Here is a 576,716-nt window from a genome sequence, read left to right as displayed (position 1 = left end):
TATGCCAATATGTTATACCTGCAATGGAATAAAAGATTTAAGGTGAATCTGAACATAAACTCTATTTTCACTATAAAGTCATCTTCTTCTTTGATATTCAATAAATCAGTGTTATATCAGGAAAGATAATTAGGAAATATTTATAGAGTTGTAGCTACCAATTGCAGTTATTGCTGAACAGATCATTTTGTTGGGAGAGGGAGTAATTTCACTGCATGTGAAGGATTAAAGTCTGTATTAGGCAGTAATTGTTGATAACTTCTATCTTACAAGTAGCTAAAGACTAAGGCAAAAAAAAAAAAAAGAGAGGGATATTTTGAGTAATCATAGAACAATTTGGGCTGGAAGAGATCTTTAAAGGTCATCTAGTCCAACGCCCCTGCAAGAAGCAGGGACATCTTCAACTAGATCAGGTTGCTCAGAGCCCCATCCAACCTGGCCTTGAATGTTTCCAGGGATGGGGCATCTACCACCTCTCTGGGCAACCTGTTCCAGTGTTCTACCACCCTCCTTGTAAAAAAATTTTTCCTAATATCTAATCTGAATCTACCTCCCTCTGGGTTTTAAATCATTACCCCTCATCCTGTTACAACAGGCCCTGCTAAAGAGTGTCTCTCTGTCTTTCTTATAAGCCCCCTTTAGAAGGCCACTATACTGTCTCCCTGGGGCCCTCTCTTCTCCAGGCTGAACAGCCCCAACTCTCTCAGCTTGTCTTCATAAGAGAGATGCTCCAGCTCCCTGGGCATCTTCATGGCCCTCCTCTGGACCTGCTCCAACAAGTCTGTATCCTTCTTATTTTGAGAGTTCCAGAGCTGGACACAGTACACTGAGTAGGGTCTCACAAGAGTGGAGTAGAGGGGGAGAATCACCTTCCTTGACCTCCTGCCCACGGTTCTTTTGATGCAGCCCAAGATGCAGTTTCTTTATTTTTAATTACAACAAAATTATTCATTTTAGGGTTTTGATATTGCATGTGCATTCAAGGATACTATAAAAAGAACACTCATTGAAGTTTATTAGATTTCTAATCTGAACAATTAAACAAAATTTAATTGTAATGAAATTAAATTTTTGGCTGAGGCAGATAAAGTGACAGTAAACCCTATTTTTATTCAGACCATGAGGTTGATTCATCTGCTTCATTTCAACTGTTCCTTTATATTCTCCCTATTTGTAATAATTCCGACCCTTTTTCTAGATTCCTTTCAATTAGAAATTCCTCTTTTAAATTCAGTCTTTTTTTTTTCCAGTTCTGCTTGTCTTATCTATCTGTTATAAGCTACCCTTTCATTTTCTGACACAGCTGCTTTTCTTCCCTTTCCTCTCAGCCATTTCCTCACCCATTTTTATCAGCATGGTAGGCAAATAAAGCAGAGAAATGCAATAGCAGTTTTGGAAATAAAAGCTGCAAAATAGCTGTTAAATAAGAGAAATGGGAAGCAGCAAGTGATTCCGTCCTGGCAGACTTTTCAATGGGGGTTATTGATAACAGTTACATGTTCAGCACCGTTCTGATCATCTGAAGCATGGAAATGGTTTACTTTGAAAGTCTGTAGACTTGCAAATATGGTCAACAGAAAGCTACCCTTTTCTGATAAGTAGTATAAAATAGAATTAGCCACTCAGTGTAACATTAGCATAGATTTGTAGCTGTTCCCAGAATGCTAGTCTAAAAACTAGCTTTTAAAAGTTTCAAGACTATTTTCTGTTTAATATAACTAAACAGTTTTTCTTGGCCGAATGTTCTTTTCCTCAGCTATGGATTCATTGTGAACTTAGAATAATGGTCATGTTTTGTACAATATTTCTGCTTATCTGTATTTTGTGTGCTGACTCTTTCCTTTAGGAGTAATGTCAAATTGCCCTACTCATTATCCAGGCTGTGGATAATATTTTGTTATCACAATAACAAAATCATGCTCTATTCTCTATGTAATATGTGTCTCTAAATCTCTTAACATGTTGAAGTCAGAAATACCCTTTAATAATTCAAGCAATTACAATTATTTTATTCTTTCATACTTTATACACTAAGGGACATTTTTTCAAATTATGATCATCAAGAATCACCTCTCCAGAGAGGGTCATTCTTGGACAATGCTGGCATCAGCTTCTCTTCTGCCATTCTTCAGAACATTTTTTTCCTCTTTGTTTTCTTCTTGTAATGGCTTTTATGTATAATCATCTTCAGGGATGTATCTGTCTTTCAGTGTAAGAGACAAACTCTGTGCAATCATAAAATCAAGTTTGCCTGGAATTAAGAGAAATATTTTAAATTGTACTATTATACTCATGTGTAAAACACTGTAATCTTGCTCTAAACCAAAATAATCTCTGAGTGCATTGCCAGAGGCACTGTAGCAAGATCTATCATGCTACACTGCTGAGATGGCAAATTTCATTCCTCTTCCCAAACAAAAGCCCATATAGTTTCTTCGAATTCTGAATGTGCATTTTCCCTTAGTCTGCCATAAACAAATTCAGGATTTTTTGGGGGTATATCACTGTTAAAATTACATCTGCTTCCACTCAATCTTCTTGCCATCTGCTGCATAGTTTGTTAACTCTTTGTATTAGATTTGTGTGGCAAGGTTTTTATAGTGATGGGCTACAGGTGTGGCTTCTGTGAGAAGCTGCTGGAAGCTTCCCCCATGTCTGATAGAGCCAATGCCAGCTATTCACTTCAATTCAATTCTTTTTGATACTTTTCAATTCTTTTTAGTCATTCACTTCTAAAAACTTCTTCAGGTGAGGTACTTCCTCATCTTAATCTCATTTATATCTATCTCCAGGAAACTGAGATGATAGAAACATTGCAGCAGATCAGGCTCAGAATAAAATTAAAATATTGTCATAAAAATACTCCCTCAGAACACATAATATTTCTGGAAGGCAACATCATTCCATTAACACATTTTTTCTTCCACTAAGGTGGACTGAAAATGACAACCTTGTATGTCTATGATGCAAAAATACAACATAGGAAAGCAGGAAAAAAGAACAAAAATGTAAAGAGTTTTTTAATGGGAAAATTGAATTAAAAACCTCTACGTATAATACCTAAATTCTGTAGTGATAGCAAGCAATGAAAATGCTCCAGATATGAGATAAATATTAATTTCCTAGAAGTAAATTAATTTAATTAATCTATTCAAAGTATATTTTGTTCTGTTGCTTCTTAAGTAAGTGTTGAAAAAAGGAACTGTAAACCGATTTCAGATTTTTCAACTAAGTGTCTATGATGCTGGCACTTTCATGTCTTTACTGTTTCCTCTGGTGACCAATTCCTTTAAAAAAAACCTGGATTCAGATAACTACTCTACTTGAGACAAGTATGAAATATATAAACAGTGGAAAATGCTGCACAAAGAGCAGTTTCTGATTTGAGTAAACTCACCATTTGAAACTTTTTCATTTTCATAGAATCACAGAATTATAGAAGAATTTGGGTTGGAACACATTTAAAGGTCATCCAGTCCAACCCCCCTGCAAGAAGCCGGGATATCTTCAACTAGATCAGGTTGCTCAGAGCCTCATCCAACCTGGCCTTGAACATCTCCAGGGATGGGGCATCTACCACCTCTCTGGGCAACCTGTTCCAGTGCCTCGCCACCCTCACAGTAAAGAATTTCTTCCTTATATCAAGTCTGAATGTACCTCCCTCTAGTTTAAAACCATTGCCCCTCATGCTATCACAACAAGTGCTGCTAAAGAGTTTCTCCCTGTCTTATAAGCCCCCTTTGAGTACTGGAATGCCACTATAAGGTCTCCCCGGAGCCTTCTCTTCTCCAGGCTGAACAGCCCCAACTCTCTCAGCTTGTCCTCACAGGAGAGGTGCTCCAGCTCTCATCATCTTCGTGGCCTCTGGACTCTCTCCAATGGGTTCATGTCCTTCTTATGCTGGGGGCTCCAGAGCTGGATGCAGTACTCCAGATGGGGTCTCACGAGAGCAGAATAGAGGAGGAGAATCACCTCCCTTAACCTGCTGGCCACACTACTTTTGATGCAGCCCAGGATACAATTGGCTTTCTGGGCTGCAAGCGCACACCAACAGCTCATGTTTAGCTTCTGGTCTGCCAACACCCTCAAGTCCTTCTCCTCAGGCCTGCACTCAATCCCTTCAACCCCCATCCTGCATTTGTGCTTAGGATTGACCTGATCCATGTGCAGGGCCTTGCACTTGGCCTGGTTGAACTGCATGAGTTGTGTATGGTCTCACCTCCCTCTGGACGGCTTCTTTTCCCTCCAGCATATTGACCACACCACACAGTCTGAAGTCATCGGCAAACTTGCTGAGGGTGTACTCAATCCCACTGTCCATGTCACTGCAAAGATATTAAGCAGTACTGATCCCAATACAGACTCCAGAGGAAGGCTACTTGTCATCGGTCTCCACTTGGACTTTGAGCCGTTGATCACAACTCTCTGAGTGTGGTCATCCAGCCAATTCAGTGTTCTGTTTGTGAAATCCATGTCTGTCCAATTTAGAGACAAGGATGTTGTGTGGGACAGTGTCAAATGCTTTGCACAAGTCCAGGTAGATTATGTCTGTTGCTTGTCCCTTGTCCACCTATGCTGTAACCTCGTCATAGAAGGCCACCAAATTGGTCAGAAACTATTTGCACGTAGTGAAGCCATGCTGGCTGTCACCAATCACCTCCTTATTTTCCTTGTGCCTTAGCATGATTTCCAGGAGGATCTGCTCAGTTACCTTGCCAGGCCAGAGGTGAGACTTACTGGCCTGATTTTCTCCTGCGATATGCACACAACTTTTCAAAATGAAAAATTAAAATATCTATATTTAAATAATATGCTGTAGAGATTTTTTTTTTGTGGAGGAAAATGTGATGCTTTTACACTAAATAAGACCTCGGAATTGCAGCTTAGTGATGGGAATGAAGTGCAGTTCAATTCCAGCAACATTGTCAGAATTAAGCTTTGTATGGGGGACCACAGAAAGTACTTTTAATGTTAAGGTACTTTGAACTGCATGGTCTTCCCTTGTGTTTGCCTAAGTCATACATAAACATGTATTGTTTTCAATTTTATCTAGACTGATTTCCTTTCTTTGAAGCTTTAGTGATAAGCACACAGAATTGTATTAGAAATGTCCAGGATTCTTGTCCTTTTTTTCCTTTCCCCACTCTCCTCTCCTCTGTAGAGCAACCTGAGTATTATGAGTGGCATTAGTGAAACTATTGCTGTTCTTGGTATAGATCTGCAGTTGCAGAGCAAGCTTTATGTACTAAGATGAATGGATTTTCATCTTATTTTCATAGTTGAATTTTCAATACTACCATTATCCTTACATAAAGCTATATCGTAATGTATTAGTTAAAGGGAATTTTAAGCATATTTTGAGCATAAGTTTGAACTAGAGGTCTCCTGAGGTCCTTCCAACCTCAATTATCCTGTGATCTGGTAAGTGTTCCTTCTGAGGAGTTTTTCACACTTGGTGAAATATGCTTCGCATTTTTCATAACATCTTGAAAACCTATGGAGAGATTTTTAAAAAATTAATTTCTAATAACAAAAATTATGTTTAGTAAAGTACTTCACACATTTCAGTTTTTCTTGTACCTATTTTTCAAGCTTTGATTTTTCACCAAATTGCATAAAATCATGTAAATTTTGACTGGTTTTATTTTTAATTGATAAAATAGGCTAGATGTGATTGTAAATTCAGTGTTATTTTTGCTATAAGAAGTAAGTACATAAATAAGGTTCAGCCTAGAGATTTTAAACTTCATCTTTTGACATTTTACTAGCCTAATATAGGAGGAGCTACACTTAAAATGTGGTTATTTGTCAGTTAATATCAATTAAAATACTTCATATAGATGTCAGAAGGAAAGCATACTTGCTGTTTTTCTCCAAGCATCTGTGAGGGTTTTACATAATTCAGATTACACTGCAATACGCATTACTGCATCTGAAAGTGGTCTCAGTATGCTCAATATGTCTTTATTGTTTCTCGCATTAAGTTCTTTTCTTGTGTTTTGTGGCATCTGGGAATGGTTTGCTAAACTGTTCTTAGTGCTGAAGTGAACTATTCCATGGTTTTTTATGCCAGTTTAAAACCTTTGTGTTACCTTTAACTAATGGCCCAAAACATTTAACATCATGACTGTTTAAAAAAAACCAAACAAACAAAACAAGGCCTTGAAGTTTAAGTGTTTTTTCAACATAAAACATTTAAAATATGTAGCCCAAATAAATGGCAAAACTGATCTCAGAAGAAATTCTTCAATCAATTGTTCTCAGACTGACTCAAGCAAGAAATGCAAAGAACATTACTTAAATTGCAGAATAATTCCGGTTGGATGAAATCTCCAGAGGTCATCTGAACCAGAGCCAAGTTCAAATTCAACTTCTTACTAAAGGAAGTTCATCCTGACCTTTATTTATTGAATCTAAGTAGCAGAGTATTCCATCAGTTCAAAATAATCTCTTTCCAAAATGTAAGATAAATGACTGCCTACCAAGTGTATATTGATTTACATGTGCTGGGAATGATGACAGCCTTTTTTTTTTTTTTTAAGGTGCAGACAGATTTTAATTCAATAGCGATTGTGCAAGCAAATTACTTCTTACAGCTTGTGGTAAAGATTGACAGCTAATTTGCAAAGATAATGGGATCATGCCTAACTTGCATGCTTTAAGTACTGCTCTTTAGCACTTCCAAACACCTGTAGATTCAATTTTTTTTTTGAGTTTGTTGCTAACTTTAGAAGCTCTGCATTTTAATACATTCCAGTTCTCCAAATACTGATTTTCTTTTCATTGGAAATAACATTGAATGAGACTGAATTATATTATCTTTCTACTAGAAGGTGATAGAGCTTTGATTAATCTAATCCTTTAGTTTTTTTTTTTCATAAACATCTGAAAAAAACAGGTAGGGCTTCAGTAGTTTTATTAAAATGTCACATATTTTCTTCAATGTTATCTTGACCACATAAATAAATTATATAATCTAGGTAAATAGAATGGTCATAAGAGTAAATGTAACAAAGACATCCACTCTGTTAATGTAAATTCTCTTTTATAATAGAATAAAATGAAGTCCTGTGTATAACCATTTTATCTTTCTAATCTTCTGGGATGAGAAAAGAAGGATTGTCCTCGTAGTGTGTCATTCTTACGAGTTGTGATGAAGCTTAGGAACACATCAAATGGAAGATATATTTCTCTTTCAGGAACCAGCTAAGATCTGATCTGTCTTGTTACTAAACTCAGATACTAAATGTTAGAAATTTCCAAAAGGTGCTGAATTTCCTACAGCATGAGTGTAGCACAGGTAGATCAATGAAAAACAACTATTTTCTATCTCTACAATTTCCTGTATGTCACAGTTAATTTAAAAAAAAAAAAAAAAAAAGGGAAATGGGAGAAACAGGACTTGAAGGAAAAAAAGATATACACCAGCTAATCATAATCAGAAATTTTAAATTTTAATTGATGAGGCTCTATTTTTAGATTGCAAAATAGGAGTTGACTTTCAGATATACCAGCAGTCTTATTTTTGGTCTTTTTGACACTTTTATTGCAACTTTAATGCACTTCATGAAATGTTATTTTGTGTTTATTTCTGGTTTAATTTAAGTCTATAAAAATAAACCCATAACAATTTTTTACTGGGAGAAAAGGTGAATATTGCTCCTGAAAAATCAAAGTAATGGTAATAGTATATTTGCTAAGACAAACTGATATAATCACCAACCTTTGAGATAGGATATTACAGTTCTGGAAAACAAATAGATTTAAAGGAAGAAACCCTTTTGGAAGGACAGATTGCCCTTATTTTTTTTTCCGGAAAAATTATTCAATGTCCCTTTCTTCTCCCATAAAAGAAAGCAACAAAACTAGAAAATTTTCATAACTAAATAAACTGATCTTTCAAACTGCTTACCTGACAAATGGAGTCTTCTCATCTCACAGTGAGAGCCTATCCATCTCTGGATTCTAGCTCAGCTTAGAGATTTCAATGGTTAACACATCTTACTGTATTTTGCTAAATTGAGACAATAAGTTACATAAGGAGTGTTATTTGCATAACTGCACTCACAGAAGGTTTAGAAAACAGTAATTAAATATAGAAATATCCTGTGGATTTTACATTAAATAGTGCCACTTTCCATAACACAGCTGTAAATGGGATATACTAAATAAGTATCTCTGAGGAGCAGCTATTTAGTTGTTAACAATGGATTTGAAATGTATGCCAGTCACTACAGACTATCAAGACATCAGTCTGTGGTATTCACAGGTACTTTGTGACGTGATTTGGTAAATATTAGTTTTTCTTGAAGCAGCTGACCTTTCACTGAAAGCATTGGAGGAAAAGTCACAGCAGCTTCAGAGGTGACAGAAAACTCCTTTTTCTAGGGACCTGGAGAAGATAGTACAGAGTTTGTCTTCTGGGTTCGCAAATACCATGAAAGTCTGGGGTAAGGACCATATTCTGGAAGAATATGGTGACTAAGAGAGTTTAGTGTACAAACCATTTTATATTATATTTGTTCTGAGCCTCCTTTAGAAGTTGTCAGAGCTGTGTATGTTGTTGAGCACTAGTTTAGCCATATTTTTTAGTGGTAGTGATGTGCTGTCCTTATGAAAAAGGTGTTGCTGTGGGCTGCTCAGCTTTGGTCCCGGCCTCTAACTTCTGTATCTGAAAGTCCACGTAACAGTCAAGATGTCTTCAACCTAAAAGGAAAAAAAAAAGTTTCATGCTCAGGTGAAAATTAAACTGGAGTTTAATGTTCAGTGGGTATTGTACAGTACTTCACAGGATGACGGAACTTTTCATAAGGTAACACAGCTGTTCTCAAGTACCTGATTTATCAAGAAGTGGGAATAATCATTAGTAACAATTTTTACATGTTCTCAGCTTCCGTTATAAGCTAAGGGAAGGAGAGAGTTTGTTCACCAGCATACTAGTTGTTTACAGTTATTCTTTTACTTGTGTTTCAAGTTTTATTTTCTTTTTTATATTTGGACTAACAGTTATGTGTGGTAATAATTTTAACTGGGGTTGGAAGTATTCCTCTTAAGTTGTGAAAGTGCCACAGTTTTCAATCTTTTCTTCTATAGTAATATAACAACATATTATAAAATATTCTGGGCTTAGAATGCTGCAGTTGAATTGTACTGTCAAACTAATTATTTATTTATAAAGAATTCTGTTCTGAAAAAAAAAAAATAATGTTATTGCTCTGCAGTAGCTTTGCCAGTATGTGTTAGCCTCAAAAGTTTGCGAGGTTTTTTTTTTGTTAGGGTGAACCTTTAAATATTTAATGTGCTTGTTTGTGAAGCTAAAATGCCATGATTTTTGACCTTTACAGTTCTTGCTTGTTTAATGGAGACTTCATAAACTTATAGTAGATTATAATGGAATTTTTTTTTCATAGCTTAGGTAAATTTATAATATGTTTCATTAAGTAAGAATTGGGAAAGACTTGAACTAGGACTTGGAAGAGCTCCACTGATTTTACTTTTCTCAGTGAGACTTGCAGAAACTGGGGAAAAATTTAAATTTGAATTTTGTGAGTTTGTATAAGTTCAGTCTATCCAAGATGTAGCTTAAATTATTTTATATGAGTTTGCCAAATCCTACTTTTATTATAGAAATTAATAAATTATTTTGCTAGCAATTTCTTATTTTTCTAGGTTAAAAAATGCTAAAATTTATATACAAACATTTACTTGTATATGGTTCTTATTCAAATATGTGTATGTATATCTGACATGAGGAAAGGTCAAGAAGGCATAAATGTTTTTGTATTTCAAAGTAACACTGTTTTTGTTCCCTGTTTACTGCAAATTTATGAACTAGTTTACAGAAAAAAAAAAAAAGAAAATAAACCCACAAATGTCTGTGAAAATGGTGAAAAACTATTATTAAGCACCTCTCAGTAGGACAGCCCTTTGCCTTTGGTGGGTGGGGAGAACAGGGACAGGAAGGAGACCTCCAGGGAAAAGGAAGACAAATTACAGCTCGACACTGGATCTGTAGTAACAACAAGCCCACCAATTCTATAATATTGAGAGTTGCAACCTATCTATAAAGTATTTATTTCATAGAGATTCAAAAGGGGAAAAATATTTAAATGAGGCCTTGCCTTTAGCTAAGATTTTGCAATATACCATTTTTAAAGCAAACTATCAGAACTGAAAAAAAGGGAAATATTGGGCCCATTTTTTTTTTTTTAATAAGAGTAAAAAGGAGGATCCTAATTTATTCACATAACAGAAAAACTTTGAATTTGCTTTGCAAATACTGCTACCAAATGACTCAAAAGAACATGTAAGGGTTATGCTATTTCTCACTCTGACGTTAAAAATATTCCAAAATATTTAATGAGTATTCATTAAAAGTATTATTGCCACAATGACTTCTCCAAGGTTCCAAAGTTCTCACTGAGGTAAGCAGCAGAGATGACTACGTTGTGCGTTTTTGAAGGTAAACATCTTTTAGATAGAAGATTGTGAAAACTAGAGAAAAATATTAAATAATAGGTTTTCCTGATTTTAGACAAAAAGAGCCCCAAACCAACTTGCAACCTAAAAAAAACCCCAAAACAAAACAGACTAGTGCTTGCATCCTGCTCTGGAATGAAGCGTATATAAAAGAGTATGTCCACAAGATGAATTGAGATACAATAACAGGGACTGCAGCAGCTGGAGTGTAAAAATTCTTTTTCTGCTTGACCTTGTAATGACATTCTAAGGCATAGCATACCGCAGTGGTTTGTACCAACAGAATGACCACTAAGCAATAAATCCCACGTTCAAAATTCACTTCTAATTGTGTAGTAGAACAGGATATATTTCCATACTGAAATGTTAATCTTCCATAAAAAACCCACTTAATATGTTGAAAAGATAAAACAAGATGATGGTTTTATAATATAATATAATTAAGAGATCAAATCCACCCTGTTTTGTTTGGGTTTTGTTTTTCTTTTTTTTTTTTTGAAGTGCATGTGTTTGTCTCCTTTTACCATTAGTAGCTCTTGGAATTGTCAAAGAATGATGGAAAAGTCAAAAATCCTGTTGAATTAGACAGAAATACCTAACTTAGTAATGAAATTATTGAAACTATTAAAAGAATTTTTGGGTTCTCTTTTTGGAAGCTTGCAATCAGAACAGCTAAGAAGGACAGGGCAACTAGAAGGAATACCTGTTTTTATGCTGTTGAACTACTGAATCAAGAGTAAGATTTCCTGGAGTAGGCTGTAATCCTGATGATCTGTCACTTTAGTATTATGAATACAGTTATGCCTTGTAGTCAAATCGTAGATAACTATTCATAGAAAATGCAGTCATTCATTAGTTATGCCCAGACTTAGGCAAAACATGATAACAAAGAATTATTTCTCACTTTTCCTGAATAAGAAGCTGTGTTTTGAATGCAAATCTGTTTGTCATAGCTAAAGGCACAAAAATAGCTCATGTTACCATAGAATTTAGGCAGTTGTAAGAAAATAGGTTAAGTGCTTCAGGAGTACCAGGTCATTCCTGTGGGATGGTCAGAAACGAAGATCAAATAAGAGAAATGTTACTTTTGCCCAAAGTTAGACAAAAATAGAGAGTTTTTAATGGCATATAAACTAAATGAAATGTGCTGTCTTTGACCTGCAATGAGTAAAATGCTTATAGCAGAACAATCTCCAAGAAGAGGTGAAGGAGGCTACAGGACTTGGGTACTGCAAATGTGCACACTGTAAATTGCAACAAATATTGATTAGTAGAAACATTAGTTACTAAGCAATTTTCTTGGGCCAGTAGAGATGTATCATGTGGAGTGTTCCCTCATTATAAGAACACCAGATTTAGCATTTTTGCCTATGTATTTGAAAATAAATCACTGTAAATATCCACAGAATTGGGTAAAGCTATTTAGATATTTCTATTTCCAAAACCGCAGACTATGAAGAAAAATAGTCTTCCAAATACTGAAAACTATATGGAAAAGTTCTACTAAGGATTAATATAACATGGAAGAATCTATTTCTGACAGGATAATTAACTCACTTAGTGTTTTGAGAGTATTTTCAATGGAAAAATAAGCACAACTAGGATTTGGGTCTCTCTTCAGGTGTTTATAACATTGTTTCCAACATTTAACTTTGTTGTTGTTTTTTTTTTTTAACATATTTTTGGTTCCAGGATTTCTTAGAATCAAAGAATGATTGTATATAATTTTATTTTTTGCAGATTTTTTGCTTAAGTTATCTAGACTTTACAAAAAAAAAAAGATTTCCCTTACATGTGTATCTCAGCATAGTTCTAGGGAAAGAATAGGGTTGAGGAAATATATTTTCTTTAAAATCCTCCTTTGTTGTTCTAATTGTCAGTCTTCTCCTTTTACCCTACCACCCTACCACATTTCTTGCTCAAATGAGCACAAAAACAAAACAGAAAGCCAAAATCCAAACAAACCATCACCCCCTGCCAAAAAAAAAAAAAAAAAACAAAAAAAACCCAACAAAAAAAAACCTCAAAATTCCAATATATCTTTGTAATGGACTGTTTTATAAATGAGAAATTGTCACAAAATTCAGAAAGTAACAAATTTCCATAATGTTAAGAAGAAGTAGTAACATGTAAAATAAAGTGAGATGACTTTTTTTTTTCATTGCTATAATACTAATGTCCCAAGTTATTAGAAGGGAAAACAGAGAGAGGTAATTATTAAAAGCTTTAAAAGCATTAATACACTATTCTCTTCTTTTCACCTATGTTGAGATAAGAAAGGAGAGATCAAATTACTGTGGAATCTTCTGGTAATCATATCAATCTTATTGAAGATACTTTTTTTCATTTTTAATTTTTCTTTTTATTTTAGAACAACATTGTTTACTACAATATTTATGGTTATTTTATAACAATACTAATCAAATATCAATTGCATTTCCATTATAATAAGACTCCAAACTTGCAAATTTAGGAGCTTCAGGTTGGGATGTACTTGCATTCAATTTCTCCTCCCACTTCTGCTCCCACTATTTATTTTCCCCTCTTCACTTTGCTTTTATGCTCTGATATTCATCAGACTTTTGATCAGTTTACTCTCCTTTTCAAATGTTGTTCAGAGATAAACCTCTTATGCACTTGTCTGTATCTGTAAGCACAGTATCTGTAAGTTTTGCTATCCCTGATAATTGCTGTGTGCTTCTGTAAAAAAAAAAAAAAAAACCCACTGTTTGAGCCACAGAGATAAAAGACTCCAGACAGAACTGAAGAAGTGGCAAGTTTGTGGGTTTTTCATGAACTAGAGGCTTTGAATTTCTGTTACTTTTGCGATGGCTGATACAGTTGAGCAATCTGACTGCAGGTAAGAAAGGAGTCAATGGTTGGACAAATCTTCCTAGACAAAAAAGGAAAACAAACTAATACAAAGAATCATCATTCCTCATCCACAATGGTGTCTTCTAAAGGAGAATTATCCTCTTGGTTTGGTTACCTCGCTGCCAAGGATAGACAGCCTTCACGTTTTCAGTAGGAGTGGTGCTCCTCTGTTCCTGGTGCACTTTCAAAACTCTGTGGAGACTTTTGCCACATGCCTCAGCTTCCAGAGCACTTCTTCTGGCGTAAATGTGGTAGAAGCCGTCACTGGGAGTTGTTTTGCTTCTTGATTTGTTTTATTTTGAGAGTTTCTAATTTTACATCTGTGATAATGGCTATAAATATTTTAGTTTCCTATATGCAGAAAAAAAAAAATTATGGCTTTTATCTTAGAACAAAAGGAGCAGGTTGAGCTTGTTCAGAAAATTATTAACTTAGAAGGACATCCCTGGTAGTCACTGGTACCCCGCTGCCAAAATATGTAAGCTTTTAAGACTATCTGTAACATTTAATTTTCCTCCATAGAGTTCAGGTGAAAACAAAGACAGCAAACTAAATTATCAACAGAATATACTTTTGAGAATGTCAGTATTTTTAAATTCCTCAGGCAGAAGAGAGGATGGTAGTATTGCACATTCAATCAAGTCATCTTTATGTTCTTTCACACTTTAATCCAGCCTCAAGGCATAGGAGTTACCAGTGGGTTAATGCTTTCTAAAAACCATAGGCTAAAATAATAACAGCTGGGAAGAAATTCCACTCTGTCAAGTGAAAAATGTCATCAAATACTGTTCATTATTAAAATCAGTGCATAATTCAGTCTTGTTACTTTTACTTCTTTTTTATGAAAAGAAAAAAAATTTTTAGGCCTAATTTGTTTCCACAATCCACATCTGTGCACTTGGAATATATTCTTCCTCATAATAGCAGCTGATGAGACAACTGATGTTTACTCTAAATAAGGCTACAAGTTTTTTAAAAAAATTAGATGATTTTTTCCCCTTACTCTAAATTTGCATGCTCAAGAAGACTGTTAAGTACTTCTTCGCCTAAAGCAATAGCTACTTGACATTAAGAAAGAGTGAAAGTTGTATTTATAATCAAGAGCTAAGAGAGTTGGAACATGTAGTTTAGATATGTGTGAACAATGGCCCAGGCCCTTGAAATTTATTGAAGGGCTTGCTACAGGTTGAAAAGCATTTCTTTTCCTAACTCCTCAGTCTTTCTGGTACACCTTTGCTTTCCAGCCTCTCTTTTGTGTCTATCCTAGTGTAATTTCTCAAGAATATCTACTTTTCAAATGTATTTACATGACCTTTAAGGAATGCATGGTCTTTTTTTTTTTTGTGTGTGTTAAAGACCCAGGCACCACCTCACCCAAAAGTTCTACTTTGTGGGGTTCCCTCTCTTCTGTCTTTAGTGTAACGTAGCTGGAGCCAAAAGCATGGAAATTTTTTTTTTTTTTTTTTTTTTTTTTTTTTTTGTAATTATGGTCAGCCCTTGCACATAACAGGTGTTTTGTAGTGTAAAACAGTGATGTACGCAAAAATCACAGCATCAGTTCCACTTCAGTATTTCTTTGGGCCTTTCTCAAATTTTCACTGGCCAGATTTTCACCTGTCCATCCTATTTTGTTAAGTCTCTTTGAAACATCCGTACCCATATTGGTTGTATTGTAAATATATGGAACTGAAGATTGTTTTTTTGCCTTGAGCTGTTGTAGTTATGGAAACAGACATTTTTATCTTCCTGAGAAGTCAGAAAAGAAACTATGTATTAACTTGCTGTTCTTCCTAGTGCCAGGTGAGAAATGAATCTGCTGTCTATTTGAATCTGTTTGAGGAGATTTGTATTCACCCATAATTTCATCTGTTTTCTGTATAATAAAGTAGAGACGGATGTCCAACACTGAAGGTTGGACTGTTCACTGTTGCTGAAGGTGGAAGAAGGAGCACCTGCACTGTATTTCTCACTCTGGGTAATTACACTGTAAGGAAGTGTAGGAGCTACAATGTCGTTACATCACACTGTCATACTTATTTTCATTAATAAATCCAAGGACAGCTAGGATGACTTGGTGATGTGTAAAGTAGCCAGAGAATACAAAGCAAAGAAACACTTTTGTATAGCAGTCACCTAAGAAGGAAAAATGGGAATTAAAATTTAGTACAGCACTAGAGAAAGGGCCTCTGCCCACTAAGAATTTTCTAACCTATGTGAACTGAACATGGGAAGGAAGGTCTCCTTGATCCTGGGAAAAATCTGTGACATGAAAATCATGTAGTGTTCACTGACTACACAGTGGAAATTCTCAGATGCTCAAGGGGTTTTGAGCTTTGAAACTCTATTTAGAGTTTCATAAGAAAAGTCAAAGTAATTCTTGTCAGCGAGGGTATACTTTAATTTAGATAGTTTAGTGTGTTCGTACAAGCTAAGCAGGTACATTTTCCATCATTTATTGTTGAACTGCTTGGGAACAATCCATGCTGATAAGTGTTCTTCCAAAGATCAATGTGCTGGAGGATTGACATTTTGTTTAATCTTCTCTGGTTTACTTTGGTGCTTTTCATTTTCATTGTATAGACACTTTTTTGCACCCGCTAAGTCTTTGTTGCCACTGCTTTTTCATGTAGTCCTAGTGTGAATCTTGAAGTTATGATGGCTTTGAGACAGAGGTTAATGCTGTCCCTGTGAATGAACCTTTCACTGAAGATCATAGTTTTTTTCAGGCAAAAGACATTGTACTTGACTTTTCTTTCTTTTTTCTTTCCTTTTCTTTTTTTTTTTTTTTAACTTTGTAATCCTTAATTTATGCAGTGGAGAGTGAATAAAACCTGATGATTTTTACTATTACCAAATTATATTTTAAAAAATATACATTTAAAAGACTGCAGTTTTCTAATAAATTTTCAAAATAGAGCTTGAACTGTTTCACAGAATGTACAGCATCCATTTCATGTAAAATAATTTCTAAAAATATGCATCTCATCCTGGAAAAAACTGCTTGGCTAAATATTGGAATGAAATGTAGCAGCTGCTACAAACAGATTTCCCCCCCTCCCTGCAAACAATGAGGTTAGAATTTGACTGTTCAATCATTTAGGGAGAAACTGAACAGAAACATAGTGACAGTTTAATTTTTAAAACTGCCACTCCTTTCCAGGTAGCACAATTGGAGGCTATTTTATTTAGGGAGCTTTAGGAAGCTCAAATCTGACAGATATGCAAATTCAGTAAATCAACAAAAGCTTTCTCTTCTTGGTTTTCATGTCTAGATGGGGTACCTTCAGCTGTATTTGAAAAATACCATATTTGTTTTCCTTTATTTCTCCTTCCTTTCCTTTCCTATTTTATTTAATTCTATATTGCAGCCTCTGTAGCATCTTAGCTTCAGTAAAAACAATATAAGACAGATTTTGTTTTCAGTGACTTTTCAGCTGGCACTTTCATTTAGTATAACTCACCAGGAGGTTCATGTTTCTTTCACAAAATTACATGAAGAGGTTAGACAATTCAGCCACTGAAATAGTGACTTTAAAACTTCAAAACATTTCAAATCCTTTTCTTAACAAAAGAAATAAGTGGATTATGTGACGTTTTTACTGAATCCCACTGTTACTTATCAATAGAATAGAAGGATATTCAACAGTGCATACTGTAAAGAAATGCAACATTTTTGATGCAAATATTTTTAATTTGTCTCTAGCACTTGCAGACAGCTTCTTTGTAAAGTGCATTTAATTTTACTTTAAGAAGCCAGAAAGATGCTGGTAAAAGCTGTGAAAGGACTATACAAAGAACAGAGGGACAAATACAATTCTAATAATCCAAGTGTTATATAATTAGTACTAATTGACATTTCAGCAGAATCCATGTGGAAGTATAGCTCTCAATTTTTGTGAAGGAATATACTAACTTAATAATGGACAATAACATCATGTTCACAGAATGTTCATTATTCCTTTGGATACATACTGACTGATCTCATAAAAAAACAGTAAGGATATCATTAGTATTTTGCAAATCTGAAAAAGTAGAATCATATCCTCTCTGTTCTAATATTTTCTATTTGCTTAGTTACGCTAGTGGAAGAGGAGCCCGTATTTTCCATTGTTTGTATCCCAGCAGAAAAGAATCTTCATGTGTTTGGATGTTATGTCTTCAGTTAATGAAGGTAGAATTAATGGACACCTGAATACTACCAAACCTTCTGGGTTAATTTTACTCTTACTTCCTAACCTTTCCCTTCCCTACCCTGCTTCCCCCTACTTTTTGTTACCAGAACCAATTGAACTACAGAAGAAAAATATCCACTGCTTATCCACCTCTCCAGTTATTTTACATTCTAACTTTGCCATGGCCCTTACTTTGCTGATGCAGTTATGCCAATCCTTGCTGCTTCCACAAAGGGGCGGGTAAAATGCCTTTCCTTCTGCTTGTCTAAGGAAGTCTACATGATAATCTGAATATAAAATACATTCTTTGCATCCTAGAAGAACAAAGCATGGCAAAGCTGTTTGCACAAGCTCATTTGTAATTCCTTGGTTAGAAGTACTTATTCAATAACAGGCTGACAAAGGCTCCTAAGGAGTCATATTTGGTGAAAAAGAGATAATGTTGTGCTAAGAAACAGGATGTAATTATTCCACACTTGGCTTGCTGGGAACTATGAATGCACTGTTCTTTGCAGAGTCTCTGCTTTGAGTGCCTTTTAATGTATGGCACAAAATCAATATTTGTTTAGACATACACGATCTTGATACATATACATGTAGCTGGAATGCTTCAAAGACAGAGAATGCCTTTATTCTGCAGAATGGATACTACAGAACAGCATAGTGGGAGTTTTCTGAATGGGGGCTCCCTCCCCATTTCCACTACAGACTATTTCAAGCACTCCATGCTTTATGGACTTTGCCTAAAAATAATTAAGACACTGATCATCATCTTTATTTTCCTGACTTCTCTTCCACTGCTGCCTTGTCTTGCTAGTAAGTATTAGACTATATATCCCTGAAGACTTGACTGACTTAGCAGTTACTGGTTTACAGCATAACATGCATTTTCAGGATAAGAACTCTAATAGCTTTTTAATTATCTAAATGTGAGAGGGAAAAAAAGAAATCCTTTAATTTCAGCTATTATCAGAACTCTTCTATGTTGAAAGCATCAGTGAAAGATGATTTAACTTATTCTTCCCTACAGAGAGAATATAAACAGAGGGTGTTTACCTTCTTAGGCTCACAGATATGTGCCATATCTCCTGGCTTTCCACTAGGACATGAACCATTTCCCATGTAGAGGCCATTACTATGGCCCTGTACTGGTGCTATGGAAATCCAGTGCAAAAACAGGCTTTATTACTGTTAGCATTCCTGTCTGCTGATTTAGCTAAAAGACTTCTTGGCTCATATGTCTGTGCAATGGCGTATCAGGAATAACCATAAAGAAATGCTCACCAACAGACTCACTTCTATGAAAAATGCAGTAAAGCATAGGATAGCACTGATGGATTTTCATATTTTGTCTTATGTTTTCATCTATATATTTGAGAGGAGGGTTGCGTGTCCTAGTTTCAACTGAGATGGAGCTAATTTTCTTCCCAGTAGCTGTTGCATTTTGGATTTAGTATGTGCTTTGGTATGTGAAGGACATTGCTAACACATTGATGTTATTAGCTGTTGTTAAAGAGACCATGGAGTATTCTCAACTTCCCAGGTTTCTCTGATGTGCAGATGCCAGAAGCTGGGAGGGGTATAGCCAGTACAGTTGACCCAAACTGGCCGAAGAAAGTGTTTCATGCCATAAACGTCATTCTCAGTATATAAGAGGGTGTTGTGCTTTTGTTTAGTGAGGGGGGGCCTAAGATGGTAGCTTCTGTAGGAAACTGCTAGAAGTTGCTCCCCTTTGTTCAGTGGACTCAGCCGGACCTAGGGCAGACCCGCTGCTGGCCAAGGCCAAGCTGATTGGTAGCAGAATGTTCCGTGATAACGCCTCTGCGATAAGGAAAAACAGGAAAAAAAAAAAAAAAGAAGAGAAGATGTGAAGGAGATGAGCAGGGGCAGAGGCGCAGAGGGGGAGGTGCGGGTCTCGTGGGCCTTGCAGGCCTCACCCTCTGGCCTCTCGCCAGGTGGCCAACTGGGCCCAACACGGCCCAGCCCAGCTGCAAGAAATGGAGAGGAGATGAGATGGATGATGTGAAGAGATTCTGAGAGGTGTCTGCCAGCCTGTTGTGAAGAACTTTTCTTGTGAGAGGAACAGCTGCAGACGCCAAGGTCAGTGAAGAAGCAGGCGGAGGAGTAATGTGGCTCCTGGCCAAGATTCCCCTGCATTCTGTGGTGACGACCATGGTGGAGCAGGTTGTCCCCTTGCAGCCCATGGAGGTCCACAGAGAAGCAGAGATACACCTGCAGCCTGTGAAGGACCCCATACCAGGGGAGGTGGATGCCTGAAGGAGGCTGTGGCCCATGGAGGGCCCGCTGGGGCAGCTGTTCTGGAGGGAGTGCACCCCGTGGAAGAGATGACCCATGTCGGAGCAGTTTCATGAAGGACTGTGACCCATGGGAGGGAACCCACAATGGAGCAGGGGAGTGCACCCCGTGGAAGAGATGACCCATGTCGGAGCAGTTTCGTGAAGGACTGTGACCCATGGGAGGGAACCCACAATGGAGCAGGGGAGGAATGTGAGGAGTTCTTTCCCCGACCATGAAGCAGCAGCGTGAAACAACGGGTGATGAACTGACCGTAACCCCCATTCCCTCTTCCCCGCCCCTGTGCTGCTCAGGAGGGAAGGTAGTAGAGATAATGTTAAGCTCGGGAAGAGAGAGAGATGGGGGGAAGTTATCTTGTTCTCTGTCTCATTCTCCTGCTGTTTGTAGTAATAAATGAATAGTTTTCCCCAAGTCGAGTCTGTTTTGCCCGTAATGGTGACTTTAAGGATTTCTTCCCGTCCTTATTTCAAACCTCGAGCCTTTTTTCTTATATTATCTCTCCCTATTCTCTCGGAGGGTAGGGGGAGTGAGAGAGAGACTGCGTAATCTGGTCCTGATCGGGGCTGAACTACAACAGAGGGAGTTGGCTGGTGGACTCTCTCATTCTTTCCGTTGCTGTTGGGAATTATTCCAGGATTGTTTTCAGTTTGTATTCTGTGATTGGTACTTAGGATGGGCTGTATTGGCCATCAGGTCACCAGTTGGTGAGAGATTGTGCATTGTTCATTTTGTATATTTTATTATCCTTAATAATTATTATAATAATTATTAATAAAATATATATATTTTATTATCTATTCCTTTGCTATCCTAGTAAACTGTCTTTATCTGAACCCACAAGGGGGAGGGTGAGGGAATGGCTGCATGGTATTGGTTTGTTGACTGGGGTGAAACCACAACATTGTGGTATGTGTATGTGATTTCAAGACATATCTTAATGAATAAATGATAAATCTGAAATATAGAACTGCTGAACTTAATCAACTGTTTATAGATTGAGAATTATAACTCATGTTTTTTGTTTAAACACCAGACTTCTTTTCATTTAGCAAGTATGTATATATGGAACCAAGCACAATATGCCTTAATTAAAATAAAAGTAACATGAACAGTTTTCAGCAATTCTCTTTCATTGCCATTTATTTTCAAATACTGTATTTTTTCATTTTTGTCATGGTGTGCCTTGTTATGTTTAGCATTTACATCCTACCCAGAACTTTATTAGCCAATATTTCCAAGAATTGCTTTTTTACCTAGATGTGAATTGGGAGTTTCATCCAAAAAATCAGCATGTGGTCAGGCTGTAATCTTTTTCCAAATCCACTTTTCAAATGGAGCACAAAATTACAGTTTCCTGTGATACTGAGGGTGACAAACAGGAACAGTGTAGAGGGTTATTGATTGAATCGAACAGGTTGTGTGCCAGCACAGGAGGGTGTTCCCAAAGCTTTACTAACAACAGCACTGTTGGGCTAACAGCAGGCTAATTTGGAAAGGAAACTGCCATGTCTTTTGGGGGTAATTTTTTTATTCTATTCGTAGCACACTGTCACCCACCAGGTTAACCCTTGCATCTCAATTAGCTGAGAAGCATAAGAAGAGTACTCAGTAATTCAATAATCTTTGATGCCTTTGTGCAATGGCCAGCCATGTTGATTGATTTGCGAAGAGGTAGAATCTTTTACTATGACTTGATGAACATAATTTTTGTGTCTTTTATGGAACATTAAGAAGTGGCTTAGCTTTGTAGCTGATCTCGCCCTGTTAGCAGACCAAGTGATTGACAATGTCATCTAATCCTTTTCAGCCTGGTTATGTGAAAGGAATATAGTTGGGAATGAGACACATGGAAAGCAGAAAGGAAATTTTTAAAATATATGAGCATGCAATTAGAATAACAATTTCTCTCTTGCAAAATTCAGTAAGAATATGCCTGCTTTGCAGTGCTTGTAAGCAGCTGCAACTAAAATAATTAAAAGTTGTTGTGTCAGATAATTTTATGCAAATATGGTGTCCTGTTGCCTTTTCTAAGCACAGAGTAGGAAATGGCACAATAAAGAATCCATGTGTGATATATACAGAGTTTTCAGGACCCTTCACAGTATTAATCTAAATTATGCTGAATTATTCACAGTAAGGTAATCAGTTAATTAGTGTTCCATTCCAGTGGAACTTGCACTGTTTCTGAATTTGGTTTTCTGTCTTTTTGCTGTCATGTTACACTCTGAAAAGACGACAATAGAGTCCTGTCTCTTGCATCTAAATTATTCTTCCACGACATTTTTCTCAGTTTACAAAAAAATACTTGTTCCACTATTTGTCCAGATTTCCTAAGTGTCTTATTTTAGTTTGTATCTCCCAGTGCATCTGTAACAAAAGTTCTGCACATGAAATGCAGTTAAACATATACCAGCCATGTAAGAATCACAGCGTTGAGAGTAGCAGCTAAGGGTACAAGCTGCTTCAGGAATACAGGGGTATAAGCAGTATAAACTGATGCTAATACTCTATACTATGATGCTATAAAGGCACCTGAGCAGGACACTCAGCTGGAGCTGATTAGAATACCTTAAGCTGTGCACTCTTAAGCTTCCCTGATTTTAAGCAGGTTCTAGCATTTACAGTTTTCTGAAGCACTCTGACACCTTGTTTAAACTATTATCACAGAAGCAGAGCTCTGTGGCTCCCTATTTTTAGGGCTAGGAATAAAGCTTAGCAGGTACACATGAGCTTTATAAGATTCCAAACAAAGCATCATATTTATGGTTTATACACAGGATGAAATGAGCACATGTGCTTTCCATGCCTTCCTTTTTCTTGTTATTCTTCAGATATAAGCCAAAGCCTTTTATGTTTTGGGTTTTATTGTTTATGTGGGTTTTTTTTTTTTCTGGATTATTCCTCTCCTTCTGTGTAGAAACGGAAACATTTCTCCTTCAAAATTTCAAAATATAGCAATGATTTTTTTTTTTTATTTTTACTCACTTGCTTTACTGATTTTTGTTTGGGAAAAATATTTTTTCAGAATTGAAGACAAAAATGTAAGAGCCAAAACTACTAGTTTACAGTAAAAAATAGCCAAGCCTTTGTTTGTTGGGACATCCATTTGACTACATGATCAGCAAGGTCTAGTGGTAATCTGTACTGTAATCTTAAATTTAATCATTACTTGGGCCTTCACATTGGAGTGGAAAGGGAGAACAAAAAAAGAGCAGAGATAATCAGATTAGAAATGGATTTTTTTATTTTAAAAGAATACTTAAAGGTATTTTATTTCCACAGATTCAAAATCTCAAAAAGAAATAAAAACCTTTACAATCAGCTATCCCTGATCTTGAAGTAAATATGATATGAATTAATTACACATGAAGACCATATTGCATTACTATGTAAAGCAGTGAAAGATAACCGCATAATGAACAGCACGATCATCAGGGTAGAGGTCCATAATTCAGCACCTCTTGAACTTCTGCTCATCATGCCCAGTTTTGTACTGTCAAATGCATTTCAGCTGGAGGGTGGCAACTCCAAGCTGACACAACAGACAGGAGCTGCCTTGTTCCACTGCAAAAATAAATAGAGTGGTTTATTGTTACAGAAAGGCTCTCCATAATCCAGAAATTATTAGTACCAGTATTCAGGCCAACAACTAAAGCTAAGCTCTTGAACCTTGCCTCCCAAATATCTGGGAAGTGGTCACGTAGTCACACACAGATCCCTTAAATGTTAGTGAGCTGTGGTCTCTGTGAGTGCTCCTCTACTTAGGCGAAGTGGAACGGTCTGTTTGAAACCACTAGTGGGTAAAGGCTTCGCAGGGTCTGAAAGGAGTACAGACCACTTGCTGACCTGGCCACCACATCTGAAATACAGATTGAAGGTTGGCAACTAGGCTCAACTGTTTCTGTATTCTCTGTCTGACCATGTCAGTGATCCCCTGCCTTTCTACTGGGTTTAAACAAAAGTCTCTGAATTTGCTATATAGAAGAAATGATAAAAACCTGTACATAAAAAAAAAAAAGATAAAGTTCAGAAAGCTGACTTTTTGCTCTTCTATGTTACCGATTCCAACCCAAACAGGAGGTAGAGTGCTTGCAATGGTAGCTGATCAGGCACGGGCAGGAGAAGCAAAATCTCTGCACACAAGACAATGACAGAAGAAAGATAGCTCTTTAAAGGGGATAGCAGAGCAAGGGGTGAGAATTTTATCACTTCCCCAAACAAATCTAAGTCTCAAACTAAGAATGATTCTAGGAAACAGCAGAAATGAGGAATGTCACTTAGATTACAAGATGTGCAGGATTCACACTTTTTTTCTGGGCCTCTACGTTACCCACCATAACTTGCCACAGCACAGGAAGAGGGGGGGATTTAATGTGAAGAGAGAATTACTCCCAGTTGATGGTTATTTTGGAAGTTCTAGTATAGAACTATGAGTGTGTCACTTATTGCCTTTAGCAGGTGCAACTAGCAACAGAAAAACATGCTAACAGATTAACTTCTTCTTTCCCTGGTAGTCGTTATGTCTTTTTATGTTGTTGTGTCATCATTAAAAAAAAAAAAAAAGGTAACTATGGAAACATAGAAACATGACCCAATGTCATCTTCAGTCATGGGTTGTTTTTTTTTTTTAGCACTGTTGAATCTAGTGAATGGTGCTTTACAGATTGAAAAAGATTTTTTTCTGAATGTCCTTTCTTAGTGTGTAAAAGGTGAAATTGGGGTTTGACACAAAAGTTCAGCCAGATTCAATTTAAAATACTTCTTGCTAAGGATGTGCAAAGAGCACAAGATATTCCTACGACATGAATTTTTTCCCAATCTTTGTGAAGTTCAAACTCTCTCTCAAATTTTGTGTACCTGCTGTGGCACTCTTACATAGACACTTCTTGAAAGTACCAACAACTAGGGTTTATAAGAACTGCTTGGTTTCCATACCTTGAGAATAATAGTTGCATACTTAAGTTCCTAAATATTGATTTAGGAGCTGAACATTAGAAATCAATCTTGTATGTCTTTGCTAGATGCTTTATTGAAAATTTAAACATACTGTATGAGGAACAGTGTCTATATTGGGCCGTGTAAGTTCATGCTGTTGGTAAGAGGCAAAGCATTTTTTGTCCTACCCTCCCAAATTTTCACAACAGCAGTAAATTTCATTTTACTGGTAACCTATATGTAATTTGAATCCAGTAGAATTTTGTAAGCCAAACTTGACAGAATGAGGACACTTGTTTAGAGGAAAATAAAGAAGGCATACATAACTTCTTTTTTTTTTTCCCTCTGAAATCATTGCACCATTGCTATTTTAAATCAAAGTAGCTGACACTTTGCATATGCATATGCCCTGAATGTGATTTCTTGACAAAATTATCTTTCTCTAATGAACATCCATTGCAGATCTCAGACTCTCATGTCAGTTGCATCTAAAGTAGGATGCAGTGAAATCTCTGAAAGTCTCCTGAATTCTTCTGCATAATTGCTTATTTTTAGAAAAAAAAAAAATATTCCTTTTTCAGACTTCCATACCATCTTGCCGTGCTCCTCTGTTTCAATCCTGTAATTAGTCCTGTAACTTAGGTAGACTGAGCCTTTAATATTCTGTCTAATATATACGATACCCTAAGTCATACACCTTACAGTGTCACCAAATTTTCCTGTGTGTTGTGGGGAATACAATATCTAAAAATGCCTTAATGCCTTTCTAAATAGGGACCTAAATTACAAAAGCTTTAGCATCTCTATAGAGACTAATGATGAGTTTCTAATAATAAAAAAGGTCTTACAAAGAATACTTTGTGGGAATAAAATTAACTGTAAAAAAACCAAACAACAAAATGAGATTATTCAGTGATTACATTTGAATGTTGGAGCATTTACTAACTTAAAAATATTTTGTAAAAGGAAAATATTTGTTTCTCAGATTGAAGTACTAAATCTTTTTTCTATTTTATTCAATCACTTTTGCTTACTAGAGCCTTTCAATTACAACAAAATATTAAACAGAGTACTACCAATGAAGAGAAACATTTTTCTCTTGTGATCATTATAAGCATATACAAAGAGAGACATAGAGCTTATCATAACAACATGAAATTTAGCCTAATTTATTTATCTTTTTTTCACTAAAATAACTGAGAATGATATTTTTCCATTTAAAGTAGCAAAAAACGTAATAAAGTTTAAGTCCTCTCCTGCAAAGACAGTTAAAAATTTTTGAGATTCATTTTTCTTTGATTTTCGTACTGTCTTAGGACAAGTCAATATTTGTGAAGATTTTTAGGAACATCTTTAGGCCAAATGGTAACTAGGCACTGTGTTATCTTTTTGAAATGATGGAGAAATGACTTAAAAATCTCATTTTGCATAATCTTGCCAAAGGTTCCACAGAGTCTTTCAAATCTTTGACAACAAGTTTTAATACCAAATTATTAATATTCTTTAAATAGTTTCCCTCAGTGCTTCCTTCTGAAGCATTGTATAGACCCACAATGTGATCCCATCATCCACGTGATCATGCTGATCATTATTACGACAGGTTTTTGGGATAATTCCCTTCTTAATCCATTGATTATTTAATAGCAGATCTACTCTACTAGTAATGCTTGAGAAATCCCCTTTGAAGGATTACTACTGGCCATGTGATTGTAACCCTCACCTGAGTTTTCATGAAATTCTCATTCCCATGTGAAATTCTTTAAGAATTTCCTTCCCTCATCTTGACCAGAATGTCCTCCCTGAGGAAAAAAAAAAAAGGTTTCTAAGGAGGATTTAATTGAAGCAATTACATTTTGGTAAGGTTTTTTTCCTACTCAGTCAGTATTTGCCAAAGTAAATGGTGTCATCAGAAAATTTCTGACAGATTCTGGTCTCTAGGTAGATAAAATGTATGGGGTTTTTTTTCCCGTAATGATAAGAATGTTTATTTTTCCTTTTAAGTGTTATTTTTTAAACTTAGTTCTTAATATGTTTTCTACTAATTTCAGTTTGAATTAGTGGAAAAAACCCCTCTGTATATTGAGAAAGAATGAAACAAATCCAAAGGAGAAGTAATTTTCCACAGGAATGGCTGAAATTAGATTTCTTGATGAGTTTGTGCATCTAGCTACAGCTTTGTGGGGAAGCAGAAATAAAATCAAATTATATCTAATTATATTGTACAGGACAATATGTGTACGTCCCATTTAATTATTAGTGAGAATAAATTAATTTATAGATGAATGAGGAACAGAATGTAGATGAGGAACAGGATATCTTTGATGATACCAATGTATCAGAATCATATGTTAATGTGACATATGCGTATTGTGGTGGATTTTACTGGAGTGCTATCAGTTTCATTGTGTACCTAGCAGTGCAAAGAAATGGAAAAGAAATAATAATGAATGCACTGCCTTCTAGCAAATTTCTTCTTTGTCTTCTGTAAGAGGATAAACACCTATAGCAACTTCACAAGTAGAATAAATAAGAGTTTGAGGTCAACTGTATATGATTTGCTAGCGTATTTCTTTTGTAGAAGCAGAATATTGCAAAATACGCTTGTCCAAGTTACAGTCTGACACACATCCAATTGGGACTTTGCTTTTCTTGTGTAGGTTTCCACAAAATTCTTATAGCCACCATCATTATTTCCCGCAAGCATGCAGTAGCTGCTCTGCAGTTTTCTCCTCTTTAGGAAAGACAATGAAAACATTTTGGGGAAAAAAACCACAACAATTGAAGGTATTAGATCTTAATTTTCACAAAGGGTCTGAGAAACAACAGGGAGCATGTTGCCAGATTAGCCCCTGCCTATTAACAGAGAGGATAGGAGAAACCCTGCAAGAAAGGTTAGAGACCTGTTGTCGCTGTGTCACTTGGCAGTGTGCTAAATTGTCTAATCCTGCAGAAAGCTGACGAGTCCATCTGTGTGCACAGGGTTTGGCACTCTTGTGAAAATCACCTTTTGACTACCCATAAGGCAATATATGCAGTTGTTTGGTTTTTTTTTTATAGTCGGTGAACTCAACCTTGAAGGAGGGTCAGAAGTCTTGCAGATATATCAGATGCAAGTATCAAAACTCTTAATGGTTAAAGTCTGTTTCCAGAGGGAAAACTGGCCTTTAAATAGGACTGAAGGCCAGTCTTTATCTGTGGAAGTTCAAGGTTTTTCTCAAAGGCTGTTTACTGGATAGGAAAACAGGTTATGAGTCTTTGTTCAGTATTATATATTGATAGATAATACTGAAACTTTTAATAAAAAATGTATTTACCATGAATTGTAATTTTGTTAAAAATGGAAGAAAAAACCCTGTCAGAATAAACTAGAATCTAAGCCTAATAAAAAGCTTTAAACTGTGTGCCTGAAGAGACACCTGAAAGATGTCTGCCTTGTCTCTGTATTAGGCCTTGATTAAATCTGTAAAACATATTTTTTATGATTTTAAGAAATGAAAAAAATAGTTGGATGGTTTAACTCTAATTCTAAGAGGAAATTTGTGGTCTGAAAAAAATTATTGTGGCATAAAAGTATGAGGCCAAGCTGAGTTTATGATCATCCACACATACTTGTCTTTTGAATGCAAGCCTTGGAGTACAAGAGTTTATTTTTCTTTTTAGCAATTGTTCTCTACTGGTCAGCACCACTAATCACGAACCAACATGGTGAAGGCACAACTACTTAAAAAACTAAACAGGTGTTTGTAAAATACTTTGAGAAGCTGTGATGGAAAGTGCACTAGAATGAGTTAAAAATCATAACGTTACTGAAACTGTTCATTTTAGCTGTTTTATATCAATTGGTAATGTGTTGGTGACAATTTAAAAATATTTCTCCACAAGTATCTGTTGATCATACATGGTTGTTTTACACCATTCTGAAAATATTTTTTTATGTTACAATTTAGAATGATTTGCTAAGAAAATGAGATCTTAATTACACTTAATTATGCTTTTCTTCTTTTTAATTTCTCTCATGCAATTCAACTTACAGAACTCCAGCAAAAAAATTAGCTTCAAAATCAGAAAATTTAATTTTTATTTCTGGCATCCAATGAACTTATTGAGCTTTATTAAGCATATTTAAAATCAACATGTTTACTTGTCATGCTGATCACTAGTAATCTATCTAAATAGTCTTAATTTCTCAACTACTTGGAGGATCTTAATCTCAGGCTTCCGTGGAAAGAGCTTGAATTAAGGTTTTGGAAGACTTTTCCCTCATGTAATGAGACAGAGTAAAATGTCTGGCTGACTCCATAAAGAAACTTGAAGAGAAAACAAAAACCAAAGAGGCTTAAACTTCTGTGAATCAGCCCTTCAAGCAGCAAGCTTCCACATTTCTGGTGAAAGCTCTTGTCCGGGTTAGGGCATCCCTCTCCTGTGTCTCACAGCCATGAGGTCCATAGTATCTCATCCTAGACAGACATTCACTGCTGTAAATTCCTGCAGAAGAGAGGTAGGCTAGAGGTAGGGAAGACTTTTCCTCTGGCTTAGTCTTTTCACCTGGTAATATAATGGATCTTAAGGAACTTTGGAAAAAAAAATCAGTCTATTTGGCTTGATAAAAATGCTTCTACCAATGCTTCATTCTATTTCTCATGTTCTTGTATTTGTGAGAACATGTTACTGAATATACTTTGGGGTGGGAGGGAAGTATGCCTTTCACATAATGAATCGTATGCCTAAATATACATCTTTTGATCAGTATTTCTAAACTTGGACCCATTTGTTTTTCTAACCAGTTACGCAAAAGGAACAGGAAACCTTTAGTAGATTGAGGTGACAATAGCAGAAGAAAATCACTGTACCTTTACCTTTATCTTGTGTCTGGAAAACCATGTTCTTGCTTGAAAACGAAAGCAGGAAAACTTTAAACATAAAAATATAATCCTTTGTAATCACATGGCTGGTGCAGTAAATTGAATATATCTACTATTGCAACAAATATCTGATTAGTACTCTTAGAGATAATACTATTTGCAGCTCAGCAGCAAGTAATGCTTTAGACCAGTTCATATTGTGTTCAGGAGGAGGAAAACATGTATGGGGTATGTAATACACCAAAATTGAGTGAAATTTGAGACTATAAATAAGGAAACAGTTATTTCAGTTGTCTGGAGACTATATGACTAGAGAGATTGCATGGCACATCAAAGGTCATTCACCACATATATATTGTTCTTCGTTAAATAACAATGACAAAGAAGGAAATTACTTCTTTGGAAAAATAAGATTTTCATGGTAAAAAGAACCATGTCTGATATGTAGCAGGGATATTGAAAAAGAAGAACTAAAATAAAATATTGATTGTTTGATCTGTTCCTGCTCAGGTTGATTAGAGGTTTCAGTAGCAATCCAGGTTTTAAATGCTTTTATTTTCCTGTATATTGAAAACTTGAATGCTTTTCTTGGTTTGAGAAAAGCTATATAAAAATGAAATCTCTGGTTATTTTGAAGTCTAAAATAACATTTGAGAAAGTGTTTATGTTTTCAGAACATTATTGGAACTTGCAGGACATTTTGAAGTAATTTGAAAGGCAGAGTCATTTTTATGCATTTTTAAAATATATGCATAAACTAGTACATGTGTATTTTCCCCTGTACCATGTGCTGGGATGAAACCACGTATCAAAATGTATTCTGATAATTGTGGGTGGATTTAATCTTATAATTTTCTTCATTCTCAAGTATCTCTTTGGCTTTTTTTTTTTTTCAAGTAGACTAGGAACTTCGTGATATTTTTCTAGTTTTGGAATCCAGTATTTGTGCAGCTTTTACCATGTCTTACAGCACAACATAAAGAACAATCATTCTCATTTGGAAAAGAAAAAAAAATTATTAATTTTAGAGGCCACAGACTACATAAAGAAAGGTCACATAAGTCTAAATACAATACCTTCAAAAAAACATGGTGACATTGAACTTCCCTGTCTGTCCCTTAACTTCTGGAACTTATTGAAAATTATTGTTATTAAACTGCAAATGCTACAATAAAACTTTTCTGTAGCACGGGGACTGAGAGAATAATTTAGATAAAATGGTGATGTATACATGCTTTGCAGTATTGTGTGTTATAACTGAAGTCAGACAGAGCATTTCTTTGTCTGAGTGTCAGGTATTTTTGTAGCAAATTATCTTGTCAGTTAATATTGAAAAATATAATGTTGAGATAACTGACAGTGTATTCAAGTTTAGATGGATTTTCACAAATATGTTAACTAAACTAATTTGGGAAGATAAATTAAGAGGAAAATAAGAAGTTGAAACTCTTCATTTTGAACTTCTATCTCAGAAAGCCTGGTCCAGATCGGCCAGTTTCAGGATCCTCTGTAATGTGTTGGTTTTCAGTGCTGTGACAGTGCTACACTAGCTCAGTGCTCCCATAGCTCAGTGCTTGTGCACCATGTCTTAAGAAAACTAGGCACAAATCCTCCTTCCGATCCATTTAGAACAGCAGAATTTTCTTAGAAGTTTTAATTGAGACAGACAACAGGCCCGTAGTAATTCTATGATTCTATGATACACCTTTTATGACAGCTTTTGTGATTTTTTTTTTTAAATGGAGAAGAAACACAGAGCTCTGTAACCGTAGCTGTGTAACCTGTGTAATCATACCAGTGTAACCACAGAATGGGAGTGTTTGACAGTAAATTGTGTGAGGTTTGGAAAACGATAACTTCATATAGTGTTCCTGTGTGCAGAGGAGGGATTTCTTTTTACAGTCTAAACCCCTTTCTGGTCATTATGGATTGATTTTTTGAGTAAAGGAGACAGATTCTCTCCCTGTCCCCCGCCCCTGAGCTTCTCTAGTATATCTGTACAGCATGTGCAAATTTGTCTTACTTACTTTGTGTAATATTTGTAAACCCATTATGTGTTCTCTTTCTTTTTTCCAACCTGTGTGGCTGCACAATAGGGTATATTCTTCAGTAGACCAGGTGTTCTAGTGATTTCTGATTATGGCTTAGTAGGATTTCACCAGAATCCTTCTAGCAGGAAACAAAAATGTTTGTCAGGGAAAAAAGTACATGTAGCCTTTTAAAATAGTTTGAAGGATCACTTTAAAGCACGTGCAAATTGGTTAATCCTTGCTTTAATCTTTGATGCTTTGATTGACTTGTGTCAGGTTCCTAAGATGCCATGATCCTAGGAGACATGTTGTTCACCCCTGGTTGTCCTGGGAGCCTCAGCATACACTTCTTGAGCAGAGTGAACCACAAGTTCTGACAGGTTTCTCTATTTCACTAACATGAGCAGATGGTGCTCAACATTTTCATATTGTGTTTTCTAACACATACTGAGGAGGAAAGACCGCTGATCAGATTTCTTGTTGATATTGTAATGACATATAAGGTCACTACTGACACAACAGCAAGCCTTGGTCCTGAATCTTATCCTTGATTACTAACACACATAGTCAATAGGGTTTCTGAAGATATATTCTGTCTCTCCTGCTAGGAAATGAAAAGGCAGTTGTGTCGTGGTTTAACCTCAGTCGGCAACTATGTACCACACATCACTCCACTCGCTCCCTCTCCCCAGTGGAATAGGAGAGAGAATCAGAAGGGTAAAAATAAGAAATAAAACCCAAGAAGTACAGGCAATACAACCTCTCACCACCTGATGACCAATGCCCAGCCAGTCCCCAAGCAGCAATGGCCACCTCTTGGCCAACTCCCCCCAGTTTATATGCTTAGCATGATGCCATATGAGATGGAATACTCCTTTGGCTAGTTTGGATCAGCTGTCTTGGCTATGACCCCCTCAGCTTCTTGTGCATTTCAAGCCTTCTCGCTGGCAGGGCAATATGAGAAGCTGAAAAGTCACTGACTAGTAGTAATCACTTACTAAGTAGTAAGTGGTCCTTGCTAAGTAGTAAGAACTACTTAGCAACAACCGAAACATCAGTGTATTATCAATATTATTCTCACACTAAATCAGAAACAGCACTATACCAGCTCCTAGGAAGATTAATGCTATCCCAGCTGAAACTGGGACAAGCTGGTACTACTTTTATAGTTTCCACTTTTCAATGAATTCTTTAATAATGATAACTACAAGTCACAAAATTGTATTAAAACTAATTTACTTAGCAAGTTTAGACACCAGGACTTGAGAGTGCTTCCTCTCTGGATCACCTGGTTTTATTTTAATGTATGCCTAGTTTCGTTGTTATGCCATCTTAAGGTAACACCTGACTGTGCACTAGCCTTCCCATCCCATGGTCTAGATCCTACTGAAGGCTGGAAGGAAACCTGCGTGCAACAGGAGCCAGCAGACACTTCTGTTACCTTCTGCTGAAAAGTGTCTAGTCCTCAGTATGAATGGAGCCAAGGACTATACTGGCTGTGATCTTAGGATTGTCTTTTTTCCCATTCTTCTTAACAAACAAAACAACAACAAAACAAACAAACAAAAAAAACCCCTCCCTCACTATTGTGGTTTAGCCCTGGTCGCCACACAGTTTCTCTCTCTCCCTTCCTCTCCCCAGTGGGATGGGGAAGAGAACTGGGAAGAAAGGAAAACTTGTGGGTTGAGATGAAGACAGTTTACTAGAATAGCAAAGGAAAATGACAATAATAACAAAATATAAGAATACTAAAAGATACAAAATGAACAATGCACAATTTCTCACCACCTGATGTCCCAACGACCAGTACACCCCGTCTCGAGCAGCAGTCACAGAAATGAAATCCAACAGCAAGCAAAAGAGAGAGAAAGAGAGAGATGCCCCCCTCAGCCAACCCCCATTTGTATATGGAACATGATGTTTATGGCATGGAATCCTCTCTTTGCCCAGTTTGGGTCAACTGTTCTGGCTATATTCCTCCCAGCTTCCTGCACTTACACATTAGTGAGAGCTGGAACACCAGACAATGTCCTTGGTCTCTTTAGCAACAACTCATAATACCAATGTGTTTATCAAAATTCTTCACATACGAAATCCAAAACACATCAGCTACTGAGAGAAAACTAACTCCATCCCTGCTGAAACCAGGACATTGACAAATGTCAGAAAATTTCTGACGTGGTTCTGGGGGCTGTTTCCATCAACAGAAGAAGCTGACAGAGTTGCACATCTTTGTAAAAAGCAGTTTTCAATAGAATTATGTGTGATATCATGTTGCTCTGAGCACGGTATGGATTGATAAAGATAGACATTTCAAGCTGTTAAATAGTGAAACTTTCAGCCAGTGCTCAATGCAAAAGATATTTCTGGGTTTATCTGTTTCAAGCTAATAAAAAGAAATCAGATCTGAGCCCATGACTATTTCTGCTGTGCCTGTTTCCATGGTATTCTTTCATGCTTTTTTCCCTCTTTTGTCTTCAGACACACACACAACGCACGCTTCCTCAAGATGTGGAAGGGAGGGAAGGAGAAGAGACAGCAGCGGCAGTGGCTCCTTCACCTCTCAAAGTCTTGTGTATCCTTTCACTTTGGATGATAAGAGTGTCTGCATTTGCATGCAGGGTAACCCCTGTGGTGTCAGGGAAGTAGGACGTTTTGCTGTATCTACCTTGACAAACATGTGGTGACAGGCATGCTAAGTATTAACCATTCTGCATGTGGCAATTAGAAAATGAGATGTAAAGAACAGAAGATTCAGTGTAAAGATACATTAAATGAAAATTTCAGTCAAAGCGTTTTCTCCCCTCCCTGCCCCACTGCCTCTCTCACACATTTCTAGTATCTATCCACATATGTAGTTAGGGATAATGAGTTAAATAACCTCACAAGGCCAGACAATATTTCTGTAATGGAGTTAGATTTGAACAAGCTGATATCCTAACTTGTGTCTTCACAATTTCACGGCTTTTTCAAATGTTCATGGTTCTGTTGAATTTTGGAGCTAATATTAGCAGTTAAGGCTACCTCCCATTCCTACTAGATTCTCAAGAATCTAAAGACAAAACCCTGTTTCTCTCTCTTTAAAATGTTGCAACAGCCTTGAAAAGGATGGAGTATTACAGAGTTGTATCCATATATAACAGAAAATAAAAATTGAACAAAGTATTGCATTGTGAATTACAGAGAAAATTTGAATTAAATATCTCCTTCTATTCATGTAGCAAGCAAAGAGTGAAGTGTTCTTATTCATATGTGTGAAGATGTGTGTTGGTTTTGTTTTTTTTTTCTGGTTGTTGTTTGTTACTGCAGTAGTGCAATATTCAATACATAAACAGAAGCTTTTCCTAGAAACTGAGTTACTGGTAAAGGAAGAAAAGATCCAAGAAGCACAATCTGCATCCCTTTTAGTGCTCTTTCTGTATGAGATCTTATTTCCTTGGAAACTTGCATTTTCACAGATGGAAGTGTTTCATGGATTTTGACAAGATTTCTGATTTTTAAATTTTTTTTTAATTTTTTAAAATTTTTATTTAATCCAAGGAAAGGTGTGAAGGAAAGTTGGTATTTTCCTCCCTATTAAGCGTTTCTAGAAGCAGTATATATACACACAGTTAGTTACTTGCCAGTGAACATGTAAGATTCTGGTTACATTCCAGTGTGAAATACAAAAAATCTTTTTTTTTTTTTAATAGATGAGGAGGTACATACATACCCCTCTCAGCCTCAGACTGCTCTGATCTTCGGAGTATGAAGTCAGAGGCTTGAATGGTGGGCTGTTCTAATGTTTGTTAGTCATTTCTTATCTTATTGAGAATAAAATCTGTCTACACTTACACACTGTTCCAGCCTTTCCAAGGATGGTACAGTACTAAAGAGACTTTGCAGCAGATTCTTTTCTCTATTTTTTTTCCTCTGGAAATGGAGTCAGAGTGAGAACTTGTTGATAGTTTTTTGTTTCCAAATGGCCTCAGAATTAGGCTATCTTGTCTTCATTTCCAAAAAAAGGAAAAGGCCTTCTTTAGCTTTAAAATGAAATTAATTCCTGTAATCTCAGTATGTTCTAGCTCTGAACTACCTAATTTACTTGCAGAAGTACAAAGTCTATAGCGATATTTTATATGGATATATTTCCCCAGTTGTATAAGGGTCATGGGCTGTTCAAAGACTGGTAAATGGATAAAGCAATACATCATAACTATTAAATGAATAGTCTAAATTATATCAATAGTAAGTTATTAACAACAAAGTAAACCTGTTTATTTTATCTGACCATTGCCAAAAATAGTTGTGGTAGTGTATGCAATCTTAAATTGTTTTGTTATAGTATGTAGACTGCATGCTATCTGCCAGCCTTATGTAGGTCTACTGAAATGTCTTTTTGTAGTTTTAGAGTTCATATCTAAGGCATTCAACACAAACAACATGCTTCATATGAAATAAGAAACATTCAGCACCATTAAAAAAAAAACCAAACAGTTTCCAAAGTCTGATTTTTTATTTTTTATTTTTTACCTTCAACACATGGATATAATTACTTTTCCCATGTCCGTTGCATGTGAGGCTGGAAAGAAAGTTTAAAAAGAACTTCAAAAGTTAAAATGGCTTATGAAAGAAAACTGTAATATCAGGAACATGTTTCCAGGATTCTTAGTCCTGGGATTTAACCACAAGACTTGCTTTTCTTTTTTTTTTTTTTTTTTTACCTACATATTTGCATCATAAAATCAGTCTTACGTGGTTTATTATGGATGTTGGGGGTGTGGGAGTGATGGTGTCTTTTGGTGACAGTTCTCCCAGAAAATGCACAATGCTGAAGTGTCCTGTTATGTAACCAATACAGAAATTCTGGACCTCTGTATACATGAAATGCCATGTAGCTTGTGGCAACTACTGCTCCTTCTCAGTCCTATCTCCTCAAAATAGAAAAAAAAACCCCAACATTTCCCAGATATGTGTATTGCACCTAAATAAGTAACTTAAAACTTTTTCAGAAATGGTCAGAAGGAGTGTACATTTATTCACGAGAAGTTTGAACTTAAAAAAAAAAACAACAAAGTTTTTATTAAAAACTACCTCTATAACTGTAACTTTTACTATGTAAGGGAAATATCTGGTGGCAGTGCAGGCTTTTTATTTTATTATTGTGCATAGTTCACAGAAGGTACTGGAAATATATGCACTAGTTTATTCTTTCTTCAAGTTATTATTGTTCCCCTAAGACATGTTTTTTTAAAAAAATATTTTTCTAAACCTTGGTTTTCAGTGAAGGGACTTTCTCCACTGTTTCAATCACATGCCAGTATGTTGCTAAAAACCAAAATGCTGTATTCATACACTGTAAAAAGATTCAATAGGAGGTCTTTGAACTACCCAGCCTAAACAAGAAAAATACTACTTTTCTAATTACTGTCAGCACACAGTATATGAGTCTCTTTAATAAAGCTTTCCTTTTTATTTTTTCCCAGCAGCTACATTTGCATTTTAAATAGTTGTATAACAAATGTATTTCACCCAAAATTAAAAGATTTGTAGAGTGTTTTACCATCAGTAGCACCCAGTAGCACCTTTTAACACTGAATGCTGTTGAAAAAAAAAAAAAAACAACAAAAAACCAAAGAAACCAAAACAAAAAAGAAGTATATATAGATTAATATACGGAATTATAGAGGAAATTATTACAGAATTACAGAATCACAGAATTATTATCAAGATTGGAAAAGACCTGAAAGATCATCCAGTCCAACCATCACCAATACTTCTCAGCTAAATCATATCCCTCAACACAACATCCAAACGTTTCTTGAACACCCCCATGGTCGGTGACCATAGCTTCCTATTGCTTGAAAAACCTGTTTAAATATATTTGTTGGTTGGCTGACTACTTCTGATATTTTCCTGAGAGGACTTTAGCTTAACAGTGTTGCTATCCCTCTCAATTTTTAAAATCTTATAAAATATTAGCATCTATGACATCCTGTGGCAAGGAATTATAGGTTGATTGCACATTATGTGAAGAGGCATCTTTAGTTTGGTTTTGAGCCTATCACTTCCTAGGTGTATTTAGTGGTATCTGATTCTTATATATGAAGATAAAATGAGTGATCACTTTCTGTTAACTGCTCCTGATTTGTTGACCTTTATCAAATTTACATCAGCTAAGTCTTTTACAGTCTGTGCTGTACTGTTCTTGGACTTGCTTTAAATAAAAGTTTTGTATCTTCCATCCCAATTTTTCCTGTATCTCTTCTAGTTCTATTATCATGCGCACAGTTTTGAAACATTTTGGTAGAAGTCCTTATATGAAATTTTTCATTTGAAGGCTTGTTGAATACTTGTATCGTTACCTTTGATGAACAAAGTAATAGGGATAAGCAGGGAAAATTTCTGTTACTGACAGTGGTGAATTAATATGGTGTTTTTCATGTGTGCGTGCATGTGGTTTTTATATTTCCTGGTTGCTTTTGTTCCTTAACTCAGTAAGAAAAAGTCTTAACAGTAGGAAATCCTCAAACAAATATCTCAGGTTTTTAAGAATTTTTGAGGAAAAATAGCAAATTAATAAATACTTAGTAAAGAGTAAAGAATGTTTTCTTTCCTGTGAACCATTTAACATAAATTTCAAACTTTGCTAACAAAATGGTAATACGTTAAAAAAGCTAGCTGGGTTGATTGCACACAGCAGATGAAATTTGTTTGTTGGACTTAAGTAGACTATGACATAAGCATTCAAAATTTATAAGCACTAAGCCAAGACAGAGTACTAAAATTGACTGCTCCTAGAGTAATATAGAGCTATATTAAATGGGTTGCATTCTGGTAATTAAAGGTAATGGGTTGCAGAATTGCCTCCAAACAAACAAGGTCAAATTCAGTTGATTGGAATCTTAAATGTAAACTGACAAAGCAATAAAGCAATAAGCAATCATTTTCTAATGCAGAAAACAAACATGAAGGGCTAAGTCCATAAAATTGCTTAGTTATGTTGTTGTCTCTATCTGTAGATAATCTAAAAGCAGCATCTCAGTCTCCAGAGGTTGCTTAACTGCCACAGAATTGACCAAAGGTGCAGGTAGCACCCCAAGTCCTGCTATGATGGAGGCTGACTCTAAACAAATTCATGCACTCAACATTCCTGTAGTCTTCAAGGGAAACTATTTCTCTAGGCAGATTTCTTGACATAAACCCCAAATGAGTCTTGCAAAATTATCAGCATTCACTTCCTGAAAGTTTCCTTTGAACAAATCTTCTTGGGTTGAATAGATCAGGTTTAAATTCCTCCTTCTGCTCAATTGAATCTGATACTAGAGTTATTGTGTGTGGGTCTGTAGCAGCCTACTGAAAATGTTGTAATTATATCCATGTTTTCTTGCAAGGTTGCAAAGAGTGTAACCTTTAGATTTCTTTATATTGGGCAAAAGCAAACATATTTACCTCTGCTTGTGATGAGTATCCAAAATACTCTAAAGCTTTCTTCTATTGATTTTTTTTTTTTTCACCAAGCTTTTGGAAACTAATTGTGCAAACTCTGAAGCAAAAGCTAGAGCTTTGACTTCTTTTTCTCTCCCCTTTTACCAATTAGATCAGTTGAATCTCTGAGCCTGTAAGAGTTCACAGTTTGCAGATAACTCTTCTGCATTGAACTAGTCTGAAATATTAACATGAGGTTGAGACTTCAAGAATTTTGGTCTAAGACATGTGGACATACCAATGTTCTATTTGTTTAAATGCTCCTTAGCTTGATCCTTCTCCACTGAGAACAAAATGTTATCCATACTGGAAGTTTTGAACTATGTTTCTGCAGCAGAATTTATACTTCAGCTTTGATTTGAAGTGTCAATAGGGCAGATGATTTTCAACAGAAAGATAAAATATCAGTCCATCTCAAGGGTTTTGCTATGAATGAAAGATTTTTACTGGATGATGGTGAAGTCTGAGGAAACGAAAGTTTAAAAGTTATAGTATTACTTACATAATCTTGCCAGACCACATGAACAGCAACAGCTGTGAGAAAAAAACCCAGTTGTAATAGTATACATGCATTGTATTTATTTACATAGAAAAATGATACAAGGCCTAAACTAATCTTGCTCCAAAAGAAGGCTTGCTTTATCTGTTTTTCTGACTCTACATCTACTTAAATATGGCTGTCAGTCTTTTTCAATGAAGGTGTACAGCACACTGTATACACTTGGTTGTAACAAACACGCCAAGCTACTTTTCACAGAGCTCCCAGTCAGTCTGCAGTATCTACTGGTCATTGCTCTGAAACGGAATCAGTGTTACTTAGTAGTTATTAGTATAGTGGATAATCATCTGTGCAGCAATAGTTCTAAGAGGTTCCTGTCAGAGTTAAGGTTTGGCTGTTTAAATGTCTTCTCTCCTCTGAACAATTTTGTATTCAGAGAGACGTGGGAATGGCAAATGAGCACAAAAGGGTACATAAGAAATTTGAAGATCTCTCCATTTTTAGCAGGATTTTTAGCACCATGGGATGCAGCATATGTGCTGATTATAGATCTGTGTTGCCAACAGATTAGTTTTATAAAAACAAGGCTATATTTTCAGATGCTTAGAACTGACATGTTTTTCTGAAAATTGCTGGGTGTCAACTTCAGTTGCTTAAGGCATTTGGTGATCTTTCTGTAATATCCGTAGAAACACTGTATTTAGTAGAGGATGCCTCTGCAGAAACTCTGGTATCTCAAAATGTATACCTTGTCTGGATGAGATTAATTTAAACAGTGTCATTGCTTAGTATAGTGCCTGTTTTTTGGTTTGTTGTTGTTTGTTTTTTTTTTTTCTTTTCTCTCTGTGTATGTATGTATATATAATCTATCTATATATATCTGTATATCTCAGCAAGTATGTCTTCAAAAATGCCACCTATACTGTGTATGCTTTCACACAGAACTGCACTGCTGTTGCACTGGGTTGCTCTGGCTGTCTGAGGACAAATCGACCCATGATGGACACACGCAGGCCAGAGGGGAGAAGTTTTTCCAATCGGTGCAGAGGAGGAAAAAGTGAGGATTATAGGGAAGAGAGAGTAGGATAAATTAAGAGTCTGAAAACCCAGAGGGACTTTGCTATTGAGATGATTCTTTCCTAATCATCATCTCCTTCAGGGAATGAGCTTACGTGGAGAGTGTGTCATGCTCCCAACTCAGTGAGGGCGAGGTGCCTGCAAGCTTACTGGCTGCAATCTGGTTAGCAATGGCTGTGAGTCCATAAAAGCAATGTCAATCTCCAGCATCTGGAAGACTTCCTCGGATGTGGAAAACTATAGTGTTAATATCAGTCTTCCTTCTGATCCCCCTAAGAGGGATTTGAATTGATTTTTTCCAAGATTGATTTTTTCACTGATATTTTAAGTTTTTTTATAGGGAAAAGTTCTGTAAATTCTGAATTTTTGAAAGCTTAATTTTACTATGGCATTTAAAAAAATAAAGGAAGGTTTGTATGCAACAGCAAGAGGGAAGAATACATTAATTGTTTGACAAAAATACTTAATTCTGTTCCTGATATCACTCACTCCCACTTTTCACAGCTTTTGAGATTTTAGAATAAGGGAAATGGTGTTGCGGATGGGAGAGATGCACTTCACTCGTAGGAGAGAAACAACAATATACTTTATTGACACAAAACAATGATCTATCAAAGTTTGGTAGTAAATGATAAATGTGAGACTGATTTCACAAGAGTCGATGGGAAGGTACACTGGATTGTTTACTGAATAGAGGACAGGGTCAGACAAAACTGTCAGGGAGAACCTCCTGTTTAGTCATGAGATTCAGAAAGGATCCTGATGTGCAGTCCACTGCCATGCAGGGGAGCTCAAAGGGTTCTTGGGCTGCTCACTATTTATGGAGTAAGATAATTGACGAATAGTCATATTTGCATACAGGCTGTAGATGTTAGTTTCTGCCAAATTTGGCTTGAGTTGGATGTTAACTAGCACAGTGGTTATATATTACAAAATATACGTTACATTACATTACATATTACAAAATACATAATTTTTCACTGTGGGCGCACATCATTATTATAAGGAAGGCCTGTGAGCAGCTGCTCATGCCATGGAAGCACAGCAGTCTTTCTAGCGCTGCAGCTCAAATAGAAGGCTGCAAACACTTTTGAGATATTTTGACAGCTTTTTTTTTTTTAATCAGTATCAACATTAATTGAATACTTTGTGGTTTTGAGTGGTTTAAAGAGGAAAATACAGGCATGCAAGCCATCTCAAAGGATCTAATAGCTGAATAATTATGTCATATATTGAGAAAGAAGAGGTTTAACTCCTGTCTTTTTCTCAAAAAAGAGGAGTGCCTTTTCACTGGGTTATAGCATCAGTGTGTCTCTTTCTTCTTAAAGTGTTGGGGTGTTGATGATTTGGTTTGGTTTGGTTTGGTTTTTTTGGCTGGTGTGGGGTTTGGTTTTGTTTTTTTTTTCTACCCAGAATTGACTTTTTTCCTGACAAAAATTTAAGTTTTAAGAAATCCACTTTTCTAACTAAAAATCATTTTAACAAATCCACCAACCAGCCTCTGCTAAGGAATAATATTCTACCTGCTTTTAAAAGTAAATTTAATATTCATTGCATGATTTTTATTTTTAGTGCACTTTACTGCAGAGCAATAAATATAGAAGAACCATAAACTGATACTCTTCATACATGGTATACTGACACTTTTCCTACTAGTGACAGGAATACTGAAATTTCTGTAGGTTTGAAAATGATTAGTCTATAGCAGTTGTGCCAATAACATAAAAGGACAAAACATGGGAGTATTAATATTTATTATCTGAAACAACAGAGTATGATAGAAATGTCCTAAAGCCATGTTTTCACTTCAGAAGAATTTTTCAATGTATTAATTATTTGATGAAGAACCAGGAGATATCTATTTCTATATATATTCTAAATAAGTAAATTACTTAGCCCGAGAAATGGAATACTGAATGGACCTGAATTTTACAGCTTTATGTTTTGAGTTCATTTAGTACTTCAGAAGCTGTTTATGAACAAGTGAATGAATAAGTTATTGCAGAGTTGCTGGTAAACTTCAAAGAGCTGACATTATGATAAAGGTAAGGGTCATAGGAAGCTTAAACTGTTATAGCTAAATAATGAGACTTGTGAACAAAATTGTTTTCTATGCTTAGAAAGGATGGGGAGAAAGAGGACAAAGAAATACTGGTGTGTTGGGGCTCTTCTGTGCGGTATTTCTTTTTGTTTTGTTTTAAATCAATGTGAACTCTGGGTTTCTACAACCTGGGAGCAAGCATTGAGACTCTAAATATGGAATATTATGATAGCATCTGTTGCCACTGATGCCTTATCAAAGGGTAATTTGTTCCATTACTGCAGTCAGTTTTTACATAATTCCATTAATGATATAATGAAAGTACACAGGGAGATAGACTTAAAAGCAGCTTTGACATTCTCTGGCAGTCCAGTAGCCTCCTATAAAACAGGTTCTTTCCAGCTTCCACAGCTCTTATGCTAGTGGGCCAGATTCACAGCAGGCAGAAAAGTATGTGCAGAAAATATTTTATAAATCAGAACCTGGTGGTTCTTGGGGATATGAGAGTTGGCCTGGTGTTTTGAAGAACTGAGTCTGTTTTGGATGTATTACCTGAGACAAGCTAAGGGAATAGAAAGTGCAGGAAAAACAGTGCTAATGGAAGAAAAAGAAAAAAAAAAAGAAACATCTTGGACTCTTTCTAGATTCTACAGGTACTGTGAACTGTATTATGTAGAAATCTTAGGCTTGCAGTTGGTGTGGAGTTGCTGAGTGACATGCTTAGTGAGAAAGGATGCCAAAAGCCCATAGATTTCCCACAATGTATTTTAGTACCATTTTCTTTTCACTTCCAAATCTCTGTAGCATCTTACTGAAGAAAAAATGAAAGTAACTTTGTTTTATCCAAGCCATTCTTCAATGTTCTTATTATAATAAAACTTAGAACATTTTGACCAGTGTTTTCTTTAATTAGCTTTTGTGTGTGGTTCTGTCTCAAAACGCATTAAATGGCAGCATTAGACTGTTAAAAATTTTCACATTTTGAAGGAGAGTGCATGTAGTTCCTATGAGGGAAACAAAAAGCATTTTTATTTGGCAGAATGAGAATACAACACGGTGGAAAAAATACATGCAGCCTGGTATGACAGATGGTGAGGACTGCAGAGCAGCCATTGGCATTAATATAAAATTTAAAATGATATCATGGTTACAGGTTTTTCTGTATATGAATGGCTGATATTTACAAATTGAGTTCAATAGGATTTGCCTGATGCAGATGCTCTCTCTTTCTCTTGGATGGAGCCACTGTGAAACAACATGTAATGGTTTGACTCTGGTTTTGGGAGATATGCAGGTACATGTTTAAAAGCCTGCCTACTGTGTCTGAAAGGATTTGCTTTGTCAGTGCATTTGAAAAATGTTTCTGTTCTGTGCTTGTGTTCATAAGAGATTATATTAAAATAAATGCATTTTATGTGTTCATGGGATTGTTGGGCTGTGTTAATAATGCTGAGTTGGTGCACTTTCTACCATCTGTTTTAAGCATGGTGAAGGGATGTATCTCAGAGTGAAATTGATTTTTTTTTTTTCTAGGCAAAGGGACAAAAATTAACATTTAATTTAACTATCTGTTTTAAGAAGGCTAACTAGAATTTTAAATGTTGGATGCCTGCACTTAAGCATGCATACCAATGCTTAAATATATGTGGTTTGATTTTTCAAGATGTTCAGCACCTCTCATCCTTTTCAAAGGGTATACTAGGTGCTGAGTGCCCTTCAAATTCTGTTTTATTTAAAAGTCACCAGTGAGAACAAAAGATTAGACTAGATTGATTTCTAGCTTTAAAAATCATCCTCTGATTTGATTTTGTGATCTCTGCTACATATAATACCAGGTATGGTTTTGCAATTTAAATTTATCAAGTTCATTGGTATGTTTTCAGTATGTTACACTGAAAACATCTCATATATGCTTTATCTATAAAAGAGAAGCAGATGGACAAAGTGTATGCTCTGTCTAATTAGCCCATTTTATGGATAGTTACAGCGATCAGGCTCAGCACTGAGGATTGATGTTCTGAGTAACATCTAGCCAAATGGTAAAAAGTTAGACATTGCAAAATCCTTCAGAAGCTTGTTACAAGTTTTATTTAAACAAGCCTAGGCCAGGTCAAGCTGAAATGGCTGAGAATTGTGGCCGTCTGCTAGGTGCTTAGTAAAAAAAAAATATCAGTTTAGTAGGGCTACGATTACATCTCCCATTTCAGAGTTTTTATTACAGAAATTGACAGAAACCTAACAAATGATATTCTTTTAAAAGCTGGTTATACACTGAACAAGACAATAGCAGCAGAGGACAGGCTGTGAGAGTTGGGGCTGTTCAGCCTGGAGGAAAGAAGGTTCTGGGGAGACCTCATAGCGGCCTTCCAGTACCTAAAGGGGGCCTACAGGAAAGCTGAGGAGGGACTTCGGCCAAGGGCATGTAGTGATAGGTCAAGGAGTAATGGCTTTGAACTGAAAAAGGGTAGATTTAAATTTAAATAAGGAAGAAATTCTTTACTGTGAGGATGGTGAGGCACTGGAACAGGTTGCCCAGAGAAGCTGTAGGTGCCCCATCCCTGCAAGTGTTCAAGGCCAGGCTGGATGGGGTTTTGAGTGACCTGGCCTAGTGTAAAGTGTCCCTACCCATGGCAGGGAGGTTGGAATTAGATGATCTTTAATGTCCCTTCCAACCCAAACTATTCTATGATTCTATAATTGTTTCATAAATGTTGCATAGTTATGCATAATCACCTTCACCTCTGGAGTGATATTATTGAGGAATATTCAAGCAAACACCTAGATGTCGATGAGCGGATTTTGTAATTTGTACTCTCAAAACCAGCAGTTTTAATTTGTAGTTTTGCAAGCTACAGGATGTTATAAGCACCAGGAAAATACTTTTAATTTCAGACTTGTTTATTCACGCATTTCTATTCTGATACATTCCAACTTTAAAAAAAAGGCAAAAAAAAAAATGTATTTTAGAAAGCTATTGACGTGGGACTCTTGGGGAGAGTTGCAAGAACGCCACATATGGATGAGTCCATATGTTCCTAAGATGCTAAAACACTTTTAAATTTGCTGACTTTCAGGAACTTTTGAATCTATTTCTGTCCAAGCCTAATGTGAGTGGAATTAGCATATTTTGTATCTACAGAGAAGTGAGCTAATCTAACCACTTTTGGTGATGTCAGAGACATCAAAATCTAGTACCTCATCTGGATTTAAGTATTTTGTGAAATGAAGGTGAACAGAACTAGTAAGAAGAGCAACCAGCTTCTGATTTTCTACAGTGGTATTACTGGAATATAGCTGCTAAAAATAGTGTTTCATGGTAACTGTGTGTTTGGAGGGAGAAGCAAAATGGATGATATTTAGCTGAGTTTTCTTAAGCAGTTTCCACAACCTACCCTGCATAATTTATTTAAGGACTCATGCTCTTTGAAAGTTTTGTAAAACATACTGCCAAGTTAGACACTTGCTAAGAAATCAATTTACTATTCCAGTTAGTGTTCCAGTTACTGAATTTCACACATGAAATGAGATGCATTAACCAGTTACTTTCAAAACCACTCTTTACTTGTGTCAGATTAAGTAAAATTTAAATGAACTATTTGAATGCAACATTCAAATTGACACCACATTTATATTTCTTTATAAAATACATCAGTGAAGAAGAGAGAGATCCTTTTGATTAAATAGAATTTTGGCTCTAGACTTTAACTGTCATTATGAATAACTCCTTAATGCACTTATTTGGGGATTGTGTCCTTCAGTTTGTCTTATCTCAGGCTGTGCTCTGAGGAGAACCATTTCTTATCCTACTTTATGTATACTGAACTTTATAGCAAAAGCTTCCTTGGAAACCTTCAAAAGGTCCAGAAAAATACATTCCTTTCTGAAATATATTTGCTTCTAAATGTTTCACAAAGAAATTTGGCACCCTTTTAAATAAACTAAGGAATGTGTTACTCACCTGGAATTATAAGTGTCCTTTGACAGAATTTGGAATATCCCTATGTAACAATTTCTTGGTTCAACAAAGGGTAAAACTCTTTCCTAACTTTCAATCTGAAGAGTCATTCACCTTGAAATGTCTTCCTATGTGAGCTTGCTGTTATATATAAAGTTGCACATGATCAAATATGTTAGATACAAATATCTAAATACACCTATGTAGCTCATTACTGATTCACGCATTAAACTAACTATGAAGGTAATTTACAGGTCTGTGACCCCAAGAAGTTTGAGATGGTAGGTGTTGGTGAATCAAGCTGTTGAGAGACACAGAGAGAGTACTGCAATATTCGTAATTCCTTTAATGAGTGATGTGAGATCTCAAGAGATTAATATAGTTTTGTTACCTAAAGGGCAACTAACTTGCTATGTTTATGTCCCCCATCGGTTATGTCAACCAATTCTTACCATTAAAATATATGCTACAGTTCAGAGAAAAACAAATGTTAAAAAATAAGAGTTCTAAGTAAATAACTCGGCTAACACCAGTGAAAAATTCTTCAATAATGTATTACCCAAAAAACTTTCAGCCACCTCTACCATAAATAATAAATATTGAATAGTTGCAGTGAAAATGTTCCTAACACACTGATGCTAAAAATTGTTCAAGTTGCTGTAGGAAGACTCACAGTAAAAGCCTTTATTGCCTTATGATTTTTTTTTAAGTGCAAAATGTTGGCCTCATCAGCAAGAAATAACTGAATGGTAAATAAATTCACATTGAATCCCTGTACATTTTATTTCCGTATTACGAGAATAGAGGATTTCCATCTTCTTTCACACTTTTATGTGCACTGAGAAATGTTGAACTACTTATTATGTGGCTATATTAAACATAGTTAACGAAGTTTCACAATTTTTTTCTGAATTCTCAAGAAAAAGAAAAACATAGAGAAAGGTATACATTTCCTCAATTTGTAGAAATGCTTGTAAGATAGTTCATGTATTTTTAATCTTGATTATTTTACCATGTAGGGCATCAGTGAAGCACTTCACTTGGCACACTGGAAAACAGAAACGAAAAAGAATAGTGAGAACTCCGGCCCGTTGTATCTTCCACATGTGTTGGACGCTCATTTTTTCTTTCTCACACATACATTATTCTCATGTTCTTTACCTGGTACCGAGTAGAGATTAAAACTTGGGGAAGAGTTACCTGAAAGACGTATGTTGCAGAACGTACAACAGCAAGATGAGAAGGAAAATACCATTTTTTTCCCTGTATCTCTGGCCTCTTGTGATTCATTTGCCAGAATCAGTTTAATTTGGAAGTTCAGATTTGTTTGCCTGCTTGACCAGGGTGCTTCTCTTTGCCACCTGTGTCATCATAATAATAGCTTAATACTTGCTATCTGTGAAATCACTTGGAAAACTGAAGATGGTGAAGAAGATAACAGCTTATTATCAGAAATTCATACTGCAAATCTATATATACTTGATATATCTGTTCCTGAGAAGCTTTGTGTATTACTGTAATTTAGGACCTACCTGTCTAAGAGAGGTTTTCTGATTAAGCATATATTAAGTTTCTCAAGACTACATTGTATTGTTATACTCCTCTATATTAGTAGTAATAACCTATACCTGATTACGTATCTTTACATCTCTATAAGTTCATAATTTTCACACAATACTTATTCCTGTCTTTAACAAAGTAGTCATAAGTGAGTAATCACCTCAGAAAAGGATCAACGTTTGTACTGCTAGCTAGACAACGCACACAGCATTAGAAATGAGAAATCGTGATTTACCAAGCAATCACAGACTATAAAAGCAACAAATAAATCCATGAGCATAGGCTCCTGGAGTAGTTAGCAGACTTTAAGCACTATTAGTATCTATAACCTCCCCCCCCACACACACTTCTTTATGCAGATACTGGCACTTTTTCTTATTTTAGTCAAGAAAATCCTGTCATTTATTGCTCTGTCTACCTGTTATTGAGTCAATGTTCTGAAACACATTTATGTGGAAAAAGTGTTTTGACTGAAGTTACTCAGAGCAACAGCAAAAGTAGTACGAAGTTTCATTTGAAAGGAATAAGAAAATATTCTGCCCTGTCCAATCAGACAATTATTTAATGTAGCCAGAATAGCATGCTTAATGAAAGTTACCTAACATAGCAGAGGTGACAAACCTTAGAAATTTATTTCATATTTTGCCTATTTCTGAATCTTAATATTAACTGTTAGTCTGATGGGGAGTATCTGCCATCTGGTGGCTAAATGCGCAGTGTAATTTAAAGGAGAAGAATGAGATGCTCAGATGTGGAGGGTTGCCTTCATTGTCTGCAAGCAAATGCTACTAACAGGACAAAAAAAGTCCCCATTTTGAGTAGGAATGCAAAGTTAATCTAATTTTAGTTACCCCAAATAGCTGATATTAGTAACAGACAGACGTAATCTTAATGAATGCAATTTTGATTACACTTGGAAATACTGAAACATGATTGGTAGATCATACATCTGTTAAAATAAAGTATGATTACATTCCCTGCTCTCCTATTGTGAGGAAGAAGAAGGATATCCACCAAAATGAAGCAATAAACATGCTCAATTTTGTCAATCCTAGCCACCAATTAATGTTTTTTCAAGCAGATGACCTTGGCCTACTGAATAGTGCTGATAATAATATCTTAGCTAGCCTGCCAAACAAAAAAATTGCTCAACCCAAAGATTTGCCAAGAAAAGCAGGACTAGCTGAACGTCTGGTTGAAATCACACCCAGATATAACTTTAATTCTTTTCCTGCCTGATTAAGGTGTAACTTACACCAAGCTAAATATCCTTGCATTTGTACATGTATGTAATTAGGTTTTAGGGGATCAATCAAAATTGTTAAGCTTCCCTCTTTATCTTGTTAAGCTTCTCTGCTTTCCCTCCCTCCCTCTCCCCCTTGGCCTTCAGTGGTTACTTTTAATCTTCTTTCTTTTTATCTCTTACTGCTACCTTGTGGTGTATGGTAGAAACATCACTCAGTGCCTTTTTCCCTTCCCTTTGCTTACCGTTAGTAAAAATGTTTAAAGAATACTTTAAAGCAAAGAATGGCAAGTGATTTAGTTGTACATAGGCCACCACTAAGCTTTAGCTTGTATTTAAGTACTTATCTGCTTTTAAAGTACAAGTGGAATATGAACACCACTGAGACATGTTTCAGTCCAAAAACTGCTCTGACTTTCTTGGCATCGAAAATGCAGTTCTGAAAACTACCTACTTCTGGTAAAACATCTAGAAGAACAAAACCCTCCAGGCTCTAGCATAGGAAATTATTCAGTATATATTCTTCAGAGTACTGCTTATTTACGTAATTCATAGCTCTCACTTCTAACAAATGAAATAATTGCACAGCAGTTGCTCTGTAAGTGATTTCCCCCATTCTGCACCAAAATATTTAAGATCTGTCTCTTGAATTATAAGATGAACTGTGACATTGACATATTCTTAAAAATTAGAATAAACATCTGTGTTTAGGCAAAGGCAAGGAGTCTGAAAAAGTAAATGGGAAGGAAGAGTAGAAACTTAAACTGTAATAAAGTGCAGGATGGATACAAGAAATGAAATTGCTGGAAGTAGTAGTTTATCAATTGCCTGTACTTGTACCATAAGATGGTTACAGGATCTGACATAAACTTTACTGTTGAAAAGGGAAGTTTTCAGAATCAGTTTTTTTACATCCTATACATATTTTCTTTAAAAACTTCAGATTTGCAGAATATAATTCAGAAACAGTAAATTCAGAGTTCTCCCTCTCTCTCAGTCTTCATTTTCATATTTTGTGGTAAATTAAATGCCCAGACTTTTCAGACTTCTACCATTTCTAGCCATCCAGATATCACTACCATTGCTTTTCACTTCTTTTTGCTGTGCAGAGCATGTATCTAGATCTTCAACTCTAGTAACCAACAAAAACAATATCATATTTACCTCTTTTCTCTTTATTTGCATATCTTCTGTATGTAATTCAAATTTCTGCTATTTTCTGAATTTCCTCTGCTTTCTGCTTAGTTTTTGAAGTTGAGAGACTGTTTATATGAGACTGTTAAATGAATTTACTACATCAAAAATGATTGCTGTAAGTTATGTGACTTCCTCCATAATTTATTACATTGGATTCGTTTCTCTCAGATTAAAATGCTATAATCTCTAGCATACACACTGAGAATTTTCTTATGTGTCCAAAGTCCATTATTGTCTTAACTCTGACTGAAACAAAACCAATATATAAATTAAGTATAGTACCTTTGATTAATTCTATATTCATATTTGTACTTTTTGTACCTCTAACACTTCTGTAGTCTGGCTTGTAGTAAAGATTTTTGCTATAAAAGTTAGAAAACCAAAACCAGTAGGCTAAATGTGTCCTCACCAGCTTCCCCACTCCCCCCATAATGCTCAGTCCAGGCAAGATTTGTTGACACTAAAAATAAATTATTGACTACTAGCTTTCATGTCAATACTTTCAGGTTCTTAATTTACAATAACTAATGCAGAAATTAAAATTCTGATTATTTATTTTTCTACAGTAATTAAAATTGTCCACAAAAAAAATTACGTGTTTCCATTAGCCCAGTGATGCTATAAGTTTCATCCTTTTTTGGCTTCAAACAAGTCTTTCCTGGAATTTGCTATTTTAAAGAAGGCTAGTCATCATGTACTATGAGAGCTCATGTGGCTTCAGAAATGCGGAATACAGTCTGATTTACTATAAATGACCTTTTGCATCCATCTTTTTCTAGAAGATTATCACCAACTATTTGAAAAGAGGTATTAAAGTAATTGGCCAAAAAAAATCCTTTCACAAAAGAGGTCAAAAACCCTTAATCATATACAGAGAGAAGCCAAGTTTAAATTTAGTCAAATAGTTGTTATAACAAGAATATTCTTGTGTAAAACTAACTCGGTCTTTTAGCATAAAGGTTAATCTATGCAATATGTCAGAAACTCATGTAGTTCTAATAAGGTACTGAATACATGGAATGCTGCTTTGTTCAGTAATGACTGACGCTTAAAGTTGCTATTTTTTTAAGCCAGTGCATGGTTACAATATTCATCGATGACAGCGGTAGGTCACAAACTTTTAGGTTTGTTCTCCTTTCTGTGTGTAAGCTTAATCTATTAAATTTATTAAATTGTCTCCTGAATGTGCATAGTTCAGACCCAAATAGTCAAATAATAATGACCCTCTACGTCTTTTAGTAAACCCACTGTGTTATATATCAGTTCTACCATCCCTTTCCTAATAAGTCACTTGGGCTGCGTAAAGAAGTGGGGACATCCATTAGCTGCTGTATGCAAGAGGTCTCTGCTGAAGCCTGCTGGATCCCATTTACCTGGGCAACAGAAATTGCTTTGATTGGTACTGTACTGACTTTGGTTACTTTTTGACTTGGATGATGCAGGAAAAAAAAAGATGGCTATGCATGTGTAACATGCAACAACAGCCTTATGGTTTCATTGTAATGAGTTAGATGACCCAGAGGGTGTATGACTACTCTTGCCTTCCCTTCATCCCCCATCAGATGTTGGCCAAAGTGCCCTAAGTCTTCAATGTGCACCAAAGAAAGAATACCAGCACTCCGTCAAGTGGGCTGGATCAGAGGGCTAGGCACAGAGAAATTATCCACAGCTCTGCCACTAACCCTCAGGAAGTCTCAGCAGGTCACTGTAGCCTTTGATCCCACTTCTCCCCACTCCAGTCTGGAGTAAGAAGATCTACAGGTACATCCACTCTTCATAGTAGGCTCTCATCCCTCGCTAGATGGGGACAAAAAAATGCATTTAAAATGCTCTATGAAAAAAGTTGTTAACAAAAGGAATGATGAATTATCAGGGGAGGAGAGGAGGTACTGTACATAGCACACTTCCAATCAGTCTTGGAAATGGTTCAGAAAGTAAAGGCCAACGTTATAATGTACTTAGAGGAAGGAAGTCATGCAAACAATAAAAATTGAAAACCAAACTGTTGGAAATTGAATGAGAGAACTCTGACAGTTAATGTACAAAGAGTAGCTGTTAAAGAAATGACACATCTGGTTTTTTTTCTTGTGTGCACAGACATTTGTCAAATTTATAGAAGAATAAGCTGTCCAACAACTAAGAAATACCTGTGAAAGTTATAAAACATAAACTCAAGATATAAAACAGTCAGGAGACATATCTATATAAATGAAAAGAAGATGCATGAGAGGCTTTATATAAAAAGTTTTGAAATAAAAATATGATTTTTTATAATAATGATAACTTATTTAAAGTAACATATAAAACAGTTATATTAACAGTAAAGTGGTTCAGCTAGTAAAATTCTTGTTGGTAGTGTCCAATAAACTCAGAATCCTGGCATGGGTCACATCGTAGTGTCTGAAAAAGATTTCCGTCTTAGTTGTGGCAGGAAAGGTTATTCCAAATACTGAATTTGTCATATCAGGTTACATCACCCACACAACAAGCCTTCATATTAGTGGCAGTAAAATGCATCATATCTACAAAGAAATTGTGTTACTTTTTCGCTTTTTGTTTTCCCTGGAGTTATTTTTCTGAAGCTCTCCTACAAAACTACTTCTGGGCTGTTTAATATTTCCCACTTTGATGAACCGTGACTTTATTAGTTACACACAGTGGGACACGATGTTTTCTATACAGGTAGTTCATATAATTGGCATTCCTGGGGGAGTTCAGAAACTGGGTGAACAGTACCTACCTGAAAGAGAACTAGGGTAAATATCCTTCAAGGGAAGATTCTCTGAGGCGTATCTGATGAATATCATCACCTAGCTAGTAGAAACAACTGTCTCCAAGTTTGCTGAACTGACATGAAATCCTGTTTAGCTCATCATTACAAATGGTCAGTTAACTAGGTCACCAAGGACGTACTTTTTCTATCCTTGTCCTGTAGGATACTGACAATGATGTGTTTCCTCCTTGTACTTCCAAATTTGTTGAGCAAGTTTTACGTGTGTACAAAAGCAAGATGCTTCTCTTCTAACAATCGGCTAAGCCAGTGTTGCAAAGTTGTAACGATTCAGTCTTGATATTTATTTTCTTTTTAGTCTAACTTTATTGCCATTTAAGTTAAAGCCTCTTTTAGCACAATAATTTACTTATCTAAAATAGCATTCCAGAGGGATATTTTCATGTGCAAATGCTTGGTTATGGTATCTCATAGCCAAAAGGAGATGACATTTATATCAGGATACAAATGTAATGATCTTAAAGAAATATCTCATAAGAAATTAAATACAGAATAACTTATTTTGAATGCAAACTCTAGAAATACAAAATGGATTACACCTTACACTGTTCCAGATTTTTTTTTTTTTTCATAAATGTGCATGTGTGCCAGCACAATAGGAAAGAAGTGGGGAATAAATATATCAGCTTTGTGTCACAGTTTTGGGAAAATGACAGCATTTTCCTGTGACAAACTGCTTTATATTTGATATTATTTATCATCCCAGTAGATTTCTCTGTCTTAAAAGGTGCTAGAAACAGCTTCTCTGTAGCAGGACAGAAATACTTTTGTTTCTAATGAAAATAATTTATTGCTGGCTTGCTATATGTCTTTGCCATTGAATTTTAGTTATCTGTGATCTAAAAATGTTTTATGAATATTTTTCTCTTGTAAAATGTTTTCTAGGTAATGAAGATATTGTTCATTTCAGACAACTGAAACTGTTGTGTCAGTCTTAGTGTTTTCCTCTTGAAATAAGTTCCTTTTCTGAGTTGATACATTGGTTTTGTTTTGTTTTTTTTTTTCTTTCTATTTTGGTTTATAAGAACACAGAGCCCTCTCACCCAGGAAATAGTTAGAAACGGTGTTTAATGAACAGACTGTGCTGGTCAGGTGCCGGGCATGGCTGACAAGTCTACTGACCAGCCCTGCTTAGATGTGACCTTTCATTCCCTTTATTCTCTGTTTTCTCGTACTACTTCATCCTCAAACCACCCCAATCCCTCTCTTTCCCTGTCTTTGCTTCCTGCTCTAAGCATCCCATGGTAAGTCTTGCATAATCCCATAAGGAGTCCCATGCTCCCTTAGGCAGTAAACCCCTTCAGTCTGTAAGATGCTCCAGACAGCCCCTTCTGTCAGCTTACAGTGAAGGGCATCCCCTTGGCTCAGTTGTGGGGCTGAGGCTTTCCTGGGACAGCCCTGGGAGGAGCTGGGACATGGGCTTCCTTTCTCCAATTAGATTACTGGGGTGTCCCCACTTGTGGCTGTGCCTCTGTGCTCCTTGTTTTGTGCGGAGATGAGCATTTTATCACATAACCTAACATACGGCAATTCAAGCAACCTCAGAACTTCGTAAATTACTGTGGAGCAGAGGTGTTCCTAATAGGATATTCAAAATCGAACATAGTGACCTAGGAAAAGCAGAATGTCATGATTAATAAGGTTTTTAAACTCCAGGAGGACGGTAGCAATGCTAGGCAATGAAAAAGACCTGTAACATATGAGAAGAGAAGCTTTGGTGAAGCACAGAATATCGCCAATTTCTTCATGTGAGCCTTAGCTTCAATTTGGGAACCACTGGTGCAGAACAGATCTGCACTGCAGGCGTGCTGAGCTACTGGCAGAAGCTAGAGGCTGGGCTTTCATGGTCTATGATTTGTAGAAGGCGAGATTGGATGATCACGATGGTCCCTCTGGTTTTAAAATCTGTTACTTAATGAACTGACAAGCTCAATTATTTAACAATGCTACATGTAACCCCCTTCTCTAAGTAAAAGGAAATTTTCAGTTTTCTAAACAGAAATGAGAAATTGTCAAAAAAAAAAAAATTCCAGGTGAGGGCAATATCTTGGCTGTTTGTTACCCTCCTCACATAGTGAAGAAGTAATGTACCATAAAAGTAACACAAGCTCAGTTCATTGGCAACAAGGGAAACTAACAATAAATTATAAAAGAGAAAGCTATCCCCTCAGCTTCAACCACCAATAATTCCTATTTGATACCTTCTGGTCTGAACTGCCTTGTAAATGGTCTGATTTGGTAAAAGATTTATCTGAAATCAAGCTTTCATCATCCATTTACCTTGTGAGACCCTGTCTGCATCCAGTAAGTAAAGGAAATTGGCTGCAATTTTGCAGAGCTGTCTGAAGGTGTGCAAGAGGGGAGCCTGTGCAAAAAGCTATTTTAAGTTCTGCAAATAGAAGAGCATCTCTGCTTTTGAAAGAATGCTTTCCTGTCATCTTCTCAAAAAGGGGTGACTAATCAAAACATTGTGCTGAAGATATCTAAACAAGCCTGATAGTTAAGTGGCCTGAAATAATAAGTTAAAATTGCATTTAGCCAGTGGGCCCTGGAAAGACCTAATACTTGGTGTACCCTTTTCCCTTTTTAGCTTGCTCCTGCTAAGCGAAGTGTTAGAAACAGAGAAGAGAGTAAGAATTATACAATCCCTTCAAACATGGTAAACCTCTGTTCTTCTCTCATGCACCACTACCTCTGTTACATGACATAAATGTTGAAAATTAAATATCAGTATGAGGTGATTCTTGCTAACTGTAGAACTGTAGTCACATAGGTTAAATTTTATACGAAATCTATTTGTCCTTAGAGGGAGTGGGACCCTAGAGATCTTATAATACGCATTTGTTAGAAGCTAGCCTAGCATATCTTTAATACAATGGTAAGTCCCAAACACCCCCAAACCCCACCTGCAGAAATAGGCCCTGAGCCATCACTTTGGAGCCAGGAAAATCAAGGAGCATCGCGACCTGTTCTCAAGACCATATATGGAGATTTCAAGGAGGAGTCTGACCAGTGAATTTGAGGAGGGGGAGTTTTGACGACCACCAAGACCACCAAAAGACCCTCGACTCAAAAGACTGGGCATGCGCGAGTGGGTGGGGAAATGATGTAATGGTTTCTCAGAAAATTTATGTTTATGCATATTATTTCTTGGAATTTAATGAATATGTATAATTAATGTGTATTTAACCCGTGCTGTTGATCAAATGGGTGCGCACGCTAGGTGGAGCGATCCCCCGTGCGCCCAGCGCTGCAATACAGAAGTGCCTGCTTCTTAACTTCTCATTGCTGTTAAGGAGTTTTATTCCGGATTTCGGTAACAGTTTTGGCGACCCAGGTGGGACCTTGCGAGTGAGACTGAACGAGATCGAGTGTTGATCGAACTCCAGCCGGCACCGAGGTATTCTCGTGGAGACCCATCGCTCTCGACTCACAAAGCTCCTCGCAACGTTCCCTGGAGAAAAGGGTAAGGCACTTCTTCTTTGAAATCTGTCTGGTTTGGATAGCCTGCCCGTAAGGCGCGGCGAAAGCTTCGCAGGGTTGGGGCTTAGAGGGTACCCGTTTGGTTTGGAAGCCTAGGCGTCTGCCCGTAAGTCATAAGCGAAAGCTATTGCTGGGTTGGACATTTGTGTATTTGGGACAATTGTCATTTGCATTTGTTTGGTTTTTGTATTTGGGACAATTGTCATTTGCATTTATCTGGTATTTGGCATTTAGTCTAAATTGTTTGAGAGTAAGAGTATGGGGAGTATTGGTAAGATTTGTACATAGCTTGGAAAGGGGCCCCAGGGTGTTTTAGAAGTGATTTACAAGCTGCTAATTGTTGCTTCAGTGCGTTTTGTTTTGTTTTGTTTTGTTTTGTTTTTTTTAAGGCTGTATGCATGTGTTGCAGTGTAGGGACTTGAATGATATACAGTATTGCATTTGGGGTTTTAAACTTTTCTTGGTGACGGGATTGACTTTGTTTGTAGAACAGTGTTATTGTCTTGTTGGTACCAAAAACTCCTTTGTAAAATATGGGAAAACACATATCTTCTATGTCTACCTCAATGGTAGGGGAAATATTAATGAAGTCTCCACTGGGATGTGTTCTTAAACATTGGGAGGATATAAGGGGAGACCCAGTAACTAGAAAAAAAAAAAAAAAAAAAAAAAAAAATTGATACAATATTTTACAGTTGATGTTATCTTGTAGAAGGGAAGGAAAGTGAGATGTGGTCCCCGATGATGATTTGTTCTTTACTTTGGGAAATCATCCCAAGTGGCAGAAAGATTGCAGATACGTCCCCAAGGATCCAATGGTTTTGGCATAAAAAAAAAAAAAAAAAAAAAAAAAAAAAAAAAAAAAAAGGAAAAAGGTTGAAAAGATCCTGGCTTGTAGTATAGAAAGTGATGTTTAAAATGTGGAACTGAAGAGGAAAACATAGAATTCATGTGTTAAATTTCTGTGTTAAATTTCTGTATTATCTTTATGTGTTGTCTGGAAGTGTTGATGCAGGTTTAACAAATGAAACAGTAGAAAAAGGGGCCAGAACACCGAACGCCTGGTGGGAGCTGTAGAGTGGGACAGTTGAATTATGAGGGTTTCAGTCCTATTGCAGGGAGAACTGGGAGCCGACAAGACCAGATAGAACAAGGAGCGGCTCAAGCCTTGCCCCCCCTACCACTTTGACAAGCAGTAGGGGAACAAACCGGGGATGAGGTCGGGGTGTGGTAGAGGAATGGATAAAATAACTGCAATAGGAGAGAGATTGGGAATATCAGTGTACAAAGTGTGAAGCATGGTGGCACTGGAAAAATGAATGTCCTTATTCTGAAAAAGAAACAAAAAACTGGCAGCACAGCAGATGCCTTTGTCAGAGGTGCAAAGAGGACTGGGGGAGAATTCCCCAGCAGAACCCCTGGTTACAATCCAGCTGGGGACCCAAACCATGGATTTTCTATTTTGATACTGGAGCTATTCATTTTAAGTACTGGTAGAAGAAAATTGAGTAAAAAGTATGTAGACAAAATTGGTGCCACAGGGAAAGCTGAAAATAATTTTTTTTCATTCAATCCTTAACTTTAAGGTGGGTAAAAATGGGGAACTGGCCAATTTTTATACGTGCCAGAGTGTCCTGTTGCCTTAGTGGGGAAAGATTTATTGAGCAAATTGAAAGCACAAATTAATTTTTAAAACTGTGACATTCAATTAAATATACCCTAATCAAAAGCCAGAGAGGCAAGAATTTTTATGTTGCAGACAACTTCAGAGCCATATGAAATCCCTCAAGAAGTGGACAATGCAGTAACCCTTTGGTGTGGGCTGGCGAAGTTCCCGGACATTCAAAAGCAGCAGAACCGGTAAAGATTTTTCTAAAGGAGAGCACCAAACCGGTAAGACAAAAACAGTACCCTTTAAAATTAGAAGCTAGAAGAGGCCTTGAGAAAATGATTGAAAATTTTTTTAAAAAAATATCGACTATTAGTCGAATGTGAATCAGAATTCAATACTCCCATTTTACCTGTGAAAAAGCCAGAAAGTGAGGAATATAGGTTAGTACAAGATTTTAATAGCAATAAATTTAATAGTTCAAGATATTCACCCCTTAGTGGCAAACCTGTATCCTTGCTGACAGCTTTAAAAGAAAATCACAAGTGGTTCACTGTATTGAACTTACAGGATGCCTTTTTCTGTATTCTTCTTGACAAAAATAGTCAGGCATATTTTGCCTTTGAACTGCAAAATCCCACAACTGGGCAGAAGACTCAGCTCACCTGGGCAGTGCTACCTCAAGGATTTAAAAATAGCCCAATGATCTTTGGAAATCAATTGGCTAAGGAATTAGAAACATGCAAAATAATTTATCCTGAAAGACTGGTGTTGCAATATGTAGATGATATTTTAATAGCCACAGAAACCAGAGAAGAATATTTCAACTTGACTACTAACCTGCTAAATTTCTTGGGCCAAAGTGATAACAGATTTTCCAAGAAGAAAGCACAGATTGGAAAAGAGACTGTCATGTATTTGGGATTTGAAATCACACAGGGACAAAGACAACTTGGAAATGAGAGAAAAGAGGCAATTTGCCAAATGCCGGAGCCAAAAGGAGCTAAGGAGCTGCAAACGTTTCTGGGAATGGCTGGCTGGTGTCACCTGTGGATTAAAGGAATTGAAGGAGGGACCCCTTGTGTGAGAACCTGAAGCTCGAAAGGCATTCCAGAATGTAAAGGTAGCTCTGATGTTCACTCCTGCTCTAGGGTTGCCCAATTTAACCAAACCCTTTGAACTGTTTGTTCATGAAAGACAGCACTCAGCTCTCAGAAGAATCCTTTCTCAGAAAAATGGAGAATGAAGAAGACCGGTTGGTTATTTCTCCAAACAATTGGACAATGTTAGCTAAGGATGACCAGGTTGTCTATGGGCTGTAGCAGCAACTGTCCTCCTGACTTAAGAAGCTTGTAAGCTGACAACGGGACACCCAAGAACAGCTTATGTACCGCATATGGTACTTTCTGTTCTGGAACAGAAAGGAGGACACTGGTTATCCCCAAGCAGGATGCTCAAACATCAAATTGTCCTGTTGGAACAAGATGATGTCAAATCGAAAACAACTACAACAATAAATCCTGCCATCTTTTTAAGTTCAATAGAAGAAGAAGTTCTAAGTTATGACTGTCTACAGACCATCAAACAAGTTTATTCCAGCAGAAGTAACAGAAGAGTGAACATACCTGACCCAGAATTCGAGATATGTACTGATGGAAACAGCCTCATGAGAAATGGAAGAAGATTGGCTGGATATGCAATAACAACAACAAACTCTGTTATTGACGCAAAGCCGCTCTCAGTGAACACCTCAGCACAAAAGGCGGAATTGATAACTAGCCCTCATAAAAGCCCTAAAATGGACAGAACATAAAAAGTGAATATATGGACTGATTTAAAGTATGCTTTTGGAGTAGTACATGCCCATGGAGCCACATGGAAAGAAAGAGGAATGCTGACAGCACAAGGAACATCCATTAAACACCAAGAAGAAATTCTGCAATTGCTCCAAGTGGTGCAGAAACACAAAGAAGTTGCAATAATGCACTGCAAAGCCCACCAATTTGGGAATTTCCCAGTGAATATTGGAAATAAATTAGTCAATAAAAAGGCAAAGGAGAGAGCAGAAAAAGGCATCATGACAATAATACCAGTTAAAGAAGTGAAATTTGAACAACAAACCCCAAATTATAGTAAGGTTGATTTGGAATTAGCTAAATCAATTCAAATAAATATGAAAAATGATCATTAGTCCTAAAAATCAAGTTGTGGTCTCACCACAATCAAAGCTAAAAGCATAGAAAAATTCATTGGGAAACAGAGGCAATGATCAGTGATTTAAGAAGACAGGTGATTAGTGTTAGGATGATAAAGCTAATAAAATCAGTAACAAAAAGTGTGAAACTTGTTTAAAGAATAACCCGAGAAATATTAAATAACCACCCCCAGGAACCATATATATGGGAAACTTGCCTGAAAATTATTGGCAGATTGATTTTTCAGAATTGCCACAACAAAATGGATATAGATATCTATTGGTATTAGTAAATATGGCCAAAAGATTTTTTTCCTGTCGCACCAATAGGCAAGAGAAGTGGCTAAAAATATGTTAAAAGAAATAATATCATGGTTTGGAATCCCCAAAAGAATATAATCAAATAGAGGTCCTCATTTTGTGTCTGAAATTATTCAAATATTGAGCAAAATTCTGGGAATCAAATTGAATTTACACACTCCTTGAAGGCCACAATCTAATAGACAAGTAAAATTTGTCAGAAAATATCTTTAAAATGGCCTCGTGCTCTTCCTTAAGCACTTCCGAGAATCAAGATTCAATCCAGATCTAAGACTAAAATTAGTCCATATGTTAATGTATGGAAAATCTTATCAGACTCTAACCCTTGTTCAAAATGTGACTGCTACTGGGGATAATGAAATGGAATTGTATTTGATATCCCTTGGAAGAACTCTGATATGGATATGGAACTGCCACAGAGCCTTTCTTTAGATTCCCCAGTTCATCATTTTAACCAGGAGATTATGTGTACCTGAAAATTCGGGAATCAGAAACTCTTCAATAAAAATGGAAAGAACCATATCAGGTGCTTCTAGCAATATATACAGCCCCTAAATTTGAAGATATTGATTCTTGGATTCATTATTTGAGAGTCAAGAAGCACAGCCTCCAAAACAGAAACAATGGATTTCTAAAGAAATATGTCATTTAAAGTTAACAGTCTCTCATTTTAATGAATTAGACAAAATCATATCAAAATAATGAAATCTATCAAAGGAATTTTAGTAGTAATGCTAATAATACTTTTTGTTTTACTGATTATGGAGATTAGTTATAAGTAAATGAGACTTATTGAAAAAAATTAAATAAGTCTCAAAGGGGGGAAATGTTACATGACATAAATGTTGAAAATTAAATATCAGTATGAGGTGATTCTTGCTAACTGTAGAACTGTAGTCACATAGGTTAAATTTTATACGAAATCTATTTGTCCTTAGAGGGAGTGGGACCCTAGAGATCTTATAATACGCATTTGTTAGAAGCTAGCCTAGCATATCTTTAATACAATGGTAAGTCCCAAACACCCCCAAACCCCACCTGCAGAAATAGGCCCTGAGCCATCACTTTGGAGCCAGGAAAATCAAGGAGCATCGCGACCTGTTCTCAAGACCATATATGGAGATTTCAAGGAGGAGTTTGACCAGTGAATTTGAGGAGGGGGCGTTTTGACGACCACCAAGACCACCAAAAGACCCTCGACTCAAAAGACTGGGCATGCGCGAGTGGGTGGGGAAATGATGTAATGGTTTCTCAGAAAATTTATGTTTATGCATATTATTTCTTGGAATTTAATGAATATGTATAATTAATGTGTATTTAACCCGTGCTGTTGATCAAATGGGTGCGCACGCTAGGTGGAGCGATCCCCCGTGCGCCCAGCGCTGCAATACAGAAGTGCCTGCTTCTTAACTTCTCATTGCTGTTAAGGAGTTTTATTCCGGATTTCGGTAACACCTCAACATCAGATGATGTCCTGCTCTTTACCTCATGTATCCAGCAAGGTTACTTGCCTCAGGCTTCTCTAAATATCTTTCAAAAAAAACTATTGCTACATCCTCTTCTCCCACTTTCTACCCTTTGCTTTCCAAACCCTTCAGTTTCCAAATCATGCCTTCAATCACTGCACTGTCTCTGAAGAAGGGTCATGCAAGTGATGTCACAGAAAATTTCCTTCTCAGCAACAATATAATGTAGATATATTTAGGAGAAACTGAACAGCAAATTAAATGGTATTTATGCAATAATACGCATAGCGCAGGCAGAGGAAACATGACTGCAAATGTACCTCCTCCCAGACCAGCAGCTTCTAAAAAAATAAAACAATACAAGCTGAAAATAATTCTGTACTGCCACTTCCTGACAGAGTCTGTAGAAATTAATTTAAAGAATGCTTATGTGTCTCATAAGCATTCCTGTATATCATACTGCTGCTATAATTGGAGCGTTTATAAAAAATACTGTTTATTAAAATGACATACTGTGATGTTGGCCAAAAGGTGCCTATTGTGCAATAATGGCCAATTGTACTGCCTAGTTACCATCACCTTTTTCCTAATCACAGGTTGCTAGCAGGATTTTGCTTTATATCAGCATTTTTGGCAATGCACAAGGACCTGTATTAGTGCAATACATAATAGTCATCTTGTTTTTTAGTCCATTAACTGCTTCATTATATCCTTGGAAGAATATATGTTAGTTTTCAGTAGACAGGCATTTGCAGATAAGGTTGTCATGGTGTGTTTATTTTTCTCATGAGTACAAATTAGTATATGTAGTTTTTGTGTGCTTTTGCCTACTGGCTGGATTTCCAAAAGCAATCCAGAAACTCCTATAGCTTTGCCAGCTGATACTTTTTCATGGGTCATAGTATTGTAATTGCTGAATGTCCACGTCTAGTAATTAACAATCTCCTTTGTGTTCATGGTGAACTGAATGGTAGATGCAAAAAGCCTCAAGGCTTGTCGCTGGTAACACAGTGGAGGCTTCACCTGTCTTTTTGCCCTGAATATGATGTCCTTCCAAGAAAATGGAGAGAATGCAGCTTCTTCCAGCTCCTTGCCATGTTCTTTCCCTGAGCAAAATTTTTATGTATTTCTTCGCAATTGACTTTTTGTCATTCTAATATACTATACTTAGGACGTTAGAGTCAGAGGCGCTCTTTTTCTACTGGCTTTTCTGGTTGGGATGCTGCACATATAAATAGTATGCGCTGCCAATGTTTCTGGCTCTTAAAACACAGACTGGCCTATGGCTGTAACCTGCAACATCTATATGCTGGGGTTGGGGCAGGGGATCTATAATAAAACTTGCAGTCCTATAGGGATATTTTTTTATAGCCTACAACATTTGTGGCTATTCTGTGCATTCCAAGTTAGCAATGATAGGATGTCATGGTTTGTAAAGTATACAAAATGCCATGCACAGAGGTAAGGAAAGGTTTAATAGCTTGGTGAAGGCAGCAGTAATTTCTGTTACATAGTACTTGCTGGAGACAAAGTCTGGGCACAGTCTTTTGTGTACACTAAAAAAAAAAAAACAGAGGAAAAGGAGAAGGCAAATTTTGGAAAAAAAAAAATGGCAATTATGCAAAGGGAAGAGTTATTTTATGGAGTAAGATGTTAAAATTGCTCCAGAGAATTGAGTTAGAGTCTGTTTAGCAAGATGGAAAATTGAACCAGGTTTCCTCAGAACAATACATGATTCTTCTCTTGATTCAATATTGGTAAATATCAAAATAGTAACAAATGTTATGAATGAGCTAAAGTAAAGAGTATATTGGACTATAGGGGAAGTAAAAATTTTAGAGAACTGTGGTAGATTGGATGGATTTTGGATTTTACACTATCTACTCTAATGACCCAAGGGTGTGATTGACATGTCAACTCCTATGTTCTTACTTAAATAGTAAAAACTAACTTTCTTGCACAGCCAAAAAAAAAAAAAAAAAAAAGAGTGGTTAACAAATTAAGTCGATCTGAAAAACAAGCACCAATATCCCGATTCTATGAAAAATAAGTGTTTGGTGAAGTCCAGTGATTTTACTATTCTACAAAAACTTTCAGAAATGGCATTTACTAGAGGCATGTGCTTGTTTATTAGAACATGTTATTACCATAGTTTACCATGTAATAAAAGCTTTTATTCTTCCTACACCAATATATTGTAAATAGGGAAGTTAAGAATAATAGAATCACAGAATGGTTTGGGTTGGAAGGGACCTTAAAGATCATCTAGATCCAACCCTTCTGCCCTGGTCACCTTCCACTACACCAGGTCACTCAAGAGCCCTATCCAACCTGGCCTTAAATGCTTCCAGGGATGGGGCATCTACAACTTCTCCGGGCAACCTGTTCCAGTGCCTCACCACCCTCACAGGAAAGAATGTCTTCCTTATGTCTAATCTAAACCTACCCTCTTCCAGTTTAAAGCCATTAAGAGAGGAGGAGAAAAAATAGTTGGATTGGAAAGGTGGTATACACAACATTGAAACAGTACTATTGAACAGATTTTGTTTCTTAACCAGAGTTACAAAGGTATTTCACATTGAGAGCAGTTTGCACTTTAAAGGTTACACAGCATCCTATGACAGTACAGTAATAATTGTGTGCAATTAATTAATTTATTCTGCAAAATATGGTAATTGAAAATCTAAGAATATGAATACTTAATAGATATCAAATATTATAGGTAGGCATCCGCCTAGCTCCCAAAGTTATGCGAAAGAGTCTATGAGAAAAGGATGGCAAACTGCCAGGAAATATGTATTTTAGCTTTTTATAAATATCATGAAACTATAATTTGCATAAATTGTAATTAGATTCTACATTAAAATGCTAACCAAATATTTAACTGACGTGCTTAAACAAGTGTAATGGGAGTAGAAAATGTCTGAATGTATTCTTGTTGCATAATAACCAAAACACTGCATTGAATGTGCTCTCTAAAGTTCTTCAAGCTGCCACTAGATGGTGACAGTAACTTTTAAACAATCTGAACTTGGTTGGCTTTTTCCTGCTATTGAAGAAGCAATACTGAAAGTTGCATTTCAGATGGGTATATATAGTCTGGAAGCAATACTAACCACCAGCTATGTAAAACTGGGAAAATTGTAACAATTTTTAATTTCAAAATAATTTTTAGAGCTATTTCTGGGTAAAGATAATTCAACTACATCCTGTCTTACTTTACCCTCTTACTTCTTCAAAATGCACTGTGTTGTGTACACTAGCGAGGATATAAATGTCATGGAGCTCCCATTTTATAGTTCAGTATTAAAAAGGACAATACTAGGCATAGTTTGGAACATTTTAGGAAGCCACAAAGCAGTTTTTGGAAGAAGAATTTATTGAAATGTTTTGTTCAAGTGTCCTGGTTTTGGCAGGGATTAAATTAATTTTCCTCTCAGTAGTCAGTGTGTTTTGGATTTCATATGTGAAGAATGTTGATAAAAACACTCGATGATATGAGTTGTTGTTAATGACACCAAGGATACTGTCTGGCTTTCCAAGTTTTGTTAACGTCTCATTAATGTGCAGATGCAGGAAGCTGGGAGAAAAACAGACAGAATAACTGAGCCAAACTGGCCAAAGAGAGTATTCCACGCCATAAACGTCATGCTCAGTATATAAGTGGGGGTTGCCCATGGGAGGGGGCATCCATTCGGGCATCCTTGGCATCCACATTCCACCTTGTCATCTCTCTTGCTTGCTGGCATACTTCCCTCTACTTTGCTGACTTGGTCTCCTCCCTTTGCTTGCTGCTCAGTGTTGTTTCTGCGATCGCTGCTTGGGACGGGCTGTGTCGGTCATTCGGACGTCGGGTGGTGAGAAATCGTACATTGTTCATTTTGTATATTTTGTATATATAAATATCCTTATATTCTGTTATTTTTGTAGTTTTCCTTTGCTATTTTAGTAAATGGTCTTTATCTCAACTCACGAGTTTTCCTTTCTTCTTAATTTCTCTCCCCCATCCCACTGGGTAGGGGGAGGGTGAGTGAGAAACTGTGTGGTGACTCGGGCTAAACCACCACATGAAGTACATATCTTTACATATTTTCTACCATCTCAGCAGCATTGTGCAATAGATTCTGGTTTGCAGACTAGAACTGGAATTTGTAGCATTGAGAAGGGGAGGTAACTTCATGAAAACGCATTTCATACCTAATACAAGCTATAGTTTTGAAATTCTGGCTACAGGCTGTTCAGAAGGGACAGACGAGGAAGGAGGGGCAGAGGTGTTGCCCTCTACATCAAGAAATGGATAGAGTGTGAAGAGCTGTCTCTGAAGAATAGCCATGAGCAGGTTGAAAGCTTATGGATGAGAATTAGAGACTGAGGTAACAAAGGTAACTTTGTGGTTGGTGTTTACTACAGGCTGCCCAATCAAAAGGAGCCTGTTGATGAAGATCAGCTACAGGAAGCATTGCGCTTGCAGGCTCTTGTCCTACTGGGGGACTTCAACCACCCCAACATCTGCTGGGAAAGTGGCACAGCGAGTCATAGGCAGTCCAGGAGACTCCTGGAATGCATTAAGGATAACTTCTTAAGCCAGTTGATAGACAGCTCTATCAGAGGAGGTGCCATACTATACCTGTTTGTCACCAATGCAAGTGAGCTCATCGGTGGTGTCAGGATTGGAGGCAGCTTGGGCTGCAGTAAGCATGCACTGGTGGAGTTTGCAGTCCTGAGGGAAATGGGTCAGGCAAAGAGTAAAGTCAGGACCCAGAATTTTGGGAAAGCAAACTTCCAGCTCTTCAAGGAGTTAGTTGGTAGGACACTGTGGGAAACTGCCCTCAGGAACAAGGGAGCAGAACAGAGCTAGCAGATCTTTAAGGACACCTTCCATAGAGCACAAGAGCTCTTGATCCCCAGGTGTAAGAAAGCAGGCAAGGAAGGCAAGAGACTGGCATGGCTGAGTGGAGACCTGCTGGTCAAACCAAAGGGCAAGAAGGAAACGTACAAGTGGTGGAAGCAGGAACAGGTATCCTGGGAAGAGTATAGAGATGCTGCCCAGTTGTATAGGGATGGGGTCAGGAAGACGAAGGCACGGGTGGAGCTGAGCTTGGCAAGGGAGGTAAGGAATAATGCGAAGGGCTTCTACAACTATGAAAGCAAGAAAAGAAAGGTCAAAGAAAGTATACCCTGCCTGATGAGCAAGACTGGTGAACTCGTAACAATGGATGACACGGTGGCTGAGGTACTCAACAATTGTTATCTCAGTCTTCACTGGTAATCTCTCTTCCCACAGTTCTTTAGTGGATGGACCACAAGACGGGGACTAGGGAAGCAAAGTCCCTCCCACTGTAAGAGAAGGTCAGGTTCATGACCACCTGAGGAATCTGAACATACATAAGTCTATGGGACCTGACGAGATACATCCCAGAGTCCTGAGGGAATTGGCTGATGTAGTTGCCAAGCCACTTTCCATGATATTTGAAAAGTCATGGCAGTCAGGTGCCTGGGGAGGTCATGGAACAGATCCTCCTAGAAGCTATGCTGAGGCACATGGAGGACAGGGAGGTGGTTTGAGACAGCCAGCATGGCTTCACCAAGGGCAAATCCTGCCTGAAAAAGACCTAGTGACCTTCTACGATGGAGTGACTACATCAGTGGACGAGGGAAGAGCTACGGATGTCATTTATCTGGAATTTTGCAAGGCCTTTGACGTAGTCCCTCACAACATCCTCCTCTCTAAATTGGAGAAATATGGATTCGATGGGTGGACTGTTTGGTGGATGAGGAATTAGTTAGATGGTCACATCCAGAGGGTAGTGGTCAACAGCTCGATGTCCAGACGGAAGTCAGTGACAAGTGGTATCCCTCAAGGGCTCGTACTGGGACCGGACCTTATTGCGGCCTTTCAGTACTTAAAGGAGGCCTATAGGAAAAATGGAGACAAACTTTTTAGCAGGGCCTGTAGTAATAGGAGAAGGCGTAATGTCTTTAAACTAAAAGAGGGTAGATTCAGACTAGATATAAGGAAGAAATTTTTTACGATGATGGTGGTGAAACACTGGAACAGGTGGGCCAGGGAGGTGGTAGATGCCACATCCCTGGAGATGTTAAAGGTCAGGCTAGTTGAAGGTGTCCCTGGTCAATGCATGGGGTTGAACTAGATGGCCTTTAAAGATTCCTTCCAATCTAAACTATTCTATGATTCTATGATTCAATCCAGTGAAACATCTAACCAGACATCAAAGTGCATGCATACATGTATTGCTGAAGAAGGACGACTTAATAGTTTGAGTTCCAAGAATAACTGAAAACAAGTATTCTACCGATTTCAGTAATCTCATCAAAATGACAAAAAATTCCATTAATTTTGCAGTGGATAGAATTTCACCTCTGAAGCTTAAAACATTCTTTGGATCCAAAAGACTATGTGCTGTGAAATTGGACTTTAATTTGGTATCTTCCAGAAGACAAACTATTCCATGCTCTTTCTCCTCCTTCTGCCCCTTTCCCTCCTCTCAGACTTTTAAGGCTGCAAATAAATCTTTTCAATTCCTAGTAAAATCTGTGTAATTCAAATATCTGCAACTAATAAGCATTTTATGTTACTGTCATTTTCTTGCCTTTTAGATGCGCTGTACTGGTTGTTCTTGGTAATCGGTCTATATACAGCTCCATTCATCATGGAAAATTCTTCCAAGACCTGGAGTTTAATGCTAACTGTGAGGCTTCTGGTCCACTCGTAGATTTAACGGGGCAGTTCAATTCCCTCTGTTCGTGGCATGCAATCCTATGCGTCCCCATCCCCATAACGCACCTGAGCTCTGAAGCCCTTCATTTACTTTAGGGTTGCCTCTTCTCCTGTTTAACCTTACTTACCTATGCATAAGTATTAACACGCAACCCTCTTAGCTGGTGTAATTTAATCTGCCATCTCTTATTTTCCTTTACTTAAGAAAAAATTATCCATGTTCTTCAACCTAGTAGGCCATGGCCATTATATTGCAAATTTAAGACATGGTAAATTCAAGGTGAAAGTCTTTTCAAAACCACTGACAGAAAAACATAGCGCATCTCGGGTTTCCTCAGTGGCTGCTCAAGTTTACCTGTACACTGAAGAATGAAGTAAAGCTGGTTTCTTACCAAAGTTTCAAAAAGCACTGTACACTAGATATTTCCATGTAACAGATTGGCTAGACTATTTTCTGTTAGAAGTGAAAACTGAAACCTTGGATAAAATGTTTCGGTTAATGCAGTCAGCATGGAGAAAATTTTCTGTCTGGGAAAAAGTGAAACTACTATGAGTGCTGAAGTAACCTGCAACTGTAAACTGATATCTGTAGAGATTTAAAACTCTGAGAGTCAGGTAATTAATATCTATTTGATAGAGAGGACTTAGAGGTCTATGACTTTCGAGAATGGCTACCTCCTATTAAGAGTAAAATAATTTTGTTTTCTGATTATATGTTGAAAGTTTACTTCCTATGAAAAAGACTGATATATCTATGAAGGTGTCAGTGTGACAAACATTAGTGCTTTAATTTGTAACAGAAGTGTGTTTTTCAAGTGAATAACTCAATTGCCTTTGCTTGCTGTGCTTTGGTTGATGTTGTGGAGAAGTCTCTGAGTGCTTGAACTGGATTACTCTTAGACAAAACTATATTACTGATGCTCTCCAGGAGTGTGTTCAATGCACATCAGCCATCAGTGGGCATTTGGTCCCAGCAGCCAGAGTAGAGTTGAAATAGCTTATAATTGAAATAATCTGTAAAATTCATACAGTGTGGGTAGTAACTTCTCAACCCAATTATTCAGATTTGCCGATCTTCTCTTGTTGGTCTATGCTAACTGCTAAATACACATGGTCTTGTACTACCAAAATCTGAAGTTTTTTGCCCATTCATAAAGTCTGATTTTTTTTTTAATTTTTTTTTAGTAACACCAAATGCCTTAAATTTGCTAGACAGAGTAATAGGAGCTGTGGGGCACAATTAAAATCTCAATGGCTAAATAAAGGTATTCCTATTGCCGAATAAACCACATATTCAAATGTATAGTTGGGACTTGGAAAGGGTTAGGTGCTATACCTATAAAGTCACTTCTTTATGAATGCTATTTAGAAGACCAGATGTCCCACTGTGCTGATTTTGCTCCCAGTATTTTTCTGGTAGGTACCATAAGAAGTAATTATTCTGGCTTCAAAATAATGAAGTCAGCTTGGAAGAAGACAAATTTTCAATAAACATGCCAAAAATTACCTCTTCTGTAAGTATTATTTCTCAGATTTGGCTGAGGAAGTATTTGTTGTTTATTGCCTTGTAAGAAAGCCATTCCAGCTAACTGGTTTGTCAAGATTATTGACCCATGAGAAAACAGCACTCATTATAGAAATAAAACTACAGTTCAAGCTTTAGATAATTTGATGTGAACACTGTTCATAATTCATGATACTGAAAATTATTTATGCTAATAAATATGCTGACATGTTCATACTTCATTTTTCAAGCCTGGCTCTGCACAGGTGGTGGGAATTTAAAAATCAATATTTCACAAAGAGAAGATGAGAATGGCCAAACTACACTCTCCAAATACTTTTTCTTTTTTAATATAATATTTCTGTAGGTTTTTTAGCTCACTGTAATAAACATCATGAACTTAACTTAACTTCCTTGAAAGACATCTACATTGAAAAGCAGAAAGACATCTGCACTGAACATCCAAGTATACATACTTGGTTTCTACCTTGTATATGTTTCTTTATTGCTGCACCGTCCCATCATGGTGATGCTGCATGTGTTTACATAAATTAAAGTATTTCTAATGTATAAGATTTATTTTCTACTCTTCCCTTTCAGTCAACTGTTGTCTTTAAGCAGAATTGAAATTTTTCTTAGTAAGTCAATTCAAGACTTTGCAAGTTAGCACTCCTTAATTTATTTAACCTATATATCTGCTATCTATAGGGTGTTTCCAGCAGGGAATTCCTAGAAACATCAGTACTTTGGATTGCCAGATTACAAGAAAGAGATACTTGACTGTTTTTGCCCTAAAATATATCTCAGTATGTTCCTGTTGATGCAGAAAGACAATTGCCATTTCTTTTATGAAGTGCTGAAAAGCTGGTTATATGGCCTGAATGGTGCTGTTGATGGATGTTTTGCACTGTATGCACTTCCCTTGTTGTTAGAAAAAATGTTTTACTGGAACCATAAAGTCTGAAAACTGAAGTTATTTTTTTTAACAAGAGAAGAATGTACTAACTTTGTGATCATGGAAGCCATTAATAATCAAAGACAGGCTCCTTTTGCTTAAAAATAACAACAAAACAACCAATAACAAACCCAAAACTTGTCCTGTTAACTTTATTTATCATGCCTTATGGAGTTTTTTTCTCCCTTGACATCTACTATTTATTATTTAAGAGATATAAGGAGAGAGGAGAGAGATGTTTTCAGAAGAGATTAAAGGAAGAAAGAGACTTAATGCTGCAGAAAGGAACTAGCATCCTATTGCCAGCAGGAATTACAGAGAGGAATTATTCAGAACGATGCTGAATAAGTGAGAATAATGTTATCTGTATATATTATATTTGAACTATTGCCTGCTCCAGTTACTTAGGAAAAATAAATAAATCAACCTCCTCTGGTTAGCACTTGCAGGTTTTTTTTAGCCCATGAGACTTACATTGTTAAGCTTTCCTTCAAAATAATGAGAAATACCTAAGTTCTTGAAAATGCAAGATTACAACATAAATACAACTCAAATATTATTACATGAGTCAAGTGAATTCCAACACACGGACAAAAAAAACAGGGAAGAAAAATCCATAAACTTCAGTAAGTGCTTGATAAGAAACATAATCAAACCTCAAAGGTGAAGTTGCAGAGAACAATCTTGATGTTCAATAGGATGACAGACAAATAAAATCTTAAATTAAGTTCATACATGCTGGCATGTTACATTTACATGTAAGATATACCAGTAGTCTAGTCTTATGGCTTACATGTGGAAATTCAACAGTAATATCGGCAAATTGTTTTGTGATTGTTATTCATGGCCTATATTGCCAATATGTTGAGTTCTACAGCATTTCATTTCATATTTTACACTGTGCTGCATAATACACGGTCCAGTTGTATAACGCCTTTTACCCACAAGAGAAAATTTTGCATTTTAAAACATTTTCAGGGTTTTTTTGCCTGGTGGAAGATTACATCTCATGTACATACAGTACATAAAGAGTTTTCTATTGTGTGAGGAGATATAACTGAAAGGCAAGAGGAAATATAAAAGTAACATAATGGGTTATTGCACAGACTCAGAGAAATAGAGAGAGCTATTGTATAGCGAATGTTGCAAATTACGATGCCATATTCTGAAAAGCTATTTGTAAACCACATGCAAAGGTGTGATGATAATGTAGCCTGGTGAGTCTTCACCAGGCAGTGAGTGCAATTTAGAGCAACAGAACTTACAGAACTATAATTAGAAAATATAACTTACCATGTTATTTTGATCCAGACTGGCTTCACAGATTGAACAATAACTCTTCACAAAAAGCCTAGTAGAAAAGAGACATACTAACTTTGCATCATGAAAAGTTTTCTGTAGCATGCAGAAAAATAAAAGAAGTCTCCTTAAATCTTTGTGGAAAACCACAAAGAATCAAAGTAGCCAGAAGCAAGTGGCTGTAGTTTCACACTTACTTCAATCTCTTTGCATAGCTCAGGAGAGTAGATATCATTAGAAAATGTGACAAAGCTGGAATTTTAGTCAAGAGGATAATACAGTTGTTCTTTGCAACTGGTGATTTTGGCAAGCAGGAGGTAGTGTGGGATCACATGGGTTATTAGGGATGAGGTATTGAAAGTAACCTGTAATTCAGATGCATCAAGGGTATGTTGCAAAGCACTGCTGATTGGAGACATGTATCATCTAAATATGATGGTGTCAGACATGTAGTAGGTTTAAGTATGACACAGGCCCAAACTTGTAGCATGTGCAAGTATGAAACAGGCCTAGTGATCCTAGTGATCTCAATAGCCGCTGTAGGAACCTTGTTTAGTTTGATTCTCTAGGTTCTACAAACTAAGTCCTCATGGAGAACGGGAGTATGAAGTTGTTAAAAGAGCTTTCTAGTTCTGTAGAACTCAGAAAAGGAGGAAAGCGAAACGTAATGGAAAACTTATGGGATCTCAGTCTCACAAAGTGATTCGCAGGTGATTTCTTTTACTTGCTTTCCCAAAGAATCTCAGTGGCATCAACTAGGCTGTTCATTGCATAATTTCTCTTAGTTTAAGAGGCAGGAAGGTGATGCTATGTTTGTGAAAAGGTAAAGCTAAAAGCTGCTTCTCACCATCACTGAGTAGAATGAAAGGTGATGAGAGCAGGAGTGCATAATGTAGCTTTTAAAGATGGGACAGGAGATTACAAGGAGGACTTAGGGAGAACTGAAGATCAGGTGAGATCAGTGAGGGAAAAGTGGGTCATCTGTCAAAGAAAGGGAGTAGCAGAAATGAGAGGGAATATTTTTCATTTCTGTGGCCTTCAAAATGGCTTTTAACCACTATGAGATCAAAAAGAAGACAAAATATTTAAATGGCAATTCTATAGAAACTATTAAATTCAATAAAGACCTGAAAGGTGAAAAATGCACACCATCTTATTCATAGAATCACAGATTTTCAGAATGGAAGGGATTTAAAGGGAACCTCTGGAAAACGTCTAGTCCAGTCCCCTGCTGGAACAAGTTGCTGAGGGCCATGTCCTGTTGATTTGAATATCTTCAAGGATGGACACTCCACCACCTCTCTGGGGAATCTGTTTCAGTCTTTACACGCACAGGAAAAAAAAAAAAGTTTTGTCTTGCATTTAAACTGAATTTCATGTATTTCAATTTATGTCCGTTTCCTCTTGTCCTGTCAAGGGTATCTCTGAGAAGATTCTGTCTCATCTTCTTTGTTCCCTTTGTTAGATTTTTTACACATCTATTAGATCAGCTCTGAGACTTCTCTTCTCCAGACTGAACAGTCACAGCTCTCAGCATGTCTTCATATGTGAGATGCTCTAATCCCTTAAGCATCTTAGTGGCCCTTTGCTGGACTTGCCATTGTATGACCATGTGGGACATACTGGGGAGCACAGACACCTTGGCCTCTTCCTTATGTGCAGTCCCACATTTTCCCTAGTCTTCCTTATATTGCTGGTGTACACATCAAAGCCCTTCTTGTTGCTCTGCATGTCCCTTGCAGATACAACTGCAGAAGAACTTCAGCTTTTCTGACCCTGCACAATCAGACAACATCTATAGTTCTCCTGGGTCACCTGTCCCTGCTTACATCTCCTGTACCCTTCATTTTTACATCTAATTTTTGTCAGGAGCTCCTTGTTCATCCATGCAGACTCTCTGTACCTTTATGTGATTTCCTACTCATTGGATGGACCATTCTTGAGCTTGGAGGAGCTGATCCTTGAAAACCAGCCAGCTCTCCTTGTCCCCTCTTGTCTCTAGGACAGTCTCACATGAGATTCTTCCAAGCAGGTGCCTGAACAGGTGAAAACTATCTCTTCTAAATTTGTGATCTTGCTATTTTCCTTGTTTCCTCTTCTCAGGATCCTGATCTCCGTCATCACATTATCACTGCAGCCAAGGCTATTCTCCTAGTCTTTCTATCCCTAACCAGTTCTTTCTTGTTTGTAAGTATGAAGTGTAGTAGAGCATCTCCCCTTATTGTCTTCTGTATCATCTGTGTCAGGAAGCTGTCATCAATGCACTCCAGAAACTCGTGCCCTTGCTTATGCCTGCTGTGTTGTCTCTCCAGCAGATATTGGTGGTTCAAGTACCTCATGAAGGAGAAAGCCTGGGAATGTGAGGGTTCTTCCACTTGTCTAAGGCTTAATCTACTTCATCCTGATCAGGCAGTCCGTAACAGACACCCCGCACAATGTTGCCATGTTTGCTTCCCAGTCCTGACCCATCAGCTCTTAGCTGGCTCATTTTCTGTCCCCAGCTTAGTTCCGTGCATCCCTGCTGCTCTCATGCAAAGGGTGACCCTCCCTCCTCACCTAACTGGCCTGTACTTCCTAAAGAGCCTGCATCCTTCATGGTAGCACTCGAGGCATGTAAGTTGTCCCATCATGCAGCTGTGATCCCACTGAGGTCATAACTCTAAAACTATGTGCAGACCTCCAGTTCCTCTTGTTTGTTCTCTGTGCTCTGTACATAAGTGCAGGTACTTTGGGGAGGCACCCAGTCATGCTAATTTCTCAGAAAAGGCATAAGAGCTTTTCCCATGACACTGTCCTGTAGACGTTCACGTATTTATGTGCATGTGCTTGAAGTGGACCCCTTTCAGCTTTGTTTATTAGTGGAAAGTTACTTTTGCCCATAGTTCTTTTCTTGCCAGCCTGGTCCACCACTTTCTCAGTTGATTGTTAGTCATCGTCTTCCTCACCTGTCATTCCTAGTTTAAAGTTCTCCTTATAAAATTGGTCAGCCTGTTGGCAAAGATCCTTTTGCACCAGTTGGTCAGGTGAGTCCCTAAAAGATATTTGCAGTCTTAATTCCATGATACTAAATCTTTAATTCAATTTTACAGCCACTTTTGTCATTGAAGAATAAACCAATGTTGTGTCAAACACTAATAAAATCTTAGTGCATTGGTTTTCTGAGATACTAAGATGGCATTAAATCTTCCCGCACAAAGTCTAATTCCTAAGACTCTGTGGGGCAGTCAACCGAACAAGTGTCATTACGCTGGGCTACTGCTTGTCCAAACATGCATGTGAGAGAGGGCAATTCTAGCACCTGGCTGGGAAAAGTCAGAACACTTGTACAGAGCACCAATTCACAGGAAAAAAATTGGGGTTTTAGTACTGATAGGAAAATGGATGAGTAATTTGTCTTTGGGGCAGGATTATGGCAGCCAAGTGCCATTTAAGATTCTTGTTTTATTGACTTTTTAATGTCCAAAATGTTTAGTATTCTCAATATTCAAATAGGCTGCAGATTAAGCTTAAGCATAACAGCTTTTTGAGAGGGAGTATAACACCTGAGTTATGTTTCCTGATACTTGTATCTTTCCTTCTCTGTTCTTTTTTTTTTTTTTCAGTTTCTTGATGATTATATTTCTCTCTATTCTCGTTTCTCTTTTAAATTTTATTTTCCTGTTTCCTAAATGAACTAGGAGCTTTTCAAGCTGTAGTATGTGAATATATTGTAATTCAGGGATAAGAAACATCTTCATCTCCTAGTGTCTCAGAAAACTAAATATTGCAGATCTGTAGCTTTTTTCAAGTGTAACCTCTTCGTTACTGTTTTTGGAGACAAATAAATTACAATTAATAGAAAAGCTTAAAATAGCTACAAAAGGTGCACAAGAAGGCTTTAAAACAATAGACTTTTTTCCTCTATGCCCTTGAAGATTATTTAGTTATTTTCACCTCTGTGAAGTCACTCAAATAATCCCTGACAACAAAATTATTATTTTGTCATTTTGGAACGCAAAGTTCACCTGAGATTTATTAGGGTCATGGAAGAAATACAGTTAGAAAATCAGTTGTTCTCCATACTTGCAATATTGATTGTTGACGAAGCATGTTTTAGAATAAAATAATTTTTTTTAATTTTATTTTTTGTTTTTATTTTTTTTAAGAACAGTAAAATTTCTTTCCACATGTACTTTAAAAACCCTGTTGTTCCTTGTGATAGCTCCTTTCATTATTTGCAATCACATTCTTACTTACTTGATCATTCTTTCCTGGGTTTGGTTGTGGTAACTGAGATTTGATCCTGGGTTTGATGGACGGACCACTCGGTGGATAAGGAGTTGGCTGGATGGCCACACTCAGAGAGTGGCGGTCAACGGCTCGATGTCCATGTGGAGACCGGTCACGAGTGGCGTCCCTCAGGGGTCCGTGCTGGGCCCGGCCCTGTTCAACATCTTTGTCGGCGACATGGACAGTGGGATAGAGTGCACCCTCAGCAAGTTCGCTGATGACACCAAGTTGTGTGGTGCCGTCGACACGCTGGAAGGGAGGGATGCCATCCAGAGGAACCTTGACAGGCTGGAGAGGTGGGCCCGTGCCAACCTCATGAAGTTCAACCAGGCAAAGTGCAGGGTCCTGCACACGGGTCATGGCAATCCCAGGTACAAATACAGGCTGGGCGGGGAATGGATTGAGAGCAGCCCTGAGAAGAAGGACTTGGGAGTGCTGGTGGATGAGAAGCTTAATATGAGCAGGCAATGCGCCCTTGCGGCCCAGAAGGCCAACCGCATCCTGGGCTGCATCAAAAGAAGCGTGGCCAGCAGGTCAAGGGAGGTGATTCTCCCCCTCTACTCTGCCCTGGTGAGACCCCACCTGGAGTACTGTGTCCAGTTCTGGAGCCCCAGCACAAGAAGGACATGGACCAGTTGGAGAAGGTCCAGAGGAGGGCCACGAAGATGATAAAAGGGCTGGAGCACCTCTCTTATGAGGACAGGCTGAGAGAGTTGGGGCTGTTCAGCCTGCAGAAGAGGAGGCTCCGGGGAGACCTGATAGCAGTCGTCCAGTACCTCAAGGGGGCCTACAAGAAAGATGGGGAAAGGCTGTTTAGTAGGGCCTGTTGCAATAGGATGAGGGGTAATGGTTTTAAAATAGAGGGGGGTAGATTTAGATTGGAAATTAGGAAAAAATTTTTTACGATGCGAGTTATAGAACTCTGGAACAGGTTGCCCAGAAAGGTGGTGGAGGCCCCATCCCTGAAAACATTCAAGGCCAGGTTGGATGAGGCTCTGAGCAACCTGATCTAGTTGGGGATGTCCCTGCTCCTTGCAGGGGGGTTGGACTAGATGACCTTTGAAGGTCCCTTCCAACCCTAACCATTCTACGATTCTATGATTCTATGATTACTGAGGGACTAAAAGTAGATTAAGGGAAAAAAAACACCATCCAAAGCCAAGTCCTAACTGTCATAGGACCAGAACTGCTACAATTAACTTATTTCCAGCTCTACATTTTCTTTCTTTTTGTATCAAAAAAGGTACTTTTTTTTCTTACTGTTTTGATGTAGCGTCACTGGAAGGTTAGTGATGTCACAGACAAAATCTTGAACATTATAAACTTTCTTCTTTTTCTTAACCATTCAAAATATGTTTCATAAGCTTTAAGTTTTCCTTATGATTAGCTACTGGAATTCACAATATGTATTATACAAATCTTGGGCAGTTGCTACTCAGGGAAAGTCACCATTTACATGTTCTGTAAAAGGAAACAAGCAGTGTGCCTTGCTAGATGCTGACTTTCTTCTCCATCTGCAGAATATACTTGAAAAATATTCCAACGTAAATGTAGCCACTGTGTCTAAAAGCTTTTTAAAAGCCATATAAAACTACTTGAGACAGAAATAATGGTCTTTCTTCACCAGCAGTGAGAACAAAATGTGCAGTCAACAGCAATATAGTCAAAACAGAAAAAAAAATATTCAAGAACTTGACTAGATTTATTCCTCATACTATGTCAATCACACAGTATTACCTAAGCTTTTGGGAACTGAGTGTCCCAAATCTATTTTGTGATATGTCAGTAATCTTGCTAAGATTTTGAAGATTCTGTTTAATATACAGATATATAAAAAAGTCAACTATCATCTGATGAGTCACATAATTGTAAGCATGATATTAATAAAGAAGTGTAGTGATACTGTCCTGAATAGACACAAGCTATACTGAAACATTCTTCTGCTTCTGCAAGTCTTTCCTTTTCCAGTTGAGAACCGCTAACAGTAAGTAAAGTGTCTAAGTGTAGCTTTTTGAAAAATATCTTGTTATTATTTTTAAGTTAAAGAAGGTTATTTTGTAGCAGGTTGAGGCATGGTTGCTATAGTAGGAATGTATCCTGCTTTTAATTTTTATTGTGTTGTTTTGCCCAAAAAAAAACCCTTATGAAAGCTGCTGAGAAATTCAGATGGGGGAAGTGCTTCTGTATGTGTAAATAAAGGACAGACTCAGACAATGCAGCAATATTCTCTGAGTGCATTTGGAGTCACTTGGATTATTAGACATCGTCTTGGAATTTGAACCTTTTGCTCTTTTTCTGGTTTAGTGATGTATAGAGGAATGAACTTCCAGTGGCATTCCTGAGTCTGAGTCAAATAAGAGTTATTAATATGGCCATACACCTGTGCATATGCTACTTGAACATGAAAGCAGCAGCAATTGGTTTAGCCATACATCAAAAAAGTGTAACAGATTGTATTTATAGTTTGGGTTAAGGTCTGACTTACATAATGTCGTAGTTCAGCCCTGATCGGGACCAGACTACGCAGTCTCTCTCTCACTCCCCCCACCCTCCAAGAGAATAGGGAGAGATGACATAAGAAAAACGGATCGGGGCTTGAGATAAGAACGGGAAGAAATCCTTAAAGTTACCATTACAGGCAAAACAGACTCGATTTGGAGAAAACTATTCATTTATTACTAAAACCAGCAGGAGAAAGAACAAGATAACCTCTCCCCACCCCTCCCTCTTCACAAGCTTAACATTATCTCTACCACCTTTCCCTTCCCTGTGCGGTACAGGGGGGAAGAGGGAATGGGGGTTGCAGTCAGTCCATCACACGTTGTTTTATGCCAGTGCTTCATCATCGGGGGAGAACTCCTCACATTCCTCCCCTGCTCCGTTGTCAGGTCTCTCCCATGGACCACAGTCCTTTGTGAAACTGCTCCGGCGTGAGTCATCTTTTCCATGGAGTGCAGTCCCTTCAGAACGGCTGCCCCAGCAGACCCTCCACAGGCCACAGCCTCCTTCAGGCATCCGCCTGCCCTGACGTGGGGTCCTCCACGGGCTTCAGGTGGATCTCTGCTCCTCCCTGGACCTCCATGGCTGCAAGGGGACAGCCGGTCTCACCCTGGGCTGCACCACAGGCTGAAGGGGAATCTTGGCCAGGAACGACATTACTCCTCTGCCTGCTTCTTCACTGACCTTGGCATCTGCAGCTGTTCCTCTCACAGGAAAAAATTCTTCACAACAGGCTGGCAGATGCCTCTCAGGATCTCTTTGCATCTCATTCACATCTCATCTCCTCTGTCCACTTTTTGCCGCCAGGCCAAGCCGAGTTGGGCCCAGACGGCTGCTCGGCAGGAGGCCAGAGGGTGAGGCCTGCAAGGCCCACAAGGCTCCCGCCTCTCCCTCTTTGCCCCTGCTCAGCTGCTTCACATCTTCTCGACTTCTTTTTTTCTGTTTTCCCCTTCTTAAATACGTTAGCACAGAGGCGTTATCAGGGAACATTCTGCTACCAATTGGCTCGGCCTTGGCCAGCAGCGGGTCCGCCCTAGGCCCGGCCGAGTCCACTGGACAAAGAGGAGCGACTTCTAGCAGTTTCCTACAGAAGCTACCACCTTAGCCCCTTCCCTCCTTCCCCCAGACTAAACAAAACCAGAAGTAAGAAGAGAAGAAATTTGGATGGATGGAAAAACACTCAGCTTGTGTTTATTCTTCTCTGACATGATTTTAAAATGTCACTTAAAGTAGAATGTATCCTTGGGCTATCTAATCTGTAAGTATATAGTATAGTTGGCCAACAAATACTGAGTTCTTCTAGTATTATAAATGAGAATTTGAGTATGTCCTAATGTGATAAACCCAATGAATACATTTATCATATTTAAATTAGAGCATATATTACAGAAGAAATTATTAAAACCTTTATTTATTATATTGAATGTTTAAACAAAGTTTCTCATTCTGTTGGGACTTCCACAATTCAACAGTCTAAATTAATAATGAAAATCTCAGGGAAGAAAAGGAAGAAATAAAATTATTTTTGCAGATGGGGTAGGAAAGAAGCATGAAACAGCTGAAGAGTACTGAGAATATGACAGTGCTTTTCTGTATTTCTTTTTTATTGCTGCTTCAGGAGTGTAACAGAAAGACAGCAATATATTCAATATATTTCCTATCAAATAAGTGTCTGTATGAATTACAGATGTGGCTTGTGCTGGAGCATGTTTTTATCTCTGTGCAACAGACATCTTTATTTTAAGATGCTTGTCATTCTGGCGTGCAGCCTTTAACATTTGTTATGTCTGTTCTCTCCTGTGGTGCCAAGCAAACAACTACTTAGCTCCACTGTCTACATTTTAGCATCTGCTAAGTCTTTGCATGTGACTATATACTCCTTTATATGTCTGACTGACTCACTAGTGTCAAAATTGTTCTGGTTAAGCAGAAGGAAATATCTTATAATAGGCCTCCATAGGCCCCTTTCCAAAGGTTTCTAACCAGTTTTATGGGTTATTCTTTCCTTCCTAGTTCCAGTGATATCTTTTCTTTTTTTCTTCTTTTTTTCTCTTTTTTTTTTTTTTTGAGTTGTTTGGACAAAAGGTTCTTGTAAGACTGAGAGCACTCTATTTTTTTTTTTCATTCTTTCTCCAGTCAGTAAGTACCTTCTTCAAGTAATGCATCTTCTAGAACCAAGAGGATTTAAATTATTAGGGAGCTTGTCTTCTCCTGGCTACCAAGCCTTTGGAAGTTTCTTGCATTTGCCTAAAAATGCAAAGAGGCAGGACAGATATCAAATTTGACTTGCCACATTTTTTTCCAAAATCACTAATCACTTGCTCCAGGTAGATCTATATAAGTATTAACTAGCTCTTTGGTTTAGTTTACTTTTGTGGGTTTTTTTCCTTTCTTGTTTTTAGTGTTCATTTCATTAGTATATCTAAAAAAAAAAAAAAAAAAAAATTATAGTCATTCTCCTAGTGCTTTACCAACACATGCAATAACATTCTCTGATTTTCTAGATAAGAAAAATGAAGTACAGGAAAAAAAAGAGTTAGTTGTTTGCCTACTGTCACTGAAAGCCACTTTGAATTTAATTTTCCTCTGGTAGGATTCATTTTTTCCAGAGGGAGTGTTCTCTGTGTCATAATGATATTCATGTGGAAAAAGCCCTAACAAACCTGATTTCAACTTCATAGGAAATTATCCTAGTAATCAGGCTTGTGTTCCAGAAGACTCTTGAACCTCTTCTTGTGCTGATGATTTTTGTTCACCCATACTGATAATGGACACATTCTTCTAATACATTCTCAAAAAAAACCACAACAGTTTAATCTTTGCCTGGGCTCATGGATAATCCTGCAGCAACACTATATAGATAGAATGGCATAGTTTTCTTTCTATGTGTTGTAACAGATCAACTAAAGTCACATGTTCGCAGTTAAGAATATTCCATGTCTTTAGGACATTGAATTCATGTATGTTGTAAAAGTGTCTTTTAAATTATATGCAAATGTTTTTTGACTAAGACTTGAATGAGCTAGTGTAATACTTTTTTTTTGTAGTTTAATTTACTACTGCTTGTAAGAATCTTGATAAGCTTCAATCAAAGATTCCTAGAGGCAAAGGTACCTCTTAGCGTTGTCTTTTTTTTCTGGCACTTGCCTTATGGGGACAGTAATACAACCAAAAATTGCTCCTTGTTGAAGTAATTCTCCTGTTTTAATAGATTAGTCCTGAGGTAGGCAGTTCCTTCTTTTACATGAAAGAAAGTAACGGATGCTGTTACCATACCAGATCAAGGCAAATCAGACACTGCAATAATGGGAGACAGACTGAGGAAGCAATATTTGATTTAAGCCCTCAAAAGTAAGCCTGAGTGACACTGCCTGGATCACTGAGAGATGTAACTTCTGTTAGGTTCTGAAGGAGTCAGTGATGCCTATGAAATGAGTTAATCAGGAAATTGAGTACAAAGAATAATTATTTTTCTTATACTAGCAATTATTTTCAACAGTCTATTTATCTAGAAATAGAGTTTCTAGTTGGAAAGATCTATGCTTATAAATATATTAATTAAATGGCAGTCTGCAATATACTGTAATTATAGTTTTATGTTCCTAAATATAACACAGTACATTGTGTTAACTCCATCATGACTATATCTGTACTACATATACTACTTAGACTACATGTAGTAAGAAATTTTCTGTGGCAGGAACTCTTCGTAATAATATTGACGATAAAGCTAGTGCTGATAGCTAAATGTATTCAAGTATGAAATACTTTAAAGTTAATTCTCATACTAATTTTTCCTGTGGCTTTTTCCAAGGCACTTTTATCATGGTTGAAGATCCTTTTGGAATCTAGCTCTAGCAGCAAAAAAAAAAAAAAATAGCCTCAGATGTACTTAGACCACATCTAGTCTAAGTTAGTGAGTTTTTTTCAAAAAGCAATGGGAAGCCATCTTACTAATCCCTTAATTTAAATGATTATTTAATTCCAAAGACCAACCAAATATTTATTTTTTCAGCTACAGATAGAGGAATCAGAAATATGTATATAGAGAAAATTCAGAGATGGTGCTTGGAATTATTCCCCGGGTTGCACAGATATAAGTGTTCCATAATGGTTTTGATAATTGTATCCAACCATATTGACACTGTGACACTAAACAACTTCTTGTATATGGATCTATTACTAATTCTAGACTATACTTCTCAAGACAAAAAAAAAATTTCAGGGTCTAAAATTTTAAAGTTATCAATAAAAATTTTGTCTGTGAAGCTGGACATAAATGGACATGAGTGGAATGATCCTTTTATTCTAACCTTAATGTTATATATATTAAACTGAGATTTACCGTATTTGGTTTGTTCACTAGACTTGTTTATATGTCTCACTTATTTTATTGTGATGGAGCAGTAAAGAAAAAGAGTTTCAAAAGAGTAATCTGTATAAAAAAGTTTTAAATTCATCTGTGCTGCCCATTTAGGCATGCTTAACATATTACTCATTTGAAGACATTTTTGTGTGGTAAAATAGTAGCTCTTTATTTTCACCAGTTCACTAGTTTACTTCTTATATTTGATGTTCCCTCCCTTAAGTACGTGAAAGGTCAGTCAGAAGCACAAAGATTTTCCTGTGGTTCTCTATATCTAGAGGTAGATTATCAGTAATTTTTCTTAAATTTGCTTTGACCATTAGTTCTGCTTGAAGCACTTAGTGCTGAGGATAGAAAAATTGTTTTTATTCATTTTTAAGAATTAGTTTGTGATTATTAGTGCCATTAGCTGAAATATACAGGCCATTCTGCTAAGGGATAGTAGGACAGGTTATTAGGTATTTGTAAGGGAAGTATTTCTACTTACCAATATTAAGCAAATCTTAGTAGAGATCACAGTATATTAGAATTTGTGCTAAATGTCACTTTCAGCGAGAGGCAATGTTAAGACTGAGACAAACCTAGGAAGCAATCTAAGCAATCCCCAGGAAGCAGGTGATTTGAGATCAACATTAAAAGGCTATGTTAATCTGCGAATGGTTCTGAAAGTCAAACGCAGACCGCTATGTTAAAAATCATTATCAAATACAATTTATGTATAAACACTTTTTTCCTATTCCATGGGGAAGGACATGTCTCTAGACTTTTTGTTGTTAAAAGCCTGCCTAGATTTTCTTCTTCTGGAATGAAAACATGTGTGTCACCAATGAAATGAAAACTTAAAATGCTTCTCACACTTTTTCCATCATCTGCAGGCAACAAATGTTATTAGAAGGACACTTGTGACTTCTGTGTTTTCAGATTCACCACAGGACAACCTTCAGCAATCCAGATGTGATAAAGCCAGTTGATGATCAGAGGCTTGGCTCATGACCAGAATCAAACAAAACATCTTCCTAAGTGATGTAGATTTGATGTCAGATTTCTGTTTCTAAATACCAGTTTGCATGACGGTTCACATGGAAGGGTGCACAGGGAGGGTGCTGATCCAGGGCACTTGCCGTACCTGACTCTCAAGGCAACATGGTGAACATTCGCCTGAGAGCAAAGGCTACAGCTCCGTCCTGGAGGTCTACACCACCTACCCCAGCGGTGGCTGATGCCTCGGTGCAGAGTGGAACAGCTGAAGGGGGAGGCTGCAGTGCAGCTCTCGGACTGCAAAAAGTGCCTGGACCCTACTCCTGGGGCAGGGACAGGTAGCAGCCCTGCCTGTGGAAGGTGTGGCCAGGTGGAGGAGATCCTGTGGCAGGTGGCTGAGCTGCAGGAGGTGGTTAGGAGGCTGCGCGACACCAGGGAGGCTGAGAGGGAGCTGGATTCTTGGCTGCAAGCACAGTCTGCACCAGAACCACAGTGCCCGGTCCATTGGCCAAAAATGCCCCCGTGACACATGCAGTAGGTAAGCAGGCAAACGATGCTGAGAAATGGAAGCTCACAAAGGCAAGGGCCAGCAGGAGGAAGAGGCTTCCCCCTGAAATCTGCCCCTGAGGTGCCCCTGCAGAACCACTTTGCCATTCTGCAGGCTGAAGAAGAAAGACCTGGCACATCAGGAGAGACACTGGAGTTGAGCAAGGCAGCCGAACCCGCTTGCATAACAACCAGTCCAACCAAGAAAAGGCAATGGGTGGTAGTAGTGGGCAACTCTCTTCTGAAAGGTACGGAGGCACCCATTTGCTGACCCGATGTGCTCTCTAGAGAGGTGTGCTGTCTGCTGGGGGCTCCTATCAGGGATGTTACTGAGAGAGTAACAAACCTTGTATGGCCCATGGACTATTATCCACTGCTGATATTTCATGTGGGCACCTGTGACTCAGCCAGGAGCAGCCTGAGGAACATCAAGAAGGACTACAGGGCTCTGGGAGCAATGGTTAAGGAGTCTGGGGCACAGGTAGTCTTTTCATCAATCATCAATCCTCATTAAACTGATGCCTTTCTATTTTATTCCATACAACATATTCTAGTAGATTTACTGGATGATACTATTTAGTTTCTCAGATTATGATTCAGGTTGTATATGTTAGTTTTGGTTGTGGTTTTTTTTTTAATTCAAAGTTGCTTAGCTCAAAAAGCAATAATGTATATTTCTGTATAATAATTTGAATATACATATCTTGGTGTATTTCTTTTTTTCCTCAGGCTTTAAAGTATTCATTAAAAAAAATCGTAAATCTATCACGTATGTTTTGTGGTGTACTGAATTTCGGGGCATTATGACTGATGAATAAAAGGTTTTGAAAAAAAGTCTGGGATGCACTGAGAAAAGTGTGAAAGATTTAGCCTTAAAAATTTTTAGAATAACTTCTAAGTGTGTGATTATGAGAAGGAGGGGGAAAAAAAAGGAAAGAAAAAGAAAAATTCCTTAATATTTGAATGAGGTTGCTTTTTATTTTGCTAATTACCCTTTCTACTCTCACAGCCATGTTTAGCTACAGAGAAGATAGGTTAACAGAATGTCTTTAAATCATTGTTGACTGAAAATTAAAAACAAAATCACTAAGATACTGACATTTTCTATCAGTTACTTCCTGGGTGCACATGGCTTCATACTCTTACTGAAAACATGGTGTTTGTACAAAATGCTGCACCAGCTGAAGAGTGTAACAGCACTGATCTCTGACCAAACAATTCAGCAGGCAGGAATCCTTTCAAATTGTGTTATTACAGAGTGGGATGAATATACTTGGGATGAAGATGCATACTGTTCTTGTATCCGTTGTGGGTCAGAGTACATGGCTCTTTAATTCTGAAGGAATATTTCTAGATCAAATGAGCTCTAAACTGTAGAAATGTAAGAACCCTGTGGTCTTATTTCTTAGCCAGATGGACTAGTCAGGATCAGATGCATTAGAACAGCAACATCTGCTTGGAGGAACACAGAGAGATTTTCCAAGTGGCCAGGGATCATCAGGTAAGGAAGGCTAAAGCCCTGACATAGTTAAATGTGGTCAGGAGCATCAAGGGCAACAAGCAAAGCTTATTTAGGTATGTCAGGGATAAAAGGAAGACCGGGGCATATGTGGGCCCCTCCAGGAAAAAAAAAAAAAAGGAGACCTGGTTAACCAGAAAATGGAGAAGGCTGAGGTACTCAACAACTTTTTTGCCTCAGTCTTCACTGGCAAGGGCTCTAGTCACACCGCCCAAGTTGCAGAAAGCAAAAGCAGGGACTGGGAGAATGAAGAACTGCTCACTGTAGCAGAAGATCAGGCTCGAGAGCATCTAAGGAACCTGAAGGTGTACAAGTGCATTGGACCTGATGAGATTAATCTGTGGGTCCTGGGGGAACTAGTGGATGAAGTTGCCAAGCCACTGTCCCTCATATTTGAGAAGTCATGGCAGTCTGGTGAGGTTCCCACTGACTGGAAAAGGGGAAGCATAACCCCTATTTTTAAAAAGGGAAGCAAAGAAGACCTGGGGAACTACAGGCTAGTCAATCTCTCTCACCAGCAAGATCATGGAGCAGATCCTCCCGGAAACCATGCGAAGGCACATGGAATGCAAGGAGGTCATTAGTTACAGCCAACAAGGCTTCACTATGGACAAATTGTGCCTTACCAATTTGGTAGCCTTCTATTACAAGGTTACAGCATTGGTGGATAAGGGACGAGCAACTGATATCATCTACCTGGACTTGTGCAAAGCGTTTGACACTGTCCCACACTGTCCCACATAATGTCCTTGTCTGTAAACTGGAGAGACATGGATTTGACGGACAGACCACTCCATGGATAAAGAATTGGCTGTATGGCCACACTCAATGAATTGTGGGACTGAATGTACCCTCAGCAAGTTCGCCAATGACACCAAGCTGTGTGGTGCAGTCAACACACTGCAGGGAAGGGATGCCATCCACAGGGACCTTGACAGAGAGATGGGCCCATGCAAACCTCATGAAGTTCAACGAAGCTAAGTGCAAGGTCCTGCGTATGGGTCAGGGCAATTCCAGGCACAAATACAGGCTGGGAAGAGAATGGATTGAGAGCAGCCCTGAGGAGGACTTGGGGGTACTGGAGGACAAGAAGTTCAACATGAGCTGGCAATGTGTGCTTGCATCCCAGAAGGCCAACCGCATCCTGGGCTTCATCAACGGAAGTGTGGCGAGCAGGTCGAGGGAGAGGATTCTCCTCTACTCTGCTCTCGTGAGAGCCCGCCTGGAGTACTGCATCCATCTCTGGACCCTCCAACATAAGGACATGGACCTGTTGGAGAGGGTCCAGAGGAGGGCCATGAAGATGATCAGGGGGCTGGAGCATCTCTCCTACAAAGGCTGGAGAAGAGAAAGCTCCAGCAAGACCTTCTAGTGACCTTCCAGTACCTAAAGGGGGCTCATATTAAAGATAGGGAGAAACTTTTTAGCAGACCCTGTTGCAATAGGACAAGACGTGACAGTTTTAAACTAGAAGGAGGTAGATTCAGACTAGATATAAGGAAAAAAAATTATAATGAGAGTGGTGAAGCACTAGAGCAGGTTGCCCAGAGAGGTGGTAGATGCCCCATCCCTGGAAACATTCAAGACCAGGGTGGAGGGGACTCTGAGCAGCCTGATCTAGCTGGAGATGTCCCTGCTTCTTGCATGAGATTTAGACTACATGATCTTTAAACGCCCCTTCCAATCCAAATTGTTCTATGATTTCCTTATAGGAGAGGTGCAATGTTGACTGCACAGCTGCTACATTAGTGTCTGCAAAATAACAGTGATACAATCAAAACCCATTTACCAGGCATGGAAAACAGACAATATAGAAATGAATAATAATAACTTAATTTCTGTTAAAGTACCAAAAACTTATAAACTCTCTGAAGAAAGCTCATCTATCCCAAGGTAGTGTATGTGTTACAGCTCTAAATGAGGAGACTCAGCCTTGTGACTTGGCCACCTATACCAAAATTAATTATTTCCATTTGTAAATAGTTTTGGGAGCAAAAGTGGATGTTTAAAACTCTAATGCGCTCAAACTACAGAAATATGAAGCACCCTTTTGCCACTTTCATGAATGGCCCATGGTTGGTATTTTTTGTTCTTGTTGTCTTTGAAATTTTCCTATATTTTATTGATCGAATATTTTAACTGTATATGTGTGTTGAAGAAAAAGAAGGATAAAAGGTAATTAAACAAATGTGAAATCAATACCTTTTTTAATTCTTCAAAACCCATACTTAATACCTCAGATTCTCTAGTGCTTTTTTGTCCCAGGGTATATATTTACATATTGTTATGACAGACTGGTCTTGATTCTCAAATGGAAGCAATGATAAGTTGAAATATCAAAGTGGTTTAGGAAACAGCCTATGCCTTAAAAAGATGCCAACTAGAAATAATGAGGCTAGCTACTGTTTCCCAGGACTTGTGTGATGAAAGGATCCTGAAGTTAGTCTTCATGCTTAGCTGAATCTCTGCCTTTCACCTGAGAGCTGAAGCATTTTTTCCTCTCTACTTCAATCCAATGATAAACAGGTTAATTTAAGCCATCATGAGAGCAGAACAGGACCATTCACTCAGATAATTGTCTTGTTTGCTGCTGACTATTGCTTGTTAATGAGTCCTGTGCCTCTTTACTGCAATCTGAGATCCTCCCATATTTGTGGACACAATAGCAATGATGTCTGGAGAAGTTTCAAGTGGTTATCTGGAAGAAAGTAAAATGGCTCATCCATTATAGTTTACCCTGAGTTAAACACTAGCAACAGGTTGGAATAATGAATAGAAATTGCTTCTCAAGCAAACTGAGATCTGCACTCAGATCTCTGCAAGAAGTTTCCACTAATGCCCTCAGTGTAAATAGCAGTGGTGATGTTGGGGTCAAATTTCCACGGGTGGTTGTTTTCTTTCCTTTTTCCTTCCTTTTTTGTTCCCTCTGATATCTTTGTTATGTACCTCATTAATCTTCTTTTCCCACTAACAAGCATCTTATCTGAATTGTCTTCTCCTTTGCTATTCCTGACAATCACTAGGGCTGGCATCAAATCTGCATTATACAGCTACAGCCCCTTGCCTTCCTTTCCCTGCTTCCCAGATTTTGAAGCTCTGAACTGGAGGCTGCCATTAGGCAGGGCAAGACAGTATCAAAATACTAAGGGAAATTATGTCGTACAGCAAGGTCACTTCAATCTCAGACACTTCTTTCTTGCCTCCATCACAGCTTTGTGCAATATAATAGATATAGTTTCCATGTCTGCAGGTGCTTTGACATCGTATCACTCAACAGTTCAGATTAGTTGTCCCACAAAGTCTGTCAAGATAGGATATATGATCCCTTTTCCAAGGTGTGGTTGTAGTTCAAATGTCTAGCTGACTTAAAGAGCAGAGGGAAAGAAAGTGATTATCGGCATCCAATAAAGTTGTCCCATATCTATTGTGTGAAAGGAAGACAACTTTATTTTCCAGGACTACCAACTGACAGAGAACCAAAACTTTAGTATTTTACTGACTACCAGAAAATAACAGAATATAACCTGAACCATCCACAGAAACAACCATAAATAATATAGGAACTGATAAATGAGTCTTTTTACAAATAGTAGGCTGCCATTTTTGCATATGGTATGATTTGTCTCAGATTTTTTTTTCATTTAAAAAAAAAAAAACAACAAAACCAAACCACTTAGTTCTCATTTCTTTGTCAAGTAATATGACACTTTAGTCTGGTTTACACAGTATCTGGAGTGATGTATGAAATCCAGGGACCATTGCATTAGATCCCCTACATGTTTATGAATCACTTATTGAGATCTTAAATGGAAGCATCTCTTTTGCATGCAATGTTTCTTCAGCTGTAATACAGACCTTCTTTAAAGCTCATGAGATCCCATGTACACTAGACCTGACTTCTGAAAGTTCTGTTCAAAATAAACCAAAGTTGTGTGACTTTTCTGCTGAATGCCTTTAGCAATTTGTGAGAAGCAGTTGGTTTTATTTTCTTTCAGAATTAATTTCATCCCAGAGTCCAAGGAACAAACAGTCATAAAGACAAGCAATTTATTTCTAGATGAAGACTGACATGGATCTTCAGAGTAATTCAGAGAGTTTCGCTTTCTTTAATTGTTCTGCACTTAGTCTTTTGGGATCCTAGCTTGTATCACTAGTAGTATACAAGTACTTGACCAGCTTCTTGAAACTGGAGAATGAAGAACACAGCAGAGTGAGGAGCATTCCTGTCTTGTAATTTCAACTAGAGCTGAATAACTCAGTCTTGAAATAAATGGAGTGTGTTACTCGTTAGTGTTCTCAGCCTGAAACTTTTCTTTAGCTATAAATACATTTTAAAGACTTAAGAGAAAAATACTTCTGACTTAGTGAAACAATATACTGATGAAAGATTCTACTGGTTTTGTATAAAAAGTATATTTGAAGTGGTTAAATTACATATGTGACACTTTTCTTTAGGGAGTTAATTTTGTAACTTTAATTATTTGTTAGTGACATGAATTTTATCTGCAATCTTGAAACTATAAGTGTAAAAATTTGGACTGAATTGTATATTAAAAGTACTGCCATACATATAATGGCACGACATCCTTCTCTCCCGCGCGACATCCTTCTCTCTAAACTAGAGAGACATGGGTTTGATGGACGGACCACTCGGTGGATAAGGAGTTGGCTGGATGGCCGCACTCAGAGAGTGGTGGTCAACGGCTCAATGTCCATGTGGAGACCGGTCACGAGTGGCGTCCTTCAGGGGTCCGTGCTGGGCCTGGCCCTGTTCAACATCTTTGTCGGCGACATGGACAGTGGGATAGAGGGCACCCTCAGCAAGTTCGCCGACGACACCAAGTTGTGTGGTGCCGTCGACACGCTGGAAGGGAGGGATGCCATCCAGAGGAACCTTGACAGGCTGGAGAGGTGGGCCCGTGCCAACCTCATGAAGTTCAACCAGGCCAAGTGCAGGGTCCTGCACCTGGGTCATGGCAATCCCAGGCACAAATACAGGCTGGGCGGGGAATGGATTGAGAGCAGCCCTGAGGAGAAGGACTTGGGAGTGCTGGTGGATGAGAAGCTTAACATGAGCAGGCAATGCGCCCTTGCGGCCCAGAAGGCCAACCGCATCCTGGGCTGCATCAAGAGGAGCGTGGCCAGCAGGTCGAGGGAGGTGATTCTACCCCTCTACTCTGCCCTGGTGAGACCCCACCTGGAGTACTGTGTCCAGTTCTGGAGCCCCCAGCACAAGAAGGACATGGACCAGTTGGAGAAGGTCCAGAGGAGGGCCACGAAGATGATAAAAGGGCTGGAGCACCTCTCTTATGAGGACAGGCTGAGAGAGTTGGGGCTGTTCAGCCTGCAGAAGAGGAGGCTCCAGGGAGACCTGATAGCGGTCTTCCAGTACCTCAAGGGGGCCTACAAGAAAGATGGGGAAAGGCTGTTTAGTAGGGCCTGTTGCGATAGGACGAGAGGTAATGGTTTTAAAATAGAGGGGGGTAGATTTAGATTAGAAATTAGGAAAAAATTTTTTACGATGCGAGTTATAGAACACTGGAACAGGTTGCCCAGAAAGGTGGTGGAGGCCCCATCTCTGGAAACGTTCAAGGCCAGGCTGGATGAGGCTCTGAGCAACCTGATCTAGTTGGGGATGTCCCTGCTCCTTGCAGGGGGGTTGGACTAGATGACCTTTGAAGGTCCCTTCCAACCCTAACCATTCTATGATTCTATGATTCTATAATGGCAGTAGTCTTTCTTGCATGAAGATAGATTTTAAGGGAAAAAAATGCCCAGAATAAGTATGCCGGAAAGAGCAATAGATAAAATGTTCAGTGACAATTTTTTGACAAAACCATACAATAGAAAAATATTAATCCAATTTAAAGATGAGGGATAATGCTTTGCTTTGATCAGTGAGCATGATGGTAGAACTGTTCCTTAGTGGATGGCATGGCTTTTAAACAAGAAACATAAACAATGTAGTCTGAATAAGAAATGGTCTTGTTATACTGCTTTACATAGCAAACACAGAAAAAATTCTACACATACGTGTTACATAGGATTACTAGAATTACTAGTTGTAAAATTTCATTTTTGGTTTTAACTTAATAAAACCCAGAAGACAGAAGATGCTAATCTGCTATATTTTCTGCTTTGAGAAAGGGATCATGATAGACCTACACAGGAGTTACGAATGTAACTTTGTAAGGCTGGTAACCTATCTAACAAATTTGAATGGAAAATGCAGCTTTATATTCTTTGTTGCTCTAAAATGATTGTATTTGTTAGTTGGCAAAATAATATGCAAATGAATTGAAATATCATCTGTAAACAAACTGAAACATATCTCACCCAATCAAATACGTAATTTTGAATAAATATCAATTTATTTTTAGCAGTTATGTGGAACAAAGTTAATGATTGTTTGATTTAATCAGGTGAAAACAAAAAATATTGGCAAGTGAAGCTGCTCCAAATATGAAAGACTTTACAAAACAGTAGCTAAAAAAGAAAAGTTGCATTACTAGTTCTTTCTAGCAATGACACAGTTCTTCGAGACTACTTGTACTGATGAGGCATATATTTAATCTTTAATCTTCATCTGAAACAGTTTACAGTTATCAAAATCTTATTTCTGACATACTTTAATGCAAGCTCACAGTTTTCAAGCCAGAATAATATAAGGTGGTTCAAATTAAATAATGGATGTGAAATCCTATTGCTTAATTCTAATACACATTCGTTGATAGATCAAAGTCTATAGGAAAAATATCAAGCAAGCTGCAATAAGAAAACATAGAAGTGGTAGAAAGCAGTTATAAAATTTTTATTTTTTTTTCCCCAGCCTGCCTTTTATTTATGTCACAATCATCATGATAGTACAACAGTGGGGCAAGGTTTTCCTGCAAGCCATTGCCTCTTAGTTTACTTGCTTGACTAGATGTAGGTAAACCATACAGTTGTAGTATTCTCTGTGTTTAGGTTAGCTGCTTTTGTTGCTCAGACTTGTGGGTTTGTTGTTGGATTGTACAGCACATTCTTCAGTAATAATATGACATGTTACAGAGATTAAAAGAAATAGAATAAAAAATAGATTACTTTGAAGGTTTAGTTTTCATTATAATGGTGATTTGAGTTTTTCTAAATACTAGAGGTCTGAGTGTTTTGCCCACAAATACCTATTTATTCACTGCATTTTATTTTTACTTCATGTTTTCAGCCACTTTTCTATTTCCTCAGCATTTCCCAAATATCCATGATCCTTTTACGAAGAAAATAATTAGAGAAGGAAGGATCATTTATTTTAGTTACACATGTGTTCCTTCTTGGTAATAGTTTCCCTTCTGTCGTAGTTCAGGCCCGATCAGGACCAGACTACACAGTCTCTCTCTCATTCCCCCCACCCTCCGAGAGAACAGGGAGAAAAAATATAAAGAAAAACGGCTCGAGGTTTGAGATAAGGACAGGGAGAAATCCTTAAAGTTACCGTCACGGGCAAAACAGACTCGACTTGGGGAAAACTATTCATTTATTACTACAAACAGCAGGATAATGAGACAGAGAACAAGATAACCTCCATCCACCCCTCCCTCTTCCCAAGCTTAACTTTATCTCTACTACCTTCCCCTCCCTGAGCGGCACAGGGGGGAAGAGGGAATGGGGGTTGTGGTCAGTTCATCACATGTTGTTTCACGCTGCTGCTTCATGGTTGGTGGAAGAACTCCTCGCATTCCTCCCCTGCTCCGTTGTGGGGTCCCACCCCTACGCCACAGTCCTTCGTGGAACTGCTCCAGCATGGGTCATCTCTTCCATGGAGTGCAGTCCCTTCAGAACAGCTGTCCCAGCGGGCCCTCCACGGGCCACAGCCACCTTCAGGCATCCACCTCCCCCGGTACGGGGTCCTTCACGGGCTCCAAGTGGATCTCTGCTCCTCCGTGGACCTCCATGGGCTGCAGGGGGACAACCTGCTCCACCATGGTCATCACCACAGGCTGCAGGGGAATCTTGGCCAGGAGCCGCATTACTCCTCCCCCTCACTTCTTCACTGACCTTGATGTCTGCAGCCGTTTCTCACAACAGGCTGGTAGATGTCTCTCAGGATCTTCTTTACATCTTATTCACTTCTCATCTCCTCTCCACTTCTTACAGCCAGGCCGGACCGAGTCGGACCCAGTTGGCTGCCTGGCAAGAGGCCAGAGGGTGAGGCCTGCAAGGCCCATGAGGCCTGCGCCTCCCCCTCTGCACCTCTGCCCCGGCTCAGCTTCTTCACATCTTCTCTCCTCTCTTGTTTTTTCTGTTTTCCCCTTCTTAAATACGTTATTGCAGAGGCATTATCACGGAACATTCTGCTACCAATCGGCTCGGCCTTGGCCTGCAGCAGGTCCGCCCTAGGCCCGGCCGAGTCCACTGAACAAAGGGGAGTGACTTCTGGCAGTTTCCTACAGAAGCTACCACCTTAGGCCCCCCCTCACTAACAAAACCACAACACCTTCTAAAAGGCAACTTCAGGAAATTCCTAAAAGTTGAAAAACAGAAATTTGCAGTTTCAGACACATTTGATTTTGTTTGAGTAAACCTATGTCCCCAGAAAACTTATATTATTTTTTTAAGCTAATGCAAATAGAACAGCTAATATGTACCAAGTTTCTTGTGGAAATGTTAACAGGGAGTAACAAAACTAGAAGTTTATTTGATCCAGTTGATCTTGAATTGCAAAATTTAGGCTGATAGTAATTTTCATACGTAATTCTTTTAAAAATCTCTCCGTACATGCTAAAAGATATTATAATGTTATTCTACATTAAGTAATTTGTCTTCATAATTGTGTATCATACAGAAAAGATAGCAAGTCATGTTAATAATTGCCTTATTGTCTTATAAGGTATACAAAACCTCATTATGGCAATTTATTAGTTATTATATTTGAGGAAATTAGTCAATTTATTTTCTTGGTGTACTGACTTGAAGGACAGAAATAAATGGTTCTACAGGAGACAGATGGCAAAATAATTGCATGCTGAATTTATTAATATTGAATAGAAAAAGCTATAACATCAACAGTTGTGAAAGCTGCTGTCATGGCCAGCCTTACCTTTGCTGTAACTCCCACACATGGCTTGGAAAGTGTGTCCCTCAACTGCTGTCTGTCTGCTTAAGTGGTAGCTGTAGAGTGAATTCTAACATCTTTGACTTTCTGAAAATGGAGTCAGTCAGTTTTGCACTGCACAAAGGAAATCTACACCCAGTTAAGTGCTGAACTCCCATTAAAATCAGCAGGAATCTCATGTTTTAGGTGCCTATAAAAATTATCTGGTACGTAAGTGAGTCCCAGTGACACAACTACCTTCAAATTTCAGATTTTTAAGGAATTGTTTTGTATTTCTGCACAGGAGTGAGGAAAGCAGTCAAATGTTCCGGATAACCAACTTGAACAGGGATGCTCCTTTGTAGCGGAGTGCTTTTATTGCTGCTATTTTTTTTCTCTTTCACTCTTTCCTGCTATTACTTCTAAAATTTATTTACATACTGACATATTTTGTAGTGTAAACTCCCAAACACTGGCATCAGACCTTTCATACATGGTGTAACACTTGTGATGAGCTTAGTGTCATGGAATTCAAAATGCAATAGGCCGAGGGGTAAAGGTCTTAAAACAGAGGGAGGTAGATTCAGATTAGACATCAGAAAAAAAATTTTCATAATGAGGGTGGTAGAACACTGGAACAGGTTGCCCAGAGGTGGTGGATGCTCCACCCCTGGAAACATTCAAGGCCAGGTTGGATGAGGCTCCGAGCAAACTCATCCAACTGGGGATGTCCCTGCTCCTAGCAGGGGGGTTGGACCAGATAACCTTTAAAGGTCCTTTCCAACCCTAACTATTCTATGAAGGTTTTGACTGCCAAAACAATCTGTAGTTCCAGATATATACCTAGCACTAGGTGGGGGGAAGGAGCAAAGTGTGACCTAACAATGTATATTCTATTCTATTGTAGTTACCTGCTCCCAATGAGAGGAAATAGGGCCCATAAATGGTAAAAGAGGCTTCTGTTTGAGTGAGATGTCTCAAAAGGACAATCCCAAACACCTGCTTATTAACCATAAAGTTCACAACAGAAAACATGAGATATTGTTTGCTCTGGAGAATCTAGAATCTACTGTAATGTGTGTGGATATGTTTAGAATTATTATTTAAATTATCTGCACTGTTTATTTGAAAAGTAGTGGTCCTCATCTTTTATGTCCCAACTTCATGCAGAACTCATCTGGGAAACAGCAGACCTGGGTTTTGTACAGTTTTTTACTGGAAGGTTTAATGCCTTGTCTCCTAGGAAAGTGTCTTAGTGGCCTAATTAAAAGCCAAGGTAGGGGTATGAGGGAGCTCTGCTGGCCTCCGCAGCTGTGTACATTTTATCACACAGAAGCAAATAGAAAGGAAAGGAGTTGTAGGGGAGGTCTTGCTCCTTGTTCTTGCTCCCAGAATTGTTTTTGCATTTTACAGTTTTGGATCACTTATCAAAGAGATTAAATTGTCCTCTGAAAAGCCAGGCATCCTCAGTTTCAGGTGAGTGGACTTCTGGCCTTCTCCTTCTTAATATCTTCAAGAGAAAGCTGGAGGCTATCCCTGTCTGATTTGGCATGCAAGCTGCTGATTAGGGCTCCTTTACATGTTAAGAATTGAGATTCCTTGGAGGATTTGGCCACTGTGCTTGTGTTCTAGACTTTAACGAGTTTGGCAAATTTTATTAACTGTTCAGAATACAGAAGTTCTGGTTGTGCAAAGAAACTAAATTACACACACAGACTTTTTCGGTTGGACAAGAAACTGTCTTGCAAATTAAAGTGTCCCCAGACTGGAAGACAAATGCTGGGCAGAGCTTTCTGGATTCAGTTTGGGGTTTATCTGAGGTTTGTTAAGAGCCTAAATCCTGACTTGGATTTAAGAGTTGATGTACCTTGGCACAATGCTAGTGATGTTTGGCACCAGTCTTCAGTTACCACCACCAACATCCAAGGACAAATAAAAAGAGTGGAAGCTGCATTTCTTCCAGCATGAAGCTGAGCAGTATTTTGCAGAGTATGATTAAGCTGGAAGTGAAATGTACAAGTGTTGTGTTACAGCCAGGATTAATATTTCTTTAAAGTTATTTTCTTCTTTGTCTAAGAAATGGAAGAGTAATGTCAGACTGAATTCGCTGTATGTCTATTTTAATTCCCTAGAGAGTTAAAGAGTAAAACGGGAAGAGTACCACAAAGTCATATGCAACACGAGCAATTGATGAGCAACTTTGAACTACTTACTGTTTCGCTTTATTGAAATTTGTGTTTGGTAATAATTGGCAAACATATTAACTGTGCTTAAAATTTGATGTGTTCTGTGCCTCTATAAAACAAGTAAAGCCAAGGTGGTTGAATTTATATATCCCCCCAACTCCTGCACTTATTGCTACTGTAAATTTTATTTTTACACTTTTTTTTTTAGAGCAGAAATGGTTAAGAGGATGTACAATATAGATTTGAGACATGCATTCATTTAAAAAAACCAAGCAAACAGCAAAACCAAACACCTCCAAGCCATAGAATTTATGCTGTACAACATAAAAAATGTACCATAATTTCCTTGACTGTGCATAGTAAGAGATACAGAATGAAACTCTGATGCTAGAAAGGAATTATGAACTTTGATGAGGATAGGCATATTTACCTAACAAAATTGAAAATGAAATTTGAATGGTACGTATCATAGGAAATCAAGAAAGCTCTGCAAGGGAATTGCTAAGTACCTGATTACATCCTTGCAGGTTTAGTCAAAAAGTTGAAGTGCACAGGAAAGAGTATCAACCAGAATAACCATGGCGATTGAATTACGTGTGTTTGTGCTAAAAGCAGAGCAAAATTTTACAAAATGCTTTTTGAAGTGGCAAAAAAAATCTGTCAAAAAACCTCAACCAGCAACCCCCCTTCTCAAATGGAAACGGGTTTGGATTTTTGTTGCCATTGGAAAATTTAGTAGTCATTACAGCATGGACTATGAATATGGCAGAAACTTTCAATTAACATTTACAGAGATGTACATGTGCAAAGGTGTATAGTATATGTTCCATGTACTATATTTCTGAGAAAGGGTTGAATACTGAACTGTCTTATTTTTTTTTGTTTATGCAACATTGCAGTGTGCTTTAGTGAACAAGTTGAACACCACTGCTCATGTCCCTAGATTATTACCATACCAGCAGAAAAGTGGAGGTTTAACATTGCTGACATACCTGATACTTCAAACTAGGGGCTAAGCCTGGAAGAGAACATTTTGTTCTACCAAACTGTATATCACATCTCGTTTCTTTGTGTATTCACTACAAGTCAGTTTTCAGTGTGCTGCCTGCTTTGTTTTGTTACTTTCAAAGTAGCTTATGCTTTTAGATCCATTAAAATAATAGTTTGTTCCTAGCGAACTAGTTTATTTGAAACAGTTATTAGTAATGAATGTGTATGAGTACATTTTAATTTTGAGATACTATCTTCTCAGATTTAGCTGGAAAGTTATTATGTGAATTTGAAATGATAGAACATTGATTTAGGTAATTTTGAGATTAAAACTGCTCCCTGCCTTTTTTAGTGAAGTGGTAAAATTGGAAAATTTGATCACAAGTCCTTTATGGTAAGAATGCAATGAGATTTGCTTCAAAATTCTGTAGTATTTTTCAAAACAATAAATAGAGTTGTTTTTAACCTATTCTGTATTTTTTATTCTTGCAGTTTAGATTTGAGCCACTAACATATGCTCAGAGATAATCCCAAGGTTTATTCTGTAATCATGAGAGAGAAGAGTTTACATTAAAAAAAAAAAAAAGTGTATCTGTTAAGATATTAAGAAAAACACAGAAAATACCAAGGAATGTAGCATTTCTGTTTCTCTATTTGTTTAATATTATCCATTTGAGTAGTTCTGCTTGAGTTCACTTCTCTGAAGTTAATAGGAATCTTTCAATTCCAGTCTTTCAGTAGAGATTTTAGTATGTTTTGCTTTAGGCTCTGAGGGACCTATTTATAAAAGCATTTCCTTACCCAAAGATGTAGATAAATCACTAATGCAGGTGTTTTTGAAAACTCTGATACACCTTTAAAAATGTGTGCATATTTACTATATGGAAACTTTATGCCACTGAAGGTGTTTTGCATTGAGTTGCCATTATGATCGTCTGTAGAAAATCTGTGGAGAGTAGAAGACAGCAAATCATCTTAACTGTGTAGACCTCCCAAAGAAACATAATTAAAAATGTAATTTGCCCCTTTGCATGAGATGATTTTTAACGTGAATGCTTCAGTAAACAAATCTACCTATATAATTAAAGAAACACTCAAAATCTATTTAAAGCTCACAGAAGGAGAAATATAACACAAGGCCAGATTAGTGTTTCATCCTACAGTCATTTTCATTGCCAGTGAGACACAGGTGTACACTACATAAATAAGAAAAAATATGACTGTGATGGATGTGATTATTATTAATCTCAAATATCCTTCTTTTTTCCTCCCTGTTCTAATTAGGTAGTTTCCAGCTGCTCAACATTTGCTGCTGAGATGTGCCATTGGAGAATCACATTCCAAACAAAACACAACCATTCTGAAAGCAGTATTCTCTTAAAATAGAATTAGGAATGTTATGGTAGACAGTTAAACAGAGTTAGATAGAAAAAAAAAATCAGTACTGCAACAAAAGCAGTAAGGAGAAAAATGCATTTAAAGTTAACAGTGTAAAAATAGAATGAAAGCCATCTATGCAGTGGGAGGAGAATGTAAGGTCTCTTGCAAAAAATAAATTACTTTATGTGAATGAAAATTACTAATGTACAATTCTGTAATGGTAAAACGTGCTACTTGCCATGAACATGAAAGAAGCTGTATCTTTCCGTAGACTGGCTGTGGCTGAACCTGACACCCCTGAAAATGACCTGGGATCTTAGAGAAGATAAACTGAAAAAATGGTAGTGAAGCAAAGCTTTCCAAATTTAGGCTTGTCTGGTTTGCAGTTTGAGGTGATTCTGTGTGCTATGATGGACAAAGGTTGCAATCCATTCTTTAGGGTGGGGTGTGAAACCAAAAAATTACAGGCAGTCTCTGGGCTAAAGAAATGCACTTACCTACAGAAATTTATTATTAGGATGGTTAGTTGACAGGGAAGGTGATTATGGGAAGTTCTTGACCAGAGATGTGTGATGTGTAGGATTTCTTTCACCTCATTCTTGGGTGCAGCTGTGTTTTTATTTTCTAACATAGTCTATTTACTTGCTTTTCTTCATTAGTCTGCAAATTTTATGCTATGTGTGAGCCTTATTGTCTATGGGATGTTTAATCTACAATGGATACTTGCTCTTTGCTCTCTCTCTGTTACCCTGAAAGTCAGTTTTTCCTGACTACCAAGGTTACATCCCTCCAGCAACAACTAACTGACCCTTAGCAATTTGCGTTTGTGTCCCCAGGGCCTCTGTTATCATCCTGTGCTTGTACTGTTGGGGTCCCTTGTTACAATCACGTTTTATTTTCACCAGTGGACAAGCTGTAATTTCCTAATAGTGTAACAAGCATTTTATTAGCACAGTCTGTTCACACATACATTCCTGTCCCAAAGTCATCGAGCAGTTGACTTTACAAAGATAGATATGTGTGTGTGTATATATATATATATAATGCTTTATTCATGCCTATTACTTACAGAAGCAAGACTAGTATATAATTAAAGTTGGTTTGCAATACAAATAATGAATGGCTTTCATTGTTTTGTTTGCTTAAAAAGTCTGGGAAAGGCATCATAAATGGCAAGCCAATGTATGGCAATTTTATTCAGCTGTCCTTGATTTCCTTTCCGCATTAAATATATTAAGCAGTTTGAAGTACTTCTTTTTGGTGGCCCCCAGGGAGAAACGTGAATGAAAAACATAATAACAGCTTCTCCACCACTGTTCAACTACACATACTGCTAGCCTGTCCCTATGTGCTGGCACCTGGGATGCGTGCATATGGAATACGTAGGTAGGATGGCAGGAGGCCCTGCAGCAGCAGCAGCAGCTGATGGGACCACAGGAGCACCAGGCTCTGCTCCGCAGGGGCTCTACACAGCTTCCCAGGCTGCCCAAGGCCAGAGGGGTAACGCAGGTGCTGGAGCAGTCCCTCACGGTCTGGAAACCTGCTAATGACTGTCAGAGACACCTGCTGCTGCTCCTTCCTCCCCGCTGCCTTCACCCAATGGAGAAATCAGGTTTCTCCTCCCCTCGCAGAACAACACGCACTTTTTTTTTCCCTTCCCTTACGTCTTTCCAAAGGATCAACGAGATTTTAAAAGGGTTTTTCCTCAAGTTTCTTACAGCTGTCAAAGTTGTGAGTACAAAGAAGGATTTTGCTGTTTTGTTGAGCACAGGTAAATATTATATATAGACTTAGAACTTTAAAAGTAATCTGTAAGTGCTGACGTTTTTTAAACTTATTTATTTATTTCTTAATAAAACCCCATCAGTGTTTCAGCTGCATAGTTCAAGATACTAATATAAAAGTTGAAATATCTGTCTGCTTTCTGTAATTAGACTAAAAATGTGTAAAACCTTAAAGCTTTATTGCTAAGGTAAACACACAGGGAAACCTGAAGTATACAATCCAGGCACTAAAAAAACAAAATGTAAAGCAAAACTTCAAAGTTATTACTGCTGTTGGAAGAAGTTGTCAGAATTCTGGGATAACTTGTGATCAAATATTTTGTTTCTTTAACAATGTTTTCATTACTAATCTTTAAAGATTGTTTTGAGATTTGCTAGCTAAAATCTTTTTTTTTTTCTGTTAATTGTGGATGACTATGAGAACTTCATGGTTTCTTAAGTGCTAGGTTTTAAATTTTTTTTTTTTTTTTTGCTTCTTGTAGTGTCTTATTTGGTAACAAGTTGTCTCTTTCATCATAGACTTGTTAAACTGTTTGTTCAGTATTTTTTGTTCTTAAGATAATTCTCATTAAGGAAGGAGTATAATCTGTCAGTTAACTTTGTCAAAATTTATAGCATTTTAATTTTAGACCAAACTTCAGGGGCAAAAAAAAATTCACTAGAGAAGACTTAAGAAAGCAAAGAATACTTTTTGTTTCAGTTCCTACATTTCTGCTATTTATAGTTTGAGGTGGGGGAAAAAAAAGACTGACCGTATAGCCTATTAAAATTGTTCAGAAGAATTATTCAGATGTGAATATTATTCTTGCTTTTATGTATCTACAGATACCAGCACAATTGGGAAGCAATTTAGGGTAGGGTTTTCAGATGTTACTGTACCTACATTTAATACACAGATGCTGAACAGAAGTGTTCTAGAGTGTGAGATTGCTCCCCTTCCTCATGGTTATAGGTTCATGTGTCCTCCAACTTAAGGTTTTGTTGTGGTCTAACAGTAATATTACTTTTTTTTTTCTATTCTTCCTTTACCAAAAGCTCACACTCATCTATCTTCTTAACTTCTCCTATTTCATGCTATCTTAAGAATTATATTTGCTCCTAGCCAAGCCTGAGGATTAAAAAAAAAAAATTCAAACAAATATTAGCTTAAGAACTAATCACATCAGACTAGATAATCTCAGATATCAAATTGGTCTAACACCCTGAGGAGTCACGTACAACAGAGGTCTTAAACAGCTATTCAATGAGTGTTTTCAAAATCCTACATTCCTGGTAACAGTATTTTATTTATGCGTGGCTCATTCCCTATAATGACAGCTTTTTCAGCTTTGAAACAAAGCTGATTGTAGAAAAGCAGTGGCAGAAATTCAGAAGTACTAGCATTAAGAGAAAGTAATGACTAGTGATTTTTATCTGAATTAGTTTTTCATCTAAAGATGACCATGCATTATAACGTCTTTTTTTTCCTTAATTGCTTTCCATATCTTCAGTGACAGCGAGAGTAAGCAGTAAGAAACCACAAACTGTGGTAATGGGAAGGGCAAAAATGGTCACCTGTGATATTTCTAAAGTAAAAAAGGAAAGGATTTAACTCTAACATCGTTAATAGGGGATATGCTCAAGAAACTCTCGTGTATATGCCATCCTACCACTCCCTCCAAAACAAGGAATATCAAATGAGATTTTGTAGTGGCTCAGATTCAGGTTAATATCTTGTGTAACAACTGTTGCTTTGTTTATTTGTATTGAGCCATAAAACATTTTGGCAAGAGTTGCAGGAACAGAGTTGAGCAGTTGCCCAGAAAGGTGGTGGCGGCCCCATCCGTGGAAATGTTCAAGGCCAGGCTGGATGAGGCTCTGAGCAACCTGACCTAGTCAGGGATGTCCCTGCTCCTTGCAGGGGGGTTGGACTAGATGACCTTTGAAGGTCCCTTCCAACCCTAACCATTCTATGATTCTATGATACTATGATCCCCACTTGCAGAGACTCAAACACTAATAATACGTATTTGTAACTGAGGTGATAAAATGCAGCACGCTCTGGTATATTTTATAAATATTTTAAGATAAAATGTTTAGTTCAGAAGAGAACTTTCAGGGCAGGAGATGGATAGATTAAATGAAATATTAATCTGCTCTGTCAAAAATGTCAAGGAAAAGAACCCTTAATTTTATTTCCCTACTCTTGCAAATACTATATGTACCAGTTAACTTAATGCACGGAGAGGTGGAAAAAAAGCATGAAGGTTACTTGACCCTGTCTCAGTGGACAAAAAGGATTGACTTGGATATGTAAACCTAAGACAATTGGTAAGACTTGCGAAGATGCCACTTCGTGCCTACAAAGCTGTATTAGAATTCTGTGTTACAGACTGTGTGTATATGTATATATGTGCTCTGTGTGTGTGTCTTCTAGGAACAGGGGCTTAGCCTCATTACTGGTTGGACCTGGGGGCGTGAACCTGTGTTGGATTACCAGATCTGGCCCTATTCCTCTAACAAAGAGGTTTTTCTGGATGCAGCTGATTAACAGGTTTTTTGTGTGCTTGTTTGTTTTTTTTATCTAAAGTAGTGTCTGCCTAGTGGCTGTATTAGAAATAACATGAGGTTTCTGGCATGCCCACTTATGGTTTATGTTTGGGGAGAAACAAAGAGTATTTTCAAATGAGAATGGTCAGATCCTATATGGTCAAAATTTTCTTGGAACCAGATACCTTGTATATGAAGGCACATTATTTCTGAATGTGGTGTGGTGCTTCAATAAAATACTCTTCACCCCCCAGACTCTTGAGGTTAAACAAAAAGATAAGGGCTTTTGTAAAATTTTACACAAAAGCAAAGTAGGCCTCTTAGCTGTAAGTGGGAGAGTAGCCATGTATTAATATTGGTGATTCAGGTTTAACCATGAGTTCAGCACAAGACGTGTTTTAGTAAATAGTGGAATATAAAATATATGGAAATGAAAGTACTTCTGAATTTTTTTCTGGTTTGTGTTTAAATGATATTGAGACAGTTGGATACTTTGGTTTTTGAAACACTTGGGCTTCGCCTATAGGCAGAAAATAGGAAGGTGTGGTCACTCACCATTTCAGCAGGTTGTAATCATACACAAATTACACATGGGGAAAATATGAGCCAACTCCTCTCTTTCTCCAGTAGTTTCCCCTGTGCTTTTTTCCGTGCCTTGTTTGCTTGTTTCCAATAACTGCCAAGCCTTGCATTGCATTAATGAGAGAAGATGTGGGAGGGAGGTGTTTTGATTTGTTTATTTGCAACTGCAATTCTGGCTATATACCAAAGAGCTTCTTGAAGAAGAGCGGTTGTGCAAGAGTATAGTAGAGGAAAGAAGTACTATAACAGTGTCTATAACACTGTTTCCATAATTGTTTCCTATCTTCTCAGAGTTCAGTTAAATCCTGCTAATGCTGTAATAGGCCTATCATAGAAACAAATGCTAATCCTGATTGAACTACTACTATGTTTGCTTTCTGACTGCTTCTGTCACCTTTGGGAAGCCAATGACTGTATCCAATAGAAATTGTTTGAAAGAAGTACATCCACTGTTTTCACTTTGTTTGGTTTATTTGTAATTATGAAGGCCAACAGTTTGTATCTTTCCTGTTCTATTCATAACTACATTTGTGTATTTTTAAAAATCAGTTATGGGATAATTTAATTTTCCATTATTAATTACCTTCCTTTTTAATGGTCCTTTCTAGTTCATCAGAATCTCCTGATGTTAATAACTTTTTACTTATTTTTGTTTTTCCATATCCGCTTCTGAAAATACTCTTAATTATTGCTCCAAAAAGTGGAAAACTTGTTCGTTATGTTCCTTTCATGAATATTTTGTAAAGTTCAGATTTTGGGTTTTTTTTTTTTGTCTTTTTTTTTTGTTTTTTTTTTTTTTTTTTAAGACCTGGGAACATATTTAGGTGCTTTTTTTTTTTATACATGTGAACATATGTCGACCTTTAAGAAATTTCTATGAATTCTTATGAACTTAAATTCATTAACTGGAAAGAACAAGTTCATTAGTGTAATAACATGATAAATGTTGTTGAACTTTTCTGCAGAATTCCTGTAAGTTTCATTAAATATAAATGATTTAGTGGTCTTTAATTAAACTTTCATGCACTGTTCATGAGCAGGTTGGATTTAACCCTAATATGTAACTATAATTAAAACAAAATACTGGAAGTTTTATTGCAATAAAAGAGGCATAATTTTTAAATACAGACTATCTCCAGTTTAAATATCAAAATACCATGGTTTTAAGACTAGTAGGAACAAGTTTGTGTCATCTGTTTAAATAAAGTCTCTCACTCTTTATTATGAATAACTTTCACAAATATCTTAAAATTACTATTTCTCTTCTCTTTGTTTTAGGGTGATTAACACCTTTTTTGTTCTCTAGCAAACAGCTGAATTGAACAAACAGCTCCTACCACACTATTATTTTTACAGCATTCTTGTAAGGAGATACCTAAATCGCGTATATATTTTCTCTATTTATGTCTCTGCTAATACCTAACTAAGCTAGCAGTTATCTGTACCTTGAAGACTGAAATTGACTGTTTCGTGTATGTTCTAATTACACACAAAAAAAATTAAGAAGTAATTATTTTCGGAAACTCAATTTAACTAAAGGAAGAAGCAACTGTCATATTTACAGCTGTGTACTGAATTTTCTAAAGGAGAGTTTGAACTTGGTGTTTTTTTCCACAAGGCTTCTCATCAGCCAACTGCCTTATTTCCTTATAATTTTTACAACAAGGGCATGTAAGTCACAAGACGTGAACTCCATATTTCTGCACTTCTTACTTTGACCAGTGTAGTTGAGGTGACTGGCTGAGAAGAATCTCAGTGCCAGAACTTTAAAACAGATTCATAAAGAGAGTAAATTTCTGAACAGAGTATAAAATGTTGCCCTCTTCGTGCTGTCCCATTTTAGGAAGTTTCAGCTACTGGGTAATGACACGTATTTATTTTGGGTTTGTGTCTTAGCTGGTAGACTTGACTCTAGTTCAAAATTCTTATTCTATACTCAGAGCAACAAAATAACATTTTTTTTTAAATGCTTACATGTTTTTTGTATTTCACTTTTATTATGTTACACTTTCTTTTTTTCTTCTATCCCTCAAAAAAAACTTTTGTACATATTCAGCAGAACACTAAAAACTGGCACCCTGTGCCTTACAAAGAAGACTTCCAGTGCAGTTTGGCTGGGGAATAGTGAAGTGAAAAGTAAGGATCTGCATTTAGTTATTTTGTTTCTGTGCACATTGTGTTACTTCAGGTGTCTTGAGTCACAGGCTGATTTGCCAAGGAGATTATCGAGTCATTATTCTGTCATATCCTCATTGTTCCCATAATGTGTTGTGGCCAGAATTGTGGAATCACCTCAAGCATTGAGGTCTGCTTGATCTCTGTCAGCCTAACAGTCTATAAAATTTTAGTCATTGATCTGAGCAAGGTGGATATACTGATATACAATGTTCAGAGAACTAGCTGTATATGTAATCTTACAAGAATTTCAGTTAGTTAGTGATTTGCCTTTTATTTTTAATGCTTCTTTTTAGCTATATTTCTTCTGAATAATTTTTTTTTTAATTTTTTTTTTCCTTTTCCTCTCTCCTTTTGTGGTCTTTTGGAGCTCTGGAAAATTCTAAAATTGTGGAAAGAGATATAACCATGTATAACTTGAAGAAATCATTGAAATGTTTAGTGAAATTAAATCTAAAGATCTGGCAAATAGCAAATATATAAATACAATGTAAGTATGTAAAATAGTGCTCATGTGGTCATTTTAATAACTGAGAAAGACAGTGATACTTAGATTCCAGATTTTCCATAGTCTAAGGATTTCCGTTGCCTTGGCAATAAAATCCTCATTTAAAACCACATGTGCCTGGTCACTGCAGTGTCTGGAAGAAGTAAATCCAGACCTATGTGTTTTTTGTTAAGAGGGCATGAAAACTGTCGTGTGCTCTGTTTGCTCGCAGACCCCTGGCTACCTCTAATATCACTATGGCTCTGAATTACATTTCAATGACCGAAGTGTGCATTAGCTCTCATACTACTGATGTTTTTTCTTTCCTCCTTCCTGAGAACAGGAATTCAATGTCCACTTACAAAGAGGGGAGGAGGATAGTACTCCAAACATTGCGCCAATAACTACAGTAACAGTGCACAGTAAAAGTGTAAAGTTTCACTTTTATGAAACATTAGTTTTGAATAACTTCTTCAGAGACTAGGATGTCACACTGAAGTGGCACTGCAGAGAAGTACCAATACTTAAACTAACATTATTAGTAGTTTAGAAAAATAATTTCTCATCATTTTGAGAAGTCATTCCACTTGCAACACTGAAATCTGCTAAATAGATTGGTAAAAGTGAAAGGAATGTAGCTCACAGGGATGTACAGGGCAATAGCTTTAAAAAAATCTTGATTTGCACTCGTGAAACATGAGCATACTATCTCCTTAGATGTTCCTTTCTTTTGTTCAGTATTGGGTTTGAGCCTCTGCTGAAACCACCTGATAAGCATAATAACACACATTACCACATTTAATCACCTCTTACTCCTCTCTTTAATTTGTGAATTAATTTGAAATTTGTAAAGTAGTGCTGACAAACCTATGGGACAGGAGAGCAGAAGGGAAAGCAAATACTGAATACGACAAACTCAAATAAAAAATTTGAGGAGCAGGAGGGAACCATCAACTCTTCTGCTTCTGCCAAAATCTATATTTGACTAAGGCAGGTGCTACATGTTAATTATTTATAGTCACAGTGTACTGCAGACTTGGATTCATTAAATGACCTTCATACATATTCCTGTGACCTTTTTACTATCTGAAGTGTAGAGGACTGATCAGACTTCTGCATTCTCTTCTGTGCACGAGCTCCCTTGGTAACCTTTCCGCTCCTCCTTCAAAAAAATTTACATCGCTAAAAGATGGATATCAACGGAGATACTCTGGTTCAGTAACAATATCTTAGCTGCAGGTTGGCATAATAACAATGAAAAAAAAGTGAATCTGTTTATCAGGTACATGTATTTTGCTAACAAAAAAAACCTGCTCTAACATGATAGATTTTTCTATTTAATTGATAACATTTTGTGCCTGTCAGGACATTCACAGTGTATTGTTAAACCTACGTGGTAAAGGAACTGTTGATTGTGTTTGAAGGTCTGAGTGTGTGAAGGTCTGGGTGTGTATTGTAAATATTACTGGGATAAGAAGCTGTAAAGATGTAATTGCAAAATTGCTATACGGTAGCTCTTTTTTTATATATTCCACTTTCATCTCTTTGAGTTACTTGGAAGTTATGTAAGTCAATGCACAGGCCTCGTTTTGTGTTAGAGAACAGGCACATCTTCATTGGAAGTCTCCATGCCTTAATCAGTGTGTTCCCAAGCGGGGAGGTGGAGGCTGATGGAGAGGTGGGTGGAGGAACAGATTAAGTTTCTGGAACCGCTGTGTCAGAGTAGAGCATTGAGCGCACTTGTACGTGTGTGGTTGGTCTGAGGGGAGAACATCCCTTTCAAGGCAGTACTGGGCAAACTTAATTTCCAGTAGTAATGGTAGCCCCATGAGCGCAGGAATGAAAGGCAATGTTGGATGCAGCCACCAGCTACAGTGAATGCATATTTGTTTGCTGAGTTCCATGAGCTAGCAATCTGGTTTGTATTGATAATTAGTAATGCCTCCTAAAAATATATTGTATATAGTGTCACTATATCTGAGATCTTAGAAAATTTGCTCAGGTTGTACTAAGCTAAGTAGATAAGAGGCTTTGTTGTCTGTTTCTACCAGAAATTGAGTCAGTCATTTAGTATTCATGTTTGGGGGATTTTCAAATCCATATGTATGTGCAATCCAAACAAATAACTTGATTTGGCAGACAGTGGGAACAAACAGATTTCTGTTACTTGATAAGTCTGAAAAGCTTGAGCTGTGTGTTTTAGTACAGTTATAAACTTGGATTTTATTCATATTTGAAGGGCTAAGATACAATTTTTCATCATCTATTATGTAAAAGGTCTTTGCTTAACTTTTGCTATTTCTAAACTTAAAATACAGAAAAAAATCCAAGGTTAATTTTAAGGTCCTTATTACAAATTAAATATTACTGGAATCATTAAGTATTGACATGAAGACACTGAAGTATATACACTTGCACACTGCTTTTTGATATTTCAAAATAATCGGGTTTTTATGGCTGTTTGACATTCACATTCAACACTGTTATTGAGAGGCTGGTGACTAAATACCTGTTTCTCATTTCACTCCTAAATGAATGCTGTATATCCCTCTGTTTTGCTGACTGTGATGGGAACTGCTCAAGATTTACAGTCAGAAAGGGTTCAGAATTCTACTCCAAACTTTGGAGAGTATAGATTCAGCCTTTTGAATCTTGTGATATGGGATGAGCTTTCCTACAGCAATGGGTATCTCAATAATTTCATCAGTTTTAATGGAATTACATCAGTTGGGCAAAACTAGGTATCAAAGGTGTTTCTGGTGGCACATTAATTCATTTTCAGCTTCCAATCTTCAGTCCTTTAATAAAATATATTATAACTTTGACTAGATATAGGGAAAATTAATGATAAAAATAAACATAACTGATTTATGTGATCACTGATGCTCAATTGTTAACATCACATTACAGCAAAGACAGGAAAACTAACTAATGGGTTAATGAGTATGCAAAGTAGCTTTTAAAAGAGGCAGATAAAATGTAATAGTGTATTCTGGTATCTGTAACTATTATTACGTATACATTTTTAAAATATTGGTACAAACTGGGTATTTAAAGAGTATGACAATTATTTATGCTTCTAGATAGAATAGTCAGACTACCAGTAAAGTGAGCCACAGGACACAATCATTACAAATAGAGGCCTTATTTGAATGTTTGTGAGAGGGCAGCAGCTGGATGATATGCAGGAGATTGTAATTTCTACAGCAATTTAAAGGTAAAAATTCTTCCTTTCACAAAAAAAAAAAAAGTAGATGTGGTTTTGCTGAAAAACATCGTTTTGTTTACTGAAAGATTACAGAATTTGCATCTAATTTAAAAGGACAATGCTGGGACTGAAATGTAAATTGTTCTCAAGGGTAATTCAAAAGATACTTGAGCATTTTGAATAGTGTTCCTTTTTATTTTAAAAATGTTATGTTCTTTTTGCAAGTGAGTCATACTTCTCTGCCTACAGTAAAATAATTCTTCCTATGGAAGAGCGTATCATAAAGACACTGTTATCTTTTGGTACCGTAGCAGATATTAAGACAATAACAGAGCTACCTATACAGTACAAAAATAACAGGAAATTCTCCTTCTTCCTCTGACATATATATATATATATTTTTTTTTTTTTACAGTGACTTTGAGAGAATGTGGTGGTGCTGACATTCTGCAAAGTTCCCTTCTTGTGGTGACAGGATAATGCCTGGAAAATTTTAAATATAATCAATTATTGTACCTAAAAAGGAAATATTGAGCAACTAACACTGGAAAAGGAAGAGTGATTGGAGTCTGAAGGATAGGGAGGGAATGCTGTCACTGTCTAACCTTTCCATAAACTTTTAAAATTAAAGTCTTGGTAGCTAAGAAAGAAGAAATATCCAAGATGGAAGTGATGCCCATTTAAGAAATTAAAATACTGCGGAATTTAAGAAGTATTTCATGGAGCCTGATATTTAACATAAAATATTTAGTTACAGTCTCAGTAACAACAACAAAATAAGTTTGTCTCCTCTCTCAAACTTAGCCTGAGGGTTCATTACAGAAAACCTCCCTTGAGAATTTTCTTGACCTACCATTTCATGGAACTTGTGTAAAAAATCTACTTAGATGAAGTATTACAAGTAGTAGTAAACAAAGACTTTGACTGAAAATCAGTTTCCTGACAAGGTCTTATGTAAACACCCTGTAAATTTAGGCTAATGTGGGTATCTTTTTACATCATTGGATTGATGGTTAATGTTTAGTTACTCTCTGGTCTAAAGCAAGCTTTACACAATTAAGCAGAAATTGGTTACATCATTAAGAGAGGCTGTAGAATCTCTATCCCTGGAGATATTAAAAAAAAAAAAAAAAAGAATAAATTAAAAAAAAAAAAGGCACATCAGTGGACAAGATAAGATCTACCTGGCAGAGGTTGGGGTAGGAAACAAAGATCTCTAACAAGTAATGACTCTGTAACTAAGATGATAGTGCTTTACATGGTTTATGAGATGTTATAGATTATTATTAGATGTTATTGTGTTGTTCGTTGCAAATTCTGACCTAACTCTTTGTCACGTCTTTGTGTCTACCCGGCTCCTCTCAGACACTGCTTAGCTTTCTGGAGTTTGCCAGGTCCTTGACCTCTTTCCAGTGTATTTGTGGGCTACCACCTACAGTACTTGTCATCTTCAGGAGTAGGCATTTTGTCCTTATCTAGCACCTTGAGAGCAATTGGGGCAAAGAAAGGAGAGCTATATTTCCCATAGTATTTCAAAGCTGTAGCCTTCAGATTTATTTTTTTTTAATACAAAGGCCTCAAAATCTGACTATTAATATTAGTCCATCCATTCAGGGGAAATATAGGAGGTATGAGCATGTGTAGCATTTTCTCTAGTAAGCCTCTATTGAGTAAAGCAGATTCTTCTGTGTTCCTTCATTTTAATTAATTATAATAGCCTAAAATTCTCAACATTATACAACCTAGTTTTTGTTATTTTTTTCTAAGATATTTCTATTGCTCTTTTTGAATAGTAAAACTCCTTATCTATTAGTTGAGACACTTTCTTTGGACAGAGAGAAAGTGAAAATAAGACCAAAACATTCCTCATCTATGCAGGAATATGTGTTTCTTATTTAATGCAATATTTCAGCTGAGCACTGTCATTACCTTAGATCGAGCATTTGAATGTGTTTGTGTCTCGCTTGGTGGGGCAAATGTGTCACCTTTAATATTATGACAGTAAAAGAGCCGATAAATAAATCCAAATGCTGCAGGTATGCAATTACAAGGGTGTGGGAGTTTGCACTGATCTTTGAATGACATACAAAACTGTCTATTAATATTTCATAAATTATTTTAATGGCGTAGTTTTAGATAAACTTCAGTACGTATTTCAGCTTAATATTGTTTTCAGTGAATGCAGCAGAAGGAGTCTGATTAGGTTGTGTAGAAAGAATGACTCATAAGCAACTAAGGAAGCTTTATTTAAATCCCTGATTTTTGCATAAAATAATTCTAAATACAAACTCAATATATGCTGTAATTTACTGGAGGCTGGTTGTTTTGGGATTTTGGGGTGTGTAGATGTGTTTGGTTTTTTTCCCCAAGAGAAAATGTCACAGTGATATTTGCCACTGTCAGGTCAAATTATCATTATTAACTTTGTAGTAGAAAAGTGCCATCAAGCATGCAAATGCAAGTTAAATCATACAGTAAACAATGCTTACTATGTATTTTTTTTTTTCATTACTGTTTCTGGTACACAGGGTAATATTCAGTTTGCAGCTATTTGATTCGACTGTATGCAATTTTGTGAGATGAATCCTCTTGGGTCCTCTCTATATCATCTTAATTAAGACTTTTTCTGTATAGAACAATTTATCTCAGAAATAGTCTGCACAGAGCTGCAGCTAGACTCTTCCTGCTGCCTGATTTATCTCCTTGTCTCAGATAGCATCCCAGTGCAGACTCAGCCCTGGTATTAGCAGCTTTCCATGTACCTCAAAAATCAAACCCACTAACTAGGCCAGTTGAACATTTGTGGGTTATATATCTGAAATTACTACTATCTGAAAATGTTTCTGTGCTGTCTGAGCTTATGCCAGTGTCTTCAGTAAATGCTTGTAGCTAGGAGCTTTGCACCTGTCAGATTAGATGCAGGGAACCACATACTTCAGTCTTTTTGAACACTGTGGGATTGAAGAGTTGTTTTAAGCCAGAGTAAACCAAGTGCTTTGCTGTATTTGAGCCTGAACACATCATGTGTTTTACAGCAATAGGCTCATGTTTCTGTATAGGACATTAAATTTGTAAGTGCCATTCTCTATGTGTGTCATGCAAAGATTGGCAAATGCTGCTCAAGCAGTCACTGAACTTTAGAAGTTTGTATCATGAAAGTCACCATCTTGATTTGACATCATAAGCAGTATCCGTGTTCTGTATTAGTTTCATATAATTCATAAACAGTGATAACACAAATATGGTATTTCTAGAGTAAGGATTTGAAAGATTTCAAGCTAAACTTTAGCAAAAATGTCTAATCAACACCAAGTTTTCTAATCTCAAAATCTGAGGTGCAATTGTACACTGTACCTGCTGTGAACCAGAACCTCCCCAAATCCATCTATCTCCTTTTTAATCACACATGCACACAATTACTGAGTAATTAGCATTCAAGACTAAATTGACAATCTTCTGATGCTTTTAAATGTTCTATATGGAGGCAAAAGTCTTCCCTCTTCCCAAACTCATCTGTTCTGGAAACGGGGTTGAGAACAGAACTTCAGGGAAAAAAATACTTTAATAAGAGCAATACACAGTAAAATACTCTTTGTCCAATCCCCTCTGGAGATGCTGTAAAAGAGCCTCCCAGAAATGTGTACTATGATAGCTCTTTGCTATGTGTTTGATAGAAAGCATAAGTTTCTGCATATTGAAGACAAAATGAACTCTTCCAAAACTCCATGTGTGCTTAAGTTGTGCTGTTAAATTTTACAGACAAGATCTGTAGTACTCCTATTGGATGTATATATATTTAATTCTGTGCTAATTAGGGCATAGCCAAATTCAGTTCAGAAGGAACACAATGGAGTGAGAGGAGTGAAGCTGAGGTATTTGAGACAGGGAACTGACTGTGACTCTTACTTTGCATAGTGTAGATAACTTTATGAAAATGCCATACGTAGAATCACTAAAACATGCAGTCATTGAAGACAATAAAGAAATCAGAAAAAAATTAAATTATTTTTCTTGTGTGCATTATACAAAAAGAACATCTTTCTAGGTGTTCTGTTTATTTTCTCTGTTTATACTTGGTGAACAACCCTATAAGATATTAATCAAATATTCTTTGAGGAGAAAAATATATTTAGTGTTTTTGATTCAAAGATCGGTTTAGCTACATGGTATATTTCTGTTTTCAGACACTTTTATAGGTATGGATGGCTGCAAATTTAAAAGTTTGGTTTCCAGAACAAGTAATAATCTTGGTTTTTTCATGAGTTTTTGAGTTTGTATGAAAGAAAAACAAAAAATTAAAAGTTAATTTTCTTAGCATAACGTTGTCTGCTAGAGTAAGGCAATGTTCACCTAGGACTGAAGTTCTAAAATACGCACATCAAAATACAGAGGGTTTTTTTTTTTTGCTTAAATAGAATAGAAAGGCTGCTTACTGACTCTCACTATTTTGATTAATATCTAGATGAATATTTAAATAGTAATTAAACAGTGTTCTAGGCATAACTCAACTGTTGTTCATGCACTTGTTGTTATCATGATACTTGACAAAACTAAAGCAAATGTTATGCTCAATATCTTGTTACAGGAAAAACAAAACCACACCTTTTAAGGAAAGTCAGAATTTGTTATTTTCTTAATTGAAAACTTAACAGACTAAGTATTATTTTTAGCAGTTCAGATTTAATTGTTACAGACTGAGTGTCGTAGTTCAGCCCCGATCGGGACCAGACTACGCAGTAATAAAGATAATATTAGTACAGAAAATCTTAAATAATAATACAGTTAGTACAATAAATAATAATATTTTTAAATGCACCTGTCCTAGTAGTTCTCAATCTTTCACTGCTGTGAGAAGTAGTGAGAGGGAAGAAGGGAGGAAAATACGGCAAGCTGTCAGCATCCTTTTGCCTGAAGAAGTCTAATGAGGATGATATTCTTCCTCCTTGCCCTAGAACATATAAAACTTGAAACGTTTTTATATCTTTGCTAGGACATCTTTGCACCTGGTTGATTCTTCACTGTTCTGCAAATGTGCTCTGTGGTGAATTTTACATATGTTAGATACCTGTTTCTTTTTTCTGTTACTCTCAAAACCACTTTTTTTCCAGAGTTGAATTATTGTGTCTTCAAGTGACCATTAGTGAGTAGTTTGCAAGCCCAGGGATTTCTATTGCCAGCCCATGGCCCATCTCTTGACATCTGAGATACTCCATTTTGCACCTGGTGCTGCTGCTTCTTGAGGCTTCTGCTATCATAACAGGTCTCTCTTCCTCTGCACTGTTATTTTACTCAAGTCATAAATACCCAACTAAACTATATACGTATATAAAAGCTATGTATATACAATACAAAGATAAGTACATGTAAACAGAGTTAAACATACCCATTTCGTTGTTAACAAATTGCTATTACAGCTAAATCAACTGAAACAAGCTCAAAGTAAGCAAAACCTGATAAGCCTTAGTCCTGAGGCCTTGCAAACTCAATAGGAAGCCCGTGACCTACTACTAGTGATGGCAATACTGTATTTATAGGACCACAGGGGTACGCATACTGTTTGCTGTTCATTTGCTTCTGAAGGGATGAAAATGAACAATTCTGCTACTAGGCAAATGTGTATTTTGATTAGGTATTTATATCTCATTTTATTTGCATGAAGAAAGAATATATTATTTGTAGTCAATGCAAATATTGACACCAACTGAAATATGCACATTTCTAATCAGAATAAATTAAACTTCCAGACAGTTATGTCAAGAAGGTGCTGTTTATTGTGGGAAAACATTCTTTCATATCATTTTGCTGTTGGCATGCATAGCAGCAATAGCTAATGTCTAGGGGAAATAACTTTCACCTATATACTTGCACAGTGTCAAATTGCAGGTATCTGGATAACATTTTTCAATATTTAGAGTATACTTTATGAATTTTAGACAATGTTTTTCTCAGCAAGATTTTGACTGTGTGCAATTTGTTCTCCTGTAGAAATATGCATCATTTTTTGAATCATTAAGGGATCTTGGGAAGTCACCTTGTCCAACTTCCTGCTCAAGGTTAGATCAGAGTGCTGAGGCCCTTCTCCAGCCAAGTTTTGATATCCTCAAAGATGGGAGTCTCCAAACTCTCTGGATAAGTTGTTCCAAAGTTTGAAAACTCTGAGAAATGTTTTCTTGCAGGTAAATTGAAGCTTCCCCTGTTGCAATTTCTGCTTTTTGCCTCTCCTTTCATGGAGCACTTCTGGAAGAGAACGAGTCTGTCTTCTCTTCAGATCCCTGTTAGGCAAGTAGAGGCAGCAATTACATGTCCCCTGAACATCTGATCTCAGACTCAACTCTCGCAGAGGTCTGACCTGGTATGGCAGTGGTGAGTAGTTCCTCACCTTTTCCTTTTCACGGAGAATGGTTACCTGCCTGAATCCAGTCCAGCTGGTTATTAAATGTTACTATTCTGGTGCTGCTTTTCAATGGCAGAAATAGATGAAGTAAAAATAAAAAAAAAAAAAAGGGGGGGAAAAAACCCCTGACTTTAATTTGGTTATAGAATGTAGTTCAGCACTGCAGAATTTCTTTCTTATGTGGCCTAAAATATGGGACTTTCTTCTTCCTATATACTATGATAGGATGCTTCTTTTACCAGTGTTTTTCAGCACCCATGTCTAAAGCTGAAATATTTATTAATTTAAGGTTTTCATCCCATTAAACAAAAGTGGAATTAAATATTATGTTTCATTGCTTTCAAAGAAATGTTACAGTGTTCTTAAAAGTTAATCTTATTTGGTTTTATTGAATTGACTTAAAAACTGGCATAGAACAAGAGTAAATAGGAACATGGGAATAAAAGAAGCCAATCCCTTCATTGACTTGTAAAAGATACTTAATTTTTCCCTTTATAGGGTGACGAGATAACATTTTAAAGTAGGTGGGATTGGGATCCCTTCTCAGCCTAAATAAATATTCAAGTGCTACTCCTGGGATTGTTGAATTGCCTGAATTTATAACCAATGGTATAGCTTTTTTGCTTATTCCAGTATTATCTTTCCTTTTATATGGCAAGAGAATTTTGTTTGCATTGTTTTGCACATAAGGCTTTTTTATAAACATGAATTATTTTCCCAGTTGGTTTGTTTGGTTTTTTGTGGTTTTTTTTTGGCTAAGGTAAACAAGCCAAGACTCTCCTCTTTAACCCTGTAGCCTGTCTATTCCCCAACCTAGGACTCGTTTATTTGCTTCAGCTGTAGCCTGAATTAATCTTCCTTGAAAACAAATGATTATGCAGTCTTCACATGAGCCTGGGTTTTTTTTTTTTTGTGTAGAACTAAACTCCTCCACAGGGGAGCTGTAGTTTCCCTCTTTCTTCCAGAAGCTTATGATACAAAAATATAATGTGCTGGTACTTTCTTCAGGACTTTGTCTATCTTTCCCATATATACATTTACTTTCTGTAGATATAACTCACCAAATTCCTCTCACCTCTTCCTACAAAATTTTCTACGTAAGATGTTGCCTGCTGTTGTAGTTCAGCCCAGATCAGGACCAGGCTACGCAGTCTCTCTCTCACTCCCCACACCCTCCGAGAGAATAGGGGGAGATGATATAAGAAAAATGGCTCGAGGCTTGAGATAAGGACGGGGAGAAATCCTTAAAGTTACCATCACGGGCAAAACAGACTCGACTTGAGGAAAACTATTCATTTATTTCAAAAACTAGAAAGAGAATGAGACAGGGAACAAAATAACCTTCCCCACCCCTCCCTCTTCCCAGGCTTAACATTATCTCTACCACCTTCCCTCCCCGAGCGGCACAGGGAGGGAAGAGGGAATGGGGTTTACAGTCAGTCCATCACACGTTTTACGCTGCTGCTTCATGGTCGGGGGAAGAACTGCTCACGTTCCTCCTCTGCTCCGTTGTGGGGTCCCTCCCACGGGCCACAGACCTTTGTGAAACTGCTCTGGCATGGGCCATCTCTTCCACGAGGTGCAGTCCCTCTAGAACAGCTGTCCCAGCGGGCCCTCCATGGGCCACAGCCTCCTTCAGGCCTCCACCTCCCCTAGTGTGGGGTCCTTCACAGATTGCAGGTGTATCTCTGCTCCTCTGTGGACCTCCACAGGCTGCAGGGGAACAACCTGCTCCACCATGGTCATCACCACAGGCTGCAGGGGAATCTTGGCCAGGAGCAGCATTACTCCTCCCCCTCCTTCTTCACTGACCTTGGCGTCTGCAGCTGTTCCTGGCTGGCAGACGCCTCTCAGGATCCTTTTTACATCTCATTCACGTCTCATCTCCTCTCCACTTCTTGCAACCAGGCCGGGCCGAGTCAGGCCCAGTCAGCCGCCCGGCGGGAGGCCAGAGGGTGAGGCCTGCAAGGCCCACAAGGCTTGCGCCTCCTCCTCTCTGCCCCCGCTCAGCTGCTTCACATCTTCTCTTCTCTCTTTTTTTCTGTTTTCCCCTTCTTAAATACGTTATCGCAGAGGTGTTATCATGGGACATTCTGCTACCAATTGGCTTGGCCTTGGCCAGCAGCGGGTCCGCCCTAGGCCTGGCCGAGTCCACTGAACAAAGGGGAGCAACTTCTAGCAGTTTCCTACAGAAGCTACCACCTCAGGCCCCCCTCACTAAACAAAACCAGAACACCTGCAATTTTTTATTTAACACCAAAATATTTATTTTTCTTCTACTATTTTTAATCTTCTACTAGTATTGCTCTTTACGTTGTCCCTGAGACAGCCAGAGCATTAAAGTAGAGCTCTACAGTTCTTCCTGATTCTGAGCTTCTCAAAAAGGAGGCTAAAATCAAATGACTGGCTTTATTTACAAAACAGGCAAGTTCATGTATATATATATTTTTTTTTTTTTTTTTACATTAATATTGATGTAATTTGGTAAGAGAATAGGACTAGAGAGAATAGGTCTTCTAGACCCTTTCCTAATGAATAGCTCCTGGCTTCCAGGCTTGGTTTCAGTCAGCTCTGTGGCTTCCCGACTTTGAGAAAGTCTGTACAGTTTGGTCTGTAGAACTGTGCTCTTTCTGTCCTGGAGGAGGGCCCAGTCTTTTTAACTGTTTTTTGGACTCTGCATAAGCTTCAGATTGCCAGATACTTGCTGCTGCTCCTGCTGATCTCTTCTTGGACTCTCTTACTCCCCATGGGAGAGGCAGTCCTCCCTAGAGATTCCCATCATAAAGATCTATGTTCACCAAACAAAGGCTTTCAAACTAACACAAGTGTAGTGAGAAGAAACATATAAAGCAGGCATACAACTGTGATTTAAGACACTTCAGAAAAGTTAATTCAAACACAGTTTGACAGTTATAGAACAGTGATATGTCTAAGTGCAACACCAAATAAACATAGTGGGTGTAGGGTTGTTTCTGTTCAGAGTGCTTAAGGTTTTGCAAAAATATATTCATACAACTCAAAACAAGGTTTTGACTGCCAAGAGAAAGATAAAGGCAAATTCTAACAATTATTCACAGCACATATAAATTTCATTTAACTATAATCTAAGAATATCTATGATTTAGGCAGAGTCATAAATTATAAGAAAGCCTATTTTTATATAACTAATTTTGGAAGACAGTGTTTGGGGTTTATTTTGAAGTTGTAAGTTACAAGGCTACAAGCAGATGAAGAGTGAACAATAGATGTGACACTAAGAGTTTTTTAATAAGGCATTTAATATCTTACCTCATGAAACTTGGCTTGAATATTAATATTGTAATGTTCATTACACATCTTTGGAGGAAAAAAATAGTATAGCTTGATTGGACAAATATGATACTTAAAAATACTCTGTAAATATGTAATACTCTGTAAATATTTGATCAAGGAATAAGAAACTTTTTTTTTTCTTGCACAGCTATTCTCCTCTTAATCAAACAACAGGATTAATTAATTTGTTTGTGATGACCTTTTTATTTGTATTTTACTTCCAGTCCTGTACTTCACAGTGTGGCTTTACTAAAGTCTTCATTTACTTACACTAATTATAATTTTGCATAAAATATGAGTCTTGTCAATGTAGTAAAAAAAGCATAGGGTAGTTGTTGAATTTTCAAGTTATAATAAAGGGAATTCAAAAGATCTGAAGTTGGAAACTGAGCACCTCAGTAAATTATGTAGAAGCTTGTAGAAATTGGTGTGAGAATGTAAAGATAGGAAATGTGTCACTGACTAGGGGTTATACACCACATGAAAAATAAAAGTAATGTGGCCTTGCATCTAAGTTTTTGTGGTTTTTTGGGGTTTTTTTTTTTTTTCAAGGAAAACTTGTAGATCTCCACTTTCTCTGAACAGTGCTAAGTCATCCATCACTTTTGAAAGCAAAACAAAGTTGATATGGTTTGCTATATTTGATTAGAAACCATTGAGCATGTGCACAAATGAGTGGGCAGTGAATTAAGTAATAAGATTTGCCAAGTGAAAGTCAGTAAAAATTATTTTGAAATAAATTACCCTGTAACAGAAATGCCTCTGAGGTCATATTAAAAAACAATAACATATTTCAAATGATGTTTTCTATACTAGTCTTACATAAAAATTATTTTTTAAAAAAAGTTTTACCATTAATAAGTATCACGGATTATTTTTCTGAGGTATTTTTTCTGTCTTGAGCTTGTTTTTTTATTTTTAAAATACAATTGTTTATTTATGAAAGACATACTGTGAAATACTTTGACTAAAAGTTTATGGCGCACGTTTGCAATAGTTAACTTTCATACTTAGTTTGGAGAAAAAACATTTATCACTGTAGAGTAAAACATGCGTATACGTACATAGGCAGGTATGTATATACACACACACACAAATCTGGGCCTCTGTGTACGGAAGTAGATAATGCAAGTGAAAGTATCTACAGTCAGGGATGCATTTTCTATTATCACCTTTTTATATCCATAAGCCTACGGATGAATTTCTTATATTTTTCATTATAACGCAGAGTCATACTTTGAATATATAAGGATCGGCTTTGTTTTGTTGTAATGACCCAGGTGACTTTATCTTCAGATGAAGTCAAGTGAAGGACTAAGTTTGAACTTATCTGTGCAATATTGACTTATTACATTCTTAGTATTTTTGTGGTTTATCACTTAAAAGGGTGAGGTTGTTTTGTTTTGTTTTGTTTTTTTGTAATTTTAAATGTCTTCAGCCCTTTCACTGAGTGTGGGATTATTCTTGGTTGTTTCACTTTTTAATAATTTGTTCTTAGGGTATAGGACGGCATGGGTATAGGACGGCATGAGTATGTGGAGGTGTTAAAAGGAGAAAGAATGCCAAAATGAAACTGGAGAGCTCTCCTGGATGATAGGAATCTAAGTAGACATTGGCCTTACTAAACTGCCTTATCAATTGTGTCAGGCTTCTCCTTGGAAGAAACTAGTTTGTTTGACTGAGAAATATATTATGAAAGCAAGTACAAAAATGTTATATCATGAAAGCAAATATTGGGTTAGACAACCAAAGGATAAGGAAGCTGGTGTGAAATGGGAAACACTAACACCTCTTCTAGTTTCCATTTTCTATATCTCTCTTTTCCCCCTTCCTTTCTTTTTATGCTCAACTGCTTTAACACTCTCACCTGTATGCTAAAAGGATAGTAGTATACAAATGGGGAAGGGTGCCAAGCTAAAACTTGACTTTTTCTTACAAATAACAAAAGCACACATAACTTATTGGCTTGTGTTTCTTTTTAGTTACCAATAGAATAAATAAACAGACTTTAGACTCAATTGGCTTATGTATCATTATTTATACATTGGTGAGTCAAATGTTGTTCAAAACAAAGAGAAAATACTGGGTAATTTTAATAGGACCAAGACTAAGGTCTTAGGCATTGATGCAAATTAACTTTAATCTCTTGGCAAAAATTCTGATGAGCCTGGGAAAGTATAAAATATCATTTTGTTAAAGAAAACCCTCAAAACTAGAACCCTCTAGTGACAAAAAAAAAAAACCAACCCAAATTTCAAGTGCTCTAAGATACTTGAGTCTTGTCTCTTATTCAGCCAGTGTGTATTTACTGTGATAGTCAGCTCTCCTATTGAGCCAGTACTGGTACCATTCATTATTATTACGCATGAGTTATGAAAAAAAAATATTATGACAAGGAATGAGAAGTGCAGAAGGTAAAGTGAAGTGCTCCGGAATTTATTAAAGGTGGTTGAGTAGTAATGGAATGGCAGCCTGAGTTATGGATATTTATATGCATCATAGCAAAATGTTCTGTACATAGCTGTAGGGAGAGACAGACACCACTTAAGAAATCCTCTGGTGTCACAGAAGCAGCTTCTAGGTTAGTTAATTTTGCTTTTGTAATCTCAAAGCAAGACAGCCCCTCTGGCACCCCACTGACTCCCAGCAACTACACTGGCAGCTAAGAGAAGTCAGAGGTTGGTGAAGTTGTCTTGTAGAACATGGACACAGTAGCTGGATTTAAAAGAGCACAAGACTTCTATGGGATGGTTTTCATAGTTATACTATGTATTGCATAGCTATTTAATTTCTGGAACATATTTGTATTTCAAATGTACTCACAAGCTAAACACCATCATTTTAAGTAAGGTCACGTTCTAGTGTGATCCCTACTGTTGGAAGTTATAAAAGGGTCAAAAAAAGATTTAATTTGACTGGGATTTTTATAACTGTCCACAGTTTTTATAACTTCCACAAATGTAGACATGAGAATCAATCATACAATATATCCTAATATTTGTCTCCAAATACAAAGGTAAAGGTATCTTCTTTTTTTTTTTTTTTTTTAAGGGATGGTTATTATGATCTGAAAAACAAAAATAAATTTACCATCAAGAATGAAATAAAAATAACAATATTAGAATATACTGACATGAAAAATCTTACATTTAACTGAGGTTTCACTTTTATAGTTTTTACCTTGTATTAATGTTGATACAGACTTGGGTATAAAGATGTATGTATACAGTGTGTGTATATTCATGTATATACTATACATATACATACAAAAAATATAGTAAGGGCTGGTATTTGTAGAAAAAAAAGCTTTTTGCTCTTGATGCTACTTTTATGTAGGAATTTGTTATTCTCGAATCTTATGTCTTTTTTTTTTTTTTTTTTTTGTTAATAAGTCCTCATCATATTTTTGGCAGTCATCTTTAAAACAGCAATAATAATGAATCAAGAGTATGCTTAGGAACCTTTAATATCAGCTTTTGAGGTCCCTAAAAATGCTTTGAATTAGCTTAACAATGATTTCTACCTCTTTTTAATGTGAAACAAGCTAGACATTATTTATGTCATGTAAATTCATAATTTTTATTGCCCACAAAAACTTGAAAATGACAACAGCTTTGAACCATAGCAACCTGTGTTTGTTTTTTTTTTTTTTTTTTTTTATTTTGGGTTTGTTTGTCTGTTTCAATTGAATGCTATCATTCTTGCAAGAACTCCAAAGCTCAAGTATCGATAAAAAGTTTGAAGTATTGGAAGATCTGCTACAAAACCAATAGATGTGGTTGGTTATGCTACCTAGCTGGGCTTTTCTTTCTCTGAATTATTTTGTGATATTCTATATTCAGTGGAAGATAGTACTCTCCTGCTTTTGTGTTATGGTAAAACAATACTAAACGTACAAGAAGAGCTGTGTGACAATGAGGCCGTTGTGGATGTGTTTGCGTGTATGTGAGACGGCAAGCCAAGGGCTGTGGATATTGCTTTGTCACAGGCAAGATTTTCACCTGCGATGCCAACGGTGCTATTAAAGCTGGTATACATGCTCTCATAACGTTTACACTGCAGTCTTGGATGTGAAAGTAACATTGGTATAGACATCGATGATCCAGATACATATGTGTAAAATTAGCTAACTCATTTAATTTTGTTGGAACAAAAAATACCTTAAGCATCTGCTATTGGTCAAGAAAAGGTAAGCAGAGGTTATAACACTAAATAAAGATCACTGTTACAGTCTGATATTGTAGAAGATCAGTGTAGTGGCTCCCAATTTTTTGGGAAAAAATTTAGAAGCAACATGTTTATAGACCAATTTTAAAGATTAGACAGAACATACGAGGTATAGATTAGAACAACAACATATTTGTAGTCAGCATTTTTTATTGATGTTGGGGTTTTTTTTTCCCCATTTTCAATGTTGCTTTTTAATCCTCCATCAGTTCAATGTGTCACCTTTAGTAAGTAGCTGCTGTGTATAACTTCCCATTTTAGTTTTTTTTGTTAAATAAACTCAGTTTATATTAAATAAACATTTATAAGTATTTGTTACTGAAACTGTACTCTTCTGCTGAGTTTCTTTTTGTCTCCTGTTATGTTTTAGAAGCCATACTGGTATTTTCTCTCTTTGTGTCTTATAACCACCTACATATTCTTTTTTTTTTATTATTATTTTTTTTTTTTAGGTAGCACCTTAATTTATTATTTTATTTTCCCAGTTTAAATGTGACTTTCTTTGTTCTGATTTTTTCTCTCAATAAGATTTTTTTTTTCCATCTGTAAGATTTTCTTTCTTGTTTTGGTATTTTTTTTAAGTGTCCTTGCTTCAATAACAATCTGTTATTGTTGTACAATAACAGTCTTTATAACAATTGTTATAACAATCTTTCAGAAAAGAAAGTTAAAGGAGAAATAAAATCTCAAATGGTGAAAACTTTGAAGCTAATATATCTCTACCTATATTTAATTAACTGCTGTTGTTTTGAGAGGAGGAGACTGTGGGAGAAAGCTACAGATTGTGAGAGGTTGGGAGTGAATTGGGGGAAGCACAATCAGGTAAGAGGGCTTTTCTGCTGGGCCTCATGTCCCAAAGCTGCATCCTCCAGTCCCATAGAGTATTTGAAGATCACATGAGGGTCAACAAGTTAAAACCTCAGTTAAACTATACTGTAGTTCAAATTTATGGCCTCTAAATGTTTGCTGTGTTGCAGGGGCAGGAGACTCATAGCAGTAAACTAATGTTTACTTCTTCCCTTTCTAGATATGTATAAGACTAAATAAAAGAAGCAGTCCTCATGGTCAGGTATCCAAATAGCACAGTTCTCATATTTATTCAAAACCATCTGAAGGCTGAAAAACACTAACCTAATTATAGTTCTTATAGTAAAGATCATTCGTAAGTACAAATAATACCCTAGCAACCAAAAAAAAAAAACCGACAAACCGAAAACCAAAAAACAAACAAGGATAGCTTCTTGGAGATCTAAAGGTCATGGTGGAATGAGAAAACATGATGCTCTGAAGTGGTAAATTTTAATCTCATGAATATCAAAGTGTTGAAAAGTTTCTTTGACCATTCAGTGACAGCAATGTTGTTTTGTGGTCAACAGTCTTCAATGAAATAAAGGGAAATGAAGGAGCAATCTCACTCAGCATATATAGCATTCAAGGTACATCAAATGCATTTTTGAAAGATTAACAGAAAGAAAAGATAGAAAACTGTCAGGATAAGCCATTTTGGTACAAATACATAGAATCTCAGTTTACCCTACGTTTTTACAGATGCAGGATTAGAAAGTGAAAAAAAAAATTTCCACTAAAAACCACTCCATATTTTATCTTTTTAATTAGAACGCCCTTATTTTACAAGAAGTGCAAGGCAATCCTCAGAATGGGTGAAATCCTGCCCTCCTGAATATGTGGGATTTTTTTTTCCTCTGAATTTGAGACAATTATGATTTCCTAAAGTCTCCCACATAGACTACATAATAATCTTGCCCAGATGAGAGGATTTTAGATTAAAATCCTTACTGATGCTACCAGGGCTTTTCCTGTACAGATAGGAACCACTGAAACATCTGGTCATTGTACTCTCTTGCACAGGATTTAATAAGATTGAAGTGAGTTTAAAAATATGGGATAAAAGTAAAAGACACGTAACTATTTTTCTGAAAAGCGCTTAAAGAAAAGGGAGGTTGACAGAGGCGCTCAGAACAGCTACCGATAAGCACACACATAAAACAAGAAACGATTGATCCAGATAAAAGATAACAAATTAAACCTAGTAAAATAAATTGTGTCTGTACAATGCCTATAACTGTATGATTTAAATGTTCCCAGTATGATAATTCTACATGTAATAGTTTCAGATAAAAACAGAACTAAGCATTTTCTTAAGGAAAACAGTAAAAACCAAACAAACTAACTCTACAAGTGTCAAACTACAATTCTGGATTCTCCCAGGTACAGACTTGGAAAATGTCTTTTTTCACATTTTTGTTGACTTAATGATTTCGCTAGTATGAGACATCAAATACTCTGAACAGGATCAGGAAAATGAACAGCATTAGTCAAGCTGGGAGACTGCAAACCTGGTCTTGTATAACACTCTTCATCTTATCTGATTAAAGTTTGCATGTATCAATTCTAATTTGCTTAAGGTCATTTAAGCATTAACAAATTTAGAGCAAGTTATGTAATCTACAGATTGAAAGTGTTCTTATACAAAATTAAACTGTTCTGTTTCTCAAATTAGTTCCCCAGGTAGCTGCACTAGAAACCAGAAGGATACAAAAAGTATCACTCTTAAATCAACTTGACACCAGAGAGAGTTCATATTTCATAAAGAAGAATTGATAATCACAGACTCGGGCTGCCTGTAGCTGGAAGCTGAGTTTCCACCACAGAGTTACGATATCACAGGCAAATTTGGGGTTGGAAAGAAACTGTTTTCTTCCATGAACAACATAACTAAGTATAGTAAATTGCATTATGATATTTGGAAGTATTATATTAGTCTACTTATTGAACTAGTTGTGTTGACCTCATTAATGCTCTGATTCTTTGAGATAGTCTTCTGCTGCCTTTCTAAAACCTTTGGGTTTTTTTAATGTTGCTACCACAGAGATGAATGGAAGGAAGGAAAGAGACTATTTTCCTTTCATATAGTCTCTGTGTAATACACTAACAAAGTAACAAACAAAATTTAGCTCATGAAAGAAGATTAGCAAACAAAACAAGTGTATGACTCTAAATAGTTAAAACTATGATTTTATCATAATATTATAATATGTAATTTCTCCAGTTGCTGTGGCACGATGCAGGTATTTATACACAATAGAATGTACTTTTTCTTCTAAAATAGATTTCAAACAATAATATTCATATTATACTTTTGGTAGTTCTTTTGACAATTTCTAGACACCCTTAATTGTCTTTGTGTTAAGTCAGTGACACTTCATTAACATCAACTATTGAAGAATATGAATGGGATAGGGTGTAGAATTATTATCACATATGTTTCTGTAAAATAGTGTTCAAGAGTCTCCACAAGTACTCTGTTCTCAATTCAGATTCAAACCTCCTTTAACTTTCCTGCAATGCAATTGATGAAATAGAATAGCATACTAAACCATTGCTACCAGAAGTAACAATGTCATCATGGGCATTTTAGCCAAAGTTGTGGTCACTGCAGGTTAGTTTGAGTGCTGCCTTGCATTTCTCTCCTACAGTTTTTGACACTGACTGTAGAGCAAGTCTTTGATGGTCACAATTTCTATACCTCTTTTTTTTTTTTTTTTTTTTTTTGTGGATATAAATGAACCAAAACCAATAACTTAATTTGGGTCTAATCAGATTCCTGTTTTTTGGTAGTTTTGGTAACATTTACTTGATCTGAATTCATGTTGGATAAGTAAATATCTATTTGCACATGGTTTCTTCAGTCTGGTTTACTAAACATAATGGAAATATTCTAATTGTTTTGAAGAAATCAGGAATTCTACCTTGAATATTCCATATGATGACTTTCCACTAAAAATGTTCGTTACCTATTATAAAATCCTATTATGAAATGTTACCTAATAGGTATTTCAAGTAACATTCATGTAAACTTGTTCCCTAGAAGAAAAAGTGGACAAAACCTCAGTAATGCTAATGAAACCTAGAGATAACAGTTAATGTAGCTGTACAAGGGGGATGATGCCAGGACAGCAACTCTAAAACACCTGGAGAAACATAAGATACTAATTACTTGACAAAACTCAAAAGAACAATTAAATTAGGCCCTTATAAAAGGGCTAAAGAACTTGGAAATTAAGGAGATTAAAGCAGTAGAAGTATAATTTGGGGTTTTATATTGAATTTGCAAAAACAAAAATGTGGTTATGAAGTAGAATAAAGACTGTACAACTAAGATAACTATATCAACAATTGATTTTCAGTATTCTGAAATTTTATTACTTTCAATATTTATGAGTTTGTTAAAAAAAAGTATATAATTATTACGAAAAGACCATAAAAATCAACAGTGTTCGTCATAGCACTGTTTTGTTTTTTTTTTTTAACATAACTGAGAGATAAATAGATTGAAAACTTCCTTAATTCTTCAGTTAGCTGCAGCCCACAAAATCAGGAGAATTAATCATCTTCTGTAAGGAAAGAATATGTGACTAGATTATTCATTTTAAGTACATGTCAAGTTCTAAAAAGGAAACAACTTCAGTTTTTCATCTTAGTTGGGAAGAAGGATGAAATTTGAAATGCTCACATCTCTCAGGAGAGTACTTTCTCTTCTAAAAATTCTAATCTAAATTGCTCAGTGGGGTCCTACAGCTCTATGTAAGATGCTTTTATGCATGCTATTCACATTCTGAGTCATGTAAACTTGCAAGAAAAGGAGGAAAACAATGTACAGTGAATGTTTAATGTTCTACAGATTGCTCCACGTGTTAATTTTTTCAATAACACAAATTACACTTCTACATTTACTCTGCACAGCACTGCATACGATAGATATAATATAGCACACCAAATAGTTTCTCCCATTTCATGTTTGATGAAAAAGGCACAAAAGATAATAGAAAACTCAGTTTTGAAATAAAAAGCACAGCTGTTAATGCCAGCATGAAATTTTGAGCTATATGGAGCAAGACAAAATACAGTATGATAAGGTGTGCCAAAATACAACAAACCATTCATATTGAGAGTTTTCTAATTATTTTACATTTATCTAATCAAAACAAACACTGCTGGAAGAGCTCGAGTAGAACAGGGATGATTATTCTTCAAGTCTTGATGCTTAAAATTAAATATCTAAATCTTCAGTTAGAATCTAAGGGAGTCTGGAAAGTAATAATGCTAAAATACAAATCTAAATGTGAAGAGTTGGATGCTTGTATATCAAAATAATTGTCTGCTTGCTCTAGAGTCCATTGCAGGAAACAGCGAAAGAATAGTGTCAGTTGTATGCTAAATAAAAAAACATGCCCTGCACTTAAAATCACTAGCATTGTCCTTGCTAGGAGATTTGGAAGACTGTATCGGACTGTAACAGGAATATAAAATAATGACCACTCATATAAGGAGAAATGTTTGGTTAATGCAGAAATATCTATAGATTGTTCATACTTGAGTTCCAAAACAGACAACCATTCCAAAAGTTACAAGACAGAATCAGTTGGAAAAATCAATTGCAGTTTGGGTCAGAAGGAATTAAGTAAAATTCCTTCGAAGACAACACATGGAAAGAATCAGTATAAACTGAAGAATGCCTTACAATAGTATTCCTAATATGACACAAAAAAAATTTGTCTATCCAAAGTAGGCTGTATGAATTGACCTGTACAGAGTATTGTACAGGTCTTTGCAGACTGGTTATTAGTATGTTAAGAAGAGCTGTTTGGTATATATGTGTATAATGAATAAGGGCAAGTTGTGTGATGACCTTATTTTGAGTTTAATTACAATCAATTAATTGTTTCAGATGGGTAATGAATGAGGGATTTGAAAGCGAGACTTGAAAACTAGGACAGAATTTTAAGCAGGTTAGTCACATATTCAGGTGAGTTACTGAACAGTCTTTGCTTATAGGTTTGAAATGGCACTTCTGCATCCTAACATGAGTGGTTAATCTTTGATGAAAGTGAGCTTGGCAAATACTTCACAGAATTGGATAACAACAAGGTCCATGCATCAAAATATGTCTAAATCTAAATTATTTTGCTACTTTGTTTATATGACAATGCACATTTTCAACCTTTTCCAGCAAGGATTTAATTTTGCAACCATCACACTGTTTCATATGTAGTCATGCACCATTTCATACGCAGTCAAATAGATCCACTGGACCAGCTGCATACTTAGTTAAACGGATTCACAGACAGCAAATCGAAGTGCTTGCTATAACAGTACTTTTGATGTTTGAAAATAGGTATGTTATACCAGCTTCATCTTTCTTGAACTGTTTGTTTAACTCTGCTTTTTCTTAAGTTGCTTAATCCTTTAGCATATCCACAGCATAATGAACTTGGCTTTGCTTTTGGATATTTTGGTTTAAAGTGAGGCTACTCCACTGACTATAATTGTACAACCAAATTTAGAAAAGAGTGAGAGAGTATTATCAACAAAAGCCCATACCACAGTTTAATACTGTGTTTTATTTAAAAGCTGTATTTCAAAGAATGTTTACACTAAATAAAGCTACACTAGCGATAGGTTGTATATGATCTTAGTCTGGTTTGCTACTACAGCGAGACTGACATCTGTACCTGACCTAGTATTAAACTAGCTACTGAGGTATCTCCACATTGCATGGATAGAGTTAGCAGCCACAGCTGGAATGGTAAGAACTTTGCGTTTGTTAATTTTTTTGGACATCCACAGAGACTTAGGCTACAATTTGATCCTGTCTGAAAAGCAGTTTTAAATAAGAGAATGTAATTCTTCTATGACTTTATGGTTGATCTAAGCAATTCTCCTAATAGGCCTTTGTATTACTTGACACCTAATACAGCTTTGAGCATAAAATTATTTTATTTTTAAGGGCTTTGGGTAATTATCCACTACTCAGTCATTGTTACTGATTCCACTGTAAGCTCCATTATACCTGGTAAAGCCTGTAAGTAGTACATAGTACTGGATTGCATTTCAACAAATATTGTCCTGTTTATTTTTTTCCCCCCCTTTATTTTTGGAGCACAATCTAATCGGGCTGAGCAAATATATCATATGAATAACTTATTAATCTTGCAATTCCTGTGTTTGCCAAATCACTGATTCTCAAACATATTCATTATTCAAACATATGTGGGAATTTATTAGGTAAATAAATCTTCATCTCTAGGCGATTTTTAAGATATGATTATGAAGATTATAAATTTACATTGGGTTTATTCTGTTCTGTAGTAGTAGATGTAGATATTCTAACACAACTTGCAAATTGTTGTTATTTTCAAATAGATGCTGTCACTGAGTTTCCCGAGTTCCTTTTTACATCCAGAGTAGCAGTTTTGTTTACAGTTCCCTGTCCTTTAGACGGAACCATTAATTATTCATCTCTCAAACTTTATCCTCTACTTCTTTCCTTTTGAACAATATCTTGCAAAGTATGTTCAAGAAAAAGAGCAGATGAAACACGATGTGGCCTTTCCATATGTCTTTTGCCTTTCCTTTACCATATGTACTGAGTTTTCTCACCATTCTCCCTCTCTAGCCCTTTCACTTGTTCCAGGAATCTAATTCTGGTCTTTGTCTGTCACACTTCCTCCCTTTCACCTGCTTTTTTTTCTATTTCTCAGCTCTTTCTTTTGTCTCTTTGTCACTTGACATTATCTCCACTTCTTGTACTCAACTGTCCAGAGAATCTTGGGTCTGTGATCTTGTCTTGCCATCTAACCTCTTTGGCTGTTCCACTGGTGTTTCTCTCAGGGAATACCCTTTCCTGAAAATATGCTTCTGAGTTCTATGCTGCTGTCCTTCATCTCCTTGTCTTCTCTCCTTGTTTTAATACTACCAATTCACTATTGGTTGGAAGCCCGTTTACCTAATCCACACTGCTCTGTCTAAACTGCAATTTCAGATTTTTTCTCAATCATCCCTCAAGCTTGTGGAAGACATGATTACATTGTAGAGTAAAATACTTCCTATAGGAAATGTGTTACCAGTTGCAAAAGGCTGAATTTATGTTGTGAACAGGACAGCATGATTACAGGTAGAGTAAGGAGAGTGTTTCTGGGTTTGTCTATTTGATTGCTACCTTGAAACTTGTCTTCTGCCTCTTTGGTGCTTAGTAAGTCACTAAGAACAAACACCTCATAGGTAATTAGTAATTACATGTGCCTGAAGAAAAGAGTTTTCCAAATCAGACTGTATCACCCATATGTATTCACTGAATAGAGAGCTGCTGGGTAAAAACAGTTGTAGTCTGTGTGAAGAGAGGTTGTGCTAGAATATATATGTTTACAAAAAAAAAAAAAAGTGGAAATTGAGGATGCATATTGCACCTGCATTTCAAACATTGTGATTTAATTAGCAACTTAAATCTTTTATTCAAGCTTTCTAATGTAATGTTTTATGAATGTTACTTGATATCTTAATCATCTGTACTTAAATGTAGTGCCTAATATGTTTTTATAACATGTGCTATGAACTGTGTAAACTCATAAATTCTGAAACTTCAGAATGATGTTGACTTCCAGACTGAAAACAAGTAACTGATTTAGTAGAGATGCAAATGTAGACGTATGGCATGTATTTTGATCCTGTTCCAAAATGTCGACAGCATAACTGCATTATACATATCTTTGGACTTTTTAGTGAAAGAATACAGTGCATGTATATTCTGTAGCAAGCATTAAGCAAGTGAACACAGAAGGCACATTTTACAGTGAATATAAATAGTTTTACTGAATCAATAGTATTGGATTATCTCAGACAAGCAGCAGCATTTGTGTTAAAAGTGCATGCTGTGATTTTGCTGAAGTCTTTGAAGTTACTTTTTGTCTTTTTTCTGCTATACTAAAGTATTAGATCATCTCTACTGATGATTTCTAATCACTACTCTTAAATTTACATGTTGATTGATAAGGCAGGATTATCATGTGATTAAGAATGAATAAGAAATGAGGAAATCCTGTTCCCAGCAGTGTCCCAGATTTGTTTTGTGACTGCTTAAATAGCTTAGCCTCTCGGTATTCTTTTCCTCATTTAAGTAAATAGAGGGCATCAATGTTCTCTTTCCTTGTGGAAGTATACAGCAGTAATGTCTCCTGTATTTGTGAATACTAGTAAGGTAATCAGATGTGTTAATGATAAAGACATAAATTTCATTTCTAGTGAATTTCAACTACTATTTGTAATTGGTTTTGGAAGCAAAATAGGATACTTGTTTTCTGCCATTTTTCTTCCAAATTTCATTATATTCATATGAGACTGGGTAATCTTTTTAAAGAAATTCAGAGAGAATAAAGAACAAGAACCACCTTGTCCTGTGTCTGGCTCTAATAAAAGGTACATGTGGGGTGGGATATACTGATAAAAAAAAGAGATATTTTGACTGAATATTTAACAACCTGTAATGCACTCTTTTTTTTTTTCTTTTTCCCCCTTTTTTGAGTACAGCATTTTGAGAAAAGCTGGTATTTCTGACAAATCTCAACTTTTCAAATATTATAGTACTGGTGAAAATAGATTTTTATATTTAATTACATGTGACATACTATCCAATTAAAAGTCTGACATTTTAAATTAGCTAAGTTTTGGAGGAGAATTAGCTGAATCCAGAAATAGGTTCATGGAGACGTACAAGAACTGAAGAGTTTCAAGTAACCCTTTCACATCTCTCTTATTTAAGAAATGTGTGCCTCTTAACACTTCACGTAGGAGGAAGGTGGTTTCTTGTGAATACCAGAGCTTATAGAGTGACCTATGAAAAAAAAGGAGGAAAATGAAATAAAATGGATGCAGAACAAAAGACTCTAATTTTGTTCCAGGAACTACATCATAGGTAAGAAGTATGAATATATCCTTTTATGCATTAAGATTTACCAACATGAAACTGGCACACTAGCCTTTTTGCATCATCACATTCCTCTGCACAGGACCAGTGGCAAAACAGTTAAAAATTCGTTGCAAGGGGAAAAGGGGTGCGAAGGATGAAATTTCCACATTCATTGAACTTCTTAACTTTTTTTTTTTTTTGGTTCTGTTTTTCATTTTATGATTCACTCAGATTGTTATCATGTTGTCTGGAAAAACAAAGAAGGATTTCAGCTAAGTAGAATTGTGGACTATATGTAACTGATAAGTAAGACAATGACACTGTCTCCCAACTTAAAAGTCCACCTTATTAATTATTGTATCTAGTTGTTGTAATATCAATATGAACCTCTGATGAAATTTATCTCCTAAAGAAGTGGAAAATTCTGCAATATCAATGTCACAAAGACATATAAACAGGAATATTTGTCCCATTTAATATTCCTTCTGCTCTTCTGGAGCAGGCTGCTCAGTCTCAAGGAGAGACAAGGCAATATATGCCTTTGAACCTTATTATGTTTTCCTCTTGTTCTCTAGAACTATAGGAAATGTCTCTTACCCCATACAGATACTGGAGTTCACAGACCTGCTTGCTTCAAAGTCAGTAAGTGCATTCTTTGAAGAACAGGTTCCTTTATATTCTTAGTACAACTTGGGGTGGAATCAGATGTATGATGAGATATATCCATCCCTGGAAACATTCAAGGCCAGGCTGGATGAGGCTCTGAGCAACCTGATCTAGTTGGGGATGTCCCTGCCCCTTGCAGGGGGGTTGGACTAGATGACCTTTGAAGATCCTTCCAACCCTAACCATTCTATGATTCTATGATTCTATATGACTACGAGTGAATTAGGCTACACATCACACACAGTGTGACTACGAGTGAATTAGGCTACATATCAGCCTAATCTGTTAATTTAGACTTGTGTTCCAGGCATTAAATCACTATTTAGGTTGTCTTACTTACTAGCAAAACCCACTTGGAAAAAAAGCAGTCATTGCAAATGCAGGAACTCTCAAATTGTAGGAGAAACGATCAGATGATTCATGGATGCTTACAGACTGCACGGGACATTTGAGAACACCTGAGGTTTGAGCTCTGCCTTGGAAGTTTGTGTGACTTTTAAAATTTCTGTGATATTTTAGGTTGCAGTTTTCTGTAACTGCACAAAATAATGTTTTTATATCTTTTTGAGCCAACTAACCCATTGCTGCTCTAGGGAATTTTTATCATCAGTGGTAGTGGATATTAACAATTTGCTAGTGTTGCCTCACCCTCAGGTTAGGTGTGGTGGTGGTTTTTAATAAGTTATCAGACAGATCTACCTAGATCTTGCAGGTGACGGTGACAGGTCACTTCCTCTTTGAAAGCACAAAAATATATAAGGAAATCTAGAGGCCTTCACAAAACTGCTTCAAAATAAATCCAGCTTAACAAGGCTGATACAGGGTGCTTGCTACTTTATCGATACAAATTCAAAAGCTAACCTTTCTGTAAAATAAGTTAAACAATTATGTTCTGTTCTATCACAAGCTAGGTAGACTCCTAGCTACACAGCATTTGTCTCCAGAAATTGCCTCTATGTGCAACTTTGAGGAAATGAGGTACAGAATAGAGAATATTTCATGTTAGTGGACAGAAATAAACCATGACAAATGTGTAAAGATGTCAGGATTACTACCATACACCTTCATAGGTAAAAATTCCAAATTAAAAGTGTCTAAACAGATTGGAAAACCATCTTAAAGACAAACCAAGCCTAATACAAAAACTTCACCATTCTTGTTAATACCTAATCCTTATGAATTAAATTCCTCACTATGGTTTGAGTAACCTTTTTAATGCAAAATAAATTTTCAGTTTTCTAGATAAACATAGCATGATATGTTCAGATTATTACATATTTAAACAGTCATGATTGAATGCTCTGCCAAATTATGAAATACAGATTATTAGCTCTTTCACTTCCATCAGTGAATACTTTCAGCTGTGAAGTTTTCAGGATAAGTGCTAAAACACTTTTCTTATTTAGTTGTTTACTTTAAATGCTCTAGTCAATCTCATGAGGACTGCTCAGAAGAGAAAAAAAAAATAGAATTAAGGTCCTTGTTTAAATCTGATAACAAAAAAAAAAAAAATGTTCTTTCTTATGCTTTCTACAGTCTCCTCTCTTTAGAGTGCAATACTAAGATTCCCCAATAGATGCCCTAAGAGATCTCTTATAAACATCACAACTAAGTACTGAAATTGACTATCTTCAATTTTCTCTTTGGCTGTTTTTTCTATTTTTTTCTTTTTTTTTTAATAGAATCTGTATTACCTGCTATCAAGTGGTTTTAGATTTATGTTTTTAGATTTCAATGATAATGAATAATGAAATTATTTTATCCCAAATGAAGTCAAAAAGGGTGGATGATAAGAAATTAAATATTTATGCTAATTTCTCAATTATTTTTCAACAGTAATTTTTAATGTGCACACTAATTCTGTAGTGTAATATCTCTTTATTTTTTAATCAGTTGCTACTTTATATTCACAAGATGAGAATGTAGGCGACGTCATCTTGTCAGAATCATTATCATTGCAAAGCTGCTACACACTGAAATGACCTCACAGCATTTATTTGATTAGAAATAACAGAAAAATCTACAGATCTAACCTCAGAGTCCAGGCTTTTTTTTTTTTTTTTTCCCCTCCCTGAGTCTCCATCTGCCGCTTTGTGGTATACAGTTCTATTATTTTGATGCATTTCAAAGATAGATTTCTTGTGTGTGAACACTATTGTGTACTCCTTTTATTTAAGGAATGGAGTCTTTTTGTGACAACTGGCTCTGAGAAGACGTGGGGTAAACCTTAATGTGCCTTTATGATCCTTTTGTCATTTGGGAGAGATCCTGAGCCAGATGGTTGGCACAACCTTTCTCCAAGCCACAAGCAAGCTAATTTTCTTCTATACCATTTGCCAGTGTCTGCCATTCTGGTGCTTATGATGCCCCGCTGTTATAAAGCACAGGTCTCAGTACACTTTATTGTGCCTTTTGATCAGCACAGAGTTGATAGTGGACGCATCATTATCTTTCATGAAAACATTAGACAGACATTGTGTGAATTAGACCCATGGAAGACAAGGGAAAGGTGTATGTGTCCAAACTTCATGCTGTGTGTGTGTGAGAGAGAAAGAGATTTGGAGGATTATTTATGCCATCTCGTGTCAGAGCAGGCTGAGAGGGTTTTTTTTTTTTTTGCTGTCATTGACTTGAGGCTAATCAATGAACTTCACCAGTAGCAGCTGCACTGAAGGGGCAGCTGTCCTCTTCCAATTAAAAAAGAAAAAAAAAAGGAAGTGGAATTGCCTAAAACTATTTCTGTTATTAAGCTACAAATACAAGTATGTTTAAAGTGTTGCATATTACTGATGCAAAGGAAAAAAAAAAAAAGAGGCTTTTTGGGTGAGTTGCTTTTTTTTGGTCTTGTTTACTACTTTGTAACTGTCAAGCCAACTAGAATCACAAATTAATTGATAGCTGTATCAGATTTTAATATTCTGAATTCTTTGTTTTCTTGATGCTATTCACAGGAACACTTTTCTCATTTTGGATGTTTAAAGATCTACTACAGAAAAATAAATCATAGCTTTTGCACTTACAGGTGGTGGGTGGTACAAAGACATACAGAAATCACTGAAATAATCCAAAGAGTGAGTAACAGTGCAAAACTCTGAAGTTTCCTTTTTTTTTTTTTTCTTACTTGATTGCTAATACAAAAACCCAAGCACAAAAGTTGATTTTAAGTAGCTTTAGAAGTGCCAGCAGTAGAAAAGCCAAGAGAAGAAAAATAGCAACTTCTGAAATTCTGTGCTTACTCTCGAATTCTGCATTCATTTCACAGGCAAATAATTCACAAGAAAGGCTTATTCATGGTTTAAAAAACGAAACAAAACAGATTAAAAAAATACCTCAAACAAACCAAAATCCAAAACCCCAAACAAACAGAAAACAACGCTAGTCAAATAAAGTTACTATTGTTCTAAATTTGTTGAGTAAAAGACAGGCTGTTAAGTACAAGAGCAAATGTTTTGGACAAGTACTGCATGGGTTGCTAAACAACTTTCATCATGTGTTATTTACATTGACTTCCCTTTAGTATATTGAGACTTTGATCTTCTCTTTGTCTTACATAAAGTTTTCTGATATATTTGATCCTATATGAAATAGCACCTTTTAAATACAAAGTAGAGAATATTCATTATTAATACCCATAGACTTAAAAAGCATAAAATAGCTTTGAAGTTCCTCTGTGTTTCTCACCTTTACAAGAAAACATTAGTTCTTACTGCAGGGCTTCTCCTCTGCCCAATGTGAGAATGGCAAATGCTTCAAATACAGTAATTCAGGTAGAAAAGCGAAAACCAAGCACATGGGACTCTTAAGTATACCAAACTCTGAAAATTGTGTGGCACACTGTGTGGGATCTGCTAAGATATGGTCATAAACATTGAAATTGAGGTTATGGAAACCAGAAACATGCTGACTGCATCAGCAGTCTCTCTGGACTAGCAATTAATTGTTAAACACAGAATAAATTGTTCATTAAAGTAGTATACGTTGGTCTGCATTACATCAAGTAATAACTCAGTATAATACTCTGGATGAAAATGTTTCAACTGCAAGCAGTACTGATGTAATGTATGGGTCACAAAATGAAGAAAAAAATTTAGTTTCTTCATTTTTTTTTTGGTGAAAAAATAGAGAAAACAGTACACAAAATGGAGCTCATAAACAATATCCATTAAGCAGAAGACAGAAAGGTATCAGGATAAGAATAAAAATTTATTTTTTAACTATTATCTGTGATAGCTGATACAGAGCTAAATTAGTGGAAAAATCAGCAAATGTATGTGCTACAAATACATCAAAGTAATTTTAATTGAATAAGATCTTTGTAAGCTGGATGTCCCAGTGAGTGTCCAAGGAAGAACAATGAGCACGATCAGACAGACACACGCAACCATGCAAGAATCCCAAGATATCTTAATGTATTGCACTGTTGTATCATTATTTACACTCAAATTTAAGAGTGCAAGTCCTCACAAGATTTTCAGAATTTTTTGAGAACCTTCCATGTGCTTTTTTTTTGGGGGGATTCTTTGTCTACCAATTTGCAAAGTCAAGCAGTAAGCAGATCTTGCATAATTTGATGGTCATCCTGACTGCTTCATTAATTGGGTTACATAAAGCATTTATGTAATTGTTGATTGTTTGTTTCATGTACTTTCATAATGGCTAAGGAGAACGGATGAGCCAAGGTCCCTGTTTGCCCTCACAAGATTTCAATTTCCACTTAGTTTGAAACAAGTCATTGTTATGTTTACTTCTGTCCCAGGAGAGTTTCCAGTGCAGCTGTGCTAGTAGGAATCAAAGTTGACTCAACATTAATTTTGCACCCCAAAAATTGTCATTAAGTAGTGCATTTTTATTCTGTCTGTACTTTGCAAAAAAACCTGAGAGGGCTTAAGGGGAAAAAAAGAGGGGAGAAATAGGATCATAGTTGTTCAGAAATGTTATCTGGATGCCAGCCAAGATGGCTTTATGACAACTGGCAATTATAATGGGTTGGATAGGTGAAAGTCTGGTTGATTTGGCTTTATATTCTACACTTTGTGTGTAAAAGTTAATTATGTTTCTTCTTACAGTGCCATGACCTAATTAGCAGTCCAATCAGAACTCCTTTACAAAATAGTGATAAGCTGATGCAATCTAACCTACCCTGTTACATTATTTCCCATGCTAACTAGTTAAGTTCTTTAAGTACTGGATTTACCTAGTTTTGTTTGTCACTACAAGGTTATTCCACGTGTAGACACAAGGGTAATTAACCTAGCGTGCTAGTGTACGTCAGAACGGATGACCTCTGTCTGTCTTTCCCTGGCCATGGATGATTTAAAGACAGTTTAATACTTTAATCTGTAACACATTTTCCCAAAAGGCCTGAAGTAGGTAACCTACAGTGCCATGAAGAGTAGATACTTAATTTTTGTAATGATTTCACATTGAAGATTAAGCAGCTACTTTTTTAAAGTGGTGGAATGGATGATAAATTAATTTAAAAGTAATAAATCAGATAACTAAATCTGTTAGCTCACGTTAAAACAGATTCAAGTGAGACTTCAAGCTATATTGTTTCTTTGCTTGACTTCACATAAATATATTTCTAATTTTTAGGCCATTAACTTCTGTCTTTTTTGTTTTGTTTGCTTCTGTTCATCTAAAGGTACCTGGTATACTTCTGCTAAACAGAGCATGTGATTAATAGTCTTATTTCAGGGTGATATTTTCTTTTCTTTATGTTTCTTAACTGACAGTTAAGACAGTGGACTGACAGTACCACCTCAATATTTCTCACATGGGTTACCAGGGGGGAGTTCTTCCTCAACAGTCAGGCACTAAAACTTGGTGTGGGTGGCAGGGATTACCCATACAGCCTGTGCAAAGCCTCCAGCATACTTTAGCTTTCAGATAGCCGCTTGATATATTAAAGCCTATAAATATTATATAACATCCACCCTGCTTTAGAAAGGGAAGCACAATGAACCTCTCTGCTCCGGCTGGGAACTCTTCGCTCTTTCACAGCAGTTGCCTTTTTTTTTTTTTTTTTCTGCGGGCTCTGCCCAAAATGCCCTGGGGGCAGGGGATAGGGGCGAAGACTCTGTTTTCCGATGTCATGTGGGGACCAGGCGAGGCGGGGGCGACGGGTAGCGGGGCGATGCCCCTGCGGAGGGGAGGCGGTGAACTCCATCAGGGCAAGAGCCCTCCGGGAGCGCGGGGAGCCCTTCGAGAGAAGGTGAGGTGAAGTACGAGGCGGTAGTTTCCCCCGCCCCGTAAAAAAAAAAAAAAAAAAAAAAAAAAAAAAAATTTAAAAAAAGGAGGGTGAGTTGGGAGCAAGTTTTGGGGCCCGCACGGTGATGCCCGCCGCTCTAGGGGCGGGGCGTGGGGGGCAGTGGGCGTGTCCGGGGGGGCGGGGCGAGCCGGGCGGAGCGGCGCGGCGGCGGGGGCGGCAGTCGGGCTCGGCGGCGCGAGCGGGGCCGGTGCTGTCCGCCGCGCTGCCGGTGCTGAAGGGCGCGCGCCCCGCGCCGCCTCCCCACCCCGGCGCCCGGGGGCCGCGGGACTTCGCGCCCCTCCGCGCCTGGAGTCGGCGGGAAGCGCGGTGCCGGGAATTGCTTCGAGTTGCCTCCGGGCCAGGCTGGCTCCCGCCCCGGACCGCCGCGCCTCCGCTTTTGGCTTTGTTCGAGGCAGAAGTGTTCCTCTCGCAGGGAGTCTCGCCCGCTGACCCGGCCGTTTGGGGTTTTGGGTTTTTATTTTTGATCCTTGCGGACTTTAGTGACTCTTGGATAAGGTAAGCAGGATTGTTATTTTTTTTTTTTCTCTCTAGTTGATATCTGTATATAAGTCGTAATGGGGTGACGAGTGGGATGGAGAAGCTGGCAGAGCAAAGTTGGGAGCTTGTTAGCCCTTAGATCAGCGTAGGGGCAACACTTGGAAAAGAGATGTGCATTTTTCAGTGAAAAAAGGCTCTGTAAACAAAAGATGAATACAGACTGAGAAGTTAGAGGCTTATTTTTGTTGAAAACTTACTGTCAGGCTGACATTTAAATGTATGAAAATATTTTAGAAATCCTAGAAAAAGACGTTACAGAAGCTGCTTTGTACAAACACTGGTTTTGGGGGACAAGAAAAGCTCTAATCGATTCTGTCTGAGGGAAGAAGGGATACGTAAGGTCATTCCGGGAAGTGGAGCGCAAAGTAGGAATTAAAGAGGATTTAAAAGCATAGCCTCACGTTGCTCTGTGTTCTTATGCATGCCCGTATGCATGTGTAACAGAAGGACGGTGCTACTTTGTTACTTTATGAACAATTTAATCCTGTAATGCTGTGAACTTGTGAAACAGAATCTTTCTGAAAGGGATCATCTCCACCTCTGCCTCCAAGGTCAATGTGGTGTGTGTATGCTCAGGAAAGTTGTGTATTGTTTCCTTTGGTATCGGCCGGCCGATGAGCACCAGGCCTTCCTTCAGGCTACAACTAGGTGTAAACGCGAATCCCCGATTTAATAATACTGTATTATGTTGCATTACAGAAGTGCTGTTGTTGGTAATTGAATGGCGCTGGGAAGCGTGGGCAATGAAATGCCTGGCTGTTTCAGCACTGTTTAACCTTTGCAAGCTCGGTAGGGTGCTCTGCTTCACAGAGGGGGTTTCTACGGCTTCTGTGAGTTGTCAGACATCTGTACGGGCAGAGCAGAGTGCCACGAAGGGATTTCTGCACACATAGAGCAGAGCGCCACGCAGGGATTTCTGTCTGACATGAAGGCTGATTCCAGAAGGAATGGGCTGCTGCTTCTTGTAGCCAGTGCTACTGAGATGGCTGAACAGAACAAGCAGGTGAATGAGGTCCCCACCCTCTATTTTTTAGTGTTATGTAGCACTTCACACTTTTGTGACTGTGCTGAATTTCCTTTGGAACTGGGACCTTAAACCATAATTGTTTCTGTATATAGTTGTCCTGCACAAGTGCTAGCAGTTGTAGTAACTGTGCGTGTGAGGTAACTTTTGCTGGTGAGATGAAGCTGATGAAAGGAGACCGTTTAATATTATTATAGCAATTTTTTTTATTCCTGCATAATTTATTTAATGTTAAGGTGGGTTGTTTTTACTGAATATTTTTATTAGGTATGATATAAAGATAACCATCTGGCAGCAGCATAGAACTACTGAGGATTAAAGTGAAAAGCAAGCGAATTGAGGAGAAAGTAGTTTAGATTGTCAAAGCTTTCACTAAATTTAGGTAGGATTAGGAAATACATGTTTTATTATTACCCCCCCCACCCCAAATTATAAAGCAGCTCTTGCCTTCCTCTCTCAAGTGGTAGGGAAAATAAGTTTATTACACAGCACTTGCACTAGTTATAAACCTTCATTAATAGTCTACCCATCAGTTAGGACAGCTTTTATAATCTGTCGTGGATGTGACTATTAATTTGATTTGAAATGTTTTGTTATAATTTTAAATAATGATACTGTTTAAAGTATGAAGATTCAGGATGCTTGCTTTCTAAAGCAGACATTGCAAAAACATTTCAGAAAAGTTAATTTTGAAGCATGTGGTACAAACGGTGCATTAACTAAGGGAAAAATACCCCAGCAAAACAACCTCAACCCATGAATTATATGGCTCTGCTTTTGATGTTTATCTGTGTATATACAGGGTTTGAATCTGCAAATCCATATTCACTTGAGTAGTCTTTATTCATACACATAGTCCTGATAACTGCAAAGGGACTATATCCATCATTACACGAGTAAAAGTAATTGATCTTGCTGAGATCAGTCATTTTGCCAGCATCAATCAGATGATAAACTTTGATGCTAAGACAGTAATACTGTTTTTTAAATTTATATCTGATTATATTTTCTATGTAATATTTTGCCTTCATTTGAATTGGGCTGCTTTATTTTATAAATCATGTTTAAAAAATTGAGATTTGAAATGATATGTAGACTCTCAAGGAAGTAAAATGGCACTGCTATTTTTCAACAAAATGGTGTTCTGAATATACATATACTTCAAGTGTGGTCTATAGCCATTTTGGTCATCTGTTCTAATTGGAAAAAGTCAGTCTGTAGTAGCAATCCTTCTGCAAGCATATTTGTATACTTGTAAGGTTGTGATTTTGTACAGTGTGCTGTTCCAAGACCTTTAACAACACAATTCAAAAGTTGAAGAAAACTGGATGCTAATGATTTGACCAGACAGTTGACTGCAGAACTAATGCAAACTCAGGAAGGAGTTTTGTCATAAAATCAGTATTTAGGGAAACCCCTGGTTACAGTGCTGCTTTATAGAGCCTGCTTACCCTGACCAACACACCAAGATGCATGTGTGGGGGCATAAGCTTACAGTTATTGATATCAACATACATACCACCTGTCAGGCATCCTAAGCTTACATTTCATAGTGGATCACTTGGCTATTTGCTGCCCTATAGCCTTTCGCAGTAAATGGCACTCAGTAAAAAACCAAATGCTATGGTTGCTCAGTTCTAGATGTGTTCTAGATCTATCTAATAATGTCGACTTGTCATACTAATTTTATTATGTGTGTGAGTTTATCTAATAATCTTCAGTATTTGTTTTAAAAAGCAAAAATATTCAATCCTAGAAAAAAGAAATATTACGATCATATCAAATATGCCTCCCCCCTCCTTTTTTTTTTTCCCTAGGAATAAATGCATGCAGTTCTAAACTGTTGTTTTGTATAACATTTTAGGAAATGTAAATTTTGTGTCACTCTTCTCTGACTTTTAGAGAATATAAAATGCTAACGAAAGCAAGTCTTGGCTTGATTTTGTTAGTTTCAGACCTAAATTAAAAGATGGAGCTCCAATACAAGTAGTTATACCTTTTAACAGTTCTGAATTTGGCTTAGAAATTTCAAAGGTTAAGAGGACAAATGAAACTTAGGCAGCCAGTTCTGAATGTTTTTCTACAGACTGGCAAGTTTTATGGAATAATTCAGGACATTAAACATCACAGGAGCAGATCACAGGCTCAAGGGGGAGTAACGAATCCAATGCCACTCTTGACTTTGTTCTTCAGTTTTTCTAAGTAAGAGCAGGAAAATAACTGTTAATCATTCAGTGCAGCTTGGCCTATTATGCTACATAATTTTAAAGCAAAGTAAATAGATTAGCAAGTTTATTTGCAAATCTGTTTAAGCCTGTTTTATAGTTCAAGCTTTTTTTTTTTTTTTTCTTCTGAAGCATAGGGAATAGCTGTCAACAAATTAAAAGGCTGGGAACTTGTTTGCATAAGATATTATACATATTTAATACAGTGTTTTTTTCTTTGCTGCTTGGTAGACACAAAAGTTGAAAAATTCTCTTTTATATTATTAGAAGAACAGCAAGTTGAAACTTTATCTCTATAATAAAGAGATGTTGAGAAGGCTGGGAGTTGAATAAGAGTTGTAGTTAACCAGCACCTTTGAAAACAGTGCCATATGAAACTCCATTTAATGCCCTTGATATCAAAGGTTACTAATGGTCATGGAATGTAGTCATGAGAAATCAAACCCACAGGCTAACTCTCTTTTGTGCTACTTTAAAAATTATTTCTTTAGGTTTTGGGTTACTCAATTAATCTCTAGTTACAGAGTCTTGTCTCCTAGTAGGTAGGTTGTGTTCCTTTCCAGCACTTACATTTAGTAACAGATGTGTCTGCATGCAGATGGGCCAGTGCAGGTAAAGAAATTTCTGCACAATTAATGTGACAGGAGAACTGCGAAAATGCTCCCCATTTGCCAATATCTCCCATTTCCTCTTAGTCAATGACACCTCTTCTTGTACTGGCTGAGTATACTGACCAAGAGATGTAAAGAAATACATTCAAATCAGCCAAAGTGTTGTGGTCTAGCTAGTCTTGATTCCCTATCAAGTGGGTATAGGAATGACTTGAAAATATGTGTTACCTATTTTTGGCTTTATTTGATAGCAATGTTTGTAAGTTATAAATACCTTATGGAGGTATTTGCTGTTACTACTCTAGAAATTATAATAGTAAATCAATTAATCATTCTTTTTACAATAGACTAAGGGAAATTAGTGGTGAATCATTTGGCTGCATTGCTGAATTGTGCAAATCTTGAGAAAATAATAAGTTCTAAAGAGTTAAATGAAGGAAGAGTTGGCAATGCTTGCATGGATTCCTTGAAGTAGGTTGAAGTTCACAGTTTATTTGCATTTGAATTAATTGAGATTGGTGTCCAGCAGTGCCTTTCAGAACAGACTTCAGAAAGACTTATTTGTGTAATAAAGTACTTGAAAATGTTAGCTGGGAGATGAAGGATATCTAAAATACTTATTTCTTTTCCTGACAGAGCGAGCTTTTTTCCCATTTTCCTCTAAGTAAGGCTTATTGTAATTATGAAATATTTTTACCACAGAATGGGCGTTCTTGTGTTAAAAGCCACTATAATTTTTAAATTAGCATATTAAAAACTTTCTGAAATAATTTTTAGTTTCTTCATGAAGTACTTAATAACTGCAAAAAGAAATAAAATAATCTTAAAACAGCTCATAACATTAGTCAGATAAAATATTGGTCATTACAAAGAATGATCTTTTATTACATGTTAAGAACTTCTAGATTATTACTTTGCATATTTTTGCTTCCATTAGGAAACAAAACATTTTAGATGTTTCTGCAATGTAACTCTGAAATGTACACCTTTTAGTTATTGTAACTGAACTTTATCTTCCTAAATAGTATGTAAACCATTATACTTTTAATCGCATTTAAAGAAGCCAATGAGTGATGAAACAAAAACGAGTAGAAAATTTTCATCTTTCATGTTAGGTAGTGGAAATAAAATTATTTTTCAAATAGCTTGCAAATTATGACTTGCTTCAAAGTTGAACATCTCAAGTTGTATTTCTTTTTGCATTTTCTTTCATATACTTTATTTAAAACACTGTTATAACTGATAATGAATGTTACTTTTGGGTTTTGTTAAAGTTTGCCAACCTAGGAAAGAAAGAAAAAAAGCACTTTAATATCATTGTGGCAGATCAGTGGAGATCTTAATTCATATGTAAGAACAGTCAAAAAAAATAAATACAACTTTTGTTTCCATTAGAGACTGAAAATAGTACTGCAATATTACAATTTTAGAAATAATCCTTTAGCATGAGTGCTGTATTTGATGACAGTCATGCCCTTTCAGTGATAACAAGAAACAGAAGCAAAGAAATTATTAGGTGCATGAAAACGCCATGATATCTAAGATTTCCTTAGGGAGAAAAAGTAAATAAACTGTAGAAAAGGGGGCAAAATAACTGTGAAAATGTTATTCCTTATATCCTGTCTGAGCCTCCCCATTTCAGTTTATGCCCATTGTCTTTTTGCTGAGCTTGCTCCAGTTTATCTGTAGTTTTCTTGCATTGGAGCCCCCAAAAGAAGACACAGTACTCTAGATGCGCTCTAACTCAAGATGTTGATGACCAGCATTCAGAAAAACTGCAATACGTATCTATATACAAAGGCAAAATACGTAGAAATAATTGAAGAAGAGATGTAAAATAGATTAGGACAAAACTTATTACATAATTTGCCATAAAATAATTTATATTTTTCCAGGAAAGCATAGCAATACAGCCTCTAGTCAAGACTAGTATAAAAATTCCTGTGTTGGATATCATTCCTAAGATGTATTTGTTCCTTGTACAAACTCTATGTGATAGTGCACCAAGTAAGAATATATATATAATTTTTAAGGTTGTATTTTCTGCATGGAAAAGGTACTAAAACCCAAGTTTTCTTTTAAGAAATTATCCCTGACATCATCAGATTTATTTTTTTTTTTATGCAAGATTCAAACAAATTTAATATATAAACAGTATGTACTTTCTGAGAACAAACTCTATTTTAGTGTAATGGAAAGCTAAATGCACATTAATGAATGCCCAGCTCACAAATAACTACCATTTAGGGTTGCAGCAGTCCAACTTTCTATTAATACAGCAGAAAGTAATGTATTGTACATAAGTAAAAGAAGGGATGCACCATGTTAACTTTGAAATATTTTTTTACCTTGGTGTTTTGCTTTCAGGAGAAGGAGAATTATTTTGGCACATTTTAGAGTGGTTTTTGTCCCTTTTGAATCACCATTTCTAGCAGTGTCTAATTTTTCCTTTCTAAGGGTCTGGTTTGAGTCTTAAGTCAACAAAAAGCAGAAGCCTTCATAAGATATGAAGTTGGTACAACATGGTGGTGATTATCCACTTTTCATGAAAAAAAATTGAAATTGTTTAATCTGTAGAATGAAATCTGAGACTGAGTACCTTTGGTAAAAGCAGATTTTCTCAGTGTTGTCCAGGTACTCCTCAAGTCTGAGAGGTGAAGGCTCAGAAAATGGTCAGAAAGACAGTATCATTTCCAAACATTTGTTCAGTTAGCCCTACAGTATTCATAGGAGTGCAAAACTTGTTCTTAAAATGCAACATCTTACTTTAACAGTGAGTCCTTCTTTTCTTCTTCACAATTTTTCAAGAAAGAAATGTGTTTAGCTCATCATCTGGTTTAGCAGCAGAAAGGCCACAAAGAAGTAAGAGAGGTTCTTCCTGACAGTATTTTTGGCTTATTCTTGTAAAATGAAATTAAGTCGCACGGGTCTTCTCTCTCCTTGCAGCAGCCAAGGTTAGCCATAACCTCACCTTCAGTGAGAAATCGATGTTTTTAATCTCAAGTGCTGATTTTCAATTTGAAATACAGTTCATCCCATTGCTGTTTTTCCATATTATCAAGTCCTTTGACAGAGGTAATTTTTATTTAAAATAAACCACGAGAAACACAGCACCAGGTTATGGTAGTTTGAAGGCTGATCATATTTTGTGTTTATTTCCTGTGCCTTTTAAGGTGAGTGAATTTCAGCTAGTATAATGGAGAGTTAAAATATTAATTTTAAACCTGTTAGTCCTAGAACATACATGTTATGCTTCTGTCTTCCATTTATATTATTTTTATATTCTGACGTAATTCAGAACCCCAGCAATAATTAGTATTATGGTAGTATTTTAACATGAAAATTCTATTTCTATTTTTGATTTTATGATTTTTGCTCCAGGCTATTTTTGAAAAATAATAATATTCTGTAAAAAATGTTCTACACATTGATGCATGAGCTGATTTAGTTCTTTCCTTGGGACACAATAAGAAAAAAAACATAATTAACATAACTCCTAAGATTTAACTTTTGTGCTATGCTAATTATTCTTTGAACTGGAAACAGTTTTTCAAGTGAATTTAAACTGAGTTTCTTAGCTATAGTTGCATTTTAGTCTACTGTCTAATAATAGGCTGATTATCTTTTACACTTAGAAAACTGTTGTCACAAATATATTTGTATAGTCTACATTCATGTGTTGTTGCAGTCAGCAGGATGAGGGGAGATGAGCTGCACGTTAGAGGTTTCATATGAAGCATCAATAGCGTCAGTAGAGTGCTTCAGGCATCAGATCTTAAAATTGGTGTCCCCTATAGACCAAAAATCCAATATTGTAATGTATTTGTGTCCTTTATACCTTTTCAGTGTGATAGTCACATTCATCTACTGCTCTAGGCTCTCTGTAATTTCTTCCATGCATAAGTAAACTTTTAAAAGAGTTTCCATGCTTGTCTTTGTGAAAATATACGTGATATATACCTAAAAAGTTAATACAGCTATACTGAAATTTTAATTTGTATTTTTTAAAACCTCAGAGATCAATATCAAAAATAACACCCTACCACCTCCCATGTTATCATAATTTCTGAATTTCTAGATGTTTCTAGAACAGCTGTCATGTTAATAAAGAGATATAAGTGAAAGTTTGTGATATAATTTGCTGACTGTAATGGGTTACAGCGTTTTTATTAATTTATGTGCTACATCTGACTCCTCCATGAACTGTGTGAAGTAATATGGCTAATAATTTTGGTTTTGTCATTCTCTGCTTTCCTTGTGAGAGACAAAAGGTCCAAATTTAGTGAGGTAGTCTTGTATTTTTTATAAACTGGGTATTTGTTCCTGGAGTTATCATGTGTGTAAATGCTGAAAGAAATATTAAAGATCTGATCATGAAGCTCTTAACAGTTAAAACATAAGCAGAGATTCTTATACTTTTGTTCTGTTTTCTATTAATGAAAATGAACAGTAGATTGTATGCATGCATAGAAATTCTGAATGCTAAAAATCTGTTATTTCAGTATTAAATTGAGATTCTTCCAAAAAGAGTTACAATGTTATATAAAAGTATTGCAAAAATCATTCAGACTTATTTTTATAAGATTCAAAGTAAAGACTCACTTTAAACTTCCCATTCATCTGAGATTCTTAATACCTCAGATTATAGTTTTGGTTTTCAACATCAATTTTCTTATCCCAGCATGCAGCAGAGGGATACTGTGGCACATTGATTTATATCCCTTAACATCCCTGTTACACCAGGGATGACCCAACTCAATGTTTTTAAGAAAGGAAAAGATTTGGTAATTTTGGGAGTTCTTTAGCATTGGTTAACCATTTCTCACCGGAACCAGACTTTTGAGGTGACCTTTGGTAAGGTCCACCAATCTACAAGCCATGGCTAATCAGAGAGGGCAAGAAAGAATACCATTTACTGAAAAGAGTTATTGCTATCACTCTTGTCTGTGAATATTTGGGAACAATTAGCTTGTCAGCATACTCTTTGTTCTGCATATAGACTAGATTTGTAACCCAGTCATTATGAAGTTTTCATTGCTTTTGTCTAGTGTCTGAGGGATCAATTCTCTCACAATCCTGTAATAATTGGATCAGAATTACGTGGGTGGGATAGATGTAATGCATAACTAACTTTCTTCTATTTCTGGTATTTATGTCCAGCAGTAATTAGGCATTTCAGTTTTCCTGTGTTATCTTTTACGTTATTTTTTTCTTCCTCCTTTTGATAGTCCTTTATTTCACAAATGACCTCTTTTAGAATAAACCAAATGAGGGGTTTTTTTGGTATTAAAGACTGCATGTTTAATTATTTATAATAATTTCTAAGACATTCATCTCATAGCCTTTCATGGAATACAGAATGTCAACTGTAAAACTTCAGAAGTTAAAGCATCTCATTTAAGTAACTTAAATTGAGGTACAAAGAAAATGCTACAGAAGACAGTCAAACTCCTTTCAGTCAACAGAGGACTCAAAAACTTAATATGAATATGAATATGCAATGTGTGGTGAAGGTTAATTTAATTTAATTTACAAAGATGAGTGATAAAAGTGAAGCTTCGGAGTTAAGTTTCTCAATTCAAAATGATGTATCTAGGCAAATATATTCATTTGAGGTTTGTTAACAAGTATAAGCGGTGGAGAAAAAATTCAGAGAAAGGCTCTTCCATAGTAAATTATTTTAAGAATTTAATTATACTTTATATAAACCCAGGGGGAAAAAAAAGAGCTAGTGTCACCACTATATGAAAATTTTCTGTCTTTCAGTTTTCAGACATGAACAAGTACCTTTTAAGAAGTGTTACCCGTAAATTTCTAATTTAGTACATTTCTGAGTTTATCTAGTCTCTCAAGTTTATCAAGAAATGGAGAACAAAAAATAAAAGGCTATGCTTTCTAGGAACTGGTCAGTAAGAATCCTGCTACTCCTTTTGTTTTGTACTAATATACATTTATACCCAGAAGAAGCCACATAACCGCTCACAAATGAAGGGTCAGAATTTGGCAGAGCTGGGTTTAAAGATGAGTGGAAAGTGAAGACAAAAATAAATTAATTTTACATATAATTAACAGAAATTACAGAATGTGCTCTTAAATATCCTTAGGGAAAAAAAAAATTAGGGACAGAGAAATATTTTTTCTCTTGCTCCGTGTTAAGAGACAGTGCCATTTTTCTCTTCAGCAGGAATTCAATTTTAGTATAAAATATTTAGGCAGAGGGCAGAAGCCTTTGACATATCTCATTAGACAAAACTGTTCTTGTTTGCTTGATATCATAGCAGCTACTAAGAGTAAAAACATTGATTAAATAATTGCAAACCAGATGAACATAACTCATGACCCACCAAAAGACAGTGGTAGCTACTTCTTTTAAAGACACAGAGGCGGGAAGTCCACAATACATAAACTTGTGACATTGTAGCTACTTTGCTTTGTCCCAGTTTCTAGTGGAAAAAAAAAGTGGAACTACTTGTGGAAAAAGGAAAAAAAGAAAAAAAAAAGAAAAAAAACCACCCCCCCCACCCCCTTTTCTGTGCTCCCAGACTGACTGAAAACTGGTATGGTTACATTTGCATTAATATTATCATAGCAGGTTTGCATCAGTGAAAACACGAGGATCAATCAGGCACCATATGTGCAGCTCCATGCTTAATTACTAAAAGAACACTTCTGTAATGAAGACTATGTTATTGTTTTGAAATTTTCTTCCTCTCTTTATACTTGCATGCATGTTATTTCTGACCATCTGCAGGAAATATTATGAAATCAGAGTCAGTGGGAAACTCTCACAACAGAAGAATATTAATGATAAAAATCTGTATTACTAAAGAAGGGTTCTAAATTACTGGATGCTCACCAAGGGCTGTGATGACCCACAATGTCAATTAAACTTTTTTTTTTTTTTTCTGTTATGTAATGAAATTAAACAACAAAACCCTGAAACCCAGAATCCTGCTTTAGGATGGATGTTTACAACATCAAGCTAAGTTCATGTCACTTAGTGAAAACAAAACTTTGCAGACGGTGTCTGCAGGATGAAAATCTCTTACTTCAGTCTAGATAACTTAGAGAGTCCCAACAGCAGAAAAGTCTTCCATATTGCTGTGGGATTCAGGGTCAGGTTTATAGTCACCACAATGTAAGACAGATACCCATGTACTAAGCTTGCATAAGCAGCCTTTCCTTTATATTTTAAGTATAGTGATTTAAAGTTTATTGTGCTCGCTTTGACGTAGCAGGGCAAGTAAAGCGATGAATCAGAGAATAAGCTATGTATTATCATATTGTAGCTAAATAGATAAGTCCTTACTGGACTCTGATGTCTATCAGGAAAATGAAAGGTAAAAGTATTAAACTATATTAATCCATCATTTTGCAGACAGTCTCTAAATGGAATTGGTGGAATGATTTAAAAGCATTCTGTGTCTAGTCGAAGTCTGATTTTCCTGTGTTGTGTGAAGATACTGAGAAAGTGTCATGCACAAAACCATGCAACTATTATAATTACTCAACTGTTTTACTTAAAGATCAGTTTAGACATTCTTTATTTTGTCCAGATCTAGAAATGAAAATAAAGCTTCATTAAAATGCTAAGAAATATCAAGCAGCATGTATTGGAATTAAGATTAGAAAATATTAGCAAAGCTTTCATTAAAAAAAAAAGATTTCTATGATTGTAAGACTTATAAAAAGAAAATATTTTACTATAAAATGACAGTGAATTTCTAGAGGAGGATTAATTGTTCTGTGTTGGGGCCACTGCTATCCCTCCCATCCTGTTATACCCGTTGATCAGTCCTTCCTTTCCTTCTATTGACCGATGGTGTCAATAGGAGGAAAGGTAGTGATAGAAGGACTGATGGTGACTCCTGGACTAGGGAGCTACTCTGGCCAGAAGTTAAGCTTTTCCTCCACTGCCCTCCACCTCAACTGGTTGTCAGTTGATATATCATGGGCTAGGATCAGTTTAAGCTCTCATGGAACAAACTAACTTTCTTCAAAATTATGTAAAATTTATTTGAATTGGTGTCTTACTGTGGACGTATAGCAGACTGTAATAACCATTGTCCAAGATAAAAGCTGAAGAGAACAGCGCAGTTTTATGACTTTGATCACTGAGTCACATGTAACTATTCCTCTCCCTCCCTGCTTCCCTTCCTCTCTGAGACATAGTTTTAAGCTTTTCTGTTGGGCTTCTGGTGGGAATTTTGTCTCTATAGTAAAAATTCAAGTTACTTTGTTTTGTATTATCCCTATTCCATTCTTCTTAGAAATTACTTTTTTTTTTTTTTTTTTAGCTAATGAATTATTGAAAATCTTATCTTACAACCCATTTTAGCTACAAGCTCATCAGAACATTGTAAGTTTTCTGGTTTACTGTCAACTTTCAAGCATCCATTTGGAAGGTTTTTGACTAGTAGATATATGAGAACAGTATAAAATCATATTAAATAAAACTCTGAAATAGCATAAGGCAATTAAAATATATCAGGAAATGAAGGTTCTGATCCTAATCAGTGGGATTGTAAGCATACAACAAGAGAAATGCATTATTTTATTAGAAATATCTACACAAAATTTAAAGAAAGCTGAAGTTGTTCAATAAGAAAATAATATGATATCTAAGGATGCACTAAATTTACTATAAATAGTAGATTGTAAAAGACCAAGTCAGCTGTTACAGTCAACAATTTTTTTTTCTTTAGATATGACAGTGCAGGGTGAGTTTTTTTTTACATTATAAAATCTTAGAACTCTATGTGTTTGCTTCATACTCTACTCAGTCTATTCATTTCATTTTACCTAATGAGAGAAGACCCTTTTTTTATTCACTTGGACATTAAAGTCCAAGTGAAGCAGCAAGTCTAGCAGACATCAGAGTTTCAACTTAAATTGAGGTCAAAGACATGTCTTCAAACTTGTTCCCATAGTATTCCCAAAGAATGTAGCTAAGCTGACAGGTTCTGGACAGTTCCCCAATTGATGGATCTAAGAAAGCACTTGAATACAACACATTACACTAGTGACCCAAGACAGCTTTATGACTGACAGAAAACGTGCAATTTCCTGCATTTCTTTCTGACTGTACTGAATTCAGGCTTATGAAAAAACTTGACCTTTGTGGCAGTAAAGAAGTGACAGAAGTCACTGCAAAGCAGGGAAGAAGAGAGGCAAAAAACTCTGCAGCAGTTAAATTAAAAAAGAGAAAATGCCTATAACTATTTCAGCTACTCTAGTACAGAACACTTTCATCTATTTGTATATTTCTATGGATATGTATGATTAGGCAGACTTTTAAAAAATGCAACCAAAAGCAGCTTTGGATTTCTTTCATTTTAGTAAATAGCATTATTTTAGAGTTTTGTTTCCATCCTTGTTAATCTTCACAGTCACAAGTTCTATAAACAGGGTAAAATTCTTGACCAAACATACTAAATGTGGATTTTAAAGTTGTATTTATATTTTTATTTAGGTTAGGATTTAATCTGTAGTTGACTTAATTATACTAGTGTGGACATTGAGGGAGAGCACTGGAGGGCAAATGTATTTTTGGTTCAATCCTGACAAGGACAGACTGCCCTCAGCTACAAAAAGTCCTTGTTTATTTAAATAGTTGCAACATTAATCAGTCCTATTGGTTACTGATCAGATTGTAGTTTGATCCAGTGATTCCAAAATCCATGTGCATCTTTATTTTCTGCAGTTTGATGATTTGATATTTCCTATCAGTGTTTTTACTGTTGCATATACTCCCTTCCGTGACACCAAGGTGCATACATGTCCTTCTGCTAATTATAGAATAATAGAATCATGGAATAGTTTGAGTTGGAAGGGACCTGTAAAGGCCACCTAGTCCAACCTCCCTGCAAGAAGCAGGGACATCTTCCACTCGATCAGGTTGCTCAGAGCCTCATCCAACCTGACTTTGAACGTTTCCAGGGATGGGGCATGGGCAACCTGTTCCAGTGTTACACCACCCTCATTGTAAAAAATTTCTTCCGTGTATCCAGTCTAAATCTATCTCTTTCTATTTTAAAACCATTACCCCTCGTCCTATCACAACAGGCCCTGCTAAAGAGTTTCTCGTTTGAATGAATGGTAGGCGTATCCTGGTTTAGCATTCATTTAAGGAGTTCAATAACAACAAGGCCTCAATGTTTCTGTTGGTAACTAATGTTTTACCAAATTGCAAATTTTCCTTGAATCACAAAAAGGAGAAGTAGGAGTGGTAGATTAGCATATCATAGCTAATATGGAGGAATTTTAGCCTTTCATTTAGCAGCTTACCTGTTTTTAAAAAAAAAAAAAGTTATATCTTGAGTGGCCATTTTGCCTTCTCTAGGATGATGTCTAGGATGATACGTCAGCAACCGGCTGCAGTGTGTGGAGCTCCGCCTGGGGATGGAGGAGGAGCTGACAGAGAGCTTATGGGTCAAGATTAGAGGATGGGGATGGACAGGGGACGTTACGGTGGGGGGGTCTGTTACAGGCTGCCTGGCCAGGAAGACAGAGCAGACGAAGCGCTCTATAGCCAGATAGGAGCAGCCTCACAGTCACAGGCCCTGGTCCTCATGGGGGACTTCAACCACCCTGACATCTGTTGGAGAGACAACATGGCAGGGCACAGGCAGTCCAGGAGGTTCCTGGAATGCATGGATGACAACTTCCTCCTGCAGGCGATACAGGAGCCGACAAGGAGGGGTGCCATGCTCGACCTTGTGCTCACCAACAGGGAGAGACTGGTGGGGGATGTGAAACTAAAGGACAGCCTTGGCTGCAGCAACCATGACATGGTGGAGTTCAAGATCCACGGGGCAGCAAGGAAACTACATGGTAAGCTCTCTGCCCTAGACTTCAAGAGGGCAGACTTCGGCCTCTTCAGGGACCTGATGGGCCAATTGCCATGGGAGGCGGCCCTGGAGGGAAGAGGGGCCCAGGAAAGTTGGTCCATATTCAAGGAGCACCTCCTCCAAGCTCAGCAGAAGTGGATCCCGACGAAGAACAAGTCGGGCAAAAAGGCCAGGAGGCCGGTGTGGATGAGCAAGGAGCTCCTGGACCAACTGAAATAAAAAAGGAGGCCTATAGAGGGTGGAAACAGAGACAGGTAGCCTGGGAGGACTACAAAGAGGCTGTGCAAGTGGCCAGGGATAAGGTAAGGAAGGCCAAAGCCCTGGAGAACTGAATCTGGCCAGGGATATAAAATGCAACAAGAAGAGTTTTTATAGGTACGTAGGGGACAAAAGAAAGTTCAGGGAAAATGTAGGCCCTCTCCCGAAGGGAACTGGTGTCCTGGTTACCCAGGACATGGAGAAGGCTGAGGTACTCAATGACTTTTTTTGCCTCAGTCTTCACCGACAAGTGTTCTTGTCCCACCACCCAAGCTGTAGAAGGTGCAAGCAGGGACTGCGAGGATGAAGAACCGCCCACTGTACTCAAAGAGCAGGTTCGGGATCATCTGAGGAACTTAAAGGTGCACAAGTCCATGGGACCTGATGAGATCCATCCGTGGGTCCTGAGGGAACTGGCGGATGAAGTTGCCAAGCCACTGGCTATCGTATTTGAGAGGTCGTGGCGGTCTGGTGAGGTCCCCGATGACTGGAAGAGAGGGAACATAACCCCAATTTTTAAAAAGGGGAACAAGGAAGACCCAGGTAACTACAGGCCGGTCAGCCTCACCTCTGTGCCTGGCAAGGTCATGGAGCAGATTCTCCTGGAAACCATGCTAAGGCACATGGAGAGCAAGGAGGTGGTTGGTGACAGCCAACATGGCTTCACCAAGGGCAGATCATGCCTGACCAATTTGTTGGCCTTTTATGATGGGGTGACAGCATCGGTGGACAAGGGACGAGCAACTGACATCATCTACCTGGACTTGTGCAAAGCTTTTGACACTGTCCTGCATGACATCCTTCTCTCTAAACTAGAGAGGCATGGGTTTGATGGACGGACCACTCGGTGGATAAGGAGTTGGCTGGATGGCCACACTCCGAGAGTGGTGGTTAATGGCTCAATGTCCATGTGGAGACCGGTCACGAGTGGCGTCCCTCAGGGGTCCGTGTTGGGCCCGGCCCTGTTCAACATCTTTGTGGCGACACAAATAGTGGGATAGAGTGCACCCTCAGCAAGTTCGCTGATGACACCAAGTTGTGTGGTGCCGTCGACACGCTGGAAGGGAGGGATGCCATCCAGAGGAACCTTGACAGGCTGGAGAGGTGGGTCCGTGCCAACCTCATGAAGTTCAACCAGGCCAAGTGCAAGGTCCTGCACCTGGGTCATGGCAATCCCAGGCACAAATACAGGCTGGGCGGGGAATGGATTGAGAGCAGCCCTGAGGAGAAGGACTTAGGAGTGCTGGTGGATGAGAAGCTTAACATGAGCAGGCAATGCGCCCCTGCGGCCCAGAAGGCCAACCGCATCCTGGGCTGCATCAAGAGAAGCGTGGCCAGCAGTTCAAGGGAGGTGATTGTCCCCCTCTACTCTGCCCTGGTGAGACCCCACCTGGAGTACTGTGTCCAGTTCTGGAGCCCCCAGCACAAGAAGGACATGGACCAGTTGGAGAAGGTCCAGAGGAGGGCCACGAAGATGATAAAAGGGCTGGAGCACCTCTCTTATGAGGACAGGCTGAGACAGTTGGGGCTGTTCAGCCTGGAGAAGAGGAGGCTCCAGGGAGACCTGATAGCGGTCTTCCAGTACCTCAAGGGGGCCTATAAGAAAGATGGGGAGAGGCTGTTTAGTAGGGCCTGTTGCAATAGGACAAGGAGTAATGGTTCTAAAATAGTGGGGGGTAGATTTAGATTGGAAATTAGGAAAAAAATTTTTTATGATGCGAGTTATAGAACACTGGGACAGGTTGCCCAGAAAGGTGGTGGAGGCCCCATCCCTGGAAACGTTCAAGGCCAGGCTGGATGAGGCTCTGAGCAACCTGATCTAGTCAGGGATGTCCCTGCTCCTTGCAGGGGGGTTGGACTAGATGACCTTTGAAGGTCCCTTCCAACCCAAACCATTCTATGATTCTATGTATTTGCTCAAAAATATACTTAATTTAAGTCTTCTGAGATTGATACTGAAGTCTTAGGAAAAAATTAGATCAACACAAACAACTCAGTTCTATTAAAAAAAAGCTCCTGTGAGACAGGTGAAATATACTGCCCTCATTTTGTCCTGCTTTCTGTAATATTAAAGAAATTGTGAGATTGCAGCTGTGAGATCGTGTGAAGAACATGATCAGAAAGGTTTAAAATTGTAATTTCTAATTTCATTATAATTCACTGAAACCTGGGTCACTGACACTGGTGTCATCCTTTAAATAAATAAGTATACTTAAAAGAGTGAGATTAAACCAAACATGAAGTTAGCAGCAAAGATTTCACCTAGTAAGTGTCTCCACTGCATCTGCATTCAAGGTGTTCTGGCCTTTCAGAAATGCCCCTGGCACACTTATGCCACTTGTGTCCAGGCTCATGAGAGCCACTTGTAAGCTTTACGCCCAATTCCAAAGAAACTCATCTAGAAAAGTCCTGGGCAGATATCTCTCACTTGCACCACCCCCACCCCAGACACTTGCTGCCTGCGCTCCTGTTGTTAGCCACTGGCATCTGACAGCACAAGAAAGGTGAAGGTGGAGAGAGTAACAGCGAAAAATTAGGAAAACTTGGTCCTTGTGCTGGCTGCTCACTGTGGAGGTGCCCTGGGAGATGCATCTCAAAGCCACCTGACGTGTTTGGAAGGTCTACGCAAAGACCCAGTGTAGTAGCACAGGACCAGGAGCGCAACGGTTTACACTCCACCTTCCACTTCTGCAGCATGATAATTTTGCAATTTAAATCAGGAAAGGCATGAGGAAGAGATGGACAGGAGACAGCAGAAGGCAAGATTCAGTTGGCAAATGGAGTGCCTTATGTGAGATTATAAAAAAATATACTTCTCTGCTTGTGTGTTCCAGCACATGAGCTGTCAGCAGCATCGCTGGCTGTTCCGAAATCAGCGTGCCAGCCTCTTTCAGTGGGTGAAGGATAAAAAGTGTGTGCCTGTGTAGTCAGTGGCTGTAGCCACATGAAGTAGCTGCTGAGAGACAGAACAGATTGGTGCACAGACGTGCAAGCTGTTGGATGCCGTGGCAGCGCTGTATTTTGTTGTTGGAAGCCTGAAGTCTGCTGTATGTAGTTAAGGTGACCTAACAACTTTGGTTCAGAGCATGGCTGCTTCTTCTGGAGGAGGACTGGAGGGTGACAGCATGAGGTCTGCTGTGCGTGAAAGCTGGCAGCAATTCCTGAGGGAGAGAGCTGCTGTCATGACACTGTGATCTGCTTCCCATGTAGCATTTCAACGAGGACAAACTTTGCTAGATGTGGATTATGGCTGCATTCATATAGAGAATCGATACTGTGATTATACTTTGTAAAGAACTCAATTTTTGGAGTGAGAGCTTGGAAATGTTTGCTGTCAGGTTTTTGAGGAGACTACACGTAAAGATGTGGAGGCACTTGTGTGTGGTGTAGTAGAGGCAAGCTAATGGGAGAAGACATACTTTTGGCTAAAATTTCTGCTATTTCTTCCAAGTTCATGCAATATAATAATCTCTATTTATTAAAAAAAATCTTGTTTGCAGATGCTTTTCTGCCATAAAACCATAATGGTACATGAAAGCATTTTAAGAAAGGATAGCAATATATTCTTCCCTCACAGGTATTTGGATCCATCAGTATATACAATGAAGTTCTCAAAGTCACAGGCAGTGAAGCATGGTTTATATTTATTACTGCAGCTGTATTACAAACCTGTTAATAACATTGAATATGGTGACAGAACTTGTCCTCTTTTTCTGATCCACACAAAATAGACAATTAATTTTTTTTTTTTTTCGGATTAATAATATGTAAAATCCAAAGACTAACATGACCCAGGTTTCAGTGAATTATAATGAAATTAGAAATTACAATTTTAAACCTTTCTGATCATGTTCTTCACATGATCTCACAGCTGCAATCTCACAATTTCTTTAATATTACAGAAAGCAGGACAAAATGAGGGCAGTATATTTCACCTGTCTCACAGGAGCTTTTTTTTAATAGAACTGAGTTGTTTGTGTTGATCTAATTTTTTCCTAAGACTTCAGTATCAATCTCAGGAGACTTAAATTAAGTATATTTTTGAGCAAATACATAGAATCATAGAATGGTTTGGGTTGGAAGGGACCTTTAAAGATCACCTCGTCCAATCCCCCTGCGAGTAGCAGGGACATCTCCAACCAGATCAGGTTGCTCAGAGCCCCATCCAACCTGGCCTTGAATTTTTCCAGGGATGGGACATTACCACTTCTCTGGGCAGCCTGTTCCAGTGTTCCACCACCCTGAACTGCTGAGAAGATTTAGAAAGCATAGTAAATGTTGAGAGGAAGCCATGTGTTCTAGACTATATTAATCATGATTAGATATTCACAAGGAAGGTGTCAGAACTGGTATTTAGTTTGTTTTCCACAAAATATTGAACTTGCAAGGGTGAAAAGCATTATAAGGACAGAAAAGGAAGATATAAATTTGCATTGCATTTTCTCAATAATTGAAAGGACTATTTTAATTAATTGGTATACTACTTTTTACAAACCCTTTTATGGAAATAAAAATAGACAAGCAATATTTTCCCAACCCCAAAATTTGTCGTTGCTGGTGGCTTAGGAACTCAATAAATGAACCAATTACTTTCAAAGCAGTTATCCCTTTCTTAGTGAATGTAATATTGTCATTAGTTTTAAGATAAAGCAGTGACGTGCATCACTCACAGAATCCATAACTATCTGTGATTTCAGCATATGCATATTGAAGTGTAATGTACAAGTCCTGATATACATCAGTCTAAGGTACCCTTGCTTACAGAAGAACATACATTGAATTTACTAGTGATAGCTAAAGTTCAAAGTTGGATATTCAGTTTAGGTAAGACTGTCTGCCTTAGACATTGGATGTATGTTTGAATCCTATCCCTGTTATTAATACTATTTAAGGGTTTGAGTGCAATAGAAAAATTGAAGATTATTCAGCATGAACTGCCAGATTTAGAAATGCAAACAGTTTAATGCTGTAGAATCAATAGCCTAAGCTAAGTAAAGAGGTAATATATTATTTTCATGGTATTTTGCACTTTCTAAAAATAAGTAAAATAGTGATTTAACTATAATTGAGCATCTTGCAGCATAAAACACTTCTGAGACAGTCCGAAAGTTTCAAAGCTAGAAGATTAGGCCCAGTTGCTCTGCTGAGCAGACTAAATTGCATTTGATTGCATTGTACCAAATGTATTCAATGACTGCATTTTTAATCAAAAGTGTATACCAAGTAGCATTTTACCAAATAGAGTTTTATTTAATGAAATAAAATATTTCATACTTGTGCTTCATAAGTTAATAGAAAACTGTGAAAAACAATAGAAACTGTGATTAAATCTTTCTTCTTTGCAATTTTGGTTTGAAGAGAGTATTTTTCCCCCATCTCAGTGATGAGGGTCAGCTTGAAGAATATATACACCCTCATAAGACAACTAAATCGTAATCAAATGTTTCTATATGAATGGCTTCAGACTTGAGTATGTGAGTAAATATTGTTATAAAGAGGTTTTCAATATAATGATTATTTTGGAAAATAAGATGATAAAACAGTAACACAAGATACAAATTATATGGAGCAGGTTACTTGCTTTAGGAATGACCTTATTGTCTCAATTTCCTTACCTAAATGAGGTAAGTGAGATGCCCTAAGGTATTCCAGCTGACAGTACAGAAGGTACAGCTCTCCCAGCAGTGTTACTCACCCAAGAGTTTTAAGGAAGAAACTTGTCACAGAACAGAGGAATCATCTTACGGATAATAATCAAACAGTTTGAGATGTAACTGTATGAGAATTATTGGGAAAGTACTATCGAATGACAAGGAAAATATCCTGCTCTCTAAGTGCTCAGTGCATCTTTGTTTTGAATATTGTATTACTCTCTGGTTAAATTCCTTAAAAAAATATAATACAATGACGAATATACAGAGAAAGAAACAAGAAAACCCAGAGGTACAGATTGGTCTCTATTTGAAGAGAGAGTAAACAAAATAAAATAAATAAACTCATCAGATTTCCAAACATGAATATAAAGAAGCAACACTCCTCACACCCATGTAATGTTATGGAAATAAAAATATACATAAATTAGAAAAAGGAAGCAGACAAACATAAGGAGCTCAAGTCCGTCAGTGGCTATTAGACAAAATGGATAGCTGCAGTTTCTAGCTCAGGCAGTAAATGGACTCGGGGGAATATACGAACTTGTCCATTCTCCTCCTGTTTCTTTACTTATCCTTTAAGCATCTACCATTGGCCACCAATTTAATAATAAGTAGTTATTAAATAATATTTGCTTCCCTTTACAATATCACATCCCTGCTTAGTACAAATAAAGAATTTGAGCAAAGTTTTCAGAAATATAAGTTACACTTTGATTAATAGCTGCTTAATAACAGCCCCTGGTGAAGTAGGTGAAAAGTAAAATAAACATACAGGATAAAGAACTTTTAAACATTAGACTGGTGAAAATACATGGTGGAATTACGTCTTATTTCTGCAAGGCATTAGAAATAACTTAATACTTAAATAAATTCAGAAGATGAAAAGATGTCAGATGATAGTGAATTGAGATCTCTAGAAAATGGCAGACTGTACATAATGATATTAATCAACATCTAAGTTTTAATCTTATCTTGAAATCTATACAAGTATTTAAGAGCTGTATTATAATATGTGGAGCTTATACGTACTTACGTATGTTGCATGAACAAATACAACACTGAAAAAAATCATAAAGGTCAGGAATGTATCTGCCTGACAATCTGATTTCACAACTTTCACAGTGCAAGAAATTCACCACACTGCTTGCTGAGTGATGCCTCGGTGATGTGACAAACCCAAGAAGAAAAATACATGTTCAATGGCATTTCACTGGAATTGTCAAGCATAATTGAATAACACTTGCTTATTTCTTCGAATGTTTCTTTCATGACTGGCCTCTCCTCCCTTTTCTTTGGCTGTGCCGCTGCTTAATTCAGATACTAAGTTTCAGTCTGTGGCAAGTCCCCTGAGAGACAGAAAGTGAGATTAATGCCTTATTCATCTTTGATTAAGGCGCAGACACCATCCCTCCCACCCCTTCCAAAGTTCTCAGAAATATATATACTGTCTGGGAGATTAAAGTATAACTTTTTTTTTCCTGCTTTTCTAAACAGTGATAGCAGAAAAATACAAAATATTAAGTTGTTTGTACGCAGGAGAATGAGCTATATTTACTGAACTCTCACGTTTCAAAATATTAATTAAAATCTGAATTATTAATGCTTAAAATCTTTGATTTTCAGTATTTTCCTATGAATCATAGCTAAATGTTATAATCAAAACTTCATTACCATTTGTTTGACCCTGAAATTCCTTAAGCCCACTTATCTCCAGTCCTGTGCACTTAATAAAAGCATGCTAAGTAACTGTAGTCATTCATATATTCAAATTTAATGATCTATGAAAAAGTTTTTGGCAGCAAAAAACTCAGTATATCCACCATGACTTGAAAGAAACAAACAAACAAACAAAAAGTGAAAATAAAAGTAGTCACATAATAAAAAAAACCTAAAAGCAACTGCTATACACATATGTGATTAATGAAGTTAAAAATACAGAAAAATCTAATCCAAACACTGAAACATCAAATTATGTCAGATTATAATCAATGAGTAAACAAGACCTAGGTCAGTAATGCAAATTTAAGTTCAGAAATACGTCACTTTGCCTCAGAGTGCATGGTATAAGCATCCTTTAAAAACACAATTTCTGATTGTTTGATAATATAACCATCAAAATAAATGCACGAAAATCCTTTACTTACTTTTTGTGTTGTACCTTCAAATAGAAATAAGAAGCAAATTATTTTAGATATCCTGAATATATAGCGTTGATACCTTATTTCTTTCTGTTTGCCTATATGGAGCAACAAAGTCTGGAGTTGTAATGCAGCTTTGAAAACTCATTTTTATTCCTTCTTTTTAATTCAGCTCTTTAACAATGTAAGTCTTTAAGAACAAATCATAATTTATCTTAAAATAAGGACTTAATAATAGCATTGTTTTGAGGAAAACTGTGGTTTTCATAGTAGTTTCTAAATAAATAGCCACTTAAGTTGTGCAATAAATCAAATAGAAAGTTTATGATACTTTGAAAAAATAAAAAAGATTTTTTTGTTTCTGAAAAGGCAAATAATAATTGCAGACACCCTACACACTTTTGGGATTTAAGGTGACATCTGTCCAAAAAGCTGACTTGTTTAATTTACATTTTAAATGTTCATCCAAGTAACAGGCAATGAAGTCAGAAACTGAGCATGTAATAATTTTCTTTTCTTTTGGACAAGTACAAAGGAGAAGCCTTTCAGGGTCAAACAATTTTCAAAACTATAAGGACTCTATTCTTTTACACCACATGAGGTTAAAATATATGCATTTTAGATGGGAGGGTGGTGGAATGTGGGTCCCCTTCCTGTCTTCTGTGAAATGAGTGTTCTCCAACCTCATTTTCATTGTACGGAGAGGATATTCCACAAGTGCACAAAGGGGACAAAGGTTCAACTGTGCATAGCCCGTTTTAGCATGCATAACTGCTAAGCTAATCTGATTCTGGCCTTGAAAGTCAACAATAAGCTATTTTCAAAAACTTTTTTTCAAGAAACACAAATTAAAGGGGTGTTTTATCTGACATAAAAGTCAAGATTCTGTTTTTTCTTCTTTCTTTTTTTTTTTTTCCTTGTAATGGACTTATTGTTTCAGTAACAGTGATACTGAGAACTAACACAGAGGCAGCAAAGGAAAATGCCATTGAATGACACATGAATTTTCAGAGTTCTGAAATAATCTTTTCTGGTGTTTCAAGTCAGTGAGATAGATTTGTTGTAATAAACCCATAAAAGTCCACCAGAACATCTGATTAGCAGTTCTGTTTTGGTGGAAGTAAGAGGGGAACTCAAGAAAACTTTTTCACTGTGTCACTTTCTATGATCATATTAATATCCAGTTACTGAACAGACATAAAAGAACAAGCCTTAACTTATTTATGTAATGTAAAATATCTCTTTGTAACAGAGCTTGTTGTCGTTCTTCAAATCATTCAATGCTTATTATATTCGGAGAGATCTCCTATGAGAGATATCTCTACTATCTGTATTAGAAAAGCTGGAATACTAAATAAAGATACTTGAAGTGGGAACTGTTGGAATAAGCAATGATGAACGAGAAAAAAAATCATAGAATCATAGAATGATTTGGATTGGAAGGGACCTTCAAAGGTCATCTAGTCCAATCCCCCTGTAAGGAGCAGGGACATCTCCAACTAGATCGGGTTGCTCACAGCCCCATTGAACCTGGCCTTGAATGTTTCCAGGGATGGGGCATCCACCACCTCTCTGGGCAACGTGTTCCAGTGCTCTACCACTCTCATCATAAAAAAATTTTGTCCTAATATCTAATCTGAATCTACCTCCCTCTGTTTTGAAACCATTACTCCTACTCCTGTCACAACAGGACTCTACTGAAGAGTTTCTCCCCATCTTTCTTGCAGGCCCCCTTGAGGTACTGGAAGACCGCTATAAAGTCTCCCGGAGCCTCCTCTTCTCCAGGCTGAACAGCCCCAACTCTCTCAGCCTGTCCTCATAGCAGAGGTGCTCCAGCCCTCTGGTCATCTTTGTGGCCCTTCTCTGGACCCTCTCCAACTGGTCCATGTCCTTCTTATGCTGGGGGCTCCAGAACTGGACACAGTGCTCCAGGTGGGGTCTCACCAGGGCAGAGTAGAGTGGGAGAATCACCTCCCTCGACCTGCTGGCCACGCTTCTCTTGATGCAGCCCAGGATGTGGTTGGCCTTCTGGGCCGCAAGGGCGCATTGCCTGCTCACGTTAAACTTCTCATCTACCATCGCTCCCAAGTCCTTCTCCTCAGGGCTGGTCTCAATTCATACACTCAGGCTGTATTTGTGCCTTAAATTTGATTAATAAGGAGACCCAGAATGAGATTACTTTTGGTGGAACAAAAGGTAGGTGATATCAAAGTAGTATGGTATTTTAATCCCCACCTTGAGTTTGAGTTAAAAGTATGAAAGCTAGGCAGGCTGGTAAAAGTCAGCTGGAATGAGAATGAAACAGACAGCAAGTGTTAAGTGGTTTTACTAGTCCCCAAAGAAAGGTAGCAGACTTATGCAGGATCCCATTACTGAGACTGTTAATAGAGGTAAGGCTAGAGTCCATTTAATACCTTTGATATCTCCACAGGAATTAATTCTATGCAGTCTGTGCCTCCAGGTGACTGTGAGGACTATTGCTGTATGAAGAATGTAGGAGTCAAACCCACAGTTTGTGTAGCAGTATTGCCAGGAACATGACTGTAAAAGACACAGGGTAATAAGTGATCTGCAATTTGTTCACATTTTATGCTCAGCCGATTTCCTATAAAAAAAGAAAATGGCAAGACTTTTATATTCTGTACACACTCTGGACTCTTAGGGCACGCTAATGATGTTTTTTACTTATTCATGTATATCTTTATTCTTATCAGAGATTTCTACATTAGCAGGATAAGTGCATTAGAAGCAAGGTAGAAAGGGAAAAAAAATAAACAATCATGCATAACTCAGCCTGCATAGAAGTTATTAATCTCTGTCCTGTGTTACAGGACTAAATAATACAGACTAAACAGGATGACTTGCACATGTTTCGAAGTGATGAGGATCAGTTTGCTGTGTTGTTTGTTTAGCATGACAATTTCAACACAGATGCTAAATATCAATAACAAATATTGATTATCTGTAATAGACACTGAAACCACTTACAAAATGCACATTTGTAGGTCCATTAAGAACCATACAAGGAAACTCTCATGCCATATGTATCTATAAAATCTGTGACTATGATTGTTACAGGCCTTCCATGGTTCTGATCTTATTTTTATGAAGTTATAATGTCTTTGTCCGCTCAAAACCAACTTTGACACAAATTCTCTATGATTTTTTTCAGCATCTCCTGCAAGAATTTTCTCATAAATTTCAGAATCTAACTTTCTTAAGGCCTTTAACATTAGAAACAGTTGTGTGCATTCTTCCAGACTGTTGTGTATCTCCCTTTCTAATATCAGTATCTAATACTCTAATTTTAGTTCTAATGGCTCACACCTTAATGTATCACAATAGCTGGATAATGTAGGACTAGCTCATCAAACCAGTTCAACTTTGTCTGTGCATAATTGTATGCATATCATATTGTAGGCCATCTAGGAGACAGATATTAGTATTTATTGTTATAATGTACCTTTAAAATATAAAGTCTGAAATAGTTAATTTAACATTCTGTTTTAATATTAAAATTGCAAATAGGTGAGTGTCCTTCTGCTAATTTTATTTTCATGAAACAAAAGGCTGTGTCAACTAGAGTTGCATCAACTAGAGTGGCCTTGTGATTTTTGTCATTTCTTTATATAACATTTCAATTTATTAAGGTGAAATATGTGTAAGCAGTCTGCAATTTTAAGCTTTGCAGAAGAAGAAAAATTGGATGAATATAGTATTTATTTCAGTTTTCAGTGCATCATAATAAAGTTTCATAGCTTTGTTTGAGATCTGTGATTTTTAGTGTTCTTACACAAATATCAACTAGGTGTTATTGTTTATGCAAATAAGAATAGTTATTGAACCCCTTCTGTATTCACAGTAAAAGACACTATGTTGTAATGTTATGAAATATCTTAAGAATTATTGCAAAGTCCCCTTTGGGATGACAATATTTTTCTTGCTAATCATAAAATAGTGTTAGATAAGTACAAAGCCATACATATTTACAAAACTGGACCAACACCAGAGTTTGAAACAACTATTTCTGAAGACAAACAACATTCACTAAATGTCATTATTCCTAATACAAAAGTATTTATGTAGTTTCCTGAAGTGTCCTGTGACCTAACAGTTCTTAAAGTTCTCATTTGCTCTTTTGGATTTGTTTGTAACAAGTTATAGAATGCTGGTGCATTTACCATGGTAGTACTTTGCCAGTTTAGATCATCTGCAACATGACTTGTAGGATTCTGAAGCAGAAACAACCAAAACCCCAAACCAATCAAAGAAAAGTTTTTTCAAATAGTCCACCCTGAATTTTGCACTTGATTGCAATGAATTCTGGGGAAAAAATTTGGGGAGTTTACTTAATAGATTGGAAATATTCTTATAATGATGACATATGCACTAAAGCTTATAAACTATACATATTTTCAATAATACAATTTAAAAATTCCTCCAGAATATTGGCAGAAAATACAGTGTTTTGCTTACATTTTAGACTTCAGTGCTCGTAAAATAAAGATAATAGATGTATGCAAGATATTTTACACTGATATCCTTCAGGTTGTGAACAGCGCATCACAGGAGACTGTATTTAAAAGAAAAAGTTTATGAATTGATGATAATATTTTTTCCTTCATTTGAGAAAAACAATGTGGAATGTTTCACCACTGCTTTTCTGTTACGTCCCGTGTTTTCTGAGGCTTTTCCTGGTTGTTTCCTCAGTGAACCTCTTGTATGAATATTGAATAGTGATAAGAAAATGTTCGGTCCAGCACAGCAGAATTGATATTGTGATTCCAAATACTGCTACCTTCTGCTTCTTTTTATTTTTATTATGCCAGATGTGTTACCTTATTTCTATTATATTTATTCAAGTCTACAAATGGAATATCAGTATTATGAACTTTTATTATATGACTCGTGCCAAAGTAATATAGCAGTCTGTCACTGAACTTTCACATTTTATTTTGACAGGAACAGACCAGTAAAGATGTTTATGTGGTGGTCAGCTGTTTTACTTCTTGGATGCATTTTGGTGGGAGCAGACGGGTGGCCAGCCAAGGAAGGATATGACTTTAGGCCCTATCAGACCCTAGTAAGACTACGGCACAAGGTACAGATTATTCTCTAACACTTCTGGCTTTTCTTCCATGATCAAAGGATAAATTACACACCAGCCTTGTCTTGTTTCTTTTTATTGGAGTAACGTTCAGAAATTAACTTTTTAAGTAACAACATCTGCAAAAGTATAGACTTGATTTGGCAAATAAACATGAGCTGCTTTGATTTGAAAGCCCAGAAATCTTTCAAAGATAGTGAGCTAATCTCTGTTCTAGTTTCACAGACTAGAGATTATGTATATTAACAGAAACTCAAAGAGTGAGCCAGGAGAGGTTGTCTCTTAAAGCAACTGTCAGCGTCTGCTTATGCCAATGACTTGTCCCAGTACTCACTGGTTTTCAGACCAAGCAGCAAGCAGGGGAACTGCCTGTCAAAACAGCACAGCGTTGAAGTTAACTGACCAACAAAAACTTGCCTGCCTGCAGTGCTTGATGAATTTGGGAGTTTTGAACTGTGGCATAATGCAAACATTTCCTGAGATATACTGGTTTTCCCCAGCTTCAAGCCCTTCTTCTGGTAGCTAGAAGGGAAACTGCTGTTGTGGTTCTGTAAAACAAGGAATAGACTGTGATATATCCGTGGGCTGTCTGAAGCTAGCATAGATCTGATCAACTTCTTACTTTCTTCTTGGCATGGTAGTCACGGGATCAACACCTGAGGAGCTCTAAGGCCTACAATCAGGCCAACAAATATGATAAAAAGAACTTCTTTTCCTCCTTCTTCTGAATCTGAGTGCTTCAACTAGAAAGTCTTAATTATAGCTAGAAACTCTAAACGTTAGTTTCTATTAATGTTTCAAGATCTAGCTAGTATAATTTCTCAATACGTTTTTTTTTTTAAATAAGAAAGCTATTTCCTCTTGTTGCTCAGTTTGAAAAAAATGATCCAGTATGATGTGATTCTATCTGAGCATACGAGGAGGAGGAACTGATAACTGAGTTCTGCTCAAAGGAGTAAAATATTTGTGTGTTAGCTGATCATTGTATACTATGTATGTCAAATATAGAAAGTTTCTAACAAATGAAAAATAAAATATTAAAATTTAAATTTAGTTATAAAATTGTGCATCCTCTAGGGAATGCTAGTCAATCAGAATAAAGAATGCATCAGGCCCTAGTCAAATAGTTGTTATAAGCATGCAGATGATCATATTGATTATTTTGCAAAATCAGAAACTGTCCCATCAATTTACTTTCATTTGTCAGCTTTAAATAAAAAAAAAATACAACAAAAAGCACAAGAAAAATACTTTGACATCTAGAAGGAATGACAGTCTAGTAGTGTATCCATGGAATGAACAATGTGAGAGAGAAATCCCATGTACAAAAAAACCCCAAAACAAGTTAATGAACAATGTGAAAGGAATGTTGTGTTGAGGGATATGATTTAGCTGAGAAGTATTGGTGATGGTTGGACTGGATGATCTTTTAGGTCTTTTCCAATCTTGATAATAATTCTGTGATTCTGTGATTCTGTGATTCTTTGAATGAAGGGCAGGACGTAAAGTATAGTGAACACCATTTCTGAAATTTAGATAGTCTCTGACAATAACAGATTGCATGTCAAGCTATATGTTGTTGTTCCTTAATAATACTTCTAATCCTCTGATTACTTTTGTATAATACTTGGAATAGGCTTTCATAAACATTTCAAGTTTAATATTGGGGGGGATCTCACACACACAAACATGCCTGTGTCCACATACACACATATATAAATATGAAAGATAGAGAGACTTTTCCTCTAGTTTTCATTCCTTATATATTTTTGAAAAACATATATAAAAATATTCATGCTTACAGAACAGAAGCAAAATCCTGTAAATAGATTTTGTATTTTTAAAAGAAGATAAAATTTAAAGGGAAAGAAAAGGAATGCTAGAAAATTATAAAGAAAAAGGAAAAATAATAATGAAAACATGACATAAACATTTATTCTGAAAAGTAAAGAAAATATACTGTTTTTTTTTTCCTAGGCAACATGTCTAGATGAAAAAAAAATAGTTTAGTACAGTTCAGCTTTTGATATTACAGAAATGCGTTAGTATAATAAAACTAGGAATGCAAAACTTTTATAAAGTAAATTTTTAAAATCAGTTCTGGCACAGATACACACTTTAGAAACATGTTAATAAAATGGTAAAGGAGACTTTCTGCTTCAATCTAACACTTATTATATCAAATGCTTAGATTAAGTTATGCAAGTAGAATACTTATTACAAACAGAAGATGATAATGAATATCAGGAGAGTCATATTTGCTTTGATCAAGCAATATGTATGTATGCAAGTTTATGAGTGCAAAAATTTAAAACAAAAAAGAGTAATCACTCTTGCTTTAGTAAAGGGGAATTTGTCTGACTTGGACAGATGGTAGTCCAACTAGCACAACTCCAAATGTCAGACTGCAGGGAAAAACAATCCTGTTGGTACTTAGGTATTATCTTGAAAAAATAATTATGTTCATGTTGAGAAAAGGCATTTGTATCATAAAGCTTTTGTTGTTTTGAAAAGGATTATGAACAAATTCAGCTCCTCATGCACAGAAATTACAAGTAGGTATTTAGTCTCAATGCATGATAGTCTGGACACATAAGAAAAACATGCATAAGGAAAAAAACTTTACAAATAGGGAAAAAATTTATGTGTAAGAAAGTGCTTTTTTACTGTGAGTGTGGAACAGATTGCCCAGAGAGCTTGTGGAGTCTCCATCCTTGGATATATTCAAAAGCTATCTGGACATGATCCTGGGCAGCCTGCCCAGGTGGTCGTGCTTGAGCAGGGAGATTGGATAAGGTGACCTCCAGAGGCCCCTTCCAAACTCAACCATTCTGTGATTCATTATAATACATAATTAATAATTACATGTAATAAAATAGAATTAATTTATGTGTTTTTAACAATTTATATAGTCAACCTAATAGTTGTGGGATTTTACTGATGGAACTTAAAAATGTTCAAAGAGATTTTTAGAAAAAACATTTCAGAAAAACTTTGCAGAAAATCTTTTACCAGAGATTTAAAAAAAAAGTTTTAACAAACTCTTTTAAAAAAGATTTACAAAATGTTTTTTAAAAATCTAAATGTCATGATAGTGAAAAAGAGACAATATGCCTTAATCCACTGCTTTAATGATTGATAGTAAAATGTGTGATGAACTAAACTGAGACCTTTTAATGTTTTAATAACAAATGTTTGTAGCACAAATTTGGTTGACAGATTGTTCAAAACCTTTTGAAATCATTTTACTTAGGAAAACTTTGATATTGTCTATCTTTATACTGTCCCTTGGCTTTCCTCTCAACTTCCAAAACTCTCTACATCGTCAGTAGCTAATGAAGCCACCTCTCTTGAATGATATTTATCATTTAAGTGCAACAAATAATCCAGTTTGCATAACTTATTAGAGACAGTTGAAATATTCAATCTGTTTCAGAGGACTAATAGTACATATCAGGTTTTTTTAATCAAGTGTTTTACAGATCATTTATCCACATCTTCACCCCACTTCTCTCATACAAGGCTGTTTAGCCTGTAGCTTTTAATTGATTTTCAGGCCCAGGAGGTATGTAGTTTGGTTGTTTGGTAACTGTGTTGGGATGTGGTTCAGAGCAGTGTGGTTCCTCACATCCTGGTTTGCAGAGGACAGCAAGCCATGCAGGTAGATCGCTAGGCCATCCCAGCATATTTTGCCAGGCAAGTCACCTGGCTCTTTAGGAAGCTGTAAAAAATTACCTAAAACTCTAGTTCAGAGATTAGAGAACCTTCCAGTTAAGAGACTGCTTTCATGAGTTTTTGGGTTTCTGTGTGTACGTATGTTGCATTCAAATAAGGACTATGAAGATAACTTTTTCCAGTAATAAAATATTAAAAAATATCATTATCCTTCTTCACTGATGCCATTATCTGTATTCTCCATAGATCCAATTATCTACATTATCCATAGATTTTACTGAGTTTTTTTAGATTATTTATAGTAGCCTAAATATGAGGACAGATACTTTAACAATTGTATGGTGATATATCATGGTACTTCACATAGAATAGACTATACAGCTTACTTAATTCTTATGCCACAGTTGTACAGAACTTATGTCCTTCTTCAGTGGTGGAAATAACTAGGAGAATTGGTATTATTGATAGAAATTTTCAGTGCTGCAATGTGTGAGAACCTGCAGACAGTTTTTCCTTAAAAGATAATTGTACTGTCTTTAAGAAACTAGCATTTTCACTGGCAATTGAAACTCCTATTACAAGGTTACGTTTTTTTGTTAAAACTGTGCAGAAAATAATAGTAAAATATGCTTCCAGTATATAGAAAATTAGCTTCTGAGCCTGGACTGCAAGTTTTCCTGGGCTATTGCCAGAGCAGTCTGATGTTGCCATGTTTTGACACCAACCAAAAGTTAGACCTAGTGCCGTGGATGTTGCAGATTTCCCAACTTTGCTCTTTATATTCTTTAAATATGCAACAAATTCTTGCTGTGTAGAAATGTATTTTTGTGTGTTTAACTTATTTGTAGGAATCAACAGATTGTTCTTTAGTAGACTGTCTAATTTATCATATACTGTATTATTGAAAAGTTTCCACTTTAAACAGTTTTCCAATTTTACTGTGCATTAGTTAGAACTGCTCTAGTATTACAGTGGAATTTTTAATATCCAGTGCCTAAGATGAGCTGCTGACTTTCAAGTATTAGGCTTATTTTTCTTGAAATTTTCTAACAGAAAATCTGTAATAATTTATAAAATATAGCTCTAAGAACTTGCAGCAGTTCATGCCTAAATTATAATTATGGCTCAAATTATAATTATAATCATAGCCATAATTATAGTCATGGCTATGAAGATCAAATGTTTGAGTGTGTGGTTTATATATGAAATAATCAAACCCAGAAAGAGCTGAGTTGGCTTGAACTAGAATACGGAAAGAATATTGCAAAACACTCCTGAAAATTTTATTTACAGTCCCCTTCCATTATTAAACTGCCATGGCTTGCACTTACATGGTTATGGTGAAAAATATTAGTCTATCTCTGAATAGCATGCAAATTTCTTGTTATGCCAATTAATCCTTGGTTCTTCATTTGTCAATACACTGGAAAATTTTGTAAGGGACTTTCCATTTGGGAGTCTTCTTGCATTGCTGCTGAAGTATTGTAAGCAATTTGTTAATACCTAGGTTCCCACCTGGAATCATCAGGAAGTATTTGTAGCATCCTAATGAATTTCCTTCTTGTGATTTGCATGGCTCTGACAGACAGCGATGTTTTCAGTGAAAATGTGTATGCTCTGAGATTTCCAGGTATAAACAGGCAGGCGGCAGCCAACAGAATGCTGACTACTGGTTTCTGATTCTTTCAGAGGCTAAGAAATATGGAATATAACGTTTACATTCATATGTATATTCCAGAGCATGCCAACTCTGCGTATCTAAGATGTGCATGCACAACCCTCCTCTGCAAGCCAGATGATTCACATGGTTTAGCAGGGAATAATATTAAAAATGGAGCCTTATTGTGAAAAATATCATTATGGGTAGGGAGTTGTTCATTTTTAGTCTCAAGGGACAATCAGTGACGATTGCTAATTTAGTCATTGTCACATGGATACCTTTTTGTTAGGCCCTGTTCTGATCTTATGGAGTTAAGACCATTGCATTCATTATAGTCAGAGCTGTAATGCCTAAGAGGAAGCACTGGCTCGGCAGAGTGGGTACGGGTAGGAGGAGCAGCAGTCAGGGAATGTGCATAAAGGAGAGAGGAAAGAATTGAGGAAATTTGGAATTTGGTCTGGGCCCAAGCCTCAGCCTTGACTTGCTTGTGGGCCTTGGCCTCAGCTTGTTCCTGGACAGGAGCTTCAGTCAGGAAAGAATTTTTTGTCCAGCTGAGAAGGTGGGTATAGAGGGAACAGCAAAGGGAACATGCTTTGTTTTTAACAGCTTTCATGCACTTCTAACAACTGATTTTACCATATTGATTCAAACTGTTTCCAGCCTTGCCCTTATTTTTTCTTGTTTTACCAAAGGGCTAATGGGATCTGAGTCAGATGTGCAGTAGTCTCTGTTGTCTGTGCTATTCCTTCAGACTAAAATATTTCTTTTAACTACCTGTGAAAAACCTGTCTCTTTCTCTCTCCCTCCTTTGCTCTTTAGTAGGGCAGTTCAACTCTGATTCTCATTAATTTAGGCCTCAGGATTAGGTTGGTTTAGTGGTATTTAGGTTAGATTAGAATTTGGTCTGAATTAGAGATGTTTATACAACAATGACTTTGAATGAAACAAAGAAAGAGAAAAGCATATAGTGGGAGTGGCATAAGCGTGCTATCACAATTTATTAAAGATAAGTTTGTATAAGCACAAAGCTTAGGATACATATTCTGCATTTAGGTTTTTGCCCAAAGGTTATAAACCATTTTCCCTCAACTAATAGCACATTCTGTGTTATAATGAAACACCTGTAAAATACACAGACTGTGTTCAATGATTTTTATCTCCATTTAGGGTATCAGAGCCAAGAAAGAAATGCACAGAAACTAGTACTTCAGGATTCAAAAATAGCCTGAGCTTTCGTTGTGTGGTCTGGTCTCCAAACAACCTGAGGTTTGTAGTTCACAGTGTTTATCTGGGAAGGCTGTTTGCCTGTAGGATCTGATAAGTCATAAAATTTGATCCTCTAAAATCCTCTGTCCTAGAGAGAGAGGGGGTGAAAAAAAATCCATTGCCATGAGATACAGCAGTGAATTTCTGAGGACTAAGAACAGAGCTTTTCCTGAGCATGTCAATGCTGCTCTAAGCTCTAAGGTAACAAGAAAACTTTCTTCCTTCTGAGGCTCCCTGAACACAGTATCTATGTCCTATGCAAATTCCAGGATTTAATTTAAGTAACAAGATTCGCTTTTTCTCCACCCCCCCCCCCAGCCTTTAATCATTTGTTTAACTGTAGTCAAGAAGTCTTATGAAACTTTTAAATTTTATTTTGCTTTTCTCGGGCAGAGTACATTCTGCGTTCTGGATTCTAATCTGCTATGTCCTGTGGGCAGCAGCATTCAAAAAGCATGACTATTTTTTTTTTTTAGAGTCCCATTAGAATCATTGTATATTAATAAGCTGATATCAATTAAATATGTTATTTTTGCTATCTCTTACTACATGCTCAAAGCATTTTTTCAAAAAGTCTTAGGGAAGTTGCTTTTAAAATCTGTCTAAAATTTCTTCTATCGTCCTTCTTCCAACTATTCATTCACTGTGGGGGGAAAAAGGGATGTCAATTAAGTTCTTTCAAGCTGCCTGCTGATGTTTCCGTTGCAAACTCATTAGCAACACCTAGCTATAAACTTCTAGTCAAGTCTATGGGGCTAGTGAGGGAGGAAGGGTGCATCTTTATTATTGCACTGAACGTCTTGCTGTCCCTATCTTTTGTATTCCTGTTACTGAAAATCACAATTGTGGAAAAGATTAATCGCATCCAGTTATTTGAAGGGATGACAAAATCCACATGTATTATCTACTTTTTAATTAACATTGCCTTTTTAATTTCATGTATTTGCTTGGCAACAAAGAATAAAATATAAAGTAGTGGTATATGGAGATAGTGTCATTATCTTCTACAGTACTTGGTTTGGACTTCTCACGTTGCTTTCTAGGAAGAGGATTTGCAGTTAGTCTCTGAATAGGTAAGACAACAGATTTTGAGCCTTTCTGGTGTTCAGGAGTTGATGCAAATACAATCTATATTGGCTATCATTTCAGATTCTTAATTAGTACGTTTTTTCATATTCTATTACAATGACAAGTCATCATCACAAATTGCAATCCCAGTAGTAGCAAAACAAAGCCGTAAGAGACTTGTTTTTGATATTACTTGGGATGCCTTGCTCCTGCTGAAATTTATGCAGTTTGGATTTTTAAGATCATGAAAGAGGCCAGATACTTGAAATGGGTGTTGCTACATAATTTTATGATATCCAGCTCTTTTCCATGCCTTCCTTGCTGTCTCTTATTTTTCAGATCCTCAAGACTACTCTGTATATAATTAAATCTCTAGTAATTTTTTTTCTACCTACCAAGCATTTTATTTTATTATTTTCCACTGCTTCTTTTTCTCAGTAATTTTCCCAAGGATTTAATACCTATTTACATTACCTTAAAGATGAAGACTTTTATTATCTTAATTAACCTTTGTTATCTTGGTTTGTTAAAGTGAAAGTCATAACCTGTAGCATACACTGTGCTTATAATGTGAAAAATAATAGGCAAAAATCAATATACAAAGAGTATTAAATAATGAATGTGGTGTTTAATAGCGTTATTGGTGTGCAGACAAACTGGGATGTACCCTAGCCTCATTTTTTTTAACTAAATAAGTATCCACTTAGTTTATGGTTCATTTCTCACCTTTCTGATTCTAATTAGCTATTGAAATTCTGTTTTAAGATGAAAATAATTATATACTTTAAATATTTGTTTCAAATGTCAGTATACTGTGCATTTATACAGTGATATAGTCCCAACTGAGTAAATGCAACATTGACATATAGCAATAATGTTTTATAAGGAAACTGTTAGTTACATTTGGCTTGATTTTAAAATTTAAATACAATATTTGTGTACAATTAGACTCCTTTTAAATTCTCTCCAATTATATTGATTAAATATTAGGTCTTACATTCATGTCTCTTTTCAATACCTATGCTTTAAAACATCCCTAAGACTTTCAGTCCTATACTTTGTGTGGTAGAAAAACAAGTTCAGAAAAAATAATTTATTTTTAACACTAGGAAAATATCTCACTAGTTTTAACTCTTTCTTCTTCATTGGATAATTTCTCCCAAATATGTTTTTAGTAGTAATTTTGAACTGTGATAATTTTACTGAGAAATAATGTGCAGTGGGAGCATAAACCTGGTGTTTTTGGATAAAACTATATTTGTTTAAATGCTATTGTACCTTTTTTTTTTTTTTCTTTACAATATCAACTGTTCTGATCTCATGTCACCAAGATGTCAGGTTAAACAACTCATCTGCACTTCATGTGAACTATGTCTTTTTGTTATCTTGCAGTAAAAGTATTTGCTATCACAATATGTAAGCTATTTTGCCGGTGTTTATTTTCCTGATCAGTTCAAATTTTTTAATTTAAAATCTTTGCAAAGGAGCCATAGTAAGAAACATAGATCTGTGTTTATGTATATTAGGTTTAGGTATATTTGATTTAGCTTTCTTCAGCAGTCTGAAGTTACTTCCTTTTGCAAGTTTTGTAACTGGAAAACACTATGTCTCTGTTGTTTATAAAGCAAAATATCAGTAAGACTTATAGATGTCTATCCTCTTATCTTGTGGACCTTTGTTACTTGAAGTAGTCTATGCTTACCTTAAAATACCTTCAGTTCTGGGTAAGGCAAGTGGATAGATTACAATAGTTGTCATGACATCTTATTTTTACTCTTCCTCTTTTATATTCGCTGGCGGGATGATGTAAGTAGTCCAGCTCAGGGCATTTTATTTGTTTATGATAACTGATTCCATGGTAAATCTTACCAGATAAGAACACTACATCCATCAGTATGCTCAAATCCCTTAAACTAAAAGCTAAGGGAATGTGATGTCTTTCAGTTTCAGATTTATTTTCTATAAATAAATTTAAAAGATCTAACATAACAGAAGCAACAAAAAAAACCCCCACCAACAGCAAACAACCAAAACAACCTGCAAAAACAAAACAAAACAAAAAACAACACAAAAGATTACTTTTATTTGCCTTTCAAATAATGGGGCTAAACATTAAGATGACAATGAAAACATTAGAGGTTCTGGTACCGCAGCTTAATTAAAAGATGTCTTAATTACGTCTATTTTGAGTGCTATGCGTTGATACAACTATGCTTAAATGCTTTTAGGAACATGGAAGGTTAAAGCCTAAAACATAAAAGTTAAAACAAAGATCTCCCAAACTTTAATAATTAAAAAAATATTACTATTTGGCCTTGTTGAAAGTGATCCAAGAAGAAACGGGCATGTCTTCACATGTCTTTTTAGCTTTTCGACATTGTTAGGTTTTCATTTAATGTAGTTTGTTAATTATGCTACATTTATTCTGTTCATATGATTCAACATGGAAGTTATGAACAATGCAATATATGAAGAGTACACTTATATTAACTAAGTATAACAGCAATAAGTATTTCTTTAACCATTGCATTATATTAATATGATCTAATTAATGATCATTGTTAATTCTATCAAATAACTTTTTGCAATTGAATTCCCCTATTTAATGCATTGTAACAAAATATTAATTTGAAATAAGAAAAATCTAATAAGCTTATTCCTTCTATGTCCCCTCTTCCCATGAAAACAAAGCAAAGAAAAATTATCAGTCATTTGTTTAATGTATAGCCTATAACTCTGGGTATGTAACCTGGAATAAACAGCCTATAACTCAAGTGTAATTTCTAAGGAGAAGTAAGGTCTACCACTCTCCTGAGGCATCCGCGCAACCTTCCATTCACTGGAGTGGTTCATGGAAATGCTATTAATTTCTGTTACTTTAACCTAAGGACTTACATATACATCAGTGCAAGAAATATGTAATTAATATTACATTAGCATAATGTTGCTAATTTATTCTTTGTTGGTCTATCTAACGTTATTTTCGTGTTACATCATTTGATGTAGCAATTCTACTGGATAAAAAAGTACGTTAAAATTCATAGTAACAACTGTATTATAATAAGCTGTTCCTAAAAATTTTGAAAGACCAATCTCATTGCAATTGATAGCTTGTGGTTATTTTTTTTTTTAAAGTCTGAGAAACCATTACATTAGCCAGTCTGACTTTATGTATAAAGGTCTCCCATTTATTTCTATATTCCCTAATTCCTGCTGTAACTGGCTCATAAGTAAAGCATGCCTTTCAAAAAAAATTACTGAGTCTTCAAATACTTTCTATACATTAATATTTTCAAATCATTTGCCTTGATGGTTTATTATTAATGATCAGTGAAGAACAGATTATCATTTGGATACATCTGTCTTCTCCTTCCAATGACTGCTTCTGGATATCTACTCCATCATTAGACAGAATAGAGCAAAAGTATTTGGTTTGGTACTTATTTATTTCCTCCATTTAATAGTGTTAATAGCATAGAGTTAAGACGTTTGCTTTGTTTACATTAACTGTATGATGTCATTGGGAAACTAAGAGCCAATGTGGATATTTCCAGGAAGGATCAGAAGTTCAAGTGTCAAATGGTATAGCAGCTTGGCAGATTTCCAAGCAGAAAACTTACAAAGAATATAGCTATGTTTAAAAAGTGAGAAAAATGGAGGATAATGAAAAGAATAAGAAGCAGATAGGAATTTTGACCTGTTACAAGGAAATGTTTGCAAGATTTTATTCATAATTTATTAATAAAAATGAACCCTATTTTAGCTGTGTCTACTAGTATCAGTCTAGGGGAGGGCAGAAAAATAGATGTCTTTTTATATATACAAAGGACAAAATATGATTAAAATATACAGTATTAACAATTAGACTAGGACTTCAGATGTTTACTGAATTGTTATTTCAGCTCTCTGCATATCTTTTTTTATTTTTTTAAAGGTATGTGCTTCCAACATGAACTCCAAGAGAAAATAACTAAAAGCTTTACTTCACAGTAGTGAGGCTGTAAACTATTGTTGGTATATCTGTAGCTTATGTACCTTTAGTTCATGATTCGTTTTGAAAAGTTAGTTGAAATTCAGCAATCAAATACTGAGCTAATCTTGACTATTCTAATATTTATAGAAAAAAAAATACTTTCTAGTTTCCTAAATGTCACACGGTGAGTGGTACAGTATAACCTTTCATCAAATCTCTGGTTAAAATGAACATATTCCTCAAATATATAGTTGAAGACTTTACAAAAGGGCAGATGCAACTGATTAATATTAATAACATGAGCCTCTCTTTTCCTTCGCAACACTACCTTGTCTGCCTTTGTAAGATGAACGGTAGAAACAAAACATTATTCCTAGAAATTTCTCAGCATATTGTTTTTAATCAATACTGGTAGATATACTACAATTTTACCCATAATTTTGTCCTAACACAAACTAAATATTACTTGCATTCCTGGATTGTAAGAAGGTAATTGATGTTGATGTTCCCGTGTCTGTACTCTCTAATTGTCATTCTTCCTGCAGATTTTCTTTTATCTAGACAAAAATTTGCAGAGGAAAGATAAGATGTGAATGAGCCTCAGACAGACTGAATAATAAAATGCAATACACATTATGTGGTTTTTAGAAAATTACACTTTAGAAAATTACACTTAAAAACCATCTTTGAAATTTTAAAAAAAAAATGAATAGGGGTTTTAGGCAAATTGCTCCCATTAATGTAAATGGGAATTCTGCAGCTAAAATCCATCTGTACTGTTTTTCTAGGAAAAAAAAATTACACTATATTGTCAGGAACTAGAATACTTTTCAGTAATTGTGAGGATACCTGGAGTTTTAAGAGCTCACATGAGGGAGAAGATAATAGAATATCCATTAAGTACTGTCTCTTAGAATTTCCAGTGATAATTCAATATGCTCAAATACTGCCTCTTGGAGGTCTCTCTCCCTTCTTTCTCTACTAAAATCTAGAGTGTCCTCAGATAATTTCAAAATAAATATATACCCTGAATATGATTAGCTTATGAGCTATATGAGATAAGTATATTCATCTACAGCACCTTATCAACTGTCCTATGTTATTTCATTTCTTTTTTGGTAGGCTGGAAGAAAGTAGGTCTTATGCTCTCTATACATGGGAAAGTAATTCTAGACTGAATGTGAGCATTTAAACTTTAATGCAAAATATACACAAATAGCAGTAATCTACTTTTGTATCACCATCAGTTACACAGCATTCAGAGCTCCTCCAACTTAGCTAAAGAGAGTTTTTACCTGGATTTGACTACGTAAATTGACTTATACACTTTTCAGTATATAAGCTGTTTTGGTCATAATGTTACATATTTCAGTACAAAAGTACATACTTCTTCCACTACTTAAGCTATGCATTAAGTGTTTTAATGATTAAAACATTATAAAACCAGCAACACTGCAGAGCCATACAGAATTTGTAGAACTTTTTTCTGTCATGTGCTATGAAACTGCTTATAAATTTAACATGTATTTGGTTTGACATCAAAGAACAATGTATGAAGTCATCATATTGAAGAAGCTATAGTTATGTCATATTTCTGTAAGAGTGAGCTGCCTGAGAAATTTACCCAGAGTAAGCTTCTATGAATGTTCTGTTGATTTTTTTTTTTCCTTTTTTCTATTCAGCTCAGAACTGTGACCAGTTGTTTTAGGGCAATTTTCCTAATGAAAGTAGTGTAAGTACAGAAGGGTAATAGCCCATGAAAGAATTGATCCTTAAAATCAGCATGAAGATTTTCTTGTTTTTTCTATTTCAAAAAAGGCAAAATTTGGAAAACAGGTCCTGCTCTGCTTTAGTAAAATGAAGGAAATGGCCTTTGCCTACTTTTCTTTTGGGCCCATAGAATAATTAAATTAATCTTGAACAAGATCCTACATTGAAAAGAAAAAGACAGTAGAAAACTTTACAGTCCTACTAAAAAACAATGATTCAATGAAATGAGAATCCTTGAATTTAAAGATAAGATAAAAATTAAAACTACTTCTCAGCCAACATGGGTTCACCAAAGGCAAGTCCTGCCAGTGTAGAGGCCTTCTATTATGGAGTGACTACACAGGTGGACAAGGGAAGAGCTGTGGATATCTTCTACTTAGACTTCTGCAGGGCCTCTGACATGGCCCCCATAACATCCTTCTCTCTAAATTGAAGAGATAAGGATTTGATGGGTGGACAGTTCGGTGAATGAGGAATTGGTTGAATGGTTGCATCCAGAGGGTAGTGGTCAACGGCTCAACATCCTGATGGAGATTGGTGACAACTGGTATTCATCAGAGGTCCGTATTGGGACTGTTTAATATCTTCATCAATGACAAAAGGAATGGGATCGAGTGTACCCTCAGTAAGTTTGCAGACAACACCAAGCTGTGTGGTACGATTGACAGGCATGAAGGACAGATGCCATCCAGAGGGATCTGGACAAGCTTGAGAAGTGGGCCCGTGTGAACCTCATGAGGTTCAACAAGGCCAAGTGCAAGATCCTGCACCTGGGTTGGGGCAAGTCCCAATATCAATAGAAGCTGAGGGATGAAGGGATTGAGAGCAGCCCTAAAGAGAAGGGCTTAGCAGTACTGCTGGATGAAAAGCTGGGCATGAGCCTGCAATGTATGCTCACAGCCCAGAAGGTCAACTGTATCCTGGGATGCATCAAAAGAAGTGTGGCCAGCAGGTGGAGGGAAGCGATTCTCCCCCTCTACTCTGCTCTCATGAGATCCCACCTGCAGTACTGCATCCAGCTCTGGACCCCCCAACATAAGAAGGACATGGGCCTGTTGGAGTAAGTCCAGAGGAGGGCCATGAAGATGATCAGAGGGCTGGAGCATCTCTCCTTTGAAAACAAGCTGAGAGAGTTGGGGCTGTCCAGCCTGGAGAATAGAAGTCTCAGGGGCGACCTTGTTGCAGCCTTTCAATACTTAAAGGGGGCCTATAAGAAAGATGGGAAGAAACTTTTTATCAGGGCCTGTTGTGATAGGACAAGGGGTAATGGTTTTAAACTGAAAGAGGGTAGATTTAGACTAGGCATAAGGAAGAATTTTTTTACGATGGGGTTGCTGAAACACTAGAACAGGTTGCCCAGAGAGGTGGTGGATGCCGCATCCCTGGAAACATTCAAGGTTGGGTTGGCTGGGTCTCTGAGCAGCCTGATCAAGTCGGAGATGTCCCTGCTTCTTGTAGCGGGGCTGGACTAGGTGATCTTTAAAGGTCAACTCAAACTATTCTATGACTCTTTTCACCTGCAATATAGTAATCAGGGCATGCAGGCCTAATTCTAGTGTGTTTATTTCCCTTGAGTGATATCTGCAGCCTGCTGCATGTAGGTCTTTTGACACTACGCAGCAATTTTAGGAAATATGTTCACATGTGATCATAAACAATTCTACCAGAAGAATTTTCTTTAAAAATGCATTAATCTTTTTATCTCTTCCTCCTTTGGAAACGATGTATTATTTTGTAGAATGTAATTGGGTTTCCAGAATTCTGCCTAGTGTATACAATGTTACTCTGACATTAGCATGAAGCTACTTCAATGCAGTTGGTACTGAAGAACATTAGGAGTTCGACTTTAGCTTGGAACAACTGTTTCATCTTGAGGATGAAGGCTTTGTCTGCTCTGCTTTACATAGTCCAATGCTGCATTTAAGACTGGTGTGGTCCCTACCAACAAATCTGACTGATGTACTTTAATGCATAGTCAGATACACATAAATAGAAAAAGTGTGCATTAGCCTTTGTGTAGAACTTCAATGGATGGAAAGTGGGCAGAAAAAAGCACATGCTTTGTTGAAGCTTGCTCTGGAGAGAGTTTTCCTTAGTAGTATACAGGCATAGAGAAGATGATGTGGAACTTCTGCATATCTTTTTTTCTTCTCTGCTTCCTCTTTGCTTTGAGGGGTTGTAATTTACTGCGTGAAAAAAAGAACAATTGCTTTATGCTCCCCTTCCTGGGTCTGCCATGATTGTTCTTCATATTCCTCAGGGATCTAAATTAGCAAGCCAAGAAACAAATCAGCCGATTTCAAAGTTCTCCCCAACCCCACCTCTGTGGTTGAGTTTTTTGTTGTTATTTTGTTTTTAAGGAAACACATCTTTCACTCTTGTATCCAGGCTTCCAAATACTGTTGGATCCCTTTCATAAGGCTTCATGAATTCAAGACTTCATCACATTTTCTCCAGAGGCCTCTAAGGCTTACTCTAAGACTGTAATATCCATTAATACCTAATCCTGTGAATGTCATTAATTCTGAAATCTTCAGTAGCTTTATATTTGTACTTATTTCTGCTTAGCCACCTTGCTCCACATATTTTTTCCCTCACACAATCTTACATGCATGTGATGCATTAATTGATACAAGAATAACCTACAGCATATTATTTTCCCTGAATTTGCTGCCATCGGTGTCAATCTCTAACAAGACTGAGCTATGTGTGCAGAATACCAGTGCAAGAATCCTGGTTGCAAATGTTAAATTGCAAGGCTTTCTGTACTAAATAGTGTTCTGACAAGGGCAACAGCAAAATAACTTTTTGCTCATTCTTTCTTCCTTACTGTAGTAAGCAAGTCCTTGCTTACTGCTACTTAACACAACAGCTTTACAAATGTAAATGTTATTGCTTCTGCATTGAATGCATTTTTAGTATAAATTGCAATTGTACTGCAGTTGCTGAGTCTGATGAAGTCTGATTCTGTGAAACTTTTTGGAAATGCAAGTGTTCAGCGTAATATCATTGATCAAATCGGTTCTGAGAATGGCTTACTGAATTGTCTTTTGTTCTGTGTGCACTTGCTCTCTGTGCTGTGACCATGCTACTATTTCATCCATCAATAAAATGTTTCTGCACATATATAGTTCAGTTTTCTTGTAATGAAAGCTATTGTATTAATATAAGCTAATATGTTGTCATTCAAATACCATCGCTTGTGTATGTTTTAACAACACGGTAGAAATAGGTTATCTTGATACATCTTTCAATGAAATGTTATCTTTAATAACAATTATTCCTTTGATTTTTTTTTTTAAAGTTACTATATAGTAACAAGGTACACCCACTGCAGAATGAACATTGAAGATAATGAACATAAAACTAATTTTCTGCATTTTAACTACATTTTATGATGTAACTCATGATAAATTTTCATTATAAAATGTTAATCAAGCAAATAAGTTTGCACTCCTTTCATCAGTTTCTGTAATTACTGATTTATGTTTATTAAATTATTTTAATTTTTGTCACAATATCAAGGACAACCTACCATATGTTTATAATTACCATACTAATTAGCACTTTGTTTATTTTAAGAATTCTATTAATTCAGCAGCTACTTTTAAAATACAGCCAGCATGGGAGAGAAGACTTTGAGTTTTGCAAGAAAGAAATAAGACTCCTCTTCTTTATCACTAGCCCATTCTGGCAGACACATGCCCTGATCCTCAGTAGATGATTCAGGCAGAGAGATGAGTGAGATTTGAGATGCAACACAAGTATGTAGTTTGTCTTTTAAAAACACAGAATTAAGTGGAAGTTAGTATACTTCTATGTGCAATAGGTATGTTTATAAATACCAACTCTTCTCCTTTCAAAAAGGGAAAAACAAACAGAATGCACAGCGTACATGTTTAAAGGTGGCTAAGAAACTAGCTTTACTGTTTCTAAAATGGCTGAGTTATTTTGTTAGTCCTAGAATATTACCTACCTTTACAGATCAGCTCTGGTCTTTTTTATAAATAGCTATGTACCTTCTGTGGTATCACTGTACATTAAGAATCCCTTTGACCATCCTCCTCTACACCTCTTATTGCTAATATGAAGCCCTTTTTCTAAATAGAATTTGATACTATGCCAAAATTATTTACCAAACATGTCATTTCTGAACAATGATGTCAAAATGTTAGGATGTTTTAAGAGATATCGATACTATTTGTGTGTTAAGATAAAAAGAAAATAGCACAAGAAAAGGTAAATTTTGCCTTCCAAGAGCATTTCTGTGTATATTTAAATCAGTTTCTTTACAGACCATAGTTTGATATGTATTGGAAATAGTTTATAACTTATGATTCACCAGAAAAGTGATTTGTGTGGTCAGCCATCCATGATCTTTTTTAGTTCACAAATGTAGCAGAGAATTTGACATTTTCTCCGCTTTCATCCACTGTGCTTTGAAAAGTTTACATTGAATTCAGCCTGCTGGGCACACAAGAACGGTTTCTTTACATTTCTAGTCTGTTCTGCATCGATACATTTTATCAGGCTGATACAATATGATGCAACGCAAAACCATGCAAAGCCATGCAACTTCTCTGATTAATTTGACTGGAGACTGTTAAATTCAAAACTATTTGCTATATTAAAGCAGATAAAAATAATAAATAATATTGTGGTTCATGTAATCATTCCAGTGTTATTTAGACAGTAAATATATATAATTTCTTCAATTGTTAACAAGTAAGGGGAATTTTTTTTTTTTACATATCATAATACAATACAGGAAAAAAATAACAGAAACATGTGTAAAAGCAGGTCTATTAACTCCTCTGCACCACGGTACATATACAGAATTAGTATGTTTTACTTAATACAGTGATGTTCGCACATTTACATGCTTTCTAATAGTATATGGGTAGAAATTTTTTATTTTCAGGCCAACTAGCATCAAAACCCTAGCATGATGCAAATAGAAATATCTGCCATGATGAACAATTGTTTGTTTACCTCTCTCACCTGCCAGGACTTGAAGAGGTTTGTTTATTTGTTTGTTTGCCACCAGGAAGAGCAGTTCCTATTTCCCTGAACATCTGAACTTAATTTTCATAATTATAGGTGCTTATAATATTTACTAAAGTAAGTCATTGTTTCTCACTGGTTTTCTAAACAAATTAATTCACATAGTTTATCTTTTAATAATAAGGAAGGATCTGTATTTTATGCATCTTCAGTATACATTTTTCTAAATTTTTAACTCTGTGTTTTCAGTTGAAAAATCTAATATTATGGCAGCTTTTCCCTAGACAAAAGGTTAATTTCACAGTTCAGAGATGCTACACCCAGTATAATCAGTGGTTAATCTTGAAATAACTTGAGGCGCACAGACTTCTCTTTCTATCTGGATGCACTTTGCTGCTACCAAGGGTCTTGCTGACACAAGGCATATCACACTGATACCAGTCTATGATCTGCCAGCAAAGATTTTTCTTAGATTGAATGAAAGCTTAAAATTAAAATTTGAGTATTTTATGAAAACTAAGTCATGCGAAGCTGCTCAAAAAAAATCTTCAGCTGAAATTAAAGAAAATACAGATATTAAAATAAATAAAGCCTTTAAAGAAATTAAAAGATATTTTCATCTAATGCCTTCTTTCCTTGAAATTGGATTTGTGGTGTCACTAAAATCTTAGCAAATTCCATGTAAAAAAAAATCCTGCTTTTTTATTTGAAAATTTCATCTGAGTAATTTTATTTCCTCTCTTAACTTTACTGAGCTGATTGCACTCTGTTCTCCCTGAAGAGTCTTTCTCATGCTTTTTGGTGTTTCTCTTCTCCTTTGATACCAAGATTTGATTGTTAAGATTGCTTTCCTGCAAGGCTACTGTGATCTAGTAATCAATGCTTGAATTAAGCCTTCAGAATCTACTTATTGTAGTGTAAGCAGCAGACATTATAGGCTTTGAAGCCTTGTTGGAAAAAAAATTCCATTCTTCTAATTGCAAACTGAAGGAAGGTAAAAAAGACTAGTGAGCTTTGTAGGACTAACAGTGTTCATGGAGCCTATAAATTGCAGTACCTGAATGCTGACATAACTTTGCTACATCTTGGCTCTAAATCCTGAAGCTATTTCTTTAGTTTCAGTACAGCATGAACATCAGAATGATGTGGAAACCAGAGCTTTAGAATTACTTGTAAATTCAACTTGTCATATCATAGATTCATAGAATCATAGAATCACAGAATGGTTAGGGTTGGAAGGGACCTTCAAAGGTCATCTAGTCCAACCCTCCTGCAAGGAGCAGGGACATCTCCAACTAGATCAGGTTGCTCAGAGCCTCATCCAACCTGGCCTTGAACGTTTCCAGGGGTGGGGCATCCACCACTTCTCTGGGCAACCTGGTCCAGTGTTCTACCACTCTCAGTGTAAAAAAAATTTTCCTAATATCTAATCTAAATCTACCTCCCTCTATTTTGAAACCATTACCCCTCATCCTATCACAACAGGCCCTACTGAACAGTCTCTCCCCATCTTTCTTGTAGGCCCCCTTGTAGGCCCCCTTCAGGTACTGGAAGACGGCTGTAAGGTCTTCCTGGAGCCTTCTCTTGTCCAGGCTGAACAGCCCCAACTCTCTCAGCCTGTCTTCATAGGAAAGGTGCTCCAGCACTGTATTTCAGGAAATACCATTCATTGTATTTAGGAAACATTAAGCATGTACATGAAAATGCTTTACAGTCTAGTACACCATATTTTATGGTCAGTAAAGGCAGAAGTACCATTTAAAAAAAAAAAAATCTGGCTAGTATGTTTAATGTACTCATGGAGAAATTTGAAAAAGTACTTTCCAATAGGTACAGTTTTTGACACAATTCTTTGCTTTGAAACAACAAGAAAAAAGTCATTGACTTCGATTTGCAAGATCAGTTTGGAGAGACCAACACAAATATTGCATCACTACCTGTATTATTTTACAAAATAAGAAAAAATGAAACAGTATGTTTTAGTTTTTGTAGATTAAATGGTCTCATTATTTAACGGTAGGTAAACATTTCTATGTCTGTATGACTTATAAAATATTTTTTTGTTATTGACTATAGCTTTATTCTTTTCATCAGTTTTAAATCTCCTTCATAGAGTTTAAACAGCTGTGTGAGTACACAGAATTAGTTTCAGGTGATATTTTTCTATATTACTCAGTCAAAAATAGGTAATAAGTCTTATTCTGAAATTATTTGCATGGTAACCAGGGAAAATGCTATCAGAAGGATATTAAGCAACGTAAGTATTGGTGTAGACATTAACTTCTTTCCATAGATTTATATGTACAATCTGGATGAATTTAAATTAACCCGGTATGAGCGCCATAATAACAGATCCTTGGTGTATATAGGTAGAATCAACCAGTGCAGTTAGTACTGAAGTGTAATCAATACAGTCTCTTTGTTATGAATAGGTTATAGAATGTTAAAAATACCCCTTATAAATTGCAACAAAAGCAAAAAAGTTATCTGATTTCCTCTTTTTGTTATTTTTTTTAAGTATCCTGTAATAGAAAAAGAAATTTAGAAGTGTTTTGCATTTAGCCTATTCCCAATGCCATTTTTACTGGCATAAACTTATAAATCATCAAATATTTGAAGAATTGCCATACACAAAACAAAGAGCATCTCTTTGAGGAACTATTGTGTAAAGTCATAGTTTAAAATTCTGGGGACAGATTACTGCCTTGACTAAATTCTCATAGGTTTTTCTCATGTCCTTGAAGACAACTAGCTCACTGTGTAGCTATCACTGAATATCAGACTTTCAAACTTTCATGTTACATGGACTTCAGCATTTCTGAAGAAATAATATGTCAGTCAGAAAATAAAATAAACTTAAAATTTCAATTAGGAGAACATGCTGTGCTGTTAGTTACTACTAGAATGGGAAATAATTCTTCAATGTTTGCCAAGCAAAAAACAGGATGAGTGTCAGACAGTGAAATCAAAATGAATAAAGAGAGGAGCTGTCAACTTTAGTTGCAGATTCAGAGTGAATCCTTTGGTTACTGAACGTAATGAACTTGCTGGTTTTTTTTCCTTTTTTTTTTTTTTAATTTTGGTGTGTATTTTTGTATTTTACTGGGTTTTTTTTTTTTTTTTTTCTTATGAATGAGTTTTTATACTAATACTAAGCATGGAAATAAGACTTTTTAGTAAGACATTGTCATTACATTTTAGATATAGAAAGTAGAGCATTTAAGAAATATGCTGCTTAAAAAATAAGTTACTGTGTAAATATAACGTTAATTTTCAAATGGATATTCATTTAATATTTTAGCATGTGAAACAAATAATATAACTAGAAAATGCAGATTAATAAATACCTGCTTAAATAAAAAAGGTATAACTTCAGCAGCAGTTAGACGTCATTATTCAAAAAGTGCTGTGGAAGAATTGTGCAAATAAAATTACAAAAAGCAAAATGTTTTCTGAACAAATATCAGAATGTATGTTTATAGGAGGCTTGAGGCTGGAAATGCTTGTGTGTTTTCAATAAAGTATTGCATTGGCTTAATTTTTAGTTCAAAATAACAATATGATAAATTTCAGCCGTTTAAAACTTTTGAGTTAATAACTCCAAAACAAATGTTTTTTTTCATTAGTATTTTTTGGTGCAGTGCTGCTTTGTTAGCTTGATGGTAATACATCAACACATTTAACATGATTAAAGCAAGTACCTTTTTCATAATTTCTGATTAACAAGTTTGTTCTATAAATATTTACAAAATTTGAGACTAACATCCTGATAGCTTAGTATATGGCTTATGGAAAAAGTATTTTCTTAGACTCTTGTGACAGGGATTCAGAGATTTGCTGGGGAAGAAAGGCAAGCTAGAATTAAGCGTAGGTAAGCCCAGTACTCTGACCTGAACTAGAAATAAGAGGGTCAGCCTGAGAGGTTGTGCTGGTACCTCTTAAGATAAAAAAGCAACCTCCAGGTAGATATAATAGTTGTCCAAGTTCTTTGGGAACTTGATTCATAGTTTTAGCTTGGCTCTTCTGCCTATGGTTTTCAAGCTCTATTGCTGTCCTATAGTGAACACTGTATCAAATTGCTCTGTTTGGCCACCTTACATTCAGCTCATAATGGAGTTATCATGTGCCGTCCAAAGGCCTCAGGTATCATTGTGCTTGTTACAGGCACTTGTACTGTACCTATTCTCCTCTGGTGAGCCAGTTACATTTGGTGGATTCCTAGTTATCAGCCTTGCAAGCATTTGCCTATTACTTCATAGACTGTTAAATAGCTACTTAAACTAGCCATGGCCCAATTCATGTATGCAGTATGTTTGCACATAGCCACTGGTTGACATAATTTCAGTTCTTGGTATATTGGTATTGAGAATCAATACTGTATTAATATATATAAGGATTATACAACAGTTATTGTTTTAACTAGAGTATGAAAGAAATATCTGCCACTGTGAGGTTTTAAATTGCCCTTGAGTTGTTTCATACCGTGTGCAGATGATGTGATACTGGCCAATCATAGAATGGTATGGGTTGCAGGGTACTCCAGTGTTAACTCTTGTCTTAATTTTCTCTTCTGCTCTCTGCCCTCCTTTCCTGTTCCTCATCATTAGAAATAATAACTAAAGACTTATATGACCAGTGCCTCAAACATAAACTTTTAAAGGTATAATAAAAATATGAATTTAGTCTTCAAGATGTAAAACACAGGTATTTTTGCATAACAAGAAATACAAAATTGCTTACTCCATAAGCAACTTGCTCAGGTTTAGTCTTCTGGATGTAGATGTGAGAATGACTTGCTCTGCTTATTCAAAAAAGAGAGTCAGATGGTTTATGAGCTGATTGTTTTCTAAACATGGAAATTTACATCTATTTTTGTGTGGTATTGCCTCAGTAGAAGGAATCTTTTCCTGTTACCTACTAACATAATTTTATGTTATTTTAAAAGACATTTTTACATTAAAATAACACAGTGATATTTCAAAGAAAATCCTAAATGAGAAATAACTAAGTAACAGTGCCATGGGAAAAGATTGGTGTGTTAGAGTGAACAACTAAGGGGATCATAGACAAAAACTTGTTGACTATGAATCAGCTGTGTCATACTGGTTTTTTTTGGAAGGGAAATGTTATTTTGAAATATGTCAATATATGTTATGTGTTGCTGCTGCAGTTATAGGGCTGATATATTTAAAAATCATTAGTTCTAGACAAATCTGAAATGGAATATTGGAACAATTTAGGCAGCACATGTTCAAAAATTGTTAAAAATAGAGAAGACAAGAAGATAATCGAACCAAGAGAAGATGACCATATTTTGCTTTAAAGGTGAAATGTTTTCTATATTCACTGTGATGTGAACAAGTCAGGAAAAATATGACTTAAAAAAAAAAAAGTACTTGAGGGCATTTTGGCAAAGTTTAATTCAGGATGAAACTGAGGATAGTTAAGCACTGCTCCAGGCCTTACAAGGTTCTGGAACACTCTCTCCATATCATGTAGTAATTTAGGCTGGCAGTTGCCCCTAGTGTTACCTAGTTGAACCAGTTGCTTAAGGCAGATCTAACTTCAAAATTACATCAGGTTGCACAGAGTCTAGTTCAGTTCAATTATGACCAACTACCAAGATGGAAGTAAAGTGACAGAGACTGGATGGCCTCTGTGGACAATGTGTTCCAGCACTTAATCACTGTCATTGTGAAAAGAAATGTGAAAAATACTAGGCATGTTTAAAAACAGATTATATAGGAATCTTTCTGCAGCAGGCAAAGCGCAGCTTATTCTATCTTGGAGCAGGAGGGAAGATGAACTAGATAAAGCCTCTTTTGGATCTGTATGTCTATGATTTTTGTGGTAACTAATTCTCTAAATAATATATTTTTCTGATTTTAATTGCAGCAGGAAAAGAATCAGGAAAGCTCAAGAAATAAAGGTAAGTGCTAATTATTTTCAAAATATGGAGGTTCATATAATTATCACAGATCTAACATCCGTTGTTGGTAAAAAATAATCCAGACTGGTTGTTTGCTGAGTATTTTGATATTTGAAATTGCAAAAATATATCCAGGAAAGGAGGGTGAAATGTCAAAAGTAAATGCATAAGCTACTATTTTTGGAACTCTGCTGGAGATGAACAAGGCTGACTGCTGTACTTTACATGGAGCGGGTTGCATAGATTCTCACTAAGTTTATGACCTCAACTATGGATCCTTATTATATTTCAATGAACCATCAGTACTATCACCTTAGCTTGTCCTTTTCCATTTACTAAATCTGTAACTGGATGTGATTCCAATTTATACACAAATTAATCATGTCCTTCGTAGGCTGCCTTGCAAAACTACTGTCATCTGTGGTTTTTGCATACAATTTTTTTAAACTTTCACTACAACTTACTCTGTGCCAGTGGCTAAGCACTACCTGAAATATAATATCCAGGTTAAAGAAACAGCCTTGTATCAAGATAAAAGAGTTCAGAAAGCCAAATTGTGCATTTCATGCTTCTTTTTAATATAAAATCTGACGAGAGACAGAACACTCGAATCTCTTTGTTAAAAATTTGCTAAGCAAATGAAAGGCAAAATTGCCAATAGAGGCAAAGATTGTTGTCTTGATAATGTAGTTGCTTGCAGAGGTAGGGCTATGAGGTACTTTAAAAAGGAAAACAAAGAGAAGGTAGAAGAAGAAGGAATACTAGTTAAAGTTTACAAGCAGAGGAGAGAATTAAGTTACAAAACCTATATTTTTTTTATTGCCTTAGGAAGGAATGCTTAATCATATCACCTGAGTTAGCTGTTCTTAATTCAGTTATTGATGTATCACAGTACTCATTAATCTCAATTTCCTTGCTTTCCTTCGCATTAAGGTTGTATACAGGCATCTGAAGACAAACTAAATCTGATGTTTGTTTGGAGTTGTGTCAGGACAATTGCGTTGTTCATGATGATATGATAATTTACATCATCTGAAGGACCTGTGGTCCTTCGTTTGAAGAGTGTACATGGTAAAATGAACCAGAAAGACCCGCTTCAGTTTCAAGCAGCTTGTGATTTATAATTTTATTTTCTGAAGAAATACAATATAAAGTTGAATCACCTCTAGATGTAGTGAGTGTATCCATGAGGTGTTGGTCAAAAATCTTCCTTGTTTTATGACTTAATGCAAATTTTAGAAAAGATTGTGAAATCTCAGATTAGATTACAGAAATAAGATATTTGTGAATACTTAATTTTAGAGACATTACAAACTTTAAGCCTCTGTCTACAAAGAAGAATAGTGAAATTTGCTATTCTTGTGAATTCTTATGATTTATTTCAGTTATATTATGCTGTTTGACACTCCTTTCTATCCCTCCCCAGTTGCCAAGTGTATGGTCATTATGGCATGTGTGTCAGGAACAAGTAAAAGTAGGAATGAAATAATGAGCTAGTTGGGAGTGCCCATCATATATGTTGAGTGCTGTCCTGCTTCTAGCTAGGATAGAGTTAACTTTCACCTGAGCTGGGAGGGGAACTGGAGCTGGTGGCCTCTACGGCTGGGGGATACAGCTGGGATAGTTTACTAATTAGCCAACAGCTGGGATAAGTTTACCCAAATTAGCCAAAGGGCTATTCCATCCCATGTGACATCATGCTCAGTGTATAACTGAGGAGGGTGGTGAAGGGAGTCTTCTGCTATTCAGGAGGAAAGCAGGCATTAGGATTTGCTGTGAGCTATTGTACTACATTTGTTTTCTATCTCTGTTTTGTTTTCTTCTGTTATTTCTCTTAAATTTATTTTTGTTTCATCTCAACCCATGAGTTGTCTTTTCTTTACTGATTCTCCTCCCTGTCCCACTAGAGGGTAGGGAGACTGAGCAAGAGACTGTGTAGCTTGGTCCTGAGTGAGGCTAAACTATGACAAGTGCCCATAGATAACAGCCCATTAGCTGTTAGTTTAGTTAACTAATTAGAGAAACAATTTTCAAAGACTTATAAATTATTGCCCAAAATCACAGCCAAAGCAAAGCATTAAATGCTACTTGAAAGGAGATATCTATTATCTCCAAGCAGGAGGTGCTCCTGCAGCTGGTGCTCAGCTGCATAAAATTTGTTGTGATTTGTTGTGATTCTATCCATAACATCTCTTGAGGAAATTTTTAATCTACTAATCTTCCTGCTTACTGTGCATGTCTCTGCCTAAATTGACAATTCAACCTGAAAGATTTCAGTGGCATGAAAGACTACTCATGCACAGGATAGGCTTTGGAAAAACTATTCCACTTTTATATATATACTGATATGCTTAATTGCTTAACATTTTGGGGGGTTGTATTGTGGTTGGGTTTTCTTGGCCTTGTCTTCTCATGTTCTTTAAATTTCTTACTTGTGTTCATGTGTTCTCTTTCCATGTCATTGTGAAGTTTCGGAACGGTATTTTTATTTCATTTGTAACTTACGGCATATAAGATGTTAAAAGATTTTTCTGCTTAAAATACTGGTCAGCTTGATGAAACAAGGGTAAAATAATGTTCAGCGTAAACATCCCTGTATTTTCAATGAGCGTCTACCGTTCACATGCGGTATCTAAATGTGTTGTGCTTTGCAAATCTTCTTGTGAGATGGGTAAATTATCCTCAGGTTCTCAGGACAGGATTCCAAGAGTATTCTTTACACTCTCTGCAGATGGAAGTTACTGTATACAGTAAAAGGACAAAAACACTTTCTGTGGTTCCTTAAATGTTCTGAAGCTTTTGGAACCAATGTTGTGGTCTTAATTCAGAGGACAATTACAGCCCGTGTTAAACATCCCTACCAAATGAAACTCTGGAGTCTCTGGTGTACCTCATAACTTCCATTGATATCACTATCGCACTATCTAATTTTATTCAGGATTTCTTTAAGACTGTATTTTGCTAAGAGGAGGATATTGCAGCAGAATTAAAGTCAACTACCTGTTGACTTCAGCAGGGTCAAGGCATTAGTAACAAGCATCATTCTATATCTTATATTATAAATGCCTAGTAGTTTTTAATTTTATTTCCTATTCATATTTTAGTAATGATGTTGTTACTGTTTTGTAGCATTTGTTTTTTCTCCTGACATTTTTCTGACCCACTTGTTTTTCCCATCTGTTACTTCCGCTGTCAGCTGCTAAGTCAACTACACCAAAATAGAAGCCAACACTCAAACATGCCCTGTTCTGACACTAATCCCATCTCTCTCTGATCTGTGATATTCTTTTTCTTGTTTCATTTAACAGATAACAGAACTTTGTGTACGCTCTTTGAGAAAAAAGAAACACTGCTTTTATGTAAAATAATACGTTAACAATTTACAATTTTAGTGCACACTGGCAAACTTCCGTATACTTATCAGAATTTTTTCTGCATGAAAATGATTATCACCAGTACAAAATACAAATGAAATTAGTTTCATAGCACAAGTCTTTAACATGAAAGAAATAACAAGGTAAACAATCACCAACTAAAACCTTGCTAAATTTTTACTTGCTGGATTGGAGTCACAATTTCACCTTCTTTACCTCTCTTTTCCAGTATTAATGCCTTCAGACTAATAACATTTTATGAATAGTAAAATAGATATTTTTGCAATGAATTGGAAATATGTTTGTAGATTTTTTTTTTTCCCACCTTACACTTAACTTTGGAGACTTTCACGTGCTTTTAATAAAGTGCAGTATAAACTTCGAAGTGGAAATTCCTTCTGACAACATTATTCTGGAAAACTTTTATTTCTGAAGAACCAGAAGGTTGACACATACCAACTTTTTGCCAAACATCAAAGTCATCTCAATTCCTTTGCTCAGAAAAAGCATGAGCAGACTGGAAATAATTAGTCACAGAATATTTCAGTGAACTGGTAATGTTTCAGTTTATCAGTTCCCAAACTGATCACAGTTGTTTTGAATTATGATAATTTTCTATTTAAGAACCGAAAATTAATTTCAGTATGGAAAAGTGATGTGTAATCTATGTTTCTAAAAAAAAACAACAGCAAAACCAGAGAAAATCTACTAGAACAAAAAAGCTAAAAGCCAGTTTTAAGTTTAGGCTGAGAGTAAGGTGGTCATTTTGCTGATATTGAACAATGAGATGATACTGTACACAAATTTGAGTAAATTTGGCCATTAGTTTCAGCAACGTAACAGTTACTGAAAGATACAAAAAATGCTCCAGCTAGACATACATACAGTTTTCATAGCTTTTGCAAAATCTGCATGTAAATTGAATTATATTAACTTGAACAGTTTTAGTTAAGTACACTTTAGAGACTGATTGGTACAGTATACTCTTAAAAATTTTGCTAGCTGCTATTGATCTGAGCTTTGAAAGTCATTAACACCCAAAACTAAACAGCAGAATATTGATTGACAGTATTTTAATTACAACCTGACTTTCTAATTGTATTCAGTCCTTCTCATTTTATGCTTACCTTAATAATCTGAATGTAAAATCATTGTTGACTCACAGATCAGTTTCAAAAATATAATTCTTTTTTATTATGAACATATTGCTAGGCTCTTCTGATATCATTAATAAACATCTGTTCCTTTTATGATCTTTGGCTACCAAAAATAGAGAGGATACCACATGGACATCACTTGACTATCTCACTTGCTTTTCACTCCTTACAAATTTAGCATACCTGCACAACACTTGAGGCCTTGTCTGGGATTCCAGATTGGTATTGTAGTCTTTTTCTAGACAAAGATAAATGTAAGACAAGGAGGAGCGAGAAAAGCTTATGATTTTTCAAAATTGAAAGTATTTGAGGGACAAAACCGGTAAGGTCTTAATTAAAGTAATAACTTTTTAAAGTGACAACTTATCTTGAGATAGTCTCAAATGCTAGCAAGTGAGCAAACTTATGTCTATCCTGCAATATAGCTGGCTGTTATTATTTTTAATAATAGACAAAGCTGTGTATGTTGTGAGGCAGGATACATGGTATCAGCATTTTATGTCATGTTAAACCAATTAACTATGGCAAAAAATGCCCTTCCTTACTTTCTGTAATGTATACAGTGACTCATTATGTCTCTTCAGACAAATTATTCTAAGCTTGTATTTCAACAGACACGTATTACGTGAGTGTGGTTAGAATCTGAAGTGCAATCCTCCTGGATTGAATTGATTAATGTTTTAGTTTGTTACTTTGTAGTAATTCTTCTCTGGTAAAGCAGTACCTATTAGAAAAAAAATGTAATAATTTTGAGAATATACCTAAAAACAGCGAAGTTAGTAAATGTTTGAGCGTATTTAGCTGCTGCATTCCAATGAAAACAACAATCTGACCTACAGCTTTCTTTGTTCTGTTGTTCTTCGATTTGTCGCTATGTTCCAACTTAACTGAGTGAGTAAACTTTTAAAAGGTGGTATGAGGATTGTTTGAATTAAGTATGCCAAATACTCTCCCCTCTATCTTGTTCCACTCTCCTCCAAAGCCTAGTCAAGTGAATCTCAAATCTCTTCTGTCACTTGAGAATTGCCGCAGCTCTGTCTTCCACCCAAACAATTCTCCACTCCTTTTTATTTCCATGATTTTACAAGAGACCTACAGACACAGTGTTATTAACTGAACGTTGTGGGGGTTTTATTTATTTGTTATTATCTTGGAATGTCTTTAGCATGATTCGCATTTGTAAAAATGTCATCTTTTTTTTTTTCTAGCTTCTGAGTTAGTTCAGAGTCAGATTATTCAACACATTGAAAAGGAACAAAACTCTATCTGTGAAAATTATTTCAGTATAACAGTTAGTCTTACAATCTTATTTTTTAACAGACCTGAAGCTCATTATGAGAAAGTGAAGTGTGGGGGTCAGATCAGTTCTAGGTAATATATTTGATAACAGTGCAATTACTCAGACTTGGAAAGTATACATTAAGAGCAAGTTCTGTGCTGTACTATACAGCTTTGTGAGAAGACTTTCTCATGTATTTTAAAAGAAGCATTGATTGATGAAGCTGAATTCCACTTTTGAAATCTTTCTGACAGTATTTGTACAGTAACCTAGTCAGACTTGCTACCGGTGTAATGCCATGGAGCTAAGCAGAGTAAACTCAAGAATACGTTTGACTCACTAGTTATTGTCTGGAAGTAAATGTTCTTTATATTAGTCAAGAAAGTAAGGAGAAGTGCTCAAGTAATAACAAGTGAATAAACGGTTCAAATGTAACAGAATTGCAGCATTTACCATATTTTAAAATACAGTCATACGTTCCATACCAGAGAAAATTGTCTGCAGTTTTAGTATGGTGGTGTCAGGGGATGAACAGCATCACATAGAATTTCTTGAATGTTGTGTTGCAAATGATGTCCATATTTCCGTGTAGGAGTTATTTCTAACCTTATGTTGGTTGGCCTCAAAATTTCTAAGTCCAGTTTTGCTATGACAAGTATGTATGCTGAAATGATAATAACTAAAAAACAAAATAGCCATTATGATTCTGCAATTTTTCTGAAATGCAGATGTGCATTATTTCTGCCGCTAATCTGGGCATCACACATCTTGATGACCACTACAGAAATTATAACTAACGACAAAAATGTACTCCAGTTTTGTTTTATTGCATTCATAATAGAATGAAATTCACGTGAGATGTATCTGACTTGTTAGCAGCTTATAGGAATTATACACACAAATAATTTCTTTCTTCTTTTGATTCTCTTTATGGCAGAGAAAAGGACATTTGACTTCATTTTTCTTCTCACATGTAATATTGATGCCATTCAGAAACTTGCAGGAGAAAATATGGCCTGTGTCAAAATTCTAGACAAGAACTCTTCTGCAAAATGATATCTCTATACTAACAAGAGATATAAGGGTTATTTCTGTATGTAGTAGCATTGTAGAGCTAATGGTATCCCTATCTGAATTTTTTTCGATAATTTATGTCCTTCTAATATTTAGGTTACATTCTGTTAAATTGTTACATCTATTTTGAAGTAGATGTTTTGAACTTGACTACAGAGACTATGTTCAGCAGTATTCATGAATTTTCTCTGTAGTGCATAAACACTTCATTTGAACAGATACAGCAGAAAAGAGATTCACCATTGGCTGGGAAGGTGGGGGGCATTCCTTAATACTTACTAGAATACATATTCATTCATGTTAAGACTGTATTAGCTTTAAAGAAGTCACTCAAAGGATGAATGTAGCAATTTTGCTTATTTAAATTTAAATGTATTAGTAGTCTAAATTTTAATGATGTATGAACCACAAATGATTTTGAATAGCAATACACTTTGACTAGCACTCTGAATATATATATATTTTTTTTAATGTAAATATTGTTTAAAAGCTTCCATGTAAAAGTAGCTACTGTTTAACTTGAACACTCTATTGAAAATATTGTGGAGAGTTTTTTGCACTGTTTCTGGTGTAGGCTGAGAAGAGTTAATTAACATGACTTTCCTTAAGTTAGTCTATTTTTATTAATAATATTGTGGTTTGTATGTTAAAAATTCATACTAAATGCTTTGTAATTTCATATATTAAGATTCTCCTCTGTACTTAAGACAAGACTGGATTTCACTTTAAAGAAGAAATATTCAGAAATATGTGGGTTTTTTAATAATACTAGCTTTGGTTTAGTTCGTTCTTCCTAAATGAGGTACATAAATCACAGATGGCTTTATGAAGTAATTTGAATTAGCTCTTGAGCATTGAAGATTTGCATTAAATTCATAGAGAGAATGCAATGCAATGAAAAAGTATACTTAGATCTTTTAATATACATAATATAAACATTAGTGCAGTGTCTGTAGGCTATGCGTTTTATGTTTCTCACATGTAGTGGATATTCATTTGATTATGTTAACAGTAGAAATCTAAGAATGCAAAATGGGTCATTCCTTGTGAAGCTTAGAGCTCTCCTGGCTTGGGTGCATTTGTTTGGTGCATTATACTGATTTTAAAAATGTTACCCACCTCTTCTGCATAGCCTGCTCCTTTGCAGAGCCTTATTATTCTTGTAATGAGGAGCAAAATACAATTTGTATCAACACTATAGGTATCTTAGTTAAGTTTGGCATACAGTAGCCAGTCGGGGCAGGTTATTTCACAGTAATTGTGATGTAGAAGGCAATTGTTATGATTAAATATCATAGAATCGGAATGATAGAAAGAGGAACTTGTGTTTTCTGTTGCAGACTGTTGAAGCAAGATGATCTTCGTATCATAATACTTTGAAGTTTTCCTCTTAAAATAGATTTTTCAAAAAAGAATGTGTATGTTACAAACTGTTATAATGCTGTCACATTATAAACTTACATTTTATTTGTAAATAAGTATACAGTGTAATAGCTAAAGAATCAATGTTAGAATTTTGAGGAAAGTAACTTTCATTATTTGTTTTTATTCTTCTATAGCATAACCCTTGCTTTATCAGAAGATCTCAGTATTATCTCAGTATAAGCTTATGTAAAATAGTCTGCTGTGATACCTTTTTATTGACCAAAAAGGAGGCTATCATATTTGTATCACTGAAAAAGATATATAGAGAGATCCTTTTAAAAATACACAGAGATCTTTAAAAGCTCTACAGGCATGCTTTTTAGATATGAACTTAAGAAACAATATAGACAGTAGTTCAATTAGAGTGTTTATAAAGGAGTGCTGAAAGAAGTGGTTGTCCTGAAAGGAAAAGGGAAGTGCAGGAGGAGTACATAATATTCAGAAGCAATGGATCACACACATACTGGTATTTCAGAAATAAATTCTATTTAACTTGCATTGTTTTAAAATAAATACCTGTAAATAGATGTCTTTTTAATTCAAGTACTGTGACACTGTTTTTTACTTAAAATAGTAAAGTTTAATAGCTATCAACATAAATTGCAGATAGGTTTTCTATGCTGTTTATAGGGTATAAGGACACGCCAAAAAGAAAAGACACATTTGTGTTACTCGGGAGAAATTTCCTTACTTATCACATCTAAAACAGAATTTACTTTTTGCATTCATTGTGAATTCTTTAGAATGCTATTGATTGTATATTGGGAACATATTTTCTTATATCCCATATCTTTTTCAAGAAACGTAAAAGACAATCAGAACTTACATAACATTGACAGATTAATCTGGTGAACATGATTTCCACCCCCACTCTCAATTATTGCTGCACTGTATATCACTCAGATGCCAGATGAAAAAATTAGAGTATTTATTTTTTGCCTTACTCTTAGCATAGAAAGAGTTGATGCATTTTATTATCCATTAAGGTCATGTTCTAGTTTACCCCAAGCATGCTCTTTTGCCACTGCTTCAGACTCTAGAACACGATTAACAGTGTCAGATCCTGTTAACATTTACATCATAACTGGAAGCAGATATTAAACTGAAGTGCAAATTAAAGACTGCTAAAATGCCTGCCACTAACAATTACGGTGGGGCAGTATTGAATTTCTCATTTGTTTCCAAAGGTCAGATTAATAAAGCTTCATGGTACATTATCATAAAGGGTGGACCCAGCTGTCTGTTTTGATTATGCTTAAAAGTCGAGTGCTTCTAAGAAGACTTTGCAAGAAATTAATGCATCCATTTTAACGAGCCGTTTAAATGTGGGTAATTATTAGACCCTTTTCCGAAGAGATCCAAATCAGAGGTTGCTTTCAATCAAATGTCTTTATGGTTTTCATTTTACAACTACAAAAAGTAGATTTCTTTTCTATATTCCTTTCAGTTTTATCAATAAATTTTAAATATCTCCCCAAGTACCTGAAAAGCTAATTCCTTACATGAACCAGCTGTAAACTAAACTGCATCAAATATTAAAAATAGATCTATCCATATCTAGTCCAACATGACTTTGTGGTTTGTTTTTTTTTTTTTTCTCCTCTTTCCCTTTTCCTTCATTCAGAAGTATTTTCAAGAATGTCATTAAATGAAACAGTGGGTCTTTTCCCCGGGAGATGAACAGCAAGAGTTTCCTGCTATTTTGTCTACACGACAGAATACATGACAGAAATATTAAAAAACATTCTCCGTCATTATTCCTACTTTGTAGGACATAGGGATTTATACCAAAATGATAATTGTATAGGTACCTGGTACAGATGTCTATCTAATACCATGCTAATAATCCAGTACTCTAATACATGAATAAAAAAAAAATCCCATGAGTATTACACAAATGAACATAATATTACAGGTATATTCCCCATTTGGTACTTAAAAGAGCTCTAGTGTTTTACATTTTTTTTTTTTTGTAAAACAAACTCCAGGTTTCTTGCCATGTAGAGAGCAATTCTTTTCCCCAGTAAATTTCCACTGGAACTGATCCCCATTTATGCACAACTTCTTCAGAACACAATTTCAGCACAAAGGGATGCTAATGGGCTTTAAATGAGGAAAACTTTATCTTCTGTGCTGTACTTTTTGGATCATATAGATGTTGGCTAGCCACAGATAAGAACTACAAGCAATGTAACTATTTAAATTACATATTTTAATTAATTTAAAACAGTGGATAGGTATTTTATAGCTTAAAATTTAAATCTCTGTAGAATTAAATTGTAAACTGTGTTTATATTGGAGCTATTCAAGCGATTAGTACAAAAAGATACACCACTTCTTTGATTCTGCAGTTGCATACATCATTAATAAATGAATACAACTTTCTACTCTTTCTTCCTAATGATAACAATTCTGGACTTTTTAAAAATAACTTTTTAAAGGATTGTTAAACTGTAAAAATAAATTAGATATTGTAAAAAATAATTATGGATGTTTTTATTTTTTTTTTAAATCCAGATAAATTAACAAAAATCACAGCATCCTATGAAGAAAAAGGAAACTACTGATTTGGGAAGAAGTTACTAGTAGAGTTAATAAGATACAGGTCTGCATATATTGCTGAAGGAATTGGATGATTTTCAGGTTTATATTGAAAATGAGATTAAATATGATGGTAAAAATTTGAAGGAATTGGAATAACATTTTTGCTATAATCAAGATTATAACTTTGAAACAACGAAAGGAAAAAGGAAAGAAAAAAAGTTGATCAACTAACTGTGTGATGACTTGAGTAACCAACATGCCATAAAGAAACAGGTGTCGTCATAACATAATCAAGGAAGGTTTTCCTAGCGGAGAGAGAGAAATAATAAAAAGTACTATTTCTAACACTTCTTAAAACTTGTCTAACGTACTGTATTGTATCTGAATGTTCATGTTTCAGATTGAATTGAATTTAATCTTGAACAGGTACAGAGAAGGGTTACTGCAGTGATCAGACAGTATTTTATAAGTGAAAATTTAAGAAGTCAGCCTGTTTTGCCTAGTGAAATGGAAGACTTGAAAGTGTTTTGGTAAAAATGCTTGAAAAGAGTATGGAACTCCTGAGATGAAAAGTTAGCTAGTTCATAATTATTTTAAACAAGAGGCAGTTCTTCTTGTATGAGCAAGACATTTCTCTGTGCAGATTACTCCTCTTTGCATGATTCAGTATGATAGTGCCAGATTTTAAAACGATTGCATGCAAATGATAAAGTAAAAATGGGATGGAATCTGTTTCAGAAGGAATTTTCCTGTTTCTGTGGAACTAAGGAGGAGATTTGATGCTTTGCCAGTAGACAAATTTGTTTGATTTCATGCAAAGTGGTACATCAATGACAAAAATACCTCAGGATATTGCCTGAAGGAGATTGTAGAAGGACCCACAGCCGGTCCTTTAAACTGAAGCAAGACTTCCCTTATCTGGAAGACTAATCTAAGGTAATCTGTTTGCAGGGCAAGGTAGTATGCTTCATTTGAGAGATAATAAAATCTCTGATTTGTTGCCTTCTATTTCCTGTGTAAAGAAAACTCTATTAGTGTAGCCGTGGTCTGGATAATTTTTTCTAAAGCCTTCTTTTTCTGTGTTCTTTACCACCTGTGCCCCATTTTTGTAAGCTAAGTCTTTCTTTTTCATACCAGCCATTCATGTATTTGATGATTTGACATAGCAGAAACTAATGTGTGTTCTTGGGAGAGAACATGTGTAAGGTGTTAAATACAACCTTATTTGAATATCTATGTGTAGGATATGCCGTATAACTTCCACAGATTTTGAGAGATCAAGTATTTGAATTCACTTCTAGCTTTTTTTCATAGTCATGGGACACAAAGCTTTTGATTTGAGTCCAAAGAGGAGTAGATGTTATGGGATAGTCTGAGTGAAAACAGCTCAGGTTAACGTTCAATTTGGATCGTGTCTTTACTTGCATATTGTCTGTCATTTGACCTATGCTTCCATCACCTTGGGGGGTCTGATGAATTGTCAAGAAAAAATTGTATTTTATTAATTAATATTAATTCAAATATTTTCTATTCCTTAAGATGTTATCTGAAATCCTGATATGATAAATTCCTACTGATTCTTAAAAAAAAAATAAAAATTGATGTATCTAATGTATGGATAATTGTCAGAAAAAGTTTGTCTTACATTGCAATAGTTGACAATAAAGTTTGCCAAATTTTTTTTTGCTCAGATACTGAGAGGATAGCCATATTGTGTCATGGCAATAGTAGTAACAAACTGTCATTCTATGTGGCCCTGCAGAACTACAAGTGAGACATTTAGCTGTTTAGGCCACTATTATTGATCAAAAAGCTGTTTATCAGTGTTTCCAACCTGGGGAAAAAAAAACCAAAACAATACAATAGATTTTTGTCCATAAATCTATCAATGTTCTTGCAGAGGTATTGATTAAAAGGTAAATCTATGATTGATGGAGTCCTGGCTAATCCTTGATTAAATAATCTAGGAGATTTGACACAAATGATTACACATCTAAATACCATTCTATAAGCAAACGTCTTTGTATCCAAAAGCAAAGTCATATAGCAGGCTGCTTTCTCCTCTGCATGCTTGCTGGACTTTGTAGCATAGAATCATCAAATTGTTAGGGTTGGAAGGGATCTTCAAAGGTCATCTAGTCCAATCCCCCTGTAAGGAGCAGGGACATCTTCAACTAGATCGGGTTGCTCAGAGCCTCATCCAGCCTGGCCTTGAACGTTTCCAGGGATGGGGCATCCACCACCTCTCTGGGCAATCTGTCCCAGTGTTCCACCACCCTCATTGTAAAAATTTTTTTCCTGGTGTCTAATCTGAATCTACTTCCCTCTATTTTGAAACCATTACCCCTTTTCCTTTAACAACAGGCTCTGCTGAAGAGTTTCTATCCATCTTTCTTACAAGCCCTCTTTTTGTAGTGGAAGACTACTATAAGGTCTCCCCAGAGCCTTCTCTTCTAGATGCATGTAGAATTTATTTCCACATACGGTGCACTGGCTATAAATTTTTGTTTTTCTAGCATTTAGTTTTCTGTTTAGACTTAGTCTAAGCATAGGCTTAAATTGCTATGCTGGTACTGTCTTAATGCAAAAATTCTTGATAATAAGGTTCAAATTACTCTATTTAAATTATGCACAAAGAATCCAGATACTATTGTGAATACTGGCCCGCTAGCAATAATCGGAAATCTTGATGTTTTTATTCTCTTAAAACAGCTTAAAAATCAATTATGGCAATGCTTGAATAGAAATTTAAGAAAAAATTTTATTATGGTTCAAAAATAAATATAGCTGAGAATATTAAAACATTTTTCTTAGCTTTATAAAATCTTGCATAAAGCTGATTAAATGCAGGCTCTCAGGAGGAAGGGAAGAATAAAGAATTTTAGCAAATAGAAAGGCATACAAAAATCTCATTTGTATTATAAGTGCCACCAAGGTTCTAATTAGCACACATTGATTCTTCCTCATAAAATGTAAAAGCTGTGATTTTGTAGTTTTAAGGATAATTGGCCACTAAAAATGCACTGCAAATGGGGGAAAAAAAGCCCCAATAAAATAATATTCTAGTATCATAATTTCTTTGCTCAAAGGATCATTTATGTAGCTTGCACTCTGGTCTAATTAGCAGTAATCTGACCTTCCCACAGAAACATTAAACCATCTTGCTACTCTTTACAATTGTCATTGACATCTCAAAATAAAAGCAGTATATAGAGTTACAAATACGATTAATGAAATAAAATTGGCAGAAATCATACATAATCATAAAATCTTGGAATGTATTTATATTTCTTCAACAGAGTCTTTTCAGGGTGGTTCAACATGTTCCTATGTAAATATGTATGAATAAACTTATAGAAATATAAGCATATATGCTCATAGCATACACAAACATAAAATGTCAGGACTAAGCTATAAATAGATAGGAGTTTAGTTTTTAGTTTTGCTGGTTTTTGCAAATTTAGTGGAGAATTAGTTGTGTGAACAGTGAATCCAGGCTCCCACTTGTTCGTCATGAAGAGTGACACAGTTACTAAGCTCTTCAATATTTCAGTCAAAATACAGATTAGCTTTAAATTGTTTTTAATATAACATAGTAAATACAATTTAGTAGTATAATTGACATTAATTGACCTATTTAGATTTGGTTTGGTCTTCTATAGCATTGAAACATTTCTAATCTTTACATCTAGAGGTAAACTGTAAAACTAAGGGAGATTTCACATGATTTCGTGTGATCTACACTCCTTTACATGTTTATCTAACGACATTTTAACACATGCAGACACTTGCTGTTTTCCACTTATGTTTAAAAACTTATTTTCAATGTAGGAAAAAAAATAATCAAATCAGAAGCGTAGAGTTAGGTGCTTAAGGTTCAAGTGTTTTCTGTACCTTGCATTAGTATAAGGGCAGACAGAAAACATGCTGAAACAAGTATGAAACTTTTTTTCCATAGGAAGTTTGATAATAATGCTGAATGCAGAAATTTATCTACATAGTAAATATTGCTTTAAATTATGTATTGGGATGAATACTGGTAATAATATAAATAATTTTGCATGTGGCTGGTCATTATTTAGACTGTTCATAAATTTGGAATAGATCTGGCTGGATAAAGCCCTAAGCAATTGGATCTGATCTCATGCCTGACCCTGCATTGAGCAGGGGCATGGCCTAGAGACCTCACAAAGTCTCTTTCAACCCAAATTACTTATGACTCCTGGTTTTTGGTTCTCTGCATTTCTAATTTTTCTTAAAAACATGATTAGCTTTACAGAGACCACACTAAGCATTAATGATGCGAAGAAAAATCTTACAAAGTTACTGAATAATAAATTGTTTTCACAGGTTCATAAGCTTTGCTGGTTGGAAAAATGTATTAACAATTTTTAAGTGAACAGCGAATACATTTGACCATACCAAGTGACTGTTTAATGGCTCTGTTATTAGAACCCATTTAATCTCTCTGCAGTATAAGTTTAAATATTTGTTTTAAAAATAATTCACAGTAAATAAACTATTGTTGAAATGTGGCATTTCGTTCTATTGAGGGAAGTGGTCAGGTTGCCCTTATGTAACAGTAAAAGCAATGTCATGAAGATGAGCTCTGTCAACTAACAGTCTTTTTAGGTTTTATGTAATCTTTAACACAAGCCCTGAGTTTGGGCTTTTTTCTGTTCCAGAAGACGTGGAATTAGTTTGTTTCCCTTATTTTCTGATCCTTCTGTGCTTTGCCTTTATATGAAGGTAATGTTAAATAAGTAATAAAACCACAAACAAATGAGAAAAAAAACCCCTACCTGATCATATCTGGTGCAAATGTGCCTGCATAAAAGCACTGTCAAGTAAAATAAGTATGTTAGAGGAGGATGTAAGGATCTGCCATTGGACCCATACAGTAACTTATTGTAGACAGAAGTAAAATTTTCCAGAGGCATAGCAATGGAACCATTTGTTTCTCAAAGGCTTCACTCACAGATATTTCGATAGTGTAGGGATTATTGTTTGTTTAAAATATATTTGTCTTTGTTTTCTCCTTACTATTGAAGTAAAAGAAAGTGGCACACTCCAAAATGTATACCGAATCAGCAGTAAGGACTAGAACAGTGAGGCCTTTTTTGCATCACGTCATTTTGAATTTCTGATGGCACATTTTGTTGCTGGAATGAATAAAAAAAATGTGCTAGTTGTTGTTAAAAAAAAAATATTTGGAAAAAGTTTCAAACTGTTTTTTTTCAAGTTTGTCTTGCAGCATCTCTGTTTTTCCTGCTTGTGATCAAAAAATGTGCAGAAGGATAATATCTACCCAGAACAGAAATGAGAACCTAGGAAAAAGCATTTATTGCGAACCTTTAATAGACTTTAAATACATATTCTAAACAGCCGTTTGAAAGTGTCTGTCATCTGTTGCAGGTGTAATAAAGATAGCAGGAAATCTCGAACATTTCCCCATCCATTTCTTTATTTCCACTCCAATTTTAAGTGTTGGATTAGGCAAGATTTGTATAATGTGGTTCAAGATTAAAAGGTATCAGCTAAAATATCCTGTATGTATATATGCCTGTATATTCTAACATACTTGCTGAGCATACTGATTGCTGAACGTGCAGATGAGTGACCTGTTATGATCCTCTTTCCTTGCTTCTTAAGAAAAAAAAAAAGAGTCTTTTTATGTGCTCACTCATCTTCACAAGCGGTCAATTGCAAATGACATTTCTTCCTTTCCTTGCCTTTCCAAGGAGGTATTATGAGACATGAAGCCTGTTTACTTTCTTTCAAGCTTTTCTGTACTGACTGAGATTGCCCTTTTCCACACGTCTACTTTATTCTTCCAGTTGTGGCAAATGTTTAGAGGTTAGGGGAATCATAAATGCAAGGAAGCTACATGCTAGCCATACAGAGCACAAAGGTCAGTACTGTTTCCCACACAGGGATTACAGTGTCCCATCAGACACCTTAGCAATCTGATCTAGTTGCTATCAGAAAAGTCAATATTTGCATTTTGTTGAATATGCATACCCACTAGTGTTTGGAAAAAGGGCTATTTGGTGTCTGTGCTTGTATTATTATCTTGTTTGCATTCACAAGGTACTATCTGCAAATTCTCTAATGATTCAAAGACAACGCTGTTTAGAGTTATTTCATTATTAGGATTAATTCTTTGCTATTCTAATTAAACAGGCTTAGAATTTGATGTTCTTTAATTTCAGCTAGGGCACTGGAAGGACAGCTTGAAGAAAAATATCGAAAAATGCGTTCATTCATAGAATGTTAAGTGTACACAGAGAAGCTATATTAGTTCATGGTATGTTTGTGTATCATTTTTAAGAACTCTTGAATCATATTGGTTACTGAGAAACATTTGTTTACCTTGCAGACAGTAGTGCAAAAGAGATTATTGATTTTTGGTCTAAAAATTATCTAATCAACAGAATTTTAATGAAAACTAATCTGAATATGAGGATTTTTTAACTGGTGTGCAATCATGTTTTGCAGGCCATAGACTCAAAAGGTGTTCTGTATGGGCAGAATCTTGTAACACATATTGAGCCTGATTGACTTCAGTGGGATTCTGCAGCTGTACTGTATTTTGACTGCAGATAAAGAATTAAATGAGACCACATCATTCTTAAAGCTTTTATAATACAGAAGCAAACCCTTTTCAAAGATCCATGAAAGTATCATAGCAATACATTTACCAAATTGCTCCCTTATGCTTTGGAAAATACTGGATATACATCGATCACTTACAAATTTGTAGCTCCTCTCAGACTGATTCAAAGCTCTTGCTTTCTAAATACCAGTGATAGAGATTATCATAAGACATTATGATGTCACTTGCGGATAGTGGGACTTGGCATAAAAAAGTTCTACAATCATTGATTAAGTTGTGGTAGGCTGTGAATAGCACAAAAATAGGTGCCAAGAAAATCCTGTCATCTTTCAGCAAAGGATGGAAACAGTGAATTTTTAAGTTTTCCTTTGAAATGAATACCTGTCTGTTAAACATCATTTTGATCAGCCAATTTGATCATGCCACTTGTCGTCCAAGATGGCATCTGTAGAAGATGGAGCTGGACATCAGAGCAAACAGGGTAGTGTTTTAAGATCCAGAGAGGGAGACCTGGGCACTTCTTTTGGCACCATGCTCAAAATAAGAGAAAAAAAAAGTCTGGTGAACCATTACAGTTATTTGTGACTTATTTTTTCCTTGGTATTAGACTCATGATTCCTGACCTCATGTAAGCTTTACATTGACAGTGTGAATCATGTTGTGCATAGAAAGAAAGCTAACGGATTCATATATTTTTACTCTGTCCTGAACATTTTGTAACTTGAGATGGTGACTTCGAGAAATATTAGATTTTCCTCTAAACGAATAGACAGAGGGGAAAACTTTTTGAGAGGTCAGTGAACAGAAGATCCTAGGGACTAAAAATGTTATTTCCTAAATAAAAAATAAATAGTAGCAGTTTATCAGCCATGAAATACAACAGCAGAAGTTGCAAAGATAATGTTAAATTTAAAACTGTCTGTGTGTCCTCTAATTTGAAGGACTGTTCATGTCATGTTAGTATCTGTTTTTGTCAAAGTTATGGAGTGTCGTAGTTCAGCCCTGATCGGGACCAGACTACACAGTCTCTCTCTCACTCCCCCCACCTTCCGAGAGAACAGGGAGAGAAAATATAAGGAAAAACGGCTCGAGGTTTGAGATAAGGACAGGGAGAAATCCTTAAAGTTACCATTACGGGCAAAACAGACTCGACTTGGGGAAACTATTCATTTATTACTACAAACAGCAGGATAATGAGACAGAGAACAAGATAATCTCCCTCCACCCCTCCCTCTTCCCAAGCTTAACATTATCTCTACTACCTTCCCCTCCCGAGTGGCACAGGGGGGAAGAGGGAATGGGGGTTGCAGTCAGTTCATTATACGTTGTTTCACACCGCTGCTTCATGGTCGGGGAAAGAACTCCTCACATTCCTCCCCTGCTCCATCGTGGGGTCCCTCCCACGGGCCACAGTCCTTTGTGGAACTGCTCCGGTGTGGGTCATTTCTTCCATGGAGTTCAGTCCCTTCAGAACAGCTGTCCCAGCGGGCCCTCCACGGGCCACAGCTGCCTTCAGGCATCCACCTCCCCCAGTACGGGGTCCTTCATGGGCTCCAAGTGGATCTCTGCTCCTCCGTGGACCTCCATGGGCTGCAGGGGGACAACCTGCTCCACCATGGTCGTCACCACAGGCTGCAGGGGAATCTTGGCCAGGAGCCTCATTACTCCTCCCCCTCCTTCTTCACTGACCTTGGCGTCTGCAGCCGTTCCTCACAACAGGCTGGCAGATGTCTCTCAGGATCTTTTTTACATCTTATTCACTTCTCATCTCCTCTCCACTTCTTGCAGCTGGGCTGGACCGAGTTGGGCCCAGTCGGCTGCCTGGCGAGAGGCCAGAGTGTGAGGCCTGCAAGGCCCATGAGGCCTGCGCCTCCCCCTCTGCGCCTCTGCCCCCACTCAGCTTCTTCACATCTTCTCTCCTCTCTCTTTTTTTTTCTGTTTTCCCCTTCTTAAATACGTTATCGCAGAGGCATTATCACGAGACGTTCTGCTATCAATCGGCTCAGCCTTGGCCAGCAGTGGGTCCGCCCTAGGCCTGGCCAAGTCCCCTGAACAAAGGGGAGCGACTTCTAGCAGTTTCCTACAGAAGCTACCACCTTAGGCCCCCCCCCTACTAAACAAAACCACGACATGGAGCATGTATGTAATCCAACCAGCTACTGAAAATTACCTTTATCTGAAGCATCCCTATGCCCTCATTTATTAGTGATTCTTTTTTTCCCCAAGAGCTCTGTGAGATAGGGTAGGCCTTTCAGAACCGGGAACTGAAATCCATATTACATCAAGTGAACTTGTTAGAGCCAGGCAAAGCCTGTGGTGAAATGACTGAGAGGCAGACCTCTGCCTATCGAGTCTGTGAGTATGCCCAGTCTTTCCACATAGGTATATGATCAAGAGCTTCAAATGTATAGTATTCATTTAAATGCCAGTGCTTATGTATGGATTTCTGAAACTTCGTCGTGGATGTGTAAAACAGAAACTGAAAGCCAGTTTCAGAATGTAAAAATCAGAAACATTTAAACGTGTAGAATTCTTCCACTCAGCTTTTAAAGGCATCTAGAAATGCCTTACTTTTGTTATACTTGTTTTCATTATTATTTTCTCACTTCTAAATATTACATAGTTTCATCTTTTCTGTTTCTGTGTGGGTTTTTGCTTGGTTGGTTCTGTTTTGTTTCCCCAAGAGAAGGCGAATTGGGTATGTCTTGCTCCTTTTTTGTTTAGCTTTTGTATTTTGACATGTGTTTTTGGAGCTAGAAAGAATGTCATCTTGAAGAATATAAAACTGACTTTTTGGCTGTTGGGCCAGAATGTTTGGCTGGCCCTATACTTAATAAATAAGCAGCAAATGATAAATAATGGAATAGTCATTTTATTCTACTAAAGAATTAAATGCATCTAATAAAAAAATAAACCATTCCATTTTATGTGAACTGAAAAATTGATAACTAGTTTGTGAGTTTTTCATTATTCAGATAACGGAAAATGTGCAATACGTTTGGATTTGATCTGCTTCTTCCCTTCAGCAATACAACTACGAGGCTTAGCAGAAGATCGATTATCTACTCATTTCTAAAACTGAAAATATTTATATTACAAAATAGATATTTTAAAAATCAAATTTGGCCATCAATGGAGTAATAGACCTTGATTATAGTCAAAATGATCCTCTGAATAGTCACTGGGATTTCTTCAGAGATATGAATGTGTTAGCTAATTGCTTGCTACTAAACTTGTATTTTCTGCTTGTATTTTAATAAGAAAGCTGCAGTTAATAGGTGGTATAACATTGCCTACCTTTTCAGTAATAATTAATGTCTACAAAATTAATGATACCTTGATTCTAGTTTGCATATATAGCCAACAGAGAGCCATGTGCTTGACATGAAAATTTACACAGAAATGTCTTAAGGGGATGTCAAATGCTAGACTTACTCCTTTGTTGTAATTGTGTTTAAGGTAATGTGTTTGCTGTGTGTGCTTTAATTGTGAATTTCAAGATGTGATGGACTTTTGACTAAGCTTTTGCAATGTGTTATCATACTGAACAGATTTGGTATAAAATACACAGTGCAGAAAAGCGTATTATGTACTTCTATTGTTCACATTTCATATATCCTTTTAGAACCTCAAAAGTAATTCTATTGCCAAAATAATTTAAACTTAATCAAAATGACAGAAAAAAACCCTAGATGAACCTATGAGCTAACAACTGTAACACTTCTATCTTTTTGACAAATTTCTGGTTTTTTAAATATAAAAAGTAATAATTTTACTAAGCTACAATACAAGGAAAAATGAACGTAAAAGAAAATTGGTCTGTTGCAGTGAAGACCTTGTACTATAAGAAATACAAAATCTCGTGGTTATATGCCAGGCAAGCAAACCTTATTTTCCTTTCCTTCTCTTAATTTCTATTTTCTTTAATATCATAAAGTTTTAAATAGTGCTGTGAAAATTCTGTTAAAAATAATGGGCTAAAATCCAGCAAATCCAAGCAACCGTTTGTTTTGAATGCCATAAAATAAAGCTAGAAAACTTTTATCCTCTTTTTTAAATTAAAAAATCCTATTGAATAACAATATAAATGTTTGAAAAGATATTGAAGTTAAGGAAATAATGCATTGGAATTTGGTTTAATTATTGTCATTTGGTTTTCTGAGCTTATTTTTCTGATAATAAATTCTATATTGCATGTAATCACTTCATTTCATCATTAAGGGAGTGTGAAATTTTGAAGGGAAATTAGAATATATAAAAGTTACTTTTGGTATGCTGAATGACCGGTGAACTCCTATTTAGGTTGCTGAAAAAAAAAGTTGTGTACTATCTAATGCTTTTAATATGGTGCTACAAATCAAAAAGCTGCTGACATGGAAACACTTTTTTTTTACTCCAGCCAACAGTGTGATGTTTAATAGAGGAGGCCAAGGATTGCATTCCTTAGAGGACTTAAGGAAAAGGCATGCATCCTGTAAATGTGAAATGAGTTAGAGTAGGGAATATCATTTGAATTCCTATGCAAGCTCTCCGAGTAAAACTTCAGTGCATACATGTTTTCAGTCATCTACAAAAAGGTATTTTTTTAGGTTGCACTTCCAAACTTGATGTTTATATTCTTTATATGTAAAAACTACACAGAATAAGAAAGTATCTTCCTATGGTGCAACATTTCAAAAGCAAAAATTGGGACCTAAATAGAGGGGAAAAAATGTAATTATTTCAATGCCTTATGTTTACACATATATTTAATGAAATATCACTCAAAAATTATTTCCCACAGATATTTTCAATGAAAACTTAGAATTTTTCCTGGAAAAAAAAATAATCAGTGGTGCCCAATGAAATTTTTATCTGTAACACTCAATTTTTGTAATCCTCTCTATAACAGCCCTGAGCAAATAATCTGGTTTAAGTATATTTTGCTGCCTTGTATAGTGTAACTTTTCAATGGCTTCCAGAAAAGATCTAAGATTTCAAAAGCTCTATTGTCCATGATCTGAGAATGTGTGTGTATACAAATCATGGTATGTAATAGTAGCAGAGTATAATATGCATTATATATTTATTTATTTATTATTTCTCTTAAAATAAAACTTGACTCATAGATTACAATAGACAGGCACGTACTCATTATAATTATTTTTGGGTACCTGGAAAAATATTCATCTTTTTTTCACTACAGTAGTTGTTTGAGTGAAAACCTTTTTGAGTGGAGCGGACTTTAAATATTAAAATATCTTTGACTTACCATGTCAAAATAGAGCAGCCAGTTTAGGAAGAGCAGTGACACACCAAAGATACCTGATACAACAAAACATCAGTGAGACAGAAGAAAGCCTGTGAGAATTGTAAGCCACATAAAAGTAAATTCTGAATTTGAGTGCATATCAACAATGAAACTGGTTGAAAAAGGTTGATTTTATGGTTGTAATTTAAAATTGGATAAAGATATGTTTGTAGTGACTTGGATATATATAGTCTGACAAGAAACATATAAACTAGAGCCTATAAATGTTATCTGTTCACAGCTGTCATACAGATGGCAACTCTAACCTTAATGCAAAACCAGTCCAACTAGTGTTACAAAACATGCATTTTTAATGGATGAAATTAGTTTGTTAGCTAGTTTTGTGTTGATTAATGGAGCTTCTGCCAGCACAGAATCTAGAAGAGGAAATTAATTGAATAAGAAGCTGCTCTAAGTCTGCAAGCATAATGTGCAGCTGTAGTAGTTGAAGGGAACATTGAGGAAATATGTAATGTTAGGTTTTGAGTAGCTTATTCAGAATGACTTGCCATTCCTGTCACTTAATTTTCCTTTTTTCCCTCTCTAAACACGGGGCAGGAATCACTATCTGAAATGAAGATTATGCTCCCATTTTGGCATGTTAATATGCTCTCCTAGGAGGTGAAGGATCTGAATTTAAGTCAGGTCCTACTGACTTTACTGTTGAAATTAGGCCATAATACAGCTCAGAAAGATTGGAAAGACTGTAAGTGAGAGAGAATTTGACTCTATAGGTTAGCAAACATTTTGTTTGTTTAAATTCAACTTTAGGTGACGGTTATTTGTCAACAAGGTCTGATTAGAAGTTATTCTAAAGATTATGCTGTTGAGCTAATGAAGCAGCTGCAGATATTTTGTGTTTCAGTTGCTGTCATCCTGTAATCTTTAAAAAACATTCCATGAAATATAATAGAATTTTTTTTAGGCAGCAGAAAAAAACACAGTTTGTGACTATCCTGAGCTTGCTTCCTACTTAGGAACTACTGTAATTCATGTGATTCCTCTGGTCCAATATGCTCTTGAATGCTCATCTGGCTGATGTAGGTACTATCTGCAGCTTTAGGATTCCACACACATCTCTGTATTGAAGATTTGTTGCAGGTATGGGTTGTCTAACTACAGATACTAGATTCTATTAGTCTAAAATGCAGAAATTAGTGTTATCCCATGCAGTACTCTTGTGTAGCTATTTCATACTCCAAGAGTTTTACTAGAGTTATAGACTTTCTCTGTCTATTTTTGGCACTAAATGACAGTACATATTGTGTAGCACATCAACCCTAGTCAGATTTTCATGCAGAAATAATAAAACTGGAAAAATAATACACTTGCACAGATATTTCTTGTCCTTCTTTAATGTCCTCAAGAGTTTTAATCTGAGAGCTTCTTCTGTACATTTTTCTGTCAGCTTTTCTCATAGTACTTCCTTACCCTAGAATATACAAAAAACACCCTCCTGACTTCTAAACACTAGATGGATCACAAGGCATATTCTTCGGTGCCTAACATATATTATGCTGATTTTGAACTGAGGAACTAGCCCCAGTGTGAGATTACATTTGTAATCCTTGCTTGCATTAAGGGAGTCCAGAATTTTGTCTCAGAGGAAACCATTTAAATATTTGCAAACCACTAATCGGTTCAGGGATTTTCAATTGTTTATCTAGGGCAAGTCTACTCGCTAGTGATTCTCTTTAATATTTCCTTATTTGGAGAAAACACTGTTAAGATAAGCAGAACAAAAATAGTATACAAGATAGAAAACAATAATAAAAAAAATCAAACTGTCATAAATAAACCCACATAAGGTCTAAAGTTGGTGTGGTCACATGTTTATAATTCAAAAGTAAAACAAACACCGAAAAGCAATTAAAAAATCTGACTTTGATCTTGGAGAAGACATCTCTAGTTTATTAAAATTGTCTTACTTGACTCAACTGGACATAGTTGAAATGTCTAATTACAATAGAAAATGGCTGTGCTATTGTTAAATGTTCATATTACAGTGTAAGATGCCTGTGAATGGAAAAAAAATATTATATTATTTGGTGGCATATTTGTAAGCTTGCTTGGGAATCACTAATTTTCACTTGAGAGAACTGTTGTAAATTTAGGAGGGTGAACAACAGACATTAAAAACTTAGGTAATCTAGACTACATGCTTAAGGTATTATGTTTTCACTGAATCAAGTGTGTACTGTACAGGAGAATTTGCAAAAGAAAAACTAGATTTATGTTAATATGTAGGAAGATGATTGTATCCATATTGAGGTTGCCTAACATGACAACCAACCTTCAACTTGAATAAATGAATCTCATATTTGTTTATTTTTCATTTCAGTACCAGCAATCTACTTCAATATTTCTATTGTTTTGACATATGGCACTCTATCATCAAGAAGAAAGGCAATTTTTATGTCTCCCCAAACCATCTAAGGGTAAAATTGGAACTCTACCTGGAAGTTAACAGAACTCACACAGATCACAGTTCAGTTTCTGATGTGAACAGCAGTCTGTATCAGCCTTTCTCTTTTAGAGTTTAGTTTTGTGTATAAACTACATTAATATACCAAAACCACAAAAAACCACGACTGGCAATTGCAACACAGAACACACCTAGGGGAGGAAAGACTAGGAAGATTAAAAGAATGCTTCTAGCAACAGTCATGACATAAGACACAAAGCAATACCAAGAACCTAATAATAAGGCACTTACATTCTGAATATTTGCATTCATTCTCAGGGGCTGTAGAAAGTTACTACATTCCTAACAATTTATCGTTATGCTCTCATCTTTAGGCAGACAGCTATAAGAGTTGAAAATCAATTATTTTCAGATGTTTGTAGCATATATTTGGTTAGTGAATATGGAGCATATTAGTACAACAGTGTATATGCTCCCGTTGGCTTAATTCTGGTTAACATTTTCTGTACACCTCGAGTTTATTTCTACACAGTTTAAAAAAAAAAAAAAAAGTAAGCAAAACCAGAGCACCATCACAGTTTCAGTTAACTATGTCTCCAAAGTTTAGAGACAATGCAGAAACGCAACAAAAATAACCAGACCTGAAGCCCAGAGTATCATACCTTAGACAACATGGTTTCTGAAACATACCTCTGAGTATCGGAATATTTAGAAGTATGAAAAACAGTAGGAAAAGTTAAAGATCTGAAAACCATATTTTCTTTTTCTGTCCAAATCCCCTTTTATATTATTTCTTGAAGCTATTAGACTGAATATTGTGCAAATAAGAACAGCTTTAATTTTATTAGTTAATGTGTGTTTCTATGATACTAATTCCATTTTTTTTCTGGGAGCTGGTCACATTACCCGCCACAATAGGAGACAAATATTCTGTGTCACATTTTGTAGTTAACAGGAATTTTATGCTATAGCTGCTCTGCTAGCAGTCACTTTTCTTACATCCCCCATCTATCTATACTGTCCATAGAAAGTAAAATTATTTGATAAGTATATTCTTTGAGTATTGGTACTGTTTTTTTCTTTATAAAAGGTTTCTTTTGGGATTTTTTTTTTCCCCCCGAGTGAGATATGGGGAAAATGTAAGTAAACTTTATCATGAATAGTACATATGCTTAAAACTAAATAACATAAAGCCACAGAAGCAGACAAATTACATGTTTGCATTATCTACTTACTGCAGAAAAAAAAATATGTTTATGTAAAAGTTCCCCAAAGCTTGAGAACTGGAGCTTGCCTAATACATACTGGGATTTCTTTAGACAAGTCTTCAACATAAAGCATGAATTCAGTATTCCTAGTTAAAACATTTTTAATCAGAAAGTGTTACCTAACACAGGAAATATTCTAATTTCTGAAATCCGCTGAGCCTTTGTAGTAGTAGTTCCAAGGTACCATGCAGCAATAATGTATGATTATTAGGCACAATAATCAGTGACAGCACTATTGTAGAGTTGATGATTATGTACTCAAAGTATACAATGCATTCTTATGCGTCCCACAGCTATATGCAGTATTCTGAAAAGTCTGGCTGCTACCAATTTTTCTAGGCTCTGCAACAAAGAAAATTAAAGAAGACAAATGAGGAAACGGAGAGGGACTTGTGTTCTTTCATCATTCTGAAACAATGTTTTACCTCTAAACTTCCTATGTTCTGTGGTTTACCCTGATAGGTCTGGATTTGCTTCTGTGGTCTGTAAGTAAGTAGTGTGGAAATTCCATTGTGATTATAGATCACCCCTAAGCCTGGTTATGGTGGGATCACAGATAAATAAGGAAGCTTCTAACCTTAAAGAGAAACTACAAAGATTGGGAGGATTTTATGTTGGTATGCTTAGAGAACTGAAGATCAGATGGAGGAGATTTCAGGCTGACACATTAATTTTAGTACAGCTTTCAGCAATAATCAGTTTTTCAGTGGTTGATTTCAAAACTGGTATTTTAAAAAAAATGTAATCTACCTTAAATACTGAAGGACAAGTTTAGCCAATCTGCAATTTCAGGCTTCAAAATCTGATGTCAGTGTTTAGAACATGAACTGTTTATGTTCTTCTACTGTATTGCCTAGAGGTTACTCCAAAGCATTTGGATCCTTCATTGCTCTCCCCTTCAAAGGAACAAGATGTATTTTGTATATTTTAACGTGATCAGGAAACCTACTTAAAATACACTGATTTTTAAATAGCAACAGGCTCATGTTGTTTTATTGTAGATATATTTTAAGTTTTACATCATGCCTATAAAAAAATAATAGTGGAAAAGAGCTACATATTTCTCCAGAGTAACACATAAAACATTGACATCGCCACAGAAGCCACCTATGATTCAAGCAGAAGTTACAGAGAGAAATTAATTTTAAGAGGGTTGCATGTGATTGTATGATTGTAGCTCTGGCCTTTCCACACTTTCCATGAGCCACATATAAAAGTCCTGTACAATTTTTTAGAAAATTTAGGAGTTTGTTTTCAATAGGGAACTTAGGGCTATTTAAAAGATGCTGCAGGTGATTAACCTTTAAGGGAAATGACAGGCAAAATTATGCCTGTCAAAATTATGAAATAGGCAAACAAATACAGTGACAATGCTCAAGTGAACTCATCTTGCATGCACAAGATGATGAGTACCATTCATGAGCATAGTGAAACTAGCATTAGGAATGTGTTTAATTAGGAGAGGTTTTACAGACCTGCGCAAGCAGTTTAACTACTGGATCAATTTTTAGGTATCATTAAAAATTTTGTGAAACCTTTTCAGTTGGACTCAATGATCTCAAAGTTCTTTTCCAGTCTAAACAATTCTATAATTCTGTGACTCTCTCTTCAATAAAACTCTTAGTGGTTATTCTACTTCAGATAGGTTGTTTTTCTGTATTAATAATCAGCTCTATCCAAAAGTAAATTAGCTGGTTCTTAGTCAGTACATTGTTAACTACTTATTAGCTACCTGAGAATTCCTTATATGTTCTTTTTCTTATTTTATAGACTGGCTTCTTTAGAAAATGAAGCTTATGGAGTTGTCGGGGTTTTTTTTTTTTTTTTTTTTTTTTCTGTAAATTCCCTCATAACAGCTCACTAAGCCCATTGATCAGACTGAGTCAACGTTGAAAGAGAAATTGGAGTCTCAGAAGTACATTCTACCAGTTTTGTCCCAATCAGCAACTTTACAAAATGGGCTACCTAATTAGTATCTCACAGAAAGGGAAGGACATGTTCACAACATGTGCTGCACATGAGTAAGAGCAGGCCAATCACCATATACATGCTGGCATGTCATTTGGCTTACATATTTGTTCTAGTCACCATGTGCTCTGTTATCCAAGAGCATGTTATAGGAGACATGGATTTACTGTGAAAGAGAAGAAAATTTTAAGGTAAAGGAAAGTGAAGAGAAAAGGCAGAGCTGAGAGATAGAACACAAAAATCTGTGAGAAACCAAGTTTCGTTAGACTGATGGCTCACAGAGCAATCTATGTCCTTTATTTTTAATTCTTATCGGATATTGCCTAATGATTGTCATATTCTCAATAGGACAAAGGCAAACTGGATCATAAACTTAATTTTTTTTTTTCTGAAAAGGGAGGGCTGAGAGTCTTCCAGAGTACATCTCAGATGTGGTGTAGGTAGTACTCAGGATTTAAACAGAGAAGTGTCTGAAACATTGAATCTTAATCCATATACAAGCAGATATGTGGACCTTCATATTCATTTTTGTCCATATATCTCAGGGCTGAATAAGTAGGGTTTGAACACTTGATTCAAATTACTCATTAGCCAACGGGAGTAATATGCCTGTCCTCCCTCTCTGGCTTCCACATCTTCCTCAGAGGAATGGATGACCTACATGGACAGTTTGCTGTTGATGCATAAAGTGGTGCAAACTGCTTTGTTTTCCTGTAATGATCAAGAGAGGACCTAGTGTTTAGAGAACTCAGTTAGTGTTAACATGGATTAAATCTGCCTTCTAACTGATATGTATTAAATGAAGCTTGACCATCTTAAATAAATTTTATAGAAAGTCATCCAGTATTAGTTTGCATATGGTGCTATTGTAATAACACTACATTGTTTATGAAGCACCAATATTTTTCAGTGGTGTTCATATGTTGTTTATGGGAGCATTGCTGTGTAATAACAGCTACAGTAGCACAATATTCTGTGGGAAAACTAAATTATTAAGATTCCTTCTTCTTACCTTTACTAGAATTCAACAAATGAATATGGAAATTACCTTGGGGTGGGTGAGGATTTTTTTTTTAAACTTTTTAAAAAGTTAACTTGGAAGGAATAGCTGATGTGATTATTTAAAGATGGAGGACTAGAAATGGGAAAAAATGAAAAGAAAGAAGTGCTAGGTTCTGTACTTTAGGAGCAATAAGACAAAATTCTGTTCTAAAGTATTGCAAATGACAGCAGAGAAGAGAGATGTGCATGTGTATTAGTGCAGAATGAGCAGTATTCATCATTTTCCTTTTCTGAAATGACACTAGAAAGAATACTCATTTCACTGCAAGAGGATGGAAGGGATGAGGGCTCTGAACAGATTATAAGACTCCTGTACTGTGTCATCTGTTGTCAGATTTTTTTATACAGTTAAAGCTTAATCATAGGTGTACCCTCTATAAAGAAGCTTTATACTACTGAGTACCATTAATGTGAATAGTATTAATGGAAAGTAAGCTGTGAAGGGAACAGGTATTTCTTTCCAATACAGAAATTGACTGCTATTTCAGAGATATATGGAGAAAACATTCTCAATATGGGGAAAATTGAAAGAATGGTCAAGCTTGGACAAATCTTCAACTGAAGTTGATGGTCCTTTTTTGTTTCAGAAATAAATCAAAATTCCATGGTGACAGAGAACTGATAGTTCTCAGAATTTATTGTAATTTGTTCGGGGCCAAGGGGCTTTTTACCCTCAGTAAATCCTATTCCCTCTAAGTATTTTAAATATGAGCTGTTCTAGTATCCTGTACCCTCAGCAAAAATCAGAGTACTGTCTATTACACTCTCAACTACTTTACCTGGTCAATTTTTTCAGGTGAGTGTCTTCCCATGGAGAATTTTTTTTTAACACATTTATATTTTCTCATAAAAATTATATAACTGAAAAATATTAACCAATTCTGTCAAGAACAGTGTTTTCCAGTCAGCTTCCTTCAATATGGTCACTATTCTGTCAGTATCCTTAGCATTAAAGTACTTCCTACCGCACTTTAAACTCTTCTGTGAGCTTGAAGTGTGTTGACTGGTGAATAAAGCAACTGAGATGCCTTTCACTGTTGTTTTTTTTTATGATTTTATCACATGCTGGAAAATATGTGATAAGACTTGACAATCTTAAGTTAAAGTCCCCTCTAGCAGAAAAGTGTATTTATACATATTTGTTCACTGAGAGTCTCTATTTTTAATATTTTAGTTAATTTCCTTTTTATTTTATAAAGTACTTAACAGAACCATATAAAACCGTAAGATTTTTCCAGTGTTCTTTGTCAGAATCTCCATCAAAAGGAAGAATTGATTTTTGAACACAGAGTTGTGGTTATTCCTTAATGTTGCGAAGTGCATCATATTTTTTCAGTGCAAATTCAATTTTGATTTAGTGGGATCACTCTCCATATATTATATAGACTAGATTGATAAGAAACCTAACAAACACAGCAAGAGAACAACTGTAGTAGAGCAACATTTTATTTACCTGGCACATCTACTTTCTCTAGTGAAATATTTAACTTTTAATTAATATTAAAAATATACTTGAGCCTTTTTAAATAACATACTAAATTCTTCCTCACCTTTTGAATTACTTTTCTCTTCAGATCAGCCTCTTCTGCTCTTTTCTCATGTTAAGCTGTTGGGTTTTTTATTAGCAATTACTCTAAAATTTATCTCTTCTGCATAGAGTTATTCACAGGGCTCACTACCATGTATGATAGAGCATGGCAAAATAGCAATACCTGGTAGATAGTTTACAATTATTTTACTCTGATTTTAGTCATTAGATATTAGTAGCTTTGCATGTGTCCTGGTTTTGTCTTAGATAAAGTTAATTTTCTTCCTAGTGCCTGGTATGGTGCTGTGTTTTGGATTTAGGATGAGAATAATATTGATAACACACTCATGTTTTAGCTGTTGCTGAGCAGTGCTTGCACTCTAAAACACAGAGAAGAATGCAAGTGTCCTTTGCTCCACATATGTCTACTTGCATTTACACCCAAGCTATATGAATTATGCTATAGAATCCTTGAAAAATAGGTGTAAATAACAGCTCTTTACACCTCACATTTTACTTTCCTTTGTTGTTTTCCCTACTTCAGAATTACATGCATTGCTATAGTTTTTGTACTCAGAACATAGTAGTGTATCTCAATATTGCATAAACTCAGTCATGCAATAGCTTGGAACTCATAGTTTATAGAATAGTTGGATATGTATACCAATACAGGGATATAGTTATTTGCCTGGTAACAGATGTTATTTGACTTATTCACAAAATGTACTTTTCAGTTTAGCTTCAGACATTTTTGATACTTATTTTTGAAAGACTGTGTCATCACTAGAATTAAAGTTAATCTAGTTTTTAATGCTATTTGAGTTGATTTTATTAGATGTTATATATGATGAATTATGCATTATTTCATGCATACTTGCAATGCTGTCTTTTTAAGAGTAGATTTCACTTCAGAGCATGTTTAATTTCATTTAATTTCATGGTTTTATTTAGCACTTGAATCCTCCTGGCCTTTGGGTTGTGGGTATTCTACTGTTTTCTACTTCAGCTTAAGGTTTATAGACCTTCTATTTTCCCCTCCTTTCACCCATGCCTGTAATATTTATCTTTTCTTGTTTGTTTTTGCATTTACTGTTTGTCGTGGTTTTGTTTAGTGAGGGGGGGCCTAAGGTGGTAGCTTCTGTAGGAAACTGCTAGAAGTCGCTCCCCTTTGTTCAGTGGACTCGGCCAGGCCTAGGGCGGACCTGCTGCTGGCCAAGGCCAAGCCGATTGGTAGCAGAATGTCCCATGATAACGCCTCTGCGATAACGTATTTAAGAAGGGGAAAACAGAAAAAAAGAGAGGAGAGAAGATGTGAAGAAGCTGAGCGGGGGCAGAGAGGGGGAGGCGCAGGCCTCATGGGCCTTGCAGGCCTCACCCTCTGGCCTCTCGCCAGGCAGCCGACTGGGCCCAACTCGGTCCAGCCCGGCTGCAAGAAGTGGAGAGGAGATGAGAAGTGAATACGATGTAAAAAAGATCCTGAGAGACATCTACCAGCCTGTTGTGAGGAACGGCTGCAGACATCAAGGTCAGTTCAGAAGGAGGGGGAGGAGTAATGTGGCTCCTGGCCAAGATTCCCCTGCAGCCTGTGGTGACGACCATGGTGGAGCAGGTTGTCCCCCTGCAGCCCATGGAGGTCCACGGAGGAGCAGAGATCCACTTGGAGCCCATGAAGGACCCCGTACCGGGGGAGGTGGGTGCCTGAAGGCGGCTGTGGCTCGTGGAGGGCCCGCTGGGACAGCTGTTCTAGAGGGACTGCACCCGTGGAAGAGATGACCCATGCCGGAGCAGTTCCACGAAGGACTGTGGCGTAGGGGTGGGACCCCACGATGGAGCAGGGGAGGAATGCAAGGAGTTCTTCCCCCAACCATGAAGCAGCGATGTGAAACAACATGTGATGAACTGACCACAACCCCCATTCCCTCTTCCCCCCTGTGCTGCTCGGGAGGGGAAGGTAGTAGAGATAAAGTTAAGCTTGGGAAGAGGGAGGGGTGGGGGGAGGTTATCTTGTTCTCTGTCTCATTCTCCTGCTGTTTGTAGTAATAAATGAATAGTTTTCCCCAAGTCGAGTCTGTTTTGCCCATAACGGTAACTTTAAGGATTTCTCCCTGTCCTTATCTCAAACCTCGAGCCATTTTTCTTATATTTTCTCTCCCTGTTCTCTCGGAGGGTGGGGGGAGTGAGAGAGAGACTGCGTAGTCTGGTCCTGATCGGGGCTGAACTACGACACTGTTCTTCAGGAAAGCTACATTTTCAATGAGATTGTTTCAGAATGTTTCAACAACAGTAACAGAAGAATAAACACTGAGTTTATTTGGGTAACTCTTTATTTTCTAAGGTTCCTGTTATTCTAAGGGGAATGTAGAAACGATAGTCTTTCCTCACATTCCAGTCCTTGTCACTAATTTTTTTTTTTTTTTTTGACAACTGCCACGCTTGAGGGAATTCATCTTGCTCACAAAGTTTCATAATCTCAAGAACCAATTTCTACTGCTATCTCCAAGTCTCTTATGATTACTTTTTTCTACCTGGAGTAGAAACTCAGGCTATTCAAGGCCTAGAATTTACACCTGACTGAATTAATGCAAAATTGGATTCTCTTGGAAAATATTAGGAAAGTTAGGACAGGTAAGAAACATAACCATGCAAAATAAGGCTTTATGGAGAAGCAATAAAGCAACAAACACATCGTTGCATTACTTTACATTGCAAAATTGAATTTTGTTTTTTTGGTACTGAAGAGGATAAAGCCTGTAGTTCAATACAAGGCTTCTGTGTTTTATTCTGTTTTGCAAACCAGTTGCCTTATTTAGTTCCCTCATCTTAGAGTAATCTGAAGCTGAATTATTTTCCACATGATCACTGAATGTTTAATTCAAGCCCACCCAGAACCTTTGAACATTACAAACCAAAGTGAGGAATTCAACAGAACTTTGACAGATAAATGTTTCAAATTAGAACATATTAAAATATGAATAGTTGTCATTTTGGTCTTCAATTTTTTTATTAGCAACGGAATGGTATGTCATATGAGTAGGAGGATACTGTTACCACTGGAAAACATTTTAAATAACTTGGTATGGAAAGCAAGTCATGGTGGACATGTAGATTATTAACACTTTGGAGATGATAACACAGACATGCCTTTTTTTCTAAATGCTTTGGCTGGACCAAATAAACAAAAGGAACCAGATGTTTTACTATTTCTTTAGCTGTGTTTTGTATATTTCCTTAGATGTGAACTTAGGAACCAAAATCACATCCTTAAGATGTTTCACTTTTTTTTTTTCCCTGTCTTTGTGTCTTCCATCAAACTCAAGTTCAGTCATGACAAATTGATTTTCAAAGCATTACATTGACTATTCTTTTCAACCTGATGGCTATCCCCCAAGAAGCCTCGACTGCAGAAAAGGTTCTTCCTCCATCCCACAAACTGAAATAAAAAAAAAAAAACTTAAGGTAGCCAGAATGATTTTGAGGATGAGTTCAGAAGCGAGAAATAGGAGTACGTGCCCTTGCTGTTGATCATTAGATTCTAGGAAATGAATCAAAAGTTGGGGAAAAAAGTAATGCTTTGTTCATCTGCTGTTTCTTCTGGGGTATTTTGTCTTAAAAGCGGGTCTGTCAGATATCTTTATGTTATTGCACATTATTTTACAATCTAAAGCACTGTATCACTCTATCTACTAAACACTTTTTGTTAGTTACTTTGTTATTTGATTATATATTTGTTCAGTATGAACTTACCTCCCTTTTAGTAATGTTTTTAAAAATCTACTGTTCACCATGCATGAATTCAATAACAAACACAGCTTGCTCACTCTACTTTCATATCAGTGTAGAACCAATAATCTAAGAAGAGTCACTCATTAACTATCCGTTAATGTCTGTACTGTAAAATGATATTTCCTTGATTTCAGTAAACAGAACTTGATAGAGGCACAAAAACCACACAGCATGACTTCTCATTTTTACAGTCTTGAAGTTAAGCAAATGCTAAAATAAAATGATGAGTAGTCTATTTATAGGAAAAAAAAAAACCAACAAACCAAACCAAAAAACCCCTCAGACTTTGAAAGTCTGCCAAGTTTACTCATTAGCACTTGGTATGGTTTCTGTGTTTCAGGAATCAGATGGTACCAACACAACTTCAGATGGTGCGCTTAACACTTTGCTCAATTATTTTGAATATTCTGATTACACATCTTTGTTCTTTGCATGCACTTTGAATGATCTGCATAACAGTACATATACAATTATGTTCTTCTAGTTGCCTAAGCACAAAGACATATTTTTTTTAGTTGTAGATAAGCACATAAATGTTGAGATTGTGCATGCAACAAATAGAAAGAGACTGTGTTGAGCAGAGAGTGCCACTGTATCTGTTAACAGCAATCATGTTTAATATTACATCATTAAATAGTTAAAAGCAATTGTGTTTGTGTCCAGCCACTAGAGGCTAGCTCAGTAATGAAAAGCAACATGAATACTTTAAACTTTGAATTTTAATCAGGAAAACACATAAAACATGTAAGATTTTAAAAATTAGTGTGAGTCAAGGAATTTAAAATTAATTAATTTTTAGCTTTATCACGTACTTTTATGCAGGAAAAACTTTTCAGAAGGTATTTTTTACACTAGAAGTTGTTGATTTCTTTTGGTTTTATACAATGGTTATTAATGAGATGGTAGTAATGACAGAAAAGAGAGAATGTTAATTTTACAAGGTCTAAAGCTGTTGAAGTTATTGAATGTCTGATTCTTTTTCTTTAAGATCAAAACTGGATCAGCACAGAAAAACAGGAAAACAGAAGGCTGTCAAAGGCAGAAAATGCAGCATCCACCTCTAGGGAGGTTTCCTTTGTACCTAGTTGCTACAGAAACACAAAACAAGAACATGAACTTATGAACTATTCTTATAGCTGGCAAACTCCAACAGTTGCTGGGAGTTGTTTAGAATGATGCTTTAGGTCAAGGAGTCATAGCAGTGCTCATAGCAAGTAAAGTTGTCCAAAGCAGATGAATCAGTCTCTTCCTAGATGATGGTAAGACATTATCTTCAAGACAAAGTGAAAAACTAAGCCAGATCAAAATTATCACATCATTGATTTCAATAATATAAACTACTAATCAGTTCATCAGATTAAAATAAAAAAAAAAAACCAAAGCAAAGCAAAAGCTCTAGGCAAAAAGATCTTACAACAGATCACTCTCCTGAACATACCTTTCATCAATAATTATTTAATGCTCATAGATTGGTTAAATAACAACTACGCTCCTCAACACTGCCTCCTGAGTTGGACAGTGACTTTTCAGGCAGATTTAGAAATTCGTATTCTCCATGGCCATGGATGAGCCAAACACCTCAGCATTCATCAGTTCAATCTGTGCTCTCTTTGTAAGTGTGATAAGTGGTGTAGACCTAGTCTGAATACTCTTTTGCAGTTTATGTAGAATATGAGCCCATTCTTTGAATTTCTACGTTATCACGGACGCATTATCAGGGAACATTCTGCTACCAATTGGCTTGGCCCTGGCCAGCAGCAGGTCTGCCCTAGGCCTGGCTGAGTCCACTGGACAAAGAGGAACAATTTCTAGCAGCTTCTCACAGAAGCTGCCACTGTAGCCTCTGCACTAAGTAAACCCAGGACAATGCATTAACTGTCATTATTTTTGAGAATGATACTTATGTTTACATGTATTCTTTACACTATTGTATACATTCAGCAATTATACACATCTTCAGAATATAGCTAATATTTTAGGCTATCAAAATATGTCTGTTTCAGCTGGCATCACTGCCTTGAAAATCTTCAGTGTCTATTTCACCATAGCATACAGGTAACAGGTTATGGGAACGTGTCGCTCCATCTGTTTCTGAAAAAATCAGTTTGACCTGACTGTGTGGCAGAATCCACAGAACTTTGATGATTTTTTTTCTTGCCAAATTGATTTATGGTGCTCCTGTAGTATTCCTGTCAGGGCAATATTACTGTCAAGGCTGTTGTCCGCTCAAAGAAGTTCCCTCAAGAAGGGAAAGATGGAATGGAAAGGTATATAATTCTTGTGGGGAGGAGGAAGAGGGAGGGAGAAATAAGTTGAGTTAAATACTTGCATGTTTTCGTAACATACGTATTGTGGTGGTTTAGCCCGGATCACCACACAGTTTTCTTATTCACCCTGCCCCTACCTAGTGGGACAGGGGAGAGAAATTGGGAAGAAAGGAAAACTCGTGGGTTGAGATAAAAACAGTTTACTAAAAATATTAAAAACTACAAAGCTAACAGGATATAAGGATATAAATATATACAAAATATACAAAATGAACAATGTACAATTTCTCACCACCCGATGTCCGAATGACCGACGCAGCCCGTCCTGAGCAGCGATCACAGGAACAACACCGAGCAGCAAGCAAAGGGGGAGAGCAAGCTAGCAAGGTAGAGGGAACGATGCCAGCAAGCAAGAGAGAAGAAAAGAATGCCAAGGGTGCCCGAGCGGATACCCGACAAGAAAAGGAATAACTGAAAAGTGATGCCCCCTCCCATGGGCAACCCCCACTTATATACTGAGCATGACGTTTATGGCATGGAATACTCTCTTTGGCCAGTTTGGATCAATTATTCTGTCTGTCTTTTGCCCAGCTTCCCGCATCTGCACGTTAACGAGACCTTAACGAGACTTGGAAAGCCAGACAGTGTCCTTGGTCTCATTAACAACAACTTGTATCATCAGAATGTTTTTATCAACATTCTTCACACACAAAATCCAAAACACACCAGCTACTGAGAAGAAAATTAACTCCATCCCTGCTGAAACCAGGACACGTATACAGGCAAAATCACTCCACTCCAGTAAAGTTATATTGAAAAAAATTAGACCATATATATTTATGAATATTCTTTACACTGGTTATCAAATTGAAGTGGAAAATTAAGAATAAATATAAAGGAAATAAAAAGTATTCTTTCTAGGTGATGGGCTTTCCAACTGTTTTTCAAGAAAGTATATGTGAGCTCCAGGGAGCTTTACACACAAATACGTTATCCATCATTTTGCTGTTTTCTAGGAATTGTAGCACTAATAGAATTCTGTGAAATTCCTTTATGAATACATGTGTAGCAATACTATTAAACAGCCATTTAGCTTTGGTTGAATATTCAAAAAATGATGCAGACTAAATTCTGTTTAAAATAATGGATAGGATTGAAGACACAAGTTTAACAAGTTAACTGGTAGTTTGTGCTAACCCACATGATCGGAAGTACACTGATATCCAAATTCTTCGGAAACAGCTATGGCAATTTATGGATTAAACTAGTTTAAAAGAAGTGCATACCCACACCTATTCCTATTTCTACTTTCCTGATTTTTTTCCTAGACTGTAGTACTGTGCTACTTCATCTCCACACAAGATGAAATAAAGATAGTAAAAGAAACGCTGCCATGACTTAAAACATATTGTAAGCATTATATGAATGTTAACTTTTAGTGTAATAATAAAAAGAAAATGAGACAGTTATAATTCATTTATGCTTGTGTGTAACAATAAATGTATAGTGTAAAGATATAATTGGTTTTTGGAAAACTAAGCAAGTTAGTTGGGTCATTCCAGTAACTTTAAACTAATTACTCAAGTCACACAGATCTCATTTAGATTTCTTTGTCATTTTTCAAATTGTTGTAAATTGAAAGATCAGCTGGCAGCCTTTAAGCAGAGAGAAAAAAATATTCTGCTTTATAATTTCTCTCATTTAACTAAACTGCCTAAGATAAAAACAATTGTAAAAATTTAGATACAAAGGCATTGCAATTTAAAAAGACTTTGTGATGAAATGTTTATTTCTCGTGCAATTAATAACTTAGAGTTGCCAAGCATAAACAAGGTTTGTTATGTGCAATAACTTTCAATTCAGTGTAATACAAATAAAATTTATTAGCCCACAATACTTATTCCCACACTGTGTTTATTTCTCTAATTATAAATAGTAAATTTACATCTGTGTGTCTCATTTCAGATTACTTGACATCGTTTAAGAAAGTATGCTTTTAACAAACTGTTTAGCTTTATTAATGTGTAGGAAAATGAAGCTTCCTTTTGGAAATTACATATACAGAATTTTCATTTTCATTTATTTGAAAAGTTTCTGCACTTCAGGAGCTAAAACGTTGAAACAATTGATGGTGATTTGGTAACTGTGCTGATCGTAGTTTGCTGTTTAACCTTCTGCCATTTTCTGATGGGAGGCAATACAGCAGCTGAACCAGAGATTTTTGTGGACAGTACTCTCTTGAGTAGTAGTTTAAAATGATAGTTATGTTTTTGTGCAATTAATTCTGTAGTATGTATTTTCAAAATGCTTAATAATTCTCTATTACTATAGGCCTAGATTAATTCACATGTAGCAATGCTGGTGGGTTTTATCAATTTATAATATTATCCAAGAAACAAAATAGTATTTTTGCCATGTTTCTAATAAGGGCGATTTGTCAGTAGACAGAAGTCATATCAACTAATACCAAAAGGATGACAGTTGGAATATCTGACAGGAATTTTTCTTTCTGTTGAAAGCTAAATGCTTTCTCATTCATAAAGATATTTACGCATTTTCTTAGAAGATTGATTTTCCACAATGTAGGAGATAGGACTGTTTCTATTTTTACCTTGGTTTGCTTTTACATATTTATTAGAAGAACCGAAAGAATAAAAGTAATTGATTCGATAGTGAACTATTTCTACAGAGAGTACCAGACTATAAAATTGAAACTTATTATGTTTTAGCAGCAAAACTATTCTTTAATCATTTTATTTTTAGGAATTATATTTCACAAAAAAACTTCATTAGTTTAAGGGTGGAAGTAGAAAAGTTTCTTAGCAGTCACACTGCTTGACTGAGTCATCTCACTAGTGTATTATATTCTGTGAAATAAATTACTTTTATATTTATTTGAATGGATGTCTCTGGTTTAACAGGTAATTTCAATATTTAATGAGTATAAAGACTTATACGTCAATGTAGAAATAATTTTAAATAGACTGTTTGTGTGGACTCCTGCTTTTATAAATTTTTCAAGAAGGAATATTCTCATATCATATCATGTCAAAATGAAGATTTTTGATACTTCACTTTTCCATGGTTTTTTTGTTTTTTTTTTCAAGGAGAAATATTCTCTCCTAACAGAGATCTGGAAAAGCATTTTGCCTTTTCATTTTAGTACAGTCTAGCTTTTAGGATAGATTTTAATAATTGGACGTATTTGGGGTTAATTCTAACTCCTTCAGAAAAAAAAACCCACAACTTTGCTGAATATATAGAGCAGCTACGATCAACCTGAAAAAGGAGTTGTATATACAGTGCATTTTGCTATGCATCACTTTATAGCTAACTTAAAATGGCAGAATTAAGTCATAAAAGTTCAAGCCTATTTGTGATGATGATTTTTTTTTTTTTAACAGAGTCCAGAGAAAAATGGTATTGCTTCACTATGTAAATGTGTATTCTTTGTAAAGACGTTCTTTTTAAGATTCCTTTTTCTGTCTCTCAAATATCATTTTCAGATATTACACACCTTCTGGAATTACATTTATATTTTGATAGGTTTGTTGGGTGGTTTTTTTTTATTTGATTTTTTTTTTCTTTCTGAAATCCAGACATGAATCATTGCTGTCAAAGTTTGTTAACTGAGTTAAATGTCTTTGAGAGCTACACTCATATACAAGTATGCAATGTTTTGCTGTTATTCTTTCTGAAGGGCTTGTAAAGATCATAGTTCTTAACAACCCCTACACTGTTAAATTTCATATGTTTATATTTCATACAGGTAAAGAACATAGAAATATTAGTCTCTTACTACTTTTGTCAAAAAAAAAAATGAATTGGAAATTCTGTATATAAAAATTACTTTCCCATTCTTCTAATTATACGTTTTCCTAAAAAAAAAAATCCACTGATTAACAGTTTAGATTAACTTTCTCCCCCCACTCCCTTGCTGGATTTATTAATGCTTACAAAGGTCTCACACTGTTCCTGTACTGGGTCTGTCTGGGATGAAATTAATTTTCTTCATAGAAGCCTGCATTGTGGCATGTTGTAGATTGGTACCCAAGACAGTGTTGGGTTTTAGCTGTTGTTGAACAGCGCTTGCAAAGAATCAAGGCCTTTTCTTTTTCCCACTCTGTCCCCCTCAAAGCAACAAGCTGAGAGAGGCCATGGCCAGGCAGCTGACCCAAGCTGACCAAAGGGATATCCCGTACCATTTTATGTTGTGCGCAGCAATAAGAGCTGGGAGAAAGTAGAAGAATGGGAGGGACATTGGTGGTTAAGGCATGACCCTGTTACACGTGCTAGTTTCCAGGAGACGGCTGGACATCTGCCTGCTGATGAGAATTAGTGAATGAATTCTTTATTGAATACCTTCTGAATTCCTGGGGGGTGAGGGTAAGCAAGCGACTGAGTGGGTGCTTACCTGCCATCCAGGTTCAGTGCATCACAGTTCCTTAGTTACAACTTGAAAAAAATGGACAGTGTCAAATTTACTGGGAGCAAATGTTTCTAAGCAGTACAACTGAAAATGCTTGATGTTTCTTTTTTACTTTTCCTTGAACAGTAATGCTGCTGCACTTTAACCATGTGGTTTAAATGCTGTTCAACGTCTATACTACTTTCTCTAGCAGGCATCCCTGGGGAAGGTGGCAGAAAGCCATCACAGCTCTTTTCTGCAGGGAGGGCTTTGAATTTAAAACACCCAACAAAACAGTGTTGTTTCAATATTGTATAATATTTGGATTATGATACGCTAGTTTGTACCATGGATAATTGAATGAACTTTTTAGTGCCAGCTACTTGATCAGGGGATAAGTTAAATTTTCTGTTTATAATGTTGTTTCATATAGAGCGTATTTAATCCCAGGGAAAGCCACATATGCCTATGGAGGAAAGAATAATCCTTTGCTCAAAAGGATATTAGCTCAAAATTGAGAAATCTGTTCTTCATGTGAAAAGTTACCATAGAGGAACAGTTAATATTGTTGTGTGATACAGTAATTACTGCTTTCATTCTTGAGACCAAATCCTAACAGCCTTTCTAGTTGTTAACTAAGTAAAAGGAAAATTCCAGTCAGTAATTTAACTGAGAGTTTTGCTTATTTTGATCATTGTTGCTAAAACTATTCAGTTTGGTTTTTAAATAAGAAGAGAGCAATACTCAGGCTCTTTTGTCTGACTGAGAACTAAGCTAGCCCCTTGTGATTTTCAGCAAGCTATGTTTCAACTAAGCAGTCAAATATGTGAAAGGTTGTTCAAACTATGACCTTTTAAAAAATGCTGTTGCTGTGAAGCACATTTCCTGCTCTTGGTGACACTGAGTAACACATTTGGCAGAATAGAGGATTGCCTGCTGCGCTGCAATTGAAAAGCAATCAACCGTTTGAATAAAGGTCCATGTATCTGTGATGAGGCAAACGTGTAATTTCCCACTTTGTTTTAGAGCGTACACTGTTTGCCACTGATTTGATGTTAAAAAAAATAATGAACATTTTTCAAAAGACAAAGATAATATGTGAGAAAGAAAAACATAGTAAATGCTAGGTATGACTAAGGATTTAATTGGAAGTAACGAATTGCTGACTTGAAACTGCTCGAAGGACATTTGTCTATATTTACACATAGACCCAGCAGTGCTCTTATTCCAAATCTGTTCAGCTGTTTGTTTCAGACCTGTGTGTTTTCCAGTCTCCTGTATAAAGCAAGTAGCACGTCTTGAGCTCACAGATAGTTTTACCAATTTACCGGTCACTGGTCAAATGTAAGGAGGGTAATCAACAAAGGGGATTTTTATAAGGCTTAGTTTAGTGCCAGAAGATTACCTTGTAGCAGTGAAAGAGACTTTGGCAAGAGCTTATTGGCTCCCACCAGCATGTGAGCAGTCTTAGCCAGGACAGCAATTTCACCTGGGGGAACCCGCAGACCCCCAGGGCCATGAGGTTGCACACAAGGCCCTGGGCACAGTGCCAGGGCATTGCCCAGCAGCACTTCAGTGGCTTGAGAGCCCTGCACATGAGCGAGGAAGTTTACAGAGGCAGGAATCCACAGAAAGTCTTAATCGTAGGAAGAGAGGGATGGGCAGCTGCTGAGTCTCCTGGTACGGCTGGGGAGACCACCTGCGGCTGTCCCGGAGGAGCTGGTGAGCACTGGCTGGGAAGGGAGCTCCAGGGCAGTGCGTGTGCGGCTGGACCCGGGCGCTGGGAGCGGAGAAAGCCCATACAGGGTCAGCTAACAGGAAGGCCGAGCAGCAGGTGAAGGCTCCAGAAAAGTTTCTGCCTAATAAGCAGAAGATGTTTTCTTTTGTTGTGGTTGTGTTTTCATTTCTTCTCTTTTTCTTATCTGGTGTTTTGGTCCCTGTCTTCAATTTGATTCAAGCTGAGGAGGTATGATTTGATTTTTTTGTTTTCTGAGGAAGCTAAGTTCTGTGACGTTTGCTCAACATAGCTGCAGAGTGTTGGTAAGAAAAAAGGGATTCACAGGGGCAAAATGGCTAAGCTGACTGTTTCTGACCAAGAGATACACTCTTTTGGGAGGTTTCAATATTTCAAGTTAATAGCTGGGTAAGCAACACTTACAAATCATCTTGGTTTTACTTCTCCTTTTACTCACTGTAGTTTTCATATTTATTCCTTTTAGAAGTGCAGTATTTTCTCCTATTTTATTGCTAATATACCTTTATAGGAGAATAAGAAAGTAATTTTACACAAGACAAGCATTCTCATAAGTGTATTTAGCCAGAATTTTAAGGTGAAAAAAAAGAAGCACACACAGTCATAATGTCTGTGTCTGTCTCTGTTAGTCAGTCATGACTGATAAATGTTGAGCACACCAGAAGATTTCAATCAAATTCTAAGCAGGTGCAAGTCCTTACAGTACTTCCGGTCCTCCTAAAAGGTGAGGCTTTTTTTTTTTTTTTTTTTTTTTTTTTTTTTTTTTTTTTTTTTGTGTGTGTGAGTTTGAAGGGAAGTTGGGGAGAGAGGATGCTAGAAGATGCAGTCAAAAATACATTGCAGGCACAGGCAAAGTAAGCTATTCTAATAAAGTACTCCAGCTTGCTTGGTGCTGAAAGAAAACCATGGCAGAGGAAGCGAGTGATCAGCCATGTGTATGACTCGCTGTCACTCTTGCAGGTGGGAGCAGGGCTCAGGGCTGTGAGCCCAGTGTGGCTGACGGCAGTGGACAGCAGCTGCCGGTGTTCATCCAGCCCCTGCATTGGTGTGGTGCTTGCTTTTTTTTTTTTAATTTTTTTTTTTTCCAACCCTCTCATCTTTGAGCCACTACAGCTGCCAATATGAACTTCTGTTTTGCCTCTGTCTCTGAGAACCTCTGAAGAGATCTAAATTGCTGCTTTCAATGACAGCTAGGGCTAGCAGAGTTATGGAAAAGAGTATGCAATAAGGAATTTCTTGACAGATATGTTAAGAGCAGCTTTTTCTGGTGTGGAAACAGAAATAGCTCACTTGTTTTATCTTCTTCAAAACAGGCTTGCAGCTCTGCTCTTGAAAGCGTCCTGAGAGGAAGAACAATATTCTAACAAAAGTTTATTTCTGCTTCTGAATTTTTTTAAGAGGTCTTGCTGTACAACTATTTTACACTTTTAAATAATTAGAAAATATTGATTTAAGTAAACCTTTCATTGTTCTATTTCTGTGCAATTATTGTCTTGAATGCCATATTTTTAATCCTACTTTGTGGTTTAAAAGTGTCCCGCACAATTTATCCACTGATTTTACACCTTTTTTCTTTTTTTTGGTAACTGAACACATGCATTTTATTGTGATTAGAGTGATACAACACATTCTTGTGCCTATATATTGGCCATCTTTCAAAGTTCTTTCAGCTCCTATCTTACTACCTTAGCATTACAAGGTTATACCTTAACAGTACAAGGCAGCAGAGTCCCTCAGACTTCTTAATCTATAATTCTATGTTCTATAGAACTCCTCCTCAGAAAAATTCTTCTTGTGATCAGCCTTTTGTGAATCCTTTTCCACCTTTATAAATAGGGATCTATTCCACATGTCATTTCTTTGTTTTGTTCATAATCTTGTATTCAACCTGTATGGCTGTGTTTGAATTGCTATGATAACAATTTTCCTGGTGGAAGGAACATAATTTTATTATTTTTGTCTTCCACAATATTTTTTTTTCTTCATACCTGTGGTGTGACAAATCTTACTCCTTTCACCTCTATTAAATTTAATTAGACAAAAAAATGGTTCTTTGTTTCTGTTGAGAGGAATGAGCTTTGGACCTGACTATCGTACCTTAGGATTTTTATTCTCAGCTTTGTTATTTTGCAGTCAAGAAAAATGCTACTGTTTTTAAGTAGTCTTTCTCAGCTATTATTTCTTGCCATAGTTCCCTCTCCCTCTTGTATTGTTCTTCTGCCTCCGCTACTGCACGAAGACAAAAAACTTCAGAATGTATTGGACAGTTAATTGATTTTTTGTTGTTGTTGTTGTTTATTTGTTTTCTTCCTATGCTTAAACTTAAGCTACTAGACAAATTAAGGAGGAAAAAAACCCCACAGTTGAATGTGAAGAGATGAGAAAGGACTTTTAATCGGAAATAAGAGAGACTTTATAAGTTTAATCTTACTTTTAAAAGAATGTGAGACTGGATATTTTTAAGGTTGAGTCTTTAAAAGTTAGGGTTTCAAAAGTGATTTTTGGAGCTCTGGGGTGTATTTTTTTTCTACTTTTATGAGCTCCAAGTTGTAGTTAGTGGTATCAAAGACTATTTAAACTGAAGATGCTCTGTATTAGTTAAGAGTAAGTCACAGAAAAAGAAAAGTAAATAAACATGGAGCATGAATTTATATTTTTGTCAATTTAAGAGTTTGTAAGAAATACTTATGTGTGTGTATATAATTTACAGAAGACACACATTAAAATTACTTTGCATGCAAATCCATGAACATGACCACAGGTGAGATTTCTCTCCACTCCACCACCCTACTACACCACCAGGTGACCATATTCCAGAGATCCTGTCTCCTCAGAAAAATGTATGAAATACAAATTCCCTGTAGTGTGTCCAAAAGCTTGGCAAAGCTGGTTAGAGTTTGGAATGCAGATGGTTTAGTAGTCAGTTGTTAAAACTGTATTATCTGCTACAATACAGACTCACACAACAAGCAGACAAGCAAAGATGCTACAGTTTAAAATCAAGGCATGTGCTATGGTAAGGCTCTCTAATACCATATTTAGAGAATACATTGGTTAGGACAGCTCAAAATTCTGTATCTCTTCAGTTTATTAAGATGTGTGCTGCTAGTTATGTGAGGGAACTTTATTACCATAAGCATTACATTGACAAATTATAAATAGTTTTTATTTACTCTCAAATAATCCACTTTTTTCTTTGAATTTTTTTTCACTGCCCAAAATAGTTCTAACCAAAATAAAAAATCCTAAGTTTCTGAAGAAGTTTATATACCAAGAGTACTGGATAATGAGTAATGCAGAGTTAGTGTCTCGTTCAGTCAATGTAATTACAAGCTGTTCTTGTTAGTGATACCAAAATTTGTCAAAGTACTACTGTTAAAATACTACTGCTTTAAAAAAAAAAAAAGTGTAGAGCTTTTTTTCAATATTTATGAGCAGATACAGTTCATGCTGAGGTCATGCTCAGTGTTAGTGACCTACCAGTGTTAATGATAGGTGGTGATCAATTTCCTTCCTCCTTTTCCTCTTTTTTCTTTCTTCTCACCACTCCTCTGCCTGCTTTATGTGAAGCTTAAGGCTACACTGAACACTTACCAAGGTTAGGATTACAGTCTTGGTTGAGCCTTCCATAGATAGTATATTGAACAATAATACAGTTGTAGAGCTGGAATTGTCATTTACAGAATCCTTTTAAATAAAAGGGGGCAGGGTTTGGGACATGGGACTGTTAACTCCAGAAAACAACAACAATTATTTGTATACAAGATATCAATGTCTCCAAAAATGGTTGCCACTTTGTTTTAGATGACACGTAGATAATGCTGCAAGGTATGATAGAAGCCATGAATGCAAATTGTGTTGTTAGAGAAGAAAAAAAATGAAAGTCTGAGTTTGTGAGAGGACTCAACATACAGAAATCCTGTGTGTGTTCCAGCCTAAGGCCACCTGGGGGATGTCGTGATTCACATTCTCGTGAATTTCCAAGGTTTCCACGTGCAATGTTACTCTAAACTGATTAGTTAAAAGAAAAAGTGCATATTCCCATGAGTTTTTTTGCATGCTAAAACATCCACTTAATTCCCGAGTGGAAATGATGCAATCATGACCTAAAACTTGCTCAATTCTAGGTGTTGTTGAACTGGCCTTTAGCTAGGTAACACGTATGAGGAATCCTAAGTGACAGCTTGAAACTGGATTCATTACAATTTATCTTAAAAGAAAAGCCAAAGTGATTTCGCTTTCTCAATTTTTTTTTAAATTGAAAACTCTTTTCTTTTTGTTTATTCTTTCATTTTATGTCTATTTAGAGTTTAAATTTCAAGAGAATCTGAAAAACCTACATGACTGCTTTGGCTGCCTTAGGTGTAATACATTTTTAACGATCTTTCTTAACGTGCAGGGCTTTTTAAACTTAAGGCTATGACAATTTAAATGTTTCCTTGACTTACTTTCAAATTGAAAAAAGTACATTTTTTTTTTCCCGTAGTACCATAAACCCTCTCAGAATGCTAGGTATTACACTTTTTTAACTGAAAATTCAGAGTACGCTAACATAGCTTATGGATGCACACTTTCCTGTTGTTGTGTTGTGGCACTTGACAAATGCAGAGTTACCTCTCCTCACAGAAGCAATACCAATTAAATTGCTGGAAAAAGAATAGCATTCATGGGTAGTTTATTTGTAATTTTGACTGACTTGTCCTCAGTCTCTTAATATTGAATATGCTAGGCTGCTTATCTTCTCTACTAAATTACTGAATTATGTCTATATATAGGTACCTAAGTTCATATTGGACTATTTTAAGTTCGAAATCTAAATGCTTAGATAGAAGGACAGCCTTCAGAAGTGTTTGTTTTATAACCTGGAGGGAGGTGGTGATGGTGGTCTTCTGAATGAGTGATGTATCCTGAGCAATTTTGTCCCAGGGGATTTATCTACACACTCATTAAAAAAAAAGACAAAACAAAGCCAAAAAAAAAAATGCATGAACCCCCAAAAACTGCCATTATCACTCTATCAAAACTATATCTCCATTAATAATAATTCCAGATAGCAAAAGTAATAGTGGAGATTTCCTGAGAGTCACTGGAATAGTCAGGTGTTTCATGAATGGGCTGCAAGTTACAGCACATATGGGTTTAAAAGCTGGTTTCTTGTTTGACGGTGACAAGATTCCGGTAGCTTTGTACGTAAACAGGAAGCAGCTCTATTCCAAGGTGAAAATTATTGCTACCTAAAGGAACTACCTTTTTTTTAGAAACATAAAATAAAATGAAGGGTTTGCCAAATATAGAGATTCTTGCAAGGTGGGCTGTAACAGTGAAAAGCAGCAAAAGTTGGTTTTGTTTGAGGGCTAGTTTATACACTGAGTTTTCATTCCTCCTACTGTGGTCAGGCAGGAAGACAGCTGTAACTTGATGAAAAGCATATTAGAGAAGAGTCCTGAATACCCTGCAGTACCTGTACCAGTCAGAACAAACACTGATGTCTGTATAACTGAACAGACCAATAATGAAGCTGTGCTTTACCTGCCTTTATCAGGTAAACCTTGTTGTTATTACAAAAGCTCTTTGTATATCCGATTTTTATCTCTGTATTTTTAAAGACTTATTTGTCAATGAGCTAAGACTTGAAGATGGTGCATTTGTGTAAACAAAAAGGTTACTGAGAATTTTACTATCTACTTCAATAGGAGTTGCGTATGCAGTGATGTATGCAAATATATGTATTATTTTGGAATAGTTAATGGTGTAAAATTGAGACATTTATAAAACATTTCATAACAAAGTAATATAGTTTTTCATTAGGGCAAAAAGCTTGCTTGTTTATTGATGTACACAATTGGTATACACTGACATATACCAATATTATAAATATCAATATATATTAAGCAAATAATTCTCCCTCATCTGAAAGTAGCTGTTTTGCATTCAGGCATCAGATTCAATTATAGTACTAAAATGAAGTCCCAAGTGAAGTCTTAAATCGGTTTCTACTTTCACAGCAATATACAGTGCAGTGCATTGTTGAGTCACCACACACCTCTCAATATTTCAGAGCAGTTGTCAGATTGAGATCTTTATCTTCCAATTCAGAGAGCAGAAATAATAATGATTTATGGACTTTGGCCTCAAACTGCAACAGTTCTTCCACTTCAAAGAGGTCCTGTAATTCTATAATGTGTGTACATGACCTGTGCTGTAAAGTACTCTTGGACATTGCAAGACTTTGTCTGAGGTTAGCAGTCGTAGAAGGAAACTGGACTGTCAGTTAATGTCTGTTGCTTGTATATAGTGATGATACATTGGCACAAGGAATAATATTTTCAAAAACTTATAGGAAATTTTTAATGCTGAATTGGGTTTGCCTGTTTCAAGTCAGTTTGATGCATGAGCAGTTAAACCCACAGTCAGTCTCCTCCATACTGTTTCATCCATGTGTATAAAAATCACTGCAGTGTAGTTAGATACACGACATCTGAATATGAAGGTGAATATGTAGTCCTCTCAACTTTGTGCTCAAATTGATATAAAATAATACAACAAAAACGTTTGTCACATTAAAGCCAAATTTCATGATTGTGTGCTTTCTATAGTACATTTGTCTGTTGAAAATTTGCTCTGTATGAGAAATCAAGGAGTCAAAGCACTGTTGTCTTAGGTCTAATAGACCTATAGGCTTAAGAAGAAAAAGTGTTAAGAATTTACTTCTGCCGCTGAACTTAAAACCATAAATTCTCAGTGGCTAGAAGCAATGTGCGTCAGACTATAGCTCTTCACTAAAGAAAATGAATCTAATACTACCAAATTACACATTACCATTAGTTTGTTCATACTTATTTTTTTTTCAATAGAGCAGACAAGTATCATTCAACTAGGCTGTGAGAATAAGGAAAGTATTGCAAGGAATTAGAGTACTAGGTGTATATAGTATATGGGGATCTATTTCTTGTTTGTTCTCGAGATTAGGAGTGTACAGCAAGAGAATAAAATGAAGCAACTATGAAGGGTAGTGTCTATTCCCACATTTGGAGACATCTTGGTATTTTTATACTTATTTTAGGACACAATCATGGTATCAGAACACCTACATAACTGAAGTTTTGGTAATTGCAATTAACAATTCTGTGTTTGTTTTGCCTTTTTTTTTTCTCTCGTTATACCCTTTCCCTCACCAAAAAGTGACTGCGTAGTTATTTCTAAGGCAACCAAGATGGAAACTGAGGATATATTCAGGGAATATTACTGTGCACTTAACTTCCCTTTTCACCTAGAGATCTGCCACTGACCACAGTATTTATTTTACATGGTGGCAGCAGAACAGATAGGATAGAAAGTGGACAGATGGCTTTGGTAGCCTAAAGCAGATGATCTATTTCCATGTTCTAGGAGCAGGAGTGGGAGCTGCAGCCAGCAGAAACTTCTTTACCTCTACTGTAGCCCTCTTAAAGCTCTGTTTCTTATCCAAATCCCATTTGTCTCAGTGAAATACTAGCAGAGGCTCATTTGACTCCTTTTAGCCACCATTCACTGATATATCAGTCCTACTCTTCCATGATGCTCTGTTCCCTCAAATGTCATTGTCTTGCCACCACAGAGGTTTGTTTGTTTGTTTGTTTTTTATCTGCATATTGGTTAAGAATCTTGACCCAGGTCTAAGTTATTCTTGCATACTAGTTTTGATGTGTGAATATCTATTTTATCTGCCCGTCAGAGTTCAAGGAGCATCTGGACAACACTCTTAGTCATATGGTTTAGTTTTAGGTAGTCCTGCAAGGAGCAGAGTTGAACTCAATGATCCTTATGGATCCCTTCCAACTAGAGATATTCTGTGATCTAAAATCTAGATAATGCATAGTTCTAGTACATGCAATAACATAGCAGTCTTAAGGTGAAAAACTTCGGTATAGATTTAAAAAAACGTGATTTACTATGACTTTTTTATTAAGAGTAAATATTGTCTTGTTACTAGATGTTCCTCTTAATGAAAGCTAATCTAATACATGGCAATGACTAAAAGTATACTTAGTCATGATAATGAGATTAAATTTATTTCGGTTCAGCCTGACCTATATTAAGCATTATTCAAGGACATATTCTCGCTTCATTTACAGAATACAGTCTTTTTTGTATCTTGCATGCAATTAAACAAAATGCAATTAATATCTCAAAGTTACTTTTTTTTTTTTTTTTTTTTTTTAGAGTATATGGGTCAAGTGGGTCAAGATGGCCATTTTGGATCATGTGAAAACAAGTACTGCGGTCTGGGTAGACACTGCGTTGTGAATGGGGAGACTGGCCAAGCTGAGTGTCTATGTGTGGAGCACTGCAAGCCACATTACAAGCCTGTGTGCGGTTCTGATGGAGAGTTCTATGAAAATCACTGTGAAGTGCACAGGGCTGCCTGTCTGAAAAAGCAAAAGGTCACCATTGTACACAATGAAGATTGTTTCTTCAAAGGTAAGCGTGGCTGAACAGTATCTGGAATATTGCTATGAGGTACATGTTTTCAAGCAGTTCAATTAAAGTTCTATACAGGCTGCACCAAGTGTACGGTGAATAAATGACTCAAAAAGTTAATACAGTAAGTATCTTACTCCAGAGATACCTTACTGATTTTTTTTTTTTTTTTAATTTGTACTTAGTGCTCTGGGCAATCACCCCAATCAACCCAAATAAACCAGTTGTCTTTTGGAAATTAATCAATTGCAGCTTGTCTTACAAATGTGGCTGTTGACCTCATTTATCTGAATGTACTTATATTCCCAGAGCCTGAAGGATATTAATCACTGTTAAAGGAAAAAACAGAATTTGGGAGTTCAGAGGGCTTTTGTAAGGTTGCAGGACCTGTGCTCATATTTGGTGTTGAAATGGATAGACTAGCAGCCTGTTCATAGCTAAATGGGTCTTACTGGCTTTGAATTTGAACAATAAAGAGTTTACTTGACTATTTACCAAAGCATGCAAGTTTAGTTACTTTTTAATTTTCTGAATGCTGAGAGATGCCAGCCTGAATGCTGAGATATACCTCATGTTAAGCATCTTATACTGAAGATGTCAACAGTCATAACCCGCTCTTTTTTTATATGATTTGTGCACACCTTGCAGGTTTCTGGAACTCTGCCAATACAGACCTTGATTAAGCATGTTTATGAGTATTTTGACAGATTTGCAGCATGTTTTTACCAGTTAAAACAGGCAGGTGGTTTTTAGGGGCAGAGGGAACATGTTTTTAAATAAGGTCATTTTTAATAATTCTACCTAAGGACTGACTTATTTAATATTCTTTTTAAAGATTGTCCTATTTTTGTTAACATTATATGTTGTGGCTATAGTTGCATTGTCAGCAACAGCAACTAGTAACTACTATCAATACAGAAAGTCTACTAAAATATTTCTGTTAAATTAAATTCAGCTTTGTAGGGAACATTCATTTAAATTGCAATATTCCACTTAAATTTTAATCAGAATTTTCAATTCTAATATAAGGTTGTTCAAATTGAACCAATTTTAATTTTTTGAAGTGGAATTTTTCACTGCATTTATGATTGAGCAATTGTCCTTTAAATGAATAGTTGAGCTTTTTTTATTAAATCCAAACATCCCAGGTCATGCACAAATACCAGTATCTTCATTTTTCTGAAGGGTTTTGTAATAGGACAATTGAATACTGGAGGGGCGGGGAGGGGGAACCCAACAAAAATTATCTTTTCTCAATAAATTAACTAAGTAAAAAAATACAATACTTGAACAACTAGGCTTTATGTAATTCTTTTTTTGCTGAGTGAATGGGATGACTCCCAAGGTGAAGTACCTTTCCTCCTTTGCCTCCTTCAACAGATATGTTAAGCTTACAACTTTATCAAAATTTGTTAAGGGACAGGAGTTCATAGATTAAAGAGGGAGTGTGGAAATCTTATGATGGGAAATACACTAGTAAGTAATAGTGAAGTTTTAAATTTGTTCAAAATGAAATGTAGACTGTGTAAAATTGATATATCATCACAATATATAGAAGAAGCCTGTGTTTTGAGGTAGTGGAAAATTAAAATGTAATTTTAGGAGTATAGCGTATTGGGATTGTAGGGAATGATTGGTGCACTAACAACAAAGTATGAATACTTCTGTCTTGTCTCTTAACAATCACAATCTCTTTTTAAAAAAACTAAGAACTATGTTTTCCTAAGTAGGGTTAAAAAAAAACCCTCGACAGTTTTTTGTTTTACATGATGCGAATAGAAAAATGACAGTAACAAACACTAAAATGTTTAAATTTATGGGGCTAATTTCAGTTACTCAGTATGCTATATACAATACTGAGTATACAATAAATATATTGTAATCTGAGCATGTTCATGAAAAATTATAGTTTTTCTTTTTCTGAGGGGGAAAAATGCAGTGAGATTTATTTACTGAAATGGAAAGTGAGATTGCACGTTAGCTAGAAATAGCATCCAAATGCTGCCTAAATTTGTTAGCTCATCTTTACATTTTAAATTTACTATGTTAGTTTCATATCTGTTATAGTGGACTATGGAATATTTGAATGGTGTTCAACTTCAGACATCTAATTTAGATGCTGGATTTAAAAAGTAGGTTTTTTCTTTAGTCAGTGGCAATCTCCAGAAAAGGACTGGGTATAATATCCAAGTGATTTAGTTGCCTTCTGAAAACTTATTTATTAAGATACTTAATCTTCTCATTTGGGCGCTGTAGCTAGATACCTACAAATAGTGTAAAGTATTTCATTCTCTCTCTTCTTTCTCATCTTGTGTTGACTTCAGTGGTGTTAAACAGGTGAGACTAGGGACAGTTATTTTCGTTGCAGGCTGACAGGTGGTGCAGGTAAACTCAGAACGGTTAATAGAATATATGAGCTGTTCTTCCCATTTTTGGGTCTGACATGGGCATGCTCTGATTCATTGGACTCCTTCCTTTTTCATTGTCACTTGCTATCTTTATTCTCCCTGCTAACTTCAGTCATTAGATTTTTCCCAGATATGAATAGAACACAGGCATAAAACAGTAACTGAAGTGGAAAGTTTTAAGTGGCTCTTTGCCTTTCCCTGATTGAGGCTGTTATCCAAATTGCACGTTTTTGATGTAGATCAAGATAATGGCCAACCTAAATGAGCAATTATTTTTTCTCCACTCCTATTGTAATTTTTCTATCAGTTGTACATTGGCATGTCATGATGTCTTGCATCAGACACTGAATGATTTTTCCTAATGGCTTCGTTTGATGTTGACTGTGACCCTTTGAGTTACTCAATAAGCTGTCTCAATTTCCTCTCCTATAAAGGCAAAATGTATTCTGCAGAGAAGCTAATTACTTTTAGATCCATAAAAAAGGGAGTACAGTAGAAGTATTTTCTATACCTGTGGAATTTTCTATTTTCCACTTGTGAAATACAGTGTCCTGTGACTGGGTGTTAGTGAATGCAAGTTCCACAGTTGCTTTCAGAGGTGATCTCGGGCTTTAACTATCTAAAAATGTTTTAAAATATTTAATATTATTCTAAGAACTTAAGAGAACTCTTTAGGAAATCCTTTGTGATCTAAGGAACTTTCTGTTTGAGAATGAGCCCAAATTATTATTTCAGCTGATAGGAGAACAAAGGAATGGGGAAGTGAACAGCTGGCTGGCTACTAGTTTGCTTAGCCTTCGTGGTTTGTGGCTTTATTAGTTTTTAATTCCTGAAAAGAATATAGGAAAAGGTAAGAGAAAAGGGAAAGCAAAGCAAAGGAAAGGAAATAATGGGGTGAAGGTAAGGAGCAAGTATATCAAGGGGAAGAGAGAGATTGCTAAGTGCTAGGATGGTGAGTTCAGTGGTAGGAAGAAGAGGAAACATCAATGAAGAACTAAAAGAAATATTAGAGTCAAAAATCAAAGTTCAAAGCTTATATTATTCACTAGGCCTGATATTGACCTTGTGAGCTGGGGAGTCTGATATGCTGATGCCTTTCTGAAAGGGCATCACTTTTGTTGGCTTGCTGACTACATAGTTCTTTGGCTAGGTGGCCTCTGCATGCTCTCTGCTTCCAGTGTCCTGACTGTTCTCAAGTCATGCACTTTGTGTTTCAGAGCAGGTTATCATTTTATGCAAGAAAATAAGTCCGACCATCTGGCTCACACTGTGTTTGATACTGTTGTACAACCCCTTCCTGGCTGTCAGTAGCCGTGGCTTTAACAAGCCCCAGAGAGAGGTGATTCAAATGGGTTAGAATTGCTTTATTTGGTGCCTTCACCACTATCTTCATTCTGTGAAGTGGCACTGTGAAATTAATGGCTTTGTGCTGAATTTTGAAGGCTGGAGGCATTATTCTTCTTCAGCTTCTAAAAACTTCAATTGGACTCTTGTGTGGGACAGTGTACTGCATGGTGAATACCCCATGTTGGATGTCAAATAAGCTTCAATTGTATTTTTGTGTGTGTGTGTTAACTTCAATTACTTCATTTTCCTAAATCCAAGCCAGTAAATCTAAGTAAAAGACTAAAAATTTTCCTGTGACAGACTTCATCTTTTATTTTCTTTGCACCTTTAGTTTCTTGTACATTTAATGTTAAATATGTTTCTATGCAGTGATAAACTCAGTCATTATGACAAACTGCAGTTTACTAGGAATCCTCAGGAATATAACACATACTTCTATGTTCTATGACTTTTATAGATTGCTTCTTGAATAATGGTTTCTTCATATGTAAGCTTTTTACTTATAAGTAGCTTCTATAGTATCCTTGTAGTATTAATGTTATTTTACTTTCTTGTCTATTTTTGTCATTTTTCACTTTGTTTAACAGATTAAAAGATTCACTATCTATGAGCTTCACATTTCTTACTGTTACTAAAATGGCTAGAGTTCTGAAGACTGTTATAATTTTTGCTTTTCAATCTGTTCCCAAAAGAAAAAGTAGAAACTTAGCTAAGACAGTTTGCTGCTCATACTAAGTTGCTCAGAGCAGTGAGGATAAGAGCTGACTGAACAAATTCAGAAGGTGTGCGGGCAAACTGAAAAAGTTTAGATGACATCACCAAGAATGACCAACAGTACTAAATGGCTTATAATGGATATGAAAGAGGCTTACAAAATCATCAGGGCATACTGAGAGTGGATATGAGTAGACTGCCTTGTATTCCAATAAAATAACTAAAAATTATCAAATAAATCAGCAGGAACAGAGTCAAAACAATCTTTTGTGTTTATTTTGTACACAGCAGATCTCATGAGTGAACATGAGGATTTCACAAGCAGACTTTGCAAATATTAGGTGGAAGGCTGTAGACTTTTCCTTTTGAAAGAAGGCTGGGGGAAGTGAATTGAAGTGAACTAAATCCTAACACTAGCCAACAGAAAATATCTAGAACCTCTATCTAGCCTCTCCAGTGATTGCAACAAGATTACTTTAAAGATTTTTATTTTATTTTGTGTGTTTGTGTGTGATTTGTACCCTACGTGAGTGTGGTCTTAGACTGGTTCCTAAAATAGTGACATATTCATGTAGAAGCACTGACATTTATTTAATCTCATTTGATGTTCAAAAGGAAGCATGTAAGTCTCTGTTGTTTTATCAGTTTAACTTCAGGAAATATTTCTTGTAGTCTTAAATATAAATCTTGAACACTCATTATTTAATGTTGATAATTAGCCAGTCTTTCAAAAGAAATCTAGGATATGTTAATCTGAATGATATTCTGGTGCAGTGTTTTCATCGCAAAGTAACTTTTTTTTCTAAGCTATCTTTACTTTTTTCTCTGACTATGGTTTGGCTTCTCTGTAGAAGTTCTCAGAAACATAATTATTATATGCTTTCTGAAAGCTAGAATTCCTGCAGATATCATGCACCCTTAAGGCTGCTGCTGATAAACTGTCTAGCTTCAACTCTGATTCAAGATGTATATTCAGCATAAACTGGATTATGAAAAGAAGTATGAAAAATCTTTCAGAACTCTAAGAAGTAGAAGTGTCAGAAGTAGAAGTGTCAGAACACTAAGAAGTAAGAAAGATTCTGCTTGATCTTAAAACGTTTGACAGAGCATAGGAAATATTAGACTTACATTAGGAATTCAGCCCACAATCTACCTATATTCACTTCAGTGTGACACTTATGATTCAGGATTGATTTCTAAGTATGAGCTCATGCAGGTATTGTATATGTTTTTAACTACCAACATTTGTAACTGCACATTCACAAAGTGGTAAAAATCACTGTTTAATGTCAGATACATATTCTGCTTCTTTCATCATTTGGTTGCAAAGTGATGCTCTAACCAATGGAAAACTGATTCTTTTTATTGCCATTTGAAACCAGGACCTAAATTTTAGCACTATTCCTCTTGTCTGCTGTCCCCAGATGATTTTCTTGAGTTGCATTGCTCATGAGATTTGGAAGACTGTTGTTGTTTTTCCTCAAGCATCTGTGCAAGATTTGTCACAAACATCTCTCTTAAATTGCCCGCAATTGTCTAAACTAACAGAGATGCAAGGCTCACATATGTAATACATACTACTGAATCTGTGGAGTGGAGTGCAAGATGTTTATGAGAACATGGATATAACATGCTTTATTTAAAAACTAAACATTCAACATACCGTACATTAATTGCTGTTGGTGATACTGTACCGTTTTGCAACTAAAGCCTATAACTTTACCCTTTTTCTTTGAATTAAATTTGTACTTCTAAAATGTAGGATGGGACAGTGACAAGCCTCAAACTTATTTTAAGTGTAGGAATTTTTTTGACTGGCTGAAGACATACTACAAAAAAAAAAAAACCCTCTTATTTTCAGTAGCTGGAGCAGTCCTAATCTTTATATATAAATTCATTCAACACTGGAGTAAATGTGTTAATGAGTTCTAAGCTATTAGGTATTCTGAATTCATGCAGTGATGAGGAATTAGTGCTCTCTAGTTAATCTCTGTACAAAACTTAATGAAGTTTAAAATTGCTCATAGGGGCTTCACTGCTGTTTGTTACCACATAAAGAAACGGGTCTGTAGACATTACAGATTTTCACTGGTAGAAGAATTTGAATCTTAAAACTTTTTCTGCCTCCAGTAATTATGCTGAATCTCTTCAAAGAACCTACATTTATACTGAAAGCTGATTCTACATCAGACAAGCAACATTATAAATGTAGATGTGATTACCCAGATTGTCTGTTTTCTTAGTGTAGGTGACAGCTCAATTTGTGATAATATACTTACAGACTCTATAAGCTTCAGGAATGGGAATTAAGTACACTTAGTGTATTTTGTTTTGGTGCAGTTTTTTTTCCCCCCTTCTTCTCCAATTAAATGGGAAAGAGTGCTTAAGAGGAGGAAAAAATAGTGTTAGTGATTTTTGGCTTAAAATGGAGATACGCGTTTGCCAAATATAGTACAATAGTTCTTCCAAATCTGTATACCTTGATAATATTTACTAGAAAAAGTAAAGAACCTTGAGATCTTTTTAATTACACGTGCATATATTGTTCATTCTTGTCTCTGAATTAAGCTATTCTTCAGACATCATGGTGTTTATATATCAAATGAACTACCTCATTCACTTTCTTTTACTGTAATAAATACTGCATAAACTCCAGATTTGCAGTTCAATTTGCATTTAGTTGAACAGTGCAAGAGTAGTTATTTCTAACTGTTATTTGTAGAAGTAGATGATGTGCAGCTATCTGTTTTATTGTTCCTTCCATACAAGGGACCATGATGGGAGAGGGATCCTGCAGCACAGGACTGATATGATGATAAGGTAAGGGGATGAGCCAACACAGTGCCCTTGTGACAAAGGAAGCTAATAATGTTGTCATAGTTTAGCCCCACTCAGGACCAGACTACACAGTCTCTCTCTCACTCCCCCCACTCTCCAAGGGAATAGGGAGAGATAATATAAGAAAAACGGCTCGAGGTTTGAGACAAGGACAGGGAGAAATTCTTAAAGTTACCATTATGGGCAAAACAGACTTGACTTGGGGTAAACTATTTGGTTTTCATTAAAACCAAAGCAGTATAATGAGAAAGAGAACAAGATAACTTCCTCCCACCCCTCCCTCTTCCTAAGCTTAACATTATCTCTACCTCCTTCCCCACCGAGTGGCACAGGGAGGAAGAGAGAGTGGGGGTTACAGTCAGTTCATCACTTGTCGCTTTGCGCCGCTCCTTCCTCCTCGGGGGAAGAACTCCTCACATTCCTCCCCTACTCCATCGTGGGGTCCCTCCCACGGGCCACAGTCTTTTGTGAACTGCTCCAGTGTGGGTCATTTTTCCACGGGGTGCCGTTCCTCTGGAACTGGTGCCCCAGCGGGCCTTCCACGGGCCACAGCCTCTTTCAGGCATCCGCCTGCCCTGGCATGGGGTCCTCCACGGGCTGCAGGTGGATCTCTGCCCCTCCGTGGGCCTCCATGGGCTGCAGGGGGAAAGCCTGCCTCATTTTACTCCTCCTCCTCCTTCTGAACTGACCTTGGCGTCTGCAGCCGTTCCTCTCACAAAAAAATCCTTGACAACTGGCTCAGGCAGATGCCTCTCAAGTTCTCTTCACATCTCCTCTCCTCTCTTCTCTTTTTCAGCTGAGTCGGGCCCAGTCAGCTGCCCGGCGGGAGGCCAGAGGGTGAGAACCGCAAGGCCCACAAGGCTTGCGCCTCACCCTCTCTGTTCGTGCTTCAACTTCTTCACATCTTCTTTTTTAATTTTCTTCCTGTTTTTCCCATGTCCTAAATACGTATGGCAGAGGTGTTATCACAGAATATTCTGCCACCAATTGGCTCGGCCCTGGCCAGCAGAGAGTCTACCCTAGGCCCAGCCGAGTCCACTGAACAAAGGGGAAACAACTTCTAGCAGTTTGTTAAAGAAGCTGCCATCATAAACCACTCCCCTCACTAAATAAAACTAGAACAGTGTCCTGGGCTACATTAGAAAAAGGATTGCCAGCAGATCAAAGGAAGTGATCCTTCCCATCTACTCAGCACTGATGAGGCCACACCTGGAGTACTGTAGCCAGTTCTGGGCTCCCCAATACAAGAGAGATATGGGCATACTGGAAAGATTTTAGTGAAGGGCCACAAAGATGACTAAGGGACTGGAGCACATCTTCTATGAGGAAAAGCAAGGCCTGTTCAGGCTGGAGAAGAGAAGGCTCAGAGGGTCCCATCAATGTATATAAATACCTGTAGGGGAGGTGCAAAGAGGATGGAGCCAGGCTCTTTTCAGTGGTGCTCAGTGAGAGGACCAGAGTCAATGGACAAAACCTGAAACACTGGAAGTTCTGTTTGTATGTCAGGAAACACTTCTTTTTTTGTTTTTTTTTTTTTTTTTTTTTTCTCCTCACTGTGAGGGTGACCAGGCACTGGCATATGTTGCCCAGAGAGGTTGTGGAGTCTTCCTCCTTGGAGATATTCAAAACTTGCCTGGATATGGACCTGGGCAACCTGCTGTAGGTGGCTCTTTTTGAGCAGGGGGGTTGTACCATATGACCTCTGAAGGCCCCTTTCAATTTCAGTCATTCTGTGATTCTGTGAGTAAGTGTCTCTGAAAAAAATGCCCCTATTTATACATATTTAGCCTGGTTTTGAAGGGCCAGAAAGTAGCACACAGTGTTACACTTCAACCAGTATTTTCCAGTACTGTTGAGGGAGAATTGGAGAGAACAGAGGAAGAGAAACAGAAGCAGAGTTCTGGCAAAGAGTGATCAATGGAAAAGTAGCATTAAAGCCCTGCTGGTGTCTTCCCTTCTAACCTGGTAACTTGGGCCTGCTGTTGCAGCCAGAACAATGCAGATCACAGGATAGATTTTCTTTGCTCTCTCCTGCTAATTCAGTACCGTCATAAAAGTGCTGACACATTGCTAGGAGTACAAGGATTGTACAAGTACGGTTCCAATAATCTCTGCATCATCAATTTCTGTGCTCCTATAGCCTTTAAAAAAAGTGTGGGAAAAGGCAAAAAAAGACACTACAGAACTTTTTATGGCATTCTGACATAAATATTGCTACTGTCTAAAACTGAGGGTACTGAATGTGCTCAAAACTGGGAAAAGAACAGGCAACAGTAGTCCATAATGTAGCCACACAATGACTGCATGTACTCCAAACTTAAAACTTCTTGCTACCAATTATAATTCTTTAATTATTTTTATCAAATCATGTTATTTTAAAATATCAGATTAGGTACTATGGAGTAGTGAAAATTGTTACACAATAAATCAAACTAATTAAACTGTTTTGTCATAAATCTATAGTAAACAGAGGAAGTCTTGTCTGTAGGCAGAGATTTAAGTGAGATTTTTTTTTCAGTTTAGAATAACAACAAGGCATTAAGCTAAAACACATTAGTTTATCTAATGCAAACTTTGTAAAGTTTTAATTAAAATAATCTCAGAATTATCATTAGGTCTTCTGGGAAATTTGTCTGATGGAACATATTGTTGGCCTTTAAAAATCATTAGCAATTGGATACATCTACAAGGCATTGGCATAATATTTGTAATTCAAGTTGGCTAGTATTGGTATACCAACTGAAAAAAGGAAGAGCTTCTTTTACAAACACTAGCATGCAAAAATAATCTTAAATTTCCATTTCTGACTCCAGTAGCTAAGAATTGATGTGGAAAGTAAATCTACAGTCAATAAAACCTGTAAGTTAAAAGCTGCCTTTTGTGGTTTGCCATTTATTCTCCCTTAATACAGGATATTAGAAATATTTGTGGGTTCACAGTAAATTAATCTGCATAGTTGGCAGTACCTATTTAGTCAAAATTCTATCAATTTCTATAAATGTTGTAGGTTTTTTAATACTTCTTGGAATCTACTAGAATGTGCAGATATAGTTTATGAGATGTAAGATCCAGACGCTTCCAAATTAAAATTCTTAGATCACTATCTAGATAACTTCCAATTTTTCCCTTCATTTCATCTCATCTTGTGACTAGAACACGTTGTGGTACAACTATTACTTCCTTCCACCTCCATCCATATTTGTGATGACAGCTATCAGATTATGATTTTTTTTATTTTATTTTTTTTTTTTTTTTTTAGTTTTCAAAGCTATGGTATGAGCAAGTGTCAGAAGTGACCAGAAAATAATTAGCTGCAAGCAGTTTCTAACAGAAGACTTGAGCAGTATACTTCTGTTAATTGTGTCATAGATAGGTAAATAAAATAACTAAAGTAGCACGATTTTGATGAATGTTGAAGTGTGTATATTCTATTTATTGCTAGGACTTGACAGTTTTAATATACTAAATATATTACCTTAGTTAAAAGAAAAATAAGTAAATAAGTTAGCTAGTTATATCACTGTAACAGAAAGCATTGCAAGCAAAAGACAATGATTTACAGCTTGGCAGAGACCTATAATAAGTGGAGTGATGCAATGACAGCATTTTCTTTATTTCTTATGGAATTGTTGATGCCATACAATACTCCTTTTAACATAAACTACAATTAAAAGAGAGCATATTATAAAATTAAGGGATAGACTTGTCCTGAGATAAAACAGGCTTGGCTTATTGAGATTTATATGGAGTGGCCCAAAGAACAGCCAACTGAAACTGATTTTGAAAGACTAATTTCACAAATTCAAAATAGTTATTTTTTTCTCAGTTTAATTTAGTTCTCACTTTGTTTGACTCTTTATTTCGCCCTTTTGCTGTCATTGAAATCACAGAGCTTTGCTATTTTTATTTAAAAACATATTAATATTTATAAAATTTATATTATTGGAAGTTTTCACCTTTCTTGAAGAAACTAGGTTGCTTAAGAAAAAGCTGTTTGAGATTAAAAAATGTTTCTACTCCCATTTGCCTCGGCAAATGTACTCTTCCTGATACTCTAACACAGATTAAATGAAATTTGATAAATTGAGCAATCAAATCTAATTAGAACCTTTAGTTTTCTCTTTATCTGGAATGATAATGTGGATTTAATTTAAAATAGTGGAGAGCAAACAACAGAAATAAAGGAAAACAGATTGTAGCCAAAAAAAAAAAAAGGTTAAAGTGTAGCCCCAAAAGGTAAGCTAAAGTAAAATTATACAAAACTTCCACTTGCTAAGAATGATGTTTTATATTTTTGCATTTACTTTGCATTGGCTTTGGGTGCAATTAAATCCTGAACTATATACTGCCAGGAAAGTTTATCTCCCTCAGGGCTGGAACAGATGGTGGAATTTTTTTTTTTCTTTCTTTCTGCCATTTAGACACCAAGACTACTGAATCTCTAGAAGAAAAAGTGTTTTTGCCAAAGAAAACTGCTGATGTTGGCCTTAAAGCAGTAGAGTTCTTAGCTGTATTCTCTATGGGCTTATTACAAAGACTTCCAGTAAACGTGCAGTATATTGAAGCTTTGCTATTAGCAGTGTTTTAGTATAGATTTGATATCTATCTAATAATATTAGTTGTACAGAATAGAAAATGTGCTATTGACTCATAAAATTGCAAGTTTTCATTTGTTATTCAGCCTTGCTTGTCAGAATATTTCACTGTGCAAGGAGGAAGCATTTCCCAGTCATCACATTGATAATTAAAAGAATAACAATCTAAATACACAACAAATCTTAACTGAGCTGTTGTTAAGAATATGGCATTTACTTGTACTTATGATTAATCCCACTTGGAAAATGAGAAAATAGCACTCTGGGAATCTAGTAAAATGGCAAGTCTTGTATATCAAGTCTTGTAAAAAACCTGAAAGTGTGAAAAACATCTTTGTAATATTACATATTAATTATGGTCAAGAATTTGTTTCATTACAGCTCCTAGATTTAAAGACAACTGTTGAATGGATCATTTCTTTGTTATTTTCCCGTTCCAGCTTCTCTTTGTTAAAGGTCCTCACCATTTAAATGGAACATAAAGACTTTTATTGGTCCCTAATGATGCAAACTGTAGTTGTACAATCATCATTTTAGAATATGAGCTCTATGCGCTCTTAGATTTTCTGTTATTTTAAAGCAATTGTAGAAGCATCTTTAAGTGTATTTGCTTAAGCAGATGGTGAATCGCCACACTGGGAATATATCCATCTTTTTTACTGTATGATGAAGTTTTAAAGCAGACATTTTAGCTACAGTGATTGGAAAAACATCCTTTTGTACTAAACCTTGTAGGAATAAACTTGGTAAAATATTTTAAAGTCCCTAATGATGCTGAATATATGAAATCAATATATATTAGATGCTTGAGGATAAGTGACTTATGCTACATGTAAGAATGCTAGTGCTTTCTTTAATTTTTACAATACTTTAAGTATTTTTAAAAGAATTTGGGAATCGTGTTTCAGATGTTTGCATACAAAGAAACCTAAGTGCTACTGCAGGGGGAAAAAACCTACTCAGTATGGAAGTTTCTCTGACACCATCATTTGAGTGAACTCCTGGCCTGATTCAAGCCTTCCTATTGAGTTTAACGAAGATTAGGTGCATTGAAGTCAGTCACTTGAAGAATAAGTATAGTATTGCGAGCATGAAAGATGTAAAATGGAGTCCAAAGGAGGAAATACGGAGTTAAAAGTTTGAAATAAATAAGCCTTAAAAAAAAAAAAAGTAGAGTTAATTGGAAAATACTGTTTTATCGAAACCATGTTGTTTATATCAATAATATGATGTTTGTTCTTCTTACATAAAATGCAATCAGGTTGGTGCTCTGAAGTCTGGTTTTATATCACTGTCTCAGGCCAAGTCTAAGTCTTGAGCTGCCAGCTTGTCCTGTTTGCTGGTTTTGGTATTCAAATGGAAGGTAGAGAATAACAGTAAAGAATAGCAGTAAGGAGGAAACACTGAAGATTTTAAATAGTCATTCACAGGCCTCATGGTTCGAGCAGTGACCTTAAAGGTGAGACAAAATTTTTTTTCCAAACTGGCAAAAAGAACCTGTAACCTAGGTTTTTCATAAAGCTGGCTAGTACTCTGTTGCATGGCTGTTCCAGTGATATGTTAAGATATCTGGAACAGTTCCAGAGATGTTGCATTTGTCTAACATAAGAACAGAAATGAATACTCAATCTTTAAAATATTTTGTCATGTAGGAAAGTTAGTTTTAGGTAGTTCTTTGGGAATGAGAAGCAGAGAGCTAACAATAAGGGTCATAAGGTAATGTATCATAGAGTGCCTCTATGCTGAGTTGAGGCTTTCCCTTTTGATATATCCTAGGATCATCATCTCTAATGATGCAGGAACAACATCCTCATTTCTCCCTTACTTGCTTAACATATTCCACAGAAAGTAAGGACTAGGGAAAAGGACACAAGTTCATCAACTTGAATGTTGTCCTGAAATGGTGTCAGGATTTGCCTGAAATGTAAATCCAGACCGAGAAGCAAGGAGGAGCTCCTAGCTCCACTATTCTAAATATAGTCATAGTCCCACAATGAAACAATGCAGCATTTTGTGAAACTGACTCCAAGGATGATGATGCTTCGTTAAAGGTCCCTTCCAACCCAAATGAGTCTATGATTCGATGACTTGGTAAACATCACAGCTGGTGATAGTTCCTCATGTATAATCACAGAATCATAGAAGGGAATAGTTAGAGTTGAAAGGGACCTTTAAAGGCCATCTAGTCCAACCCCCCTGCAAGCAACAGGGACATCTCTGACTATATCAGCTTGCTCAGAGCCTCATCCAACCTGGCCTTGAATGTTTCCAGGGATGGGGCATCCACCACCTCTCTGGGCAACCTGCTCCAGTGTTACACCACCCTCAGAATTTCTTCCTTATATCAAGTCTGAATCTACCCTCTTTTAGTTTTAAAAACATTACCCCTCGTCCTATCACAACAGGCCCTGCTGGAGAGTTTTTCCTCATCTTTCTTATAAGTCCCGTTTAGGTACTGGAAGGCTGCTATAAGGTCTCTCTAGAGCCTTCTCTTCTCCCGACTGAACAGCCCGAACTCTCTCAGCCTGTCCTAATTGGAGAGGTGCAGTTTTACCTGCTTGGTGCGTTTTAGAAATTAACCTCACAGTACAACTAATTTTTCAGAGATTTTATTGTATTACACCTTTAAAGGGTTAAAAAGTTTAAAAGTATTCAGAAAATTCTGATGCTTTGAAAAAATAGATTTGCTTTGTTTATCTCCAATGTTTGTAGAGAATATGTACTTAAACAAACAAACAAAGAGTTCAGAAGGAGCTCCTATTACTTTTCCTGTGCTTGGTGTTTTGTGGTTGTTTGGTGAAAAGTGAATGGTGGCACAGATAAGTTTTATAATTTTGTGCTTGTTTTTGTTAAATTTCAGACAGTACTTTACTCCTGTTTTGACAAAGAATGGGACTCTGAAATGATAATTTGATAGCATGGAAAATTTCACCTGATGAATGGTTCAATATTTGCAGTACTTAAATGCTCTTTTATAATGCATAATTTAAGGACTTGCACTTTCAGTGAAGAAGGCTGAATGGGTATTGTTACTTCTAAAAGCAAGAGGAGAAATCAAAGAATAAAGGATCTTAATTCTCTCTTGTAAGAGAATGGGAATGTACATAAGATTACAAGTAGAGGTTAAATACCTTCGTTTTAATATGTAACCCTTTGTATTTGCTTAATGAACTAGTAGGGAAGAGGAGGCTCACTTAAAAAGAAGTTGAATGCAAAATTTATGGTAATTGTGCAAATAAAAAATAACAGCAATTTTAACTGAAAATTCTTCCTTTGTCACTTTAAAAAAATATATTTTGAAACACAGTTATTTTTAAAAATTGTGATACTGTCATAAAACAGATGGACAAAGATTTTCTTTGTATAGAGCTGAATAGATGCAATACTACAAAGCCAGGGTGATCAGTTCGTACAATATAGAATCATAGAATGGTTAGGGTTGGAAGGGACCTTCAAAAGTCATCTAGTCCAACCCCCCTGCAAGGAGCAGGGCCATTTATTTACAGTATGTAGTTATGAGCAAGTCCATAAAAAAAAAAAAAAAAGAAAGAAAAGACTATTCACAAAAAAAGCTCCAAATAAAAGTGAGAGATACATCTTTTCACTAAACAAGAACCATTATACAGGTGATACAGTGCAGCTGTAATTTTGACCCATCGAACAAGTTCTTTTTGTAAAGTTAGAAACACAAGTTTCAGTGGAAAGAAAGTAGAAGGACTAACTTGGATGTTCTCTTCTAGCTGAAACTTGCTTTTTTTTTTTGCTTTGCAGGACACTGCTGTGTTACCTGGTCATTGGGAGTGGTGTTGTGTGTGATTTTTTTTTTTCTTTGTGTTCCAAATGGTTTTCAACAATTTTTACTTTTAGTCTCTGTTTTTTGGTGTTTTTTTTTTTTTTTTCAGAAATAAAAGGTCAAAACTGCTGAAAGACTGAGAAACTGAGATAGTGAAAAGGAAATAAGAGTAGAGTTGTGGTCCTTAAAAACAAACAAAAAAACCCAAACAAAACAAACAAACAAACAAAAACAACCAAAGAACCTCCTACAAAACAAAGAAACTGTCAGGCTGGAGTTCTTGTCAAGATAAATTCTAAACAATGGATCCTACAGACATTTCACGATTTTCCTTGGCATAAAAATGTTAATTCAGTATGTGAATTGGCTGGCTGGGTACTGCCCTTGTTCTCTCAAGTCCGTCACGCTCATCAGTAGTACTTTCTTATCCCAGAAAGTAGCCCAGAATAAACTACTGATATTAGTTTAAAGGTGGTTTATCTGAATACTAGATTACTACATTAAAAAGCATCCCAGAATCAGAGGTCTTACAGTAGCACAGGTATTCACAGGCTGTGATCATTATTGCCTCTTTAATCTTTTCCTCGATATACGAAATTGAGCTAGGTAATGAGTACAGGAACAGAGATTTCCTGAGAAGTGCCATTTCCAGTTGACACACTTCATAGGTCTCACTCCAGAAAAAAAAAAATCAGGTCTACTGGTATATTTTGTGGGTTTTCTTCCCTGTGAGACTGTCGTAAGTTGAAGAATTTTTCTCCCTGAATGACTTGAAGGGATTTATGTGTGTCCTGAAGAGCATGCACTTCCATTGTGTGAAACCACCATCTTCCTTGTATTTTAGGGAACAAAATCCAGCACATATACTTCACTGAATTTGGGAATTTTATTGTTCTGCTTTGTTCTGCATTTTGAAAATTGCATCAATGGGTTATTTCCCTCTTTTACATGGCAAGTGTGACAGTTGAGATAAATAGCTGTCACCTTAGTGTTGTTTAGTATTCAGGATCTGCTTGGACTTCCTTGAAGTGTCCTTGGTCAAGGTTTTTCCTAAGGTTGAACTGTACTTTCTCATCTCCATCAGAGTCTCTGCGGCGATAGAAGGAATTGTAATGCACTGGGTTTTCCACAGTGGACTCATTTTGTTGTGTAAATTTTAAGTTGGTTTTTTTTTTTTTTTTCTGAATTGCTCTTTATAGCTTAGTAGTTGCTGAAGCCCAGGTTATCTAGCCAATTTCTTTGTTTCAGTGTATGTAACTACTGATGAAGAGAATTCTTAGTTTGTAAGGTAAATTAGCCCACATAAGTTATTGTTTGTATATATATTGTGTATGTATGGATATACAAACAATAATACTAAATTTATATTTATGTATTTATACATGTGAATATGTTTATAAAGACACATTGACTATGGAATTATGACTGCAGAGGTGTACAATTTACCTTTGCTAATTATGCATAATTTTTTGAAAAAAAAAATCTAGAATGACAAATATGTAACCAGAAGTAAGTGATGGTAGTTAGCCAGTGTTCAATACATGTATGCTATTGCAACCCTTTGGACCTGATAAGGAGATAAGACACAAACATCATGAGGAAATGACAACTTTGTTATCGAGAATTTCCAGGATGCTTTAAAACATCAAACAAAAGGAAAAAAAAAAACCCTCCAAAACCCCTCAAAAACTCCAAAGCAATTAAACTTAGCTTTAATAACAACAGCAAGAAAAAAAAAAGGCTCAGGGGAGTAGTAGAAATATTTGAAGTAGTTAAAGAATCATTGAATCATAGAGTGGTTAGGGTTGGAAGGGAACTTTAAAGGCCATCCAGTCCAACCCCCTGCAAGGACCAGGGACATCTCCAACTAGACCAGGTTGCAGAGCTCCGTCCAACCTGGCCTTGAATGTTTCCAGGGATGGGGCATCCACCACCTCTCTGGGCAACCTGCTCCAGTGTTCTACCACCCTCATTGTGAAAAATTTTTTCCTAATATCTAATCTAAATCTACCTCCCTCTATTTTAAAACCATTACCCCTAGTCCTGTCACAACAAACTGTAGTTTGTACATGACTGATAAGAGATGGATGAAAAGTAAAATCTCAGTTCTTTAAGTTCTTAAGGAAAGAATGCAAATTGTCTCATTCCTTCTGCCTCTTCTCTTACCTTCCACTTTTTCATGCTGTCTCATTGTCCATAAGTTGCCATGTTATACCATGTCCTTTTAGTTACATGTTCCTTCCATTTGTTACACACTGACTTAAATCCAAATGAAGGATTTGTTTAAAGGAACCTTATTGGTTTTTCCTTGTGCTGCTGAGGTTGAGTTTCCATCTCTCTGTTTTGAATCTCTGCAGGGAATATTTCAATCAGTATGAACACTAAATGACCAGTTCAGACTTGCTTATGGAAAAAAAGTTCCTTGATTACTTGATCATCATCTCTGTTGACAATAAGAATTGGTCTACTCTGGGCAGCATTTTAAAATGTTTTGGTGATGTGAATTTTCTTGACTGCTAATAAGGAAGAGACTTCAAATAGCTTTTGGATGTACAGGCATTTAATAGCATTTTAACTCTATTTACAGGCAATAATGTCATTTCCCTTCTTAATAAAAAAAATACTTCTTAAAGGTAGAAACCTGTCAATTGACCTATTTTCAATTTCCTCTGCTAACATCCAGTATAAATTCTCAAATACATCCTATACTGTTAAGACAGTCATAGCAATTCAGCCAGCCTAATATGTAATTATTCTCTTAATTCATGATTTAAAAACAATGCCTTCAGACATCATTTTTATAGGATAATTCATAAAATTTATTTACATTTCTGTAAGGCTTTTGCTGACTTATCATACTTTGAGAATGCACAGCATTTTGCTTGTGGTTGCAAATCCAAAACTGTTTTCATTTTAATTGAGTTTATATTATTTAAAAAAAAAAGGAAAAAACCCCATAATTCCTGGTAAGTTATTTGGTATGCAAAAGTAAGAAAATTCTCAGTGGCTAACGGAACACAAAGATTGCCTATAGATATACTATGGATACACATACACCACTACTACCAATGAGGACAGGACACTGTGGTATTTCTAATTTAAGCCCTAATATGAAAGCCATGTCGGTGGCCATCTTTCAGCTGACTTCAGTGGCTGCTTGAGCAACTCAGCACAGTGTTATGCAACAGCTTTGCACACTGGCCAGTTTACTGACTGTGCTAAATTTACCTCATATCATCAGTTGGTGAATCACTTAATGGTGTTTGGCTGCTTTGCCATGAATGTAATAATTGAGTTGCATTTCTCAGTGCTAAGTCTCAGTCTCAGTAAATAAGACTTGTTACTTTCAGTTGCTCGAAAGAGATACACCAAAATATATACCTGCCAAGTTTTGACCAGCTGTAGGCATTATACACTGCTTAAAATATTTAGTCAGTTCATTTGCACATAATAATTTTTAAAGGATTAAAATGTTTCTTAAAATTCATAGATTTATTGCTGACTAAAGAAATATTATAAGAAACTACTGTAATTAAAATCTTCAAATGACAAACAGGCAGCACCAGTGCAAATTTCCCATTTGTGCTGTTTAGCCAATATGCTTCATCTCTGATACAGAACTAAAAAAAAAAGCGTTCTCCCCATGCTATACATGTCTTGGCCTCTTAGCTGAGTTCAAGGGAAACTTTAAATTTATTGGCAAGTTACTGATTGGCTCTTGTAACTGACAGTAGTGGGTGATCTCTAGGATAAAGGTGCATGAGACAGCACCATTTTTCTACAGAGCTTACCCTTCTGTACCAAGGGTCAGGCAAGAGGTAAGCTCTGTAGAAAACTGGTGCTGTCTCACAGAAACAAAATCATTTGCATTTGTCAGTGCATAATAACCCATGCAATTTGTAGGAAGGCATTACAATTCTTTAAACTTTCCATTTCTACTGCTGGTAGTATGAACGATGTTCATTGGTCTGCCTGAACTAACATCACTGTTATCGTTTTGTTCTAACTTATTTGCTATTATAGGAAGTACTGGAAATTGTAGTTATCTTGTGTAGTTATGTGAGTCTTCAATAGAAGGAATAGTAACTGCATAGAAATATTAGTAGCAGTCAGTAGAAGAGGCATGTGACATAGCCAACTGAAGGCAAAATTGTTGGGGTAGGATCACACTGCGTGTGTGTGTGCGCTCACACTCTCTCTTCCTCTCCCTCTCTCCCTTTCTTTTCCATACTGCAGGCAGGCATAACATACATGTGTCACCTAGCAGGTTTGCTTCGGTTCTGTCACCGTGTGGAGCTACACTTTATTTATACACTACAAACTCAGGCAGGTCTGCTGAGGATGATCTACCTGTAGTTGCTTGACTATATAAGGTTTAAGATTGCAGCTACCAACCACCTCTCTAAAGTGAACATGAAACCATTAAGTGAGTCTGTTTTTACCTATGTGTACTTTTCCAGAGTGGGATTTACAAATGCCATGCTAAAATATATCCTGATAAATCAAGTTCAGTATCTGAAATGGTTTGAATAAGTCTGTACAACAAATGAGTTTTGCTGTGCACAATACAGAATTCTAATGCTGAACTCATGGATGATTTATGGTTTTACAGTAGGAAGTCAGTAGTCATTAAAAAAAAAAAAGACTAAATTAAACAGGAACAATTTTTGGTTAGACAAGTACTCAGCAGAGGACGGTATTTGGATGTTCTAAGAAGAAAGAATTAATACGTCTCTAGCCACACTGAGAGCAATGTCCAGCAGGGGGAAAGAGAGACTGAAAATGAAGTCTTAGAATAGGTATCAGTGATGAATGAGTGAAAAAATTCTTTAAGAAATGTGATCAGAGCTCTGTCAGGAGGAATCGGTCAACCTGTGACTCAGGCAATTCGAATGCAAATAGTTGCAAAATAAAGTATCTCTTTAAATCAATATGAGGGAAAAAAAATGCTTAGGATTTAAACACAGAAAAAAAATGGGAAAATAAGAAATCATAAACAAAATACTTTCAGACTTGCTGATTGCAGTCCACAGTACAGTTAATTCAATGAACCCAAATCGTTACAAGATCAATTTCTGAGCTCTCAATTCTTCATGTCACCTTTCAACAAGAAGGAGCAATGCTATTTTGACTAACTAGTTAAGGAAGCAATAGTTGTGGAAGTATCCACAATGTCCCTTGGAAGGTTAGTGAATATAAGATCCAAGAGGAAAAACAATTGCAGGAAAACTACATTAAATCTTTAATTGAGGAGCTAGTCATTTTCTTTCCAGTTTAGCTGGAATTTGTAATTTATGTGCTAGTAATTCTTCCAATAAATTAATTAGATAAAATAACCTTGAGTTCCTGCCACAATTAACATAGAGAATTTACGAAAGCAGATTATGCTTTTGGTCAGTGTTGGTTTGAATTTGATGCTGGATGGCAAAATGGAGTTTGAAAATGGAGTGCAATATTTTTTTATGCTTTTCATTGTCTTTTAGACAAGTGAGAAGTAGGTATGGTCATACTGAGGCTTAATTATTTTATTAAATAATTGTTATATGGAAATTGCTACTGTCCAAATAGAAAACATACTAGGCTGACCTTCTTTGTAATTGTAATAATTTTATACATGGAAAAACATTATTAGACTTATTTTTCAGGAGATAAACGATAAAGTGGGATAAGTTTATAACAAATATTTGACTAATAAGTGTATTTAAAGTCTATTATGCCAACATCTGTTTCATATTCCATGTACATTATGCAAGGTGAAACTGTGTTAGCTTTTGGAGTTTGAATTAATGATTCTCATTATTTTGAAATTGTTTATGAGCTGCAAATATTTATAAAGAGTTGGCTGAAATTTCATTAAAAAAAAATTTGAATGTAAAGCACTATTTGGCTTGAACTGGTGATCATCTGCATATTACTTGCCGACCCAAAGAATTTCACATTGATGATGTTTACATATGGAGTATGCTTTATTTTCATGGCAGATTTAATGAAACTAATGACCCTTGAAAAGTTAATATGTTCATGTTTTGTGATGATGTCATGAAGAATGATTTTAAAGTGTATTTGCAGAAGACAGTAGGATTAGTAATACATAGGAACCTTTAATTCTGTATTTCTGCTTAAGAATATGGCCTGCCTTACTGTTTCAGACACACTGTTACAAGTTCTATCTGTCATTTCTATGCTTTAGAGAGAAAGCTTTTAATTGTCTGTACATACTTGTGTACCTTCTTCACTTTTTCATGTCCTTTTCAAAAATTCACTCCGTTCTAGCTGAACCTATTGGTTAACTTGCAGTGATGGATGCTCAGTGGAAGTTAAGTTTGGCACAAAATAATCTCCAAAGATTATTGTGCTGAAGTCCAGAGATGGAAGGTTTGCGCAGAGATCTACCTAGTGGTTTAATTCCTGCTGGAATTTACATAGAATAGAAGAAGAGGAGGATGTACCGTTGCTACTACTCACAGCAATATAGAATAGAATTGAATAGATACCGTAAAACTTGCAGTGTTTCTCTGAATGTGATAGCTAAAGTAGACATAGCATTAATGATGATAATTCTGGCAAATCCACATCCTTAGTGACAAATTTCTCATGTATAGCTTTTTTTTTTTTTTTTTGTATGGGTATCATCCTGTGAAAATCTCTGTACATAAAAGCAAGTGTATCTAGTATTACTAACTGGAGAGTGATTCAATTGATGTCTCTTTACCATAGAGGCTATGTAAGATATCATAGTGTTTTAGTGTTTTTTTCCTTTTTTTATATTACTGTGCTTGCGAAAACAAGCTTCTAATGACAACTAATCTGTATGCAATGTTATACTTATCTGTCCCATAAGAGTAACCATTTAAATTCAGTTAGGAACAACTAGATAAAATGTTAGTCTGGTCCATACTCTAGATCTAAAGAGTTTAATTAATTCATACTTTTTTTCTAATTGTATTTCAAATATTCTCTGCCTTAAAATTTCTAAGTTCCAGACGTCATAAAAGCTATGTAGGTTAGGATTACTTGTAGGGAATTAGTTATTGGACACTTTTTTTTTTCTTTATTTTTTTTTTTTTTCTCAATTGCTTTGAGTTTAGAGGTAATAACTTACTATAAGACAAGTTAACGTTCCTTTTATCTGGCCAATACGCACATATTAATTTCAGCAGGATAAAAGGATAAACACAGTGTAGCATGTACAATCCTTATTCAAAGAGTCATGATTTTTCCTGTTTTACACAGCAAAGTATAAGTTCCGTGTTGTCAGATACATAAATGTTATTGAGAGATTTTGGGATTTCCTGACGTGTATCTGTAGCTCTCTCATGACGGACCAGTCACTGCAGTGGGATTTAACAGGCTGTTTGCTCTGTCTTCTGGTCTGCAGTAGGAGTCGCAAAAAAGTTGATCCAGCTGAAGTCGTTGAGAGTTTCTTCATTGGCTTTGTTATGGCCAGTAAATTTCATCACAGAGGGGAGGAAAGGACTCATAGGGAGGCAAAAGTAATACAATGATAAGTATCGCAACACTTGTTTCAATGTTAATTGGCATAATGTTGTGAGAAGTATTTTATGCCTTCTATGTCCTTACCTTCCATAGTCAGTTTGCAGGAGTTAAATTATCTTCTTATAGCTTAAATCTCATCTGCCTGGTTTAATATCTTGTTTTTGATGACAGCTAGTAGTGGATACCTCTGAAAAAAAGAAATAAATCCAAGAAATATAACATGGAGATAGTATTTCTCCCCATATATATCTTCCCAGTTTCTGGTAACCACAAATGTAAGGACTCAGAGCTCAAAATTATGTTTGTATATAATGTTTGATATCCTCTTCCCCCCCCCCCCGCCCTCCATTAGCATCTTCTGCAGCTAGTCCTATTTACAGTTTTCTTTTATAAAAGCTTCTGTAAGAAGGAATTCTTCAGTTGAATTGTGCCATAGATGAAAAGGTCTTCCTTTTGTATTTTAAATCTTCTGCTTGGATAGTTTATTTCCAGTTGCGTTCTTTGAGTGAGACAGATAATTCATGGTATGGCTATAGCCTACATCACTATGTGTAAGTCTGGGATTTTCAAGATGCTGAAGTACTATTTACATGGCAAATCTTACCTTAATATATATATTGTAAGATATAACGGCAAATTATTATCTCAGAATATAGCTTTTTGAAATTCTTTTTTACTTATTTTGCTGCTGTTATTCTCCTTTATTTTTTAATTAATAATACAGTATTGTCTAGTAATTAGCTTCAGCATATCAAAACCTATAGGACTCAGGCACTATATTTATGTAATTTTCAAGGTAAATGTCACGGTTATCTTTCCTAATGGAGAAATGTTGCCTTGTAGGTTTTATTTTGCATTTGTTTTTTTTGTGTGTGTGTTTAGAATTGCTATCTATGAGTAATTGTGAATTATTACATTTGAACAACATTGGAAACTAGTATAGGATGAAATCCATTGAGGTAAGAGAAGAAAGAGGTGTTGGAAAGATTAATTTAAACAATGGGAGAGGAAAGGGTGTTGATAAGATATGGCACTGAGAAAATACTCAAGCTAAGTGACATAGTCTAACAAGAAAGCCTTCTTCAGGAAGGTAATGAGAAGGCTCATTCAGACAATTGTATAGCAGCTCTCATTGTAAACGAAGAATGCCCATAATCTCAGCCACTCCACCCTAGTCCCTTGGACTAGTCTAAAGGGGGGAAATACTCTCTAGCTTGTTAGTTGGAGCACTAATATAGACGGATCAAGTCCTTACTCCAGTTACTGTTCTAAGCTAAGGAATTTCAACTGAAGAGATTAAAAGATAGATTTTTCATAATGCTGTCTAGTTTTATAGCTAAAGAATCTTCCTTGGGATGTGGTATCTGAAAAGGAGTAATTTGTCTAAAGAAGGTTTCAAGTTTTTAGTTTTTCCTGTGAATGTCTGAATTGTAAGAAATATTCCCCACTGTTTTAGTTATTAAAGCTGCACTCCATTTCTGACTGCTTTGTGAGTCTGAAGGCTTTTGTAAACAGAATCTAAGTTAATTTAGTGAGTTTAATACTGGTTTGAAATTATGTAACTGAGGGCAAAATTTGGTCCCAAGTGGTACTTTGATATGAATGGGGTGGTTATGATAGAATCACTCAAAAATTCTTAACTATGATAATCAGAGCTAAAAACTTTAGGGACACGGTTAGCTGTCTTGCTATAATTAAAGCAATTTCTTACTGTAATCTGACTTTAGTCAGGCATAACTGAGAGTTGAAATTAACCTTTTTAAAGTTCCCATCTTTCACACCTGGGAAGTCTTTGAAGTCTGAGTATATTGGAATGACTTTTTGGCTTATTTTATCCTGCAAGAGAGACTTTTTTTTTTTTTTTATTGGCAAGCTCTTGTTTAAGTCGTCTCTTTCTGAAGGAAGTCTTTTGCATCTGTTTGTTTGTTTGAGTCTGGGTGAGCTAATTACTTTCAGAGTAAAGTAGACTGAGTTTGTAAGAAAGTTAGACTTTGATTTTGATTTGGGTTACCTTGCCTAGTTCAGTTCTCATTTACTCTTACATATTTGCTGTAACTGATGGTAGAATTTCTGTTCAGAATATCCTGCAAATATGCATCTAGTATTGAAAAACATATTTTATAGAACTAGGTGATACAGATGGAAACTAGTAATAAGCAGAAGTCCTGAGATATCAAGTGGAGTGCTGAGAAATAGTAATTTTATTTATGAATTTCTGGCATTCATGGGTGCGCTCTGCCTCTGCACTGGTTTCCTTTTCTCAGACATTAAACTTTTTATATTTTATGCTATATCCTAATCTTATCCCTGCACTAGGTGCCTTTTCTTGCGAAAGTGGTGATTTTCCACCTCTGCCTCCCTCTCATGGCAGAGCTGACAGAAAACACCAGTAGTCCATGAGGGGTTCTTATTATTAATTATTTTTGAAGTGGGGATTGTTTTGAATGGAAGTGAGGTGTTGCTGTAGCTGGAGACCATGAGGACTTGGCTCCTCCTCATGTACCTGAGAGTCTAAGTGAGGCAAATAGCCCTCACAGAGCAGCCTGGTCTAATGGAAAGTGTCCCTGCCCGTGGTAGGGGGGTTGGAACATTATGATCTTTAAGGTCCCTTCCACCCAAACCATTCTGTGATTCTTGGCTTCTCTTAGTCTGTAAAGTTCTGGACTAACCAGAAAAAAAAACCTGGTTTTAAATTTACCAGAGAAGCTTTTCTCAGTGTCACAGAGAGAAAATTTCAAGAAGTACTTTAATTCCCGATTAGCTAAATAATTATTTTTTTTATTTTAATATAATTATTTATGTTTCCTATGACAATTAAATCCTCTCCAGCAATATTATTTACCCTTACAAATATAATTTAATTTTTTTATTTTTTTTTGGTCCTTGCTGAGGAGAGCAGTTCCTGTTTAGTTCACCTAAATCTTGTAATGTAAAACTCTCTCAGGCATTTAATTCCTTTGCTGTTCTTCAAGTCTGTTCTAATTTGGCACTAATTTTTCTGGTCATATGCCTAGAATTGAACCTGCTGTTCCAGAAGCAGCTATGGAAGTGCAGTATACCAAGTACCCAAACACTGTCTTATGTAGCTTTTGCTATACCCAGCCTAATGCTGCAAAGGTTTTCTTGCTACCAATTCACGCTAATAAAATATACTGTTTTTTCTCTTTACTGCCTTAGTTTGATGTTCCTCTCAAAATGTCTTTTTATTCAACAGCTGTTCCAAATTATTTTTCCCAGTCTAATCTAACTTCATTATTTCCAGATTATGTTTTAAAAATCTATGTCTCATTGGCTTTGCTTTATTTCTGTGTGATTTTTATATTTCTTCAGTGTATTACTTATTGAATCTTCTAGATCATTAGTGAAAATGTTGAGTACTAGGCCTAACAGATATCTATAAATCACCCTAGGAGGGACCTTTCACTGTTCAATACACACCATGTCTTAAAACTGAGTGTGTATTATTAGCATTTTCTTCCCTTATGAATTCAAATGAGTATGAATTAATTTTATGACTCTGTTAAATCACTCACGACAGTAGGAATAGTTTTCATTCATTAGATGGTTTTGTTTTCCTTTTCCCTATGCTCTTCTGACTATGAAATTCAATCAGAAATCGTATGACAAAATTGAATGACTGTTTTCTTCCCTGTAGATTGACATTTTCTTTTATCCCCTCACATTTTAAAATTAACTTTTGATATTGCTTTCTATTATTACTTTGTCATATTATTAATGTAGGCTACTAGACTGGTTTAGATACAAATGACCCAACATATTTTATAGACCTAATTCTGTAAAGTGAACAAGCATATCCTTACATCAGTTCTAGAAAAGAAAACATCAAAGTTCTCTCTCTCTAACCAGTGTAGTATGTTCTCTCTCATAATATGCAGAACATAGTTTTCAGGGCCCAAAGTAGGCCCTTTTTCAACATATTGTTTCATTTCTCATTATTGAAGGTACACATGTGAATAAGACTTTTGAAGATAAGACCTTTATTTACAGGTAAATGAGTAATCTGTGTAGAAATTTCTACTTGTACACTTTCTGGCTCCTGTGAGAATAATGAGCTCTCTTCTCTCCCTACATGTGCCCCTCCAGTGTTAATTCTTCAGCCTTTCATGAAGATAGATGGAAAAGCAGGCAATATTAAAGTGAAAAGTCAGCTCAGGAAAGGAACGTATCTTATGAAATGCCTTCCAAGTACAATGTTCTGATTGTTTTTCCTTGGACTTTTTTTTTTTTAAATCTGAACGTCTAAAACTGTTTTCTACTGAGAGAGGATAATTTATTTGAGCCTGGCCATTTTTTTTCCCTCAGCTCTGTCTGCCTTTTGGACTTAATGACACAGATTAGCATTTCATAGAATCATAGAATCTTAAGGTTGGAAGAGACCTTCAAGATCATCAAGTCCAACTGTCAACCCAACACCATTATGCCTACTAAACCATGTCCTGAAATGTCGTGTCTACACATTCGTTGAGCACCTCCAGGAACGGTGATTCCACCACTTCCTTGGGCAGCCTGTTCCAGTGCCTGAGCACTCTTTCAATAAAGAAGTGTTTCCTAATATCCAACCTAAACCTCCCCCCTGCTGCAACTTGAGGGCATTTCCTCATGTGCTATCAGAAGTTATTTGGGAGAAGAGGCCAACACCTGCCTCCCTACAACCTCCTTTCAGGTAGTTGTGGAGAGCAATGAGGTCTCCACTCAGCCTCCTCTTCTCTAGACTAAACAACCCCAGTTCCCTCAGCCACTCCTTATAAGGCTTGTGCTCCAGACCCCTCACCAGCTTCATTGCTCTTCTCTGGATGTGCTCCAGCAACTCAACGTCCTTCTGGTACTGAGGGGCCCAAACCAACTTGTTCCTTTAGTACTATATTTGTTGTATATGTTTAACAAAGTCAAATTATGTTTGAACTAAACAACATTAACGTACATTTTGTTAAACTTTATGGCAATCTTTATAGTTTTTGTATTCCTTTAAGATTTAAAATGGTTTAATTCTTTCTAATAAATAAACCACAACAAATCCAGAGGAGGGGCATAAAGATGATAAGAGGGCTGGAGCACCTCTCTTGTGAGGACAGGCTGAGAGAGTTGGGGCTGTTCAGTCTGGAGAAGAGGAGGCTCTGGGGAGACCTGATAGCGGTCTTCCAGTACCTCCAAGGGGCCTACAGGAAAGATGGGGACAGACTGTTCAGTAGGGCCTGTTGTGATAGGACGAGGGGTAATGGTTTCAAAATAGAGGGAGGTAGATTTAGATTAGATATTGGGATTTTTTTTTTTTTTTACAGTGAAGGTGGTAGAACACTGGAACGGGTTGCCCAGAGAGGTGGTGGATGCCCCATCCCTGGAAACATTCAAGGCCAGGTCGGACAGGGCTGTAAGCAACCTGATCTAGTGGGGGATGTTCCTGCTCCTTGCAGGGGGGTTGGACTAGATGACCCTTGAAGGGTCACTTCCAACCCAAACCATTCTATGATTCTAAGTTAGCATGTGCTACTGTGCTGCTCCCAGCTAGCCAGGCTGGATTTCTCAGGTGGATGAAGGGCATCTCTTGCGTGTGTGGGTAACAGTAAGGGTGCAATATAATCCCTGGCAGGCTCTCACTTAGCTAAAAAATGAAGTACGTGCTTGTTTACATTTGATAGTAATTTCCTAGAATGTCAATGGAAAAAATAGGAACTCAAGGTCTGTGTTTGATTGTAGATTCCAATGACTCTTCAACATTTAGCTCTTTCTGACCCATCCTCTGTCTTACAATTAGTCCCCTCTCATGTAGTAATTTCTTCACCACCTCACCTAGGTGCAATTATTCCAGTCTATTTCTCTTTTAACCCTCTGCTGATCAAAGCTGTAACTGTTCTCTTATTTCCATTATAGCTCCTTACCCTTTTGTCTGCCCAGTGGGATGCTTTCTCCTTTATTACATCTGGACAAAAAAAAAAACAAAAACACTGAGATGACAGCTCCAATAGAATTTCAACTTGTTTTCAATTTCTAGATCTTTTCCCATAATGTCCTTTGGATTTTAGCAAAAGCAATTGGAGATGGGCAATAATCCCTTTGTGGTCTACAGTCTCCTCGGATTTGAGACATGCTTGTTGAAGTGGGTATCTCTTTGTTATTTAGCCACCAGAATCAATAAAATCTATGTTGAATAGTTTGTGGATTTATGAGTTGATTAATACTGGAAAAATTATTGAAAGGAGAATGTACCTTTGTAGTTCTGGAAGAAATACTGCATTCCCAGTGAGATTTCAAGTGACATTCTTTGTATTTATGGGAAATAATCACTCTAGAAGTTTTAGGAAAGCTATAACCTTTAAATCCAGTGGATTTTGCCTACATTATTATATGAAACATCTAATGGTCACTGTTCAGTTTTTATAAGGAGAAAAATGACAAACAATGCAATCCAAATGTCTAAGTTTTGGCATGGTTAGAATAATGTAAAGCAGGGCGTGTAATGGAAGATGATAAATTAGTAGTTGTACAGAGAAAGACCTTAATAGTAGCTGTCCCTTGGCAACGAAGTAATGACAATAGTATTTAGCTCTTATAGCAATTTCCATTTTCAAAGTACTGCAGTTGTTTACTAGAACTGGTAGAAAGGAAAATGACTCTCATCTAAAGCTCTCCCATTACTTTACATCATCTCTTAGGACTGAGTGAGGGACCCTTCACAAGGGAGAAGATCATAGAGCCATAAAGAATTGTCCCAGTCCTGTAGAAAGACATTACTGATCTCCTTTTGTATATTCTGAATATAAAAAGGACACGATCAAAACTAGAAACAGAAGGGTAGAAACTGAAGAATGCCAAATATTTCTACCATTGAGTCCTTTTAACCAGTAGGACAGATATTTCATAATATCAATTTTATAGAATGAAACTATAATCCAGGGTTCTGGATACTAAAGGCAATTTTAATTTGCATCTCTTCTCACAGTGGGATGTGTCTGACAAATTTCTTAGGTTTTTGAACCACTCTTAAAGATCTTTTAAAAATAAACCTATTTATGTAACTGAGGAAAACCCCAGGTAGAGATACCGTCATGAGGTCAGCATTGACCTTTAGAGAGTGAGTCCCTACAGAAGAACTAGCCTTTTTGCCATGTTTTGCAATTTTGTAGTTCAGTAGCAAGTTTTTCTTTGAGAAGCTTTCTTCATTGCTACTCAAGAATATCTGTAATTAAGTAAAAACGAGATGGAACAAACATACAGCAAAGGACTGTAAACATGTTTGCACATTTTGATAAACATTTCTGCATTTTTTTTTCCTCTGGTAGCATTGATTCATTTGCATCATATACTAAATGGAAATGAACAAGATGTAAAATTAATCCACCCTTGTAAGTATCTGAGAAGAGTAATTACCTGATGCTTGCAAGCTGTTTCCAGAATAGATCCTTCCTAAGCTACATTAAATTTTATTGTATCTGCGTTTGAGTCTCAATTTAGTGGATCACATCCTTTAACAATATAAACAATGTAGGTCCACTAAAGTCAGTGGAGCTCTACAGATTTTCTCTTATGGGAGCAGTACCCCAAAGTACGTAAGTCTCCATTGCAAATTTGACATTACAATAAATGATAACAATTTATGTGTGCTTATTCTGAGAAATCAGTGTATGGATAACTTACAATGCCAGGTCAATTGCATTCAGTTCCCGTATCAGAGGTGCTCAAAATATGGAGCCATGGAACAAAGCCCTTAACAAGCATTACTATTTGCATAGTAGAAGTTCAAGAGCAACAAGAAGAAAACATTAAGATTTGACAGCTAACTCTATGATAGGTCTGCATAAGGAAAAGATCCTCTCCCGGAAAATCAGTGTAAGACTTTTGGGCAATGGAGAATGGAAAAGTGCCAAATTACAGGATAAACAGCTGAAAAACACAAAGGAGAGAGTTGTCTGCTTTTCTATTAATACTTTTTGTTGGTTGTTGAGTTTTTCTTTTGTGTGTTTGGGTTTTTTTTGGTTGGTTTATTTTGGTTTTGGAGTAAGTGAAATGGTTAAGTCCAGTGCCTCACCTGAGCACTGTCACCAGTGAGCCTCTCAATCTTTGTAAACTCTGGAGTTTACAGGCCCTGACCAAGAAAAGCTAAAGACACCTGAATCTAGTCCTGTTATCCTAGTACCAATACCCTGCAAGCTGGGAACCTTATCAAACCTAGAAAGCTTTCTTATACAAATTTCTGAGATAGCTTAGAGATTTTTTTTACAATAAATGTTCACATGCTCATCAGCAGTAATCTAGTGTATTTGCAGGAATCAGTGGGAAATTCTAGCCAAGTCAGGCCAACACTGATGGAAACTTTATAAATTAAAATAATATTTAATTTAAGAGGTAACAATTCAAACATTTAAATATAGTTTGGTTTTCTATTTTGTCTGCAGGCCATTAGAAATCTCGTGCTGACAAGTGAGGAGGAGGAAACACATTGACTGTGTGGGTGGAGCAGGGAGATTATAACTTTTCTTTGCAGCAGCAGCTTGGATTTACATTGATATAAGTAGGTCGTAAGTAGCTCCACCCTTAGCCTTTTCCAGCTCTTTCTCGTACCTCTTTGTGCCATAGTTGCCTTGGAATATTACTTTAAAAAAAACCAAACACACACAACTTTCAGAAAACAATGCAAAGTGCTTCTGTACAGGGTGCTGGAGAATTGATAGAGGACAATCAAGAGTCTAGCTACGTAAAGAGGGATATGAGAGATACTACTCAGTTTCTGAACAGTGGAGGAATGAGAAAATGTAAGGATTAATATACTCGGAAATGTCTTCCTGAAAATTAATGAAGTTTTCTCTAAGTGATTTTTCTGAAACCCTAGTGGAGACAAATTATATAATAAGCCAATATTAAGCCAGGAGTTAAAAAACTTTCTAAAAGATCTTGACCTTCCATGAGTTACTCTGTCTTTGTTAAACTTGTAGCACATTCCGAACCTGTTTTTCAGTAGTGGAATAACTACTTCCAGACCTTTTGAAGGCATGAGTGATGTGAGTACATTATCTGTCTCTAAGCATAATTACTAATCACATTGTATTTCAGAAATGAGATGTTACTATTAATACTCTGTAAATCAAATAGAATTATTTCAGTGAAAGTGGAGTTAGAGAAATGAGGCATAAAAGAAAGGTTTATAGAAATCTAAGACTCTTCTTTTACTTTTTTCCTCCTATTGATGCATTAATATTTCTTTATATTAGACTTCATAGATTATTTAAAAATAGATAAGTTAGCAACAGAAAAGCTCAACTTTTGATAAATACTTATGATTAGATTTAAGTGCCATTGGAGTACAAATGGAAAGATAAGTCCTTAGCCAAGACTTTACTAGATCTTACCTTCATGTTTTGCCTTGCTCGTGGTATGGTTTTGATCTTGGTGATTTGATCTTCAAGATTTTTACTTGAAAATTTTTGTCTTTAAAAATACTGTGAACTCAGGTTTAGGATTATAAAATGGAAACCCCCAAAAGTCTCATTTGTTTTGTCATAGGTGATGCTGGCCAAATCAGTGTCTGGAAATCAATGCATTTTATCTTACCAGGCTTGCTATTAGATAGATCGTCATTCTCACTCTTCTGAGACCTGGCCTTTATTTCTGGCTTTGTTACCATGTTTCTGGATAGAGCTGGGATAAAAATGGAAATTAATAGTTTCTGGGAAGCCATAGTCCCTGAAGCTACCGAGAAAGGTAGAGACTTTCCCATTGGTCTCCATGGATATTTAAACAAAGCCAGTTGAGATTTTGAAAGCCTTTAGGGTTATGAGAGTTAGTTATCAGCCTTGGAGCCTTGTTTGAAAATTCTTAGGTCATTCCAGCCTTGAGAATCTCACTTGATATCTGTATTGCATTTTCTATATGGTTTTCCTCACTATAAATTGAGGGAAAGTGATACCTTGTTTCCTCTGAAGTGCTGTAAAATCCACCGACGAAAGGTGTTTAGATTTTTTCCAAGAGGCTGAAGTTCTGGAAAAACATGTCCTCAGTGAGGAGGAGCGTTTACCCTGTCCAAATGGGTTTTCTAAAAGAAATCAAAAGAAACTTGCATTGAATTTGAGCTTTTCTTAGTACGTTGCTTTCTCTAATTCTTCTGTTATTGTGAATTATCTTATCTTCTGCTGACAGCTTATAACCTAGTTTTACTATAAAAATAATTCTTGATAATTGATCATTCTTTTGCTGCATCAAACTGGAGGTCAAAGCATTATTCCTAGATATTTTCCTCTAAAAGTGTAGGGTTACTTTTAAAAAAAATATTTCAATTATTGCTTTATTATTTCATATTACAATAACTCTCATCATGTAACTTTGATTTTTGCCATTTTGGAAGCACCAATAGTGGCCATTTTGGAGAAAGTGCAAGAGAAAAATTGTGCAAAAAAAAAAAGTTTAGAATCAGAAGTTGTCTATAAAATCACAAGCTTTGATTGTGTTTTCATCACAAACACAAGTTTGAGACTACATTGTATTTCCCTTCTTTGTGCAGTTTCAAAGCTGATATTTTTCATTATAATTTAAGTACCTGTTGTGCATTTGTGGGAAATAGGTCACTACTGAAAATTTTCCATTACAAATGAGGTCATATGGGTCAACATCCTTGTCACCTCATTATATATATGCTTTACCTGTGCTATTACCTACTCTTATAGACTTTACTTCAGTATTGAGGCGAGTTCCTAAAATATTAGATGAAGAACTCGGCTTTCTTGAATTAGCATTAAAAAAAAAGCCAAACCCCACCTCTGCTGTGTCTAATGATAACTGCCTTTTTCTTGTTGGGTTTAATAACAGATGTAGGAAAATAATTTTCAGTGGAAAATGACATATTCTCTAGAAATGTATAGAACTCTACCTCAATGCCACTTATTGTCATAGCCAGAGATGGAGGTCACAAAGCCTTGTAATTTATTTTCCTACTTTTAATGCATGACTTTGGTAAACAGTGGAAGAAAGCTTCCTTGAAGAAGACACTGTGAACCAGAAGAAATGCTGTTAAATTTTATTTATGCGGTTTACTTTACTAGGAAATGCTGTGCAAAGTAAATCCTAAGCACGTTATTTTAATACTGCATGAAGGCTTCTGCTGAAGATCCTATAGCTTCTGTCTCTAACATAAAATAGTGAAATGTCACAAGAATATATAAAACTGTACCAAAACCTTTTCTTGCATTGGTAGCTGAATCAAACTGACTTTTTAGACGTGAGGAGTACTCAGTTTAAATTGTGAGATGCTGTGCCTGACTTTACAGGAGTAAGAAGGAACTGTGGCATTAAGCTGATGTTGGGAGTGAGCCTATTACCAAGGCTGCTTTGAATACAGGGCACCCCTAAGCAGTAAACGTGCAGCTGCTGCACATGGCAGTGTCCTTTTTCACTGCTTCATGGCACTATGCACTGAAGCTGATGAACAGATTGTGTATGAGGGTGGTCACTGGTGGTGTGGAACATGGGGTGATGAGTGTAAGAGGGATGACACTGCAGCACAGCACTGCAGCATCTCTAGCACTGCTTGGCCCAGCAGGCAGTTATTTATACATCCTAGCACTATGAATGGGTCAGAATACAAGCTTAGCAAAATGAGTTTTATGTGTGTGAGGAGCATAACCACAAGCCACATGAGTAGCCATCAAATATGATTTGCAGTCTAGTACTTGAGATCTGATTATTTCTTGAGTAGCTGAAAACATCTCTATCAAAGCTCTATGATGAATTGGAGAACTTTCTCTCTTTGCCTCCACTGAAGCTTACCCAGTATCTGAGTTCATTGCCTATTCAAAAGAATAATCTCCTTTAAAAGATCTATAAACCATGTCAGAATCTGTCAGTAGCAGTTATTAGTATTAACCTAATGCAAAATAGACTGTGCATCTTTGTCCATCTGAATCCAGAAAAGCCGTCTAGTTTAAATCACTTCCACAACCTATTGATCGTCCAAATGTTTAAAATTCAATTGGTCAGTGAAAATAGTGTGTTATAAGACAAATTTGGCCCAAGTTTTGTAATTCTTTTTCAACCTGTTATATACAACCAATAGCTAGAATGACAAGAGTTACTTGTTGAAACATGCAGGTAACACAAAACTTTATTCTATGCCTTTTTCAAACTGGCTCTGAATAAAACTGAAAGACACAAGTTAATGATAAAAAGGATGATTTTTTAATAAGTCATTGAGGAGTTACTTTGGTGGATGGGACTGTACAATATATAGCTATGACTAGAGTGATGCTAGATTCTTCAGGGATGTTGCTGTTTGAGGACCTGAAGTCAAAGAATATACTGTCATCTAGACAGACTAGATTGCCCCAGCCTGCCCCGATAATTAACTTCTGGTATGTTTTTCTTTAAGGTTTAGATGTCACATTCTGGAATATATTTGAATGTGAAAGTTTAGTATATACTAAAACCCACAGTCAGAGTTTTATCCATGTACTATATAATTTTAGCTGTATGGCTGATTTTAAATCCAGTGTTCTGCCATCTGTCTTTCAAAATTCTGTAGTGTGTTAATGTTTTTTTCTTCAATCCCTCATTGTAAACAAAATCTGTTGTTGATTCTTGCTTGGGTACCTTTTTCCTAAGCCTTTACAATATGTCTTGGCACTACAGTCAATCTGAAATATCCTTTCACCGCATGATAAGTTAGTGATCAGAGCTGTTGAAATTCAAAACGATGTTCTTACAGCACACCTGCTAATGTACAGGACATTGACTGCAGTAAAGCTTTTTTTATGCCAACTATGTTTAGTGAACCACTATGCTAGCTTAAAGAGATAACAAATTTAAAGTTTAATTTATTCTGAGGCCACATTTGTTTCTGAGACTTTAAGGAGAATCCGTTGCTATTTTGGTTTGTTGCAATGCTAATCCTGATGGTATTACTTCTTGAAGAATTGAAAAGAGAATATTCTACAACATATATGCGGAGAAAATAAAACTTAAGAAGTGCGTATAATTTTAGATCAACAGTTGTTGTATATTCCTTCAAAGGCTTATAGGAACTGTTATGTGCCTGGATGTGGATGTGCACACTGGGTCTTAGATAAGAGAGGATGTGGAGATAAAAGATAAGGTTATTGTTTATCTGGTAAACACTTGCAGTTCCTCATTACAATTATATTTAGTGTTGAAAAGTTTTTTATTTTATGGAAATACCTCTAAGTGTCAGCTTAAATTCTTTGTGTAAATAAAGAAAATAATACATATGCAAAATAATACATATGCAACTTCAGTCTGTAAGACCATCCTGTTTGTACTCCAAAATTGTCTTCAGATTTGAATGTTTCTCCCTATAACACTGCGAGTACTAAATCCACTCTCTAGTCAGTATTATTTGTTTGTGAAGTCAGCAACACTCTAATTAATTTTTTTTTCAAATGGCTTGTGTATTCCAACACAGTCATAGATCTTTTCAATAAGATTTTTAGAATTTTTTTTTAAATCTCAAAAAAACCCTGAAAAACCCACACGTATATTTTATATCTATTCAATGACAACTTCAAAATTAAATGCACACAAAAAAAGTATATGCTTAAACAACTACGTATGAATTACCTTAATAAAATCAATATAATCGAATGTAGTATAATATAATGTAGAAGCTATATGGACCTATGTTTTGCTTTGGGTTTGGGTGAAATATTGTAAAGGTTTAGATTTTAGTTACTTTTTGGAAAAGTAGACAGAAAAAAAAGAAAAGGGAAAAACTGACAATTGTTCATAATGACACAGGGCCATTTTCGAGGACAGGATCTTGAGTCATTAGGAGCTAGCACCTTGTGCCTAAACCATCTGAGGTAAAGAACAATACATTTTAAAATTAATTGAGGTTAAAGTTTGTTTTGTTATTTTGAACTAACACATGCTTTGCTTTACAGAAAAGATTTGGCAATAGGGTGTTATACACTAGAGAATTAGGTAAAAATTGACGTAGACTGAAAACAAAGATTTCTCCCCATCTTCATTAATCTTCTGCAAAATTATAAACATTGGAATTCTTAATTTTCTCAGTCGTGAGGATATCTTCATTATAAATTCAGGCAAAGCATGGATAAAAATGGGTTTAAAGCCTTCCTGTATGTTTTTCTTCATTCTATTCTCAGTCTCTTTCTAAAGTTTTAAAAGGGAGAAATTCTGTGTAGAATAATTTTATGAGAATTTATAAAAGAATTTAGTTCTTTCAATGTGGAACAAATTAGCAGACAAAAATAAATTAAACAATGTTACATGCACATTTTACAAACAATATTTGAACTCAGTTATAAAAAATTCAACCAATTACTTCTGATGTTTTTTTGTTTGCCCCGTACTCTGGAAACACATATTCATCTCTCATCAAAGGCTTCTCAGAATGCATTTCCAGCTGGGCTAATTACCTCTAGCTGTAGTGTTTCCAATATTTTGTCAATCTCAATTTTATTATAAATTAATCTACTATAAGCATTGAGGAGGTAGTAATGCATATATGTATATGTAACTGTTATATGCCTAGCAAGTTAGGACTGTAAAGCCTATTAAGTATTTTCTAATGTGGTAAAATGATTCTTTATTGACTACTGCAAATATTGAGATTTGCAAAATATGAGACACCTTAATATTTCTACTGTGCGTAACACTGTATTTTTGGTAATAATTTTATTCCAGCAATGTTTTACTTAAAATTGTTTGTGAATTTTTACGGAGAGTTGATATATAGGCATTTCACTTCCTTAGGTGTGGTGTCACCATTCATGGAATTAACATAGAATAAATACTTAATGTCCTCTGGATTCTGATTGTCTTAGACTTACAGAAGTCTCAATACAAATTATAAGAAGCAACCAAATTTGAATTTCTCTGGGATGAACGCTCTTGGATCCTCCCTCCTAATCTAATAAAGTGCTCTCACATCACATAAGCTCAAGAAAGTGAAAAGGCTGATCCATCTGCATGGTTGTTGTAACTTTGATTTAGGGACTATTCATAATATTTAGAAAGCTTTAAAGCTTTAAAAAATCATACCAAACTTACTCATGAATTTAAAACCCACATACTTACATTCTAAAGGTTTTTTTTTTTAAACATTAAATCTTATTAGTTAAAGATTAAGAGTTAAGAAGGGTTCATATATTGCTATACAAAACAGTGCTTTTACAGTACGCTGTAAGTAGTTTCAGTAACAGGCTTCTTTGTCCCATTAAGCAACAATGTGGTTCAACGTTTTGCTCTAGTAATGCAGCATTAAGACTGAGTCATTGCAACTCCACCATTCTCTAGGAGCACTGGTGCAGCATAGCTTTGAATCATATTGATTCACATAAAATGCAGACAACTGTTTACAAAGTGCTGAGATATCATGGAATAAAACTGAAATGTTCTTTTAAGACTTAAGATTTATAGTGCTCTAAAGATGTAACCTCAACTACATGTAGGATTCAGTCCTAGAAAAAAGCAGATCACTTGGAAAGAGGATTGTGTGTTTCCTTCATTTGTCCTTAAGTGTAATCCTAGTCTTAAATCTTATTTTCCTGGGGGAATGGCAGCCCACATTTCTCTCCCCTCAACAAAAGGGTATGCAGTCCTTCATATAGAAGCCTTAGCTGCCCATGATAGCTAGAAATCCCTTTCTTTTTGTTTTTCTTCTTCTTTTTTTTTTTTAATTTTTTTTTTTTATGTTAACTGGCTTTAAAATACTGGTGGGGTAGAAGTCAACAACAGTGACCCTAGAGTGTTATTTGAGGCTTTTGAGGATTAAATTATAATGTTTGAAAGATTTTTAGCTACCTCTAGTCTTAAAAAGTCCCAGATGTGTAAGCTTTTAGTAACTGCTTAACTGAGATCTCTAGCGTTATTACGTAATTACACCTATAAAACTACTAAAAATATACAAGCAAGTAGGACCTACTCCAGGATTTTTACTCTATCTTGCCAAGATATAATGGTGCCTTGCTGATTGTCTCCAGATCTTATTACAACTAATAGTGCCACTTGATTGTTGTTGATTGGTTGGCTTATCTGTAAGACTTTGATGTATTGTTTAGCTACATATAAACACATTTCATATAGATGTTGAAAGGAAGGTGGAAAGACAGAAATAGAAGTGGCTTTTTTTTTTTTTTGGCTTTCTGATTTGATTACTCAGTATAATGCCATGCATATGCAGGTGGCAAAATGTGAATACAGGGCAATAACCATTATGTTCATTTACTTTGCCATTTAGGAAGCACAGATGTTAACTATATAATAACAAGGTGGTTCTTATTGTAACAGTCCTGCTGTTAGGTCCTCCTGCTATGACAGCAGTTTGCTGCTTTGGCATATGTGAGACATTTATTGCTGGGAACTTGTAAGTATTGTGTATTGTTAATTTTTTTAATTAATACTGTTTTCAAACTTGTTACTATCTCAAAACAAAGTGGAGGGAAAAAGAGGAAGATAGCTTTGCATATTCTTCATATTTCTCATTTGAACTCTGGACATTTTCTTCTCTAGGAAAGTGTTCTCTTGCTGCCATGAACAGATGTCCCTAACATGCTTTTGGAATAATGGACAAAAAGTACTGCTCTGTTTTTTTAAGGGTCTTGCTTCTTCTGTTATTTATAGTTCTGTGAATTGCTGTTTGCTACTTCAGCTAACAAATATTCGTCTTCAGTGTTGAAAATGTCCTGTTAATGCCACTTTATTCACTTATGTAACCTAAATTACATCAATGTACTGAATATAGTTGCATCTATAAGTCTCTTATAACTTCAGTCTCAGAGGCTAAAAGATCTTGGCTTTTGGAAGACAAGCAGGAAATTGAAGCTGAACAGTGAAACAAAGGTCAAAGCTCCAGGGGAGATGGAAAAAAACCAACCCATTTAGTAGAACTATATATTTCTCTAACATCTCTGTTCATCAAACATTACCTGGCTTTGAGTTAGTAGGACCTCAGGGCGCTTCTGGAATCCTAAATGACACCATGTAGTTAAGTCTGCTTAAAATTGAAAAGGAAAAAACCAAAACCACAAAACTTCCTGAAAGATGTAGAATCTTGTAATATATGGCTGCAAAGTTGGTGATCAATGGTTCAAGTTCAACTATTGATAACTATACACAGAAATAAGTCTCAGCTCTGAGAAATGTTTCAGCATGTTTAGAATAAAGGAGCCTGGTTAGTGGCAATAGTCAGCACTGCTGACCCTTCTCTGTTATACTGTGCTTGCTATACCAGCTCACATCTTGAATATAAATTTAAATTCAAGGTCTAGGTTTTAACCATCAAAGCCATTCATAGGATTAGTCTAAGCTACCAGAGACCGTCTCTTTTAGTTCATGATTATTACCTCCCCATAAGAACTGCATTCTGCTGGAATAATGAAACTACCAGGCACTTCGGGACCCCTGAGCATTGCCTGTCAGCCCAAAGCTATTCAGTTCACTTCTGCTGTAAGAAAAAAAAGCAAAGGAGGAGGACACAAATACTGTCAGCACTATTGAGCAGAGAGGCCTCATAGTATAATTAACAAGACATTCAGATACCAGAGTAATTTGCATGTCATAAGCATATGGGTTTTTTTTTTTCTTCCTGAAAAGCTTAGAGGTGTCTTTTCCAACTGTTTGTTCATTATAGTAGTATTGCTTTAAATTTTCTGTATGATAAGTAAAAGAAAGTTGTGGAGTCTGCGTCCTTTTTCCTATTGCTGATCCTGCAGAGAGTTTCAGTTGTTCTATTTCATGCTAAAGCCTTTGAAGACACTCGTGGTAGGTATTTAATGAGGCACAATACAGAATATATAGTATTTCATAAAAATCTAACTAAATTGAATATTGAGAATATTTGGAATATTGAGTTGGTCTCTTCATGTGTCAGAGATATGCAGATCTCGCTGAGTTACCAGCACTGCTATTGTCAGAGTATAACTCACTTATATTAATTTTGCTGAGCCTTCCTGATGGTGCAGTACATCTGGACTTCATAAAACAAAACAAAAATATTTTCTTGAACTTCAGAGCAAATTGTTTTTATCTCTCTGGAAAGATGCTTCCTATATGTTTGCAACATGTGACGTGCTCAAATAATTGATACAATTTTCAGAAAGAAATGGCAATTCCTAAACCCAAAATCACATCTAGTCTTTTTTCTATTACCTTATCTGTTGCTTTTTAATCTCTCTGCAGGCCCACAGTGACACTGACATTATTTTTCAGCAGTTCAAACATACCTGGCTTTTCTACTTTTTTTTTTTTTTTTTCTCGTCAATAAAATGTGAGCAGGTGACAATCCATGGTCCACTGGGTACCGTTTTGTAGTTTTACAGTTCTAGGTATAAATGAGATTGATTTCTTATCCCTTTCGGGAGGTGACAAAGTATTAAGTTGCAATACTTATAGCTGAAAATTGTCTCTGAGAGCTAGAAGTGTCCTGACTTTTTTTTTTTTTAGAAATAACCATTCTGTAATCAGACATACAATGAAGTTACCACAAAGACCGCTAGTTAACTGAGAGTCTTACTGCTTGCCATAACAACATTGACATGCACTTTATCGTAGCAATCATCTTACTCTTGTATTCTTTGACATTCTTGCACAACTACCTCTCTGCACTATACTTCTCGGTACTATCAGTGCTTTTGGAACCATACTGGCTTTCCCTCTTGAGTTTATCTTATGGGCTGTGGAATAGTGAGTTACTCACGGGCCAGTGGCTTGCTTATACTCCACTTGAGTGTCATCGTTTCCTGTTAGTAAATAAAACTTTACCTACCCTTTTTGTCCATACTGAGCATATTATGCTGAAGTCTTTTAACTCAGGCAAAGTGATGTAAGAGATTGCTGCTTTTTTATCTTTTTCCCAGACAGTAGGTATCATCCTAGCTTGTGAGACTTGCCTGGGCAGCTCACTGTGGTGTTCTGTGGCTTCTGACATTGAATTCTGCTCAACTGTCTTATGACATTCTTCTGGTAGACTTTTGAATTCTCTATTATGACTCGGTAGTCTCTGAGAACACCTTGTTTTGTCAAATTCTAAATGCTTGGTGAATTAATACATCACACTCTTCCAGAAATCTATTTTTTTTATCTTAACTGTCAGTCTTTTGATTGTTTCCTCCTAAGAATAGCATATTATTAGGAGTTGCCTGTTACTATGGGTTTTGTAATCTTACGGGGATTTTGGAGGGTGGGGGGGTTGATTACTGGGCCAAGATTTTGTTGTAGTTGTTCATTCAAAATCTGTCTCCTTTTTTGTAGTTGTGCTATTTCACGATATAAAATTAATGGAAACTGATTAAAATGTCAACTTCTTCAGAACATGCAATTGTCAGAAATGTATATTTTGATGTACAAAACTGTTTCCATGTAGCCTCTGACTGGAAAGGCCCATTACAGAATAGATGGGGCAAGAAGAAGAGGGAGGCAGTGTTGTTACACAAACATCTGAAAATAAGTGTAGACCGGGAGATGGAAGAAAAAATATATATGTTTGTCCTCTTCTTATCCTCTTCTGGGATTGGCAGGTAGCCAGTTTGTCTCAAGACAAAATTATAGGCTGGCCATACTTACATGAATTAATCAATACAGATGTCTTTCTATTTTTATTTTTGTTTAGCTAGTAATCTATATAGATTAAACCCATCAGTTTTTGTAGTCACAAGAATTTTATGTGAATCAACATTGGTGCCATCAAATCTTTTAAACCACAAAATTAAACCCAAGAAAATTAAAAATGGTAAATCATTCAGAGCCCGTTTTCCTGAACAACAAAAATTACTGTGTTACTTGAAATAAAATCGTATCAGTGCTGGAGAGAGCTCCTCTCCCTTAGAAACTGGACTGAGAAGGAAGAGTTTAGGAGCTTTTGATTCTATGTTAACTTGCATAGTGTTTCCTGTTTTTATAAAGTGCAGAAGTCCTATAGGTCTCCATTACCAAATAAGAACAAAATAATTAAAGCACTTAAACTAATTGTCTGGGATAACAGAAAAATAACTGCAAGTATCATTTTAATAATAAATTATATAATCCTGTCAAAGGATTTGAGGATAGTGTACAGATAACTGGTGTACTGAATAGTCTTAATCTTCATGAAAATTATGTAATTTTTCTTGAATATTCTTTCATTTGTTAATATTGATGAAAACTTTAAGCAATTTGTGTATAGTACTTGGCAGCTGTCGTAGTTCAGCCGTGATCGGACCAGACTACGCAGTCTCTCTCTCACTCCCCCCACCTTCCGAGAGAACAGGGGGAGAAAATATAAGGAAAAACGACTCGAGGTTTGAGATAAGGACAGGGAGAAATCCTTAAAGTTACCGTCACGGGCAAAACAGACTCGACTTGGGGAAAACTATTCATTTATTACTACAAACAGCAGGATAATGAGACAGAGAACAAGATAACCTCCCCCCACCCCTCCCTCTTCCCAAGCTTAACATTATCTCTACTACCTTCCCTCCCCGAGCGGCACAGGGGGGAAGAGGGAATGGGGGTTGCAGTCAGTTCATCATATGTTGTTTTACGCCGCTGCTTCATGGTCGGGGGAAGAACTCCTCACATTCCTCCCCTGCTCCAGCGTGGGGTCCCTCCCACGGGCCACAGTCCTTTGTGGAACTGCTCCGGCGTGGGTCATCTCTTCCACGGGTGCAGTCTCTCCAGAACAGCTGTCCCAGCGGGCCCTCCACGGGCCACAGCTGCCTTCAGGCATCCACCTCCCCTGGTGCGGGGTCCTTCACGGGCTCCAAGTGGATCTCTGCTCCTCCGTGGACCTCCATGGGCTGCAGGGGGACAACCTGCTCCACCATGGTCGTCACCACAGGCTGCACGGGAATCTTGGCCAGGAGCCGCATTACTCCTCCCCCTCCTTCTGAACTGACCTTGGTGTCTGCAGCTGTTTCTCACAACAGGCTGGTAGGTGTCTCTCAGGATCTTTTTTACATCTCATTCACTTCTCATCTCCTCTCCACTTCTTGCAGCCGGGCTGGACCGAGTTGGGCCCAGTTGGCTGCCTGGCGAGAGGCCAGAGGGTGAGGCCTGCAAGGCCCATGAGGCCTGCGCCTCCCCCTCTGCGCCTCTGCCCCTGCTCAGCTTCTTCACATCTTCTCTTCTCTCTTTTTTTTTTTTCTGTTTTCCCCTTCTTAAATACGTTATCGCAGAGGCGTCATCACGAGACATTCTGCTACCAATCGGCTCGGCCTTGGCCAGCAGTGGGTCCGCCCTAGGCCTGGCCAAGTCCCCTGAACAAAGGGGAGCGACTTCTAGCAGTTTCCTACAGAAGCTACCACCTTAGGCCCCCCCTACTAAACAAAACCACAACAGCAGCATTTCTGGAATGCAAAAACACATATCTGCGTTATGTAGAGCATCATTAAAGGCTGACTTTCCAGAGATGCACCTAGACCTATGCTTAGTTATTTGAAAGAGAGGTAGGGATAAAATAGCAGTATGGCAAGAAGTCAGAATTAAGGAATCTTGTAGTAAAGTTGGTGTCAGTACAGGAACAAAACACTGTAATCACCAATGTGAGAGACAGAAAAAAAACAAGGTAGTGTGTTCCTTCTTAGTAACAGTGAATGAATCTACTTCAGCAGCTGAAGTACCACAATCTAGATTAACTTTTCCATCCATGTAATTTTTTTTTAACTAATCATCTACTCTCATACTGAATTTCAAGACGAGGTTTTGATTTATGAGGAATCTGCATATACAATGCGAAGTGTTCTTTAAGACATACTGTGGACCCTATTTAGAATCATAGAATGGTTAGAGTTGGAAGGGACCTTCAAAGGTCATCTAGTCCAACCCCCCTGCAAGTAGCAGGGACATCCCCAACTAGATCAGGTTGCTCAGAGCCTCATCCAGCCTGGCCTTGAACATTTCCAGGGATGGGGCATCGCCCACCTCTCTGGGAAGGTGGTGTAGGTCTGATGTAAAGATCGAGAGGAGGAGGAATACATTACTAATCATAATGAGGAGAATACAAAATACTAAAAATGAGAGTGGAAAAAAGTGAAAATAAACTTTCAGGTTTGGAGGTGCTGAAGAAAGTTTAAAGGATATTGTTGTGCATGTAGAAATATTTATTGAGTATTTTTGTCAGGATTCAGTGCAAGATAAACTACTTTTTCCCCATAAATACTGCTGTATTTCTTGCTTGAAATAATATGTGACTACACCCTGTAGTTCTTACTACTTAAGCTTTAATGAAAACACTATTTACACTGAATTTTTTTATCTTTTATTAACAATGAATTTTAATTATGAGTTATAAGCAACTTTAGCTAATTTATGCTTGGTTTTGCTAGCATCAAATAGATAGCTTGACTGAATGACTTCAAAAAACTCATATTACGCTTTCCTAGTTTTTTGGTCTTTCATATAATTGTCCTATGCTTCTTTTTTTTTCAAATTTTATTATCAATGACTTGCTCATAAACTAATCTGTTCTGAATAATTAATATACAAACTTACTCAATTAAAATTCTTTAAATCAATAAATCTGAAAAGAATGACATTTTAAAAGTTGTTTGTATATAAATTAAAGAGAATTGACTTGTATCTTTTGGTCTACTTTGAAAAAATAAAGTGGTACTGCATCTTATATGTTGTACTTTCAGGAAAATTCTGCCTTATGGAAGAAAGCTAGGTGTTGTGGTTTTTTGTTTTTGGTTTTTTTTTTCTTGTTTAGAATAAGCACAATTTAATACAATTGATTATCATATATTTTAAAGGTAGTTTTCAGAAGGCCTTGGCTTTTTAAAATGCAGATAGTCAAGTGAGAGAAGAGATCTATTTCAATTATTTTAGTAAAAAAATCATTAAAATACTCACACAGGTTTTAGAAGATAAGTTAAATGTATTCAGGATTAATGCTCTATGAAAAAAAATGTTTTTGGCATTGAGCAGAATTCAGGTTTTAATCCCACACACTTGTTTAAAAACTCATTTAAATTTGATTAAGTCCAGTTAAGCATTAAATATTTCAACTGCTTTCTTAATTTTTAAATCATTGAAGTCCATAGTAAATACAAAAGAAATGGCAGAGACTTGTTTTTAACTGTGATTGAAAGATATCAGAAAAGTCTAAATTTTTTGAGTGAAATTATTTAGCCTTTGAATTAGTTGAAATTCAATCAGACTGGAGATAAAGGACTACATATCTTCCCATCCTGTTAGTGGGAACCATAATTTTAAGTTTTCTAGCTACAGTTTTCACAAACCAACTCTACAGATCATTTTCTAAGAATGTAGCTCTCACTGTAGGCTAAGAACAGGACATGGAAAACAGCTTTGAAAACTACCAGCACTAAGCATATGTGACAAATTATTGGCTTCACTAATTGAGTTTTACCCATGGACCTATTAAGAATTGAAAGTAATTCTGTAAAGTGATTTGTCATTTGGTTAGCTAAGTTTGTAGAAGTTAGTGGTTTCTGCCAGAGCTAAAATTTCTGTGTTAAAATACTTTAATGTGTTAAGTAAAAATAGACTTGTGTTTCTCCTCAGTTTAATTACCTTTTCATAAGTTTGTTGTGTTCCTGTTGACTTTGTAGAATAAATATGCAAAGCAAAAAATGCTATTATTTTCAACAGACCAGCAATATTATTGACTAAACAGGATAAATCTTGTTTTTAATGGATGCATGATGGATTGTGTCCTTCAATTCACCTGTGTGTATAGCTATTCAAGTTTTTCAAGTATTTGTGTTGCATTACTAAAGAAAACTCTTTCTCAGTACACATTACACCTGAAATCAGGGATTACTACTTTCTAAATTGCACACTGTTCATCAGAATGTCGTCATCTGCTAGCAAATCATAAAATCTGTGTACTGTTTTTTAAATTGTTGAATGAGTTTGGCTAGCATTGGTTATGTATGCATGTTTCATACAAGTACATTAATAATTTTATATGCAAAGAACATTTTTGGGAACAGCTTTGCTCGTTTTAGAAATTTTACCAGAAGTATATTGTATGATGGGGTAACAATTCTATGAGGTAATTTTAAGATTAGTTTTGCAATTTTCTTGAGTAAAGCTGATTAAGGAAAGCTTAACTTAATCTAGAACAAGAAAATTCATTAACATTTTGGAATTACATCTAATATTACTATTGAGATAGAGCTCAGATACACCAGTAATTATAATTATATTTTAACTGTTCACATATTTTTTTTTTTTCTTCTCAGTAGGTGAGCATATTCCACATAAACTGCACAGATATCTAGAATATTGTTCTGGACAAAAAAAAAAGCAAGCAGCAAACCAGTGCCACAATACCATCATCTTAACCTGTTTCCAGTGTGCTTTTAAAAATGAAATGGATGATAAAATAAGTGATATTAAAATGCAGATATTGATTAAATACTATTGTGCCTTTAAAAAGATATTTTTAATTAGTTTGCTGTTTTACCAGAAATGAGGTTTAACTCTCTGAATAGTATCTTTGAATACAATAATGAAAAGCTGAAGGGTTCCTCTTTTTTTTTAACTTAAGAAACATAAACATTTAATGGGACCTATAAACAAATGAGTGTTTTTAATATATAATTTCTGAGGCTTCAGAGCCTATAACTTAATATTACTAGATTATCGAGACTTTTGTGGAGGAGGAAAAAATATGTTGTTAGGCTGTTTAATTAATAGAACCTATTTAAATTCATTTTTGGACTGTACATTTTTCTTTTGTCTTTGCAGAGATATTTTTTTTTCTTTCCATACATAATTTTTATCAAAGAGCAAATCCATTTTCCATGTAGTAGTAAAATATGGATGTAAAACCCAAACTGTGTTCTGTAATTTCAGTTCTAATGTTATTAGACCCAGAACAGAGACATGGAAATTTTACAGAGACATGGAAATAGAAAACGAATCTCATATTCCCATGTTCCAGTGTCGCAAAGGTTTCTTCCGGCATAGGCAACATTCAACTCTGAGCTGAAATACTGGGCTGGACATTCTCCACTAATATAATACCGATCTTGTACAGAAGATCATTCAACAATCTGTGTTTTGGTATTTCTCAGGAGCATGATGTGACTGCAAAGAATCCACTATATTATGCCTGTCCTGAAGAAAGCAGTATCAAACCACTTTAAGCAGTGAGGAAAATGTAAGCATGTGGAGCTCTCTCTCAGTTCCACAGCAGGGCTAAGTGAACAGTTTACTGCGGTACTCTGCCATTTGTAGGATCGTGTTAGCCAGCAGGTAGTTTGCTGAGTGGTTTTCCGTAGCTTTGTAGTTGCTGTTGGCATTGAAGCTTCAAGAGCAGCAATATGTACCTTTAGCAGAGAATTCTGTTAATCTACTGGTATCCCAACTCTGTTGTGAAAAAGGGAGATGATGACTCTTCATCATCTTCAGAGAGCAAGTCAGTTTTTTCTAGACTTGTGAATAATAACTATTCCAGTATGATGTGTGCTATTATGAGTTCACATCTGCGGGAGATGGAGTAACACTGCAACAAAAAGCTCCGCTTTTTGTGTGTTTCCTTCTAGCAGTTTTCACCTTTGCTTTGCTCATGAGGACCACAAAACAGTGGAACCTGTTAGTAGATGCAGAGGAGGCTATAGCTTGTGAGGAGCTGGAATTGAGGGAGACAACTTAAAGCACATACACAGGCAACAGCTATTTTAAGTCTGAGCATAATCTGTTTTATCATGTGTGTTCTACGGACTTCTTCCCAAGAATACAAAGCAGCTCTACACTATATATAATGATCAAGGGACCATTGATGTCTTAGTGTGGTCATGTCTGACAAAGTAAGAAAGAAATTTTTTACTTCTTTTTAACATCCGAGCAGAATGCTCTTAACTTAATGCAGAACTAACCTTTTGTCCACAGCAAGAGGTTGAATTTGCTTTTGTTGTAATTTACATGAGTCATAACTCTGCAAAATCCTTCAGCCATCTGCCATCGGTCAATAAATCCTTTTTTAATTTCCATTAATTCTTATTAGAAGGATTGAGGAAATCCATCCATCTGTTTGATAGAAACGTTATGTCCATAGGGAAAGCACATCAAGACTTGTATCACTTTGCTTTAGGGGGTAGGGGGATGATAATGTAGAACAATGGCAGTAATGTATGGAAATGTTCAGTGTGTGCTGCTGAGAGAATCTTTGCGTATTAATTCATTAGAATCGTAGAATCATAGAATGGTTAGAGTTGGAAGGGACCTTCAAAGGTCATTTAGTCCAACCCCCCTGCAAGGAACAGGGACATCCCTGACTAGGTCAGGTTGCTCAGAACCTCATCCAGCCTGGCCTTGAATGTTTCCAGGGATGGGGCATCCACCACCTCTCTGGGCAACGTGTTCCAGTGTTCTATAACTCATATTGTAAAAAAAATTTCCTAATATCCAATCCAAATCTGCCTCCCTCTATTTTAAAACCATTACCCCTCGTCCTATCACAACAGGCCCTACTGAACAGCCTGTCCCCATCTTTCTTGTAGGCCCCCTTGAGGTACTGGAAGACCGCTATCAGGTCTCCCCGGAGCCTCCTCTTCTCCAGGCTGAACAGCCCCAACTCTCTCAGCCTGTCCTCATAAGAGAGGTGCTCCAGCCCTCTTATCACCTTTGTGGCCCTCCTCTGGACCTTCTCCAACTGGTCCATGTCCTTCTTATGTTGGGGGCTCCAGACCTGGACACAGTACTCCAGGTGGGGTCTCACCAGGGCAAAGTAGAGGGGGAGAATCACCTCCCTCGACCTGCTGGCCACGCTTCTCTTGATGCAGCCCAGGATGTGGTTGGCCTTCTGGGCCACAAGAGAACATTGCCGGCTCATGTTGAGCTTCTCATCCACCAGCACTCCCAAGTCCTTCTCCTCAGGGCTGCTCTCAATCCATTCTTCGCCCAGCCTGTATTTGTGCCTGGGATTGCCATGACCCAGGTGCAGGACCTTGCACTTGGCCTGGTTGAACTTCATGAGGTTGGCATGGGCCCACCTCTCCAGCCTGTCGAGGTCCCTCTGGATGGCATCCCTCCCTTCCAGCGTGTCGCCAGCACCACACAGCTTGGTGTCATCAGCGAACTTGCTGAGGGTGCACTCTATCCCACTGTCCATGTCGCCGACAAAGATGTTGAACAGGGCTGGGCCCAACACGGACCCCTGAGGGACGCCACTCGTGACCGGTCTTCACTTGGATAGCAACCCGTTGACCACCACTCTCTGAGTTCGGCCATCCAGCCAACTCCTTATCCACCGAATGGTCTATCCATCAAACCCAGGTCTCTCTAGTTTAGAGAGTAGGATGTCATGCGGGACAGTGTCAAAAGTTTTGCACAAGTCCAGGTAGATGATGTCAGTTGCTCGTCCCTTGTCCACTGATGCCGTCACCCCGTCATAGAAGGCCACCAGATTGGTCAGGCACGATCTGCCCTTGGTGAAGCCATGTTGGCTGTCACCAACCACAATTGAGTAACTGAGGAACAAAATATTATGACAGTCAAGCAATTCAGTGCTAATACAAGAGTGCAAGGTCTCTTTTACTTTTAACATGATTAATTCTCTGGTAGTGAGTAAAGCAACTTGCATAACAAGTCAGAAACCATCAAGGAAGATTTTGTGGTAGGGAAATAGAATGGGGTAAGGGAAAGAGGTGTGTGATCATGTTCTGTGAATTTGCCTTTAGGATATAAATTCTTCTGAAAAGATGTATTTGCTGAGCAAGACTTTTTTTTTTTAAACATTGAACAAATAATAATCTAAATAAATTTGACCTGATTTTAGTGTCAGGTGGAAGAAAGACAATAGCAGAAACCACATCTGTTTTGAAAGTTCCTATTTAAACAGCCAGTTCTTGTTGTTGACCAAATATTTCTGTTCTGACAAAATATTATTCTTCGTATCTAACAATATCCTACTACACACCCATAAATGATTCTATTAAGTTATGCCTGGTGCAATTCTGCTTAGAGAACTACCTTTGGCAAAAAGTCGCTATCAGTATTGATATGAGAACAAGCTTTGAAGGAAAATATTGACTACAGACTCTGTTCCAGAAGGTCACACCATGGCAGCATGTGTTGATATGAGATTGAAGAGGATTCAAAGAACTGCCTAAATATATACCCACTTGTGAATGTTAAACTGGAAAATATTCTGCTGAGAAGAATTTCTGAGTGTTCCTCAACTCTTCTGCTGAGATATATACCATAAAGTTAGTCAATGCTCAGTGTTGAGTTTAGATTCGTATATTTGACCCTTTGCAAGAAGCTTTGTAGCAAAGCAATGATAGTGTTTTGTTCAGCATGAATTGCAGTGTATACCTATTTTTAACAATAGTCCATGTATATGTTGAAATGCTAGATGTCAGAAATGTTTGTTACTGTTAAGTGTTTTAGATTCAGCAGTATCTATTAAGAGAGTTTTGTACTCGTGCATGGATGAAGAAGTCAGTGTGCCCCCTGATATCCCTCATTTTGTCTTCCTGTCCTTGTGTAAATGTTTAAATACTTAAAATAATTTGTTTTTTTAAATCAGACCTACTTACTTTTTTAATATTTGTTCTTACTGTTATTATTTTCTTTCTACATGTTTGGTTTCTCTTGGCCCTGGTGGGGGAAAATGGAATAACAAATTTATTAATCTGCCTGTGACCTTCACAGCTCTAGAATTGCTTGGGCTGTTGTTTGTAACACACCAGAGACATGTGGACTTGTAAATTTATTGTGTTGAGCTTTTGTTTATCTGTCTTTTTCATAGTAGTCCTTTAGAACTGTCAGAGGTTGGGAACACAGATGATCATGCCCAGTTAGGATAGATTGATTTCTCAGTTTATAGCCAGAGTGGCTGCTCTCAGCACCTGAAATGGGCCTGAGATCATGGCTTATAATCTAAAGATTCCACTGCGGAAATAAAAAGTGTTGATCTGAGCCAACAAACGGGTAAGATACCTTTAGCAGCAGAAACATCAGTGCCCCTGCCATGATTGACACCATCTGCTTGGTGAGGTAATCTCACTTTTTTGAGTTCATTTTAATGTCAGACCTCTCACATTTAAATCGTTTCTGAAGTAGATTTTCTCTTCCAGTTCCTTTTCTTCAAGTTCTTGGTGCCCTCTGGCACCTGTTCAGTATCTGAGAACGAGTCTGCCAAAATGCCTTAGGGATACCTCTGAAGCCTGGGCACTTATTCGGGCCCAATAAGGCTGTCCTCAGCTTCTTTAACTTCAGATCAGCTTTATCATTAGGAGTACAAACTCAGAGAATAGACTGTAATTCACTTCTCTGACACAGACTAATTTACTTAAGATGAGAATTAAGGTCATTAAGGCAAAATGTCCTCCTCTTCATGAGATCATTTCTATATTACTTAGAATAGGTTAGAGTTGGGGGGCATCCCTCTCTGTCTCTGGTGATACATACAATATCCAAATGTATTTAAAGCATTCTTCAAGAGAATAAAAAAAGTACTGCAGACTTCATACATTTAAACTGAAAAGTTAAATGAAGAATTGAATATCTGTCCAGGCAAATAAATACTCTGACATAAACGACTTCTTTAATCACCCTCCTCGTGATTTAGGTTATTCTTAAAGTTGAAGCAACCCCTTCACATCCACATCTCTTGGGAATAAATGCAGGCACTGTGTTTGACCTAGGTAATAAATTCATATTTAGTAACCAATTTCCACCTTCAGTAGCATGTCTTCCCTTATTACTGACACTTTTTTTTTGGAAGGACTTGTGACTCTATGAAGCTGGCCATGTATCAAGCATTAGGTCGCAAATGCAGTCCCCAAAATCTTGACTATTTGTCTTGGTGGTTTTTTGAAGAATAACGGATTACACTGAAACTTGTTACAAGTCAGAAAGGATGCAAGTGCCTTGGAGGCTTATAACACATTTCACCTGACCTACAAATGTAACTAGAACATCCCTTTCTTGGAGTCTTGTATTGTGGTTTCTGGCTGTTTCTGTTTACTCTTGCACAGCAGTGTACTCTTACTGAATTAGCTATGGTTGACAGTCTAACAAAGTTCCTTATTCACAGGAAGGACTCAGAGTAATTCTAAGTGGTAAGGGCATTGCTTGGAATCACTAAAGTTTGAACTGATATGGTGATGGTTTCTTAGCGTTTTAAATAAACATTAATTTATCAAAAAGGGAGTTCTTAAAGAACTGCATGTCATGTATACTCACTTTCCATTTTTTAATGTGCATAAATTTGTGCTTGGAGTTTCTATGTTGTCCAGGCCTTTCATCTCACATTACTTTCCTGCTGTTGTAGTTCTTCTAACCAGCACAGCTGCTACTGGTCTTTGTTAACACAGGGAACTGGAATATTACATTTGAAACTGGAACTGATTTTATTCTAAAATAATATATCATATCTGATGATAAAGTAAGGTATTTTGAACATTAGTTTTTCCATTATGTTAAGGAGACATTTAAATATAATGATTGCTTCCATAGTTTTGAGGAAAAATTGACCCCTATTTTTCCTAATTTATTATTTTAGAGATTTATCAGATATATTAAATGCTATTATTAAACACTCATACTTTTTTTTTTCTTAGCAAATATGTAGAATTTTCTTTCACAGTTAAAGGTCTCTTCAGTTTGCAGATGTTAGTATAATTCAGTCACTAAAAGCTTTGCTGTACATTGTCTTGATATTTGCACTCTGACTAGGTAAAACTTGTTGGAGCGAGAACGTGGCTTCTTCTCCATAGACCAGCTGAACCTGTATGGCTTCAGGACTCTGCAGAAGCTTCACCAAATATATGATGGGGCAGAGCATTTTAGTATGGTTTGAGATTAGAATTCTCCTAAAGAGGAATACCTCAAAAGACAGCCTATAATGCTGCCTTTTTCTTGTTCAGTATTTGCTTTTAGACACTGGAAGCCTATTTACTTTAAAATCAAATTTTTTAAAGGAGGAGTTGCATCTCAGGCCTTCAGCTGAGTCTGGATCCTCTCACTATGTCAAATTTTCAAAACTCTCAACACCTGCTAAAAGATAGTGAAGCTGTTTTGTATCAGTAAAAATCTGAAAATGAGATTTAAGTAGTGACTGATGTATAGATAAGAATAGAAATGGCAGACATGAACGTAATTCCTCCATAAATGGACAAGAAATGTATTTTGCAGGTCCAATATTCTGAAATCTTACACCACCTTCCTTCATCTATCTGTGAACAGGAGGTGCATGGAATTAAAACTCAGCTTTGCCACAGTTACACAGTCTGTTGTGAGAGGATTGATAGACACAAAATTGCTGTGTGGCCCATATAAGTAAATACGTTGAAAGTCCTTCTTTTAAAGTGTTCAGTGTTGTCTTGTGTTTAGTGTGCTGTTTACATTAGATAAACCAAACCACCTATTTCAGATTCTTTATATAAAACATAGTACCTACAAATATACCTCTTCAGGAAGCAATATATGTCTTAGATATTACCAAGACAAGCTTCCATAATCTCTTAGCACTGTGCTCAGTGATCCCTAAAACAATCCAAAGAAAAGCCATTAACTGGCAATACAAACATAAGTAAATGTTAACATTATCAAACAAATATTTTATTTAAATTAGCAGTAATAAAAATATGAAAGCTTTCCATTTTTATTGACATGAAATAATACTGAGCTGGAATATATTTTTAACATCTGAAAACTGTGACAAGAATTGTTATATGGTATTTTCACCCACAAATGGTCTTTCAAATTAGCTGTTGTCATTTAGTAAGCGTATAGCTTGATATTTTCTTCCCCCCCTCCCTCCCCATCCATCTTTATCCTAAAAACTTAGCATAAATAGAGTAAAAAAGAGTTTTGGTGTTTGGTTTTTTTTTTTTTAAAAAAAGTACTATTCCAGGAAACAAATATAATTGCAGAATCATTAAAATTATTCAAATTGTAATTTCTTTCCATGTTACTTTGAAAGTTATCTCTGGTGTATACACTGACAGATATCAGGATCCATCAACAAAATTAACTTAATGCTAAAATAACATATTTGAATGTGTTCTTTTTTGTTCAAATGCGAAAGATGGTGTACATACAACTTTCTTTTGGCATCTTAATAGTAGTGATTGACACAAATGGTTCTCTTTATATAGAAATCTTTGTTTGACACTTGTCTTGAGTTATGGTTAGAAGACAGTCAACATTGGGATTGGAGGGCAGCTGCATTAAGTTAGTAACAAAACACTATCCAAGAGTTACAGAAAAAAAGCAAAAAGATTATAATAAATTGAAATTAGAATTAGAACAATTTAAAAAAAAAAATCCCCTTCATTCTACTTTAATCAAGTGAAGTGATGACATGAAAAGCAGATATTCTAAAATGGTAGGAAACTTGGATGGAATCTTGTTACCTTCAGATTACTTTGTCTTGCATATTTCCTAAATAAAAACAATCTTCGTACCAGTGGAGTATGTGGAATTAGTTGGGTGTGTTGTTTTGTTTAATTTTTTTAAAACATATTTACATTCAAATTTGTGAACAAGATGTTTCTTGTCAGGATCTTTATCACAGTTGTTGACAGTGATGAATGTCCTGTGTCCAAGGCATGTGGCTAGTGCTCTTACAGAACTCCTATAGATGAAGTTGTCATAAAATCATTTGTTTAGGTGACAATTTGAAATTTCATTGAATATAAAATTTCAGTTATGTATGTACTTGTAAAGAAAATAATTAAAGTTCAGTAATATCTGAAGAGGAAGAAGATAGACTGTTTATTTGCAGAAAACTGTAAGGGATAAAATACTTTCTGTATCTTCAAAACTTATCTTAAAATAAGATGATGATACTCTTCAGTAAGTAAAATGAAGCATATCAAGACCAAATTTAATCGGATTGCCTAATATGTTCTCTCTAAATTTCAGCTGAAACTCTTCTACTGTGTAAACCAATACTATGAAATAAGCCACAGGAACTTATTGCAGCATATAGACATACCTTACTGAAAAGTATTTTTGACAGAACTTGAGTTGTTAAGCACTATCGCACACTTTGCGCACAAGATACAATCATATAAAACATATATTGACACTACCATAGAGTTGAGTTTGGTAGAACTTTCAGTACTCCTCATATGCCATAGCAACTCAACTATTCAAAGGCTGTTACTTAAACAAACAGAGGAGTAAAGTGAAGGCGTGACAATACACTCTGTAAGTTCTTAGAACAAGTTGTTTCTTAGGTTAGGAAAATAAACTGGAAGTAATGTATTTCTAATCCAAGCAGCATTATCTCAGAAAAAAAAAATGATACCAGACCTAAGAAAACCCTACTGATTCAGAGAAGTGAGATGATGGATGGAGAAATGTGAAAATGCTGTAATTCTCATGAGAATTTATATCATACAACTTCTGGCAAAAAAAAAAAAAAAAGCCACTGAGTTAACATTTCATGAGACCAAATTTCAGCATTTTTCTATCCTACTTTTACAACTGCTAACTTTTTTTTTTTTGTATGAAAAAATATCAAGATTAAAAACTTAATACACTTTTTTTTTTTTGCATATGTGCATTTGGCTGATGTTTTTATATGTATGTGTGCATATACTTCCTCTCTTGGAGCAGAAATTCTGAGTCCCTATGTTACAAATATTTTTTCCAAAAATCCATTTACATGTAATTCTTGTTAGACTTTTAAATTGTGATATGGATACAGTCTTAGGTTAGAAAGGTTTGAAATACAGTGTGATAGAAGGCTGGGAATTTAAAGTTTGGGCTTTAGCCTTATTTTATATACAATTATGAAATGCTGAATTTTCAGTTAAATTGGGGTGTTTTTGTTGATTGTGTTTTCGTTTTTTTTTTTTTAAAAGATCCAAACCCCAAACCATTGTTTTTTAAGTGAGCCTCATCTAATTATACCATTTCTTCCCTGAGCCGTAATGGAAAAGATGGCTTTAATTTCTTGTTTAAATTTTGGCAGTTTTAATAAATGCTCCCCACTTTGAGAGATAAGTGTCAAAGGCAGTAGACATTTATTTTGAGGTATGTGAAACCAAATAGAAAAGAAAATACTTTTAAAATATGTAAGTCTATGTAAATAAGAACATTTTCTGCTTGAAGGTTAAGTGCTGAACAAAACACTTAAACAAAAGCAAAGCCTCAGCTGTAAGAAAACAAAGCTATGAATTTCATTGCAATTGGTGAAAAGCTGAGAAGTCTAATTTTTTAGTGTCTTTCTGCATCAAACCACAGATGAGGAATGAAGATACGAGGCAGTACATAAAGACAGTAACATCTTTGAAACAATTATTAGGTCAGCAGGCTTTTTGTAGTTACATAGAAAAGTCTGACTAAAATATTTATTTCTTTGTAGTGAAGCGAGAATGAAATTATTGATCTACTCTCTCTAGGTAGCCTTTTCTGTGATTGTCTATGAAAGGAAATAATGATTGAAATTCTGTTTAGGGATGACTGGTCACAATAAATTTGTGTATAATCCCACAACTTTGCAAGATACACACTGCATCTCTAAACATAAGTGAAAGTAAGCGTATGTAGGCCTAGCTTTTTGCTTGCATTGACTTACACAGCTCTAACTTCAAGGACTAGTATGAACAAAATTCAGACACAAGTGTGTGTGATGCCAAATTATTGTTAAAAGAATACAGAGATTTTAATATAAAACCTCCACAGTCAGTATTAGCAATGTGTAATTGTCACAGTACTTTACCTACGCCTCATCTATCATGTAATAATATTGCAAGACCTGTGATAAGGTTTGTCATTATATACATATATATACACATGTATATATATATATATATATATATATATATATAAAAATACTAGCAGCCATGTTTACAATATTTAAGCCCTTCATGCATAGCTAAGGGAGATACTGGTGTCTATCTTCAATAGTAAAGTGCCATCTTTTCCTATATCACCTTTCTTTCTTTCTGGAACAGTGAATTAGTTAAGCATGTAGAAATTTAAAGTGTAATAGATGACCTGGTAATATTAAAATAAATGGGGCTGCACACAGGTTTCAGATTTCATTAAAATCCTTTTGACATCATCTTCCCAACCATACCTGATCAGTTTTCAAAATTTATTTAAACTTCAAAATACAATTTCAAGCCTATGCTAAATACGGTAGAGAAACAGTTAACCTGAAAGTAGTATGTGAAGTTGTTAAGACTTACCAGCCTGATCACATGCTTATGCTGGTGCCAGACCAGTATGGTTAGGTTACATTCTGGTGTGGATTCAAAGGCAAATTGCATGCTCCTTTACTTGAGCTTCAATTTGTAAAATCTTGTTTCTCCTTCTATTGCCAAACCTTCATATTCCCTTGTGTTTCTGTGGAAAGGGTGGAGAAAGCAGAGAACAAGTACAGAACTGTGATGCTTAACCTGGGAAGCACTATTTATATGTCTTCCTTAGGCTGGCTAAAATCAAGTTTCATCACGTACGCTTACTGACCTTGGTCCACTGTAGCTTATGTAGCTTAGGTTTCTCTGAATTGCTTTAGCTCGTACTGTAATCGTGCCTCCAAGATGAATGGCCCTGTTGAATGTGTTTTGGTTTTTTTTTCCTTTCTTCCTGGTTTAAAAAAAAAAAAAAAATCACGAAAACCTAACAGTGCAGAGGGTCCCAGGACTTGCCTGATTTTGCATTGGTCTGAGCTGGTTTTACCAGTTTCCAAAATTGCCTAGTGGTCAAATGAATATTGCCTGCTCTGTTTACCTTAAGCTCTCTCAAAACCATGTATGGATAGTTTAGGCTTAGCAAATAATAACCTTTTATTTCAACTGAGGTTGGGGAAAGATTTCTCCATTTTCATATTTAACTTTCATACCAAAAAGAAGCAGGTTCTGATGGTGGAACTTAGAAAACTAACCCAAGCAGATGCCGAGACTGAGGAGGAAGAATCTCTCACCATTCCTTCATATTCCTCCTGATGATGATCTCAGGATGCTCTTGACTCCTTATCACCGTTTCCTACCTCTGCTCTTCCTGAGGAAAAGATTGAAACATTAGTACTCAGAGAAAAACGACAAGGGTAAGCATAAGAGAGATATTTCAAGAAGATACTAGGAAGGCTTTTAAAGTAATTTTATCTGTGTTGTTGAGGCTTTTTTGAATTAATAAATTGGGCTAATAAACTGCTTAAAATAGTAATTGGAATAAAATTTTTTTTTTGTTCCATATATATATACACATACAGATAAAATTAATTCTTTTTTTCCTATAGCAAAAGGTTCTAACTTCTGTATTCTACTATCACAACTTCTGTGATTAGCATCAAAAGCCAACTGTGCTAAAGTTGAAACACAGGAAATGGTGGGAGTATGTGGTGGAGGGGAAGAAGTAGAAATGGAGCAGTAGACCTGCCTATTTTAACTGTAGTGCTATGTTAGTTAGGCTTAACTCAACCTTGAGACCTCACCTTTATAAACCTATAAATACTCCACATCTCTGGGAAGCCGTTGGGAAAAGGAAGGTTGTGGCTTAATAGATGTTTAATCTCTCTCAGCAATTATTATTATTTTTTTTTTAATAAAAGAGAGCCCTCTGACACATGCTTCCGAAGAAACAAAAGCAGAACTCTACATAGATTTATGGCTAAGCTTACATCCCATGCATATTTACCTCCGTGATTTGGAATACTTTTTTATCTGTCCCTTTTTTTTTTTTTTTTTATGGAAGCCTATATAGCATTTTATCGTATCATCTAGAAACTGGAAGTCAGTATGTAGATGATATGATACTGACTGGAGTGATTGGGTTAACTCCACTAGAGGGGAAAATAAAATGCTGCATTAAACTCCTGTCTCAACCTTCGTCTTTAGCAATGCCTGCCTTTGTGATGTGCTGCTTTTATCTTTTTCTCTCTGTTTTTCTTTTGATAAGGTAAGAAGGACAGGGAGGTCTAGATTATGTTCTTATTAATGTTGTATGTAAATTTTTACTTATGAAATTGAAGGGTTTTTTTAATGTATGGGAGAAGTAGAAAAACTGATCTGAAAGCTTGAAATGGGTATAAGAAAACAAAAAATCAGGAAATAGATAATCTCTTCAGCACATGATGGGAAAAGACAACTAGCGGATCTGATATAATCCATATATGTTTGGAATATATGGCACATTTAACAAATGTGTCCATTTTCTTTTCTTTCTTTTATGGTAGTATACCCTGAGGTAAGTATCTGAGACATCAAGAAATTTTGAGTAGTGATATCGCTGGTTGAAATTGTTGTGGATTTATCAGTTGTTTGAAGGTAGGGTCAATCCTGTAGAAGAGTTTTGCATTTGCCAGTTAGGTACTAACTCTACTTATGGTGTTTGAGATGCTAACATGCAGTCCAAATAACCCGTACATTCAGTGTTTTTTCAGCTGTAGAAAATGATCGCTATTGTCAACCTGCTTTAGCCTTCAAATGTTATCTTGAAGGTGAAAGTTTATATGACCTGTTTTCTTCTATCAAGATACCTGTGATATATTAACCACTCTGCATTAACAAGTAGTAGTTCTCCTCCACACAAGTACCCCAAATGCTGTTTTTTATGCTTTTGTTTGTTTCCTAGCTATCTTTTGAAATAATTTTGCTCACACCATATAACACTTGTTCTACTAGTCCTGAAAAAAAAGAAATTTAAATGCTATTATCTGTTTTTCTATTTTCTTAATGCAAATTTAATTCAGCTTCTAGTGATACTTAACCTAAGTGGTATATCTTTCAGGAAAATCTGAATAATTTATTTGAACTTTTCATTGTTTAAGCACAGAAAAGCTATTTTTTTCTGTCTCTAGACAAGATCGGACACCAGATATGTGTAATCAAGTAAAATTATGACTTCTATCTTATGATTTATAGTTTATAATGATCAGAATGGTTAGGAGCACTTTAACCACTAATATTTGAGGAGAAGACAGCATTATTCCTTACTTACGTAGTGGAACTAAGGCTTTGAAAAGCTAGCTTCAATTCTGTTTTATGTAGCAGCTATGGTAATGACTTAGAAGTATTTGCTTAAGGACAACAACAGACATAACTTGAAAATTTTGTTTTTGTGTTACTGTCTGTGGATCGTAGGGTGTTTACATATGTGATAGGTATTTTTAAACCTGTATTGCATATAAATAGACAACACTGTGTTGAAAGTTCTAGCAATTCTTGTAGCTACTTAGACCTATTTACACAGAAGAACTGCAGTGCTTAGCACTCAAATATCTGACAATAATGCTGAATTTAGATAATTATATATAAGTAATTGAGAAGTATGGATGCTACGAAATAAGACATGAAGCAGCCAGATGAAACAGCCCATGTGTTCATAGAATAATAGAATGGTTAGGGTTGGAAGGGACCTTCAAAGGCCAGCTAGTCCAACCCCCCTGCAAGGAGCAGGGACATCTCCAACTAGATCAGGTTGCTCAGAGCCTCATCCAGCCTGGCCTTGAACGTTGCCAGGGATGGGGCATCCACCACCTTTCTGGGCAACCTGTGCTGTCTGAAATAGCTTAAAAAAACCAAACCAAACCAAAACACCAACCAACCAACCAACCAAAAAAAAAAACAAAAACAAACTAAAACAAAACCACAAAACAAACTCAGAGAGGTCAAAATGCAAGTCAAGATTTGCAGTCCTAAACTCTCATGTTTTTAAAAAATGGTAGAAAATTCTCACCTTTTATTTAAAACATAGCTGCAACAGGGAAAAGTTTTCATGTAAATCCCTGTTTATCCAGGATTTTTTTTTTTATTGAAAAATACTAGTTTTGATTGTAAAGCACTCCTCCCCACCCCGTTCAGTCTCTGAACCACAGATCAAAAGTTAGATCTATGTACAAATGAGATTGCTTCTGTTCAAGTGCAGTTCCAGAGATTCAGTGAGGAGAGTGGAGAATAAGGGTCAAAACTGTTGAGCTCTAGATTCGGAAAATAAGAGCTTGATATTGGAAAATAAGATATTGTGAAATGATATATGAACCTGAAGATTCTTTCAGATAAAACTAAGCAATTTTGTTTGTTTAAAATGTTCCTTTATCTGTTAGGTCTACAAGTAAGATTACAACTTTCATGCTTCATCTATCAAGATTGCATCTGGAAAAATAGCTGAATGGATGAAGACCTTCAAGTTCTCTTGTGTTATGTTTGAAATTTAATTTATATCCAACCACATCTGTAGTGACTTCTTTGTCATATCTATGGGGGTGTATATGTGCACATGAATGTGTATGTGCATTTCTGTTATTAGTTTATGTGTATGTGTGTGTATATATGTATGTTATTTTGGATTACTTTCTCATTTTTGCTCCATGGATTGTAATTTTGTCTATTGAGATTATTCTGAATGTGTTCAAAATGCATGTAGATTAACAGTAGCCTTGCTGCTTATCAAGTCTCTTCCATTTCCAAAAATCTCATTTATGATAATAATAGTTTTGAAATACTTAAAACTGTTCATATGTGATATGGTCTACTGAAAACTAGTTGCCACTTCTGGGAGATCCAAAGTTATTGTAATTTTGAAGGAGAAATGGCTTTGTGGAAACCATCTGTGCTATATAGATAAAACTTGTCTCAAAATTGTAAAATATCTAAGAATCCAGTTGTATCTTAGGAGCTGATGACCTTCGTGGAGGTAGACACTCCATGAATGTTAGTGATTTGATAGCTCTCTGACGTAAGAGTAATTCCTGCAATGTAGGTGGAGATGCTAAGGCAAGGAGAGGTTGAAATGCCTGTATTCCGCATGAAAGTGGTGAATGAACTGAGAACAGAAATCAAATGGTTTGTGTTTATTGCATTTTTAAAATTATTTGTTCTTTCTTTCCTTCTTTATGTATGCTAGTATTTTTCCAAAAACTATGTAAGACAAAAATCTGAGATCTGAATCTGGATTTAAGGAGTGACTCCTGAACTGTTATCTTGGCTGATTCTTCAGTATTTTTGTACAGATGTTAAGAATAATGTGTATATTCATTTGAAAAGGTTTCATAAGTAACTAGTTAGTTTTTATATCTGTCTTTCTCTTGCAAATTAAGTAAGAACTGAATTGTCAAATACAACTTTCTTTTTTTTTTCTGTATTATGGGCAAATATCATCTGTTCAATACTGTCTAGGAGGACAGTAGCACTCAAAATCTAACTTTCAGCTGTTCAGGTGATGGAGATAAAGTTACAAAACTGTGTTTTACCAAATAGAAGGAAACATCCAAGTGTTACCACTTTTCTACTGGTTTTGAGTTTGAATTAAGTAAACCCCAGGACTATCATTATTTCAGAAATTACAAGATATGGGACCAGAGAATGGCACTGCTATTCCAGTGTTTTGTCACCTTTAGGTTTCTGCACACCTTCAAGGATCACACAGGTGATGCCAGAAAACTTGTAAAGTGAATCATAGCAGAGGTTTTTGGTTTGGATTTTTTTGACAGTCTACTGTGTAACAGAACTAGTCCTTTCCATGAATGAAACAAAATAGAACAAGAAAACACAAAATTTGCTGTTACTGCTTTCTAGTAATTTTTAAGGAATTAACTGTGTAGGAAGCCTAGTTCAAAAATAAAAAAAAAAAAAAAGTACTGGAAAACTTAATTAAGTTAGTAAATTATGCACAGTGTGTAGTTTACTCTTTCATGTATGTAGATAATTATATAGAATTTAGTTGGTCTTTTCAGAAGTAAAATAATTGCAGTATATTCCCAGTAGTTTGTCTTTCTCAATTTTGTTAGGTATAAAATACTTTTCCTCACTATAAGGGTTGTTATACTTAATCTCTGTTTACCATTTGTGTGTCATTGAGACAGCTTTTTCACAAGTAGTGCTTACTAAATTAGAACACAAATAAAGCAACTCTACGTTTTTCTCTGTGCTGCTACTCCAGCTTGGGGGAGATCTCCTGTAAACCGAGCCTTGTTCTTGTAGATTAAACATCTGCTGCACATTTCTTCAAATAGTAGAGTAAAAGGCAATCATGGCAGTGAGATAAGAGGATGATTTGTTAATGAAACTGTACTATATTGACTAGCAATGTCTCCTTGTTGCCTTGTGATCCTTTTATCTGTCAGTTGCACCCATCAATCATGTTTGTCCTTATGTTCAAGTCTATAGGGTATAAAGGTATAAGGTATAAAGACGACTACTTTGAATTATGCATAAAATGAAAATGTTTTAATGTAATATAGCTGTGTAAACATGTTTTATCACAACTGTAATTAGCTTACTTCATAAACTGAAGCCTAACACCAGCCTAAAATCTGTTGTTGGAATCCATAGTAAGATTTAAAAGGTGAATGTTGGATCAAAATATGATAATTCTATTAAAACAGATTACTTTGAATGTAATGAAAACTACAGCAGTAATAGGAGGAAAGTGGAAGTAGACTTTGGGTAGAAGTGCTATACAGTGTTGAGACTCTTCTTGACAAGTATAAGTTACCTGCACTTAGGCAAGTATATTTACTATAAGTAGCAGACAATACTTTTCTCCCTGTTCTCTCTTTTTTTTATTTGCTGCAATTAAGAAAATAAAAAATTAAAAATCACTTTTTTCTTCTCAACAATTTCTTAACTAGTGTTTGCAAGTGACAGCTACTTTTACTTATGTACTTACTTTTATTTATATTATCTAATCATATAACCTAGTTTTTGTCACAATCATTAAGGTTTGATATTCTCAATCAGTATGATAAGGCAGGGGATCAGGAAAGGTAACCATTCATCATGTGCAGCCTGTGTACCCTGTGTCTAGCCAGACCCTTGAACATCTATGATCCTCCCAGGATTTATCAAATGGACACATTTTTACACTGCGTGTGAGGAAGAATAATTCAGGTTATTTTTGCATTACTTGGTGTGATCTCTAATTAACAATCATCAAAAAAACCCTGAACTCTGACAGGGGGGGACAACTAAAGCCAAAGCATTTATTTGCAGTGGGGTTTTTTTTGTAAGTTAATTTTAAGATACCGTAGAATACTGCCAATGAGCTTAATTGCCTGAGTGTTGTCCTCCCCCCCTTATATGCAAACCATGTGCTCATGTGTAATGACTTTAACATCCTTTTCAGATTAAGAGGTAGGGGAGTACTACTTCCATACTACAGAGGACTGTGGCACAGTGTGGTTGCAGGGAGTATGAAGCTACTGTTGATAAAGGTGTCTTTTATATGGGTCAGACTAACCTATTTAGATAAGTGGGAAACAAAATAACATCTGTTTTGAACTACAAATTATGGCCAACAGAGATTTTTCACAAAGCTATGAGTGGTATTATCATTATGAGGACTAGCTTTCCAGCAAGTTACTGAAGCACTAAAAGAATCAGTCTGGGCTCTATTGAACATAAAAACCGCACACTAGAAGCTAATGGATTGTCATGGCTGGGACTGTAATTTGGTCAGGTTGATCTGTAGAGTGAGCAGGAACACACTGAGAGCAAATTACAGGTATTATCTTACAGATGCGGTACAAACAACCCTGTAAAGGGGATAGGCTTTAACACTATTGTTGAATATAAAATAATCATCTGGTGAAGATGGGTTGTAGAGAATGAAATTGCTTGTGAACTGTTATTCACCTTATTCGCAGTTGGTTTTCAACAGACTGCCATTATGATGAATGTTTCAGTATCTATAAAAAAGCTACTTTTTGGATAATTAAATAACATTGTATTTCCTTAATTCTATTTTCATTAATATTAAAGAGGCATTAATATTTTCTATTAGTAATTAATATAGCATATTGATATATTTTAGCTACTTTTGAGGTTAAAAATATTTCCAAAGCGTATCACAAGAGCAGGCAAATTAAAACCTGAAAAGTTACCTTGGTCTAGAACATTTGTAACAGGTTTTAGCAATGTGTTCTCAGGAAATTGTGTTCTTTTATTGATGAGCTAATATAAACCATGTATACACTAATGCAATGTAATTCAAGTAGTTTGTTTTGACACTGATTTTGTGGTAGCTTTACTAGAGGGAGAGTGTGACTGAAAATTTAACAGCCTTCTATTATTAACTTATGAATGAAGTTTTTCTACAAGTAGTCATCTAACTTTTAGCAATACCAATCTCTCAGATAGCTTTGATACTAGGCAACATTTCTGTTGTATATTAAAAAGAATGGTATAAATGCTTTTGTCTTTTGGAAAAATAGTTTATAAACGTGTAATATATATGTGCTCTTACATGACTAGTATGGTAGTTTCAGAAGTTTGTGCTATGCAATGGGAAGTGTACAAAAAAGAAATGCTGTAGAAAATATATTGTCTGTATTCTTTCTTTTCTCTCTGAATAGATATTGCAAGAGAATACATTAGTTTATGATTCCTTAAGCTTTAGATCTGAATTGAATGTCTAACGTGCATTAAAATGTCTTTATTGGACTGTGATTGAACTTCCAGTAAAAATTTTTTACTTAGATGGCTTTGAGTTAAAAGTAGAAAAATCAGCTAATCATTACAATGACTTCATGATCATGTGACATATAACTTTTTTTTTCCTCCAAGTTTACACTGCGTTGTGTAATCTCTTACGTGGAAATCTTTGTGCAACCTATGCAAAAGTTGTCCATATTTAATAAATAGCTTCTAATATTCTAATCATTATTAACATAATTACTGTCTTTGTAGAGATGAGAAGCTATATTCAATTCTTAATCAGTCATTAAAGTGTGAGGCATTGTCCCGTGCCTCAAGGAGGAAAAAAAAAAAAAAATCAGTGTGACTTTTTTATTAATTTTCCATTTATTTTTCTAACTCAGACCTGTAGCAACTCATCAAAGATACTGTGACAAATCCAATATTTAACAGATATTACTAAGAAATAAACTGCTTTACTTACGTTGCATATCTCTAAGCTAGAAATATCTCTTTGCAGTTTTAGAATTGCAGAATTAGAACTGTTTGATCAAAAATCTGGGTAAAATCTGGACATAGTAGCTAGATCTGAGCAGTATAGTATCCAAGAAATAGGATTTATCTTCCCCATCCCCCCGCCAGGAGTATAGGTAAAATGGTGTTAGACTTCAGCTGCACCAGAGTAAAATCAAACTGTCTCTCTCTGAGGATACCACAGCCAGCAAAGTTATCTAGGGGAGACAAAGATGATACTTCTTTTCCTGGGACGCTCTTTTGGAGTTCACCCAAATGAATTAGAGTATGTTAAAGTCAAGTACTCTCTTCCCTCCCTACTACCTAGAGCCTGCATCCAGTGCAATATTTTTTTTTTTCTTAGTCTGAAGGCCAGACAAGAAAATTGTGTGGATCAAACTATACAGAACAAATCCCTTACCCCATAAAGCAACCTTATTGATAATGTTATAAGAAGTTAATACTCTCTGCTTTTACAATTTTTTTTTAAACTACTTTTAAACTGTCGACAAGAAATCAAATTCTAAATAATCTTGTGTTATGTATTTTCTTTTCAGGTGATAAATGCAAACCCACTGAATACACCAAAGTGAAAAATACATTACTGGATTTACAAAATCGGAGATATCTTGCACAATCAAAAGATAAAACTGTTTATGAGAAAATGGCTTTAAAGAAACTTCTTGTAGATCAAATGTTTAATTATTTTGATTCAGACAACAATGGACTTGTGGACACTAATGAATTATCTCAGGTAAGGTTTAGATTTTGTTTCTGTTAGCACAGAAGCTATTCAGTTTTCTTTGTCGGGACTTACATACGTGGAATATTATGTCTTAGGATGCTTTCACTTTAGAAAATATATGAGTCTCAGAGGTGGAAAACTTAATCCAAGAACTTTGGAAAAGCTGAATTATTCAGAAATTCTGCAGTGATTATCCAGAAATTTGAATACAGTGATTTGGGTTGTACCTTAGGGGGTTAGAACATTATAGGTTGCCTTGAGTTATTTCATTATTCACACTGTGATATTGTAAAGTACAACTGTATAGATGTATTTTAGAAGTTGAAAACAATTAAGTGGTATTTTAAATAACTTCTGTTTAGTATTAAATTTATTATATGTATATAAAATATATAGAATATATAATGTATAAAAGAGATATTGCATTATACAAGTTAGGGCTAGAGAAGTACAGAAATAATCTTGGAAAGTGAGCTCCAAGGTAGTCTCTAAATACCAAGCTTTAACTAATTACAGATCTAAACCAATAATTGTTGTGCCAGTAGGCATGACAGCACTAGTTTTAATCTACCTAGAAATGTTAACTCTATTAAAGTGTGTTGTTCTGGCAAATGTACTGTGATTTACTAGATAATGTTTAATGTTACTAGTCCATGTTTGAGAAACTTAATCATGGCTGAGCTATATTAATATGCTTAATATTAGGCAGCCACTTAAAAATTCAAGAAAGGTAAGATTTGTTAGATGCCAATGTTCATTGTTATCTTACGTTTTAAGTTGCATGGTAGAGTTAAGAAATATCTACAAGTGAATATATAATACCTAAGGTGTTAGGGTGGAGTGATTGTTTCCAGTTAACTTCTAAAGTTTTTTGTGGCAATTTCCAGGATCAGAGGCTACATACAAATATAGGTATAATTTAAAATAATAATAAATTACTTGTTTCAAAAAACCCAGTTAAAAATATTATTTTTCTATACTTTATAAGGTTGAGTTTTCCTGCTGTTTTTTAGACTTCTTCAGAACTTCAACTTTCAAGAGAATTTGATGCGTGTATGTATCCTGTGGTTTAAGCCAATGAATGTTTTCTTGTTCTTCTCGAACATAAAAATTTGATAAATCAAGATTGTTTTGCAAGGTGACTCTTGCTGTCTTCTGCCCTTAGTGTATATGATACCCATCAGTATTTCTAAAAATTGAAATTGTTGTAGTAGGAGAAAAGAAACAAAAAGACCTTGTCTTGAATACACTATCTAGAAGGTTTTGATTCATAATGTGAGAGGTACCAGCTACTGAAGGAATGCTGGGCCCATTAACTTTATTGAGAATGCGGTTATTGAGGGGGAAGTGGAGGGGGCGGGTGGTGATAGAAGAATGTTGGAAAGGTCTTTGAATTTCCCCAGGGCTGAATGGGAGACATTACTGTACTCTTAAAAATGTTCTTAGGAGAATTTTTCTCAGTTGTGCTCGCAATATAGCCCAGATTTTGATATCTGCAGACCTATCATCAATAGTAGTGCCTGTCTGTATTTTAAATTTAATCATATTAAGGGAATATAAAAAGTAACATTTGTTGTAGAAAACAGCAAGGACTCCTGAAGTTAATTTGTATTCACATGAATATTGAACTTCCACTTTTAGTATATCTTAAACTTTACATCTCCTCAAGTTTGCTATGCAATGGGTGCATTCAGGCTCTCTGATTGCATTTTATTATCTCATAGATGTCCATGTAGTCATCCCACCTAATGTAAAATTGCAATGAATCAGTTGGAAATTGGAGATGGTGACAGCAACACTCCAATTTTTATTGATGTATTTTGGATCAGAAGTAATACGGTCATTTTATTTATACCTTGATGTAAGAGAAACAAATATTCCTCTCCAGAAAAAGCAAAAATAGTCCTTTTTATTAAAAAGCTATTTCAAATAGTGAGACAGTTTTGAAAGATTATATCAAGTATTATAACAATGTTGTGGTTTTGTTAAGTGAGGGGGGGCCTAAGGTGGTAGCTTCTGTAGGAAACTGCTAGAAGTCGCTCCCCTTTGTTCAGTGGACTCGGCCGGGCCTAGAGCAGACCTGCTGCTGGCCAAGGCCAAGCCGATTGGTAGCAGAATGTGATAACGTATTTAAGAAGGGGAAAACAGAAAAAAAAAAAAGGAGAAGATGTGAAGAAGCTGAGCAGGGGCAGAGGCACAGAGGGGGAGGCACGAGCCTCATGGGCCTTGCAGGCCTCACCCTCTGGCCTCTTGCCAGGCGGCTGACTGGGCCCAACTCGGCCCGGCCCGGCTGCAGGAAGCGGAGAGGAGATGAGCTGGATGATGTGAAGAAATTCTGAGAGGCGTCTGCCAGCCTGTTGTGAAGAACTTTTCTTGTGAGAGAAACAGCTGCAGACGCCAAGGTCAGTTCAGAAGGAGGGGGAGGAGTAATGCGGCTCCTGGCCAAGATTCCCCTGCAGCCTGTGGTGACGACCATGGTGGAGCAGGTTGTCCCCCTGCAGCCCATGGAGGTCCACGGAGGAGCAGAGATCCACCTGCAGCCCGTGGAGGACCCCGTACTGGGGGAGGTGGATGCCTGAAGGAGGCTGTGGCCCATGGAGGGCCCACTGGGACAGCTGTTCTGGAGAGACTGAACTCCGTGGAAGAGATGACCCACGCTGGAGCAGTTTCACAAAGAACTGTGGCATATGGGTGGGACCCCACAATGGAGCAGGGGAGGAATGTGAGGAGTTCTTCCCCCGACCATGAAGCAGCAGCGTAAAACAACGTGTGATGAACTGACCGCAACCCCCATTCCCTCTTCCCCCCTGTGCTGCCCGGAGGTGGGGGGGGAAGGTAGTAGAGATAATGTTAAGCTTGGGAAGAGGGAGGAGTGGAGGGAGGTTTTCTTGTTCCCTGTCTCATTACCCTGCTGGTTTCAGTAATAAATGAATAGTTTTCCCCAAGTCGAGTCTGTTTTGCCCGTGACGGTAACTTTAAGGATTTTCTCCCTGTCCTTATCTCAAACCTCGAGCCGTTTTTCTTATATTATCTCTTGCTATTTTCTCGGAGGGTGGGGGGAGTGAGATAGAGACTGCGTAGTCTGGTCCCAATCGGGGCTGAACTAGGACAAACAATAAATTAAAAATTGGCAGACTGTTGGTTTTTTTTTTGTTTTATTTTAACAACTCTGATTTCTGAGTGTAATTTTTTTTCATGATTTTTGACATTTTACTCTCATACAGAATTACATTTTAAAAATATTTTTAACTCCGTTAGTGTAAATGTTAGACAAGATAGTCTGCAATGAAGATAGAAAAGTGGTGGGATTATGTAACTCCCTGCAGAACTTCCCCCCCCCCCCCCATATAAATTCTTCTCTAACTTGACTGCTTTCACTGCTGGCCCTAAATAATTTAATGTTCTAGTTTCAGATCCTATATTGGCAAGTCAGATGTGGCTTGGTTTTGAAAGGACTTACTGATGAAGTTAACCCTTTAGACTACTCTCTTTTGAGAGGTCACTTACTAATCAGAAAGAATATCTACCCTTCCAAAAGGGCGGGCTATGAAATGGGCACAATTTTCATGATCTTCATCACCTCTGGTCTAACATAAATGCAATGTATCTACAAGATTTGTAGTAAAGTAGCGTGGTTCCTTGAAGGGTTTGTTTTGTTTTGTTTTTAAAGCACTTTGAAAGAACTTAAATGAATCCAGAATAAGGAAGGTAGTTAATTCTTCTGGTTAGCTACAAATATTCAGTTGTTAGCCAACTCACTTGTTTATCTATTGTCTTTTATCTTATGCTAAAACAAACTGCATTTTAATACCAAGTTATAAATGGAATGTCAGTGTTTCTATCACTGTAGACTGCTTGATTACTCTATGTTGTTTTCACTCTGTGGAAGAGAAGAAACATCAGAAGTGTTATGAGGAGGCATAGGAATAAAACGTGTTTTTTCCAGTGATGAATGCAGTTATTCCTGTACAGTGAAATTGCCATTTTATAAACAGTAAGTCTTTTCTAGTTGCCATCAGTGAAAGATACATAAGCTCTAAGAATACTTCATCTTGCTCGACAGTGAAATTCAAGTTCCTTCTATGTCTGAAAGTGAAATAACCTATACTTGATTAGACTTGATTAGACTTAGAGCTGCTTTCCTTCTATTTATTTCTTATATTAGTGAGCTAAGAAAGCAAAATTTTATAAAAAAAGGGAAGTGACATAGTCTGAAAGCAAGCTGGATTTATAATAATAATAAATTTTCCTCTTCCTTTCGTGCTTTTTAAAGATCTGTTTTCTGGAGTCAAAGAAGTATTTAGCATCCCTATTATGAATTAATATCTGTAATTTCAAATACCTGGATATATATCTGTTACTTACTAGGTTAGCATAGGACAAATGAAAAGGCATTTCATTTTTATAAAAACTCATCCTTACTTCTGCATTTTATTTAGATGTTTTCTCAGTGTCATTTAATTCCAGTTAGTGAGACCAAACAAAAACAATTAAGAAACAGCCAAATGAAACACTCTCAGGAAACTGTACGAAGTTCATAATTGTTTCAAGGAGTGTTAAGTGAAAGTTATGGGAACTACTGTAAGATTAACTATGCCATTTTTACATACCAGTTTAATATACTTCAGTTACAGGTGACGTCAGAAATACAGATTTCTCATGAAGTGTAGCGGACCTTTGACTAGTGTTAGATATCCATGTGTGTTTGTAGATAAATACAGAAGGCTGGGGGCTGGGTGTGTGTATGTGTATGCAGCATCTTTACATAAAGCATCAATTCAGGAGTTCTAATGGAAAATGTACTAAGAAAAAACCCCAAATTTTAAGTAGGAAATTAAGTACTATTGTCTTTATGGCTATGTGTAGGTAAGTGTACTTATCTGTAACTCTCAGGAATATGCCATACTTTAGAAGAATACAACCAATGTAGACGACTAGAGCTGTATGCTAACCAAGCATGGTTAGCTTGGTTACTATATATTATCGTTAAAAAAAAAAATGTAATCCCAAGGAATTACACATTTTATTGGTTTGTTTAATACAGCATTAGTTGCTGCTAAATATATAGGTAAGATGACATTTTAATTAGTTTCTTCCTGTTTGTTCATTAAGGTTTGTTTTTTTCCTCAGATTTACTTCACAGTCAGTTATATTTGCTAACAAACTGTTGCTTGTTTGTGAATTGAGAACAGATGTTTTTCTTTTTTTATGCGATGACTTGGCCTGAATTATGTCCATTATTATCTTTTTCTTCAAGATAAAGATTCCTAAACTGTATTCCTGATGTTGTGTTACTGAGATCTGAAAGAAAAAAAAAACAAATAATTTAACATATTCACATTTTATTTCTATATTAATTATAATGCTATTGCACTTTATGCCAGGTGATACTTCATGACACTTGTTTGTACAGCTGCAGTTAATGTAAATTGCATCTTTTCTGTTGGCATGGGTTTCTCAAACTCTGATCAAAATACTTGGTGAAGCCCTGGCCTTTACATTTTTATCTTTGACTTTTGATTATGCATCTTGTCAAGTGTATTACTGTGTGTTATTTGGAGGACTTGGAATTGAGAGAAGAGATAATAAACCTGTCTCCTCTTTTTGAATTTTTAATCAACTTAGTGTTTTCTACATGTGGTATAGGCAGAAGCATATTTTGCCTGTTAAGCTATAGTTCTATTTATTTTCTACTTATTAATTAAGGATACCTTATTATTTAGATTGTATTTTCTTTTTTTACTATCGCTAATCTAAGAAAAATTGAATATCCATTATATTCAGCTCTAGATTCAAAGTAAAATTAAGAATCCTACATGAAACTTTAAAATTGAGGAACAGAAAAGACGACTTTTAGGGATTAGTAGTGGCATATAGCTTACAAACACTATGATCATAGTACTAAACCCTAACATCTTGATCTGTGTTTCCTGCCTTTGCTTTTATCAAGTAGAAGTACTTCTCATTATTTTCTTGTGTAATGCATGATTCAGTTACCTGGATTCGAGCTTAGTTGTTTAGCTACTGGAATGGTATGTAAGAAAAAAATACATATACCTGGGTAGATAGCTTGAAGTCATGTGACCTACAAGGTCCTGCACATGGATTGAGGCAATCCCAAGCACAAATACAGGCTGGGAGGAGAATGGATTGAGAGGAGGAGGAGAAGGGTTTGAGGCTGTTAGTGGACAAGAAGCTCAACATGAGCTGGCAATGTGCCCTTGCAGCCCAGAAAGCCAGCTGCATCCTGGGCTGCATATAAAGGAGCGTGACCAGCAGGTTGAAGGAGGTGATTCTGCCCATCTACTCTGCTCTTGTGAGACCTCACCTGGAGTACTGCATCCAGCTCTGGAGCCCCCAGGATAAAAAGGATGCAGACTTGTTGGAGAGGGTATGGAGAAGGGCCACAAAGATGATCAGAGAGCTGGAGCACCCCTCCTATGAGGACAGACCGAGAGAGTTGGGGCTGCTCAGCCTGGAGAAGAGGAGGCTCCAGGGAGACCTTACAGTGATCTTCCAGTACCTCAAGGGGGCCTACAGGAAAGACGGGGAGAAACTTTTTGTCAGGGCCTGTTGTGATAGGACAAGGGGTAATGGTTTTAAGATAGAGGGAGGTAGATTCAGATTAGATATTAGGAAAAAAAAATTTACAGTGAGGGTGGTGAAACACTGGAACAGGTTGCCCAGAGAGGTGGTAGATGCCCTGGCAACATTCAAGGCCAGGTTGGATGAGGCTCTGAGCAACCTGATCTAGTTGGAGATGTCCCTGCTCCTTGCAGTGGGGTTGGACTGGATGACCTTTAAAGGTCCCTTCCAACCCAAGCTATTCTATGATTCTGTCTTTTCTTCAGTCCATATGGAGCATTTATGATCCTCAGAGTTGTATAAGCATTGCAAAATCTGTTACAGCTAGGAATTTCTCAGTTTCTATTTAGGAACATAGTCCATGCCTAAAGTCTGAGCGGAAATGTTTTTAAGCAACAGAACCTTAGGCACCAGATTGTGTGGGCAGAACGTACTGACTGGCTAATGCAAAATATAGAAGAAACAGTTTCTGAAGCTGGGGTTACCTAGGATGTCCCTTTCTCTAGCCAGTGACGTTATGGTTATGCCAAACAGTTATGCTGCTTCAGTTGTTCTTCTCTGACCAAGTGATTCTTAAATTCTGTCCTGTGAAATAGTATCCTTTGAAACACAGTGACAGGCTGTGAAGAAAGCTGGACCCAGCTTCCATTTTCTAGGTCAGTCCAAGGGCTGGTGCTAACTGAAAGTGGACTTGAAGTATAATGGTGCAGGATTTTGTTTGTACTTATGTCAACGTTGTTTTCTGTTGGTTAGCTGCAAAGCCACAGGCTTAGGATGTTGGTAGTTCTGGGTCTAATTCTGAGGTGCAGAATTTTACCCATGTCATCTATGTGGTGCTAATACCTGTTCTGGTCCTGTACTCTGGGCTAGACATCTACAGCTTCAGCATTATACTTGCAGACATCTAAGGACACGTTTACATCTTCTGACTTAGATTAGGTCTTCCCCCTGCTAAGTGTAGAAGTGGAAAGACAGGGAAGGATGACTTTCATTGGAGTAGTTTGCAGAGAGAAACTGAGCAATGTGACTCAATTGGTATGGGACAGTATTGAGATAATACCCTTAACTGACACTGAGTCCATGCTTTTACATGCCGCTCCATGTGGGTTTACCAGTTCAGACCTCTGTTTTCTCAGGGATCTTCTGTGTGCAGAAGTCCCGTATCTTTACTGACTCTACCTCAAATTCCTGAAGGTAACGCCCTACAATAGACACCAGCTGAAGGATGGTGTTGCTGCCCTACAGAACATGCCGGTAAACTGTATGGAGGATACTGATTTAACTGGGTCAATGGAACTTAAAGGCAGGAACAATTTACTAACTTATTTACCAATTTATTATTAATTTGATTTCATAAGTTATCAATTATTTTAATTTACACAAATTTATACTTCTGTGGAAAATGGTGAAACAAGGTAATTGAAACTCCTCGTGCAGTCAGAATTAATTTGGAGCACAATTGCCACAGTGTTTAGTGTTTGATCTAGATGAAGCACTGAGTAATACTGTTGTGATTTTAGGAAGATGAACAAACATTAACTGAAACACCATAGTTTCTGTACAGGAAGTTTTTATTTGTAGTTGTATTTCTGGAGCATTTTTTGGGGGGAAGTACATAGAGACTATCAATCACAAGCAAGCAAAAAAACATTGACAAAATTTTTGGTAAGGTGGACTAATAAAGGAAATGCTGTATTATGTGTGATCTAATTTCATAACATCTGTCGTAGTTCAGCCCCGATCGGGACCAGACTACGCAGTCTCTATCTCACTCCCCCCACCCTCCGAGAGAATAGGGGGAGATAATATAAGGAAAAATGGCTCGAGGTGTGAGATAAGGACAGGGAGAAATCCTTAAAGTTACTGTCACGGGCAAAACAGACTCGACTTGGGGAAAACTATTCATTTATTACTACAAACAGCAGGAGAATGAGACAGGGAACAAGATAACCTCCATCCACCCCTCCCTCTTCCCAAGCTTAACATTATCTCTACTACCTTCCCCTCCTGAGTGGCACAGGGGGGAAGAGGGAATGGGGGTTGCGGTCAGTTCATCATATGTTGTGTCGCACTGCTGCTTCATGGTTGGGGGAAGAACTCCACACATTCCTCCCCTGCTCCATTGTGGGGTCCCACCCATACGCCACAGTCCTTCATGGAACTGCTCTGGCGTGGGTCATCTCTTCCACGGGGCGCAGTCCCTCCAGAACGGCTGTCCCAGCAGGCCCTCCATGGGCCACAGCCTCCTTCAGGCATCCACCTCCCCCAGTACGGGGTCCTCCACGGGCTCCAAGTGGATCTCTGCTCCTCCGTGGACCTCCATGGGCTGCAGGGGGACAACCTGCTCCACCATGGTCGTCACCACAGGCTGCAGGGGAATCTTGGCCAGGAGCCGCATTACTCCTCCCCGTCTTTCTGAACTGAATTTGGCGTCTGCAGCCATTCCTCACAACAGGCTGGTAGATGTCTCTCAGGATCCTTTTTACATCTCATTCACTTCTCATCTCCTCTCCACTTCTTGCAGCTGGGCCAGACCGATTCGGGCCCAGTCGGCCGCCTGGCGAGAGGCCAGAGGGTGAGGCCTGCAAGGCCCATGAGGCCTGCGCCTCCCCCTCTGCGCCTCTGTCCCCGCTCATCTCCTTCACATCTCTCCTCTCTTTTTTTTTCTGTTTTCCCCTTCTTAAATAGGCTATCGCAGAGGCGTTATCACGGAACATTCTGCTACCAATCGGCTCGGCCTCGGCCAGCAGCAGGTCCACCCTAGGCCCAGACGAGTCCACTGAACAAAGGGGAGCGACTTCTAGCAGTTTCCTACAGAAGCTACCACCTTAGGCCCCCCCTCACTAAACAAAACCACAACAAGGCTTTTATTTGTGGCTGTCAGAAATCAAATTGAAAGGAATGAAACAATCTATTCTGATATGTAGTTTGTCATTTTTATTCACATTAACTTTCCCAGTCTCCTAAAATTTGGAGTAGTACTGACTAAATTCTTGATGGATTTTGAATTTAGCTCATAGTTTGCTGTTTCATGAGGAAATAAAGAATGGTGTGTGCTATATCTTTAAAAAATACAGTATTTACCAAATATGACAAATCCCTCCTTGATGTTTAAAAAAGCATGGAACCGTTCAAGGCCAGGCTGGATGGGGCTCTGAGCAACCTGATCTAGTCAGGGATGTCCCTGCTTCTTGCAGGGGGGTTGGACTAGATGACCTTTGAAGGTCCCTTCCAACCCTAACCATTCTATGATTCTACGATTTAGTTCTCAAGGATAAGGTTCATAGTTTAGAAAAGCCATATTTAATTTGAAAATTTAGATAAGTTTTTCTAAGTTTTCAGTATTCATGATGTTTCACAATGAGCTATAAACACAGCGGTAATTTTGCTTTGTGTCTTACCTTTTACATGTTCATGATATGAAAAGTAAATAATTCACTGTCTTTATGAAAATGTAAAGTAAAATTTGTTAACATAAATATTTGTGAACATTCTCTGCTATGAATTTTCAACTCAGAAATCTGAAATCAAATAATCCTATCTATGACTTTTATGGCACAATCATAACATTGTGCAAATTCTCCTAATCATACTTTATAGTAAGAATTTTGTTTCTAGTATGTGACTCATTTAAAATTTTGCCTGTTTTGTATCATGCCTCCTTTACTAATTACTGTCTGTTTAGTTTAATCAAGGAATAGACAGGCTGGGTTTAAAGAATTGGCTCCAGAATAATTTTCCTTGAATTTTACTCTTCTTTCCTCCATGAATAGAAATTAATAGAATTTAAAACTTAAGGCACACTATTAAGTCATCAATAATACACAAGTTAGATTAGATAATAGTTTATTGTAGACATGGAATTTTATTCTATTTGTCCTAAACTTTTAATTAAAAAAAAAAATGTAGTATCTTGCTTTTGGCTGAAGCAATAAAGGTCTACCAGCAAGTGTGCAGTCTTGATTTGAAAACACCAAAGAGACCTTACGAGTTCCAAGATTCAAGGTTAATTATTCTTGTAGCTTTTCTTTTTTTTTTTTTTTTGTTTCAGAGATGGTGTTCAGTTTTCCTGTCTTATTAACTTCTGTTTGCTAAATTGAAGCATCTATATTTTTTTTCCCCCTGTGAAAGTACCTGTGGAATGTGATATGATCAATTCTGTCTCCTTTAAAAAAAAACCAAAAAACCACAAACCACAAAACAAAACAAAACAAAAAACAAAAAAAAAGAAACCCCAAAACACCTCAAACAAATCCAAAAAACCTCACAAAACCAAAACCACCCAAACCTATAAAGATTGACTTTTCTCAGTTCTTTTAATGTAAAGTGTCTTCAGCAGGCTTCTGATTACTTTTATGGATCCTTTCTAACTTAAAAAGTTCCCTTCTAGTTTCTCAATACTAAATTTTAACATGTGCAAGTCAAAACTGAATATTATGTTTCAGTATCAATCCCACCATTGCCTTTCTACCTCCAGTTACCTTGTTACACTTCAAAAGATCATACTGCTTGCTTAGGCTACGGAATGACCCTGGAATTTATGAGACTTCCTTATCCACAGCAAATCCTGCCTCTTTTTCAGGTAGAATGCTTTCTAGGTCCGATATATCCTCATTAGGGTATGGTCTCAGTTCTTATTTTCAGATGAATGACTCTACATTTGACTCTATGAAAACATGAATCCTTTTCCTGAAAACATCCAACCATGTGATCCATTTTGTTCCATATGCTGCCCTGTCCTTCTTCTCATTATTATCCCTCAACAGTATATACTAGCTGCCAATTTTCTATTTATATTTATTTTTAAATTATGGAAAAAAATTGACACCCTAGACTTTCAAAATCTCACTGGATTGTTTCAGCCATTGATGATTCCTTAGTGACATCTACTTTCTCAGATTTTGCGGTTACTGACATTATTATTCCTGCAGTATATGCATTGTAATGCATTGTATTATTTTTCTCTTTTAATGGTGAAGGGTATGAAATTAAAATTATGTACAAGAAGCTATTATGTTTAGCAAGCTGCCTTTGTAAATTCAATCACTTACATAAGTAAAAGAAAATGAAAAATGGCATTGGCTGACAGGTTGTATTTCCTAGAATATGGTGTTAAAACATCATGTCGTGACAGCATGTAAAAATACAAAAAATATTCAGAGTCTTTATTTGTGAATTCCACTGTTCATTTCTCAAACCAATACTGACAATTTTTCTTGCCCAATTTGAATATTTGTGCTATGTCGTTACATTCCCAGTGGAATTTCACTGATATGTAAAGATCTGTTAAAAGGTAATATCAACAAGAAAGAGTTGTCCTCAGCCAGTGAGTTAGGGACTCTTGTGAACAGACAAGCTTAATCCTGATGATTTTAAAACACTTAATGCTAACATAAGTTGCTAAACTACTTTTCTGTTGCCTAATGTCTTGGTAAGTAGTCAGCTTTTCTTTGCTAGAGTCTTACATAGGCTGTAACTTCATATCACAGTCAATCTGATCTAACTGCAGGCTGCTACACAAACAGGTAATTTTTCAAAATCCAAATCCTTACACCCTAATACCGCTTCAGAGTTGTATCTCTTGTGATAGATTATTAAATCTCGACCCCTTCAAGAGAAAAAAAAAACAACCAACCAACCAAAATCTCCACAAAGATTAATTTTGCTTTTGATCAGAGAGTTGATCTGATACACAGATCACATTGCAGAGTCAGGAGATGGCTAGATCCAGCACAAGAGAATTCCTATTGGGTGAAAATTGGAACAGCTTTTAGAAGCAAATCACAGATAATCATGATTAGTTATCACATGAAATCATGTGATGTCCATTCTGTACCTTCTAAAATCTGTCATCGTGGACGTTTCTGGAGAGTTTATCAAAACTAAGTGACTTTTCCAAAGAACTCCAAAGTATATTGCCAGCATAAAGAAGTCTCTGTATAAACAAACATTGAATATTGTATCTGTAATCAAAATTATGGGTTTACTGAAGATTAAAATTAAATAATTGCCAGGAAAATAAATCATACCTGTCCATAGCATCATACTTGGAAATATCTTAATCATTATTGCTATTTTTTTAAATTTATTTTAAATAAAATTGACCAAGTATAGATAAAAAGCATCATAAGACAGATTTCGACTCAAAGAATTGAAGATGAGAACACCAATATGCAACTAAAAATGTTGTACTATAGTGGCAGGTGTTGATGGACTTTAATAAAGTTTTTGTTGCACCACCTTAGATATAAAGATTAATCCTTTGTACAATCGAAGCTAGTGGGAGCAAGTATTTTAAACTATTTCAGGCCACCTTTTATGAAAAACAAGCAAAGGAACAATGCTTTTCACCCTAAATGTTCCTTTTTCATGAACCAGCTGTGATTTTAAGTACATTTCATGGCCTTGAAATCTCAGAATTTTATTCTAAAGTGAAGTTTTCAATACACATTGTTATATCTTTAGTACTATTTGCGTAACTACAATGGGCTTAGAGTTACTCGTTTTTCCCAGGCTACATTTTTGTCCTTTATGTGCAAACTGTAAGATCTATACAGTTTCATTTTTTAATTAATTCAATTTAATATGAACTTAATAAACAGGCTTTTAAAGTATAAGAAGTAGCTAACACAAATATTCAGTCTTTAATTAATAGTAGCTAAAGCTGTTTTTGTGGTGATTTTTCTTCTCTTTGTGAATGGTTTTCATAATTTCTAATGTAATAACAAGGTTATTATCTACTATAATGCTTTTATATTGATATATATAAGATTACTTCTGATAGCATAAAAAGTTTGTGTGCTTTTTCTCTGCTCTAGGGCTCTTTTTATTCTCTCTTATTTGTTTAGAATTTTCCTATTTATATGAACAATAACTGAATGCACTCCTTTCTATTCCTGCTGATTCCTTTGCAGACCAACTGAAACACAGAAGTCTCTATATTCCTGTTTTTTCAGAAGCTACCATATGATAATACAAATGTAATGGGTTTGCAGTTATTTTGGGAGACAGGTAGAGGCTAGGAAGAGTAATTATTTACAAAGGAATTAACTGTAGTTATTTTTTTTCTTGTGTGCCTGGTACAAAACTTTAAACTGTCCAACATTGAAACAAGGAGTTGCATTAGATTTGGTTCTTTCAGTTATGTGATAATGTTTTTAATGGACCATGTAAAATGAAGATTCTGAATATTGTTATCAATATCTCTAAATTTCCTTGGATGGAATTGAGGTAGATATATACAACATATACAGACTAAATCAAAATGGTGTGCAAATTAGAGAACATTTATCTGGAAGAAGGTCAATGGAGTTAAAATCTAATAGCTATTAATTATGGTCTATTTACAAAGTGTATCTGCCCCCCTTGAGAAACAGGAGCCTTTTCAGGTCAGCTACTTTTGTTAATAGGTCTTTGGGAAGATAATAGGCTTGTCAAAAGCCTGTAAGAAGTTGATACAATTGCTAGGATAATAGGAGATTATTTTAGTTATTTTTAAAAATGTCCAAATTTGGTTTTTTTTGTGGTTAGGAATTAGACTGAGAGAAAAAAAAGACATTACGTCATGTGTACTTGGGAAATTATCTCAAGTATATTTGAATGTTTCTTAATCACTATTCCTATACACGTGAAGTAAAATTAGCTTTAACATTCACAGTGTCTTTATAGTGCTTCTGTCTATCCCTAATATATATATTCTCTATATATTCTTAAAACTTTTGTGTAATCTTAGTGAATCTGTCCTAAGGGTATTAACTTTTAAAACTGCAATAAATAATTACAAAGTAACTGGAAATCTCTGACTTTACACAGTTGCAGTTCATTGCCCCACAGCAACCTTAAAATGATCTATTAAATGATTATTAGAAACAATTAATTATACCAGAGAACTTTTAAGAGCTCAAATGTAATTTCATGGTTATAATTTTCTTGTCAGGTAATAAAACGAGATGAGCCTGGCAAGGATCTATCTGACTGCTCTCTGTTCGATTTGCTGAAATACGATGATTATAATAGTGACAAGCACCTAGCTCTGGAAGAATTCTATAGAGCTTTTCGTAAGTACAAAGATTAGCCTATTCTTCATTCCGTTTTCTTTTCTCTCTTGCTTTGTTTTTCTAAAATGGTATTTTTAAAATCTTGATACATCCTGATGCTATACTTAAACAATGAGTACAATTTAATAGTCGTGATATAGTAGAGAACTTCTTACCAGAGATCAATGAGATCCATTGGTGTCTACATTTCTGAGGAATTTTGGTAATGGAGAATTCAGAGATAATCTTTCTTAATGCCAACATGCACTGATAAGTCTGTGTTGTGCACAAGTGGGAAGTAGTGTGATCAAGACATAATCAATAGAACCGAAAAAGCTATAACACTTTCCCACACCTTGTATTTATGAGTGCTGATAAGACCATTTCTGACAAACCTAGCAACAAATGTGCCACTTCTATTAGGTGCCTTATGTCTTCACAGGACTCGGAGTGAGATATAGATTTGTGGTGTAGTTTTGCCAGATATTTATTCTCTGAATGCCAAAGGTGGCTGGGACAAATGTATACATTGACCATGGTCAACATGGTAGTGAGTAGCAGAAAGAAGAAAGATGTTGAGATGATGAGTAATATGGTGTGTTACACGCAGTAGAAGATACATCCATATATTTTGTTATATCTAGATCTGAACTGATTATTTTCACTGTTACCTACCTAAAATCTAAGACTGAATCTTGAAATCTGACTTTGATTTCTGTAGTTGTTGCTCTGCATTCAGCAACCTGGGAGCAGATAAAGTTTGTACTCTAGCTCTTCCTATAATTATAGTTTGATTATGCATTGACTGGTCCATTAATGTATCTTCATTTTGAGTCATTACGCCTGTTGCTTTAGTCTTCTTGTACTTTATCTTTGGACATCTGACAACTCTCAGTCACTTTAGATGATGTCAAATAAAAAAAGATCTGCAACTACTTACAGAGTTTAAAACTAAAAAGTAATGAACGGATATTAGGAAAAAAATGACTGTATGGAAAGCAATAAGAATAAACATAAAATTAATCATCAGGAAAGACTGCCTGAAAGTTTCCTGGTTTTGCCTATTGAATTCTATTTTTATTTCCCTGAAAGTCTTTCAGAAAGTGTGATTTAAAGTGTGATTTTGTGATACTGCTTAGCCAAACAAATAGCTTACTTCTCAAAGAGAAAAAACAAACCTTGATCCTCCTTCCTAACATTATCTGACTACCTTTCTTGCAGTGGCCTGACACTCGTGGTCTCTCCTCTGAGTCACTTACTAAATCAGCAGAAAAATGTTCACTTTCCACATCCCACTCCCAATCCAACACAGTTGGGTGTCCTGAGTTGAATAAATGAAGGGTCAGACCGTACCTCATGCAAAAGAAGTGAGATTACAGCCAAGAGACAAGGGGGGAGAGGGAGAGAATGGGAGCTGTTAGGACTTTGTGGCAGTGAAATAAATTATTCATCTGTACCAGCAAGACACTAGGAAATACCTTGTATATATAAATACTGTGTATTAATGGAAGCATAATGTTGTTCTTCTGGCTAAGACTTTGATGTGCCTCTGAGGGACTATTTTACATTGTTGTAAAACCTCAGAGATGACGGTAGCTTTTTGTTGTATATTTGTAATGGACTTTTTAATAATGAAGATCATTTTCATGTGGTATGTTAAACATTGCCTTTAGTGTGAATGCTAGTGGAAACCTTAGATTACAGGAAGTTAGGAAGTATTTAGGTTTCTTTGTTGCAATACTATAGTAGAGAAGACCCTGTTTAAAACTGCAAAGATGTCTTGGAAGATGATTTCTAGAGTAAGATTCAAACTTCTATGTAGGATTTTTTGACAAACTGTCTACATATTTATTGTATTGTTTAAAGATGAAACCTAAAACAAAGGTACTAGTTCATTGTACATTATGTGCCCAACAGGCTGAAGGAATATGATATACCATTACTCTCTGCAATTAAGGCAAAATAAATGCTTTTGAAATAAATTTGCAGATTAACTCTAGTTCCATTGCATTTGGTCTCAAGAGAGTTTGAATTCAGACATTCTGACCTATGTCAATAGCATTAACAACAATTACATAATGCTTTAAAAGTATATGAAGCAAAGCAAAACTAGAACAGATTAAATGATAGCCACCTGGTCATTCGGCTACTGCTCTTATGGCTAAACAAGCTGACACCAAGCTCTCCACACAAGCCAAGCCAACCCCAGGCAAAGTGAATGTGAAAGCCCCAGTCCAGAGGCCTCCGTTGTTTGCTTAAAGGAAAGCCTGTGACCTGTTACTAGTAATGGCAAGTCTGAATTTACCAGGGTACTGAGAATTAATATAGACAGGGAACCAGTAGGGAAATATATGTTAATGTCACACCTTCCACATACCATTCCATACAGAAGTCACGTCCTCATTTAAGCATCAACCTACAATAGAATTAAACATTTTAATTTTCTTCAGTAAAGTGAAATAGAAATGTTGAAAATATTTATTCCACACAGAAATATTTTTTTTCAGAATTTTCTTTAAGTATTTCATAATTTCCGTTTTGCATTCCAAAGTTATAATTATATTTTATTGTAATTATATAATGTAATTTTGAAATTATCATTTTGTACAGTATGCGAAAGATTATTTTTCACCACCTTGAACACTTTCAAACATGTAGAAATAATCAAAAACAGAATAGGAAGGATTTTTTAAAAAAATACTTTTCATAACTATGTAAAATATTTAAATATGAATGCATATCTGTGGGATTAATTGTCAGTACTGTTTCATTAGCATTTGCAGGTAGGAATTTTTTCCATTGGTATACTTAATTAGAAATTTGGCTGTCATCTAAAGACTGTAAATTCAGAATCAAACATAACTATAGACTGTAATGCTTTATGAAGAGTTTCCTACATAACAGCAATTCTATTTTTTCTCTCGTGGTACAAAATAAACTACCTTAAGGGCAAAGATTAATCATTGCCTGCTTTAAAGGTATTAACATGCACATAAATATATAGCTATATACATAGACAAATAAAGGCTTGCTTGTATTCTGTGAATTACTTCTGACAATCTCATTTTATCTAACAAAATGAGTTCAAAATAAACAGGACAACCAAATTTTAATTAACTGTGTGCAGTGGAATAAAAATCCCTTTCCCCCTTCAGAAGGTCAGATTCTGAGGCAGTAACAAAGAAAATACTTGAAAGGATGCTGTCTGTCTTGGAAGTTGGTGCAAAGTCCAGGTTCACAAAATATTACAAGCAGATAAAGATGCTTACTAGCTTCTGTAGTGTTTTACACACTGTCAAGACTGAGGTGGTTTTCTGGGTATTGGCTGTTTTTTCTCCTACTGTGAAGGGAGTTTTTTGGTGCTATAGCATATCTACTAGATATCTGTCTACTAGATGCCGTAACAGTTTAACTAGATCAGTAGTGTATGCAGGGGCCTACAAGAAAGATGGGGAGAAGCTGTTCAGTAGGGCCTGTTGTGATAGAACAAGGGGTAATGGGTTTAAATTAGAAGGAGGTAGGTTTAGATTAGATATTAGAAAAAAATTTTTTACAATGAGAGTTGTAGAGCACTGGAACAGGTTACCCAGAGAGGTGGTGGATGCCCCATCCCTGGAATCGTTCAAGGCCAGGCTGGATGAGGCTCTGAGCAACCTGATCTAGTCAGGGATGTCCCTGCTTCTTGCAGGGGGGTTGGACTAGATGACCGTTGAAGGTCCCTTCCAACTCTAACTATTCTATGATTCTATGATTCTGTGAGAGGAGCGTGAAAAAATTATTTCTAGTAATATAAGAAGATTAAGCAGAAAGTTTAGATCTAGCTAGGTTTTGGGAGCTTGGGACTGAAGGAATCAGCTGTTTTGGTCCTCTACTGCTTCAACTACATCATGTAAAATTCTATCTCAAAAGTAATCCAGCTCTGTCTTAGCGTTTTGCTTTGCTTTTTTTTTTGTTTTCCTTCCCCAGCCAGCCCCAAGCTAAAGGATTTTCTATCAGTGTATGGTTTTTTAGACAAAGTAAAATATATTTAACTTTTCTGAAGGGGTGGCTGAAAGTCTGAGATGATGGAGACAAACAAAAGAGTTAGAAAGGGGGAATACAGGCTCTTGAAAGCTTTATCTTCTATAAACTAAAACTCAACTGATGTGCTTCCTTTATTTTTCAAGTATTTGCTTTGTGTAATGTCTCCTATGGTATCAAGATAATTCTGTTCGCTGTAAATTCTGTCTCTTTTTGTTTGTCTTCTAGTGCTTTTTTTCTAAAATAGTTTTATATGTTTTCCTCCTTTAAAGTACCATCTAAAATGAAATTTCAAAGCAGGTAGTTCAGGTGGCCTTCATGGTGGGTTGCAAAACCTCAAGGCATACCACAAGCAAGTAAATGGTGATATATTATTCTGTTTGATCACTCTGCAGATGTTTATGTCAGCACTTCCCTTTGTGATTGCAGTAGTAAGAATGATGCTAACTTAGACATTTATACATAGAACTGATTGAATACAATGAATACAAATAACAAGTTTATTGTAAATAATAGAACTACATGCTCTATGCAACAATCGTCATCCTGCATAAAATGAAGAAAAAAGAAATAGTAATGCCTTTCAGAATTGTTTTCTATTGTTAGTGTAGAACTATTTTTGATGTTATCTTATCCGCAAAAAAGGGGCCATGGAAGGCCTTCACACTGAGGAAGTAAGTTTAAAAATTACCACTAGATGTACAAGAAATTGTCAGAAAGAATTGGCTATCCAAAACAAAATATGGCCTAATTTTATAGTCCCTTTTTCTATTAGTAATGCTTTATATGGAACTACTTATATTTTCAGGTACTATTCAACACTATTAACAATATCTAATCTGTTGTGCAGTTGTTATTCAGGATCATGTATATTGTTACTGTACATACTATTTTTTAATACATTTAAAAGTACCTTTAGTTTTGAAATGCCACTAAAGTCACAGATATCAAATATGGATTTCAAACACTCCTTACTGCTGAGGTATTTGTATGAACGATATATAAACCTACAGCAACAGCAGCTATTACAGACTTTTATCTTGGCTGAAATTACAAAACTGTCCTTGGGCTTAGCTTTTAGGAGAGGCCAGTATCTAATATGATTATGAATCTCAGTGCTTTATTGATTCTTGGCTTGTGGAAAGGCAAGCAGCAAGAACTCTCGATAAGTACAGGGCTTGTTATTGTCGCATGTGCTTAGTTATAAGATTCTCTCAGTCCTCAGAAATTATTCGAAAACATCACTGATTTTGTTATGATAGCTTTACTTTTATTTTAATTTGTCAAATGCAATTATTACAGGCACATGTTCTAAAATCCTTTTTTGTAATGTGTCTTTATTTGCAGAGCAAAATATACCAGAATTGAACAACAACAAAATATACAAATAAACTCTATACCGAATTATTAATTGAAATAAATGAGACTTCCCATTGGCTTCTATAAGTTACCCTCGAGGCCATAAAGCCTAACTCAAAAAATACTTATTGAATTTATACTTCCAATGATTTCAGTATGAGGTCACAAATATTGTATTTAATATGGAATCTGCTTCAGAGCTTTATAACTATAATGAGTCTTCAGTATTAAAACAGGTTAACAAATAGTAAAGGAAAGATATTCTGAAGGAGAAAGAGGTATTATTCTGTCTCCTGCTGCCATTAATTCCTTTTCAGCAACAAGTAGTGTGTATTAGATTGTTCCAGAGGGTATTATATTTCAGCACTAACATCTGAGAATACCAGTTAATATCATTCTGAAGAGGAGTTATTTGACTTTGTGCTAATATTTATCTGCTCAACTTAATCTATCTTTCAAATTCTTACCTGTATTAAATGTCTTTTCAATTTAGAGATTCTCAACTGGAAAAGAATAGAGTGGGCAGAATTTTAAACTGATCATTTCAAAGTAGTACATATTTAAAGTATTAAATACTGTTTCATGGACTGAAGTAGTGTGCCTGAAATTTCTCACGTGCCACTAAGTCAATTGATTTTGATGCTGAGTGTTTTCCAAATGATACTAAGTGTGTTTATCTAGTGCTTCCCCAGTAAGACTGTGTGTCGTTTTTTGTCGGTTTTGGGTTTTTTTTGTTTGTAGTGTTTTGGTTTTTCTTTTTAGAAATGTTTTCATATTTTTAATTTTTAAAAAGTCACTGAATAAAAAGGACCCTTTTAAAAAAAAATCTTAAATGTTGCTGTTTGACAATTAAAAAGTCCTCTGAGAAATGCTAAGCTTTTGGTGTATTTTTCCTGTTCAGATCTGGATCAACATAGAAGATAACGGATTTTAACATACCTTCTTTATAGCATACGTTCAAAACATCTGAAAATACTTAAATAGTATAATGATGCTGATTTTTTTTTAATTGATTTAAAATTTAGCCTGATTTTTGCCTTTGTTCTGGCTAAACACAAAATGAAATGTCTTATCAAGGTAGAGCAAGATCAGATATTGTATATGCTTGTCATGTCTCTGATGAAGTATGATGTTCATCATTTTATGTAGCCCTACTATTGTCTCTTCTAGGCTGTAGAAAGCTTGCATTGACTTGGGTAATTTAAGAACTAGATAAAAAGTGTCAAAATGAACCAATCATATTTAAGTGTGAATAAGCTGCTATTTCCTAAGGCTAGATATCTAGAAATAGAGTACTAATAAAACATGATTATATTGTGATGCTAAATACACAAGTTGCAGTTCTGTAACTTTAGAGTTTGACCTTTTGCTAAGGCCAGATGCCAAAGGGGTTTTTTTTGTTCATGTTTTGGGAGAATGAAGTAACAAATTTAAGGCCACATTAGGTTTGGATGAGTAGATAAAGTGAATATTTCAGAAGGTCTTTGCTATCAGGAAATAATGAAGAAATTAGGAGATTTTGTTTATGAACCTTAAGTTCTGCTGACGGAGTTTTTGCTCGATGATGTAGGTTGCTAGAGATAGCACTGTGAAATACAAGATTGCAGAGGATGAAGATTGGAACCAAACACCTTAGTTATAGTATTGTTGTTTCAGACAAGAGGATTGATACTGACTTGCATTATATTTGTTATTGGCTCAAAATGCCTGAGAATGGAATCTAATTATGCTGTTCAGTGAGCTTATTTCAATACTATGGAGAATGACACAGAATGCTAACCATCACCAGATATGTATAATTGTTCGGTGCTTATTTCATCAACAAAGTCCCCTAATGATTGATCTGTTAGTTGTTTCCCAGGAATCAGTTACTTGTGGTGAGTTATAGTATTGTTCCAACTATTTTGTTATGTTGCTAATTATGAGAATATTTTCATCTTTGCAAAGCAGTGTACCTCTCAGATCAGGCTATGACTGATGTTCTGGCATCCACGAGCACCTTCGTCTAGATATGGTAAGGAATATTTCAAGGCAAATTTAAGATAACAGTTTATAATCTCAGTTTCCTTTATTATCAATTTTAAAGGGAGCACTCTTTCTCAATAAGGGGAGGAGGTGGGGAGGGTGAAAGAGACAATACTATCAGAACATAAGGAGTAATGACTGTACATTAAAGGAGACAATTACTAGCTAATCCACAAGCAAGAACATTAAGTATCTCTTCTTCAAGGCAGAATTACTCTTCTGGAACTATAATGAATATTAATAAGCTCATAAAATAGTATTTAGTAAGAAAGCCTTGATAACTATTGTATTACTTGTTTCCTTTGCACCCATGACATTACCTCTTTATCTGGATTTCATGGTTAAAATTGGATACCAATTCAAACTTCCAGACTAAATGACTATAAACACTGTTAGCCAACAAAAAATATTAATTTAAGCATAATTTAAAAAATAATTTTCAACATTATCATGATATTAAATGATACCAAGTACAAGTTACCTTTTCTTTAAAAAGAACTGAAATCATCAAACTGACTTCTTTAGGAAATAGCATTGAGAAACCTGCTTCCTCTTACAAAAAAAAAAACACAGAGTGTATTAATCTGAATTTAAGATGTGGTTTAAATGTTCAAAACTTCATCTCAGATATTTCCTCACATGCTTACGTAACTGTTTTATTTTCCATACAGCTGAATGCACCAACTTAAAATCCATTTAATAAAAGGAGATCATTACTCTGTGTTGAAGTTTTAGTTCAGCATTAAATATAAATACTAAAATATTTGGAAAATTAAAAAACTCTATTGGAAATACTTCCAATCTGAGGGAACTTTACTGTAACATGATAAGACTCAGCAGTCATTTGTCAGTTGCACTTAAGAAAAGAAGGAACGAAAAGGTGATTCTAATTAATTACCCCAAGTCATCAAGAGGGGAATGTTTTGATCACTAAGATTAAAGTTAAGTATTTGAGATGAAGACTGAATGAATAAGATGCCTTTTCTTTCCAAGTATAAATTTGTTTATTTGGAGGATGTCTTGAGCTACTTCGTGTTACTTTATATTCCATAGAAGGATGAGTTTACTCATGATTCTTAAATATAAAGCACTTTAGAAAAGTGTTAGTGAGTAGTTTTATTCAAAAATTTAGAACATGTTGTTTCATCTTTATAGCTCTCAGGCTACTATGGAGTCCAAAGGAGAAAGCTTTTCCAAAAGATAGCTGTTGGATTTTTGTTTTTGGGTTTTTTAACTCATCTACTCTGTTGCTTAATTTAGTTTTGTTCTCACATCTGGGTAAATAAAAATAGCAAAATTATTACAGTCAGAAGAAGATTATGAAAGACTTTCAGTAATTCCCTAGTTGAAGATGTCCCTGCTCCTTGCAGGGGTGTTGGACTAGATGGTCTTCAAAGGTCCCTTCCAACCCTAACTATTCTATGATTCTATTCTATGATTCTATGAATTCCTGAGATACCTGGATTTCTTAAGGATATCTGACACTTACACTAGAAAAAGAGAATCTGAAGATGCAGCTTTGCATCTAGGTTATATGAAAGTACTTTGGAAATGCTATAAATGGGGGTTAATAAAAAAAAAAACACAAACCAATTTTGTGAAGCTTGTGGGCTTTTCTGTAGACAGTGTTATAGAAAAGTATATTACAGGATATTGGGAAACTTTTTTGATTGAATGCCCTCAATTATGTATTACATACAATAAGGAAAAAAATAGCTCAAAACTGTCTCCATTGCAAAGAAATATAATAGAATCATAGAATCTTAAGGCTGGAAGAGACCTCCACGATCATCAAGTCCAACCGTCAACCTAACACCACCATGCCTACTAAACCATGTCCTGAAGTGCCACATCTACAGGTGCTTTCAACATGTCCAGGGATGGTGACTCCACCACTTCCTTGGGCGGCCTGTTCCAGAGCCTGATCACTCTTTCCGTAAAGAAGTGTTTCCTAATATCCAACCTAAACCTCCCCTGCCGCAACTTGAGGCCATTTCCTCATGTCCTATCAGAAGTTATTTTGGGAGAAAAGACCTGCCTCTCTACAACCTCCTTTCAGGTAGTTGTGGAGAGCAATAAGGTCTCCCCTCAGCCTCCTCTTCTCTGGACTGAACAATTCCAGTTCTGTCAGAACTGTTAGAGAAGAAACCCTTTTAGTTTACTCCATTGCACATAGTGAATGATGTTCTGGCAAAGTGTTCTTATTTCAGGAAATTTAATTTCCAAAATGTAATAGCACAATTTCAAGTTTTACTATAGTTTTCCTCCATAGTTTCTGAGCTTCATAGTTTTCTTTTCTCTTTAATATTGTGCTTCCATAGTGTGTTTTGGTATATTGTATGTTTTTGCAGTTTACAACTATCCTAGTGCATCCATGTATGTTATTGGCAATAACACATTATATTTGACCAACTGAAATATACAGTGAATGAAATATTTGGATCTAAATAATTTATAGAAAACTTCAAAGAAAATGTGAAAAAATGCAAATATTGGTATGAAAATATTTCAATATGAAAATTGTCAACATATTAAATTTCAAATAAAAATAAATGAAGTGATTTATCTTGCATCCTAATTTAAATGCTTCAATAACCATTTGAAATTTCCTACCTTTTTTTTTCTATTTTATAAAATGAGAATAGTTCATTTTAAAAAGGTGTGCTGTACGCATAGAAATATATATGAATAACATATATGTACCCTTAGAGAAAAGTGTGTAGGAATATATTTTAATCTGATGGGTGCTTTTTAAGGTACTTAAGACTTTGAATTTCTATTTCAGAATAGCCTCTTTATGTCAATTTTGAGAGCACTTTCTGGCCAGTTCCACACTACTGGGCTTTAAAGTTGATGCAGGGCCTTGACAAGGGAAGAGGGCGGAAGTGTTGAAAAGAATTGGAAGAATTCCTTGCTTGATGACTCCCTCTTTTCTATTTCAAACTTCCCAAGGGAAAAATAGCACAAGTAGACAGGTAATAGGCCACAGGAGAGCTCCAACTTACCAACTCTTATACTCTTTCTATTATGTCTGCATTTATTACAAGGACATTCAAACTGTACTAATTGCAGTGATCTTCATAGGTGGTAATATTCTTTCACTGTGTAGAGAGATGGACTACTTTCCTGTCTATCTTCTATTTGTTATGTATTCTGCCTCAGTTTTATTTAGTTAATTTTTTAACTTTAACAATTTTCTGTTATGTTAATGTTTTTAGGCCTTGGTCTTGTCTTTCCCTCTTCATTCCCAAGTCAACAAGGACTAATTAAATGCAGAAGTTGTGCTCTTATAAGTGCTTTTGACCCATATGCTGAAGGATGCCATGCAATAAAAGGGAGACATTCAGAGCCGCCGTGGCATTTCTGAACTTTTTTTACCCTGTATTTGACAACCTTTTTGTAACTTGTTTGTAAAACATAAGTGAGAAAAATGAAAAGAAGCAGTGATTTGCAAGGGGCTTCATTATGCATCCCTTTGGAAAGCAGAAATGTGTATCTATCCTACTAAATTGCATCTCCTGAACTACTTCGAACTATAGAGAGGAGAGACTTCTAAATCAAAATCATCTCTCTATTATGTTTTCAGTGCGAAGCTTTTTCTAAAGATCTAAAGTTAGAAAGTTTGGAGAGGGTAGGACAATTACAACGTTAGTTAGACATGACAAATTCATTATTTATGTTTTCAAGGTTTTTTTAAAAAAAGCGTAATATAATAAAAGTTGATTTCTAACTTCAGAAAGATTAAAAAACAGACTATTCTACCAGTCCTTAACAAAAAACCACCAAGTATCTATATATTTGATTTTGTTTTGTAGAAATGAATAAATATATCAAATACCCAGTAGGAATACTTAATTTAAAAAAAAAAAACAAAAACAACCCTTAGAAGATATCTTTTAGGCTTAGCTTTTTTGAGGGGAGGGGAGTGGGGTGTTGTTTTTGTAATCGATACTGTAATCTAAAAAGCATTTCAAAAAACATTCACTTTAAGAAAAGGATATACATTTTTTTAGAGGCAGAATTTTGTTCTCTAACACATCTAATAATCTTATTAGTCTAGTTTGAAACAGTTGCTAGTACATATATTAGATAATACCAATCATTCTATTGCTTTCACAAGATGCTTAAATAAAAGAATTCCATCATGATGAACTGTAACTTCTGACTAGCTGATAACTTAATTTCCTGAAGTCATATATTGAATGAAGAAAAATGGAATTTACATGCTGTTATTTTAAGTTTTGGGAAGTACGATGAATTTAATCCTGTAGTGATAGAACTGTTTTGTATGTTTGGAGGTATGCATGTGTTGTAGTTCAGCCCCGATTGGGACCAGACTATGCAGTCTCTCTCTCGCTCCCCCCACACTCCGAGAGAATAGGGAGAGATAATATAAGGAAAAATGGCTCGAGGTTTGGGATAAGGACAGGGAGAAAAATCCTTAAAGTTACTGTTACGGGCAAAACAGACTCGACTTGGGGAAAACTATTCATTTATTACTAAAACCAGCAGGATAATGAGACAGAGAACAACATAACCTCCCTCTACCCCTCCCTCTTCCCAAGCTTAACATTATCTCTACTACCTTCCCCTCCCGAGCAGCACAAGGGGGAAGAGGGAATGGGAGTTGTGGTCAGTTCATCATGCGTTGTTTTACGCCGCTGCTTCATTTTTGGGGGAAGAACACCTCACATTCCTCCCCTGTTCTGTTGTGGGGACCCACCCATACGCCACAGTCCTTCGTGAAACTGCTCCAGCGTGGGTCACCTCTTCCACAGAGTTCAGTCTCTCCAGAATGGCTGTCCCAGCGGGCCCTCCATGGGCCACAGCCTCCTTCAGGCATCCACCTCCCGCTCTGCGCCTCTGCCCCCGCTCAGCTTCTTTACATCTTCTCTTCTCTCTTTTTTTTCCTGTTTTCCCCTTCTTAAATATGTTATCGCAGAGGCGTTATCACAGAACATTCTGCTACCAATTGGCTCGGCCTTGGCCAGCAGCAGGTCTGCCCTAGCCCCGTCCGAGTCCACTAAACAAAGGGGAGCAACTTCTAGCAGTTTCCTACAGAAGCTACCACCTTAGGCCCCCCCTCACTAAACAAAACCACAACAGCATGAAAAGGTTTGTTTTTTTTTTTTTTTCTTTCCTTAATTTAATTTCTATAAGTCTTGATCGCTTGTGATCAAGCACTTGCATGGTTAATATACCACAGATCTCTTAAGTCTTTGGAAGTAGCTTCCCATATTCTGTCACTGTTTAAAATATTTGGATGTGTATAAAGAATATGACACCCTAGAATTTAAGCTGCTACAACTCCATATAAATATTGACAACTGTATGGTTAGACGGGGAAAGAATATCAAATACTCCAGTCTGTCAAAGCTATTTTTGTGCTCTCAGATAATGGTCTTCTAAACTGTGATACTTCTTGCTCCTCATTACTCCTGTTTTTCTAACAGCTCAGAAACAAACATCTCATAATTACATTTAATAATTATTTATGTATTCATCAGATACATGTGAGCTGAATTCAGTAAGAATATTTATGTATGTGTGGGTTGCATGTATTTCATGAAATTGTATATCATGCTAACTCTACTCCCTTTGATCGATGGTGCCCTTATTGAGTTGGATGACTGTTATATGTTTTATATATGACCTGAAAACATATATGCAATTATCCAATTTTAGATGCTTTTGGATTTTAAAAAACTACTCACACAAAGCCCCATTCCTCCTTCCCAGCCCCCAAGAAAAAAAACTTAATATTTTCTACCAAAGGAAGTAAGGAAACAGACTAACAAAATATCCCTGTGGTTGTGTTGTGTAGAGAATTAAATTGTCAATGGATTCTCAAGCCAATTTTCGAAACAGATAGTGCTCTGAGAGTATCAAATCTTATGTTAAGTAGGTTAGCAAGTGATTTATATGGAAATGCAATTTTGACCATAGTAAAAAATAAAGGTGCATACAAAAACTATGAAGCAGAGGTATATGTAGTGCAGTACTGTATCAAAACATTTTTTTAAAAATGCAAAACAGTGAAAACCTAGAGGAGAGGAAAACCATGTAAGCCTTCTCTGTGTAGTTACTTAGTGCAGAATTGGGAAACTGATTGCCTAAGATGGAAGAGATCCAAACAATTCATCTGGTTGCCACTCTGCTATGAATAAATGATTGGAGAAAGTGTCATTTTTTTAAAATTAGTTTTGCATTGCGATTATAATTCTGCACAACCTAGACATATGGTGAAGATTTATTTGCTGGAGCGAATAGTTATAGTGTTTTAAAACTTGCTGAACACTCTGTTTAGGAAATAGTTGACAATAAACAAAGATTAATGTTTAGTTTGTGCTTATGAAGTGCTGAGTTAATGTCTACTTTGAGTAACAATATATACACATTAACAACTTCTCTAGGTTAGACCTCTCTACGTCTAGTCCTGTACCTTTGCTCTAAGAATGCTTAAGGAAGACTAGAAAGGAAGAAAAAGCATGTAAGATTTTTCAAATATACTGTCTCTTCTCTAGTGATTTCTGTCTCAGAGACTGCTTGTCTTTAATAGCTCTTGATGCATGCCTCACTCACACATTTGATTGCTTTTTGGACCCCTGTGAAATTAGTGTCTACAGCATTCTTTTTCAGACACTTTCACAATTTAATGTCTTCTGGATAGAATCAGTATCCTTTCTTCTTCTCTCTGCACACTTTCTCTTTAGTTTATTTAGTTCTTGTATGATAAGAAACCATCAAGAATTGTTCCGTATTCCTATTCTCCAGAACACTTTTTCGGGTTTCCGATCACGGAAACAAAACCAAGCAGCAAGCAAAGGAGCAAAAGGGAGCCAGCAAGGTAGAGGTGACAATGCCAGCAAAATGAGGCAGAAAGATGGATGCCAGGAAGGCAGATACCTACCCTGGCCAATCCCAACTTATATACTGAGCATGACATTTATGGCATGGAATACTCTCTTTGGCCAGTTTGGATCAATTATTCTGTCCGTCTTTCTCCCAGCTTCCTGCATCTGTACATGAGCGAGGCTTGGAAAGCAGGACGGTGTCCTTGGTCTCATTCACAACAACTCGTATCATCAGGGTGTTTATCAACATTCTTCACACATGAAATCCAAAACACACCAGCTACTGAGAGGAAAAATTAACTCCATCCCTGCCAAAACCGGGACATCATTCCCATTGTGTTACTCTGTTCTTTTTAAAATTTTACTGCAAGTTTTTTTACACAGGGAGAGACATAAAGCAAACAGTCAAGTTGCTTATGCAACATGGAATTATACAGTGCATAGTAATGTTTTTCTGTTTGGGTACCAGTCTTTGCCTAATAATGCCTTTTATTGTCGTATTGTCAAGACTGAGTAGATGTTTTCATAAAGTTGAAAATTATTTTCTCAGATTCTCATATCTAAGCAATAATAGCTAGTTCAGAACCCATCACTGTGTAAACAAATTAGGCACTTTTTTTTTCTTTGAGTACTTTGAGTACTGAATTAAATATACTGAATTTGGCACACAAGTATCGCAAGTAAGGTCTTTAAGCAAATCAGCTTTTGTTTCCTACATAAACTACCTGATTAGTTGTTCTCCAAATATTCTATCTCAGATAATTTTATCACTTAGAATCATAGAATGGTTAGAGTTGGAAGGGATCTTCAAAGGTCATCTAGTCCAACCCCCCTGCAAGGAGCAGGGACATCTCCAACTAGATCAGGTTGCTCAGAGCCCCATCCAACCTGGCCTTGAATGTTTCCAGGGATGGAGCATCTATCACCTCTTTGGGCACTCTGTTCCAGTGTTCCACCTCCCTCATTGTAAACAATTTTTTCCTTATGTCTAGTCTGAATCTGCTTCCTTCTATTTTAAAACCATTGCCCCTTGTTCTATTGCAACAGACCCTGCTCGAGTTTCTCACTGTCTTTCCTATAAGCTCCCTTGAGGTACTGGAAGACCACTATAAGGTCTCCCTGGAGCCTTCTCTTCTCCAGGCTCAACAGCCTCAACTCTCTGCTGTCTTTATAGGAGGGATGCTCCAACCCTCTGATAATTTTGATGGTCCTCCTCTGGACTCTCTCCAACAGGTCTATGTTCTTGTTTTATTGGGGGCCTCAGAGCTGGACACCGTACTGTAGGTGGGGTGTACTACAGAAGAGCAGAGTAGAGGGGGAGAATCACCTCCCTTGACCTGCTGGCCATGCTTCCTTTGAGGCAGCCCAGGAAGCAGTTTGCTTTCTGGGCTGCAAGCACACATTGCCAACTCATGTTGAGCTTCTCGTCCACCAGCACCCCCAAGTCCTTCTCCTCAGGGCTGTTCTTGATCCATTCTCCTCCCAGGCTATATTTGTGCTTGGGATTGCCCTGACTCTGACCAAGTGCAGGGCTTTGCACTTGGCCGTGTTGAACTTCTTGAGGTTCTCACGGGCCCACCTCTCCAGCCTGTCAAGGTCCCTCTGGATGGCATCCCTTCCCTCCAGCATGTCAGCTGCACCACACAGCTTAGTGTTGTCAATGGAGAAGTGAAAGATCATTTTCCAGCTGTCGTGGTTTTGTTAGTGAGGGGGGGCCTAAGGTGGTAGCTTCTGTAGGAAATTGCTAGAAGTCGCTCCCCTTTGTTCAGGGGACTTGGCCAGGCCTAGGGCGGACCCACTGCTGGCCAAGGCCGAGCTGATTGGTAGCAGAATGTCTCGTGATAACGCCTCTGCGATAACGTATTTAAGAATGGGAAAACAGAAAAAAGAGAGAGAAGAGAAGATGTGAAGCAGCTGAGCAGGGGCAGAGGCGCAGAGGCGGAGGCGCAGGCCTCATGGGCCTTGCAGGCCTCACCCTCTGGCCTCTCGCCAGGCAGCCGACTGGGCCCGACTCGGTCCAGCCCGGCTGCAAGAAGTGGAGAGGAAATGAGAAGTGAATAAGATGTAAAAAAAGATCCTGAGAGACATCTACCAGCCTGTTGTGAGGAACGGCTGCAGACGCCAAGGTCAGTTCAGAAGGAGGGGGAGGAGTAATGCGGCTCCTGGCCAAGATTCCCCTGCAGCCTGTGGTGACGACCATGGTGGAGCAGGTTGTCCCCCTGCAGCCCATGGAGGTCCACGGAGGAGCAGAGATCCACTTGGAGCCCGTGAAGGACCCCGTACCGGGGGAGGTGGATGCCTGAAGGAGGCTGTGGCCTGTGGAGGGCCCGCTGGGACAGCTGTTCTGGAGAGACTGCGCCCCATGGAAGAGATGACCCATGCCAGAGCAGTTCCACGAAGGACTGTGGCGTAGGGGTGGGACCCCACAACGCAGCAGCGGAGGAATGCGAGGAGTTCTTCCCCCAACCATGAAGCAGCGGCGTGAAACAACATGTGATGAACTGACCACAATCCCCATTCCCTCTTTCCCCCTGTGCTGCTCGGGAGGGGAAGGTAGTAGAGATAATGTTAAGCTCAGGAATTATCTTGTTCTCTGTCTCATTATCCTGCTGTTTGTAGTAATAAATGAATAGTTTTCCCCAAGTCGAGTCTGTTTTGCCCGTGACGGTAACTTTAAGGATTTCTCCCTGTCCTTATCTCAAACCTTGAGCCGTTTTTCCTTATATTTTCTCTCCCTATTCTCTCAGAAGGTGGGGGGAGTGAGAGAGAGACTGCGTAGTCTGGTCCGATCGGGGCTGAACTACGACACCAGCTCATTACAAGATCCGATGTGTGTTGTTTGTGAAAGGGTAGATTAGAAGATACTATGAGTAGGACTTCAGTATATAAGACTAAAGTGCTAAGAACCATAGGTTAATCCAGTCTGTCTTTAGTTTGTTCTTTAACCTTTGTGCTGATCTTCTTAGATGCATAGCCCATTGCTTGCTTTGATCTTTGGGAAATATATTAGGTACACAGAGCCAGGAGAGGAATACACGGAGTTCTCCTTGTTCTCAGAATGTGCCACTGTGTGCAACACAAAGTCATGGTCTTTTGCATGGACGTCTACTCTTAAAAGAGATAAAACTCTACTCAGCAAATAACAAAAGTTAGAAGCCTCTGTACAGTCAGATAAAAAGCCTGCTTTGAGTTCTGCTTTCTTTCTTTTTCCCTCTAAATGTAAATAGTCACATCAGCTAGTTGATAGTTTTTGGTTGTTTTTTTTTTTTTTCAGGATCTCATCCTAAAACTGCTTCCATCTCTGCTTATTTCTGTGTTAAAAACTTCTATGAGGAGCTGCTTCTTAACTCTAGTCTTTAGATTGCAGGGAACTATTGAATAACGGTTGCATGGTGCTCCTGTTTTTGCAGTGGAAATTTACTAGTTGTGCTGTGCTTCAAGCTTTCTAACTACATTTGCAGTTCAGGTAATTTAATCCTGAAGTACTCTTTTAGAATATTGTCCTGTTGTTTTCCTGACAGAACTGGATGAGGAAATACTTTTTACAAAGTTGGGTTATTATAAAACTCAGGATAAGTCCAGAGATCTTAAATGTTTAGAAATTCTGTTACTGTTCTGGGAAAGAAGCTTTGAAATTTGAAAGTGAAATGAAGCTATGCAGTAAATAAAATTGGCAGATTATTATATTTATAAATGGAAATCTTCGTGCATAAAGCTGTGAGTTACCAGGGCTGTCAACTCTCTTCTTAAAATTCCCATTTCATTATTGATTAGTTGCAGAAGTACTTCATAGATTGAACCACTGCATTTAAAATGTTTCATTTGAGGTGACTGCTAGTATGTAGTATTGATGTTCAGCATCTGTATTTGCAATAAACAGAAGGAGCATTAAATTTGGATCTATGCTAGTAAAATTACTTGAAAATATTTATGCCAACTCTTAGCATTTAAATAAAATGTTTTTGCTTGAACTAGTCATGTGCAAACACCACAAACATACAGAAATTGATTTTTGCATAAATTCCTTTCTTTGTTTAGACAAATTTAACAACATATTCTACAATAAATAAGATCAAAATCAATTATCACTATTACTTTAGTGAATTAACACTTCCATGTTATCTGGATAGGAAATCTATATTTAACACGTAATTTCATTTCCTGTTAATTTTTTTTTCAAGAGGAAAGTAGAAAACATTATAAGGAGTAATAGACTAGTATGCCTTTTTAATTACGTATTACTCGTGATGCACATTACTGATCATTCTTATCCAAATACTGTTTTTATTAATTTATTGCAAGATACGTAGTTTTCAATATACAGTGCAAACATAGCTTATAGTAAATTTTGTTCTGTGCTTACTTTTGAATAATATAATGTTATGATTTTTTAGTTTATTCTTCATCACGACTGCGTTATGAACAAGTGGTCTAGATTTAGAGATGTTTTGAGGTTTATTTCAACCGTTCAATTGTTAATCTGAAAAACTGAATAAGGAACCATTCTTTAATCACTTTTACGTTAAGATGCTTTGGAATATATTGAACTTGTAAACTGATACCATTTGTGTATTTGAATCAAGTTTTTGCAGGATACTGGAAAAAGACATGTGATAATAGTTGAGGCATTATGTCTTTTGCTTCCCAATGATTTAATAGATCCCACACAAATAAGAAGCTGGAAAAAATTCACTGCATCTAGGACAAGATATCAGTCTGGAGTACTGGATACTTATTCTACAGGCTACTAGTTTGATTAAAAATATCTGAGTTAGCTTTAAACTATTTTAGATAAAAGTAAAGTTCTGGACAGTACAACATGTAGCTTGCACAGCAATCTGCAGCAGAAAGGCTTCTCCTAACTAAGCAAGACATTTTTGATAGCTTTATACTCCACAGAGGTCATACTTTGAACATCCAACTACTAAGTATTTCTGAGTTTGTGTGTTATTCAGGTGATACTGCCATTAATTTCAGTTTTTTTCATTGACAGTAACTAGAAAGTAGATAAACAATAGCACTGGTGGCAAGAGTTACTGAAGAGACAAAGCACACTAGAAGGTAATTTAATACAGTGATGGACAGAGGGAGAAAGAAGTTTGCTAACCAAAAAGATGCAGAACCTATAATTAGCAAACACTCCATCAGAACTTAAAATTGATCTTTTGTCTTGGCTGCCACCAAATAATTGTGGAGTCCACTGCAGGAATAGTGAATGATGGCTGTAGAAAGATGAGAAGCTATGACACCTCTCCGGTCTACAGTTTCTTTGATCAGTCTGGAGTTTTGTACGCTGTGAAGATATAAATTTGTGTAAGCTGGGCTTTCAGTAGTTCTAAATGGTAAGATTTTTATTATCATAATCCTTTTAATATAATTTATAATTACAGTCTTTTAAGATATTAAAATAAATTTGTATCAACATTATTTGACTTTATTACTACATTGTGAAGCAAATTTAATTATATATTTGCACATATACCTTGTTGTTCCTGTCTTATTTGATAAAGAAAATGGAGAATGAATAAGAAGTATAGCGTAAAACTAGTTTTTCCCTGTTAAGGCCTCTGCCACTTTTATTACTGAAGCTGAAAGGTGTTTAGTGAACAAGACAGATAATTACAGTAAGAAAAAAAAAGAGAAAACTAATGGTAAACAAACATGCATTTTAAATTTGCCTTTGCTTTTGCATTAAAGCTCCTAACTAGCATAATGAGTCACACTAATAGTTCATTCAGTCTAGATGAATTGTTTAACTGGACATGATTGCATATTCCTCATGTTCAGGATATGAATTTTGAAATAAGGATGCATATGCAGAGGTTCTGAGTACTCTTAGTTGAAGCTGAAGTTAATTAAAGCAATACTCTGAACAAATAAAATGATACTATTCTTCATCTGGATACCGTTTTGGGAAACTAGGCCTCTTGAGCACTTTGGACAGTTTAAGCTTTTTTTGCCTCCCTTCCATGTCTGTGCTGTATGATGTTAGTATTATTGCTCCCTAAACTCACACTGAGACATGAAGGCATGCTGGCAGTTTGTAAAACACGTAGCTGTCCCTTCAAAGCTCTTAATGAGGACTTGAGGGATACTCTTAAGAGCTTTACAGAAATCCAGCTAGATGACATGAACTGGATCACCTTTGCCTTTCACAACCATTACCACTGTTATTAATAATTAAAATTTGTCACAGACTCCTTCAGAGCTGGGATCACTGAATTGCAGAACATGTCAGAGGGGAATTCTGGCAGCCATTTGGCCAAACATCTTCATTCATGTTCATCTTCTGTTTTTTGTGGATCCTTGTCTGTAAAGCTGATTTCTAGTCAGCTGAATCCCTCCATTGTTACATGGGCTTACTTGTCCCAAGTGCAAGATTTTTCATTTGTCTTGGTAGAATTTCATAGTTTGTCAGACCATTTATTCTGTGTTATAAAGATCCCTCCGAAGGGCAGTCTTGCAGAAGTATGCTTCCTGATCCTCTGAATTTGGTGCCAACTGCAAGATTTTTGAGGGTCCATTTTGTCCTGCTATCCAAGTCACCAATTAAGTTGTTAAATAGAGTCAGCCCAGTATTAAAACTACTTTCAGTGAGCTGACTGCTGGTCTATGAAAAGCTAACCACTGCCCTTTGAGCCTGAAGGTGCAGTAAGTTACTTATAGTACACTCATGCAGTCCACACTCCCTAGCTGGGGCTCAACAGTGCTGTGAGCAACTGCATCAAAGCCTTGTTAAAGTAAATGACATTCACTGCTGTTCCATTAACCATATGGATCATCATTTCATAGTAGAAGCCAAATCAGACTTAAATTTCATGCATATACTCTACTAGATGGCCCCCCCTACACAGTTCAGTAAATAGAGCTTTTTCACTTCTCTAGGAAGTTCTCTGATGTTAACATTGCCTGTGTCTGCCTTTGCAGCCTGTTATTTTGTTGACATTGTGTTTTTAAAAATTTTGTATCAAATTATCATTCACTCATTACCAGTCTCTGTATATGAAATTGCCATCATCACAGGCTCCATAATTTGAATTTATTTATTTAAAATTCAAAAAATTACCATGTAGATCAGTTTTATAACATAACACCACTCATGAATGCTTATGTGTGCCACTGTTTCCATAGAAAATGTTATTTACAACTTAATAGCATTCCATTTTTGTCTTTCCTAATTTCTGATACTGAGTAAACCTTGTGCTGGTGATGTGCTAAACATTTATAATTGGTCTTATCATTAATCATGATTGACTTTATTCCTTATTAGATTTCCTATGAGGGTTTAGAAAATGTAGTGTATAATCCTCCTATATGTTTATTGGTACTTATCAGCCTTTTGTGCATTCTTCAAATTGAAAAGTCTTTGTTTGAAAGTAGTCAGTCATCATGGTGTCACAAGTGGTGTTCCCCAGGGGTCGGTGCTGGGGCCTGTCCTCTTCAATATCTTTATTGATGATCTGGATGAGGGCATTGAGTGCACCCTCAGTAAGTTCGCAGATGACACCAAATTGGCTGGGAGTGTGGATCTGCCTGGGGGTAGCGAGGCCCTACAGAGGGATCTGGACAGGCTGGAGAGCTGGGCTGAAGCCAATGGGATGAGGTTCAACAAGACCAAATGCCGAGTCCTGCACTTTGGCCACAACAACCCCAGGCAGCGCTATAGGCTTGGGGCGGAGTGGCTGGAGGACTGTGTGGAGGAAACGGACCTGGGGGTACTGATTGATGCTCGGCTGAGCATGAGCCGACAGTGTGCCCGGGTGGCCAAGAAGGCCAACGGCATCCTGGCTTGCATCAAAAACAGTGTTACTAGCAGGAACAGGGAGGTAATTGTCCCCCTGTCGGCACTGGTGAGGCCACACCTCGAGTACTGTGTTCAGTTTTGGGCCCCTCACTGCAAGAAAGACATTGAGGCCCTGGAACGCGTTCAGAGGAGGGCTACGAAGCTGGTGAGGGGTCTGGAGTACAGGCCTTATGAGGAGTGGCTGAGGGAGCTGGGATTGTTGAGTCTGGAGAAGAGGAGGCTCAGGGGAGACCTTATAGCTCTCTATAACTTCCTGAAGGGAGGTTGTAGTGAGCTAGGGGTCGGCCTTTTCTCTCGTGTAGACAGTGATAGAACTAGAGGCAATGGTTTCAAGCTGCGCCAGGGGAGATTCAGGCTGGACATTAGGAAATATTACTTCTCGGAAAGGGTAGTCAGACACTGGAATGCACTGCCCAGGAAGGTGGTGGAGTCACTGACCGTGGGGGTGTTCAAGAAACGTTTGGATGTTGTGTTGAGGGATATGATTTAGCTGAGAAGTATTGGTGATGGTTGGACTGGATGATCTTTTAGGTCTTTTCCAATCTTGATAATAATTCTGTGAATTCTGTAATTCTGTGAATTCTGTGAATTCTGTGAATTCTGTAATTGTAGCTATCTTAAATTTTTTTACATGTTTTAAAGAAAAGTACTATCAGTGGTTAAGTCAATTAATATACTTGATCATTGAAGCATCAGTATGGACGGTATCTTTTAGAGTCTCATTAAACCTGAAGATGATGGTGTTGGGTTTGTTCTTGGCTTTTTTCAACATAACTTTTTCAATATCTGATGATATTACCTGATTTTGGTAAATCAGGAACCTTGACTCAGTTATCATGGAATATTCTTCTCATTAAAAGGAGTTCAACCTTTTAACCCTACTGCTATTTACTAAATGAAATTCAGTTATGTCCTATTCATATATAATATAAGGAGAAAGTTATGATTGAGAGGTTTGTGAAGGTTAAGAAAAGAAAATCTCTTATCAGTAGTTTATGCTTACTAATCAGCAGCTTTCCCAACTGGAAATTTGTAGGGTCCTGCAAATCAAAAGCTGTTGAAAGTATCCACAGTAGACATTGAATATGATCTTTTAGGTAAAATTGTCTTTAATATCAGGTCCTCTCACCATAACCTATTTTCCTGATCCTTCACGGAATTAGATCAGAAGTGAGGCTTATTAGGGATAGACAAACTGATTTTAAAGTGACTAAATTTTTGCACAATTTTACTTCAAATTTCACTGCTAGTATACCTTATGGAGAATATATGATCTCTTGTTTGCCCAATGAGTGACAGGGAACTTAGAGAAGGCCTCCCTCCCAGAAAGATGGAGGCCGGGAAAACTGTGATGCAACTGGTGACCTCCCGTGAAGTTGGAAGAAAGAGGACTTCAAGGACATATGCAAGCTAGGGTGAATTTCTTAACAGACAGCAAACAGTTAAATTTAAGATGGGAGTTGAGTAATAGGTGAAACAAAAATTGTGTTTTAGTGTAAGCAGCCCGGGAGAGTGAGTGGGATTGACTTGAGGAAAGCAAAGAAACTGATACTTGGACTTAGTGTAGGTAGAACTTGCAATCCATAATAAGTGATATGTTTTACTTTAGGGCTTGGTGGAAATCAAGATGGTTGACATGGAAGATCTTGTGAAAAGCTTTCCATTGTTCCTTTAAAACAAATTTCAATGAAATTGATAAACAATTTACAACTCTAGAGGGGTTTATTAATTAGCCTGGTCCTATTTCACCCTAGACAGTCTTTTCTCTTTATTTAATTTATTTTTAATAGTGAAGTTTTTCATAAATGAATTTTCTGTTTGTATATGTGTCAGTAGATAGACGTGTCCCAAAACTTCATCCTTTGACTTTGTGCTTGTATCATTGGAATAAATTAGTGGTTATAATAACAGCTGCTATTATTTTACTCTTGCAGCACTGGTTTAGTCTCTTTAATATTTAAAGGTCTCAATTTTGTGGATTTAAACCATAGAATTCAAAATAAGTTCCTTATATATGAATAACTTAGGAGTCGGATTTGTTTTTAGTTTAGGGGTCATAATTGTTACAAAATCCTAGATATTTGAGAGTTCAAGCTTTTTTTTTTTTTCTTTAGGAAAATAAGTTAGAATGTGTGGGGTTTGGTTTGGGTTTTTTGTTTTTTTTTGTTGTTGTTATTTTTTTCCTTTGTACAAACATGATGACAAGTCTTTATTTTCTTCTTTAAGGGAAACTACTTCTTCCTTTCCAACTTAAGGAATTCCTCAGGTTAAGAGGCTGGAATGGTTGAGCTGTTCAGCTAATAGACTAGCTAATGCTAGCCTATATTCCTATTCTTGCCAGATAATTTACTTTTTTGACTAATTATTTTAGTGTCACCACCATAAACTGCCTCTGGCTCTGGCACTACTGTGTTGATGGGTGCTAAGAGAGAATTCAGGGTGATTATCACTATATGCTTGCCCAGTGTTTTCTTCTCTGGGCACTTGTCTTTGGCTGTTATCAATTACAGGATATTTCTTTCCAGGCCTTGTGGATTTTTTGATATCTGTTTAGGGTAGCTTTAATCATAGAATCATAGAATGGTTAGGGTTGGAAGGGACCTTCAAAGGTCATCTAGTCCAACCCCCCTGCAAGGAGCAGGGACATCCCTGACTAGGTCAGGTTGCTCAGAGCCTCATCCAGCCTGGCCTTGAACGTTTCCAGGGATGGGGCCTCCACCACCTTTCTGGGCAACCTCTTCCAGTGTTCTATAACTCGCATCGTAAAAAATTTTTTCCTAATTTCTAATCTAAATCTACCCCCCTCTATTTTAAAACCATTACCTCTCGTCCTATCGCAACAGGCCCTACTAAACAGCCTTTCCCCATCTTTCTTGTAGGCCCCCTTGAGGTACTGGAAGACCGCTATCAGGTCTCCCCGGAGCCTCCTCTTCTCCAGGCTGAACAGCCCCAACTCTCTCAGCCTGTCCTCATAAGAGAGGTGCTCCAGCCCTTTTATCATCTTTGTGGCCCTCCTCTGGACCCTCTCCAACTGGTCCATGTCCTTCTTGTGTTGGGGGCTCCAGAACTGGACACAGTACTCCAGGTGGTGTCTCACCAGGGCAGAGTAGAGGGGTAGAATCACCTCCCTCGACCTTCTGGCCACGCTTCTCTTGATGCAGCCCAGGATGCGGTTGGCCTTCTGGGCCGCAAGGGCGCATTGCCTGCTCATGTTGAGCTTCTCATCCACCAGCACTCCCAAGTCCTTCTCCTCAGTGCTGCTCTCAATCCATTCCCCGCCCAGCCTGTATTTGTGCCTGGGATTGCCATGACCCAGGTGATTTGTGGTGATTGCCATGACCTTGCACTTGGCCTGGTTGAACTTCATGAGGTTGGCACGGGCCCACCTCTCCAGCCTGTCAAGGTCCCTCTGGATGGCATCCCTCCCTTCCAGCGTGTCGACGGCACCACACAACTTGGTGTCGTCGGCAAACTTGCTGAGGGTGCACTCTATCCCACTGTCCATGTCGCCGACAAAGATGTTGAACAGGGCCGGGCCCAGCACGGACCCCTGAGGGACGCCACTCGTGACCGGTCTCCACATGGACATTGAGCCGTTGACCACCACTCTCTGAGTGCGGCCATCCAGCCAACTCCTTATCCACCGAGTGGTCCGTCCATCAAACCCATGTCTCTCTAGTTTAGAGAGAAGGATGTCGTGCTGTGTAACTGTGATTCATCACAAACTCTGTCTATAGAGCTATGGATTCTGCTCAATATTGTAAATTCAGAATTATCAGAATTATTATCAGAATTATCAGAATTATCAAGATCAAGATTGGAAAAGACCTAAAAGATCATCCAGTCCAACCATCACCAATACTTCTCAGCTAAATCATATCCCTCAACACAACATCCAAACGTTTCTTGAACACCCCCACGGTCAGTGACTCCACCACCTTCCTGGGCAGTGCATTCCAGTGTCTGACTACCCTTTCCGAGAAGTAATATTTCCTAATGTCCAGCCTGAATCTCCCCTGGCGCAGCTTGAAACCATTGCCTCTAGTTCTATCACTGTCTACACGAGAGAAAAGGCCGACCCCTAGCTCACTACAACCTCCCTTCAGGAAGTTATAGAGAGCTATAAGGTCTCCCCTGAGCCTCCTCTTCTCCAGACTCAACAATCCCAGCTCCCTCAGCCACTCCTCATAAGGCCTGTGCTCCAGACCCCTCACCAGCTTCGTAGCCCTCCTCTGAACGCGTTCCAGGGCCTCAATGTCTTTCTTGCAGTGAGGGGCCCAAAACTGAACACAGTACTCGAGGTGTGGCCTCACCAGTGCCGACAGGGGGACAATTACCTCCCTGTTCCTGCTAGTAACACTGTTTTTGATGCAAGCCAGGATGCCGTTGGCCTTCTTGGCCACCCGGGCACACTGTCGGCTCATGCTCAGCCGAGCATCAATCAGTACCCCCAGGTCCGTTTCCTCCACACAGTCCTCCAGCCACTCCGCCCCAAGCCTATAGCGCTGCCTGGGGTTGTTGTGGCCAAAGTGCAGGACTCGGCATTTGGTCTTGTTGAACCTCATCCCATTGGCTTCAGCCCAGCTCTCCAGCCTGTCCAGATCCCTCTGTAGGGCCTCGCTACCCCCAGGCAGATCCACACTCCCAGCCAATTTGGTGTCATCTGCGAACTTACTGAGGGTGCACTCAATGCCCTCATCCAGATCATCAATAAAGATATTGAAGAGGACAGGCCCCAGCACCGACCCCTGGGAAACACCACTTGTGACCGGTAGCCAGCTGGATTTAACTCCATTCACCACCACTCTCTGAGCCCGGCCCTCCAGCCAGCTCCTTACCCAGCCAAGAGTGTACCCATCCAAGCCATGGGCTGCTAGCTTCTGCAGGAGAATACCGTGGGAGACAGTGTCAAAGGCTTTGCTGAAGTCTAGGTAGGCCACATCAACAGCCTTCAGACTATGTTCTGAGTTTAGATTGCAAAGGTTAATCTTTGTGGTATGTGTCACATTATGTCTGTGTCCCACCTCGTGTGTATCCCCCATTCTGCCCGACCTCCTTTCCTTTTATCATTTGTCTTCAACCATACTTATTTAAAAGCATTGTCAAGGAGAAGCGCTTCTCCAGATTGGGTATTTATCAACTGTCACTCAGTAAGAATTTTTATATTTTAGAAGCTGATCAGGAAGGATAGTATCTTGCTGTATCTGGAGCCCGATGAGATGGCTCAGCTTCGTAAGCCCAGATCCTTAGGGATTCTCAAGAAGAGAGTGATCTGGAATAGGGGGGAGTGAAACTAACTTTACTGTTCTAAAAATTTGTGAATCCTTGATTTTAGAGTTTAAATCTGCAATATTCCTTGGCTTGTTCTGTGCATGACTGAGAAGATAAACTATAAAACCACACAGTCTTGGATAGGATGCTGGGAAAGATGTGTTTAAGCTATGGAAGTGTTCCAGAGATGTCAGGACTTGACACTGCAGGTAGCTGAATGCCATTCCAGGGACTGGCAAAGTGCTACACAGGAAGATCAGAGAAAAAAAGAACTCTGAAAAGCAATTTCTAGATTCTTTGGTTTATAGAAATCTAAAAGCCACGAGGATTCAGTGACAGGGTCCATAGCGGGATTCTGGCGATGACCTCTACAGGACGCACATGGAGAGACATAATCACACTTACTGCTATGTATTTGATACACAAATTGAAGAGTCTGAGTAGTTATTTAGTATTGATTTATATTGGCTAATGTATCAGTCATCAGTGTTTTGAAAACAATCTTTTTCTCATCTTGGAACAAATTAAAAGGTTAGTAGAATAGAAAACACTCTGGTTACTGTTTCTGTGCTTAATTGTGTATACACTTGCTGTTCTGACAGCAAATCATAGTCCAGTAGCATCTTCTAAAGGGTGTACTGTTGTTCAGAATAACATCTAAATCTTCATAAAATATCTGAGATAAGATATTGGATGTAAAATGAAGTACTCACTGTTATGATTTCCCTGTTGTCCAGACTGGCATACTTACTGGAATATTACAGCTCACTTCTTCCCATACATGAGGAGATGTGCATGTGGGAATGGATGCATTTTGCCCAAAATTCAGGCAGGAACTGGCAAGAAAACATTCCTACAAACTCTAACTTGTGTGCACAGAGTTTCCTCCCCAGGCCACAAGGTAGACATAACCATGAACCCTCTTCCCTTTGCTCCACTCAGCGTTAAATCCAAATAAATGAATTCCAGATCTAAAATACCCAGCCATTGCTCACTTCAATATCTGGAGTTATTGCATAAATAGTGTATCTGAATATATTTAAGAAAGGACCAGTAGAACTAATAGGATCAGTGGGTGTAAGTAGTGAGGTTGAGAATCAAAAAGAGAAGAAGGGCTGGGGAGAAATAAAAGGAAGTGAGAATAAGAAGAGATGAAAGACGAGACAGTGGGAAGAGGGAAAGAAAAAAGTGGAGCCTATTCTAAATGCATCTGAGCCTCTGTGTAGCTGTGAAAACAACTAGAAGAAAAAGCAAAGATTTATTAACATTCTAAATTGAAGTAAACCAGATAATCTGCCAAAATATTGCTTTTAAATATAAAAATCTGCTGTAAGATTGTGTATATGTACCATTTGAATAGATATTTTTGAATGATTGTTGGTTTTCAGATAAATACAGAGGTCACTGGGTGTCAACCTCCTTGTTTGTTTTCTATGGACTATCCTTTTTTTATATAGTCTTTTTTTTTTTTTTTTCCCGAAGAGAGATTTTTTGAAGGTATTATTGAAAAGCAATCTTTTTTTTTTGTCTTTTGAATGTAACAGATTGCATCAAATTACAGGTATTTTTCAAAGCATTTCCCTGGGGAAAAGTATCCTGGTTTTAAGAGTTTTATCTGCCTTGATAAATCCCACTCTAGTCTGGCTATTCAGAAGTGTTGCTTAGGCTGCTCACAGCTGCAAGTACAGGCCTGTTGTGGGAGTTTGCGGCTTGATCTGGCCCCATCACATTGCTTCCTCGGTGTTCTCTGAAGTTGATGTTGCTGCTGATTACAGATTCTGGTGCAGCAGAGGAACATTCAGTGTTCTCTTCAGCAGAATGATCATACTGCTTGTTTCTGTCTACATCATTCCAAAACTGAAAAGTAAGCTACTAAATTTATAACTAACAGAAAGCTCAAATGAATAAATGCAGTGTTGCTGATAATTCTGTTGTGGAAACAAACAAAATCACACTGATAGGTAACTGAAGAAGCAAAATAAAGGCTTTAACTTTAAAATATTCTGCCCTACTGTTTAAATATATTTATAATTTGAAGACAGTAATATCTGTGCAATCAATGTATGCTTATGATGCATGATCGATGGCATTCCCAGCTTAGGGCTGCAGCTACTTTTCTCAGTTTTTTATAAGTCTAATGAAGTAAGAACATATTTACAGTGACTGTAGAAACCAAACATATCTTTCTTTAACTTTCTTCCATAGGTTCATTCACTACAGTAGTCAGCATTTCCAGAATCTACAAAAAAAAAACATCCTTAAAATATATTTAAAAATACATATTCCTGCTGTAGATCATTTCCAGTGCACAGAAATATGTCATGAAGGAGTTGATGAAATGCATAGAAGTTGACAGGATGTATAGCAGTGTCAAACTGAAGCTGTTCAGAGACTTGGCAGTGTGCATAAGGAAGTTGTTGTTAATGTGATGTTGTAAGGAAAATTAGAGAGATGCTTTGGGAATGGTGCATTACATTTGGCAAAGATGAACAATCTCTCTCCCCAGAAGAAGCAGGATAGATCATGTTATTATATTTATTTTTCTCCCATCTAGAATGTGTAAGTACAGCTAAAAATGAATGTAAATAATAGTGGCACGGAAAATTTAATTCAACCTAATTAACCTCCAGAATTTTTCTCTTAGTATCGTTTTTATATGCTTTTTTTTTTTTCTAGTCCACATGTGATTTTCAGCTCTTTTGTACATATTTCTTAAATACCTTTCTCACCACTGTTGCAAAGACCCATCACTGCAGTATTGGAAGATTTGAAGTTCAGTTATGTACATCTAAAAACATTAACTTCAGAAAACTAAACACTGAGATTCCACAAAAAGTTCTGATTTAACATCCCATCAATGTTGCATACTTGGTACTTTTGGTAATCTTGGTAATATTGTTTCCTGCTGAAACAGTCCAATTTCAGTCAAATTCTGCCACAGTTGTTATGAACAATATACTAGCATAACAATAACTATTTTTCTTTTTTAAAAGAAAGCATCTAAAACACAAGCACAGGCAGTATTTATTTACAGACAATGTCAGTGTTGTTGTGAAGAGTCATCTTAATTCTCCATATTCTGAACAAAACAACTTATTCTATGCTGATGGATACACGTGTAAAATGTTAAATGTTGCACACTAAATGAGAAAAACAGTTGCAAGTCTGCAAGGTTTTTTTAAAATTCTTAAGTATCTCATTTGAGGTACATATGCTAATATAGCTCAGTGATCTGCTAGATTCTCATTTCTGCTTTATTTTTTTGCACATGCCACTCAGCGTATGCTCTCCTATTTTAAAATTAAAAAAAAAAGAAAGACATTTTTAATGGATTTTTAAAAAGTAACTATTACTGTAAGGACAACTCTATTTAAGAAAATGCCACTAGAAATTGTAGCAATGCTGTGAATGCACAGTAAATAAGTGTGTCCGTACAAATGACTGGACAGGTAACATGTCTTAGCTGTGGGTGTCATATCATCATATGTGTCATATTAAGACAGGTATGATTGAAATAGGTAATTTGGCATATTTTCTTAAACAGTGATATAGCATTCTAGGTGAGAGAGTTTATCATATTTTCTGGACTGTTGTGGTTTCTGTTATTTTTGGAAATATTTTTAGTCTACAACTGTGTTAATAATATCTTACTAATCTTATGTATAGCCTAGAAGTCTAAAAATGGCAATACTTTATTAGGGAATTAGGGTTTGATTTACTCTGAGATTCTCTTCTAATCATTAACTTTTCTACGACTTTACTGGCTAGAAATATATTGTTGTATAACTTTGAATATTGAGTCTATAAAAGTTGTGAGTTTATATATACACATAAACCTAAGATACTGTATCTGACTACTTTCAGTTCAGCAATTCCAGTAACATGCATCAAATCAAATTTTATTTTTATCTTTGAAATTTCCCTTAGGATTCATTGAATGATGCATAAAATCAGTTACAGAACATACTGAGAGGATACGTTAAGGTTGTGCAGACAGTTTCAGTCTGGTGAGATGCTAGTAGAAGCAGGAGGGAGAGAGATTTATTTACCGGTTTGTTTACTGTCTCTTTAAGACATGTAAATTCATAAAGCTAGAATTCTGTTCTTCTTCATAAGGACAAAGAATTACTCCATCACTTAGGATATGCAAAAAAATAGTTTATGAGAAACAGACTGTTGGTGTTATGGGAGTAGATTACTGATTTCCCCTGCAACAGAAGATTTTGAAGCTATATAGATTGTGAGTTGACTTTCTTGGCCCGTGTTTTCCTCTAGGCTGAAAAAGTTCTCATAAGAATTGAATGACCTCTGCAGCTTCAAAGGATTCTCATTACAACACAAACTGTAGGGTGAACCCTTTGCACTGTTGTAAATATCCTTACCATAAGCACTGGTGATACTTTTCAAAACCTGCTTAGGTTTACCTAGTATTCCTGTAGTTCTGATACAAGAATATTAGGCAAAACCTAACATAGAGATATTTTTTTTTAATATTTTCCAAAGTGGCTTTAGCCAGATTTGAATGGTAGATCTTTACAAGTTTATTTCATGTATTTCCTGTCCATAAAGCAATTCTCTACCTATCTGATCTGGTTCAGGTGTTGATAAGAAGTAATGATGATAGAGTGGTCACCAGAGAAACCTGAGGAAGATATTTGAGTTGTTAGTCAATGCTGCTAATGCTGCACCTCTGGCAATTCTTGATCTTGAGTGATGTATTAAATAAGGTGCAGCCACCAGCTGCATAGAAATGTTCTGTGTTTCTGTATACAATGACAAAGGAGTCTTAGAGAATCATATTTCCATGAACAATGCTTCTGAACTGTTTTTTTTTTAATAATCCTGGTGCCCTGCAGAGCAAGTGAAGGTATACGTTTTATTGATTTTTATAAAGACTTAAGTGAATCATTATAGTCCATGTTACAATCATTTGTAACTTGAGTCTTGTTGAGTGCTTTAGGCTGTGCAGATTTGTGAGAAACACAAGATCTTAAGGAGAAGTTTGATTCAATGGACATAAAAAGTGAAATTAATTTAATTAAAGTAAGAATGAAATTTAAAATGCATGTATAATGAGCTTTGAAATTTTGATTTAGTTTTATCAATTTGTGAATTAGAAATTAGCAAAAAGTGATTAACATTGGTTTTCATAATGGTGAAAAAAAGATAATTAAACAAAAGCATTTGTGATATCTAAGCAATGCAGAAAAGATTCTTTACTATTCAGAGCTAAACCTATTAAAAGCAGTTAAAAATGTCAGAAGGGTCAGTTTACCTACTGAATAAAATTATTTTCAGAAGGTAGTACATACTGTTTATTAATTCAGCTGCATTACATTTAAATTACCTTTTTTCATTAAACGTGTTAAAATACGTGAAATTATGTTTCACTTAGTTAAAATTAGAGCATGTAAACACTGTAAAGAAAACTTACAAATCACATTTGCTGGGTGAATCCCATGTAAGATAAAGAAGCATATAAAAATGGCTATACTGGTTCCAGATCCAGGTAGTCCTCAACTTTCTCTCAACCATGGACTTAAGTCTATGTCTGGAGACATGTAAGAATAATATCATTATAATTTATTCATACTCTCCCAAGTGTTTGTGCGATCTCTTCATGCACATGTAAGCTTCTAGAATCCACAATATCCTTTAGCAAAGAGATTTTTTTAGATCTGTCACTTCAAGTATGAAAACTACTGTCCTTCGTTTTGAACCTGGCCTCCCACTTGCTTATTTTCCTGGCTTTCTAGTCTTAGAAGAGAAAATAAGCCATCAATACCCTTTTCAGCTTTTCCATGCCAGCCATGATTTTTTGTAGACTTGTGTCAAAGCCCTCTACATCATATGTTTTGTAAAAGAAAAATCCAAGTCTATTTGATAATTTTTCATATTTAAACTGCTCTATACCCTTATTATGCTTGTTTTCCTCTAAGTTTTTATCTGCTTTGCAGAGGATCCAGAGCTGCATATGGTATTTTTATAGACAAATAATGGAGAAAAATTATGGAGGTTTTGTAAGCTTTTAGTTCCTTTCCTAAGAATTTCTAATCTCTGATTTAAGTTTTCCTCTACTAAAGAGGATAGAGTTTATAAAACTACTTATCCTCACTCAACTGTCTCTCTCCTGCCAAGTCAACTTACAGCCCATTGATCTAGATTAGAAGGATTGCTTTTGCTTTTGTATAATACTTCCCTCTCCATTGAATTTATCTACCATTTTATTGTTCGGGTTCTAAGTCTCATAAAGTCCTTGAGCTACTTCTCACAGTCTACATTCATTCTTACTGCTTCAAAGAACCATTAAAAATATGGACTTTGCTTTAATGGTAAACATTTTATTAGTGCATACATCTATAAAATTTTGTACGATATAATCGTCTTTATTTTATTTAGTCACTGAATTTATTTCAGCTGATTTTTTTTTTTTTTCTTCTATGGTCATCTTTGGTCCTTACAAAATCAGAAGATGAAAGCTGTTTCAATAGTAAAATAATTTTATGCTAAATTCAGTAAAGCAAGTGGTCAGCTGACATATTCTACTTTATCCTGATTTTTAAAACTTTAAGCATTCTTAATGTTTCCAGGTATTGAGTAAAAGTACTACATTCCGTATTAGTGTAAGGAAATAGAAACCATAGGTTTTCTGGTTCATGTTTGTCTTTCAGAGAAGCTTTAAATTCTTCCATAAAATAAATGTTTCCTAGCATGACCTGTCAATTGTTCTCCATTAAATCTCATTGACTAGTATTATAAATAAATGCAGACAGGATTGTGTTTTCTTTTATGGTTTCTGTTAATTTTCTTTATCGAATTGGTTTGTACAGGACTTCCTGAAATCATGAGCTATTACACTATTATAAATGTCAACAAAAAGTCATTTTCCAGTCTCTTGTCAGCAAAGATGAAAGATGAATAAATGTTAATTATAATGGTAAGTCTGTTAAAAGCTTTTGAATTTGAATAACAACCATATTGCTGTAATATAAAAGTAGAATCCTCTGCTATGTTGACAATAAGACTGGAAGTAAGACCTGAATTTTAATCCAAGCTCTACAGCTAAGACATTAGAGTAATGAAAAAGTTATTTATGGGTTCTTGGTTTGGTTTTTTTTTTTTTTTTTTCTTCTGTGTGCTGTTAAATGGATTATGAGAACAGAAAGACTCCTTTGCTGGCATAAGACCCTAGAGAACAGCCACTCATGAACCATGTTCTGTTATGTCTCATACTGAAATATTCTACTAAATATGTGAATAAGATGTTTACAACAAATTCAAAGCAGAAGATAGAGCAGAAAATGACAAAATTAGTCATGCTAATGGTGATTTGTGCTGACTTAAAAATTGCTGTAAAAGAACAGGAAAATGACACTGATGAAAAGCTTTTTTTTTTGTCATTTTGAGAAAAGTGGGATCAATGCCAGAAGAGGAAAAGACATGTTACCTAGCTGCATTTCAGTTTATTCAAGCCACCAAGTAATGCTGTCCCTGAAATGTAGATTACTATAGTTTTAAAAGGCCATTGCTTTTAAATTAGGTTTGAATTAGGCAAACAAAGCAAATACGGGCTTGATGTGGTCTTAATTTTAGATAGTGTGTATCAGTTTGCATCATATTCATTAATTTAGACTCAGAAGAGTGTTTTGTGGCTGCTATGATTAAATACACGCAACTTATGTAAGTAAATGAAAAAGTTCAAATTGTACATTTGTTAATGGAATTAAATTAACCAAAACAGTCTACAGTTGCATACATTCTTTCTCCCTTTTCCCTAACACTACCCTACCCCTTGTGCTGTTTTAAAAATAAAGTGATATCATTTTATCTGTTGGCTTACAAGAATACTGATATAGATTAACATACATGAAGAATGACAGCCCGAGATGTATGACTTCTGGAAAAAATGATACTTGAAGTAAGATTCTGTTATTGATTTATCCCTGTTGCTGTTGGGATATTTTTGCAAAATGTCAGCTTTGAAAAGTCCTTTGCCCTGCCTTTCACAGTCTAATCACTAAATATTGGGCAAACTAAGAAAATTGAAGCACTTACACCTTATTCTAGTTCATCATAATTTGCAGTATTGTAATACTTTCCTCAATTATTTATGCTTAGCTGCTTTCACTTATATTCGTTGATAAATTTTAAAAAATTTCCTAAGATGAGCTGCACATGGAGCTAAAAGCTTTATAAGTGAACACGCTCACTGTGTATGTCTTCATGTATTTTAGGTTGTAAGCTATTTAGGTGAAACTATTTAGATGCATTGCCTATATCTTCCAAAAATTCCTGTCTGTGGGACATGTGACAGAGATGGACAAATTCTTTAAGATTTAAAACAAAAGTATCAATGGTGTATGTAGTAGTGATGTTTATCAATGGTATGACATATTGAAAAATAAAACATACCCCCAAACCAAAAGACATCTGATAATTAGAGTCATAGAATCATAGAATGCTTTGGGTTGGAAGGAACCTTAATGATCATCTAGTCCAACCCCCTGCCATGGGCAGGGACACCTTCCACCAGACCAGGTTGCTCAAAGCCCCATCCAATCTGGCCTTGAACACTTCCAGGGATGGGGCATCCACAGCTTCTCTGGGTAACCTGTTCCAGTGCCTCACCACCCTCACAGTAAAGAATTTCTTCCTTATATCTTGTCTATATCTTCCTTATATCTAATCTATATCTTATCTAGATCTAATCTAATCTAATCAATATCTATATCTAACCTATCTATATCTAATCTTATATCTAATCTAAATCTAAATGTCCAGTTTCTTTGCTGATTCAGTAGGAGTGATGTTATTTTGCATTTGGTTTCAGTAAGTTCTGAAAATATTTTAGAAAGATATCAGGAAGATATTTATATCAGAATATACTTGGAAAATTATAGTAGAAAAACTGATCTTAATTTGATCTAATTTTAACTGAAGAACAAATGAAAGTAGGTCTATGGCACAGATTCTAGGTAACTAAAGAGAAAAAGTGAGAACAGTACTTTCATCATTTTCAGTAAAGCACTTGGTATGATGCCACATGAGAACCTGCTCAGTCAACTAAAACACTGGCAGTTTTAGTTTCTTCATCATAAAACAAATAAGAAGCTGGCTGAAAGGGAGGTGATATGGGTTCAGTGAAATGGGTAAATATCACTTTGAGAAGTGAAGTTCTCCAGTGACCACCTGTGAAGCAAACTTATTTAATGCTTTCACTAATACCCTGACAGATTAAAAAAAAACAAACAAACAAAAAAAACCTAATAGAAGTCTCTAAAAGACCAAGATTTGGGAGTCCTCATCAATACAGAGAAATTTTGGATTACTATAGTAGAGGAACTGGACAGCCTTGAAGCCTGACACAGTAAGTGCAGGATGAACAGTAGTGTTACGAAGTGCAAGGCCTTATACTTGGTTAATAGTAAGAAATTATGCTTCAAGCTGAGAACTAATCTACTGGAAAAAAGCAGAGTAGAAGGAAGTTATGTGGACCCGCCCATCACAGGGTAACTGTGAGGAACCAGATGAGATTGATGTGAAAATGGCAATTGCATTCTTTAGACATATTGACTGAAGTCTTTCAGGAAAAGATATAGATTAGTTGATGTTGTAGTTCAGCCCCAACGGGGACCAGACTACGCAGTCTCTCTCTCACTCCCCCGACTCTCCGAGAGAATAGGAGGAGATTTGACAAACAAAAGAAAACCAGGAAAAAAAAAAAACCAAACACGCAGGTTGAGATTTGAACAAAAAGTAAATTTAACAGTAATGACAGAAGAAAACAAGAGAGTGATGGAACACAAATACAGTATAATAGCTCACAACGGATCTCTACATCCAGTCTCTTCCAACTAGGAGGGCCTCCCTTCAGCACCCTCCTCACTTATATACTGAGCATGATGTCAGATGGGATGGAATAGCCCTTTGGCTAATTTGGGTAAATTAACCCCAGCTGTTAGCTAATTAGTTAACTATCCCAGCCATAGGGGCTACCAGCTTCAGTTCTCCACCCAGCTCAGGTAAATATTAACTCTATCCTGGCCAGAACCAGGACAGTTGATAAATTGCACTTTTTTTTTTTTTGTTCAGAATATTGTGTACAGTTTTATTTTGTGTGTTTTCAAAAAGGGTGAATTCAAGCTGGATCGAATACAGTGATAACTTCAGTAACGAAAAATGTGGTGAGAGGAACCAGAAAAACTTGATTCAGTACCATTAAGAAGAAAGAAGGGTAGGAGAGTTTGCAGAATGGCTGTAGCAGCCAGGAGATTGTCAAACTCTTTCAACCATCTAACATACGTTCTTCAACCAACACAGAAGCATTTTATATTTAAACCATTAGGGCTTTTTTGTTTTTTTTTTAATCTTGAGTATTTCTGAACCCCTTCAGTCAGAGTTGTTTTTTCCTGGTCGGTGTTAGTGTTTTAAAATATCTTCCCAGCAGTTAACATTCTGGTCTCACTACTTTTGTCCTCTTTTACAATCACCTATTTTTATGCTACTTCCAACTAGATATTTTTTCACAGCTCTCTATAACCTATTGTGTTGTCCACATCTCCAGTTATACGTCTAGCTTTTATTTAAATTAGTTTGTTTCATTTTGTTGTTGTTGTTGTTTGCCTTTCTCCCATTTATGTGAAGAACATATCCAGTGATTTTTTTGTAGGTAAGAACCAGGGATGCATGTCTGACTGATACTGCATCTGGACGAGTTGGAAACAAGCTCATTAATAGCGTATACCATAGTAGAGCATTTGCTCGTCTGATAATGGCAAGTTATAAAAGGTAAAACCTACTAGCTGCTTATATGTAATATTACTTCTCTGTAACCAAAAATATCCAAATCATTTTTTTTTGGCTTGGTAAACGGAATTCATTTCACTTCCAGTTTTTCTAAACCTTTACCCTACTTTTTAATTTAAAATTAAATAAACAAAATGTGTGAGACCTAAATTTCAAAGAATTATCTTTGCTCTACAAAGGCAAAATGGAGAGAAAGCTAGGAGTCATCCTAGCAAGTGATATCTTCCAGTGCCATGGCTTCAGCATCTGGAAAAAGAAAAAAAAAAGTATTTGCTTTCAGTACTAGGCTTATTTCTTTCAGGGAGGAAAGAAGAGATGGTAATTCATAATTTAGTTCCTGGGCCTATCTTTCTTTTCTGTTTCTAAATTAATGTCATGGTAGCCTAGGCTCTAATAAAGGTGCTGCTCTGTGTACCTGAGAAGGCTTTGTACACATCACACCTTTCCCCCCACACCAGTGATTGCGTCTTCCACCCTGGCTGCAGACAGTTCATGAACAGGGATTTTCAGGGAGTTACTTGTCAAAGAGCTTTGCTTCAGGTACTGCTCTGTAGGCTTAGGGCTTTTTTTGGTTGGGTGGTTTGTTTGGTGTTTGTTTGGTTGGTTTTTTTTCTCCCAATAAGGAGAAAATATATGCAGGTATGTCTCAGGAGGTCTGCATGATAGTGTCACTGAAGAACCATCTCCTATAACATAGGAGCTGAAATGCTTCTGATGGTGCAGTAAATTTTGAAAACTACAGTAAATAGTACAATGTTCAACTTAATACATTTCATTTTCCTTTGTGTAACAGATTGTGTCAGATAATGCATCTAGTTAGAAAAAAAAGAATCAATCTCATTTGTGCGTGTCTAGTGGGCAGTATCACTTCAGTCATAGAACATTCCTTCTGGAAAAGAAAAGAATCAAGATTGTGGGGTTTTTTAATGTAAATATAAAACTAATATTTTTATTCACACAAAATTGAACCATGTAGTTTAATTATAGAACAACAAAGCTTTCTTTCCGGAAGATATTGAGATGCCTCTCTGATGCTTGCATTTGGGGGGGGGGGGGGAGTGTTAATTACGAAGTATTGCTTTTATGAGTCTAGAAAGAACCTATAAAGGATCTTAGCTTGCTTATAGGTTGCTTCTTTGTTATAATGGAAGGATTACTGTCTCTCCTATATGAAAGTAATTTGGTAATTAAAAAAGAATAGATACACGATGCCTTTTGTAGTTTACTTAAAAAATGAAAGAGAAAAAACCTAGAGATTTGTCATGCTTTAGCATCTGAGTGGAAAAATTGCTGTTTGGATGATTTTCAATTCCTATATTGCTCTTTTGTGTATTATGACAAAATCCTTAAAAATATAGAATTTTAATAGGTTATGTTTAATCGAGCACACCACAAATGAAAAGACAACTCTCAGCTGTTCAGCCTCTAACCTATAGGCAGTTACATAAGACAGAAGAATATATAGTGACATCAAATTAATGTATATAAGTTTTTTAATGTAAGTGTCCAAATGACTTGAGACATAGAAGTGAAGTGGCCTTCTTCCCGCACGACATCCTTCTCTCTAAACTAGAGAGGCATGGGTTTGATGGACGGACCACTCGGTGGATAAGGAGTTGGCTGGATGGCCGCACTCAGAGAGTGGTGGTCAACGGCTCAATGTCCGTGTGGAGACCGGTCACGAGTGGCGTCCTTCAGGGGTCCGTGCTGGGCCTGGCCCTGTTCAACATCTTTGTCGGCGACATGGACAGTGGGATAGAGTGCACCCTCAGCAAGTTTGCCGACGACACCAAGTTGTGTGGTGCCGTCGACACGCTGGAAGGGAGGGATGCCATCCAGAGGGACCTGGACAGGCTGGAGAGGTGGGCCCGTGCCAACCTCATGAAGTTCAACCAGGCCAAGTGCAAGGTCATGGCAATCACCACAAATCACCTGGGTCATGGCAATCCCAGGCACAAATACAGGCTGGGCGGGGAATGGATTGAGAGCAGCCCTGGGGAGAAGGACTTGGGAGTGCTGGTGGATGAGAAGCTTAACATGAGCAGGCAATGCGCCCTTGCGGCCCAGAAGGCCAACCGCATCCTGGGCTGCATCAAGAGAAGCGTGGCCAGAAGGTCGAGGGAGGTGATTCTCCCCCTCTACTCTGCCCTGGTGAGACCCCACCTGGAGTACTGTGTCCAGTTCTGGAGCCCCCAGCACAAGAAGGACATGGACCAGTTGGAGAAGGTCCAGAGGAGGGCCACGAAGATGATAAAAGGGCTGGAGCACCTCTCTTATGAGGACAGGCTGAGAGAGTTGGGGCTGTTCAGCCTGCAGAAGAGGAGGCTCCGGGGAGACCTGATAGCGGTCTTCCAGTACCTCAAGGGGGCCTACAAGAAAGATGGGGAAAGGCTGTTTAGTAGGGCCTGTTGCGATAGGACAAGAGGTAATGGTTTTAAAATAGAGGGGGGTAGATTTAGATTAGAAATTAGGAAAAATTTTTTTACGATGCGAGTTATAGAACACTGGAAGAGGTTGCCCAGAAAGGTGGTGGAGGCCCCATCTCTGGAAGCGTTCAAGGCCAGGCTGGATGAGGCTCTGAGCAACCTGACCTAGTCAGGGATGTCCCTGCTCCTTGCAGGGGGGTTGGACTAGATGACCTTTGAAGGTCCCTTCCAACCCTAACCATTCTATGATTCTATGATTCTATTAATATTAGAGCTATTTAGTACATACATTAGTGGAGAAACTTGCAAGCTCTGGACTCCAATCTCACGTGTCTAAATTTTCAAAAGATTGAAAACTTGAATAAAGATGAACTTTTGGTTAACCTGAAAAATTAGAATTTTTTTCCCCTTGGATTGAAATGAACATGGATTCTCACACTTTTTTTTTTTTCTTGTTGAAATTTATTCAGTTACTTTAGTTTTATTTTATGTTATGGTACAAAGGTAGTTACTGAAGTCATGTGTTATTTTTCTTGCACTATGAAATACTTATCAAAAACAGAGGAATTTGTATTTTCCATAGGGTTAAGCTGAAAGGATTGAGAGTACTTCTCTACTAATATTAATTTTATTTGCTTGTTTTTACATAAAGTAGATTTGTGCCAAAATTGTATAACAAAAGTTTCCTTAAATGAAATATAAAAATACTTTTCCTTTAAAGGCTGAATACTCTGTATTTACCAGCATGTCTGTTCATACTGAATTTAATTTCTTTAGGATTTTCTTCTTTTTTTTTTAACTTCTTGATACTTTTCAAGAGCAATGTTGAAATTTCTTCATGATTCAAACAATAACTATGTGAAAAAGCAGTTTTGTGTTCCTCAAATTTCTCATACTGATTTAATTTCCTCATACATATGCACCCATGCAGAACATGTGTGTTTGCATATATTCTTGGTGGTCTTGCTTCTACATGTGTCAGCAATTTATCAATCTTGAAAAAAAACCAAAACACACACACACCAACTCCAAACAAAGAATTATGACACACTTTCGAAATGACCTCCTCTAAATTTACTGTTTCACAGATATTTTACATTGGGATATTTTAGGTAATACTAAATAAAATAAAAGTGTTTTGGCAAGCCTTGTGAAATAGTTTATCAACTCTAGCAATTTCTACCATGTTGCACAGTAAATGCAAAAAATAGGTGGTAAATATTTGTGGATTGAGATAATTCACAATATTTCAGGCGACACACTGCATTTACTTCAGATTTGTCTTTAAATGTTCTACACTATTGTACTCTGTATTTCTGCCAAGTTCTATAGTCCATCCTGGTTGTTGCTTCTGTTCCTTGACAGATAGAGCATTTTCAGAATTGATGCAATAAAGTGCTCTGGTTTGTTCAGGTGTTTTTTTTCCTCTCTCTTTTTTATTGTGTGTAGAGAGATTTATTCATGTACACAACTATTTATTATTCTGACTCTGAATTTCTCCAATTGATGTAAAAGGAATCATATTTCACCAGAGAAATGTAGTAGAAATTATTTTAACATTGTTTTTTAAAAATGACATTAATTAATCTGTTTGGACTATGATTCATGCATATTCTTCTGAGATTGCAAGGGGAGTAATTACTAATGTAAGTTTGATCTGGAAACCATGTTTTCACTCATATCAAGAAAAAAAAAGCTCCATGAAATTTGGCTTATCAGAAAAGAAATCTTGTGACTTAATTTTCTATTCTGAATGCAGAGTTAACTTTGTTGTCCATTTCACTCTGAGCTCCATTTGTGTTTTTCTTTTCCGAAAATGAACTCATATGAATGACTTTTACAGCAGTACTGCCACCTTAGTTCAGATGAAGGTGCTGACTACTCTGCTGCATTGGCCTTAACTGTCAAATAACTTCCGGTGTCTGACTTTGGATACACTGTCATGTTTATTACAGTTTTACCTCTGAAGTTCATATTAAATGCTTCTCTTCTTACAGGGTAATACTTGTCAGTCAATTTAATTGAAATGTCATGCTGACCTTTATTTGAAATACTCTGAACTTCCTGTGGTTGTTGGAAGTTCTTTTTACTTTGATTCCAATTAAAATTCTTAAATTACCAGTGTACAAAACCTGCATGCTAATTAACCTTATGAAACTGCCTGCTAATTAATCCTACAAACAATATGTCTTTTGCAGAGGTAGTTCAGCTGACTCTGCCTGAAGATCAAAAACTAAGCACCACTGCAGCAACAGTGGGACAAAGTGCTGTCTTAAGTTGTGCAATCCAAGGAACTCTGAGACCTCCCATCATCTGGAAAAGGAACAATGTCATTCTGAATAGATTGGATTTGGAAGATATCAATGTAAGTAAGAGAAAGCTCTATTTAACTTTTCATAAAGAGTAAAAAGTTACATGTAACGAGCTCCATACTCCTGATATTTCAAAGAAAAGATACAGACATTATATGCCTGCCAAACTCAGTCTGTTTTTATTTTGCTGTGTGTTCAAACCCTTGTTCAATATAGAGAAAACATGTTTCACAGACCAATCAATTAAAAGAATAAATATAGCAATAAAAGCACATGAGGACAAAACTGCAGCCCAAAATACAGTCAGCATTATACCTTCAGGATTATATAGTCTTCAAATATCTAGAAGAAAAAAGAAATCTGTAAAGTGAACATTTTAAGAAATGCATAGTTACTTAGTATGAACAGATCACAATAATAATCTTATCTTCTAATAATTCAATAAGAATGTATTTTTTTTTTCCAAAATAAATATTTTATTACAAAATTAGTTGTTTTGCTCATTCCTCCAAATATTCAGCAGAGTATATGGTACTTCTCAAGGAATCACCAGTGAATATTAGTATAACTTAAAAATCTTTTTTTAGGGAGGCAAATATTTGCCACTTAACTTTGCCATGACCTCAAAATATGGAGCAAAATAGAAAGTTACATCTTCTGTACAAAGATGTAACTCTTTTACAAAGATGTACATCTTTTTTACATCTTCTGACAAAACTCTAAAAATAAGCTTTCAGATGTATTTTGTTTGCTTGTGGGTATGCTTTCTTTGCTTTGGCCATTTTATGTTAGCAAATTTATAAATGTGGACAAACTGTTACGTCAGGAGCTGTGCTTACTCTCTGACTCCAGTGAATCCAAAATCACTGGAATCGTTATGTATATGGAATATTGCCACAATCAAATATCTATTTGGTTTTTTTTTTCATTTTCTTATGAATGCTTTTATTTCTAAGGTGGCAATTGTACTCGTACATTGCCTTTGTTTTGTTTGCTCCTTTCTGCAATATTTGTTAGCTTCCTGTAAATATTAATTATGCTTGTAAATAATTATTGGGGGTCACTTCTAAATATAATACATGGCATAAGCTGTAGATGGAAACAGGAACCTGCATCTGGGCACAGAGAAATAAAAGGAAAATTATGAATGGAAACAACAAAGCTAACAGCTCAGTTTCACACTGAAAGGTCCAGTTGAGTGTGCTAGCAGATGTGAGAAGAACAAGTGTTTCCAAAGCCTGATACATACATTTTGAGTGGGGAGGGGGGGGGGGGGGGCGGATGACACAACAAACAAACAAACAACCACCCCAAAAACCAACCAAACAACACAGAAACTTCTTGTGCAGGGTGCAGGTACCCAGGTATTAGCAGAGGGGGCTGCAGGGGTCGCCTCTGAGGGAAGAGGCCAGGGGCTGCCCTGTGCCGGAAACAGCCAGTTCCAGCAGACCCACTGTAGGGCACAGCTGAGCCCCTCAGCCATACTTATGGCACCTCTGGGAAAACATTCCAAAAATAGCAGAGAGAGAGAAAGGAATAGAAAACAAAAAGAGCGAGAAGCAGCAGAGGGAAGTCCAAGGCTGGAGGAGCAGGAGGCACCCTATGGTGGAACAGATATCCACAGCAGCCACACTGGAGCAGGTTTATCTTGAAGGACTTCAGCCCATGCAGAGTGCTGGCTGGAGGAGATGAAAAGGATGAGGAGAAAGGAGGTGCAGAGAGAAACTGCTGTATACTGACTGTGCCTGTCCAACCTTCTGCACTACTCGGTGGAGGGTAAAGGAGTTGGGAGTGGAGGAGTTAAGTTGAGCTCGGGGAAGGTGGGGGAGGAAAACTGTTGTTTTAATTATGTATGTCTTTTTGTTTCCTCACCACCCAAATGAGTTATTACTTGGTTTGGGTTTTTTTTTGTCAATAAATTAAGCTAAATTTCCAAAGGTTGAGTCTGTATTGCCCACCATGATAATTAGTAAGAAATCTCTCTGTCGTTATCTCAACCTATGAGATTTCTCATTGTTCTGGTTTTCTTAGTGAGGGGGGGCCTGAGGTGGTAGCTTCTGTAGGAAACTGCTAGAAGTTGCTCCCCTTTGTCCAGTGGACTCGGCTGGGTCTAGGGTGGACCCGTTGCTGGCCAAGGCCAAGCCAATTGGTAGCAGAATGTTCCGTGATAACGCCTCTGCGATAACATATTTAAGTAGGGGAAAACAGAAAAAAAAAGAAGTAGAGAAGATGTGAAGCAGCTGAGCGGGAACAGAGAGGGGAAGGCGGGAGCCTTGTGGGCCTTGCAGGCCTCACCCTCTGGCCTCCTGCCGGGTGGCCGACTGGGCCCAACTTGGCCTCACCCAGCTGCAAGAAGTAGAGACGAGATGAGATGTGAATGAGATGTAAAAAGATCCTGACAGGCGTCTGCCAGCCTGTTGTGAAGAATTTTTCTTGTGAGAGGAACGGCTGGAGACGCCAAGGTCAGTGAAGAAGGAGGGGGAGGAGTAATGCGGCTCCTGGCCAAGATTCCCCTGCAGCCTGTGGTGATGACCATGGTGGAGCAGGTTGTCCCCCTGCAGCCCATGGAGGTCCACAGAGGAGCAGAGATCCACCTGCAGCCCGTGGAGGACCCCACGTTTGGGCAGGTGGATGCCTGAAGGAGGCTGTGGCCTGTGGAGGGCCCACTGGGGCAGCTGTTCTGGAGGGACTGCGCCCTGTGGAAGAGATGACCCACGCCAGAGCAGTTTCACAAAGGACTGTGGCCCATGGGAGGGACCCCACGATGGAGCAGGGGAGGAATGTCAGGAGTTCTTCCCCCGACAACAAAGCAGCAGCATAAAAGAACGCATGATGAACCGACCATGACGCCCATTCCTTCTTCCCCCATGTTCCGCTTAAGGGGGGAAGGCAGTAGAGATAATGTTAAGCCTGGGAAGAGGGAGGGGTGGGAGGAGGTTATCTTGTTCGCTGTCTCATTCTCCTGCTAGTTTTAGAAATGAATGAATAGTTTTCCCCAAGTTGAGTCTGTTTTGCCCATGATGGTAACTTTAAGGATTTCTCCCAATCCTTATCTCAAACCTCGAGCCGTTTTTCTTATATCATCTCCCCCTATTCTCTTGGAGGGTGGGGAGAGTGAGAGAGAGACTGCATAGTCTGGTCCCAATCAGGGCTGAACTACGACACTCGTTCGTATTCCTCTTATTTTCACCCCCTGTCCTGCTGTGGGGGATAAAGGGGGAGTGACTAAGCGAGCAGCTTAGCCAGAGCTAATAGCCTGGCACACTTTTGAAGTACTTATTAGAGTGAGAACAGAGTCAAGTAGAGAATTTTTGAACATTCATGGGATGTCCAATTTGAAGTCAGATTGTAGTGGCAGTCAAACATTGAAAGCAGAGTTGAAATTGCTAGAATAGGCCAGATTTGTTTATAATAGGAGAGGAGGAATGTGTAACAATGTACTGGACTGACAACCCACAAACATAAAAAGAAAGGTCTACAAAGTGTTACCTGACTGCTGGGATGATGTCTGTGTGTGTGTTTTGTGTACAGGTACAGTAAGAACTGTAAAGGGAGTAAAAGCTTCCAGTAACAGGGGGACAGAATTCTGAAGATGAATGTGCTCATTTTTATTTGTCAGCTGAATAAAAACATAAACAAACTGGAATGCTTGGAAGTCTTTTTAAGCAGTAACTGTATTCTAGATTAGTCCTTGAATATTAACAGTTTATTTATGATTCAAATATAGTAAGAGAATTACAAATTCAATATCTATGGAGTGGGGCACTAAAATTAGTAACACTCAAATATATATTAGTGATATTAATCTAATATGTCTTTGTAGATAAACTAATAAAGGGTGGAAAAAAGAGTTAATGGAGTCTGGGTGCAAAAAAAAAAAAAGAAGAATGGGCATAAAGACATTGAGTTAAACTGATCCCCAGCGTCTCTTTTCTTCAAAATTTATTTCACATGTTTCGCTATTGCACTGATTTAATCCCCCTATATTTATTTCTAGATCTTCCCTTGTTTTGTTTCTTTTTCTTTTCTTCCATATTTTTTTGATCATTCCATACCTTTGTGAACCTTGTTCATCGTATATTCCCTATTTGGTTCTCACATTTTCAAATTTGCTTAAAGATTGTTATGTGGCCATAATTTAGTATCCATTCAGGTCAACATGATAAAAATAAAACCTTGGGGAAAAGAAAAATAATTGGACAAAAAAAAGAGTGGTGTTTTATATTTCAGTATGGAAAATGAGTTCAGTACTTAAATGTTAACTTCAAAGTAACAAAGGCAGAGTGAAACAGTGCATGCTTCAGTTTATGTCGCAATTTAACCACCAAAGAATTTGTTGCACTTGTTCAGGTGATTATAAACATTCAAAACCCCTAAGTCCTTATGTAATTTAAAGTGTCCCCAGAGGCAATGTATTCTAGGCTTTACTCTGGCTATGTTATAAACTACAATCATGTTTGCCTAACTCTGGGAATTATTAATTTATTCATTTATACCAGAACCACAGCCGTGCATCTCAAGACTAATAATCTTGTGTAAATAAAACTATACCTTCTGAAAAATCTTGACAAGCACTGACCTGGGAAGATAGGTAAATATTTTTCTTCAGGAAAATTCATTAGAGATCATCATAAACTGAAGTCAGCGTGTACAGAGGAAACCAGTCAGACTATGCAGTATTGACAATGTGATTTTGTAAATCATAGCAAGTGCTCATACTTAAAAGTTAAGTTTTTTCACTTTGCGTTTCTTGACTTAAGCTATTTGCTTCAGGGAGGGACAAACTCAGAACAATATAATGTCCTAGTGTTTTGCCAAATGGAAAAATGCAACAAGAAGAAGCAAAAGAGTCTAAGTCTAAACTCATATTGTGACTGTTGAATTTCTATTTTGTTGAAAAATAGTCTACTCCTCTACTGAAAGTATACAGACTATATGTCTAAGGCTATCAACTATGGAGTGGCTAAGAGCCAGTCTTAAATAATTAATAGTGTTATATACTCTGACACATTTTTAAGAAATATTAAGAAATACTGTTTGACTTTCAAAGGATGATAATGAAAATTATTTTTAAGTAGTGCGTTTAAAAGATGATAAAATAACTTAGAGCATGCTGTCAAATGTGTGGTCGGATATTAATAACGTTACTGATAATATCCAGTTGGTAATTTTAGAAGTCCTTAGTACTCCTCAGCTCTTCTTATGGTACATATGATTACTATTTGTGGAAGTAATGCATCTTGCTGCTGATCTTTCTCTTATTGAAATTGATGGGAGTCAGGGAAAATCAACATCCATCTGAATGAAACTGTGAAAAATTGTATGCCTCTGCAAATTTTACTTAAATTGTAATATAATTGTGCTGTGATTCACTGGAGAATTGATATCACAGCACATTTTGCTGATAATTTAGTACACATCTAGAAAGACTCTTTTTTTTTTCCTGCTGTTATCCTGCATCTTAAATTTCTTATCTGTCTTTCCACTTACCTCTTTGAATACGTTTTATCTAACCTAGTATTCATTATAGAAAATAATTATTAATTATGGAAAATTTAGAAGTAGGGTTTTTTTTTCCCAAATGCAATATATATAACTTTTTTTTATGTTAGTTCATTCCCTTTTTAAACAATTTTTATATCACATTTTACCTTATTCTTTTTCTGACCTTTTCCTTAAGTTTAGCCTTCAGCTTCTTCCCTGTACCTGTCAGCAATCACACTTTTCTTACAAGATGTCTGTCCTTTGTTCTTACATTTATACAAGTTGTAGTTAGAATACTTTGGCCATATGTAAAGTTTAACATCTCCCAGCATACTTGAATTAGTAACTTTTTAAAAGCATGTAGTTTAACTTTTACTGTTTGATAAAACCTCTTGATATCTTTCTTTATACTGTCTTCATGGGAAGCATGTAATATTTCCATTTGGGAAATATGTACAGATTGTCTTTCTCTCAAAACTTCTCATTTTTCGTCTTGTTAAAATTAATTTACTGATTATAACTTTCACTTTTTTTTTGTATCGTTCAACAGTCTGCATTGTGTTATTGATATGTTTTTCTCCCCACCCCCAACAAAAACCACAACCCTAAAACATGATAATGGAGATGCCATTAAAATCTAATGTCGTCTGAAAGAACATGCTCCCTTCCATTCTAGAGAGTTCTACACAGCAATTGATGACAGAAATGTTTTCAGATTTGCCACAATGCTAAGCATATTTCCTAGAAAGGACTCCTGACATCTGCCCTCTTCCTTTTCTTCCAACTTCTCATACTTTTTCCCCTCTTTTTTATTCCTAAGAAGATTCTCAGGAGAATCTCATTAATTATTTCCTTTCACATTGTCTTCTCCGATCGGATAGGATGGACCTACATACAAACTTCTCTTTATGTATGGTTAACTCCTTCTTAGTATGACAGTGACAACTTTAAAGCAATGCTCATAAATATAAATGCCCTGTCTGCCAAGGATTTATTTTTTTGTTTTTGTATTTATGACATAATCCTAAGTGAGCAAGAAGTGTCAGGGAAATATGCCTCAGTCTTTTTCTGCTCCCCAAAGACAACAACTCTTAAAAAATCTAAAAGAAAATTGTAAGGATATAAACTAGAGGACTTAAATTTAAAGACAGGCAAAATGGAATAGAAATTAAAAAAATCATGTAAACAAATTTCATCTTTCTCCAGTGTCCTAAAAGAGTGAATGCCTGCTTCCAGGCTTGGCTTCAGTCAACTCAGTGACTTTCTGAATTGCTGCAGGAAGCTCTGCATGGTCTTACTTTATTCATCAGGAGGATTTCATCCTCTCTGAAGCTTTGTCATTGCCCCTCTGATCTTACAAAGTCTCTGCTGTGACTCTCTCACCCTTGTGTGAAGGCAACTGTAGGGGTCCTATGACATGAAGGGAACACAAGAACCTCCTTCTCTTTGGCATTCTCTTCAGAGAAAATGCTCCTAACCCCTTCTTTTTTGGAAGACAGTAACTTGGAGTCCAACAATGAACAAATCAAACTGATCGGTCACAGTACCATAGTCAAAAAGCTGCCAGTCTTACTCAATTCAAAAACTGTTTCCTGACCAGCTTATTTTGAACTTTGCTTGGTAAATAATAATTAAATTGCAATGCAATAATTGCAGTGTCATATATTCTATGTGCTCCAGCAGTATTCTGTGTGTGCTACAACCAGGATATATGAAGTTCCCTTTAACAGCCTAGTTGCAGTATTAAATTACCCTTTATCTGTTACACAGTCTTTCTTTTAAGTAGGATGTATTATTACCTTTTCTCTTCTATGTAATGTGTCAATACCAGTTTGGTGGGGTTTTTTGGGTTTTTTTTTTTTTTTCTCTACTGTATCCTAGAAGTAAAGTGAAAATAGTTGTCAAAGCTACCAATCAGCTTTGTCAAATCTCTAATGCTTTTTTATTCACTTATGGGTATGCCAACAGCCTTGACCACCAGTGCAGTCATCTCATTCAATTATCTTCCATCCTTTATTTTTCTCTTCCCTTTTTTGGTATCTGATTTTGAGTCCTAATTGATTCATTAGCAGTGGGGTAAATCACACAAAAGAGAAAATTTGGATGCATGTAAGACTTGCGAGATTTGACATGTTTTATTTGTTTTGAATACCAAAGTTATTTTAGTATTTATTTTAGTGATGACGCGACAAATGCAACTTTAGATTGTACAGCATATTTTCATGACACTGTAAAGACGCTTTTAAACCAAGTACCAGTGTTGATCTATAATCTTCTGGGTTAATGAAGTACAATGAAAAAGATTGTGATGATGTTTCATTCATAAGTACTGGTTCCTGTTAAAATAATCTGGACATGCAAATTCTATAATTCTGGATTAATCAAATTTATAATACTGCAGGACTTTATGATATGGCTTATTATGTACATTTTTTTATGGTGGGGACTATTTTAACTTTGAGCCAGCTGATGATTCTTTTTTTATGAAGAATCATTAAGATCCTCATGAGCTTTCCCTTCTCTTATGCTAGATTAGTCTGCTTTTTTCTTCGTTAGAAATGAAAGTGTTAATTTCAGAGGTAAACAGAATCATATTCTGTGGACCACAGTCTGTTCTCATGTTTTCAACAGTATAACTGAGATCATGATCCAGTCCTTTTCCTATCAGAGAGCAGGGCAAAGTAATTGCTCCTTGCAGAGCTGTCCCTTGCCTTGCACTACTCATAATTATGTGTTCTATTGCTGTTTCTGCTAATCATATCCAAAATAGCTGAGTCTGTTAGTATTTTCCTGTTTGTTTTTCAGAGGTTAAAAATTAAAGGCCTTGTGCCAGTGAAAGGTGGTAATATAATATGTACATCCATTCCTCCTTGCCATGAAGGAATCCTTGAAAACAACCCCAGGCAAGCCATATTAAACTACCTGGAAGACAACACTACACATTTTTGACATCTGCAGACAGAAACTCTTAATAAAAGAAAAGAGACATTTTGGATTTCTGAATTGATTGGTTCTTCCAAACCAATGTCTTAAGATGGTGTATTGAAACATCTTTAGAAGAGCAGCTGCAATGATAGTTCTGTACTCCTAGCTGTTTAAGGGGATCTTCTGTGTGAGTTGAAATATGTGAATACCAAAGGTATTCAATACATTATTATCCTTATTCTCTGTAGGCATATCTTCCTGTACATTGCATCTGATTCTGTCTAGTTTCACTGGGGATTCCAGAACACATCAGTGACACTTTTTTTAGAAATGTCTAAAAGTAAATTTAGGATATAAAGAGAGCAGATAACAACTTATTTAATTATCGTTGGTATTTTACAATATAGTTATATCCACCCCTGCCTTTTCTATTTTTAAGTTTTCTATAGTAAATACCAAGAAGCAGATTCTGTAGAAACATGGAAATATTTTCAGGAAGGTAGAGTGATTTCTTTCATATTAATGTTTTCCTTTCAGCAACCTTTCTCTTAGCTATGTCTTGATATTGCTACCATATTATTCATTCGAACATTGTTATTTGTCCTACTGGTATAGTAACCTGTCCCCTTTTTTTCAGAGACACCAGAACTTTTTCCACACCTACCTTTCTTTTAACTTTTGCCCATCTTCCCTGTATTTTAAAATTAGCAGAAAGCTGTTTGATCTATTGTGTTATAAGCTGGCTTTAGAATTTTAGTAAGCATCTTTTTTTCACTACCATAGTATCTTTCCTCCTCAACCCTTTCTTTTCAGTTCAAATTCACTTTTTCCTCTCTTCTTTTCTATATATGTATATACAGAGATGTAGGTTATGCCTGCATTCTGTATTACTGTTACTAGCAAGTTCCGATTGTGATATTAATTTCTGATTAAAGCATGCATGAAAAAATTGCAGTTTGATTTTTTTATGTGCAGTTATAGACTTACTCTTCTCATTTTTTTTTTCTGCAGCATACATTCCCTCAACAGAGTGAAACCCAGCATCATTTGTGAATGCTTTTATTACTAGTTACATATTTATTTTTCCAACTTGTCCAGGTCATTTTGCAGTACTTCTGCTATTCTACTAGACTTAATGCTTTCCACAGCTTTGATAAGAATTATGTGAAGAGTTTTATAGGATGCAAAAAGAATAATAAGCTTTTCAGGTTATTATTTTAGAAAAGAGCAACCTGGACTAGGCTATAGCTAGCAGGGAAGGTCAGTCCTCCTTAGCAGCATGAGAAAGGTGCTTTGTTAATAATGGCCTCATGTGGCTTACAGCCTTGTCTTTCAGATCATTACTATAGTACATTAAATAAAAGGGCCGCATCGCCAGTGACAAAAGTCTTTTGATATCCAAGAGTTTGTTTCACTAAACAGAGAGGCACAGTTGCTTAAACACAAAAAAAAAGAAACCCTTTGTGTCCCTCTCTCCCAAGCATCCCAAGAGGAAGAATTAAGATAGTTAGGACATAATTAGCTGTTGGGAATTTGGCTCAACTGGCATTCATGATATTTTAAAAATAATAATATTTTTTAAAAAATCCTCCAGAAGTGTACCAAGATATTGATTCAGTACTGACTCAAAAAGAAGATTGCCACCCACATGTAAAATCACCAGCACCACTACTTGCAAAAGTGATATGAAGCATATTACTTATCCAAATCAAGCTTGCTTAATTTGTGAGCTCTGACGGGATTACAACAGAAGATGGTATGTCTGCCACAATTTTCAAATTATGACATTTAAGATTTCTCTGAATTAAACTACTCAGTGATCTATCCATACTCCCATGTATCCATTCATACCTAAATTTTATTGGTGATCTACTTCAGTACAGACCGATTTCTCTTTCATCACTCAAAGTTCTGTGCCGTATGTAAATGTTATTGCCTTCCTGTGTATTATTCCTTTCCTTGTCATTTTTATACCATTTTATATAGTTGTCTTGATAATCTAAAGCTCCATTTTCAAAAGCTTACATTCAGAACTTTTTTCTGTTTGCATATAAGTGAACTTTGTATCCATGCCTATAGTGTTTTCATTATTCTGTTAAAGAGGGGAGATAAAATAAGCTAAAAGTTTTCCTAAATTTAGTATGAATTCTGACAGTGCCTTTATCTGTCAGTGCTTTTAATGATTCTAGTAGTTTTGCTTAATTTTCATGTAGGTTTCTATTTCTAGTTCACGTCTATATAGCTAAAATGCGGAATTTTGACTGTAGAATATTTTACAGGGTTTTAATAATTATTTGTTTACATTTACCATTATTAATACTGTGACAAGTTTACATACCATGATCATGAAAGCATTGAAACATCAGGAACAATTGCTCAATACAGCAATGGCACTCTTTTTCCATCCATCCATCATCTGGTCATGCTTCAACTCTGAGCTGAAGAAAAAGTCTTGAGGATGGTCATCTCTACAGTTCCCTTCTGCCTATTCTCAGCTGGGCTCCTTTTTTTTTTTTTTTATGTTTGCTGCTCTGTCTTCTCCTGACTCTCATTTTGGCAATGCTTTACAGGTAATAAGATTGATACAACCATACATTTTCGCAATGTCTTTGGAACATCTGTACAGTAATGACATATTTTAGTGGTTACTTGCCTGAGTTGGACTTGTTATATCTGGAGATGAAAAAACTTCCATTTTCTGTTTTCTACATTCCAAAACATTCTGCCAAGCCCTGATAAAGAACCAACTTTTCAGTTTTTCTTACTCTTCAGAGGATTACTTTTTTTTTCTTTGAAGCTCATTGTGGGCTCCATCTAGCCTGATAAAGAATGTAGGAGATGTATTCTTCAAAGTGGGTGGGAATTACAAAAAAGAAGATGCATTTTCGCATTGGGGAACAAATGCATCAATGGTGTCCATGTAATTCTCCTTTCATGTATGCCTGGCTATTGTAGCACTTAAAACTCCAACCAGAAGTTGGGAAGCTGAAACAGTGTTCGTAAATAATACCTATTTTGGTTTTGCATAAAAGTTTATCCTGCCCTGCAGTAAGGAAAATTCTGGTTAATACCTTTAGTGGGTAAAATGAGATAGAACTGACTGCATTTTTGACAGTTACTTAAAAATACTTACCAAATATGTTTTTGTTTTGTTGATTATTAATATTTTTTTACAGGAAAATATCTTAATGTTTTCAAATTTAAGTCTTTTCATGTAGATATTTAATTGAACTCTTGAAGAGGAAAAAAAAAACATTTAACCTAAAATAAAATTCAGAGAATCTTAATAAAACGTTCTTGCCCACTCTCATCTGAAGTAGGTTATCTTGTCAGGTCTAAAATCAGATTTGGGTGTCCATTTATTTTGAAGAATTTTGATAACAGGAATAGTTATGCATTTCATTTCAAGTTGTCCTTTTATTTAATTGAGATGAGACTGTATCTTCCTTTGTATCTTCCTTGTGCTCCCACCAGACAAAAGTCTACCTTTGCAAACTTGTTTATGTTAATGATAAATAAAATGGAATTGCCATACTTTGGCACAGTGAATTACCAATGACGTACCACTTTTTTTTTTTCTATGAGATGTTTTAAATTTTGTGCAGCATTTTGGCAAATGTTAGGGATTCTATGAAGTTTCTGCTATTGTCACTTACAGTTAATTAAAGATGACTGAAATCCTGTTTTACATTCAGGTTTTTGACATGATATACATTAGTTTTAACATCAGACAAGGAATTCATTCATGGAAAAGACTTTGAAGTTTAAGTTGTAAGTGTTAAAAAATTTAAATTTTAAATTATAGTAAAAGGAAGGTGGGGAAAATGCTACCTTTTCTCCCACCCTTCTGTATTAAAGATCTTATTTCTGACACAAATTCTATAATCAGTTAGCAACTGTTGATAATAAGGTTATAATTAGAATAAAATATAATTGAAACCAAGGATTAGCTAAGGATCAGCAATAGAAAAACAACTATGCATTTCAGTCTTCCAAAGGAAGACTATACTGTACATAAGAATAATTTGTTTGATGGTATTTCAGTAATACAGTTACACATGGTGACAGTAGCGCAGAAGCTTTCCAATGAATAGTGCTGCCCCATTGTTTAATATGAAAGAATAGAACAAAGGTGAAAAAAGGTGTAGTATATATAGCTTCATGGTTCATAAAGGACTTCTAATGAATTTTTAGGTCCATTAGGGAAGATAGTAGTTGGGAAGGCAAAAATTAAATACTGGAGACAAATATAACCAATAGTGGTATACTGAAAAGTAAAAGTTGAAACTTGAAGTTTGTTAATAAAGAGTTACTTATTGCGACAAAAGAGGATTACTTAAGATTTGTACAGCGGTAGTAAAATTGAAGCAGTGGATGTCTCACAGAATAGAGAACCTGTTCAGCCTCAATTGAATGAGAGCACAAGAATATGGTCTCTTCAGAGAGATAGTCTGATTTGCATATAAATCTTTTATATGACTGTTTTGTTTAAGTGGAATTTATGGTCTTATTTTCAACTGTGCGACTGAAAGTACTGGTGTTTATTTTTTTTTTTTTTTAACTGTTATAATGCATAGGAAACACATGTATGTCAATTAGGCATTTTGCTTCAAAGTAATACAGCTTACTAAGTTTTTCACAAGTAGGAGGATATGGTAAACTTTATATGCATAACAAATTATGTGAGTGCTTAATAAGAACAAAGTTACTAAATATCAGCAAGATTTCTTTTACTTTTTAAAAATGAGCCAGAAAATATTAATGACCATTATTCACAAACCCTTTAGGAAATGGGGAATTTCCACGCTCATTTCTGTGACTTAAAGACAGACTAGATCTGACAGAAAGATATGTACCAGAGAGAAGAAACACAAATATCTTACTGTTCATAATGTGTAGAAAAGATGAGATTTTATTAGTTTAGCATTGTGCTGTTGTGTTCGTGTATGAACATCATCAAAATATATTATACATGTAGGCTTATTAACTTGCTTTATATTAGGAAAAGAACAGAAGTCATACTTGGTACAGCTTCAGAAAGTATGTCAGTGCCACCACATGCTGAAACTTTTTTTTTGACAGACAGCTTTCTGAACACTGTAATTTATCTCCTTTTGTACCAGGTTCTTCTTGTAATAGCGTACAGTTTATGTGATGAGAAACTATGACCATACGATACACAGACTATCACTAAAAAGTATCATCACAATTAATTTATGTAGAGAGGGGAAAAGAGAAAGAAAAAAAAAATGTTCCTACATAATGAGATTCAGTTGTTACAGTGAAAGCCTTGAGGTAACTGCCAACGACACTGAAGTGTCTTTTCTTTCATAGTCATCAAGGAATTGATGTTGCCTAGTAAAGCTTTCTTTTGATAAAAGATTAAGCTGATTAACATGTAATGTTGTTTGAGTGGTTTAAATAAAGGCAATGTGTGTATGATGCTTGCAGATAACTAAGATGGGTAGGAAATGTAATTTATCTCAGCTTTAATTTTTTAATTGGTGTAATACAGCCTTTGTTCTTTGTACTCCAGCTCATACTAAGTGCTTAGTTCAGATTGCTTGTGATTTGCTGTTTACATAAAAGGCTCTAAAAAAAATGTTTTTGAGTATTTAGTGTGTCAGTCTGGGCTAGACCCTTGTTAAATGAAGCTTCTGTGCTAGCATTCAAGTTCTTAATATTTTGATTTTGTAAACAAAGAGCAAAGAATGGCAGTGGACAGATGTCACTCACTTTATTGTATGCATTCAGGTGTATACTTTAAAAAAATATATCTTTTGTGTAGGAATTCTATTAAAAATCTTTCTAGGCACATTTGTACCCGTTTCTTATATAACATACTTTACAACACTGATACAAATGGCACTGTATTAATAATCCAAGTAATGTGTGTGGCTGGCTCTGTTTTGTCTCTAATGTTGTCTGGAGATCATGCATTAATGCTGCATATAAAATGAGAGATCATCTTAAAAAAAAACCCAACCAAACAAACTTATTTGAGTGAAAATATGTTGTTTTTTTTTTCCTTTTGTACACTAAGAATAACCTAAAATGAATCATTCTGATTTTCAAAATCACATTTAAACGTACTAGATTTTTAGTTTTTCCTATCTTCTCTTCAGCTACCACATAGTAGGAGATTCTCTACCTAATCTCTATCTTTTTATTTTTTTATTTTAAGTAGTTTTGTCTGCAGGATATTTGAAAGCTGTATGTGTTTGACAAGGTATTTTGTTGCCAGTTGGTTGCTTTATCACATGTACACAGGTTAGTCTGTAATGAAACAAAATTTATCCCACAAAGCTTTCGCAGACTGCATAAAGCTTGAGACACTCTACCGGCCTTTCTGTCTCCTGGATAGTTTGGAAATACATGGGGTGGACTGCATGAAAATTGGCAGAAAATTTTAGTAATATGAAAGTTTAAAGGGTTATTTTTGTATCATTTGCAGATTCTCTTGAGTTTGTAAAGAAACATCCTGAGAAGTTTGCTTCTGTGAAATAAGTGAGTTCTGTTACTTTAAGATGAGCACAGTTTAGGAATTACAGATATAAATTATGGCCAACATAAGAAAAGGAGTTTGCACTCATGAAACTAAAACTGAAACTCAATATTTTATGCAATAGGAAGATCAAAAACTCCAATTAACTTCATAAATTTAGAAGAAAAGTGCTTGTAAGCTAAGTGACTGACAATAAATCCAATCTTATCCCAGTGTAATTATGAAGAGTTTGTTTTTAGAATCAGTAAAATTTAGGAAGTGTTCAGTGATTTCTTTACACTCTTCCCACAAATAAAATGTGTTTAAGGAAAGTAAGTACAAATGGGGATGCTCTTGCCAAACTCATTCAACGAATCTGACCTTATTGAGCCACTTTAAAGCATAAATTGTGTCAGTACTTCTGCTTCTTTGAGGCCTCCTAGCACTTAGATATTAGTTTGGAATATGATCTGTTACAAGTAAACTGTACAGTGCAAAGCTAGTTTATTTTTGCAGATCTGGCTTGGAGTGTAGTAATAAATACATCTACAGTTAAAGCTGATGTAAAAAAAAATAGACCACTTTGGGGGAATGGTAATAAACTGTGGTAATTGCATAATTGTTATAAATCCATGTCACTGGTTATGATGTTAAATTGAAAAATATGTGAGAAACTAATGTCAAATAGCTTTATCTGATTAAATCTGATTATATAACAATTTATTTTCTTAAAAAGAAGTAGCATTTAAATGGTATATTAGTCATTCTGAAGAGCTCTGTGTGTAACATGAACCAATAAAAAAAGACAGCTGTATCAGAGCTGTATCTACTCAGTTGGAGATTTAAAATGTCTAAATAAATTAGCAGTCATTATTGCAGAGTCATAGCAAGATAGCATTGGCAGTAGTGATGCTAGTGAGGCTACCTTGCTGTGCTGCAAAATACCCTTATAAAAATTAATCCTTTTTAAATTTTTTTTTTCCCCAGTCCTCCTAGAGTCAAGAAACAGAGGGACCAATGAAGTACTTACAGTGTCTAATTGTAGCTAGGAAGTTCGTTTGCGTGGTCAGCAGAAAGAGATAGACAATAACTCAAAACAATGAGCAAAGGCAGGTCCATTGAACTGTCCCATGAAAGAATTTTGCTTCCTTTAGCTTTCTCAATTGACTGTAAAAGAAGCTTAGGAAGATTAATTTCCCTTGACTAAAGTTAGCCTTCATTAATAACTGCGAATTGTTGCCTGGTGTTACATTCTTCAGAATAGAGTTTCTTTTAAGATCCTGACACTTTCTACTGTATATACTATACTGCTACTTACTACATTACACTGTGTTCTTTCTTTCTTTAAGCTTTGACTTGATTTACAGTTTTCTATCAAGTTGATTCATCAATTGGTGGATTTATGCTAGGTTCATGATTTGTTGTTACTGCAGCTGTAAAATATGAGATTGAGAGAAGATGTGCAGAATTTATTCTTTAGGGAATTGAGGTTTTGTTTCTCCTCTTAAGCTAGAAGGAAAACTTTTAAAATCTTGGATTTGTGACAAATGCAGTAATTTTCAGATTTCTTCATAGAATTTAATTTCTTTCTGATATGCAGTAGCAAACAACAGAGTTGGATTGCTCTGCCAACATTAACAGAGAAATTGATTACTTGGCAAGTAGGAGTTGTAACATTGACATTAGCATGAAAAACCTGAGCTGGCAAACCAAGCATACCTCAAGAATTACTATTAAAAATGTTTCCAGTTAACCATCAAAAAGTTACTCTCTGTGTCCTTGTAATAAAGTAAGTTATAAATACTGAAAAATAAATGTGCAAAATATGAATGACAATGTGACATCAGTATGACTGGTACTTCCATGAGTCAACTGAAATCAAATGCAGAAAGTGTGGAGGGATGTATAGGAAAAAAAAAACCCAACAAAAAAAACCCCAATTATGTGTACTGGCTGTGTTTTACAAGCAAACACCAGTTATTTTGAAAATATGTAGATGGCTGCAATTATTGATGCAGCTTTCCCTTAGCAGACCAATGCAAGATTTCAATTCTTACGTGAAAATTATTTTCTTGATCAGTTCAGAGACAGATGATTTTTTTTTCCCTTTTCCCATAAGGAAATAAAGATTTCTTTTTAAAGAGGAGGGGAAAGTCCCCACCCAAATTATGTTGTCATTATCACTGAGCTACTATAGCAGTGTTACAGTGTTTACATTATTAACTATCAGTAAAAAAAAAAGATTACCATCAGTAAAAAAAAGTAAAAATTATTTTCTTCTTTGTTGTAGGTTTATCAAAGACTGTAAATAGAAATACAGGTTTCGCATGTAATAAAAAAAAATTAATTCACTCAGAATGTGAAAAACTCAGGTACCAAGCCCAAATTTGAATTATATACATTAATGATTTAACTATGGTATACCTATATGTTATTTGGGACTCTAAGCGTTAGATCAAAAGTTATTTTGTGAAGGAGTTAGACCTTCTTTACTAACACAATCATGTTGTCTGAGTTAAAACAATATTTTAAAATCTTCTTATCAATTTTAGGTATAATGGCTTCAGACCACCTAAATCTAGGCTGCATTCCCAATTCAATTCTCTGAGCCTCTTGATTCTCCAAATTGAATTCCCTGTTATATGTTACAGGTGAGATTTCAGCAGGAAACAGTGTGGATACACTGAGTGAAAAGGAAAACAAAGACACTATCTTTTCCATTTTTAGGGAGGTGGCTTTTAGGGGGAAGGCTGTGGTCTCTAGATGAGACAATACTCAAGATTTGGATTGCAGAAGGTTTTTATACAAATTAAAAAAAAAAGGTATTTAAGAGAACAATGTATTGACAATAAATTAACTATGATTTAAAACCCCTCGACAAACCAAAACAAAAAAATCCTAGTCTCTATGATGATTAACAAATTCAAGCAGTCTGTTTCATTATACATTCTCCTGTGGGGAGAGCTGGCAAAAATCTTCTAGAGGTCTTAATGAAGAAGTGCAGGCAAATGATCATAGAGTGTCTCATATGCAAAGCATTAGCATATGAAAGCAAGCTATAAAACCAAAAGAAATAATTATTGATTTATTTTTTAAAAATCACATCTAAATTTCTGTTGTATTAACACTAAGACAACTAAGCAAAGACTCATTGTCAAATGAATGTTTTCTTTCCATATTCATTTGCTCGTCATTCATGACACACATCATGATTCTTAAATGTCAAGTCCCTCAAGAGAATACAGTTACAGTGGAATCATTGTTAAAATAATTGTTCAATTCTTTTTTTATGCATGACAAAACTAATTAGAGCTTCTCAATTTAACTGTAGAAATACCATGCTATTTCTGTTTGAGTAGTAGTCTATTTTAACAAAAATTGAGCTTGTAACAATGGTTTTAGGGTCATCAAGTATTTTTTCAAAAAGTAAAAGAACGCTTTTCTCTATGTATTGCTATTGATGTTTGAAGGCTGTGGTTCAATGATGCTTGTGTGTGTCTGTATCAACGCAGACTTTTTTGGTGACTTAGCTTGTGAGTTATTCTGTAAAACACTAAATATATGTCAAGATTCAGTGTGAAGGGGCTCTGCCTATACTTCACCATCCCTTTCCAAATGGTGCTTACAACATTAAGTTCTCTTTGTATTGAATTGTTTGCTGTAATTAACAAAATAAACATTGAACTCAGTATAATAAGATAGAGACATTTATTTTGTATTTGTAAAAAAACCCAAACCAAACAACAAAACAAAAACCAACAACAACAAAAACCCTCATCTATAAAACCCAAACTCTGAGCGATGAAATGACAATGTTATGCAGGAATTCTATTGGAATACTGATGTTTTTGAATAAAATAGCCATAGGGACATTTTATCCATAGTTTCTATGAAAAACAAGGGAAAAGCCATAACTGAGACATCTGTTTGCTTAGGGAATAGCTGTGGTGCCTAAAGATGTCATCACACTGCAATGAGTCAGTCAAAGACCTGAACAGGTAAACGTGCTTCAAAGCAATATCTAATTAACTTAGCATCAAGATGTTTAAATAAATTAGTCTCCAGACTGCACTGTAGCAGCTAAATGTTAATACACTCCATCCTGTGTCCTATTTTGTTCACAAATACCTTTGCCAGAGATTAGGCAAAAAGTTTTGGACAGCAATAATATTAGCCATTTGCTAGATAAAGTGTACATACCTCTAGTGTGGCTCTATTGAGGAGCTGTTCTTCATTCTTCTGCTGATAACTTGAAGAGCAACACTTTGAAAACATGTTTAGCTAGTAAGGGGAAAAAAGGTAAAGTTAATTGAACTTATTGCTTCATACACTTCAGAAAAAGATAAAGATATACAATATCCAACTAGGAAGATTGCTGGAGTTATTCAGGTTGTTTTTTTTGAAAGAAATCCAGTTGTATTGGTTCACATAATCAAAATTTTAAAATGAGCATTAAAGAGGGTTCTTTATTTTTGTAGTGGTAACTTATATAATGGCATATTGAAGGCTTTATAGAAATATTGTCTGTGTTACTGAAATGCTAATGCAGAACATTAATACTAATACAGGCAAATTATTGATGGTCTTATGAAGGGAGTTAATTTTTAGGTGCATATTTTCTTCTCTTAATGAGCAACTAGCAGATTCATCTGAAGCAGAGTGTTATGCGGCATGAAATTCAGTTGCCCAAACACCTTTGTGTGAAGAAATACATTGAGATATATGTTTTCTGAATAAATATTTTGAGAATATTTAGGGAAATAAAACTGAAAAATTAAAGGAAAGTTCATCTACATTTCAATTTTCACATTTATATTTCCGTCTACAAGAGACTGAAGATGTTATCATAAAAGGCCACTTGAGTGAAATATAGGCATAAAATCACAGAGTGTGTATTCTCACACACCAGACCAAAACAGGACCAGTTGGAAAAGGTCCAGAGAAGGGTGACAAAGATGATAAGAGGGCTGGAGCACCTCTCCTATGAGGACAGGCTGAGAGAGTTGGGGTTGTTCAGCCTGGAGAAGAGAAGGCTCTGGGGAGACCTTATAGCGGTCTTCCAGTACCTCAAGGGGGCCTACAAGAAAGATGGGGAGAAGCTGTTCAGTAGGGCCTGTTGTGATAGGATGAGGGGCAATGGTTTTAAAATAGATGGGGGTAGATTTAGATTGGATATAAGGAAAACATTTTTTACACTGTGGGTGGTAGAACATGGAACAGGTTCCCCAGAGAGGTTCTGGATGCCCCATCCCTGGAAACATTCAAGGCCAGGTGGGATGAGGCTCTGAGCAACCTGACCTAGTCAGGGATGTCCCTGCTCCTTGCAGGGGGGTTGGACTAGATGACCTTTGAAGGTTCCTTCCAACTGTAACCATTCTGTGATTCTATGATTCTATAACCTTTGGTCACAGTCACAAGGAGGTAATTTTGTCACTGTGATCATGTAGTATGTTTACTGTATTCAGAAATTTTAGCACAGCTGAGCCTTAATATTATTCTGTATTAATCTTTCTGTGTGTCAATCTAAGTCAAATTTCCTTCTGTAGTATAGTGACAGGCCTTTTGGGTAGACCAAATAGCACACGTATCCTATTTCTTGATTTTAGTACAGTTTTTTTCACCTTTAATGTTATCTAGATGCCACCAATTTATGAAGGGCTGCAACTATGTTTGAAGATAGCATTAATTTAGACTAATAATATTAAAGCAATAGCTAGAAAAATATAGGAAGTCATCCAGCAAGGAAAAGGGCAATGTTTTGCATTTAGGAAAAGAAACTTAAAATTATCCCTTGTATCAGCATACAATGTAAAACAACTGGTTAAATTAAACAGCTGGAATATATACTGGATAAAAGGCTAAATGTGAGTTTCACTGTAATCAAAAAAGAAAAAAACTACCAATTTTTTTTTTCTCCAGTTGGTTTGTAGATGATAGGGCAACATGTAATGGAATGGAGTTACACAAATTTACATTTCATAACAGAGAAGCTAGGTAACTGTGAAGTGTAGAACCTCTTCCTTAGTGTTTTTTTAAAGAACAGATTTGATAAACATGAGCTATCTCCTGAGTAAATCTCAGATTCCCTTTCAAGATTTTTTAAAAATGTATTTCTTCAGTGGTAACATTCTGTGGAGGAATGGTAAATGGTTTTGCAGACAGATTCACACATTAAGGCAACAATGTCATATGTATAGCTAAAACCATAATCAGTATACAAGCATTCATCATTATATGTTACCTGAACACTTTGGTATGTTTGCAGTACTTTTTCCTTGCCAGCTGCTGCTCAATATGAAATTGAATATACACAAGTAGAACACAAGGAAATTCTCTGCTGGACCTCATCAGTTTTCACAGGACAATAGAGGAAAGCAAAGATCTGCTGCTTATCACTGGTGTGATACTACAGACCTCAAGATTGCCTTAGTTTTTGAATAAACTGGAGGCCAAGTTTAACTGAAGAGCATAAGAGAAACAGCATCTCTAAGTTAATGGAGTTTTTTTTTTCTCATCTTGATACAGGGAGACAATTCTTTTGAGCCCCACAGACATTACAGTAGTTCTGGGACAGTTGCAGAATGCATCTATAAATGCTTAAGGCAATTTCAGCCAAATAATTTCTTAAGTTCTCGTTTAAACTCAAAATGATCTGTCTATCTGTAATACTTCATATAACTGCAACTTCAGTCTCTTTGCTGCAAGAATTCTGCTCCAGTGATCTCTGGCTATTATCCACATTTAAATTGGTGACCTTGGTTCAAATGGACTATGGAATACATCCCAGACTGGTAGGATGGCACTAGTAGGCAGATTTTATGATACAAGGAAAGAGGTGCTTCTGAAAATGTTTTGGTTCAATGGTATGATGCATATTTAAATGCCTATTTAAATGCCTTTTTTTTTCCTCTTTCATTGATAATAAAGAAACCATATATTAGGCAAAATGTATGCTTTTTTTTCCCCCTTGTAAAGTCAGTGATAGACAGGTTTCATCACAAAGGGGAACCAAGGAGAAAGTTTCAGAGATGTCCAGCGCTTATATCCTATTCTATAATTGACATGTAGAATAGAAGAACTTACTTTCAGAGCTTTGTACTGTTGTTTACAGACGTAATGTCAGTAATCCAGATGTTTCCTTCTATTCAGCTCCTCTAAAATTTTGAGTTTAAGGAGGGAAAAGGAGAAAAGATGTCTGAGTCCAAACTATGAAAAGAGAAAGTACAGCAATGTGGCTGTATAACAGGAGATTTCACTAGTCTGTCTACATGTGTTTATAAAAGTTCTCGTGACACTTATATAGATGCTCTTGTTTCTTTTTTAAATGGTACATTTGATCAGATTCTAAATATTATTAACTTGAAACATTCTGAAAATTGGCAATTCAGACATGATTTAGCTGATACTACTGTGTGCTCTGTTACAGGGTTCAACATTAACATATCTTTTTCTCGTATAATCATGTAAATAGTTGAATAAAACCTAAGCAATGCAATGGCTGCTCTTGAACACTAGTAGTTCCTTTTACTCTATCTTTAGCAGATTTTCATTACAGTTGTATACAATTTGGTTGGACTGGAAGAACATTTTTATAATGTCTTAATGTTTACCTCTAGTTTGAGTGTTATATCTTAGACAGTCATGATGTTAACACACATGATAGAGGAGCCAACGAAAGGAAATGCTCTACTGAACCTCATACTTACAATTATGGAAGAGCTCTTTGAGGATATAAATCAAGGCAACCTTTCCTGCAGTGACCATGAGATGGTAGAGTCCAGGAGCCTAAGAAGAGGCAGGAAGGCAAAAAGCAGGAGCACAACCCTGGACTTCAGGAGAGTAGACTGTTCAAGGATGTGCTTGGAAGAATCCCGTAGCAGACCATGCTGGAAAGAAGAGGGGTCTATGAGAGCTGATTGATTTTCAAGGATCATTCTTCTGTGTTCAAGAATGGTCTGTCACAATAAACAGTACATCGAAAGCTTGTGTTAATGAACAAGGAGCTCCTGACAGAACTCAAATAAAAAGGAAGAAAGGTGGAAGCAAGGACAGGTGACTCAGGAAGAACATGGAGACACTATTTGATTGTGAAGGATTAGGAAAGCCAAAGCCCACCTGGAATTGAACTTGGTGAGGGACGTGAAGGACAACAAGAAGAGCTTCTACAGGGTTTCAGAGCTATGTCAGCAGTAAAAGAAAGACTAGGGAAAATATAAGCCTGCTGCTGAGTGGGGCATGGGGCTTGGTGAAAATGGAAGTGGAAGAGGCTGATATACTGAAAGTTTATTTTGCTGTAGTCTTAACCAGTAACTCTTGCCTTCAGGAATACCAGATCCCTGAAATCCATTTGCAAAAGTAGTGCTTCTGTAATGAATGACTGAATCTAATGAGACATGTAGATATTGTAGCTTGGTGATTATCCCTGTTTAATGAATCAGACACCTGTTGGATACTTTGGGCTCTATGTGTGAGCCTATGTGTATATGAATATTTCTGTTGCATATAATTATAATACATGTTGTGTATGTTTTATGGTAGCATATCCTGTGGTTAATCACAAGGAGAGGATATTTGAAGTTATTTAAAGATTTTAAAGGCTATTTTAGAGGCTGTGTATGTTAAGGTGTATAAAATGACTATAAGCTGATGATTAATAAGTTTAGGATAAAAATAAAATAAAGCTGTATTGTATACATAAGAATACTGAGAATCTTTGAAACTACTTTTTAATACACAGGAAAGCTAGTTGAGTTTATGATAGACTGTATTAAAATTAGGCATATAATTATAGAGCATGGGTTCCCTTCAGAGCCAGGGGCTCACCTACATACCATAGGAGATCCAGCACACTTTTTCCTGGTATGAAACAGTGACTGTGTTTTGCATGTTTTTCATCATAGTTTATACAGTTTAATTTCTGAACTGAATATTTTAAAGCAGGAATTATCTACTAGACTGAAAGACATTTTTCATAGTTTTACATTTCTGTTTTATATTCTTTGCTTTTATGTAAATACACTGCACATATAACAACAAAAATATTGCTAGGTGAGACTGAAAAGAAACTGACTGTGAAGAAGTGTCCTTAAAAAAGCAAATCGTGAAATATAATGTAGAAAAAACAACTAGCAGGATTTGTACAAGCACTTTAGCATCTATGAGACATAGACTGGAAGAAGCTAGATTGGACTAGGACTATTATTTTAGGGTGGCTCTTGCAGATATGAAAAATAACAAGGAAAAATAAAGCCCTATTAATTGTTCCATACATTTTTATAATAATTTGCATAGTTGTCGTAGTTCAGCCCCTGTCGTAGTTCAGGCCTGCACAAGAGATCCAGTTTTTAGGAGTAAAATGGCAAGATGGAATACGTTATCGCAGAGGCGTTGTCACGAGACATTCTGCTACCAATCGGCTCGGCCTTGGCCAGCAGCGGGTCCGCCCTAGGCCTGGCCAAGTCCCCTGAACAAAGGGGAGCGACTTCTAGCAGTTTCCTACAGAAGCTACGACCTTAGGCCCCCCCTTACTAACAAAACCATGACATTCCACCCCTCGCCTCTGGAATTACGTATTTAAGAATTCTAATTAAAATACACACACATCAACAGAAAAGAAAAAAGAATTCCCCGCACCAAGAATCAAAATAATATCCTCAAAACACCAACAGTGGATAGACCATACAATTTACACACAATTCACCACTTATCCCTTCACCACAATCAGAACATAAATTTCCCCTAATCATTTTGCTCTTTTGTCAAGTTCAATCCCTGTTTTGCCCATTACTGCTCCCAATTAAACTCAATCCTTATCTCAAATTCCTCGAGCCCCACGTTGGGCGCCAAAATAACTGTCGTAGTTCAGCCCCGATCGGACCAGACTACGCAGTCTCTCTCTCACTCCCCCCACCCTCCGAGAGAACAGGGAGAGAAAATATAAGAAAAAAGGCTCGAGGTTTGAGATAAGGACAGGGAGAAATCCTTAAAGTTACCGTCACGGGCAAAACAGACTCGACTTGGGGAAAACTATTCATTTATTACTACAAATAGCAGGATAATGAGACAGAGAACAAGATAACCTCCATCCACCCCTCCCTCTTCCCAAGCTTAACATTATCTCTACTACCTTCCCTCCCCCCGGGAGCGGCAGAGGGGGGAAGAGGGAATGGGGGTTGTGGTCAGTTCATCACATGTTGTTTCACGCCGCTGCTTCATGGTCGGGGGAAGAACTCCTCACATTCCTCCCCTGCTCCATTGTGGGGTCCCTCCCACGGGCCACAGTCCTTCGTGGAACTGCTCCGGCATGGGTCATCTCTTCCACGGGTGCAGTCCCTCTAGAACAGCTGTCTCAGCAGGCCCTCCACGGGCCACAGCTGCCTTCAGGCATCCACCTCCCCCGGTACAGGGTCCTTCACGGGCTCCAAGTGGATCTCTGCCCCTCCGTGGACCTCCATGCGCTGGAGGGGGACAACCTGCTCCACCATGGTCGTCACCACAGACTGCAGGGGAATCTTGGCCAGGAGTCGCATTACTCCTCCCCCTCCTTCTGACCTGACCTTGGCGTCTGCAGCTGTTCCTCACAACAGGCTGGTAGATGTCTCTCAGGATCTTTTTTACATCTTATTCACTTCTCATCTCCTCTCCACTTCTTGCAGCTGGGTTGGACCGAGTCGGGCCCAATCGGCTGCCTGGCAAGAGGCCAGAGGGTGAGGCCTGCAAGGCCCATGAGGCCTGCGCCTCTCCCTCTGCACCTCTGCCCCCGCTCAGCTTCTTCACATCTTCTCTTCTCTCTTTTTTTTTTCTGTTTTCCCCTTCTTAAATACGTTATCGCAGAGGCATTATCACAAGACATTCTGCTACCAATCGGCTTGGCCTTGGCCAGCAGCGGGTCCGCCCTAGGCCTGGCCAAGTCCCCTGAACAAAGGGGAGCGACTTCTAGCAGTTTCCTACAGAAGCTACAACCTTAGGCCTCCCCTTACTAACAAAACCACGACAATAGTTTACAACTTGTTGTGAATTTTAAATGATATTGTATTAATTGAAATTGAAATTAAACTGAGAATTGAACTGGGAATCAAACTAAGGATCAAATTTTGCACTCTAGTCCATTGGAACATATATGCCAATTCAATGTATATAAAAGAATGAAGTTAAAAATAGGAACTCAAACTTGAAGAAAAATAAAGATTTTTTTTTTTTTCTGTTTATCGACTCGTTTCAAAGGATGATCGCACTTCCACACAATGTCATTTACCTTGTTAAATTGTGCAGATTGTTTTTCTGTCTGATTGGGTTCAATCCTAAATAGCTTTTCTTCTGTAAATAACTATCATAACTAAATAAACAAATATATTACTTCTGCAGAGTTTAAGTAATTGTTAAAATAAAAGTTGTGTTTTCTTTTGCAGACACAGTGTCTAGTTGAAAATGTCCCTGCTTATTGCAGGAGGATTGGACTAGATGACCTTTAAAGGTCCCTTCCAACCCAAAGTATTCTATGATTCTGTGTGTGTATGTGGCAAGATCAAACAACTGTGCCATTCACAAATACAATATTTGGGTTTCAGATTACTGTCAGCTATTCTAATTTAATATTTGTGATGTTTGGTATTTGCATCAGAGCTTTATTGCCAAGATGACAAGCATAATTGCTGTAGAAATGCAGACATTATTATGATAACCTTGTTTTTAATCTTTCCCTATAGGATTTCGGAGATGATGGGTCCTTGTACATTACTAAAGTTACCACAACTCATATGGGAAATTACACCTGCTATGCTGATGGCTATGATAAGCTCTATCAAACTCATATTCTCCAAGTGAATGGTAAGGAACAATTTTCTAATTACCAAATCATAAGAGACTTGGATTTGGATTTGTTGAGCAGGTTTGTTGTTGCTGTTTTACTTTTTTTTTATATTGTATTACAACTTAACAGGAAAATACACAATTATGTTTAACAGGAAAATACACAATTATGTTTCCTTATTGTTCTTCTATCGATAACCTTGCAAAACAATAAAATATAATAATTTTCATTTATTACTTCCATATGAACCATAGTTATTAAAAGGAGTAAAGATAGTCCAGAGGACTTACTGTACTCTGTGAACTGTTCATCTGTGAGGAGGTTTAGCATATAATCTGCAGAATAATAAGTGTTTGTATATATACATATATATACACACAGTTAAAGTTGATTTTAATATTAATTTAGTAATTCTGGGGAACACGCTGGGAAAAATGAGTGCATGGGGCTGTTGTGTTAAGAATGTTCCATTTAATATAAATTTTAAAAAATGCACTACTGTAAAAGTTTTGTAATTCATGTAGGTTTCTAAATTCACATTTATTATTTTGAAATCTAACCATGATTTTAGTAGATTAACTCTAGGCATCTTGATTTGAAGTCTTGATCTTTACATTTTCCTACATCTGTTCAAGTTCTAAGGATGACTTTCTTGAACTCTGTACTGGGACAAAACTTAACTGCAATTGTTACTGGTGCCCTGAAGACAGACCTTTCCCTTCTCTTGAACTGTAGTACTCTCTCCTAGCTATTTTTCCTATATGTTTTTGGTTGTTTTTTTTTTTTTCCAAATTATTTTAAGCATTTCTCCTCCAGTGACTAAGGGTCCAATAGTCTCACTGTACTTTTTCCCTAGTGAGTTCTATGTCTTTTTTATCTTTTGAGTCACCTTATGCTTTCCTGTTATTTCAATGTTCATATTTATCTTTGACTCTTATGTCTACGATTTTGCATTAAACTGCCAGTATTTGTCATTCTGTGTTGATACTTAATCTTATACAAAGTCATGTCTAAACTCAGTCTTCTCCTACAAATTTACTCTGCATTAACACGTTCTAATTTTCTCCTGAAGCATATTCTAGACCTGGTCTCTTGGCCACTGCCATCATTCTTTGTGTTGTTAATTGTTAGTCAGTTGCATAAACTCTTATTATAATTTACTTTTCTTGGCATGCGTTATCCAAAAATGCTGAAATATTTTCTAATATTCATATATTTTATTGATATTCACACCAAATGTATCTCCCAAGATTATTTCACTTGTCTTTTAATATGATCCGGTTTTTTTTTAATAGCCTTTTTTTTTCTACTTTCTGTTGTTAATATCTTTGACACTTTAAATGACTTTGATGTTTAGTGCTTGTTTGCAGTTTTCTTAACGGGTTGTAACTGCCATTTTGTTTCTCCAGGAAACTGGCTTAGAATACCTATTTATCTATCTCTTTTTTTTTTTTTTTCAATTTCTCCCAACGTTCCTCAACATTTTGTAAATTGAGTATCCTCTCTGAGATAGTACATGATATCAACATCTTTTCCTCCTTCAATTTTTTCTTTAGGAATTCTTTTCTGTCATTTAAAAAGCCAGGTAGCAAATACTGGCTAAACTAGTGAAAAGACTAAAGTGTGTTTTATTCATATTTTAATTCCTGCAGACACAGCAGAATTATTGGTGAGTTGGACACATCAGAAGGTCCTTGACCAGTTTCTACTCCTCTGTTTCATGTGTTCTAGTTTACCCTAATTTATTAACAAAATTATATTCTTGTGAACACAATGCCTACCCATTCCAATGTGTTAATAATCCTAAAGAGGTGCATTGTAACAATTAAAATACTGAGATTCTTCATGTTTGGCTCAGTTCAGCACACAATGAAGTGGAACTCCACTTAAGTTGAAGAAGGTTTTCTGCAAGACTGGAAAATCAAGAAACATAATTTGGAATAGGTGAAGGAGGACAAACATAGATTTTTCTGGTGATGAAGTGTCTGTCAGGGAATTGTATGTTTTATCTGGAAACCAGTGTAAAACTTTGTAGTGCCAAAGACAATCACTGCTGTTGCTGCTCTGTATCATTCATATAAATTTAAAGTTCTCCAGATAAATTGACTAGTCTATGTTTGCTCTGCTCAGATAGCTAGTGTTCCACAAGCTGGCCCTGGAGTGATACCTTCTGCCACTGAAGTGGTACCTTCCACCACTATTTTGGGTGTTGATATTTTGGGGAGAGAGGGAAAGGAGAAAGGAGTCCCTTTGAGCAATAGGATCATTTGCTGTGCACATGGTGAATACATGGAGTTAAAATTGTTGAGAATAAAGATCAAATGAACAGCTCTTCCACAGTTTAGATCTGTACTTCTAAGCAGTAATATTCCTAAGCACAGATGTAGTGGTCAGTTCTTGTAGCTGTGATAATGACTAATTAATATAATGGTACTTGTATTAACAGGAGAGTCAGAAAAAAGATTAATAAGGTAATGAGACTCCATTGATCACAAAGATCTAATGTGAAGTTTCAATGAAAACAGTGTAATTAGATTTTAAATTCTCTTTTTGATTTCCATTTGTGTAAATCTATATACTTTTAGAAAAAAAATATTTCTATATTTTTCATCAACTGTTTTGCAAATGTTATATGTATATTTAATTTTTATTTATTTTTCTTTTAAAACTAAAATCTGTAGGAATTTTTTTTTTAGTTTTGGATTGCCTGGTACAGTACTAGACAATAATGAGTTTACTTTGGAGTCTTAACAATAGAGACAATCAGGACTGTGAAAGGCATGTTTTATGGTGATAAAATTCAATTAAATAGCACAGTAAATATTGTAAACAAACAGAAAAAAACCCAAAATACAAAGTTGTAATGGTGCAGGAATAACCATTTCATTAAATAATGATCATTATTGGCATTTACAAAGTACTTAAAACTTTCAAAGTATATAATTTTGTGACTATATGATTCTGAGAGTACATGTGTCTGAGCCTGTTGGTTGTTTTTAAATTTTTTCCTCCATATATCTGTCATATTGAAATTCATTCCATTCCAAGGTATTTTTCCTTTGCTGTCATAAACTCTACAAATTCGGAAGTTTATTCTCAGATAATGATAGCTATATGTGATGGTCTTAGTATCACTGAAAACAAACAGGAGCTGTGTAATTTAGTCTCCTATAAAATATTTATAATATAAATGCCATAATTTGTTCATTAAAATCTATCTTTACTTAATTTGTATTTCAGAAGGATTTGTGTCATTTCCCTTATGCTTGTTTATTAGCCTCTGGTTTTTTTTCCACAGCAGCTGTTAAAAAATTTATAGGGGAATGCTGGTAGAGTTTTTCCAAATATATTTGACACAAAAAATCCTGATGTATACACCTCTGTTGTCTTAAGTAGCTGAATATTAATATATAAAGTGGTTAATTGAATATATTAATACCATCAAAGGGCATTTTAGAGACAAGTGGCTCCAAAAAAAAGCCTTGAAAATTTCTATAGAAAAAGCTGAAATACCTAGAAAGTTTGTATTTTCTTATTAACTCAGTGTTTATCAAGTTATGGATCTACGTGGTCCATAAACAGAGGTGTTAATATTATTGATTGTGATGGCAATCAATAGATGAGTTTAAATATATATTTTTTTTTTAGAACTCAGGTTTTTTTTTATTTTACCAGCATATACAGGTCATAGCTTAGATTTCTGATAGTGCAAATGTGAGGAATTTTGCTTTTGGAAAGATATTTCTTGACAATAAACAACATGTGATTAGCCATATTGTAAGCAAAAAAGAAGACTACCTTCTAATCCAAACCTGCTCTAAAAATAGTATGCGTCTATGGTGTATGTTACAAATCAACTTCATATATGTGTAACACCAATATGACATTTTTCTTTCTGTTTATGTATTAACAATGTTATCCTACTCCCTGAGCTTTTACAGTGATTTACAAGGCAAGCTCTTTGCAGAGAGATTACAAGAATTTTCCGCATCTTAGTTCCAAGACAAAAGGCCTATTAAAAAACTCAAAAGTTTTGGTACCTTAAGGTAAAGAAAAGAGAATCCAAACCCTCAGTCAAATATAAATGGGTAATTTTTAGTATCTGAAGAATTGTTTACCAGCTTTGTTTTCCATACAGATTATCTCAGTTTAATCCAAAAGGAGAGTTATCATATATAGCAACAGAAGAACCCTGTTCACTATATATATTACATGTTTCTTTCTTAAAGACATATATTCTCTCTGGATTCCAGACAGCCTGACCATACTGTTTTCTATCTCTCTTCCCTCCCCCCACCATTAGACCTCATTGAAATAATCTTCACAGGTTTTTATAGCGATACTGTAAGATGTATTGAATAATTACATATTCACCATATTTGGAACAAACAATCTCGTATGGCTTTTTGAACTCAATGATAAGGGATGTAGGATACATGCAGTTACATATTATATATGATTCTGCTAAAAACAATCATGTAATGTTTTCTTTTCCTTCCCTTTTTAACCTGTGTAATGACTTCTCCCTTATAAAGTAGACTTCTTTAGGTTAAGATATTAGAACATACCTCTCTGAAAGTCAGCATGAACAGTCATATTATTTGTGTACTTAAAATTTATAAATATTAGCTTTCTGCTAATATTTATAGTCAATTACACAAAAAAAAAAGTTATTGAAATTAACCCCAAGTGTTCACATCAAACTTGTTATATTAAACTAATTTTTTAGACTGAGCCCATACTGGACTAATATTTTAATTGCCTGCATGCCTCAGTTGCACAGTTCTTGGGGCATATTACAGGTAGGTTCCAGGGTAATATGGAATAAAAAAAAGTATAATGCAAAACAAGGATTGAAAATCTTTTCTAATTGTATACATAACATATCAGACACAGATTTCTGAGGAAAGTAGGAAATGGCAGCAAATGGAGGAAAGATAGGGCAAGAAATAGACTCAAGTGTCATGCCAGTACCTCTGTGTCTGGGAAAACACTGCTAAATGAAACAGAATCTGCTACAGAAAGATGGGATAGTGGAAGAAAACTCAGACCTGCTTTCACTTGAGCAGGTCCTTACCTTCCCATTTCCTAAGCCTTGAGTAGTTAACAACAGTAGCATCTTGTGATGCACGGTTTGACTTTGATTATTTAGGAAGTATTTTATTTAAATTTTAAAATTTTCTAAAACTTTACTAAGAATAAAATTGCCCAAAAATAACATCTGCCTTTTGCCCAAGCTAAACTAATATATTCCTTTTTCTAGTCAATGAAAAATCTCCAAAATTGGTCTGTTAGAAAATTTGTTTTCTCACGCACTCAGTAGAAGTCTATCAAGGTGTGGTAGTTAAATTCCCATAAGTTTTTTTTTGTATGCAATGAGACTATTTCTTTGGCATAAAACAGACAAAAAATATCCTATCATAGATAGTCAGAATGCAATGAGTTGCAATGCCTTAGTATTGGTCCTAAAAGTTGTTTGTGCTGCTGGGATGCTTGAGAGTGTTAAATGATAGCAATCCTGTCCCTAAGAAGGTGGAACTTCTCACTCTTCTTGAGGCAAGGTGGAGAAATAAAGTATTTGGCTTTGATGCAGTGGGAAATCTGCAACATGAGGTAGGCTGATCAAGAAATACTGTAACAGTGCAGACATGAAAATTGAACCCTAGGGAGTGAGGTAGAGTAAGAGTGGGAGCTGAGGAGCTGAAAGAGGCTCAGGCCATCTGAGCATGCAGTCAAGTGAGGCTCAGGATGAGGAACAAAATGGGGAAGGCAAGGTCTCACTATGGAACACACAGATCCTGTGGAAGAGGAGACATAACTGGGAAGAATTATAGAGGGAACAGGAATGGGAATGTCAGGCTTGAGATCAAAAGTAGAGATCTGCATCCGTAAAAGCAAAGTCTCTTCCAGAAACTCAATAGAAACCTTAAATGTCTGATTTTTATGTGCTCTTGCTCTCAGCTGGAAGTCTAAATAACTAGCAGGCATTATTTTCACCTTTTTAATCTTCTTCTATATTCTTTTATTATATTTTTGCAGTTTGCATATTGAGGTTATGTGTAATATTACCTGTATATTATTTGAAAAGACCCTAATTTCTAACTGGGTTTAGAATATCCCTGAAATCTACTGATTTTCACATCCCATCTGAGTACAGTTGTGTATTTCTTGTGACATAGAAATCTGAGGCATTTCTAAACTTTAATAGGACAACATGCTGTGACATTTCTTGTAAACAGTTGGATAGCATTTGAAAATATTTAATCTCATGCCAAAATAGACACAGTTAATTTTTGATCTTGTTATCTTCTTTCATTATCAACTCATACTTTGTCCTCTACCCAGCTGTGTTTTGTGACGCCAGCTAAGTACTCCAAATTTTTAAAACTACATTAAACAAAACTTTGAGGAATAGGAAATACGCTTCTTTAACCTTCACTACAGTGAATTTTTTATTGTTAGAAACAACCTCAAGCAAGTTCTCTCTATACATAATTAAAGATAAGATCAATAATTTTTCATCTAAAAAAATCAACATAGCAAGATTTTTTTCGTCTTGCTTAGTCACTGATTGCCAACAGGAATATGTCCACCATGATGTCATATGCCCTCTCTCTACCAATACTGATGGGTGGTAGGTAGCAGATTTTTAGTTAGTGAGCATATACTGCAGCAACTTTCCAAACTTTGGAAAAGTTATGTCAAAAAATATTATATTTTGCTAATAATGAAACTCAGAAGATTAGTCTTATAAATGTCTTGTTTAACATAGAATCATAGAATAGTTTGGGTTGGAAGGGACCTTCAGAGGTCACCTAGTCCAACCTCCCTACAACAAGCAGGGACATCTCCAACTAGATCAGGCTGCTCAGAGCCCCATCCAACCTGGCCTGGAATATTTCCAGGGATGGGGCATCCACCACCTCTCTGGGCACCCTGTTCCAGTGTTTCACCATGTTCATTGTAAAAAAAAATTCTTCCTTATATCCAATCTAAATCTACTCTCTTTTAGTTTAAAATCATTACCCCTTGTCCTATTGCAACAGACCCTAGTAAAAAGTGTCCTCATCTTTCTTACAAGCTGCCATTAGCTACTGAAAGGCTGCTATAAGGTCTCCCTGGAGCCTTCTCTTCTCCGGCCTGAACAGCCACAACTCTGCCAGCCTTTCTTCCTAGGAGAGGTGCTCCAGCCTTCTGATATCTTCGTGGCCCTCCTCTTGCTCCAATAGTTCCATGTCCTTCTTATGTTGAGGGCTCCAGAGCTGGACACAGTACTCCAGGCGGGGTCTCATGAGAGCAGAGTAGAGCGGGAGAATCACCTCCCTTGACCTGCTGGCCAAGCTTCTTTTGGTGCAGCCCAGGATGCGGTTGACAGAAAGAGCTGCAAGCGCACATTGATCGCTCATGCTGAGCTTCTCATCCACCAGCACACCCCAAGTCCTTCCCTTCAGGGCTACTCTCAATCCATTCTACACCTGGCCTGTATTTAGACTTGAGATTGCCCCAACCTATGTGTCTTCATTAATGGTCTGGATGAAGGGGCAGAGTTGTACCTTGAGCAGGTTTGCAGATGGCAGCAAACTGAGAGGAGTGGCTGACACACCAAAGAATCATGCTGCTTTCAGAAGAACTTGACCAACTGGAGAAATGGACCAGCAGAAATCTTATGAAATTCAACGAGGAGAAGTGCCAAGTCTTGCACCTGGGGAAGAACAATCCCACGCACCAATATATATACCAGGGGCCACCCAGGTGGAAAGCAGCCTGGTGTACACCAGATTGAATACGACCCAGCAATGTACCTATGTGGTAAAGAAGGCGAATGGTATCCTGGGCATAGGAGGTTCTGTCTGAACATCAGGCAACACTTTTTTTTTTTTACTGTGAGGCTGACTGAGCACTGGCACAGGTTGCACAGAGAAGTAGTAGAGTCTCCCTACTTGGAAATATTCTGAAATTTAGATATGGTCCTGGGCAACTGGCTCTAGGTGGCCCTGCTTGAGCAGGAGGGGCTCAACAAGATGACCTCTGGAGGTGAGGTCAACCATTATGTGATTACATGTTTTATAAAGGTAAAATGGATTGCTTATAGGCATTTTGGAGAGAGAGGAAAGGTGGAGGTGAAAGTGTTAACAAGAAGTTCCTGTGAAACAGGACAATTACAATCTCTGTACATCACATCGTAACTTGCTGGTTGTACATTATTCATATTTTATAAATATATTTAAGGAAAAATAAAAATCTTATTACTCAACCTCATACTATTGAATTAGAATTCAGGGTTTTTTTTCATTGATACCACAGGCAGTGAAAAGAGGTTTGTTTCACAGAACATTTTTTCTGCTTCATAAATTCACTGTGGCAGAGTTCAGCATTGAATGTCACTGAATATGTGACTAATACCACATCTGTGAGTTGCACTGTTGTTATATATAGCTGCAGAAGTCTTTAGACTTGCTTGAAATTATTTTTCTTTAAATTAACATAATACTCTTTTCTACTAAATTATAATTGTTTCTTGCCTTCAGTTCCACCAGTTATCCGAGTCTATCCAGAGAGCCAGGCAAGGGAGCCAGGTGTGACAGCTAGCCTTCGGTGCCATGCTGAAGGTATTCCGAACCCGCAACTTGCTTGGCTGAAGAATGGGATTGATATCACTCCAAAGTTATCCAAACAGCTAACTCTTCAGGGTAAGGGGCGTATTTATTGTTTTCTACAGGTTGCGAATGCTTTATCCAGTGCATCCTTTCCGTACTAGCTGTCCTTCTTATGTGGTTTTAACCAAGCACTGAAGTATAAACTAAAACATCTCAGAAGACGTCTTCCAGCTACTCCCAAAGACACACAACTTCTCTGTTTTCTCTTTATTAGAGTAATGGTTGTACTTACTGGCAGGACTACCAATAAATTCCAATATGCTCTTGTAGCAGTGTGTGTAGTTTCGGAGTAGAGCAAGCAGCCCAAGACTCAGTCCCAACTCAGTATTAGAATTTGTGACTACAACTATATTAATACCATTCAATTAGTATTCAACACGAATGTTTAAATTGGGAAGCAAAGCTTTTGTCTGTAAACGTTTTATTCTAATGTGTTAATGTTAATCTAGTTATTTTTCATGAGTCCAGATTTAAATTTAAATCAGAACACGAACTAAACTTCACTTCTACTGCAGTTTAGTTGAAAAGAGATTTTTTTTTTTTTTGACTGATACAAGTCTCAGTGAGACTTGGGGTCCTGATGGTGGAAAAGACAGGAGGATAAATATCTGAAATGGATGGCTATTTTCTGAGGGATCTTGGCAGACCTCTGTGGGAGTGCAAAGACACTGCACAAACAAAAAACCAACCAACCAACCAACCAAATAAACAAACAAAAAACCACAAAAGGAAAGTCTTAATCTTAATCAACAATAAAGGCCAGTGTATGAATCTTCTGTGAACCTTCAGGGCTCAGCAAATTTAATGAACCTGCCCAGCACCCTTCTAGCTTCTGCAGTCCTTCTGGTGATTTTTGATCAGCCATATTAAAAAAAATATAGTCCCCTTCAGAACCTTCTTTCATACATCTGCAAAACCAGGATGTAGATTAGAATAGGATAGCAATCATGCTGTAGTGTAAGAAACAGTGGGATAGGCAGATGGTGAATGCTTCTCTGAAGAGAGTCTTATACTCCCTATAGGTGTCATAGTCCTCTGTTCTTTCACGGCCATCTCTCCTGAATGCATCTTCAGTTGCCTTGCAGAAACACTTTCCACTATGAGTAGAGAGTGGTGGATGACTCCTCCATAGCTGCATTCTGTTAATTTCTTCTGTAAGGATTTGACTGGAATTTTTTTCTCACCTCTGTACCATATATTTATGATAAATAAATAAGAATGGTTCTTCTCTAAGCAAAATACATTTAATTCCATTTTCTTGAATATACTTATTTGAAATAAAATTTTGAAAATCTCATTGCATTTTGCCTGAGTTTTTCCCCCCAGCTAAACTATCTCATTAGCCTCAAGCAAAAGATGGTCTAGAAGGCATATTAATCCTTAACCCAGTGCCCCTTCTGGTCCATATTTTAGAGTACTTAAAAAGCAGTATTTATAAGTAGATCCTACAGTTGAAGAAGTATGCTGTACTTAAAATGCAATGAGTCATTGGTCACATCATTGTTCGCATCATATTATTTAAAAAGCCTTTGCCTATGATACCTGGGCTGTTTGTTGACATTCCTACTCAAGCTGACATAGAACTCCTGAAGTGGTTTCCATAGACTCCTACACTGATGTAGGTGTAAAATTCCAATATGCCTGGTTTTTCTGTTGTTATACTACATTCACATGAAAACAAATCTAGGTCCTTCTGGTTACTAGAGAAAAATTATCTTATTAAAATTATTGTTTATGTTGAAATTTTAGCTCATTAGATTCTATGGAAACCTGGGTTATTTTGTGTAAAACCAGTAATAGTGTCAGGTGACCAAATGCAACGTAATAAAAACATAATATTCACCTGATTTAACATACAACCATAGTATTTTAAACATATATAAAACCTCAGACTGATATTTGGCTCTGAAGTGCAAAATCAGCTGAGGTATTTGGGATATCTCTGAGATGACTAATAGTGTATATAATTCGCTAGCCAGTTGAATACCTTTGCATTAGTTTGGCATACCTCCAAGTTCTGAACTCAGGAATGAAAATGGTTTAATTAGTATGCGCTGAGAAAGCCTTCTGAATATGTAATCTGAAAGCACTGTAGCATGTCTGCATGTTGATTTTTTCCTCTCCTTTCAGCAAATGGCAGTGAGGTTCACATTAGCAATGTGCGCTATGAAGATACAGGAGCATATACTTGTATTGCAAAGAATGATGCAGGGGTGGATGAAGACATTTCTTCTCTTTTTGTAGAAGATTCTGCTCGGAAGACCCGTAAGTATTATGAGAAGCATAAAAATACTTGTAGCCCTCACTTAAGCATTAAATTATTATTAAAAACTATGACACATGAAATAAATTCAAATTAGTATGTGTAGATAATTTATTTTAAAAAAAGAAAGTTTAAATAATTATATCCAAGAGCCACTGAAGGCAGAGTGCATAATGTGATGTTTATTTAAAAGTAAAATGAAATCTTTGATTCATTCTGTGAATTGAATTATTTTTCACGTTGCTGTTAAAATTTGCATAGTTTCCTTATGATAGATTTGTTGCATATGAAAGGAATACGAAGGGAAAAATGAACTGGATGCCTAAATAAGGCTAAGCAGTAGTCCTGGTGTGGTTTCTGGGGTTGATGGGGATATGGGAGGAAGACCTTTTCCAATCTTTCTTCCTGTATGTTCCTGAGATATACCAAGAGTCAAACTCAGCCCTGATGACACAAGTGTCATCACAGCACTTGATCGCACCTGCTGGAGTGCTCAGCAGGTCCAGATCAGTTCCAGCCTGCCAGTGCTCTCTTGTGGCCTGGTAACTGTGGCTCTCCAGAAATGCAGAGCGGCAGTGACCACATTTCACTTGCTAAGCTGGGAGTTCAACGTGTCAAAGAAATCTCTACCACTACTGAAAAGTAGATTGCTTTTCCCTCTGTTGAAAGGTAGTGATGCTTATAAACCCTGCTTACGTATTATTTGTCTGCCTTGATACTTGTTTCGCCTTCCCTTTCCTTCCTCTACTCAGAAAAATCCACACCTGAGTTTACACTTCAACTGTTTGTTTTGAGGGGAGATTTGTTGTTTTTTTTTGGTTGGTTGGTTTTTTTAATTTTTTTTTTCTTTTAAATCTATTTATTGTAAGGAATACTGTATATTCATTAGAAATGCATGAAATTATAGTTCTTTTACTAGTGAGTCTGATTGCATTAACTGAAGGCATTCCTATGTATCTAGAAGCTTATTCAACAGTGCTGAGTACTCGACAGAATATATTAGAGGCAGAATTAGTAGCACTGCAAGTCTCCCTGCCACTTCCTGTTGTAAGACACTGAGTTCAGTTACATATAGGTTTATTAAGCTTTAAATGTTTCAGAGGAAATCTTCCGTGCAGGAAAATTTTATAATCCAAATGTTAATATCTTTACTTAGCTACTTTCAGTAACACTAATTATAACTGTCATTTCAAAAGTCTTAACATGTTTAAGTGTCATGAAAATGACTGCTCAGACGTTTCTGAGAAGGCAGCTGAAGATAAATAAGTTGTTTGATCATACTGAATTTCTAGTAATCTGGTGCTATGAAATGAAGTATCTTGGTCACCTCCATTTGCCTTTTGCTGTCTGTGAAAAATGCTGTGGATGTTGCCAAATTACAAAACCCCAACAAACTAGAATTTTTTTTATGCTTGGTTAAGACTTGCTTGGCCTTAACAACAAAATCTTTATCTCCAACTGTCCAGTTTCCAAGAATTTTAGGTAAATAATTGTTGTGTCCTCTGAAGACCTGATCTGCAGTGATTATGCAGGAATAGCCACACCTATGTGAAATATTGTTTTTGGGAATTGTAATGTGATGCAATAATTTTAGATCAGGATTTGTAAAATCACGTGCTACGCAGTGAACACTGCTTGCAAGAAATGCTTTACAGTCTACTAGCAGTAAGTTGTTATGATTACTGTTAGTGTCATGAAAGATATAAATGAAGGAAGATAAAATATAAATCCAATTATTTCCAAGATAATTCATCCAAAAGACACAGTCTCCTTCCTTCCTATAAGTCATTTACTCTGCAAGTTCTATGTTGTATGTTGAAGGGAGACATTTTACTGTTGTGCTCCTTGGTGTCTGAACACGGTTTCGTAAAAATTGGTGGATATGTAAATACATATATAGTCCATAATTATATGACTCAAATGTATATGTGTAACAGATACTTATATGACATATTTACTCTGGTACTCTGATTCACTTACCTTGTCTCAGAAACCCATTTCTGTACATGCAAGAAGACTAAAGTACATCCTAATTAAAAAAGTAATTACTATCAATATCATTATAACAACTACATGAATAAACTGCCCTTGCAGGTACAAATTTGATAGATACTGTTTAGATAAATGCATCTGTTAAAGAAATAAATCCCTTTACGGGGAGGAGCTGCTAGCATTAGAAAACTGAAATTAAGAGAAGGGCTTATTATTAACTCTTTTCTTCTTGTTTTTGTATTTCTCCCAAAACCCTGGTACATGCGGTGAATTAGGGATTATTAGGAAAGAAAATGACGTAGGTAAAACCAGCTGGATAGGACTGTGGCCTTTTGTTTCCCCATCCACACATTTTAAGCACATTGCTACTACTACTTTAATTTGAAGGCTGCTGATTAGGTCAAAAGTTACATTTTAAAGATCTATGGTTGAGTAAATGTGATTTCATATGATCTGATATAAACTATACCTGTAATAGATGACATTTTAAAAATAATTTTGCTTTTATCCTCCTTTAAGAGAATAAAGCAGACATGCTTATTTTTTTAATCTTTTATTTTTTCCTTACTGGAGTACTCCTGTCTGGAAATTTTAGGATATTGATTTGAACAAAAGTAGGACAGATTCTCATTACTTTGTCAGTTAATCTGGGTGCATCTACTTTTTAAATGTCTTACAAGGTAAAAATCATAGCAAAATAAAAGCGTTTCACAACATCGAATTGATTGTCTATTAAGAGGATCTATTAAGAACTTTTACAGTGAAGCTCTAAAATATAAAGTACAATTGCACTGCATTGAACATGACAGTAATTTTATAAGCCACATAATGAATACAGAACATTATTCCATTTTTACTAGTGTATGTTTTTTATTTCCTAGAAAGTTTAATAGTTAATGGAAATGTTCACGTTTGCACTTATCTGACCCGTTGTTTATGTGCATATGAAAGATTTGGGTTGTAATACTGCTTTGCATAATAAGCTAAATTTTTGGTAGTTCATAGAATCATAGAATTGTTAGGGTTAGAAGGGACCTTTAAAGGTCATTTAGTCCAACGCCCCTTCAAGGAGCGGGGACGTCTCCAACTAGATCAGGTTGCTCAGAGCCCCATCCAACCTGGCCTTGAATGTTTCCAGGGATGGGGCATCCACCACCTCTCTGGGCAACCTGTTCTAGTGTTCTACCACCCTCATTGTAAAAAATTTTTTTTCCTTATGTCCAGTCTGAATCTGCTTCCTTCTATTTTAAAACCATTACCCCTTGTCCTATCACAACAGACTCTGGTAAATTTTGTTCCCATCTTATAAGCCCCTGTTAGCTACTGAAAGGCTGCAATAAGGTCTCCCTGGAGCCTTCTGTTCTCCAGTCTGGACAACCTCAACTCTCTTAGCTTGTTTTTACAGGAAAGGTGCTCCAACCCTCTGATCATCTTTATGGTCCTCCTCTGTTATCTGGCCTTCTTCCTAGTTATCTGTGGAATCTCATTTTCAAAACATCCCAAATTTGTTATGCAGAAAACTCAGTTCATTGTTTTGAGAAAAAAAATTAAAATGTGCAGCAGAAAGGGCATAGCTCGCTCATTCCTTTGCTGAAGAGTAGTGTAAGCAGCTCCTGAGAGAAAATCTTATATTTTCTGACACCTCTACCTAAATTCAAACCAGTGCCGTTATCAATAAATAGATTGTTAAATAGTAAGAGAACTTTCCTTCACTTATGTGCCTAAAAATGTTACCAGATTGCTAGGCTTTCAAAATTCACAGCATTTGTTACAGAGGCATCTAGTGCATGTGTTTGTATTATAAATGGAAAAGAAATAGAGTGACTGGCAAACCTATACTAAATTGTGAGAAGTGTGATGTTAGTAGCAAAAATAAAAATATATAATGCAGAGTATGACTTAGGGGTGCCAGGATATTGTTCATTTTAAAGTTTCTAGTTTCAGAAATTTGGATTCCAGTTCCCAAGAAAAGTCAATATAATTTAATGATAATGATTCATCATCAAGATTGTAATTTGAGATGGAAGTGAATGGAAAATACTGTGAAAGTGCTTTGTCATACAGATCTGTTTAGTAGATGCCAGCACTGAACCATTGTTCTGTCACACACAGGTAAAATTTTTAGTAATGGATAACAGTCTCCAGAATAGTTTGGCCTCTTCTTAGAATATCAGCCTTTTACAATGTGCACTAAAAATAAAACTTCTGAAAATATATTTCCATTTTGGCATTTTCTCAGGTGAGAAAAATTAAATTATTTTATTTAAAATACCTTAACTTCAGCATTGTTTTTTGCCAGTTAACTCATTCTGTAGCTGAAATTTTATATTCTTAACATGTATGTCCAAATACCTGTGTGCTTTTTGATAGACTCATGAAGTTGTAATGGAAATTTTTAGCTTATATTACCTATATAAACATCTGTTGTAAGTACTGATGATAAATTTCTGGTGCTATTACCATATCCTGTTTAATTCCTCTCACGCTGACCATTTAGATTGAAGCATTCCATTATTGCTGCCTGTCTCAAGAAACAGCTTTTTTGTTGCTTTGCTTTTTTAATGTTTCTGCTAAGATACTGTGGCTGCTCCTGAAACGGATTAGGAAGAAAACATGATTTTACTCATGTTAAAAGTGCTATCGTCATTTTACTGAAAGCTTTCTACAGCACAATCTGGGATTTGATGTTGGTGGTTCATGCAGTGAGATTATCACTAGAACATCCTGCAATGAAAATAATTACTTCTTCAGTGTTTGACACAATAAAAATCTCCAAGCAATTGGTGATTTATACACTGTGTGGACACTTCTTGAGAGTTTGGTAGATGATGCCATTCACATTCAGTAGACTCAGGTTTTAGGACTACGAGAACAGAGTAGATTTTCAATGTAACTGCTTTTTCTTGGCTTTGTGGGCTTTTGTGGATATGATAGTGAGGATAACTTTCTTCTTGTACTCTTGGCTCTTTTTGGCTCCTTGAGTGGTTCTTATTGGAGAACCACTATTGGACTATTGGAGAACCACTGAAGGATAGCCAAGGAAAAATAGGTAGGGAGGAATAAGACTGAGTAAAATTGAGGAAGTGAGAGTCCTGAGGAGAGGCACAATAGAAGAGGCGAGTGAGGAAGAAAGCGAGGACTCAGGCAGCAATGGGTGAAAGAGGACAGGTTAGTGAGAACACTTAAACACTGAAGGAAAAAGAACAGAAGGAAAAAGGGATAGGAGCACAAGGACCAAATGATCCCTTAAAAGCTACATAATAATCCTCTGTAAGATGTGAAGTTGCATCCAGGAGTATCTAGTCACTTTGATGTTTTGTCATTGTATCTCTGTGATCACACAGCGATAGTGTACGTCTCATATTACTACTCCTTTTTAATCCATGTGGAGAATAACACTACTTCTAGTACCAATTAAAAGAAATAAAGCAGATATCTGAGAAGACTGAACTTTTTATTGTTCTAATAAGTGGAATATTTAAGCCTTTTTAAGTAAGCATATTGGAGTATAAGTGGATATTAAAGGAATGTATAAATGTACATTAAAGGAAAATCTGCAAACACGAAAAAGTCAAAAGAAGGTTTGTGGGTAGAAACAGTCTATAGTGTGAGATAATTTTGATAGCATTTATTTATCTAGTTGTTCACATATCATTTTTACCATCTCTGACAGAAAGTAATTGATTTCCCTGATCTAAGAGTCTAAATGTGGTTTTACTAATGAAACTCTTTGTAATTCTTCTTTGGAGTTTGAAATGTGCTGTTTCTATATCAGACCTGAAGAAGGGCTTGTGTGTGTGAAAGCTTGTCTACTTTTTCCAGCAATACCAATTGCTGCAGAGCCAATTGTGAAGAGCCTGATTGTGTCTTCTTGAGAACATCTGTGTAGGTGTTGGAGGGTTACTATTAGGTGCCTTCAAAGCCTTCTCCTCTCCAGGCTGAACAATTACACTGATCTCATTTCTCTTTTTTACTAACATGCATACATTTTATAACATAGTCTTTGTTCTCCCTTCTTCCTAACAGGACCCTTGCCTGAGAGTTTTTAAATTTTGTAAAAGCTATATTTTAATCTGAGAAAAACTGACATTAAACTGAAAGTAAACGTTTTGTGAAAATGCTCTACTGTAACTGGAAATTACTTCTGATCATTATGATATCTTATACAAATGTAAAACTTTTGTTTTGTTTTTCCTAGTAGATATTAATCTTTTCTGTATTAATTAGCTTAGAGTCATAAAGAAAACAAAAAATTCAAATTATATCTGTTTCTTGTGCCTTCTTTATTGCCTTGTATACCTTTTCAGAACATTCATTTTAAAATATCATTACTTTAATAGTTAACAAGAGCCCAGCAGCTAGTACAGTGAATAGATCTGTACATCTTACTCCTAAAACAGTAGCATCTAAAATATTTCTGAATGCAAGAACTGTGCTGCTTTAATTAACTAGAGACTGGAAACTCTTTTTGTGCTGTGAATTACATTTTCCCTCAAGTTTGCAGTTAAAGCCATTGAGAATGAGATACCTGGTCTGGGTAATAGCTGGATAACCCCTGCAGTGACTGGTAAAAACATTCTGGGTATTAAGAACCTGGTCTAAATCTTGTTGAAGACAACAGAATCTCCCCTACTGTCATGCTTCTCTAATAATATCTTAAAGGACTCAGCTGTGTTGGAAGGAGTCACTGGCATAATCACATTTATAATACAAAAAGCAGTTTAAAACATAGGTTTAGTTTCGTTCCAATGTAGTTTGATTTTTCAGAACAGATATTTCATGAATTCATAGATTTAAGCATGATGGAACTACTTCATCTAACTCTAGTCTCTTCTCCATTTCACAAGACATTAAATTGCATCCTGTTCTGCCTGAATAAAGATCTAATCCTCTTTTTGCCTGAAGTATATCCTCCTAGAAATGCATCTACCTGAGTTAGAAACACAAAGAGTCAGAGAATCTCTCATTTCTTTTGGTATTTTGCTTTAATAATTAATTGGTTTCATTACTATAGAATAATGCTAGTTTCCATTTTGAAGTCAGGTTTTCCTTCAACTTCTTCCTTTGTTTCTCTTTTTTTTTCCCCCAGTAAACTGACCTCTTAAGAGTTCTTGCCTGATGAATATACCATTGTTAAATGTTCATTACTTTCCCTGACACACACAAAGTAGACGGTTACTGTAGGACTCAGAGGGTCTTTTTGCCCTGAGGATTGTAATTTATTTTAGAACAGTTTTCTTAAAAAAATGCTCTTTGCAGAAGCAAATGTATTGTTTGTTTCTCTAATGTCCTGGAGAGAGAAATACATACTTGTTAACATTTTGCTTCTACATCCACTGATCTCTTGTCACTTTTTTCCACTATCTGCACTGGAAGTTTGCATTTATATGTTTATCTACCACATGCCCTGTATCCTGTCAGGCCTCACTTTCCAAGTGCTGTTCCTCCCCAGCTGTCTCAGCCTCCCAGTACAGACATAGTCTGCATTACTTTTCCCTACATGTCTGAATTTGCATTTAGCTATATGAAAATGTAATTTATTTTAAAGATGTACTTGACCAGGTGATTAAAGCAACTTTTTTGAAAATCTTTTATTTATAATAACAGGTAATTCACAGACTTCTTAGGAAATGATTTTATGTTTGTTTACAGATCATTGAAAGTGGTTAAGACAATACTCACTACTCATTGCTCTGGACATATTCCATCACTATATTCTTCATATTGACTAATGATTTAACAATTAAAATTACTTTTTCAGATTAATATTTTCAGCAATTTTTAATTTAATTAACATGTACTTTACTACTCTTCTATAACTCTAATGTTTAATCAGAATATTCTGTGGTAACAAATCAGGTGTTTAGCAAAATTCTGGGTTACATCTATATGAATTTTTACATTACCAAACTTCTAATTTTATCAAATAATACAATCAGGTTTGTTTGAGAAGACCTGGTTTCCATTAGAACTTATTAGCTGACCTATAATTATATTCTCATCTTTTGATTTCTTACTGAATTGAAATCTGCGCAAGTGTTTGTCTGTTCTTTTTTCTAGGACATATACCCCAGTCCAACTAGCCTACAGCTACTTGAGTTATTAAGTTTCAGGAAATAGGGCTGCTAGAGGTATATGTAGTGGTACTGTTCTTGAACTTAATGATATATTCTGAAATTTATTCAAAAGTAGTAATAACATCATAATAATAATAACACCAGACCAAACATCCAAACCAACTTTTAGGAAGTTTTTTTAAGTACTTAATTTGGACCTTTTTTTTTAAAATGTTTGTCTTGATTACACATAATTTACCCTCTTTTTGTTCCTTTGAAAGGCAGAAAGTATTTAGCCTCTATTTTCAATTATTATCCTACTTCTGTGCAAATACAGAACAAAAATATAGAAGAATATTGTCAATGGGACATTAAAAAAAAATCTGGTTCATATCAGTACAATTTAAACCTTGAGTAGCTCTGATGTCACAACACTTTTCTTCTACCTTTAACAGCCATTTGTGATGACTTCTAGGGCCTTTGCAGCTACATTGGTGCAAAGGAATATTAAGCTGCTGGAACTTCTTCTGTTAGCACAAAAATAGGCTGTTAATTGTAACTAAGGCTACTTCTTTTCTCAAGGACTGCTATTTCTTTTTGTAAACAGGATGTTTATTCTAGCAGTCTAGCATTTTTGCAGTAACTGATAAAGGTGGCTTTTCATTTTCCAGCTTGCAATACATGCAGATACACTTTAAGGAGCTGTCAAATCTTTTATTAACTGATAGGTTTCTCTTCCATACTACTGGATTTAGCAGCATTTAAAGCATGAGCACACAAATTGACAACTCCACTGGAGATTTATGTTGATGACTACCTTTGATAGTCATAAACACAGATTTTGATCAACCCAACTCCTAGAAGCCATAACGCAAATCAGACTCACCAGCTTGCTCTTGTTAAAACACTGTGTGGAAGCTGAAGAATTTTAATGTAGAACAAAGATAATTTGTTCTATAATAACAGTGTATCTTCATAGTGTATTTATAAGAAAGGTGGAGTGGGCAAGATGTTACTGCTGTTTTTGTTACACAAAGTATGTAAATAATCACAAATAGAGGAGGAAGAAATGGCAACTTCCATCTGTGGGATTTATTTATTTATTTAGGTTACATTCGGTACTATTGAGACCAATGGAATTGGTCCAAATTTCAGTTTTTGGTCAAAGTAACATTAGCTGAATATGGAATATAATGTGTAGCTAAGCAGTATAAATAAACCATTTTGAGATCTTAAAAATGACAGGAAGGAAAAATTATACTAGCATGGGAATATTTAATTAAAATAATGGAATAGACTATATCAGTGTAATCTATAGAGCTAAAGGAGAAAATCTAACAGTACGGAAAACAGAAAGAAATAAAAGATGGATCATCAAAGACAAAGGAATTTTTTCAGGGGTGATTTTCAGATACTTAAAACTCTTCACTGCTAGTAAAATTTTTTTGAAATAAAATAACTTTAAAATCCATTTATTTTATTTTGTTTATGATGACTTTGACAGGTACACCAATTCTACTCTGATTCCCTCTCAGTTTCAATTTAGCAGTCTTGTCAAACCAGAGTCATAGATCACGAAAACATGTGCTGTTCCCTTTAAAGCTAAACAGCTTTGTTGTTTATTTTCTGGTTTTTACAATATTTTCATTTCTCTTAATGTTTTCCAAAACTTCATTTTATAAGTTGCAGTTTAGTTTGCCATTAATATGACTTCTTAAGTATTTCTCTGAAATTTATTGAGACATATTCCTGCACACTGGGGAGACAACTGTTGTCATAGAAAGTTGTCAAGTAAAGCTATTAAGGCATTTTCAAGACCAATTTAACAACACCTGATGATATTTTAATATTTAGTAGCCTTTACTCTTGGTCATCACAGACTCTTGTGTTAACTCAATTTACCCACTATGACATCATCATATATTGCAAAGCAACTTCTGCAGGTTATTTCACCTAGTCACACAAAGCAGGATAAAAATTATCTGCCTTGTGCACTGTATCTTGGGGCTAAACTTAAGAAATATACCTGTTCCATGCCATTAAGTAGATCTGTTTCTAACTGTGCCTTTTTTACATAATGTTATAGTCTTGTCACCTAAGAAGAGATTATGTGATCTGAATGCTATTGACTTGACAGGTTTATGGCCATCATAAGCAACCAGGCATCTCCACTGTCTAGAACTTATGGAATGAGACTAAAAGCCTTTTGACTGTGATTTATGGCCTAAATTATCTCTGAAAGGCTTTATGCAACTTTAATAGAATCTTCCTGTCACATCTTATACTGAATGGTACCTATTTACCTAATTTCCTCAGAGATAATTTATTCTGGCATTTTATTTTATGGCAGAGCTGAAGAAGTTTATACTTGTTGACAGCCTTGTAGGCAGACTTTGTTTCAAGTTTCCAAATACAGGGTAGAAATTCAGCTCGTGAACCATTTTTTCTTCCTACTAGTGTAGGCTGGATAGAGTTAATGTTCTATGGGAAAGGACTTCAGCATGATTCATTATAAAGATTTATAGAAAATAAATTAAAGAACAATAAGCTAACATGGTCATATTTGACCAAAAGTAAACCATCAACTGTGACTATTAACTCATACATAGTAGTTTAATATTCATAAAAATAAATATTTGGTTATTGTATTAACCTAATCTAAAATAAAATTAAAGTGCATGTCACATAAGAACAGAATGACATTTTGGATAGAACTTGTATTGACATAGTTGCTTTTAAAATAGTTGAAGCAAACAATAAATAGCTTTGAAAAAATAAGTGTTTGTTTGCTTCACAAATAAATTAAGTTATATGTATTTATACTTTTATGTAAACCCCCAAAATCTGAATTTCTTATAAAATAAGAATAAAATTAAAAGCAGGTATGTGCATATTTTTTTTCATTCTGCTTAATTTTTAAAATAATTGTTAAAAACTTTTGTGGCAATCTGATAATAATGATAATATAGATTTACCCTGTAACATAAAGGCATGTGTTCATACATTAGAGATATGAGAAAAAGGAGCAAAATAGCAGATACATTTTCTTTATGATATCTATATGATTAACCAGAGGAGTTGCCAGTGGTGGTGGCTATCAGTGAAGTAAGCAGACAGCATCTCTTCAAATATCTTGAAATTACTTTTTTTTTATGCAATTGAAATTACAGCAAATTATGGTGGGACAATTCTGAAAAATAATGTTGAATTCCACACCTTTGCCATATGATCTTATTGCATCCTCCTCATTGTCCTATTTTCTATTATATCTACTTGTGACCTTTTGCCCTTACGGGGGTGAAGACTTGGAAAGGGACAGTGATTTCCTATCTGATGGTGTAAAGTCTAGCACAATGACCTGATATGGAACTTTGTTTTTATTTATCGGCTGTTATGTTCTGACAGAAATTCAGGTAAATTTTTTACAGAATTTTAAATACAAAGCTTGTGCTTGGATGAGACAAAACTTGGAACTAACTATATTTGTGAACAATCATTTGCATTTCAGATGATATCTGTGGATTTTTTCCCCCTTGTTTATTCAATAATATATAAAGCAGAAAATATGTCTTTCTGCTATTTTCACCTGTTCTTAAAGTAATTTTAAACTGCTTTGTTCTCTTAGTGCAGCAAGCTAGGAAATTTTTCAGATGTTAAGGTTTTAATTGATATCTATTTTGTTTATGAAACATTTTATTTAACTTTCATGATATGTAATGCGAGGAGAAAAGAAAGGAAAATCTTAGATTATTTAACCACACATACGTAAAACAGATACACAAGAATGTCAGATGTTAATTTAAAAAAAAAAAAAAAAAATTTTAAAAGCCCATTCATCATTTTCTCGGATAATGACCACTGAAGCATGTGATAGAACAGAGAAAACTTTCTGGAAGAAAATGAAGTATTGTACTTCAAGAACAAGTTTCTTTTCTGAATCTTATTGCTCTGATCATGTTTTTCACTGGATATATATAGTATTGTGTGCTGATTACTGATAATGTGAACATCTAATTATATTGCCAAAAGGAAACAGAAGAGCTATGTTTGATGTCCAAACTCACTGAATGTCAATCTTGCAAATTACAAATATAGACACTTTGTTTCTAACTGTTATACATTAAATGTTAAAAAAAAAAAAAGAAAAGGAGGGAGAAAGAACACTGTAGTTGACATAGTTGGAAGCTTTGGCATTGGCTATTGAGATAGAAAAGTGAATGGAATATTTATTACCAGTGTGATAAGAAGTAGTAGGATATTGAATTTATTTGGAAAGTGACATTGTAGTACCTTCTTGTTCATTTAGTAACAGAAATACTGTGGTTTTTTGCACTTGTTTCCATCCAAAGGGGAGAAGAATCTGTACTGCTCTTGCAGTCTGCTACAGAATTTCATGACGTACTAAGGATGGAGTTTGCTGGAAAATGTGCAAACTATTCCCATTCAGCCAACATAGAAAATGAATAACAAAGATGAAGAGTAGACTTTCAGATGTTATGTTAGCTATTCATAATTAAAGGCTGAGTCTGAGAACAAAAGCGTAAATAGCTATGTCAGAACCATGAAGAATGATTTTTATGAAGCTGTAAGTGCACTTCAAAAAAAAAAAAAAGAAGAAAGAAAACATGGATTCTCCCCTGGTCTGCACTGAGTGGGTGAGAGAGAGGCATGGTACAGGGTTCTTTTTTGATGTCAGTATAAAAGGCCTAACAACAAATTGTGTACCAAAATAGCTGATTTAATAAGATAGAATAAAAAGAGGAATATAGATACCAAGTACCTCTTATGTCCTTTCAGATGCTGGGCACTCAGTGTTCATGCAGCATCAGATGAACTCTGGATGGATTTCCCATGTGCAAATCCTATCGATGAAGAGATTCCCTCTCCCTCTCATACTGTTGTGGATTTTATCTTGTGTCACAAACAAAACTGTGTATCTTCTGACAGATTGCAATGTTATCTTTGTCATAACACCCACCAGTGTGCAGTGCAAGCTATTATGGGCATTCCAGCATATACCCTTGCAGCAGCTACCTGTGCTACCATACAGGCTTCTCAAGCCTTAGGGACCAGGCCCAATGTAGCAGATATAGCCTGCTCAAGGTCACTGACTACTTGAATACAATATTGCAAGGCTCCTAGTACATCTCCTGGTATTATTTAATAACTGTAAGTTGTCTGAATACCTTTCTCTTATGCCCTATTTCTCTGCTTTATAAAAAGAAGTGTTATACATACCCATATAGGGTATATATAAGGGTTATACATAACAACACAATGGTGGTGTTCTATCTTAAAACCAGAAAATTTTACTGAGATCTATCAATAAATATGTATTTATACATCTCTAAGTTTATAAATGTGTGAGAATTGTGTCTAGGATGTGGCTGAAGATGTTGATTTTTGATTAACCAAAAAGGAAGGTAAAAAATATGTTCTCTAGCATACTTTCCATCTACAGTTTTTATACTTGTTCTAACTTTCCAGTCTTTGTCTCAAGACTGGGCATCCTTCTTGAATACAAGTTATAGGACTTATTAAAAAAATAAGTGAGGTTTCTTGATCTGCATTAGGTGCGGTCATGGCTGTTATTTGTGATTTTATATAACACTCTTAAATAGTGCCTTATTTTTCTTCAAACTGGTTTGTTAATTTTAAAATTAATAAGTATAGATCTTTTAAAGCACTATTTTTACTGGTGCTCCCCTTTTTTTTGAGCAAAGCTCAGAACCATACCTACCATTTTGTATTAACACAAATTAATGTGTTCTGTACTTAGCATCTTAAATAGTTTCATTTGATGCTGTGTAGTTCCACACAGTTGAATAATTGTAATTACTTTTTATTTTCTTTCCTATGTCACCCCTAGCAAAAAGACTGATAAAAAGCAGGACTTTAAGATGACATAGACAAACACAGAACTGTCACCTGAATATAGAGCCACTGTCTGGGCATGCAAGGATAAAGTTAGAAGTTCCAAAAGCCACTTGGAGCTGAATCTGGTGAGGTACATGAAGAATGATAGATGGGCTTCTATAAAGACATCAGCAGCAAAAACAAGGCTAGGGAAAATACAGCCCTGTTGCTGAGTAGGGCAGGGGACCTGGTGACAAAGGACATGGAAAAGGCCAGGTTGTACTGAAGGTCTTCTTCGCATCAGTCTTTACTTGTGAAACTGGCCCCAGGAATGTGAGACGAGTGGGGAAGTCTGGGAAGGAAGACTTACCCATGGTGGATAGGATCAGATTAGAGACCATTTAAACAAACTGGACATTTGCAGGTCAAAGGGCCTGGATAGGATGCACCCACAAATGCTGAACAAGCTGGCCCATGACATTGCAACGTGATAATCTTTGAAAGATCACAGTGATCAATGGAGGTTTCTGCAGGCTGAAAGAAAGACAATGTCACTCTTCAAGAAGGATAAGAACAAGAATCCAAGACATAATAGGCCCATCAGCCTCACTTTGATCCCTGGGAAGGAGATGGAGCAAATAACCCTGGAAACCATTCCCAAAAACATGAAGGAGACTAAGGTGTTTAGGAGCAGTCAGCATGGATTTACAAAGAGGAGATAATACTTGGTCAATCTGATAGCTTCTGGAATCAAGTGAATAGCATGATGGATGAGGGTAGGAGGGGATGTTGTTTATTTTGTCCTTAGAAATGCTTTGGACACTGTCTCCCATGACACCCTCAAAGACAAACTGATGAAGTACAGGCCAGATGCATGGACAATAGGGTGAATTGAAAATTGGTTGAACTGCCATGCCCAAAGCTTGTGATCAAAGGCCAGTCACCTGTGGCATACCCTAGGGCTATTTCTGTCTTCCTTCTGTCTGTCAAAGTAGGAATGAGCGATTTAACACTTCAACAAAGGGAAGCAAACCCTTAGCATTCCCTCTTTGAAGCTGTCAGCATCAGCTGCACTGATTTTCTGTATTAGGAAATAGGAAATTTTTATTCTAGTTTTCAGTATCACTTCACTTCAATGGTATCACTACTACTTTCTAGTTGTATTGGAATCTCTTATTTGTACACTTCAAAGCACTGAAGGTAAAAAGTGATCATCGCCTTCATTTTATCAGGGGATAACTGAATGACACAGCTTAGATACTATGTCTAAGGTCATATAATGAGGTAGCTCTGGTGAGAGAATTTGTGAAAAAAAAATCTGGAGACAAAAAATAGTAGAGGAGAGGGAGAGAGAAAACAAAGCCCAGTAACTCTATTATCCTGAGGCTCTGAATCATGAGCTTGTCAGAAAGTAGACTGACACTTTTTCCAAGGACCCTTCTACATATTTGAGACTCTGTGTATTCTTTCAGACCACAAGAACAAGAGAAATGCTGCACTACGTGAAGCAAAAACCCCATCTTGGTCCTGACTTCAGCAGTGCCCAGTAAAAGATCCTTGAGAAAACCATAGTATCCAGGACTTTTCTGATTGATAGTTGTTTCTATTTGACTTCCAAATTTGAGCAGTCAGCAGTTGAGGGTCTTTTGTGTGCCAACATAATTTTAAAAAGTGTGTCTTCCATTACTTTTTCCAAACTTTAAAAAAAACACATTAATGTTTTTAGCTTTTGCGACACTGTGTTTCAATGAAGATCACAATTTCATTGTATCTATATGTGACGTATACATGTTCTCTGTGTGATGTTCCTTTCCTTTAAACTTTTCTTCATTTCCTAAGATCATTACTTTACAAAACACTTTGGTTTTCTGTGATGGTGTTTTAAACAATTTATTCCATGGCATGCTGAGCTCTAAGTATACAAAATTTGCAGAATTATATTTGCTTTCTTTTTATCTCCCCAGCTAGAAAGAGCAGTATTAGGATAATTAGTTTTCATTCATCTCAAAGGTCTAAAATCCAACTGTAGACAAGATGGCCAAATACAACTTATGTTTACATGGGAAAAAGAAAAATTTAAACACTCAGTTGGTTACCATGCTAGCTTGTAGTTCCCATCTTGGTCTTCCAAAGTTAATGGCTACCATTATACATAATGTCAACTTTGTCAGTGTGGCTATGTTACAGCAATACAGAATAATATATTGTATGCATTTTCATTTTGCATGTTTCTCTCATAACTATGGACTGAAATAAATATCTTCAAAATCCAGTACTTAAAGAAAATTATGGAAATTACATCACCTGTAATTAATATACATAATTTATGTATAAACAAACTCCATGTGCTTTGTAATGGATTATGAAATGGACTGTTGATAAAGGCTAATAGGGTTAACTTGGGGGTGGGGGGGGTAACAGGCAGGAGGTGATGGCATGTACCTTAACCCCAATAATTATGATTGCTAATCACAGTTTTGTCATGTGGCATAAAGAACTTTATTTAATCTTATTGTTAATTCACTGTTTCCATTGATTTACCTGTAGAAGTATTTTTGTGAATCAAAGGTTAAACCACCATAATTATTTCAGAATTGATATATCATTTCATGGTTTTTTTCTTGTTCATTTGTGTTTTCTGTTCTTTCTCTCTCTTACATGCTGCAGTTGCAAACATATTGTGGCGAGAGCAAGGTACTAATACAGATGCCTTTTTTTCATATATTCTGTTATGATGAAATGCTCATCTATTATACCTTATGTGTGCTTTTTTTTTTTTCCTGTTCATACTCTACAGTTACACTAATTACCTTCCCCCTTGTAACATTTGAAGGATTTGATTTAAAGAAAAAAACATAGTGGAAAATAATCCTTTAAATGTTCATGCATGTGTGAACTGCTTTTCCTTTTGGGGAGAGAGAGAGAGGAGGAAATAAGCTGTTCAAAAATTTCAGACAATTACTCAAAGAGATACAACAAGAAACTCAGACTTAAAATGTAGGCCTTTAACCTTTTGTTTGTTTGCTGACGTGATGAAGCTTCCAACCAATCAACTTGTATGCTATTGGGATTAATCTTCTTGTATGAATCATTCTTATTTGACAAAATTATAATCTTAAATAGTTTAATTAAAATTGATGTACCTATTGTTTCTTAATGAGACAAAGCATTTTCCTTTTATACTCAGAAAGGGTTTGTAAGTGTTGGTAGAGGGAATGGAGATTTGTAGTTGGTGACCGACTGAAGGCTAAATATAAACACAGACATTATCAGGTGTTAATAATATAGAAAGCACAGAAAGTATATTTCACTGGCAGAGATAGATATTAAGTTTTGTATGTATGAGATAATCTTATAAAGCATATTGCAGAAAAATATAATAATCAAAGTGCTGTCATGAGCTCTCCTTTCTTTCCTCTAAGTAGCCTCTTTTTTATTCAAAGTTGCAATTTAGGAAATAAAGTATTTCAGGAATATGAAATGTTTCAATTATTGCTGTTGGAAGATTGATAATACTGTAAGTGGATCAAGCTTGGCTATGAATTCATGCTGCAAATGGTATATGTGCATGTTTCTTAAAGATTTATTTTAAATTAATTTAAAGACTCAAAAATTTGGTATTTCATTTGCTTAATTACATAGTAACCTTTGGCATTTCCCAGAGTGTTTAGAAATGTGAACTAGTTTTATATTTTAATTTCTTATTTTGCTGCTTGCTCAGCTGGTGTAAACAATCAGTTCCCTGATTATAGTGGAGTTCAGCTGTGATCCTCCTGCTCTATTGGCCTTGCAGAGTACAAATTATGTGTTCGTGGTTTCATACAATTCCACTGTTAACAATTAAACTGATGTACAACAAGATCCTAACACCAAAGTTTTTCAATGTATGGTATTCCCATCAGTTATTGGGAAGGTATCACTTGTGGTTTATTTTATGTTTTATCTTGAATAAAACTAAAATCATGATTGTCACACTCTTGATTTTTTAGAGGATTTTCTTTTCAAGTCAAGTCCTGTGTTGCTTTCAGTGGTTAGAAGCACTTAGGAAAACTTAGATTCTGTGACAATAAAGACCAATTAAAATTAGTAGCTTAGCAGAGTGCTTATGGTAAAGAGATTCAAATTTCTCTATGAATATTGTGAAACTAAACAGAAAGCACTTTATAGCAGAGATTGAGAATTTGAAGTGACAATGTAATATTCCAGAGCAGATTTTCTCGATCTCTCCTATGTTTCTCATTGGCTGGTTCTTGTGTTTCCAACCAATATTGTTACTGGTTGCAATGTCAGAATTCATTTACAAGAGAGTAATACCCTGAAGATGCCAATAAGCATCACCACTAACTTCTCTGGGATGTGCATACTCTATCATTTTCTGTTATCTAAGTATTAGCAGATAGGAAGGGAGGGATGGCTAATTAGTAGGACGATGAAGATTGTGAAACCACAGATAGGCATTTGTGCCTGCAGTGCATATTTCTATATGGCGTACACAAAAGCTTAATCACAACTGATTGCCTCTGTAAGTGTAAAAATAGTATGTGTCAGAAAATCTGAAAGGATTTTGAAAGTACTTTAGTTTCTATTACAATAATAATACAATATATACATAAGCATAAATATATCCATATATAAACCTATATGCAAAAAAAAAACCCAAACCACCACAATTTTTTTCAAATCAGTGTTAGCCATTTTAAAATATAGATTCAGTGTAAATTAAGCAAATATATTTGCATTCACTGTTGTTGCTTCTGGCACTCTGTTATAAATTTTCAGGGTTGGTTTTGGTTTGCTGGGAGGAGGCTTGCAATATTAGGTCAGGTGTCTGGTGGCTTGCCTAAGTGATTAGATATTTGTATAGATTACATATTTTTACAGATATTTATAGACACATACTCAGAGGAAGAATTTTGGGGTCGTAACAACTTGAAAGGGCAAATTATTTCATTGGATCCACAGGTAAAGGTTCCTTATATGAACTGACTTCCCTAAGTATTGAAATGGAAGAAGGCTGTTTCTTACTGTGTTTCCTTCACTGATTTTGAAGAACAGTTTGGTGAACATTACTATCCAGACATTGGAAATAAAGCTTTAAAAGTTTGAGTTAGTATGCATTAATTTTATCTGTATGTTGGAAAGCCTGCCTTGGAGTATTGACAACTGAGGAGGAAGTTTTAGGAGTCTGTTTGTCAAACATCTGTATCACTTGCAGCTGTTAGCTGATTTACTTCCTCACGTTTTGGTGTTACTTATCCTGCAGATAAGTAGGATATGCTTTAGTCAGCCAGATCAGGGAGAAGAGAAAGCCTTGTTTTGTCCCCAGCTAGCTCCACATATATATTTATCACCAAGACACAATAAGTCAGTTGCTCATCTATAGGTCTCTACACTGTCTTCACTGGTAGGGGCAGCCTAACCTCAATCAGGCTTATCTGCAAATTCCAGCTGTTCTTACAGAATGCAGTATCAGGCATGTTTTAAAGAAATACCTTGACGTATTATCTTACATAGGCTGTATGGTTTACCTACAAAGGCATACAAAAGTATCCCATTGCCCAGAGTGGGCGTATTGCCCTTAGTGCACCCTGTGCTCGGAATAGACATAATTAGTAAGTTTTCCTTGAACCTGAGCCTGCTTCTGTGCTACACCAGATGCAGCATAGACAAATTCTCTCCCACTTTTTAGTAACCTGTGAGGAGGTAGATTTGATATAAAATGAGGAAAACCCTGCTCAGAGACTGTCCCTTCTTTCTCTTTAGGAAAACTTGGCCAGAGGTGTGAAATTACTCTACGAGATTTCTCAAAGATAATTAAACTTGCCTCTTCTGAGGATAGCCTAACAACCTTGTGCATGCAACCTTTTAAATGACTGCATTACCTATATGATTCCTAATGTGGACTGGGAACTTTTATCTATGCATAAACACACACTTCTCCCTCCTACAAGTTCTCATTATTTTATTGGATATTAAGATGTATTCTGTCTCTATTAACATAGATTTTCTTTTGGAATTTAGGATAAGCAGAATTTCAAAATCAAATTTATTTTTCCTCGGTTTTATTCCTCTGTGTTCCTATACCGAATGTTGTTATGTCAAGTGGAAGCTTAGGCCCTGTACCCAGGATACATGTACATTTTCATCAGTGTAGCCCACAGTTTAGCTATCAGAGTTGGTTATGATGATAATTTTATCAGTACTATGATTGTCATAATAGAATTTTACAAATATGAACTGATGTTCCATCATAGCATGCACATAGCAAATCAACAACTGTTGTCTTAATTGGCACATGGTAAACTAAGGAGAACGTCCTTTTTTTTTTTTTTGTGGTCATGAACATGACCATAGATATTATGAGATGTCATGCTACAGATCTGCTTCTCACTTTCTCCACAAAACATTACTTCATACCTCTCATTCAGCAACATTGCAGTAGAAGGATTGAATAGTTCTGTAAACATTTGTGGCCCTTCAGAGTTGGAATGAATATCTACCCAACTTTGGCTTTCCAATAAAATATAAATAAAATATAGAGATATTTCCCTTTCTGAGTGAAAGAAATGTTAAATGAGGGCTTATAACAAAGATTCAGAACTTCTTTTTCAATTTTATATAGAAATTACATTAACTCTTCCATCGCTCAGACAAAAAAAAATAAGAATACATGAAGAATTTATATTAATTTTGTTTCAATGTGGGTGACTTCACAAGATCACTTTTTTTTACTGCAGCTATCAAACTATGTATTTCTAGGTCTGTGTTCATAAAGACACTGTCTTGCCAATGGAGAAAGCTATGTGAAATTCTGAATAACCGAATAGTTTTGTTTTAGTCTAACAACAAAATATCCCATAGATTTGCTATATCAACACTATATGCACTAACAAATTGATCTCATACCAAAAATATGATGAGGTTTTTAGTTCAAGACAAGGATTTTTTTTTTCTTATCATTATTTAATTTTATATATTTCAATGTGTTTTTGTTCCTAAGGTCTGGGCATTGGGAACATGTTTTATGTTTTTTATGAAGATGGCATCAAAGTAATACAACCAGTGGAATGTGAATTTCAGAGACACATTAAGCCTAGTGAAAAACTCCTCGGTATTCAGGCAAGTTTTTTAAAATTTATTTGTAGTATTTTCTCAATTATAACTTTATTTAAATAAGAATTTATTCTTACTAGTTTAGTGTTTTCTGCTTGAAAATTTCAGACATGTCTTCTCAATTAATAATTAACTTATAATGGTGGACTCAAAATTTCCTGTATTTTCCTTGATTAAATTCAAACTCTCACTCTCTCTTTTAGATTTAATATTCCTTGCATACTTTTAAAACCCTTTATTTCTTTAACTGTCTTTCTCTTTTCCTAGTCCTTTGCTTTAAAAGCTCTTTACTCTTTATTTCTGGTTTGCTGGTGGTGGTTGTTTTTCTCCCCTTCTTCCTAGTTAGGTGCATCTCTATGAATCAGGAATTGATTGTCTCTCTATTAAAGATAAGATCTAAATTTATTATTTTTAATGTTTTCTTTTTTTTTTCCACTGGATGTTTGTCTGCATTAAGCTGTCAACTACCATGAGGCAAATCTCTGTCCTGAAAAACACACTTACAACTCCTCTGAAGTTAGTAGAGATGATTGATGCTTTTACTCCAACTTAAAATTCATATAAGTAGTTTCAAGAACTTTATTGTCAACAAATTTATAACTGATTTCACCAAATTCTTTGCATTTATTGAGTGGTTTCCATGTGTAGCATACGTAAGAACAATAGTGTATTCTCCACTTCCATTTATTTTTTTTGTTGTTATTCCTTTCCTGCTAAACAAATGGGTAGTTGACATGATGGAAGTTCTCACAGGAACACTTGGTACGAGTGACTACATTAAGACTTGTTCCATATGACCTTTCAAAAATAATAACTTTTTCTGATTATTTGGATCTGAATGAGTGACCTTGAAATATGTAATAATTCATGAGCTGTACACTTTGATTTTTTTTTCACTAATACCTAAAGCACACTGAAATAACAGCAGAACTGTCTCAATGGAATTTACCTCTTCAGTTATCGTTATTGATGTCAAAGGCTGCTATACTCAGCAGCAAGATTTATTTTAGTGTGAATAATTTGAACAGCTAATCACACCTTGATTTGTGCTGCTTAAGTGAAATTAGGTTGACACAGCCAAAAATAAGCCAGAGAGCTTTTTTTTATGGCTGTTTAACTCAAAAACTCATTATTTAAGAAGTCTGTTAAAATTTTATTGGTCTAAAGTGCAGCCTAGATTTTAAGTGTATTTTTATTGAAATGTGGTAATAATCAGGATGGATAAGTTAAACTTGTTTCATTTTTGTAACTTTCAAACCTAAAGTAGCATAATAATTATATCCTTCCCTGCCAAAAAAAAAAGGAGAGAAAAAAAAAAAAGACCAGGAAAGTAGGCTACTTAATAATCTTCATTTTAAAGTACGTATAGACTTGTCTTTCTTTGGATATCTATGGTTTATGCATAGGTATGGTAAATATATAGGCAGAAATTAAGCTTTATGTCTACATACATGCAATTTTGCCCATTAAATTCAACAATATTTGTAGTTATTCCTCTGAACACTGAAAATATCTTCCCTCATGTATGGTGGTTAATAAATCTTTATTATTGCAAGAGGAATCAGAAATATTTTGAAATTATATCCTTATGTTTTTCTACTCATAGTGGCATCATTGTTCACACTACATTCCAAAAATAAAAGGAGAAAATTGAGAAATAGTTTTCAGTAAAAAATTTTGAAATTTTCAAAAAATCCTTTTAGATTACTTTCCTTCTAGAAGGATGAAACATGAGTTTAAAAGAATTCCCTACATATACTGGTAATGCAGTATGTTCTTGAAAAACTAATTGGCTATGAAGCTTTAGACAACTATTCCCTCCGTTGCAGATTATCATATCTTTCTCAAGCCTCTTTGGAAAATTTGGTTTCTCTAAATTCTTTAAATAACAGTAAAATAACCCAGTGATCGCTGCTTGGGTCGGGCTGTACTCGTTGTTGGCTCATGAAGTGGTGAGAAATCATGCATCGTTCATTTTGTATATTCTATTATTATCATTATTCATATATTTTATCTTTTCCTTTGCTGTCCTAGTAAACTGTCTTTATCTCAAACTGTAAGTTTTCCTTTCTTTCAAATTCTCTCCACCATCCCACCAGGGCTGGTGGAGATGGCCCTGGGAGTACCGCCCAGCAAGTAGCTCTGTGGTACTTAGTTACTGCCTGAGGTTAAAGCACAACAGTCTTTTTCTGGCACCCAATGTGGGGCACCAAAAAGGACTGTCATGGTTAAACCCCAGGCAGTAACTACGCATCGTACACCCACTCCCTCATTCTCCCCTGGTGGGATGGAGAAGAGAATCAGAAGAATAAAAGTGAGAAAGCTTCTGTGTTGAGATAAAGACAGTTTAATAAGCAAAGCAAAAGCAGCATAAGCAAAGCAAACCAAGGAATTAATTCACTACTTCCTATTAGCAGGCAGATGTTCAACCATCTCCAGGAAAGCAAGGCTCCACACATAACAGTTACCTGAAGACAAACACCATAACTCTGAGTTTACCCTTGTCCCTCCTTCTTCCCCCAGCTTTATATGCTGAACATGACGTCATATGGTATGGAATATCCTTTTGGTCAATTGGGATCAGCTGTCCCAGCTGTGTCCCCTCCCAACATCTTGTGTACTCTCAGCCTACTTACTGGTGGAGTGATGTGAGAGCTGGAAAGGGACTTGACTCTGTATAAGCACTATACAGCAATAACAAAAACACCTCTGTGTTACCAACACTTTAGCACAAATCCAAAACATAGCCCCGTATTAGCTACTATGAAGAAAATTAACTCTATCCCAGCCAAAACCAGCACACCTGTCATCACAATAAATTACCCTTAGTTGAACTCCTGTAAGAGAATGAACTCAGATATTTCTACATGGCATTGCATTGTATTGTGTATAAATGTTGCAGGAGTTACACGTGTACATATTTAGGTATGCTAATTTTGCTAAAGGTAAATACAATTTCTCAATTACTATATACTTGAGAACCTTTATCAAAATACTTAGTTGCCTCTTTTACAATTGAGTGTCAATACAGAAAAGCACTTTAGTGTGTGTCTAACATGGGAATCAATTAGACTTCCATTGTGTTTAAAGTGAAGCAAAAGATTTAGTGCGTTACTGGATCATCATTACTGGCTCACAGGAAATTATAAAGAGCTTCCTCCTCTTGTTCCCATAATCTCCTAAATTACTTGAATCTTCTAAATACCAAATGGAAGTAGACTTTTATTAAGGTGATAATGACAATTCTAGATGCATAGGATGGAAATAAACTTATTTCTGTTTCATGATGCAGGTTATAGTTTAGTTATACCAGCTTTGACAGCTGTTTATTTAACTTATTGTCAAATAGATTCTTAACTGTGGTCCAAGTAGAGCCTTTCAGCTGTTAAATGTCTCATTATTCTGAAGTGTTTGGGCATTTTTCTCACTAACATACAACCTCTATTTATCTTCTGCAAATGAATATTATCCAAAACCCTTAAATTCTAATTCTTATGCAAGAGTGTTTTTATTTTCCCTTCCTAGTGGTTCTTAATTAGAATAATTATTTCAGGGGGTTGGGGGTGGGGAAAGAAGCAATTGAAACATATGCCTTTGTTGAGACCAATGGGGAAATCCTTTTGGTTTCAACATAATCCTGTTTTCGTCTTTATTACTAGTGCATAGTGGCCATATTTCGGTGAACTATTCAACCTGAAGTTGAATATGTGCTGAAGGTGGGAGCAAAGTGTTTAATTCCAAAACAATTAATGTGACTGCCTGGCAGAGAAAAGTTTCCACAGGAAATTAACATGAAACACACTTGTTAGTGCACAGAAATTGCTTTGCTTTATACTCTTACAGCACAGGAAGTGTAGTAAATGCAAGACTGTCAACCTTTGTTTGTTGAAAAAAAAAATGTGAAAAAGGTCCACAGTCTGACTTTTACTCCAGAATGTCAAGTAGACAGTAATTTAATATTGAATAGGTAATATATAAATTAATGGCTTAATACATGCACCAGTGTAACCTGTTGATGTCACCTCACTCTTAGACAATCATAGCATAGACAGACATTTCATTATACTGCTTAAAGAGCTTGACTGAAATCTTGTTAAAACACTGAGGACCCTTGCATCAAGTATAAGTTTATGAACAATTTGCATGTATAAATCTACAAGTACATGTTTTCTCTTGGGAATTACTTGTCCCAGACTACCTTGAAAAATTTTCTTTAAGGATTTATTTTCCTCCATCTGCTGACTTGTTACAGGGCAACTTGTTGATTAAAAAGTCTGGGGGAAAAAAATGAAGGAAATAAATTAATGTTCTATCAGATGTTAGCTTTTTTCAGAGAGAATAAATTAGGAAAAAGTTAATTACTCACATTTTAATTAGAAGAAGAAAACTGTGGTTTTATGCTTATATTTTAAGGATAAATTGTTTTAACCAATCACCCAACCACTGGGGAAATTAATATAGAGCCTCAGAATTACTGACTGTAATGTAAAAGAAATCCAGACTGCCTAATCAGATAAATGTTAAATTTTCAAAAACAAGATTTCAATTCCGTTGCTTGAAGCTTTTTCAGGGACATCTAGATAAATGTGGGTTTGAATAACTGGAGAAACACCTGCATAAACTGATTCTTGCTGGGGAAAAATATTCTATTTTGGGTATGAGAATTTTGATGTGTAATTTTCGCTATTACTTTGGAGAAACACTTTTTTGCTTTTACTTTAATTTTTTCAGTTTTTGAGGCAAAATGAGAGCTGGCGCTGGATTATAGAAATTTATGACAACATAAACAATATTCTAGAACGAGTAAACTGTATTTGTATATGTAGATTTATTATTTCCTTAATGTTTTTTACTTTAGAGCTGAGAAAGAGTCGGGCTTTCTACTTGCTGTATTTAAAGTGGAACAAAAGGAGACATTTTTATGAATTATATAGAGAATAAGAACCATATCCTTCTGTTTGTAATTTAAATATATATGTGCATGTATATATCTCTATATGTACTAAAAACCCTGTATTTATATTGCTTTTACATAAAAATAGTATGTAGAAATACACTTCAGTCAGTATTTTAGAATCAGATTCAGGAAAATGTTTAAGGAGGAGGCTTAACTCTGGATATAGTTATAAGTGCTTAACTTACAGTATTTTCCTGTTCTGCTGTACTTCCCACAATGGGTGGTATGGTTAGTGTAATAATTTACAATAATATATGTGATACCATGTGAGAGAAAGCTGAATTCCTTCAGCAGGAGTTGGTCTTATTTTTGCAAATTATATTGACTGTGTCCTAGTAGAATTCACAGTGCCTCAAACTGGTTTAAACCAATGTGAGCCCCTGAGAGACATGACTGAAAAGTATGGCACAGCATAGAGTTGTTATAAATATTTACAGATGCCTTATTTGAAGAAGATGTGAATTGACTGGGTGGCCGTACTCAAGAGTTGTGGTAAATGGCTCAATGTCCAAGTGGAGACCAATGACGAGTGGCGTTCCTCAGGGATTAGTATTGGGATCGGCACTATTTAACATGTTTGTCAGCAACACGGACAGTGGAATTGAGTGCAACCTCAGCACGTTTGCTGACAACACCAAGCTGTGTGATGCGGTTGATACGCTGGAGGGAAGGGATGCTATCCAGAGGGACCTTGATAAGCTTGAGAGGTGGGCCCATGCAAACCTCATGAAGGCCAACCAGGCCAAGTGCAATGTGCTGCATGTGGGTCAGGACAGTCCCAAGTACACATACAGGCTGAGTGGAGAATGGATTGCGACCAGCCTTGAGGGGAAGGACTTTGGGGTGTTGGTTGATGAGAAGCTCAATGTGAGCTGGCAATGTGCACTTGCAGCCCAGAAAGCCAACCACATCCTGGGCTGCATCAAAAGGAGCATGGCCAGCAGGTCGAGGGAGGTGATTCTCCCCCTCTACTCTGCCCTGGTGAGACCCCACCTGGAGTACTGCATCCAGTTCTGGAGCCCCCAGCATAAGAAGGACGTGGACCTGCTGGAATGAGTCCATGGAGATGGATGATCAGAGAACTGAAGCACCTCTCCTATGCGGAGAGGCTGAGAGAGTTGGAGCTGTTCAGCCTGGAGAAGAGAAGGCTCCGGGGAGACTTTATAGCAGTCTTCCAGTATCTAAAGGGGGCTTATAAGAAAGACGGAGAGAAACTCTTTAGCAGGGCCTGTTGCGATAGGACAAGGGGTAATGGCTTTAAAATAGACAGAGGTAGATTCAGACTTGATATAAGGAAGACATTTTTTACAATGAGGGTAGTGAAACACTGGAAGAGGTTCCCCAGAGAGGTGGTAGATGCCCCATCCCTGGAAACATTCAAGGCCAGGTTGGATGGGGCTCTGAGCAACCTGATCTAGTTGAATCTCCTTGCAGGGGGGTTGAACTAGATGACTTTGAAATCAAATCCCTGTTCCAATCCAAACTATTTGATGATTCTATGTTCTGTGAGGAAGAAAGAGGACTATGTAGAACAGTCTAAAAGTAGTTATCTGTGTATATAAAACATGGAACTAATTATAAAATCATAGAATCTTAAGATTGGAAAAGACCTCAAAGATCATCAAGTCCCACCATCAGCCTACCACCATCATGCCTACTAAACTATGTCCTGAAGTGCTATGTCTACATGTTCTTTGAACACCTCCAGGGAGGGTGACTCCACGAACTAGGACAAGGTGTACTTAGAAGAAATGTAAAAAATAATTTGAGATCAGTGAAGCAACCTTCCAATTAAAGTAACAATTGCACAGAAAGCAAATGACAATAGATCATTGATCAGATGATTGCACATCATATTAGAGACATACTTGTTAATATTGACACTTTGTGCGAAGAAATGCTTTTAGCCACCTTTAAGAATGGAAGTCCTGTTTCTCACCGTGCCTACCATTCTTTAAAAAATAGATTTTAAACAACTTCTCCATTCAAAATGCTTGCTGTTTAGAAGTGCAAAATGAATCTTACTCTTGATACATATTTCCTGGTTCTGCTTAAGGTCCTGATTATGTGCCATCCCATGGTACCTGAGTTTAGTAACTTTTACTTATCACTATGATTTCTGAAAGACCTTCCCTTTGTTGAGGATTAAGAACCATGTGAGAAGAAGCAGTGGCCTTTTTTTTAATCACCTGTAGAGAAACTCCCCTCTAACTCTGTGAGAACTGGAAATTGCTTTATTTCTTATTTTGACATATAAGGTGTATTTTCTCAAATGTACAGAGGCACAGCAGGCAAAGAATGTTGATGATATGGAAATGTTAGTGTTGAAATGCATCATGTTCTTGTTGAAGAGCATGACTTAGCACTGGATGTGTTGTTCTGTCACATTACTTTTCCTCTTCCTTTTAAATGGAGTCTGATGCTTAGAAAGATTCTTGTTTAAGATCTTATCAACTCTTGCAGTTCATTCTACATTGAAGTCATCATCTGCTGACGTATAACAATTATTTTCACAGCGACCAGTTTTGATGTATCAGATAGAGCATTCTAAATTAGGAATAAGCAGTAGATAAATGCTAAAGAGAAATAATACTTATGATTTGGTGAAATTCCTCCTTGAAATTAGTAAGAAAAATTATGAGGGAAAAGAACAACTGGTCAGGGAAACAAGAAAGCTTGACAGATACTGTACCTGTCCAAGCAGAATATTTTTCAGGTCCTTGTTTTTACATAAATTTGATGTCCATTATACAAAAAAGTCATGCTGTTTCATGAAGGGAATTTCCAAGTATGGTAATGTATTTGACCAAGTAACTTTTAATTTTAATAAAAGCAAGCTTTCACGGGGAGTAAATAGTTACAAATAGACTGAAATATGAATATATATATATATATGATGATTGGGAATTTATTGACATAAAAATATTAATAATGAGCACGTAAAATGCAGATAGCTATTTTGAGTGAGAGTGCATAGTTATATTTATCATGAAATTCACCAAAGTCAACGGGAATTTTGCTTTTTTTTTCAAATTCATCCTTTTGTGGGGATGGAAGAGCAGAGGAGGAAGGAATGATTTTTGATTTTTATTGGGTTTAATGCTAGTGAGATAGGCCATGAAAATGTCTTACAGCAGAAGCAGACAAACTTCTTGACCTTTGAAGCAGCATATCAGCACTCCATGTGACCAAAAATGCAGATCCCTCTAACTGCTGCTGCTTTGCCCCTATACCATGTGAAAATGTGCACAACACCTCCTCTCCATTTATATGTTATCATCTTCCCAATTTAGTATTTGCCTGCCTTTCTGTTGTGTTCTCTGATGTAAGTGTAAGCCATGTCTATAAGTGCCTTCCTTTGCAAGGAACTGTGATGGTGCAGATCGGGGAGCTACTAGCTGCTGCACAGTAATGAGATGACGTGTGTCTAAAGTCTCCTGTCTCTTACTCACATTATTTCTACATGTTTTATTGTTTCAAATGGTTTTCTTTCTCAGGGCAACAGGGCTAACTGCCTGAATCTCTCAAAAACATCCAAAAAAGCTGGTGTATGGTTAACACTAAAGTGCTTGTGAGTTGTGTAGTGTTTACAACCTGCAGTTTGGCTAACATTAGTGTACGTCCTAATGGCACCAATCCTTTTTCCTTCTTTAAATCTTCTGAAATTTTATTTTACAGTTGAAAAAAGTATAATTTGCCTTTCTATTACATTGTTGGATATTTTGATTCTAACGCTTTCCCTGTCTCTATTGAATTATAGGATGAAGTTTGTCCCAAAGCAGATGGAGATCCAGTTCAGCGGTGTGTATGGGCAACTGCTGTTAATGTAAAAGACAAGTTCATTTATGTAACTCAGCCCACACTTGACAGAGTTCTTGTTGTTGATGTACAGTCTCAGAAAGTTGTACAGGTATTTATTTCTCATTTTTAAGTTAATATCTAATTTGGACATAAGAATTTAAGGTTATCCTTCATACTAAAAAATACGCAATTAGCTTGAGAGGAAACACAATATATAGAAAAATAAGCACATCTACTTTTGATATTTAGCAGCAGTTTATGTTAAGTGACTCTTAAGAGAGGATCAACATCAAAATACCCTTTATTAATTGAGTAGTTGAGGAAATTAGTTCTTTAGAGAAGTTTCTGGCTTGAGGTACTTTTCCCTTGAAAATGAAGATTCATTAGTGTCTTCTCACAGAAATGTGTCTGTCAGTTTTGACAGGAAGGGGCAGGGGGTTAGGTTTGGCTACAGGAGGTAGAGGACTGTTATTCAGTAACCTTTTAGAGAAATTACTGGAATTGTGGAAGATCCACCATCCTTAGGCAAGATTAGAGACTAGGAATTCAAACTACTTCTCTATTCTTCTCTAATGTGTAGGTCATACTACCATTTTCTCAGCCTCTGGGATGCTGGAGGTACTCTGCTTAGTCAAAATAATTCATTGAGTAAGAGAGAGAAATTGATGCTATGGTACGGGGATTAGTGCACTCATGGAAGTCCAAGGTACAAGGCAATGCTAAAATGAATTTTAATTTTTTTGAGCAGTACAGTTCCCTCAGGAAAGCATGAGAGAGTCACAATGTAATCCAAATGGTCAGTAGTCTTACTAGGATGGAGTGAAAATTTGATATTTTGTTGCCACTGCTCAGATCAAATACTATAACCACTGTAGTCTTGTCTCTGTTTCTCTCTCTCTTTTTCCTTTATATATCGGATGGTATCAATGTTATCATTGTACTATGAGGTTAAATAGGATATTTATATGAGGATAGATTTTAGTATTAAAATTGGAATTGTTAAAGACATAAAAATGCATTTAGAAAATAATAACCATAAACTTATTACATTCTAAAAATATATATTGTTTTAATATGATATTTACTTCAAAGGCAGAGTTCTTTTTCTGAAATAAAATTATTTCCTGGGCAAAGAGCTCTGAAGCTAATTAATTACTTGTTAACAATCCAACTCTGATTCCCAGAGGAAAGGGCACTGGTATGTGAAACTGATAAAGAGGTTTTGACACCACATTGAGTGTTCTGATGCAAATTTTAATCATACAAATGTGCATAACATGTATAGGGTTACTTATAGTGTCATCACATTCATAGGTAACAGATGTTCTTTAGCTAAATAAAACATTTTTATTAGATATCTGATCTAAATTGTTCATAAAAATATTTAAATAGAGCTTTTCTTCATGCCCTTTGCCTTTTTCACTGATAAATGAATTAAAATCTTTAATGTCTAGATTATGTATCTTATATTAGGCTCCATGGAGACCTTACTGAGGCCTTTCAATACTTAAAGAGGGCTTAAAAGAAAGATAGGGACACATTTTTTAATAGGTTCTGTAGTAATAGGACAAGGGGTAATGGTTTCAATCTAGAAGGGAGTAGATTAGACATAAGGAAAAAAATTTTTACAGTGAGGGTAGTAAAACACTGGAACAGGTTGCCTAGAGAGGTGGTTGATACCCTATCCCTGGAAACATTCAAGGCCAGGTTGGATGAGGCTCTGAGCAACCTGATCTAGTCAGGGATGTCCCTGCTCCTTGCAGGGGGTTGGACTAGATGACCTTTGAATGTCCATTCAAAGCCAAACCATTCTGTACTTCTATGACATTAGTAATAGAATATTCTATGATATTAATCTAAATTTTAAAAATACATAGCAGAATTACAATTTCAAAATTACTTTAATTTGACAAATAATTTTAATTTCAATAAGATTGATTCCTCAAAACCTGACCTATCCAAATGGTGATAGGGACTGATAAAATGTTTTATTCAAAAAGTTAGCAATATTTTGTTGTTGTTGTTGTTATTTTTCATATCAAAGTAGAGATTAACTGAGTGGATAATGAATTTTTGTTTTCTGAAAAAAAATACTTTTTTTATAACCAATTCAATCTATTTCTTCAGAGGAGAGACTAAAAAAAACCATGGTCTTACTACAATCCACATATTTGAAGGACTGGAATCTCTGGCAATAGTTTCCTAGGTCTCTGGCTGACATTCATGTTTCATCCTGCTTTCATACAGATGGTGGATGAAATATGAATTTAATTGCCTTTTCTCTAAGTGTCATATTAATACGGAGGATACTATTTACATTTTAACTATTTATAGTCTATATCTTAAAGAAGAAATCACCTATCTGCTCTGTAAAACCATGTTTTCAAAAATGCATACTATGGTCAGAACAAACATGGAGAAAACTTCATATTTTGAAAGTGAGCAGCACTGTAATAAAAATTTTGTCAAAGTGAAAAAAAAACCACCTGAAAACAACTAAAAACATATTTGAAAGTGCTAGAAGCTGTGTAACTATGCTGTTTTCTGTGTAAAATTAATGTTGATTTTATTTTGCTTATTATAGTGTTTTCTCTGAAATGTGTATGTTATATTTATTCTTTTCTACTTATGAAAGTTAACGTAGAAGGTTTGTGTACAGATGTGCATTTGTAACAACTAGATTTTAGGGTATATTTCTATCTCTAATATATTTATCAAAATAAGTACTTAAAGAAGATTCTACAGCAGATTAAATTGAAGTGTATTGGAAACATGTTTGATGTATCTTTGGAGAGATATATGTCGATTTTTTGATTTAGCCAAGTAATTATCATTATAAAGTTAAGAGATGTATTTGCTTTCATTTGTAAATACTTGAAGGCAAGCACTGTCACCTGCACTTGGCCAGTATTGCTTAGGAGTGCACCATTAATTGGGATGACTTAGAGGCATGTTGAAATAAGCAGAGCTCATCACTGTTCAGTCTGCACTGTGCTGCTGGCAGGTCAGCCTGGCTAGCTAGAAACAGTTGTGAAAACCTGCTTCTAAGATCCTCAGCTCCTTACTGCTGCTGGCTCCTATCTTGGGAACTGCATTATCCTTGCTTGACTCCGTGGGCAATTCCCTCTCCTCCTCCTAGCATTGTCATGGCCCACACCCTTGACATAGCTGGTACTCATTCAGCAGAATATGCATGGGTCAGACCACTAGTCTGGGGAAGCCAAAAGGAAATTTGACACACCTGAACAAATTGGCTATGCAACAGCCCAAGTATTATTTTAGACTACTTATCTTCTAGCCTGCAGCTGGAAAATGTTATCAAACACAAATGACCTTATTCAAGAGGTATCTTTCTGATTTTAAATGAGCCACTAAGCAACCTGGCTTCATTTTCCATTTTCAAAAGGAAAAACAAATTCTGCCTAGATGAAGCTGTGGCTTGCAGCACCTCAGGAGTACAGTTAAGTATCATCAGCAGTCTCAGCCAGCTATTAGTGCATTATCTTGAGGATCTACATCATTAGTTTAAATTAGGTTCACTTAATTAGCCAGCTGGTACTCTTCTTGACAAACTGATAAACAAGCTGTGCTTTACAGTTCTGTAATGGTGAGACTAAAAAACAGCTTCTACCTATTTTTTCTGCTTTAATAATGAAAATAAAAAAGTAATCTCCCCAGTTGTTTACCTCATGCAGAATGTCTCTTAATCAAATATGTTGTCCTACCGTTTCATATCTCTGAAGTCTTCAGTTCTTCTCATAACAAAAGAAGTGTAGAGCTCAACTATCTGAAAGTTTTGTGGTCTCGAGACAGCACTCAAGGTTGGAAAAACACTTTGGTTCTGATCACAGGTCTACCAAAAGTAGCAATGTAATTGGAAAATACGTGAAAGCTATCTTTCCAGCTTCAACGAAAGATATGCAGTTTAGTAGAGGCAGGAAGCTTTGGGTATAACAACATTGTGCTGGTTTTATGTAGGACTGTGTAGTAACACTTCGCATTGATTTCAGTGTGTGTGTTGAGAATACTCTTCCGTTTTTAGCCATTTTCCAATAATTGGTGTGGTTTTTAAACTGATATGTATAAAGTGAGAGTGATGGTAGGGTAGGAAGATAAATGCTTTTTTTATTAGATTGAAAGCCTTTGTTTTCAACTTCTTAATAGCTTTAGTATAATGTAATTATGATGCCAAATGTTAGAGCACATAAATAAAAATAACTTTTTCAGCAATTTAGTAACTTTGAAGTAATCGGAGGGCTATTTCAACAATTGACAGCATAGTTTTTAAATACAGTCTGAAAATATCAGGAAATGAATGTCCAGTCATCATTTTAATTCAAGCATATATATTATTTTTCTTTTGAAAATGTAACAGAAACTAAGGATTTCTATTTTTTATTATGCTTCAGGCAGTAAGTACAGATCCTGTTCCAGTGAAACTACACTACGATAAATCACATGATCAAGTCTGGGTGCTGAGCTGGGGAAATATGGAAAAGAATTCACCAACTTTGCAGGTAAGGTGATTAGAATGATTATATGCAAGGAGATCTAGACAAGTTGAACCTTTGTGTAACTGCAACGTTTTGTATGTTTTCCTTTAAGCATTGTTATCATGACCCCAGCAGGGATCATTATTTCAGGTAACCAGAAAACAATTCAGACAACTGACGTTGCTAAAAAAAGTTAGAAATTGTTTTCAATGCCCTTACTCAGCAGTGATAGTGCTAAATTGATAGAAGGGTAAGGAATACAATAGAAAGCAGCAGCATGTTTTGCAACTGCTAATCTTTTGAGAGCAAACTGTTGGTATTTATGATGTTTTTGTCCCTAATTAGAGGACAAACTGGATTTTAAGCATATTCCTATTTCACTATAAATTATATTGACACTCTGGAAGTGACAAGCTCCATCTTTATATATTGTTTTTTTCCGATGTAAAATACTAAAAATATTTACTTTTCCCATGTCTCTGAGCAGTGGCAAGCCTTGGGACAGTTACTAAAGAAACATTTCAAGAAGCTATACTTGCATTCCTACTTTTTCCCTTCTTTCTGTTCTTTATCTAAATTAATCCTCTGAGAATATGGTGATCATCCTTATGTGATAATTTTAAAATTACTTTTTATTTCAACTTATTTTCCTTTTCTGTATATGTTAATTAAATCCATATGTACTTTTAAAAAATATGTAAAGAATAAGAGACATTCAAATAGAGAGCTCAAACAGAGAAATAAGTTACATTTGAGAACAGCTTTTTAGCACCTACAGACTTTTAGTAACTTTGAGTATGCAAGGTAATTTGCGGGAGTTGAGCTGTTACTCCTCCCCAGAAAATGACTGGTAATTGAGTTAGACTTATCATATTTTAAAGCAACTGATTATCTTCACTCTCATTTTTCCTTACAGTATAGATAATTATTTGTTTTCTTTTATTTAATATATTCTAAAGTACATGTATGTAAATATCATAGTGTTTGTTATAAGGAATTGTCTTTTATTGACTCATGAACATTTACCCCAGAGAAGGTCCAAGATTTAGAGATTCAAGGAAAATTGATTCATAACAACTTAAGGAACGTATAAACTCAAATCAGCTTGCTCTTCTGAAATATATCCGTGCTATGTTCAATTACTTCATGATTGACAAGAACTGGGAGAATGCATAACCATAGCTTCCTGTGGATCAGTGGATGATACCTTATCTTCTCTCTCTGGCTGAAGTGCTTAAGAAATCTAATCTCACTCTAGGATCTAGTGAAAAAAAAAAAGTTAAAAAAATCCCTTAGTTTGCACTAAGAACTGGTAGAGGCTTTAGTAATGTAAATGGGTAAATATGAACTCGGTTGTGGGGAAAAAAAAAAAGAGAGGGAAAAGTAAACATGAAGATTAAGTGGTCAAGTATGTAACAGTTCTCCAAAATCTGTAACACTGATCAGCTTTATTCACTATCATTTGTGTTCTTTTTCTTGATAACTGAGGGGTAATATAAGAGATGGAATAAAGAGGCAATATTGCATTTATTTATGTGGATAGAGATTGAATTTTGAAAGATTATTTCTATAGTTTATAATGATGTTACTTTATGCAGGTGATAACACAAGCCAGTGGGAGTGTTTCTCATCACACAATCCATACTCAGCCAGTGGGAAAGCAGTTTGACAGAGTGGATGACTTTTTCATTCCAGCTACAACCCTCATCATTAACCATATAAGGTAAGTTTTAGCTGAATTATAATTAACTTTAAATTGAGCCTTAAAATTGCCTCCAAATAAAATATAATTTAAAAACTCTGAAAATCTGAGACCACACCACCCACTTCAATATTGCTTTGTAACATCCTTCTTTATAAACAAACTAAATATGATTTTTATTGAATTTTTATTGGATTAAACACATTTATTAGAGTTTTTCTTCCTTATCTCATGAAACATTTAAAGTTCCACTGCTTTACATACTAAAATTGAGATCTAATATCATTTGGGATTTTCTTGAGGAATTGATAAGTCTAATATTCTGGTAATTTCCTAATTTAGGAGGATAAATCTTAATTTGTAAATAATACTTCTTATTTCTTCAACGGCTCAGAGCAATTGTCATATATAGTATTTGTCATATTGTATTACACCCCTCTTGTATTGGAGTTATTCTCTTGATTAATGGACCAGAAAAAAACCACTTTTGGAGTTTTAAAAGAAATTGTGATACAACATAACATAAGTCTTTATGAACTGGCTTCTTCTGCACATTCAGTTCTTTCTACCTGTTTTTTCATTAGGCTCTGTTTTTAAAACAAACAATTACTGAGCATTTAATATGACCTGAATAAAATTTCTCTTATTTCATGGGTGCTGAGTAGATGATGTTAATACTGTAAATTCATGGGACTTTAGTTATTTCTTTCAGTGAATGTGGGATTGTCTTTGTGTTTGCCCAAAGAACAGACAAGTTCTGGCTGTAGTAGAAATACTCTAAGTATGGAAAAATGGAAGAAAGTTACTAGCTGGATTTTAAAAGACATATGGAACAAAGAAAGAGAGTGTGAGGAAAAGACAGCAACACTTTATACAGTCATAAAGCAGAAATCTTTTCAGGATCTCCCCAAGGCCTCTTAAATGAAAATCTATTTTTCTTCCTCAAAGTACATTAGTAAGAATGTGAAGCATCATTTTCTTTCTGTATATTTGCTGCAACATTTCTACCTGTAGGGACTGAAAAATGCTACAATCTAGGATTTGTACATCTGAATATTGTATTAATATGTATTAGCACTTGGTATGTGTAGGACTGTTAGGTTCTTTGCAAAGTGGCACAGACCTATTTTAGCTCATAACACCTCTGCAAATAGTAAAATCAATTGTTCATTCTGCTCTTACAAGTTCAAGCTTCTATAGAAATACTTCCATTAGGATGATCTTAACTTATGAGACATCATCATTCACTTTTAGCTAAAATCTCAAATCATATATGTAAATATAAATCCCCATTAAAAAGGATAAAATTTCAGATTGTAGTGAGTGGTAGTCTTTTAGTGTAAAAACATGCAACTTAGGATGATATTACAATTGATTCCATAATTTACTCTATACCTGCCTGTGATTAATCTAGTCTTTTGTATCAAAAAATATTTGGCTTCTCCTAAAGAGGTTGTTGATAAAAGATAATTTGGTTTTTTTTTTCTACAAACCCCTTAAGTAACAATTAAATTAGCAATCAGCCATATGCAATTTAGAAAGGAATCTGCAAATTAAAATAGCTGAATATTAAATTGATTAGCAGTACTACTACTGTCACGTTTTTTGAATTGAGTAGATAAATGCACATCGTGTCCCTGATGTAATCTGTAGTCCTCACACTCAGCCTTAGAAAAGCATTAAATAATTCTGCTACATTTGGAACAGATATGCCTTGAGAGAACAAAAGTTACTGCTTCATAAGCTACCAAATAGTAGAGACACTACCCCAACAGAATTGACTTCTAGGTATGTCAGTTTTCACGTAAATAGGAAAAGAAAAAGATGGTCGGGCATAAACGTTATATAAGGAGATAAAGTAGGATTGTAAAAAGAAAAATTGGCCCAGTCCAAAGTTAGTGAGGAACTAATCTTGTCTAACTCAAGCAATTTTAAGTTGATATTTTGCCTAAATAGGTCAATGCTTTCTGCTTTGCATGGTGAGTCATATCTACCTTCAGGTGATGAGTCATTTCTCCTGTCCTATATGCAATTTAGAAGAGAGAATTAAGGAATAAAAGAAAACCTATATAAATAAATAAAGGAATATGAAATTGAATTAAACAGCAAAAGAATAAAATTGGACAAATTACTGTAGATATATAATAAACATGTACACTAATTCAAGCCTAGTATAATCATCTTGATGTGACTTCAGCTTTTGCCTTTTTTTTTTTTGCATTCACATGTGAGATAAGTTAATACTAAAACCATAGATTTGGAGGTTTTAACCAACAAAATCAATTCAACAGCTATTAACTCTTTTTACCTACTCATGAACTTACTTAAAATGCAAATAATCTTATTTTAGTTTTCTGAAATGCTACCTAATTCTGAGTGCCTTTTCTAGAAAAGAAAAAAAAAAACCAAAGCACTACTAAGTAGACAAATATTGTATTTTTATTTTTTTTATGTACACTTCCAAGAGCTACTTATGTGAAGTTAGTCAGTTGTTAAAGAATTTACCTTGCATAAAATACCTGGCCTGCAAGTACTTTGATTTTTTGTTTAATTAAAAATGAACTGTGTGAGCAATGTGTCAGAAAAAGTTTTAAGTTACCTGTATTCATCAAATTAGTAGTGATGTAGAAAAAAACTTTCTATTAAAACTAACTTATCAGCAGTCAACAATAAAAATGCTCAAAACCAGCATGTGTTTGTTAAGGATGTTAGGCAACAAACATAAAGCCTGAGCTTATTATTCTTTGGTGAATATACCAATCAGGGGAGCATTTTATGAGTAAGAATAGCGAAAAAAAGCTACAAGGGAAATATCCCACTGGCTGAGTTAGCTGGTGAAATTAACTGCTCAAGGGACTTATTTACTCTTTGTTAGAAGTCAGTTGACCACCCAGCCCCAGGCCTTTCCAGAAAAATGAAAGCTTTCTGTAACTAAGGTGCATTTGTCACCTGTACACTAAAATTTTGGATAATGGAACAGAAGACAGAGTGTGCATGGCTTATCAAATTAGCATCCAGAACCAAACTTTCTGTCTGAATAAAGGCATTTCTAAGCAAAAAAAAAAGGCATAGCACTTCAAATTATGAAATAAGTTTTGTAAACACAGTTAACACAAACCATCTACTACCATCAACAGTGTATTACCATCTACTGCATATTCTGTCCAATCAGTTGTTCTTTAATAACAAGTAAGGGACAGAAGGTAAACATAAGTAGGCTTGTTGACACGTAGGAACAGAAATAAGGGTGAAAAATTTAAAGCTGTGGTGGTGAGTCATTAATTTTTAATATTTGATGATATCTAAAATGTTAACTGCTAAAAATACATAGATATGCATTTACAACTTATTGCAAATTAGTTTTATTTAAGAAATGATGGAAGTATAAATTTGTTTTATGTAGGTGGGTTATATTTTTCTATATTAAAATGGAAATGGGCTGCCCATTATTAAAAAAGAAAACTCTGCACATTTTAATGAAATCTTGGGTAGCAGATAATTTAAGATGCGCTTCCTCCAGATTAGACGTTTGGAGAAGTGCTACAGATTTTGATCCAAGATAAACAATAATTGACTCCAAGAAAAAAAATATTTTCCCAGACTTTTCCTACCACAGACTGAGGCAATGTTTGGTTGTACTTACAGTACAGCAGGAGTCAGGGCAAATAACTTTTTAGTTTGACAACCAGCAAGTGTAACGTTCATGCTCTGAACAACTGTGGTGAACCATAAAGCAGCAGCTAAGCAAACAAAGTAGACATGGGCCAAAAGAAGTAGAGGAAGAATAGACACATTCTGTTATTTTTAATCCCTCTTTTATAGTTGATGAATGGTTGATATGTGTACAGAAGAGGACAAGAAAATAAGTTTTATCATTTTAGAGAGAGAAATGTGGTAGGTTCAGTACCACTGTTTAGTTTTAGGGGGGAGGAGAGGTGTCTCCCTCTCTTTTATGTTCCAGTTAAACTAGTTCCTTCCACTGCTGAGATGAAGGATGTTTCAGTTTTGTGCAGTCAAACACCATTAGAATTCAAGCTATGTTTTGGCTGTAATTCTTTTGTAACTGCTAGCCTATATCTACCATTTATATATATATAAATGGTATATATATATATATCTTTATATATATATATATATATATAAAATAATATGCATTAGTTTTAGTAAAAATCTACTAATTAGCTCCCTAATAATGTGTAGACTGCCCCAGTGATGCAAATCCCTGTTTGTACAGAGAGCCTCGGCTGCAGATAGATCAGGTTTGGACCTCATGATAAGGCTGTAAAAATGTAGGTGACTTAATTTTAGAATTTCTATGTGTTTTTTTGATGAGACTAGTTCACCTGCTGACTCTAAGAGAGCGATTGCCTCATACCTTTGAGCATTTGTTCATGATGGAAATAAAATTCCTTCTTTTTCTCACACAACTTTAAAAATGCAAGCTTAGAGAAAGCCAGAATTTTCCATGGCTTTTCATTAGCTTCTTGTACCAGCTAGTTGTAGTGCAATGCACAAAAATTTGGTCAATCAGCAATGAAAAAAAGGCTATGGCACAAACCAGTAGTAATTATTAATAGAAAGCACCCTTAAAGAAGTTTACCCAGGCTTGCTGTTGGAAGTCTGAAGATTTCAAAGGGAAGAAATTATATGTTCATCTTGCATATCTTGAAAAAAACCTGTCCTGCTGTCGTCACTGGCTTTGATTTACCTCTAACATGTGCACTCACTGCCAATATAAGTTGATTTATACCAAGAGAATGAATGAATGCAAAGAATTGTTTTTCATGCACCCAGTCATGCCTGTATTTGCAGCGCACGCAGCTTGAAAAAACATCTTCCCCTCCCCCTAGTTGTGTAGAAAAGTTATCAGACACTGGGGCCATAAAAGTAGACAGGATGTGATCTATTAATCTGTAATAAATGCTAAAAATCCCAAGGGTGATTTTTTAGTTATTACTCGGGCAAATTTGTACAAAGCTTATTCCTTTTGTAGGAATTTTTTCCTTTTAAGAAGTGAGTATATGTATTTTCAATATTTGGCCTTATACATTTACTGAGGATAAAATTTTATTCAGTGAACTATTTTTTTTTTTTTTGTGCCAAAGCAGTTCAGAGCAACCAATGATCTTGTCCTTAGTTGTCTGCTAGTACCATTCCTTATAATAAAAATAGATGTTTGTAATTAGTATATGTGATGGCTGCAAAAAGATGACTTGTACAATACTCATGAAAATATGTTCTTGGAAGCCTATGGAGCAAAAGGAGTGATTATTTCAGCTCCACTGTTCATAAATTGAAATGAACAAAAGATAATTGGAATAAATTAAGGTCTGTCATTACACTGCTGTAAAATGTTTCAGAAGTAATAGTAAATGAACTCACTGTAATGGAATAACTCTAACTTTTTAGATGGTTTAATCTTTTAGAAAGTATTTTAAATGTCATATAGTTACCTGACTGAAGTGGAAGAATGAACAATCAACTCACTGGTGAGATGGCTCAGAATCTGAATAGAGTTAAAATATTCTCAGCTTGAGTTTTTTCTCCCTTTTATTTCTTGGTTTTGTATGGTAATAGGGGAAGCAGTCTTTCTAAAATTATACTTATTCATTTGCCCAAAATAGTCCAAAAACTAAGGGTTTTTTTTAAAAAAAAGGTGATTGGAATGTGCTGCCAATTCATTCTTGTGAACCTTCTCAAATGAAAGGTATGTGGGGTGGTGATTCAGTAAATTCACACTTCAGTCCAGAGTTTAATCCCCTAGAGAGGTGTGAAGTAGCTGAAGGACTCTGAGAGCATTTTTAGTATTTCCATGCAAATAAACAAACAGGAAAATATTATTTTGCTTCAAAAATCCTACATAATCAGAAACAACTTTCTGTTCAGTGGTTTGCAAGTTAAACAATGGAAGTGGTAAATGCCGAGTCAACTGTAGACAACACATGAACACAAGGAGTAGAATTAATTTGGGGGTAGAATTTTTCACGAAGACAATATTATTTAGCTCAAAGATAAGAGGCAATTAAATATTTTACAAGTTTAATTCAAAGGCACATTAGAGGAGTGGAAAGTTCAAAACGGTTCTTAGTTATCAAGCTATATAGTGCTACAGGGGAAATGAAAACTTAAGGAATTGGAGAAATATGGGGTAGTATGATCTATCCATCTGAAGTGGCCAAACAAACCATTATTATAAATAAATAACTGTTGTATCTGTCTCCTAGTACCTATGCTTGTGAAAATTCAGCATGTATAAGTGAAAACACACGACACAATTAAATGAATAAAAAATGTAATCAAGTATAACAAGAGACTGATCCCTGCAATTATGGCACATCATTTGTTGTATCCAGTAAAGTCATCTTACCTTAGCGCTGCCTTAATTACTCATTGATTTTCCAAATAAACCAAATCATAGAGATTCATATATTATCTTTGAGGCAATCTTAAAATTCTCTAATTTACCATTTTTTTTTTCTGTACATTTGCTAATAACCTACCACAGCACAATTATTTAAAAAAAATTGTGCTGACCCTGGCTTGGATGGAGTTAATTTTCTTGACAGCAGCCAGAATGGTGCTGTGTTTTAGATCTGTGACTTTGGAATGGTGAAGATTTGTTGGGAAATTTTCAAAATGCTTGAAAAAAAAAAGAAATGTACAAATGAATAGATTTACATTTATTCATTACATTTAAGCTTTCCTATGTGATATTATGTTACAAACCTATCTTTTAATTTTTAATAAAACTGAGATGCTTGTGAGATCATATGAATCAAAGGCTTTAAGGAAACTTCCTAATCCACACAGATAGACTGTTTTGGCTGTATTCCATCCATGGGTTCCCAACCGTCAGCACGCAACATTTTCTTGTGGATAAAATATCCAAACTTCCATCTTAACAGAGCCACCACCAACAACCCCCAGCGCACACATTATCCACAAGTTAGAACACAGCAACCTGCCATAATATGCTTCATTTTCAATACAAATGTAATCTCTGGTGCTTTTATATGCCAAAAATAATACTTTATCATATTTTTTAAATAAAAAAAAATCTGATTCAGTCTAATATTTTCTTAATTTGGGTCACTAGTTAAAAAAAAAAAGGGGGGGATAAAAGAATTGTGGTAACATTCAGTATTTGTTCTTTTGAATATTTGCATACCTCCAGCTATAACAGTATGTGAACTTCATTTTTAAAATGAAGAAAAAGATCTTTTGAAACTGTTTTGACTTATGTAATTTATCACCTTTGCAGGCCTTATCTTTACCTCATTATTAATTTTATACTAGTGCTGGCTGTTTCTTTTCGCATATATAAATTTGGCTATGCATTCCGTATGACATTTGCCCACTTTGATGTTACCTCATTTTCTGGAGTGTCAGATCTTAATCCCATCCTACCTGGTACTGACATTTAGGAATATCTTTTGGGAATGTCTTTTGTTCTTTGCGTCTGTGTAGCTTGCCTTTTCTTTGACTTCCATTGTTTTAAAAATCAAGTTATCTTTTTTATTATTAAATTGCTAGCTCTCCTTCCCTACAAGGTACAAGAAAGAAAAACACATTTACTGCCAACGCTACAAATATACTTTTGCTGAGAATAAGTTCCTTTATGATATTATTAAAAAAAAAGTTTTATATATTCCAGGATTCTAAAAATCTAGAAATTAAGATGCTTTCCTTTGTCCTAAAATTTCTTGGATTATTTTCTTGTGAATACTGTAATAATTGGACAACTATTTGCAATAATTAAAAAAAAAAGTTTTATATATACATAGTGCAAGTGCTCCACTAGAGAACCCTGAGACAATTCATAGAGTCCTGCATCACTAGTACCCTAAAAATTCAGGATTTATCCCTACTCTCTGCACAGAGAAAAAGAAAGAGAGAAAGAGAGAATAATTTTAGTATTTTTGCCCATCATTGACTGTGGAGTCTCAGTCATCCAACTTAATCCTCTCCACACAGAATTCCCTCACTGAGAATGGAAATAGAGAAAACATGTTCACTTCTACGATGTATATACAAAGCAATAGCAAAACGAATAAAGATCTTCAGTGCTTCCGTAATAGATCTGCGAATATCAGTCTCTGAAATCTTGGAATACTTGCTATAAAGATCACATCTCTTTGAGCCAGCTCTCTCAAGTGATATTCAGCAGTTGTTATCAGCTGTGTGAAGCACAGCAGGCCTTTTGTGGGATTTCGCCCCCCAGACTTTGCTGTATCCATCCCTCTTGTCTTTCAGTACATTTTAAGATTTAATCAGGAATTTTATTATTACTAAGAAAATCCACTCCTATAGATCTAAAAATGTTGGTTTCATGGATCTTGCAATTGAATATTAAGTTCCTTTCTGAATTAATCTATGAAGACCTATAGTTCTTTGTAACAATATTATCAAGTAAACTGGTGAAGCATATGCAACTTCTGATGGATTAGGTCTCTCCTGGCATCCATGTTTCATCCTAAAAAAGTATTCCTAAATCCACATACACAATTAAGAATAAAAATAATATTGATTTTCATTGAAAGCAAGTTATATCTGTATATTAATTTTCTTCTTTCCTCCTGCATAAGTTATACATGTCAGAGAATTCCTATTATTTTGTAGACAATTTTTTCTTCTAACTGGAAAGGTACAGATGAGATGTGTAATGTGCAAGTCTGTAAGAACTCAGAAACCTGGAGTTTTCAAAATGCAGAACTTCTTCCCAAGCAAGAGTATAACCAAGCAGTGAATACTTTTAGAAAATGAGACCTGCCATCAAATTCTGTTCTTCATGAAAATGGACTTTTTAATTAATCTAACAGAACTGATAGTGAAAATCATGTTTTAGACTAAAACTACTCATTTTCTACCAGAGTGATTCTACAACCTTCTTTTCTGTGATTTTTTTTTTTTCTTTCTTTTTTACCATTTTTTTCCCAATTCCTATTTCATAGGACTACTATGTTAATATTTCCCAGGTAAATTATCACAGTCCCCCATTACTGCTGCAAATGTTATTTCTACCTTTTTTAGGAAGCATTTTAAAATATTTCATTTACAACAAGTAAATAAATAAAATTGGTGAAGAGGATAAAAATCTTTTACATATGTGTGTGTGAATATGTATGTTCACACACACGAACGCTTACAAAAATAGAGAATTATCACCATGTTCTTCAAGATGTAAGTATGTCCTCAGATAGGAAGATGCTTTTTGCTTAATGCTGTTATATACAAATACCAAGAAGGAGGAAAAAAGCCTTTTGTAATGCAAAACAAAAATATGAAGAAAATGTTCTTAATGTTGTAAAGAGCATCAGTAACAAAATTAGAAACAGACACTTCAAAGGTCAAAGACTGTTATAGTACCCAAAAGAAAGGGACCATTTGTGCTGATGAGCGATAGCTGTTGGGCAAAATCCACTTAGCCTTTTGCTATCATCAAACAACTATATCTGAACTGCAGAAATTAACGAAAAATCTTTTCTCAGCAACCTGCCAGAAATGAACTATTCTAGGCAACAGTAATTTTGTAAGACCTGAGGGGAAGGCTGGTATGCCCTTGCAGTGCTGACAGTTCTTGAAATCAGAAACACTTCCAAAATGAAAAGTGTAGTTTTTATCTAGAGGTAAATATTTTATTTGTGCAATATATGACAGTAATTGTAATAGAAAATGGCAATTAAAAAGAAGTGGTGTATTTTAAAATTGCATAAGAAAGGAAAATTAATTGTGTGATTATGAATGCAAAAGCTCTGAATTAAAATAAGTCAATGTAAAACAATCTTCCTTAGAATCATCTGTATATTGATATAAAGTGAAGAGTATTTTTAACAAAGGAAATAATGGTTGTACTGTTATCTGTTAAGTCTTTAGAAAATCCTTAGTTAGAGGGAAGAGTGCATCTTTTTGTTGTGCCCCTGACCAGATCTCAAAAGACTAGTGAAGGTAATTGAACTTTACAGCTAAGAAAACAGTTCTTAGACCAATTTTCCTTTTTCCATTCCTTAATTGTTAATATTTCCTTCTCCAGAGCTACTGTAGGTAATTTCATTTCATCAGAAAATATGTTTGGTGTATAACACACTTCTATTTCACAATTTTATTTAAATGGTAATACTCTCCCATGTTGCCAGATTAGAAGATTTTTATAGGATCAGGATCTACACTGATCCTCTAATAGAGTGTTCATGGCCAGTTAATGGCATTTCTTTGAGTACCAGAAAACAGCAGATTTGATCAAACTTTGTAGTAATAGAGCTTTATTTTCCTGGGTTGATTTTTTTAAGCATAAATTTTGAAAATTATAGCCCCTAATGTATAGAATGTCAAGTAGCTTTAAACACAAATGTAATTCACTCAAGATAAAGTAGATAATGTTTATTATTATTTTCTTGAATTAAGCTATACAGGTTAAAAAACTTATCTTTTGTACAACAAAACTGTTGTTTGCTTGTTGTACAGATAATTTTGATTGTAGCTTATCTAATTCTCTGCTTTTTTTCTTGCTTTCTGTTTTGGGAACATAATTTTCCTTAAGTGTTTGATCTCAGAGATGTCTAAAAAATATCTATTGACTTCATAAGGGTAATCTGTGGGTGTAGGGCCGGAAAGATAAAAGAAAAGAGGACATTAATTTTTGTATAGAATCATAGAATGGTTTGGGTTGGAAGGGACATATAAAGGTCTTCTAGTCATCATCATCTTCTAGTCCATTGATCTTTCTGAACTTAACCATAGGTACAGTTTTATGTGAATATGTTAATATAATGAAATTTGTCCTCATTTCTAGGAAAAAAAAAAGTTTTCTCTTTTTGTCTTTTTAAGCAGTGCTTAGATATTTCCTCTTTTGTAATGAATGCAGTTGCACTAGTAAGCAATATATATGGCTTGTCTAAAGGAAGAAAATAACATACGGGAAGCCAGGTTGTTAATTTACCACTTGTTGGCAGCTCCACACTAGCATCTTGCTTGGCTGTTCTTTGTGCATAGGAGATGCACACTAACTTGCTCTATTTGAAGGGTGCAAAAAAAAATGATACCTTGCAAAAACAATTTTGAAGATGTAGTGTTAGAATTCACATTACTTTGGAACTTTGTGTGGAATATCTGGTCCATTATTAATTCATACTTTACTTGACTAGAACTTCCCATCAAAATAAGAATGCATCTTCACTATTTTTTATACCTACAGTTCTCAGTATGATCCTTCAGTCTGAATAACGACTGGAGATGCAGTATTATTACACGATGAACTTAAGGTTTTCAGTGCAGCAAATGAAAATAAACTTTGTTTGTGCAGGGCTGCCCTAAGTCCTGCCTTGAGTTTCAGTTCTTCTTAATGATTTTTTTTTCTCTTCTGACCTTTGCTTTAGTATGTTTTGCAAATAACCTTGTATAAATCTCACAGTATTAGAAAGGCAATAGATTGGTAATAGAAGGTAAGACAAGTAGGGCCTAACTGTGGTATGGTTAATTCAATTAATGGTACCTCAGTAGGTTTGAATTTCTTCCTGGCTTATCCACCTGGGACCCATGCTCTAAAATGTGAAAAATTGTGTAACATAGATGGTGTACCATTCCCTTGCACAGCTTTCATATTTCCTGTGTGCAAGAACAGAAACATTTTTTAAATTAATCTTTTAAAAGCAGAAAAAATCCTAAACTTTTAAAATTGGTAGTTATAGCATGATTACTAGCCACATTCCATTATATTTAGTATTTCTTGAAAAAATGTTATAATTTGCAAATAAAATGTTTGAATAAGAAATATTAAAAGTCATATGATGTGATTCCAGCTTGATATTTTGCAGTAGATGATGATGTTAGTTCTTACAGATTATGTCAAATACTTTAATAGTGACATGAAAATGTAGTTCACTGAGATAGAGTGATAAATAAAGTTGATTTTGGAAAATTCATTTATAAGATTTGCATGCAATTCTTAGAGCTCTGCAAAACTCTAAGAATATAAAAATGAAAGGCAGACCCTGAAGAGCTTTTATTTGTCTAGACTATCAGCTATTGAAGCTGATCATTATGGTTGGAAAAATACACTTTTTGTGGGAAGCAAAGTGAATTAACGATTTTCTGTTAGAGCTGCTCTTTTGAGAGCTGTGAAAACCATCTTCAGACATCCCTGAAAATTCTAAGAGGGACATCCTCCCTGCTTTTAGCTCTGTTTTGCATGGAGACTTACACAACATTCTTCTCTCTATCCATGCACTTGTAGCAGTGCTAGCTCCTCCTCTAAGCAGTCATTTTAATTTCTAGCCACAAAGGACAAATTTAATAGCCTCTACAGCTTTGTGATACTTGAACCTATTACAATGGCTTGGAGAAAAAGAGAATCACATTTAAAGCATAACTGTAGCTCTTACTCACATCCTGATATAATGTTAGTCATTTACACTTGCATTTTCCAAATCTTTGCTGTTTTGGATACCATGCTTGCTTTCTAATAAGATGCTTACGGTGAGTGTGAGGTTTAGATTGTAGGCACCTAGATTTAGGTGTGAAAATACGGTGTATCCGTGGGTGTAAGCAGTCTATCTTCTACTATAGTTAATGGAAATCTAGTCTGTACAGATAGTGGAGTCTAGAAGGCAGTTTTGCTCACCCACTGCAGCGCTCTGGCACTAGTCATCTTAAATTCTCTAGACTCTGTTGACTGTATGGAGTAGATCTCTGCTGGCAAAAATAGCAACTTAGATGTTTAACTCATATGCAGACAAGTATAGTTATACGTAGAAACATAGGTGTCTATAGGAAAGGAGTGCTACCTGTAGAGAACGATTTTTGTAGTGAGGAGTTGTGGTGAAGCTGACCATTCATAACAGCAATTCTTCAACCTCCTTATTGCCTACTAATATGATTGTAGAGGACGGAAGCAGCTGTGTTTGATTGGGATTGCAGAAATATGTTTTTTCTTGTTTATTTCAAAGCAGTAGTGATGTAAATATAAACAGATTTATATTCTTTATATACACTGGAAGAGACAGGATTAAGCCGTGTACTGTTTTTCTATTTTTTATTTCCTGTCCCACATATCAATTTTTAATAAGCTGACAAAGACTAGGTTATAAAAAAATACAGTACTTAAAATTACACTGGCCATTGTGGCAGTGTACGCATTTTGCATGTGTGATTAATCTGAAGTACACCTTATTTAATTTTAAGGTGTATTACTTGAAATCATTATCAGAACCACCAAAAAATCAGCTCTGAGTGGCTTGAGATCTAGCACTGCTGTTCTAAATGATACGTGATACTGAAATACGAGCATTCAACTATCCAATTCATCAACAGTGTCATGAAAATATTTATGTTTAATCGTAAGGGGAGAGAGCATGCTTATCCCTTGACAGGACAAGGAAAGGTCATCACTTTCAAGGTTCCTGCCATTTGACCTGAAAAACCATGAGTGGGTTCCTCATAGGCAAATTTGGAAGATGCAGAATTGTGCAGAGAGGAGCAGTGAAAACATTTGGAGCCTTAGGACTGAAGCCTTGAATATGTGAGGCAAAAATGATTTTTACTCATCCACTTCTACTTCTAGTATTAGAAGAAAAAACAGTAAAAGTAGGAATACCCTAGTGCATGTTTTTCTCTATATATTTCAGGATCAGACTGAGATATTGTACTTTCTTTATATACGCATATGCATGTATGCATAATTATGTTAGGTATCACATGCAATTTTTATATCAAATAACACACACCTCTGTTAAAATTCTGCTGACTGGGAGTAAGTAAATTGCTGGTATGTGAGAGCCTTATTTCAAGCAGTCTCAGCACTGCATCAGTATGCATCTTAAGCATTCTTAGATGCTTAAGAATCTTTTGCTACACACCTATACACAGTCATAATAAAATGGTAGCAGAATCCTTGTCAGTTTTAATCAGCTTTACATTAACTATGAAATACAACTCATAAGATCAGTGTTTGTCCTATGGTGATATCAACTGCCTTCAGAGAAAGCTGGACAATATACAACCTCCTTATGTATTTTGGTTTGAAAACGGTGTCAACCTTTTCCAGATATGGAAAGGGATATTAGAATGCAGCACTGCTGAAGTTCAGGCAATAATTATCAAACTTGTGGCACTGGGAATATAAGTTTCTCATTAAGCCCTTCCCCAATACTAGAAAATAGGAAGAAATTTATTTAGGTACTACTGGGGTGAAGATGGGGAGTTATGCATATAAGTGTGATGTCTTGTAACCAGGAAACCTTCCATACAACGGAGTGAGTCACTAAAGATTTCAGTCATGTTTCTGTTTTTCAGGTTTGTTTGCCACTCCTGATACGTAACACATTCTATTAATGATATTTCTACAATAAATTTTATAATTCATTTATTGAAATCTAGCTTCTTGTTATGGAACAAACCTGCAGAAAACAGAGCAGGAAGCTGTCCATATTTTAAATTGTTTAATCACATTCAAAGCTTTTTTTTGGCAGAGATAGTAAGAATAGTGATGTAACAGAGATATAAGAACAGTGAGATATTTAAGAGCAAAAAGAGTTCTTGCTTATTCCTCAAAAGCAAAGTATTCCCATTGTGCTATGCAATAGTCAAAGCTGCTTAGGCTGAATGGACTTATAAAGAACTTGATAAGAATTTCACATAAAACCAAGATTACTTTTTCAAAAACATAATGAACTATTTTTCTACAGTAACAGAGGGATTGGATCTGGGTTGAAAGTAGCACACCATCTTAAAGGACAATGAGTGAAGAAGTAATTTGTACAGTGAAAGGGACTTAGCTGTATAAATGCTGTTGCGGTAACATACTCTTCACTGGCACATTTTTTCATAAGTGAAAGTTATCTGTTGTATAGCATAGTGAGTATTTATATTAAAAGAAAATTTGGTTTTACCCTTTATACCTGTCAGAAAAAAAAAAAGGAACTTAAGGTGATAGAAATATGATGAAAAAATAATGTGAAAATTGGATGTGATAAGAGAGAGGGGAGTAAGACTTGTAAAAACTGGTAATGTGGTATTATAACAATAATACCCAGTGATATTTCCAAGTTTAATACCTTTTAAAATATGAGTTTAACATTCATGCTTCATGACATAAGTTACTGCTCAACAATGGGCAAGTTCCTATCAACAGATTATTTCAAAACCACTTGTTGAAATATTTCCTGTACTCTGAGGCGTTTGATACTCTGATGAAATAGAGAGGGGTAGATTTGGTAGAACATTAATCTGACTTGCTATATAGATTCCTTTTTTTTGTCAGCTTGACAGTAAGAGTTTTCAGGTTAACAGTTTTTCAGTAGTTAGGGAAACAGAATAGTGATAATTATGATAACTATTCTGGGAAAAAGAATTATACAATTCATGGGTTTAAAAATACCTTAAAAAATCTAGTCTTGAATATAAATTGTGAGGTAGTAGAAGTAGTAATAATTTGTAACATGTTGTTAACTTAGTCATTATAATTACACGTAAATATGTGGGTGGAGTTTTTCATTAAAATTAGGAAAATAAGGCACTCATCCATATGAGCTTAATTTCATTTTTTTTTTAAAAATGCATTTTGCCATTAACACCTTTTAGGATATTATTCCTGTCTCTTTTAAGTTAATTTGTAAGAGTAATTTTTATCTACCTCAGTTTCCCTTTGTCTGGATACTGTGAAGCTCATTAGCTTTTGTGGAAAGCTAATGACTCCCTGTGGTGGGTTGACTCCAGCTGACAGCTAAGCCCCTACCTAGCAGGAGCAACAGCTACTTCGAAAGGAATTTTGTTGTTGAACATGATGTTATATGGTATAGAATATCCCTTCAGTCAGTTAGGGTCAGCTGTTCCAGCTGTGTTATCTCCCAACATCTTGCCTACCCCCAGCCTACTCACAGGGAGGGCAGAGTGAGAAACAGAGAAGGACTTGATGCTATGCAAGCACTGCTTAGCAATAACTAAAACATCGGTGGGTTATCAACACTTTTACTCACAAATCTAAAACACAGCACCATATAGGCTGATATGAAAAAAAAAAAAAAAATAACTCCATCCCAGACAAACCCAGTATACTACTCATACAGAAAGTGCTATAGAGTTGTTATTTCTATTTCTTTTAACTATTTGTTACAATGTATGGTTGAAAATATTGAAAATCTGGGATTAAGTACTATTCATTCATATAGAATGAGTGAAGAAAGAAACTATCTCAGATTTCACACTTTTAGTGTATACTCCAACTGGAGTGATATGCCCACAGGCTACAGATTCTCACTTGCACTAACTGTAAAATAAATTATTGGAAATGTGAAGGTTTGCTCTCACATCTTGTAGGCTTGAGTTGCACAGGATCACAATATACTGACAAACGCCTTTATATGCTGTCTGATACTATGCATGATTTCACTGCGTAGAAGAGACATGAGGGTTGAGCTTCTCATAAATATTAATCAGGGATTAATGAACAGTAGAAGTCTTCTGCACATCAATCTATATGAGAAGAAACTTTGCATTAAATACACCACCATCTATCTATAAATCATTTGGGAAAAGTGAAGGTACTCTCAAGTATCACTTGTTGTTTTCCAAAAGCCTAATCATAAAAAACAGGCTAACAGTACATAGGCGAGAGATACAATTTCATTGCATGATTATGAATGGCTCTATTTTTTTAGTCCTTTTAGAAATCTAAGTGATTTTGAAAAGTTATAAAATTATGGTAGCTGTGGGGGTTGAGTTCAGCTATCCACAGAACAGAATGAAACATATAGCAGTAGTGCAGACTTCTTTACTCAGATTTAAGATTTAAGGGCTTTGGGGTATTTTTTTTTTTTTTTTATCATTAGACTCAGAACTCATATTGACCTGCATGTCTGCTATGATCCTTAAATCCCTAAACTCGCTAAAAAGTCGCTGCTTTTCAGGATATTGTTCTGTATGCGTGTCCTGCATTTCTCATTCACATGTAAAGTTGCTCAACTTTACACTTGAGTACGTTTGAACATATTTTGCTTAAATGAGCAACTGAATAATATAATGACTTTCCTGTCATTATTTACAACATTAGTGTCATGGATACATATCTACATTAAAATCACATGTGAAAATTTTGTGAAGTATCAGATTTGGTACCAAGCAGAAGCAAAACTTCGCTGCAAAATGATGATTCTGCATTGACAACTACTTTTTATTGCAGATAAATTCTTTTTCCTTCAGGTATCAGCTTTTATTCTAAGAAAGGTATGCCCTCCTCATATTCAGTTAACTTCAGCAAGATTTTCTAATGAAAAAATTAAATTATGTTTGTCTGATAAAGTTAATTTTTCTATAAACCCATGTTGACTGCATTATGTTCATGTTTTTTTTTTTTCTGTAGCTGATTCTCATATCATCTGTTTCATTATTTCCCTGGGATATGCATCAAGCTATTCAGCTTAGGTAGGATACTTGGCTTTATCTTATGAATATTGAACAATCATCTTCTAGACTTTCCAAATTTTCCTGTTATGCTGAAATTTATTAAAATGTAAAAAACTAGTCAACTCTTTCAAAATTATCAGGAACAAATTATCTAACCTGACAGATATATGTTCCTGTAAAAAACTCATTTGTCATCTTCCTCAATTGCTAGTGGCTTTAAAAGACTTCTTCATCTTTAGGTAACAAAGTATAATTTCTCATTCTTTGGTTGGGAGTTTTATGTTGGTTTTTTGGGGTTTTTTTGGGAAGGTTTGTTTTTTTTTTTTTGTTTTGGTTTGGGTTTTTTTGTTTGTTTGTTTGTTTTGTTTTTGTTTGGTGGGTTTTTTTTCCATACTAGATATGGAAATCCATTGGTTTTCTTATCAGTTTTCTTCACTTCCCCTTTTCTCTTCTATATTTTCCCTCTAGAGCTTCCATTACTTTTTCTATCCTTATACTTCTGCCTAGCAGTTCTCATAGACTGTGAATCAGCCACATAAATCTCACAGGTACATAAACAAACAGACCTCTTTCTTGATTTGTTCAGCTTCTGAAAACCCCAGCCACACAGCTCTCACTGAAACAAGCAGACAAACAAATAAACACACCGCTTGCCAAATCCTTTTACATCCAAGAAGACTGGCAGCTTTGAAACTATTTTTGAAACTACTTTTTCCCTACTTTTCCCATTGTGATCTTTGGGCATTTACATCTCTGTCCAGCTTTACTGAATTTTAATTGGGGCACTGAAAAGTTACAGGCAATATGGTAGGCTGAGAAAGAGTTGTTTGAACAATAGTATTGATAAAATCCTATTAGTTCTAATAAATTACTTTTGGCTGCCATACTTCTAGTTCTGGGAAAAGGCAGGTCCTTCGTGAAGGCTTATCAGTTTCCCACTCTGGATCTTCTCTCCCACCCATGTCCAAAGTTGTGTCTAATTTTAATATTCACAAGTATTATTTTGACAAAGTGATTTCCTATATTCAAAAGCATATATTTTAGTTGTCTGTACTTGCTCCCATTTGTCTCTTTAGGACCTCAGTTGCAATGTAGAATGATCAGTTAGAAACCATGCTGAGCCTCAGATAACCTGTATTTTCACCCAGACTTTGCCAATGGATCTTTACGTAGCCTTAGGCAAGTTATTCAGTTTCTTTCTTCACTTTATTTGTAAAGTGCTTTGAAATCAGTAAGTACTTAAGTTCAATGTATTATTCTACTCTCATAGCTGATCTTTTTTTTAGCATACTCACCTCAAAAATCATTACTTTTTAGGCTAGCATTACATCTGTGTTCAAAGTAGTGGGGGTTTTAAGTATGAACTAGAAAACATGAAGTAAAAAGTCTTTAGCATGTTAACATTTCAACAAAGTATAATTATGTTTTTCCTGGGCTGGAGAAATTGCTACTCAAGGACTGAAGAGCGTATCTCACAAAGTTGTGTTTTCAAATTCAGAAATGAGTAGAGCACAATGAATAGCATGGATAGTCTACAAAGTTGAGAAGATTTAGAAACATGAAAACGAGCAACCACAGTAAAAAATATGTATCAAACTGCCCCTTGCACAGTGTAAATGGGTATTCAGGTAGAGCTGATTATCAGAATGTATATGGTTAACTGCTGCAGTAGGAGGTTATAAAATCAAGTATCTTAATAGCTTCAGAGCAAGGGACAGTAGATCTCCTAAGCACAACAAATACAGCATCAGGATAAGGCTGTTGCAGTCTTGAAGCTAGGTTCTTTAGTTTTCAAGTAAACTCAATTACCAACGCTGAAGCCACTATTTAAATTGTAAGAACAATCTATCCAAGATACTGTAAGCTTCTTACTTGTGGCTTTTGGACTGGGAACTAAATGTTACAAAGAGATAAATAAAGCCGCCAAGAAACTAGAATGCTTTGCAAAATTGCAGTTGAAATACTTGAGACGTGATATATTATCAGCTGGTTTATGTTTTAATTTTTTTTTGGTAATTTGCTCTAGAATAAGGATTTGGTTAACCCTGAAGATCTGGAGTCCCTTGCTGTAAACAAACATCCTTTTTTAAAAATCTACCTGTGCCTAGTGGGAAGGTTTATACCTGCATTCTGCTCTGGCTCCTAAACTATTTCATTTGTACCAATAAAGTTAATCAACAAATATTATTTAAAGCATTTAAATGATTCCACAATAACTGAATTCATCTTAATGACATGCACTGGGGAATGCGTATGCAAACCTCTTAGCTGGCAGAATTTAGGGAACTTGTCTGACAGAAGGTACCACCGTGTAACAAGAAACGGGAGGTCAAACCAATGGCAACATCCTCCTCACTGGGGAAAGCTAGTTGTTGAATGTGAGTCTTTCCACACCTTCAACTGATGTAACACTTAGGGAAGGTATGTAAGATCTTCTCTTTAATTTAACTTTAGAGAATATACTCACTGTTTTGGTAATCAAGGGTTTTATGCAACCAAAGTTAACATAAGCTAAGTATACCTGTGATTCAAAAACACACTATGCTGGGAATATTACTTGAGAAGCAAAAATTAATAATTTACATATTCCTCTTGAAATCAATGACATTTAAATGCAAAAATCTTGCATAAATTGATCATTCACAGTGCTTAATCAAGTACTCATAAGGAAGACAGATTTCTTTGAATTAAACATTTAAATCCTTCATTTTAATCATAATTTAAATCAGTAAGAAAGACTTACTGATTTAGATAATTGATGCTAACCTTGTTTTGCATTTGTATTTTACTTCAGAAAGAAATGGTCATTTTCATCAGCTGGAATATTCTTTAAAATAAGTAGATTTGCAGCCAGCACAAACATCTCTTCTTTTTGCTTGTCAGGTTGATATTTGATAGACGAAAACAATAGTTTAAGGGTGTTTCCAGTTTAAAATATATTTATTTAGATTCTTAAATTTGTTTGTGGTAGAAAGTATTTTAAAAATAATTACTTTTTAAAAAATTACTTATGTTTTCTCTCAAGTGGAGTAGAAACTAGAGTCAAAACATACAGGGAAATTTTAAGTCTTCTTCCGAAGTTAAATAAAGGTACCATGAAACAATATAGACACACATATATAATAAAATGTATCAAATAGATTTGAATGTTAAATGATTGATTTATTACAGAGAAAATTTTCTTTACTATGTTTAATACAGTTTCTGAAGACAATAGGCCAAACTTCAATATTTAATATATTTAATCATATAGACTGTGTCTAATGGGATTTTCAAAACCATGATTGCTTTTGTGCATGTATATGTGTATTGAAAATGTCACTTGGATATAAGTGTATGTTTTAAGTATATACATAAGTTAAAGATAGTTTTAGAAGAGCTTTTTCTTTCTCTTTCAAATAAAATTTCCTATTTTTCCCCCATTACTTTGCATTGGTATCCTAGAAGAGAAAATTGATGTTTTGAAACTAAAAGTCAGCTTGCCAATCTCAAACAAAAAAAAAGTTTTGTGTTCACTATTGAAAATGAGATCAAAAAGTAATTAAAGCAAAAAATGTCTGCACTGTGTAAAAATAAATAAAATAATACTGTAATAGCTGAAAATATTTAATGTATGCACCTGCCATCACATTGACCTAAAAGTAGATATTTTCCCCTGCCTTCACATACCTTTAACTCATTAAAATAATGAGAACTGAGAAGGATTCATGAGTATCACATTTACTTTTTAATGTATGCAAATTACATCACTAATTTATGGTGGATTTATCTTTCAACATAGATATTTATAAACTTAAATGTAACTTCATACATTTCTTGTAGGAACAGAAATTTAAAAGGTCATATTGAATAGGAGCACTCTTAAGTGAAATATTCATTTTTCTTTGAAAATAATAATTTTTACCTGTTTACTTCAGAAGTCAAGTAATTTTAGTATATTCCTAATATTCACCAATTTATGTTATTGAATTTGTCTTCCCAGAATTATATAGGTTAACTCACTTTTAAACAAATTTCTTCATGCTTGGGTTAACCAGTGCAATTTGTGTCCCCTGTGTTACAACCTTTCCACAGTAATCAGAGATCCATGTATCCAGTTTCTCCCTCTAAACATACCCTAATCTCTTTTGCATGTACCAACTGCCTTGCACAGCAGCATGTCTACTTTTCTCCACATTCCTTCTCTGTATTTTCTAACCTGCCACTTGGACACACTAAACCTAAGCAATAGGATGAATTCCTGCTGACTTCACTCCATGCTTCCCTCTGCGGTAGCATGGTTATCCTCCACTCAGCAACCAATCTACACCATGTGAACCATCCCTTCCCTATTACAACCTCTGCTCCTCAGAATGGCCAATGGATTTCGAAGCAGTAACACTGCAGCCCAGCAGGGATGAAGAAAGAGAGTTCTGCATGCAATTACATGAACCTAATGGTATTAGAAATAGGGCTGAAGATTGATTATATGCAATAAACTTAACAGGTTGAGAACTTTGGCTGAGTTTATATTGTAAATAATAACAAAACTTTCTGTATTTGTTTTTGTTGCTTTTATATTTTCCAATTTTTTAGTGCTTGAATTAGCAATCTACATATTTCAGTTTTGTTTTACATTTGATATTCATGAAACCAACAGTGATGACAACGTCTAGTCCTCAGTCAATTCTCATCCAGAAAAAAAGTCCATTTAAGATGCACTAGGTTTTTTGGTTATTGTTTCACAGGAGTAAAGATTAAGTAGCATATACATGTTAAGTCGTTGTCCAGAATGTTGTGAACACACTTGGACAGTTCACTGATTGTTACTTTGCACTGGAGGCTGTTCTGTAAAAGACAATCAATAAGCTGTTTCTATTGTCCTTTTCTAACTACTGTTCATGCATGTAACATTGGTTATTTAACACTGAGGTATACCATAAACATTTGAATTGCCAGAATGTTGCTTGCTATTTAACCTCTTATATTACAGAATGTTTCTGTCCATAATACAGTACAAGTTTAGAACTTATACGTTGACATTAGGGAATACTCACATAGTTCATATTTAAAATGTTATAGACATTCAGCTGTAGGGTTTTAAAGTTTAATCATATTATTCAAGTTTAGTGAAAATTTCTTGATGTATGGAAAAGTATAAAGAGTTATTAGAATTGTAAGAAATATAGGACTTGAATAGTTGGGAGGTATAAACCTAAATCTTTTTATGATATTCATTTCTACTGAATTAAAATGAAGAAGATTCAGGTAATTATCTGAATAACAATGAGCACTGGATTAAGTTGATGTTCCCAAGAAAGTCAAAGAACTGTATGAAGTGAATTAAAATATGTGAGATGTACTACTTAGTGATTTTTAATCTTTTTCTCCTTCCTGGCTTTTGTAAAAGTTTATAGTTGAGTACATATGCTCAGAGTAGTGTTTACCTTTTCCTCTATGTCAGTAGGAGAAAGCCACTTTTCCCCAGATAAATGATTTTTAGACATTTTATTTGATACACTCTAAAATTGTAAGAACACTAAAAATTAAATATCATAAACTACTTAATATCTGAAACACTTGAATCTGAGATATATGGCAATACACTGCCACACATATTAACTCATCTACTTTGCTTATAATATCTTTCCCCATTTGTAGATAATGCACAGAATAGCTCTGACTTTCTTTGATTTTATGCATTTCCTTCCAGGTTTGGATTTATTCTTCATAAGGATGAACCTGTGCTCCAGAAAATTGATCTAGAAACTATGTCATACATCAAGACAATTAGTTTAAAGGATTATAATTGCATTCCTCAGTCACTGGCTTATACACATCTTGGAGGATATTTTTTTATCTGCTGTAAGCCTGATACCACTGGGGCTGTCCTACCGCAGCTTGTAGTGGATAGCGTTACTGATTCTGTGATTGGATACAATGCTGATGTAACAGGCATACCACATATCTCTCCAGATGGACACTACCTTGTCAGCATTGATGATACAAAAGGTCTTATGAGGATCCAGTCCATAACAATGAGAGGAGAAATACAGGATGCATTTGACATTCACACCAATTTGCACATATCTGATGTTGCTTTTCAGCCATCATTCACTGAAGCTCATCAATACAATGTCTACTGTAGCTCCAGCATGCAAACTGATGTTCTCTTCGTGGAGCTCTCTTCTGGCAAGGTTAAGATGGTGAAGAGTCTGAAGGAGCCTGTCAAGGCAGGTGAATGGCCTTGGAACAGTAAAAATCGTCTTATAAAAGACAGTGGCCTTTTTGGTCAGTATCTCATGACACCTTCCAAGGAATCTCTGTTTATCCTGGATGGAAGGCTCAATAAGTTAAATTGTGAAATCACTGAAGTTGGGAGAGGCAACACAGTAATTTGGGTTGGAGAAGCATAAGGTTCTGTGTTAGATATTTACCAAATTAGTAGTTTTACAGTACATTGCACTTAAATTACACTATTCTTCAAATTTACACAGTTTTCATTTTAAATTGTTAGACCCTTCTATTCCTCTTATTTCTTTGACTTGAACACAATTTGAATCAACTTCCACGTAAAAGTTACTAAAACAACAGCTATTTGATAATGGTACTCCTTATTAATTATAAGCTGAGATTGTGTTGTTTGTCTGAAATTACTAAATATTAAATGGATTATAATTATTGTACATTCATTTAAAGGAAGTAGAAAAAAAAGCAAAAAGCTTCAGGGACTTTAATATGATACTTTGCATTTGTAAATGGAAGACTTAAATACGATTCAAGCTTTGGTTTGGTTTGCTTCAGACACAAAATAAGAGCTGTTGTACAACCTTTGACTCCTTAAATTGAAATGTTATGTTCTATTCTGTCCAGTCCACTGTTTAAACTTTTTGTGCCTTGAAGCGAGTCTCACATGAAAGGCAAAGCATAGAAATTGTATAATTTATTCCCACTGTGGCTACAGGATTGGTTGTCATTGGAAAGAAACTTTTGGTATCAAATTTCTAATCTAAAGTTCTGGAACATACATGGAGAGTAAAAGAGGGAGAAATTATATTTGCAGTGTTTTCTGATCACTGCAATTTGTGGAGTTTATTTTTATGGTGAGTCTTAGTTGAGACAGCTGCTTGCAGAAGCTTAACCTTTTTTTAGAAAAAAAATAGATATTAGATTTTTCAGCTATCACAGGGTTTCATCAGCAAGGAGTCTGAGTTCTACTAAAGAGAGACATTGTGCTTATCCTTCAGAGTAAACCACATTCTAAAAACATGGCATCACAAAGCTTCATTATATCATTGAGGAAACTGTTATTTAAAACCAAACAAAATGCATTTTAAGAAACTGAAAATGCAAAGAACTGAAGTCTGCTACCAGTAGATAACATTTGTGCTTATGCATTGTACCATCGATCCATGTTTGTTAAACCATTTTATTAGCTCACTAGATTTTTCTATTCCATGCATCCGATTGGATTAGTGTAAAAAACAAACAAACAACAAAAACTTTGTATTTTTTATAGGTTGTTTACTTAGAATTCTAATATTAACAATGGTTAAACATGTAAATGGGAAATATAAGATTCCCAGAAATAGAATAATAAGTAAGTAGGATCAGAAAGCCAGCAGTAAACAACTGTCTAGACTTCAAGCAATGACTTAAAAGTTTGGGAGTATTTTTATTTTTATTATGTTTTTGCTAAAGAATGCTTATAAGCTCTTAAACTGACCTCCATTTACTGAAGGCAATCAGAAAAAAAAAATCTTTTTTTAAACAAAATTTTACTTCAATTTAGATTGTGTAAAATTACTTAGAAATCTGGAATTTTCTAGCATTGTAATCTTGTGTGCGTTTAGCATCCTGCCCTGTGTGGTACAGTAGATCTCTCTTTAGCTTAAGCAAACCTCCTGGTAGGTAGATTTATCTAAGAGTCTGCTTACATTTCTAGCTACTGAATCTGATTTCCTTTTTAAGAACTTTTCTCCATTGTGAACAAACAAGAACCGTGTAAACTGTCTGTTACTCACTTTTTTTGCAGTAGTCAGTCTCATGCATTTTTGTTCTGTAACTTACACCATGTGAATGTTATGTATGTAGATAATGCTTGACAAAAGGAGAATAAACCCCATAAATTTTAAACAGTCCTGACTTTGGTGAATGCTCCAATCTAGCCACACTGAAGCGGCATGCAACACAGACTTTGTTTGAAAGCAAGGTAGAAGGAGGTTTATCTGCCTATTATATTTTTTTATATAAATATATATAAACAGGTGTATTTTTATATAAAATAATATGCAGTGTGGAAAGAAAACTTTTTAGAAGAGCTTAACTAACTGGAAAAGTTTCATTTGGCTGCTATAAACAAAAGCTCATCTATTAATCAGTTAGGCATGGAGTAATCAGAGTATAGACAGACGTCTGTTCTCCTACCTAGCCTCTGGAGCCAAAAACCTCCAATCTAGAAGCTATACAGATATATAAGCCCAAACCAAGAAGCATGCACTTCAGTAGCACAGCTAAACAACTCCCTATCCAGTCTGCTCAGTGTAGCTGGATTGTACACTTGCTTTGCCCAATATTTGCAACCCATGGCAATAGTGAGATTCCTTTGACAATGAAAGCTGTCCTATGTTGTGCATGATTCCTTACAAACTCTATCGAAGTCCAAGTCAGTTGTCAGTTCTGGCAGCATCTTACTCTTTTGTATTAGCAACATTTGGCAATTGGAGAAACTTTAGAACTTGAATAAATTACGTTGCTCATTATATGAAATTGGAGACCAAAATCTCTGCTAATAAACTTAACAGATTTGACTATGTCAATGGTATCACAGTAATTTGTATAGTAGAGAAACTCTCCCCATCAGTTTAGAATTCTTGTTTGAAACTGTTGTGGTTTTGTTTAGTAGGGGGGGGCCTAAGGTGGTAGCTTCTGTAGGAAACTGCTAGAAGTCGCTCCCCTTTGTTCAGGGGACTTGGCCAGGCCTAGGGCGGACCCACTGCTGGCCAAGGCTGAGCCGATTGATAGCAGAATGTCTCGTGATAATGCCTCTGCGATAACGTATTTAAGAATGGGAAAACAGAAAAAAAAAAAAGAGAGAGGAGAGAAGATGTGAAGAAGCTGAGTGGGGGCAGAGGCGCAGAGGGGGAGGCGCAGGCCTCATGGGCCTTGCAGGCCTCACCCTCTGGCCTCTCGCCAGGCAGCCGACTGGGCCCAACTCGGTCCAGCCCGGCTGCAAGAAGTGGAGAGGAGATGAGAAGTGAATAAGATGTAAAAAAGATCCTGAGAGACATCTACCAGCCTGTTGTGAGGAACGGCTGCAGATGCCAAGGTCAGCTCAGAAGGAGGGGGAGGAGTAATGTGGCTCCTGGCCAAGATTCCCCTGCAGCCTGTGGTGATGACCATGGTGGAGCAGGTTGTCCCCCTGCAGCCCATGGAGGTCCACAGAGGAGCAGAGATCCACTTGGAGCCCGTGAAGGACCCCGTACCGGGGGAGGTGGATGCCTGAAGGAGGCTGTGGCCCGTGGAGGGCCCGCTGGGACAGCTGTTCTAGAGGGACTGCACCCGTGGAAGAGATGACCCACACCTGAGCAGTTCCACGAAGGACTGTGGCGTAGGGGTGGGACCCCACAACGGATCAGGGGAGGAATGCAAGGAGTTCTTCCCCCAACCATGAAGCAGCAGCGTGAAACAACATGTGATGAACTGACCACAACCCCCATTCCCTCTTCCCCCCTGTGCCGCTCGGGGTGGGGAAGGTAGTAGAGATAATGTTAAGCTCGGGAAGAGGGAGGGGTGGGGGAAGGTTATCTTGTTCTCTGTCTCATTATCCTGCTGTTTGTAGTAATAAATGAATAGTTTTCCCCAAGTCGAGTCTGTTTTGCCCGTGACGGTAACTTTAAGGATTTTTCCCTGTCCTTATCTCAAACCTCGAGCCGTTTTTCCTTATATTTTCTCTCCCTGTTCTCTTGGAGGGTGGGGGGAGTGAGAGAGAGACTGCGTAGTCTGGTCCGATCGGGGCTGAACTACGACAGAAACCAATTTCTCTATTCCCACCCTAAAAATATCTCCGACTCTAGCTAAAGGAGTTTGGTAAAGGACTATTGCTAATTCCCTCTATTTTGTTTAACTAGCCCAGTGTAGTAGCTCAAAGACCACAATTTGTTTCTTTCCCATTGTTGTGGAACTGAAACAGGTTTCTAGTGTCCAGGAGTTGTTTGATCTCATTGAATAAATGAAAAGCAAACATTTTCTTCAGTGTTTCAGATTTCCCTTAATACAAACCCAGATGTAATAACAGTTGGTTTTGAATCTTGTCTTTCCTAATTGCTGTTGGGAGCAAGTTTTATTTGTGGTAAACACTCATATTTTATTTCACAAGCTGTTACAAACTTTCAAGACTTAGGATTTTATTATGGAAATACATTAGAGAAACATAGAAGATGATAATGGAAATGTAATGGAAGAAGCCAAAAATACACGACGACCAAGTTCTATTACAGCTGCAGAAAGTTTCCACTATGTTCCTGTATGCCAGCGAATTTGAGAAGCACTTATGAGGACAAGACTGAGTGCTGTTCACCAGGGATTGTGATGATACAGCTGCTCTTGATAAGGTATTTAAAAAATTACTATTTATGAGACATGGAGAAAAGGCTCTGTCAGGCTATTTTAAGAGTCATCAAAGGAAAGAAAAAATAGTGCCAAATTTTAAAAAATGTTACTTTTCCCTTCAGTTTGGCAGTAGATATTTTTAATAGTCTGTTCCAAAAGGTATCTTTTAAACTATTATTCCATATTAATAAACAGCTATTTATTTGCTGCACTACTATATGTACATCAATCAATACGTATGACGGACTAAAACCAGATTTTTTTTTAAAAGTTTTTCTTTTATAAACTAGTAGAGATTTTTATTTCAAGATATGATTTTGCAATTTTTCCATTTTTGCATGTGGTCCAGAGTATCATAATCTGTCTTCATGTATATACTTTCTTACTTCTTGGTTTATAATATCAAATTGTGAGAGACTGCTAATTAAGCAACTGCATAAACAGGTAAAGTTAGCTCGGAACAACCCCTTCAGTGCATTTAATTGTATTTCCCGTAAAAAAAAAAATATTTCAAACATCTAGACATATGGTGACAAAGAGTTCATAAATCTGAAAATAAGATATTTTTGCAAATACAATAGAAATATATCTTGTGTAAGCGTGTCTTGAAAAACTTCAACGAAAAGAATGATGGAACAATTTTCAAAGATCTCTACGTATTTTTGAAAGTTATATCAATGAGGCCAACTGTGTCATTCTGAGTTTTTATTGAGCCTCCTGTTCACACCATATAATTAAGTAAGGCTCTTTGTTAAATACGAGTTAAAGCGCATTTGAATGTTTAAGACTATCATAGTATTATTTAGATTTTAAATAGTGACTCTTCATCAGCAGTTTCAACTTCTTTCAATCAACAGAGTCTCCTGAGCTTGAATATGGTATTTCTTTGTGTTATTGAACACCTATTCTTTTACACTGAGGTAGTGTCTGCATTTCAGTTAGGAATGAAACATTCCTGAATATGGATTACAGAATAGCAGACTTACAAATTATGAATGCTATACTAAGAAAAGAACATTGTTGTTACATCATTTTGCCTACCTCACCATAAGATACTCAGTTTGATTTCAATTGAAAGAGTATTGTCAGCTTAATTGGCATATTTATTTTTACCTAGTGAAAGACCAGTAACAGGACACTTTGCAGGATATTTTGTAAATAAGTTGGTAGATCTCAAATAGTTCTAAAAAAAAATTAAATATTATTACCAGTCATCTGTACTCATTTTTTCCCCTTTTCATGGTATTTTGAAGTGAACACTTATAATGTATTTCAAGACCTTCTGGAAAAAAAAAGAATCAATTAGTTGCTACAGGAACATGCCAAGTGAATATTATAAAAATTCAAAACTGCATTAACTAACATTTTCAGTTATTCTCCTTATTCTGCCAATCTAGGGAAAATCAATACAGATGGATAAGCTTTGTAAAATATTTTATAAGTCAACAGATTCCAATTTTCTCTGATTTAACTTTATTGTGTAAATGTCTGGATTTGAACTAGGCTATGCTGTGTCCTGGACAAGTCCTCTCACCACTGGATAGGGTACAAAAAGGAGGAAGCCTTTGCCCATTCTTCCTGCATCTACATTTTAAAAGAAAAGAAAGGCCACATCTGCAAAGACTGTATATACTTCCAGCTCTTCTCAGTAGCAAAATGAAATCATAGCTGGGTTCCTACACCCTGTGTTGGTTCCATTAGCTAACTCTAGACCATATTTTTCATCCTTTGCTTCTCCAAGTTCTACTTCTAAGGTACCCAACATTTTTCTTTGACACAGAGGACTCCTAACAGTAAGCTCAAGAAAGTCCTTTAGCAGCAACACCTAACCCTAAGGCACTTCTGACTCTAAATTAGCTCTAAGTACTCAAGCAGCATGTATCAAACAGTAGCAATGTGACCTGATAGTACTCTGTTTCTGCCAGGTTGTGGCCAATTTTGGAGCTTCAATGAAGGAAATAAACCCAGGATAAAGATTACTATGGATGAAGATAATTTTTTTTTTTTTAAAGCTGACATCAAGACCTCCCTTGATTGCACAAGTAACCAGAAAATTGCTTAAAACAGGGATCAATATACAAAGAATAATTTTGTTTCCTTTAAAATGTGTTTGCAAAATACCAAACTTCGTAGGACTGTTATCACAAGTTCATTTTCCAGATGTATGTATCAAATCCTGCAAAACTTTACTAAGTTCTGTGTTAAAACAGTGAAGGTTTCCAGCATAAATTTATCAAAGAATATACCAATTGTTGTGATATAATTCTTTGCCTTCAATAATTATACTGCTTCCTTGATAATGTTTTCCAAATTGTATATGTAAACAATTGTCACAACTTCTCACCATTTTTTTTTTGTGAAGTTGGACAAATACTTGATTGTTTTCATAGCTGTTAAGGTTGAAGTTCAATTTTCTCTAATATAGGTGACCTGACTGAAAGTATTAATCTCAGCTTGCACAGGATCCAAAGGTAAGTGCTTCTTTCTGATTTTCTGAAGAATAGCAGAGGAAATGGGTACTTGAGAACACCATTGTAGATAAGGTCTCGTAACACTCTGAGACAGCTGTGTCCAAATGTGAACATAGCCACTTAAGTTCATTCTTGGTCACAACTCTTCAAGTGAAACTGTTCTGGGCATTTTGTGAGACCTAGTAGGTGCATTTATAATATGGTTCAGCAGTGGAATAAAAGATTTGTTAACTTGCTAATCAATTTGAGATATAAGAACTCATGTCATATCTATAGTCATCCCTCCAAAGGAAACACTTTAATATGGAGAAAGTCCTCTTCATCTCTCATCTGTTTGTATTTTGCATTTTGGTTTTTATTTTAAGCAGATCCTAAAGAAACCTACTGATGACTTTTGTTTTGAGGTTAGCAACAAAAAAGTAGAGCATCTAGGAGAAAAAAAAACAGATGTATTTAAATATTATTCAGCTGTAATGACCCATAAGTATGAATTAAATTTTCTGTGAATATAGTTGTCAAGATGAGGAAAAGCATAGGATTAACTCTGCATCTCCAAAATCCCAATTTCAGCCAAATTCAGAAAAAGACAAGATAGAACATTCTAGGTAAGAAGAGGAAAAAGTCATTCAGAACATTAATATCTACTAATTAGAGAGATGTGAGATGGAGTCCAACAGTCAAGAACATTTGACTGTGAGTGACCCCACTACGATGGAGGGAGACTCGGAGGAGAAGGGCAAAAATAATGAGCTTAGGGAAGAATGTTAAGAATAACCACCAGTTATTGTAAAGAAAGCTGCACTTTTAGGGGGACTGGAGAGTAACCTTTGTTTTAGATATACAGCTATACCAGTGAGTCATCAGATTGTATGAAAAGCTTTCACTGAGATAATTAATGGAGAGTAGTATCTTTCTCAGCTAGCCAGAGCAGCATGGGGAGAAAAAATGTATATGTGCCTCAACCCAATATTAAGTTTAAAAAATGGGCAGCTAATAAAATTAATTTTGAACAAAGCAATGAGCTTGACCTGGCTTTAACCCTCGTATTCCTTCCCAGTGACCAGGCATGCTCAGCATCATGATGGTGAGTGTAGAGACTGGTAATGGGAATCATGTTTACATAGAGATTCAACTGCATACTGCAATAGCTGTATTGTGTTTGTGTTGTGATTTCAGTATGCTGCTGTATCACTCTACTAAATCAAAATCCCATGCAATGACAATTATATCAAATAAGTACATTTTATATTAAAATTTTAACCCTCCTTATGCGGAATATCTAAAAAACCTAGTCAGAGGGTATTGGACTCAGACATTCACCCACTACCACTCCATTTTATATGATACTGGACAGAAAAAAAAAACCAAAAAAAACATTCCAGAACTTACAGTAATTCATGGAATCACAATAAGAATGAAATTTGGATAAAATGGTCAAAATTTTGCTTATGCTGGTATTAGGAGTTTTTTCATAGTCAGTGAGCATCACACTACACAGAACACAGTAAAGACGATGAAGACAATGTGGTGAGCTATTTCATTCTTATATTGAGGAAGGAAGAGATTATAATGAGTCTGTAATCTAAGAGTTAAACTGATGTATTACACCTGCAAGGCAGAGATGTTTACGTTCTTTGACACAGGTAACTGAAACCAATTTCCGGTTTGTTTGAGATGTTTTTTTGTCATGTTTGTTGTTTTTTTTTTTTAAATAGCACCATGGAAAGAAGTTTTCAGAGAAAGTGCTAACAAGACTACATGTTCAGAACAAAAATGTATTGACATCAATTTTATAAAAATTCATAACCAGGAGTTAAAAATATATATTTAACCTGAATCACTCCTATTTCTCACCTCTTAATGGGTTAAATGCCCTGTTTGGTGTGCCACTACTTTAAAAATGATTTTAAACTGTCTTCAGTGCTTTCACAAAGTATGACAAATTCAGTTACTGGTAAAAGACTGAAAGATACTGAAATGGCCTTTTTCTATTTAGGAGTAATGCATGAAAAATGTCTTCTTCTCGCTTATGAATATTAAAATTGTCCTTATTTTAATCTACTAGATGAAAAAATAGCTTCTTGTTATTAGTCATGATGTTCATGTTCTTATTTTAATCTTCCTGAGGTAGTGTGTCCTTTGTCTTGCCAAAGGGATGGACAGTAGTTCTCTCATTTTGCAATACTTCTTTTTATATTTTTCTGTAGCACTGAAAACTTAGGTATATTCTTTCCTTTTCATTAAATGTGTATTAAACCTATGGCAAAAAAAAAAATCATTTATTTGCCTGAAAATATTTTTCAGTGCTTTCCGTTTATATGTTTCAAGAAAAAAAAAAAAAAGAACACACCACGATTCACCATCCCCCAGCAACTCCCCGGAGTCTTCCACAAGAAGATGCCTTTCCCCTAACTGGCCCTCTACATGTTTTCATTGATGAACAGAATTTACTACAGTTTTCATCATACTATAATAATGAAAGATATTCTTTTAGCTCTGTGAAATGATGTCACAAGTTTAAAAAAAATAATTTTTCCCTCTTAGCTTCCTGTGCAAGGAGTGTAATAGAAATTACTAATGTGAACATTCTCTTTAAAAGATAATATAAACTGTAAATATAATTATAAAAACCCCTAAAAGAATAATCAGCATTATTTTTTAATCTCAGTAGACCAATGCTAAATCATTGTTAACGATACAGCCATACACTGTGAGGAAGTAGAAGCAATATTTATATTGAGGATTATATAAGGAAAAATTATTGCATAGATGAGAAGGGAGGAGGAACTAGGTCTCCAAGTTATTGCAACATTAGTTTTAAAGTGTCTTAATTAAAATTGTAAATAAATAGCCATTTCCTGTATGATTAATGTAAAGATAACTAACAAGATACACTTCCAAACTGTACTTGGATGCTCATTCCAATAGAAAGGTTCTTCTGATACTTTGAGAGCAGATCTACATAATTTACGCTCTTCAGGCTGAACTGTCTGACCTCCATATCCTCTCTCCTCCACCGTTTGGTGGCTTCTGGCTCCTTCATACTTCCAGTTAAGTGGACTTCTGAGGTGGCATTCCCACTACCTTGTCTCTTTTCCCCTGTAAGCTTAAATACAAGATTCAGCGCTGCTATGGTACCAAGTGAACCTCTTTCCCACTAGATCAGCATCGCTATTCCAGTTGTATCTGATGCCCAAAGAAATTTTGGCTGAAATTACTTATAATTTTCTGTCAAATCCTATTAAATTTCCACAAAATACTGCTTTTACTTTGCTTGCTTTGTTATACTGCAAATTATATTACCTTGGCTAATCTCAGTCTTGTGATGAAGAGACATTTTCCTACTTCTGAGTGTCTTTTTTTTTAAAACCTGAATAAGACATCTTTCATTGAGTTCACTAAAGGGAGGTCTTGGCCTCATTTTTTGCATCTCTTTGTTTTTCACTCTGGAGGAGCATAGGTATCTTGTAGAACTAGTATTTTTTTATCCCCTAGCAGCAGTACTTTGTGTGTACTAAGGAGGGAAGCCATGAGAGAGAGGCATTACCTCATCAGTCAAGACCTGTGTAGCAGGAAACAAAAGCAATAAGCACAATAGTACTTTCAGCCCATGTTTTCTTCCTGCTATTTCACATGCTGGGGATGCCAACTACAGGGAGAGAGGGTAATGGATGTTGTTTGGTGCAGGTTGACTGTGGCTGGGAGCAAGCAGGTGGAATACGAACTTTAGTTCAGCATAGGGAACTTCAGTGGTTCAGGCTCAGTAAGTGGTGAAGACAAGCGTCAGTTCCAGATTTCAAACCAAACATTGCACACAACCCTCCGAAACACAAGGTCTAACAGAATTCCAATCAATACCAGGGCACGGCTGTCTTGGGCTGAGGAAGTTTTCTCAGAGGACCTAAAAGTCCTTAAAGTTGCTTTACTTTTTTATTATTATTGTATTTTTCATTATCATTTTTGTCATTTGGTTTTGGCATCCATATCCTATAGTTCTATAGCAGAAATTTTGCTACTTTTATCATCTTGGCTATATGCTGACAGAATAAATTATTGAATGTTCCTGTTTTTCATCTTTGCCCTCATTCTGTTTACTGACATAAGTATTATGCATTGTCATAGTTCAGCCCCGATCAAGACCAGACTACGCAGTCTCTCTCTCACTCCCCTCACCCTCCAAAAGAATAGACGGAGATGATGTAAGAAGAAAGGCTCGAGGTTTGAGATAAGGACGGGGAGAAATCCCTAAAATTACCGTTATGGGCAAAACAGACTCGACTTGGGGAAAACTATTCATTTATTACTAAAACCAGCAGGATAATGAGACAGAGAACAAGAAAACCTCCCCCCACCCCTCCCTCTTCCCGGGCTTAACATTATCTCTACCACCTTCCCCACCCCAAGCGGCACAGGGGGGAAGAGGGAATGGGGGCTGTGGCCAGTTCATCATGCGTTGTTTTATACTGCTGCTTCATCGTCAGGGAAAGAATTCCTCACACTCCTCCCCTGCTCCTTCTTTGGGTCCTTCCCACGGGCCACAGTCCTTCATGAAACTGCTCTGATGTGGGTCATCTCTTCCACGGGGTGCAGTCCCTCCAGAACGGCTGCCCCAGTGAGCCCTCCACAGGCCACAGCCTCCTTCAGGCCTCCACCTGCCCTAACGTGGGGTCCTCCATGGGCTGCAGGTGGATCACTGCTCCTCTGTGGACCTCCATGGGCTGCAGGGGGACAACCTGCTCCACCATGGGCTGCACCACAGGCTGCAGGGGAATCTTGGCCAGGAGCCGCATTACTCCTCCCCCTCCTTCTTCACTGGTGTCTGCAGCTGTTCCTCACAAGAAAAATTCTTCACAACAGGCCGGCAGACGTCTCTCAGGATCTTTTTACATCTCATTCACGTCTCATCTCACCTCCATTTCTTGCAGCCGGGCTGGGCTGAATCAGGCCCAGTTGGCCGCCCCGTGGAAGGCCAGAGGGTGAGGCCTGCAAGGACCACAAGGCTCCTGCCTTCCCCTCTCTGCCTCCGCTCAGCTGCTTCACATCTCTCTTTTTTTTTTCCTGTTTTCCCCTTCTTAAATACGTTATCACAGAGGCATTATCAGGGAACGTTCTGCTACCAATTGGCTTGGGGAGCTACTTCTAGCATTTTTCTACAGAAGCTACCACCGTAGCCCCCCCTCACTAAACAAAACCAGAATATGCATAAGACACAGTAAAGTTGTGATGGTCTAAGGGTAGAAGCGAGGTCTTCTAGGAGGTGATAAACTATGTATTAACTACTTGCCATAATATGGAAAAAACCACAAAAGTTTGTATGAAAATGATGCTCTTCTTCAAGAAAACCTAAATATCTGATAAGCTTTACCTAAAAAAATGAAGGGCATATACACTAGGGTATCTAATAACCTACCTGGTGTTCCATGGAGTATGTTTCTAGTTTCCTGAACATTTTACATGTGTGTATTGGGTTTGTTCCGTAAACTTTTGGTAGCAGGGGGGAACTACAGGAGTGGCTTCTGTGAGAAGCTACTGGAAGCTGCCCCCATTTTTGATAAAGCCAATGCCAGCCAGCTCCAAGTCTAACCTGCTGCTGGCCAAGGCCGAGTCATCAGCGATGGTAGTAGTGCCTCTGGGATAACATAGTTAAGAAGAGGAAAAAATCGGTATGCAACAGCAATTGTAGCCAGAGAGAGGAGTGAGAATATGTGAGAGAAACAACCCTACAGACACCAAAGTCAGTGGAGAAGGAGGAGAGGAAGGAGGTGCTCCAGGTGCCAAAGCAGAGATTCCCCTGCAGCCCGTAGTGCAGCCGACGGTGAGGCAGGCTGTCTGCCTGCAGCCCACGGAGGCCCACAGAGGAGCAGAGATCCACCTGCAGCCCATGGAGGACCACACACCAGAGCAGGTGGATGCACCCAGAGGAGGCTGACCCCACAGGAAGCCCACACTAGGGCAGGTTCCTTGCAGGACCTGTGGCCCTGTGGAGAGAGGACCCCATGCTGGGGCAGGTTTGCTGGCAGGACTTGCGACGTCTTGGGGGACCCACACTGGAACATTCTATTCCCAAGGGACTGCACCTTGTGGAAGGCACCCATGCTGGAGTAGTTCATTAAGAAATGCAGCTCGTGGGAAGGACTCAAGATGGAGCAGTTCATGGAGGGTGGTCTCCTATGGGAGGGACCTCATGCTGGAGCAGAGGAAGAGTGCGAGGAGTCTTCCCCCTGAGGAGGAAGGAGCGGCAGAGACAACATGTGATGAACTGACCTCAACCCCCATTCCCCATCCCACTGCGCCACTTGAGGGGAGGAGATGGTAGAGAATTTGGACTTGAAGTTGAGCCTGGGAAGAAGAGAGGGGTAAGGGAAGGTATTTTAGGATTTAGGTTTTATTTCTCATTATCCTACTCTGATTTAATTGGTAATAAATTAAATTAATTTTCCCCAAGTTGAATCTATTTTGCCTGTGATGGTAATTGGTGTGATCTCCCTGTCCTTATCTTGACTCATGAACCTTTTGTTGTATTTTCTCTCCCCTGTCCAGCCGAGGAGGAGGAATGATAGGGTGTCTTTGGTGAGCACCTGGCATCCAGCCAGGGTCAACCCACCACAACTTCTAAGAAGCACAGAATGAGCACTCTAAGATTTGAGCACAGTTATCAGCATGTGAAAGAGGAGAGAAATGAATCTCCGTGGATGTAGTTTAATACTTATCAAGGTATACTGTAAGGAACTAAAGATGTAGGAGGCATGCTTGTGCTAGAAACATTTTCCCATGTGGAATCCATTGGGGAGCCAAACACAGAGTTCTGACTTCCACCAGAAAGGCTGCATCATTATAGCACCTGAGACTGCATTGAGCGCATCAGCAGTCTAGTGAGACAACCCTAAAGTAAATTTGCACTCACGAATTTACTGACAAGTTGTTACTGGGATTTTGCTGGGGGGCAGGTGAGAGGAGAATCAAATTATTCTGATTAAATAATATGAAATAAATTATTTATAGGCATCATCAACTGTCTTTCTGAAGTATGTATATATATCTTTATTTTTTTTAGAAAACTGTTATTTTTAAGATCTAGTAAACCTTATTTTATTTAGAGGTTCAGTTACTGATTGTAGATTTTCATAGACTGAGATTGATCATGATTTGCACACCTCAATGGACAGATCATAATTTAGTAATATGTAAAATTACAGAATTAAATTTCCCTGTTGCTCCTCCAAATATACTTCCACTTGAATTACAGTATTCTGGGGAATTGAGGGTACTGAATTCCCACTCTCTCTTTTATCTTTTGATATCAACATAATTCCAAACCTTCGTCGAGAATCTTTTTTTTTCCTGACACATAGTCATATAATAGAAAGGAGGAAAATGGAAAACTGTTTTCCTTTTTTTTTTATTCTAAGCTTCAGTAATTCTGAAGTATTTTTCCAATTACTAGTTTGTACAAGTGAACTGCATGGTTGAAATTCAACAACTCTGGTGTTCAAATAGTGCTGTATTGCCAGTCATATTTTCTCTTCTTGTTCAAGGCAATCTTTTTCTCTTTTAATTAAAACTTTCAGATTTCTTTTAGTGATTGTATTATTATTTGAACCTAAGAACCAGTTAGCTTGTAGGATTAGCACAATTTTATGATATTCCTTTTCACATTGAGCAGACCAACAGTGAAACCTTTAATGTAATTAAAAAATATTTATTTTCATCAGAACAAAAAGTCTTTGGAGTATCCAAAGTCAAGACTTCACAGAGTTCAATTGCATTTTGTCTGAAATACGACTCTGCCTTTCTCTGGCTAGTGAACAAAAAAGTATATTTACATCAACATTGTCTAGTGCCAGATAGTGAATAAGGAGGACGATACTGATGTTGTGATTGGTGGTGGTCGCCAAAAGTTTCTTAACAAAGAAAATAAAGTAGAAAAGTAGTGAAATATTTTAAAATTTCAGCTGCACCCAAAATGTTAACTTAGAGTGCCTGTAGTATAGGAGAAAGCCAAAAGGAGAAAATATTATACTCTTTTGTTGACATTTTCCCTTCTAAATCAAAATGGTATCAGGTATTACTGATTTTAAATGCTGAAAGAATTTATTATTCTTTCCAATTAGATTACATCAACTGAGAATATTTCTAAGAAAGTCAATATAGTAATTCTTCTGTTTTTTCAAATACACACAGTGTTAAGCATATTGTAGATGACTAGATAATTGCAATAAAATGCTATCCATGTATTTAATTTTCCTTTCTAATTTCAAACAATATATTAAACCACTTCTTAGAGGTTTCCCTTTCCAGTGCTCCCAATACCAACATTTTACTTCCTTGTGTGAGCAGTTTATCCTCTGTCTCCTCATCAACAATTACTGTATCTAGAGTATTTATTTTAGTGATTTTTAACTATTAAGTAATACTTTTTTGTCTGGGCAGAAATAATGCACTTTGCTTTGTTCCTTAAAGTTTAACAAATCCGTTTAGTTCAAAGTTCTATCAACTCCCCTTTCTCCTTTCGAGTGAGAGGCTGGTAATTACCAGTTCTAGAAAGGTCCCTCTATCAGGAAATTTTTGTCAGTAATAGTCACAGGAATGGCTTTCTCATTGTATATAAAATACTTACAGCATAGTATTTAATGGATAATTAGATGACAAAATATGGTTTATTTTCCTTTTGTCTGTTTGAAATACATAGTTATATCAATGGATAAACAGAAGCCCAACCTAATATGACATTGGCTGCATTCCAGAAGAAGAGAAACTTCAAAACATTTTTCTTTCCTTACTGGTGTGCAGAAGAACACATTGGCAGGAAAGTGTGGGCATATAGTGTTACATCTGTAAACAAGCCTGGGCATTTTGAATCACGGAAAAGCAATGGAGAGTGATTTACCTTTATTTAGCCTCTTTTTTAAGTGCATGCAAACCAAGACAGACTTTTCATTCCCTTCAGTTGTTTGGGAACTAGGACAGGAGAACAATCTTGGCGCACTCCACTGGCAAATTCAGATCTTGAACAGACCTGAGAAGAAAATATAAAACAAAGCAAAGTCTAAGATGAATCTGAGGCTGAAGCATTTATATAAATATAAAATTATTTTTCTAATGTAGTACTCAATCTGCTTTAATATAAGAATCACAAAGAAGCTATTTTTTTTTCTGTTACAGAATACTATACAGTGTTCCATTTGAATCTCATGTACTGCTTCGTGTGATTCCATTGATTTTAGTGAAGCTACTTGTGTCTTCCAGTAGGATAAATCAGACTAGGTTTCAGCTTATTTTTTTTTCTGAAACTGATGAATATTCAAGATTTGTGGAGAATGAAACAAGTCTGTTGCAATTTAAGAAGAAAGAAAGACTCAAAAGTGAAAATGTGAGAAAATATGGCTGAATGCAACAAAGCCACATGCTACAGAGCCATTACAGAGAAGAAAGACAATAGTTTCATGCAAGGTAGATATGACATGAGGATGTCCATTCCGTTAATATGCAGAGTTCTCTCCAAATAAATTCAAGCATGCAATTGTGTGTCCTAGCTCTCTGAACGGTAAAATTTGTTACCAGGCTTAACTGTCACCTCAGAATTTACATGTGCTTAATACAGTTTGAGTACTTCTTTAAAGAAACAAAGATCACTGGGAGCTGGATCGAAACAGAGCTTACACTGAACTTTGGGGGTAGGAGTGGCATTCACAATCCACAGCTGAAAGCCCTGGTTCCTCTGACACAGCATGGGGAGAATTCTTGTCTCAGGAGGAAGATTCATAGAAACCATCAAGCTGGATGGGCTTTCTCACTTTACCCATCCCAAAGTAAACAAATTCAGTGGCAATTTCTGGGCTTCTAGGAGGTGACTTTAGATTTGTAAGGTTTGGATGTCATGGAAAGATATTTATTAATTTGATCTAATTACTTATGTTAGGAAGGCATCAAGCCCAGGGTCAGAAGAATTAGAATTAGACCCCACTGTTTGGCTCTGACAAAAAAAAAAAAAAAAAAAGCCTACTCCCTGCTGACACTTATGCCTGAAATAAATACAAATTTATTAACACTGTTAAAATATAGGCAGATCTTGATATGCCCAGAAACAGACACCTTGCCTTCCTTTCTAGATGCTTGAAAATATCTGCCGTTGGGCTCCTAAGGCAAGTAGCATGAATTCAGTACAATATTTGAAGAAGGAGCCATTAACATGTGATTTGTCATGCATAGTGAAGTCTTCCTTCTGGAAATGCTTTGCCAGAACTTCACTTTGCATTTGCAACTGCTGTCATAAGGAATAATGTGTTGTCCTTTTTTCTATCTCTGTTTTTTTTTTTTCCCTCCTCAAACGATAGATATTGCCAGTTTTTGCTATTTCTGAAAATTATTGCCTTTTAGAAATTCTGAATAATAGCTTTTAGTGTAAATATATAATAAAGAGCTGGCTATGCAGATAGTTCACAAAAGATATTAGAGAGGATTTTTTTTTTTTGTCCTCCAAACTTTCATAGCACTATCTTTTACTTTGCGCTCTCTTTGCTCTCAAAATTAAAGGAAAAAAAATTGGTTTAAAAAAAAAATCGCAATCTCTTTTTACTGACTAGCAATCAGGTTTCTAAGATTTGTTGGAAAGCAAATGACTGTGTATTCATGATGATGAAGCCACATGCAAAAACTGTCAGAGTCTAAATCCACTGATATGCAGTGATATCAAAGATATTGTTCTAGGTTCATGCTGCTTGCCGGAGAACTGTAATAAAATTATCAGCATTGTAGCACAACTACAGACAGTGTAGTAGTTCTCATGGATTATCGTTACTATGCTTATCTGCCTACCTACCTACCTTTTGGTCCTGTATCTGAAACAGAAGAGGAACAGAGGGTAGGGAGGGGATGGAAGGTAAGGGGAAAAGTCCAGCGTCTTTTTGTACTGCTGGAGATGAAATTGTGACTATATTCTTACAATTTTTCTGCTCCAGGTAAAGTAATCCAACTCCCTTTTCTGGACTGGGAAAAAAAAAGAAAAGAAAACAACCACACAAACCTGGGTCTTATCAGAAACACAGATATATAGCAGGAGATTTGAACTTTTAAGTCTCCTTCACCATAAGGAAGTTAGAAACTAGGATTATTCTGTTAGTCTAGTGCTGACTGAGGTGAACTTTCTTCTTTCTAATACAATATTAGCAGCTACAATCTGTTAGAGGAGAATACATATTCAAACTTGAAAGCAAATTTGTTTGGACAAGTGGGAAATTGTTTTGGCGAAAGATGCCTGAGTTCTCAAAAACCCTTTAAGATCTGTAGAGTCTCAAAGAGAAGGAGTAAGTCAGGGCATTCAGATGATGAAACATGCTGCAGATGCTAGCTGTAATGACAAGCCACAAATCTCTCTCTCAGATTATTCCTTCAGATAGATAAATGTAAAAAAAATATATATATTAGAGTGACCTTTGTAATAATCTTTTCTTGTTTGCAATCATACATTTTATCCTGTATGATCCTAAATTCTTTCTTCTTCCAGCTGTCTTTCAGAGGCTTCTGGTCCACTAGCAATTTTCCAGAGTACTATCTTTAAAAAAAAAATCCAAAACCATCATGAAGCATGACTTGCCTAATAGATACTCAAGTAGTTTACCAAGCTGATTAATCCTACTTTTGTGAAACCAGTACTAGATAATTTCAGAAGGCTTTTTATAGTAAATGCAAAATGTTCCTTTCTTTTCTGCTTCAGATGTTAAATGCTTTTGTATTACTTCTGTGTTAAAACTTCAAATCAGTTTGTGAAACAGCATGGAGAATTAGCATCCCTATTTTTCCAGTAGCTATTATAAATAATGCTTCAGATCAAATCACTAACTCAGGAATTCCTTAAATTCTTATGAGAAGATGGAAAAGATAGTTCTTTACTTTCCCTTTTTCTTACATGTTTCTTAAACAATGACCACTGGCTTCTATATGAATCAACACAGGAGATAAAATGAATCTTTGTTATGACTCAGTAAAAGCTCTTACAATTACTGGAACCCAGGATAAACAGGCTTCAGTCTTTTAGTATTAGTTTGGATATTCTAAACTATGATACCACATATGACCTTTGCGATATCAGCAGTAAAAAATCTATCTATATGCTATCAAGGTCATATAGTATTAGAATAAACTAAAATTTGAATTTTCACTAACAAGGTTTTTTTTGAGTAAACTATTTTCTAATCTTTGCTCAGTGCCTTTGATCAGCACAACAGGGTGCGGAAGTATCAGGCCTACTGTCTCAGAAGACTCCACTGTTTTTTAGGCTATCACCTAGAAATTATTTCACACAATAAGGCTCATATTGCAGCATCATACAGTACGGCTGAAATATAACAGAACCTTTGTCATTGACAACAACAAAAAAAAAAAAGCAAAATTTTACTCTCCATTATTTAGAAAAACTCCTATTATTTAGAAAAACCCTTGTTGCTCTGTTGGGATGTCAATGAGTTGCTTCATAAATTTCCATAACGATTCCCTTACCCGTCATTAGGATTAGCACTGCCAGCTGTTAAAGGTGTTTTCTTCTTCTAAGGCAAATGCTTTTCTCCTTAGGAGTAAGTTCTTGGTTATGTTCCTAGAGCAGAGCACAGCTAAAAAACATTTTCACTCACAGACAGTTTTAAAGATTTGATATTTTTTAGAAGACATCAAGCTATACAGTGTGGTTGACACACTGGAAGGGATGCCATCCAGAGGGACCTTGACAGGCTGGAAAGGTGGGCCTGTAAGAACAAGTTCAACAAGGCCAAGTGCAATGTCCTGCGCATGGGTCAGGGCAATTCCAAGAACAATACAGGCTGGGCAGAGATTGGATTGTGAGCAGCCCTGAGGAGAAGGACTTGGGGGTGCTGGTGGATGAGAAGTTCAACATGAACCGGCAATGCGTGCTTGCAGCACAGAAAGCCAATTGCATCCTGGGCTGCATCAAAGGAAGAATGGCCAGCAAGTCGAGGGAGGTGATTCTGCCCCTCTACTCCACTCTCGTGAGACCCCACATGGAGTACTGCATCCAGCTCTGGAGCCCTCAGCACAAGAAGGACATGGACCAGTTGGAGAGGGTCCAGAGGAGGGCCATGAAGAGGATCAGAGGGCTCGAGCAGCTTTCCTTTGAAGACAAGCTGAAAGAGTTGGGGCTGTTCAGCCTGGAGAAGAGAAGGCTCCGGGAAGACCATATAGCAGTCTTCCAGTACTTACAGGGGACTTATAAGAAAGATGGGGACAAACTCTTCAGTAGGGCCTGTTGTGATAGGATGAATGGTAATGGTTTTAAAATAGAAGGAAGAAGATTCAGACTTGATAGAAGGAAAAAAATTTTTACAAAGAAGTGGTGGAACACTGGAACAGAGTGCCCAGAGAGGTGGTAAAGGCCCCGCCCCTGGCAACATTCAAGGCCAGGTTGGATGAGGCTCTGAGCAACCTGATCTAGTCAGGGATGTCCCTGCTCCTTGCAGGGGGGTTGGACTAGATGACCTTTAAAGGTCCTTTACAACCCTAATGATTCTATGCTTCTATAATATGCTACCAAAAAAGCATTTTACTAAACCACTTTAGAAAACTTTTTCTAGTTGAGCCTCATGTGTTTGCTCCTGCAGTTTGAGCAGTCATTTTTATCCTTGACTAAGATGTATGTTGTCACCACCAGGCGAGGGAGTCTTTCCCATTTATCTAGTTGAATGTTGAATGTAGCAGCTGCAACAGCAGTACATGAAAGAAGGGACTTCCTGAGACAACAGATCCTAGGCCTACTCAGAACTAAGAAAATTCAAATATTTGGACTACAGTCTTTTGTAGATAAATGCAAATCCTTGCCTATTTCTTTTATCTTTGTTGAGTTTTAAACTGCTATCTAGAACCCAGAAACATTTGTTTTGCTGAAACCAATGACTTTTCCTTGAACACTTGATTCTGAGAAGGTAGATTTCTTTTTTATATAGTCACAATTTTTCTTAATTATAGCCATTTTCTTACAGATACAATATCTATAGATAGAGAGTTCACTTGTTACTGACAAACATAACTAGATTTATATCCACTCTTTTTAAGGATTACACAAAGAATCTGGATTTGAAAAATTATTTATTTTATGTTTTCTCTCAGTAGAACAAATAATGTTTAAAGAAACCCTTAAAGGAATGTAATGATGTGCTGGCACTGCAAACTGGAGAGAACTTTGAGATTAGTCTGATTGTCCTTGAAGCTTATTGAAGTCAAACTAGCATTCATTAAAACACCAGAGGCAACAATGGATTTCTTTAAACAGAAAACTTCAAATAATGTATAAACCAATACAAAATTATTTTCTACCCAAAACTCCACTGTACTCTCCCTTTCACCACTGTTTATTAATTCTAATGCTCGCTTCCAGTTCTTCTTTGCAAGTCTCCTTGTTCACACCTGTGATGTGTTTTCTGTGGGGGTGTGACTGTCCAGCTGAAGCTCTTTAAGTGCTTTAAGAAAGGAGAGGTTCTCGTTCTCCTTCTCTTTGGGAAATTTTGCCTGTCCCAGAGTTGAGCTGGTTACTCTTCTTCTAGTCAGCTGTTACATGAAAAACAAAGTATACAGCTACAGGCAAGTTATGAAGATCCTTTCTGTCACAGCAGGATGCTAAGGTAATTGTATGATCAATCTCCTGTCTTTTTTTTTTTTTTGAAAAAAAAAATCTAATCATTCAGCTACAACTAGAAATTTCAAGTGTCTTTAAAATGTGAGGTGAGGTCTGTAATGATGGATAGACCTTTATGTGTACTTGATATGAGCTGCTGACTGTAATGACATATGGTACTCCTATTAGTTCTGAAAACATGACAGAGGTGAGTTAGTGTGAAATGGGTTTAGGCAGCGTTTGCATTAACCTTGTGCCTTGAAGTTTGTGCACTTCCTGGGTATTCCTAGATTGTTTATTTTATTTTGCATAACTTAAACTGGAAAGCAGTAGTGGTGAAATGTGCTCTGAACAGGTGGTTAGCACTCTTTCTGCCTCTGAATGCTCTATCTCAAAGAGTGTAGTAACCTTTTAAAAAATAGAGCAGTAATTTTATTGGCAATTTGGTGCCAATAAAGGGTAGAATCTCTGAGTGGAGCTGGCAGTCTCTCTGCAAGCAATGGGAGATGAAAAAAAAATGAATACTGGTTAAAAAAAAAGTCATTAAATTGTTTGGTCTGTTCTTAAACCAAATTTGTCAAAAATTAGATGCTTTGGAGGTACTAGTTGCTACTTTTGTTTAGTGGAGATGGATGAATGCTTTATCATTGATGATGGAATATAATTATCTTGCTTTTAATAGCCAAATATATATCTGAGAAACTGAAAGCATTGGAAGGTTTATTTTCTTCTCTTCTCTACATGTTTATATCATTTTATTGATAGATTATATTGCTTGATTTAATTCAGTTATGATGAGATGCTTTCTATTAGAATACTATTTTTTTATATATATGCAATGTTATGTCAGAATATTTGGCATACTGGTAGTCCACTCAAAAGCTTTCTGTAGAAGTGGAATGATATGTAAAATGTTATTTTTCAGCTATCAGTTACATCATGCATCTGGACATGACATACTACCAGCTGTTCCACAGAAGCAAGATTTTCTTGAATCTCTGAGAATAGACTACACCAACTCTTAAGAGAGATGCCTCCTTTGAGGGTACATCTGTTGGGATGCTTGCTCAATGCTTGGATGAGCAAAACCAACATATGCTTGTATGGGGCCTGCTGCAGGTTCAGGCAAAGCTGTGGGCAATTTAGAGATATAATTAGGATGAAAGAGAGTAGAATCTTCAAAGCTGATGATATGCCTGTTCATAAAACAGGTGTCTGTGAAATAGTACATGTGATCATGGAGGTGGTTTATTTCAGGGAACTCCAGAGCTCTGCATAGATGTGTTTGGAGTTGTTGGTGTCATAATCTTTAACAAACTGTGTCCTGACAATATCTGCAGTTAAATAAAACAATTAAGTATTTATAGTGTAAAGAATAAGCAAGATGTCTTTTGAATATATGTTCTGTGAAAAATAGAGAAAAAAAGGATTTGGGTGGGTTTTTTTTTTTTTTTTTAAAAAAAAGGTTATAAATAGAGGAATAAAGAAAGAATGGGCAAAACTGCATTAGTTGTGGAAATCAAAATAAAATACATAATTATTTAGAAATAAAATGAGAATGAAGAAAGACAAAGATATTTTACAGTGAGAATTGGGGTCAAGATCACAAGTAATCTGGATCAAATAACTGATAATTTTTTATTAACACATACACTGATGTGAAGAAAAAGATTGCATGCTTACTGGGAAATTAGTTGGAAATTTTTCTATGTAACTTGTTAGGAAAGGTATTTCCAGTAGAAGAAAACGAAAAAAAAAAAAAGGCGGTATTAGGACTGTCCTGTACATCACTGATGGGACTTCTTGTGTATACAACTCACAAGTTGAACTCAAAGTTGAACAACCCTGAAGAAAGATAGCCAGCATAATGATGAATTTGAAATCTTATATTGTGAGCTGAGAGTAGAATAAGGAAATTTATTTTCTTTGGTATAGTAAGAGTTGAAGGGGGATGTTATTTCTGAAATCCAAGAGGGGAAGTTAGTGGTGATTAATGTAAAGGATAATAATGATGGAAAAGCTAGCAGTTATGTAATCTCCACAAATAGATTTAGGCTGAACACTGGAAGTCAGTGGAGAAAGTGGTGAAGTGGCTTTTGATGAGGGCATACATCTTAATTTAACCTGGGGTGGGATCTTTTTGTGAAAGGATTATGAAATCTGTTTGGCACATCTGATGGACTGGATTGAAGAATCGTAAATGTAACACAGGCAAATGTTCACTTTACTGTTTTGGAGGCTAATCACACTCCTTAAACTCTGAAGATAAACCAGCTTCTCGAAAAATATGCTGAGACTATGTATTTTCCACCTGTTTCCACAGGTTTTGAGTTTGTTTGTGATATTACTGTTATCAGACTTGTGAATTTGTTTTATTCCTTAAGTGGAAAAGTGCCTATTCCCCCATTTAATCCCGCCCATCCTTACATTTACCCCTCCAGAATCACCTGTCTTTAGCTATGGTCAAAGAAAGAAGGGAAGAACTGAACTCCTTTTGTTGAGCTTCTTGCTTTGGAAGTCTCTGAATATGCCAGATAGAAAGAGGTCTTGTTGAAAGCACTTAGGTTTTTGTACTGGGAGTGATCTCTCCTTACAGAATATTTATGCTCTTTCTTTTGTGAGAGTAGGCTGCAGTGTTTCTTGTTTCTAAAGAATGTATTTCAATTTCACAGATGAGATGCATAATTCCAAAAGACTTTTGCAGCATTTTTCAGTACATACTGAACATTCTTTAAAACTGCAATTAAAGATGTGCCCCTTAACAGCAGGAAGCCAAAAATAGTCATAAAGCTTCTCTTCAAATTAAAGGAGGGGGAAAAATAAAATATGAAAGTAAATTGCAGGACTGCTATAGATACTGAGTATATTCTTTGCAGAAAGGTACTCTAACTGCCACAGAAGAAAGAAAAGAGCCTTCCATTATAATATTACTTACGTAAAACATGCAGCTTGGACCAATATCTTTTCATTAAAAAACTTCAGGCAATATTATGATAATGTTTACAAACATCACTTTTTGTATTATTCTATTTGAAATATTTTTCAAGTATAATGGATCTTATAAGCAAGACTTAAATCAAGACTGTGCTTGTTTAAAAAATAACATAAAACACTTTAAATATTCTTAGAACAAAAGTAGGGAAGAGCTTGAGGTTTCTGTAGCCATTTTTGAAAATGGGGGTGGGGTGTTGTTTGGTTGTTGGTTGTTTAGGCTTGCTTTTTTTTTTTTTTTTTTCCTCTGCAGTATCAGATAAGCATGGTTAAGTTCTAGCCAGTGGGACAGATGGATCTTTAAGCATGGGGTTTTTTTTTTTATGATAGTTATGTTTAAAATTTATTGAATTATTCCAAAGTTTCAGTATCAGAAAATAATGGATGTTATTCTGACACTTCTGCAATTCAAAGTGATATTTCAACAGCAGGCGGGGGGAAAAAAAAAAACCACCAAAATGCTACAAAAAAAAAAAAACCCACAGAAAACAAAATTGGAACAGGAAGGGAGATGACAAGATTGACAAGTTAATATGTGTTTGTGTGCATTTTTTTTAATGATGAAAACCTGATTATGTGAACTTATACATCTAATGTATGCAGCTTAGGATGGACACACTTGAAAACTGTACGGAAGTCTGATGTTCAACATGTCCCTTAAATGTACACAAAGAAGAACAAAGTAACTTATAGTCGTGTTTTGTGGTGTCCATTTAATGCTGATTCTCAAGAGGGTACTGCTGTTTCATAAAACAGTAGTTGCTGAGTGTCTTCTACAGTAAGAGTCAGTCTGCCCACTTCTCAAATATGAAAAAAAGGGAAAGCCACAGAATAAGTCAGTGAGCTATCATCAACAAAATAGACTGAAAGTCCTTCTGTCAGAAAAATGCTAATTTATAGAATAGCTTGGGATGGAAGGGACCTTCAAAGGTCATCTACTCCAACCCCCCTGCAAGGAGCAGGGACATCAACTAGATCAGGTTGCTCAGAGCCTCATCCAACCTGGCCTTGAATGTTGCCAGGGATGGGGCATCTACCACCTCTCTGGGCAACCTCTTCCAGTGCTCCACCACCCTCATTGTAAAAAATTTCTTCCTAATATCCAATCTAAATCTACCTCCCTCTATTTTGAAACCATTACCCCTTGTCCTATCAAAACAGGCCCTTCTGAACAGTCTCTCCCCATCTTTCTTGTAGGCCCCCTTGAGGTACTGGAAGACCGCTATCAGGTCTCCCCGGAGCCTCCTCTTCTCCAGGCTGAACAGCCCCAACTCTCTCAGCCTGTCCTCATAGGAGAGGTGCTCCGGCCCTCTTATCATCTTTGTGGCCTTCCTCTGGACCCTCTCCAACTGGTCCATGTCTTTCTAGTGTTGGAGGCTCCAGAACTGGACACAGTACTCCAGGTGAGGTGTCACGAGAGTGGAGTAGAGGGGCAGAATCATCTCCCTTGACATGCTGGCCATGCTTCCTTTGATGCAGCCCAGGATGCAGCTGGCCTTCTGGGCTGCAAGTGTACATTGCTGGCTCATGTTGAGCTTCTCATCCACTAGTACCCTTAAGTCCCTCTCCTCAAGGCTGGTCACAATCCATTCTCCTCCCAGGCTGTATTTGTGCTTGGGATTGCCCTGACCCACATACAGGACCTTGCATTTGGCCTGGTTGAACTTCATGAGGTTTGGACAGGCCCACCTCTCCAGCCTGTCAAGGTCCCTCTGGATGGCATCCCTTTCTTCCTGTGTGTTGACTACATCACACAGCTTGGTGTCATCAGAAAACTTGCTGGGAATGCACTCTATCCCACTGTCCATGTTGCTGACAAAAATGTTAAGCAGGGCCAGTTCCAATATTGAGCGCTGAGGAATGCTACTCATCACCAGTCTCCACTTGGACATCGAGCCATTGACCACAACTCTCTGAGTATGCCCATCTAGTTAATTCCTTATCCGTAGAGTGATCCCTTCTATCAAAGCCATGTCTCTCCAGTTTAGAGACAAGGATGTTATGTGGAACAGTGTCAAATACCTTGCACAAGTCCAGGTAGATTATGTCAGTTGCTCACCTTTTATCCACCAGCACTGTAACACCGTCACAGAAGGCCACCAAATTTGTCAGGCATGACAATTTGGGAAAAGCTTCTATTTTGTTGGAATATATTGCTTTTTATAAAACTTGTTCTTGTTTGGGGAGGATGAAGGTGCAAATGAGGAGGGGGGAGCATTGTGAAGTCAGTTAAAATATTTACTTGGGATACAGGAAAGAGATTCTGTCTGATTTTTTTTTTTTTTTTTTTTTTTTTTTTTTTCCTGTGTGTGTGTTTTGGTTTGGTGGGGTTTTTTTTTCGGTTTTTTTTTTTTTTTTGGCTAATGCACTCCTGAGGCCTCAGCACATTAAATGGGTGCTCAAACCCATTATGCTGATAGCAACCTGGGCTATAACTGGTTTTAATTTCTTGTGCCTCTTTCTGAGGTATTCAAAGATACAATTTTTGTTTTAATACAAGATGAAATAATTGATATTTTCTCATGAAACTGTACTTCTGTTCTCCAGGCACCCCTGGAGAATGATGAATGACAGGTATCTTAAAACCTTCAAAATAACCGATATTCTTTCTGACAGCTCTGACAAAAAGAATGCTATTAGCTGAGTCTCATAGGACAAGTTAGTAGACTGGCCATTCCCCTACTGTGAACATATTTATCATCTTCATTGTTTTCAAGATTATGAAATGGACAATTCTAGAGGGCATATGTTCTACTTCTTCAAAACTGAAACTCTATCATTAAGGCAACTCCAGTTGCGCAAAATATAAAGGCAAACATCTGTGTCATGTCTGAACAATTAAAAATTTATGTTAAAGCAATGTCATTATGTGGCTTAAATTAAAAGAATTCCTCCAAACCCTCAGACCAGTCACTGGAGTAATTTTTAATATTTTTTTTTTTCTGGGTCCAGGTTTATGTTGCTTGCTTTTTCATGATAACAGCTAAGCTCTCAGCTGTTTCAAGAACTGTTGCACTCCAATAACTTTCTTCTTTCCAACTTCTTTACCTATTACTAATTATTTAGTATATACTCGTTAGTGAGTCAAATTCTACTCAGCTAGGGTTTTGACATTTGTTTTGCTTTCTGAGTAAAGAATTTAATGTGTGAGATAACACCCTTTCATTCTGATTGTAACACATGCAAGGGAGAACAACCTTTTGAATAGCCAAAATCTCTTTATTCCATTACTTTAGCTGGAGATGCCACAAGGGCTCATTAGATCAATGGATTAGCAAAGATTACCCTGCTTTTTTGCAGTATTTTAGAACTTTTGTTCTGCTGCAGAAACAATGACTGGAAATTCAAGGCTAAATTTATCTGCTGTGGAAAAAAAAACAAAACAAACCTCAATACCACCACCCCCTCACACTGCCCAGAAAAACCCCGGAGTTATTGAAGTCTGTTATACTTAAGCAGAACACTGTCACACACATAGAAATTTGCTAAGGATTTATAAAACACCCTTTCAATTTTATCTCATTATTCAAGCTCTAAAACACTAACAGGTATTTTCCTTTTAGGGTTTTATCTGAACTGCCTCCAAAGCTGTATCATGGTTTAAATACTAAAGTAAAGTATGCCTTGGCTGAAAGAGAGGGCTATGAAATACTTGCATTTCAGAAGTTACCACAAATGCCATCCTTGGACTATTTGCAAACTTACAATAAGTAACATGATACTGAGCAATTTCTTAAAAAAAAATATTTCTATGGAACTGTAGCTTTTTTTTCCTTTTTTTTTTTTTTTTTTTTTTTTTCTTCTGAGTTGCTCCTATTTTATATGACTGATATGAGAGTTGCTAGTACATATTTAAGTTTTCTCAGCCACCGGGGAAGTTAGGTAATCTTTCTCTATGTGAAGAAACACATTATAATGAAGTAGGATACCTTTATATAATACAGAAGATTTTTTTAAATACTTGGTTCATACAAATGCTATTACAGTTGGGTTTTTTTGTGGGAAGGGGGGTGCTTTTTGAAATTTTTTCTAAGGGCCTGTTTGGATTTTACAAAAATATATGCTAAGTAATTGTAACATGATTGCAGTTACTGAGCATATTTCATAGCAAAATATCATTGTATAATGATAGTAAATTACTTTAGTGAACAAGACAAATGTTGTGTATATGAGTAAAACTTGAAGTTTAACATAGGAGACATCCACTACAGGATCACAAGTATAATTCAATGTAGAAACGCTCCTCCTCTCTGCCCTATTTTTGTTATTCTGCTTTTGAATCCTGGCATCAGAACAACCTTCCTCTTAGTTGAGTAAGAACAGATGTCTCTCCCATTGGAGCCTGTCTCTCTTATCCAGCCAGAAGGCTCACTTTTATGTTACTTGTGGCAAGAGGTAGTTTCTCTCCCTATGAAGATAAGTGAGCTGTCAATCTCAGCCCCTGCTGACTGAGGAGCGGGGAACAGAGATCACAATGATACAAGAAAGCTGTACTTCTGATACACTCTGATGTCAGGAAGGGATTCATTAGAACTAAAATGCCATTCTTAAAAGCAGTGCAGCAGTTACTTTTGTTCCCTGTTAGCTTCCTGCTTTCACTCCTTGGGATAACTAGACCACATATCCAACAGCAAAAATGATTTAGCCTTCATATATAAACTGGACAGAGCTTATGAGGATAAGTCATGAAAATTCATGGAACAATAAATCTGCTGCATTTCCATACCTAGGTAAGGTCAGAATTAATGCACTGGTGCTCTTTGACAACTCAGTGTTGGTGGCTTTTAATAGGTTTTCACACTTTGCTTGAGCACTGGTGTTTCTCACAGGTTTTAGTATTTGTTAATCAAATTAGAGGCACAATGAAGAAACTTTTTTTCCTCTTCTTGATTTCCTTTACACTGTTCCAATACTCAATTAAAAAAAACACCAACTTTTAAACTATGTTCACACCGTTTAAAACAACAATAACAAGTCAGAGTATATCTGTTGTCTTTGAGAATTTACAGAGCACAAGTACACCACATTTTTAATAGATATTCACTTCTAGAGAGTTTATAGATGGATGGATTTTCATACTCAGAATCAAAACCACCCAACTATTCTCTTCCTACATGCCACTACATGCCAAAATAAAGCGGTGACAGCACAGAGAACAGCATATTTTAGTTTTGCACTCATAGCTCAATGTTTCCTATAAGGTGGTTATGTTTTTAGCAATGGAGCTTTGAGGTGCATTTTAATCTTCTTCTAAAATAGCTAGTTCTTTCTGTGCTTAAGAAATAGTAATTTAAGTCACAGTTGTGTAATGTGGATTCAGGACTCTCATATCCAATTCTGTAAAATCAGGGTAATAGTCTTCGACAGAGATGGCGTAAAAGATAAATACATTATTGATTGTGCAATTCCCCACCTCTGGAATGGGCATTTATGAATGTCTAAAATGGATTGGTAACTTCTGTGGCAAACTGCAGTCTTTTCACTGGACTTTTGCATGGCTTGTAACAGGAAAATTTGAAGACTGCAAATAGTAACCTTACTTGTGTATTCTAGGGAACTGCTGATCCTGCTATACGTGTAGTTGCAAAATAGGAATATCTTGAATAAGGTTATGATGGTGCCTAAGCACAAAGAGGCTTTAGTTCCTTTAGAGAGAGAGAGAGGGAGAGAGTAGAATAAGCTTGCAGCAATTTGGGGAGCAGTGTCTTGGGAAAAGCAGGACTATGAGAAACTTTGCTGGCAGGCAAAGTTGTTCAAACACAGCTGTCCTTGCTGGAGTTCTGAAAGGGGCATTACACCTGTGGATTGTTAAATTTGTTGCTGCTGTTGCCATCAAGACACCTGCTCAGGCATACAGATAATTGTCAATGCATCAGCCTTGGGAATTTGATATTCTCTGCTGTTATCCACTTATTTATTTTCCAATGAATTAATTGCAGCACCTGGAATCAATTAATTCCTGGCCACTGGGAAATTACAGCAATATCTCTTTCCCCGGAGTTTTGTCCTTTTATTTTGTAAGTATTGTGTTCAATATCTTTTTTTCTTAATCTTTCTAAGATTATGATTTCACTATTTCATGTAAGTGGACATCTGACTTCTACTATAAAACTAGGAGAAGATACCATGTACTATTTGTCACAGGGGAAAAAAAAAAAAAAATTCAACACCTTGCAACCTGAAGGAACATGTTAAGAACTCTAGGAAATAGAAGCACCAGTCTAACAGTTTGAGGGATTTTCACTAATTCATGTCAAACACTACTGGAGAGAGTCTCTTTCTGTGCTTGTGTTTAACTCTCATCATTTTTTTTTTTTTTTCCTGTAGACAGTCTGAAATTCTCTACAGAGACAACTGTTTAACTTTATCACAATAATCCTTTACTTTAGGGCTTACAACCAGGATAGACACTTTTATTGTCCTTTTTCTTTTTTTTCTTTTTTTTTTTTTTTTTTTTTTTAAATCTGGAAGACACTGGATGTCATAGTACTATGAGAACAAACTACTGTAGAAATAGGAGTTCTTCCTGACTGATATTCTTCAGGATATTTGCATATATTTACAGGTCTTATTTACATTCTGTTTTCATGTGGGTATTTAAAAAAATACCTAGAATTCTCTGGTGACTTAATAAACCTTATACTTAACTTCATAATGATTTGTTTCAATTTGAAACTGTTCTTATTCCAGTGTTCATTTGAAACAGAGACCATACTCGGGTGAGTTTCCTGAAGATGGATAATTTCTAATATGGCCAATTCAGACTTATAACACTGTAAGCAAGCAATTTTAAATTGCAGCTCAGTAAGGCAGGGCATTTTCTGCTTTTGCGCAAAAAGATATTAAATTTGGTGGTTAGTACTCTTTCACAGAGCCTTTCTTTTTCTGTTCTTTCAAAACTTCAGTTTGCTTTCATTAAACTGAAGTTAAAACATCTTTGTGCTGAGAATTACTTGTACGTAAAAAGTGGAGTGGGAATTCTAAAAGTGACTTTTTCTTAAAGATGTCAGGTGCAGAGGATTTTCAGATAATGCTGATTACTTGCCTTCTGGAAATCGCCTTCTAAGTGATTTTTTTGAACTGGGAATCCAAAACCACTAGCAGTATTTCAAATTGTAGGCAGGGTAATAAAAAATGAGGTTTTACTTCATAGTTGCTAACATTCACTTACTGATGTTGTCCAAAATGCTCATTGTTTAATGCATTTCTAAAGGCAGTTATCTGAAGAGAGGTGTTAAGGGTCTGATTAAAAGGTCTTATGCATAGCATTGGGTTTCTCATGCTAAGTGCAGATCAGAACAGTTCAAGAGCTGGTTTGGGGTTTTTTTTCATGTTATGATTTTTGGAGGTCTACCAGTACAAAAAACATTGGGGTTGTTGATGTCCTTTGTCATTGCTGCAGGAAATTATATCACATCAGCCTCTTCGTTAAACAATTGACCTATATTTTTAGATTACTCTGGAAGGCTGTTCCAGAGTCTTCTATGGCTAGATAATTTTTATCCTAGATCTATGTTGTACTGGGTTGACGTGGGCTGACTGCCAGACCCCTACTCAGCTACTCTTTTGTTCTCCTTCCTCAGCAAGACAGGGGCAGAAGGTAAAATGAAAATGCTCATGGACTGAATAAAGACAGGGAGATAACTTGCTAATTATCATCACAGGCAAAAAAAACCCCAAAAAACCTTTGAGTATGTAAGATTAATTGCCAATTAAAAATAGAGTAGGATAGTGAGAAACAAAGACAAAACTAAAACCACCTTCCCACCATCCCTCCCTTCTTTCCAAGCTCAACTTTGCTCACAGTGCATTTGCATCCTCCCCCATCAAGCAGCATGGCAGGATTGGGAAAGGAAGTTGTCATTGTTTCATAACTCTTCATCTATGCTGCTCTTTCCTCTTCACTCTGTTCCTGTGCTCCAACATGGGTTTCCTCTCATGGGATACAGTGCTTCCTGAACTTCTCCAACATGGCCCTTCCCATGGGGTATTGTCCATCTGAGACTGTTCCTACGTGGGCTACTGGGGCGACACATGTTGCAGTTCCTGCCAGCAGCCTACTGCTGCGTGGGGTCTTCATAGGCTGCAGTTTCCTTCAAGGCATATCCACCTTCCTGGGTGTGGTGCCCTCCATGGACTTTAGTGTGGATGGGTATCTGCTTCGATGTGGTCCTCTCCATGGGTTGCACTGGAACAACCTGCTTCACCATGGTCTTTCCACGGGCTGCAGGGGAATCTCTGCTCTGGTGCCTAAAGCACCACCACCTCCTCTTCCCTGACCTTACTGTCTGCAGAGTTGTTCCTCTCACACTTTTCTCACTCCTTTAATGACTGGTGTGCAGCATTTTTTACCTTTTTGTAAATATGTTATCACAGTGGCAGCACTGGTGTTGCTGAAGGGCTCTGCTTTGGACAGTGGTGAAGCCAGCTGGAACTAGTTTTGTTAACATGGGGGCATCTAGTGGTCTGTTCTCACAGAAGCCACATCTGCAGGTTCCGACAATCATAACCTTGCCACATAAACCCCATACAAATATTCATTAATAACGTATACTGAGTAGTATGAGACTTTTCTCTAACTGCTTTCTACTGTGACTTTTTCCCTGAGAAGTAGTAAAAGTGAACTGCCAAATATCGGCATGACTTGGTGTCTGATAGCCATACTTAAAGAAAATTTTTCGAGGAGTATTTACCTTGTATTTTCCGGGTTCACAAAGATCTTTAATAATTCCTATAAACTAGTTCTAAGTCTCATTGAAAAATATGCAAAGAGAGAGGAACTGTTTTGTTTAAACTTCAAATCTCCTGTAAGCTTAGTGAGTAATAGATACCTAGTTAAATTAAAGTTGCACACTTTCCTTTGGTTATAATAACGTACTTAAAAAAATGTGATTGTATTCAACTCAGGTTTGACTTAAGAACACATAATAATTAAGTTTCCTATCTTGGTGCTGTAGTGATTATATATATCAGCTTCTGAGGTCATGATTTTTCTTCAGTCTTATAGTTTTCATTAAACAATCTTTTAGCTAGAAAAGTACATAATATAACAATTTTAGCATTTATTAAAAATATTCTATAGCAGAAGGAATAAGTTATTTGAAGTTTTGAAACCTTATTAAAGTAAACCAACTATAAAATTCTGAAATGTAATATACTACTACCTGTTCAAAACAAAGCGCTTAAAATCAAGGAGTATATTCTTAATATTGCAGTCATGCTTAAGCACCCATTAGAACAACAGCACATTATTAGCAATTACTTAGGAATAATGGAACCTTTACAAAGCTTTTAAATATGGCAGCAGAAAGTTTCATCAGTTATGACAGTTATGGATTGCTAAAAATACATGCAAATTGGAAACTGAAGGTCACAGCAGCTGTTTCACTGATCATTTTGGAGACTTGCAATAGACTTGCTTCCTTAAAGTAATGTTTTTATAGGATATGCACGACTTCCTGCTCCAGTTACGAGTGATAACCTGTTTGATTTTTTTTTTTTTTTGAGTCTGAGTAGATATGCACACTGTTTCACTGAATATTGACATGGATGCCCAAGCAGTTGCACCGCATCGTGAAGCGGTCCTTTGCAGTGCTGCAGACAGCCCCTACCATAACTTCTCATATCATATACTTTCTCTTATTGATTAGAATTATTCCCTGGGATTTACCTCACCACTCCAATGAACATGCTGAGCAGATGTTTATAAACGTCTGAAGTATGCCCTAACAGTAGAGAATTAATGAAAAGTATCTTGTACTTTAATATTAGATATTGTAGTTATTTACTATGGGAGATGTGGTAAAGTCTTATTCTTGTTTATTTTCACTTTAGGAATGCAAAAACTTAAATTCTTCTTTGCACATATCACCACTGGATCTTTATGATACAAAGCTTTGTTTTTATATGTCTCCCTGAAACCCTGATGTGAAGAACAGCTTTGTGCTGTGAAGCAAAAGAAACACTTTGCTTTTTATTTCATCACCTTTGTGTCTAAATCTTCCAGCAAATTTTATTGTAGTTTATGCACTGGCTTAGGCATCAAGCAACTGCTGTTTGACCAAGGGATTAATAATAAATATGGCATTTATACTCGGATCTTCTGTTGGGCACCAAGGGATGGTTACCAGGAGCAGCACAGAATTACTTACAAAGAAAGGTAATCATCCTTTTACAATTTTGAATTTTGGTAAAGAATGAGTTAATAAACTGTTTCATTTGACTTTAGAGGCAAAACAAGCATTTAAACCAAAGACTCTTTATTAGCCAAGAACTCTGGATTTCTTGAAGAGTGTAAAGGACCCTAAAAATTGTGCTTTTTGGCTCACATCTAGGTGTGACTGTCAAATAAAATATTTGCAGGCCCCTGAGTATTTCCACTCTACAAGCTATATCCTCTTCTGGTGACAGCAAATGAGTAAACAACCACTTTTAATTGCTGCTGTGGGATCTCCATAAATCACAGTGATGAATGACAGTTAATACATTCTTCACAGACATTCTAAGCATACCATAACTTACTATCAATGATGACAGCAACAGCAAAAGATGCAAGACTAATTGTAAATAAGATTTCCCATGACTCAGCATCACTTACTGCAGCCCAGATTTCCATGAGAAAGGAAAAGGCAACATTATTTTCTTGATCAAATTTTCCACTCATTTTAAATGAAAGCTGCATCTCTGCCTGTAGTCCTCAAATGGGCTAAAGAGATGGTGTTCTTGGAGGCTTAGCTTGTCATAGAAGTGATCATGTGGAAGAAGATCTACATTTAAAAATGGAGTTGGAAGCCTGAAAAATAAATACAGAATAGTATAGCCAGATACACTGATTGCTCATCTTCACTGATGTCAGTCACCACACCTCATGCTATTCCTACTTACTGATGTTTTTACTGGTGCTGGGCAAGACAGTGTCAGGAGGGGCCACATATCTCTGCCTTGAGGTGGGTTCTCCCACCTCAACAAAGTGAAAGCAATGCATCTATGAAAGCAAAGTTGAGGAGAGGAAAAAATAAATTGTTACCTGGAATACTGCGGCATGTGAGTTCATTTAGGATCTTTTCCAGTACACTCTCAGAAATAGCCCGCAGTCCTTTAGCTCTACGTTTTTAAGAGTCTACTTGAAATTAACTGTTTAACTTAAAATATTCAAGGGGTTTTATTATTTGTGAATGTATAGGGCCATTTTGGAGATCAAGTAACATTCTATTCCTTTAGTTTTAATTATTTCTGCAACATCAAACTAGAAAGAGCAGCTGGGCAACAACAGAGATATCTGTTGGGTAAGGGACTCCATGACTATTAAAGTGGCCAAAAAAACCCAAACAAACAAAAAAAACCCAAACAAACAAAAAAACCCCACACAAATAAATCCATCATAGTTTGAAATACATTTGCAAGAGCAGTCTCATGAGATGTTTTACATTCCACTGCAGTTATTTTGGAGAATATGTAGGAATGTGACAAACTGAATACCAGAAATAAAGCAATTCTATACCCTAACTTGGAAGGGAAGCCCTTACGAGACTGTTATGCTCTTTCCATTACTTAAGAGCAAATTCTCCTCTCTTAGATCAATTCTAGACGCAATCATAATCGGTACTAGGTAGAACACAGAAAATGGATCCTTTAAAATCTTGTAAAGGGATATGATGCTGCTCATATGAATTTTTCTGGTGGCTACTACGTAAGTACTGCTCAGGGAGTACATGTAAGTTTCTGTGATCAGAGCAAGTTGTTGTGCTATGTTTGCTAAAAGAGACTTCCTTTGTTACTAATCTGTCTCTTTTGCTGCTGATGTTGATAGTACAGTTATTGAGAAATCATTCCACATAGCCAGCTTCTGAAAACAGGACACTGGCTTCTGGTGTTCTGAAAACAACTGCCTTTCAACCATAGATTTGGATTTTTCTGAGCTCTTAATTTACACTTGTTCAGCTTCAAACAGCTGTTTCACTGTGGGCTCTGTCAACCACAGTGACTTTCCTAATAATTACTATTTTTATTTTGACTGCTATTCTGCTTTAAGCTGTAGTTTTTTTTTCAGAACTATCTACTGTAGCCCCAAATTTTGTTTTAATAGGGATAGGCCCATTACTATATATAGACAGCTGATTTTTTTTTTTTTACTTGCATCACTTCACTTTTATGTTCAATTTCTTCTGCTATTTTATAATCTAGTAAGTTTCATAGTCTTCTGCAGTTCTTTGTAATCATCTTTCAACTCTTTTATTTTAAACGATGTAATTTCATTAGCAATCTTTGCCACATCATTGTGTTTTCCCTTTTCCAGGTCATGTATGTATTTGTAGTGTTGAACAGGATGTGATCCAGTACATGTGGAAGCCTCTTCACAGCCTTTCTTTGCTATGAAAATTCACCTTATCTAATCTTTCACCAAATTGTACAGGACTTTCCTTTTATTTGATGACTGCTTAACTTGAAAGTAATCTTGTTGAAAGCCTTGTAGTCAACAGCATCAGTCGGATCTCCCTTATCCATGAACTTGTTAACTATTTGAAATGCTATTTCCCAAGTCTAATTATGCATTTTCACTTCTGAAAAGCCATTCTGACTCTATTCAATATCATATTTAATGATGTTTCTTTTGATGTGTTTTGGGGTGGGATTTTTTTTTTTTTTTTTATCCTTTTCTGGTAGCATCGTGGTTTAAACCTAGCTGGCAATCAAGTACCATACAGGTGGTCACTCATCCTCCCCAGGGGAACTGGGGAGAGAATTGAGGAAAAAGGAAAACTCATCGGTCTTTTTAGGACAGTAAAGGAAAAGATTATTTATATATATGTATATATAAATAATTATAAAAAGATAGGAATAATAAAATATACAAAACTAACTATGCACAACTTCTCACAATCCAACGACCAATCCAAAGTCCATCCCAAGCAGTGCCCACTGAACAGAACTGAGAGTAATTTTTGGAGTAATCCTGAGTAGTGAGAGAAAAAAGCAAGAGCACTGCACACCAGCCAACCCCCCCTTATACATAGAGTATGACATCTGTGGCATGAAATACTCTTTGGCCTATTTGGGTCAACTATACTGGCTATATCTCTCCCAGCTTCTTACACCCGTGCTTTAGTGAAACTTAGGAAGCTGAAAGTCCTTGATCTCTTAGCAACAATCAATAACCTCAGTGTATTATCAGCATTCTTCACATACCAAATTCCACACTAAATCTGAAACACAGCAACTACTGAGAAGAAAATTGGCTCCAGTGATCACCTTCATGCTTTTGAAATTGGCTCATCTATCCAGATGAGCGAGCTGTGGTTGCAGCTTTACCGCAGTGTAGAAGTACTGACCACAGTGTAGAAGTATCTAGGAGATTCCCTGAAGAGGAGATTTGAACCTTATCTTCAACTTCATAGAGAAATAATCCAGCTATGAGGCAAACGTGAAGGAGAAAAAATTCCTGCTACTGTCTCCTGGGAGTGCATCTGGTTTAAGAACACTTGGAGGATGCTTAGAATCAGGCCTAGATAATCTGACGATAAAGCAACACTTTTTTACAATACTGATCAAGGATTTCAGGCAGCTTTTCTGTTTTTCTCATGTGCAAGGTCAGAAAGGGGGTCATACCTCAACAGGAAACTAAGCAACACAAGAGTTGTGGTTCTGTCAGTGTTAGGCACCTGTTAAAAATGTTTATTTTTTTTTTCTTTTTTGGATTTTGAGGATTAAGCTCTTAGATTTCTGTAAAAGTGGAAATATACTTCATACTTTTGAAAACTATTGTAAAAATACACTTAAAATTCACACTACTTGTATAAATGGAAGATACAAATACACAGATGCCAAAGAAGAATTATTCAGATGTTTGTTTGCAGAGAGGCCACTATTCTCTCAAACAAAATGAAGAACATGCCCATACGACGTAAACTAGATTCCCCTCCCCCCAATTTGGTAGTCATAGTTAGTTGCTCAGTAATCCCAATAGTTATTATCTATGCTGCAAATCTTCCTTTGGGTGACAAAGTAGAGCGCTATGGAAGCTGAGAAGGCAGGCTTGTCTGACAATCAGCAGTGAACAAAATATTTTTATGTGAAATGTTCCATGTACTCTTGTGAATGTCAGTGTGGAAGAAACTGACCTTTATATTTCATTAACAAGATGAATGCCCTTAACATATTAAGGGAAACAATTAGATTTGCTTCCAGATAGAAGGAAAAAGTGGGTGAATGGGCTAAACAGAGAGTCACGCTGATTATGAGTAAAGTGCACCTCTTCTGTTCTCTTTATATATGTTAGTCTTGCTGAGAGATAATATAATATTTACTTTATTTTTTTCTTGTCATCTTAGGCTAGTGAAAACTCAAATTTTGTTGGCTCAGAACTTCTACCATCTAAAGACTTGAAAATGGCTATTTAAAAAAAAAGTATAACTTCCTGCATGATCACTGTGAAAAACTTTAGGTTATGAAACAAACAAAATACTTAAAAATTAACATTGTACTTATGGCAAACAACAAAATTCCTTTTAAAGTTTGATGTGCATTATACTGGGGATTTGATGCATTGAGGCTTCTTGGGTTTGTATTGCAAATAAACACATGGCTTAAATTTTGGACAAAGTTGGAATTCCTTGCCTAAAATTGTAGAATCAGTTTTCAGGTGTTACTGTTAAATAGGATTAGTTCATGAAGTTCAAGTTTCAATAGCAAAGCTCCTGCTGTTTAATGCATCCATGCGAGTGTTTGAGCTAGTAGGATACAGTGTCGTGATCTCTCTTGCTCTTCGTTTATCACATGTGAAATGAAAGCATTACAATAAAAGGAATTATCCGAGTTTGAATGTTTTCTGGTAGAGAAGAAAAATGAAGTAGCATCTTGGGTTTAACTAGAATTCTATTCATTAGCTGAAAGACTGATACAACTTCTTTATTTCCTGGGAGCTTTTTTGAAAGGAAAGCTTTTTGGAAGAAAGGATTTAGATACTTAAACCCACAAGAGGCTTCAGGGATGTGAATCCCCAGTGAAGAGCAACATTTCTCTATAGCCTACACTAAGATGCCTAGGCACTAGAGAAAAATGAAATTTAACACTCTCTTCCTGAAAAGCTGTTTCAGGACTTTTCAATAGCATAAGCCATATCTGAAATTCACTGGCCTAAAGATACGGGCAAAATAACTTAGTTATTTCAGGAACCTTGAGGGAGAACAATTTCTGCCCTCTCCCTCACAGCAGCAGAGGTGTTTTTGAGGTTGCTAATACATTTGGTGACTGAGATTAATTAGGTAGCAGAGGTTGGAATGGGGCTATCAAATGACTCTGAAGTGTTTGAGGAGACTGTGAAGCTTTGATAGTCTGCTGAGGGTATTGGATCCCTCTCCCTTCCTCCCTCTCCTCAGCCCTACCAAATTCTTCATTCACCTCCCTGCAGTTCCTCTCCCACAAACCTGCCTAGTTATCACTTTCATAAAAAGCTCATCTGACGTAGAAATGAGAAAAGTGATTTGGGAGGAGACTATGGCTTATTGCTGTTGCAGCAAAGAGGATGGAGTCAGTAACATAACTTACTGTTTGCAGGCCCACAAAGGAAACATAAGCTGAACTCCAAACAATTTTTTTTTTAATTTCTTTTCCATACGCTTCCTAGAAAAATTGGTAAATAGAAAACCTCCTTATTTTTTGGCTACTGCATTGAGGAAGTTAAGTCTACTGCCTCTGTGTTGGAATTTCCAAGTCTTTATATAGATCCAATCTGTTATTCTTAATCCATGGTTTATTGAGTTGACTGTTTCTCATAGTAATTAAAAAAAAAAAAAGATATAGGAATATGCAGAGAAGGACTTGTAAAACAACTGGCATTTATCAGAAAAACACTATTTAGAATTGATTGTAGTGTAACCTTCCTTAAAATTATGTCCTTTTCTGACTGGAGTTGAATGTATGTATGTATGTAATTGTCCTTGAGAACTGTTGAGGAGAATCCAAAATCTCTGTCCTAAACAAGCCCATGCTCCCTTTGATTAATCAGCTCCGTGCAGTGGAACTTGTCTGCCCTGAATAAACACGACCTGAGATGATCTCCAAGTAGATTAGCTAATGAGGTTAAGGCAGACAGTGATGAAAACATGACCATAGAAAGGAGGCACCAAAGTAAACATCATGCAAATAGAATCTTCTCAGCAGCATATGACTCAGTTTAGGTCCTTTGATTAAAAGAAAATGGAACTATTCATGTGACTGTGGTTGCTAGACCTAAGGAACTTTTAAAACTTTTTGTGAATCATCTCTCATGTTGCATCCACAGACATAAAAAGTAAAATCTGAAACTCTGTAGTTCCTTCATTGGTTGAAACTGAGATATGAATTAAAGATACAACTATCTTGATTTCGGTTAAGATAACTAGCTTTAAAAATTATAAATATGTATTAGATGTTGTGTTACGGAAATAGTAGAGAACTCATTCGCTTTAGAATAAAGATATGAAAGTGCATAGAGGGAGGAAGAAAAGGGCTAAACTTGAAAGCTCATAGGAGAAAGAGACTTCCCTAACTGACTTTCCCATTTTTCATTCAAATGTGTAGTTGCATATTTAGGAATAGCAGATTTTAGGAAGAGGTACAATCACACTGCTATGGAGTCAGTATAGCTCTGTACTTAGAGATCACTATCTTCTCTAGGAACAAAATGCTTTTTTAATGGTATAGTTCAAGTTTTGGGCTGAAGATTTTAACATTTGGAATGTGGCTACAGTGTTCCTGAATTTTTTTTTTCCTTCATTTCAAAGTTGTTAATATTGTATTGCCTTTTACCTCTTTTACCTCTTTCTGCAGCACCACTATTGTGCATTTATTTGATTTTCAGTAATTTCCAACTTCTAATATGCCTTCTTTACATCTTATTAATCACTGCACTACCCTTTGGTATCAGTTAACTAAATACACAGAAAAAGTTGGAATTCAGATTTAAGTGATAATTCAGTCTTAATGATCTATACTTACTGTTTCTATTTTTATGTACTTTGCATGAGGTAAAAATGTAATCATGATCACACATTTGAGTATACGGGTAAAATGTTTTGGTTTTTTGGGTTTTTTTTGTTTGTTTTTTTTTTTTTTTTTAAGATAACCTTAAATGAACACGAACTTGATAGTGTCTGAAGTGCAAAATGTTTATTTCAAACTCAACTTTTTTGTACTGCTTTTCTTTAAGAAATATTATTATTTTTTAACCTTAATTATTTCAACAATTCTGCCTCTAGTTTTCTGTAAAATATAGGCATATTTGAGACCAATATTCTGGTCACACAGGTCTTAATTTCCCTGGCAGCTGATTTAATTTTATCTGATTTTTATATGTACTTGCAGTATGATGTTCATATGCTGGAAAAACCACATACTGCAGTGAAGTTTTTTGCATGTCCGTATCAAATAAGACTTGAAATGCCTTCTTGGGATCATTAACTGCAGTTCCCTACTGATGCAAATCATCAGATTACACAATCCCTCTTATTTATCTCTAAATTAATGTTTTGCCCTCAGTGGGGTAAGGAGATTTCTTCTAGATGTAGTGACAGACAGCAGTATGGACCTCTGTCTTCTTTTTAGTTTTCACTTTGAGAGTGACTTCCATTTTCTGAAGAGAAGGTCTTTGAGGACCTTTATAGATAATCATACTGAGATATCACAGTAAAAACAAGGATTCAGCAATACTGCTTGGTTCATCCTATGCTGCAAACACTGTGCTATTAAGAATAAGATACCTCCAAAGAGTTTTATCACTAAAACCTTGCAGAATGCTTGGCAGATCAAATCACGTTACACACTTTTCAATTAAATAGTCTTGCTTAAGTTATGTGATAAGTTATGTATGCATATTACTCTGATCAACAATACTTTAAACAACTCCCAGTTTTCCTCCCATTGTGACATCTTATCATATCACTTTTACTGTCTGGGGAAACTCAAGACCAAAACTAGAAATTAAATAGGTTTTTGATTTTGCCTTTTGCATTTAATTAAAATACTCAGATTAAGCTCAAGAGTTCTTCTATATGAAGGAATTTCCATGTTTCAGTGGAATGAATCTTCCTTAGGAACACATCCTCTGAGGCTTGTAATGCTGCTTTACTATCCTGCATGCTGCTTTGAGGTTAAAGAAAATGCCTGCTTCATAGTGGCTGCAGGAAATACGAAAGATACCTTGCTTGAAAAGGTGCCTTCTGTCCCAAGGGCTTTAGCTGGTGAGATTATAGAACCTGTTGTATCTAAGTTTTGTGGAGAAAAGTGCAGTGGGAGAGAAAATTTGCCTTTTTATAAGAGTAATTTGAAATGCACTTGTTAACAGAGAACCAACGCTGAAGAAATTTGAGAGATATGTAACTGAACTGATTAAAAGATAATTGTGCATTTTGCTTGCCACAAACCTGCCTAAGTATCAGATTTGAGTATGACCACTTCAGTAAAACCCTGTGTCCTTCAGTGTCTTAATTTTCTCATCTGATGAATTAGGACAATCAAGTCTCTTTGCATTTTCAAGCATTGTAAGTTTTAGTGCTGAGAAGCACTTGAATTACTTCCAAATAGTAGTAGCAGAAAAAACAAAAATATGTGGAGCATGAAAGAACATGAAGACAAAACCTGAATGTCATCGTTCGTGTCCCAACAATCTCCTCTTATAATTTTTAAAAAATAGTTATCTCAAATGAAAAGTTCAATTTAAGAAGAGGAATGTTAGTTCCTTATATTTAATTGCATAATTACTTTTTTTCCTCCGAGGATTACTAATTTGAAACTCTTTGGTTTTTTTAATCTGAAGTTTTTAAACAATATATGTTCATTATGCACTTTGTTAGAAATGTATGCTCAGCTGACCACAAATTTCACAAATGTCAGGTTTTTATTTTCCATATATTTATATTGTGTGTGCTTGAGCAACTACTTCTGCTTTTAGTTTGTACTCATTTTTCATGACAATATTTTGCTGGAATTTAACTACTTCATATTTTCAGCATAAAATGAAACATGTAATGTATGAAGCTACAGTTTAGTTTAATTTCCCATTGTTGTGCAAGGTCACTGTTTTTAGCTACCTAACTCATTACACACACATATATATGCACACACGCACACAGTGATTTCTGCCCCTCACTTGGAGTTTTCATGATTGTATTTACAACTACAGCTTATGCATGCGCTTATTTGTTGGTTTTATGCTTTTCCATCTTTCTTTTTTCTTTTTTTCTCTTTCATCACTTGATCTGTGGCCACATTGACTTGAATGGTGCTATATAACACTGTATGATGTTAAATTATCTTAGGTGAGATTTCTTGCAACTTAGATTTGAAATGTCTATTTAAATTAATAAAACATAGAAATCATCATGTTCTTTACTGTAAGTTAATGTTGCTGTGCTTTCTTCAGACAGGTCATGTTATTTACATTTAGTGAAAATTTGAGTAACAAGTGAGCAAAGATGTTAACTTTATGAATATTTCTTTAATTGTTCTTGAATTTAAGGCTTCTCAGGTATAGCTACTAAAACACATATAATGATAGTTTGCTCTTTTGTAAATACTTTACAGATGGAGCAGAGAGATATGACTTCTCCAGGCTTTCTCAGTAGACCCACAGAGAGATTCCTTAAGATCCATTTGCAATCCAGCTGTGAGAGAAGAAACCTCACAACAATACACTTAAAAAAATAGTTTTGATCACAATGTATATTCATTTGAATTAGTACAGAAGTGAGTTAATTATTAATTGTGAACTATCATTACTAAAAATAGCTTTTCAATTACGTGTGCTGTTTAATGGACAATACAGGCCACCATGAACGTAGTGTAAAAGGGATAGAGACTATACATAAAAAGTAATGCCCAATTAGGTTTTTATGTCTACTTTTACTACTGACAGAAGAAATAAATCATTCTTACAACACTTATACTACAAAACAAAACCAGATTAGTTCTGAATAGCTTCAAGATTATTAAAATTTGTATACAAGATAAGCTAGAAATAGATAACATTGGTTTAGAAGTAAGCCAACTTAATGCACATTAATATATATTTTCTAAGAATGCACAATATGAAACTAACAAGCTAGATGTGATACAGCTTTTACGACACTTAAAATACATTAAAATGGTAAATTCTGGTTTTAACTGCTCATTTAAATACAGATATTTTAGAACTCCATAATTAGGTTCCTGTAGCTGTTGATGCTAGGTACACAATGGTTTTATTAACTTAGTTTATTTTTTTTTTGAGTTAGTTAAATACACTAGTAATATTTCACACAGTATTATACATTGTGTTACAATCCATGCTAAACCAGATAAATTCCAGATTTTCATGTCATCATATATGAATTAAAAATCACCTTGCAAGAAGTTATACTGTTGAATGTTGCTGAAGAGATCAAGATTACAAACAACATAAAATACAACATACAATCACGTGCTCCCTTTGAATTAGTATGTGTGTATGGTCAAAAGCTTCAAGTTAGCTTCTGGAAGCAAAAAGATATCCATAATGCAAGTAGCCTTTACAATGTTAGGTTTAGTAGGAGTTTTATTTCTGAACTGTTGAACATGTTCCCGAAGTTGGCCAACTTGCTCTCACAGTTCACGAGGACACTGTGCTTGTGCTAGACAAGTGAACTGTGAATCCCTGGCTCAGCTGAATTCTATGAATTTCACTTTAGTCAGTGTTTCAACAGACTACTGAAGTGAAGAAGTACTTGTAATACTTAAGAGAGTCTTTCAGAAATTACAGTCATGTCTGGAGATTTAAGGAGAAATACAGTTTCAATTGACCTACACTAGGGTAAAGTAAAAAGCAGAAAAATCACTCCTAGCAAAGCTTGAGAGATATTCTGAGCAGATTGGTTTTTTTTTAATTTTAAATGTAGCCTGTTTCCTTTTCTAAGAGTAAAACACTATGACACCTAATGAATTGTGTACATATTTAACTATTACCCGGATTTTGCTATGTGCAGCCAGCCAGCATCTTTGGATAAAACCAGTATTGTAAGTTCTTCAGATTATTTAATATCTTTTGCACATAATGAAGAAATAATTTTACTTAGATAATGTAGATATGGAAAACAGCACACTATTTTATTTAAAGTCAATGCACTATTTGAGCAGTTGCAATAATTCTTATAGGAATCCTCTACCCATTAGCATCTGATAACCAGACAAAATAAAGTGGTGGGAGGAGGGGAATAAAACTTTTAAATGCAATTAAATCAGCTGGAACTGGAGGACTTTGGACAGGCAAGAGCAAAAAGTAGTTATTTTGTTTAGGAGCACAAACTGTCTCTTTTATGCAGAAATAATCTCAGTATGTGCTGAGTTGTTTGGTGTTATTTATTTTAAAAGTTATATAAACTCTAAAAAGTAATAACAACAGCATATAGATATTTAGAATACTAACAGTATAAAAAAATAGACAACCTTCCTATTTTTTACCCAAGTGTCCTCAACTATTCACAGCAGGCCATCTTCATGTTGCAGTTTGGTTGTTTGCTATGTAGCATTCTCTTCACTGCTGTAAACAGAGGTGTTTTATTCATGAATATGGATCTTATTGGTCGAATGCACCACATGCAGTTACTGCTCCAAAGAGATTATCACTGACGTATAAAATAAGAAATAGTTATAGACAATAGGACTACAGGGAAATGATGACATGCATTATTCAATATCATAGTCAGTACTCTGTGTACCAACAGCTTACTATTGTATATTTAGGCAAGTGAATATTTCAATAAAAGTGAGGTCTTAAAAAAAATTTTTTTTAGCCCCTGTACTGTATAATGGAAGTTCATCCCTATAACCTCTTTCAGAACAAAATAGGCCTGTTATAATCATCTAGATGATATTTTTGTCCTTCTCTGGTAAGATTTAAGGACAGAAATGATCATGCTTCACTTAATGTGCTGCAAAAAGCACTGCGAAGAAAGAATGAAGAGAGCCTTGTGTGAGGTTTTTCTCCACCAACCAGGAAGTGTTACTTGGAAGAAATGCTGCTGTTTGTCACTTATACGTTCTTTATTGAAGTTCTTTGGGCGGGTACAAAACTCCTTCTGTTTTTGCAAAAATGTTACCTTGCACAGATCTGTAAGATCCACAAGGATGTAACTTGTTGTGCTCAAAGGTATTGATTCTGCTATATCTACTTGTTTTAAACAGGTATGGATTTTTTTTTTGTCTTGTTTTGTTTTGACAGGGTAGAAGGGGTCTACTTTTTTTTTTTTTTAAGTATCTGGAGAAGGGAAGTGGTATTCTGACACTGATACTAGCATTACATTGCACATAGTTTTGAACTCAGTGAGAATGCATTCCTAAAGGAAGTAAAGCTTCATGTTCTTTAAAAGGGGAGCAGGCTGTTGTGATATCTTTCACAAGGAAAATATAGGCTGAAATAAAATCCTCCCTATTTCTTTAATGAAAAATGGAGAGATGTACTGAGGAAGAAAATTTACAACTCCTCTCTGGAAGCTTCAGCAAGATATTACTACTATTAAATAAAAAATAGAAAAAAAATGTGGACTCAAATCTAATTGATTCTATTGCAGTACAGTGGATTTAAAGGAAGAAATACAGGATAGTAGAACTCCTTTGTGCAGCTGGGTGTTAACACCTGAGTACCATGAAACTGCAAGCATCGTGGAAATGACAAATTTCTTAAAATTGACCCTGTAAAATATACAACACACCAGAAAATCTGAGATTATCAGTATCTTTTGTTGTCTCCATATACTATCATTGGTAATCCAGGGATATTCCACAGATCAGACAAAAAAGACAATACTTAAAACATAAAACTGAGATGATGCTTAACATTGAGTGATAACAAGAAAAGGGAAGAGTTTAATCTGAAATTTAGAGGAAAGTTTTTCGGTTTTGTTTTTTTAAGACAAAAAATGGGAAGAAGCTCTATTGTTTCTCATTTAGAATCTTTAAAGTTCAAAATGATTTAGAAGTAACATGATGGAACTGCAATGCAAAGCACAAATAGCAAGGACTTAATTCTAAAGATTTCTTAAAAGTGTAAGAAAGAAGGGATTTCATACTTATTCTGTCTTCTGTTGCAACAAAGTCTTTTCTCAAAATCATTAACAGTTGTTGTGGTTTTGTTTAGTGAGGGGGGGCCTAAGGTGTGGTAGCTTCTGTGGGAAACTGCTAGAAGTCGCTCCCCTTTGTTCAGTGGCCTCAGCCAGGCCTAGGGCAGACCTGCTGCTGGCCAAGGCCGAGCCTATTGGTAGCAGAATGTTTTGTGATAACGCCTCTGCGATAATGTATTTAAGAAGGGGAAAAAAGGGAAAAAGGAAAAAAAAAAAAAAGAGAGAAGATGTGAAGAAGCTGAGCAGGGGCAGAGGCGCAGAGGGGGAGGTGCAAGCCTTGTGGGCCTTGCAGGCCTCACCCTCTGACCTCTTGCTAGGCGGGTGACTGGGCCCGACTCGGCCCGGCTGCAAGAAGTGGAGAGGAGATGAGATGGATGATGTGAAGAGAGTCTGAGAGGCATCTGCCAGCCTCTTGTGAAGGATTTTTCTTGAAAGAGGAACAGCTGCAGATGTCAAGGTCAGTGAAGAACAAGGGGGAGGAGTAATGCGGCTCCTGGCCATGATTCCCCTGCAGCCTGTGGTGCAGCCCATGGTGGAGCAGGTTGTCCCCCTCCAGCGCATGGAGGTCCACAGAGGAGCAGGCATCCACCTGCAGCCCATGGAGGACCCCACGTTTGGGCAGGTGGATGCCTGAAGGAGGCTGTGGACTATGGAGGGTCTGCTGGGACAGCTGTTCTGGAGAGACTGCACCCTGTGGAAGAGATGACCCACGCTGGAGCAGTTTCACGAAGGGCTTTGGCGCGTGGGTGGGACCCCACGAAGGAGCAGGGGAGGAATGTGAGGAGTTCTTTCCCCGACCGTGATGAACTGACTGCAACCCCCATTCCCTCTTCCCCCCTGTGCCACTCGGCGGGGAGGAAGATAGTAGAGATAATGTTAAGCTTGGGAAGAGGGAGGAATGGGGGGAGGTTATCTCATTCTCTGTCTCATTATCCTGCTGGTTTTAGAAATAAATGAATAGTTTTCCCCAAGTCGAGTCTGTTTTGCCCCTAACTGACTTTAAGGATTTCTTCCTGTCCTTATCTCAAACCTCGAGCCGTTTTTCTTATATTATCTCTCCCTATTCTCTCAGAGGGTGGGGGGAGTGAGAGAGAAATTGCATAGTCTGGCCCCGATTGAGGCTGAACTACGACAACAATGTATAGCAGCTGTTTACTTTTTGCTCTCCCATATCAAATGATAACTCTCATTATTTTTTAATTATGTATGCACCTTTCAGTGTTTGTGTTTGAAGTATTAAAAAAAAAGTTAAAAATTTATCTGCATATTGAGGATGGCAAAGTAATCTTTAAGAGATAGCTTGGGACTTACGAGGATGGAGTTCTTCCAACAGCAGTTGAAAATGTGGAGACAAGTTTGTTGTGTGTGTGGTGGGGTGGCTTATTGGTGGTGATGGGTTTGTTTTGGGGTTTTGTTTATTTTTTAAACAACTACTTTGATTCTCAGACTTATTTGAAGAAGAAATACTGCTTTATAGTGTAAAACTTTGAGGATACTTTGGAAAAAAAAAAAAAGGAGCAAGTAGAACGGATTCAGTGCTCACAGTTCATAGAGAAAATAATGTTAGCTCTGAAGGAGTATACTACAAAGACTTTTCAAAAATATTTCTAGGGTTTAGTTGGTTATTTCCTCTTCACAGGTAGACTCTGAAGTTTTAAACAAATGATCCTCAGGCCTACCAGAATAATTATGTCCTATCATTGTACATTATCTGTGTACAATTTTTTGTCTTCATGGTGTGGTAATGACTTGTTGGATAAAAAGTTCTAGACTCTGGGTTAGAATGTGTTTTATTTCTTTTCCTAATTCAGTCTACGAGGTGCACACAAGAATGAATTATTATTACTAACAATATGATAGCAAGTTAAAATTTCTTTACACTTTGATATTGAAATACTGTCATAAAAAGAGAATATCCTCTCTACTTGTATGACAATCTAAACTTCAAGGGAAATAGTTGAAGCTAAAAACCATAAATCTAATTAAAATTATTTTATGTCTCAATAAGCAAGAACAGCTAAATGGGTGGATGAAACATGTCAGCAGTAGGAATGTGGATAATGGAGATAACGGAAGTAAATCTGGCAAAATTGATGAATTGTTAGATATTTAGTAATTGCTAAACCTCTCATAGTCTTATTGATTACTATGGTAGCATTTAAAACATAATCTACAGACTTTAATTTGAAAGGAAAAAAACCCACTCTGACAAGTTCTTTGGTGATTTATTGTTATTTTGGTGCTATGCTGGGAAATTGTTCGGAATCAAAGAGCTTTGATCTTCATGATGAGCACTTCATTGATGTATGCAGAATATTAATTGTGCAAATCCTTCAAGTAGTCCATGACAATGGGCCCTACCCATTGTGGGGAGATAGAGGATTGCTTTATGATGAAAGAAGACTGATGCCATTACAATAATGTGTGTAATACATTAGAGTGGCTGAGATTTCACTGCTAAATTTTACAGTAGAGTTAGTGGCAGAATTTCCTTTATTTTCATTTTGAAGTGGAAATATTTTATTTTGCTCCTTCATGGAATGGTTTCAATGTAATCCTGTTGCTTTTCCCGATAGCTTTGTGGAAGATGCTCACTCTCCTGCCTTGCTTTAGGAAAAAGAAGTGGATAACTGATGCTTCCATAGGAGGAGATTAGTTCTGGTCTTTCCCTGTAAGCTTTACCAGTGCTGTGCCTTCTCCATCAATGCCTGCTGCACCTTCATCCTGTTTGTTCCCTCCCTGTGACAGTTGCAGCAGCAGAGAATTCAGCTCATGAAATCTAGTGGTCTTGGACAATGAGATACCCAGAATTCTAACCATGGAAAGTTTTATAACATTTAGCTAAAGAAAAAACAGATGAAGAGGAAGCAGGTGAGGTCCAGGTGCCTTTACCCAGTCTGTCCCAGACTGTTCCAGGAGCTACTATCCAAACACTGTATAAACTAATCCTCTCCACAAAAGGCTGCTATCCATGGAGTGGTGAGGTTATGCAGCAGTTAAGTTTTTCAGCAAGTTTCAGTTTATTATATAGATATATCTACAAAAACAATCTGGTAAAACTTTGCCTGAAAGTGTGGTAAAGACTGTCAAGAGAGGGTAAGAAAACAAGATTCCCCCCCCCACCCCGTGGCATGAAAAGGCAAAATATATTACATTAATATACAGAAATGCTTCAGTTAAGAAATATTTCTTTTAAATTTTATAATTTGATATTTTTAATCTTTCTTTTAAATCAAATACTTGATTGATATATTTACACTTCTTTGAAAACCATTAAGTGGACCTTTTGAGTGTCAAAAATTACTTTAAAAAAAAAATTAACTTTAATGATATTCCATCTTTAAATCATTTTAGTAATGACTTAAATTTATTTCATTAAAAATGTATTTTTTTAATATTTACCATTTTTATTATGATCATAAATTTAGCTTGTTCCTCTGAAATTTGCCTTTTACACATATTAATGTAACAGGAAAAACTGTCTAGGAATGGCAAGAAAACGTAAATTTTTTTTTTTAAGGAAAAGGAGCAAATAATTTTTCTGCTCTTTGTTAGAGTCAGTAAATTATTAGCTTCCATTGCTGTTTTGAAGAAAAAAAAATCTACCTCAGATCACACAGAATGCTGAAGTACAGAGAACCATGGCGCAATGCAAACTGACCAAACAGCTGCTGAATGTTGGATTCTAACAATACTTTAACAGCTCTTTTCTTCTGGGAGATTAATATTAAAAACTATAAGTAGAATAAGACTTGACTACTGAAAATTATTAAGCAATTTGAGATTACTTAGAATTACAGAATAATTAGTAATTTTTTAAAGGCATATATTAAAATTTGTGATAGCTTTCAAAATAACGCAAGACCATTGTAGGTTTGTCACTAGGGAACATGTAAAGGAAGGATTTACATTCCTAAATAATATAGGGTTTTTCCTCACAATTTCTCAGGAGCATTAATTTATTACCTTATGTATTTATTTAGACTGATGGGAGCATGCAGGGAGAAACTAATGCTCAATGCTTAAAAATATGTAGAGATTGCAAAGTTAAGCGACACAGCACATAGTTCCTACTAACTGGTTGCTGAATGATCCCCCCTGCCTGATTCAGTCATTCAGGGGGGCAGCAAGGGGAAGGGTTCTGTAAAGGTATTTTCTTCATAAAGCATTCTAGAAAGTTTTGAATATTGGTTATGAGTGGAAACGACCTGTCTCTTGCCTCAGTAGTTAAAATACTGTCCCAATAACAGAATACATGTGGAAACAATACATGTGGTTCACAAATTACAAGTGCTAAGGTAGTGTAATATAAGAGAAACTGTGAGATGCAGTCAATATTCAGTTTAAACTGGCTGTAAACTTACAGCAAAGTCAAAGGTCACTTTATATTTGAATTAATATATAATTCTCAAACTGAAAATGTTCCCAGGACTGAAAGCTGTGCATTAGAAATAACTCAAAAAGACCCAAGAGTGTCTATAATAGACTTGCACAGAAGTTGACTTTGGAAATGTCTACAAATTTTTTTTTGTATATTTAAAACCTAGCTGTTTCACTTGAAATATCCCATATTAAATTAATAATTCTGAAATATTTAGTTTAAACAATGAAATTCAGGGAAAAAAAAAATTCAAAGTTTTTTATAATAGCAGAAACCTGATTTTTCAGACAGTTCCAGTTGACACACTGTTAGTAATTCTCTGCATACAATGATTGAGCTGAAAACATGTGATAAATGTTAGAGATCATTAAGAATTGATGAAGTATACTCTGAAGTGATTATAAACCCTCTTCTTTCAATGAACTCCCTAAATGGTAATGAATGGGGAGTTAATCAGAGGATCTGCTAGCTGCTGATGTCGATTCTTTGTGAATTGATTTAATTTATAAAAGACTTCAAACAAAGTTTGAGTGTGTGGTGAGGGAAAGCAACAGTGCTTAGAAGGAACTTTTCCTAGGTTAAACAACAAATCATTAGTGTATTTCATACAGCGTTAGTGGCAGGAAAAACATTGCTTTTCTAGTGGAAAAATAACGATGTAGAAATATATGAAATAAAAATACTGGACATTTAAAGCTGATTTTGAACCATATCTAATAAAATCTTCCAAATTTGTACAGGAATCCTCTGGCTTTTCATATTCATAGTTGTTTGAAATTCAATGTAGATGTGTTTAGTTGATTTTTTTTTTTTTTTTTTTTTGGCAGAGAAGCATAAAATTATACCTTACTATTAAGGCATCTCTCTGTTCCTGAGGATAGTGTGGATCTTTTAAAGCTGCATTTTCATTAGAAGGAGAAATTTGTTAGTTAAATTGCTTAAAGTTCATATGGGGATGAAAGTAAATGCTATTGGAGACAGATCTTTCTGTTACAATAGGGTATTGAAAGATCAAACCTTTACTCTTTTGTTCTACTTATGTACACCTATGTTGATTTAATTACCTGGAAAGAATACAAGGAACCATATAGAAACTGAAAAAAATCAAGATTATTTTTTTCAGTAGGAGTGACTTGGGTAGTATTTGAGAGGGTTTCTCAGCCCTTCCCAATATGATTTAGTAAGTAGGACATATCTAATGAGATTTTTGCAGTGTCCTGAATGTAAATCCTGCCACCACAATGTTCTGCAGTAGAATAGCATTTCTGGTGGTATTTGCTTCTTTATAACATTGCAAGCTAGGTAACGGAAGAGAGACAGTTTTCTTTGAGTGACAGTTCCCACAGTGCCCAGTATTACTCTATCCAAGTGAAATGCAAGCTTTCTTAAAGTTTCCATCAAACATCCTTCACAGACTAATCCTATTTGTATTTTCTAATTACTTCTTTTAGGATAATAGCTTTAAGAACAGCTCTATCTGAATTTTTTACAATGGTCTATATTTCTACACTTTCTCTCCTGCAGGTCTCCTGTCCCATTCCTCTTTTATTATGCATCAGATCTGCTCTGTCCAGGCAGAAAGCTAATCAAATACAAAGATTAAAAAAATCTGTGAAACATAGCTTTAACAACAACAAAAAGAGCCTCCAGATGGGGGCTCTGTTGAGACCCCACCCGGACTACTACATCCAGTTCTGGAGCCCCCAGCTCCAGAGAAGGACATGGACCTGTTGGAGTAGGTCCAGAGGAGGGCCACAAAGATGATCAGAAGGCTGGAGCACCTCTCCTATGAGGACAGGCTGAGAGAGTTGGGGCTGTTCAGCCTGGAGAAGAGGAGGCTCCCAGGAAACCTTATAGCAGTCTTCCAGTACCTCAAGGGGGCCTACAGGAAAGACTGTTCAGTAGGGCCTGTTGTGATAGGACAAGGGGTAATGGTTTCAAAATAGAAGGAAGTAGATTTAGATTAGATATTAGGAAAAAATATTTTACACTGTGGGTGGTAGAACAGTGGAACAGGTTGCCCAGAGAGGTGGTAGATGCCCCATCCCTGGCAACGTTCAAGGCCAGGTTGGATGAGGCTCTGAGTGACCTGATCTAGTCGGGCATGTCCCTGCTCCTTGCAGGGGGTTTGGACTAGATGACCTTTGAAGGTCCCTTCCAACCCTAACCATTCTATGATTCTATTAACAATAACAGAAAAACAAGAGAATATTATGAATAAAAATGAATCTGCAATTTTAATTCATGGACAGTTTGTATCCTAAGCTACTTCTTAATTGCATTTTAGTTCTTAGTAATTATGGGTGGAGGATTCCATTTTTAGCTTACATTCTGTGTAGAATAATTTGCTAGGCTGGTAACATGTAAACACTTTAAATTCATTACTGTACTTTGTCTTTCACACAAGTATGTAGGAGCTGGTTCTAAACCGCAGTGAAATCACTCTGCTGACCTCACCAGAATTCAGATGAATGTCTATGTTTGTAACTGGGATAGATCTGAGCATATTAAATCTAAAAATGTAGTTTTGCCATCAGTAATTCTTCTGTAGCTGACTTTAAGGAAGACATGAGCAAAAAAACCTGCTTGGAATTTTCATTTTACGTAGCCTCACACAGTCTTGCAGATTACACACAAGGACAAACTAGATTATGAAAGTTGTAAATTTTTTTTTTTTTAGTTCTCCTAAGAACAATAAGCATCATTTTGCTCCCTAGTTCATCATCAGAAAAGATGACAGTTAAAACAGAGCTAAAGACTACAGGCCAGGACAGAATGGGAACTAGACCTTCATACATTTATATCAGTGCTTTATAAAATGAAAGAAGTGGCCTGTATGAAGGGAGTAGCTGTAATCATTATACGACTGCAAATGCTATTTCTCTGCCTGGAGCATTCTAGTGCCCACTGCCAGAGTTCTTTAATCCTCTAGCTTGCTGACTTTTTTTCTCAAATTCACAGAGCAAAATCCATTTCTGTATTAGATTATCTAAGGCTACTTCGATTTCTTCATAGCTCCTGGTTAGTGCAGTCCCTGTAATGCCCCTCAGCTTTCTACTTTACATTGTGACATATAAAAATACGTACTGTTCTTCCTTTTCTTCACCCGTTTTGAAAGCCTGTCTTTGAATCGCTAGTGAGTCAAAAATATTCAAACGTCTTGTTTGATATTCTTGTTTCTTCTTCTGCAAATGCAGTTTTCTATCAGAACAGCACATTTATAGTTCACTTGTGTATTTGAACAACCCCAACACATTACTCCCAACAGAGGAATGGTTTTATGCAAATCCTAAGTATGAAACATGGTCTGAGTGACAGGGAGGGCCTCACAGTTTGCTTGTTTCCTATCTCTCATCACAGGCAGCCTTTCTTATACAGAAGATCTGTAATGGCACCTCAGCAATCTTTACACTCCTTCAGCCCATCCCAGCTATAGAAAGCAAAAACATAGCAAGAAAGGTCAAAAGAAAAAAAGAAGTGAATGTTAAGCAAATATCTCTGAAGTCCAACACCAGATCTCACTAGAAGTCTTTTACAGGTATTCTGCAAGCTATTTAGTAGTGGTAACCTCTCTCTGATGTCAGCCTTGCCTAGCATAGCAAACTGAAGGAACTGAGGTCATCAGGAATGTGAGTTTTGATTGATTATAATGGTCAGTCTTGGTCTTAACATCAGTAGCTGTCTCAAGTGCAACCTTCACACTGCAGGTCACTTTGTATGCTTTTTTCCATGTGCGTGGAGAGAATGCAAACAGATTATAAACAACGTAAAATTACAATGCAATTGCTTTTTGGCAGGTGTGCAAAACTGATGAAACTAAGCTAGCAACTGCCTAAGTGTTAATACATTTGCCATCCCCCTGACCCTAAAAGTGTCTTTGCCCAAGACTTTATTGGTTATGTGTGGAAGGGTCAGTCTGTATTATTCCTTGGAAGGAGCTGATCTGCCTTGTTGTTGAATTACCATCTTCAGATTCCCTGTATTGTCTCTAAAATTGTATGCCTTTTCCTATAGATGTTTTCCTCTTTAATCCCTGAGCTTAGCTTTGACTGCACTTTTACCTTTCCTACCTAGCTTGACTGTAGTCTGTGTACTTTCTCACAACATAGCCTAGGTTTGAAAACATGAAAAATGTTGTTGTGTAACTGGGTCCCCTCAAAACTAGATCTTGGAGTGGAGACAGCTGAGCTTTGGAATGGAGGGTCATACAGGCATTTCACTTGGAACTTTCTGGGGAGATGGGGAGGATGATGGCAGATGAAGGTGGTTTTCTGTTTCATAAAGTTTGCAGAGCTAGAAGAAGTGTGAGGCTCAGCAGCATTAGTGCAATGGTGTAATGGGTCTGGTCGCAATCAAGTAAACATATCACTGCTCTTTCCATCCTAGAAATAGAAAAGGATGGGCAAGACACTTCCCATTTTGATGAAGGCAGAGAGAATGCAGATAGTAAAGCCAATAGATGTTGAAGCAGGAGCAGAGGATAGATTGGAATGGAGGAAAGCAAGAAAGGAGAAGTTGTTCAAATGTATATGCAGGTGTAGCTGTTAGCAAGCTCCATCATGTGATGTACTAGTATGTATAACCTTACCTTAGCATGAAGAAGTAGAAGTCAAAGATGTACTTCAGCGTGGAGTAAAGATAAGAGAGATAAGGAAAACAATTATTTTTTTTGATCTATAAGAAAATAGAGGAAGAAACAGATGAAAAGATAATTCAGGCAGTAAAAAACATGAACTTGATATAGAAATGTTTTGAAGATAGAGAAAGAAAATGGAATAGTGACCTGGTAAAAATGAGGACATGTAAGGGATAGCAACCTAATATACAGAAGAAATAACTTTATTTTTACATACTTCTCTGTTCAGGAATTTCTGATGTTTATTGATAAAAGTATACGGGTATACTGATAAAGGAAATGGGCTTATTTCCTTTTATTAAAAAAAAAAGCTTGGATCAAGCTTTAAACACTCCATTAAAAAGATGATTTTACCAGATTTCTAATTATTAAAGTAATTAGACTTTGTCAACCACTGCTGTTCAGTGGTCTATCTTAAAGTTGCGATATGTTTCTATCATACGTATCACAGGGCTGCCATGTTGTCTAATTAACATCATATTTTGCTAAAAAGTCATAGGAATCCTTATCATCTGTATATAAATTAAGGAGGACACAAATTTTCAAATAAGTGTTAAAAATAAATTTTCATTTGTCATCAGAATGTTAAATATTCTGTAAGAGATCTTATAAAAGAAGAAATATTAGCAAATGTCATGGATGATATTGCTTCTACATCATACCATTGTAGGCTAGTTGAATGTGTGGCACATTTATGACTATGTGCAGGATGTTATAGAAGTGGTGTCTGAATGTTATCATTGCTGTACAGATTTGAAACTCATTCATCCAGAAAATCCCACAATGACTAACACATGGCAGTCAACAGCAGTTTTTCACTTTCATTGAAAGTGAAAATGAAAATGTTAGGACTATTTCTTCAAGTAAGCTTCTGTGTATTATGCATATCTTAGTCTGCATCGTAGTCAGAAACTCTTGTCTCTTTTGATAGTAGTTTTTCTAAGGTCTCCAATATTAGAGACCAACTGCCCCAAAATTATACAGGTAAGAGGTGTAAAATGTCCAACAGCAGTAAAGAACAGGTGGCAGGATTTGGCATTAAGGAATTAATGTTCTGTTTTGAAGAATGCTTCTGGATATAAGCATTTGAATAAAAGTCTCTTCAAGTGATTAATGTTATGGAGGGTGTATCTAAAAGGCAGCAGCACCAGTAATATATTTGCCATTCATTTCTGTACAATTTATAAAATTATTATCCTTTTGGAATATTACTCAATTCTTCATGTAATCATAAAAATTGATAATGTATACCTTTCAATTGCTTGTGTAGGAAAAAAATAATGTGTAACAATAAAATATGACTTATTAAGAGAGTAGAAGCAACATATCCATTTTTAATGATCTTTTTATTTTCTGTGAAGGTTGTAGTATTGAAGTAAGTTTTGTGCCCCAGTTTAAGAATAGGTGGTCTGTCATCGAGCTTTCTGTTTTTGTTATTTGCGTAATGAATGAACTATATAATACAAAAATATACTGTTTAACAACAAGACCTTTCAGAGACTATTAATTCCTTACAGATGAATTTTGTTATTTCAATTTTAAAAATTCAGCTTTTTTTTTTTGGTTTTGTGGCTTCTGTGGTTTGGTGTTTTGTTTTGTTTATGTTTTGGGAGGGCATTGGGAGTTGGTTGTTTTGTTCGTGTTTTTGTTGTTTAGGTTTTTTTTTTGGTGGAAGAAGCACTATATCCAAATAAAACTAGTATCTTTTAAGGAGCAAAACTTTTCCTATAGTAGCTTATCTTGCAACAATTCCAGACTTATCAAAAAACAAATGAAAGTAATAAAATATGGATAGTATTAATATACCTTTAGTGAATATAGGTAGATAATATAATAGAAGTACTTAAATAATTTTTAAGTAAACTTGCCCAAAGTTATTCCTGGAAAGAACTCTTTAGCAATTCTTGTACACCATGAAGTTATTTTAATTTCAAAATCAGAGAAACGGGATAAACATTTAATTCTTAAGTTATTTTTCAGCTCAGCTTTTATTTCCAAGTCCTACCTAGCTAAAGTTCCTGCAGCCTTTAAATGGTGAATTAGTTGAAACTATCTCTTGCTTTACTGGATGAATTTCCAGAGTAGTAGTATACAAGTATACTTTTATCAACATTGGTAATTGTGTATTTGTACTTCTGACTGTTGGCAATTGTATCAGTATTCTTATTTTGTTTTCCACATCACTGTACTGTGATACTTCCTTTAAAACAAACAAAAATACTGTAGATAAATTTCATAACAAGAATGGAGGAAAGATTGTTAACAATATGTCGTAGTTCAGCCCCGATCGGGACCAGACTACGCAGTCTCTCTTTCGCTCCCCCCACCCTCCGAGAGAATAGGAGGAGATGATATAAGAAAAAAAACAGCTCAAGGTTTGAGATAAGGACGGGGAGAAATCCTTAAAGTTACCGTCACGGGCAAAACAGACTCGACTTGGGGAAAACTATTCATTTATTTCTAAAATTAGCAGGAGAATGAGACGGGGAACAAGATAACCTCCCCCCACCCCTCCCTCTTCCCGGGCTTAACATTATCTCTACTACCTTCCCCTCCCGAGCGGCACGGGGAGGGGAAAAGGGAATGGGGGTCGCGGTCAGTTCATCACGTGTTGTTTTACGCCACTGTATCATCGTCAGGGGAAGAACTCCTCGCATTCCTCCTCTGCTCCAGCGTGGGGTCCCTCCCACGGGCCACAGTCCTTTGTGGAACTGCTCCGGCGTGGGTCATCTCTTCCACAGGGTGCAGTCCCTCTAGAACAGCTGTCCCAGCAGGCCCTCCACGGGCCACAGCCACCTTCAGGCCTCCACCTGCTCTGGTGTGGGGTCCTCCACGAGCTGCAGGTGGATCTCTGCCCCTCCATGGACCTCCATGGGCTGCAGGGGGACAACCTGCTCCACCATGGTCTTCACCACGAGTTGCAGAGGAATCTTGGCCAGGAGCCATATTACTCCTCCCCCTCCTTCTTCACTGACCTTGGCATCTGCAGCCGTTCCTCACAACAGGCTGGCAGACACCTCTCAGGATCCTTTTTACACCTTATTCACATCTCATCTCCTCTCCACTTCTTGCAGCCGGGCCGGGCCGAGTTGGGCCCAGTCGGCTGCCTGGCGGGAGGCCAGAGGGTGAGGCCTGCAAGGCCCATGAGGCTCGCGCCTCCCCCTCTCTGCCCCCCCGCTCAGCTGCTTCACATCTTCTCCTCCTCTTTTTCCTGTTTTCCCCTACTTAAATACGTTATCGCAGAGGCATTATCATGGGACATTCTGCTACCAATTGGCTCGGCCTTGGCCAGCAGTGGGTCCGCCCTAGGCCCGGCCGAGTCCACTGAACAAAGGGGAGCGACTTCTAGCAGTTTCCTACAGAAGCTACCACCTTAGGCCCCCCCTCACTAACAAAACCAGAACACAATAAAACTTATTACTGCAATCCTTAAGGAAAATACAGAACTGAAGAACATTCCTGCACATCAACTCACGCTTCTAACCTGTTGTATAGATGTTTCATATAATAGCTAATATATGATTCTAAATTACTTCATCATGTATGTTTACAAAGACAGAATTTGATTCATATTATGTTTGTAGTGAATTACTTTTAACATAATTTCTTGAAAAATCAAGGTGCACAACAGACTTTAAATTTCACAGATCCTATTGCAGAATTAAGAGAGACTATAGCAAAATGAGATTCAAATTGAGATTGTGACCCATGGACACCTCATGCATATTGTTGGGTATTTTTTTTTCTTGCACAAGCAGGAGTTTAAGAAAGAGACCATGTGTAAACATGGAACTTGGCTTTTTACATTTGTGGCAGATCTTCAGTAAAGAAGGAAAATTTTAAGGAATATTTAAAGTTATATCTGGCAAAGACTTTGCATTCATCTTAAAATAAAACATGGAGCATTATGCTGGAGCCAGGTGTCTGGTTTCTGCAACAACAAGGACGAATGATTTCTGGGTAAACTACAAACACAGTAATCCAGAAGTTTTGTACATCTTCAGTGATTTAATAGTCTCAAACTGGACTGTATTGCTACACAGATTTTTCTATCAATACTTACTGTGCAAGAATACCTTTGAAAATTTGTGTAGTAACAATGGTTTTCCTCCCTGATGATGATGCTTGCATTCTGCTAAGAGCTAGGATGAAAGCATTGATGGTGGTATAAGGAACAGAGGGCTCACATAAACTATGCAAGCTGGTGTGTTACTGTTAAGAAAGGATTAAAAAAAAATAGAACTTCTCAAAACTAAAAATATAAAGGTCTTCATAAAACATAACACATAGCAACTTCAAGTCTTCTGACACAGATCATTTAGTAGACTTCAGTGATAAACCAATAGCTTTCAACCTCAGCAATCATCTATTCAGACATGAGTTATAAAACAAATGAGTATTTCTCATGAGGGACCTGTGTGAATAGATTGGCATCTCTGGAAAGTATTAGCTTATCTTTTTCAGTGACTAAGTGAAGTAAAATGAAAAATTCAAAGCTGTAGACTCTCTTGGGATCCAGTACAGTGTAGAATTCTTTCATTACTTTTTTTTTTTTTTATGACCTCTGTAGCTTTCCTACAATAAATAATGGATTATTTCTTTCTATTCAGATAACATAGTAGATATACATGAACAATATCTGGAAGTGCCATTTGAGATGTATGAAATGTTCAATATGAACTTTAAAATACTGTTAATTAAATTCACGTTTCTGGAAGAAATTAGATATTAAGTGTTTCACAAAAAATAGTTTTGCTATTAGAGACTTTAATTGTAGAACAATGTATCCTTTTTTTCCTTGCTTTTTCAAATTCTGTTGGAAGTTAATTGGGTTTGTTGATATGACTTGTTCATTTCTCTGTCTACATTACTGATGATGGCTCCAATTTGTGTGTTCTATGGGAACAGTATGTTTAGAACTATTTGGAAAAATACTAAGTTTTTAATTCTAAAGATGAAAAAATATTTAATTTTGTACTTCATGAGGCTAATGGAAATGCTCTTAATTTCTATCAAACAGTATATAACTGATTAGTAATATTTTCTTGGGAAAAAAAGTATAAAAGGGTGAAGTACTCTGATTTTTTTTTTTTTTTTTTAATATCTTTTCTGAAAACCTGGTATTTGGTAACAGCAAAATTACATGCAGTGTTGAAAGCTTTTTAGAGGTGAGAGAGGGAATCTGTGCTTTTTGTAGTAGTGAAAACAAGTAGCTGAATTTATGTGGCTCTGAGATTATAAATATGGAAGTACTCAGGAGCTAAGGGAACTTTGACTCCCTCCTTAAGACTGATTTGTGCACTGTATCCTGCATCGTCTTCCTATATAGGGACTATTATAGCTACAGACTCCTCCCCCTCCACCAAGTGTCAGCCCCTCCCTCCATTGCAGCCCTTGTGAATGAAACAACCATGCTGTCATTTCCTACACCTTCACAGCTTCAAAGCTATCACCCACTCTATCCTGAAGGCTTTCTTCCTACCAGCTCTATGTCATTGGACTTTTTAATCTGTTCTAATCATGTCAAAACAATAAAAAGATACTGGGGTCAAGGATTCAGTTCAGTTTTTAATATAAGTCTATCAACTATCACAGCAAATAGAAAAGTAAAGAACGTGATATTTTAAGAGATTAGTCTGACTTCCAGCTGTATAAAGAAATCTAGAGAAAAATGGTAAAAACTTGTAAAAAATAAATTGGCTATAAATCACTAGATACTGAAGAATTACAGGCAATTAATCTGCTTTTTGAAAGTGATTGCAACAGAAAATAATTGACAGTTAATGACTTAGAGCTAAGTCATATCACAACCTCTCCCCCAGTTATTTAAATTAAGTAATTTTATTTCATCTCCTCGTAACTATTTAAATTGCAAATAACAAAAGTGAACATGTCTGGAAGATAATAATGTGGTAAGGAACTACCCATACTGGTGCTGCAGCATGTCCGTCTAGGAAGCAAAGTAGTATACTTTCCCATCTCTGGAGAGGTTACTTCTCTTAGTGTTAATAAACCATTTGGGAGACGGCTGCCTTTTGTGTAACATTGGGAGGGAAAAAAAAATCAGAAATCACTAAACTTTTGTCAGTCAATCATTTCTGTTGCTCCTGTATTCTTAAATATGCGGAAATGAATTTCACTTTCTTGACTTATACTATAATCACAGCACTCCACAATCTTCTTAATTTTGTTTCATCTTAACTTTGCTGCATCAGTTTGTTATTTTTCTCCTCACTGATTTCTATTATGGTAACTTTTAATTGAATTTGATTTGAGGCAAACTCTTGCAGACCACTTTTTCAAGAATTGAAGTTATGGTGTCTCATTGATGGCTAGAAATAGATCAGTGGATTTAGTTCTCATGTTTGTATTTAAAGGCAGCCTATGGAAAAGCAACTTCCATAAGATTATTTTACCTTTATGTTGAATATTACCCTTAGTCAATCATCACTTTTTTTCCCACCAAGGGAGTACAGCACTGCAGATGAGCATAAATTAGTTTTCAATAAATTGTTCTTATAGCTAAGTTTTGTTTACATGAGAACTACAGGGTTTTCTTTGTTAGCTTATTGCATTGAAGATTTTGTTTAATAGGAATGTAGCTGCTGAAGTTGGCATTGTGGCAAAACAAGTATTTGCTTCATTTACTATGAAGATTATTCAAAATAACTAGTAACAACTAGATGCAATGAAGTTAAGCTGTCTTTGAATCACTAACAGTGAAGAAGAGTTACATTATGCTATGGAAAAGGTAAATTAACAGTGCACTTTGACCAATTCCGCTGTTTATTTTCCAAGTATATTAATAGAACAAATTTAAGCATTTTATTTTAATAATTTTTGAAAAAGTATACATCTGAAATCAGTGCTGTAGTTTTAGCTGACCTATCCTTAGCTAATAACATAAACAAAAATTTCAGCACGTTTGGGACAACCATCAGTATTTGCTTCACTGAGGATGGAGACTCAGTTATTCTTATCTGTAGAAAAGGCTATTTTTTTAGATAGGGATTGAAATGCAGTGATGCAGCACAAGGTAGAGTTACTGATAGAATAATAGGAGGATTTTGTCTCTAGAATTTCATTAAGAATTCCACAGTAATCCTTTATTGTTAAAGTTCAGCATCAAATAGGTAAATACAGAAATGAGAAACAGAAACAAAATATTTTCTGGCAAATATTTGATATCTAGGAAATTAATTTTCCTAGGCTTTTCCTGTTTGTGTCTTGAAACTGGTCACGCTGGTTCAAGTAGAGTTTTTAGTGTCTCACATAGTTAACAAATAATTTCAGCTGAAGATCTACTTTTTTTGGTGACAAAGAAGTAATTTTTTAGCTTATGTGTTCTATTCAATTGTTCTGGTGCCTTGAAGTAATTAAACTCATTTTAAATAGCATTATGCTAAATTATGTTAGTAATTATAGTACAATGATAAAACCCCAGGCTATTGGTCCTGCTGATAGTTGTACTTATCTTTTATTCAGTGCACTGTTTGAAAATGATTTATTATTGCTTCAGGACATATTTAGTAAAATGAAAGCTCTGAACTTAAAATTTCCGTTAAAACCCTTTGTGGTCTCAGAGCAAAGAGAGGTGTCAGACTTATGGATCACCAATCACAGATGTGAACAAATGTAACAGAAAAGACATTTGACCCCACATTAAACAAGTAAGTAGGGTACAATAATTTCTTTTTCTCATGTAGTATATGTGTAAACAAAATTTGGCACTTGAGGAGAAGAGAGAGTCACTTAAAGTCAATGACAGCTCCTATAACTTAATTTGTGCTGGACAACAGAAGCTGGAATATACACTGATAATATATATATGATTTATTAGTGGTCTTGCCATTGTATATGCTTATCTTGCCTCATCAAAACGGTTGTGTATTTTGACTTGTCAGTAGTGAAGGGGTTAATCTCAAGCATGTGTTCCCAGTTATAGCATTTTACTGCCTACGTGAAGGAAAGACACACTCAAGAAGTCTGTATTTAACAAAAGAAGTAACTGAATGCATCCTCAGATAAATGGAAACTGATGGGCGAGTTGGAACAGTTTTTGCCAAGAGGAAATGTCAGGTCCCAGTAAAGCTTGTTCTCTATAGACAAAAATGGGGGTTTTTAACTGTGTGTGAGTGAGAGGAGAGGGAGAGATAAGAATAAGTAAAATATTGGAAATACTTGTCAGAGATCAGACCGAGTACTTGGTTGAACATAAGCTGAAATCTAGATGTTCTTATTCCTAATTTTGCTCGGATAATAAATGCAAATACTACATTTCCTGAGGGGGAAAAAAAAAGTGCTATAATTAGAGAACAGTCAACAACAGAAAACTTAGTAAAAATAACTGGACTAAAAAAAAAAAAAAAAGAGTAGAAAATACTATTTGCAGAGCACAAGGCAAAGGGAATATAAAACAATAAAATAAATGAAAAAGTCATGACTAATATGTTTAAATACTAAAATGGACTGTATTCAGAAAACAGGAGAGATTTCTGAGGCTTCTTACCTCCCAGGGACATAGTGGAACTACTTCCAGGATGGCTTCTTATAGATGAAATTGATCAGTGCTTCTGGGTTCTGGAGCTTCAGGCTGCTGTGGTTCAGGAAAAAACATAGTTACTGATTGCTAGTAGCTATCAACACTGACTAACACAAAATATAGAAGAAGATCTTTGACTTTAAGTGAGAAGAGTAAGAGTACTTACCTAAAAGGATACCTAAACAGGGTAAGTGGGTTGTAGTTGCACAGAGGTGCAAACACAGTCAATTATTTAGTATAACTGAAAAGTGGCAAATGCCAATTAAGTTACTCCAGAAATCTTCAATTTCTGAAAGCCCCATGAGTAAATGGTTTCAGATTACTTAAGGCTTTACTTCCACCTTAGCTGGATGAGGGAATCTTATATAGAGGATCTGGAGGATTTGCCTAGAGAAGGTAGAGTCAATTCATAAAAGATAAGATAGTTTAGGCTCTTTTTTTCTTTTGTCTTAAAAGTTCTTTGAATAAAATAAATTAATAGAATTTAGTGGTATGATTCCTTTTATCAAAGCTTGTACATCTAAAATTCAGGTACCTAGACTAGACTTGTCATGCAGACTTCTGTAAGCAGTTTAAATAGAGAGGTCAAGCCTGAAGGCAATCGATTCTGCCTGAGGTCCATGACAGCAGTTTTCCCCTGCAAGTGAGGTTTAGGCTCATTCAGTCTTGCACACTTATCTCTTAGTCAGCTGAATCCTTCCTAAGTGACTATTTTGCAGCACTAAGCTCCTGCCTATTTAAGAGGATTATCATATATTTGTGGATAGTTCTCATTTAACTGCTCCCATGCTAACCCTGATTTTTCTGAAGTGATTCAAAATAAATTACTCTGACATCTTTTAAAATAAGTCCACAGGTTTACAAATACTTGCATGTTAAAAATTTAACATTTTTAATCAGATGATAAAAATTTGTCACTTTGAGAAATTAATAAAAAAGTATTTCTATAAAAAGAGGAAAGTAATGTGAGAGTGTAAATAAACTTTTAAAAATCAACCTTTACTTCATTTCTCCTCTGATTACTACACTAAATAACAACCAAATACATCAGTGGAAAATGTATTTAGATTGTGAATTCCTTATACATACAAATTAGAAATAGTTCTTACTGCTTGTTATACCCTGCAACAAAATATTGTTACTAAAATGGTTGTTAATTTTTCTCAAATTCTTAGCTGGAATGTAAGCTGACCTAATCCGTCCTCAGTATGTGATATAGTCAATAAAATTCTGCTTTTAGAGTTTACTTGTTTTCCGGTAACCACGATTGAGATGGAAGGTGGTTGCAATTAACAAAATTAAATTAGTGTTGTCTTCAAAACTGAATGAGTGTCAATGTCTTTGTTCAGTTATACACTTATTTGCAAAAGTATCATAGCTACATTTCCAGAGTAATAATATGCTGTAGACAAAGTTACTCTTAATACTGGTTTCATTGAAAACAAAAATTTGCAATACTACTTTTGCAAAATGTTTCCTTTTTATTCAGAAGGGGAAAAAAAATCTTCTACATTATTCTTTCTCTAGTTTTTATTGTAAAAAAAAAAAAAAAAATACTTCAGTTGACCTGAAGTACTTTATGGGAGAGAGGGGAAGAATATCACCACAATTTTGTTGTATTTTTCATCATGAGATGTGGAAGTAATACTTATTCATTTCTCTTGTAAAGATTATGTTCTAATTTGAGTTTGCCCTACATCTTGCATGAATAAAAAAAGATAGTTGGTTTGTTGTTTTTTTTTCTTTTGAGGAATGTGGGGCCAGACATGCACCAAAAAAAAACTAGCTAAAGAAACAAAGCAATTAGAATTTTTTACAGTGATGGTACTGATACCCTTCCATTCTCCTGTCTGATGGATGGAAGAAGTCGTAGCCTGAACTTAAGTCCTCTCCTGGAGCTTTTAAAACTTTTCTCTTGTTAAGAGCTTTAGAGAGAGAACAAAGCAATGTGGATGTAAGTTTAAAATGTTCAGCTTAAATTGCTTGCTCTTTTCGAGCTTCACATTGTTTTCCTGAACTTGCATTCTTCCACCTCTGTATTTCAGACAAAAAAAAAAATCACAGCTTATATCTCAAGAAGTTTTGTTGTGACTGCCAATATCTCAGTGTTGTTATGTATTATGTCATAGAAACTTTAACAGTAGCAAAGAATGAACACATTGAAATAGTAGGTAAAGGTGACTTTTTTTTTACAGTTTACTTTTAGATTGAAATTAAGGACTTGTGTTTCTTTTTGTGACAAGCTAGATGATATACACTAACAGCTCTTTCTGAGAGCTGTGCTAGGCATGAACAGAATTAAATAAACCCGACAACTGTAATGAAGCCTGACAGGAACAGTGTATTATTGCGTTACCAGTACACTGTTCCTAGGGCTAGCCTTTGCCTTATATTTATCTGCTTTAAGAGACACTTTATTGGTTGTTCTTTCATGTTATAGGAGTTAGTTTGGTTATTATGAAACAACAGCAATGTCCATAGCTATCTTACTTATTTCATTTTTTATTACCAGTTTTGACAAGAAAAGTCAATCAAAAATAGGTGGCTGAAGAATATAGACTGTGAAGCAAGCTGGTTATAACTTCAACAAATGTTCTTCATATCCAGAGACTATAATTTCTTTTGATATACTTCATACCTATGGGGAAGAACTAATAAAGTATTTTTTTAAGTCACTTGTGAATTAAGAAGGTAGTGGCTCCTTCTTAGGAACCAGTAAAGTTGTTTACAACAGGAAGATGGAGTAATGTTTGAAATGGCACGAGATAACAAATTAAGTATGGCCCAAAATTTTCATTACTTACTTTTAATTATTTTGTCCCAGTGTTTATTTGAAGAACTTAATACCAAATATAAAGGAATGTTTTCATATGTATAGCACAGGTTTGAGCCTATCTATGTGCAAATAGAGTAGATCTTATTTGGTAAAAATCCTTGAAATGCTCATACTTGCATTACAACCGTGTTTCAGTCCCTGTTGACCATCCTCCGCAAATTTCTTTCCTTCCCAGCTCCTTCTCAGCAGCATGTCCACAGTCGCATCAGACCTGATGCTGCAGTATGAGTCACTTTGTGTTAGATATGCAGCACATGCATGTCTTGCCCTTTGAAATTCTGCAATTTCAGACATATAACATGTCAGAAGTAGGAAATAAAAAAGTAGCTTCTTCCTTTACTGAAGGGGACATGGCTCATGTTGGTGTGGTGGTTTAGCCCAGATCACCACACAGTTTCTCGCTCACCCTCCCCCAACCCAGCAGGACGGGGAAGAGAAATTGGGAAGAAAGGAAAACTAGTGGGTTGAGATAAAAACAGTTTACTAAAAATACTAAAAACTACAAAGATAACAGAATATAAGGATATTAATATATACAAAATATACAAAATGAACAACGTACAATTTCTCACCACCCAATGTCTGAATGACTGACACAGCCCATCCTGAGCAGTGATCACGGAAATGACACTGAGCAGCAAGCAAAGGGGGGAGAGCAAGCCAGCAAGGTAGAGGGAACGATGCCAGCAAGCAAGAGAGAAGAAAAAGATGCCAAGGGTGCCCGAACGGATACCCAAATGGAATGAATGCCTGAAAAGAATGCCCCCTCCCATGGGCAACCCCCACTTATATACTGAGCATGACATTTATGGCATGGAATACTCTCTTTGGCCAGTTTGGATCAATTATTCTGTCTGTCTTTCGCCCAGCTTCCCATATCTGCACGTTAACAAGACTTTAACGAGACTTGGAAAGCCAGACAGTGTCCTTGGTCTCATTAACAACAACTCGTATCATCAGAGTGTTTTTATCAACATTCTTTACACACAAAATCCAAAACACACCAGCTACTGAGAAGAAAATTAACTCCATCCCTGCTGAAACCAGGACAGTTGGTGTTAAAGTATTGGCGTTTGTCAGGTGCTGCATCCTTAATTGGAGAGGATAATGCTGGAGCAATTCTCTGTTCTCTCTTGCTTCTCATTCTCATAAGGACTGTAACCCTCTTATGTATTCTCTTGTTATCTCTTTTGTATTATCTTTGTATTGGGCTGTTTCAAATGTTTGGATAAGTTCTTGTTCTCATTTATATCCTGTAAAACCAATTCTACCCAGCTCTAATGATTACATTCCTTTAATAATCAGTAACTAATCTTCTTGGCTTGTGTTTTTACCCTTGGAGATTTCTGCTAGCATCCTAGGCTTCTATTATTAGGGATTTCTTGTCATTCTGAATGTCCAGTGAACAACATCCCATGTTTACCTCCAGTGGGAGTAACACCATGTCCTTTGTAACCTTTTGTCACTCTCTTGCTTCCCCCCACCCCTTCTACCCCACCCTCATCAAATGTTTTTGAATTTGGAAACCATTCTGGCCATAAGGAGTGATCTTAAAGATGTCTCCAAAAAGGGTTTATAATCAGTATGTTAGGACAGTGTCACAGGAATGGTATTCCCCACAGCAAGCCACTTACCTCTACTCCAAAGCATCACTGTCATGCAACAGAATCTGTGACATATGGACACACTGCTTCACTGGTGTGCTAGGGGAATAACACATCTTTAGACAAAACAGGAATATGGTCTGTGCATGACTTGGAGAATTTACTCTGTTCTTTAGTAATTTTCACAGGTGTGCAACATATACACCTTTATTATTAAAAGCAATATTTTCTCCTTTGTTTTACTTCATTAAACAGTTTTTAGTTGCAGCTAATAAAAGAAGGTAATCAGTGTTCTCAGAAAACTTGAAATTGATTAATACTAGGCTCTTTCTACAGTAATTTATTTTTTGAAGTGTGATAAAATCCATGACAAGCAGCAAAATGCATTTGCAGAATTAGGTCCCTGTATTAGCATAACTGTAACAACAATTTAACAATGACTGCAGAAGCATTGCCACAAGATGATACCAGTGTCTTGGATATTTTTTTCCCCTCTCCACTGAATATATGTGTTAAAGACAGTTGCATTTTTATAGAGAGAAATAATTGCTTACACTTTGCTCTACCAGTGATGTTCTGTATGAACACTAATCCGTCTCAGTGAAACTTATTGTGCTCTGCCTGATGTCAAGCAGAGCGAATGAAATGCTCATCAGAGGTGCATTATCTACCCTGTTCAGTACATAACTGTCAGGAAGAAGTAGGCAAAGAGGTAGCAACAGTGTTTTCCTAAATCTCTTTAAGCAGTTAAAATGGCTTAAAAAGGGAATGGAAAAGATACTATTTCCAAGAAAGAGTTGGATTTTTATCTGTGCTACACTGCGTTAGCTTCTCATTCTGATGACACTGCTATAATAGATGCGCTTTTAAAAGTAGTTACTTACTATGACAAAACATTACAATGTAATATTAATAAGCTATGGAACTTTTTTTTTTTTTTTTTTTTGAAACCAGTCTAATAATATTATTTAATTCATTAGTTTGGCTGCTGCATGGATTAACTGCATGGTTAAGCACATCAAAGCCTAACAACAGCTGAAACAGGCTTTCAGAGCCTCCTGGTTTTTTTACGGTCATTTAGATAGATAATCATGTAATTCAACACTATGATAGTCCATAGGTGGATGTCACCATCATATTTAAGTAATACAGAGTTTGCTTTTTTCCTTAGTGTATAAATTAGAATTTGGGAAAACTAGCTGTGTTACTTTCCTTGGGCGGTGATCTGTCTGCTCTCAAGGCAGACCTCTGGGAACCCACAGCTGTTTGGAGGTGCCTGTTGCTTCTCCAGGGCTGCTCTGGATATATGGGTGTCAGTGAAACAAGCTGTACTTCAGTTAACGTGACTCTGTGGCTTTTTGTGCGTTTGTTTTTTGGTTTTGTCACTGAGAACCTTAGTGATGAAGTTGCAACACCTTGCAACAATTTTCAGATGTCAGAAAATGGGACACTGCCATTCGAGGGGTTTACCATTATCAACCAACGCTATGTGGCCGTGTTGCTGTACAGAACACTGTGCTATCAGCTACGTCAAGTTAGAGTAAAGTTTGCTTAAGATTTTACCCAGCACCGATGGAAAAAATTATGTATCATTTTTTCCTGCCCTGGTGGTGATGGTGCAATACACAGTTAATATAATGATTTATTTCAGCTTTACAGTGCTCGTTGAATAAAAGCAGTGGAATTTCATGTGAGCAGTGATAGCTTAGCATCCTGAATATTAAGATTAAGAACATTAAGAATAAGGAAATATGACATCCATGGGGAAGTGTGATATCTTCACAACTAGGAAAAGAAAAAAAAAAAACAAAACAAAAAAAAAACCCAAACAACAAAAACCTTCAAATAAAATATGTTCTTAGGGAGGGTGAGACTGTATTGACAAATGACTGTGTATGTTTCTGACACAAAAAAGAACAGTTAGTAGGATGATCTTTGGCATGACTAATAGCTCTAACATTGATATGAATATGTTTCTTTTTCACAGTGGACATGCTGATTTAGATTGCTCCTTTATAAGAAATCTATAGAAGTTATATTGTGAAAAATGTAGCACACTTGATCAACGATTATTTTTGTACCTATCATTCTTTAATTTTTTAAAATGTAAAATGCTCAGTAAATTAAGTCAGTGATTCCTAGAGTATGTTCTAGTCGGGTGGATTTAATTAACAGTTGTTATTGTAGTAATGTCAGAAGTCTGTGAAACATCACTATAAGGAATTCACATTAGTTGTCTGTTTACTCTAGAGTCTTCCAATCACACAGCAACAACATACAAACAGTTATCTTCCTGAACTCTGGGAAATGTTTAATCCTGGTTTTTGAGATCATTAAGAAATGCCACAATCTGCTGATCTTGCAGATGTATTTCCATTAAGAAAAATAATTCTAAGAAGGAGGGTATCAGTTGCAGACAACTGAACAAAATGGACTGAACAATAAACCTGCCAAAATCATGTTCTTCCAATATGTATAGAATTTCTCTAAGGAGTATATGAATATAGATTTAGCTAAAATGTAAAGATAGATGGCTGTATTTTCTAACTCACTCAAAACTTCTTTTCAGAGAGTAGTAGGTCCCTGACACAACCATTTAGCAGAGAAAAGAGAAGAAATGTGTCTGTGCTAAGTGCTGAATTACTCAAAGCAAATGAGTTTTCCTATGAGCATCATGGCAGTAAACCGTGAGGATTACTGTACAGCAGCAGCTACTTTTTATGGAATCATAGAATCATTAGGATTGGAAGGGACCTTTAAAGGTCATCTGGTGCAACCCCCCTGCAAGGAGCAGGGACATGCCCGACTAGATCAGGTTGCTCAGAGCCTCATCCAACCTGGCCTTGAATGTTTCCAGGGACGGGCCATCTACCACCTCTCTGTGCAACCTGTTCCAGTGTTCCACTACCCTCACTGTAAAAAAAACTTCCTTATGTCCAGTCTGCATCTTCTTCCTTCTATTTTAAAACCAGTACCCCTCGTCCTTTTGCAACAGGTCTTGCTAAAATATTTATCCCCATCTTTCTTATAAGCCCACTTTAAGTACTGAAAGTCTGCAGTAAGATCTCCCTGAAGCCTTCTTTTCCAGGCTGAATAACCCCAACCTTTTGCCTCTGTGCTGCCTTGCTGTAGGTCAGTCTGATTCTTTCCCAGTGGTGCTTTACCTCTTTGCGGTGAGGAGACCTCCAAGAGTGGATGAGTGACTCTGCACCCCACTCCTGCCATCCCTGAGACTTTGGTCCTCTCTGCATTAGAGCTGCAATGGTGTGTCTGCAAGGGAGTTTGCCGGTGCTCTTGATACCTGATACCAAACACCTTCGGTTGCATGTTCATGTGGACACAGCTGAGTAAGTTGAGACACAAACTCCACCATCCTCACCATTTTGATAGAAAGCATGTATACTTCTATTATTTAAACCATAGCATTGTCATGCATTTTAATGAAATCAGTAATACAATTGTTTGTTTATACATCATGCACCTTCCGTGAACTTCCATGATTATGAAAGTACCTATTAGCTGGTTGTTTGGGCAGCTGTTGTAGAATGCTTCCCTATTTTTGCTATATTAACAAAGTAGGGGTTTTTTGCTGATAAAAGTTTGTGTTCCTCTGGAAGACCTTGAGACAGAAGGTCCAAAATGATTTATTTTGAATATATTTTTGTGTTACCTGTATATGTACAGATTTGCCTTTCATCTCTGGGTAAAGAGAGGGAGTGAAGTTTTAAAAAAATAATGTGAGATCTTCTATAAAAATAAGTTGTCTTGGTCATCTTTACCTATTATACATCTAAACGCTTCAAGCAAAACAGCAGAAAATTGTGTAATCATTTTGCTTACAGGAAATGGAGAGGAAAACACTCTTCACCTTTTATTTCAGTCAGTTTCAGTGATATCAGTGCCTAATTGGAATAGGGTAACAAAGAAATAAATGCTTCCATCACATTAGAGTAGATGATACTGCCCTAGGGGCTGTAGTGTTTGAATGAGCTGTTTCGAGTTTTCATCAATTGAGATTTCTGAGAAATAGTTACGGCCATGGCTAGATTTCAGTTCTCTCCTTTAAGACCGTAATGCAAGACACAGCCAAAAATCTTCAGGCAAGAGAAAAATACAGGCTATTCATTTCAGTGAAAACATAAAAGTAGTGACATAAAGATGTTATTTTGCCTGGAATGAATAAATTTTGCTTTGGATACTGGCAGCTTTCAATTTGTGATGACGACTTGCCTTCTTAGTGACAGGACTCAGCTCAAATGTTCTAAGCAGTCTTGGCTTCTTTGCACCCTGGAGAGGTAACATGACCTTAGGCTTTCCCTCAAGTCTTTCTCAAATCATTTTTTGTACTGAGTATGGACAAGATAGCTGCTAAGTTAAGTAAGTTTTCGTGATTTCTCCCCAGCAACTTGATTATAAGCTAGTTAAATACCTTCCACTAGAAGCATGTGAACAGTCTTCTCAAGCTTCAGATGCCTACAAAAATAACAAAAAGAAACCAAAATACCCAAACCAAAACTCCCGAAATCAAAGAATACAATTGAAGTCTTGCTGGATAAATGATGAAATCATACAAACATGCGTCTTGTATTTCAAAGTGATTCTCAGCTTGAGGAAGAAAGGGAGCTGGAATTAGTACTGAAAATTTGTAGGAAAACAAAGTGTTTATTTGCACAGGAATGCCTGCGCATACTTTGTTCCATGTATTTATGTGTGTATGTATGTATTTTTTTGCTGTGCTTACTTATCTATCTTTTTGCCTAACAAAATATAGATCCTCATCTGTTAGAGTAGTCTCAAAATGGCCTCTGGCAGGAGATTCTGCCTCAAAGCACCTGAGGCAGTCTGTGTAGCTCTCCCTTGAATGCAGTTAGTCATACAAGCTGGGTTGTGAGAGTTAGTGGACAGGGCAGGGGAGGGAGAGCGAAGGAGTCTTCCTCTGTTTGGTTTTGTGAAGGCCTTTTCCCTAGCTAGTGTGGTGTTGCTTTAACACCACTGTCTCGCATCCCTTGACTGGATATTACTAAGTATGTTTTCCAACGTCATCTGTGTTTAGTACACATGATCTATGCCGCAATGGAGAAAAGATATAGTTAGATAGATATAGACATATGAGTCTATATAGATAGATGAGTAATGAGTTAATTTTTCATCTTTAAGTCCAGGACAACTTTCCGAGTAGCTGCCTAAACATAAGTTATAATTATAGCTCAGTTCATGACAGGCTGTATCTACTGTAATTTGCCAGTGTATAACTTAAAATTTCAAAGTTATGGAGGACTGCACCTTTAAAAGTCTGAGGCCACTGATCCCATCTTTTGAGGGAGAGAACTGTTTGCTGGAAACTCAGGCTGGGGAGCAATAAATCCATCAGAAGCTAAGAAATGCTTGGTGCTGGGAACAAAACTGAGAGTCTCATTTAGAGTAAGTAGCAATAGAGGTGCTCTCACCTGCAGGAAGATTACATCCTTTAAATCAGCTTTCATTTTTAGGACTTATTTCCTGTTTGCTAAGAAGCAGGATTCATTCTAGACCATGTGAAAGCCCTTCCTGCTGTTTTGATGTAAAGCTTTCCAGAGCTTATAAATCACAAATAACTTTACTTTTTCACTTCATAGCTCCCACATCCACAGTTCCATGTATTCAGTATGTCATTCAAGGTGGATAGAGTTTCATCAATCTTCAAAATGTGCAATGGGATAAATTCCCAATGTTTAATTTTTCACTCTGTCTCAAAACTTCTGTAGCAGAAGAAAGGCAAACCCATAAAACAGTAGTCAGCTTTGAGAATATAAAGACAAATCATTACTCAGATCCAAAAGAAGCAAAATTTTAACTCTTAACAGGATGTGAATCACTCTTGTACCTCATCTCAACTCAGTGTTTTAAGAGGAGAGGTCTTTGGTCTAAAAAAAAAACAAAAAACAAACCAAACCCAAACAAAAACCAAACAAATAAAAACCAAGCAAAAACAAAAAAACCCCACCCCAACCCAAACCAAATGAAAATTAAAAAATACTAAATAACAAAGCCTTTGAAAATATTGTGAAGCTTCTTGTATCTTTGTTCAGAGACAGCATGTTTGATTATTTTTCTGTTTACTGTTACAATTTTTAAAATTTAAGTGCTCTTTATGCTTTAGAGATAGGGGCTATGAACAATGATAGAATAATAGTATATATAAAATTAATTTTAAGCTGAATTTTGTTAAATAAATGCTATGTAACAGTTTTCATAAAAATACATATCTCATTGTCTCTACAAATATAAGTAAAGTCAGTCAGAACCTGTTTGGTAGATGAAGTAGTTAACTTCTGATAATGTAACAACCATGTCATCTTATATTTGGTCATGCCATTGAAGTAGTTTGTGGCTGCCACAAGTTAGAATACCATTTGATCTTCCCTGTAACTTAGAGCTACTTTTATTTTTCATTATGTGACAGTAGTATTCATTTTACCTTTAGCCTCATATGGCACAAAAAAAAAAAAAAAAACAAAGTACCAAATCATAAGTTACTATTCTGGTTTTATTTAATGAGGGGAGGCAGAAGTGGTAGCTTCTGTAAGAAGCTGCTCGAAGTTGTCCCCCTTTGTTTAGTGGACTTGGCCGGGCCTAGGCCAGACCCGGTGCTGGCCAAGGCCGAGCCAATTGGTAGCAGAATGTTCCCTGATAACACCTCTGTGATAACGTATTTAAGAAGGGGAAAACGGAAGAAGAAGAAGAAAAAAAAAAAAAAAGAAGATGTGAAGGAGATAAGCGGTGGGCAGAGAGGGGGAGGCGTGAGCCTTGTGGGCCTTGCAGGCCTCACTCTCTGGCCTCTTGCCGGGCAGCCGACTGGGCCCGGCCTGTCTGCAAGAAGTGGAGAGGAAATGAGATGTGAAGAGATCCTGAGAGGCGTCTGCCTGCCTATTGTGAATAATTTTGTGTGAGAGGAATGGCTGCAGATGCCAAGGTCAGTGAAGAACAAGGGGGAGGAGTAATGCGGCTTCTGGCCAGAATTCCACTGCAGCCTGTAGAGATGACCATGGTGGAGCAGGTTGTCCCCCTGCAGTCCATGGAGGTCCACAGAGGAGCAGGCATCTACCTGCAACCTGTGGAGGACCCCACACTGGGGCAGGCGGATGCCTGAAGGAGGCTGTGGCCTGTGGAGGGCCCACTGGGGCAGCTGTTCTGGAGGGACTGCACCCCGTGGAAGAGATGACCCATGCCAGAGCAGTTTCATGAGGGTCTGTGGCCCGTGGGAGGGACCCCACGCTGGAGCAGAGGAGGAATGTGAGGAGTTCTTCCCCCAGTGGTGAAGCAATGGCGTAAAACGACGTGTGATGAACTGACCGCAACCCCCATTCCCTCTTGCCCCCCTGTGCTGCTTGGTGGGGGGAAGGTGGCAGAGATAATGTTAAGCTTGGGAAGAGGGAGGGGTGGAGGGAGCTCATCTTGTTCTCGGTCTCATTCTCCTGCTTTGTTTTTAGAAATAAATGAATAGTTTTCCCCAAGTCGAGTCTGTTTTCCCAGTAACAGTAACTTTAAGGATATTTCCCTGTCCTTATCTCAAACCTCGAGCCTTTTTCCGTATATTATCTCTCCCTATTCTCTCGGAGGGTAGGGGGAGTGAGAGAGAGACTGGGTAGTCTGGTCCCCATCAGGGTTAAATTACGACACTTACTATTAACTATTGTCTGTAAAGATTTAATCTTACATATAAAAAAAAGTATTGGTCATTTAGTTTTTCTGCAAGTACATTTTTGCCCTAATGTCCCTTTAATAAATTTACAAAATATAAATAAATAATTTAACTTCAATATTTTTATTTGCAGCTACCTGCAGGGTGATGAGAATCTACTGTGGGGCAAAAGCATAACAATGTTTGCTATGGACTTTTCAAAAGGTCTATAGTTTTAAAATTGAATATGTCAGCCAGGGAAAAATGACAGAAAAAAATTTCTAACAAAAAATACGGGGTGGGGGGGGAAGACTATGCTTCCAACAGACAGGTATTTCTTCTCCTCAGCTATAGGACAAGTGACGGTCATGACTCCTGACACAGTTTTTATAGGTAGGTTATTGATCCCATGATTTCTTGGTGGTTTATACTGGTCCTGAGCAGTTACTGTGTGTTGGTAGTAAACTTCTGTTCAGCTGAGAGGAAAAAAAAAAAAAAGGAAATGTGAAATTTGTCCTATTTGAGAAATATCCAAAAAAGAGAGTATCTAGATATTTTTTTTTAAACTATAATCTCTTCTGTGCTCTGTCACAAGCCTCAGGGATGAAAAAACTTTTTAAAAGCTTATGCAAATTATTATCATAACATATTGCTAGGGCTGTGTTATGCTCGCTTGCCTGAAGGTCTGTTCTGCACCCCTGTTTGCTGCCTGCTTGTCCATTTAAAAGAAAAGAAAATAACCCATTAAAGACCATCTTTTCTCTTTGCACAGAGAAGTGTAATATTTATACCAAAAGGTAACATTTCCAATTTTTGCACTGGCAGAGAAGAAAATATATGATTTATCCTCCTTTCTCTTTGTACGTGACGGTTGCTGATACCAGGAATTAAAGTTAGAATACTTATTTTATCTTTTCAAGAAAACAATGGAACAAAGTGGTTGTACTCTCTTTATAAAGCACTGCAACTGTTACTCATTTTACAGTAATAATTTAGCTTTTCCATTACTTTGTACCAAAAGTATAATCTCACAAATGACTATACTACTTAGCTATTTTTATATTTTAGTGTTTCATCTAAAACTAATATATTTTATAATTAAAAATCTACACTATTTAGAAACTGTCCAAAAATCTATTTATGCTCTGTCATACACTCCATCATCAGTAATTATTATTTTATTCACACAGGCAAGACTTCAGATCCAATCCAGCAACAGTTGGTGGTATAATCCATTTTCCATATTAATCTTTATGACAGAAAACACTCTCATTAAGGCATCACATCATCCATTTGCTCCCCTTACTCACTCATACATATTGAAAATGCTTGTAACAAGTGAAATCTCATTACAAGGGTCAGAACAAGTTTTAAATATAGATTAAAAACAAACAAAAAACTCCAAACAAACAAACAAAAACCTAAACAAACTCACAAAATTAGACAAGAGTAGACTTTTTAGACCACCAGCCCTCCAAATACACATTTTTCAAGATGTTCAGCTTGTGAAATTTTTGAGGATGGGAAAGGAGAAAATAGTGAGCACTGTTCTGCTATTACAAGTTACTGATACAATAGAAATGGAACAGGCATAAAACATGTTCTTTAAGTGTTCAGCCTTTCTTTTGAGTGACAGGAGCAAGCATCCAGAGCAGGACCCAGATAGGACTCCCAAGTGTTAGTTCAGCTGTAGAAATGCTCTGATTATGCAAAAGTGATTATATTACTTGGTTTCAAGGTTTGTGTTTTCTTTTTTTTTTTTTTTTTTTTTTTTTTTTTTTTTAACATTAATGTTAGAGTAGCAAAGAAATTCAATCTGCACACTGTATGGGATGGTTTGTAGGTATTATTAATTTATTTTTGGAATATGTACTAAATTCTATCAAAAAAAGTTCATATTGTTTTCCTTTAGGACAAAATAGGTCATACCATGTTTTCCGGAGCTGGCATGTGATAAGAAATAGTGTTATACTGTTGCTGCTTTTTATAACAGTTCTTGGTTTGCATTCACTTCAACTTTTGTATAATTAATTTTTTTTTTTCTTCCAGTTAGTGCTAGGCACTTCCTGACAGATAATAGCAATAGCTAATAGTGTGTGGTACAGATAAACAACTTTAATTATTGTTCTGGTTTTTGTATACTGCATACTGTTTTTGTGTCAATAGCGTTGGTTTGCCTTGAGTTTCTTTTATTAAAAAAAAAAAAAAAAATTGAAGCCAACCAATAAAAACCTGCAGCAAATAAGCCTTTTCTTCTATTTCTCTTTTTATCCTAAACAAATGCAACAAACAAAAAACCCCATTTAAAATATTATATCATGATATTTTTCAAAAATTTCAGGTCAGAAGATACTGTTGGATTATCTAGTTTGTTTATGTGAAAAAAATCAGAAAAAAATTGTCTGTCTTTCTGTATTGAGTCAAATATGTTATGAATATGTAAGCAGAAACACAAAATCAGACACCTTTCTGTAAATTATACTTCGCATTATGATTTTCATAAAGCTACCCAAGACTTCAAAGGATGTGTAATCCAATACTTTTCTGATAGTATTCTCTAATCATGAGCCCAGTTTAATATCTGTGCTCTGACTGAGCTAGAATCTTGAACTTAATTTGCTTCATTAGTTTTTGGCTTTTTTGTATGAGAGGAAAAATACCCTCAAGTCTGAAAATTTGCCTTTCCCTCAGAGATAAACAGTGTTCAGTTTTAGACTTGAGAGTCAAACATTTCAGTGCTTGTGAAGGTTGTAACTGCTTCCAAAAGTAATCTTGGTCAGTTGAGAATAAGATGATGCCGGTAAAATTCAGTTTGGGGTTACAGTGGTAAAGAATTTATTACCAATGCTATGGCACACATAAGCATTTCTTCTCCTACTTGCATATCTATTTAAAGATATCAACTTCCAAGCACGTGGCTGGTTAATCTTGAAACTGCACAAATAAGTGCAAATGCTTAGTCTTATTACTGATAATTGTAGACTGAATATCTCCCAAATGAAAGTTCCTGCTGCCACCACAGCTCTAAAATCTGCATGTAACCTAGAAAAGGTGGGGTAATAACATAGCTCTGCATGTGTTTTGGGTAGTATCTGAGAGCCAAAATACAGTATTCTCTGCTCACGTTGATTAGCACGACCCATACTCTTAAGAAATCATGTATACACTAGTTAACTTTATCACTGACAACATACAGTGCCCATTCTCATCTGTTTTACTTGGCTCATTCTGCTCAGAAAATTAGTTAGTAATTATTTTAACTGCAGATCATCTGGCCCACTTCCAGCATTGGCAATCTGCATCAAACCAGCACCGAGCCTGTTACCTGTTATCCTTTTACTGATATTTTTGAACTAAAACAAAATCCCTGCATATTTACTAAGACCTTTTCTAACCATAGCCAAATGATTCTTTAACTGGGTTTTGTAAAAACATTGACATTTTAGAGCTGGTAACCACAGCATATAGGTGTGATTTTGAGGACAGAATTGTTCTTATGGGAATTAGGATTCTTGTGGGCTCCCTTTACACGAACTAAACTGTCTGGTATGCGCCCGAGCAGAAAGCTGCTGTCAAGGGTGAGCACTGCAAGGAGCCCAGCTCCTAGCTGAGGTCTCCAGTGGAAACTGTCAGCTACACAGAGCTGGAGGACAAAGCAGGAAATGGAGGAAATGTGCCGTCTCTCAGAAAGGGATACATAGATCATATGTTCAGGGAAATCAGGGAAATGCAAGACCCTTGTCTTCACCCTAACCTGAGAGAGCAGCTCAGTGCCGTGAGGTAACATTAAGCACTGTGCCATGCAGCATTACCCAGGCCACAGCAGTTACTCATCGTCTATGCAGCATTGCAAATATTCCAACTCATACAATATAATTTAAAAAAAAAAAAATCACTCAAATATCTATTTTGCCAGAATTCATAAACTTCTATGGTTTTGTTATATGTATCGCTAATATAGGTCAAAATACTGTAATTAAAAAGTTTTGAAAGTAAGTATTTTTTTTTTCTTTTTAAGTTAAAAATAATTTAATGGTGTTACTGAAGCCAAGGGAAAACTCCATTTGATTCCAATAGGATCAGGATTTCACCATTTATAGCTTTTAATATGCTGGATCATAATGCAATGTTTTACAGGATAGTCAGCGAAAACTAAGAAAAATCCTCTTGTGTCTGGAAAAGTAAAAATATAAATGAAATTGTGTTAAAAATATATTAATACATCATTATTTATTATTACTTATAAGTTTTTCTGTAAATAACCTTATTCTAAGGTGAAAAAAAAGTCCCAACAAACAGCTAATATCATGTAATGGCTTCATAGATGCTCTATTATGGCTTCATTGGTTTTACTGTGGAAACTATAGCTTGTTCTTTGATAGCAAAAGGCTAAACAAAATTATTCACAAGACTACCTATAAATATTGTCTCCCAGCTGTGGCCCAGGATCGGAATCCAGGAATGGATTTAAATGAATTAATGAATAACAGTGACATATTAAGATGTTGTCTAATGCAAAAGATCCTTGGATAAGGGAAAAAAAAAAACCAATCAATCATGCTGAGATTATGTACATCTATTTAAAATAATATTTCAGCACAACATCATAAATGAGAATATTTATTTTATAAAATAGTTTGTATTTTATCTTCACAAGCTTTTTTCTAACTGATTCACAGTCATAATTTTAAAACTATTTGTATACTGAGGATCCCTTAAGAAGGCAGGAAAGAAGTTATGCACTATCAGTGAATTTCAAAGGTAAGCAGGTAGCTATCTCCTTGTGAACCTCCTTTAAGAGCATAGGTTTCTAACCCCATTTCACATAGAAAGAAGGGGAGAAAGGAGGCAATTAAAAAACATTCAGAAAAATAACTCTTGGATTTTTTTTTTCCACCAAACGTACCTTTTTTTTTATGAACAATTTGTTTCAAGAAGTTATGATAAAACAAACATTTTTGGTAATGAATGTTTCCTACAGATCATGATAATTAAGCTAGTAAGTCATGTGTTGTTAAATTCCACCTGTGTTCTAATGCATGGTACAGATGGAACAACAAACATTTTCAAAGATTTCTAATTTTCCAGATCATTTAACTGCTCTTTACTGGATACAAAATAATTAGGCTTCTTCATAAAGGTCTCTGTTTCTTAATATGCAAAACTCTTTTTTATTCTGTGCTGTACTCCAAATTGCCTGCTGGTACTTACCCTACAGAACTCCATGAGCTCTCAAAAAGTCCATTTGTCCACTGAAATAAATCATGAGCTCTGAGAACAGCATTTGGAGTTACTGTCAACATAACATGTACTCACTTCTGAAAAATTTGAATATTTTATATTTCTTGCCTTCAGTGATGTAGCTTCAAAGAACAGAACAATAATGCAAACACTTTAAATACTTAAATATTTTGCTCGAATACACTGTAGGTCTTGTACCAACTCTGAATATTTTTGTTTTGTATCTGTTAGGCAGCACCTGTAAGTTGTTTGCACCTTTTTTAACTATTTAGAAATAATAGATGAGATGCATTATTTAAAAAAAAACACAAAACAAATACATAGTTATCATTAATATATGTGCAAATACTTTATGTATAAGTGCACGCATTCTCTGCTGGTCTTCCGCTCTTGTTGGAATGAGAAGTGGTGCCTTGACTGCTCCTTATCCATGGGTTTCTGTAGGGGAAAAGTTCAGGAATGAAATGAGGAGGATGCTCCAGGCAGGTGTGCTGAGTAAGTTCACATGGTGAAGTACATTCCAGTTTGTACCTGAAGCTCATAATGAGAATGACAAAAATATTTCCATATAAAATTTATCAGACTCATTGTGCACATTTTTTGGTAAGGAAGCTGAAAACATGAAAATTAAGTCGCCCAAAATAAGGTTATTTTTCAGAATTCTTAGTAATTAGATATTAATACATAGCTTGTTAATGAAGAGCGCGGTGTTTTTTCTCCTAATGTGTGAAATCCTGATTGTTCTGTTCAATAACATAAATAATGAAATATAGTTTTCATTTTCTGGACAGCTGAATATATCTTAAGATCCAGATTATGTCTCAGGTGTTCATCACTATAAATATGAGATTAATTTATCATAAGTATTCTGCAAAATTAATTTAAACCGTGGCCTTATGAATTTTCCTGTCCCTTTAGTAGAATCAGTCCTTCAAATAACCTCTTTTTAGAAAAACACTAGTAAAAAAAAAATTAACACAGTATTAGTAAAATTACAGAAAAAAAAATTATTAGAGAACTGAACTTTTAATGATAAAACCTCAACTCATTTGACTTCCCAAGCAATAATTACAAATGGAGGACTCTGGTACTTTTCCATAAAGTAAACTTAGCTTCTTTTACTGCTACTTTTTAGGCAGGAGAAAATTAAAAGTATAAATCATATTACAATATATTTCATAAAGATTTTTTTACATAATATTATAGAATTGACCTGATTGCACATTATGTACTAAATGTTACATTTTCATTTAAACAGCAGTATTCTTAAATACAAATTTAACAGACTAAACTAGACAATGGTTGCAGAGATGTTAAGTAATCTGTTTAAAGAAAAATATTTCCGTAAACAATTTTTTTTTTTTTTTGTTAAAAATGCTAACTTATGTGATAGCTTGTAAACTGTAGTAATTTAAATGTATGAGGCTTGAGTTTTTTGACTAAAAGTAGCCTTATTTTAAAGTGGAGATAAACTAAAAGCATTAGAATTCTCGGTGTTTAATTTTGTCATGGATGTTCAAGAAAACGTTAGCACTATGGTTCTCCCTCATTGATGACAAGGTTTACGTGAAATACAAAGAATTTTAGAAGATATAGTTTAAGTAAATAAGATTATAAAAAACTGAAGTGAAATACTTGCAATATAGCTGGTATTATCTAATAAAACTGAAAGCCTAATGACTTTAAATATACAGTTTATATCTGTGGATAATGTTATGGAACTAAGGGATCAATTGTAGAAGAAATTATAGTAAGGGAAAAGAGCCAATCAGTGAATTTCACATAACATCCATTTGAGAGTTGATTAGACACGTTATAGACTGGCAGTTACAAAACAGATTGTTCTAGTTAACATACAACTTTAAAAGGAAGCGTTATTTTTACTAGGGCAATCTTCTTGTTTTGTTATGCACTGGCAAAGCAGCTGTGTGCATCATGCCCAAGATGCCCAGTTTGGGGTAGGGGGTCAAAAAGACTAAGAATGAAGAAGTCTCTTTTTTTTTTTTTTTTTCTTTCCTGTATTTCTTATACTACTTACCTACAAAAACCAAAACAAAACAAAAAACCCAAATCAAGAAAAACCCCAAAACCCTCCAACTTACAAAACACATTTCTACAGTCTCAGCCTGTGATGACAAAATGTATTTTTTTTTTTTTTTTTAAAAAGGAGTAGATCAAATTTTGTTAAAGAGTAGTAATCATTTAGAGTAGACAAAAAGTATTTTCTGTGACTCAGATGTGAGTATGTTTTGTTTGGGCTCTGGGGTCTCCATTTGCTGCCTTTGACTTCAGAAACTGTGCAGCTGAGGGAATTAGGCTGTCCCAAGTGAGCAGGAAAGAGCCTGAGCATTTGAGGAAATCCCACTTCATGGAGCAGGTGTTTCCTGCTCTTCCAGGCTTCCTGATGTAGAGCTAGAGCACCCATGGCTGCTGGGCTCTGCTGCAGGTGTCACGTTCCAATTTTGGATGAGAGGAAGGCCCCCTTGCATTCTAGCTGACCTCAAATGAGTCTGGGAGGCTAGGGGCGGCTGGACCAACCTCTCACACACCGGAGCGTGGTTTTGCTTGTATTTTCAGGAACAGAATTAAGGAGTCAAGCGCCAGGTAACTTTATTTACCCAAGAACAAGATCGCAAATGCGAGAGAAAAGAGAGAAAGAAAGGAAAGAGAGAGAAAAGAGTTTCAGTTGCAATAGCTGCCACCACGGAGCTGCGGCATCCTGACAGTCCAGTTCACTCGGTGGAGGAACGTTCCGTCTGATGTTGATTCCGATGTTGATTCCGTCGATGTTGATTTCCGTTGATGTGTTTTTCCGTTGCTGTTTGTTCCCCTTGTCATGTTGGTTGTTTCTGTCCTTTTATTGTTCGTTTTGTTGCATATTCATTGTATTCCAAGAGCTGGTTTGCCTAGCCGCACCCCTCACCTGGCGGTGATATGCATGCCCATTACCTCTCTGGGCCCCTCTGTTCTTCTGGCCTTGGGTCTGGGCGCATGCTGAGGGGTAGGGCACTCAGGTTCACAGGACAACAGGAGTTTGCTTGCAAGATAATGGGAATTGGCTTGCAAGATAAAAAGAACTGGCTTGCAAGATAACAGGAAGACTCTAGTCGTATGGTTTAACTGAAGTTCCATTGTTCGGGTGGTGGTTTGATGTTTCGACAATGTCGAGACAAATATTCGACACAGTCTTTTGCAGCAGGACACTGCTATTGCTTTCAGTTACCTAATTTATTCACAGTAGGGGACTGATACCCACTGATCCAGAATGCTCATTTCAATTAAACTGCACATACCTGAGGTTCAACAAAATGAAATAGTACACTTAATTTCATTTGAAGCGCCCGTCAGTGTTGCAGCCTGCTTCAAAAACTTATTGTTGTCTTAAATGGTTAATACACACAACTAAATTGTTCAAAGCCCTGCTCCTTCAAACATTCATGCTTGTGCATAGATTCAGAAAATTAGTAGTCTCACTGAAATCGATGGAACTGCTCTCTAACTTTCATCCCGGCTCCAGTGGAGACAATTTCAAATTTTCTACTGACTTCAATAAAGCCAGGCTGCTTTCAAAGTCTTTAATGTGCTCCATGCTGGGTAATAATACAAAGGGGTGCTGCCCTTGTGAAACAAGATAGGCTTTTCATCACAGAAGTGTGTGTTGGTTTTGTTTTGCTTGACAGAGATATTGTGATGTGCAGTATTCAAATAAACCTATAGAATGGAAAGGCCTGGTGCAACTTCAGTTTTTAATTTTGTAACTTTGATTGTTGTTTCTTTTTAACAGTTTTGCCATTGGTCTTCTGTACCAAGATTTGTTGCCTGGTGTCCCTCTAGTAAAAGATGTGTTCCCTACTTCGGGAAATGGCTCTAACATCACATTATGGCCCAACTGACCCATTTTCCAAACTCTTCAATACAGAGTTCCTCTTCTTGCTTATACCATTGGTTCTACTTATGCCCCTCTTTTATGCCTTCCTCTTCAGCCAGCCTAGTAGGTGAGGCATTGTCTAAGTTTTTCTAGATTTGGACTACGCCTCATTTGTTGAAGACTACTTTTTTATTTCATTTCTGAAAATGCTGCATCCATGCTATCACCTCTGAAATACGCCTTTTACAGTCTGGACTGTGGATTTGATGTCATGTTTAAATCTCCTGAGCCTATGCCTTGGTCTCCTTCTTGTAAATGAAATACTTTTTGCAACATAGCTCAACTGATACTTATCTTGCAAGTATTCTTCCTGGGAATAAGACTTTTTAAGTGCCTGTGACAAGCCATCCCATTCAGTGTTTTATTGGATTGCTTCAAGTCCTCCATCAGACAAACAGTCATACTGTAACAGTATGATGGTTTGTTCTTTTTGCATAGATACACTGTAAAGGATCTTCAATTCAGACCATCTTCTGGTACTAGTGACCACATTGTCATCTTCAGCTTATCATGTGGGGAAAGTTGCAGAGTTTTGATCAAGTAAGCAGTAGTTTAATCACAAAACTTTGCCTTGCAGTTTAACTTCTAATCTCTTTTTGCCCCAAAGGTGAATATTGAATTCTTCACTTCCAAAAATTGTGGAGCAAGTTGTACATTTCTACCTCATCATAGTCACTATCTCTGTCATGTCTCTATTAGTTACTACAAAGAAATATTGGCTATGCACTAGTGCTGATCCTAATGTTGCTTTCCAGGGCATTACAAAATAACTGTATAACACTACATCATTTGAGGTCAGGAGTCTTATGTATGGTTTTCTTAATCAAACACTTCTTTTCAGCTCACTGTCCCACAAACTTCTGTGTGTACATACTCAGAAGGATAGCTGATCATGCCTATAAATAATTTCTTTCATATTCTTTAGTCAGAATAATTTGATTCTCCTCCCACCAGTCCCCCAGCAAAATCCAAGTAACAACCTCAGAGGTAAATTCGTGAATGCAAACATACTTTAGAGTTGTCTCACTAAGACTGCTCAATGCAGTCTCAGGTGCTATAATGATGCAGCCTTTCTGGTGGGAGTCATAACTCTGTGTTTGGCTCCCCAATGGATTCCACATGGGAAAATGTTTCTAGCACAAGCATGCCTCCTGCATCTTTAGTTCCTTACAGCATACCTTGAGTAAGGTATAAGTATTAAACTACATCCATGGCGATTAATCTGTCCTCTTTCACATATTGTGATAATTGTGCTCAAATCTTACAGTGCTCATTCTGTGCTTCTTAGAAGTTGCGGTGGGTTGATCCTGTCTGGATGCCAGGTGCTCACCAAAGCCACTCTATCACTCCACCTCCTCAACTGGACAGGGGAGAGAAATACAACAAAAGGCTCATGAGTCAAGATAAGGACAAGGAGATCACTCAGCAGTTACCATTACAGGTAAAATAGACTCAACTTGTGGAAAATTAATTTAATTTATTACCAATTAAATCAGAGTAGGATAATGAGAAATAAAACCTAAATCCTAAAATACCTTCCCTCACCCCTCTCGTCTTCCCAGGCTCAACTTCATGTCCAAATTCTCTACCATCTCCTCCCCTCAAGTGGCGCAGTGGGACGGGGAATGGGAGTTGAGGTCAGTTCATCACATGTTGTCTCTGCCGCTCCTTCCTCCTCAGAGGGAGGGAGGACTCCCTGCATTCTTCTCCTGTTCTCCAATGGGAGACAGTCCTCCATGGACTTCTCCAATGTGAGTCCTTCCCACAGGCTACAGTGCTTCATAAACTTCTCCAGTATGGGTCCTTTTCAATGAGGTGCAGTCCCTTAGGAACAGGCTACCCCAGTGTGGGCTCTCTATGGGGTCACAGCCTCCTTTGGGCATCTGCCTGCTCCAGCATGGGGTCCTCCACAGGCTGCAGGTGGATCTCTGCTCCTCTGTTGGCCTCCATGGGCTGCAGGGGGACAGCCTGCCTCTCCATGGGCTGCACCACGGGCTGCAGGGGAATCTCTACTCTGGCACCTGGAGCGCCTCCTCCCCTTCCTTTTTCTCTGACCTTGGTGTCTGCAAAGTTGCTTCTCTCACATGTTCTTACTTCTCTCTTTGGCTGCAGTTGCACAGTTGTTGGTGGATTTTTTTTTTTGCATCTTCTTAACTATGTTATCCCAGAGGCACTACCACTGTCACTGATGAGTTTGGCCTTGGCCATTGGCAAATCCATCTTGGAGCTCGCTGCCATTGGCTCTGTTTGACACGGGGGAAGCTTCCAGAAGCTTCTCACAGAAGCCATCTCTATAGACCTCCCCACCAAAACCTTGCCATGCAAAACTAGTGCAGAAGTGCAAGATTCTGTGTTAACTAAACTCCAAGTATTCCTTGTTTCATGGGTTTTTTTTCTTACAGTAGGCATTTGCAAATGGACACTACAATTAAAACCTTGCTTAGTATTTCTGGAGCCCAGCACTGTGACAAGGATTCCACTAAATCTGACTTCAAAATCTAGCTAGAAGGTGACTGGCCATTGTCTACTAACATTGCTGAAATAAAGTAGTTGAATAGACAGATCAGCTTTAGCAGTGCAAAGCTTTGCCTGCTTAAAAACCACACTACACATTGTTTCATTTCAAGTGTAAATCATTAGTTCTTCTTTTCTTTTACTGGAGAGGTTATGAAATCTGAACATAAATTTTTCATATCCTTTTGTTGATGGCTATGGAACATTATTTTTGCCTTTATTGTACTTTCCACAGAGTATGTGTAAAGATCATAAGACTTATATTTGTAATTGGTTTGTCTTTTCTTTTGTCTTGAGTCCTGGTAACTTTTAGCTTAAATCTGTGAATTGTTCTGTACTAGAAGACGTTATCATTTCAAACTTCTACGTAGACAGTTAGACTATCCTTGCTAATTAGAGGCGTCTTTCAATATTAACTCTGAAAACCTGATGTATCACAACCCTAAGGACCTGTCTTCCATTAAAGAGTACTTAATGTTTCCAGTACTGAGTGTTTGAGTCAAACTTGTTTGCCCCCTTTGGTTTCAGTTATAAAAGTAAATATATAAATCGTCTTTGTTACCTCTTTAGCTCACTTTATTCAAAATTGTAATCAAACTTCTTATTGGTTGTTCTAATTTCTAATTAATTTTAAACAAAACTTTTTTTTTAAAAAAAATCTCTGTTTCCACCCCCCAACATTTTCTTATCTTTATTTTTCCCATCTCTCTGACAGCTCTTACTGTTGGATGAAAGCTGGATTGGACATCTGTATTTCACTTTAAAAACTCCACAGTACTGTGCTTGAGTTTTCCTTAGCTTTAGTTTTCTTTAGCTTTTCTTCTTCTGTTAAACACATTTGGTGGTGGTAGTACTCATTGATCTGATGAAAGATGTCATGCTTCATGTATCTTTTGGTGGGTGAGAACTTGAAAAGACTATTTGCTCATAGTGGTAAATGACCTTTTTAACAAAACCTATGTTCCCAGGCAGGGATGATGTAAGTGCAGCTAATGTTCTGACCTTGTGCATACAGGTTGATTTCTAGGTGCCTCTTCTGTATTTGCATTTTCTGTAGGAAGAAGCTGTAGGGCTTTTGCATGATTAGGACTTACTCTAGTCAGAGTTCTTGTTTAGGTACAGGTAGTAATATCCAATAGAAGTGGGAGGGAAAAAAAGACAAATAATAGAAAGAAAATTCTAAACTAAATGTATTAGCTCTTTTTTCCTTTTTTGTTTAATGTCCATATAAACAACAATGCATAAATATTATGGTAACTGGTATATTAAAATGCTGTAAGTAGACACAAACAAGTATTCTGTAATTATAAATTAATAACTTACCTTTTTCTTTTCCCAAATTACCATGAACATTTAGGGACCTTATCATTGCCTATTTCCTACAGAAGAAGTTCTGTTTTATGCTTCTAGCAAAAATTCTTCCACAGAAAACAAGAGCTGGTGCCAGTCCTCACATTGAATCTCAATTTGATTTGTCAGGATGCTGCAATAGCATGAGGTCTTTAAGTCCTTTAGAAGTATAGATACATGTGACACGTATACAACATTTGATTTCAGTCCATTGACTTTGAGGAAACGTGCTGCAGATTTATTATCTTCGCTTAGATGCTTCTCTGTCACAAAGTAGTCTGTGGGTCAGAATCAACACAAAAATTATTTTAGCAATTCAAAAGATTGTGGTCTTAATTATGAGTCTGGAAACCAGATTATGAAGAGAAAAAATAATTAGTAAATTTATCAAGATTTACCAAGAAGAATTTATCTTGGCTGTTCTGGTATATCTCATCAAAGGTTATTGAGACCTGTCCTAAATAAATATTTTTAAACTTGGGAATGTCTACTGCCCTTCAATACTGAGCCCTAAAGGTTTGTTGGGCAATTGTTGAGCAGCTCCCTTTTAGCCTCAGCCTGTCTGCCTGGGGTTCCTTCATGCATTCCGGGTTCTCTCCCTCCACCTCTTCTTCGAGAGGGGTTTATGGGTCCCTTAATTTCAAGCTTTGGATCTGTAGTGTTCATCTAGTGTTTCTTTTTTGTTTGGTTGATTGGTTTGTTTCCTCTCGCCAGCAATGGTACATATACAGAGGAGGCAGCTGAGCAATTCTCCATTAACAGAAATAGAGAATTCAAGGCTTATCTGGGAAATGTTACTTTGTTAGAATAATTTTAATACAGAAATAATAACATATGTACATGGTTTACACATCATATATAATGTAATGGATATAACCCACAGCCTTTCCAAACCATTAATTTTCAGCACAGTCTTAGCTCAAAATGCACCACTACTTTGAAATTTATTCCAAGGAGCTGATTGTTGCAGATGGTCATAGTGGGCAGCAATAATGTATCTATGATTTTAGAAGTATCTTTCTATGATGACAAACATTAACAACTAGATTAATCTGTGGCTTAATTGTAAAAGGTTATCCAAATAGCATGCCTTCGGAGCTGTCTTTCCAAGCACAGCCTGCTACAGAACTATTATTTTGGCCTGTGTACAGAAGGAACTGGAGGCTTCATCTCATTTGTGATGCTGGGATCAGCCTGTGGTGATCGTACTACCCTTGCTTAATTAATCCTATTTTGGCTTTAGACTTGTATCTCTATTTGGCTCAGCAAATACAGCTGTGCTGTGAATATTACTGGAAGCAGACATAACTACGTGCTAGGCACTCAGAAGGTTTTCGTGCTGCATATTTATTCTTTTGACTCATTTCATAGTTAATATGTGCAGGCACTTGTGACAGGTTGCTACTTGCTGACTGATTGGCACAATTAATTTCCATGTTCCAGTTGAGCTACAATCCTGAAATACAGTTTGCTCATTCATTATGAGTTACTGCTTAAAAAAAAAAGGGGAAAAAAAAAAATCTCATTTGAAAACTGACCTTTCCATCAGAGACTGTCAGTCCACTGGCTCAGAATTTAAAATATTCAGGTGCCCTTCTACATGTTAGCTGGGTAGCAATTTTGAGAAACAGATCCATGTCCTCAGTGGGAACTAAGAAGCACACAGCGCAATTCAGATTAATGAATTTGGAGGTCTAGTGTTCTTAAATATACAGAGAATTCCAGTCTGTGTTCTATTTTTTTTTAATTTTTATGCTGTCCTTTGTAGAGCAATATTAAAAACATTTCTTAGCAGGGTTGCTTGGCCCTGCTTGGCTCTAAGCAGGGTTTATTACTTCAAACACAATCTTGTGCTATTCCAGCTATCTGACTTCTAGACGCTGATTCATTTTTGTTTAACTTAGGACATAGACAAGGATTATTGTGTTTCTCCTCATATGATGTTTATTGTTTCCAGATTTTACAAAATAATAATAATAATGCTGTTTTACAACTATAGGAGTCATGTTTCTACTGGTGCTTCTTGCATAATGAAAACAAAAAGAAGTACTGGAAGACTGTAGGGAGAACATGACAATAAATCACCACATGCTATTTGCACACTGCCCTGAACTTTTGAAACTTTGATATCATTAGCTGTTTCACTTTTGCTGTCTTTTTAAATAATGCCTTTCTATCAGAGATTCAACTGATCAGTGTTCTTTTGGGCCAGTCAACACAGTGCAAGAATAAAAATCCTTTCTAATGGACTCTGCAAAGTGTATGATTTACGCATAGTATTGTTTACTTCATGAAAGTGTGCCTACTCCAATTCACAGTTTGACAGAAACAGCCTCAAAACTGTAACAGCTGCAGAAACAAAAGGTTCTAAATACTGCCTTAGTCACCGATACTGATTTTATACAAACTATTTTGCTCATAAACTTAGTACATCTACTGAGAAATTTTCCTTATAGATCACTTGAAAGAGTTAATTCTCTTATTAAGTGATAAGAGACCCGAATATTTTAATCTACATTTCTCCTAATTAACATAATTACACAGAAAATGCAACATAGTTACACAGAAGCTGCAATAGATTATGTAAATAGAAAATAATACCTGTTACATAGAACCTAATCAAGATGAAGCTAAGCATAGGCCACTACCATTGTTTAAACAAATATCTAATCTTAGTGTAGCACAAATTAAATCTCTGCATTGTGACACGACACACAGGAAGTCAGAGTTAAACAAGCAGTTACCATACTGTGTAAAACATATTGTACTACAGACCTCTAGGATAGAAATAAACAGCTTAATAAGTTATTAAGGTCTTAAATGAGATCCAGGCAGCCATTCAGGTTTAAAATAGAACAAATATTTACAGGGAATTTTGTACCTAATGAGAAATACTATATAACAAATAATAATTAAAATACGTAAAATCAAATAAAGAAATAATATTCCTTCCTGTCTTGCTCAGTAAGACCTGTGTAAGATGGTGATTCAGACATGCTAATATAGGGATAAGTATAAGATTATTTCAATCTGTAACCGAACAGAATTTCAACAGGAAACAATGTCTGGGTAACACTTAAAATGGGTAAGAATTATATTGAAGCAACCGTAGCCCTTGTCACTAAGAAAATCTGTAACTTCTATTCCTTAGAATTTTATATTTACTTCATAATAGTATATTCCTGAGACATAGTTACTATTTTATTTTTTCATTTTATTGTTTTTACTGTTACAAAATTTTTTTTTCAGGAGAGGTAATGTAGAATTGTAAATTCTTGGATGTGTCTTGAAACAGTCTTTTCAGTTCCAGTTCCCAAAAATATACTTCAGTTTCAAGGGAGCATGATACTAGCTTTGCCTACTTGTAGTGTTCTCCAGCTCCCCAAGGACTTCCAGATCTTTGCAAATGAGTCATTCCTCCTACATCTAAGTGGGCTATGAGTTGGAGTTGTAGTTCTTTCTGCAGGTCATTAGAGATGCCAGTGATGTCTCATTGTTGTTAAGACTAGCACTTGAAAGAAGAAAGTCACTTCAGCTGAGAAGCAAGTAAAATAAAAAAAAAAAATTATTTGAAAGAAATCAGATAAAGGATGGATTAGATATGGGCTGAGGTAGGGTAGCAATGTGGGAAAAATTTTAGCACAGTTTTTTTCCAGTCTTTTTTTTCCTACTGTTTGTATCAGTCAATTAGTAATTCTTTTTAACACCTCTTGATGCTAGGACTCCTAATGTGAGGGTGCTTTTTCTATCAGTTTTTCATGGTAGCTCACAAAAGAGGCATATCTTGTCTATTAAAAAAAAATTATGTATTAGATTGCAAAATGATCAAGGGTAAGAAAGGTTAAAGATGAATTAGAAATGGACTGAAAGGTAAGCTTAAGGGGTACTGAGGTGCACAAAGTATATAGATCACCACCTTTTGAGTTTTCTTCTCTGGAGAAAACTGAAAGCAAGAATTCATGCAATACTAGAAACTATAGTTAAAGTTTGTGGACCAGGAGAGTGTATAATCTGGGGACTCAACATCCTTCATCTGTTGCAGAAATCATGTTGAGTAAATCTATGAAAGGAACCAAGAGCACTGAGGTGATGTTTTGCTTAAAAGGTCACAAAGATCCACCACAGGTGTTTTATACTCAGCACCCATGAATTCCTACAGTGTCTGGGACAAGCGAATAGCAGAGCTGATAACGAGGTTGCAATCTGCAGAGAACGCTGAAGGCAAATTGACCAAATCTTGATGATGTCATATAATTAGCATAGTAAATGTAAACATTTTAAACTATATATGATCATAATAATTATCAAAATTAATTACTATATTGTGGAAAGGAACAGATGGGGGTTGTTCCTTTGTAAGCCTCTGACATGGATGACTTTGAATTTACTTTTTTTTTTCCTATCTTAGATTGTGTGCTGCCAATTAACTAGAAAGTAGACAGCGGATTAAAAAACCCTTTTCCATGTTGCCAGAGGTTATGAATGGTTTCTGACCATATTCTCATGAAAAATATTAATTGTTACAACTGACATTAACATAATAATCTGTAAGAGTTCCTAAAATTTTATTTGGAGCATATATCAGCATTAATTTACTAAACTGCCTTCACCTTAAAGCACCAGTCTGAGCCAAGGTCATCTCTGATATTAACAAAAGTGCACATTGAATCAATTTTCAGTAGCTTCTTATGGAGTAGTGATGGTATGTCCCTATTCTTTGTAAGCCTACTAGGCAGACTCGGTAGAGATACCAAAAATAGTTCAACCTAGGAGGACCAAAATATATCTTATTCTAAGGGCAAGTGCTCATTTTAGGGTTCAAACAGCCCAGCAGACAAATATTTGCTCCTTCCTTTTAGATAAGTATAGCTATGAGTACTGACACACTAACTCCATTTAATATAAACAAATCCTCATGGTAAGCAAGAATTATTTAAGGAATTGTATAAAGTATTATGCATAGTCTTGACTCTCTAAAATTATGTTCCTTTTCCTTGTGACTGCAGTGAGTACAATATACTGTATAGAAAAAACTTTTAGACTGGCTATGGTCTTCAATTTCTAAACTTTTCTGTTGGTGTCTTTGCGGTCCCATTCTCTGAGTTTTCTCTCATTTTCAAGAGAGATGGTTAAACTTTTTCCATCTAGTGCTCATTAGTGCAGATAATACTTAGACTTGCTAAAAATATATCTTCTCATTTCCTCTGTTCTTTTATCTCTGAATTGTCATTTATCGTGTTCCCATATTTTTCAAATTACATGTATTAATTTTCTGCCTACTGCCTTCACTCTTTTTAACACATCTCTTTGCTTTTCCCTGTCCATTACTTTTTTCATATATTCTTGTTCCAATTTTATTTGGTAATACTGTTTTCCCTGCATAACTTAACATAACTTACTGTGAATACCAAAAATCCTCAGAATACTTGTGATATAATTTTAAAAAACCTTTAGGAACAGTGAGTCTTACATAATTTTGGATTCTACACGTACACTGACTAAGCATATAACTTATCTGATACAAATTGATATAATGAACTACATTTCTGAATGTTAGTATGAGATTTTTCCACTTAAACCGACCAAAAAACATGAATGTAACTGCAAAATTTGCAGCTGGTTTGATAGCAATTACCCCCTGTCGTAGTTCGGCCCCAATCGGGACCAGACTACGCAGTCTGTCTCTCGCTCCCCCCACCCTCCGAGAGAATAGGAGGAGATGATATAAGGAAAACGGCTCGAGGTTTGAGATAAGGACGGGAAGAGAATCTTAAAGTTACCGTTATGGGCAAAACAGACTCGACTTGGGGAAAAACACTCATTTATTTCTAAAGTTAGCAGGAGAATGAGACAGGGAACAAGATAACCTCCCCCCACCCCTCCCTCTTCCCAGGCTTAACATTATCTCTACTACTTCCCCTCCCGAGCGGCATGGCAGGGTAAAGGGAATGGGGGTCGCGGTCAGTTCATCATGCGTTGTTTTACGCCGCTGTATCATCGTCAGGGGAAGAACTCCTCGCATTCCTCCTCTGCTCCATCGTGGGGTCCCTCCCACGGGCCACAGTCCTTTGTGAAACTGCTCTGGCATGGGTCATCTCTTCCACGGGGTGCAGTCCCTCCAGAACAGCTGTCCCAGCGGGCCCTCCATGGGCCACAGCCTCCTTCAGGCCTCCACCTGCTCTGGCGTGGGGTCCTCCACGAGCTGCAGGTGGATCTCTGTCCCTCCATGGACCTCCATGGGCTGCAGGGGGACAACCTGCTCCACCATGGTCTTCACCACGAGCTGCAGAGGAATCTTGGCCAGGAGCCATATTACTTCTCCCCCTACTTCTTCACTGACCTTGGCGTCTGCAGCTGTTCCTCACAACAGGCTGGCAGACACCTCTCAGGATCCTTTTTACATCTTATTCACTTCTCATCTCCTCTCCACTTCTTGCAGCCAGGCCGGGCCGAGTTGGGCCCAGTCTGCTGCCCCGCGGGAGGCCAGAGTGTGAGGCCTGCAAGGCCCACAAGGCTCACGCCTCCCCCTCTCTGCCCCCCGCTCAGCTGCTTCACATCTCCTTCCCTTTTTCTGTTTTCCCCTTCTTAAATACGTTATCGCAGAGGCGTTATCATGGAACATTCTGCTACCAATTGGCTCGGCCTTGGCCAGCAGCAGGTCCGCCCTAGGCCCGGCTGAGTCCACTAAACAAAGGGGAGCAACTTCTAGCAGTTTTCTACAGAAGCTACCACCTTAGGCCCCCCCTCACTAACAAAACCAGAACACCCCCAAACCAGAAATAGTTTTCAAAAATTATTGTCAAGCTTGCTTTATAGTAAAAGCAGAAACTTGAAAGCCACTTTTATTAACACAAAGTCTTATCCAGTGGGAGGGCTCTTTGAAAATATTTACTGTATCATAAAAAATGGCATCTTCTTCATTGCCTATTTGATTTGTGACTTTTGAGGTGACTTTGAAGCTTGTCTGGTCCCACTTGTGGCTGGAATATATTGGAATACTTCTCTCAGAAACAAAAGCCATTTTGCAGTTCTATGATATTAGAATTGCAGTGCAGGAGTTAAGAAAATCTGAACAACAACAAAAAAAGCCCAAAAACCCCACTAACCAACAACAAAAATACTCCAAAACATTTTTTTTTCTTATTTTCATAAATTCGTTAGAATTCTTTCACACTGACACTAGAAATAAATGCATTTGGTTGAGAACTACTGTAAGTATAAAACTGTGATGATTTATAGTCAGGGTGGAAGCCTTCACATATGGTGTATTATGTGTACTTGAACATTTCTATTGGAAATCCACAATTTCTTGGTACTATAATGGATTTGGATTAAGTAACTTGTTATTTAAATGGAAGATTTAACATTATCTTGATGTATTATGGGGCTCATGTTTCACTGATTATAGACAGTTAGGAGGTTAGTCATTTGTTCTTTATTTGTTATGCCATATTGGGCTACAGTAAATAATTTTTTGAGCAGTCCTTGCTTTCATTCTTCCAGACTAATGACATGATTAAAAAGAAAAATCATTGTGTTTACTTTTGCTTTCAAAAGCTGAACTGTGTAGTGCAGTGCTAATGTCAGGTATTGCTCAAATACACAAAACTGACATTGCAGAGACCAACATAATCTTTTTGGCAAACAGTATTATATGCTTGGTAGGGTTTTTTTAATCATAGAAAGAGACTGCCTGGTAATATTTTAAGTTTTTAGATATTCTCTGACCCATAGAATCTTTTGTATCCTGAAAACTATGCTGTTTTTTTGCTGGTTTGAGGCCTTTTTTTTTTATTAGAAGGAGACAAGTGTATTGTTTTCCTCTTTCTCTGGTTTATATGATAATCTTTGATGGGAACTAGGCAATAAAGGAATTAAGCAGAGATAAAACATGCAGTTACTACAGCAAAACAATAAGTAGTAGGAAACAAAGATGACAACAAATTGACCTACAGCTGGAAAGATTCTTTCTGTTCTTTATTAAACTTAGTGTGCATTGTAATCCCTTTTTCTTCTCTCTAGTTGCAAACAAATTTGAGGATTTATAAAAGGTATTTTGGTAACATGATATAAAATGAACTGGATAATTATGTGCTATATCTGATACTGCTGAACATAGTAGATGCCACTCAAAGGGCAAATTTCTGTTCTCCTCAAACAAAGCTGTAGTGAATGAACCTAGGGAGACATTTCCTTTTAAGGTTTAACAGGGTATGCTTGCGTAAAACTTCACACCCAATTTAAATCCTTTAAATGAATAAAAAAGGACTGAAATAGGGCTAACAGAGGCCTGTTCCTTCTGTTCTCAAGTGAGAGGAGTTAAACCTTTGCATAAGTAAGACACAGGGTTTGCAACTGAGATTAAAATCTGTCCTGCAATCATAGCAACATTATGTAGCTGAACTATATTCCTATTTGAATTATATATCTGCAGCTCTGCAAAAATAAAGCCCCCACCATCTATGGCTAAATCTGAACATGTCTCCTAATCTACTCTACTTCTTCACTTAAAAAATAATATTAGAAAGTCAATTAGAAGGAGCACATCCCCACCCAACACCTGCAAACTGCTCCCTCTCTGGGTTTTTAAATAAGCATTTTTTCTTACTTTTTCAAAATTGTTCTGCAGGAGAATACAAGGGGTATTTCACCCAGCTTCCATAAAAAAAAATTACTGTCTTCTCCTGTGCTTTTATCTCTATGGTACAGGGTGTTTGCCTTTCAGATTTGACAGTGCTGCTTGTTAACTTGATATTAATTGCTTTTTAAACAGAATAAACACTAGGTTGAAAACGGAGTTGTATATTATCCCGGGAGATGCATTTATTGTTACATTAACAGGAACACTGTCAGAATTTCACTGTAAAAGTATCCTAGGAAATTCTGCAAATTGGCTGCGCTATAGCCATGACAACTTTCTATCAATGTGCATCAAAGCTTTTTCTGTGTTGCTTTCATTGTTTTAGTAACTTAAAAATAACAGGTGAAAAAAGTATTCGGTGTAGGTGTATGAAATTACATTGATATAACTGACCTAAATAAATGCATTTAATAGAAAACAAAAGAAATAAAAGGAATGAAAAAGGGAAGATCAACAGGGGTCAAGCATTGGAAAATGGAAATTTGTCAAAAGCTTTCTGAAAATCCAAATGAATTATATTAATTAATCAATGCTCATTAACTCTTTCAAAGTAATCTGATAGATGCATATATAAATATGAAATATTTGGTAAAATGTCACATGGCTTTTATAGGCAGTAATCCCACAAAATCTATTAATTCTATTCTCTGTCCTAATGCCTACCTGTTTTCGTGATGAATATCAAATTTGCTATTCCATAGCCCCCCTGAGTCATTGCTGGAGTCCCTTCTCAAGAGTTGAATCTCTTCAATTCAGTCTTTTATTCCTCTTGCGACAGTGTCTCATTTGAGTAATTGTTTACATGCTACAGCTGATAACTCAGCAACTTCATACTAGACTTCCTTCACTCTTGAACAAATTGCCTGGTCCTGACAATTGTTACTGTTCAATTTATTAATTTGTACTAAAACATCTTCTATTGATGCTTTAAAAAAAATTAATAGTTTCTCCATCTGATCCCTTGTGAGGAAGGGAACCTTCCTGACCTTCTCCATAGTGAACACTGATGAAAGGATTCACTTATCTTTTCTGCAGTGTTCTCGCCTTTCTTTAGTGCTCCTTTTGTACTTTAATAATCTACTGGCCCCACTGACTCTACAGTCATCCTACTTCTGTGTTTGAAAATGTTTTTATTATTATCTTTTATGCCTTTTTCAAGTTTCATCTTAAAGTATTATCTGGCTTGCTTTATTGTAATTTTACATTTAACTTACTAGCTCTTTTAAAATGAGATGTGCATAAATTAGCAATCCCATATCTTACTTAGGGTCATGGAGATGTACAGAATTAGAACTTTTATATTCTTGTCAAATTTTAAAAAATAGATTAGGTTTTTAAATTAGATCGATTGAAAAAATAGGCACTGAAAAAAAGGTGTTTCAGGATTGTACTTCCAGGTAGTTTTTAATGTGCAACTGTGCTCTTTCCTTTTATTTCAATTTATCCTCAATACCTCAGTCTGTCTTGATACCATTTTCATCTTTACAACGAGGCATATCCTCAAGTTCTTCTCCATATACAGCTCCTTGTACCTATTATTTTATATGACATGACTTCCTTAATCTAGTATGTGTTTGTGGTACTTGATTTCAGTGGCATTCTAAAATTCTTTTCAGCATGTATACTGTTAAGCACATCAGCAAAGATTTAGATAGGAATAGAAATTATGAGCAGTTCCAATGGATTTGGTGGGGATTGGTTTTTTTAAACAAAATTTTTCTCTGGCTGCCCATTTGCAATGTTTGTTTTATCCATATTCCCAGTTTATCTGCAGAAGGTATTACATCATTTTTCTACAGTTAGCTTTCTTCCTAATAAAAATTATCATTGTAAAAAGTAAAGAATTTAACAATATAAAATGGAAACCATTGCAGTAACTGAAGGTGAGAATGTTTTGGTGCAGGTATATCTTGTTGACACTTAAAAGTGGACAATTTTCTGGTATCATTTTCATTACGTGGCTAAGCTAAATTGATTCTATGAAAAACCAATTTATCTTTTCCCTTTTTTTCCCCCCTCTTTTATAGCAAGATGCAAGAGTTTCACCTGGGAGGAAAATACCATCACTACTATAATTTATTTGTTTATATTTATGACTGTGCAAAGGAAAGTGCCTACCATATGCTGTAGGCATCATTGTAAAATTACTTTTCAGGAAATTAAAAAAAATCAGCAGTTTCTCCAAATCTACAGTCCAACCAATCAAAGCCAGTGAAGTCTGTTGTTTGCCAGTAGTTGTTCACAATGATGCATTTGTTTGCAGCATCAGAGATGTAAATTATACATTTTAGAGTACTCCTCAGGTGCTTCGCTTATTTTTTTGCTGTATTTCTTAATCAGAGTAGAATTTCAAAGTAACCTCAATACTTAAGTGTTTTTTGAAAATTACCTTATTCTCAGACACTGAAATTGTTCATAAATTTGTAAGAATGAGTTGCAGCAAATGGGCTCAGCAAATGTCACTGGAATCTCAGAGACTAGAATCTAAAGGACCAGAGAAAGAACAAAGGTATTTTAGTCAGAAAAAGACAGAACAACTAGGAACTGTGAAATGAAGCTCCCAAATAAATATAGTGCCGAGTATGCCATGGATAGATTTTAGTTGGTATGTGTAGAAATACCTGGAATTTTGCCTGTGGTTACACCACATATGAATTATTGACCCTTTCTTCTCTTGTGAAATAAAAATCATTTATAGTGTGACATTTCCTATATAAGTACAACCAGAGGCTGTCACGTATACCTGCTTACAGTCTCATACAAGAATAAATGTGCAATTAAAAGTAATTTATATTGAAAAATCCTCTATGGGGCTGAAAGAGAAACCTTTTATTGCTGAAGAACATGGTCTATTTCTTGAGCTAAAGGTAAAGCTCTGCCCAAGCACTGTTTGCAGGAAATCTCTCATACTTGATCTGCAGTTCATTTCTTATCCAGCCCAAGTCTGCCATTATTCTCCAACCAATGTTCTTGTGCTAAGATCAGCATTGATTTACATTTTTTTGCACTTCCATCAACTGTGTGGGTAATGCTCCACGTAAAAAATCTACACTGAATTTCATCATTCAATGGAACTTATCTTATGGGCTAGGTATAACATGGCTCAGTTCTCTTGTATCACAAGCTTTAAATAAAAACATACGGTTTGGGGATATTGTTATGTGGAAATATTTTTTTTTTTCCTCCATCCTAACGTTAAGATGAGAAAGTAATCTTTTTTACCTTCTGTGGATATTGCTTCACATCCTTCTGTACAGTTTATTTTCCTAGCCAGAAGAAATGATTGGGGGGGGAGGTGGCTGGAGGTGAGGCTGTGGCGGGGGTGGGGGGTGATGGATATTATTAAATCCTTTACATAAAAAGCGTAATCAGAAAAACAAACAGAAAAACCCTTAGCTTCATTTTGCTTGACCTTCACATTAGAAAGTAAGGTCAGTTTTCAGAAGTGACATTCAGAGGGAATTTTTCCCTGAAAAAGAAAAAATTATCATTAGGATTACCTGAACCAAACATGATACGTGCCAGAGAAGTGCACGACAATTTAGTATAAGGCCAGTTTTAATCCAGTCTCAGAAACTTTTATTCCAGGCACATCAAGTTCAAAGTGTATTCATTGTATGCCTTTATTGGTTTTGAGAATCAAAAAGAGAAGGGGGAAACAGCAGTGAAGAGCACAATACCTTCATGTCTAACCTTTAGGTACAGAGTCAATAGCAGTTTTATAAATCATATCGAAAGACAGTTCTTACAATATGCAGCTTCTAGCTGAACAAGTCTGTCAGATGACAACAAACAACAATAAAAATCGTCAGCACTGATTTTTTTTTCATTTATGTAGTACCTGTTTTGGTAATTTCTCTTTTCCAAATTCATGCTCATGCAAAAATTAGCTAGTTCTGGGATGGAAGGCAGAATGTAAATAAATAAAGCACTCAGGTAAAATAAATTATAATGAGAGGTTGTTTTGTTGTTTTTTTTTTTTAAAAAAAAAAAGTCTATATAGGCCACAGGGATTTAGTTGTCATTACCATCAGTTGCTGGGTAAGAAACTATGATTGACTACCACTGAAGTGCACCCAAGTTTGGCATCATACTGTTTTGTCAACATTGATTTCCCTTAGTGTTCTGGTTTTATTTAGTGAAGGGGGGCTGAAGTGGCAGTTTCTGTAAGAAACTGCTAGAAGTTGCTCCCCTTTGTTCAGTGGATTCAGCCAGGCCTAGGGTGGACCCACTGCTGGCCAAGGCCGAGCCAATTGGTAGCAGAATGTTCTGTGATAATGCCTCTGTGATAAGGTATTTAAGAAGGGGAAAACAGGAAGGAAAAAAAAAATAAAGAGAAGATGTGAAGACATTGAGTGGTGGGCAGAGTGGGGGAGGTGTGAGCCTTGCAGGCCTCACCCTCTGGCGTCCTGCCGGGCAGCCGACTGGGCCTCACTCTGCCAGGCTCAGCTGCAAGAAGTGGAGAGGAGAGGAGATGAGATGTGAAGAGAACCTGAGAGGTGTTTGCCAGCCTGTTGTGACTAATTTCTTGTGAGAGGAATGGCTGCAGATGCCAAGGTCAGTGAAGAACAAGGGGGAGGAGTAATGTGGCTCCTGGCCAAGATTCCCCTGCAGCTTGTGGTGATGACCATGGTGGAGCAGGTTGTCCCCCTGCAGCCCATGGAGGTCCACAGAGGAGCAGAGATCCACCTGCAGCCCATGGAGGACCCCACACCAGAGCAGGTGGAGGCCTGAAGGAGGCTGTGGCCCATGGAGGGCCTGCTGGGGCAGCTGTTTTGGAGGGACTGGACCCCGTGGAAGAGATGACCCACGCTGGAGCAGTTTCACAAAGGACTGTGGCCCGTGGGAGGGACCCCACGCTGGAGCAGAGGAGGAATGCGAGGAGTTCTTCCCCCGACAATGATACAGTGGCGTAAAACAACGCGTGATGAACTGACCGCGACCCCCATTCCCTTTACCCTGCCATCCCGCTCGGGAGGGGAGGTAGTATAGATAATGTTAAGCCCGGGAAGAGGGAGGGGTGGGGGGAGGTTATCTTGTTCCCTGTCTCATTCTCCTGCTTTGTTTTTAGAAATAAATGAATAGTTTTTTCCCAGGTTGAGTCTGTTTTGCCCGTGACAGTAACTTTAAGGATTTCTCCCTGTCCTTATCTCAAACCTTGAGCCTTTTTTCCGTATGTTATCTCTCCCTATTATCTCGGAGGGTGGGGGAAGTGAGAGAGAGACAGCATAGTCTGGTCCCAATCAGAGCTAAACTATGACACTTAGACAACAATGTATTCTGAAACTCAAGAGGAATTTTGGGGATTTAAATGATGGGGAAAAAATAATACAGTGAGGAAAAGTAGTACCTACATAAGGTCTATACATTTATTGAGCAGGTATATTTTATATTTTTGCTTTGTATGTGCCTATTTTATTAATATATTACTAGCTTGCCCAGAATAATTAGAGAGTACAGAATTTCACTTTGTAATTCTTGTCTGAAGCCCATAGCTTGCAGCTGGTTTATATAAGAGGAGAGAATTGGGTTCTGCTGTTTAAAGTAGCCATTTTACAGAATGGTACTGGCTGTGGGTGACTAGTAAGCAGAAACTTGGAAAATTTCTTGTGGGAAGCACTGTAGTTTGCTGGTTCTTTGCCAGACAGTCCCTTAACAGAAAGAATGAAAATAAATTTCCATGTACCTTTTATGGTTCTTTAGGGGTATCTGCTTCTTTCCAAATCATAACCTGACTAATTTCAAGACTTCTGGAAATGTTATTGTTCTCTTAAGGCAAGGAAAAACATGCCACCACTTGTACTTAGTAACAAATTCATCTTGTTGATGGAAACCCTGAATGTGTGTACATTTTAGTGGTATCTCATACAATTACTCATACATGATTAAGCAAGAAGAAAACAGTACGATCATAGCTATTCTGTAACACAGTAAGTAGGACATTCATGTATCCCTAAGCAACAATATAGCTTTTTGGAAAAAAAAAATAAATAAGCCATCCTGTCAGATATTATTAGCATTGACAGTGACAAAGAACCCATTGCAATCACTGTTAAATTGTTTCTATGATTAATTTCTTATTGTAAAAAATATGTGCTGTGTTGCTAGTTTGAATTTTATGGCTTTGTTTTCTAGCTCTCACATCTTTGTTATATCTTTGTGTGCTGGACTGCAGAACTCATCAGTTTTGCTCCTGCTGTAGAAGCTCACAAACTGAGATCAATACACAGCCTTCTATTTGGTAATCTAAATAGCCTGACTCCTTTCAGTCTTTCATTATATGACATATTTTCTAAATTTTTTTTTGTATGGGTTGTTATTCATTCCAATGAGGCAAGTGAATTTTGCTAAAGAAACCAAAAACTGCTTAAAAAATAAGTATCTCATCTACCTCTCCATCACCTCTTCTTGTTTCCCTGAAAAATAACAATGGGCCTAATTAATCTCTTTGTAGTTAGAATAATATCAATTTTCACAAAATGATTTTAATAATTAATTGATCTGCGGCTCATTTTGGCATAACTTTAGCCAAATACATTATGATACGAGGGTAAAATATATAGTACATTCAAAGTACTTGCTCTCTATTCTTGCAAAACCTAATATTAATTCCTGTTAAAGGAGGGTCATAGTTTAGTCTCACTCAGGACTTAGCCCTATGCAGTAGCTCATGCACCCTTCTCACCCCTCAAGGGAATAGAGGAGAAAAGATATAACAAAAGACTTGATGTTCGAGATAAGGATGGGGAGAGATCATTCAAGTTAGTATTACAGGCAAAACAGACTCAGCTTGGGGAAAACTAATTCAATTTATCAATAATAAATCCAGAGCAGAATAACGAGAGGAAAAAAAACCCACAGGTCTTAGGAACACCTTCCCCCCACCCCTCCCTTCTTCCCTTCCCCGCTTAAATTATTTCTGAACTAAAATGCTTTTTCCCCTGCCCCCTGAGCAGTACAGGGAGAACAGGGAAATGAGCATTCTGGTCAGTTCCTCACTTGTCGCTTTAGGCCGCTCCTTCCTCCTTGGGGGAAGAAATCCTCACATTCCTCCCCTGCTCCAGTGTGGGGTCCCTCCCATGGGCTACAGTCCTTCACGAATTGGTCCAGCATGAGGTTGTTTTTTCACAGAGTGCTGTCCCTCCAGAACAGCTGCCCGAGTGTGGGCCCTCCACGGGCCACAGCCTCCTTCAGGCCTCTACCTGCTCCAGCGCGGGGTCCTCCGTGGGCTGCAGGTAAATCTCTGCCCCTCCGTGGACCTCCATGGGCTGCAGGTGGATCTCTGCTCCTCTGTGGGCCTCCACGGGCTGCAGGGGGACAGCCTGCCTCACCATGGGCTGCAGGGGAATCTTGTCAGGAGCAACTTTACTTCTCTCTCTCCTTCACTGACCTTGGCGTCTGCAGCCATTCCTCTTATAAGAAATTCTTCACAATCAGGCTCAGGCAGATGCTTCTCAGGTTCTCTTTCATCTCTGCTTTTTTCTCAGCTGGGCCAGACCAGGCCCAGACAGCTGCCTAGTGGGATGCCAGAGGGTGAGGGCTGCAAGGCTTGCATGTCCTCCTGTTGCCTGGGCTTCTTGTGTTTCTTTTTTGTTTGTTTGGGGTTTTTTTTTTCCCCCTTCTTAAATACATTATCACAGAGGCATTATCAGTGTCACCAATGGGCTTGGCCAGCAGCGGGTTTACTCTAGACCCAGCTGAGTCCACTGGACAAATGGTGAACTTCTAGCAGCTTCTTGCAGAAGCTGCCACTGCAGCCCTCTCACCCCCAACACCACTCCCGCCCCTGCTACACAAACCAAATACAATAGTCTTTTTTTTTTTAATTGGGGAAAAAAAAATTGCCTCATTTTTTGAATGAAAGAACCTAATTTAAGGAACAAGTTCCTGAATGCAGATACCACATAACAATAAGAAAGGTCACATAATTCTAAAACCGTTGCTTGAACTCAGGCAAACAGTGTCTTCCATATTTTCTGTAGACTTCATCTGAAGATTGAAGGAGCTGCACACTTAAGGACACTGTCTTTAGATGGCTTCTGGCCGACTGAGCTGAGTGGTTTGTGTAATTCCTACTGGGAATCCATGGGTATCTAAAACAGGTTTCCAAATTTTCACTGAGTGTATATTGCCCCAAAATTACATTTGCAAAGCTTCTGTTGGATCTTGAGGTTAACCATAAGACATCTAATTACAGCTGCACTGCTTGAAAGTCTTAAATGAAAAGCAAAGTTGCAGTTCGAAGCTGAAATGTCTCTATTTTGAATTGTTGTGTTTACAAGATCCATTTCCTTTAAATATTGCTCTGTGAGTGAACTGGATACATTTCAAAAGTTTTCAGTTTCTTTTTATTTTTCACTGGGGTTGTGCTTTTATTAATGGCTGGAGAAAAGTCAGACTGTAAAATACAAATTTTTGTCTCAGAAAACTGTCTTTTAGCATGATCAGTGAAAACAAAACAGAAGTATGCTCCTTTAACATTTTTCTAAAAACTTCCTGTAACTGTAATTTTGGCACCATGCTATCATAAACCCTATAGTGTTTGATGACTCATAGTAATGAAGAGACTCCAAGTACATGAGAGCCAACCAGCAATTTCACTTAATTTAATCTACTTCACTATGAACAGCAGCTGAGCAACTCTATTTTAAAACATTTCCTGTGTATTTTTCAGTGCATAGTGATAAGAAGTAAAATATTCAACTTATGTTTTTCTTTCAACGTGA

The 576,716-nt window shown here is 36.3% G+C and overlaps 1 protein-coding gene across 1 annotated transcript; it reads left to right on the top strand.

Annotated features, from left to right (window-relative positions):
• Positions 1–142,497: 142,497 nt before the first annotated feature.
• On the top strand, positions 142,498–471,000 carry FSTL5 (follistatin like 5). The gene is made up of 16 exons (XM_086747425.1): positions 142,498–142,764; positions 170,529–170,667; positions 194,985–195,018; positions 246,442–246,699; positions 314,212–314,408; positions 328,921–329,041; positions 371,784–371,950; positions 398,496–398,616; positions 407,128–407,289; positions 409,387–409,521; positions 426,091–426,117; positions 430,424–430,542; positions 439,254–439,403; positions 443,704–443,811; positions 445,386–445,510; positions 468,576–471,000. The coding sequence occupies exons 2-16, from the start codon at positions 170,545–170,547 to the stop codon at positions 469,276–469,278; spliced, it is 2,550 nt and encodes an 849-aa protein (XP_086603551.1). The 5' UTR covers positions 142,498–142,764; positions 170,529–170,544; the 3' UTR covers positions 469,279–471,000.
• The last annotated feature ends 105,716 nt before the right edge of the window (positions 471,001–576,716 follow it).

This window comes from Chlamydotis macqueenii, chromosome 4 (genome assembly GCF_036417535.1).
Source record: "Chlamydotis macqueenii isolate bChlMac1 chromosome 4, bChlMac1.mat, whole genome shotgun sequence".
NCBI classification, from domain to species: Eukaryota; Metazoa; Chordata; class Aves; order Otidiformes; family Otididae; genus Chlamydotis; species Chlamydotis macqueenii.
The sequence above is the reverse complement of the archived record's forward strand: the minus strand, read 5'-3'. Positions and strand labels throughout refer to the sequence as shown.

Bases quoted from the DNA above. Each gene is read 5' to 3' on its own strand.
- FSTL5 (XM_086747425.1), top strand. From the start codon at position 170,545: ATGTTTATGTGGTGGTCAGCTGTTTTACTTCTTGGATGCATTTTGGTG. The intron at 195,019-246,441 runs GTAAGTGCTAAT...TTTTTTTTTTAG, and splicing joins GGAAAGCTCAAGAAATAAAG to AGTATATGGGTCAAGTGGGT. The intron at 426,118-430,423 runs GTACTAATACAG...TTTGTTCCTAAG, and splicing joins CATATTGTGGCGAGAGCAAG to GTCTGGGCATTGGGAACATG.